Raw genomic sequence first — 576,716 nt, forward strand, 5'->3', positions numbered from 1 at the left:
CTCCAAGGCTTTCAAGCTGGAGAAGCTCCCATCTAGAAACAGATCCCCCATCCTTCTAATTCCTGCCCTTTGCCATCTCCGGAACCCACCATCTAGCCTCCCCGGTACAAACTGATGAGCCGGGAGTGCAGGAGACGAAAGAGGCCAGTGTTCTGGCCTTTGCGTCCCTAGTAGCCCGGCGGAAGATTTTGCTTCAATGGAAGGATGCGAGGCCCCCAAGCGTGGAGGCCTGGATCAATGATATGGCGGGGTTCATCAAATTGAAGAAGGTGAAATTTGCCCTGAGGGGATCAGTACAGAGGTTCTTTAGGCGGTGGCAGCCTTTCCTTGACTTCCTGGCAGAGTGGTAGGAAAATAGGCCGGCAGCAACAGCAACTTGCTGGGGGGGGTGGAGGGAGGGAGAGGAGGGGGTGGGGGGGGGGGGGTTTATTGCGGGGAAAGGGAGAAATGTGTATATGTGTTTATTGAATATGCCGGGTGCTTATCTATTTCTTCTTTTTGTAGTTACCGGTGGGTGGGGGGGTTGGTTTTGGGGGTTGTTGTGTTATTTCTTTTTGTTGTTGTTAATACGGTTTTATTTTATGTTTTTGATATGTTTTTGAAAATCTTAATAAAAATTATTTTAAAAAAAACTTCTCCAACATGTCCGTCACATAAGTCCTCGCATCCGATCCCTCATTGCCTTCAGGGAGGCCGACAATTCTAAGATTCTGCCTCCTGGACCTGTTCTCCAGGTCCTCCAGCTTCACCTGCATTCTTCTCTGGCGGTTGTTCATCATCTCCAACTTGGTCTCCAGCACGGTTATGTACTCCTCGTGCTCGGACACCTTTTTCTCCACCTCCTGGATCGCTCTCCCATGGGTCTCTTGATTCTGCACAACTTGATCAATCGAAGCCTTAATCGGGTCCAGTGTGTCCTTCTTCAGCTTGGCAAAGCAATCTTCAAAAAACTCCACCAGCTGCCCCGTCGACGTGAACGTGGATTTCTTTGTCTTGACTGCTGTGCAAACTGTTCACAATTGCTTTAACTCTCAATTCTAAAATGGCACTAAAAAGGCATCAGACGTTTTATTTACTGTCCCACTTTAAATCTGATTATTGAATTTCTCCCTTTAATGCAGAAAATTTTCTTTACTTCTTCTGAACCATTTCAGTTCATTTAACTCCAGACATCTTGGACACTTCTCTTCATTTTTCTTGTTTCTTTAACTGACTGGATTTTAGATTTCCGCCATCTGCTTTCTTAACCACTACTCCATAGTATGGTTTTATTCCAGCAAGACTTTAGCCTTCTAAAACCAACTGCTTCTAGCAGAGCTGTGAGACTTGCCTTCTATCTCACTATCTCCCCTCACATTCAAATGAGCTAAATAAAACTTAAAACCTTCTCCACCTTGCAAGGCCCAGTTGCTAAGGAATACCCATGCGCTTATGCCTTTTATTTATTCTTCACGACATAGCCCTCTCTAAGCACAATGCACTATAGAATAACAGTTGGAATTTATACAAACACATTTGTCCAGCATGAATCTAACTATAGGTTTTTTTTACCCTTCCTGGCACAGAAACATTAAATTAAACCCACTTAAAACTATACCTTATTTCTAATGTTTGCCAATACAGTTTTAATTTGCTTAAAATTACTTTTGTTTTCCTAACACTACCACCTCCTTCAACACTCTGGGTTATAGCTATTCTAGTCGAGAGGGCTTATCAACATTCAAATTAAACTTTCAAGTCCTCCTATTTAACGAATATTAATTTATTTCAGTGCATCAATTTCACAAGTCACTTGATTGACTCATATTTCTGTGAGTTTTTCTATATCTTCTCCCATGAAGAGAGGGACAAAGTAGCTGTTCCTTCGCCATTTCCCTGTTCTCTACTATAAATTCTCCTGTCGCGAACGTGTAGGACCCAAATTTGCCCGAGATAATCTATCCCTATGCACATACCAAAAGAAGCTGTTACAGTGCACCTTTATGTTGCTCGGTAGTTTACATTCATAATCTCTTTTCCTCTTTTTCGTCAGTTTCTTGGTCCTCATTGGCTGGGTTTTAAATTGCTCTTAATCCTCAGGCTTACCACTTTTTCAAGAATTCCTTACAAGCGCTTTCCTTTGACCTGGTGCAATGTTTAACTTCTTTCACTGACCACAGTTGCTTTACCTTTACCGTTGGGTGTTTGTGCCTGCAGTGGGATTTATATCTGTTACAAACCATGGAGTATATTTTTAAATACGAACCATTGCCTGTCTACAGTAAAATCTTTCAGTGCGTTTTCCCAATCCATCATAGCCAAATTGCCCCCATACCTTTATAATTCCCTTTCTTCAGGTTTAAGATCCTAGTCTCAGAATGAATAATATCACATCCAAAAGTAAGTTCAAAGTTGATATAATCAGAGAACTTACAGTGCAGAAGGAGGCTATTCGGCTCATTGAGTCTGCAAGGGCCCTTGGAAAGAGCACCCTGCCTAAGCCTGTACCTCCACCCTATCCCCACACTGCCACCGTATCCCCACACCGCCACCCTATCACCACACCTCCACTCTATTCCCATAACCCCACCTAACCTTTTTTGGACACTAAGGGCAATTTAGCACAGCCAATCCACCTAACCTGCACATCTTTCGACAGTGGGAGGAAACCGGAGCACCCGGAGGAAACCCACGCAAAAACGGGGAGAACGTGCAGACTCTGGACAGTCAGTGACCCAAGCCGGGAATTGAATCTGGGGCTGTGGAGCTGTCAAGCAACCGTGCCAACCACTGTGCTGCCCTTCAATGTATTATGGTCACGATATCCCAAAGGTCCGTTTCCAGCAAGGTGATGAATTAGCCCTTTCTTGTTACACATTAAGTCCAAAATAACCCGAGTTGGCTCCTCAACATACTGCTCCAGAAACCCATCCTGTACACATTCCAGGAATTCCTCCGCCAGAGCATTAGTGCTGATTTGTTAAATCCACTCTATGTGTAAATTGAAGTCGGCCATTATTGTTGTATTACCCACGTTGCATGCATCTCCAATTTCCTGATTTATACCATTCCCACCATTAGCACTACAGTTTTGTGGCCTATAAATATCACCCCCCATTATTTGCTGCCCCTTGCTGTTTCGTAGCTCCGCCCAAACTGATTCAGCATTTTGATCCTTCAATCTCAGGTCCTCTCTTACTAATGTACTGATCGTGTCCCTTATTAAGAATGCTACCCCTTTCCTTTTTCTTTTTTCCCACATTTCCTAAATGCCAGTTATCCTTGGACATTCAGTTCCCAATGTTGGTCATCCTGCAGCTACATCTCCGCAATGGCAATTAAATCATACCAATTTTCCTCATTTGTGCATTCCAAACATCACCCATTTTTGAAATGCTATGTGCATTCAGGAGGGCACGGTGGCACAGTTGCTTCACAGATCTAGTGTCCCAGGTTCGATTCCCGGGTTGGCTCACTATTTGTGCGGAGTTTGCACTTTTTCCCCATGTCTGCGCGGGTTTCATCCGGGTGCTCCGGCTTACTCCCAGTCCAAAGACGTGTAAGTTAGGTGGATTGCCCACGCTAAATTGCCCTTAGTATCCAAAAAGGTTGGGTTAGGTGGGGTTACTGGGTTACGGGGATAGGGTGGGGATGTGGGCTTGGGTAGGGTGCTATTTCCAGGGGCCGGTGCAGACTCAATGGGCCGAATGGCCTCCTTCTGCATTGTAAATTCTATGATTCTATGATAGATAACGTGGCTTTAATTTTGATTTTTTTCAACATTATTCTCTATTCTGATCCTACTTGATGCTGACCTATGCTTCTTCTGTTTCCACTTTTGCCTTTTGCTTTTCTACTTCCTCTTATCAGTTTTGCTTCCCTCAAATTTGAGCTCCTTTCAGGTTTCCATGCCCCGACAATCTAGTTTAGACCCTATCCAACAGCACTCGCAACTCTATCTGTGAGGATGTTAGTCTTACTTCCGTTCAGGTGCAGCCCGTTCATCTTGCACAGGTCCCATCTGCTGCAGAATCATTCCCAAAGCCTCAGAAATCTGTTGCTCTCCCTCCTACACCAGTTATCCAGCCATGTGTTCAATTATTCAATTTTCCTATTTCTATGCCTACTAGCACATGGGACTGTAAGTAGTCCTGAAATTACTGCTTTATAGATCCTGGATTTCAAATCCTTTCTAGCTCCCTGAAATCTGTTTTGAGGACCTCATTCCCCTACTTATCTGAAGTCATTGGTACTGATGTGGACAATGACCTCTGTCTGTTCAACCAACCCCAGAAGAATGTCCTACAGTCACTTGGAGACATCCTTAACCTTGACAACAGGATGGCAATAAGCCATCGTGGAATTACTTCTACAGCCACAGGAAAGCTGATCTATTGCACTAACTAGTAAATTCTCATTTACTACTGGTCTTCACATCTTCTTCCTCCCCTCCTGTACAGCTGAGCCGCCCATGATACCAGGCACGTGGCTTTGACTACACTGCTCTGCGGAACCAACACTGTGATCAGTATCCTAAACAGAAAGCCGATTAACGAGCAGGAACTCAGGGGACTCCTGCGTAGTGTAGCTTGTCTTGGACGACCTGGCAGTCATCTATTCTCTTTCTGCCTCCATGTTGCTGAACTGCAATGTAACTACCTCTTTTAAAATGCTATCCAGATATCTCTGGTGACACTAGCTGCCACTCAAGCTCAGGAACCTGAACTCAGTATTCTGCAGTTGGTGATATTTTCTGCCCATGTGGTTGTATAGGTCACTAGTCACATCCATAACTTCCCACACACTACAGGATGCACATTTCACATGACTGAACTGACATGACATATCTTAACTTTACTTCACATCCATCAACTTTGTTTTATTTTGGCTTACTTATATTACTTTTACTTGGCCTTAACTTAATAAACCTTACTACTATTGATAAACATTATTAGTACTAATGAATCCGATGAATACTTAGCAGCTTCCGCGCTTCAATAGTCCTTAAAGCACCTCTTTCCCCATACTCCAAATTCCCACATGAACTTAATTCGCTACTCATTAAGTCTCCATCTCACAATGTTCACCCTTACATGCGCCCTGACAGCCATAGTTAAAGTGGAGGCAGCCTGCTGACTGATATACCCTGTTGTCTATGATGATTTTGGTGGGGCGCCCTCTGGAGGGTCACAATTTGGAGGGCCCAGACCTCCTTTGGGTCTCCTGCTGTGGTGCAGGTGCACCTCCCTCACCCTGTGGAACTGGAGGTGATGGGGTCAAAGGCAGAGGGGATTGTGATCAACTGGACACTCATGGTGTCACCTGGGTGGATAGCCCTGGGGTGTCCAGTTACTGGTATTCATCCCATTGGGTGCATCTGGCTGACTTCTTGAGGAGAAGGTACACCTGGATTGAAGTCCTGGCCCCCTTTGGCGTAGTCACAGGTTGATGTCACCAATTCCTACAATGATGGAGTGCAATCCCCAAAGCAGCATAGACACAATGCCCTGTACTAGGGTCTCCATGGTAAGGGCCATCCTATCAATGCTAACAACGGTGCACTGGCATGCCTGCCCATTGTGCCAGAGCAGCACCCAGAGCAGTGTTGGAGAGGAGAATACCGGTTCAGACAGTCAATAGCACCAGGAGGAGAGTGCAAAAAATCAACATCAGGACAGACAGTCAATAGCACCTCGAGGAGAGTGCAAAAGGAGGGCACTGGGACAGACAGTCAGTCGCACGCAGAGAAGAGTGCGAGCAGATGACACCGGGATCATCAGTAGAAACTTGAGGAGAGTGCGAGAGGGGGACACCGGGATAGACAGTAAGAACCTAGAGGATAGTTTGAGAGGGCAGGAGACACCAGGACCGGCAGTCAGCAGCACCTAGAAGAGGTGCTAGAGGAGGACACTGGGACAGATGGTCAGCAGCACCCAGAGGAGATTATCAGAGGAGGACATCTGGACACCATGAAAGACTGTTAGCAGCACCTAAAGGAGAATACAAGAAGACATCACTGAGACAGACAGTCAGCAGAAGAAAGAGCTAGAGTGGAGGCTACAATGGAGGGAGCTGATTGTGGAGAGTGCAGTGGAAAATCTCAGTGCTAACTTGGAATTTGGAGCTGCTGAGGTGACATCAGGATTTAAAAGTGACATGGGTGAGTGGAAGCAGCTGATTGGGTGAATGCAGTCGGATACGTATTTACTACATTTATCACTTATAGTTGTAAGGACTTTATTTTGTGTTTTTTTTTGTGAAGGTTATATCCGGTAGTAACGAGGACCAGGCAAGAAGGGCCCTATAATAATTTAATTTATTTGCGTTTCTTCCAAAAGGTTTAATTTAAAGGGTTAAGTCATGGCAGGAAAGCTGAAAGCCACGGCGTGCTCCTCCTGCACTATGTGGGAAGTAGGAAACACAGCTTGAGTGTAGGAAGTCTCTCCAGATGCAGCACCGGGTTTCAGAGCTGTGGCTAGAGACACAAAGGAGCATCCGTGAGGTCGCAAGTATCATGGATAGTAGGTATAGAGAGGCGGTCATACTACAGGCAGGAAGGCAAAGGGTGACCACTCGGCAGAGCAAGACGTCTAGGCAGGCAGTGTAGGAATGTCCTGTGGCCATTCGCCTGCAAAGCAGATATACTACTTTGGATTCTGTTTGGGGGAATGACCTCTCAGGGGAAAACAGCAGCAGCCAAATCAGTTGCACCACGGTTGACTCTGCTGCAAGGCACAGGACTTAAAAAGTCTGGGAATGCAATAGTTAAGTCTGGGAATGCAATAGTTATAGACGATTCAATGGTAAAGAGAACAGATAGGTGTTTCTGTGGCCACAGATGACCCTCTAGGATGGTATGTTGCCACCCCAGTCCTAGGATCAAGGATGTCTCAGAGCGGCTACATGAAATTCTGGAGGGGCAGGGTGAACGGCCAGAGCTTGTGGTACACATTGGTACAAATTACACAAGTTAAAAAAAGGTCTGACAGTACCACGTGCTAGTCAGAGCAGAAATAGCAAGACATATCAGATGAACACATGGCTGAAGAGGGGGGTGCAAGGGGGAACGTTTCAGATTCCTGGGACACTGGTTCTGAGGAGGTGGGACCACTGCAAACTGGATGGGTTGCATCAGAACAGGACAGGGACTGATATCCTCGAGGGGGATATTTGCTAGAGTAGTTGGGGAGGGTTTAAATTAAAATGACAGGGGGATGGAACCACAAGTAACGTGGCAGAGGAGGAGGAACAAAGAAAGAACAAGACAGAAAGGAGAATGAGAAAAGTGATAGGCAGAGAAATCAAGATCCAGACTCAAAGAGGGGCACAGTGAGAAATAATGGGAATGGAACAAGGAATGTTGAAAATATAAGCTTTAAGGCTTTGTGCCTTAATGAGCGGAACATTCACAATAAAGTAGATAAATTAATCTCGCAAATCAATGTAAACGGATATGATATTGTCGGGATAAAGGAGGCATGGCTGCAGGGCGACCAGGGATGCAAACTGACCATCGAGGAGAATTCAGAATTTAGGAAGGACAAATATGAAAAGGTGGTGGGATTGCAATTTTGGTTGAAGAGGAAATTAACACAATAGTGAGGAAGGATACTGGACGGGATTCTGCATTGGCCTACGCTCTAATCGGAAACTTCAGGCGGAGAATCGGTTCTGACACCGAAATCGTGGTGGGTGGCGGTTTGAAGCCAAATCGCCATTCTCCGTCGCCTCCACAGCAGCATCAATGCGTTCCGGAAAGCACGTACAGTAAACACCATTTGCATATCATTAGTGGGCCTGACCCACGATTCTCCATCTCCGATAGGCCAAATTCCTGGTGGTGCAGTTCACTTGTGCTTTTTAAAATCATGAAACTGGCATTGTGACTAAGAGAGAGAAGGTAGAATACAGAGAGGAGCGACTGTGGGCTGCTGGGTTGAAGACTAGCTGGGCTGGCTGGAGTGGGCCGAGTGGCTGGGATGACTCCCCATGGAGTGAGGCGATGGCCAAGCATGGACCGCCATTGCCATGGCCTGCAAGGCAGCCATCTTGCTGCGTACTCCACTGACAACCCCCATTGGTCCCTGGTCTGCAGTGACACCGGCCGCGTGGGTGCCTCCACACCCCCACTCCCAGATTCCAGATCCCACCCCCACACCCCACCCTCCGCCACGCCCCCCAACAACCAACCAGCTGCCACCCACCAGCGGTACATCACATGGCCAACCCAAGGGCAAAGTCCAATGGAGCGCCTATGGGAGCATCAGGCGGGGGGCACAGAGCACACCACTGGCAAGGTCAGCGTCAGCCGACGGTGCACAGCTGCGATCATGCACGTCTGTGCCCGATACCCGGGCAGCGTGCATAACACCTTCATCCTGGCACACTCGACGAATCTTGACATTTTCGATAACCCCCACCCTGCCCCCGGCAGGGTGGTTAGCTCCTGGGCAACAGGGTTATCTGCTGCAGTCATGGCTGATGACGTCTATCCAGAGGCCATACTCCAACACCGTGACCCTCGACAACAATGCCCATGCAGCGACCAAGGGTGTGATTGAGTGATGCTCCTGAAGATGCGGTTCAGGTGTACTGCTCTGGAGGGGCCCTCCAATATGATGCTGAGAGGGTCACTCGCATTGTGGCAGCCTGCTGCGTCCTCCACAACATCGCGCAGCACAGGGGCAACATGCTGGAGGAGGAGGATGAACACCAGTCCTCATCCAACGAGGAAGATGCAGGGGAGAGGAAAGATGGGCAGGACATGGGGCCCAAGTAGGCACGAGGGGGCTCACGATGTGTGCGTTGGGGCCAATGCGCATGGGATGCTCTGATCAACTCCAGGTTTACCGACTGGAGGGGGGGGGCAGGGGAGAGACTGGCCAGGGGGACATGGACACCGCAACCAACCACCATGCCCCTCACCCCCCCCCCCCCCCCCCCCACCCGGCCACCAGGCTTGTAACCCCCTCCGTGATACATACCTGCCGTCCTACAGGGTGCGGGCCCTGGGTTCGCAGTAACAGCGGGTCTGGTCCATAGGATAGAGGATCATGACAAACCGCACTGCGATGAGTTCTGGTGCTCCACATCGTACAACGTCTGACTCCTGCCCACAGTAGCACTTTCCACCATCCACCTAGGCGATCCCTGCATGCAAGCTGGTCAATCCTTCACCCGGTCCCATCAGATCCTGGGGTGACGGTGGTGGGGCCCAACCCACCCACAACGTCAACCATCCCCCTCCTCAATCCCCCCACCCCACACATCGTCTCTGGCCAGCCCAGGCCAGCCCAATCGTCACAACTACCTGACAGAGCAAAAAGGCTGATTGTAACAGTGTTAACAGGTGTTTGATGTGCACAACTATTTACAGATATGTGCCCTAGCCCCTATAGCTAAACTGTGCCCTCAATCTGTCCCAATTTTCTGGACTTACAGGCCCAAACGCTACGTCTAGGAGAATCCCCAGATGGTACATCAGGAGTGGAGGCGACTTGCTGTGATTCCCACCCTGCAACCTGGGTCCCTGTTGGTGGCCTTCTTCTGGGGAGACCATTGTTCAGGTGTCCCAGGTGGCGTGGTGCTGCCCTGTTCTGCCCACTGCCCACCAGATGCGCCAGGGACAGGAGGGGTGGAATCTGAGGTGCTGCAGTGTTCCGACATCTCCCCTGTGGGATCCACTAGCACGGGCCCCATCACCTCCTCCTTCCTCAGGGTGCCCAATGGCCCATGGACTATTCCATGACACAAGGTTGTGAACGGAGCAATTCCCTGAGGCTTACCACCATCTGGCTCAGACAGTTCTGGAGGCCCACTCTTGTCTCAACCAGGGTCTGCATGCTGGGGGCCATGAAACATAGGGAATTGGCCATCACCGTCTGGGGCTGTGCCACATCACCCATTGACTGTGATACCAGCTTCTGGGTATTTGTGTCACATCAGCCAATGACTGCGCCATCTTCTTCTGGGACTAGGCCACATCCCTCTGTGTCTGCTCAACATCGGCCAGCGCCTGAGCAATGTTGCCGATATTCTCAACTATGGCCCGCTGTTAGCCCTGCAGCCTCACGGCGCTGAGGTCCCAGGTTCGATCCCGGCTCTGGGTCACTGTCTGTGTGGAGTTTGCACATTCTCCCTGTGTTTGCGTGGGTTTCACCCCCACAACCCAAAGATGTGCAAGATAGGTGGATTGAACACACTAAATTGCCCCTTAATTAGAAAAAAATTAATTGAGTACACTAAATTTAAAAAATAAGAAGAAACTATGGCCCGCTGTGATTGGGCCATGCTCAGAAGCGCTGCAGCAATTTCCAGATGGCTCTCGCATATGGCTACCTGTGATATGGCAACCCTGTCCTGGGCCTCAGGCAGCGGCTGCACAGAATACAGAATGCCCCAGGACCTGATCCATAGCCACAACCCTCACCCCTAATGCCTCCACTGGGGACGCCATCCTTGCAGTGCTGGCCTGGGTAGCACACATGGTCAGCACTAGCTCCTGCATCTGCATGCAGTTGGACTCCTCCACCAGCACCTGCAGGTGCTGGGTGCTCGCCGACATCCCCTCATGTGTCCCTGGCTCTGTGACTGTGTCGACACAATCGATGGAACTTTCCATTCCAGAGCCCTAAACCCATCTGGATGGCAGCTAGTTTCTTGGACAGCCCATCCACCGACTATCCGCTCCCTCGGGTGATCCTACCACCACCTGATGCACTGTATCAGCTGTGTGGTGAACACCAGTTAGAGTCACAGAAGCCTCTTCATTAAAGTGCCCAACCGAGGTGAGTGTCTCTGGGATGATGCAGGTGTTGGAGACAGCTGTGACGGGAAATCTGTGTCATCTTCGGAATTGAGCTCCGGGGTGTCCTGGGTCTCAGGTGCATGACTTGCGTACGTGCTGCTGTCCTCATCATTGCTCGGCACCCAGGGCTCCAGCTGTGGCACTGGCTGGGGGCGGGCACGAGATGGACGCGTCCTATCACCAGCAGGTCCTGCAAGAAACTGGACAAGATGCATGATTAGACAACGGGCCGGAGGGGAGCGGGGGGTGGGGGGTGAGGGTGGGAGGGTGTTGGGGTTGGGGGGGGGGGGGGGTAATGGTGATAGTGAGGATGAGGGTGGTGTGGGGGTAAGGGTGTTGTGAAGTGGTGTTGAGGGGTTTATACACGTGTCACGAGGAACCGCAAGTCACCAGGGTCTCACTTTCTCTGAGTCAGTTTGGATTGTTAGACAGTTACATGGGCAGGGTGGGTATAAAGGGATATGGGCCAGATGGTGGCAAGTGGGACTAGCTTAGTGATAGAAACTGGGCTTCATGGACAAGCTGGACCGAAGGGCCTGTTTCCATGCTGTAAACATCTATGAGTCTGTGACTCTATGACAGGGTTTGGTGAGAGGGAGGAACTGAAGGAAATCTGTATTAGTTGGGAAATGAGGTTGGGGATATTGATGGGAATGAAGGCCGATAAATCCCTAGGGTCTGATAATCTACATCCCAAAGCAATTAAGGAAGTGACCCTAGAAATAGTGGCTGCATTGATAGTTACCTCCCAAAATTCCATAGATTCTGGAAGAATTCCTACAGATTGGAGACTAGCTAATATAACCCCATATTTCAAAAGAAAGGTTGAGAGAAAAGAGGAAATTATAGACCAGTCAGCCTGATGTCAATAATGGGGAAAATGCTCGAGTCCATTATAACTCATTTAATAGCAGAGCACTTGACAAACAGTGGCAGGATCGCACAGAGTCAGCATGGATTTACGAAAGGGAAATCATGCGTAAAAACCTATTGGAATTCTTTGAGGATATAACCCATAGAGTTGATGAGGGCGAGCTAGTGGATGTGGCTTCTTTGGACTTTCAGAAGGCTTTCAACAAGGTCCTACATAAGAGAGTAGCATGTAAAATGGGATTGGAGGTAATATATTGAGATGGATAGAAAACTGGTTGGCAGGCAGGAAACGATGAGTGTTGGAATAAACAGGTCTTTCCCAAGTGGCAGGCGCTGACTAGTGGGGTACCACAGGGATCAGTGCTTGGACATCAGCCAGTCACATGTATATTAATGATTTAGATGAGGGAACTAAATGCAATATCTCCAAATTTTCAGATGATGCAAAGGGTGAACTGTGAGGAGGATGCAGAAATCCTTCAGTGTGATTTGGGCAAGTTCAATGAGTGGGCAGGTGCAAGGCAGATGCAGTATAATGTGGATAAATGTGGGGTTATCCACTTTGGTTGCAAAATCAGGAATGCAAATTATCATCTGAATGGCTATAGATTTAGAGGGGGGAATGTGCAATGAGACCTGGGTGTCCTTGCACCAGTCACTGAATGTGAGCATTCAGGAGCAGCAGGCGGTGAAGAAGGCAAATGTTATGTTGGCCTTCCTAGCAAAAGGATTTGAGTACAGGAGCAGAGATGTCTTGCTGCTATTATGCGGAGCCTTGGTGAGACCACATCTGGAATATTTGTGTGCAGTTTTGGTCTTCTTATCTGAGGAAGGGTATTCTTTCTATGGAGGGAGTGAAGCGAAGGTATGCCAGACTGGCTCCTGGGATGGTGGGACTCACGTAGGAGGAGAGATTGTGTCAGTTAGGATTGCATTCGCTGGAGTTCAGGAGAATGAGGGGGGATCTCACAGAATTCTATAAAATTCGAACTGGACTAGACAGGATAGATTCAGGAAGGATGCTCCCAATGGCAGGGGATACCAGAACCAATGTTAACATGTACTAGATGCTGTGGTATGAAGAGGCAAGAGTTCAGCTCCTTTTTCACCAACACACCTTTAATGGTTCAAACTCAGTCTGCACAGAACTCTACAGATCATCTCAAGCTCCAGAGTCCACCTGAAGCCCCTTTACATATCAGTGTCAATCATTGAACACTTAACATAAATGAGACAATCATTGAACACTTAACATAAATGAGACAACTAATTGCAATGTCTCTTAACCCATTACTTAACAACCAAGGGTCACAGCCTAAGTGTATGGGGTAAACCATTTAATATTGAGATTTCTTCACCTAGAGAGTGATGAGCCAAGGCCGGAATTGATCCTGGGAGCTGTGAGGCAGCAGTGGTAACCACTGTGCCACCGTGCCACCCTCCGTCTGCTGTGGACAAGAATTTGTGCAGTGTTCACCAGATTGTGACACCAAGCCTGCCCGAGATTTAGGTCCCCCTGAGGTGTGTGCCTCTGAGCTGTTGAAGGTTGTGGATCATCGCTGTGTTCGGTCTTTCACAAGTGGGTCCTCAACATTGTCATTCGATCTATCTTTGTGGCTGGATATGAGGGGCTAGCTCCCGGTGTTCCTGTGGCATTTGTCTGTGCTACCAATAAAAAAGCGTGGAGATAATTAGTGCATGGCAGCAGACTCCAAGATATAACATTGCACTCACAGTCTCGCTATCTAAAGGATCCACTAGTAGAGGGTACTCGCTTGAGTGTGCGTCACAATCTCACCATCATCAGAGGCATGGTTCCGGTCCTCTGTGGCCAGGTGTATACACACTCCCATACTGGGTGAGGGCCCTGATCTCTGTCATCCCGACACCGTTCTGGGACCTCTCTCCATCTTATTGTGGGTAAACTTGGCCTTCATGAGGACAGATGGAGAGAATGTGAACAGAAAGCATGCCTGCCTTCTGTGGATGCTGAATGGAGCTGTGTACGGGATGAGGATGTGAACTTCACCGGATGTGAGCCCAGATAGAAATTTCATGATGAGTGTGGGAGAGAAAGTGGTGATATCCCTTCTGCTGGTAGTGTGTGAGATCCCTGTGGACTGTCAACCTGGGAATGTGTGAGGGGATTGTGAGAGTGAGCTCTCAGAGGGCTGAGAAGGTTGACTTACTCTGGCTGTGAGAATGAGATCATTCATCTGTTTGTTGCACTGTATCCCTTTTCTCCTATGGGCTGAGGGGGTGCTCACCACCACAGATACTTCCTACCAAACCTGGTTGGTGACCTTGTTGAAAATGAAAATCGCTTATTGTCACGAGTAGGCTTCAATGAAGTTACTGTGAAAAGCCCCTAGTCGCCACATTCCGGCGCCTGTCCGGGGAGGCTGGTACGGGAATCGAACCGTGCTGCTGGCCTGCTTGGTCTGCTTTAAAAGCCAGCGATTTAGCCGAGTGAGCTAAACCAGCCCCTGCTTGTTGGACCCCTGCTGGCCATCCTGAAGGTAGAGAAGGTCACAGTGGGCTTCAGCATCACCCAGAAGGTGACCCAGTGAGGTGTCAATAAACTTGGGAGCTACACACTTCTGCTTCTGGGGCCCACCAGCCACCTGGAGATGTCCTGGGCTGCACACACTGAAAGATATGTGTGAGAGTGAGGTTTAAATGTCGCACCCGGAGAAAGGATCCACTGAGATCATACTAATTCTTATGTTCTTCTGTTAGTATGCCTTTGTGTTCCTCGGATTCTGACCTCTTGAGCATCCCGAATTTTAATCTCTCCACCATTGGTGGCCATACTTCCAGCTACCTGAGCCCCGAGGTCTGAAATTCCCTCTGTAAATCTCTCTGACTCCTTTTCACTCCTTCTTCCTTTAAAATTTGCCTTAAAACTTATCTCTTTGACCAAGCCTTGAGTCATCTGCTGTAATATCCGATGCTGATGTGACTCGCCGTCAAATATTGTTTTATAAGGCTCCTGTGAAGTGCCTAGGGATTTTTAAAATTATCTTAAGATGTTATATAAATATAAGCAAACACACTTGTAACAGGAAACCAGATTATATTTTTTGATGCATTCATGGATGTGGGCATCGCCGGCTTTGCCAGCATGTATTTCCCATCCCTAATTGCCCTTTAGAAGATGTTGATGAGATGTCACTGCTGCAGTCCCGTGGTGTAGGTACACCCATAGTGCTGTCAGGGAGGAAGTTCTAGGAGTTTCACCTAGCAACAGTGAAGGAATGGTGATATAGTTCCAAGTCAGGATGATGTGTGGCATGGAGGGGAACACCACCCCTCTTGCAATTCCACCTATACTTCTCTTTTGGTTTCCCTTTCGTCTGATGGGTGAAAATCCGGGATCTAATCATCTAACAGCATTGTGAGAGTATCTGCCTGCAGCAGTTCAAGAAGGAGCACATCCACTTGCACCAAGACAACCAAAGCTGGAACATAAATATTGGCCTTGCCAACCCAGGGATTTTTAAAAAATACTTCCATGGGTTTAAATGGTACATAGGGTTAGAATGCTATTTTTGCACCTTGGGATTTAGAGTTGAATCAAATTAATTCTACTGGGCTAAAAAGTCTGGTCTTTCTCTGTAAAGGTGCTGAATGAGATCAGTCAGTTTCATCTCAGTTCTTGGTAAGCAACAGCAAAAGCTGCGCATGATGGGCTGACATCCACCGGTCAGAAGCTGGGGGCAACCTTGTCATGGCCATTTTCAGAAGTCCTGGCCCAATTGCATGCCTATCAGGCATTTAACTGCCTGGATTCAGGCCCTCAGTCCCTTTAGAGATTTTCTAAAAGCTGCCAGTCATTTGGAGGCCCAGCAGCTCTTCAGTCCCACTGACAGGTGGCCAATGCTTAGATTAAAGCCAGTCCCAAACAGCAGAGATGGAGAAGTTCCCAGAATGGAGTTAACTGTGTGGGTTGCCGGGGCCAGTCAGGCAGACCCCAGTGAGTGGCAGCTTGTCATTTTGAGCGAAAAGTAAGACTTGTGGGAGAACTGGGGTTTGGCTGATGCCAGGAGAACAATTCTTGACATCTACTCTTCAGTGCCAAATCAAAAAAGGATTTCAGCCTCAAAACATGATTATCACAGCAATTGATCAGATTTGACTACAGAAGAAAAAAGTCCATAGAACCATAGAATCCCTACAGTGCAGAAAGGCCATTCAGCCCATTGAGTCAGCACCAACCCCCTGAAAGGGCATCCTCCCTAGGCCCACTCTCCTGTCCTGTCCCCATTACCCCACCTAGCTTACACATCCATGGACACTACAGGGCAATTTAATCTTGGCCAATCCACCTAACTTGCGCATCTTTGGACTGTGGGAGGAAACCGGAGCACCCAGAGGAAACCCACACAGGCAGGGGGGAAAAGTGCAAACTTCACACAGTCATCCAAGGCTGAAATTGAGCCTAGCTGTGAATCAGCAGGTGCTAACCATTGTGCTACCGTGCCACCCAACTGGTCATTTTGCACCTACAAACCAATTGCCATTAATTTCTCAGCACATGTTCTAAATTGTGCTGTGACACTGCACCGGGAAGTACAGTTAGACCAGACATCTTTAATGAGAATAAAATTGAAAATGATCAGACTATATCGTGAAACAACTTTGATGGTGGAGCTGCATGGGCTGAAACCATTTCCTATTTTGTACATTCTTGTCTTCTGATAGATGAATTGTAAACTAAATTATTCTGGAATTAGAACTTTAACAACCTCTACCCTAGTGTGGGTATGTGAAATCGACTGTACGATGCAACTGAAGACTGAAACTGTTTTACAAGTATATATCATAGTGAGCTTAGTAATATTGTTGAAATTGTTTTGACCTTATGGACTGCAGTAGAAAAATGGACTAATTCAAAAAGAAACAAGTGAGCAAATGGCCACTGGTGTTGGAAATAAAAACACTGTGATTCTGAACTCTTTCTTGTTTACATAGCAGCTTGACTCTCCGCAGCAGGTCATATCCAGGGAAACTGGAGCTGTTTGAAATATCACGCAGAGCCCGCAAATGTAGGAATGTGCTTTGTGCTGCCAGGAGTGCCCCACATGTTCTGGATCAGCCAGCGATCGTGAGGCCTTGATAAATTTCATACATTTCTGAGCATGGTGTTTGGCCCAAGACTGATGCTGTGCAAAGGGAACAGAACAAGCACAGGCTACATATTTCACTCCTAGCTCATACAAGCTCTGTGCGGAATCTATCTGAAACATGCTGCATTTTTAAGCACTTGCAAGAAATTAAATCCAATCTTTGACATACAAGCCAGTCTTAATACTCCCAGAATGTTTCTGACATTTCTGCTACAGATATGCTTCTCATTATTTAAAGTTGCTTTCACCACAGCTAGGCCATCTTTAATATATAAACATCATGGTGGATACAAAATCCCTTCCAGCGTAGTCCTATTTACCCTGAAATTCCGGCTTCTACTCCACAAGCCTGCAAGTGCATTTTTTAAGCTCCTTCAAAACTGTAAAACTGGTCAATAATAGAATATTTGTTCAGACATAGCCACTGATCTGAAGTAGCTTCAGCTTTGTATCAATGCAACTAGTATGCATTATAATTCAGACATAAAGTCAACACATTGCAGTTAAGCCTTATAATTGGTTCAACTTAAAGGCAGCCAGTGTTTTGCAAAGTCCAAGAAGCTGGTAAAACCTTTTAAACTGAAATGTTGTTATTGTTTTAATGTTAATAGAACGCTAATGAGTCAGTAATCTTGTTTTTTTTTAATAAACATTTTATTGAGGTATTTCTTTGGCATTGTCACAGCAGCAAGATAAACAATGTACATTAAAAAAAAATTAACATAGTGCAAATACCGCCTCCCTCTCCCACAGATCCCACCATTACCGAACCCCCTAATCTACGTTAACCTAAACCCCTCCCCACCTCCACTTCTGCTGACAATTAATTATCTGTGAAGAAGTCGATGAATGGTTGCCACCTCCGGGCGAACCCTAACAATGACCCTCCCATGGCAAACTTAATTTTCTCCAAGCAGAGGAAGACAGCCATGTCTGATAGCCAGGTCTCCGATTTTAGGGGCTTCGAGTCCCTCCATGCTAGTAATATCTGCCTCCGGGATACCAGGGAAGCAAAGGCCAGAACATCTGCCTCTTTCTTCTCCTGGATTCCTGGATCCTGCGACACCCCGAAAATCGCCACCTCCGGACTCAGTGCCACCCTAGTATTTAATACCTTGGACATGACGTCGGCAAACCCCTGCCAAAATCCCCTCAGCTTTGGACATGCCCAGAACATGTGGACATGGTTCGCTGGCCCTCCCGCACATTTTGCACACCTGTCCTCCACCCCAAAGAATCTGCTCATCCGGGCCACCGTCATGTGAGCCTGGTGAACGACCTTAAATTGGATCAGGCTGAGCCTGGCACATGTTGCGGCCGCATTGACCCTACTCTACACGTCCGCCCAAAGGCCCTCCTCTAACTCTCCCTCCAGCTCCTCCTCCCACTTTCGCTTCAGCTCCTCGGTCTGCGTCTCCTCCGATCCCATAAGCTCCTTATATATGTCCGAAACACTCCCCTCTCCTATCCGTCCTCTAGAAACCACCCTATCCTGAATCCCCCTTAGAGGTAGGAATGGGAAGGTTGGTACTGCCTCCGCAGAAAGTCTCACACCTGCAGATATCGAAATTCATTTCCCCCTGCCAGTGTACACTTCTCCTCCAGCACCTTCATACTCAGGAAGCTCCCTTCTATAAACACGTCCCCCATCCTTTCAAACCCCGTTCTACGCCAAATTCGGAACCCCCCCCCCCCCCCTCCATCCTCCCCAGGGCCAACTGGTGATTATCGCAGATTGGGGACCAGACCGATGCCCCCTCTGCTCCCACATGTCTCCTCCACTGCCCCCAGATTCTCAGGACCACCACCACCACTTACCAACGCCCCCAGACTTGTGCCCTTACAAGAAGCCGCTTCCATACGCACCCATGCCGACTCCGCCCTCCTCCCCCCACCACCAACCACTTCCTAACCATGGCTATATTAGCCGTCCAGTAATAATTGCTGAAATTCGGCAGCGCCAGCCCACCATCCGCCCCCCCCCCCCCGACTCCGCCCGAGTATTGCCCTCTTCACTCATGGGGACTTGCCCCCCCCCCCAACACAAAGCCCGCAATAACTTTATTGACCCGCTTAAAAAAGGACCGCGGGATGAAGATGGGGAGACATTGGAAAACGAAAAGGAATCTCGGGAGGACCATAATTTTTATCGTTTGAACTCTGCCCACCAGAGACAACGGGAGCGCATGCTGTCTCCGGAAATCCTCCTTCGTCTGGTCCACCAACCGGGCCAAGTTCAATTTATGTAGCCTGTCCCAGTCCCTCACCACTTGGATACCTAGGTATCTGAAACTGTCCCCTCGCCTGGACCACAAACATCTCACTCTTCCCCATATTAAGCTTATACCCCGAAAACCGGCCGAATTTTCCTAAAATTCCCATAATTACTTCCATCCCCTCCAACGGATCTGAAACGTACAAAAGCATGTCGTCTGCAGACAACGAGACTCTGTGCACCTCCCATAAATAATCCCACTCAAGCCAGTCAAAAACTTTCTCCGCATCCATCGCGGCCACTACCTCCACTTCCCTACTCTCCGGGGGCATCATGATCACGTTTAACAGCCTTCTTACATTGGCTACTAGCTGCCTGCCCTTAGCGAACCCCGTCTGATCCTCCACAATAACGTCCGGTACACAGTCCTCAATCCTGGAGGAAAAGATTTTCGCCAACGGTTTGGCGTCTACGTTCAACAGGGAAATCGGCCTGTAAGCCCCGCATAGCTCCGGGTCCTTGTCCCAATTCAGGTGCGGCCGTATTTGGAGCATTGCATGCAGTTCTGGTCGCCGCATTATAGGAAGGATACAGGAAGCATTAGAAAGGGTGCAGAGGAGATTTATCAGGATGTTGCCTAGTATGGAGGGAAGATCTTATGAGGAAAGGCTGAGGGACCTAAGGCTGTTTTTCATTAGAGAGAAGAAGGTTTAGAGGTAACTTAATTGAGGCATACAAGATGATCAGAGGATTAGATAGGGTGGACAGTGAGAGCCTTTTTCCTCGGATGGTGATGTCTAGCTTTAAATTGAGGGAAGATAGATATAGGACAGATGTCAGAGGTAGGTTCTTTACTCAGAGAGTAGTCAGGGCATGGAATGCCCTGCCTGCAACAGCAGTGGACTCGCCAACACTAAGGGCATTCAAATGGTCATTGGATAGACATATGGACGATAAGGGAATAGTGTAGATGGGCTTTAGAGGGGTTTCACAGGCCAGCGCAACATCGAGGGCCGAAGGGCCTGTACTGCGCTGTAATGTTCTATGTTCTAAGCAAAATCATGGCCTGTGACATTGTTTGGAGCAGAACCCTTCTTTCCCTTGCCTCGTTAAACACCTTTCAACAGCGCCAGTCCCAATATCCTGGAAAACTTTTTTATAGAACTCAACTGGGTACCCATCCGGTCCCGGGGTCTTACCCAACTGCAAGGCCTTCAAAACCTCCACTATCACTTCCAACCTGATTGGGGCCCCCAGCCCTTCTACCAGCTTCCTATCCACCTCCCAGAATGTCAGCCCCTCCGGGAAATGCCTCATCCTCTCCGGCACCGCAGGGGGTTCTGACCTATACAACCTGCTGTAAAAATCCCGGAACGCCTCACTCACCCCTGCCGAGTCCACAACTAAGTTCCCATCCCCGTCAATAACTTTCCCTATTTCTCTAGCCGCCTCCTTCTTTCTGAGCTGCTGTGCAAGAATCCTGCTGGCCTTCTCACCCTGCTCATATATCGCCCCCTCACCTTTCTGAGCTGTTCCACTGCCCTCCGTCTGGTTAACAAGCCAAATTCCGTCTGTAACCTGCGACACTCCCTTAAAAGCCCTGCCTCTGGAGTCTCCACGTACCTCCTGTCGACTTGTAGAATCTCTTTTACCAGTCAGTCCGTCTCTGCCCTATCCGTCCTGTCCCTATGAGCCCGGATCGAAATCAGCTCTCCTCTCACCACTGCCTTCAACGCTTCCCAGACCACCGCTGCTGAGACCTCCCCCGTATCATTCATCTGCAGGTAGTTCCGCATGCAATTCCTCAGCCTCTCGCACATCACTTTGCCGGCCAATAGCCCCACATCCCCCTCCATTGCGGGCACTGCTTGCTATCCATACTCACCTGCAGGTCAACCCAGTGTGGAGCATGGTCCGAGATCGTAATCGCCGAGTATCTCGTGTCCACCACCCCTGCCAGTAGGGCCCTACCCAAGACAAAGAAGTCGATTCGAGAGTACATCTTATGTAGGTGGGATTAAAAAGAAAACTACTTCGCCCTCGGCTGCCTAAATCTCCATGGATCCACCCCCACCATCTGCTCCATGAACACTTTCAGTTCCGTTGCCATTGCTGGCACCCTGCCCGTTCTCGAGCATAACCGATCAATAACAGGCCAGGATCAATAACTGTATTAAAGTCCGCTCCCATGATCAGCTTGTCCGAGTCCAGGTCCGGAATCTTCCCTAGCACCCTCTTTATAAATTCCACGTCATCCCAATTTGCCGCATATACATTAAACAGCACTACCTTCATCCCCTGCAGCTTACCACTGACTATGATATATCGACCTCCCACATCCAAAACTATTCTACCAACCTCGAATGTCACCCGCTTATTACTCAAGATCACAACCCGTCTAGTCTTTGTATCCAGCCCCGAGTGGAAAACCTGACTGATCCAGCCTTTCCTCAATCTGACCTGGCCCACTACTCTCAGGTTTGTCTCCTGCAACATTACCACGTCCACCTTCAGTCCCCTCAGGTGCGCAAACACACGTGCCCTCTTTACCGGCCCATTTAACCCTCGAACATTCCAAGTGATCAGCCTAGTTGGGGGGCAAAGTGCCCCACCCTCCGCCGATCAGCCATCTCCTTTCTTGGGCCCGCCTCCAGTGCCTGCGTTGCACCTCCTTCGGCCAGCCCACGGCGGCCCCCACCCCTGACCTCCTCACTGTCCCTCCACCAAAGTCCCTCCCTCATCAGCCGAACCACTCCCCTCCCTTCCCCCCCGGCAACACTACTCTAAAACCTAACCCATCTAGTAAACTAAACTTATGCATACCCCCCCTCCCCACTGTACTTCCGTGACCTAGATCACTCAGCTAGCTTAGTGGCCCCTGTCGCCGGCGCCAAGAAGTCTCCCAACTATTGGTCCGTCGCTCCCCTCCACCCACAAGAAAAAACAGAAAGAAGCACCACCCACCGAAACTCAAACAAGCACGTCTCCATCCCACAAAAGTGCACATCAATAAAAAAAAAGGGACATTGCCAACATCCACCAAAAAAAGAGCCCAAAAACGGAAAATCAACTTTCCCCCCTCAACAAAACTCCAAAAACAGAAATGATACAGTAAGAGGAGACAAAACCAATTAAAAACAGAAAAAAAGGGGCCCAATAAAGGCCAACAGGTTGCCTCAAAGCTCGAGAGTTCTCAAACCCCCACCAGTCCTTTTCTTTTAGCAAGGTCCAGCGCATCTTCGGGCGACTCAAAATAATGATGCTGGTCCTCATGTGAGACCCAAAGATGAGCCGGATACAGCAGTCCAAACTTCACCTGCTTCTTGAAGAAGATTGACTTGACTTGGTTCAAATCTGCCCTCTTCCTCGCCACCTCCACACTCAGGTCCTGGTACACCCGCAGGATACTGTTGTCCCACTTACAGCTCCACATTCGTTTGGACCACCGAAGAATACATTCTTTGTCCAGGAACCTATGAAATCTCACCACCATTGCCCTCAGAGGGTCCCCCGCTCGCGGCTTCCTTGCAAGCGCTCTAAATGGCCCTGTCCACCTCTAATGGTCGGGGGAACACCCTCTCCCCCAGCAGTTTTTCGAACATACCAGCTACGTATGCCTAGCATCCACTCCCTCAGCCCCCTCCGGGAGCCTGACAATTCTTAAGTTCTGTTGGCGGGATTGATTCTCAAGGTCCTCCACCTTCTCCAGAAACTTTTTCTGCTGGTCCTGAAGCATCCCCACCTCCAGCTCCACCGCTGTTCGATGCTCCTCCTGCTCAGCCAGCGCCTTCTCAACTTTCTAGATCGCCCGATCCTGGGCGCCCAATCTGTGTCCCAGCCGATCGATTGATTCTTTAATCGAGTCCAAACATTCCCGCTTCTGCTTGGCAAAACCGTCCTGGATGACCTGCTTCACCTGCTCCATTGGTCTCTGCGCCGACACTCCAGGGGTCCAGTCCTTGGCGATGCTGTCTCCTGCTGCAGCTTCAACACAGCTCTTGCCTAACTTTTTATTTGTGCCTTTTTGTGCACTTCTGGTTCTTTGCTCCATACAGTAATACGTGGAAATGTTGCCCAATTGCCTCAGCCTTCGAATTCACCGTCTAAACCCAAAAAAAGATCCAGGTGAAAGGTCCAAAAGTCTGACCAGAGCGGGAGCCACCAAATGTGCGACTTACTCCTCCATAGCCGCCACCAGAAGTAGTAATCTTGTTGTTAACATTAAAATGTAACTAGCAATTGAATGCTAGTGTGCAGAGTTCCATTGATATGTGCTCTGTTCACCGTGGTTATACAGAGTCAACAGTGAGGTCCTTCAGCAAATGTATATTTATCTCAAACTGGTACCTACAATATAATCCTTGATATTTCTTAAATAAAAAGACTGGCATCACTCAAAATCAACAAGTTACCCGATCCAGATTGGATGCATCCTAGATTTGGGAGGGAAGCAACAATCTTTTGATCATCTTTGGATAAATGAGTAATGTCAATGGACTGGAGGATTTCAAATATTTCACCCTTTTTCATTAAAAGGGGAGTGGGATAAGCCTGGTCCTGTCAGTGGTGGGAAAATTCTAGAGATCATTGTCAAGGTCAAAAACAATCTCACTTGAAGAAACATTGGGTGCATAGGGGGATGGCCAGCATGAATTTGTTAAAGGCAAATCACATCGGCTAATGTAACTGAGCTCTGTGAGGAGGTAAGAAAGAGGGTTGATAAAGGTAATATACTAGTTATGGTTGAGGTAGACTTTTGATGAAGTATCACAGAACAGATTTAATCAGAAGACTTGGTAATTTGGATGTGTAATTGGATGTGGGGTAGGAGGTAGGCAGCAGGGGTGAAAAATGTTTTCTGATTGGAGTGAAGTATTTAACAGAGTTCCCTAGGGATCACTATTAAGACCATTTAATTCCTTCTTGATATAAATTACCTGGACTTGTGTATCGGGAGTACAATTTCAAAAATTGACAACATAATAAATGATGATCAGAATGATCATAAACTTCAGGAAGATATAAACAGGCTGATGAAATGGGCAGGCTAATCGCAGATGCAATTTAATCTGAATATGTGTGAAGTGATGCACTTTGGAAAAAACAACATGGAGATACAGGATAATTTTTAAATTTAATTTTGGGATATGGGTGTCACTGGTTAGGCCAACAGCTATTGCCCATCCCTAATTGCCCTTCAAAAGGTGCTGGTGAGTTGCCTCCTTAAACTGCTGCAGTCCCTAAGGTGAAGGTACGCCCACTGTGCTGTTACGGAGGGAGTTCACGGATGTTGCCACAGACACAGTGAAGGAATAGTGATATATTTCTAAGTCAGGTTGGTAGGTGACTTGAAATGAAAATGAAATGAAAATCGCTTATTGTCACGAGTAGGCTTCCATGAAGTTACTGTGAAAAGCCCCTAGTCGCCACATTCCCCTAGTCGCCACATTCCGGCGCCTGTCCGGGGAGGCTGGTACGGGAATCGAACCGTGCTGCTGGCCTGCTTTAAAAGCCAGCGATTTAGCCCAGTGAGCTAAACCAGCCCCTGGTTGGAGGGGAACCTACAGGTGGTGGGGTTCCCAGATGTCTGCTGCTCTTGTCCTTCTGGATAGTAGTGGTCATGGGTTTGGAAGATGTTGTCTAAGGAACCTTGGTGAGTTACTGCAGTGCATCGTGTAGATGGTATACACGGCTGCCACTGTTTGTCGGTGGTGGAGGGTTTGAATGTTTGTGAAAGGGGGAGTAATCAGGCCGTCTGCTTTATCCTAGATGGTGTTGAGCTTCTTGAGTGTTGTTGGAGCTGCACTTATCCAGGCAAGTGGAGAGTATTTCATTACACTCCTGACTTGTGCTTTGTAGACGGTGGACAGGCTTTGGGGGGTCAGGAGGTGAGTTACTCGCTGTATGAGTCCTAGCCTTTGACTGCCCTGGTAGCCACATTAATATGGCTAGTCCAGTTCAGTTTTTGATCAATGGTAAGCCCCCAGGATGTTGATTGTGGGGGATTCAGTGATGGCAATATCATTGAATGTCAAGGGGTGGTGGTTAGATCCTCTCCTGTAGGAGATGGTCATTGCCTGGTACTTGTGTGACACGAATGTAACTTGCTGTGGGCGGCACAGTAGCACAGTGGTTAGCACTGTTGCTTCACAGTGCCTGGGTTCCAGGTTTGATTCCTGGCTTGAGTCACTCTCTGTGCGGAGTCTGCACGTCACAAGTCCCAAATGACGTGCTTGTTAGGTGAATTGGACACTCTGAATTCTCCCTCTGTGTACCCAAACAGGCACCGGAATGTGGCAACTAGGGGCTTTTCACAGTAACTTCAGGGGCAGTGTTAATGTAAGACTACTTGTGACAATAAAATTTATTAAATGAAATAAATAACCTAACTTATAGAGTTTTAGAGCATAGCAAGAGGCCTTTCAACATGTGTAATGTCAAGTGCAGAAAAAAAAGGCACAGACAATAAGAGATTTTAATCACTAATATTATTGAGGTTACATTCATTGAAAATGGAAGAAAAGGAGTCAGCTTCTTAAAATGTATTCAGGAGATCTTTTAGAACCAGCATGCAGCAAGGCCAACAGGAGCAGGTTTGGGGCAGCACGGTAGCACAAATGGATAGCACTGTGGCTTCACAGCGCCAGGGTGCCAGGTTCAATTCCCCGCTGGGTCACTGTCTGTGCGGAGTCTGCATGTTCTCCCTGTGTCGGCGTGGGTTTCCTCCGGATGCTCCGGTCTCCTCCCACAGTCCAAAGACATGCAAGTTAGGTGGATTGGCCATGATAAATTGCCCTTCGTGACCAAAACAAAAAAGGTTAGGAGAGGTTATTGGGTTACGGGGATAGGATGGAAGTGAGGGCTTAAGTGGGTCAGTGCAGACTCGATGGGCCAAATTGCCTCCTTCTGCACTGTAAGTTCTACAAAAAAAGGTTTGGAGTTAGTTTCACTGAATAAATCTGAACAAATGGCAGGGGCATCGGTGGGAGTGCATTTGATGGTCATGATGATAGTTCAATTAGACTTGGAGTAGTTATAGAAAAGGGGAAAGATAGACCAAGAGTCAAAGGTTTAAAATGGGTAATGGCCAATTTTACTAAGCTGTGACTTGGCAAAAGAAGACTGAAAACTGCGACTTGAATGGAAATCAGGGTCAGAGCGGTGGGAGGCAGTCAAAGAGAAGCGAAAGAAGGCTCAAAACAAAAATGTTCCCAGAGAAAGGGTGGCACTTACAAATGTAGACCCCCACCTCCACCACGTCGCATACACACACACAGACCTCCTCCAGATATCAAAGATTATGCAGAGGAGGATAAGGCAAAAATAAAAAAGTTATGTCAGGTGTCAAGATTTCAATATTGCAAAAGCCAAGAGGAGTATAGAAAGTGCAGTGGTAATATTACAAAGGAAATTAGGTAAGCAAATAGAGGGCATGGAAGAATATTGGCAAGTAAAATGAAGGAAAACCCAAAGATATTCTATTAATACTTAAAGAGCAAGAAAATAACTAACAAAAGAGAGGGCCAATTAGAGACCATAGAGGTGCTTTGTGTGAGGAGATGCAATCCATAGATATGACTCTGAATAACTGCACTGCATTTGCTTTCACAAGAGAGCGGGACAAAGCAGTCATTGTCATTAAAGAGGTGTGTGAAATACTGGATGGGATAAACATGGAGAGAGGGGAAATGTTAAGGTGTTAAGGCACCTTGAGAGTGGACAAATTATCAGGCCTGGATGGAATGCATCCCAGGCTACTAAGGGGAATAAGGGAAGGAATAATGGAGGCTCTGACCATCATTTTACAATCCTCTCCAGTGTCATGCGGAGGGTTGGAGAACTACTTTCATTATACTGTTGTTTAAAACCCGAAGAAAGGATAGCCCAAGTATTACAGGTCAGTCAGCCTAACCTCAGTGATGGAAATTAGTAGAAAATAATTCTGAGAGATGATATAACTATTATTTAGAGAGGAATGGATTAATCAATGATAGTCAGCATGGAATAATTCAGGGGTCGTAGCTGACCAACCTGATTGAATGTCTTGAAAAGCGGAAAATAAGGTTACTGTGTGTTGGGATTTGATGCATCAACATGGATTTTAGCAAGGCTTTTGACAAAGTCCCACATGGCAGACTGATCAGTAAATTAAAAACTCATGGAATCCAAAGGGAAAGGGGCATGTTGTATCCAAAATCAAGGTTAGAGAGCAAAAGATGATGGGAAATTGGTGTGTTTGTGACTGGAAGGCTGCTTCCCAAGGTGTTCAGTGGGGCTCAGTGCTGGGTCCCTTGCTGTTCATTGTGTATTTCATTGATTCAAACTTAAATGTGGGGGGCATAATTAAAAATTTAGAAGCTGATTCAAAAATAAGCCGTGTGGTTGATAGTTAGCAAGAAAAATGCAAAATGAAGGAAAATAGCAATGGACTGGTCAGGTGGACAGAAAGGTGTAAAATGGAATTCAATATGGAGAACTGTGAGGTAATGCTCTTGGGGAAGAAAAGCAAGTCAAGGGAATGCACAATAAATGGTGGATACTAGAAGTATGGAGGGACAGAAGGTCCTTGGAGTGCATGTCTACTGATACCTAAATCCAGCAGGATGGGTAGAAAAGGTGGTCAAGAAGACACACAGGATGTATTTCTTTATTGCCAACGCCTAGAGGATAGGAGTAAATCTAGAACTGTATTAAACTCGACTAAGGCTGCGGCTGGAATACTACATGCATTTCTAGTTACCACATTACAAGGAGGATGTAATCACATTAGAGAGGATACAGTGGAGTTTTAATAATAATAATAATCTTTATTGTCACAAGTAGGCTTACATTAACACTGCAGTGAAAAGCCCCTAGTCGCCACACTCTAGCACCTGTTCGGATACACAGAGGGAGAATTCAGAATATCCAAATTACCTAATAGCACGTCTTTCAGGGCTTGTGGGAGGAAACCGGAGCACCCGGAGGAAACCCACGCAGACACGGGAAGGGCTTGCAGACTCCAAGGATGTTGCCAGGAATGGAGCATTTTAGTGATGAGAAAAGACTGGATTGGCTAAGTTTGTTTTTCTTTGGAACAGGGGAGCTGAGGAGATATTAAATTGAAGTGTATTAAATTAGCTCAGTTGGCTGGACAGCTGGTTCATTGTTCGACACCAGCAGCGCAGGTTCAATTCCTGTACCAACAGAGGTTATTCATGAAGGCCCTACCGTTTCAACCTTGCCCCTTGCCTGGGGTGTGGTGACCTTCAGGTTAAATCACCATCAGTCAGCTCTCTTTCTCTCTCTCAAAGGGAAGAGCAGCCTATGATCCTTGGGGGACTATGGTGACTTTCATTAAATTATAACAGACCACAGATCGAGTAAATAGGAAGTTTTTATTTAATTTAGCAAAGAAGTCAATAATCAGTGAACAGAGATGTAAAGTGATCGGTGGATTAGAGAGGGGTTGAAGAGAAAAGTTCTCACTAAGAGGATAGTGGGGGTCTGGAGTTCACTGCCCACAAGTGTGTCACAGGCAGAAATACTAATCTGATTTTTAAAATGTATGCAGTTGAGATACCTTAACGTACAGAGTTACAGACCAAGAGCTGGAGGGTGGGATGGACAGGGTTGTTTTCTTGTGACTAGCACAGACAAAATGGGCTGAAAGGCATCCTTTTGTGTTCTAAATCTTTCTTTAGCCATTCTTTCACACTTCCTCCAGGGGTATCAATTAAGACAGGGAAGTCAGGGGTTTGTAAAATTCCATGCATTGCCAGCAGTGCCAGACCCATAGCCTGTCCACTCACAATGTAGGTATTTTACCCATAAGACCATAAGACATTTGAGCAGAATTAGGCCACTCAGCCCATCGAGTCTGCTCTGCCATTCAATCATGGCTGATATGTTTTTCATCCAACTTCTCCTGTCTTCTCCCCATAACACCTGATCCCCTTATTAATCAACAACCTATCTATCTCTGTCTTAAAGACACAGTGATTTGGCCTCCACAGCCTTCTGTGGCAAAGACTTCCACTAATTCACCACCCTCCAGCCGAAGAAATGCTTCCTCATCTCAGTGTTAAAGGATCATCCCTTTAGCCTGAGGCTGTGGCCTTGGGTTCTAGTTTTTCCTACAAGTGGAAACATCCTCTCCATGACCACTCTATCTAGGCCTCTCAGTATCCTGTAAGTTTCAATAAGATCCCCCCTCATCCTTCTAAACTCCAATGGGTACAGACCCAGAGTCCTCAACTGCTCCTCATATGACAAGCTCTTCAATCCAGGGATCATTCTTGTGAACCTCCTCTGGACCCTTTCCAAGGCCAGCACATCCTCAGATACAAGGCCTATGATGGTGGAGGCATCACGCATCTCTCTTTCCAAGGGTCAATTGATTAAAGGCCTTCCAGTTGCTACTTAGATTCCCCCTGCAGTGAGAGAGGCCCATATCGAATGCCCACGCTTCCCACCCAGAGCTGTTTGCCTGAAGATCTGGCTGGTGAGGGAGGTGTTTGCTGGTCCGGTTCCCTGTGCACATTGGAGGCTTCCACCAAGACCTAGAATCTCTATCATATTATCCCCCTCCTCAACAGTTATCCTCAGCTCCCCATCCATCTTGCACACTTTGCTGGAGCCTGCTAGTGTGTCCCCTGATAAGACTCTGGGCTCACCTGTTGGTCTGGGCTCCATCACTGAATGCCTTCCTTGGGTACTGTTGCAGTTCCAGCAGTGGCCACCACTCTCTATGGCATGGCTGGGACAAGAAAGCTGCCGACCATTTTACTTGTATGTCGGTAACAGGGACTCCTATGTTTTGAGGTTAGAATTGTTCTTCTTCAAGCAGAGAAGTGTAAGGAGAGAACTAATGGAGGTACTCAAAATTATGAAGGGCTCTGAAAAAACTACAAGGAAGAAATTGCTTCATCTGGTAAGTGTGTTGAAAACCAGAGATCAGAAATTTAAAAGGATTGGCAAAATGAGAGGGGAAATAAGAAAAAAAATATGTTTACACAGAAAATTGCTGTGATCTGGAAATCATTACCTGAAAAGGTGGTGATATCAGTGAAGCGACCATCAATTCACTCTAAGACACGAGTTGGAGTAAACTGTGGCTTTAATCGACTTACAACTGAGCCTGCCTGTGACTGCACGATACTGAGGGCGGTCTCGCAGGACCGCAGCACTTATACTCCCTAAAGGGGGCGGAGCCCTATACATGCTCCTCATCTCCCCCTGTGGGCAGAGCCGCACAGTGGCTCACAGATGGGGCCCACAGGGACAACAGTAATGTACAGTGTGAATTACCAGTTATACATTCACCACATTCACCCCCTGTTAAAAAATCAAGTCCGGCGGGGGTGACGGGTCTACAAGTTCAGTCGGTCCGGCGCCCGGATGGTGTGTTGCGACCAATGAAGCACTGGTGTTGCAGCCGTTTCGAATGGCTGCGGAAGGATGTTCGGTGCGAGTCCGGGGGTGGACTCCGGGGATGGTTCTTCCTGAGCTTCGTTCCTGCGGACTGGTGTGCCGGGTGGAAGGGAGTGCGGGAAGCAAATAGGCGCGAGGACGCGGGGCGTGGGAGGTCGGGTGGGGTGTAATGTGGGGGGTATATCGGCGGTAGTGGTGGTAGAGCCTGCGGGTGCCAGGTCCCGGAGGGAGACGGTGTCTTGCCAGCCATCATACGCGACATCAGTTCGACATACGCGTAGTGGGGGTTCGGGTGCAGGAGCTGCACCCTCTCTACTAGGGGGTTGGTTTTATGTGCCCGAACGTGTTTCCGAAGGAGGACAGGGCTCGGTGTCCTCAACCAGGATGGAAGCGAGGCCCCCGTGGTAGTTCCCCTCGGGAAGACAAATAAGCGACAATGAGGAGTCTGATTCGTGGCCATACAAAGGAGGGACCTAATAGCATGGAGCGCATCAGGGAGGACCTCCTGCCAGTGGGAGATCGGGAGATTCCTGGACCGTGGGGTCAGTAGGACGGTCTTCCAGACTGTCGCATTCTCCCTCTCTACCTGCCCGTTCCCCCTGGGGTTATAGCTGGTAGTCCTGCTCGAGATGATGCCCTTGCCGAGCAGGTACTGATGCAGTTTATCGCTCATGAAGGACGAACCCCTGTCACTGTGGACATAGTTGGGGAAACCGAACAGGGTGAAGACGCTTTGCAGGGCTCTGATAACTGTGGGGTTGGTCATATCGGGGCATGGGATGGCAAAAGGGAAAGGGGAGAACTCGTCTATAATGTTGAGAAAGTAGGTGTTACAGTTGTTCAAAGGGAGGGGCCCTTTGAAATCAATACTCAGGCGTTCTAAGGGCCGGGATGCCTTCATCAGGTGAGCCTTGTCTGGTCTATAGAAGTGCAGTTTACACTCCGCGCAGATCGGGCAATTCCTGGTTACGGCTTTGACCTCCTCGGTGGAGAAGGGCAGGTTGTGGGCCTTGATGTAATGTGCGAGCCGGGTGACCCCCGGATGGCAGAGGTCGTTGTGGATAGCCTATAGTCGGTCGTCTTGCGCGCTGGCGCATGTGCCGTGGGACAGGGCATCTGTGGGCTCATTGAGCTTCCCAGGACGATATACCATATCGTAATTATAGGTGCAGAGTTCAATCCTCCACCGCAAGATTTTGTCATTCTTGATTTTGCCCCGCTGCGAGTTGTCAAACATAAAGGTAACCGATCTTTGGTCAGTGATGAGGGTAAACCTCCTACCCGCGAGGTAGTGCCTCCAGTGCCGCACGGTTTCCACAATGGCTTGGGCTTCCTTTTCGACTGAGGAGTGTCGAAGTTCCGAAGCGGAGAGGGTTCGGGAAAAGAATGCTACGTGCCTGCCTGCTTGGTTAAGGGTGGCAGCGACAGCGACCTCTGATGCGTCGCTCTCCACCTGGAATGGGACGGACTCGTCTACCGCACGCATGGCGGCTTTGGCGATGTCCGCGTTAATGCAGTTGAAGGCCTGCCGAGCCTCGGCTGACAGTGGGAAGAGGGTAGCCTTAAATAGTGGGCGGGCTTTGTCCGCATACTGGGGGACCCACTGGGCATAGTATGAAAAGAATCCGAGGCACCTCTTGAGGGCCTTGGGACAGTGAGGGAGAGGAAGTTGTAAGAGGGGGCGGTCAGGGTCGGACCCTAGGAACCCGTTTTCCACTACGTAGCCGAGAATGGCTAGTCTGGTTGTGCGGAAAACGCATTTCTCCTTATTGTAGGTGAGATTGAGCTTTTGGGCGGTCTGGAGAAATCGGTGGAGGTTGGCGTCGTGGTCCTGCTGGTCATGAATGCAGATGGTGACGTTATCCAAGTACGGGAAAGTGACCCACAGCCCGTATTGGTCCACCATTCGGTCCATTGCTCGTTGGAACACCGAAACCCGGTTCGTGATGCCAAAGGGAACCCGGAGGAAATGGAAGAGGCGGCCGTCTGCCTCGAACGCCGTGTAGTGGCGGTCCTCCGGGTGGATTAGGAGCTGGTGGTATGCAGATTTCAGATTCACCGTGAAGAACCCGTGGTACTGTGCGATCTGATTTACCATGTCTGCAATCTGGGGGAGGGGGTACGCATTAAGGTGCGTGAATCGGTTAATGGTCTGGCGGTAATCAACCACCATCCGGAGCTTTTCCCCGGTTTTGACGACCACCACCTGAGCTCTCCAGGGGCTATTACTGGCCTCTATGACTCCTTCACGCAAGAGACGCCGGCCGGACTTCGGATCTGATAAACACCCTGTCCTGTAGACTATACCTCCTGCTGCGAGTGGCCACTGATTTGCAGTTGGCAGTGAGATTAGCGAAGAGTGGAGGGGGTCGATTTTCAGAGTTGCTCGGCTGCATATAGTGAGTGGGGGCAGGGGTCCGCCAAAGCTGAGTGTTAGGCTCCTGAGGTTGCACTGGAAATCCAGTCCCAGGAGGAGAGGGGCGCAGAGGTCTGGGAGCACATACAGTTGGAAATTAGTGTAATCGGCACCCTGTATGGTCAGAGTCGCAGTAGTGCGCCCCTATATTTGGACTGAGTGCGACCCCGAGGCGAGGGAGATTGTTTGCTGTGTCGGGAATATCGGGAGTGAACAGCGCCTAACCAGATCCGGGTGAACGAAGCTCTCAGTGCTCCTGGAGTTGAACAGGCACGGTGTCTCGTATCAGTTGATCTGGACGGACATCATGGAGCTCTTGAGGTGCTTGGGCCGCGACTGGTCCAAGGTGACTGCGCCGAGTTGAGGATAGTCGGTGGTGTGGTCGGCGGTGTTGGAGCGGCCCCGCGATGGCTGTCTACGAAGGTCGTAATCTTTGAGTGGCATAACGGGTGATGGCCAAGATGGCAGCTCCCGTTAATCGCACGTGGCGGGCGGCGAGGAAGCTGGCATCCAAGATGGCCGCCCCCATGGATCACACGTGGCGAGCGGCGAGGAAAATGGCGCCCAAGATGGCGGCCCCCATGGATCGCATATGGCCGGCCGCATGGGGGAGGATGGCCAAGATGGCGGCCCCCGTGAGTCGCACACATTGTGTGGAGGCAGAGTCGGCAGACACGCTGCCACATTGCGGGGTCTGCGGGCCTGAGAGTCGGAGACGCGAGTGTTCAAGTTAGAGTTTGAGTTTTCTGATTTGGCCAGGCAGACCTCAGCGACGTGTCCCTTTCGCCCGCAGGTGCTGCAGCTCGCGTTGCGGGCCTGGCATTGCTGCCGGGGGTGTTGGGGCTGGCCGCAAAAGTGGCACAATAGTCCTCCGTGGTGGGCGGGTGGCACGCGGCGCAGGCCTGGGGCAGCCTTTGGCCGGAGGTCCACGATGGGGTCGCGTGATCGGCCGGGAACGCAGTTAGGCTTTGGAAAGCGACCTCCAGCGCGGTCGCCTGTTTTACTGTGTCCTCCAGGTCCTGGGCCCCTTTCTCAAGGAGACGCTGCCGCACATAATTTGATCGGACCCCCGCAACATACATGTCTTGGACAGCGAGTTCCATGTGCTGAGTGGCTGTCACGGCCTGGTAGTTACAGTCGCATGCTAGGGCTTTGAGATAGCATATATAGTCATCTAGCGTCTCCCCAGGGCGCTGGCGACGAGTTGTGAAGATGTGTTGCGCGTAGACTTCGTTCACAGGCGGCACGTACAGGCGGTCGAGTATCGCGAGGGCCTCAGTGTAAGAGTCAGCTTCATCAAGTTGAGTAGAAATACGATGGCTCACCCGTGCGTGGAGAAGACTTAGATTCTGTTCATCTGTAACGGAGGAGGAAGTCGCCGACGCATCCAGGTAGACCTTGAAGCACCGAAGCCAATGCAAAAAAATTTCCTTTGCTTCTGCGGCCTGTGGATCGAGTTCCAGTCGGTCAGGTTTGAGGGCTGATTCCATAGTAGTTCTTTAAGTCGATTACATTGATGCGACCATCAATTCACTCGAGACACAAGTTGGAGTAAACAGTGGCTTTAATCGGCTTACAACTGAGCCTGCCTGCGACTGCACGATACTGAGGGTGGTCTCGCAGGACCGCAACACTTATACTCCTTAAAGGGGCGGAGCCTAGGGCAGAGCCCTATACATGCTCCTCATCTCCCCCTGTGGGCAGAGCCGCACAGTGGCTCATAGATGGGGCCCACAGGGACAACAGTAAGGTATAGTGTGAATTACCAGTTACACATTCACCACAATCAGATTTCATAGGAACTTTAAAAATGCAGTTGAACAGGCGCTTAAAGATTAATGTGCAGAATTATATGGTGAAAAGCCAGAATGTGAGACCAAATTGGACAGTTCTTTCAAATAGCTAATACAGGCACAATGGACTGAATGGACTCCATCATTGCTGTCAGAATATATAGTTCCATTAAAACGTGCCGTGAACTATGTCAAAGACGTGTGACAGGTACATTTTTGCATTTGGTGATATCAGAATATAATTGTTAGACATGGAATAGAGGAATTAATTTTCTTCTAATTTTTTTAATATTTGAATCTGAAAGTCGCTTTTTTTTTCATTTAATGGAAAATTTGTCAATATACCGTTTTCAGTAAGTATTGGGGATTTTCACAGCGACTTCATTGCAGTGTTAATGTGAGCTTACTTGTGACACTAATAAAGTTTATTATTATTGTCTCATTGTTATGAAATGCATTCAAAACAAAAGTGAAAATATAGGCTTTGTTCCTTTTGTCACTTTTTTCAGAAGTTTTTTATATTTCAGCGCAATAGTTAATGAACTTCGTTTGTCATATTATACCCTCTCCAATTGAGCTATACCGGAACTAATTCGTTTTTTTCATTTTATTTTGTTCTCCACAGAAATGATCTCTATTTTGATAAACGCTATGGGCAGTTTCTTGTCAGCTGCTAAGACATTTCGGCAAACAAATGGTTAATGCACATTATGGCAAAGGATAGTTGAAAAAACAGATGACAGTCTTCAGTGAACTGTGAGGAAATAAAGTACACAACATGTGATAGAGTCATGACCCTGTGTTATTGCACATTTCTGGGCTGAACAGATATGGCTTGTCAGGTAATCTGTCATGCAGTGCAGTAGTGAACAGCAGTACAAGTCAGCTCAGACAGATTTGAAAATTACACAAATAGTGGGGTGGAAAGGTATAATTGAAAATGGCAAAAGACTAAATGGAAGACAGCTGAAATTGTTGCAGTGCCTTATTAAATGCAGTGGACTTGGAGACACGGCCTCAGTGTGTTAAATGGTTGCAGTCAGTGACTTTACACCAGAAGAAACCAATTAGAATGTCTTTGGGAGCTGCATGCAGGATATTAAATCATATGTACAGCTGCAAACAAGTTTTGACATCAGTCAAGAGGAAAATTTCAAATCAGTTATCAACACATGATTTCACAATGGCACTAGCAGTATATCTCTTCATACTGGCAATTTCAAGGTGAAACAGAGCTATTCTTTTTATTATTTTCCAATTTTTACTTTTTATTCCAAAAAAGTATGATTGCTATTTTTGGTTGAATTTGTAACGTACACAAGTTAGAAATGTTTCGTGTTCTTAAAATAAACATGCAAATCTATTTTGCTTTCCACTGGTACGTAGTGACCATGTGATTTCTGTTCTAATCTGCAATGTCACTTCTAAAAAATCAATGCACAGTTATCACTTTAAAAATGAGAGGTGTTCTGTGGCTTTGGTATCATTAAAAATGTAATCGAGCTGCAAAGAAGATGTCCCATAAGGGTTTCATTACCGGACATTCCCACAGCAAGTGCATGTAAAAGCCTCCAGACTCACTTCCAGCAAGTGTTAGCTGAGGCAAAAGCCATTCTTTGAAGCCTAAGTGATATCTCGGAGGTTCTGTGAATGACCTTGAATTTGCTGAGGCAAAGCCAATTGTTGCTAATAGACCAAAAGATAGTCCCCTGATGTTCAACTATTGATTATCTATCATTGAGATGTGTAAGTCCAAGCTTTCCATAATTCACGCAGACTGCTATCAGTGATGCGATGAGAAAAAAAAACTATGAGAAGACAATATGCTGGAAATTACTGCGTCATGCTAAAAATCATTACAGCTTAAACTTGTTGAGTTAAGTAGGGTTAAGGATCAAGAAAATTCCCCTTGGAAACCTCAGTTCATGATCCCAAAAGGGCTGAGTTAAGGCGAGGGTGAATGCAACAATAAATCTAGGACAATTACAGAATTTGTCATTGTTCAATGGGCCTGTGGGGACTTTTCTTCCAAACTGCCTAAATTGCTTAAAGATGGTTGCATTCAATGCACTATGCTGTTTGCTAGTACAGACCTCTTTGCAACAAACAGTTGTTTCTTTCTGATAACAGCCCAAAAATATCATGTTAATATACAGAAAAAAAATCATCAGTCCTAGTATGCTGAGGTGCAATTTTGTCCCCCAGGGAACTTTCTGTAGTGTCAGGACGAAAGACAGAGCACAAATCCGTATGGAGACCAAGGAATAACCTGAATTTCCAAAATTTTGCTCCTCTAAACTTGCTCTGTTCTATTGACCTGTTCAGGTGTTTTAAAACATTCATGTGTTTCTTACTCTGAAAATTATTGCAGATGTATGTGACAATTATTTCAGATTATTGCAGATGTATTTATCAAATAGTTTGGATGAATTGCTGTTGATCCATCTTATTTGAAGAAAAATGTGAAGGTTTTAAATATTCTCAAGTATATTGCTCTAGTAAACATACTTTTAGCTGCTAAACCCTGGTGTGAACAACCTGGGACGACACAATGCAAAGGGATTGCATGTAATCTGCTTCTTAGGAGTGCTGTCAAATGATAAATCTGTTTCTGAAGTGACCATGGGCTTTCTTTTATTTCAATCTCTGCTAAATAGTTTCTGGACAGGGTCAATATTCAACAGTATTTGGAGGTTGTTGTTTGGGAGAGGCTGTTTGAGGGTAAATCCACATTTGGCATATGGGAGTCTTTTGAGGAGCCGTTGATGGGAGTGCAGGACAGGCATGTGCCGGTAAGAAGGAAGGACAGGAAAGGCAGGATTCAGGAACCACGGATGACCAGAGAAATTGTGAATCTTGTCAAAAAGAAAAAAGATACATACGTGAGACATAGGCAACTAAAAACAGATGAAGCACTTGAGGAATACAAGGAAAGTAGAAAAGAGCTCAAGCAGGAAGTTAGGAGGGCACAAAAATGTTACGGAATGTCCTTGGCGGACAGGATTAAGGACAATCCCAAGGCATATTATAAGTACATTAGGAACAAGAGGTTGCTAGAGAAAGAATCGGTCCATTTTAGGACAAAGTAGGGAAATTATGTCTGGAACCAAAGGAAGTAGGTGAGATCCTTAATGAGTATTTTGCAATGGTATTCACAAAGAAGAGAGACATGTTGATTGTTGGTGTCTCAGAGGGATGTGTAAACATTTCAGAACAGGTCGTTATGATGAGGGAGGAAGTGTTAGGTGTGTTAAAAAGCATTAAGTTAGACAAATACCCAGGGCCGAATGGCATCTATCCCAGATTTTTGCGCGAGACAAGAGATGAAATCACTGGGCTGCTAACAGAAATCTTTGTGTCCTTGATGGCCACCGGTGAGATCCCAGAGGATTGCAGGATAGCCAATGGTGTACCGTTATTTAAGAATGGTTGCAAGGATAACCAGGGAAATTATCGATCAGTGAGCTTAATGCCAGTGATTGTGAAAGCGGCCCCCATGGCAATTCTTCGTGCTCAACGGGCCAAGTGCCCGCCGAGTTCCACCAAGTCCTGCTGGCGTGGTTCACATATGGTCCCACCCGGCGGGACCTCGGTGTTCTGGCTGCGGGGGCCATCCTGGTTGGGGGGGGGGAGATCCGACTCTGGGGGGTCTCCACGGTGGCCAGGCCCACGATCGGGGGCTAGCAATTGGCAGGCACACTCATTCCGGGAGGGCCTATGCTCCTCCGCTCCGGGCCCCTGTAGGGCTCCACCATGTTGCCCGGGGGCCGGCGCAGAGACGGCAACCACGCGCATGCATGGACCCGCGCTGGCCGTGCAGGGCTGGCTTTCAGCGCCAGAGCAGCGCACAGCACTCTGGTGCCACTCTAGCACCCGAAGAACAAGAGAAATACTGGGCCTGGAGGCCTGTTGACGTTGGGGTCGCTTGCACCGGGTTTGATGCCAGCGTCAACACTTGGCTGCGGTATCGGAGAATCCCGGCCAGGATCTATGGACATTGGAAGTGAATGGTCTTACTAGTGACAGACAGCATGGTTTTGTTCGAGGGAAGTCATGTCTCACTATTTTAATTGAGTTTTTTGAGGAGGTGACAAAAATGATTGACGAGCGGAAGGGCTGTGGATGTTGTCTGCATGGACTTTAGTAAAGCCTTTGATAAGGTCCCTCATGGCAGGCTGGAGCAAAAGATTAAATCACATGAGGTCAGGGGTGAACCAGCTGGATGGATTCAGAACTGGCTTGGCAATAGAAGGCAGAGGGTAGCAGTGGAAGGGTGTTTTTCCGAATGGAGGTCTGTAACTAGTGGTGTTCCGCAGGGTTCAGTACTGGAACCTCTGTTCTTTGTTATATATAAATGTCTTGGAAGAAAGTTTAGAGGGCCTGATTAGCAAGTTTGCAGATAATACTGAGATTGCAGGAGTTGCAGATAGTGATAAAGATTGACAGAGAATACACAGGATATAGATAGACTGCAAAATTGGGCGGAGAAATAGCAGATGGAATTTAACTCGGATAAATGCATTTTGGTGGATCCAATTCAGGTGGGAGCTATAAAATAAATGGCAGAACTATCAGGAACATAGAGTCACAGAGCGATCTGGGCGTGCAGGTCCACAGATCCTTAAAAGTGGCAGCAGAGGTGGAAATGGTGGTAAAGAAAGCATATGGCATGCTTGCCTTCATAGGACGGGGTGTTGAGTATAAAAGCTTGAACATTATGTTACAGTTATTTAGAACGTTGGTTAGGCCATATTTGGAATACTGTGTCCAATTCTGGTCACCACACTACCAGAAGGACGTGGAGGCTTTGGAAAGAGTACAGAAAAGGTTGACCAGGATGTTGCCTGGTATGGAGGGTATTAGCTATGAGGAGAGATTGAATAAACTGGGATTCTTCTCCCTAGAGAGACGGAGGCTGAGGGGCGACCTGATCGAAGTTTATAAAAGTATTAGGGGTATAGATAGGGTGAACAGTTGGAGGCTCTTTCCCAGGGTGGAAATGACAATTACAAGGCTGCACAAGTTCAAGGTGAGGGGGGATCGGTTCAGTGGAGATGTATGGGGAAAGTTTTTTACACAGAGGGTGGTGGTGGCCTGGAATGCACTGCCAAGTGAGGTGGTTGAGGTAGATATGTTAGCGACCTTTAAGTCATATCTGGATAGGCACATGAACAGATGCGATATAGAAGGATGGAGGCGGTTGGTCTAGATAAGACACGCGATCGGCGCAGGCTTGGAGGGCCGAAGGGCCTGTTCCTGAGCTGTATTGTTCTTTGTTCTTTGTAAATACAGATCACATTGACAGTAATATTATTATGTCGACTCTGAACAGATCCATTTGGACTACTTCACCCTTGTGTGTCCAATTTAATTCGTATCGGGAATAGAAGTGTTTCATAAGTCACACAAGTAAGAAAGTTTTAAAAACATATTAATTGCCATCTAACTCCAACATTCAAAACATTCAATTGAAAAGTTTGATTTGTTAATTTTCTACTTATTCCTACACTAAGGTTCTTCTCCAAGAAATTAAACTAGGTTGAGGTCAATGCATTACGAGGTAAAATGCACTTTGTGGCACATGGGCAAAAAAATTGTGGTTTACGTGTTCTCCATTTTTCCCCTGCCTATATTTTTTAAGCATCCCTCTTGCTGTTTTGTTTACCTGACACTTTTTTTTCTCTCTTTCTGTACAACAATCACACATTCTTCTCATTGTGGTTGCTGCATTTGTATCTATTTTTGTTATTTTTGTTTTCTAGCTTTTCAATAGCTTTTCTCCAAATCTCTTCTTTCCTGTCCTCATTTATAAATCTCTCGAGCGCATCGAGGTCACCATGGGAAGTTTGCCAATCACCATGGAGACCTTCGTCCAGCAGGTGTTGCTGGATTTGCACTCAGCCCTCAACCCCATTGCCACACACCGTGGTGGGCGCCATCACCAGCCTCCCCGGACAGGCGCTGTAATGTGGCGACTAGGGGCTTTTCACAGTAACTTCATTGAAGCCTACTCGTGACAATAAGCGATTTTCATTTCATTTCATTTCATCAAGATACAGGAGACAGGGGGAACATGGCACATTGACATTACTCCAGGTGCAGCTTCTCCTCATGATGTCAGGGCAGGATCCTCAAGCCTCCACATGGAGGATAAGCATCAGCAGGGCAGCATGGAGGCTCCTCTCAGGACACTCCAAGGATGTGCAGCCATTCACAGTTCCCTTTGCCTGAGACCCCATGCACTCCAGCTACTTGGACCAATGAGGGTGCATCTGCCTCCGAGCAGTAAACTCCTTATCAGGCTGGGGCCCCAATGCCAATACCACCGGAGGACATCTGCCAAGGTCATTGCAGACATCGGGACATAGCAGTCAGCGGGCTGCCTCCACCTCTGTTGTGGATGTCAGGGCTGCACCCAGCCATGTAACAGTAGGAAAATGAAGAAATATTGATATCACTTTTGGGTCACGGGTGTACTACCACTGTGAAGAAACTGCATTTTTAAAAAATACGTTTGATGGTTATGTGAATGTCTTAGTCAACTAACAGCATTCATTTTGTGTATTGGAAAATGTTTTAAAATGTTTCATGTCAAAGTTTAGCTATGCACCCACTCAGTAATAGCGCCCACTGTGAGGTTAACATTTGTGTGATGTCAACCTTAGTTGAAATAGTCTACAATCCCTTATGTGATGTCTGGGAGATGTGCTAAAATCTTTATTTGAAGTTTGTGATGTATGCACTTTAACCCTTCTTTCTCATGGAACACCATTGCATTAAGGCTGCTCAGCAGCACTGATATTTTAGCACAATGGTGTCTCCTCAGTGGTAACAGCAGAAGCCAATCAAGCATGGGAGGAGGTGATTCCGAGCCATGTCCTCATCTCAGTGGATGCTGTGTTTACATCAGTATCTGGCAGCGAATGTTTCAAGTCTTCTCTTGCATCACTCTTGTTCTTCAGTGGACTCTCAGTTCCCAGAGTGAGTGCATTCACAGGGCACCAGAGACCAAAGCAGAAATCATGGCCTGACAATTCATGGGACCAGTAGGTGAAAGTGTGAATGCAGGACTTGTTCTCACTGCGAGAAGTTGGACATCTCTTAAGATGAAAGGGAATAGCACTGAGGGGAAGGACAGATGTGTCCATTAGCTCTTACTTAACCTTACTCTTCCGGGAACATGTTAACAATTAAAGAGTCACGGGCACATCTCGCCTGTCTTGCTTTCCTCATGGCCACGATGAACTCTCATTCTCCTTCCAGTTTGCCCTCAGGCAGGGGCTTACTTCTTTGCATTGCCAGATTGTAAAGAACATAGCACACTGTGATCATGTGGGAAACTCTCTCTGGTGTGCATTGCAGGTCCAAGCACCTGAAGTGCATTTTCAGAAGCCCAATGGTCGCTCTATAAGTTCATAAGATACAGGAGCAGAATTAGGCCATTTGGCCCATCGGGTCTGCTCCACCATTTGGTCATGGCTGATCTCATTCTGGCCTTAACTCCATCATCCTGCCCATTCTCCATAACTCTTCAATCCACCGCAAACTGGGGCAGCGAATTCCACAGATTCGCAACCCTTTGGGAGAAGTAATGTCTCCTCAACTCTGTTTTAAATTTGCTAACTCGTATCTTAAGACTATGACTTCTCATCCTAGAATGCCCCACAAGTGGAAGCATCCACTCTACGTCTACTTTATCCATTCCTTTTATCATCTTGTACACCTCAATTTGATCTCCCCCTCATTCTTCTAAACTCTAGAAGGAATAGGCCTAAACTGTTCAATCTCTCTTCATACTTCATCTCTGGAATCAACCTAGTGAACCTTCTCTGAATTGCCTCCAATGCCATTACATCTTTCTTCAAAAAGGGGACCGTAACTGTGCACAATACACCAGGTGGGGTCTCATGAATGCCATGTATAATTGCAACAACACTTCTTTAACTTTATATGGATGGCACGGTAGCACAGTGGTTAGAACTATTGCTTCACAGCGCGAGGGACCCGAGTTCACTTCCTGGCTTGGATCACTGTCTGTGCGGAGTCTGCACATTCTCCCCGTGTCTGCGTGAGTTGCCTCCTGACGCTCCGGTTTCCTCCCAAAAGTCCCGAAAGATGTGCGTGTTAGGTATATTAGGCATTCTGAATTCTCCCTCAGTGTATCTGAGCAGGCACCGGAGTGTGGTGACTAGGGGATTTTCACAGTAGCTTTGTGGCAGTGTTAATGTGAGCCTACTTGTGACACAAATGAAAATAATTATTAGTATACTCTATTCATTTAGCTATAAATGCCAACATTCCATTTCCTTTCTTTATTATCTGCTGTACCTGCATGCTAGTTGTCTGTGACTCATGAAAAAGGATGTAACATTTGGAGCCATGTGTGAGATGATAAGGTGTATCTCAAAGTCTCGGATCGTGTTTTCCGGGTCCTTAAGGGGGAGGGGGAGCAGCCCCAAGTCGTAGTCCACATTGGCACTAACGACATAGGTAGGAAAGGGGACAAGGATGTCAGGCAGGCCTTTAGGGAGCTAGGATGGAAGCTCAGAGCGAGAACAAACAGAGTTGTTATCTCTGGGTTGTTGCCCGTGCCACGTGATAGTGAGATGAGGAATAGGGAGAGAGAGCAATTAAACACGTGGCTACAGGGATGGTGCAGGCGGGAGGGATTCAGATTTCTGGATAACTGGGGCTCTTTCTGGGGAAGGTGGGACCTCTATAGACAGGATGGTCTACATCTGAACCTGAGGGGCACCAATATCCTGGGGGGGAGATTTGTTAGTACTCTTTGGGGGGGTTTAAACTAATTCAGCAGGGGCATGGGAACCTGGATTGTAGTTTTGGGGTGCGAGAGATTGAGAGTAGAGAGGTCAGGAGCACAGTTTTGACTTCGCAGGAGGGCGGCAGTGTTCAGGTCTGTGGTTTGAAGTGTGTCTATTTCAATGCCAGGAGTATACGAAATAAGGTAGGGGAACTGGGAGCATGGGTTGGTACCTGGGACTTCGATGTTGTGGCCATTTCAGAGACATGGATAGAGCAGGGACAGGAATGGTTGTTGCAGGTTCCGGGGTTTAGGTGCTTTAGTAAGGTCAGAGAAGGGGGCAAAAGAGGGGGAGGTGTGGCGCTGCTAGTCAAGGACAGTATTACGGTGGTAGAAAGGATGCAAGATGGGGACTCTTCTTCCGAGGTAGTATGGGCTGAGGTTAGAAACAGGAAAGGAGAGGTCACCCTGTTGGGAGTTTTCTATAGGCCACCTAATAGTTCTAGAGATGTAGAGGAAAGGATGGCGAAGATGATTCTGGAAAAGAGCGAAAGTAACAGGGTAGTTGTTATGGGAGACTTTAACTTTCCTAATATTGACTGGAAAAGATATAGTTCGAGTACATTGGATGGGTCGTTCTTTGTACAATGTGTGCAGGAGGGTTTTCTGACACAATATGTTGACAGGCCAACAAGAGGTGAGGCCACTTTGGATTTGGTTTTGGGTAATGAACCAGGCCAGGTGTTAGATCTGGAGGTAGGTGAACACTTTGGAGACAGTGACCACAATTCGGTGACCTTTACGTTAGTGATGGAAAGGGATAAGTATACCCCGCAGGGCAAGAGTTATAGCTGGGGGAAGGGCAATTATGATGCCATTAGACATGACTTAGGATGTGTTGGTTGGAGAAGTAGGCTGCAAGGGTTGGGCACACTGGATATGTGGAGCTTGTTCAAGGAACAGCTATTGCATGTTCTTGATAAGTACGTACCAGTCAGGCAGGGAGGAAGGGGTCGAGCGAGGGAACCGTGGTTTACCAAAGAAGTGGAATCTCTTGTTAAGAGGAAGAAGGAGGCCTATGTGAAGATGAGGCGTGAAGTTTCAGTTGGGGCGCTTGATAGTTACAAGGAAGCGAGGAAGGATCTAAAGAGAGAGCTGAGACGAGCAAGGAGGGGACATGAGAAGTCTTTGGCAGGTAGGATCAAGGAAAACCCAAAAGCTTTCTATAGGTATGTCAGGAATAAAAGAATGACTAAGGTAAGAGTAGGGCCAGTCAAGGACAGTGGTGGGAAGTTGTGTGTGGAGGCTGAGGAGATAAGCGAGATACTAAATGAATACTTTTCGTCAGTATTCACTCAAGAAAAAGATAATATTGTGGAGGAGAATGCTGAGACCCAGGCTATTAGAATAGATGGCATTGAGGTGCGTAGGGAAGAAGTGTTGGCAATTCTGGACAAGGTGAAAATAGATAAGTCCCCGGGGCCGGATGGGATTTATCCTAGGATTCTCTGGGAAGCCAGGGAAGAGATTGCTGAGCCTTTGGCTTTGATTTTTAGGTCATCATTGGCTACAGGAATAGTGCCAGAGGACTGGAGGATAGCAAATGTGGTCCCTTTGTTCAAGAAGGGGAGTAGAGATAACCCCGGTAACTATAGGCCGGTGAGCCTAACGTCTGTGGTGGGTAAAGTCTTGGAGAGGATTATAAAAGATACGATTTATAATCATCTAGATAGGAATAATATGATTAGGGATAGTCAGCATGGTTTTGTGAAGGGTAGGTCATGCCTCACAAACCTTATCGAGTTCTTTGAGAAGGTGACTGAACAGGTAGACGAGGGTAGAGCAGTTGATGTGGTGTATATGGACTTCAGTAAAGCGTTTGATAAGGTTCCCCACGGTCGGCTATTGCAGAAAATACGGAGGCTGGGGATTGAGGGTGATTTAGAGATGTGGATCAGAAATTGGCTAGTTGAAAGAAGACAGAGAGTGGTAGTTGATGGGAAATGTTCAGAATGGAGTTCAGTTACGAGTGGCGTACCACAAGGATCTGTTCTGGGGCCGTTGCTGTTTGTCATTTTTATAAATGACCTAGAGGAGGGCGCAGAAGGATGGGTGAGTAAATTTGCAGACGACACTAAAGTCGGTGGAGTTGTAGACAGCGCGGAAGGATGTTGCAGGTTACAGAGGGACATAGATAAGCTGCAGAGCTGGGCTGAGAGGTGGCAAATGGAGTTTAATGTGGAGAAGTGTGAGGTGATTCACTTTGGAAAGAATAACAGGAATGCGGAATATTTGGCTAATGGTAAAATTCTTGGTAGTGTGGATGAGCAGAGGGATCTCGGTGTCCATGTACATAGATCCCTGAAAGTTGCCACCCAGGTTGATAGGGTTGTGAAGAAGGCCTATGGTGTGTTGGCCTTTATTGGTAGAGGGATTGAGTTCCGGAGCCATGAGGTCATGATGCAGCTGTACCAAACTCTGGTACGGCCGCATTTGGAGTATTGCGTACAGTTCTGGTCGCCTCATTATAGGAAGGACGTGGAAGCTTTGGAACGGGTGCAGAGGAGATTTACCAGGATGTTGCCTGGTATGGAGGGAAAATCTTATGAGGAAAGGCTGATGGACTTGAGGTTGTTTTCGTTAGAGAGAAGAAGGTTAAGAGGTGACTTAATAGAGGCATACAAAATGATCAGAGGGTTAGATAGGGTGGACAGCGAGAGCCTTCTCCCGCGGATGGAGGTGGCTAGCACGAGGGGACATAGCCTTAAATTGAGGGGTAATAGATATAGGACAGAGGTCAGAGGTGGGTTTTTTACGCAAAGAGTGGTGAGGCCGTGGAATGCCCTACCTGCAACAGTAGTGAACTCGCCAACATTGAGGGCATTTAAACATTTATTGGATAAGCATATGGATGATAAGGGCATAGTGTAGGTTAGATGGCCTTTAGTTTTTTTTTTTTCCATGTCGGTGCAACATCGAGGGCCGAAGGGCCTGTACTGCGCTGTATCGTTCTATGTTCTATGTTCTAAAGTCGCTTCAGATGTGACATGGTAATTACCGATCAGTTGCTTATAATCAATGAGTAGATGTCCTTTGGCCCATTATGGATCCCAATTCTGGCGAACATGTGCTGTCATTGACAGCATGCCATATATAATGCAGCTGTGCCTCCTTTACCAATGTCTGCATTCCCAAATTTTTAATTCCTCTATGTTACTCTTGAAATTCAGGGACTGTGATGTTAATCCACTGAGTTTGAGTATCTCTTTAACAGCACTGATTAAGCATTGGCTTTCAATGGCTTTCTTCCCAAGGAGGACTTCCTGCTCACTCTTATGGCACCAACAAGTTAGATGACGCCCCCCCCCTCCCCCTCCCATTAGCCCAGCATTGTGCTCCCCCCACATTGCCTCAGAGCTCTCCCAATTAGATTCTCTGGTACATATGATTTACAACTGGCCTTAACCATGCAACAGCAAGACTGTGGTTCTTCACTCTTACTTTGAAATTAACTTGGATGTTCTCTCTCTCATGGTCCATGCTGCAGGTCTATATACCCATATAGACCTATCCACCCTATCTAGAGGGGCTGGTTTAGCACAGTGGGCTAAACAGCTGACTTGTAATGCAGAACAAGGCCAGGCCAGCAGCGTGGGTTCAATTCCGGCCTCCCCGAATAGGCGCCAGACTATGGCGACTAGGGGGCTTTTCACAGTAACTTCAGTGAAGTCTACTTGTGACAATAAGCGATTATTATTATTATTGTTATTAATTAGAGGCTGTGCAGTGTCATCTACAGAGATGAATCCCCTCCACCACCCCTCCCCCCCCCCCCACCCGAAGGACAGTTTGGCATCCCTTCCCCCCATTTCATGATGTGTTTCCAATCTGCAGCTGCAGATACCTTCAGTTACCATCACCATTCCATCTGCAGTCGGGCCCACGCACAGCAACTGTGAGACAAACCTGCTCAGCAAACTGTGCATTTTCCATCTGGAGCACACAGCCCTTAACCCTCCCTGAAGCTGGAGTACACCATGCACAAAATGATTCTTCCTGCAGAATGCCTTCTAGAACATAGAACATAGAACATAGAACGATACAGCGCAGTACAGGCCCTTCGGCCCACGATGTTGCAACGACATGGGAAGTCAAAAACTAAAGGCCATCTAACCTACACTATGCCATTATCATCCATATGCTTATCCAATAAACTTTTAAATGCCCTCAATGTTGGCAAGTTCTCTACTGTTGCAGGTAGGGCATTCCACGGCCTCACCACTCTTTGCGTAAAAAGCCTACCTCTGACGTCTGTCCTATATCTATTACCCCTCAATTTAAGGCTATGTCCCCTCGTGCTAGCCACCTCCATCCGCGGGAGAAGGCTCTCACTGTCCACCCTATCTAACCCTCTGATCATTTTGTATGCCTCTATTAAGTCACCTCTTAACCTTCTTCTCTCTAACGAAAACAATCTCAAGTCCATCAGCCTTTCCTCATAAGGTTTTCCCTCCATACCAGGCAACATCCTGGTAAATCCCCTCTGCACCCGTTCCAAAGCTGACACGTCCTTCCTATAATGAGGCGACCAGAACTGTACGCAATACTCCAAATGCGGCCGTACCAGAGTTTTGTACAGCTGCAACATGACCTCATGGCTTCGGAACTCAATCCCTCAACCAATAAAGGACAACACACCATAGGCCTTCTTCACAACCCTATCAACCTGGGTGGCAACTTTCAGGGATCTATGTATATGGACACCGAGATCCCTCTGCTCATCCACACTGCTAAGAATTTTACCATTAGCCAAATATTCCGCATTCCTGTTATTCTTTCCAAAGTGAATCACCTCACACTTCTCTACATTAAACTCCATTTGCCACCTCTCAGCCCAGCTCTGCAGCTTATCTATGTCCCTCTGTAACCTGCAACATCCTTCCACACTGTCTACAACTCCACCGACTTTAGTGTCGTCTGCAAATTTACTCATCCAACCTTCTGTGCCCTCCTCTAGGTCATTTATAAAAATGACAAACAGCAACGGCCCCAGAACAGATCCTTGTGGTACGCCACTCGTAACTGAACTCCATTCTGAACATTTGCCATCAACCACCACCCTCTGTCTTCTTTCAAATAGCCAATTTCTGATCCACATCTCTAAATCACCCTCAATCCCCAGCCTCCGTATTTTCTGCAATAGACGACCGTGGGGAACCTTATCAAACGCTTTACTGAAATCCATATGCACCACATCAACTGCTCTACCCTCGTCTACCTGTTCAGTCACCTTCTCAAAGAACTCGATAAGGTTTGTGAGGCATGACCTACCCTTCACAAAACCATGCTGACTATCCCTAATCATATTATTCCTATCGAGATGATTATAAATCGTATCTCTTATAATCCTCTCCAAGACTTTGCCCACAACAGACGTGAGGCTCACCGGCCTATAGTTACCGGGGTTATCTCTACTCCCCTTCTTGAACAAAGGGACCACATTTTCTATCCTCCAGTCCTCTGGCACTATTCCTGTAGCCAATGATGACATAAAAATCAAAGCCAAAGGCTCAGCAATCTCTTCCCTGGCTTCCCAGAGAATCCTAGGATAAATCCCATCAGGCCCCGGGGACTTATCTATTTTCACCTTGTCCAGAATTGCCAACACTTCTTCCCTACGCACCTCAATGCCATCTATTCTAATAGCCTGGGTCTCAGCATTCTCCTCCACAACATTATCTTTTTCCTGAGTGAATACTGATGAAAAGTATTCATTTAGTATCTCGCTTATCTCCTCAGCCTCCACACACAACTTCCCACCACTGTCCTTGACTGGCCCTACTCTAACCCTAGTCATTCTTTTATTCCTGACATACCTAGAGAAAGCTTTTGGGTTTTCCTTGATCCTACCTGCCAAAGACTTCTCATGTCCCCTCCTTGCTCGTCTTTGCTCTCTCTTTAGATCCTTCCTCGCTTCCTTGTAACTATCAAGCGCCCCAACTGAAACTTCACGCCTCATCTTCACATAGGCCTCCTTCTTCCTCTTAACAAGAGATTCCACTTCTTTGGTAAACCACGGTTCCCTCGCTCGACCCCTTCCTCCCTGCCTGACTGGTACGTACTTATCAAGAACATGCAGTAGCTGTTCCTTGAACAAGCTCCACATATCCAGTGTGCCCAACCCTTGCAGCCTACTTCTCCAACCTACACATCCTAAGTCATGTCTAATGGCATCATAATTGCCCTTCCCCCAGCTATAACTCTTGCCCTGCGGGGTATACTTATCCCTTTCCATCACTAACGTAAAGGTCAACGAATTGTGGTCACTGTTTCCAAAGTGCTCACCTACCTCTAGATCTAACACCTGGCCTGGTTCATTACCCAAAACCAAATCCAATGTGGCCTCGCCTCTTGTTGGCCTGTCAACATATTGTGTCAGGAAACCCTCCTGCACACATTGTACAAAGAACGACCCATCTATTGTACTCGAACTATATCTTTTCCAGTCAATATTTGGAAAGTTAAAGTCTCCCATAACAACTACCCTGTTACTTTCGCTCTTTTCCAGAATCATCTTCGCCATCCTTTCCTCTACATCCCTAGAACTATTAGGTGGCCTATAGAAAACTCCCAACAGGGTGACCTCTCCTTTCCTGTTTCTAACCACAGCCCATACTACCTCGGAAGAAGAGTCCCTATCTAGCATCCTTTCCGCCACCGTAATACTGTCCTTGACTAGCAGCGCCACACCTCCCCCTCTTTTGCCCCCTTCTCTGAGCTTACTAAAACACCTAAACCCCGGAACCTGCAACAACCATTCCTGCCCCTGCTCTATCCATGTCTCTGAAATGGCCACAACATCGAAGTCCCAGGTACCAACCCATGCTGCCAGTTCCCCTACCTTATTTGGTATACTCCTGGCATTGAAGTAGACACACTTCAAACCACCTACCTGAACACTGGCACCCTCCTGCGAAGTCAAATCTGTGCTCCTGACCTCTATTCTCTCAATCTCCTGTACCCCAAAACTACAATCCAGGTTCACATGCCCCTGCTGAATTAGTTTAAACCCCCCCAAAGAGCACTAACAAATCTTCCCCCCAGGATATTGGTGCCCCTCAGGTTCAGATGTAGACAATCCTGTCTGTAGAGGTCCCACCTTCCCCAGAAAGAGCCCCAGTTATCCAGAAATCTGAATCCCTCCCACCTGCACCATCCCTGTAGCCACGTGTTTAATTGCTCTCTCTCCCTATTCCTCATCTCACTATCACGTGGCACGGGCAACAACCCAGAGATAACAACTCTGTTTGTTCTCGCTCTGAGCTTCCATCCTAGCTCCCTAAAGGCCTGCCTGACATCCTTGTCCCCTTTCCTACCTATGTCGTTAGTGCCAATGTGGACTACGACTTGGGGCTGCTCCCCCTCCCCCTGAAGGACCCAGAAAACACGATCCAAGACATCACATACCCTTGCACCTGGGAGGCAACATACCAAACGTGAGTCTCTCTCGCTCCCACAAAATCTCCTATCTGTGCCCCTGACTATTGAGTCCCCAATTACTAATGTTCTACTCCTTTCCCCCCTTCCCTTCTGAGCAACAGGGACAGACTCCGTGCCAGAGGCCCGTACCCCATTGCTTACCCCTGGTAAGTCATCCCCCCCACAAGTATCCAAAACGGTATACTTGTTACTCAGGGGGACGACAGCAGGGGGTCCCTGCACTGACTGCTTCTACATCCCAAGACTGCCTACAATCTCTGACCGGACCGCCTCTACTCTCTGACTCCTTTCCACATTGCCACAAGTGTGTCTGTATTCTGTGACTCCTGGCTGCAAGTAGCATTCAGAGTTCCCCATTGCCCTAATGACTGAGGACTACAGTGTGCTGTCCACAACCACTCCCTTTTGAGTTTCTGTGCGACCCATCCCCCTTGTGCCACACTAACAACATCCCCTTCCTATTCCAGTTTGCTTACACCCCTTATATTCAAACATTTGTTATCCCTTTCACCCCTGTTTCATTTACCGTTATCAGGCTCCAGCTTTCCATCGCTTGGGATATCCTCTGTCTTCCATCGTTCCCCCTTCCACTCTCACAGACCTTGCACAGTCTTCCTTCCCCTTTCCCTCCTTTGTGTTCGCCTTTGGGTTCATCATCCCCATCCTCCCCCACACCCCACCCATGGTCACAACGATAGATGTGAGAGTGGAATTCGAACTGAGTGACACTGTACAGTAGTGTCCTGGGCAATGGTCCAGGCATGTGAGGAGCAGAATATGTTTGCACTCCCCACACCCGGGCACAAAACTGGTCAATGTCTGAAAGTGGAGCCTTGCATGGGGAGCACTGCACAGTGGTGTCTTTCTGGACAATGGAGGGAAAGAGCGGGAGAAGACCAACCATCTAGCCCCTGCAGTTTAACATTCATTGCAACAAGACAAGCACAGTGTAATGGCAAGTAAGCTATGTATGTTACACTCACCGCCAAGTCACAAGCAAACTGAAAAACAACATGTACACACAAATCCTTTCAGGCTGACGTAATTTCGCACTGGCGTGACACAAGATTGTAAGGTGTGACGAGATTCCAGCAAGCAATTGTTTTAAAGAGCATTGATAGATGGGAATGAATGTGAATAATGTTCACGCCACTAAGCAGCGGTATAACCAATCCGCCATTGGCAGAATCGCAAACTATGTTTGCGCCAGCGGGTTTCTGACTTTATGCTTGCTGCTGGATTCTCTGCTCCCACCTGCAGCAAATCCCCTGGTGGGCAGGATGGGAAAATTGTGCCCAACACAACCTGATTGTTCCTTGTTCCTTTCATAACTACTCTAAACTTAATGATCAGAGATCTGGCAGCATCTGCAGAGTGGAATAGAGTCAATCACAAAGCCATCTACGATCACTTCCTTGTAGCCCTAAGCATCCACATCCTCCTACCCACTTCAACTGAACAACCATCTGTATCTTCCCCAGCAATAAAATATCCTGTGAAACAGACAACTAGACTTTCATACTTTCTAAAAAAATTGACCTCCATTTGCCACTATTACAGTTTTGACTTATTCAACCATTTCCTCATCCTCATCTTTATTTCTCCATCTCCTGAGTAAAGCCCATAGTATTCCCTCAGAATGGAGGCAGCGCCTTTAGCAAGGCACTACTTATGCTCCTTTGAAAATAATTGCAACAGAGTAGCCAGAGAATTGTATTAAATACTCGATGAAATTCTCCATTCTAAAGAAAACACGATGACAGTACTTCAAATCTCATGTAAGTTGAGTATACTGCGATGCACCTTAGATGACTAACACCATGCAAAGCATTAAAATGTTTCACATTAAATCAGCAAATATTCCAGTGTTCAATTATTAAGCAATGAAGAACTGCAGAATAATCTTTATTAATGACTAATGTTTTACTATAATTATGTCCTCATTCCTCAAGATTAAATGTAATCATGAAAATAGTTGTGAGTTACAGATGTATACAATTCAGCTGCCAATATGTTTCATATCATCTTTTTCATGTGAATTTTATAAACAAGGGGGCCAATTTTCCTAATTCATTTATCAAGTTAATCTGGAAATAAACTGTTTCCCAACAAAAATAAAATCACCAATCATTCATAAATCTCACAGTAAAGTAATTCTGGGGTAGTTTCAGGAAGTTGCACCAAGGTTTGCAGTATGGTCTTGCCTAATGCCAAATGTAAAATATGTCATGACCCAGCGCAATCAGGCAGCATTTTAGAATGCAATTTTAGAAATATTTTGCTTCATCAAATATTTCTTGATATAGTAATAATCTGGTGCAGTTTTATTAATGGAGCTGCAAATGGGTTTATCACAAAATAAAAGCATTTTTAAGCAGTGTCCAATCCACACTTGTGAGTAACCCGATTTTAAATAACTGAAAATGACTTCTAAAGTTTACCGATTTTCTAATTATAATGACGTACAATCAAAAATTATATTCACAAGCTTTTAAAATATGCCTTTTAATTTCTTTGAGACCAAATGAAACAGCTTAATTTTAAGAGCCGCCACACAAAATGGCAAAATGTGTGCAGTTAGCATCACCTCACAATGGTGATTCATTCTACGTTTCACTTGTAACCTCTCTGTTTTCCTTTGTTCTTTTCAGCAGCTTTTTTGCAGGTTGGAACCATTTTCTGCTCCTGGTTTTCAGTGTCTTCTCTGCACCTTTTACAGGGTTCAAAAATCTATTTTTTCTCCATTTTTGAATGAACACTGGGTGTATAATGGGTAACATTGGTAACGTGCGCATGCAAATATGTCTTTTGTTAGCTAGTAAAAAGGGGTTTTGTATATTTTGTTTGATATGAAAAGGGGGATGTTTGGTGTTTTGAAACATAACCATTTGATTGACACATTTGGCTTTCAGTAGTTGTGTGACTGCTATGATTCTAGAGGCAGACATCTTAAAGGCAGTTTATTAAAGACTCTCACTTGAACAAGACACTAATGAAGCTCTGCTGACCTTACAATTGGAACAGTACTCAGAAAATGGTGTTAGGAAGGAGATTGAACAAAAGTTACCCAGGACAACAAAGGAATGGGAGTACCTGTCCAAAATCAGGATGGTGTATGACTTGGAGAGGGACCTGAACGTAATGGCATTCTAGTGTTTGTTCTCCATGGTATTTGGGTAAGGCCAAGTAACCATGTGAGTTAATGCAGTGCATTCTATAGATCATAAAAACTGTTGGCATGGTATTCGTTGATGGAAGGATTTGCTATTGAGTCGATGATAGAAATGTCTGTCTTGCAAACTATCCTGTCTTTAAAGGTGCAAAATATATTTGATAATTGTCATGAATCTAGTAATGCACTGATCATATAGTTTGTTGATATCTGAATATACTTCAGCCAAAATAAATAAATTGTGGTGTGATGATCGGAATACCTTGCCCCTTTAAGAGGCTTGTGATGATCGGAATACATTGCCCCTTTAAGAGGCTTGGAACCCTGGGGGACTCCGCCTCTGGCTACGCCCCCTGGGAAACAGTACTTAAGATGAGACTCCATTTTGCAAGCACACTTCTCACGGAGGCTGCCATTGTTCACTGCTTATTAAAGCCTTTGATTACTGACCTAACTTTCGTGTAGTAATTGAGAGAGCCTCATGTGGTCACTTGCCATTAAAACTCATAATGGTCTTTAAAATGGTCATCTTGAAACAGTCTTTATAATGCCAGTGATGGTGCTATAATGGTAATGTCACTGAACTAATAATCCAGAAACCTAGGCTAATAATCTGGGTCATGGACTCAAATCCTACCACAGCCGCTAATGAGATTTAAAATTAACTAATAAATCAGGAATATAAAACTAGTTTTAGTAAAGATGGCCATGGAAAAATCCACTTGTTTAGCTATTTTCCTTTTAAGAAGGAAATCTGCGATCCTAACCTGATTTGCCTACGTGACTTTAGACCCAAAGCAATGGTCGAGCAAGCCATTCAGTTCAAAGGCAATTAGGGACGGGCAATAAGGCCAGCTTTCCCAGCAACACCTAAATCACATAGAATTATAAAAAGGTTCACTGATTCATTCATTAAAAGCACAGGGAAACTGTTTTTTCCTGAACTGCTGAAAATTGCACAAAGGTTTGTCCAATCTGGTTGTTTTTTACGATCAAATCTTGAGTATCACTGTGACGCATAATCAAGGATCTACTTTGCTCTCAGCAGCTTACTGAAAAATAAACACAATTTCTTCTGTAGAATTATTGAATAAAAGCTGTCACTGACTTAATACGCAGCTTCAGAGTTCTGAAAAAAGGGCTAACTTAATGCTGTAATAAGAGAGGTGCTTACTTTGTTGCCATGGTGACTCGGTGATGTATATTTGGTTTATGTTTTATCTAAAAATGGTGCTCCTGTGGAGATGAATGTCTTAGTGAGTACCTGTTTACATACAAGACAAAGAATGGAAAGGTTGTTTACTTTTGAAAGTGCAAGACTACACCAAAGACTTCTGATTCTGGTTCAGCTAAAGTCAATCAGTTAAACCAACAAGATAACTAAACCCCTCATGTTGAAGATGTAATTTTTTACACATACAGATGGAACATTTGGATTTCCAGTTCCTTATAATTAATGCAATTTGTTATCCATGTGGACTTCCACACTGTGCAAAGATTTGAATGTAAGCACAATATTTTGAATCAGTATGCTGCACTTTATTAGCTAAATCCACACCTTTACTGCAGTTGTAATACTTTTGTCAACTCTATACTGAATTAGGCCAATGATACCCTTGTCAGGTTCTTGAGTGTCACTGTTTACAAATTATGAAAATCATGCTTGACAAATCTGTTAGAATTCTTTGAAGAGGTAACCAGTTCAGTCGACAAGAGGGAGCCAGTCGATGTGGTATATTTGGACTTTCAGAAGACGTTTGACAAAGTCCCGCATAAGAGATTATTGTGCAAAATTAAAGCACATGGGATTGGGGGAAATGTATTGAGATGGATAGAAAACGCGTTGGCAGAGAGAAAATAAAGAGTAGGGATTAATGGGTCCTTTTTCAAATTGACAGGCAGTAACCAGTGCGGTATGACAGGGATCGGTGCTAGGACCCCAGCTATTCACAATATAAATTAATGATTTGGATGAGGGAACAAAATATAACATCTCCAAATTTTCAGATTATACCAAATTAAGTGGGAGGGTGAATTGTGATGAGGATAGGGGAATCCTACAGCAAGATCTGGACAGGTTGGGCGAGTGGGCAAATCAATGGCAGATGCAGTATAATTTGGGTAAGTATGAGGTTATTCAGGAAGGCAGATTACTATCTGAATGGTTGTAAATTGGGAGAGGGGTGTGTGCAGCGGGACCTGGGTGTCCTTGTGCACCATTCGCTGAAGGTAAGCATGCAGGTGCAGCAGGCGGTAAAGAAGGCTAATGGTATGTTGGCCTTCATTGCAAGAGGATTTGAGTATAGAAGCAGGGATGTGTTGCTGAAATTGTACAGGGCCTTGGTGAGGTCATACTTGGAGTATTGTGTGCAGTTTTGGTCTCCTTCTCTGAGGAAGGATGTTCTTATTCTCCAGGGAGTGCAGCGAAGGTTTACCAGACTGATTCCAGGGATGGTGGGACTGTCATATGAGGAGAGATTGACTAGGTTGGGATTGTTCTCACTGGAGTTCAGACGAATGAGGGGAATCTCATAGAGACGTATAAAATTCTAACAGGACTAGACAGGGTAGATGCAGGGAAGATGTTACCAATGATGGGTGTGTCCAAAACCAAGGGTCACAGCCTGAGGATTCAGGGTAAACAATTTCGGACAGAGATAAGGAGACATTTCTTCACACAAAGAGTGGTGAGCCTGTGGAATTCATTACCACAGGAAGTAGTTGATGTTAAAACTTTGAACATATTCAAGAGGCGGCTGGATATAGCACTTGGGGAGAATGGGATCAAAGGCAATGGGGAGAAATCAGGATTAGGCTATTGAGTTGGATGATCAGCCATGATTGTGATGAATTGCGGAGGAGGCTTGAAGGGCCAAAAGTCCTCCTCCTGCTCCTATCTTCTATGTATCTATGTATAACAATTATGTATCCGTGGCCTCATCTTATCGCACACAAATCATGCCAAACGTAAATTGGGAGATTGAAAAATACTGACCTAAAAGTCTTATCACTACAAGCCCCTTTTCTGGCAACACCTACCTTACCACCCCATATCATTCATACCTAAGATCTAGGACATATCCTTCACTCATCTGGTTCTAGCTCAGTTCATACCAGTCTCTTTCTGTTCTACTTTCAGTGACATAGGGGTGTATTATCCACTGCCCTCCGCTGGCAGCGGGTTTTCTGACACAGCAGAGAATCGAGTGTTGGGCCAAAAACAGCATCGACGCCAGTTCCGGTGCTCCAGTCCCCCACCAGCGGCCTTAACGAATATCCCGCCCCGCACCGGTGAAATCATGCAAATCCATGATTTGCATGGATTAAAATTTCATTAACAGACTGGAGGCCCGAATCTCCATTCCACCGCAATGCTCCACCCCTCACAGGCAGGAGTCACATGGACGAGCATTGGGGCAAGTATTCACAAGCATGGAACAGGCACCATGGCTTTTCAGGGGGAGCAAAGACGTAAGTGAACTTTGTAAACGTGCCAGGCTTTCTGCAGGGTGTATGCCTAGACCCCTGAGAGTAGCGGGGAATAACTTTGTCGCAAGTGTGTGGACTTTGGGTGTCCCCCCTCGGGACTAGGGTGCCCTGACTGAGACACCCATAGATGTTATGCTTTCATTCAAACCCAACCTCAGAGCTGCAACTTGCAAGCTCCTGGCTGTTCACACTGCTGACTCCTCACTGGAAATGCTGTGAGGACCACTGGCCATGTGGCAACTCATCCAGCCCACCCATCTGTACCACCCCCCCCCCCCCCCCCATCCCAGCAGTATAATCAAGGGGATGGATGTGGCCATGGTCAATGAGCAGCCCTCCAGGCTCAACAGTGCAGTTAAGCTACCAGCAAACTCGCATATCCCTCGCTCATCCCTATCTGTAGGATTTGCCCACACACCAGACTCTTAGCATGGAGGTGAATGCTGCATAGTGTGAACTTCTCCACCATACAACCAGGTGCTACCCTCCTGGTGGCATAGCACAAAGCTCACTCAATAAGGAGACCCATAGTAGACGCCATGGAGAGACAGGACAAAGCCCACAGAACCTCTCGTTAATACCAGTCAACAGGGACTGGTGGTGAGGATAGATGTTCCACACATCACAGACTGGGTGCCAGTCACCGATGGGAAAAGGGAGGCAGTACGGACTACATCACCTTGAAGGGTGTGGGGTGGTGGGGGTAAGGTGAGAGCATGTGTGGAGGGTGGCGCAGCAGGACAATCCAGGGTGACCATGTAACCTGGTGGCACTGGATGGTCAAGGGAATCCTCATCATGCTGGCTTTCTCTGTCTCTCCAGGCAGCATGCTTAACACATATATCCTGGTGCACTTGTCGGTTCCCAACACCATCGAGGCGATGGGTTGATGACCCCTGTGTGGTGACCCAAACTGAGAAACTGAGGTGGGGAATTGTTGTAATGATGCTTAAGCAGCCACTGAGCAATGCATCGGCATGCTCAAGGTGTGCTTCCGTGATCTGGACCGATCTGGTGCGGCGCTTCAATATACCCCTCAGAATGTGTCGAGCATCATGGTGGTCTTCTGAGTCCTCATAACATCGTGCAGCCGAGCAGTTACATGCTGGACGAGGAGGAAAAATGGTAGGCCTCAACTGACAAGAATGATGAGAAGTGTGTGCAGGAAGACCCGTGTGTGGAGCTGGTACTGGCACAACAGGCCGTTCAATGTATGATCCAGGGCCACCGCAGACTGGTATCCTCATCACCTCCTAATTTACAAACTAGGAGACCAGGCCACCGGCAACTTTGCCGCACTATCCCACCTATTACCAACCCCCCCCCCCCATACTTCAACACTCCCCCTCCACCCAGAATGCACCCCTCCCTGAGCGTCTCATCCCTTCCCTCTCCCTTCGTCCTTCACTCCACATTCCCCCTAGCCTTTTGCTCCTTTCTACTACCGCAGCTCACCCTACTCCCTCGTGGGTCATACCGGCTTCAGCACAGGGTGCTGGCTCTGGGTTGGCAGTATCAACGGATTTTGTTGGCAGGATGGACATGATGACGCCTCGCTATGAGTTGAGCTTAGTGCTCCTCATTGTCTCACAAAGTCTGACTCTTGTCTTTAAGATAACAGTCTACTGTCCCCCTGGGTGATTCCTGCATTTGTGCTGGTGATTCCTTCTCACATCTCCAAAAATGTTGGCCGGGGGGGGGGGGGGGGGGGAGGTGGCATGCAGTTCTGGCTCAAGCATTGGGGATACTGTCAAACAAGCTGGGCTCACACTGCTGTTGTCATGACCTGCAACCTCCTGGGGAGGTTGTGAGGCATTCTTGTGTCATGGACGGCCTGCCCCCATGACCCACCCTCCGCCCACCCTCGCTCTCACCCCCACCCAGCCACTACACAACATCCAACCCCAGCCTATCCTTTATGTCCACGGAACAGAAGGTAGAGGCAGAACGGATGGGCGTTGCAAAAGATTTTAATTGCGATTATTTACAATGATGTGTGTCCTTCCCACTTACCGTTTAGTTTCTCATACACCATGCCAGTTTACGTGTAATCTACCTTCTCATCTTTCATGGCCTACTACTTCTTCCAGGTGTTTCACAGACAGCACATCAGCACATCAGCCCCCTGCCCTTTGATGCCCTTGCCAGGTGTCCTCTGAAAGGCCTGGACCTCATCAACTTTCAATGTTACAGGTGACAACGTGTCAGTCTGTTCTGCCTGCTTCCGAGCAGATGCACCAGTGTCAGATGGGGGGGTTTCGGTGGGGCTCAGGTATTGGAGAACCTTCCCTGCAGGAGGCGCTGGCATGGGACATCACTTCCTCCTTCCTCCGCTGGCCCCCCGGCTTACTCCAGGGAAGGCCAGAATGAGTTCTGGATGTGTCATAGTCACTTGGTGCAGCCAGTCCTGGAGGCCTGCCCTCGTCTTCCCCATGGTCTCAATGTCCTCAGCCAAGGCACGCTGAGATTGAGCCATGTCCGTCAGTGGCTTGGACTGTTCACTCAGAATGTGTCATGCCCCTCCCTACCTTGACCATGTACCTTTGTGTCTGGTCATGGTCCCTCAGCTTTAGACCAAATCTCTCAACGCCCTCAGCCATGACCCTTGGATTGGCCATCTGTGCCCGGGACATATCTGCCTGCATCTGGGCCATTGAGTCCTGCGCCTCAGCCATAGATAGCACAGTATGCCCCAAGCCTTGGATGTACTAACGTCTTGTTCCAGGCCTTCCACCTTGGCCACCACCCTTTCAGTGTTGGCCTGGGTGCCATGTTTGTCGGTAACATCTCCTGCACCTGAAGGTGAGTGGACTCCTCCAGCTGACCCAGCAGACACTGGAATGTCGCTGACATCTCCTCCTGTACAATCTGGCTCTGAATCTCCATCTGCATGAGTGCTGGAGTCATCTTTTCCAGAAGCCAAACATCTATCTGGGAGACAGCTGTTTCCTGGGCTCAGCCAGCCCTCCAAATGTCTGCTCCCTCCTGAATCCCTGCTTCCAGCTGATGTGCTGAAGTTTGTGTGTGGTGCTCACTGCAGGGTGACCCTGGAGCCTGATCACTAACATGACCCATCAAGGTGACAGTCTCTGCGATGGTGGATGTCGCAAGTGACGGCAGTGCCGAGATGTTGGTGTCTTCCTCGGAGTCATGCTCCGGGGTGTCTTGAGGGTCTTGGTGGGGGGGGGGGGGGGGGGGGGCGGTCACCTCACCCCGGATGGCCCGGACTTGTCTGATGGTGATCTTGCAAGACAAAAGACAAGGGCTGAGAGATCTTGGGAAGGACAGATCTATGGGAGATGATAGATTCAGTTGATATGGGGACAGCTGCATTGGCATCTTACTTGTTTGCCTCATGCCAAACTCTATTCAAGCCATTTCCCTCTCCTCAACCTCCCCGGCGATTTGGAGTGCCCTTCCTTCAAAGAGGTTGGGGACTCGTAGGTCCGGGATGCCCCCTATTATCTTCTCCCATTCCTCGTGGTTATGGGCCATTTAATCCTTGGGGACACAGAGAGGACATATTAAAACTCTGGGATGTGAGATTGATGGGGTCTTGTCGGCATGTGTCTGCAAAATTCTTAGCCAAGGAGGGAAATACTTATGTTAGGCGTTCGTAGAATGTGGTCTGTTAGGGAAATGCAGGCAGATGGGATGCTGTTGGCCTCTAGGTGATTGGGGTGCAGGTCTAAGGGGATGAGGGATAGGAGTGATGCTAGGGGTACAGAGTTGGTTACTCCCACGAGCTGCTCAAAGGAGGTCATTCAGCTCTTTAACGACTTTGCCTGCTGGTCTTGTTGGTCACACCAGCAGCATTGATGGCGTCCGCCATCTCATCCCAAGCCTGGATAAGAATGGCAGGTTTGGGTTTCCAACCCTCCCTGGGGAAGAGGATGGCCCTCGTCTCCTCGATGGCATCCAGCAGTCTATCAATGTCAGCATCGGGAAAGCGAGGTCTCAGTGGTGGAAGTCCAGCACTTTAAAGCTGGAGGTGCTAAGCGCTAATCCCAGCCTCAGTTAATCAGATGTCAGCAGGGGCTGGAACTCGTGGATGCTGGTCCATTTACATATCCTAAATAAATCGTCACCGCTGGTTGGTAATATATCGTTACTCTTTGCTTTATATATTCAAAATTGTCTGATGGTGACATTCTGAAGAAACCACCAATCTTTAACTTAAAGCAAAACAGATTTATTGAATAATATTGAGTTTGCACACTCCACAGATCTATAACTAGTAATCAAATAATCTATATTAAAGTATTAACTAATTTAAACTACAGGTGCTAACTATGCTGTGATCTATCTCTCTCACTCAGCTGTCTGGTCGCTCCTGGTTGGAAGAGACCCAAGATCCTTTGAGTTCTCATATTTATAATGGAATCTAGTGTTGCCCTCCACTGGTTGTGTTGCACTGAGCTGAAGGGCGGGATTCTCCGACCCCCCCCCCCCCCCCCCCCCCCCCGGGCCAGGTCGGTGAATCCCCGGGGGGGGGCGGCGCAAATCCAGGCCCGCCGCCCCAACACCGGCTGCCATATTCTCCGGCACCGGTTTTTAGGTGGGGCTCATGCCACACTGGTCGGGGCCGTTGGCAGCGGCCCCTCCGGCAATTCTCCGGGCCCCGATGGGTTGAGCATCCGTCGGTGTCTGGCCAGTCCCGCCGGCGTGGACGAGGCATGGTCCTACATGGCGGACCTTGCAGGTAAGCCGGTTGGGGCGGTCCTCGGGGGTGTGCGGGAGGATCTGACTCCGGGGGAGGCCCCACGGTGGCCTGGCCTGCGATCGGGGCCCACCGATCTGCAGGCGGGCCTGTGCCGTGGGGGCACTACTTCCTTCCGCACCGGCCCCTGTAGGGCGCTGTCGAGGAGAAGACACTCCCCCCCCGCGCATGCATCAGAATACGCTGGTGGTTCCACGCATGCGCGGAATCACGCCGGCTCTTTGGCGCATGCGCAGACTCCGCAGTCCCTTTTCGCCGGCTGACGTGGCGCCAACCCCTCCAGCATTCTCCTAGCCCCCGGAAGTGCGGAGAATTCTGCTACTTCCGGTCGGCACGATGCCGGAGTGGTTTGCGCCGTTTTTGACGCCAGCGTCGGGCCATCGCGCCCATTTCCCGCTTGTAATAATTAAGCCTTTACATGTCATATATATACATACGACTACAGCTGGCACTTCCAGCAGCAGCAAGCATTGACAGCGATTCTCCACCACAGGAGAACTTAGAGTGGGATTCTTTCTTCCCCAACGCCAATTTCGTAATTGCCGATCAGGCAGAGAATTCCTTTTTACGACCAAATTGGGGCTGCGCCTGTTTTTGGATGCACATCGGGGAGTAGGCCGCATGCCAGGACATTAGCTAAAGGCCCTTCCTGATGCTCCAACCCCGATGGGCTGTGTTCACGATGATGCGAGGCACGTGTGCTCTCAGTTTTTGTGAACCTGGCGTGGAGCTGCGGACTGTGGCCAGTGGCACCACAGCCAGGGAAGGAAGCTGTGTCGCTGGCTGGGGGGCTTCGGCAAGGGCTGGGGGGACTGATGGAGGGTGATCCGGGGGTGGCGAGGGGGTGTCCAGGGGGGCAGGTCAGATCCACGTGCGGCCGGCGCAATGTTGTGTGACGGGACCGCTGCAGGTCATTACCGTTCGCATGGACCTGGCAATGCTCCACCCATTTATTTTGTAAAGGCCGCAGCCAGGATTCTCCGCAGCCCGCCGCCGAAATCGGGAAACGCGATGCGCTGGAGAATCGGCTCTGACGCCAAAATCGGCATTGACGCCGGTTTGACGATTATTTCAGATTCTCTGGATTTCCCAACACAACGGAATTGCGGCATCCACCGCGCAGCCCGGGGAATCGCATTAGGTGCCCCGACGATTGATTCTCCGGGGGCTGAGCGATTTTGCGGCCCGAAATGGCCAAAGGCCCGACGGCGTGGTTCTAACTACCTATAAAAAATCGTGAAGCCGGCGTATTGGTTGATGTGGCTGCAGGAGGAGGTAGGGGTTGGCATGGGGGGACCGCGGACTCCCGAAACGGACACCGGCCATGATCTCTGACCGGAGAGGGAGAGCGGGGGGCAGGGCCTCCCAGGGTCGGGGGAGGGTTGGGGAAGGGTGGTGGGACAGGCCGAGCAGTCGGGGAGTGATGCACTGTCAATTGGACACGAGACGAAGATGTGATCCAAACAAAAGGCTTTAATGCACAAGATGTGTGCCTGGCAGCAGACATACAGAAGAATGGCCAACTGCCGGGGAACACGGGTTCTTATATCCCGCCTTGTAGGCTGAGCTACCTACCTCTCAGCCAATCGGCTGAGAGGCACATGACTTACCCGGGCCAATGGGCAGCGAGTCCTCTGCACCAATAGCAGCTCACATCTAAGGTACCGTAATATCCCTAGTCATACTACCACAGGGAGCCCCCGACTTGACAGGGCTGTGCCCACGCACCGAGCTCCATTATGGCGGCCATCTTGTTGGCCACCCACTTCGGCCCCTGGGTGAACGAAGGGTTAATGACCGTATGGCTGGCTGGCCCCCCCCCCCCACCCTCCCCGGCCACCTCACCCAACCGGCGACACCCACTGGGGGGACCACCCAGGGCCACACTGACGGCAGCCTCCATTGAGGGCAGTGTCATCAAACGGTGGCCATGGCAGCAGGGACGGGCGCCAGGAGCACGGTCACCGGCGGGGCGGGGGGTGGTGGCATGCGTGGCTGTGGCACACGGTGTCAACTGGGGCGATCATGTAGCCCATGGCACCTGGTTGTGCACGGGTCCATGCATCATGGTAACATTTTCTCCCCTCACCCCCTGCAGATCAGAATGTTTGGTGAGCCACTCAGCCATGTTGGCCGCCGTGATGGGGGTCACTCAGCCACAGGCATTCAGCCCTGTGGCAGCATCAGTGCAGGCCGCTCAGAGAGGAGGCGGAGGCTGCAGCAGAGGAGCGGGCCGCAGAGGGGCAGGTGGCAGCCGCTCAGTCTGGAGGGCCGCCTGCCCGACAGGCCGAGGAGGATGAATGGGACGAGGAGGAGGCACCTGATGAGGCCCCGCATGTACTGGCGCAGCAAGTCATTTCAGGAACTCCCGGACTGGGCATGCAGGAGGAGGTTGTGAATGAGCCGGGAAACCGTCGCACGCATCTGCCATATGATGGCACACCTGGCACCGCATGGGAGTGGGGGAGGGCACCCGCTACTGGTGGCCGTCAATGTGACAGTCGCCCTGAACATCTATGCCACAGGGTTGTTCCAGTCGCCGAGTGGGGTCCTCTCCGGCATCTCCCAGGCATCGGTGCACAGGGGCATCTGTGCCGTGACTGATGCCCTGTATCCCTGTGGACTGCTCCCACCAGGATGCCGGGCTTCACTGTCATTGCCGGGATGCCCCATGTCCAGGGGGTAATCAATGGGGTGCATGTTGCCCTGTGGCCACCAGCGGATAACAGGCCACTGTTTACGAACAGGAAGGGGTCCTACGCCCTGAATGTTCAGGTGGTCCAGATGATGATCCTGCACGTCAGCGCCCGGTACCTGTGCAGCGCACATGACTCATTCATATTGGCACAATCATTTCTCCCCGGCATGTTTGAGGGACAACCCCCCCCCCCCCCCCCCCCCCCCCGCACCACCCGCCCAGCTGCGGGGCTGATTGCTGGGCAACAAGGGATACCCGTTGCGGTCATGGCCACAGAGCGACTCGGAGAACCACTACAATGAGTCCCATTGTTCGACCAGGGGTGTGGTCAAGAGGCGCTTCACAGTCCTGAAAATGCGCTTCAGGTGCTTGGACTGCTCTGGAGGGGCCGAGTCAAGGATGGTCGGCCGCATCGTCGTGGTCTGCTGCGTCACAACATAGCCTATCAGAGGGGCTGTGTGCTGGTGCAAGGGCAGGTCTCTCCAGATGAGGAGGGACAATGGGCGGGACATTGGGGCCGGCCATGCACGGGAGGCTGCACTACGCCATCGGCAGGGTCAGCGAGCACGGGACGTTTTGATCAACGCATGTTTCACCAACTAGCGGAGGGAGGGTTGCTTGGCAGGGGTACAGACACCACAATACCACTCCCCTTCACCACCAGACATCCTCACCCCCCCAGACCACCAAACACACTCACCTACCCCACCACTGAACAACCTCTCCTCCCCCCCCCCAACAAACACAAGCACCTCCCACACTGCCAAACCACCCGCATGCACATCACCCCTCCATTGTATATCCAGCTGCGGCACAACGAGCTGGGGGCACTGGTTGCCAGTGACAGCGGGTCTGGTGCATGGGATGGAGGATGATGACAGCCCGCTCTGGGATGAGCTCACATCGTTAGGCAATGTTTAACTCATACTCACAGTAGCACCTTCCACCTAGGTGATCCCTGCATGCGGATTGGCCAGTCCATCACATTCCTCTGTCAAATCGCTGGGCATGGCGTGATGGGGACGTCCGGGGGGGTGGGGGTGGGACTGCATGGCCCACCCACTGGGCCTCACTCATCCACCACACCCCACTCCCAGTGGCCGTCACTTGCTGCCCCACCCCCGCACCCATCAGGCAGAGCACAGAGGCAGGTTTCTTCGGTGTAAACATGCGTTTAATATACATTTTGTGCCCTAGCTTTTATAACTAAACTGTGCCCTGCACCTGTGCCAATTAAACTGGTGTCTATCCTCCTGACCTTATGGGCCCTATCACTATGCCGAGGTGGTTCCCCAGATGGTACAGCAGGAGTGGAGGTGGACTGCCGAGTTTCCTGCCCTGTGACTAGGGTCGCCGTTGGCGCATGTTTCCTGGGGCGGCCTGGCCTGGATGGCTACTCTCGTGCATCCCGGCCGGTGCGGTGCCGCACTGTTCTGCCCGCTGCCCACCAGATTCACCAGGGAACAGGAGGGGGTGGAGTCCGAGGTGCGGCGCTGTCCTGGCACCTCCCCTGCAGGAGTCACTGGCACAGACCTCAGCATCTCCTCCTCCCTCCGGTTGCCCGATGGCCCCCGGGCTTCTCCATGGGACGGAGCTGTGAGTGCAGAAAAACCCTGAGGCCCTCCTGATGCCTGGCGCTGCCTGTCCTGGATGCCGGCTCTGGTACTGATCAGGGTCTGAAAGTTAGTGGTCATGGAGCACAGGGAGTGGGCCATCCCTGTCTGGGACTGCATCATCTCCCTCTGGGTCTGTGCGATGCCGGCCAGCACCTGGGTGGGGGTGGGCACACATGTGTTGTGAGAGGCTGCATACAGGCAGGGGGTTCTCACTTGGTGGCGCGCCTCCAACCTCCGAATCGGTGACCTCCCGCTCCTCCGGTCCGCCAATAATGTCCAGTGCCCTCTTCTCGGGCACGGTAAGGGGAACCGGAGGAGGACCACCAGAACTGTGTGATGCACCATCAATTGCACAAAAGACTCAAATTGGTACAACTGTGGCTTTATTACAGTCAGATGCGTGGCCTCCTACTGCAGCTGGCGAAATGGCAGATCAGAAGGAGGACACGCATATTGATCCGGCAACATGTGGGAGGAGCCAGCTGGCAGGGGCTACTGGTGAACCTGTAGTGCTTGTCCTACCTTACATCCCCTAATACAGGTGCACACAGTGGTTCACCACATTCACCCCCTGTTAAAAATGAGTCTGGCGGGGGTGGCGTGGAACTATATACAGTTTTGCAAATAATTTACAGTGGGGAGGGGAAACAAAAAATGTCCATTTTGATAGTCCGGTGCCCGTCAGAGGTTAAGTCGATCCGGTGGTTTGATGGTTCGCTGGGAGCGATGTAACGGTGGTGGCGATGTCGGCGCTAGTGGTGCTGGTGTCGCCGACGTCGTCCTGGCGGTGGTGGTGCTGGCCAGTAGACGGATGACTCAGGGAGCGTGCCAAAATCTTCCTCGTCCTCTTGCGTGGGCAGGGGAAGGAGGGATGGACCTGGTGGGGCTAATGTTGGCAGCGCTGGGGGAGGGGAGGGTGGCGCGTGGGTGGGGGAGTGTGTTGGAGTGGAACCTGAGGGAGCAAGGTCCCTGAGGGAGACAGTATCTTGGCGGCCGTCGGGGAACTCCATGTAGGCATACTGGGGGTTGGCGTGGAGCAAGTGTTCCCTGTCCACCAAAGGGTCCGCCTTGTGGAGTCGGACGTACCTATGTAGAAGGACCGGTCCTGGAGCTGCGAGCCAAGTGGGGAGCGACATCCCGGATGTGGACTTCCTAGGGAAGGTAAAAACACGTTCATGGGGTGTATTGTTTGTGGCGGTGCACAGTAGTTACCGCATGGAGCGTAGTGCAGCAGGGAGGACCTCCTGCCAGCGAGAGGCTGGGAGGTTTCTAGACCGTAGGGCCAGCTGGACGGCCCTCCCAACCGTCCCTTTCTCCCTCTCTACCTGCCTGTTTCCCCCGGGGGTTGTAGCTGGTCGTTCTGCTGGAGGCTTTATTACAGTCAGATGCGTGGCCTCCTACTGCAGCTGGCGAAATGGCTGATCAGAAGGAGGACATGCATATTTATATGGCTCCTTGTGGGCGGAGCTAGCCGGCAGGGGCTACCGGTGAACCTGTAGTGCAGGTCCTACCTTACATCCCCTAATACATGTGTACACAGTGGTTCACCACACTGTGGTCAACACTTAGCCCCATTTTCGGAGAATCCAGCCCCATGTGTTTTACACGGCTGCTAACCCCTCACCGGTTGGAGAGTCGGTGCTGGGGCTTTGCCGATCTTTTCAGAACTAGATACTTCCTCCGGACCTAGCCTCAGAATCGGAGAATCCAGCCCTTAGTTTCCCAAACAGACAATCCTGCCCATAGCCTTTATTCTCTAGAATATTCTCCCTCGAGATCTCCACTTGTATTTCTGTTTTCAAAAACTTTCTTAAATTTTTGCTTGCCTGGCCTTGCCTTTAATCAACATCTCACCATTTCTTCTATACAATTCTGTATTGTATTTGTTAGCTATTATGACCTCCATGAATTGCTTCAGTGCACCTTATTTTGTTAATTAAATGTACTATGAAAGTGAAAAGTTATGTGAGTAAAATAAAGTTTATCAAACATGCTTAGTATCCAACCAACTTGTATGCAATCTGATTCTGCTCTTCGTTCATACATGAAAGACTTTCCCCAGATCCAGGGGTGCATTAGTTTCATCGACATTCGAAAATACTGTAGCAGAAGCCATTCAGTCCATTTAACCCACTCATTCCCCAAACTCAATTTGCATCAATTTAGTTGCCTGAGGGAAATGGATAACTGCAGATAAGACTATCACGAAGATAAAACTATGCACATTTTCTGACTCCTGAAGGTAGCATTGAGAATTATAGCATAAAAATGTAATATTTAAACCGATATTATTCATCAGTATTTTTATATTTTCAGAGGTACATGAATTAGAGTATTTTTTAAAGAATATCACAAATCTATACCTGCCGTCATAGTTTTCAATTCCATGATCATTCACATCTGGATCCAATTGGTTTTTGGAGATATTGGGCGGGATTCTCCGACCCTCCGTCGGGTCGGAGAAGCGCCAGGGGTCGGCGAGAATCCCGCCCCCGCCGTCCTCCGAATTCTCCGACCCCCCAAAGGTTGGCGAGGCGTGAATCGCGCCGCCCGCCTTGGAGAATGCCGGGGACCGGCGCGACGCTATGGACCCCGGGGCTGCCCGAATTCTCCCGGCCGGATGGGCCGAAGTCCCGCCGGCGTAGATTAAACCGCCTTATATAGCGGCGTCAACCATGTGGGAGTAGGTCACAGCGTGGGATGGCCGCAGGAGAAGTGACGGCGTGGCCACAGTCTGTGTGTGTGTGTGGGGAGGGGGGGGGCGTTGTGTTGGTGGGGGGGGGAGTGAGGGGGCGAGTGCCGGGAAGGGGGGAGAGGGCGAGAGCCGGGGAGGGGGGAGGGGGGCGAGTGCCGGGGCCGGGGGGAGAGGGAGAGTGCCGGGGAGGGGAGAGAGGGCGAGTGCCGGGGAGGGGGGAGGGGGCGAGTGCCGGGGAGAGGGGAGAGGGCGCGTGCCGGGGAGGGGAGAGAGGGCGAGTGCCGGGGAGGGGGGAGATGGCAAGTGCCAGGGAGGGGGGAGAGGGCGAGTGCCGGGGAGAGGGGAGAGGGCGCGTGCCGGGAAGGGGGGGGGGACGAGTGCCGGGGAGGGGGGTGAGGGCGAGTGCCGGGGAGGGGGAGAGGGCGAGTGCCGGGGAGGGGGGAGAGTGCGAGTGCCGGGGAAGGGGGAGGGGGCTAGTGCCGGGGAGGGGGGAGGGGGCGAGTGCCGGGGAGGGAGGGCGAGTGCCGGGGAGGGGGTAGAGGGCGAGTGCCGGGGAGGGGGGAGAGGGCGAGTGCCGGGGCGGGAGGGCGAGTGCCGGGGAGGGGGGAGAGGGCGAGTGCCGGGGAGGGGGGAGAGGGCGAGTGCCGGGGAGGGGGGAGAGGGCGAGTGCCGGCGAGGGGGAGAGGGTGAGTGCCGGGGAGGGGGGAGAGGGCGGGTGCATGGGACGGGGGAGAGGGCGAGTGCTGGGGAGGGGGGAGAGGGCAGATGCCAGGGAGGGGGGAGAGGGCGAGTACCGGGGAGGGGGGAGAGGGCGAGTGCCAGTGAGGGGGGAGAGGGCGAGTGCCGGGGAGGGGGGGGGAGAGGGTGAGTGCCGGGGAGGGCGGGGGCGAGTGCCGGGGAGGGGGGGAGAGGGCGAGTGCCGGGGAGGGGGGAGAGGGCGAGTGCCGGGGAGGGGGGAAGAGGGCGAGTGCCGGGGAGGGGGGAGAGGGCGAGTGCCGGGGAGGGGGGAGAGGGCAAGTGCCGGGGAGGGGGGAGAGGGCAAGTGCCGGGAGGAGGGAGAGGGCGAGTGCCGGTGAGGGGGGAGAGGGCGAGTGCCGGGGAGGGGGGAGAGGGCTGGTGCTGGGGAGGGGGGGAGAGGGTGAGTGTCAGGGAGGGCGGGGGCGAGTGCCGGGGAGGGGGGGAGAGGGCGCGTGCCAGGGAGGGGGGGAGAGGGTGAGTGCCGGGGAGGGGGGGAAGAGGGCGAGTGCTGGGGAGGGGGGGAGAGGGCGCGTGCCGGGGACGGGGGGGAGAGGGCGAGTACCGGGGAAGGGGGGAGAGGGTGAGTGCCGGGGAGAGGGCGAGTGCCAGGGAGGGGGGAGAGGGCTAGTGCCGGGGAGGGGGGGAGAGGGTGAGTGCCGGGGAGGGCGGGGGCGAGTGCGGGGAGGGGGGGAGAGGGCGAGTGCCGGGGAGGGGGGAGAGGGCGAGTGCCGGGGAGGGGGGAAGAGGGCGAGTGCCGGGGAGGGGGGGAGAGGGCGATTGCCGGGGAGGGGGGGAGAGGGCGAGTGCCGGGGAGGGGGGAGAGGGCGAGTGCCGGGAGGGGGGAGAGGGCGAGTGCCGGGGAGGGGGGGGAGGGCGAGTGCCGGGGAGGGGGGAGAGGGCTAGTGCCGGGGAGGGGGGGAGCGGGTGAGTGCCGTGGAGGGCGGGGGCGAGTGCCGGGGAGGGGGGGGGAGAGGGCGCGTGCCGAGGAGGGGGGAGAGGGTGAGTGCCGGGGAGGGGGGGAAGAGGGCGAGTGCCGGGGAGGGGGGTGAGGGCGGGTGCCGGGGAGGGGGTAGAGGGCGAGTGCCGGGGAAGGGGGGAGAGGGTGAGTGCCGGGGAGAGGGCGAGTGCCAGGGAGGGGGGAGAGGTTGAGTGCCGGGGAGGGGGGAGAGGGCGAGTGCCGGGGAGGGGGGGAAGAGGGCGAGTGCCGGGGAGGGGGGAGAAGGCGCGTGCCGGGGACGGGGGGGGAGAGGGCGAGTGCCAGGGAGGGGGGTGAGGGCGGGTGCCGGGGAGGGGGTAGAGGGCGAGTGCCGGGGAAGGGGGGAGAGGGTGAGTGCCGGGGAGAGGGCGAGTGCCAGGGAGGGGGGGAGAGGTTGAGTGCCGGGGAGGGGGGGAGAGGGCGAGTGCCGGGGAGGGGGGAGAGGGCGAGTGCCGGGGAGGAGGGAGAGGGCGAGTGCCGGGGAGGGGGGAGAAGGCGCGTGCCGGGGACGGGGGGGGGGGGGGGAGAGGGCGAGTGCCAGGGAGGGGGGAGATGGCGAGTGCCTGGGAGGGGGGCAGAGTGCCGGGGTGAGGGGAGAAGGCGAGGGAGGTTGTCCGCCTCGCCAGGTGCCAGCCTCCAACAGTCCCGCCCATGCAGCTCGTGGCACCTGGCTGCGGGCGGAGGGCGGGGGGGGGAGGGGGTGTACGGGCAATGATGACATGACGTCAATGGGATGCACGTCGCCGTGTGGCCACCTGCAGATAACAGGGCTGTGTTCACCAATAGGAGGGGGACCTATTCCATGAACATTCAGGTGGTCTGCGACCACCGCATGATGATCCTGCACGTCTGCGTCCGGTACCCGGGAAGTGTACATGACTCATATGTATTGGTGCAGTCTTACATCCCCGGCATGTTCGAGGGACGCCAACATCGGCTGAGTGACTGGTTGCTGGGCGACAGGGGTTACTCATTGTGGTCGTGGCTGATGACGCCTATACAGACTGACGCAGAGAACAGCTACAACAATGTCCATGCAGCGATGAGGGGTGTGATAGAGAGGTGCTTTGGGCTGCTAAAAATGTGTTTCAGGTGCCTGGACCGCTCCGGAGGGGCCCTCCAGTACCCGCCAGATAAGGTCGGGCGCATCGTTGTGGTGTGCTGCATCCTGCACAACATAGCCCAGCAGAGGGGTGATGTGCCGCAGGCAGAGGAGGGGGAAGTGGAGGAGCAGCAGGATGAGGCACAGTCCTCCCCAGATGAGGAGGATGGGGGCAATGGTCAGGACAGACGGGCTGGACATGGGCGGGAGGCAGCCCACCATCAGCGACTGGGCCAGCGGGCACTGGACAGGCTGATAGCCGGCCAGTTTACTGAGTAGAGGGGTGTGAGAATCGCCGCATATGGGCACAGACCGCACATCACGGCACCAGCCGACCACCCTCATCCCCCCCACCCACCCACCACCAACACACCCACCCCCCCACCCACCCACCACCAACCACCTCCACCCCAGCCGCATGCACACCATCCCTCCATTGCACATCCACCTGCGACACAACGGGCCGGGCTCACACGGTCGCCACCATCCACCCGGACCATCCCTGCATGCGGCTGTGACACTGCAGCGCACGGTCTCGTCCTCTGCCCAGGGGGATGGCGAGGGTGGCCTGGGGGGAGGGGGGGCACACTCACCTGGGGCCGACCTGCTACCACCCCTCACACACATTGGTGCTCACCTCACACAACACCCCCGCACGCTTCGGACAGAGCACAAAGGCAGATTAGTATGTGTGAAAGTGATTTTAATGACAAGCAGTCCATACACGTGCCCAAGCCCCTATAACTCGTCTGTGCACTGCACCCGTGCCAACTTACTCAGTGTCTAATTGTTTGGCCTTACGGGCCATTTGACTATGCCTAGGTGGTTCCCCAGATGGTACAGCAGAACTGGAGGTGGACTCCTGTGATTCCTGCCCTGTGACTCGGGATCCCTTTGGCGGCCGTTTCCTGGGGCGGCCCGCCCTAGATGGGTGATGGAACCATCAATTCACCAGACATGTGCTTTCCGATATGAACAGTCGTTTTAATCTACTTACTACTGAGCCAGCCTGTTACCCGTTGATGAACTCTCGGTGAACTGCAGGCTGACTCTGGACAAGGGTATTTATACAGCAGCACAAGGGGGAGGAGTCATGGGCAGAGCCAAGGGTGGAGCCCCGTACAAACTCCTGAGCATTCCCAGAGCTACTCCCCCTAGTGGTCGGATAACGCTACTGTGCTTACAAAGATACAGTGTGAATTACCAAGTTACATCCACCCCCTGTAAAAAAAAATCAAGTCCGGCGGGGGTGGTGGTTTACAAAGTCAGTCTGTCCGGTGGTCGGAATGTCCGCTGAGATCTGCGGAGCACCGGGGTTGCAGCCTCTTGCAGTGGCTGGATGGGTGTTGTGTGCTAGGGTTCGATGGCGGACTCCAGGGAGGGTTGTATCCGAGCTTCATACTCTCCTGGTTCGACCGGGGACTGGGGGCGCTGGGGGCTGGCCGGCGCAGGTGCGTGGAACTGGTGGAGCGAGCTTGTGGGCTTGGGAGCGTGAGGGGGCGGCAGCATGGGGTGTAGGGTGAGGGTTCCTTCTGTGGGGTAGAGGGGGCACTGGATCCGGCGGGTGCCAGATCCCGGAAGGATACAGTATCCTGACGGCCGTCAGGGAACTCGACGAATGCGTAATGGGGGTTGGAGTGGAGCAGGCGCACGATATCAACAAGGGGGTCGGTTTTGTGCGCCCTGATGTGTTTCCTCAGGAGTACGGGGCCCGGTGTCCTCAGCCATGCCGGAAGTGAGACCCCCGTGGTAGTGCCCCTGGAAAAAATGAAGAGCCTCTCGTGAGGGGTCTGAATGGTCGCTGTGCACAAAAGGGACCTAATAGCGTGGCGCGCGTCTGGGAGGACTTCCTGGCACTGGGAGACTTGGAGCTTTCTAGACCGGAGGGTCAGCAGGACGGTCTTCCAGACCGTCGCATTCTCCCTCTCCACCTGCCCGTTCCCCCTGGGGTTGTAGCTGGTAGTCCTGCTCGAGGCAATGCCCTTGTCGAGCAGGTACTGACGCAGCTCGTCGCTCATGAAGGATGAACCCCGGTTGCTTTGTACGTAGCTGGGGAAACCAAACAGGGTGAAGATGCTATGCAGGGCCCTAATGACTGTGTGGGAGGTCATGTCGGGGCACGGGATAGTAAATGGGAAATGGGAGAACTCATCTATGACGTTTAGAAAGTAAACGGTCTTGTTAGTTGAGGGGAGTGGCCCTTTGAAATCAACCGCGAGGCGTTCAAAGGGCCTAGAAGCCTTGACCAGGTGGGCCCTGTCTGGTCTATAGAAGTGCGGTTTGCACTCCGCACAGATCGGGCAGTCCCTGGTGACCGCTTTTACCTCCTCGTTGGAGAAAGGCAGGTTTCGGGCTCTGATGTAGTGGGCGAGCCGGGTGACCCCCGGGTGGCAGAGGTCATTGTGGATGACTTTCAATCGGTCAATCTGCGCGCTGACGCATGTCCCGTGGGATAGGGCATCCGGAGGCTCGTTGAGCTTCCCAGGTCGATACTTAATGTCGTAATTGTAGGTGGAGAGTTCGTTCCTCCACCTCAGAATTTTGTCGTTTTAAATTTTGCCCCTTTGCGAGTTGTCAAGCATGAAGGTAACCGATCTTTGGTCGGTGATGAGGGTGAACCTCCTACCTGCGAGGTAGTGCCTCCAGTAACGAATAGCCACCACAATGGCTTGTGCTTCTTTCTCGACTGAGGAGTGTCGGAGTTCTGAAGCGGAGAGGGAATGGGAGAAAAATGCGACTGGTCTCCCTGCCTGATTTAGTGTGGCTGCTAGAGCTACCTCTGAGGCGTCGCTCTCAACCTGGAATGGAGTGGATTCATCCACCGCCCGCATGACCGCTTTGGCGATGTCCTCCTTGATGCAGTCGAAGGCCTGGCATGCCTCGGCTGACAGGGCAAATCGTGTGGCCCTAAAGAGTGGGCGGGCTTTGTCCACATATTGAGGGACCCACTGGGCGTAGTAGGAAAAGAAACCTAAGAACCGTTTGAGGGCCTTGGGGCAATGGGGGAGGGGGAGTTCTAAGAGGGAGCGCATACGGTCCGGGTCTGGGCCCAGGACTCCGTTTTCCACGACATAGCCGAGGATGGATAGTCTGGTTGTGCGGAAAACGCATTTCTCCTTGTCATACGTGAGATTTAGTTTCTATGCCGTCTGGAGAAAACGGTGGAGGTTGGCGTCGTGGTCCTGCTGGTCATAGCCGCAGATGGTGACATTGTCCAAGTACGGAAACGTGGCCCGCAGCCCATACTGGTCCACCATTCGGTCCATTGCTCGTTGGAACACCGAGACCCCGTTAGTGACGCCGAAAGGGACCCGTAAGAAATGGAAGAGGCGGTCATCAGCCTCAAATGCCGTGTAGTGGCAGTCCTCCGGGTGGATTGGGAGCTGGTGGTATGCAGACTTCAGATCCACCGTGGAAAAGGGCCGGTACTGGGCGATCTGGTTTACCATGTCTGCAATCCTGGGGAGGGGATACGCGTCGAGGAGCGTAAATCTATTTATGGTCTGACTATAGTCGACGACCATGCGGAATTTTTCCCTGGTCTTAACGACCACCCCTGAGCTCTCCAGGGACTATTGCTGGCCTCTATAATCCCCTCACTGAGAAGCCTTCGGACCTCTGTTCTGATAAATACCCTATCCTGCAGGCTGTATCGCCTGCTACGAGTGGCTACGGGTTTACAGTCCTTTGTGAGATTGGCGAAGAGAGGAGGGGGGGATTCGCAGCGTAGCGAGGCTGCAGATAGTGAGTGGGGGCAGGGGCCCGCCGAAGCTGAGGGTGAGGCTCTTAAGGTTACATTGAAAGTCTAGGCCTAATAAGAGTGGCGCGCAGAGGTCGGGCAAAACTTAGAGTTTGAATTTCGAGTAGCTAGCGCCTCGGATTGTGAGTGACGCGGCGGTGCGCCCCTGGATCTGGGCCGAATGGGAGCCTGAAGCGAGCGAGATAGTTTGCCGCACGGGGAAAACGGGGAGCGAACAGCGTCTTACCAGGTCTGGATGTATGAAGCTCTCAGTGCTCCCGGAGTCGAAGAGGCATGGCGTTTTGTAGCCGTTGATTTGGACCTCTGCCATCGAATTTCGCAGATGCTTCGGGCGTGATTGGTCCAGAGTGACTGCGCTGAGTTGCGGGTAGTCGGCGGCTCGATCAGCTGTGCTGGAGTGGCCCTGTGATGAATGCCCTCTGAGTTCGTAGTCGTATTCTTCCGATGAGTTGTCCGAGCGTGGAGATGCAGGTCGGGCCCGTGGATCGCACGTGGCGGGCGGCGAGGAAGATGGCATTCAAGATGGCGACCCCCATGAATCGCACGTGGCCGGTCGCGTGGTGGAGGTTTGCCAAGATGGCGGCCCCCATGGATCGCACGTGGTGGGAGGGGGCAGAGTCGGGGCATAGGCCGCAGCGTTTCGGGCCCCGCGGGCCTACGGGTGTGGGGAGCGATTACTTCGTGCCGCTGGGGAGTTGGAAGCTGGGGCCCTTTTTCCGAGGCACATTCTTGCGTAATGGCCTTTCCGCCCGCAGCTGCTGCAGGTCATGCTGCGGGCCGGGCAGTGCTGCCGCGGGTGCTGATTCTGGCCGTAGAAATGGCAGGCTGGAGCAGCATAGTGGCTGGCTGGAGCAGCATAGTGGCTGGCTGGGGCAGCATGGTGGCTGGGCAGCCGCATCGCATAGGCCTGGGGGAGTCACTGGTCGGGGGCCCATGATTGGGTCGCAGGGTCCACGGGGAACGAGTTAAGGCTGCGGAAGGAGACCTCCATTGTGGTAGCAGCTTCCACAGTTGTTTATAAGTCTTGGGCCCCCTTTTCCAGCAGTCGTTGGCGCACATAATTAGACCTGAGGCCCGCTACAAAAACATCGCGTACAGCAAGTTCTCTGTGTTCAGCGGCGGTAACCGCTTGATAGTTACAGTCATTTGACAAATTATTGAGTTCCCTTAAAAATTTGGCGAGTGATTCTGTAGGCCGCTGGCGGCGAGTCGTGAACACATGGCGTGCGTACACTTCGTTAATGAGCCTTACATATATCTTATCGAGTACCACTAGCGTTGCAGTATATGAACCGGCCGAGTTTAGTTGCGTAGAGATTCTGTGGCTCACCCTCATGTGCAGTAGACTTAACCTCTGTTCCTCTGTTGTTTCAGCTGTGCTCGTTTCTGCCAGGTAGGCCTTAAAGCACCGCAGCCAGTGGGAGAAGATTTATTTTGCCTCTGCATCCTGTGGGTCGAGTTCCAGGCGTCCAGGCTTGAGGGCCGATTCCATGATCGATCTTGACTGTTCTTAAGTAGATTAAATTGATGGAACCATCAATTCACCACACACGTGCTTTCCGATATGAACAGTGGTTTTAATCTACTTACTACAGAGCCAGCCTGTTACCCGTTGATGAACTCTCGGTGAACTGCAGGCTGACTCTGGACAAGGGTATTTATACAGCAGCACAAGGGGGAGGAGTAGTGGGCGGAGCCAAGGGTGGAGCCCCATACAAACTCCTGAGCATTCCCAGAGCTACCCCCCCTATTGGTCGGATAACGCTACTGCGCTTACAAAGATACAGTGTGAATTACCAAGTTACATTCACCACAATGGGCCAGGCTGCGGCTCGGGCGACTGGGATGGCGAGGTGCCAGCCTATCCTGCCTGTTGCCCACCAGGAATGGAAGGGGGGGGAGTCCGAGGTGCTGCGGTGTTCCGGGACCTCCCCTACAGGGGGACCTGGGACAGGCCCCAGCACCTCCTCCTCCCTTAGGATGCCCGATGGCCCCCGGCCTCTACATGGGTCGGGGGTGCAAACGGACCCGCCATCCAATGCCCCCCCGACACCTGGCACTGCCAGTCCTGGAGGCCCGCCCTGGTATCGACAAGGGTCTGCAGGTTTGCAGCCATGGAGCTCAGGGAGTTGGCCATCCCTGTCTGTGTCTGGGCGACGCCGGACAGCACATGGGCAATGGTGCCGATGCCCTCAGCGATGGCCTGCTGAGACCGGGTCACTGCCTGCAGAGACTGGGCCATGGCCTGCTGAGACTGTGGTGTCCTGGGTAGTGGTGTCCTGGGTAGGGCTGTCCTGGGTAGTGGTGTCCTGGGTTGGAGTGTCCTGATAGGGCTGTCCTGCGTAGGGCTGTCCTGGGCTGTGGTGTCCTGGGAAGGGGTTGTCCTGGGCTGTGGTGTCCTGGGAAGGGGTGTCCTGGGCTGTGGTGTCCTGGGAAGGGGTGTCCTGGGTAGGGCTGTCATGGGTAGTGGTGTCCTGGGTTGGAGTGTCCTGATAGGGCTGTCCTGCGTAGGGCTGTCCTGGGCTGTGGTGTCCTGCGTAGGGCTGTCCTGGGCTGTGGTGTCCTGGGAAGGGGTGTCCTGGGTAGGGCTGTCATGGGTAGTGGTGTCCTGGGTTGGAGTGTCCTGGTAGGGCTGTCCTGCGTAGGGCTGTCCTGGGCTGTGGTGTCCTGGGTAGGAGTGTCCTGGGTAGGGCTGTCATGGGTAGGGGTGTCCTGGGTAGGGCTGTCCTGGGTAGGAGTATCCTGGGTAGTGGTGTTCTGGGTAGGGGTGTTCTGGGTAGGGGTGTCCTGGGTAGGGCTGTCCTGGGTAGTGGTGTCCTGGGTAGGAGTGTCCTGGTAGGGCTGTCCTGGGTAGGGCTGTCCTGGGTAGGGGTGTCCTGGGTAGTGGTGTCCTGGGTAGGGCTGTCCTGGGTAGGGCTGTCCTGGGTAGGGGTGTCCTGGGTAATGGTGGCCTGGCTCAGCTGCGAGGGAGGTCTGTGGCTGCCCCCCTCGTCGCTGGGTGTCACACGCCTGTGTCGCCGCACTCGCACGAGACGGGGGCATCGTCGCCGTGTTGCTCCAGGCCTGTCCCTGTCTCGTGGCCATCCTAGGGCGTCGTGTGGGCGTCGCATGCCAGAGGGGCCGGGCCTGTCCCTGTCTCGTAGCCGCCCTGGGGCGTCCTGCGGGCGGTCGGCATCCGCGGGGACGGGTGCCTCGCCGTTTCGTCCTGCAATACACAATACAGCAGCATGGTTAGACACGTAGGCGGTGATCAGGGGAAATGGGGGAGGGAGGATATTGGGGAGGGGGCATATGGGGGAGGGGTGATATGGGGATACGGAGGAGGGGGGATATGGCGGAGGGGGTATATGGGGAGGGGGGAAATTAGGGGATATAGGGGAGGGGGGATATGGGGTTATGGGGAGGGGGGAAATGGGGGAGGGGGGATATTGGGGGAATGGGAGGGGGATTTGGGGGAATGGGGGCGGGGCTATTGGGGGAATGAGGGCGGGCCGTGGGGGGGTGTCTCACTTGGTGGTGCGCACCCGACCTCTGCATCGGCAACCTCCCGGTCCTCGGGTCCACCTGCCAGTTCCAGGGCCCTCTCCTCATGAACGGTGAGTGGTCTCATTGCAGAGAACTTTCATTTCAACTAGTTATTTTTCTCACTTGTCATTCTGTGATTATTTCCAATTTATCATGACACTGGTTTCCTGTCCACATGCATTTGATTCCTGTGGAAATCAAGGACAGTACAGGACACAAGGCGCACAAGGGTGTGTTGTTTAGCTGGTTGTTTAAATAGTCTGTTATATAACAAAGGAGCTAATCTACAATGACATGAACAGCTCATCATTGTAGCTGTACTGAGACAAAACTAGAAACCAAGAGCAGAGGTTACTTTTCGCATTCAGAGCAGTATTAACAAAAAAAAGATTGAATCAAAATACTGTTGATGCTGTAAACCCGAAATAAAAACACAAATGCTGGAAATACACGGGCTGCGTCTGTGAAGAGGGAAACAGAGTTAACTTGCGCCCTTCCCTGCGGTGAGTTTGGTGGTGGGGGTTTTAATCAGGTGGGAGTGTAGCGGACGGGGACGCCACCATTATCCTGCCCCTACCCCTATCAAATCCATGACAGTAAGGTCTTTTTACTGTAATGGAAAATGTAAACAGCAGACAATGGTTTTGATTCTTCAACCTCTGGGTTGTGGGCCCAGCACGCTTCCGCTGTGCCATGTTCAACAGCCTTCATATTCTGCACCAATTGAGGCAATTATGCCCATTTAAAGGCCTCATCCTGCCAGCTCTGGTATTAACACAGTAGCGAGGAGGGTGCTTCTCCACGCAAGGAGCACGGCAAATAAATCCTCCTGTGTTTGGTTGTGGGCATCTGGGGATGACAGGGAGTGAAGTCCATCATTTCTAAGTGCCTGGCTTTTGACCCAGTAACAGGAAATGTCACCCCCTTCCCACTTGTGCCTGGGTTCCTGTGGTGGTATGAATGTGAGCACTGCCATTGGTTCAGAGCATGGGTTTCCCATTGGCTCTGGCTGGTCATGTGCCTCTCGTCCAATTGGCTGGGACTAGTCATGTGACTGCTCACCAATTGGTCGAGAGGCAAGGAGGCGGGGTATAAGTACCCAGAGTTCCCGGCGGTCGGCCTTACTCTGTAGTCGACCACCGGGCTAACAACCAGCTGATTAAAGCAACAGTTCGGATCCTAATCGTGTCTTGAATCCAATTGCTGGTACATCAATTTAATCAGCTAGAATTTTGGAATGGAGCTTCGCATCAGGCCTGACTGCCTCCGCACCAGCCCGCATGCTGCAAATGCGTCTGCAATCTTTAAACACTGGCAGGCGTGTTTTAATAGCTACCTGACGACTGCAGCCGGCAAGCCCACCAAGGAGCAGAAACTCCACATCCTCCACTCATGCGTGGGCACAGCGATCTACTCTATGATTGAGGACGAAAGCGATTATGATGCGGCCATGGAGATTCTCAAAGGACATTTTCTCCGGCCGGTCAACGAAGTATACGCATGGCATCTCCTGACGACTAGACAACAGTTCCCTGGTGAGTCACTCGACGAGTTTTACCAGGCCCTCGCAGCTCTAGGGAGAACGTGCGCGTGTCTCCAAGTTTTGGCGACTGAGCACATGGAACTTTTAATCAGAGACGCTTACGTTGCTGGCATGCAGTCCCCTTCTATCCGCCAACAATTGCTGGAAAAGAACACCCTCAGCCTAGCTGAGGCACGGACTCTTGCAACCTCCCTGGAGGTTGCTGACCTGAACGCCTGCGCATACGCCCCCGACCGCGCAGCAACCCCCTGGACTTCATGGCATGCGCAACCCCCTTCCTCCGTGGACCCAGACCCCCCGCAAGCCTGCGCTACAGGTCGCTCCGACAAACTAGCGGGGCCCCGTTGCTATTTTTGTGGTCTCTCCAAGCACCCCCGCCTGCGCTGCCCGGCCCGCTCCACTCTGTGCAAGAGCTGCGGGAAGAAGGGCCACCACGTGGTGGTCTGCCAGACCAAGTCGGTCGCTGGTGTTCCGCGCAGCGACCATGGATCCCCCCCCCCCCCCCCCCGGGCCCCCCTAGGGCCCCACGCTGTGCACCAACCTCTCCGGCCCACCTCCCGGCCCCCGCAACGGCCCCACGGTCCTCCCGACCCTTGCTCCCAGCCGCCCGACTGGCCCGCAGATGCCGCTGACACTGCCCCCAGCCGCCACGAGGTTCCCATGGGCACCGCCATCTTGGACCCCGGACGCCATGTGCGGGCCATGGGCGCCGCCATCTTGGGGCCCCGGCTCCACGTGCGGGTCCTGGGCGCCGCCATCTTGGGACCCTGACTCCACGTGCGTGTCCTGGGCGCCGCCATCTTGGGCCAACACGGAACGCCCTGCAAGCGATTACTCTGCCACTGAGGATGATCTGGAACTCTCACCATGACTTGCTTCCATCAAGCTCGACCAGTCACGACCACGCTCGCTCGGCAAGACTACGACAACGGTTCAGCTCAACGGACACAAAACGAGGTGCCTGCTGGACTCCAGGAGCATGGAAAGTTTCGTCCACCCCAACACGGTAAGACGCTGCGCGCTCCCCATCCACCCAGTTAAGCATAAGATTGAATTGGCCTCGGGTTCGCACTCCGTCCAAATCACCGGGTGCTGCATAGCGGACCTCACGGTCCAGGGGAGGGTCTTCAAAAACTTCAAACTCCTCATCCTCCCCCGCCTATGCGCTCCGGCACTCTTGGGCCTGGATTTCCAGTGCAACCTGCAGAGCTTGACCTTTCAATTCGGCAGCCCTATTCCTCCTCTTACTGTTTGCAGCCTCGCGTCCCTCAAAGTGGACCCCCCTTCCTTGTTTGCTAATCTCACCCCAGATTGTAAACCTGTCGCCATGAGGAGCAGACGACACAGTGCCCAGGACCGGACCTTTATCGGGTCCGAGGTCCACAGGCACCTTAAGGAAGGAGTTATGGAGGCCAGCAACAGTCCCTGGTGAGCCCAAGTGCTGGTAGTTCGGACTGGGGAGAAAAACCGGTTGGTCATTGATTACAGTCAGACCATCAACAGGTTTACGCAGCTGGACGTGTATCCTCTCCCCCCTATTTCCGACGTGGTTAACAGGATCGCGAAGTACAAAGTCTTCTCCACGGTGGACCTTAAGTCCGCCTACCACCAGCTCCCCATCCGCGCGAGTGACCGAAAGTACACCGCGTTTGAGGCAGATGGGCATCTCTACCACTTCCTCAGGGTTCCATTCGGTGTCACAAATGGAGTCTCGGTCTTCCAATGGGAGATGGAACGAATGGTCGACAAGCACGGTTTACGGGCCACCTTCCCGTGTCTCGATAATATCACCATCTGCGGCCACGACCAGCAGGACCACGACATCAACCTCCAAAAATTCCTCCGAACCGCAAAACTCCTTAATTTAACTTACAATAAGGATAAGTGCGTGTTTAGCACCGACCGTCTAGCCATCCTTGGCTACGTAGTGCGTAACAGAGCGATAGGCCCCGATCCCGAACGAACGCGCCCCCTGATGGAACTTCCCCTCCCCAATTCCCTCAAATCCCTCAAACGCTGCCTGGGCTTCTTCTCGTATTATGCCCAGTGGGTCCCCAACTACGCCGACAAAGCCCGCCCCCTCATCCAGTCCACCTCCTTTCCCCTGTCGATGGAGGCCCGCCAGGCCTTTAGCCTCCGAAATCCGCCATTCCTCGGTGGAAAAGGAGGCACAGGCCACAGTTGAAGCTGTGCGACATTGGAGGCACTATCTGGCCGGCAGGAGGTTTACCCTCCTCACAGACCAACGGTCAGTAGCTTTCATGTTCGACAATGCACAGAGGGGCAAGATCAAGAACGACAAGATCTTGCGGTGGCGGATCGAGTTGTCCACATACAACTACGATATCTTGTATCGTCCTGGGAAGCTCAACGAGCCTTCCGATGCCCTATCCTTGCCTTCCCTTCCGATGTACGTGCGCCAGCGCGCAGATTGACCGCCTCCGCTCCCTCCACATGGACCTCTGCCATCCAGGGTTACCCGTTTCTACCATTTTATTAAGACCCGCAACATGCCCTACTCCGTCGAGGAAGTCAGGACAGTCACCAGGGACTGCCACGTCTGCGCCGAGTGCAAACCGCACTTCTACCGCCCCGAAGGAGCGCATCTGATCAAGGCATCCCGCCCCTTTGAACGTCTCAGTATAGACTTCAAGGGTCCCCTCCCCTCCAACAACCGTAACACATATTTCTTGAATGTTATCGACGAATACTCCCGCTTCCTTTTTGCCATTCCCTGTCCCGACATGACCACAACAACCGTCATAAAGGCCCTCCTATCCATCTTCTCCCTGTTCGGTTACCCCGCGTACATCCACGGCGACCAGGGGTCCTCCTTTATGAGTGACAAACTGTGTCAGTTCCTGCTCAGCAGGGGCATAGCCTCTAGCAGGACGACCAGTTATAACCCCCGGGGTAACGGTCAGGTCGAGCGGGAGAATAGCACCATTTGGAAGACCATCCTGCTGGCCCTACAATCCAGAGATCTCCCTATTTCCGTTGGTAAGAAGTCATTCCCGACGCTCTGCATTCAATCCGGTCTCTCCTCTGTACTACCACTAATCAAACACCTCATGAACGTCTTCTTGTTTTCCCCAGGAAGTTGTCCTCAGGATCCCCTCTCCCGACCTGGCTGGCCACCCTCAGGCCCATCTTGCTCCGGAAGCATGTGCGGGTGTACAAGCCTGACCCGTTGGTTGAGCGAGTCCAGTTACTCCACACCAACCCGCAATATGCCTACGTGGAGTATCCCGACGGTCGGCAGGATACGGTCTCGCTTCGAGACCTGGCACCTGCCGGCGTGCGGCCTTCTCCCCCTACATCAACACCTCCCCCCAACCCCAATTCTCCCCAGCGCCTCCCGCGTCCCCACGACCCAGCGCACATGACCCCTCTCCCCCGATTACAGCGTCTCCACCATCAGCCCGTGGTACGGAGACACATCTACGACCGACGCTCCCGGAGGCAAGGACGACCATTGGCCCGACGTCACCAGCTCCACTGCGACGGTCCTCTAGAACACCACGGGCACCCGACAGGCTGATCGTGTCCATCTGATGTGGCCATGGGACACTTTGGACTTTGTTGTTATTCCGTTACACCTTAAGTAGTAGTAGTATTGTTTTTTTTGCCACGAGCCAGTAGGCAGCCTGCCTTTCTCGATTTTCGCTGCTCATATCACCAGTCCTCGGACCCCCCCTTCTCTCTTCCACTTACCCCCCCCCCTCGCCTTCTTTCTCCACAAGGGGTGAATGTGGTGGTATGAATGTGAGCACTGCCATTGGTGCAGAGCATGGGTTTCCCATTGGCTCTGGCTGGTCATGTGCCTCTTGTCCGATTGGCTAGGACTAGTCATGTGACTGCTCACCAATTGGTCGAGAGGCAAGTAGACCCCGCCTCCGAGGTGGGGTATAAGTACCCAGAGTTCCCGGCAGTTGGCCTTACTCTGTAGTCGACCACCGGGCTAACAAGTAGCTGATTAAAGCCACAGTTCGGATCCTAATCGTGTCTTGAATCCAATTGATGGTACATCAGTTCCTCCTTGATCCAAGGCCGTCAACTCTTGGTAGGCGGGTCTTCCACTGCTGAAGGCCTGTTACTGTTTTGTCAAGAGATAGTGGGCCTCACGCTGACTGTCCTTGATACTGGGATGGGAATTCATGTGAACTTCAGGCCTGTTGGAACACATCAATTAGAAGATCTCCAGATACGAAGATGGTTTGTGATTGGCAGGTTTTAAAGGAACATTACTTTGTCAAAACTCTCATACCTTACTGCGTGCCCCACTGAGATCCTTCAATCTGAATTGGCCCAGGTGTAGATCTGACAACACTTATCTTAATGCCCCTTCTTCTGAATATCTTTCTTATGAAGGCAGAAACATCTCAGGTGGGAATCTGTGAACACCCCCTCCATATTCACCTACATATTGTTCTTTTGTACTAGCCCTATCCTCTTGGGAAAGTCCCTGAAATAGTCCTTGAACACCCTCTTTGCATTGCTTTTTTAAAATCCTGAAGACTTCTTATGGAGTCGGCAGGATTTTTAAAAACCATTGTACAGTGGGTGTTCAATAGGAATTAATCCTTATGAACTGCAATGCCTCACAGTACATTTTAATGTGAAAAGACCATACTTGCGGTGGCACAGTGGTTAGCACTTCTGCCTCACAGTACCAAGGACCTGGGTTCAATTCCGGCCTCGGGTGACTGTGTGGAGTTTGCACTTTGTCCCCGTGTCTGCGTGGGTTTCCTTTGGTGCTCCAGTTTCCTTCCACAGTCCAAAGATGTGCAGATTGGGTGGATTGGCCATGCTAAATTCCCCCTTAGTATCCAAAAGGTTAGGTGGGGTTACTGGGATAGGGTGGGGCTCTTTCAAAGGGTTGGTGCAGACTCGAATGGCCTCCTTCTGCACTGTAGGGATTCTTTGGTCTTTTGGCAATATGAAGTGGAGAGCGACAAGATGTAATGATCACCACACTGCTTTTTTTTGTCAAGTCCTATTGCCCTTGAGTTGGGAATTCAGAATTCAGCTGTGACTGAGATGTTATTAAAAGCTTACTTTTAAAGTTGCTGCTCCAATGGTGCAAATGGTGAACGAAGAGTTAGGGAAGGCAGTGGTACAGTGCTATTGTCAATACAGTAAGAAGTCTTACAACACCAGGTTAAAGTCCAACAGGTTTGTTTCAAACACGAGCTTTCGGAGCACGGCTCCTTCTTCAGGTGAATGGAAAGGCTTTCCATTCACCTGAAGAAGGAGCCGTGCTCCGAAAGCTCGTGTTTGAAACAAACCTGTTAGACTTTAACCTGGTGTTGTAAGACTTCTTACTGTGCTCACCCCAGTCCAACGCCGGCATCTCCACATCATGGCTATTGTCAATAGACGTGTAATCCAGAGACCCAGGGTAATGCTCTGGGGACAAGGGTTCGAATCCCACCAGGGCAGATAGTGGAAATTGAATTCAATAAAAATCTGGAATTATAAGTTTAATGATGACCATGAAACTATTGCCAATCATCGTAAAACCCCATCTGGTTCACTAATGCCCATTAGGGAAGAAAATATGCCATCCTTACCTGGTCTGGCCGACACGTGACTCCAGACCCACAGCAACGCCCTCAGGGATTGGCAACAAATGCTGGCCCGGCCAGTGGCACACACATCCCCACCAAAATATATTGATAAAATGGTAACAGCCCTTGATGCTGTTCCCCCTCCCTGCACTCCCATAACCCTCATCCCACCATCATTCACATGTGGCTTGCGATCCTGAGCCTCGAGTAGATGTTATACTGGCATTAGCCACTGCCGTTCAATAGATCTGCTGGCCTCTGACTGTCTGGCAACTCTCGGCAGGCAAATCTTCTACCCCCGGGATCCTTGATCCTGCAGAAGGTCCACCAATTGCCAAGGCAAGTGCCTGACTGTCATTTAATAGAATGGGCCATCCCTAAAAAAAGTGAGCAGGTTTCTCATCAGCTCCCCAGCTGGCAGGCGAGACCCCCGTCACCTCCATCAAACACCACCCACAGTGTTTGAATCTCAACTCTGGGTTAAACAGAAAGGCAACATGTAAATATAATATTGCCAGCAGAATTTGGCTTAAGATGCGGGTGTCTTGCATACTTTTTCACTGTTTTCTCTAATGCGGTCATGCTGGAACAGGGGATGATAAACTCTAGGGATGTGAGACATTTTTATTTGAGTGTCCTTTGAAGCATATTTCCTCTATCCGGCAGATTTGAATATTATACATTTGAATTACTTGCTCAGGGAGACGTAATACTTGTATTGCTTGTTCTTTAGCGCTGCCAATAATATTGCTTGGTTTATTTGCCAGCCCGATGACAGACTGCGAACAACAGCTTCCATACCTCAGCTCCTGCAGCATAACTATGTGAAAATATTCTTGTGTCTGCATAAAAATCTTTGTTTAGTTATTTCCCTTTTCATATAGTGCATACATGATTTGAATACAAAATTTGTCCAATTATTACTAAATTAATATTAATTTCAATGAATGATGAAATAAACTATGATGAAATGTTAAGAGCCAATATTACCAGCGTCTGTCACCAAATAATATTATGACAAAGGCAATTGACCGTGTCAAATAATTCTAATTTTAGGTTGCATTAACGTAGGTGTCTGGATTTTTGTGACCTAAAATTGAACACAAAGGAGGGAGTTGGGCAATTTTTAAAACAGCATTGTTTATACATTTAAAAGTACAAAGGAGACATTGTCAGAGTAGCAGTCTTCAAAATAAAACTTCTGAATGGTAAAGGCACTGATGAGATCATTGTATTTGCACTGGCTGGACATGAGCACCACAGAACTGGTAATGGCCACCGTGCTTGCCAGAATGATGTTATTGCTATATTGATGTGAGGTTTGCTGTAGTATAATTGTTACTTATGGACATAAAATATCATCATTCCATTTCCACAGATTATGGGGTTTGATTTTGATGTCACATAGAAATGGGCTTGTCCAGTAATAGATTGGTTCTTGATGAACATGACTATGGAACACAAAACTGCTCTTGACACACGGTTTAATAATAGTGCACTCAGTTGCATTAAGAACTCTGAAATTGCAGAGGTGCTACAGTGCCTTCAAATGTAGACAGATTAACAGAGACATACGAGTAATCTGGTTCAAAGTTCACTTTCGTATTCTTCAGTTTGAGAGCTGAAAGCGCTAGATGATAATTCATAACACCATTCATGGTATTATTTATTGTTATTTATTATTATTCTTTGCACCTTGCAGGTAGCCTTATTGCTGCTATTCATAAATGATACATGTTTCATTGTTAATCTTGTAATATTATAAAGTCATTAAATGTAATAGTATCTTAGAAGCATTTTACTTCCTACTGTGGAAATACAAAACAAGAAACATCACTGTGTTTAGGAGAATTTAAAAGGGAAAATCTGATAACACATCGTTTTTCTTTCTTCATTGACGTATTGGCACGATTTACTGGCCGTATCCTGCTGGAATCAGGATGGGACGTGGCTGGTAGATCCCAGGAGAGGCCTCCCGTGAGATTCCCGAAGGCTGTTGCGCCTCCCAGTGTAGCCACCTGGGGTGGCCACTGCCCAACACAAAATGGAGGATTACAAGGAATGCAGGGAAAATGGACATGTTGCAAAAGCAAGCAGCTTGCAAAAGTGCTAGTGTATTCTGACTGCTGCAGAAATCAGTTCTGACTGCTGCAGAAACCAGACAGCACTGTGAAAGAAAACAAGTTAGCATACTAATGAGGCGATACCGGGTGATTCCCAGGTACAATGGAAACAAGTTAACGCAAATCGATACATTGAATAGAAGGCCAGACTTCTCGGCGCCAAGAGAAGTCCAAAATAATAAGTCCCAAGAACCGCCCAGTGATCGAGGGACTGCCCCGTTATTGGGGAATTCAAATCAATCGATTGGGAAGAGACCCAATCGATTGCAAGTGTATAGAGGGTCCGCCCAGGTGGGCGCGAGACCCTGAGAGAGGTATAAGACAGAGACCCCGACCCCAGCTCTCTCTCTCTGCCAGCCTCTCCTTGACCAGCCAGCCCTCCCAGCAGAACACCGTTGCAGCAGAAGAACCTTGAGGAGGAGAGGTCTGGACAGTAGCCGCCATCACGTGTCATACAATGCACGCTACGAGAGTAGACACTCCTGACTCCCTTTAGTCCATAACTACTGGAAGCCTGCGGACCCAGGACAAAGCTAGCGGCCGTTGTTCCCTGATCCGCCAGTCCCCTTATCCAGATAAGTATTTGGCCTATTAGTGGTAGGATTAGCCTAGTCTTATAGTTTTATATGCATGATTAGTAGATTACTGTAATATAATAAACGTGTCTTGTTGAACTTACTAACTGGTGTATGAATTTATTGCTTTAAACTTGAAACTTGTGGCAGTACCTGGCGACTCTAGAGCTAAGGAACAAAACAGAGCCAAATTGAGTGTTAAGCACACTCACCCAGAACGAGCAACACCGAGATAGCACCACTGCCTTACAGAACCAGGGACCAAGGTTCGATTCTGACATCAGGCTGTGTGGACTTTGCACTTGCTCCCCATGTTGGGGTAGGTTTCCTCCGGGTGCTCCGGTTTCCTCCCACAGTCCAAAAATGTGCAGGTTAGGTGGATTGGCTATGCTAAATTGGCTCTAGGTAGGATAATGTGGGGTTTGGGCCTAGGTAGGGTGCATTTTCAGAGGATTGGTGTAGACTCAATGGGCCAAATGGCCTCCTTCTGCATTGTAGGGATTATATGATTCTATGATTCTCGTGAGATCTAACCAGATCATAGAATCATATAGATCCCATCCAAAATGGGCAAGACCTTGTCTTGCACTGGTAAGTGAGTTTAAAAACCTACTTAGTCAGCCACCCAGCATCTATCGTCTTCACTGAGGGGACCCCAGCCGATTAGGACTGGTTCCACAAATATGGACCAGGCGTACCGGCACTTTGTGGGGGGGGTCTCCCAGGTGATCAGAGAATCCAGGATGGTCGGTCTCTGGGCAGGGTAGCACCATGTCACTGCTGGTGCCATCTGGGTACCTTGGCAATGCCAGGCAGGCATCCATGTGGCACTGCCAGGGTGCCAAGTTCCACTGCCAGGGTGCCAGGCTGGCATTTTGCCCACATCAGGCCCAGGGGTTCCCTTCCGATGTGAGGTGCGGTCCCTGGTTCCCTTACAGGTGAACTGGGTCATTGGGGGAATCTGGGGTCGCGTCGGAGGGTTGAGAGATTGGGGTGCCATTTAAAAATGGGGTCCCAATCTTTTTGTGCACTGAAGAGCTCCACTGCACTAGAAACGCTGGGAACAATACTGCTAACCCCGCCTAGAACTGACTCTGATTATTTTTTGGATAGATCGCGCCCAATATTTCTCTTTCATAAGCCAAACATTCTATTTTTAGAATTTAAAACAGTAGATTTGGCATAGCTTATTTATCTGTATCATAAATAATGTAACTCAGGGTTTATCCAAATTTCACTTGTATCACTATTGAATGGTTACTCCTTAATCTACTTCTTTACAAAATACAAACTGTCGAGTTTAAACATCATCAAATATACTTACAGTCGATTTGGTATATTACTTTCTACTTGGGTTAATGCTTTAACACTTTCCTTGATACTAGTGACAGAGAATTATGAATTTCAATTAGTTTCCTGCAACAGACTAACAGTTAATACCCTGAAGACTAAACTTTCCATGTTTAAAAAAATTGGAAGAACTATGACAGTGAAGTTTTTACTTGTGCAACTAATCCAACTTAGCAAGCAATGTTACCTTACGTCAACCTAAAAATTGCAATATATTAACTGCTAAATATAGTTTACCACTGTAAGAATAATTTTCAGTTAGAAGTAAAACATTACTTTCTGCCATATGTAAGTAATTTAATTGGCAAAATACATGATTTTTGCATAAGACTCCAGATTTCATTTTTCCATCTAAACCCTGTTCATGCTTACTTGGGCACTAGTTTGATTTCTCTTGCCAGAGCTGACAAAGGTCTGACTGTTAGTGATACCTTCCAGGGCTAAATTTACCCCAGAGTGACAGAAACAGGTGGACACAGGGCAACCAGCCACTTGTGCAAAGCATCATGCAACCATAGGTCAACATCGAAAGGGGAAAAAGACTGTCTTCAGTGTGGAAACAGACCGAAGCAAGCTCATCCCGAAGAGGGGGGTTTCTCTTCAAAGCCAGCTGGTCTGGCTTTTACTTCAGGATTTTGTTTTTACCTGCAGCCTTTGATCATCCGAGCCTGCAGCAGGTGCTGCAGAGCATAGAAAGAAGGAAAGAGGACATTGGTGAGTTTTTGGACCAAAAAGTAACAAAACATCAAAATTTACATGTTCAGCCTCCAAAGCAACATTTGTGAGAAGCTTTACCTAAAAGCAAAGAAAACAGTTGTAGCCTATCTAATAAGTGAAATGTTCCTAAATAGTATTTTTATTTCAAAAAGTAATATGGCATAAGTGGTTATTATACTATAGTAAAGTACAAATACTTAAAAGTTTGAAGGTTTTGCCTATTGTTGTGCATAGTGAACCAAGGAGAGTTTGAAAACTGTCTAATATGTTTCTAAGTGAAACAAGCGAGCATTATATTTAAGGCAAAACTGAGATGCCTTTAATTAAATGGCAATACGTTTAAATTAGACTTCTATTAAAATAAATAATTTTGATATGCTTGTATTCTAAGAGTCAACTATATTTTACTAGCTATAATTGATCGTTATTTCTTCTTAAGCATCTGGGTAAATCTTCCTTTTGTTGTTATCAGCGCACTAAGTATGGAATTATCTGAAGTATTAACTCAATAAAAAGAGTTTCAGTGCTGTATAAAGCCACAACTTGTTTTATGCTGCCACCACAGACCTTTAACACCTTGCTAACCTACTCCTAAGATAAGGCCAGTGTTATATACAACCAGCTTTGAAATAACAAACACGCATTTAATACCAGATATCTCTATTGAATATAATTTCTGTCAATGCAAACTTTGATTTTCATAGTTAAATCAGTTGTAACAGATGCACAGAGAAACATGGCTCAATATTGATATTAATCTATGATTTGAGTAAATCCAACAGCTGGTTATCATATGTAGATGCCTTAGCAGTACATTCAAAACTTGTGTTTTGCTGTTTTTATCAAATTACCCTTTTCATTTATTAGTACAGAAGATTAATTTCATTAAATGGAAACAGTTAAGATATCGCCAGTGATTTGTTTAAGTCGATCAGATATAGTCCGAATTCCAAAAACTGGTCGACATAATCTTGACTTTGACATACATAATTTACAGCTGTCCTCTAGGTCATGCTTCTAATGTAGGTTTCAGCAACGCCAGGTTCTGTAGACTCACTGCAAATAAGAAATTGATACTTCATTGAGTTACATTGCAACATCGAATAATAACTACTTTAGAATTGAAATTTAGGACAGATGTGGAAGGAACATTACAATTCAGTCATTGGAATTTAACCGTCATTGAGATTAGAATGCAAACACTTGTATTTTACATGGACTTTAACATTGCATGCAAGGTCAATAATTGAGGTGGGGTAAACAGAAACGACTGGATGGTGTACATGAAGACAGAATTTGCTTTGAATTGAGCAGATTTAAGAAGACTAGATTATTTCCCCTTCAGCCAATCAACTTGATTATGAAGTCACATGAAAACCATAAATATTTCAATCTGCCTCATTGATTTCTATAAACTGAGTTCAAATCTATGAACTTCCGAAATGCTTCAAATGAAACACTGATGTTGCAAATCTGAAACTAATTTCTGACTTCATATCTAATCTTTTACAAAAATGTTACCATAAAGTAATAATAAATGTGATGGGTCTTTATTATTGCAATAGGCATTTGCTTATTCTTTGAGATATTTTCTTCTTTCTCTTTGGGCAGGCTACTTTTGAAACAGTAAAATCAGATGGTCTGAATTTATCATGCGATTTTGAGTTTGGTTACAAAGTAGCCAAATCATTATATAACTCTATGACTAATAAAATAAATAATAGCAATAACATAAGTAGAAATAAGCAATACCAAAGGCAGTTTGCAAACTCATTTGACCTCCCACACACACTTTACTATAGGGTTATACAATACTATTACAAATGTAGGGCTTTTGTATTTGCATCCCTTTGCATGTCAACAGAATACAAATGTGTCCCACAGAGTCAACTGGTTTATTTTTCCTTACAGAAATGGTTAGAATTGCAAAACATGATTTGCAAAATATGCTTAAAATCTATTTACAAACTTTGGATGAGATTCCATCACCAGAAATCGGTGGCTTTGTAAATCAATGCCAAGCTATTGGGTTCAATATTAAAGGAAAAGGGGTGTACTGGTTGAATACGCAAGAACACAAGACATAGAATCAGTAGACTGCATGGCCCGTCAAGCCTGCTCCACCATTCAGTCCAATCATGACTTTCAAATCCACTTTTCCTCCTGGTTCCCTTATGCCTTCATTCCCTTAGACCAAAAATCTCCGTCCCAACCTTAAATGTATTCAACGATGGAGCATCTACAATCCTCTGGGATACAATCCCAAAAGCTCGAGTGAAGTTATCATGAATCTGGTGCAGTTTGGCTAGAAGTGACTTATTCAGTGACTACACAGCAGTGGTGCTTGGTCTGGTGAAAGTTTCAAAAACAGAAATTTTTCCTTTTGGTGGAGGGATAAATAACCAGGGAGCATAGCATTAAGGCAGGATGTTTAGAAGGGCTATGAGAGAAAGCTTTTTCACCCAGAGGGCGGTGGGAGTCTAGAACTCACGGCCTGAAAGGGCGGTGGAGGCAGAGAGCCTCGAAACATTTAAGAAGTAGTTAGATATGCACTTGTGATGCCAAGGCACACAAGGCTATGGGCCAACTGCTGTAAAATGGGATTGGAATGGTGGTTGTTTTTGACTGGAACAGACATGATGGGCCGAAGGGTGTTTTCTGTGATGTAGACCTCTATGACTATGACTCTAAACTACTATAAAAAGTGACTTAGAATGTTAGGTCAAACTAAAGAACAACCTTCAGTTTCTGTGAAGTTTTTTCCTCCCATTGATCCTGGTATATTTGTTTATGCTTCAAGGATGCAGGCTATCATGCTGCAATTCACTTTTTTCCTCAGTATAGATTTCTCCAGGTCTTTTTTATCTTCACAGCAGCCAGTGTCAATACTTGTGTCATCTGCCCTTCCATTTGTTTCTAGCTTCTCTAATTTAGCCATCTGATATACAAAGAACTATAGAGAAATGGGATCCTGTTTGTCAGGATGTGTGGTAGACTGCTTTTTTTTTCCAGAAGGTTATATAACTATTAAACGCTTATACCAGGATTGAACTTCAACATTATTTATTGCTTCTTTATTCGCGTTAAATGCTGTGGCGCAGTTAACAGTCCTGCAAGTTAATTTCAAGCTTCGGCTCGAAATGTAAAATGTACCTTTGATTTACTCGCCTGACATTGCACCCTTATAAGCGATAAGAAATGTTTACTGACTCCGAACCGCGCGTGGCCAAATCGTTTCCTTTTTCTCCATATATATACACATATATAATTAAATATTGCATGATATTTAGAAACGTTGTGTTGTCTGATGATGACCATTATTATTTTAAATTAGTTTCGTTGAGCTTTAAAAGGAAGACATTGTCTGCTTTCTTACCATATATCGTACTATTTTGTTTACCCCTATTTATAAACCTGACGTGCTCACAAGCAAAGTGGGTGATCGCTGCATTTTGGCGTGGTTCTTCCAATGCAGTTCACCATAAAACAAACAAGTAAATCGAGTTGAGTTTGAGGAGGCTGAAAGAAGCGGCTGAAAGAATGTTTTACAGAGCATCACTGAATTTAACATGGATTATCAGATGTGATTGACGACATTGTTCGGGGGGCGGGGGGGGGGGGGGGGGGGGGGGGTCTTCCAGTGAAGTGAAGTAAACTAAATTCGACAATTATTGGAATAGAAGGGCTTTGAAAATAAACGTCAGTGTGCAGTGCCATGTTCTTTCAGCACTTTAGCGAAGGTATGCAGGTCAATGGGGCCAGTTAAAATAGTAAGTCAGTGAGGAAGACCTCCAGGATCCTGTCGTTCGTTGGCGGGTGTTAAATCGGAACTATTTCGTTTTCTTAATTGCTCCATTGATAACTAATGGTGACATGGTCTCTGACTCACGAAAAGTTGCTCAGGACTAAAATAAATAAAATGGTTATTTTTTGACAGTAACTTCTTACACCTCCCTCCCCCTCTGCGTCATCTGGCAGGCTCTTTTCATCAACTGGAGCGAGTCTGCTTCATTTAAGTTTAATCTGTGCTGGCTGCAGAGATATTAAAAGTAACAGTGTGTTGTGATTGATCGCCCATGACGTGTTAAGTCCAATCGCCACTGTTCTCTCGCTCACAAGCACTGGGAGCTGTTGCGGCGGCGGTGCAGCACCAGCTCCGCGCGCTGCTCCACTTGTCGCCTGCTCGCAACAACTTGGCTTGATTGACAGCTCCGCGCGCTTTGACAGCCCGGGCTGTGACGTCAATGGGGGGGGGGGGGGGGGGGGGTGAATCCGGGCACTGAGGGGGTTCAGGGGCGGCTACCCCTGAACGGGCAACGGCAATCTTGTTTACACATTAAAATAAAAAGACGAAACGCCGCACTTTCCTGGGCCCTCCAAAAAACTTTACCGTGCTCCAGTGTCGGGAGAGGCGCAACATTTCATCCCTATCCCCAGATAACCCAAGACAGACCCTGTGGAAAGCGAGTCTCCAGCCGCGTCCGTTTGCATTCAACGACAACGTCTGCCAGTTGTTTTTTTTTTAAATATAGGTATGGATATGAAATTAATAATGGTTGCAATTCCAGAACGGGGCATAAATTCTACCTGGCCGGCCCCAACCACCCAGAGGCACACAAGTAACAGGAAACCAGCCTGGAACTCTTTTTGTCAGCGGGCGCGGACGGTTACCGGGTCAACGCTCCGAGGCGGGCGCCGAGGCGGAAGCGCTGCGTGCGGCGCTGTGGAGGTGTATCCACGCGCGGGCTGGCGGGCACCCGCCCGCCCAGTGACGTTGCGTACCCGACGCGTGAGCGAGCTCAGTGCCGGCCCCGCCTCCTCGCTGGAGCTGCTCCTCCGCTAAATATAGAAGCAGATACACACAGACAGGGAGACTGACTAAACCGAGCAGGGGCTTTCTCTCTCTCTCACTCACTGCGAAATGGCTCTATCTATAGCTCTCTATATGTCAGTCTTTAAAGTATTATCTTTTTAAAAAATATTAATGTATACAAATCTCAGTCCTCAGTCGATTTATCTTCATCTCACTGGTTAGTAAAAATAGAAACTTATTTTCTTCAAAAAAACACAGCAGCGCAGTTTTAATGACTAGACTACACCAGTAATTGTTTAATGCTTGAAGCTATATGGCAAGCAAATTATGGCCTGTGGATGTTGCTGTGCTTTAAATTGGCTGCCCCCCCTTTAAAACTTACGTTGTACAAATCCGAGGAGGGAATTAAATGTTAATACTCTCTGTCATTGTTTCAGCCGTGGTTTTGTTCAATCTTTAATGTTCACATGGCCCGTAAACGTGTTGTTGTGGTGGTGAATGATGACGAGCTTTGCTCCGGCTTATGTGTTTGTAACATGGTCGATCCTCTTGCTCTGCTTTTAATCCAAAGGTGTCAAAGAAGTTGGAGCTTTTAAAGTAACTTTAATTCGTCTTCAAGAGGGGGAAAATTGAGGTCGAGGACGCAGCATCGTCGAGGTTTGTGCGGTAAGTGATTTTTTTCCCAATTCTACTGTGCGTAGACTTTTGTCTTGTTTCTGGATTCTGTTTTGACATGTGCGGTCCGTGTGAAAGTACAGAAATCACACAATGACTAAAATGGAGTTAGTGTACAATATGCTGTATCTACCGATGCTAAGCGAGAATGGACAATGGCTCTTTTTCACTTTTAATTTACCGCTTTTATATTCAGTGCTTTCAGTAATATTGTTACGAGCTGCGATTAATATTTTGGGTGGGATTTCTTTCTCTCTCGTAATGAGACTGCCAGTAACTATAATTTATTTAGAAATGGTTTAATCCTATTCGAAGTGATATTGTCGAGAAGCTCTGATACAGTATAGATATAGATCATTGAATACTTCAAACATTGCTACTTACAGTTACACATTACTGAGTAATGCAATTGCAATGAGTATAAATTACATCATATCTGATTTTTCTGATGTTATAGTTTAACATTTAATAGTTTGTAGTGCTGGGACGGTGACAGTTTCACTCTGGAAGTGAACACGCGATGCTGTACATACTTTCCGTGCACTCAAAGAGCCACTTTCATTCTGCATTTCATCTAAGGCGAGGAGGGTCATGTTACTTGAATTATGTTGGATCTGTGACTGAGGTTGTTTATTTGCGATTTCCTCAACTTTGCCATTACGACCAATCTTTATCTGTAGTGATTTGCACTTCCTGTGTTGATGCTGTCCAGAGAATTTGAACTCCACGCCGCCTGGGAGAAGCTGCTTGTTTTAATTTCCAAGTAGCTGTTCGGTATAACAGGATTGTTGTCAGAGAGGGGGCCGGAGTCCTGGCACAGTAGGAAACGCTCAGACAGTGGAATGTGTGGAGCTGCTTTCCAAGTCACACTGCTGCGCAATATACTGAACCATGCAAAATCTGAGTCTCTTAGTGCATCTACGTCTTACTCATCATCGTGGACAACCCTTATTTAATTTTGTAACTCTTTCTTCAAGTTACGGATAATCTTATTCTTATTTTACCCCACATAGCTATCCCTTAATTTCAAATTTCATCCTGACCTAAGTTTATTTTTAAAACTTTGCTACCTTTCCATTCACTTGATTTATCAATGCATGCTTTTAGATTAAGTCGATTTTGTTTTATAGACACCAGATCATCCCACTTCGATCCACCCCCCACCTCCCAGTCTTTCCCTGAAATGCTAAGTGCTCACATTTCATGCAATTAATGGCGAGGGCACAGGAACATTGGCTTAACTCAGGCTGTATAACTGCCTTGGTTTTTGGTTCGTGATAGCATTAGAACAGCAACAACAGCATTTGACTCGGATAAAACTCGAGATTGTAATGAATTTGTCAACGTTTCCCCATAATTTAGTAAGAAAAGGCATTTTTTTTACAAGCGTAACAAGGCTAGGAGAATCATATTGTAGAATGGACCAGTTATTCTTCTGTCCCTGTAGATTTTTTAATGTATCATACTAATGGCTGTAATGCATTACATTGTACGCCAAGTTACAGAAATAGTGCCAACATGCTGTCAGACAAGGTCATTCTCAACATTACATTATCAAAACAAAATATGACAAATCTCTCACAATATAGACATGGAGGCGATGGATATCTATTATATAGAGTGAATGAAAGGTGAAAAGGCATGTAGCCAGCGTGTTGATCCTGCGATGAGAATCAGTATTGGTTAACCATGCGTTATAAAGGAGTGAACATGTTTTCTGTCTTGTCTGGTGGCACGGTATTTCTTTTAGGAAAATGCTGAAGATTTGATCCCGCCCCTTTTCAAGAATGAAACTGATAATCCATTTGACTGGTTTAGGATTGTGGGAGAGCACTGGTCGTTTTACCTCTTTCCCCCTGCCGCTGAGTTTTCAAGTGATATCTAGTGATTTTTATCAGCAGTAAATATACCAGAGTTCAGATTTCTAACCGCGGAGTCCACCGAGTGTGGTCGATCAAATAAATTCAAACCTGCTCTTTGAGCGCGGCACGTTAATCAGCTCCAGAGCAGGGAGATAGTAAGTGTAGCCAAGGATCAATCACATGCAGACCTTCCGTTTGGAAAATACCTTTTCAGGGAAGATTTGAAAGTGAGTGAAATTCCGACATCAAGTAGGATAAATTTCAAAATATTTAATGTTGTATTTGAATTTCTGCTATACTTTTGCCACTTGCGAGTTGGTTGTAAACTTCACTTCGCTCCACTATCTTGACAGGGGCAATGCAAACTGCTGCGACCAGCTGTCCATATTCAGTTTTCCCCCCGTGTTTAGGGCGCATTGTTTGTAAGATGAAACCTGTTACTTTGGGACATGTGATATGTAGTGTTGTTGATTACACCCAAATGTTTTGACCTTGTAGTGTGTGCGCCGTGTTCTCTATTTGACGTTAACACAAATGAACAAGATATTGGTCCTTTGTACATGGTATTTCTTCTTCTGGGGAGTGTGACATTAGCATATTGCCAGTCGTAATGTACACTTTTAAAGCCAGCTTTTTCAAACCCTTTAACCCTTTATTTCTAAGACTGTACGTTCACGTCGTTTTGAAACGCCCACCGCAAATCATTGCAATATTTCAGTGAGACACAGATAGATATTAGAAACATCTTCTACACAAAGTAAGGGAAATCGAAATTCATAAATGATCAGACATGTCAAAGGTCACAGTATTGGCGCAAAGCCAACTTATGGGAATTTTGACCAGGTAGAGTGATCATTTTGTCACTAAAACTTGAAGAACGATTCTTTGGCGCTATGTTTGGTTTTGAGGTTACTTCTATTTCCTGATGTCTATGTGTCAGTACATAGGTAGGCAGGACTCCTGGCGTGCCAGCCTAGGGAATTACTACTACAATTTGTTTTTGCTGGCAGAGTTTTTTGGGTGTGGAAGTGTTGCACAGGGAAGATGTTAATGAGGAGTATAGGGAACGCAATTTCTGTTGATTTAGTGATGCATCTTCAAGATTATCTGCCTATACATTCATGCAACCCAATTTGTTTTGGGAGCACTTTATATTTTCATATTTTACTATTTGCTTTCATATTCTTCATACTTAAAACAATGTTTACATGCTGATTTTTATGATGCTTCCTCTCTTTATCCATTTAGTTTGCCCTAAATGGAAAACCTTTGACTCCCCCCCCCCCCCCCCCCCACCCATACCTACACTCATAACCCAGTCTTCCCTGCTGCCACCTGCATTTTTACATTCAACTCAGTTCGGGGTTTATAATAAAATGGAGTTCAGGTGGTTACATTAAAAAGTATGCAATAGAACAACTACTCCACGTCTGCTCTGACTCGTAAAAAAGGCCATTCGTTTCATTTAAGGCCACCCCCCTCACATTTAGCACGTGTATCCAGCATGCAAATGTGTTTTTGAATTTAGTTAATCAAGAAAGAAATTCACTAAACCTTATATAGTCAATAGGCTTACGAACATGTCTTTTTGATATTAGCATTAGGTGGTTATGTGGACTTTAATATATATGTAAAGATATTTATTCAATGGGAATAGTTGCTAAATTATTTTTAAATAGTTAGATTAAAATAGGCAATTATTTTGATTAAAATCTACAATGAAATTAGTACAAAATGGGGTTTGCATGCATTTTTAAAAAATGTTGCAACATGTAGAATGATGGCAGTATGCTTGAGTACAGTTTTGATATTTGGACAGTACAAAATGTGTCACTGGGTGCCCAGAAAAGATGACTAGATAAGAGGATGCTACTGATGGCATGATGTGACATTGTAGCTTAGTGTCAAGGCTTATAGGGCACTATTTCAAAGATGACATGTAATTATTGTTTAGATGTTTATTGCATAGTCCAAGAGCTTTCAGTGTTCAGAAAATAATTTCAAAATTAAGATTATTATAACAATTCCCAAGGTGCCAATCGAATTTTGAATAAATCGTTTACTCTGGATAAATGATAGTCATTTTAAAAAAAGATGCAGATTGCTACGCAGCCATAGTCTCGGGAGCACTTAGCATGAACTATTTAGGTTTTTAGGCAAGAGTTCTATCTAGACTATCAATTTTTTGTTGAATCAAATAAGACATATTAATCTTCATAATTGCTTATTGCTTCTGTAGGATTACTTTGTAATCTGCTCTAGTTTAAGGCAAATTTATAGCATGTGGACATGCGATTAGAGATATATTCATTAGTACTTTAATCTTGTAGTCACACCGGCATTTGCACAATGGACGGCAAACATTCAGTGTGGCCTGTCATCTTCAAGAAATCAGACAGGCTTTCACAGGCAATTCATGAAAAACCAGCAGTGACAACAGAGTCTTATGTATCCTACAAAGGAAGGATTAGGCGGTTCACGTGTCATCCTGATTGGCCAGAGACCAGAGCCGATTGCTGGGGCATGGCAAGGCACACTCCAGTTTCAATTGATTATCATGTGAGGAGACAGTATCCCTGCTGGTTGGCCTACATAGGTTGTAATGTAAAACTGCTAAAATCAAATCTGTACTGTACCACCTTCAGTTTACTCCAGCTATTTCTCTGAACTTGGTGCTTAATTACTGAGCTAATGGTTACAGAATTTTGTCATGTCGTATTATTTTAAATTGCGGCGAAAAACTGAACTGATATGTGTTGAACATTTTTGATACACATAATAAAAGATACACAATTGTAAGATTTTTATGCAATATATATTTAAACATTTGAATTTCATGCTATTTTGTAATAAATGTTAAATGTAGTTAAAACCAGACTATTAGATTTAAAATCAAATTAGAGCAATGAGTGAAGAAGAATGCTAGTGTGATTGCCAGATGTATTTCCATTAAAGATTTATGACGGACACATTTGTACAACATTATGTTTGAACTGCGCTACCTATTTAACTTTAAAGGACATATTGGAAAGTGGAATTACATACCACTTCATTCTGACTATAGGGTAAATACATTATTTTGCATTAATAGGCAGATAAATTAAGCTGCTTAATACCTGGTGCATAGAGACTAAATTAGGATTTTAATGCTGCTTAAAGTCAGAATTTTACATTGCACCCCATGAAGTGCTTAGAACAAACTCAAGATGATGTAGACAAATCAAAAATGTTGTATTCAGAGAATATCTAGAAGATATAGAACAGTACAGCACAGAACAGGCCCTTCGCCCTCAATGTTGTGCCGAGCAATGATCACCCTACTCAAACCCACGTATCCACCCTATACCCGTAACCCAACAACCCCCCCCTTACCTTACTTTTTAGGACATTACGGGCAATTTAGCATGGCCAATCCACCTAACCCCGCACATCTTTGGACTGTGGGAGGAAACCGGAGCACCCGGCGGAAACCCACGCACACACGAGGAGGACGTGCAGACTCCGCACAGACAGTGACCCAGCCGGGAATCGAACCTGGGACCCTGGAGCTGTGAAGCATTTATACTAACCACCATGCTACCGTGCTGCCCCTACTACACATATAAGTTGTGATTATGATTTGTTTTGCGTTTGTATTTAAAGATTATTTGCTTGCATTTGTACTAGGTAACAGAAAAACAGATAGTGCTTTACATTTTTCAAGATTCATGCTATACAAAACATTAAAAAAGATATTTATATTTTACATGTTTGCTAAACATGACTCTGGTACATTACTTAAAGTTTTCTTAGATTATTGGAGATGATATTATAATGGGTTATTGATATGCTGTTGTCAGTGTGGCAGTTAAAATCATATCTTGACGTTTGAAATATTGTTAGTATTCTGTCTGTTGGCATAGGATACCAAAATCATTAACATTTCATATACATTCTTCATCAGCGTCAATGTAGATGGACAATTGTTATACAGAACTTAATTACAAAAGTTACGACCAATCAAACTGAATGGCTGTTTTTATAATGAGCTTTTTTTCCCAGTGATTAATTTTATTGTTCACAAGTGACCTGTAGAATTTAAATTTGAGCTGAAACACATGATTAATATCTAATTTGACTCTTATTTTGATGAGTGTTTATTTCAATTGTAAATATCAGAAAATATTTTATACTTACTGTGGTTTTACTATTGTTTGACAAGCTGTAATCATTTAGACACTGATATTTCAACTCCTTGATTGCACTTGGAAAATCTCACTGCCACATTTTAGATGCAAACTATGATGGTTCGATAGCTGATATTTTATTCTTGAGCATGGCAATGCTCATAAAAAAAACAGAATTTAGCAATAAGATATATCTATAGCCTTCATTTTTGTTATCTTTGATATTTACAATTGAAAAGAACTATTAATTTTTTAAGCTACAAAAACATACATTTCAAATTAACTTTTATGCATGTTGAATCAAGTATTTTTAACACTATTCTTCAAATACTGAATAAATAGGAGTCCTTTGTGTCAAGGACAAGCACATTCTGTGACTTTTCAACTCGCAACCGGGCCTGTTGAGAGGAATTACTGTTGTTCCATTTGTGCGTTTGATGGCATTTTTCTCCCTCCACTTAGGCCTCCTTCAGCTATTCATGCCAAAGTTGGATGATAGGTAGCTGGAATCCATCACCCAAGGTCCATTCGGTCAGTAACCAGTTGCAAAAAAATGCAGAAAACCCTGCATTACTGAAGATTCAATTTAGAAAAATGACTGACATGAGGAATTTATTCTATAGTTTTAAAATTCCAAAATAATAATAATAATAATAAATTGCTTATTGTCACGAGTAGGCTTCAATGAAGTTACTGTGAAAAGCCCCTAGTTGCCGCATTCCGGCTATTGTCCGGGGAGGCTGGTAAGGGAATTGAACCGTGCTGCTGGCCTGGTTGGTCAGGACCACCAGACATCTCAAAGCACTTTACAACAACATAATGACCAGGTAATCTGTTTTTACAATGTCAATTGAGGGATAAATATTGGCCAGAACACTGAGCATAACACTCCTGCCTGTCTTCAAGATAATGCCATGGGATTCTTTACATCCACCCTAGAAGGGAGATGGGGCCTGGATTTAACATTTCATCCAAAAAGCGGCACTTCTGACAGTGCCGTAATAACATTTTACTGTGTTTGAAGTGTTCTGGTTTTGTGTCAGATTGGCTCAGTGCTGGCACTTTATTTTCTGAGTCAGAAGGTTATATGTTTAAACCCCAGTCCAGGTTTGAACATGTAGGATGGTGCCTCAGTGCAACACTTTAGGAATGCCGCCCTGTTGGAGATCCCATCTGCTGGTATAGTTGTTAAACCAAAGTCCTATCTGCTGTTCTGGATGTAAAGATCCGATAGCACTTCCTTGAACAATTAGAGAGAATTTTCCCAGTATTCTAACCTACATTCCTCAATCATACAACACCACCTAACATATTAACTGGTAAATAATCTCATTGCTGTTTGTCAGACTTATCTGTTGGTAACTTGGTTGTCTTGTTAATAACAAAAGTCAGAAAATTTAGGGCAGCACGGTAGCATAGTGGTTAGCACAATTGCTTCACAGCTCCAGCGTCCCAGGTTCGATTCCCAGCTTGGGTCACTGTCTGTGTGGAGTCTGCACGCCTCCCTGGGTGTGCGTGGGTGTCCTCCGGGTGCTCTGGTTTCCTCCCACAGTCCAAAGATGTGCAAGTTAGGTGGATTGGCTATGCTAAATTTCCCTTAGTGTCCAAAATTGCCCTTAGTGCTTAGTGTTGAGTGGGGTTACTGGGTTATAGGGATAGGGTGGAGGTGAGCGGTTGGATAGGGTGCTCTTTCCAAGAACCGGTGCAGACTCGATGGGCTGAATGGACTCCTTCTGCACTGTAAATTCTGTGAATCTATCTATGAAAAGTGACTACAGGTGAGAAGTAATTCATTAGGCATTGATGATTTGAGATATCCTGAGGATGTAAAGTGCAAGTTCTTTCCTTCTTTATAAATACATTTGTTTTGTATTGGTCTTAGATTAGAAAGAACAAAAGTCAGTCAGGATTTCAGCTCCCGATCTCTACCAATTAGCACTTGTTGGCCATGTGGAGGTATGGTTGTTGGGAAAGAGATGTATAAGTTGTATTCACCTGGATTAGGAGGAGAATAGTATGGGAAAATCGAATAACTGCTTTGTGTAAAAAAAAATTTTTGTCAATGTTTTGACAATTGGTACAAGTAATAAAGAGAAGGATTGATGTATTCAAGTTGTGCCCAGCACTTCAATATCATCTGGAGTTTTTGTTAGCAAGTGTTATAGACACAAACTAAATATCTGGAACATTGCTGTTTGTGTCCTATATATTGTGATTTTTGTACTGATGAGCACTGTGACTAGTTTAGCATTGAATGCTCCCTCTAACTTTGTTTTACTGTGCACGGCCTGTTGCAGTCTGTGGATCCTTTAAGATTTATGGTGCATGCATGTTCCTTAAAGGGAATGTTGCTAGTGCTGAGCCTATTCATTTTCTGTGCGGCACATTCCCCACCCCTGGGTGACCGCATATTAATTAGTGTTGTTATTTTCCTCTAATCCAGGTGGCCACAATTAATATGTTTTTTGCCTAAAAGCCACATACATACACATGTCCAACATTGCTTCTGGGTGGGGATCAGGAGCAAATACCCCAACTGATTTTGCTTTTTCTAATCTGAGATCAAGACGTTTCTTAGTAGCTCTAGTGTTGCCCTACTGTTCAGTCGGTTCAACACAGATCACTTCCAACCTGGGCTCTTCATCTACTTCCTGGATAAACTGGCAGAACCATCAAGAGCTATGATTGTTATTCCAGTCAAAGGTGAAGCAGGCTGATGGATCAGAGTCCTTTATCTGTTCATCATTGTTCATATATTCAGGAAAAAAGAACATTGTTAGTGACTATAAAATCAATATTTTGCATGTCAACATCCACTGGTATTCTTACGAAATCTAATTCGTTTAGCTGTGAGTGACTTGCAACAAACAAAAATGCTTAAAAAAACGGTGGCTTGTGTATATGTTTTTAATCTGTAGATATAAATGCTAACTTTTATCTTGTTGAAAGTATTATTCCTTTAATATACATGGTTGAAATCTAGATAGAAGGAAAAGGGTTAAGAACTACCTTAAAATTTGTATTATAAACGGCATCCTTATTTTTTCCATTATCATTTCAATACAAATTCTAAGTCAAAAGGTGCATTATGTAGACAAACACATGTCAATAATACGTTAATTATACACAGTTCTTCAGTAATGCTAAATTCAAAGAATAAACAGTTATTTTTCATGTGTTAGAATTTTAGGCATGTTCTGGTGATTGATATTAAACAACAAATCTCAATGCAGTTAATCTGTGTTATGTGTTAGGGGAGGTGGTAGCATAGTGGCATTGCCACTGAACTAGTAAACCAGAGATCCCAGAGTAATGTTCTGGAGGACCCAAGTTCAAATCCTGCCATTGCAGATGGGTCTAATAACAACCATGAAACCTTTGTCGATTTTTATAAATACCCATCTGGTTCACTAATGTCCTTTAGGGAAGGAAATCTGCCATTCTTGCCTGGTCATGCCTAAATGCAACTCCAGACCCACAGCAATGTGGTTGATTCTTAACTGCCACTTGAAGGACAATTAGGGATGGGCAATAAATGCTCGCACAGCCTGCGACGCCTACGCCCCATGAACGAATACATTTTTTTTGCGAGAATCATAGAGTAGGCCTATTGTATTGATGCCAGTTCCCTTCAAACATAAGTCAGCTAGCACCATTATTCTGCCCTTTCCCTGCTTTCCTTTTCTTCAGTGCTTATCCAATTCATTTTTGAATACCACGTTTGAATCTGCCTCCGCCACACTGTCAGACAGTGCATTCCAGATTTTAACTCCTTGCTGTGTAAAGTATAGAAGAGTACAATTTTGAAGTACTCATTTCAGTATACTGTAAGCAGAGAATCCGTAGCATACCATATTCCTATAGCAGTATTGTAGCAGCTTTATGGAATCCCACCCATTCCACATAAATTAATAACCTATAAGGGCCCAATTTTAGTTCTTAAGTGGGTGTGTTTTGAATGAGTTAAAATCTCACCCTTAATCTCAATTTACTAATATGACACAGCTTTCTAGTTGTAAGCAAACTGACTTCAGCACGGTAGCACAAGTGGACAGCACTGTGGCTTCACAGAGCTAGGGTCCCAGGTTCGATTCCCCGCTGGGTCACTGTCTGTGCGAAGTCTGCACATTCTTCCCGTATCTGCATAGGTTTCCTCCGGATGCTCTGGTTTCCTTCCACAGTCCAAAGACGTGCAGGTTAGGTGGGTTGGCCATGTTAAATTACCCTGAGTGTCCAAAAAAGGTTAGGAGGGGTTATTGGGTTACGGGGATAGGGTGGAAGTGAGGGCTTAAGTTGGTTAGTGCAGACTCGATGGGCCGAATGGCCTCCCTCTGCACTGTATGTTTCATGTTCTGTCCAATTTGACTAATGCCTAATTGACACAAAACCCATCTACCAGTTCCCAAATGACTGAAATAGGTATCAAAATCAATTTTTTAAGTTAAAGTTTGTTTTTGGTGTTTTTTAAATGTTTATTTGGTTTTGGCTCACTCCTGTAATGGCCAGTTCCACCATCTTAAGAGCCACTGAGCTTGAGATTACCAAAACCTGACTTTGGCTGTGTTGAATACATCAAATGGTTGATAAACTCAGCTTTATGATTTGTTCTTCTTGGATTATTGCACATTAGTTTATGTCAGTTAACTATTTTTCAGAAACAAATGCCTTTACTATCTCCTTCCTTACAACCATTATATTAAATTCATAACAATAAAAGTAATTTTGGTTTCATTGCATAATATTGTCCCTACACAGTACAAACTTCAGCAGCCGGATGATGCTGCTTCTCTTCTTTCGTCTCTTCCACAATTCAAAATACTAATTTGTTAATTATTTAAATAAATTAACTCACCATTTGTCTGTTGACCAGTTACTAAATACTAGGGTATGGTATATAAATTCCTTTTTATGCTTTTCCTCATCCTTATTTTTGGTTAGTTGCTTTCCTTTTTGAAAAGTCTTTTCCATTTAAGGGCAAGAGATCAGGCATATGACATGGCCATAAACCTCTGCCAATTCTGCTCTTAAACTTGCTGCAAAGAAGTATGAAAGAACCGAGTTCGACATTTTGCTTTCTGATTATTCCTCCTTCTTTCTCCTTCTCTCCCTGTGGAAATGTCCAGCCTAGAGAGATTGCGATTTCATCATGTGTAAACTGATGCTTCATTTTGATGTATCATCATGCTGCCCTCCATTAATGATGTACATAATTATAAACTAGATACAGTAACATAGTGGCTAAGGTACTGGACTAACATAAAAGTTGTGAGCTGGAATTCCACATACATGTGTGAAATGGAATTCAGTAAATCTAGTACGGTCCCAGAAAAGAAAATAAGTGACCATTGAAAACAGCTTGTTTTTCATAAGAATTCAGCTGATTTAATAATGAGAAGAGAATTAGTCACCACTAATTTGGGCCTACACATGTCTCTGGCAGTTGACTCTGAAGTGACCCACAAATAATACTACTTAAGAAAGCCCACCATCATCTTGTCAGGGCAAATAGAAAATGGTGACAACAGTGAATACAAATGTTGTATGACAAACCTGTTGTAGTAGATGGCTACTTAAAATGGTGATGCTACTTAAAATAGTGATATAAGATACAAATTCTAAGTTGTTTACATCATCTCTACCCGAAGGCAAGTCTGACCCATAGTGCCATGATATTCATCATGGGGAGGGCAAGGGGCAGATCCTGAATCTACCCCCGTTGAAATGGGGATTGAATCATGTGCTTTTGGCACCTGTCTGATTCACATCGTCTGTCTAGCCAACTGGCCCCAAGGAGTCCAAGTTGCTGTGGCAATAGCCAATTTTGCATCCATGTTCCAGCCTGGAGCTGTGGATAGTGATTGTAGGGCGTCAATTTCTTTCCATCACATGGCTGATGAGGAATTTCTCCCATTCCTACCACCTGCTATTGGCATTTTGAAGCTGATACTCAACCGGTCTGGCTGCATTATTAATGCTCTTTTCTTGGCCATCAAGTCCTGGAGTAGGACTTGAATCCGGAGCTTTTGATTCATGGACAAGGATGCCATCCACTGCGCTACAAAACCTACTATTTGTACTATAATCCTGTGCATTTAGTTCAACATTTATAACCTTCAGTTATAACCTGCAGTTTTTCACTGTTTGGCACTTCTGAATTAAATATCAATAAATTACTTATGTTACCACTATTTTTAAAGAATATCAAATTTACTTTGTAACATGAAACAACATTAGCATTCAGCTATTCTTTTATTTTGCACAGTAAGCAAAACTTTTACTGCCAAGTTAGTATTACACAGAAAGCATAGCTATTGCACAAGAATTTAGGTTAGTAGATCATGTGGCCAATTAACACAAAGTAATTGATTTTTAGAATTGATTCCCCATTGAATGAAATGCATTCTTCTTTCTAGCTGGTTATACATAATCATTATTAAAATACATAAAATACATAAATATATTGCAATTATCCAGATAACACAATAAAAAGTTATATTTGTTCAACACAGTTATAAGGCATGTGCCATTGTATCATGCTATTTGTCGAGGTCACAAATCTTGTGTGCATTTCTTTATATCATATCAAGGTTATTTAATAACTGAGACAGTTAAATATTTTCTGTCAGCATCACGTGTTCTTAAAAATAGTTGACTTCGTATAAATTACATAGACTGAATATATTTTGCTTCAGAGTATCACAAATTGCCCAAGTTTTAGATCACAGTTCATGCTATCATCTGAAACCTCAATTTTGTGAAGCATCGTACAGAGCTTCATGGACAGGACTTTTTTTTCGGCATACGCTTAGATTTTTAAAAATTGGAAACTCCATCATTGTCAAAAATGTGTGTGGTATTCTTCAATGTTGCATCTGCAATATGTGATTACATTTTAAAAACATACATGCAATTTCACTAGTTTTTAAAAGTGGACTTTTAATTAGAGTATTTAAGTGTGCACAGTAGTTTTAAAAAAAAGGCTTTGACAAAGAGCATCCAGATTCAAAACGTTACCTTCCCTCTCTGTCTCTACAGATGCTGTCAGACCTGCTGAGATTGTCCAGTATGTTCTGTTTGTGTGTATTTTCAGCACTTTTGTTTGCATTTCCCCACTTAAAATAAACTTAACATTGAGCAATATTGTATTGGATTCTGAACAATAGAATTTTTTAATGAGATAGTAGGAGGTTTGCAGCACAAAAACAATATTTTTATATTTGGGCTTCTCTGACTAGGCCGCATTTGTTGCCAATCCCGAATTGCCCTTGAGAAGGTTGTAGTGAGCTGCCTCTTCCAACTGCTGGAGTCCATGTGGTGTAGGCACACCCGCTGTGCAATTAGGGAGGGAGTTCTAGGGTTTTGACCCAATGACAGTGAAGGAACAGCAATATACTTCCAAGTCAGGATGGTGAGTGACTGGGAAGGTACTTTCCAGCTGGTGGTGTTCCCATATATCTGCTGCCTTGTCCTAGATGGCCCAACATGAGTGAAGCTTAACTGTATTAAATCAGATTCAGATAACATCAAACCATGACTCATCCCCATTTAATTATCAATACATACAATATGACAGTATTGCATGTGCAGTTTACATGTGTGATACATTTACAAATTCTGGTAATCACATTTTATGTATGGATTAAACTGTAAGCCCACAGTTGACCTTTAACCAGTTCTCCAAGCATATGCATTTCTCTGATGCACTTGGACAATTGATGCTTTTGATTGCTGCAAGGATCTTTGGTTTCTTAGGGTCAGTGGTTTAAGCCATAATAATCCATATTGTCGCATTTATCATAGTTTGAATTTACTTCAGCTTTAAAACTGTTATGATTGAGGTGATCTTGCAAAGCTGTGACTCTTTGCAAGATTGACTTTCAACACTAATGAATATATTTGCTGTCATATGTAATGATGGAGCTGTATCAAGAGATTAACCCTTTGGGAAATTGAAAGCAATTGCACTGTACTATCTTCAATTAACAGAATAGTGTAACCGATGAGATAAAGCTTCAACAGCCATTTTGTTCTTTGAAATATCATTGGTCCATCATTTTTATTTGGTCATGTATGTTCACAAAAGCATATTTTCATCCTATGTTTTAAACAAATAGATTTTTATGGTGAATACATTCATTTGATAACAGTGTGTGTTGCAAACATTAAAACATTCTACAAATAAATGTCTCACGTACTTTGAAAGAGTTACTCTAAAAGCTGCTGACTAGAACAACATATTCTAGGTTTTAACTTTTTTGTCAATAGCTTTTGCAGCAACCTTTCAAAGCAAGTGAAAGATATGTTTGTGGATTAGTTTAATAAGACTGCATGATGATGTTTTGTAGCATCTGTTATGTTACAGAAAGACATTCCAGCTTGTGAATCTGTTTATTTAGGACTTGGTATGAATAAATTCTTTGTGAATATATTTAAAGTCAAACACCAAACTGAGCTGCCAACCAACAAAATCCTCATTGTTCTTAATCACATGAAAATGTACTCAGCTGTGAGACAAGTTTATTAAAGCAAGTTTTAGCACTCTTGGTGAAAGCCTTAACTCTCTATGTAACAAATAAGGATGGAAAACACATTGGGTCCTTTTAATTAATTTTCATAAGAACTGTGGAAATAGTGTTTCGCCACTTTTCGGGAAGGCCTGCTGAAACTGGACAGTGGTGAGCCTTCCTTGCGATCAGGTAAGAAAGCTACTGCCCAGAGTTCAGCAGCTCTTTATTGATTAGCAGTGCCACAGGTCAGCTGTTTCTGTTCAGACATTCGAGGCTTAAGACCGCCTTGGGACCAGGTTCAGGTGAGTGATGGCGAGAGGGAGGATCACAGGAGAGGGAAATGGCTCTCAATGGGTTCTGTGCACCTGCAATATTTGCTCACTTTTATGAGGGACCCCCTCACCGCCAGTCCCAGCCAACCCCTTGGAAAGCCTGCAAGCAAACATGCCAGGATTTACTTTTCAGGCTTTTGACATGGCATGTCCCCTGCCTGTCACTGGGCTAATTGCCTATTTAAGGACTTGGAAAAGGAAAGGCCATGCACAAGCCTTCCCACTACAGACTTAATCGGGGCAGTGGTGGTAAGGCAGCAGAGTGCCCTTGTGCCACCCTGTCAACTCCCCCCTCCACCACTACCAAACCCGGCACAGGAGAAGGCATTAAATTCTGCCCTTTAGGTGGGTTTTCAGAGTAGTTGTGGACATACACACCTCCTCTGCTTTTGTGCTGAGTAGCATCTGTGCCCTGAACATCTGCAGGTGAGGCAAAACTTGACTTTCCGTTGGGAGTATTGGGCAGAAAGCAAGGACTAGATTCTTTGGTCCCCCAGTCGCCTGTTTCTCAGAGGCGCATCATGTCGCTGGGGATTTCTGATTGAAGCCACCCCACGCCGCAGGGAAACCCACAGGCAGGTGTGCACTGTCGGCGGGAACAGAGAATTCTATCAGCTGGAGAATTCCATCCTTGATTTTATTAAAAGGATTAGAGAAGAACATAAATTAGAAAGAAACCATCAGCAACATCAGATCGTATTGTTGAACAAGCTTATTTTAAAAGAAACTAGCTTGGCTCTTCGCAGTTTTTCTTTCAATTTCACTTTATTGCCAATACAGAAATTCATTTCATGTACATTGATTATTTGTTAAAAAATTACATATGAATGATTAACAAAATAAACATTCCTCTAACTTTAATTAAAATATGTATTTAAAAACTATATCAGTGCATTAAAATGATCAGTCAGCAAGTCCCACCATAAATGCATACCCTCATCAATGCTGAGGGGCTGAGGCCTTTTCCCTGAAAGCATCCAATAATAATACTGAGACAAGTTGTAATTCTCATTGGTCGTGACAATATTTCAAAGTTCTTTGAGAACAGATTCCATCAAGAAAGATCTGTTCATCAAATACTCCTCATACCTGGTTCAATAATCTTTGTACCCATAAAGAGCCTACTTTCCGAAAACAACAGCATGAGGATAGACATACAAATGTATAGAACTCTTAACTATAGCCATAAGGAAAAGTTTTGTGATTGTGGGACCTACTTGAAAGAACTTTAATTTTCTGATATGGTATAATCATGTATGTCTCTTAGTTATCACATCTGAACACCGTTCCCTCCAATTCACCTTAACATCTACTTTGATACGTAGATACTTGTAGATAGGTGGTGGTATAGTGGTATTGTCACTGGACTAGTAAACCAGAGACCCAGCGTAATGCTCTGGGGACCCGGGTTCAAATCTCACCATGGAGATGGTGAAATTTAAATTCAATAAAATCTGGAATTAAACGTTCAATGATGAAACCATTGTCAATTGTCATAAAAACCCACTTGGTTCACTAATGTTCATTTAAGGAAGGAAATCTGCTGTCCTTGCCTGGTCTGGCCTACATGTGACTCCAGATCCATGTGGTTGACTCTTAACTGCTCTCTCAAGAGTTGGACAATAAATGCTGGCCCAACCGTTGAACAAAAAAAATAGTAACTATTTCAGTGTCCACTTCATTGATCTAACGGGAATAATATTATTAAATAGATTTTTACTAAAATCTATAACTAGTTCTTTTGTTTTCTTTTTGTTCAGTTTAAGAGAATTGTTATCCCACCATTTTACAGACCTCCACCAAGTTCCTCTAGTTTCCTTTGTTATTGTTCTTCCAATTGGATTGGTTTTCTAATCTCTTAAAGATATGTCACATATATATGGTGAAATTCTCCACCTTGTGCCGCTGGTAACGGAGTTCCAGATGAGGTGGAGAATCCCATGGTAGTGAAGAAAATTGGTTCAGCCTGGAGCCGATCCGTTTCCGATGCTCCGGTCCCCGGCTGGCATCAGGATCGACTCAGTGGGCAGGGCATCATATTCTCCGGGCCTGCATGATTCTCCGGTCCTCTGGGCCGGGAGTCACGTGGGTGAAAATTACTACTGCTATTGAAATGCCTGGCCCTGACATGGACTTCACGGTGAGCAAAGGACCCCACAAGTATTGTATCATGAGCATACTTCAGGATCATTATGCCGTCATAGTCCGATTGACAATTATTCATATAAAGGATGAAAAGTAAAGGTGAATGTACACAGCCCTGAGGAGATCCAGTATTTGTTAATGTGGGCTCCAAGCAAATACTTGAAAGTGACACCCATTGGGTCCTCTTGTGAAGGAAATCATTGATCCAAAGTCGGAGACTAGGATTGACATTAAAGTTTCTCAATTTCTCAATAAGCTTGAAAGACTGCAAAGTATTAAAAGCTAAGAGAATTCAACAAAGGTAGCTCTAGAAAATTGCATAATCGATTAGTGTGCTGTTGAATCAAACGGATTGAGTTCAGAACAGCATCATTTACTTACTTTTTCTCTTTGTTTTTGATTTGAAATCTCCTTTCTTTGTTGCTTCATAGAACAGTGGTGGTTGGTGCTGGTACTAAATTCAGAAAGTTTCTCTACAATTTTTTAATTGGTATTTTAGAAAAATATGTACTTTACAGATATGTCAGTGGTCACTCTTGAGGCCTGGTTCATTATATTGTAATCAGTCAGTCAAGATGTGCTGCATACCAGTCTGTCGAGGGGATGTTCCATGTAGTAGCTGCAATAATCGTAGAACAAGCTGGATCTTCTAACTGCTTCTGGTCATTCACATCTCTTGGTGAGTGAGATGGAATGAAGCCACTAATATAGCAAGAGATTTTGGGGGGATTTCGCTGGTCAGTGATTTTAAAATGTTATCAAAACCTAATTACCTTTCACTAGAAAAAGAGATTTACAGTTAAATACAATAAATTAAATTAGATTGGCTTCTGAGCTGTTTTCTATCAGTTATCCTCTACTACTTTCATTTTTATTTCTATGCAAACCACAGGGGTAATATATTTATAATGTCACAATAAATCTAGAGGTGTCAACAGAATTTATCTAGCTTCCATAAATGCTGGTGCCCAATCTATTTTATCATAAAAGAACTTTATTCTGCACTCTGTTTCACTGGTTTTATCATTATATGTCATGATCCCCTCAGTGAAAGGGGTACACAGGTTTCACTATTTGGAAGATATAGTAGATATTGTAATCCTTGTTTTGAAGTTAGATCAGCTAACTCAGCTAATACGTTACGTAGTAACCTCTGTATGACACAATAATTAAATGTAAATGAACTCCATGTTTAGTATTTTTTTAAATGCCTCTATTCTGTTCCAGTATGTCGTCCTTACACTTTATTGTAGAGTCAAGGATGAATCCGAGTTTCACTTTCAATAATGTACTGAAAATTATTGTTCTTCCAATTGCTTAAAGGCATGCCACATATACGGTGAAATTCTACGCCTTGCGCCGCTGGCAGCGGAGTTTTTGATGAGGTGGAGAATCGCGTGGTAGTGAGGAAAATTGGTTCAAAGCCTGGAGCCGATCCTTTTCCAATGCTCCAATCCCCCGATGGCATTAGGATCGACTCAGCGGGCAGGGCACCATAATCTCTGGGCTCGCATGATTCTCTGTCCTCTGGGCCAGGGATCACGTGGGTGAAAATTACTACTGCTATTGACTTGTGTGGCCCTGATGTGGACCTCGCGGTGAGCAAAGGGGGTACTCTTTCAGGGAGTTGCCCCCAAAGTCCATCCGAGGGCCACCCTCCACCCCCACAATGCAAGACCTGCCCACTGTACCCCACCAGGCTTCCCCCATCAATCCCCCAGAGACCCCCTAAATAAAGAGACCCCGCACAGGTATCCCGTAAATAAAGGGATGCCACGGAGACCCCTAAAAAAAACAGTATCCCCACAGAGACCCCCTAAATAAAGAGTCCCCCTACAGAAACCCCCTAAATAAAAGGACCCCTGAGTGTCTCTAAATAAAGGGACCCACCCCCAGAAACCCCCCTAAATAAAGCAACACCCCCACAAACTCCACAGGAGACCCCTGACAGGAGGCCATCCAGAAAAGAGATAGCTGTCAGGAAGTTCCAGTCCCCCTCCAAAAAAGAGACCCTTGTCTGGAAGCTGGAGAGCAGTCCACTCAGAGGCAGTGAAAAAAATACTGCTGTAACACCCACCTGGGTAACACACCTACTGGCTCAGATACAAGAAGCACCACGTATGAATTCCTGGAAAGAGAAAACCAGTCAACTGTGTTTAAACCCTCTCAGATCTTTGAACTGCAAGTTATTCATTTATTTATCTTTGATATTTATTTTACTAGCCTGTGTTTGACAGCTTCCTCACACACACAGCTGTCAGCATTACTTCATTCATCTCCCTTTATGGTTGAGTAACTCTCAAGTGCTCTAATCAGGGGGCGGCACGGTAGCACAGTGGGTAGCACTATTGCTTCACAGCTTCCCGGTCCAATTACCGGCTTTGGGGTACTGTCTGCGTGGAGTCTGCACATTCTCCCTGTGTCTGCGTGGGTTTCCACCGGTTGCTCCAGTTTCCTCCCACAATTCCCAAAAGATGCACTGTTAGGTAATTTGGACATTCTGAATTCTCTCTCTGTGTACCCGAACATGCACTGGACTGTGGCGACTAGGGGATTTCAGAGTAACTTCATTGCAGTGTTAATGTAAGCTTACTTGTGACAATACAGATTATTATTATAATGTGTATAAACGTCAAGCTTTGATTGACAGGTCCTGGAACACTTCAAACAGAATTAAGTGCTTTCCAACCACCTCGCTTGAGTGATTTTGAAGTGTGTGTGTGTGTGTGCGTATGCGTGCGCGTGTGCGCATGCGCGGTGGTGGCCAGTCGTGCGACCTCACTATCGGGCCGCCTGCTCAAAATGGCTGCCCGATAGCAGTATTCCCTTGCAATCCTCGCCATGCATTAATTTGCATGGTGAAGGATTGGGAGTGGGAAATTAAATTAGATGCAATTCAGCTCTGGCAGGAGTCTCACAAATGGAGATGTTCGTCCATAGTTTAATCCGTAAAATTATTGCACAAAGCATGTCAAAATATATTGCAGTTTTGGCCTTTTGGTGTTTATTAATAAATATTAAGTTTCACAGGTAGGATTTCCCCAGATAATTAATATTTGAGTTTTAAAAGTCATCGCAAAATGGTCTGGGATCTTTAATCATCACAAAGATTAATGTTCTGATTTTTTTATCAATTCCCTAACAATTGTAACCATTTCTGATCTTAGAACAGTTCATTTTTGTAGATGATTTTTTTCAAATAGATTAATTGTATAATTTCTTCATGCAACACTGTGGTCATAATATGATAAGGAGATGGATATAGCTGTGCTAATGTGGTTTCTATATGAATTTAGACGGTTCGCCTTTTATGGCTTTGCTGGATACTTGTACACCAAAACCATGGGTGGGATTCTCCGAGCCTCTGCGCCAAAACCACGATCGACGCGGGGCGGAGAATGCCCACAATTGGGTCAGGGCTCCGCCATGTTGCGCAGGGGCCGGTGCGAAAACGGCCGCTGTGCGCAGGCACGGATCCGCGGCCGGAAGTGCTGGTGCCCGTATTGGCAGCCGGAGCTGAGTGAAGCACTCCGGCGCCATGCTGGCCCCCTGTGGATTGCAGAATCGCTGGGCCAAGAGGCCCGTTGTTGCAGGCGTGAAACACTCTGATGTTTACACCGGCGTCACCACTTTGCCGCGATTTTGGAGAATCCCGGCCCATATTCTTAGCTTGTCATTGTAATTATAATAAATCTGGTTTCAGACATTTGAACAGTTTTTTAATCAAACAAAAACAATCTATTGGAGGCAGAATTGTATTTCGTAATTCACTTAATACACGATTCAATTCTGCAAGATTTAATTGTATTCCAAACATGAAACTTTTTAAATATTTAAGGTATGAATGTTTTTTCACTTCACAGTCGACACAGTGAAACATTAAATATTAGTAAATGGTTTGCATATTTGTTCAGAATTTTGTGCCATAAAAAAAATCAGCATTGAGTGTAACATTATTTTTCTTTTTTAACAATCACAATAAAGCAATAGATTGAAAAATAAATTTAACAGGAATGCTGAGCATATATCTGTACATAATATGTTCAGCCAGAAAAGGCAAGAAAATATTTCCACCGTCATCTGGCTCTTTCCCGGCAGATGTATACAATCTGTTCTGCTGTCATTAACAGGACTTATTTTGTGAAAAGAACATGTCAGAACATGCCGTTGTGTTTGCTCTTTGAAGCTTTTAAAATGATGACTGAAGTTGAATATGAGGTGGCCTACTTTTAGTTTCTTCATATTGTAGAATAATTAATGACACTTAAAGATAGCTTTTCCTTTCTTTTACCCTGATATCCTCACCATAATTTGGCAGGCATTACATATCATTTTACTGCCAGGAAGATAGATATTCAAGGCTATCACGTTCTCTGCGCCCACTTAATCATTTGTTTCGCCACCCCCTGCCCCCAATCCCCCTCACCATTCAATGCTAAAGAATTCAATTATCCATTTTGGCTCCCAAACTTGTTGGCATTGTTAATGACTGTATTCCCAGGAACTGCTGTACTTCCATTCAAAGTCCCAGACCTCACAAATCCCACCCGGACCTATTCAATCTCTTCAACTATCATTCCATCCTTACTCTTCCTTACTACGATAAAATCCTCAAATGTACAGCCTCCCTGCAATTCTCAAAACTCCCCATCAATTCCTTCCGCATTGTTTCTGCCCTGTTGACTGCAAACCAACTTCATGAATTGGCATTGTTTGAGATTGTGCTGCATTTCTTTCCCTTGCCCTCCTGTATCTCTCTGCATCGTTTGATTGACCTGTCTGTGTCATGCTCCTCCGTTATCTCTCTTCTATAGTTGAATGTTGTTGCATTGTCCAGTGTAGTTTAACTCCAGTGTATCTGAAAGCAACCAGCTCAATTACAGAAATGGCTTGTTATTTGCCCTATCAGTCAGGTCCAGAGACCTGCAGCTATCTATGCTTGGTCTCTTCTCCTTCCTTCTTTATAAAGAACAAAGAAAAGTACAGCACAAGAACAGGCCCTTTGGTCCTCCAAGCCTGTGCCGACCATGCTGCCAGTCTAAACTAAAATCTTCTACACTTCCTGGGTGCGTATTCCTCTATTCCCATCCTATTCATGTATTTGTCAAGATGCCCCTTAAATGTCACTATCGTCCCTGCTTCCACTACCTCCTCCGGCTGCAAGTTCCAGGCACCCACTACCCTCTGTGTAAAGAAACGTGCCTCGTACATCTCCTCTAAACCTTGCCCCTCGCACCTTAAACCAAACCCCCTAGTAATTACCCCCTCTACCCTGGGGAAAAGCCTCTGACTATCCACTCTGTCTATGCCCCTCATAATTTTGTAGACCTCTATCACGTCGCCCCTCAACCTCCGTAGTTTATTCAACAGCTCCTCATAGCTAATGCCCTCCATACCAGGCAACATCCTGGTAAATCTCTTCTGCGCCTTCTCGAAAGCCTCCACATCCTTCTGGTAGTGTGGCGACCAGAATTGCACACTATACTCCAAGTGTGGCCTAACTAAGGTTCTATACAGCTGCAACATGACTTGCCAATTCTTATGCTCAATGCCCCGGCCAATGAAAGCAAGCATGCCGTATGCCTTCTTGACTACCTTCTCCACCTGTGTTGCCCCTTTCAGTGACCTGTGGACGTGTACACCTAGATCTCTCTCTCTCTGTTGTCCCTTAGTGACGATGGTTGCAGGCAGGAGGTCAGTTCAGCTGTAACTCATCACCACTTTGCATGACTCTGGCTTCCTCTGTGCTATTTGACTGCCAATCTGACAACAGGGCAACATTTCCTCCAACTGATCTTGTGAAAATCATATATATTGGTTTTGGCACCTGCCATAATTCCATTCTTTTATCATTGACTCCATTGCCCTCCTTTTTGGCAGCTTGATTAGGCTGAACCTACAGCATCCCACTTGACTCAAAGTCAACATTTAATCAACCTACACTTTACTTTCAACAATGCAATATTATGCACCTCACTACTATCTCAATTCACAGTTGCCTACAGGCTTACTCACATTTGGCTTCTCCTCACCTCTGCAATATTTTCCTTGCCATTCTCCCATTGTTCTGTAAACTTCAACGTTCAAGATTCGGCTGCCAATATCCTCCCCTACCATAACTCCATCTTGAATAGTGCTCTGCCCTGACAGATTCACACCAGTTCCTTGTCCTCCACTGTATTTATTTTAAAGTCCTTACACTTGTCTTTAAGTCTCTCCACTGTCAAACCCTGGCTTATCCGAACACTGCAATCTTCTTCAGCTTGATAACCCCTCCCATACCCTTCCGTTGACTGTGCTTTTGTACATTCTTCCTCTCTCTGACTCCATCTCACCTTGACCTTATTTTCCAGAATTCCCTCCTTAAATCACTCCATCTCCACTGTCTTTTTTATTTTTGAAACATTTTCAACCTCTCCTTTTTGACCAAATTTTCACTTTATCCAGCTCTTCAATCAAAGCTCCACTTCTTCATACTTTTATCTATTTTACTCACCTTCTGGAAAGCTCCAGGGTATATTTTTTATGTTAAAGTATAAGGATGACCAGAGACAGAAAGCAAAAGGGAAAAGTAAGCAATGGTGTTAACTGAAAAAATAATTGCCATTTACAGATTGGTCAGTAGGGCTGACTGGATAAAGAAAGTATTGTATTTAGCACAGAAAAGAAACTGCCAGAACCTTTTCCTCTTGTGAGATGGAATACTAGCCACTAAGCAGTTTTCCAATTAACAGCTTGCTAGAAATTAAACTTGAGCAAAGTTAACTGATTGGTAACCCATAGGTCTTGAACCTGGCTCCTCTTGTTTAAACTGCAATGCTAATTTTCCCATGATGAATTATATTGCTTCAAAAGTAGGTCTTATTTCAGAGGGCCAAAATTAAATCTGTTTGCAATTTAAAAAAATTAAAACTTCGATAAAAAACATATCGAGGGTGCAATCTAGCAGCTGCATTGCGCCATAAAGATAGCGCGGCACAGCTGGTAGATTCCTGGAGAACCCTCTTGTTGCGATCTGAATCCCACCCATCGTGGGCGAGATCAGTATTTTGCAAATATGCATAGTTGTCTCACTCTAATATGTGCTCCCCTGATTTACCCGAGACATTGGGATCTAACTCCTTCGCCACGTAGACCTCAGGCAAGCGCCATTCGGTGCTGGTCCCCAGAAACCGGGAACCAGATGGAACGGCACTTGTGGGGGTCTCCAAGGGTTCAGAGGCACCCAGGTGGTTCTCCCTCTGGTCAGGGTGGCACCTTAGCACTGCAGAGGATCGGGCCTGGGAGTGCCCTGTGCATGTGAGGTGGCATGCGGGCAGGGCCTGAGGACCCCCTCATAGGTAACTTGAGGATCTGGGAGGATTCAGAGGTTGTGTCAGGGGGGTGGGAGGTCGAGAGATCTAAATGGCGTCCCAATCTCTTACTGCATTCAGGAGCTCCAGCGAATGGAGCTCCTCAATGCAGGTAATGGGACTAAGTGCAGCCTTGGTGGGGAGTTCCCTGCTGAGGCCCCGAATTGCAACAGAGTCCTGATAGATAGTGTGTTGTTTATCGCTGCTGCAAGCGTCGGGAGACACCTGGCTAAACCCGCTAGTCACAGAACTCTGTTCCAATTTGGTTTGGTCACGCCCTTAATTCTTGTTAAATGTTCAGTCAGTTTCAAAGCACAATCATGCAATGGTGAATCTTTGCCATGTGTTGTTGTACTATGAAAAATTTACTGGAATATAATGCATTGTTGGAATCTGTTTGAAAGTGGCTGTGATACATCAGATGAGGGGAAATAAATCTGCCTTATATAGAGCATTGTTGTTCAACAAAATACCTGTGCATCCGGAGGAGATACTTGGAATGAACTTACTTGCAAGCTGCTCTTCGCTTTATTGGCCTCTTGATTGCTGTAACTCGCACAAGTTAATCTGCACTCAGTTAATAAAGTGGATTCCAGAACTGCACACAATACTCTAACTGTGGCCTAGCCAATATTTTGTACAATTCCATCATAACCTCCCTGCTCTTAAACTCTAGCCTTGGTTAATAAAGGCAAGTATACCATTTACCTTCGTAACCACTGTATCCACCTGCTCTGCTACCTTAAGGGACTGGTGTATTTTCACAGTCACTTCATTGCAGTGCTAATGTCAGCCTACTTGTGACACATATAAAGATTATTGTTATTACATGCATAGCAAGATTCCTCTGATCCTTGGTCCTTCCCAGGGTTCTCCTGTTCATCATGCCTAGTTCATCCTACCCAAGTGCATCACCTCACACTTATCCGGATTGAATTCCATTTGCTGCTGATCAGACCATCTATATCCTCCTGTAATCTAAGGCAATCCACCTCACTATTTACCACCCCAACAATTTTTGTACCATCTGCGAACTTACTGATCAACAGTCCTACATTCATATCTAAATCATTTATATAAACCACTAACAGCAAGGACCCCACTGGACACAGGCTTCCAGTCAGAAAAACACCTCTCGACCATCACCCTCTGCTTCCTGCCACTCAGCTAATGCTGATCCAATTTGTTAAATTTCCTTGGATGCCATGGGTTCTTACCTTTGCAATCAGTCTCCCAAGTGGGACCTTATCAAAAACCTTTCTTACGTCAAATGCATTGCTCTCATCTACACACCTGGTCATCTCTTCGAAAAATTCAATCATGTTGGTCAGACATTACCTCCCTTTAATAAAACTACGCTGACTGTTCTTGATTAATCCCTGCCTCTCCAGATGCAGATTAATTCTGTCAATTGCTTGCAATAGTTTCCCCACCACAGAGGTTAGACTGACTGGCCTGTGGTTTACCGATTTATCCCATTCACCCTTCTTGGCTATCCTCCAGTCTTCCGGCACCTCTCCTGTGGCCAGAAAGGAATTGAAAATAATTGCCAGTGCCCCTGCTATTTCCTCCCTTGCCTCACCCAACATTTCATCTGGCCCTGGAGATGTGTCTACTTCCATGCCTGCCATACCCTCAAAACCTTCTCTCTGTCTTTGTTAATTTAAAAAATGTTATCACGGTCCTTTTCCCCGATTTCTATACCCACACCGTCCCGCTCACTTGTGAGCACTGACACAATGTATTCATTTAGAACCCTACCTATGCCTCTGGCTCCACACACAAATCACCTCTGTGGTCCTTAATGGGCCCGACTCTTTCACCAGTTATCCTTTTACCTATTTATTAAACTTTTATTAGTTATTGTGTTTGGAGCCAGCTAGGAGGGCACATTGTTACCATCATTAAAAAAATTGTTTTTTTCGAGCATATTCTGTAATATTCATTTTCTAAAGTATGCACATTTCTGAAACTGGTTTTGGTACAATTTGTGTTAAACAAAGGGAGAAAAAAGGACCAATGTTTCCTTTTATCACAAAATAATTTATTGAACCAACAACCTCAAATTCAAAACAAAGGCTAAAACACTTAACAACTGTGGACTTTAGGAAATCTGGTTAAAAGCCTCCTTATCAGTAATGTTTGGTCAGGTGTTATGGCACGTCTTGTAATGTCGGAAACATACAAGTTATTAATTGTGTGTTGATATTGAAAGAGTCTTATCACTCACTGTAAACCTCAGTAGATCTACTTCAAGCAGTCTTTGGCAGCGGTTTTGTAACAGCTAGCCTTGAAAATAAATGTGTCCTTGAAATGGTTGTCAGAAGAACAATACTATAAAACAGGCAAGAAAAATTTAGAAGAATACATGCTGTACTGTAGTCTATAACATAAATGTTATGAAACACCATTAACGCTGTTTCGTTCAGGAAATTGAAAAGCATTTTAATTTTTTTTAAATATTGCAATGTAGTGCTAAGTCTGTATGTTGCAGACTGATTAAAACTGATTAAAAATGAAAACTAAATTCAGGTTTAAACTCCAATCCATAATTTCCATCCAGGAGGTTGTAAAGGAGCAAATAGTGAGTATACACCTACTACAAATTTGCCTAACAATATATTCAAAATTTGAATTGTTCCTCAAGGCTGGGGTATATGGGGAACACCACCCTGTAAGTTAATTTTCCAATATTCTTTTTAAATAGTGTATTTACACTGTACCAATAGTCTGAAATCAATAGTTGCAGAATTAATTACAGCCACTCAGTGCCTTATAGATACTACCTGGCTCCAGTTTCAGTTTTCAACAGAGTGTTGTGCATGCATGCATGCTCATATGAATGCACAATGCTTTGCTTCCAGCTATTATTTTTTTAATGTATTGAGAGCATGCTGGGAGTGTCTGCTTTGAGAGCATTTGGAGCAACTCAGTGTAAGTTTATAAAATTCCCAGGTCCCGAAGCACATTTTAAGCTAGGTTTGACACAGCGATAGAGTTACTCCGCGTGCATTGTCAAATCCTAGTGGTGTGAGATCAGCTTAGATTCAGGTCCAACTCTGAAATGGAATTGTCATTTTTGTGTCACTGCAAAATGAAAATTTCAGAAGCAGAATCATACTCTTAATGGAGGACAGGAGTCTGAACATTGGTTCATGAACATTTCCATGAACCTGTAGCTCTAAAGTACACAGATTGCATTTTGGACAATCCATTACAAAACAACACATACCTATTTGTCCTTTTACAAAACCTTGGTTAGAATATCAAATTTGTTATTTTTCTCCTCATATAGTGGGCACTGTTGAGGCTTTGGAAGGGTACTCTAGAAAATATTGACTTGGGCATGCTCCATGGAGACACAGGTTATTTGCATAAATAAGGGCCCCATTTACGATCTTATTTACGCCACTCCTGGCATTTGATGATAGCTGAGCATCTTCCCAATGTGTGTGGGGAGGCTACCAGCTCCATGGGAATCATCTCACTATGGCAGTCTTACTTTTGGGATTGGCGGTTGCGGTGGCCTCCAAGACAGAGGCTTCATGACCCAAAGAGAGGGCCACAGGCAGGAAATACAGCCCCGCAGCCCTTTAAAAAAATTTTTTTTAAGAGTACCCAATTAAGGAGCAATTTAGAGTGGCCAATCCACCTACCCTGCACATCTTTTGATTGTGGGGGCGAAACACACGCAAACATGGGGAGAATGTGCGAACTCCGCGTGGACAGTGACCCAGAGCCGGGATCGAACCTGGGACCTTGGTTCTGTGAGGCAGCAGGGCTAACCCACTGCGCCACTGTGCTGCCCTCGCAGTCCTAATGATTCCCCCAAAGGAGTTTGTACTCCATTCTGAGGAGCTGACTGCCCTCAGCCAACCTAAATTTTAATTTTCAAACACCTGTCCAAGGTCACCTCCATTTTTAGGTACCCTCAATGTTCCTGAACTACCTCACCAGCACCCAACTGTCCCAGTGGCACCATTGAGGTTTCAGAGGTTGGTGGGGCAGAATCAGGAGCTCACCCATCATCTCGCTAATTAGATAGCAGGCCTGCAGGCAACCAATATGAAGGTCTTCTTTGGCTTGCTCGCTTTTCACCTCAACATCTGGACCCTGATGCTTGTGGTAAAATTCAGCGCACAGTTTCAATTCAATTACCATTCAACAAGTCATTTGTCCGAAACATTGGGTGGGATTCTCCCAGCCCAGGGCCGGGACGGAGAATCCCCACAACTGGACCACGCCGCCCTGACGCCGGGGTACGATTCTCCGCTCCGCGGAGAATCGGCACCATTGGCCGGCGCGTTTGGCATGACACTGGTTGTAGGCCGCTGTATGCGGCCGGGCTGCCGATTCTCAGCCCGGGATGGACCGCGAGGCCGCTCTTAAAAAAAAAAAGCAGAGTCCCGCCGGCACCGTCCACACCTGGTCGCAGCCGGCGGGAACTGTGTGCGCAGAGTTGGGGGGCGGCCTGTGAGGGGTGGAGGGGGGCTCCGACCCTGGGGTGGGCCTCCGATTGGGCCTGGCCCGTGATCGGGGCCCACCGATCGGCAGGCTGGCCTCTCGCTCCCCCGGCCTATTTTCTCCCGTGCCGGCCCCTGAACTCCCGTGCCACGTTGCGTTGGGGCCGCGCATTGAGGGAGGCCACCGCGCATGCGCAGGTTGGCGCTGGCACCACTGGGCATGCGCGAATCCTGCGGCGCACAGTTCACATCGGGATGGGAGGCTGGAGCGGCGTGAACCACTCTAGCACTGTGTTGGCCCCCTGTAGGGGCCAGAATCGGTACTCCCAGCGGCCCGTTCATGCTGTCGTGAAACGCGATGCAGTTTCCGCGGCGTGGACACTCTGCCTCCGAATGGGAGAATCCCGCCCATTGTATTCAACTTTAGCAGCCCTCTAGGGCTGGACTGGAAGGTGGGAGAAGCATCTAAAATGGATCAGCACTCTGTGACCTATGGTGACCCGCGGCATTGTCCACCCCCTGGCAACCCTCCCCCTGTCCTCACCGACCTCTCCCTCAATCTCCTCCCGACTGCACTCACTTTGGACCCAATATCAGTGTCATCCCTGGCCATCTTGAGGTTTGCGGTTGGTACCGGGCGGTTGTATCAGGCATGGGAGTTGTGTGTGGCGAGGGAGCATTGCAGGAGTGTTTTCAACTCTTGTTTATTTGTAGGGCCGTGCTCCTGATCAGGCTCAAAATAATTCAGTGTAAATACTGGGGCAGTGACTCCAGGTTTTCGTGCTGACATTTCCCAGTGGGGACGTCATTTCTCTGGGGCCCATTCATAAAGTCAGCTTCCCAAAGTTGTAGTGCCATTGTGGCCTTCAATAACAGTGAAAATTTTAGTGATCATCCCTGTTAGGACTGAAGGGTCCAGGCCTTTGTATTCAGATAGCAGGCCTATTTTGTTCTGATGATGCAAGATGTTAAGTTCAACACTATCTTGCGCATCAATTTGGTCATAGCAACTTTGCTGTTACTGGATGCGCATTAGTATTAATGGCTAATATTCCAGCATACTCCATTAACAAAATGAAAGTAGTTTATGATATTACTTTGATATGAAGTTTTCACTAACCTGTGACTCAGTTTAATAGAACTGTTATTTTTAAATACCATTTAGTGGCTGGCTATGTATGTGCTCACAAATATTTGTAGTGCTCCGAGTTCTCATAGAATTTACAGTGCAGAAGGAGGCCACAAGAAGGAGGCCACTCGGCGCATCGAGTCTGCACCAGCTCCCGGAAAGAGCGCCCGACCCAAGGTCAACACCTCCACCCTATCCCCATAAACCAGTAACCCCACCCAACACTAAGGGCAATTTTGGACACTGAGGGCAATTTATCATGCCCAATCCACCTAACCTGCACATCTTTGGACTGTGGCTGTACAATGTAAGCATGCCTGTGATGATGCTCTTTGGTGCATTAGGCCATGTAGCACAAGAGGGTCAGTGACATGGGAACATGCTACTGATGAGTGCTTTTGATTTAAAAAAAAACCTTTGACAATTATGATGCAACGTTAAATGTATTAAGGAATTTTCCTTCTTTCTCTCTGCCTAATTCTGTTCCCCGCACACAGTAGTACTCCAAGAACACCAATATTTCAAAGAGAGACCCAGTAACATTTTGAGATAAAGGCAGAAGTTCTCTGGCCATTGGGATTCTCTCTTCCCGGCAGCAGTGCACCCCTGCCTACGGGTTTCCCGGTGGCATGGGGTGCCTTTAATGGGAAATCCCATTGACAAGCAGTGAGAATAGAGAATCCCACTGCCAGTGAACGGCGTGCCACCGAGAGTTTTCTCCCATAACAGGAAAAAGCTTTTCTTTGCAATTTTCTCCTTTCTTGCAGATGCCAATGATCCCCAATAGCTTATTTCATAATGGCTATCACAGCAATAAAGGGGCTGTTCAGCCAATCATCTGTGTCCTCTGGTTGGTGGAATAGGTGAACAGCCATCAGGTGAAATTTAATGCAGCGAAGTGTGAAGTGATACATGTTGGTAGAAAGAATGAGGAGAGGCGATATAAAACAAAAAGATACAATGCTAAAGGACATACAGGAGTAGAGGACGGGGGGCTGAAAAAATGGATGCAGTGCACAAATTAATGAAGGTAGTAAGGCAGGTTGAGAAGGTGGTTAATAAGACATTCAAGATCTTAGCTTTTTAAATAGAGGAATAGAGTACAAAAGCAAGGAAGTTACTTTGAACCTTCATGAAACACCAGTTTGACCTCAACTGTGGGCTCCACACTTTAGGAAGGTTACGGAGGCATTCGAGAGGATGCAGATAGTATGTACGAGAAGCACTCCAGAGATGAGGAACTTCAGATATATTGATAGATTAGAGAAGAGAAAGATTTGATAGCGGTTTTCAGAATCATGAGGGATGGGCGGCACAGTGGCACAGTCGTTGGCACTGCTGCCTACGGTGCCGAGGACCCAGGTTCATACCTGGTCCCGGGTTACTGAATGTGTGGAGTTTGCACATTCTCCCCATGTCTGCATGGGTTTCACCCCCACAACCCAAAGATGTGCAGGTTAGGTAGATTGGCCACACTAAATTGCCTCTTAATTGGAAAAAAGTAATTGGGTACTCTAAATTTGTTTTTAAAAAGCAAAATCATGAGGGACAATGATAGAGTAGATAGGGGGAAACTGTTATCATTTGTGGAAGGGCCGAGAATCACAGAACAACAATTTAAGGTACAGAACGAACTAAAGGTGACATGAGGAAAACATGTGATGCCAAGACTGATTAGCTTCTGGAATGCACTGCCATGGAGAGTAATGGAGGCAGATTCAACTGTAAATTTCAAAGGGGAATTGGTTATCTGAAGAGAAAAAGAAAATCAGGGCTACAGCCAAAAGGCAGGAGAGTGGGACTAGCTAAGAGGTGTCATGGACATGACAGGCAAAATGACCACTTTCTGTGCCATAACAACAATTCAGAACTAATCCTGTTATCTTGTTCCCAATCCTTCTGTTGCTTGTGTTCGTCTAATTTCTCTCCACAAGTTGCGATGGTTTCTGCCCTGACCATTCCCAGTAGCAAAGCATTTAATGCTCCAATAACTTTCTTTGCAGCAGTTCTTTTTCGCTAACCTCTCTCTTCACTCTCTTAATGAGAAATTTTACAATGATGACCTCTACCTAAAGAGACTGCCTTTCTCCTGTATATCAAATTCCTCTATAATTTAAAAGACCTCTGTAAGGTATATATTCTTGCAGTTTTCCCTGACCCAATGATAATAATCTCAACATATAAAATCTTGATTATATTAATGGTTTTCCAGCCCTTGCATCAGCTTGGTAAAACTGCAGGTTTGGCTCTCCAGAGATCGAGGCACCAAGGGGCTGTTTAGCACAAGGCTAAATCGCTGGCTTTGAAAGCAGGCCAGCAGCAGAGTTCAATTCCTGTACCAGCCTCCCCGGACAGGCGCCGGAATGTGGCGACTAGGTGCTTTTCACAGTAACTTCATTTGAAGCCTACTGGTGACAATAAGTGATTTCATTTCATTTCATTTCCTTTCATTTCATTCATTTATAAAAGGCACCCTGATCTCAAAGTAAGGTGGCAGACCCCCTTAGCCCTCCCCCATGGATATTGTGAACCCTACAAACAAGGGGAACAGCCCAACCCTTGATCACAGAGGGACAACCTCCCCAACACTAATAATTGTTCATGTCACACACCCCCACACCTCAAAGGCATCTGGGTGGCAAATTTTAAGCTGCTAATCTATGTCCAGCGAGGGCGTAAACCAGATTACATTGGCTGGGAGAGCTGAGGAGCATCAGAAACTGTTTGGCACCCGGCGCAAATCCCTGATTTCTCCTGATATAGCGGGATTTGCACCGGATGCAACACAGCCAGAGAATCGCCTCCTTTGTGTTTGAACGTCTGAGCCTCTTTGTTAAACGAGCTCCTCAAGACTTTACGTTCAGTATATACTCCCAAGGTATATTACTTCACCTTTGTCCATTTTGAAATGCTCCATCTATATGCTCCCCCAATATACAATATGTCATTGTCTTCCTAAAGATTTTTATACACACCACAGTTTGTCAAAAATTGAGAAAATTTAGTGGGAGAACATAATGATTTATGGGGAATTTTCAGATCAGCAAGGAGGCTAGCAAGGCAAAGGAGTTTTGAGAAAGCGTTCCAGAGAACAGGGGCATAATAGCCGAATGATCAGCCCCTGATTGTTGGCTATTGGATGGGAAGGAAGCAGCAAATAGAAGTTCAAGAAATTTTGGATTTAGATAGGCATATATGTTTAGGAAAGATTGCTCAGAAAATATGAAGTAAGTTAAAACCTCGTATGAGGATCCCGAAACCAGTTTGTTGAAATTTAATGTGTCATTTCAATTTAGCAAGAACAGAGATTTCATAGAATCCCTACAGTACTGAAGGAGGCCATTAGGCCTATTGTGTTTGCACTGACCCTCTGAAAGAAAACCATACCTAGGCTCACTCCCTCACCTTATCCCCTTAACCCCACCTAAACTTTGGGCACGAAGGGCAATTTTTACCATGTCCAATTCACCTAACCTGCACATCTTTGGACTGTGGAAGGAAACCGAAGAACCTGGAGGAAACCTACGCAGGCACCCGGAGAACGAGAAAACACCACAGTCACCCAAGGCAGGAATTGAACTTGGGTCCCTGGCACTGTGAGACAGCAGTCCTAACCATTGGGCCATCGTGCTACCGGGATTGCCAATGTGAAGGGCTTTGTAAAGGATCCTGCAATCTTTGAAAGTTCTGAGGGGCATAGATGGAAGGGGGCATTGGTATAGTAACCCATTAGGTGGTGAAGACATCTCGGCTGGAATTCTCCAGCTGTTGCGATTCACTTTTCCCGCCGGCAGCGCATCCCCACACATCTGTTTCCCGATGCTGCGGGGTGGCCTCAATGGGAAATCCCATTGACAAGCGGTGGAAGTATAGGATCCTGCCACCAGTGATTTAATTTGATTTATTGTCACATGTACCGAAGTACAGTGAAAAGTATTTTTCTGAGGCCAAGGGAGCATACACAGTATGTACATAGTAGACAAAAAAGAACAATCGACAGAGTACATTGACAAATGGTACATCAGCAAATAGTGATTGGTCAGTGCGGAACAAGAGGCCAAACAAAGCAAATACATGAGCAAGAACAGCATAAGGCATCATGAATGGTGTTCTTACAGGGAACCGATCAGTCCGAGGGAGAGACGTTGAAGAGTTGAGTAGTTGTGGGGAAGAAGCTGTTCCTATATCTGGATGTGCGGGTCTTCAGACTTCTGTATCTTCTGCCTGATGGAAGGATCTGGAAGAAGGCAAAGCCTGGGTGGGAGGGGTCTTTGCTAATGCTGCCTGCCTTCCTGAGGCAGCGGGAGGTACAGACAGAATCAATGTGAGGGTGGCAAGCTTGTGTGATGCGTTGGGCTGAGTTCACCACAACCTGCAGTTTCCTGCGACCTTGGGCCGAGCAGTTGAATGGCGCGCTGCTGAGAAACAGGCAGCTGGGAGACTGGAGGATCCAACCCCTCATTTTCAATGAAGGAGGAATAAGCAGATAATGTGATAACCCTGTTGCATTTTAAAATAAAGGTTATAATTGCATCTTATCCCTTTCTGACATAGCCCCTTTCTCTATTCCCAGTCGATCTTCACTCATCCAGAAGACCTGACTACAAGTGTAATAAGTTGGGGAAAGTCCGCTGTTGTCAGTTGCTCTTGGAGATCAAGATTGTATTGTTATAAACTTCTATCGCTTATGGCAGAGGAAACTATTTTCACAATGTGCATTTCAAACCAGTTAAACAATCGTGCGTACTTCGAGACTATTTAATGTGTTGCACAAAGCAAACATGTATATAAACAACTGTAAGGAAATGAGGAACACTCCTCATATACAAGTTTCAAATTGTCTTTATCAATTTGTTTGGCTTACAACCCAATAAGAATATTTAAAAACAATACAAGTAATGATGAACAGATGATACGTTCCCTCAGAAGAGAAAATAAAGACCTGATGTTTAAGATGCTTATTTGTATTGGTTATTGTTAACATCAGTAAGCTATAAATTGAAATTTGATTTTTTAAAAATTTGAGTATATGTTGCGCTTGCTATCGGAACATTTGTTAAGTTTGGAAAATAACCTTCACGAGCTGCAAAACAAATTTGCATTTAACCAGCTATTTAATTTGCCATATTATTTATTTATATGTTTCTGTGTGTGCCTGAATAATTAAACATTTTAACATTTACAACCTTAATCTAAAGTTTAAAAAAAATTCTTTTGAATTGTTTCCAGCTGTCCTGCAAATACTATAAATACCCAGGAAATTGTTTGTGGCTGTGCGACATTAATGTGTAACTGTGCAGGATAAGAAACTAAGGTCAGAGTTCACACTGGAATTATGGGCAAGATCTTCCGGCTGTTCATGCTGGCATGGCATTGGTGAGGGGTGGATTCAATAGGAAATCCCATCGATGGTGGCATAACCAGAAAATCAGCCAACTGTAGGCCGCGTCTGAGAAACACATTATGGTAGGCCAGGGAATTTTGCCTGTGCTGTGTTTCCTTAAGATGTCAGATGACCAACAAGAAGGCAGTTTGAATGATTGTCCCACAGAATGTGCAACAGTTGATGTATCTGTTATTGGTAATTTTTGAATGGAAAAAATTGTAATGCTTGAGGTCGCATGTCTTTTCCTTAGTGGGGGACAGTTGAGGTTATGTGAACATTCCAGATGCAGCACGACTCTGTGGATTTGAAAACTGGAATTGGGATCTTAGTCAGGAATTGTATTGATAGTAAAAGAGCCTGTGAATGTGACCTTAAATAAATTATGAATGGTGATTTTCTTTCTTAAAATCATTATGTTCCAAAGTTTGACATTAATTTATAAATCTTTGTCTTTTACTGTGGGCATGTGATTCAGATTTGTTATTTTTTCCCTCAGTGTTTCTCTGAATATCTTTGTCCCGTATCTTGTTATTTTCTTTCTCTCATACCTCGGAAATGCCTGCATTATATAAAACATATTATTGTATTTTATTTTTTTAACTGGGAGATATTGGAAAATTATCAGAGTGACTGATTGTTATAAACTTCAGGGGTGTGATCGAACCAAATGGGAATTATGTCCCATAGCGAGCGGGTTTAGCCACATGTTTCCTGGCGCTCACAGCGTGAGAAACACATTATCTAACATGACTCCAGTTAGATGGGCCATTGTTATTATGGAATTGTAACAAAATCTGCAATTACGAAAAAGTGATAATTTTCAATATATTTTTAAACTTTTCTAATATTAGTTTGAACAAAATGAGACTGTTTTGTATTTTGTAAGGAAGCTATTATATTAGGAAATGTTTACTCTGTAAGTATTCTATGGGCATTAAGCACCTCTATAGCAAACCTTGTGGCCAATAGTAGTTTGTAATGGCACAACAAGGTTTCTGCAAAGCTTCTTTTGTGCACTGGTAACAAATTATAACCCAATATAAAAGTTGTTGACAGCAGTAAGCTGTTAGAAATTGGGCTTTGCGATTTGTGATGTTTAGTCTGCATGTTTAGTCTGTATGCATGACCCTGAGTTCCTGCCATCTTAATTCGCTGCACTACTCCCACTGTAGCCTCTTTGCCCTTGGTCTCTTATTAGAAGTTCAATAGGAACAGCACCTCACCGTTGAATTAGAAACTTTATAACCTTTTAAACTCAAAAATTTTAGACCATAATCCTGGCCCTATTTTTTCAGATAGTAGCTGTTGTTCATGATTCTGCCATTTATATATACCCCTGATCATCCATTGCCTGGCCTTTTGTCTTGCATTCCATCCTATTACAGACTTTTGCCTTTTATCTTTTTCCCTTCTCTCCTTTCCCTGCTTCCGTGCTTGCTTAAAACCTGTGACAACTCTTAAGCCTTTCCGATTTTGGCAAAAGGTAATTGACCTGAACGTCAGTCCTGTTTCTCTCTCCACAGATGCTGCTTGACCTGCTGATTATTTCCAGAACTTTCAGATTTTATTTCTGGCTTCCAGCATCCAAATTACTTTGCTTTTGTAGCACCCTGAAATTCTGCAGGAAAGTCTATTTTTTTCTTTTTATGGTCCATTTTGCCCTTAAGAACAAACTCTATCAGATTAAATGATCACATAAACCAATCTGAGGTTTCTTTCAAACTGTAGAGGTTTTGATTTTTAACAGCTGTGTTAGGCCTTTAATCATATATTATCTTTTAGAGCTGTTTCCGAGCATATGTTAATTGGCTCCTTTCTGTGACAAATTATGAACACTTACTTTGATGAGGTTCAACTGTGATCATGTTGGAGTCAAGTAAAGAAGACTTTCCAACCCCTGCTGGTTCCCCAAACCACTACAAACAGCTGCATGACACTGTAGTGCTGAGTAATGACAGGATTTGGGCTGATCCGATTTATGTACAGATTTTCCACAAGATATCTGCAGCTTTTTAGCATTAGAGTTGTGGGTCCTTTTTGTCTTTATTTTTCCAAAATGTGGTTCGTTCTGACAAATATCTTAATGTCCTTGTGTAAAACATGATAGTGTTCTATACTTTTATCACAGTATCACTTTTTTGGGTTACTACAGCAACGGCAACAACAACTTGTATTTATATAGCATCTTTAACATTGGACAGTCCCAAGATGTTTCACAGGAGCATTATAAATGAAAATTGACACCAAGCCAAATAAGGATATTTGGGTGGATGACCAAAAGCTTGTCCAACCAGATTGTTTTAAGGAGTGTCTTTAAGGAATAAAGATTGACCGGGAAATGGAGGAGTTGAGAGAGAAATTCCAGGAGCCTTTTTGATTTTTGTTAATAGGATGTGAGTGTTGTGACAAGGCCAGCATTTGTTGTCCATCCCTACGTGCTCTTGAGGAGGTGGTAGTGAGTCACCTTCTTGAACTACTGCAATACATATGGTTCACGTAAATCACGCTGTATTTGGGAGGGAATTCCAGGTTTTTGACCCAGCAATGGTGAAGGAACAGCAATATGGTTCCAAGTTAAGATGGTGGTGACTTGCTCGGGAACTTGCAGGTGGTGATGTTCCCATGTGTCCGCTGCCCTTGTTCTTTAGGTGATAGAGGTTACAGGTTTGGAAGGTACTATTCAAGGAGCCTTGGTAAGTAGATGCAGTGCATCTCTCTGCTAAGTGTAAGGGTCGGAGATGGAGTGAGTGAATGTTTAAGTGGTGGATGGAGTGCCAATCAAGCAAGCTGCTTTGTCCTGGGTGGTGTCAAGCCTCTCGACTGTTGTTGGAACTGCACTCATCGAAAAAAGTGGAGAATATTCCATCACACTCCTAACTTGAGGCTGATCTACAAGGGAGTCAAGGGTTATGTCGGGTGAGCAGTAAAGTGGAGATGAGGCCACAATCATTTCTGTCATGATTTTATTGAATGGTAGAGCAAGCTTGAGGGGCTTCCATTTTTTATGTTCTTACGCCTTCTAAAGGTTGACAGGTTTTGGGGAGTCAGGAAGTAAGTTATTCTCTGAACCTCTGAACCTCTGACCTGCTCTTGTAGCTACAATAGTTAGGGCACTAGTCCAGTTAAGTTTCTGGTCAGTGGTAACCCCAGGACGTTGATGGCGCATGGTTCAGTGATGGGAGTGCCATTGAAGGTGAAAGGAAATTGGTTGGATTTTCTCTTGTTGGAGATGGTCCTTGCCTGCAATTTGTGTGGTGTGAATGTGACTTGTCATATATCATGCCAAGCCTGAATGTTGTCCTGATCTTACTGCCTGCAGTCAGGGACTGCTTCAGCAGTCCTGCTTCAATGAACATTCCCCCTCTGGTCTTATGTTGGAAGGAAGGCGATTGATGAAGCAACCAAAGATGGTTTGGCCGAGGGCACTACACTACTCTGACAAACTCTTGCAGTGACATCTTGGGGTGGGATGATTGGCCGCCAAAAACTACAACCATGTTTCTTTGTGCAAAATATGACTTACCCTGATTCACATTGACTTCAGTTTTACCAGGCCATTTTGATGTCATACTTGGCCAAATGCTGCTTTAAGTCATGGCCAGTCACTCTCACCATACTTCTTAAATTTGGTTATTTTATCAATATTTGGACCAAGGCTGTAACGAGGTCAAAAGCTGACACCTTCTGTCACTTTGCTTATGATTGAGAGTAGTCTGTTCGGATGATAATTGGCTGGATTGAATTTCTCCTATTTTCTGTGGCAATTGTCCACACTGACAAGTAGATGCCAGTGCTGTAGCTGTAATGGAACAGTTTGGTTAAGGGTGTGTGACTAATTCTGGAGCGCAAGTCTTTAGTACTGTGAGGATGGTGTTATGAGGACCTTTGCTGGATATAGTCATTTCTCAGTATCACATGAAGTGAATTGAATTGGCGGAAGACTGCGTGGTAGATCTGTAATACTAAGGACCTTCTGAAGAGCTCAGAAGCTGAAGCTACAGCCACCAACAATGGAGCAATAAGAATTGGGCATGCTTCATTGGAAGAACACAATTATTTTGTCGGGGGGTAAAAGCAAATTACTGTGGATGCTGGAATCTGAAACAAAAGTGAAAATACTGGATTATTTCAGCAGATCTAACAGAATCTGTGGAAAGAGAAGGGAGCTAGCATTTTGAGTCTGGATGACTCTTTTGTCAAAGCGACAGAGAACTGGAAATAAGAGTCAGATTTATACTGTTGTGGGGGGGGGGGGGGGGAGTGTTGTGGAGCAATGGGGCTGAATAGGGAGCCAGTGACAGGTGGAGATTGACAAAGATGTGGACAGAAAGACAAAGGGAATGTAAATGGGGGTGATCAAGAATGGTGCTGTTATCGTGAAGGGTTATTGGGCTGGAGGATATTACAGAGAAAGGGAGGGGTGAGGCCATTGGCAGATTTGCAAACAAGTAGCAGAATTTTAAAATTGAGGTTTTGCTTAACTAGTATGCCTTTGAATCAACTGGGGTATGCCATATTAGATTTAGTAAAGAGCGATAAGCCAGATTTATTAACAGCCTATTGTTGTCTAAATATCTATCCAATAGCGATCATAATATGACGGTTCAGCATGGTGTTTTGAGGGGAGAAACACAAAACAAACTCTTTAGGTAAGGCTGACTTGAATTCAATGAGACAGAAACTGCAGTAAAATGGGAAAAACTGTTAATGGAAAAAAGGCCGAAGATCAGGAGGAGGTGTTCAAAAAATAATTTAATGTAATACAGAACCAGTTTAAGCGCCTAAGAGACAACAGCTCCACTTGCCAAAAAAAGGACAACCAAAGAGATAAGAGACAAGATAAATCTGAAAGAAAAATAATGCAAAAATAGAACAGATCCTGGCAACTGAGAGAGTTACAAAGAACAGCAAAGGGTGAGAAAATAGATAATAAGAGCTACAAAACAAAGAGTATGAGAAGAAACTTCCAAGGGATATTAAAATCAACACGAAAAAACTTTTACAATTATGTTAGGAAACAAAGTTGGTCAGGAGTAATAGTCCTGGATGTACCATCGGCTGCTTTCCCATTTGAAGGGGAGAGCTGACTGGTGGTGATTTAACCCGGGGATCACCAAACCTCAGGCGAGGGGCAAGTTTGAGAATGTGGGCCTTCATGAATAACCTCAGCCAGTACGGGAATTCAATCCATGCTGCTGACCTTGCTTTGCAACACAAACCAGCAGTCCAGCCAACTGAGCTAAACTGACCCTCAGGAGTAATATGTGTCCCTATTAACCAATAACAATGATATTAACGGAATAGTAAACATGTTGAATGACCCAGATCTTCTGGTCAGCAACAGAGCAGGGGTGCTCCAGGTTGAATCCGCTGCTAAACATGGCGGGGCGGGTGACAAATTCTCAGAACCACATGGTTTCCATCCAAGAGAAGAATGTGAGAACATTGCAGATGCCCTAACGAGAATCTTCTAAAATTCTCTCGATTTGGGAACCTGGCCTATAAATTTTAAAATTGCGCAAGTCACTCTGTTATTTTGTAACGGCGAGAGGGGGAGTCCAGGAATAATAGACCAGTTAGCCTAACATTTATTATTAGCAAATTACGAGAGAATTAATGACTAGGTTGCAAATCAGCCATGATTTCGTTGAATGGGAGAGCAGGTGTGAGAGGGTAAATGGAAACTTATTTCATATGTTCCTATGCTACTACATTTGCTTATGTACCATGGAGCTGTATTTGTTTAGCAATATTTCAATAACAATATTTTATGTTCATCTTCACGTTTTCATTCTAGCTTGCATAATGTTGGCTCTGGTGGTCAAAATTTTTGTTTCAGAGACAAAGAGCTGTTGATTCAAGATTCCTTCAGGACCTGAGCATATAATGGAAGTTCACAGTTCACTTAATTACTCTGGAAATTCGGCATAGTTGGCGGTAATGCCCTTTGAATGACTAGAAACAGGCCATGTTTGCCTTTTCTACTGGTTCAAGTGAAAGTGCAAAATACCATTATAGGATTTGAGAACAACATAAATTTCTTCAGACTTCCATTCTGCCCTCAACCAAACCCTCCACAAAAAAACTAGATCCAGTGGCCATTCATCTCATTGCCATTCGCTTTGTGCAGAGTGGCTAACAATAAAGCTAACAATACAACGGTAACTGTACTTGAAAGGTAATACATTGAATGTGAATCAGGTTTGGCATGCTTTGAGAAATAAGTCAAGAGAGAAATTCAAGTTCATTCTTTGTATTTACTGGAAATGAAACAATGTGTGTTTCCAAAACATTTGTAAAATCTAAATCCAATCGATTGTATATCCACCCTCATAAGCATTTTCTTTGGTAAAGTATGGTACATGCAGGAATATTATGCATTCAGTCAAACAAATTGTGTTGCTTTTAGTAAAACCTGGTAGCCTTGGCCCAGTTATACTTTCGCTTCTGACTTGGAAAATTGTGGGTTCAATCTCATTCCAGTATTTGAGCGCGTAAACTCGGCTGTCTCGTGGAGTATAGGCAGACTGCCATGCTGTTGGAGGTATCATATTCTGGATGCGTTAATGGAATTATTTCCTGTGCCTGGATTTTTTAAATCCCATGGCATAATTTGAACCAGGGAAAGGAGTTCTTGCTTCACACTTATGTCTCAACCAAAACCACTGAAACAAATTATCTGTTTGTTTTTCTCATTGCTATTTGTGAAACTGTCCTGAGTACAAATAGGCTGCTGTCTTTGTCTACATTATAATAGTGATTACATTTCAAAAGTAAAGATGAATGTCACAATAACAAATCCATTCGAGGTGTGTACTATAATAAGATTTAGCTATTTGCTGCCTCATCAAGATAAAAAAACAACCAATCTAAATTGAACATCATTTGAAAAGAGTTTCATGTTTTGTACTTTTCCCAATGTACACTATTTCTATCTTAAGCAGCCCAAAAAGATTCTCAGATAATTGTCACATTCTCTGACAATGTTGCCCCCCCCCGCAATCCACGGCAATGCTACCCTCCCCCACCCTCGCCCACCCCAAACTTTCCTTTCCGAACCCTGGCTCCTGTCTGGCTTTTGTTAGAAAGGTAAACATTCTCGTGGGTGTTTAACGAAGATGGAATTAACACATTTTAGGGTAGGAGGTGGGGACGGTCAGCCTCGGTTGGTGAGGTGAGCATGGGTGATGGAGGGACGAATCCTGTCAGGGAGGGGGTGAGCACTACCGGAGGATGAGGGAAGAGTGAATATTGTCAGTAGCGGGAGGAGTGAGCATTGTCGGGAGGTGAAGTGGTGCTGGACAATGTTAGGGGTTAAGGGGGCTAGGCACTGTGGTGGGGCCTGAGGAGAGGTGAATATCGTAGGAGGGGTGGTAGTAGGGTGAGATTGTCAGGTAGTGAGGTGGTGATGAGCAATTATGGGGGGGTGGGGGGAGGCTAAGGATGGCTGAGCACTGCTGGGGGTGAGGGAAAGAGTGAATATCGTTGGGTGATGAAACTGAGCGGTTTTGGATGTTTTCAGGTTAATTTAGAAACTCAACAAATCAATGAAATCAAGACAGGATTTAAGGGACACATCTTGATGAAAGGCGGGAGTATTTTCACTGGTATTACATCTGCCACTTACCCTCCTAAGTTTGTTTGGCACTGGATTCAACTTGGAGGATACCTGCTCTGCTGCTGACCAGGGTCATCATTGAATTCTGTTACCTTTCGTGGTTCAAATAATTAATTATAGTTGCTCATGAAGGGGTTTGCTTTTCTTCAAATTCTACTGCCTAGAATTTTGATTTAAAAATTCCAAGTGAATCACATTGCTTTCTAATAGAGGGCATCGTCTTGTTTTTGATCCACATTTTCTGTAGACTATCCGACATGTATAAAGCAAATCCCAAATCACCTTGCTGACGTGCATGGCTTGCAAACTGTTGACCTGATTTTTAAACAATCATGGTCATACACTCTATCATCTCTATCACTAGGAACTGCCTGTCATGATTTGTAGCACTGAATAACACTCTGGTTCATGGACTGTAACACACTTGTTGCATTCTGAGAGAGAACGTGCATGATGACTGATTTCAGGTCTTTAACTTTCGGATGTGCAGAGCCATTATCTGTAACCAGCAGCACTTTGAGAGATTTGAGATAATATTATTCTGTCCATGGATCTAGTCCAAATGTTCTTGTTTTTCCTACTGGCAGCATCTTTACATTTCTAAAATAGTTGGAATTTTGAGACATGCACTAGGTTTCATCATGTTTTCTCCTAGTAGGAGAATAATTTGCTCTTTCCTTTGTTTATTGCCAACGGAGGCATCATCAGCAATTTCATAGAATTATAGAATCCCTCCAGTGGAGAAGGAGGTAATTCTGCACCGACCCTCTGAAAGAGTACTTCACCCAACCTCACTCCCCCACCCTATCCTATTAATTCCTTAATCTAACCTACACACGTTTTTGGACACGAATGGACAATTTAGCATGGCCAGATCACCTAACCTGCACATCTTTGGACTGTGGGAGGAAACAGGGGCACACGGAGGAAACCTACGCAGCCACGGCCAGACGTTCATTGGGAAAGAAATTGATAAGAAATGCCCAGCTTTGGTGCAGTCATAAACATCTATTGTTTCCAAATGAGATCAAAAAACACCTATAGCCATGCGCTCATGTTTTTTTTCCCCATAAATTTAGAGTACCCAAATATTTTTTGCCAATTAAGTGGCAATTTAGCATGGTCAATCCACCTACCCTGCACATCTTTGGGTTGTGGGGGTGAAATCCACACAGACACGAGGAGAATGTGCAAACTCCACACAGGCAGTGACCGAGAGCCGGGATCAAACCCAGGTCCTCAGTGCCATAGGCAGCAGTGCTAACCACTGTGCCACTGTGCCGCCCGCCATGTGCTTATGTTAGCCCCAAACATTTCACCATTAGCTGTCTAAAATTTCAAAACATGCTGCTACTTAATGTGATCCAATAATCCATTTGAACGTTTGAAGTTTTCAGTGCCTAAAGAACAGATAACACTTTCAGCCTTTGCATGTAACACATTGCTTGACACTGGATACTGATCTCTGTGGCTGTTTTAAGCCAGTGATAAAATCTCTCTTGAAGATCTTCGTGAATCACAGTACAGATTTACTTTCTTTGGATTGCTGTTTCATCTTTAATGATCGCACCTATTTTGGCTTTCCATTTATCACAATGCTCTTTGCCAAGCCAAATTTTTGCAGATTGTCAGTTGCAATTGTCTTGTTGGCCACAGTCATTAGTTGTTTGAATTTTAATTTTCGAAGACAAATAAGATCACTTACTCGCCATCTTCATCTGCAAGTCTGTTTCCTCATTGTTCCTCCACACCCATTGCCATGTTTCATTTTCTGTGTGGGTTAGTTTATGAGGCAACAAATGCATGCATCTTGCAGGACACTTGAATTGGTTATCTGTCATTAAGCCTCAAGCAAAGATTCCAGCATGGTGTCACAATCTAACCTGCTTAAGTGTTTGGCGTAGATGGACTGAATTACCATGCCATGCAGATCATTGTAAGCACAGTTCCTTATAATAAAAAACAAAAGCTAAATTCTGTGGCGGATGGAAATCTGAAATAAAAACTTATCTGGAAACACTCAGCAGTTGAGGCAGCATGTGTGGCGAAACAGTGGCAAATTTTCATGTTGATAACATTTTGTCAGAGCTGGGAAAAGATGTCGGTGAACTGAATCCCATAAGGCAGGTAGCCAATTAAGCTCATTAAGAGCCTTGTTAAGCACTTTCAAAGGAGGCCAATTGGGATTTTCCAGTCGGTTTGCAGTTTTCTAACTCAATGGAGGCAGGCAGGCATTTGGTGGGAGTGGCAGTACTTCAGATAGGCCTATCTACTTGGCTGGGGCTGGAACCAAATGCTGCCCTGTCAGGGGGCTTCCTTCCCTCCTCCACCCCACCGTGTTGATATTTTCCTGCTTTTTAATTTTTAAAAAAAATTGATGATATGGCAGTGCCATTTTGAAGCACAGTTGCAGTTATTCACCCTTTTACTGCAGCCTGCTCTTCAGAAGGCCTCTTATTTTATTGACCTTCTAGCTGCAAAAGCCCATCTGCCTCGCCAAATTGGGCAGAGAGCCTGTTTCCATGTCAACTAAGCAGTGGCTGCCCCTCCTTAACTCCCTGAAGGGGCAGGGGTGATTTGGGACCAGAAACGGGCTGTTTCCCAGCCCCTAGCAACTACAGTATTTTGCCAGTGAATCAGTTTTTCAGTTGTTACAAGCTGCTATTTAGATCTTCCTCCGAATATCACCTTTCATCCTTTCTTTGAAAGGCCTCCCCTTGCTATATGTTGTTGGGTCTTTTAATTTGTCCATTCTTCTTGTTGTTTCACCTCCCCTTGTTTTGCGCTCAGAAAGATTCTTTCGCATGGTGGAATTATGTAAGTGCAAAGACTTTGAGCATGATCTACTGGCCGTATCCTGCCGGAACAGGGGCGCGATGCGGTTCCTAGGTCCAGGGAGAGGCCTCCTTTGGGATTTCTGATGGCAGTTACCCCTCAGGAGATCTACCAGACCTCACGAGATGTCATGATCTGGGCAATGGGCGGGACCCAGTCTTGCCCAGTGAATTTAGGATTGGATTTGTTTATTGTCACGTGTACCGAGATACAGTGAAAAGTATTTTTCTGCGAGCAGCTCAACAGATCATTAAGTACATGGGAATAAAAGAAAGTACATAATAGGGCAACACAAGATATACAGTGTAACTACATAAGCACTGGCATCGGGTGAAGCATACAGGGTGTAGTGTTAATGAGGTCCATAAGAGGGTCATTTAGGAGTCTGGTGACAGTGGGGAAGAAGTTGTTTTTGAGTCTGTTCATGCGTGTTCTCAGACTTCTGTATCTCCTGCCCGATGAAACAAGTTGGAAGAGTGAGTAAGCCGGGTAGGAGGGATCTTTGATTATGCTGCCTGCTTTCCCCAGGCAGCGGGAGATGTAGATGGAGTCAATGGATGGGAGGCAGGTTCGTGTGATGGACTGGTGTTCACAGTGTTCATGACTCTCTGAAATTTCTTGCGGTCCTGGGCCGAGCAGTTGCGAGACCAGGCTGTGATGCAGCCCGATCGGATGCTTTCTATGGTGCATCTGCAAAAGTTGGTAAGGGTTAATGTAGACATGCCGAATTTCCTTAGTTTCCTGAGGAAGTATAGGCGCTGTTGTGCTTTCTTGGTGGTAGCGTCGACCAGGACAGATTTTTGGAGATGTGCACCCCTAGAACCCACTTAGCCATGCTCGCACTGGACCGAACAGCCTTCCGGCATCTACTGGCCTAGCTGAGGAGATCCCAGCTGGGCGCCATTCAGTACTAGCCCCCACAAACGGGGACCAGGCGGAATGGTACCAGGGGCGGCCGTCTCCCAGGCGATTAGAGGTCCCCGGGTGGTCTGCCTCTGGTCTGGGTGGCACCCTGGCACTGCTGGTGATGACCCCCTTATAGGTGAGCTGGGGGTGCGGGGGTTGCTACAAGCGACAGGAGCAACCCTGCTAATCATGCCCAGATCTGACACTTTTTTTAAAAAAAAGTTAGATCGCGCCAATTGTTCTTTGTTAAAGATAAAAATATAGAGCAAACTTTTCATCCTTAGCACTTTATATTCGAGTAATGACATGGTTCATACAATTTAAGAGGCATCAAGGGAATTTAGAGAATATTCAGAATTGTTATTCATGAGGAAATGCTGCATTTTCAAATCACATTGATTTCATGTGCTTGAGGATATACTGCTTTATACTTGAAAGTGTCTTGTCATTATAATAGCAGTCACGGGTTGTAATATACCTTGGTATAAGGAACAAACGCAACTGTGTTTATGTCTAATGGACTTACTAAAGTTGTTTGATGGCAGTCATTCACATGTAATTACTGACACAATGTCATGAGAGGTGAAATTTTTCAGTTGCTTCATAACCTAACTAATAGATGTTTTTGCAGTGATGATTTGATGGTTCCTGACTTACAACTTTTTTGATTTTGTAATTTGTCGTAGAATTTACAGTGCAGAAGGAGGCCACTCAGCCCATTGAGTCCACACCAACCCCTGAAAGAACACCCACCCAAGCCCACACCCCCACCCCTGCAACCCAGCCCAACCCCTGGCCACCACGGTGCAATTTAGCGTGACCAATCCACCTAACCTGCACATCTTTGGACTGGGAGGAAACCGGAGCACCCAGAGGAAACCCACGCAGACACAGGGAGAACGTGCAGACTCCGCACAGACAGTGACCCAAGCCGGGAATTGAACCCGGGTCCCTAGCGCTGTGAGGCAACAGCGCTAACCCCTGTGCTACCGTGCCACCCATAAATATATAATCAGATTATTAAAATATAGTCTGTCAGTATGGATTTTACAGGTAGTTAGCAAATGAGTCCCGAACTTCAAAATGGCCCATTCCTTACAGCAAGGACTTCTAGTAGATGGCACAAACAGTCCTCCCACTGCCTGTTCCAAGTCTGCTTAAAATTAAAATCGCCCTCCAACGCTATAATTTATCTCTGACCACGAAGTGATTGACTCAGAACTGCAGGATGTCATTTTAACATTACAGTCTAATTATTCAGCTCAAACTGGCTAAATAATACAGACAACATTCCCATGGTCCCACAGATTTGTACTAAAGTATTCCAAAGAGTATTGGATCATCTATGTCAATACTTACCTTTTTAATCGACAGTCTCATTCTTAAACAGATAATTGGCCAGCTTTTTATTGAATGAGTTAATCAACGGAACCCTAATTGCTTTCGATGGGTGTCCATATTACAGGGTTGACAATATGATCTTGATGCAGTGACACTGAGACTGCTGCTCCCTCAGCTCTTCTTGCACTTGCACACAAGTGCGATGCCCTTACCTAATAATGAAAGGTTACCTCATTTTACTGTTTTAGGGACACCTGAAGCACAATGCATGATATACCATGAGCATTCGGGGGAATGGAATGATGGAATGTCAGGTGTCAGCAGTTAGTGAAAGACCGATTGATGCTTATGGGGAGTCAGAATTTTTTTTATTTGAGCTACAAAAAAGTATACCTTTCTCTTTTGCTAATGCACAGTGAGCTACTGTGTTTCATAGAATTCACAGTGCAGAAGGAGGCCATTCGGCCCATCAAGTCTGCACCAGCTCTTGGAAAGAGCACCCTACACAAGTCCACACCTCCACCCTATCCCCATAACCCAGTAACCCCACCCAACATTCAGGGCAATTTTGGACACTATGGGCAATTTAGCATGGCAAATCCACCTAACCCGCACATCTTTGGACTGTGGGAGGAAACCGGAGTACCCGGAGGAAACCCATGCGCATTCGGGGGAATGGAATGATGGAATGTCAGGTGTCAGCAGGGAGAATGTGCAGACTCCCCACAGACAGTGACCCAAGCCGTGAATCGAACCTGGGACCCTGGAGCTGTGATGCAATTGTGCTATCCACAATGCTACCGTGCTGACAGGCTTCGGTACCAGCCTAAATTATCTTATATTTTACTAGAAGCAAAACCAAAGTAAGGATAGCTGTATAAAGGAGTGTACCACCAGGGTTCATTTTCTCCCCCTCTTCCATTAGCCTTTCTAACACTCTTTCTAAATGGGTGCTTCATGTGTGGAGTACCACTCTGGAACTTACAACATATTATGGCTAAGCCCCCAGTTTAAATACTTCTGATGCTTTAATAAGCGGTGTGTACAATAGGCCATGTGCCAAACAATACAGGGCATTTATTTTTTTTAAATGTTTTTATTCGGGTTTCATTTTATATAATACAAATTAAACACGTCTGTGTAAACCAGATGCAATTTACAAAGGCCAAACATTGGAGGTCACCCCCAAGTCCCTACCCGCCAAACCCCATCCGCCTGACACCCTTGACCTTTTTATTTTACTTTAAAATATTTTTGTTGAATTTTTACATCTGTATAATAGGTGCGCGAGACAGTTAGTATGTACAATTTTGTAACTGCTGTCCCTATGGCATTTTTGGGGGGGGGGGGGGGGGCTACTCCTCGGATGGTGTATTTGATCTTCTCCAGGTGGAGAAATTCCGACAGGTCTGCCAGCCAGTCTGCAGCTGTGGGTGGTGCTGCCGATCGCCAGCCGAGCAGGATTCTACAGCATGTGAGTAAGGAAGCAAAAGCCAGAGCATCGGCCCTCTTCCCCATATGTAGTTCTGGCTGGTCCGATATCCCGAAGACTCCACTCTTGTGTACGTCTCGGCCTTCAACCCTACAACCTTGGACATCGCCTCGAAGGAGGCTGTCCAGAACCCAACAGGTCTGGACAAGCCCAGAATATGTGGGCGTGGTTTGCTGGGTCTCCCTGGCACCATTCGCATTTATCCTCCACCTTCGGGAAGAACCTGTTCATTCGGGTCCCAAAACTTAAACTCTTTGCCCCACTTTAAATTGCATGAAGCTTAGCCTTGCATAAGACGCTGCTCAGTGCTCCGCTCCAGAGTCCCCACCCCACCTCCATCCCTAGTTCGTCCTCCCATTATTGTCTTGCTCTTTCTGTCAGTTCATCCAGGGTTGCAATTCTGTCTCCCGTGTTGTAGAAGTCCCTAATCTCCAGCGTCGCCCCGTCCGGTCTCCACTTCTTAAACGTGGCTTCTAGCGTGGCTGGTGGGAATTTGTGGTTACCGCAGATAGATGGGGACCATGGTAGACATCTCGGTTACGCTGAAGTGCTGTCTCATCTGGTTCCAAGTTTTTAACGTAGCTACTACCACTGGGCTGGATGTGTACTTTGCCAGGAGGGATGGTGGCGAGAGCTCGGAGGGTCATTCCTGTGCAGGAGGACTCCTCAATTTTCATCTATTCTTTGCTTGGCTCCCTAACCCATCCCGTCAGTCTTTAGGCTCTTGCTGCCCAGTGGTAGTAATGCAGGTTCAGAAGGCCTATGAAGGACCAGGCCGCTCATGTTTGTTTTACTCTACAGTGTATTTTTGGAGATTCTCTATTCCTTGAAGAAGGCCTTGAGGATAGATCAGAATGGATCTAAACATAAAGAAGAACCTTGATAGTACGTTCATTTTATTGTCTGCAGCCTCCCTGCCAGGGAGAATGGGAGTGCATCTAATCTCTGCAGGTCCTATTGAACGTCCTCTGGCAGATTGGTCAGATTCCACTTGTGGATCCTTGCCCAGTTGTGGGCTATCTGAATCCCCAGGTAGTGGAATTTGTTTTTGGCTAGTTTGAATGGCAGACCTTCAAGCTCTGTCCCTTCCCCATTCAGGTTCACCGGGAATACCTCGCTCTTGCATAAGTTAAGCTTGCAGCCCGGGAAGGCCCCGAACTCTGCCAGGAGCCTCATGCTTTCCTTTAAGCCTTTCCGCGGGTCCGAGATGTAGAGGAGCGGGTCATCCGCATAGAGTGAGACTCTGTGCTCTCTACTTCCTCTTCAGATTCCCTTCCAGTCTTTTGCATCTCACACGCGATCACCGGGGGTTCAATTGCCAGGGCAAACAGGAGCGGGGACAGCGGGCATCCCTGCCTAGTGCCTTTGTGCAGCTGGACGTATTTAGCGCTGGTAGTGTTGGTCCGAACACTCATCTTGGGGCATTGTACAGGAGTTTCACACATGAGGTGAACCTCGTCTCTAGTCCAAACCGCTCCAGTTCCTCAATGAGGTACTTCCATTCGACGCTGTCATAGGCCTTTTCTGCATCCAGAGAGATGAACAGCTCTGGTGTTCTCTCCCCGGATGGAGTTAGTATCACATTCAACAGCCATCTGATGTTGGTAGTTGGCTGTCTACCCTTGACAAAGCCCATATGGTCCTCTGTGACCACTTCTGGTATGCAGTTCTCCAATCCTTGGCCGGATTTTCACGAGTATTTTCGCATCTACGTTAAGCAGAGAAATGGGTCTGCATGATCCACATTCAATCGGGTCTTTGTCTTTTTTGGGTATCAATGATATGGTGACCTGTGTCAGTGTAGGAAACAGGGAGCCGCTCACTAGCGAGTCTGCGAACATCTCTTGTAGTTGTGGGGCCAGAGCTGGTGCGAATTTTTTATCGAGGTCCGCCGGGAACACATTGGGTCACGGCGCCTTCCCCGTCTGCATGGAGTCGATGCTCTCTATGACCTCTCCCAGTCTACTGCTACTTCCAGGTCCTTCCGCTGATCATCCCCCATGATTGGCATGTCCAGTCCATCGAGGAACCATTTCATCCCCGAGTCCCCGTCAGGGAGCTCAAGAGGTGTCCAGGCCCCAATTGAAGGCCTCAAATGCTTTGTTGACCTTTTATGCTTCGGCTACCAGTCTGCCTCTGCTGTACTTTATTTGGGCTATTTCCCTCATAGCTGCCTGCTTTCTCAGCTGGTGAGCCAACAGTCACCTTGCCTTCTCTCTCTTCATAAATGGTCCCCCATGTCTGGTGGAGTTGGTGCACTGCCTTCCTGTTGGATAGGTTGAAGTCCATTTGCAGCTTTTTCACCCGCCAGAAGCTCTACGGTGGGGCCTCAGCATAATTTTGTGGATCTCCTGGATGGAGTCGATCAGTTATTGCCAAGCCCCTCTCTCCTCCATCTATATGAGCCCCATAGGCTATAACCTCTCCCCTGATCACCGGCTTCAGTGCCTCCCAGAACGTGCCTCCTCATTCTGGTTGTTCGTGATGTACTCGCCTATGGCCTGTGATGTTTTTTGGCACAAGACCTTGTCGGCCAAGAGCTCCATGTCCAACCTCCAAGCAGGGCATTGGGCATAACCCATCTCCGATCTCACTTCCATGTAGTGTGGAGCATGGTCGGAGCTGACTATCGGGGAGTATTCCACTCTTACTAATTCTGGAAGTTCCGATTTTCCCACTGCAAAGAAGTCGATATGGATGTATACCTAATGCACCAGTGAAAATAATGAGAATTCCTTCTCACCAGGGTGTAGTTGCTGCCATGTGTTCACTGCCCCCATCTGCTCCATGAATGTTCCCAGTTCCGTAGCCATGCCTGTCTTTTTCCCCATTGTGCAGCTCGTTCGGTCCGTCAATGGATCCTGTCCCCTCTCATAATCAGTTGGTGTGTGTCGATGTCGGGGATTTCCGCCATGGTCTTTTTTATGAAATCTGCGTTGTCCTATTTGGGCAGGTAGGACACTGCTGACCGTGACATACCGTCCTCCTGGGTCCGTGACTTCTTGCTAATCAGTATTATCCCCCTAGCCCACGTCCCGTAAAATGAATGGTACATCTGTTCCATGCAGCCCTTCCTTGACCGCAGTCGGTCCTTCTTCCTCAGTTGTGTCTCTTGAAGACAATGTCGGCTTTTAAACTTCTCAAATGGATGAAGATTCTGGATCTTTTCACTGGGCCGTTAAGTCCCCTAATGTTTCAGGTGATAGCCCTGGTGGGGATTTTTAGTCCCTCAACTCCTGCAGGTTCAACCATACTTACCTGATGGACATGCACCTGCACCCCTGGGTTTCCCTCAACCTGCACCTTACCTGCTGAAACCAATCTGAGACACATCCCTTTCTTCTTCTTCTTCTCGTGTTCCCCTTGTCACCACCCCCCACCCCCCTCGTGTGTGTCTCCCTCCCCATCTTCAACCTTACATTCCCCCTCCCTTACCCTGTGGTCCATCTAGGGTCCACATGGCAGTCTCTCACTTACCTACACCCACTACATTTCATTGTCTTCTTTTAGAAATCTCCTTAAAGCAAAGGATGCTTCCTTTGTTGCATCATCCAGTTTTTTCATTGTACCTCTGTGAAGTGCCTCGGGATGTTTGCTACATTAAAGGTGATGTGCAAGTTGTTTGTCATGAACAGCAGCCTAAAATTGTCTGAATTTTGCACCTGCCATCACTTGTCCCAATTATTTAATTTTCACAAATCGTTTAAGATGCTATCAAATCCCTGTTATACCAACCTAGAATATTGTTGATGCCATCTGTAAAGCTTGTGCTAACAAGAGAAAATCCATGCAGAATTTGAAGTTTTAATGTATCAAAAGTGGCCATTAAAATTGAAGAGGGTGCAATATTATAAGATATGGCGAAGAGGTTTGACACAGTTTTTATTCGAAAAGTAACTTATACAGGTCTGTAACCTGTTCCAGACATGTTAGCTGGCAATATTCTGTTCATTAAAAATATTTAATTGCTTTATTATTTAAAATTCACTCATTGATCATTGTTTTAGCCTTGGTTGCTGCACAACTTGAGTATAGGTTGAATATTACAAAGTTAGGTTTATACAGTACTTTACAGCTGTTGGTGGCAGTGTCCTTATTTGACCTTGCACTTTAAAGTCTTGGGGGCAGTGAACACATGAGCTGGTAAAACCTTTTAAAGAAGTAAAGTGAAATGTGAGTGTTCTTGAAGATAGTTTTTTTATTGTTTGAAATACCCCAGTAATATTTCATTCGTGCAGAAACCCCCTATAAAATTTGTTGGATTTGGTGAAGGTGCAGCTTGCAAGAAGCAGTATAGCCATGATAGTCAATTGACCAAATCTAAAAGTAACTTCTGTATTCAAGACGGAAAGGAATAAAAGGGAGAAAACAATAAGAGTCTACAACTATTGAGTAAATCATAGTCAAAGCTGTTATTATTATGGCTACATGTATTGTATATGAAGAGATTTTTCTTCACTGGCTATGACTCACAGGTGTGGCTGCATAGATGGTGCACAGGTCACCACGTTTTTGGAGTCCACAGTAGCAGCGCTTCTTGCTGTTGGACAGAATCATTTTTATTTGCACTATTTTTGTTGTCAATGCCATTTTAAAATTCATACTTCTATTACATAATGAGTGTTAAGATATCCAATGTGGTGTAAAAATAGCTACATCTATTTGATCTATTTTGAAGCATCTATTGTATTGCAGACCATATAATCTAGTATCATTAATGTGATGCAGAATAAGCAGACTACTGTGTGAAGAGAACCATATGATAGATTTTTAAGTTCTGTTCTTGAATACCTTGAATTATTGCAGCAAGTAAATACTGATACATTTTGGCTGACAATTTAATGCTATCAATCCAAGATTGCATTAGTGTGACTCAGAGCATCAACATTGCATTTGATGAACCAATAATTGCTGGAGGCATTGTTAGTCAGGCTCATTTTGATTACTATGACTTGAACTGGAGTAACCTGATTTGTGTAAAAATGTAATTTATAATGGTGTCAATTTGCATGTGCCTTAGATTTACTGCTTATGATCATTGTACAGACTTAACTTAAAAAATATTGACGCTAAAGGAGCCGCAGTTAAATCTGTTCTTTGTGTTCTTCACAGCTTTAGAGGGCGATTTGACTTACAGGCAGGTGTTGGGAGTTCAGAGTAAAGAGAGCCAGATGCGAACAGGAGTTGCTGCATTCTCATGAGGCTGATTTTAATTCATCTGTGCCCCAGGTTAGCACAAACTCGCTGCTCTAAATCCTGGGGCTACTCGTCTGATTTACAATTCTACAATTTGATGACATGGGAAAATTCTTCTGTAACTTACCACTCAACATAAGTGAGAAAATTAGAGCGGAAATGAAAGGTATGAAGGTTAGCTCCCTATTTTCCCTGCCACTGATTCCACAGCCAATGCCTGCCTCTGTAGCCCTCCTCTCCCTGCCCCCCCCCCCCACTCCCGCATTCCGCCCCCCCCCCCCCCCAATTTTCTCCCACGTATTGTGTTCCTCTGCAGATAAAGTCATCATTCTTAAAAAACTGGCTTCTCAAGATTCTCAACTTCACATTCAATTTTTCATTGTTGTTCAATACCACGGAACTATTTTTGATGCACATGCTGTTGCTTAACCCATGAGTGAATAAAAAAGCAACCGTAGTTGTGCAGAGTGAATCAAAGTACACAGATTTAATATTATTTGGGTGGTGCAGGATCAGATAAAAATTAATTTTTCCAATAGACAATGTATTATTTGATCATTGTAAATGTGATGCATTTAATAAGTTAATATGATGCATTTAATAGGTAAATAAGTCATAGAATCGAATAATTTACAGTGCAGAAGGAAGCTATTCAGCCCATCGAGTCTGCACCGCCCCTTAGAAAGAGCACCCTACTTAAGACCGCACCTCCACTCTATCCCCGTAACCCAGTAACCCCACCTAAACACGAAGGGCAATTTCGCATGGCCAATCCACCTAACCTGCACATCTTTGGACTGTGGGAGGAAACCGGAGCACCCAAAGGAAACCCATGCAGACACAGGGAGAACATACAGACTCCGTACAGACAGTGACCCAAGATGGGAATCAAACCGAGGTGCCTGGCGCTGTGAAGCAACAGTGCTAACCACTGGGCTACCGTGCTGCCCCCACAATCCATAGATTATTTTAAAAATACAAGAATTATGATTTACATAGGCCTAGTCAGTTGCATAGGAGAGTCTTCCATAATACTTCAGATGTGAGGCTGGGATGGAGTTGGATAGCATCAAAATTATTACTTTTTCCTGCACTTCTACCTTCTAAAGGCAGAGATATTATTTGAGCAGCCTTTTTTGAATGCTCCTTTCTTTTTGCTTCTGGCTGAAATTATGGACAGAAACTTCTGCGCTCACTGGTGGTGAGCTGAGAGGCAGGTAGAGAATGTAAGTGTGGTGGGATTGTGGTGTAACGGAACCCCACTGTCTTCCCACCTCCACCAGGATTAAGTTCTGGGTGGGAAGGCCCATGCTTGACCTCATTACTCCATAGCCTTGAGTGGCCAATTAATGACCACTCTCCCCTCATCACTCCGATGCTGGTATTGACCCAGCAGTGGGTAGGCTGGCCAACATATGGCATGCTTGGCAGCTAAAACCGTGCGGCCAGCTTGTCATCTTCTATGGGGGAGGCCCCTTGATCAGAGGCACTTGGTGTCTGATCGAGGAGCTAGCTATCGGGAAGTGAGGTGGAGCCCGCTGTGAGCTTCCCCCTGACCCTTGCTGTCAACTCCCCTGCATCCCTCTTTTCAGAGCCCCTGTCCCACAACACACACATTGTCCTTCCGACAGCAGCCATTTCCTTCCCAGTGGTACTACTGAGCAAACAACAGCCTGACCTGTGATTGGCTGGTGGCTCTCGGTAGACAAAATGCCCACCCCTGGGATTTTAATTCCAGGGGAAGGCCTGCTGGCCTCATCACTCTCTATTGGTTTGTAGTTTGGCAGGCCTTCCTGAAAAGAGGCAGCGTGGGTCTCTCGCTGGCTCTCCAGGTGGCAGGCGAGATCCCATGTGTCTCAACAAGATTTCGGCCAGTGGGGCAGAATCCCAGCTACATATCTAATAATGCCACATTAAGAGCTAGATGATTAAAATAGTGACTACAGAACAGAACTACCATCACCACAAAGGTATGAATTATGTGCCTATAAGTCATATGTTAACCTTAACTAATGCAACTAGAGAAATAATGAACAGTCTGTGCCCCCTTTCTGGAGGTCCATACAAGATTAATTTACTTTTATAAATACTTAGTAGACCCCTAGAAAGGAAAGGGCAGGCTGACATAAGAAGGAGGATGGGAGTATAATACAGTAGTCACTACAAAGAACACAATCCAACCAGACATCATCCAAAACAAGATAGAGAAGACCTTGAAAACCGCAGTCAAAATGTCTTTATACTTGTTCCCTGAAGTATAGTTTGAAAAACTATTTAGCCACTCAACCAATATCTAAATCTATGCTTAAAAATAACAAAAGACACTTTGGTATCCATGGTTAAAAGAACCAGGAGTACTTCAAATCAAATATGCCGATGTCTCCGGGTCCACAGTTGTGATTTCAGAGCATAAAAGACCAATGTAAATTCTGAATTTTGGTTGCGTAAATATGCAATAGTTTGGCAATATTGTATGCCCTGTTGGGTTTGATCGTATTGCCCAGCCTTTGAAATTCTGGGCAGGATTCTCCAAAAAATGACTAATAATAATCTCTATTGTCACAAGTAGGCTTACATTAACATTGTCATGACGTTACTGTGAAAATCCCCCAGTCGCTATATTCCGGCGCCTGTTCGGGTACACAAAGGTGAATTCAGAATGTTCAAATGACCTAACAGCACGTCTTTTGGGACTTGTGGGAGGAAACCAGAGCACCCTGAGGAAACCCACGCCGACACATGGAGAACGTGCAGACTCCACATAGACAGTGACCCATGCTGGGAATCGAATCTGGGACCCTGGCGCTGTGAAGTAACAGTGCTAACCATTATGCTAATGTGTTGCCAAAAGGTGGGATTTAACTAACTGGGAACAGTCCCATAGCGAGCGCGTTTAGCCATGTTTCCCTGTGATCGGCAGTGCCGAGATACACAATGCGATAAAACAGCACTTGGATTAAGTAGGGGGCCACATTGGGAAACACACGGCGAGGCCGCACACAGCCCTGTTTTGTGCATTGAGGAGCTCCGCTTCAGGAATGCCACATTCTGAGAGATTGAGATACTATTTTTAAAGGGCATCCCAATCTCTGAAGCCCTCAAAATGACCCCTCCCCCCAATGTACCATGGATGGTCCATGGGCCCCCTCTCGCAATACCCTAACACCCGCACAGGGCATTGTTGGCCTGATAGCCATCGTGCAAAAAATGCCACCTTGCCTTTGCCAACCTGTCACTCTAGTAGTGCTTCTGTCAACCAGATGTGCCAGGCTGGCACCCAGGTGGCACTACCAGGGTTCCAGGCTGACAGAGCCAGGGTGCCCTGGTGACACCAGTGCCAGGGTACCACCCTGCCCAAAGGGTAACCACCTCGGTGCCTCCAATTCCCTGGTAGACCCCCACGAGTGCCATTCCATCTGGTCCCCATTTGTGGAGACCAGTACTGAATGGTGCTCACCCGAGGCCTCCGAGGCCAAGGCGATAGATCCCAACGCACCGGGTACCACGGGAAACTGCATATTGAAGTGAGTCTAGCTGTCTCGCGTTAATCTACATTTTGTTAAAAAGCGATCCCGCAATGATTTCCCCTCCTAATTGCCAGTACTTGTGCCCCCCGCCCCAAATCACTGGTACCAGCGCCCACCCCCCGCCAAGGTGCGTGATATCCCATTATGGGGTCAGCAAAGGCCCCACCCCTTCAAACTCCATCCTCATTAGGTTGCACACATAAGACTCCACCCTATAAGGCACCCTTTGGCACTGCCCCCCCCCCCCCCCGGCACCCTGGTTGTGCCAACATGATTTCCTGACAGTGACAACCTGCCACTGCCCTGCCATGACCCCAACCACCTGGGAGCTGCAGTGGCCTCCAAGCCCCCTCAGATCTGATTTGCACCAGCTTTATGTTGTGCCAGCAGATGGAGGAATTGCAGGAACCGGGGGAATTTGGTTTTGCCAATTCTGCGTATTGAAATGAGAATTTTTAAATGCTAATCTGATTAATCAGATTACATCTGCTTGGAGGGCCCAGATCAGTCAGAAGGAGCTGGTCTCCGGTCGCGTTGCGCCTAGCACAAATCCCATTTTCGGTCCTCCGAATTCTCTCAACAAAGCGGGATTTGTACTGGACACAACGCGACTGGAGACTAGCTCCTTCTGACTGCATGCATAAAGCGGCTATTGTATTATTCTAGATTATGGTAATATACAGAAATTAGCTGACAGTTTTGAATTCCAGATAAAGTTTGAATTCAAACCTTTGTCCAAAAATGAAGCACATTATAATCTAGATGGAAAGTTCAGTGCAGGTCTGAGGTGGTACTGTTTTGTCAGATGCTATGGGCGCAATCTTGCTAAAAGGGAACAAAGTCTCCTAGCGAGCATGACTTGTGCAGAATAAGGGGCCTGAACTGGGAATGTGCGACTGAGGCCGCACGTAGTCCCGTTTTTTTCAACAGGATGTTCCACTCGCCTGAACTCCCCATTGTTGTGAGAGATCCAAATGCCATTTTTAAATGACATCCTGATCTCCAAGGCCCCCAAAGGAATCCTTGACCACCCCCCTCCCGCACCCCCCCCAACACCCATGACGGGCAACCCCGGCCTGATCATGTGCAGAAAATGCCAGCATGGCACTTTGGCAGTGCCCCTACCAGCTGGCAGTTCTACCTGGGCACCTCAGCAGTTCCAGGCTGGCACCCAGGTGGCACTGCCAGGGTGACACTGACAGGGTACCCAGATGGCACCACCCTGCCCAAAAGGTGTGCAGCTGGGGCCTTCCAATCCCCATTTGTGGAGAGCAGTGCCAAACAGTTCTCGCCCAAGGTGAAGAGTTTGAATCCCAAAGCCTCGAGTACCTCGGTAATATGCACATTAGAGTAAGGCTTACTGCCTCTCTAAAATCCAGATTGCCAAAAAGTATGGACGGGATTAGCCTTACAATGTCTCGCGAGATTGATTTCGCGAGGCGTTTTGAGCTGCGTAGATCCCAGGAGTGGGGTCTCCCGGCTTTCAACAGCCACGCTGCACTGCGGCGAGCTGCAGTCCAGCGCAGTGTGGTCAGAGGAGCACGTCCTATGTTTCGGATAATGATTTTAAACTGAGGCCTTGCTTGTCTGTTCTGTTGATTCGGGAGGCTGTTAAAGATTTCAAGGAACTAGTCAATAAACATCAAGGACGTCCAGCATTCTGGCCAACATTCCTCTTTAAACCATATTTAGGTTAACTGGCTAATGATTTCATTTGCTGTTTGTGGGACCTTGCTGTGTGTGGATTTGTTGCTTCATTTGACTACATTATTTGCAACTGCATTTCAAAAGCAATTCATTGGCTGAGGAGCACGTTATCCTGAGGACATGATCAAGTATTAAATAATCTCAAGTTCTTTTGATTCTTTATGAACAAGAAGTTAAGATTTGATTTGAGCAGCATATTAGATAGCACATGTAAACAAGGTAGTTTAGTGAATAATGCAGGCAAGTCGACTAAGCGGTTTTACTTGGCAGGTTTGGTGACATTGTGCCCTCATGTAAATTATGTCACAGAGAGTATAAAAGTACCGGAGGTGACCAATAAAGTAAAAGATGTGATACTTCAGTGGATTTTGCGTCCTGTAAGCCTTGTGGCTTAATTGTCGCCAGTTGGGAGCATTTAATAATTGCTGTCAGAAGATCAAATTTAATTCGCATTTTCACAGAACTGCTGCAGGGTGGAGTTAAACAAATTGTCATCTGAGGTTCAAAAATGAGCAAAGGTTTAATTAGGCTGATTAGGATGCTGGAAAAAAGAGATGAGGTAATCAGAGATTTAACTTTCTATACAGAGGTGTATGATTTTCTATAAGATAACGATCTCCTTATAAATGTCAGTTTTATAAAGAATTGCTGAACAAAGCACCTAATGCGTAACTAACTTTAAAATAGAGCTACCGTGTATATTTGTGTGTAAGGTAACCTTCATATAAGTTGTCAAATAAAAGTATCCATGGCCTTCAAGGCTCAAATTAACATTATGAAAGTCCTGCAACCGAAATAAGTGAATTTTATGTTTGCTGTTCATCAAACCTGTCGTCTTTCTGTTCTTTCTCTGTTTAACCTAGATATTTATCCGCTTCACTCCATGTGAATTTTTAAATGGCACTTTTTAAGCTAATTCCTGACTACAATCCAAACTTCTGTTGATTTAACATCAGTATAACCCTAGAGCAGAAATGTTCAGGAAAGTATGATATGCAGGACCAGAAAGGACTGCTGCAATCTATCTGTCCGATCCCAGCGTTACAAAGGGAGAAAATGTAAAATTAGCAATGGTAATGAAAGTCTGAAGGGAGAACTGCTACTTAAATATCACAAAGCTGGTGAAGTGGGTGGAAATGAATGGAACAGGTTGCAGCAGCAGCTGATTGGAGGATCCTGGTAAGATTCTGCTGCCAATGGAATAATTGCTCCAAAACTAGGAATGTGGGAAATCTGAGGGAGGACCTGACCAGAATTAAAACCATGCCCTCAACTTGCCCAATATAGATTAAATCATCTAGGTAAAGTGACATTTTCACGTTATGCAGTTTCTGATTTGTTTGTTTCTTTATCACTATAATGGTCTTCATGTTAACCCCTAATGCTGCCATTCCTTCACTCTTCTTCTTTCTCAGTATAACGAGATAATGCTTTCTACGAAGTTCCACAGTTGCCATGAGGACATCATTATCATCATCAACAATATCAAACAATAACACAGTAAAATATCTCAAGGCACTTTAGAGAGATGTAACCAAATGACTGTTTAATGAAAGAAGGTAGTTTTAGGAGGGTTGGCCAAAGGCTTGGTCAAATAAATAGGTTTAAAGAATAGAAAATTGGGCTATAGGAAAATAAGAGAATGGGACCGAGGCATTTATATGCACAGTTGTTAATGGTGCGACATATAACAGTTGCAAAAGTGGCCTTAATCAGAAAAATGGGACGTTTATGAAGGAGCTTCTCGGGGTTAATGGATTGCATAGATTAAAAAGGGTGAGCCTTTGAAAGAATATAAATATGAGGATTAGAATTTTAAATTAATGGTCCTGGGGGAGCGGAGATCAACGAGCATTGTGGCATGTAGGTCAGTGAACAGAATTTATTGACAAGCAGGACCTGGTGCCAGGATAAGACAATGAGCAGCAAGAGATTTGAGTGAAATGAAATTTCCAGTGGAAAGCTGGTGAGAAAATACTTGTAGTAATCAAGCTTGGAATAGATAAAAGCAAGTGATTCCGCAACAGATTTGCTGAGGTACGTTCTGTGGTGGGCAATGTTACAGAAATGGAAGCAGGTAGAAAGGATATCGAATGAGAAGCTCAGCTTTTGATTGATTGGATGCCGAGGTTTCAAATGATCTTCTTCACCTTGATATGTGTGCTGGGAAGGTAAATGAAATTGATGGTGAATCTATGATTTTATGGCAAGGGTTGAAGCTGATGGCTTTGGTCTCTATTATTTAATTGTGGGGGTAGGGAGGGATGCATGGAATTATGGCTAATTCAAAATGAGATATCAAACAACTAAACTGGTAATATACAGGTAGTGTAGGGCTTAAGAGAGGTGGTAGATAGGTGGAGCTAGGTTTTGTCAGCCCATGTGTTGGAGTTAACCCCATGTCTGCAGATGATACTGCCATTGGATAATTTGTAGATGGAGAAAAGGAAGGGTGGGGGAGAAAAAGGGATAGATCCTTATGGAATTCCAGAAGCCAAACATTCACTGCATTCCCCATTGCTACAATGTGATAGCTAGATGTGTAACTACACAAGGGTAGTCCCATTACGATGGATGTCAGAAAAAAGATGCAAGGAAGATGGCATGGTGGACTCTACCAAAGGCTGAAGAGAGGGTAAATGGGATGTGAAAGGATAATGAACCATAGGTACGGTCACGCAGTTTTTAACTTGTAATTTTAGTTCTGGCTGTTATTGTGCTGTGGCAGAATTTGGGTGGAATTTTCCCAAAATTGCACAGAGTGCTGCTGAATCAAGCGAGAAAAGATGTGTCAAACCTGCCAGCTTCACAGACGCCTTTTCTTGCCTGATTAAGTGTCGCTCTGCAATTTCAGAGTGCTCGTGAGGATCACACAGCCAGTTGCACGAGTGGCACTGTGTGGCAAAGTCAGAATTCTGAGATTGGGGTGCCATTTTTAAAGGGCACCTCAATGTCAAAGTTACATTTAAGCCCCCTACCTCCCAGCAGACATCAGGACTTGCTCCATGTGTCCCATCGCTCGGGAGCTATACTTACTGTGCACCCCAATGTCGTCATCACAACTGGTTTTTGTTTTTGAAAATGTCAAATATGTTGGATTATTAAAATGTTAGCTCACATGTGGGCGAGAATGGGGTATGTCTCATCGACTCAACAAGCTTGAGGAGATTAATTTGAAGCAAACATGCGAGAGAAATAAGGATAAAAAATCAGTCTAAGGATTAGGTGGCGCAGCAGGTAAAGAATTTGGCTTGACAGATGCCCATTAACTTGGAGCCCATAATCTCCTTACATGTTTTTGAAGGTGTGAAGGGGACAATGAAGGGGCACAGAGAAAAGATGTTTAAGGAGATGGTTGGCAGTGGAGAAAAGAAGCTTTTTCATCACCTCACGTAATGCTTCACCTATCAGCTGAGCTAGAAACACCAGTTGACTGCAATTGAATTTGAGTAACAATTGAGAATTAAGAGTTCGACTTCTCTAAATGGGGATCTGGGGTGCGATGTTCTGACCCTGTTCCCCGCGGACGCAAATTCCATTATGGCTGCTAACGTTTCGCAAAAGGGCAATACAGGGATTTACGCTGGGGAGATCTCAGTTTGCGCCCCTCATTGGCGATGTAATCAGCTACATGCCCAGCGACAGCTAAGTTCCAAAAACGGGAACTAGTCGTAATGACCATTGCAGTGACTTGGAGGTGGTGAGGGACATGGCAGGGCATTGCCTCCTTGGCACCAAGGCAGTGCCAACCTGCCCTTTTTCCAAACTCTGTGGAGCTGGGATTGCCGAAGTCTTTAGGCCTGCCTCTCGGGAATGACGGCACAATTCGCACCTCCCTGATTTTTTCTGACAGTGTCAGAAGATCTGGAGAGAAAACCCACTTATTTCTCGAGGGAAAAACAGGCCAGTTTTCAATCAGAGCCTGACACTTTGCCATTTCTTGGGAAAACTCTATTCCTGGTGTTCGATTGACAAAGTTAGCAGCCACCCCAGCCAGACTGTCACTGAAATTGGGGTATGATTAGACATGGTTTATACTTTAGATTTATTAATGTGGAAAATGGGTGGCGCAGTGGTTAGCACTACTGCCACACAGCGCTGAGGACTTGGGTTCGATCCCGGCCCTGGGTCACTGCCCGTGTGGAGTTTGCACATTCTCCCCGTGTCTGCTTGAGTCTCACCCAAAGATGTGCAGGATAGGTGGATTTGGCCATGCAAAATTGCCCCTTAAATTCAGAATATTCAATTTTTTTAATATTAAAAAATAAATAAATGTGGACAATGCACAACAGTGACTTTTATGCCATTGACAATAATTGCCATTGCTTATTTGAAGTTTATATCTATATTGATATGAATATCTCTTTTATCAAATAACTACCATCAATAAATATTAGAATAGTATTGTTTCTCCTTTGTTATTCCTGGTGACAGAGAAACTCTGTGAAATGCTAACATTAAAAGTAGAATACATGAGTGAAGCATTTTTTGTTTCACATTGGTATTTTGTATGTATCAGGCTATGTTTTGAGTGGCAAGTGTTAGTTGAGTATTCCCCATGTATACAGAAACCATGGGCGGAATTTTATACTAGTGGGATTTTATGGTCCCGTCGAGGTCCGTGAGCTTTTGAATGGCTCACTGCATTATTTGGGGCCCACCGCCACTGCAACAGGGCTGTAAAATTCAGCCCCACCTGTAACTGGATTACGGCTGAGTCTCGATAATCAGAATGTCATGTTTGTGGTTTGCTGTGAGCTAGTGGATGGTCATCAGGTTCAGCCCTAGTCTTGCTAGTTAAAACTTGTTTACATAGTCTTCAAGGTGAAACCCTCGTTAGTCATGAGTTTTGCGACAACAACTTAGCACACAATGGAGACTGAAGACTGCAGGGCATAATAAAGTAGCTAACAATAAGCAGAAAACCAACATAAAGCATTGCTTGAAGTTTTTTTTCACAATTCTAGATGCATTGTTTCTTTTGGACAACAGGAAATGTAAAAGCTGCAAAGTGTATCTTGTATTTGTGAGTGGTCAGAAATGTGTGAAATGTATCTCATGTCTTGTCAGTCATTAAGGTACTGTGATGTCAGCACTATAACACGTAGTGTGTGTTATTTTGCATGGCTCAATTGGTTTTTTGAGAACTATATAAAGAGTGTAATAATTTATAGGTATATATCCCATAAAATATCATCTATAGCTGCATCTTTGTTTATCTACTGCATAAAACAAAAACAAGTTTTATTGAATAGAAATGAAGGAAGATGGGTTCTAATTTTAGATTTCATTTTTTTTTGTGGTACAATCCCGACAATACAGGAGGTAAATTGGCCCATCGAATCTGCACCAACCCTCTGAAAGAGTACCCGACCTAGGTGCACTCCCCGCCCTATCCTTGTAACTCCATAATCCCATCTAACCTTTGGACACTAAGGGAAATTTAGAATGGCCAATCCATCTAACCTGCACAGCTTTGAAGGAAACCGGAGCAGACGGAGGAAACCACGCAAACATGGGGAGAATGTGAAAACCTGACACAGGCAGTCACTCAAGGTTGGAATTGAACCCAGGGCCCTGGCTGTGAGGCAGCAGTGCTAACCACCCTGCCACAGGAGTTACCAAAATATTTACAAAATGCTGGTGGACAAGGAAAGTTGTTGTTCAGCAGTTGAAACAGTGAGACAATATTGACAATATTTTCTGCATGAATTCGAAAATTCCTTTGCATAATATATAACAAACGTACCAATATGTTACCCCCTCAGGTTATCTCCTATTGTAACATTTTATCTGTAAGGCACACAGCTACATAGGCAAAACTGAATAGTTCCAGCAACAACATAGGCAGCTTTTATCATCACTTGGTATCATTTCACACAAAAAAATCTCTAAATGAAGCATCTTTTGCACAATCTTTTATATTTAAAATACCGGTACTTGAAAGTGATTTGAACTCTTACTCTACTGCACAAAATCAAATTATATGGTCTAATTCAAAGATTAAAATTTGAATCTGACAGTTTGCTTAAAAAGAAACTTTAAAAAAATCCTTGACAGAAATTTGATTTGTGAGTGGAAATGTTAAAGCACAATTTTCAGCTGTCACTGTCACCAGTAAGATTGATATGCACCCTTCTGCCCTGCATTTTGAGGATTGCAGCTGTCACCACACATGGGGATAGCAGTATAAGAGCCATCTACAGCAACTTCAGAAAATAAGAAATAAGTTTTTTTCCTATGATGTAATCAGAAAATAATAGGAGGGATATTGAATAGTGTTGGTCTGCTGGCATGAAGTGGGAGCAGGGAACAATCTCTGTTATATACAGGTAGGCCCCAAATACTTGATATTGGGCTTCTGGCATTTTACTTAAACATGTGGACTGCCTGCTTCAAATTCAGGCGCCGGGCATCTAAAGCAGACTTTTCATCCTGTATTTGGGTAGAGACATAGGTGGACAGATAAATAATTATATGCCGCATGCCAGTGTGCCAGGTTTGCCATTTTGGGAGGCCAGGTTGGGGGCAGAAGAGCTGCCGGTTTGGAAGCAGTGGGTGCTAGTTAAGCTGAATAACAGTCCAATTTAGCCATATGTCCTCTTGGACACCCAGCTATTTCACCCCACCTGTGCACATTCCATCATGTAAAGGGTTACCCACCAAAATGATGGCTCACTCCTGTGACTATGTTTTTTTAAAAGTGCTGAGAGGGTCACTCCTTCCCTCTTTATCCTTTGTAATGGCAGGCTTCTTCAATGCTGGAGGGCCTCCTTTTTGTCCTCCAACTTTGGGAGCCTGCCCACCATCCTTAATTGAACTGCAAGTGCACCACCTGGCCACTAATTAGCCAATTCATGCAAAGTCCATGTTGGGTGACTGCTCCTGTCGCATTGTCGTATTTGATCCAAAGTCTAAAATTCTGCCCCAATAACTCAGTATTTACTGATCTGGCCGGTGGCACACTTCTGGCTGACTCATATTGGACACTTGGGCACCTGTTTTGTGCCAATTTATTTTGCGATATTTGATCTATTCTCATTTCATAATTTTTCTATTTTTGCATTGCAACAGTTGCATAGCATCATCTACCTTGAGCCAATTAAAAAAAAAAATTTACCCTCCAGAGTTATACAAATGTGTACACTGTAAACTAAAATAAAAACTTGGCAGCCTTTATATTGTCACCATAGAACCAAAAAGGTGTTATCATGAGGGTTAAATGTTCAGTTTGGGAGGTGGGGAGGGGGGTGGAATTGTTTGACAAAAACACTTTGATCCAGTGTACATGTTGTTTAGATAGTACAAATAAAGTACGTCATAGGACATTGCTTTGAGATATCATACAACACAGTAATATATTTATGTCACCGATGAAATGTTGAATTTTACTTTGTAGTTGAAAATTAAAAATGAAGTACTGTATAGTATGTATGATTTTATTTAGCATTATTATTGGGTCCCTTGTGTTTCATGATTCAGGTTTAAGTGCAGAAGTGTGAGATCATGTATTTGGGGAGGCAAATAAGGCAGGAAATACACAATAAATGATAGTTACTGAGAAATGTAGAGCAACAGGGTGACCTTGATGTACATGCCTCAGATCCATGAAGGTGCCAGGATAGGTACATAAGATGGTTTAGAAAGCATACAGGATATTTTTCTTTATTAGCTGAGGCATAGAATATAAGAGCAGGGAAATTATGCTAGAACTGCAAAAATGCTACTGAGACCACAGCTAGGGTAATATGCATAGTTCATGGTCTCTGCGTTACAGGACAGTTGAGATCAGACTAGTGAGGGTACAGAGGAGATTTACAAAGTTGTTAGCAGAAGTGTAAGATTTTCGCAACAAGGGAAGACTGGATATGATCCGTCTGTTTTCTTTGGAATAAATGAGTTGAGGAGAGATTTTATTGAAGTGTATCAAATCATGAAGGCTGAATAGGAATGACCATTAATCAGTGAGCAGGGATTTAAAGTACTGTAAATTTGGTGCCTCCAAAAGTATTTACAAAAATGGGGGCTGACCTTTATGTCAAGTATAAAATGTGAACTGCTGGTGTGGGTGGTTGCCATACAGAAATGTGAAAAGAAATCACACCAGTAATTCATATTAAATTAACATCGTGGTGGGTGGAGACACTTAATTTGGCAGGAGGAAAAAAACCTGTTTGCCGAAAGCGGGATAAACCTCCCGAATTTGGTTCTTCCAATTTTCAAGGCAGGTTAAAGGCAGGTCAAGCTTCCCAAGAAACATTGTCAGGAACTCTATTTGCATTCATTATTGACATATCATACATGTTCATTAAATGGCCACTTCATTAGAATAACGTTTGCCCCCCCCCCCCCATTAAGTTTCTCATAAGCGATAATTTTGAATGTTCAATTTTACGACTATATATAAGTGTGCACCTGGTGAGCTACACATCTTCCACAACTTTGAGGTATTTGATGCTACTTTTACGTTCATGGGGACCTCGCATAACTGCAGCATATTGAATGCTGGCAGAAAAAGTTGCGCCAAGGTTGAACATGGGAGGCACGCTAGGTGGGGAAGAATGTCCGGGTTGGGGGGGGGGGGGGGGGGGGGGGGAGGGGGGGAGAGTGTCTGGGAAAATGAGGAGAGTGTCTGGAGAAAGGGGGGAGGGAGAGGGCCCAAAGAACATTAGAAGAGAGAGAGTCCAGTGAAAGGGTGTGGGAGAGTGTCCGGGGAAAGGGGGGTGGGGTGGGGAAAGCATCTGGGGAAAGGAGAAATGTGTTTGACAGTGTCTTAGAGGGTGGGGTCAGTGGTTTTGACAGTGGGACCAAGGGAGTGAAATTGGTACTGGTGGTAGGAGAGACCAGAGTGAGGGGGAAGCAGGATGCAGTTGGGTGGCATGTCCAGGGCGAGAACTTGTCAGGTGAAGATCTCATTGGAGGATCACTCCGGGGGGCTAGACAGGTGGCTAGGATAATGGGAGGGGGTAGGGCTCGGGTGGAAATGGAAACGTTATTGGGTGTCGGCTCAGAGGAGAGGGAAGGTATGTGGAGGTGGACCATGATAGAGTCTATGGTAATGGGGAGAGGTTCTAGGGTGACAGATGGGAGAGGAATGATGATATCGGGTGGGTCCATAGTGATGGGGGGCAATTTGTGGATGATGGGAACGGTAGAAGGTGGTGGATGGTCAAATCTGACCTTGACCACTCAGTCAGTGAGATCTCTTGAAGCTGGAAAGGATTTTTTCAGGTGGGTGGACTTCAAGCTCAATGTGAGTAGCCAATGAAAAGGACACCCTAATAATTATGAGGAGACTGGATGTTAGCCGTGCTCAAGATGTGGAGATGCCGGCGTTGGACTGGGGTGGTCACAGTAAGAAGTCTTACAGCAACTGGATCGGGATTCCCCCCCCCCCCCCCCCGCTGTGTCGGAGAATCGCCGGGGGGGGGGGGGGGGGGGTGGCGTGAATCCCACCCCCACCGTCCGCCGAATTCTCCGGCACTGGAGATTCGGCGGGGGAGGGAATCGCGCCACGCCAGTCGGCAGCAGCCCCCCCACCCCCGGCGATTCTCCGCCTGCGATGGGCCGAAGCTCCGCTGGTTCTTTGCCAGTCCCGCCAGCGTAGATCAGACCAGGTCCCTTACCGGCGGGACCTGGCGGCATGGGCGCGCTCCGGGGTCCTGGGCGGGGGCGAGGGGTGAACTGGCCCCGGGGGGTGCCCCCACAATGGCCTGGCCCGTGATCGGGGCCCACCGATCCATGGGCAGGCCTGTGGGAACTCTTTTCCTATTCCTAATCATTCACCTGAGGAAGAAGGAGTAGTGCTCCGAAAGCTAGTGATTTGAAACAAACCTGTTGGACTTTACCCTGGGGTGGGATTCTCCTGTACCCAGCGGGACGGAGTGGCGTGAACCACTCCGCCGTCGGCCCACCCCACCATGGCTGACGCATAGGTGAACCCCCCGCGCATGCGCGGGGCTGACGTCAGCAGCCGCTGACGCTCCCGAGCATGTGCGGACGCACAACGGCCAGCGGAGTCCCTTCGGCCCCGGCTGGCATGGCGCCAAAGGCCTTCCACGCCAGCCGGCGGGGCGCAAACCACTCCGGAGCCGGCCTAGCCCCTGAACGTGCGGAGGAATCCGCACCTTTGGGGTGGGCCGACGCCGGAGTGATTCACGCCACTCCGTCCCGCTGGGTACGAGAGAATCCCACCCCAGGGTAAAGTCCAACAGGTTTGTTTCAAATCACTAGCTTTCGGAGCACTACTCCTTCTTCCTCAGGTGAATGAATAGGTATGTTCCAGAAAGATATTTACAGACAAAGTCTGTAATGCGATATGAATCCAAGGTCCCGGTTGAGGCCGTACTCATGTATGCGGAACCTGGCTATAAGTTTCTGCTTGGCGATTTTGCGTTGTCGCGGGTCCTGAAGGCCGCCTTAGAGAATATCTCTGGATTTGTAAAGACTTAATTACCTGCAAATGCCCACATTCAAAGCATTGTCTTGCAGCTTTGACTTTGTCTGTATATATCTTTCTGGAACATACATCTTCATTCACCTGAGAAAGGAGCAGTGCTTTGAAAGCTAGTGATTTGAAACAAACCTGTTGGACTTTAACCTGGTGTTGTAAGACTTCTTACTGCACTAACCCTGCTCAATTGTGTTCTCCTCGCTATGGCAAAGCCCATATGGCAGCGGATTTGTTCCTGACTTGTTCGATTAATTTGATTTATTGTGACGTGTACCGATGTACAGTGAGAAGTATTGTTCTGCATACAGTCCGGACAGATTACATAGACATAGAATTTACAGTGCAGAAGGAGGCCATTCGGCCCATCGAGCCTGCACCGGCTCTTGGAAAGAGCACCCTACCCAAGGTCAACACCTCCACCCTATCCCCATAACACAGTAACCCCACCCAACATTAAGGGCAATTTTGGACACTAAGGGGAATTTATCATGGCCAATCCACCTAACCCACACATCTTTGGACTGTGGGAGGAAACCGGCGCACCCGGAGGAAACCCACGCACACACGGGGAGGATGTGCAGACTCCGCACAGACAGTGACCCAAGCCGGATTCGAACCTGGGACCCTGGAGCTGTGAAGCAATTGTGCTAGCCACAATGCTACCGTGCTGCCCAAGATGTTCCATACATTAAAAAAGCATAGGATATATATATAAGTACACAATATAAATATATAGACAAAGACAGTGGGTGAAGCATATAGAGTCTAGTACTACTCGGTAGAGAAGACGTGTGAAGAGATTAGTTCAGTCCATGAGAGAGTCATTTAGGAGTCTGGTAACAGCAGGGAAGAAGCTGTTTTTGAACCTGTTAGTGAGTGTTCTCAGACTTTTGTATCTCCTGCCTGATGGAAGAGTTTGGAAGACAGAATAATCTGCACGGGAGGGGTCTTTGATTATGCTGTACATTTTCCCAAGGCAGCGGGAGATGTGGATAAAGCCAATGGATGAGAGGCAATTTTGCGTGATGGACTGGGCTGTGTTCACGACTCTCTGTAGTTTCTTATGATCTTGGGCCGAGCAGTTGCCATACCAGGTTGTGATGCAGCCAGATAGGATGCTTTCTATGGTGCATCTGTAAAAATTGGTAAGAGTCAGTGTGGACATGCCAAATTTACTTAGTTTCTTGAGGAGTATATGCACTGTTGTGCTTTCTTGGTCGTAGCATTGATGTGGGTGGACCAGGGCAGATTGTTGGTAATGTGAACACGTAGGAATTTAAAGCTGTCAATCATCTCCACCTTGGCACCATTGATGCAGACAGGGGTGTGTATGATACTTCACTTTCTGAAGTCAATGACCATCTCCTTCGTTTTGCTGATGTTTTTAAAAAAAAAATTTTATTAACGCATTTATGATTTTTTTGCGCAACAATTTTGAATGCAAACATAACACAGTTAGTAAACCCCCCCCTCCCCAACCAACAGCCATACTCAGCCAGCTTTGCTGATGTTTTTTTTTTTTTTTTTTTAAATTTAGATGATCCAATTATTTTTTCTATTAAGGGGCAATTTAGCGTGGCCAATCCACCTACTCTGCGCATTTTTGGGTTGTGGGGGCGAAACCCACGCAGACACGGGGAGAACGTGCAAACTCCACACGGACAGTGACCCAGAGCCGGGATCGAACCTGGGACCTCAGCGCCGTGAGGCGGTTGTGCTAACCACTAGGCCACCGTGCTGCCCTTGCTTTGCTGATGTTGAGGGAGAGATTGCTGTCGGTATACAACCCCACCGGTTTTCCCTCTCCCTCCTGTACTCTGACTCATCGTTGTTTGAGATCCGACCCTCTACAGTTGTGTCATCAGCAACCATGTAGATGGAGATGCAGACAGATTTTGTCACAATGGCGTGTATAGGGAGTATAGTAGAGGGCTAGGTATGCAGCCTTGTGGGGCCCCGGTGTTGAGGGCTATCGTGGAGGAGGTGTTGTTTATCCTTACTGATTGTGGTCTATGGGTCAGGACGTCGAGCATCCAGTTGCAGAGGGAGTAACCAAGTCCTAGGTTATGGGTCTCATATCATCGCGATACCAGCAAAGTGCTGCCATTCATTGTGTGCCATTTGGCATTGGTTGCAGTCAGAGGCAGGGATAAAAAGAGAGAGGGAGTTAGATGCCTCCAAGGGGCACAATGGGCGAACAGCAGCAAACCCACCTCCAAAACATCATCCTCCCAGATGAATTGTCATGGCGGACAAGAGCTCATGTGGTCAGTCTTTCTGTGCTGACAAAGTGGTCTCTCTAGCGAATAGTAAAGATTGTGGAAGTAAGCTGAATAGCATCAGACGGCAACTTTTTATACATGGCTCATCATCCTGATCGAAGAGCAATGTCTCCTTGCACAGTCATGTATGAACAAGAGGAACACCCACCTTTGGTCTCCAGGATATCCTTCACCTGGAAGGAGTGTGGAATGTGGAATGCCATATCTAAATGGAGGCCAGGTGAAGGTTAGCAAAAGCCTGCTGGCTTTGGGATGGGGGGAAAAGATATGTAAAGGATATGCTCGCTATGTATATCATTTCAGTTTGTCCATACGTGCACTAAGGTGTTGATAATGCAGCAGCCCTGTCTTGGTATTGGCTCTCATCCAGATGAGGGAAAGGATGGCCTATCACAGAATGGCACAGTGCAAGGGGCAGCAATAGGCAGAGGGACCTCTAGACGGTCAAAATATTAATGAAGATGGTCCACTGCAATAATGAGAATTGGCTGGATTGGGTGTATTGCTGGTGATGCTCTTGTTTAGAAATGAGTGATAGGCAATGCTAGAGGCTCTCTCGTATGCCCCAGGATGTGGTTGCTTACATCTACCAGGTTTTCCAATATGAGCTACAGCTGCAAGCACTATTGGGTATCAATGAGGAGCTCTTGGCTTACACAGTGAATGGCTGTCTGGGTGTCCTTTAAATATGGAGCCAGGACCTTGTACCCCATAAGCTCCTCCCAAATTCATAATTAACGAGTTTAACATTGGAGGTGGTGTTGTGATCAACCATTCTGCTGCCAGCACAAAGCATGCCGACTTTTCTAATAACCAGACTTAGGCTCCAGAATAGTTTATTGAGGTAAGCATAAAAATTGAACTACGGATGTTACACCTCCTGGTATAAAAGCAATGTGGGTCTTACTTGTTTGCAGCCACTTCTACATCTCATCAGTTATATAGGTTCTGAACATGTCCCATCTTCTCCGAGACACCTATTCCACATATTATTAATCCATAACTTCACTCAATCCTCATCTTTTTAACTGTTGTAATGGACATACACAAAAAGTTCTACAGGGAACTTGATGTTCAGCATGATTTTATATTAGAAAATTGCCACAGACATTAGTTTTATTCCATTGGCCATGCAGGTGAGTACCACCATCCTATCATATCCTATCGTTTTCACTGTTTTTGAACCTATCCACTCGACAGTTTGGCTTCAAGCATATTGAAATTCATGAACTTTTCATCCAGGTTGCCAATATGACTTAATGGGCCCTCATGTTTTTTGCTGTTGTCTGATAATGAATCGCTGGAACTGGTAATTTTGATATCGATGTCTTTTGGTAATGTCTGAGCATTCTTCATCTTCCGCCTCAGCACAAGACATTTTGATTCCATAAAGCAACTACGTCAATTAGCTGTTGGTCAGAAATCTTTGCTGGGCTCAGAGTTTGATTTGGCTCACTTTCGTGTATGTGTTCGCATTGCATTTCTGGTGTTGATGTAACCATTCCAAGCATTTTCAAGGGTCCTTTCTGAAATATGGGGCGGAATTCTCCGACACCCCGCAGGGTCGGGGAATCGCCTGGGGCCGGCGTAAATCCCGCCCCACCCGTGGCTGGAATTCTCCGCCACCCGGGAATTGGCGGGAGTGGGAATCGCGCCCCGCCGATCGGCGTGTCCCCCGCGGCGATTCTCCGGCCCGCGATGGGCCGAAATCCCGCTGCTGTCAGGCCTCTCCCGCCGACGTGGTTTAAACCACCTCTGTGCCGGCGGGATTGGCGGCGCGAGCGGGCCCCCGGGGTCCTGGGGGGGGCGCGGAGCGATCGGACTCCGAGGGGTGCCCCCACGGTGGCCTGGCCCGCGATCGGGGCCCACCGATCGGCGGGCTGGCCTGTGCGTTGGGAGCACTCTGTTTCTTCCGCCGCCGCCATGGCCTCCACCATGGCGGAGGCGGAAGAGACCACCTCCACCGCGCATACGCCGGTGGTGACGTCAGTGGCCGCTGACGCTCCGAGCGCATGCGCGGACTCACGCCGACCGGTGAAGGCCTTTTGGCCAGCCCCGACGCCGGGTGCCATGGTGCCAAAGGCCGTTGGCGCTAGTTTTGGCGCCAGTCGGCGGAGCGGGAGCCACTCCGGTGCGGGCCTAGGCCCTAAAGGTGCGGAGAATTCCGCACCTTTGGGGAGGCCTGCTGCCGGAGTGGTTGGCGCCACTCAGCTACGCCGGGACCCCCCGCCCCGCCGGGTAGGGGAGAATTTCGCCCGTGGTTCTCAAGATCAGGCTAGTGACTGGTCCCTGTACTCATGGTGCATTTGGTTTCTAGATTATATGGAAAATCAATTTTGGAATTCTCTACTCCGGATCAACATATAAATTGTAGTCTGTGATATTTCTTAGAAGTGTTGGAGGGGGAGTTGAGAAGAATATTTTCCAATCAGTGGTGAAGATATACAACTCACTACGCCCATTAAGAAGGCATATAGTTTCAGTCCTTGGTAAGTGTGTGACCTTTTCTTTGACCGAAAGCAGTGTAAATGGATATTCCAATGTTGAAGTCTTCCTTTCTGTCTTCTCATTTCCAAGAGACTGTTAAACTCTGCTATTTGTAAAGGGGTAATAAACACTCGGATAGGTCTTTGAAAGATCATATTTTAAAATGATAGTTTATATGCCATGATAATTTTGTAATTTGTGAGCATTCATTCTGACTTAGTTTTGTTTCAACAGAGTCCAAATAAGAACTTTACTTAGCATTAATATAGTAATATTAGTTGATATAATCAAAATAGTGGTTTTAATGAATGCATTAATTATTGTCACATAAATCTCACATTCAGAATTTTAAAATGTTTCTAAAATTGTAAATCACTAACTTTTTGTGTGCTCATAAATAGTGAGCTCATTTCACAAATTTAATAAATTAAATTAATGAACTCTCCCGTGTTATGATTTACATGATACAATTTTTAAATTACAGTGTTTTGAACTCCACTTCCGGAACATCATCCAATTACATCCATGCGTCAGGTCATCTGCAGCTGAAATCCTCAACTATGCCTTTGTTACCTCAAAACTTGACTATTGCAATGCACTCCTGGCTCTGTAATCTGAGGCCACCCAAAACTCTGCTGACCAGGTCCTAACTTATGCAAAGTCCCATTCACCCATCAAGCCTGTGCTTGCTGAATCCCGGTGAAGCAATGTCATGAATTTAAAGCTCACAACATTATTTTCAAATCTCTCCATAAGCTTTCCCTATCTCTGTTATTTATTCAAGCACTCTATCTCTCTCAGATATCTGCACTCCTCCAAATCTGGTCTCCAAATACAGCTCCAATTACTCCATGATTGGTAATTGCACCGACAGATGTCTCAACCCTAAGCTCTGAAATTCCCTCCTCAAACCTCTTTTCCTCCCCACTTTCTATCCTCTGACATGCCTTTAAACCTAACTCTTTGGTCAGGCTTTTGATCATCTAGGAATGGGATGAGCAGAAACTTCTTTACTCAGATAGTTGTTAGGAGTTGGGCTGTGCTGCCTGGGAGAATAGTGGAGGTGGATTCCACAGGAGGTTTCAAAAGAGAGCTGGATATATATTTGAAAGTGATGAATTTAGAGGGTTACAGAGATAGGGCTGTGGAATGGGACTAGCTAGGTTGCTCTTTTGGGAGCTGGTGCAGATACCATGGGCTGAATGGCCTCCTTCTGTGCTGTAAATAACAACCAATCTGCCCTAACTTTGCCTTGTGTGACTCAGAGCCACATTTCTCTTGTGAGACGGCTTGGACTGTTTTAATGTTTTAAATGGGCTATAAAAATGTAAATTGTCGTTATTGTTATCGGTGTGTTTTATGCATAGTTAGAGATATACAATGCTTCAACTGTTTAAAGAAAGGAAGAATGTCAGGACTTCCCAAAGTACTTCACAGCCAAGAAAGCTCTTTTTGAAGTAAATCATGTTGTAGGGAAATGTGGTCACTAGTTTTTCGACAACAAGGTCCCTAGAGCACAAGTGAGATAATGACCAAATGACTTGTTTTTTGTGATGTTGCTTGATTGATAAATGTGGGTCAGCACACTGGATAAAGTTTTCCACTCTTCTTTGAAAGGTGCCATGCCATCTTTTATGACTAGCTAGAAGAGCAGACAAAATCTCTGGTTACCTTTCCATCAAAAGTCAGCACCATCAAACCTCCGTATTCCACAGATGTGTCAGCCCAAATTATGTACTTGATGCTTTGGTATGGAACTTGGCCTCATGATCTACTGATTGACGTGCAACAGTGCCACTATTAAGCCATACCTGACACCCCAAATAAAAAGTTCCGTCAAGGCAAAAGTGTATGCATCCATTGCCTCAAATGTTACTTGGATTTTGCGCAAAAGATAATATAAATGTTTAAATGCCAATATCAGAATCCTCCTTCCTTTCTTCTCTGCTGTGGAAAATCACTTAAAGGATGAAATAATCTCAGGACAGTTGGTAATGGGATTACCATTTAAAAATACAATACTTTCCATCTCATTTATTTCTCTTTGATAGTGGTGCTCGCTTGCTAAACTATCTCCAGTGGACATCTGATTGCTTCTGGCCTTATCTGTATTAGCAACTGAAACGCTAAGAGGAAAATCAGGTGGTGTATAAGTATGATTTTACTTTGATTTCTTTATTTGACCATTGATCTTAGTTGTCTAGCATTTGGGAAAAATATTTGGCCATTTAGCCGTGAACAAACTGACAGTCCATCACCCCATAATAGTGGCGTGCAATAGTGTTGTCAGTAGGGGATTTTCCCCCAGTTTCTTTTTAAGTATGCTGAGTGAGAAAATTGTACCTTGTTTCCCCAATCAGCTTTTATCCACATTTCTGATATAAATATAGAACTGAATTATCTTACACATGCTAAAGAGAGACACCATCAACCAGCCCTTGGAAAAAACAATTGCCACTAATAGATTTAAAATCTTAAGAGCTGTACCGATTTTCATTCTTTGTTGGAGCTAATTTATTTCCATCAATGTTCCTGAAATTAAAAATACTACAATTGTAATGCAATATTTAACAATTATAGCACCAATCTATTTTACAGACAGGTTGAATTTGTGCTTGCATGTTAAGAAATTAAAGAGACCAGCTGCATTTTACTATGAAGACGGGTAGCTTTTGCTGATTGTACAGCTACTATTAATTCCAGCATTATGAAATTCTTTGCAGCATTTTTCGAGAGTGGATCTATAAACATTTGGTTGGTTACTTCTGATATGAAATAACATTCTGTCTGATGTCAGTTTCTTGACAGAACTGGTTTTAGTGAGAATATCCTTTCTAAAACTTTATTGGAAAGCTAGCTTTAACAACAACTTATACTTATATGGCACCTTTAATACAACATCCCAAGGTAATCCACAGAGGCATTATAAAATAATATATGGCACAGAGCCACACAAGGAGATATTAGACAAATGATTAGAAGCTTGATCAAAGAGGTAGGTTTTAAGGAGTATCTTAATGGAAGAAAGTGAGATGGAGAGACGGAGATATTTAGGAAGGGAATTCCCATTCCTAGACAATGAAAGCACGGTCACTAAATAAATTCAGGGATACCAAATAGGCTGAACGTAGAAGAGCACAGGTATTTCAGAGTATACTCAGGTTGGATGAGATTACAGAGATAGGGAGAGCCAGTCCCTGAAGGAGTTTGTAAGCCAGAATAAGAATTTGAAAATAGAGGTATAGCTTTGGAGGCACATCTTAATCAGAGGCCTGTGCAGATCAGTGAGCTCAAGAACGATGGGATATATTTTGACGTGAATTCGGACATGATCAGCAGAGTTTTGAGTGATCTCAAGTTAATAAGAGGGTAGAATGTGGGAAACCAGCTGGCAATGTGATAGCATAGTCAGGTTTGGAGGTAACAAAAGCGCAGATGAAGGTTTCAGGAGCAGAATAGCTGAGAGAGGATGGAGGTGGGCAATGTTACACCGATGGAAAGAGATTGGTTTGGTGACACTGTCGATATATAAACTTATCTCTGTGACACTTGTGACACCAGGTCTGGTTCAGCATAAGTAGTGAGGGAGCGCAGTTTGTGTCAAGGACCAAAAAGACAATGGCTTCCGTCTTCCCAATACTTAATTGAAAGAATCTTTACTCATCCAGTATTGCAGTCTGAGTTGAAGAAGTAGAGGGGGAGAGAAGTGGTACAAAGATAGAGCTGGGTGTTGTTGGCATACATGTGGAAACATAAATATTTGCAGATGAAGTAGCTCAGGGGCAGCATATCGATGAAAAATAGGAGGGGGCTAAGGCTAGGTCATTGGGGACAACAGAGTAACTATATGAGAATGGAAAGAGAAGCCATTGGTGGCAATTTCGGTTGTTCATTAGAGAAGTAAGAATAGAATCAGGTGAGTGCCGTCTCACCCAGCTGCATAATTGCAGGGAAACGTTGGAGGAGGATGGTGTGATTAATTGTATCAAAAGCTGCAGACAGATACAGAACGATCAGGACGTATAGTTTGCCTTTGTCTTGTTGTTAAAATCTAATTGTTAAAGAAGATCCTTAAAGCCTATTGTATATGATACATAAAAGAATTGTGGGTAGATATTTGAAATGTGATGATTCAATTCTAATTGTTTCGGGTTTTTTTGCCTACACAAGGTCGAGATATGGTAACACATATTTACAGTAGATACAGTAGATGGATATCATAAAGTATGACCTACTATAAACGATAGTGTGTAATATTCTTTTGTTCTGTTGCCCTCTGTTGCCACTCATTTTGGAATGAAAATGAGTCAGCAGGCTGATAAACGCTCTGATACAATACTCTACCAGTCTCAAATTGGCTTGTAAAGAGCACAAATACTAAGGTATTGCTTTAAAGGTCAGAACGATAACTAACAGAAAATAGTTGCAGATCATTAATTTCTCCTTTAACATGATGACAAATATCTTTTGAGAAAGGTAAATTTTAAAATTAATCCCAACGCTAAAGTTACTCTCACACACAGTTATATCAAAAAATAATGACTTCACTCTGAAGAAATCTGGTAAACGGGATTTGCGGGGGTGGACATGGAGTGAGTGGTTGCATATTTGGTGGCTCCCATTCAAGGTGGAATTTTGTGGTCCAATTCCACCCGATTTAGGAGGTGTTTGCTGGGGTGAGGTGCATGAGCACTGAGGAATTGAAATAGTTCATTAGTGGGGCTGGTTTATGGCTTGCCAGATGAGGAGTGTAACAAGTAAGAGGCAGCAGCTTGATTGAAAGTTTATTCGAGGTCTGACACAGGAAAAGATGGCACAGGGTGCTCGGGCATCGTTGCTCACCCAATGGTCTACTGAACACCTTGTGGATGTTTTGAATGATAAGTTCCAGCACCAGAAGCAGCAGGCCTCCGAAGACCTGGCAGTTATCGAAAGAGTGGAGCAGAGGCTGGAGGTACAGTATCTGGCACTCTAGAAGGAGGAGGAGTCGGTGGGGGAGCATGAGGACGGGTTAGTCTTGCTGGAGTTGGAGATGGTGCACGTGGTGGAGAACTATAAAAAAATTGAGGGAGAAGGTGGAGAAACTCGAGAACCATTCCTGGAGGCAGAATCTCCTGATGGGATTGAGGGAATGCAGGACACAAAGTATGTGGCAAGTATGTTTGAGAAGTTGGTGGGGGAGGGGGTCATTGACCATTTCCCCCCAAGGTGGATCAAGTGCACAAGGTGCTGAGGAGGAGGTCGAAGGCAGGGAAGCCGCCAAGGACGGTGATGGTGTGGCTGTATCATTTTCTTCATAAGGAAAAGATATTGAAGTGGGCGAAGCAAACAAGCAAGTGCACCTGAGCAGGAAACATGCAGAGGATCTACCAGGACCTGGGTATGGAGTTCAGACCTTTGTGCGGAGTTGGCCAGGCGGCGGGCTGGTTATAATCGGATCAAGGCTGCTAGATACAAGAAAGGGGTGAAATTTGGAGTGTTGTATCCAGCTCGTCTGTGGGTCACACATCAGAATCGAGAGTTTTGTTTTGACACACCAGAAGAGGCAAGTGAATTTATGACAGACCATAGACTGGGAGCTGTGTGAGGACATTGAACTTTGGAAATGCTAAAGTGGGGAATGTGGGGTTGCACGACTGGTAGATTATTATATTTAATGAATATGAGTAAGTAGCGGGTGTGTGTGTGATGACCCGTTTGGGAGCTTCAATAGGATCATGGGGATTCTGGGTGAGTTTGGCCACTTTTCGGGGTACAAGCTGAATATGGGGGAAAAGCAAAGTATTCCCAATTAATGCACGGGGGCAGGAGAGGAGGCTGGGGGAATTGCCATTTTGGTTAGTGGGGGTGAGTTTTCGCTGTCTCGGAATACAGGTGGTGCGGAGTTGGGCCCAGCTGCACAAGCTGAATTTGGCACGGCTGGTGGAGGGAATGAAGACGGACTTCAAGAGGTGGGATGTGCTGCCATTGTCTTTGGTGTGGCTGGTGCAGACAGTGAAAAAGATGGTGCTGCCAAAGTTTTAAAAAAATGTATTTTATTACAAACATCAAAACAGGTTACAACATGTAAACACCCCGGGAAACATACTTCCCAGTAATCAACTATACAGTCTGTTCACATTTTTCCCCTTTTTCACTCTCCCTCCCTTTCCCCCCCTCCCCCTCCCTCCCTGTGATGAACAGCTCCTCAAAGACGGTCACAAACATCCCCCACCTTTCCACAAACCTCTCTGCAGAGCCTCTGCTGAAGTTTTTGTTTGTATTTCAGAAGCTAACAATTTTTGTTCCGAAGTCCTTTTTCATTAAGATTATTGGGATGATTTAAAGGTTTTTTTGGGCTGGGAAGGTGGGTGTGCTTGGAATGTGATCGAAGGGTAGGGAGGTTAGCATTGCTGAACCTGTTGAATTCATACCGGGCAGCAAACATTACAATGGCTCTGAAATGCGCAGCAGTGGAACGGTCGATGGGGGTGGCCTCGTGTAAGGAGACGAGCTTGAGGACACTGTTGTTGGTGCTCCTTCTGTTCTCACCAGTTCGGTACTCCATGAGTCCAGTCGTGGTATCAGCACTGAGGGTTTGGAACCAGTGTCGACAGCACTTGGGATTGGAAGGCATGTCGTTGTGTGCGCCGATTTGCGACAATCAGATTTGCGCCAACCAGGCTGGATACGAGGTTCCAGGAGTGGCAGCAGGTGGGGATAGAGTACTTCAGGGATTTGTTTGAATTTTTTCATTCTTTCATGGGATGTGGGTGTCACTGGCATGGCCAGCATTTGTTTTCCATTTGTGGAAGGAAAGTTTGCAGACCTGGAAGAGCTCGAGGAGATGTACCAGTTACCAAGCAGAATAGGTTCAGGTATCTGCAGATTAGGGACTTTATTAGGAAGGAGGTGCCATCATTTCCAATGCTGTTGTCCCCAGTGCTGCAGGATAAGCTTTTGTCTAAATATGAAATTAAGGAGGGGAGGGTTGTGGTCATGTATGGGGAGCTGATGAAGAGGGAGTGTGCTCCCGTGGAGGAGGTCAGGAGCAAGTGGGAGGAGGAGTTGTGGGGGGCGTTGGGGGCTGGAGTGTGAGGGTGTTGAGTGTTTATTGGATGTGGGGGGTGGGTTTGTTACCTGTTGCTGCGGTTGGCTTATGTATTTTTGTGATTATGTATATATTTTAAATGTCTTCAATAAAATGTTTAAATAGAAGAAATCCGGTAAACATCTCCAAGGGCCTGTTTACATCAAAATTGCAGTTAATTTGGATTAAAAATTTTTGAGTTGCAAGTTGGCCGCAAAGCATGAATTTGCAGCCATGCATAAAACTTGGCCTAAAAGAGTAGTTGTATCATGAGTCCATCATAGTGTGACAACAGTCGCATTTTATATTTCTTACATGATGCTGATGGCAATTTCACAGCCGAGGAAGATGTTAATTAACAACAATGAAAGTTTTGGCACTGCATGATAAATCTCAGGACAGTTAACCAAACATATAGAGTAAATAGAACTTTACAGTATGGAATGTGTGGTAGAAAAGCTCTTGAGTTCAGCAAAAATGCCTCACAAAATTCAGTGTAAAACTACTGCTGAAACAAAGCAGGTGAAATATCCACTATGCAGGGTGGTATTCAAAATTATTAATGTGTGTTGCACATGAGCTTGTTTCTTTTCTTACCATAGTTGCAGTTGTTCAAACATACTTGCCCTTGAGAGATTGCATTCCATTTCTGAAGTTCAGTTTTTCTATAGTGTTCGAGCCTACCTCAGGTGTGTTCTTGAAACAGTTTTTTTTCATTCTTTCATGGGATGTGGGTGTCACTGGCAAGGCCAGCATTTGTTTTCCATTCGTAATTGCCCTTGAGAAGCTGGTAGTGAGCCACCTTCTTGAGCCACTGCAGTACGGTAGCACAAGTGGGTAGCACTGTGGCTTCACAGCGCCAGGGTCCCAGGTTCGATTCCCCACTGGGTCACTGTCTGTGCGGAGTCTGCACGTTTTCCTCGTGTCTGCATGGGTTTCCTCCGGTTGCTCCGGTTTCCTCCCACAGTCCAAAGACGTGCAGGTCAGGTGGATTGGTCATGATAAATTGCCCTTAGTGTCAAAAAAAAGGTTAGGAGGGGTTATTGGGTTGTGGGGATAGGGTGGAAGTGAGGGCTTAAGTGGGTCGGTGCAGACTTGATGGGCCGAATGGCCTCCTTCTGCACTGTATGTTCTATGTTCTATATCTGGTACAAGTAAACCAACAGTGCTGGTGTTATGGGAGTTCAAGAATTTTGATCTTGCAAAAGAGAATGAATGATGATAGTTCCAAATCTGGATGCAGGACAGGAATTTCCATCCGTACTTGTTAGCGGGATCTTTCAGTCTCACCAATGGCAACTTTCCGGCATGGGTTCCCCAGTGGCAGCGGGTATGAATAACGGAAAACCCCATTGACAGCGGCAAGACCGGAAGTTCCTGTCATTGGCCAATGGCAAGCCACACCCACCATTGCAAAACACAGTGCAGGGGTGCTGAAAATCCCGCCTGGTGGGTGGTTTGATGGTGATGGTGTTCCCATGTGTCTGCTGCCCTTGACCCCTGAGGTGGTAGAGGTCGGGGTTTGAAAGGTGTTACTGAAGGACCCTTGTGAGTTGCTACAATGCATCTTGTAAATAATGCACCGTGGTGTCACAGTGCATTGATGGTAGAGAGATTGAATGTTTAAGTTGGGTGGAAGGATTGCAAGGCAAGTGGAATGCTTTGTCCTGGATGAAATTGAGGTTCTTAAGTATTATTGGAGCTACACTCATCCAGGCAAGTGGAAAGTATTCCACCAACCAGATTTGTGGTTTGTATATGGTGGACAGGCTTTGGGGAGTCAAGAGGTGAGGTACTTGACTCAGAATCCCCAGCCTTTGACCCATTTATGTAGCCATAATATTTATATGGCTGGTCCAATTCAATTTCTGGTCAATGGGTATTGAGAGTGAAAGAGTCAGCAATGGCAATATCATTGAATATCAAGGGGAGGTGGTTGGATTCTCTCTCGTTGGAGATGGTTACTGGCACTTGTGTGGTGCAAATGCTATTTGGCACTTATCAGTCCAAGCAGAAATTTTTTCCTAGTCTTACTGCACATGGACACAGACTACTTCAGTCTCTGAGGAGTTACAAATTACACTGAACATTGTGCAATCATCAGTGAACATTCTGACCTTTTGCTGGAATGAAGATCATTAATGAAACAGATGAAGATGGTTGCATTGAGATTATTAGTGAGGAGTTCCTGCAGCTGTGCTCTTGTACTGAGATGATTGGCCTCTAACAACTACAACCATCTTCCTTTATGCTATGTATGTCTTCAACCAGTGGAGACATTTCCCCTGATTCCCATGGACTTCAATTTTGGTAAGATTCTCGATGCCACTCTGTCAAATGCTGCCTCAGTGTTAAGGGCAATCATACTCACCTCACCTCTGCAGTTGGCTTTTTTGTCAATATTTAGAACAAGGCTGTTATGAAGTCAAGAGCCAAGTGACCCTAGCGAAACCCAAACTGAACGCCAGTGTGTAAGTGCTACTTGAGAGCATCGTCGACGATCCTTTATATAATTTTGCTGATGATCAAGAGGACACTTACGGTGCCATAATTGGACTGGTTGGATTTGTCCTGCTTTTTATGTACAGAACATACTTGGGCAAATTCCCAGTGTTGGGTAGGTGCCAGTGTTGTAACTGTATTGGAACAGTTTGTCTAGGCTCGCAGCTAGTTCTGGTGCACAAATCTTCAGTACTATTGTCACAATGTTGTCAGAGTCCATTGCCTTTGCAGTCTCCAGTGCCTTCAACTGTTTCTTGTTATCACGTGGAGTAGACCTCAGTAGGAGGCGGAGATGGACCTTCCACTTTGCACTGTGGATGACGGTGGTTGCGATGGTTGAAACATATCATACCCTAGAAGTTGCTGTCTGGTTTATTTCATAATAGTTGTTAGTCATAACCTCACCATTATTCACACACATTCCATGATCCCATCACCCTTGTTTGCCTGCCTACAGCCTTTGCTGTGGTTGACAACACCATCGTCCTCCAATGGGCGGCACAGTAGCACAGTGGTTAGCACTGTTGCTTCACAGCACCAGGGATCCAGGTTTGATTCCCAGCTTGGGTCACTGTACAGAGTCTGCACGTTCTCCCTGTGTCTGTGTGAGTTTCCTCTGGGCGCTCCGGTTTCCTCCCACAAGTCCCAAAAGACGTGCTTGTTAGGTGAATTAGACATTCTGAATTCTCCCTCTGTACCCGAACAGGCGCTGGAGCATGGACAGTAACTTCATTGCAGTGCTAATGTAAGTCTACTTGTGACACTAATAAAGATTATTATAAAAAAACTAGCACCTACTTCCAACCTCCCTTTCATTTTCAAAGTCCTTTAACATGTGGACTCCCTATTTATTCTCATCTTTCCTGAAACTCCACATTTAAATCCAGCCAATCAGGTTTCCACTGCCACGTTACTGAAACTGCTTTTCTCAAAGTCGCAAATTGCATCCTATGTGACTGTAACAAAGATAAACTGTGCCTCCCAATCCCTCTTTGCCTGTCTACAGCGTTTGGCATGGTTGACAACGCCACCGTACTCCAATGCCTCTCCACTATCTCCAGGTGGAAGGGATTATTTTGTATTGTTCCATTCTTATCGCTGTAATTGCAACCAGAGCATCACTTACAATAGCTTTTCTTCCTGCTCTTGCACCATTACCTCTGGTGTCACTAAGGATCTATCCTTGGCCCCTTTCTATTTCTCATCTATATGCTGCCCCTTGGTGAGATCATCCACAAGTAGAGCTTTAGTTCTCAGATGTGCATTTACCACACCCAGCTCTATCTCACCCCCACCACTTTCTCTAATAGAAAGTGCGAAGACTAAAACAATTGTTTCTGATCCCAGCTCCACGGTAGCACAAGTGGCTAGCACTGTGGCTTCACAGCGCCAGGGTCCTAGGTTCGATTCCCTGCTGGGTCACTGTCTGTGCGGAGTCTGCACGTTCTCCCTGTGTCTGCGTGGGTTTCCTCCGGGTGCTCCGGTTTCCTCCCACAATCCAAAGACGTGCAGGTTAGGTAGATTGGCCATGAGAAATTGCCCTAAATGACCAAAAAGGTTAGGAGGGTTACTGGGTTACAGGGATAGGGTGGAAGTGTGGGCTTAAGTGGGCTGGTGTAGACTTAATGGGCTGAATGGCCTCCTTCTGCACTGTATGTTCTATGTTTTAAAATCAGCTACCTTGCTGCAAAGCCATCCCTCTTCCTTAGCAACTGTCTGAGACTATAAATTAGATTACAACTTGGAGTTATCTTTGACCCCATGATGAGCACAGTCCCCTATATTTGTTCCATCACTAAGGCTACCTATTTCCACCTCCATAACATTGCCCAACTTTTCCCCTGCCTCACCTTATCTGCTGCTGAAACCCTCATTCATTCCACTAGTACATCTAGACTTAGCTATTACGACATCCTCCGGGTTGGTCTTCCATGTTCTATGCTCAGTAAACTTGAAGTCATCTAAAACTCTGCTGCCCGTGTCCTATTTTACTCCAATCTCATCCACCTGTCCCTTATGAGCTGGCTAACCCACATTGACTGCCAATCAAGAAACGTCATAGTTTTAAGATCCACATTGGGACTGCGACGCTGAGGACCTGGGTTCGAATCCCGGCCCTTGGTCTCTGTCCATGTGCAGTTTGCACGTTCTCCCTGTGTCTGCTTGGGTTTCACCCCCACAACCCAAAGATGTGCAGGTTAGGTGGATTGGCCACGCCAAATTGCCCCTTAATTGGAAAAAAATAATTGGATACTCTAAATTTTTTTTAATAATAGTTTAAAATTCTTATCCTTCTTTTCAGATCCCTCCATGGTCTTGCCCCATGCTATCTCTAGAATTTCCTCCAGCCCCATAACCCTCTGAAATATCTGCACTATCTAATTCTAACCTCAAGAGCATCCCTGATTTTAATCACTCAATGATTGTTTGATGTGCCTCTAGTTGCTTTGGCACTAAGATCAGGAATTCCCTTCCTACACCTCTTTGCTTCTGTACGTCACTAGTATCCTTTAAGAACTCCTTAAAACCTATTGATCATCTGCTCTATTATGTCGTTCTCTGTCTTTGTGAGATATTTTGTTTGATAGTGTTCCTGTGAATTACTTTGGGATGCTTTGGAACATTACATTTGCTATATAAATATAAGTTGTTGTTAGTATTCTCAAAACAAAATCCGGACAATTATTTTCAGTATTTGGTCAAACTAAATTGTACAATTGGAAAGTTTATTCCAAAGAGAATAAACTATTTTTGTGAGTTCCAAGAGTTTATGAAGGTTGGGTGACATTTCTGTTTAATCCAGTATGTGTTTAGTGATTATTTGAAATGCTTTGTGACTTGAATACTGTATATAAACAGTGACAAACTCTGGAATGCTTCTATGCTCCTGGACATTACTTTTTGGGCCTCGGGAATTCATCTGATTAAAATTATAAAATATAAATAAAAGCTTGATTTTAAAAAGTTTCAGTCCTGATAAATTACTGATCCTCTTTTTGGTAATAAAGTATGTATAAAATGGTTCAGTATTATTATGAATCATAAATTATGTTTTTAATATTGTGCTTACTGCTTTACGAAAGTTTTCCAATTGCTGGTATGACAGCTGCTAAATAGGATAATTTACTAAATTGATGACAACTTTTTTCTCCTTATTATGTTTTCTAAGTATAAATTCTAATTAAAAAATAGCAAATAATAAAAACAGGAACTATTGGAATTATCATTATTCTGTTTACCATAACAGTAGTTGTAGTACTTGTGAATTAGCATTATTTTTTGTATGTTAATGATCCTTTTACTCATTTACTCGGTGACTTTGTCAAAAGTACTGTTAGTGTGGGGTACTGCAGTAAAACAGATCCAGACGGTTTCTGCTGTGAGAAGGAAGTGGACAGTTTTGGTTCCCATTTTGCACTTCTGGAACAGTTTAAGGAAGGAAGCACCTTTACACCTTTTATTGTTAGTGGTTGCTGACATCACATCCTTCCTTGACCACTCTCTGCGTGTTTCCTGCCATTCTGTCAGGCCTTTGCAATGCTATGGGGTGAGAGCGATTGAGAGAGAAAGATCTACAGCAGCTGCCCAAGGGCCTTCTTCCTAATTCACAGTCAAATCACTCTTCCTGCAAGCATGTTCTTTGTGCCAAATCATACAGTGATGCTAAGCCCGCCAAAACTAAGTTCCTTTTTCTCTTTCAGCTACAGTACCAGATTTTAAATTCCCAGTTTGTGCCAATAAGCTGTATCTGTGTGCTGAGCATTATTTTTCCATATTACAAACAGTTAACCCCTTCTCAAAAAAGGAATCTCCTGTGTAAAAAGTAGCTGAGAAAGGTGAAGATTGAAGTCTTGCTATCAAAAATATTTTTAGTTTCAGATAATTGGTTATTAATAAATGCAACTAAATATACTTTTGTTCTATGCACTTTTTTGTTGGTGTTTGTACGGTAATCTTAAATTAAACAGTATTTGTGAATGATTCACTTATCAGTTAGGCTGGTAGATGCATGTACTTTGGTCAAGGAATCTGCAGTTTGATTATTGTGGAATAGTTTTATTTTGCTCCTGTAGTTTTATACACTTTTCTTTACTCTTCTTTCCTGATATAGAGACTGCATTGTGCAATCTCAGTAACGTTTAAGGAGAAGATACTCAACACATCTTTCATGTAACTTTCTTTTCAAATAACATGTATCTGGAATTTTATTTTAGAATACTTGGCAACTTTAACCTGAAGCTCAGGCCAAAAGATTACTGCGCTAAATAGATACTTTTTATTGGAAAAATTAGAAGGAGTACAATAATGGAGTAGGCTTATTATGCTCTAAATATGGTATGATGCCGTATTACAGAGCTTATGACCTTACCCTCATCTTAATAACACAGACCTGAAACATAAGTGCATAATATATTGATTAAGTTTAAAGAATTGTATTTTTGTTTGCAAGGTACAGTACTATTAAACATGGTGTATTATTGTACCATCTGTTGGCTGTTTCTGTGGTTTCAACAAAAAACTGTTCCAGTAAAAGCAGAAGAAAGTGTCTTTATAGCTTTATGCTGATCTGACATCTTGCAGTATGGTAGAATCCTACAAAGTAAACAAGCCCTTTTGCTTGCGTCACAGTAGTTGTTATTGTATCTATGAATTTAGGAATGAAGAGAAGCTGTTTTGAGACCACAGCTCTTCAATTGGTTGCTTTCAGTGCTAGTGGCAGCACTTACTGTTCCCCACATTGTGAATGTGGCTGGCAGCATCAGTGCAGGAACTATTCAACTGTTCATGATTAGAACTAATGGAACTCGGTGTATATTTTTCCATTTTGATGTTAAGAAACTGTGTAAAGATTTTCCCTAGATTGATTATAATGAAATCCTGAATGACTGAGTACACGTATGATCTGATAGCTAATTTATTAATGTCATCTTTTGCATCCTGCTTCCTCAATGCAGGGAGGAGAAGCCGATGAAAGAAAGACCTGGGGCGCAATTGAACAGAAATGAAAAAGAGTCCCGTGTCGAGTGCATTTAGCCAGGTGTCCCAAGAAGGACCCTGCTATTAAACAGGAGTCTATTTAATTTCTTTTTTGAGAACCGCCCTGCCGAGACCGCACTTAATCCCATTTCCTGCACCAACAAGCTTCACTCGCCAGTGGCACCCTGATTTCTAGACCCCTCCCCCTCCCTCCACTGCAGCTTCTGGAACCCCCATTGCCCCAACTCACTAAAGGGGGTCATCGAGCTCTCCTGCACCACACCTGATAAGGGTAGGACACCCCTGGGCCCAATCCCCAGCGCACGAAAAATGCCACCATGGCACCTCAAGCCTGGCAATGCTCCTGCAGCATGGCAGTGCCTCCTCAACATCCTGATAGTACCAGGCTGGCACACAGGTGGCAATACCAGGGTGGCATGCTGCAGTGCCCAAGTGGCATCAGCAGGGTGCCACCCTGCCCAGAGACCAACCACCTGGGGGCCTCTGATCACCTGGGAAATTTCCCCAAGTGCCGTTCCACCTGGTTCCTTTTTGTGGAGACCAGTGCTAAATGGCGCTATGCTAGGGTCTCTTCGGCGAGGGGAATTTGATCCCGGGCGCTGGTTAGATTTGGCGGGTGCATGTTCAAGTGTGCCTAACTGCACACTTAAATATGCAAATTTATGTCCTGCCCATTTTGGCTAGGATCCAGATCACGATGTATAGCGAGATCGCATTAAATCCTACAGGGCGTGACGAGCTGGGTAAATCTCACTCGAGACCTCTCGCATGATTTACCGGCCATGTCGCATCTCGAGTCGGGGGGGGGGGGGGGGGGGGGGGCAACGTGGCCATTAGATCGCCCCCCCATCCATTTTCAGTCCCATCATGGGCTGTATAGGATAATTTGCAAGGAGTTAAATATTGGGAAATAATTAAACCTGTGTTACCCTTCTGGCATATTGCATATACTTGGCGCTGTGAATGACTTTCCTAGATGCCTTTTTCACTGTTACTTGTATTTATTCTGCAATTTGCGAATGCTAACATAATCAATAATTTTTCATAAAACTAGTCGTCTGGGCCTTGTGTGATCAAGGTGCTTTTTCATGATGTGACCTTGTGCCTGAACATGATAAGATACCAGCCCTGTCTGGCGGATGATTGTCCCAGAGATCCTCTGGGTGTCGTCTGCAAAGTTTCAAACAGAGACTGCGCCACCTTGTACAAATAGTCTGGGCAGTTTTCATTGAACAAGGTGTCGTCCATGCTGCTCCCGACTGTGGCATACTTTCCCGCCTACAGATCGTATTCAGCGAGACTCATGGGGAGACTGATTGCTCCAACCCTGTAGGTCTCGTGCAGGTTACAACAGTCTCCATCTTAGCTACACTTGATGACTGAGCACCCACTGGCCACTGGGGCAGGGAATTCCAAAGATACACAGTCCTTTGAGTGAAGTGATTTCTCCTTTATACTGAAACTTTGACCCCAGTTCTGTACTCTCCAGCCAGGGGAAATGGCCCTCAAGCATCTAACCTGTCAAGTTCTCGACAGCAACAACAACTTGCATTTATATAATGCCTATGTCATAGTAAAATGTTCCAATGTACTTCACAGGAATATCATCAAATGTAATTTGACACCAAGACATTATGACAGGTAGGTTTTAAGGAGTGCATTAAAGGAGAAAAGAAAGGTAGAGAAATGGTGAGTAATAAGGAGGAAATTCGATACTCGGGGTTATGCAGCTGAAGGAATGGTGGAGCAATTAAAATCAAGAATGTGCAAAAAGCTAGCATTGGTGGCACAGCTTGGATATCTCAGATCATAGTATTGAAGGAAGTTTTCGAGAAAGGGACGGGAGAGCCATGGAGAGATTTGCAAACATGGATGAGAACTTTAAAGTTTAGGTGTTACTTAACCAGGATCTAATGCAGGTCAGCAAGCACAGGGGTGATGGATGAATGTAAGTGAACAAAAATATTAAGTTAATGTTGAAAAATTATATTCGATATTTGGCTTTATTCCCTTGCCTGTTCAGATTTTTCTTATTTTAAATAATTTGTTGTTTGCTACCTCATAAATGCAATAACGAAACCCAACTATAGTTAATACTTAGATGCTTTGGAGTGAGTTACAGTAGTTTTTTTAATAAACAATTTTATTGAGGTATTTTTGGCATATAAAACAATGACATTGTATAGTACCGTACAAAAGGAAAAGCAAATAACACATAGTGCAAACCATGACTCCATTCTCGCAAGGACCTGCCTAAACCACCTTCTACTCTACACTACCCTAGCCCCCCGCACCCTGCTGACGATTAATTCTCTGCGAAGAAGCCAACGAATGGCTGCCACCTCCGGGCGAACCCCGATAATGAACCTCTCAAGGCGAACTTAACCTTTTCTAGACCGAGAAAGCTCGCCATATCCGATAGCCATGCTTCGGCCTTTGGGGGCTTTGAGTCTCTCCATGTCAACAGTATTCGTCGCCGGGCTACCAGGGAAGCAAAGGCCAAGACGTCGGGCTCCTTCTCCTCCTGGACTCCCGGGTCCTCCGTCACCCCAAAGATTGCCACCTCAGGACTCATTACCATCCCAGTTTTCAAAACCCGGGACATGATGTCTGCGAGTGCCTGCCAGTACCCCCTGAGTCTAGGGCACGACCAGAACATGCGCACGTGGTTAGCCGGCCCACCGGCACATCTGGCACACTTGTCCTCCAGCCCGAAAAATTTACTCATCCGGGCCACCATCATGTGGGCCCGGTGCACAACCTTAAACTGGATCAGACTGAGCCTGGCACATGTTGCGGTCGTGTTTATTCTACCCAGAGCTTCTGCCCAAATACCATCCTCCATCTCCCTCCCCGAGCTCCTCTTCCCACTTAAGCTTCAGGTCATCAGTCTGTGTATCCTCTTCTCCCATTAGTTCTTTGTAAATATCTGAGACTCTACCCTCACCTACCTCTCCCCTAGAAACTACCCTGTCCTGTCTCCCCTTTGGCGGGAGGCGTGGGAAGGACGGCACCAGTTTGCGCACAAAACCCCGCACCTGTAAGTATCTAAAGTCATTCCCACCCGCCAGTCCAAACTCCTCCTCCAGCGCCCTCAAGCGCGGAAAGCTCCCTTCCAGGAACAGATCACCCACCCTCACAATCTCTGCCCTCCGCCACAGTCGATACCCACCGTCCATGTTCCCCGGGGCAAATCAGTAATTGCCACAGATTGGGGTCCGCACCGATGCTCTCACTTCCCCTATGTGCCTCCTCCACTGGCCCTAGATCCGCAAAGCCGCCACCATTATAGGGCTGGTGGAGTACCGCGCCGGCGGGAGCTGCAGAGGCGCTGTGACCAGGGCTGCCAAGCTAGTGCCCCTGTACGAAGCAGCCTCCAAGTATCTACCATGAGTCCAAGAGTCCTCAGCTCAGAGCCAGACCTTGCTTCTTAACAAAGTCCATCACCTCCTCGGGTTCCTCGAAATAGTGGTGCTGGCTCTCTTATGTAATCCGCAGTTGCGCCGGAAAAAGCAGCCCGAATTTCACCTTGTTCTTGTACAAAATCTCCTTCACCTGCCTGTAGCCTCCCCTCCTCCTGGCCACCTCAGTGCTCAGGTCTTGGTAAACACGCAAGGTGCTATTGTCCCAGGTACAGCGTCGTGTGCTCTTGGCCCATTGCAGAACCCGCTCCTTGTCCAGGTACCTGTGGAACCAGTCCACCATCGCTCGTGCGGGACCCCCTCGTCGCGGCTGCCTCACTTGCACTGTGTGCCCTGTCCACCACCAGCGGGCGAGGGAACACCTCGTTCCCCAGCTGCTTCTGAAACATACCCTCCACATACGCGGCTCCATTCAGCCCCTCAGCCCCCTCCGGGAGGCCAACAATACTTACATTCTGCCGGCGAGATCTGTTGTCCAGGTCCTCCAGCCTTTCTAGGAGCATTATTTTGCTGATCCCTCAGCCTCCAAATCTCCACGTCCACCGTTTTAAAGTCTGCCTGCTCCTCCACCGTCTTCTCCAGCTTCTGGTGCTTCTCAACCTGATCATCCAGCCTTTTTTCCAATCGATCCATCGACTTCTGGAGCGGCTCCAAATTATCGCGCTTCAAAGCTAAAAAGCCCTCCTGCATGGCCTGTAGCAACTGCTCCATTGTAGGCTGGGCTGTCGGTGCCTTCCTCTGGACACTGGCCATATTGGTCTCTCTCACAGCCTTCACCGTGCTCTTGTTTGACCACTTTGTATGCTGTTTACGGACCCTTCGGCTTCTTAAGTCCATACAACTCTGTGTGGGTTCAGTGCCTGAGTACTATTGCTTTCCAGTTCCATTCTCAAAAGCTCAAAAAAGTCGGGGGAAAAGGTCCAAAAGTCCGACCGAAACGGGAGCCACCAAATGTGCGACCTACTCCCTCATAGTTGCCACCGGAAGTTGAGTTACAGTAGTTAACTAACATTGTTTTCTTCCCAAAGTTCTCCTCTTCACTCCTCTCTTGAAGGAATTAACTTAAAGTTAACTTCCATCATCACCACCTATTTTAAGATATCTCACCAAAGTATCTATTATTGCTTGAGAAAACTCAACAGTGAGTGATGATAGCTAACTGTGAGAGCCATCACATAAAATATAATACTGACTTCTCATCTCGAGTGAGAGTCATCAGACAGGCATTAGAAATTGGAAATCTTACCAGTTTTCTTTCCCTAATTCACAATTGCTGAAAGCAGTTGTACTACCTAAGCTGCAACCCCAGCTGAAATCCGCTAAAACTGACAGTTGATCCTGGGATTTTCCTGGGTGTATACCTTATCTACTCATTTGGACAAACTTGCTGAATCATCAAGGCAGGGCAAGGATGCAGTTTAATTGAAGTATTGTGATGATATCAGAAACCACTAGAGCACAGCATGCACAGTTTATAACCATTATCTCAGCTGTGAGGAAAGATTACAGCCTTGTAATCTCCTGGCATGCTGTATTACTTACAATATCTTCCTGTAATTTCTCTGTTGAACCCTTTTTGTCCCTTGGATGGTGCTCATTTCAGTTTTATTCAACAGTAATTTATCAACATTAAGCATATATTTTTCATTCACTAATCCAACTTTATTTCCAGTGCCTAATGGTTTCAACCATACAGGTATGTAGGAAGATAATGGCACATTGTTGCAAATGTCAACTGGCTTCTTGTTTTGGGAGATTTTACAATTCTCTCTTTTTCATTCATCCAAGGACTTCACTGGCTAGGCCAGTATTTCTTGCCCAACCCCAATTGCCCTTGAGAAGATGGTGGGTCAGCCACCATCTTAAACCACTGCAGTCCATGTGATGTAGGTACACCCACAGTGCTATTAGGAAAGGTATTCTAGGATTTTGATCCAGTGACAGTAAAGGAACAGTGATATATTTCTAAGTCAAGATGGTGTATGGCTTGGAGGGGACCTTCTAGGTGAAGGTGTTCCTGAACATGTTTTTATGTTGAAGTGATGTGTAGGAAGAGCTGAAATTTTGTTATAATATGGTATAAAAGTGTTTAGAAGTTATTTTCAAGCCAGCAAAACCGTTGTATTTTAGCAAAGTTCATTGAGTTTTGTTGTATGGTGTTTTGTTTTCTTCCCGAGCAGCAAACAGGGCATGTTCCAATGAAAACCAGTGCATGCATATTTTAATAGTTTGCACACATTAATATTATTAATGTACTTCTGTTTTGTTAGTTTTAAAGTGCATTATTTTTACACTTATTATTAACTATTGTTGATAAATAATTATTGTTCTGCACTCAATTACTATTTTATAAAGAAATATACAAAAATAAATAACTGTACGTTGGAAGAAAAATGGGCACATGAATGATGTTAAAATGTCGAGTTGAAAAAGGCCTACAAGTCAGAGCAGAATCAGTGCTCAAAGCAATCAGCCAATGCAGAGCAGCAATCAATAGACAATAGAATATTGAACTATATGATCCAAACACTAGAATACAAGTCAAAGGAGGTAATGCTCGAGTTACACAGTGTGCTGGTCAAATGGCATCTTGAGTCTTCAGTTATGGTCATAGAGACAAAAAGGTGACATTAAAGCATTGGAAGTTCTTCATGCAAAAAATAATCAAAGTAAATGTGCTTTCAGTGTAGTAAATGTGAAAAGCCTTGAGTCGTTTGAACCAATTGGATGCTTAATTCTGGACTTACAATTTCATGTTTTTTCTTTTTTTATTCATTTACGGGATGTGGGCACCATTGACTAGGCAGCATTTATTGTCCATCCCTAGTTGCGCTTCAGAAGATGATAAGTTGCCTTCTTGAACCGCTGCAGTTCTTGAAGTGTAGGTGCATCCACTGTGCTGTTAGGGAGGGAGTTCCAGCAACAGTGAAGAAAAAGTGATATATTTCCAAGAAAATTTCAAATGTACTTCTATATTCTCAATTGTCAGCAGTATCTAATGGAACCTCCAATTTCTTGTTTATCAATCAGAAATGATGTCAATTAAACTATAACCACTGTCGGAACAAAGACTGTAAAATGAGGTCAAAAACGAGGAGCCGACTTTCATTATATAGTTGCTTATATTCAGTCTCTCATTATCAAGTCTTTTTCAAAGCACAGTTAAGCATTTCAAGTTAACTGCTAAAAAACTCACGTGGCTCCCTTCTCGTAGAAAGACAATATTATTAAAATGTAACTGTTGAAAATATCAATTGATTCTCGCCCAAAATGAATTAATTATGAATCCTTTACTGAACAAAAAGGAAATTTGCACCACTGATGTATATCAGTATTAGGCCTCCTTTGATCTTACTTCAACCACACTGCTACTCCTTTCTCCCTAATAGGTCATTCTGCCTGAATGAACAAAGATGGATCAAGTGGCTTCCCTCATCTGCAATTATCTTAGAATCTTGCGAAAGTTCAGACAGTGCCATCCATCACATTCACCTCGTGTGCAGTGTACTTAAATGACTGCATGGCAACAAAATCCAAGATTAGGAGTTTCAAGGCATTGGAATATCATTACTTATATTTGAATTTTCTACTACTACTATTTTTGATCTGCAGTGCTGCCTCTCGATGACTTACCTCGCGAACCTGCTGTGAAACTCTCATCCATGTCTTTGTTACATCTAGATTTTTCCAATACATTCCTGGTTGACATCCCAAATTCTACCCTCCATAAATCTGAGGCCAACCAAAACTGTGCTGCCTGTCTTTACTTCCATCAAGTCACATTGATCCATCATCTCTGTGCTCGCTGTCTTATATTGGCTCCTGGTTAAGCAATACCTTGATTTTAAAATTATCGTCCTTTTTTTCCAAGTAACTGCATGGCTACTCCCTTTCCCATCTTAATCTCCTCTAGCCCGCAACTGTTTGTTTCAAACTTGTGGAGTGCTTTCCTGGTTATAATGCCCCAGCTGTCTCTGTCAGCAGCCTTCTACTCCTGCACGATTGGTTAATGCCATCCAGAGAGAGCTGCCTTTTCAGCTGGTCAGCTTTTTGAAAAGTACGCTGTAACTTAAAGATATTGCTGTTGAATTGCAGTTGCATTGAGTTATTGTAACATGGAGGATCTTTTCTGAAATGATACAATCCTTAACTCCTCCAAGTGTTGTTGCAGAAGTGTATGAAGATTTCTAATAAACTGAACCCAAACTTGTGGACGCAGTAGCATCTGCCATGTGCATCTTCTTTTCAAGGCACTGCAGTACTATTCTGAAACTGATATATTAAATTTCCCCAGAACCTTGTGCTAATCTTCTTAATGTGATGGCTTCCTTTTGTATCTGTGTTGCATCACTTTGTAATACAGACATTGGACAGAACTTAATGTCCTTCCCTGTGGCGAGTTTGGTGGCAGGGTGGCAATTCATCAGTTGGAAGGGTGGGAATGTGGGAACCTCACCATCTTCCTGCTTCTGCCATGATGAAGGCTCATGAAAGACCTTCCCATCCCATCGCCAATTGAGGCCCTTAGGTGTGCTATTCCGCATGCTGCCATCATGACTAATCATCACCATGTGGGAAGCCTGAAAATTACATCCTGTAAGGGTTGCTTGTGGGCCTCATGAGTTGTCCCTCATTGTCAGGCACTCATTAAATTCCAACCATTGTTTAGGAATATTTTTGTTCCTAAAAAAAAAAAAGAATTTTAGCTTCCTTCATTAAAATTGTGAAAACAATCTTAATTTAAAATTGTAGCTCAATAACCATTGAACAACTTTCATTTATTTTGCACCTTTGACACAGAACAATCGGGCAAAGTAATGTGCAGAGGTGTAAAAAAAAAAATGAGCCAGGGAAGCATTTGGAGGAGAAGTAGATGGGCCAATTATCCATCCTTATCTGTAATTATCATGTGAGTTGCAAAAGCTCAGATCGGTCTGTCAACTACCATATTTATCTCATTCAATAGCTATGTACTTCAAAAGGCCATATTTTGCCGTCAAAAGAATGACAAGACACTTTCAGCAACTTGTGATGCAAGAATTTCTAAAACCAAAATGCGACAAGGGCAAGCCTAACTAATGGAAGACACCATTAGTACCCCTGCATAAGCAAATTATTGTCAATGACTTTGTATTTTAGTCCCTATGGTAGAGTACATGTGCGGAGTGGCTATAAACAGAAGAATAATACCAGGTTGTTCAGAGACATAAATCAGTATCTGGTCACATTCGAAAAAGATGTTTTGTCACAGAGATTGATTTTCATACAAAAAGCTAGTTGAATGGCAATAACCCATGGTGCTGGATGCCACCAAGGATGAAAAGAGAAGTGAAAATAGAATTCAGTGATTTCACTCGTTGGAGACTTTTAGGCACACAACTTTCTCAAAATATAATACAGGGTATAAAAAAAACAAATAAATAACACTCTTGTGAAAACAGGAAGACTCAGTTATCATGTAACTTTTGGTTCCTAGTATTCAAATGATATTTTGCCTTGTTACAATTTTTTTTTTTTAATTTCAAAGCTGGTAAAATTTCTCATTCCAGCAGAATGTCAGTGACAATTATGTTATTTGCATAACTAGGAACATGTCATTATCTGTAATGTCACGTCCAAAAAACAATGTTTTCCTTCCTACTTATGGAACATTGTAATTTCATTAGCTATGATACAACTGTTACTTTGCCTATGCTGTAATAGCTGGTTGGTTATCTTACAGAAACAATGGGTAGAATTAAATGCCACCCTGGAAGCAGGCTGGGCAGCAACGGAATGGGATAGAAAGGTTTGGGGTGGCGAGCCGATTGCCTTCCTGGCTCCCCTATGTTATCGCTGGGGATGGGAAAGAGACGAGGATGGTTATCCAGCCCAGAAGCAAATTGAGGCCCTTTAAGTGCCAGGTGGGGGAATCCGTGCCGAGCAAGCTGCCAGATATAACCCGGTGAGTCTTACAGCAGCCTGTAAGGAGGCCCTGTTGCTCAGGCATCCTGTACTCAGCGGAATGTCCTGCTGGCAACATGGGCCACCATGTGGGAAGATCCCTCCCCACGCTTTAAACCAATTCCACCGATTCCTGGTGGCACCGCTGGCCTGTTTGATGTGCAGCATTCAGAGTTGGGAAATATCGCCCTGTAGGGTCCGAGAATATTAACGGATGACCAGGTGTCAAGCTTAATTGGCCTTTGATTGCACCCGGGTCCCTGGGAATGGCCATGAGAGTTGCCATCTGTTCTCCAGCTGGTGGATGGGCCCACCACCATGACCACAAAATCCAGCCCAATGTGTGAATTTGGAATATGGTAAATCATGCTCTTTTATATACTAGAACTGAATATGAGACTCAATTTTATGATTTCCTTCTTTAATAGAGAATCGTTATAAAATACCTTTCTTGGAACACATTTTTCTCTGGACCACACTGCCAGTTTAATGTGGTCTACTATGCTTTAATATGTGAACTGAACCAATATGTGCAATGCTTCATGCAGTGGCAAAACCTTTGAGACCTGATGTTAATCAGGGGTTGTGGGGAAGTACAATAACTTAGTAGAATCTTCTTAATTTGGCTTTGCATGCCATTCCTCAAAAACAAGACTCTGTACTATTATGTAATTTTATATATTAGAATCATAATTGTTGGCACCCGACGTATTTTTGCTTTGTTTTGGATTTATACCAAGACAATAAAGGGCTGATTTTACCCCTCCCCCCTTCCCCTGCTCAACAAAATGTGATCCTCGTGTAAGTAACAAACTCAGATCCAGGTGACATTTCAACCACAACTGACTATGTCCTGCACAGTGTTGGACTTACCAGTAAAGGTGGCGACATCAAGGATCCTGGGCAAGAAGGTTTTGGTAAGTCAGTTGACCTTTAAAAATGGCAGACTGAATCCAGATGCATCTCCTCTTTTTTGACAGATCCAATTTATGCTGGTGGTGATTGGGGAAGGGCATGATTCTCACAGGCAGGAAGCCTTAACTCAACAATTTCATTTGGGTTTGGTACTATGTTCAAACAGAACCTATTTTGGCTGGTCTAATGGCCTTACCCACCATGTGTGAGACACAGATTGATGGAGCGGATCTGTTCCCTCTTGAAAAGTGGATAAGATTTGTATAACTGTCAGAGTTTTTTCTAAATGCCCTGCTCTTTGAAAGTAGCACAAAAAACAGGCTACAGATGTCAATGAAAGTTTAAAAAGTCCCTGCTGGGTTGCTTTGATTGACAGGGGTAGATTAGAAAAAATGTAGCATCAGGTCATGCAATTTCAGTTTCGCTCTTTGTTAATATTTTGCCATGGGCTATTGTGTTATTATGACTGCTTGTCCGAGTTTCAAAAGCTACAATTATCTCCACAGGGATTTCTGAGTTGCTTGTTTGATTCACAGCTTAAAGAAACCATTAAATGATTAGTGGCTGGATGGAAGTTTGTTTACATAAGAACGTAATGATTTAATATTTAAAAGCTTTAAATGGATTTTGTGAAGACGAGTTTTTTTTTCAGGATCACGTGTGTAGGAATGAGAGCTGTAAACCTTGAAGTTTATGTTCTCATCTCCACATGGTTCCTAAGGTCTGCCCACTAAGTTAGTGGCTAGGGTGCGGATTGAGGGTATGAGTGGCCGTGGAGGTGGGTGGGAAGCATGATTGGCATCAAGTTGGCATTGTGGGTATGAGGGGCCATGGATGGGTGGATGGGATGGTGAGTAGATTTGAAGGGTGAGGGCTAGAGGGCCGAACAACTTCTAAAACGGAAACAAAGTTTTCTAATCAGCCAGCCTTGGCACTTGCTTACCTCTTAAGTGAATCACTCCTGAAAGTATGACCTAAAATTCCTTCAGTTACAACGATAATGATTACACCAGGATTGCACCTGTTCATACACTGCCCTAACCCTGACAGAAATTGCTCGTTCAGTGGGAAGGGGTCTAATTCATATGAGGCAGGAAGGCTCAAATGCCACCATGTCATGTCATAGATTATCATAGAATTTACAGTGCAGAAAGAGGCCATTTGGCCCATCGAGTCTGCACCGGCTCTTGGAAAGAGCACCCTACCCAAGGTCAACACCTCCACCCTATCCCCATAACCCAGTAACCCCACCCAACACTAAGGACAATTTTGGACACTGAGGGCAATTTATCATGGCCAATCCACCTAACCTGCACATCTTTGGACTGTGGGTGGAAACCGGAGCATCCGGAGGAAACCCATGCACACACGGGGAGAATGTGCAGACTCCGCAGAGGGAGTGACCGAAGCCGGAATCGAACCTGGGACCCTGGAGCTGTGAAGCAATTGTGCTATCCACAATGCTACCGTGCTGGAATTCCACCACCATGGGAAGATTGTCTTGGGTCTTTCCCCCCCAAGTCTGATTTTGCCCTCTTGCGCCCCACATGAAAATGTTGATCCACTTCTTTAAAATAAAACTATTCAGATTTCTTTAGGATCGGGCCTGTTGTTTTGATGTGGGGTGCACCATCTTTCTACTTAGTAATATATTCCTGCTCATTACTGAGCTATTGGATTGGGGATGCCTGGAGTGGAGTGCTGCTTCCCCAGAACATCTGCCCACCCTCTCCAGCATCACCATTTTTTTGACGGTGCATCCTTAACCTGCAAACGGAATCTGCCATATATTTTATCTTGCTCACGAGTTGAAGGGTGTCCTGTTTAACAGATTTTTTTTAATATATATACACAGGGACAGATGCAAGAATCTGTGAACTGAGCGAAGTAAGGAGTGAGAAGAAAGACTTGCATTGAGAAAACGGGACTGAGTTAAGGTCAAGAGTACAGGATTTAAAGAAGAGGAGAGAAGAGAAACAGCGAGGATGGGGAGAAAAAAGATTCAGATCACGCGGATTGTAGATGAACGAAATAGACAGGTGAGTGGCAAATACAGTTCCTTTTACAGTAGTCATTATAGGGACTCTATGAAAGATTAATTTCCATTTTGTAGTAGTGAAAATTACTTGTGTTCTTTGTCTTGTTTATACTTTGAAGAATCACTAAATTTTTATACATCATTATCAATAAGCAACAACTGTTGCAATGGCTTCCCATGCACTAATTTCATTAAAGTGTCAATTGAAAATAAAATTTAAAAGTATCTACTGAATATATTGATTTTAATAGTTGCTGGTGCAAGTTACATAACAGGCTGGATTCTCCGTCCAGCGAATCGGGAAACATGATTGGACGGATTCAACCGAAAATCGAGGCCGGCGCACGCCAGAATGCCATGAGCGGAATTTCTCCGTTCCCGGGAAAAATTGGGAGGGCCGGCGAGAACTCGGCCGAGTTTCACGATGGCCTCGGAGGCCGCTCCTCGCTCTTTATTCTCCCCTCCCGGCGGGGCTAGGAGCGGCGCTCCGTAAATCTCGGCCGCAGGGGCGTCGCGCTGGGAATGACGCAGCCTGCGCGCCTAATGACGTCAGCCGCGCATGCGCAGGTTGGCCGGCTCCAACCCGTGCATGCGTGGCTGACGTCATGACGCTGACGGCACGAACCCGCGCATGTGCGGTGGCCGTCTTTCCCCTCAGCTGCCCTGCATGACGTGGCGGCTTGATCTTGCGGGGTGGCAGAGGGGAAATAGTGCGTTCGATTTGGAAGCCGGCCCGACGATCGGTGGGCACCGATCGTGGGCCTGTCCCCTCCCGAGCACAGTCGTGCTCTTTCCTTTCTAGGCCACCTACAAGTCCCAAACAGGCTTCTCACTCCCGTTTCACGATGGCAGCGACCAGGTGTGTTTGCCGCCGTCGTCAAATGGCCGCAAATGGCAGCCCATCCCAGTCGGAGAATCGGCGTTCGCCATGAAAAACGGCGAGCGGCGATTCTTCTGAGCGGGGGGGAGCGGGAGGAGAGAATCGCGGGGAGCGTGAATTTTGTCGGGGGGCCCTCCCGTGATTCTCCCACGCCGCGTGGGGAGCGGAGAATCGCGCCCCATGCTCTTTGAGGCTCGACAGCAGCGTGAATGCCTTCCACACTGCACTCCAGCATGAGCATGCAAATTATACAGTAAACGCTTTTGGCATATCATTAATGGGCCAGACCTAGCAATTTCCAGGCCGCCCGCGATTCTCCGCCTGCACCAGGAGGAATTACTGATGGCGAGGTTCACTTGTTTTTAAAATTGGGAAACGGGAGCCGTGGCTGCTGAGGGAAAGAAGGGGGTTACGAAAAGTGTCAAATATTGCTATAGTATGCTGACAGTTGTGCTGCTGGCCGGTGGGGGGGCTTCTGCCAGGTTTGGGGGGAGTAGCCAGGGGTGGCCGCGAGGTGGGGTTGGGTGGACGGGCATGGACCTCCATTTCCACAGCCTGCAAGGCAAACATGATTCTGCGCCTGCTGCTGACTGCGTACTGTGAACTTAGCACCGCGGGTCAAATGGGTGCCTCCTCAGACCACCCCCCCTAGGTACCCTCTGGTCTCAGCCGACCCATCAATGGGATGGGCAGCTCCAGCGCAACCAGTACCATCCTCTTGGCTGAGATGAGGGTTTGTGGGGAGTTGAGCGCATATACAGAACAGTACAACACTGTACAGGCCCTTCGGCCCACAATGTTGTGCCGACCATTAATCCTAAACTAAGATCAACCTAACCGACACCCCTTTAATTTACTACTGTCCATGTGCCTGTCCAAGAGTCACTTAAATGTCCCGAATGACTCTGACCACCCACCACTCTCTCTGTAAAGAACCTACCTCTGACATCTCCCCTATACCTTCCTCCAATCACCTTAAAATTATGTCCCCTCATGACAGCCATTTCCGCCCTGGGGAACAGTCTCTGGCTATTCGCTCTAACCATGCCTCTCATCACCTTGTACACCTCTATCAAGTCACCTCTCTGCCTTCTTCGCTCCAGTGAGAAAAGCCCTAGCTCCCTCAACCTTTCTTCATAAGACATGCCCTCCAATCCAGGCAGCATCCTGGGAAATCTCCTCTGTACCCTCTCCAAAGCATCCACATCCTTCCTATAATGAGGTGACCAGAACTGGACACAATATTCCAAGTGTGGTCTAACCAGTGTTTTATAAAGCTGCAGCAAAACCTCACGGCTCTTAAACTGAATCCCCTGTTAATGAAAGCCAACACACCATACGTCTTCTTAACAACACTATCAACCTGGGTGGCAACTTTAAGGGATCTATGTACATTGACCTCAAGATCCCTCTGTTCCTCCACACTTCCAAGAATCCTGCCTTTAACCCTGTATTCAAATTCGACCTTCCAAAATGAATCAACTTCACATTTATCTAGGTTGATCTCCATCTGCCACTTCTCAGCCCAGCTTTGCATCCTGTCAATGTTCTGTTATAACCTGTAACAGCCCTCAACCGTATCTACAACTCCACCAACCTTCGTGCCATCGGCAAACTTACTATCCCACCCTTCCACTTCCACTTCCACATCCAAGTCATTTATAAAAACCACAAAAGCAGAGGTCCCAGATAAGATCCCTGCGGCACATCACTGGTCACCGACCCCCAGGCGGAATACTTTCCATCCACTATCTCTCGCTGTCTTCTTTTGGCCAGCCAATTCAGTATTCAGACAGCCAAATTTCCCTGTATCTCATGCCCCCTAACTTTCTGAATGAGCCTACCATGGGGAACCTATCAAATGCCTTACTGAAATCCATATACACCACATCCACTGCCCGCCCTTCATCAATGTGTCTCGTTGCATCCTCAAAGAATTCAATGAGGCTTGTGAGGCATGACCTGTCCCTCGATAAGCCATGCTGACTATCTTTAATCAAACTATGTTTTTCTAAATAATCATAAATCCTATCTCTCAGAATCCTTTCCAGTATTTTGCTCACCACAGACGTAAGACTGGCTGGTCTGTAATTCCCAGGCATTTCCCGATTCCCTTTCTTGAACAGGGGAACAACATTCGCCTCCCTCCAATCATCCGGTACTACTCCAGTGGAGAGTGTCGACGCAAAGATCATCGCCAATGGCGCAGCAATCTCCTCCCTTGCTTCCCGTAGTAACCTTGGGTATATCCTGTCTGGATCAGGGGGCTTATTTATCCTGATGCTTTTCAAAATTTCCTGCACATTCTCCTTAATATCAACCTGTTAATCGGGAGCCTATTAATCGGGTTCACGCTGTTCTCACTCGCAACAAGGTCCCTCTCTCTCTAGTGAATACTGAAGAAAAATATTCATTCATGTAGCTCCTGCTTGTCAGGCTCTCCAGTGCCCGATCCCAACCCCAGCAAATCACATTCCAGCATTGGTTGGAATTTCGCTAGTTCCATGTGGCACATGTGCTAGCCCATTAGGATGTCTTGATTCGCTCCGGGACCAGCGCTGTTTTCGAGGCCGTAGAACTCGCGCGATTCAGTCCTGGCGTCAGCACTTAGTTTCTGAAATGGGGAATGCAGCCCAATAAGTGTGCCACTGAACTGGTTACTGGAATTGATACTGATTTGAATTGTGACTTCCTTTCAGTTTCTGAAGTGTGAATCCCAAATATATATGCTACTTATTTTAGTATGCACTAAAGAAAATAATTGCTTTTTCATTACATTATGAATTTCCTTAAGCAATAAAATCTATTCTAAATAAAGATGTGGGCTTTAATAATTTATGCCAAAACAATTGAAAGTTCTCAGAACAAATTAAAAATAGCAAAGCTGTTCAATTTTCAGGCAACCTTCCTTGCGTTCCGTTGGAAAAGTTAGATTATATTAGTTTTAACATGCTGTAATTGCTTGGTGAGTATCTGAGTAAATCAGGAGGCGGAGACAATCAAAGTACTCTCCACTCAGTCTTTTATGTTTTATTAAAATCCTTTCCTCCAATTATTTGTTGATTCACTTAATCTCTCTGATGTTATAATGTTTATTTCTGTATCCCTCTGAACACTGTTGTGAAAGAAACCAATCAAAGCACAAATTTCATTTCCATCGTTGGATTAATGAAACAACACTTTGTATAGGGATTGAACAGCTCTAAGGGAAAAATTATGTTTAAAGAACAAACTAACCTAGGGTTTATGATGGATACCTTCTATGTTTTTCCCTGTAGGCTGATTATTTCTTCAAGCCAAGTCAGAAAGCAATAATGCTGCCATTATCCAAGTACCTCATTGCTTGCTTTAAATAGTTTACAGTTGGAAGCTGAAATTAAGGCCTTTTAATGCTAGTTTATATATCACTATTTCTCTCTCAACCAATTGACTGCGTCATCTGGGAGCTCAAAGGCATATCTTATAAAAATTTATAGTGAAGAGAAACAATGTTTGTTTTGATACTTTCCACATGTTTCTGTCTCTTAGTTATCCCTTATAATGTGTACATAGGAGTGTTACATTGGAACAAAGGAGCAGTAGTTTATTTAAATGCCACAGTGGTTTGGGAGTTGATGACATTCATTTTATTCACCAAATTCTGCATAAACATGCAAATATAAAGGGGGCGATTCTCCGAGCCCCGCGCAGGGCCGGAGAATCGGCAAAACCGCTCCACGACGCCCTGACGCCGGCGCGCGATTCTCCGAGGTGCGGAGAATCGCCGCCATTTACGTTGGCGTGGCGTTGGCCACAGGCCGCTGGAATCAGTGGGGCCGCCGATTCTCCGGCCCGATGGGCCGAGTGACCGCGCTGATATGACTGAGTCCCGCCGGCACTGTTCACCCCTGGTCACTGCCAACGGGAACTCTGCACAGTCGGTCGGGGGGTGACCAGTGTGTGTGTGGGGTGGGGGGGAGGGGGGTGTGGGGGTGTGAGGGGGGTGGGCTCCTTCACCAGGGAGGAGCCTCCGATGGGGTCTGGCCTGCGATCGGGGTCCACCGATTGGCGGGCCGTCCTCTCATTTCAACCCCACCCCCCTTCCCGGGCCTACTTTCTTTCGCGGCCGGCCCCTGAACACCGACGCCATGTTAAGTTGGGTCCGGCGCGCTAAAGAAGTCCCCCGCACATGCACAGGTTGGCGCAGCCCATCTGTGCATGTGCGGGTTGGTGCGGGAGGCTGGAGCGGCGTGAACCGCTCCAGCGCCTTGCTGGCCCCCTGTGGGGGCCAGAATCGGTCATACCCGGGCCCGGTTAGCGCCGTCGTGAAACGCGACGCGTTCACGACGGCGCGAACACTTGGGCTCCATATTGGAGAATCGCCCCAAAAGAATTTTGTACTTTAAAATAATTAATCAAACACATTTCAAGTTCTTGGGTGGAATTCTCTCAAAAAGTGACTAAGGACGGGATTCTCTGGTCACCCAGACGCGTGTTTCTTGGCGGTGTGCCGTTCGGTGGCGGCATTATTCTATCTTCTCGCCACTTGTCAATAGGATTTCGCATTGAAGCCACTCCATCCCCAACCTTCAGGTAGGGGTGCACTGCCAGTGGGAAAAGCGAATCCCATCAGCCGGAGAGTTGTGAACTAAGTGTCATTTAGACCGTGGGCACAATTCTCCGTTTGGGGACTACAGCAGTGTGGATCTCACCGACAAAGCCAATCGGAAACCCCAGCATACTCACCCAAAATGAGACGTCATGGGCTGCATTCTCCGTTTCAGCGGCTAATACAAGCTTAAATGGAGAAGGCGTGGGTATTTTATGACGCCAAAATCGGCACCGAACCCTCACCGATTCCGGGACCAATGAGTAGCAGCAGCGCCGGGTGAATCTCCTGGCTCCCGCGCCGAAATCGGCTGGAGAATGGCCGGGTCCGTGGCCGCGCATGCACATGGTGACAATCTGTTGCGCCGTACAACATGGCGACGGCTGTGCACGGACCCGACACGCTAAACATGTCCCCATAGGCCACCTCCTGGCCACCCCCACCAGTTCCCCCCCCCCCCCCCCTCTCCCCCCCCCCCCCCCCCCCCCAGCCCTCAAGGAAGCCCCTCCCGGCCAGCGACACAGATCCGGGCTGAGTGTGGCGGTGCTGGAGCCAGCGACACAGATCCGGGCTGAGTGTGGCGGTGCTGGACACACGTCAACCACGCGGTCAGGAACTTGGCCCATTGGGAACGGAGCATCACATTGCCACGGCGTGCGAAGTCATGATACCATTTCGGAGGGGCGGAGACTCGAAAACCGCCGTCAAACCGGCACCAGCCCGATTACGTTATCGGCATTGGGCAATGAAATTCCCATTTAAGACAGGGATGTGGAGGGATTTCTTCTCTCAGCAGATGGTTAATCTTTGGAATTCTGCTCCACAGAGTACAGTGAAGGTGGAGTTGGGCATAGTTTTGGGCATATTATTGATCTACAAGGGAGTGAGATCAGCAGGAAAGTGGAGTTAAGGCCACAATCAGATCAGCCATGATCTTATTGAATGCCAGAGCAGGCTCAATAGGACAAATGGCCTACTCATGTTTCTAATTCTCCTCATCTTATGTCTGGGTAAAAATGTTAATCTTCATGGAGATTAAAGGGACAATTTCCTCTGAGGCCTCTGCCCCTACTCTGCTACTTCAGAATTTCCTGGGAACCCTGAATGAGCATTTGTGTCTACATTGAGACCTATGGTTGCACTCTGTGTGTCGAATGGGACCCAGGAATGATCAAAAATAACAACTAATCGTAAATTAGACTTGGGTCGCTGTCTGTGTGGAATCCGCATGTACTCCCCACAAGTCCCAAAACATGTGCTTATTAGGGGAATTGGATATTCTGGATTCTCCCTCAGTGTACGAGAACAGGCACCGTAGTGTGGCGACTAGGGGATTTTCACAGTAACTTCATTGTAGTGTTAATGTAAGCCTACTTGTGATACTAATAAACATTATAAAGATAGGTCCACATTTTTTCTGCTCCCCGTGACCTTCTTGCCTTGATGTTTTCCAGCTATTGTGCTCCAGGCCTGCATCTGCGTTCCTATTTCCACCCCTTTGCTGTCATTCCCTGTATAAAGCCTTCCTAGGGAATGGGCCTGTATTGGGAGAGCCAGAAAAATTAAATACACCTTGAGTAAGACATGCTTGCCTGGATCCCAGTGGAAGGATGGAGAAGAATATAGTTAGATTAGATTTAGATTTATTGTCACGTGTACCAAGGTACAGAGAAAAGTATTGTTATTTGTCCAGTCCAGACAGATCGCTCCATACATGAAAACATAGAACATACGATAAGTACACAATGTAAATATAGAAACAGACATTGGATGTTACGTACCAAATATTAGTCCTTCAGGAGTGCTTTCTCATAGTTTTTAGCACAACCTCTGTGTGCACCATTGATAGTTTGATGCCCTTCAATTTGCAGTGTGTAAATAAAAGTTATTCAGATGATGAACTAATTCATTTGAAATAAAAACAAAGAGAATGCGATAATAATCTTTATTAGTGTCTCAAGTAGGGTTACATTAATATTGCAATGACGTTACTGTGAAAATCTCCTAGTCGCCACACTCTTGCGCCTCATCGGGTACACAGAGGGAGAATTTAGGTTGTCCAATTCACCTGGCAAGCACGTCTTTCAGGACTTGTGGGAGGAAACCTACGTAGATACAGAGAACTTGCAGACTCCGCTTAGACAGTGACCCAAGCCGGGAATCAAACCTGGGACCCTGGCGCTGTGAAGCAACAGTACTAACATTGTGTACTGTGCCGCCCATAAAGTCAAAATGGAGAATGTGGGCATCAGTCCCACTACCACTCACATGCAAAGCCACTTGAGCTAATTCCCCCTAGAAATGGACAGCATGTCAATTAGTCTCTCAGAGAAAGATGTATTAATGTTTTAGGTAAAGAAATAACTTGCATTTGTATAGCAACTTTTGTGACCTTGGATTATTCCAAAAGTGCTTCACTGCCGATGAAGTACTTTTGGTGAAGTGACTGTTACAATGTAGACAAATGTGGCAATTAGCGTGTGCATAGCAAAGTCCCACAAATACCAATGAGATAAATAACAAAATTATCTGCTTTAGTGATCTTAATTGACCAAGATAAGAGAGAACTCCCCCTGATTTTCTTTAAATATTGCACTGGACCTTCCACATCCACCTAAGAGGACAGAGAGAATTTCATTTGATATTCTGACTGACTGTGTACCATTTACCTTGTATTGCACTAAAATGTCAGCCTCAGTTATGTGCTCATAGTTATGGAGTGAGTGTTGAATAATTTGGAGTGCATCTTGAATATCTTTGAAGTGTGTCTTCTGACCTGCAGGTGAGAATGAGGTGAGTTAACAGTGACATATTATCATAATTGATGCACATTTGCAACATTTTCTCTTTTGTTTCAGACCTCCAGCCACAACTTTTCTTTTCATTTCCACTTGTTCATTTGTGTGTCAGTTTGGTTTGGTTGGTCACAATTTTTGCTTCCAAATCAGAGGGCTGTGAGATCAGACCCTATTTCCGGACCCATACATAATCTAGGTTAATGCTTTAGTACAATACTAGGGAAGTGCTCATAGTTAGAAATACTAATTTTTGAATTAGATGCTTTCTGCCTATTTAGGTAGATGCTAGTTGAAGAAGAGCAGAGAATTGTCCAGGTGTTATTTTTTTAAATTTAGAGTAGTCAATTATTTTTCTTTTTCCAATGAAGGGGCAATTTAGCATGGTCGATCCACCTAACCAGCACATATTTGGGTTGTGGGGGTGAACCCACACAGACATGGTGAGAATCTGCAAACTCTACACGGACAGTGACCCATGCCGGGATTCGAACCTGGGTCCTCAATGCCGCAGTTCCAGTGCTAACCACTGTGCCACAGGCGCACTGTCCAGGTGTTATGATACCTCCCTAAACCAACATCACAGGAAGAATCTTGCTTGCCATTTGTGGAACATTGCTATGTGAAGAAAAAATAGCTGCTATGATTGTCCAAATGACAACAGTGACTATACTTCGAAAAGCAATTATTTTAGTGTTAAATGTTTTGGGACTTCCTGAGGATGTAATAAGGTGCTATAATTATTAATGATTAGACCTCGGAAGCACATTTTAGATATTCAGTGCTAAAGGTGGAGTTGATCTCATGTGGGTTTGCATTGAGCCTGCATCTTTCTCATTGGAACCTAACTGTTTGAAGAGGTAGACACCAGTAATTTTTAAAATGGCAAATCTGCTGAGGTCAAAATGCTGTGACTGCTGACGTGATCACGGATGTTGTGTGCGTACCATCCCCAAAGTTCCTCAGAGTGTAAATTGAATATTTGGACATGTCAAGCGCAGGAGACCTAACAGGGATGGAAGATCAGATGGGATCCTGAAAAATCACGTCATCATCCAGAAAAAAATTCTGTTGGAGTCACGAGATGGCAGCACTTCCATCTGCTCTACACAAGGCTCTAAAATATGCAGGAAGTGCGAAAGGCATGAGAGCATTCCTCTTAGAATCCATTTAGCTCCAGCCCCAAACCTACCCAACAATCCAGAACCTCAGGTCAAGATCATTTAGAGACAAATGTGGGACCCTGGTCTTATCAAAGGGGCTGATTGGTAATTGTAACAAAAAAACTTTTCAACCAGTGAGTTGGTTGATCAACTGGCGAACATTCGATTTTATATGTTGCAGACAGGAGTGATGCAAACATGAAAGAGGTTTGTATTACAGTCACTATGAATAGAAATTAAAGATGTAAAGAGGGATTGTTAATTTGCTGGGATTGGATTGCAGACCTTTAATTGTGGGAGGGAAATGGAAGAGGAAATCTGTAGATCGATCGGATGAAGAGCAATATGAAAATTATTGTTCTAGATTTTAATTACCAACTCATTGATTGGGATGAGAAGAGAATGAATGGAGAAAGTGAAGTGAAATTCCTAAGATATACACGGAGCTTTTCCCTCAAGCTTTACGCTTATGGCAGACAGGCATTGCATTGTCAAGTTATGAATAATGAAATAGATCTTGGCATTATGCAAATGTGAAAGATGAACGAGTGAGCTGAGTCAAGGTGGATAGAGATAATGACACAGGATAAGAGATCAAAAATGAGATTTTTTTATCAATGACCTTAGGAGTTGCACAATAAAAATATGGCAAAAAAAGATTATTTTAAGTTTCAGAATGATCAAGAAAAATAAACAAATTAAAAACTAATAAATCTAAGAAGAGGTCTGTTAAGTGTGATTAAAAATGATGAAAATAGAGAGAATGAGAAAGTAAGGAAAGAGGTTAATAAAGAAAAGGAGTAAGAGGGGAGAATCTTTAAATATAATTAGAAAGACAGGTAAAATGTTCGGCAAGTGTGCCAGTAAAATGTGAAGAGGAATCCTGAGAAGCTGAAATTGACAGGCATTTGTATGCCATTTTGTAAACACCGAGCTGAAACCTGAATTGTTTAGAAGGGAGATGAGAGATGAATGAAAGTGCGAGAGAAGAGAGCAAGACCAGTGGGGAGGTAAAAGAGCAGTGGCAAAAGCAGCAGCGAGAGGGAGAACAAAGCAAAGCAAGTGGGGAGATAAAAGAGCAGAGGCAGCAGCAGTGAGAGCGAGAACAGTGTGGGGCAAGTGGAAGCGTAAAAGAGCAGGTCAGCAGCAGCAAGAGCGAGAACAATTTGAGTTCAGCAGAGAGCATAAAAGAGCAATAGCACAGCAGCCAGAGCAAGACCAACGGGAGGTATGTGGGTTCAGAGCCCACCAACTGTATTCAAAATAATCTTAGTATGACGTCAAAGGGAAGTAGTTAAGTGATTGCTTGGTCAGTATATTTCTCTTTCCCTTCACTAAACAAAGCTATCCATTCAAATTAGCTCCATGGAAATTTAAAAATGTTCATTTGGGGTTGGTATAACAGTAAGTGAGTTAATAAGCGCATAAGCAGAGTGGGTTTCGGGATATTCATTGAAATAAACAGTTTAAACAGGGTACCACCATGGAACAGAGATGTTTTACATAGTAGATTGATGTTTGAGACCTGTTGCTGAGAATTGATTTTGGATGAGTGTTTCATACGAGCATACAAAGTAACAAATTAGGAGCAGGATGAGGGCAGTCGTTCCCTTGAGCCTACTGCACCATTCAATAAGATCATGGCTGACCTGATTGTGGCCTGAACTCCACATTCCCGTCCACCCCTGATAACTTTTGACTCCTTGTTCGTCAGCCTCCTTGTTAGTTAATCATATGTTCCAGGTGGAGGTCACGCCACAAGCAGCGAGAGTTGAGGATAGTAGGTGTGTGACCATCTAGAAGAGTAGGAAAGGTCAGGTAGTATAGGAATCTTCAAGTTGTGTGCTAATTTCAAACTGATATTATAGTTAGTGACTGCTGAAAGTGACAATGCCCTGAGAGTACCGCCCATACCATGGCATGAATGGGAAAGGTACCATACAGAAGGGAGCCACAAGAGTAGAAATTATATTGTTATAGGAGATTTCATAATTAGGGAGACGGGCAGGTTTTTCTGTAACCGTAATTGTCAGTCCAGCATGGTATGTTGTCTTCCTGGTGCCTGAGGTAAAGGACATCACAGAAAAGATGCAGAATATTCTGCAGGGGAAGGGAGTGAGCCAGAAGTTGTGGTGCACTTAGTACCAACCACAGAGAGAGGGCAGGTATCGAGGCTCAAGTCAGATTTTCAGGATCTAGGGAGGACATTAAAAAGTAGGATCTCAAGGGTAATAATCTCTGGATTACTACCACTGCCACATATTAGCCAGAGTTGAAATAAGAAGATAGAGAATATCAATGTGTAGCTTGAAGAACAGGGCAGTAGGGAGGGCTTCACATTCTTGGGGCAATGGGACCTGTGCTGAGACAGGAGGCACCTATTCAAAAAATGACAGCTTGAAGCTCAACAGGACTGGGGACAATGTCCTCATGGGTTGAGGTGGCGGGGGGAAATAGCAAATGCGCTCATGGTAATTTACCAATTTTCGCTGGACTCTGGGGCGGTTCCAGCAGATTGGAAAATAGTAAATATGACATCACTGTTTAAAAAAGGAGGTAGACGAAAGGTGGGTAACTGGTTAGGCTGGTTAGCTTAACTTCTGTAGTGAGGAAAATGTTTGAATCTGTCGTTAAGGAAGAAATGGTGAGACTTCTAGATAGAAGCTCTTCCATTGGGCAGACACTGCATGAGTTCATGAAAGGCAGGTCATGTTTGACTAATTTAAGGGCAGCACGGTGTCACAGTGGTTAGCCCTGCTGCCTCATGGCACCGAGGTCGCAGGTTCAATCCCGGCTCTAGGTCACTGTCTGTGTGGAGTTTGCACATTCTCTCCGTGTTTGCATGGGTTTCACCCCCACAACCCAAAAATGTGCAGGCTAGGTGGATTGGCCACGCTAAATTGCCCCTTAATTGGAAAAAATGAATTGGGTACTCTAAATCTATTTTTTTAAATGACTAATTTAGTGGAATTACTTGAGGACATTATGAGCATGGTGGACAACGGGGAACTGATGGATGTTCTGTATCTGGACTTAGAGAATGCATTCGACAAGGTGCCACACAAAAGGCTGCTGCATAAGATAAAGGCTCATGGCGCTACGAGTAATGTATTGGCACGGATAGAGGATTGGTTAACTGACAGAAAGCAAAGATTGGGGATAAATGCGTGGTTTCTGGTTGACGATCAGTGGCTAGTGGTGTGCTTCAGGGGTCAGTGTTGGGTCCGCAATTGTTCACAATTTACATAGATGGTCTGGAGTTGGGGATCAAGTGTAATGTGTCAAAGTTCCCAGATGACACAAAGATGAGTGGGAGAGCCAAGTGTGCAGAGGACATTGAAAGTCTGCAGAGGGATATAGATAGTTTAAGTGAGTGGGGCAAGGGTCTGGCAGATGGAGTTCAATGTTGCTAAACGTGAGGTAATCCATTTTTGTAGGAGTAACAACAACATGGACTACTATTGAAATGGTAAAACACTGCAGCATGCTGCTGTGCAGAGGGACCTGGGTGTCCTTGTGCATGAATTGCAAAATGTTGGTCTGCAGGTGCAGTAAGTAATTAAGAAGCCAAATGGGATTTTGTCCTTCGTTGCTAGTGGGACGGAGTTTAAAAGTAGGGAGGTTATGTTGCAGATGTATAGGGTGCTGGTGAGGCCACACCTGGAGTACTGTGTACAGTTTTGGTCTCCTTACTTGTGAAAGAATGTACTGGCGCTAGAAGGTGCAGAGGAGATTCACTAGGTTGATTCCGGAGTTGAGAGGATTCGTTTATGAGGCGGGACTAAGTAGATTGGGACTAGATTGATTTGAATTTAGAATAATAAGGGGGGATCTTATAGAAACATATAAAATTATGAAGGGAATAAATAGGATAGAAGCAGGGAACTTGTTTCCACGGGTGGGTGAAACTAGAGCTAGGTGGCATAGCCTCAAAATAAGGGGAAGCAGATTTAGGACTGAGTTGAGGAGGAACTTCTTCACCCAAAGAGTCATGAATCTGTGGAATTCCCTGCCCAATTAAAGTGTTGAGGTACCTCGTTAAATGTTTTTAAGGCAAAGATAGCTAGATTTTTGACCAGTAAAGGAATAAAAGGTTATGGTGAGTGGGCGGTAAGTGCAGCTGAGCCGACAAAAAGATCAGCCATGATCTTATCGACTGGATGAGCAGGCTTGAGGGGCCAGATGGCCTACTCCTGCTCCTAGTTCTTAGGTTCTTGTGTAGCATTTAGAAGCAGTTATGGTGTATAATCTGAGAGAGGACTAGACAAAAAAGTGGTACCATATTAGATAGGAACAGACTAAGAAAGACTATGAGGATTGCAAAGATTACTGTGAATGGATGTAAATGTACAAAGAATTGTTGAATAAAGTTGGTGAGCTACAAGCACAAATAGCCACATGCTAATATGATATAGTGGCAATAGTGGGCTTAAAGATGGCGAGACTGGGTCCTTAATGTACAAGGATATAATAGAGAGTATAAAAAAGAGGTGGGGTGACAGAACTGATTGGGGAATATGTTGCAGTGTTGGAAAAAGGGAATGTCCTTTCGGAGGCCTGGTCAAAGTCAATTTGATTAAGGTTGAGAAGCAAAAACGGTAATATCAAGCTACTTGGGTATACTATAGGCCTCCGTGGTGAGTGAGAGATTGAGGAACAAATCGGTAGGGGAACCACAAGGATGTACTAGAACCATAGTGGTGATACTGAGGGACTTTAATTACCTAAATATCAATTGTGATAATATTAGGAGTAAAGCGTAAGGAGGAGGAGGAATTTCTGAAATAGGTTCAAAAGAATGCCCTTGATCAGTATGTCATTGGCCTAACTATAAAGGAGGCATTTCTGGATATGTTACTCAGAAATTAGGTGGACCAAGTGGCTGTTGGGAAACATTGGATAAGAATGGTCATCATATCATAATGTTAGGTTTGCAATAGAGAAGAGCAAGGAGCATTCTAATATATGACTTTTAAATTGAAGAGGGCTAATTTCAAAAATGGAACCAGAGACTGACAGGAAAATCTCCCAAAGTGATTTTTAAGGAAGAATTGCTAAATGTACAGACTAGGTACTTTCCAACAATTGAGCCTAAACAGTACTCCTTGGATGACGAGAGAGATATAATTTATAATGAAATTAAAATTGTGTACAATGTCTGTCAGGTGAATTCTTCAAGTGATAACCAGGTCAGACAAAATAAGTTGCAAAGGGAGGTGAAGAGGAAAATATGGCTGGCAAGGAAAAAGTATGGGAATAGAATGACAGTCAACTTAAAAGGGAACCCTAAGATCTTCTACCAGCATGCAAATAGTAAATGGATAGTGACAGGTGGACTGGGTCCTATTGAGGATAACACAGGTGATATATGCTTCTAGGGGCAGGGCAAGACTAGAATACTTGATGAGTTCATGTACTGGTGTTTACTGAGGAGGAAAAATATGGCAAAATATCAGTACAAGTGAAGATAATGGTAAAGAGTACTGACAGGATTGAAAAAGAGAAGGTACTAGAAAGACTGGCTATGCTTAGGATAGATCGGTCACCTGGTCCAGATGGCTTGCATCCCAGGTTCCAGGAAGGACTTTCCTTTATCTTTCAATCGTCCCTAAACATGCCCTCTTTACATCTTTAATTTCTATCCATAGTGACTGCAATACTAACCTCTTTCAATTAATGCTACAAATGGCAATAACCTGGAACTTGCTCCTTACAAGGATAGCGAAAGTGGAAATGATCAATGATTCCAAAAAGAAATTGGATGGCACTTTGATATAAACTTAGAGGGCTATGGAGATCGAGCGAGGGTGTGTGACTGACTAGTTTGCTTTGTGGGAAGCTGACAAATTCAGTGGGCCAAATAGACTGCTTCTGAGCCATAAATGACTGACTCTATGACTCTATGCAAATTTAGTCAAAGGATGCCAAAGTGGCAGAACCTAATGGGAATAAAAGAAAAGCTTGGAAAATAAATCTGAAATAAAAATCATATAGCTTGTTGTCCAACTTTGAATCGGCAATACCATATGCTTTGGAATGATTGCAAAACAGTTGTTGAGGATCAGCTGATGGGAACAGGAAGAGCCAAGCAGAAGGGTCAAATTCACTTGGTAATACCACAGGATTTCTGCCAAATTCGTGTCTGACAGAATAGATTTGATAAAGGTCAGGATTCAGATATGTTGGGTTCCAACCTTAGCTGAGAATTTCAACAAGGGGTTGTGTGGGGTGGACGGGGTGCAGATGCTCCATATGCTGGGATTCGAACTCTTAATGTATTTAGCAATACACAGAAGCCTGGTGTTTCCTTTGAAATCAAGCATAACGGCCTCAGGAGGTCCCCACCATCTTACACACAGCTTCTCTTACACGGGGTGCTGAAAAGTGAGGGCGCCACACACCACCAGTGATGGTTAGATTTCTAATATCAAGGAACAGATAACCTACTGATGTGATGTCGAGGCACAAGGACTGACTGACTGGTTTGATAAAAATGAAGCATCCCCACAAAGACCCTGTCAATTTTGGAGAAGCCAGCACTGGAGTGCACCTGCAAGTGCACTCCTGACACTACTGACATAATTGAAGCCGAAACATCTTCAGGGCCAAGTACTTGTATAACAGTTATCTTACCCATGAGATTTCACCCTTGAAGTCACTTCTTAGTGTCTTATTATTTATAGTACACAATGTTTCCATTTTCTTCCAGGATGTTATGCTGTTATTGTCAGTGTTTCTGACAACCAGTATGGTCCATGAACTTGATGCTGGATGATGTTCACACAGGGCTGTAAATCCACAAACTTTCCAGCATGATTGCATCAGGTCAATTAGAACTGTCAGAAATTAGTTTGTAACCCAGATACGCCTTGCCTTTTCTTTCCCTCAACTGCGCTTCCTAGCTGCTGGTAAGGTCAGGTGTACCCAGCCTCTGAATATTTTATGTGGGGGTGGCTTCACTTGGGGGGAAAAGGTCCTGACTCCTCAAAGAGTGTGCATGACACTTTCTTATATTTTCAAAGATCATGTCCAAGGGGGCACCAGTTTATTTTCTGGCATACTGAGATGCAGTTTATGGCCTCTGCATTGCTCGCCTTGTGGCATGGGCACCCACCATAGATAATCAAGGTTGGGAACTTCTCTTGGACCTGGTACTAACTGAGGATTCCAGTGGACACAACATGGCACTTATGCTGGGCTGCAACCTCATTCTCCATGCACTAATAGCCATACAATATTGTCATTGTGATATCATTGCTCTCAGTTAATTGGATAATACTTGAATACTATTCAATAGTAACACATTCTGGAATTAGAATTTTGCGGAAACAAATGCAGATTTTTTCTTAATGAACTAATTGACAACATTGTGGGATATTTCTATGCTCTGGTGAAGGTGGAAAATGCAAATAACAAATAAATAAAAGTTTGCAGTATAGTATACACATACAAAGTAATCTGAATATCTATAAAGATTTGACTGACTTGATTGAATGATACTAATCTGACCATGGGAACAATATGATTGAGTAATCTTACATGCCATTGATTTGTAGTAACCATTGTTCGTTAGTTTCTTACTGTTCAGCATTTTAATTTTTACGTATCACTATATGCAGTACCTCGACTTCATGTCTTTTTTTTTAAGGCTGGCAATGAGTCCAAGAATCAGAGCGCTCCAATCAATATTTTGCTAATTTCCGTCTGACTTTTGAAAAGTCCTTTGACTGTTCAGTTAGATTCTGTTTATGTTTATCTATCTAAAATGAGGAAAGATCATCAGCTTCATCCCAATCTCAGCTGATTTCAACAACATACATCCTGTCAAACCCTTCAGAGAGGCAAAAAAGGCAGCCTTTAGCCAATTCAGGTATCCTCTAAGAAAAAAACTTTATTCGAACGTGTATGGAAAATCATTGCAAGATCTCCCCTTCCCCAGCCATAGGATCCCAGACCCACTAATTATTTTCTGTAATAACCTGCTCTTACCTTCCTTATGCTGTGAGAACTTCAACACACAGAATTCCAGCTGCTGCTTCTTAAAGAACCACAGGAGTGGTTTTTCATTACCTCAGCTGGAATTATATTTTAGAGGTTGATAAACTGCCAGTCTAAATTCCAGACACACTCTCTCTCCCAATGTCCTTAGCTTCTGTGAGTGCTTCTGAATTTTACTTGACTATAGTCGGAATTCTCCGGCCATTGAGATTCTCTTTTCCTGCTGGCAGCGCACCGCCACCCACTGATTTCCCGACGGCGTGGGGCGATTTCAATGGGAAATCCCATTGACAGACAACAGGAGTAGAGAATCCCGCCACCAACGAATGGCGCATCACCGAGAAACACGCAACTGGGGGACCGGAGAATCCCACCCTATATCACCTCAAGCAATTTACTTACTGGTCTGATTTTATGTCTTTAATAATCAAACACTTGGATCAGATTCTCTAAGTCTATGACTATTCCATTAGTATAAGTCAAACGAGACCAAAATTACTGGAGGTTTGTTCCACATGCATAATTATAGCAGAGCAGATACCCACCTTCAGTAGCCACAGGCACCAAATGCCCCCCCCCCCTCCCCCCCGCCCCCCAGACCCCTCCAGATCCTAGAAATGAGACCATCTGCATGTCAGCAAAACCAGGGCACCCATGCCTGCAGGACTGCATCAGTGGACTCAATCTGACTGGAGAATTCGAGCAGCTCCGCATCACTTTTATTTTAGTTTAGTGCTTTCAATCATGAAGTGGGCCTCTTGGAAAAAGGTTAATTGAGTTTCTCCAACCATGATTACTTTTCCCTTGTTAAAATGCCATTCAAGGCTTTGACTGCAATTCCACCTCTGAATCAGAAGGTTCACATCTCAGTCTAGGCGTTTGAGCACGTAATCTTGACTGACCATTTAGTGAAATATTGTGAGAATGCTGCACTGCCAGAGATGCTATCCTTCAGAGAAGATGTTAATTTGTTTGGACAAATAAGAACAAAACCAATAAAGGAATGTGAGGAATCACAATTGTACTAAAGAATTGTACTCTGCTACCAGCTGTGTTCTTAGCCATGCTCTACCAAATCAGCTACAACACTTGCATCCAACCAATAATGTGGAAAATTACCCAGGTGTCCTGTCCACAAAAAGCAGGACAAATCCAACCCGGCTAATTACCGTCCCACCAGTTTAACACTAATCACCAACAAAGTGAAGGAAGCGGACATCGACTGTGCCATCAAACAGTATTTACTCAGAAACAACCTACTCATTGACACTCAGTTTAAGTTTCACCTGGGCTGCTCAGTTCCTGACCTCATTACAGCCTTAGTTCGAACATAGATAAAATAAGTGAATTCCAGAGGCGAGAGCGACTGCCCTTGACATCAAGGCCACATTTGACTGCGTATGGCTTCAAGAAACCCTCACAAAACTAATATCAATGGGAATTAGGGTGGGAAATTCACCATTGATTGGTGTTATACCGAGCAAAGGAAGAAGATTGTGGTTGTTGGAGGTCAGTCATCTCAGTCCCAGGACATCACTGCAGGAGTTCCTCAGGGTGGTGCCCTCAGCCTAACCAGCATCAATGAACTTTCCTCTATCATAATGTCAGCAGTGAGGACGTTCACTGATGATTGCACAATATTCAGTACCATTTGTGACTCTTCAGATGCTGAAGAAGGCCATGTCCATATACAGCAAGACTTGAGTTGATAAGTGTCAAGTAACATTCATGCCACTTAAGTGCCAGGCAATGACCATCTCCAACAAGAGAGAATCCAACCACCGCCCCTTCACATTCAATGGCATTGCAATCCTCCACTAACAGCATCTTGGGAGTTACCATTGACCAGAAACTGAACTGCACCAGCCATTTAAATACTTTTGCTACAAGATCAGGTCAAAGGCTAGGAACTCTGCAGCAAGTAACTCACCTCCTGACTCCCCCCAAAGCCTCTACCATGTACGAGGCACAAGCCAGGAGTGTAATGGAATACCCTCCATTAGACTGTATAAGTGAAGCACCATCAACACTCAAGAAGCACCATATCGGACACATCAGCCCACTTGATTGGCATCCCATCCACCACCTCTGATTGTGGGAGGCAGCGGCGTAGTGGAATTGTCACTGGACTAATAATCCAGAGACCCAGGGTAATGATCTGTGGACCTGTGTTCCAATCGCATGACTACACATGGTGACAAAATCAGGAATTGAGTCTCATGATAATTTTGAAGCTTGAAAATATATTGCCACTCCTTAGCTGTCACTAGGTCAATACCTTGGGACTCCTTCCCAAACAGTACTGTGGATGTAGCTACACCAAAAGGACTGCAGTGGTTCAAGAAGGCAGCTCATCACCACCTTTTCAACGGCAATTAGGGATCGCCTACCAGTGATGCCAACATCTTGTGAAATAATTTTTTTAAAGTTTGCTTGAGAGTTGCTCTATGCCCACCAGACCACATACTTGTGACCGGGTCCACTGCTTTCTTTTTAATCTTAAGTATTTTAACATGTTTTGTGATGAACTCTATAGAAATACAAGTTGTTGCAAGTACCAAACATTTGGAGGCCATGAGAGTTTGTATAAATATTGTGTGTCAGTTTTGGAGGAACTGACATGAACGGCAATGTCATTGGCAGTATATCTCTTTTCTTATCTCTGGAACTTTAATTTTCCTGTTCTCTCTAGTGTTCTCTGGCTCGTACTCTTTCTCTCTTACCCCATTTTTTTTCTCCTCTGCACCCACTACTCTCTTCTTTCAATTGGGAATAAGCAAAAAAAGTTGCTGTTTGAATTCCATGCTTGTAACAGTGAAGTGGAAGAAAATTAAAACACATTTTTTGGAAACCTGGGGAATGGGGAAGAGCAGAGTGGTATTTAGGATTGAGTTCATATTAAAAACAACAGCCTAAATTGATGAGGTTACTAGAGGACATAGGTTTAATGTGTGAGGGCAAAGTTTAGAGGAGATATGCAAGGGAAGTTTTCTTTTACATAGAGGGTAGGGCTGCCTGGAACTTGCTGCCGATGGAGGTGGTGGAAGCAGCTATGATAGTGATGTTTAAGGGGCATCTTGACAAATAGGATGGGAATAAAGGGATATGGACCCTGGAAGTGTGGAAGGTTTTAGGTTAGATGGGCAGCATGGTCAGCGCAGACTTGGAAGGCTAAAGGGCCTGTTCCTGCTCTGTACTTTTCTTTGTTGTTTGTTCTGGTTATAAAAGGCATTGAATACCTGGTTTTATACAACCTATATAATGTAAAAGCTGAGATATCATAATGGATCTCAAGAAATCTTCAATAAATTACCAGAATACTGTGTGTGGTATTGGTCTCCCCAGGTGCTTGAATTATTCTTGAATGAGTCTTGAATGAGAAAATACACAGAATATGTATAAAGACTTGAAACTTTTGGGTTATATTTATTAGAACAATGAATATTACAAGTTGCTTTGATACAGGTATTCTAAATTATGAAGGAACGGAAAGAGTAGATAGAAATAAATTGTTTCCAATAATAAAGAGATGGTTTGTAAGGCAGAGTGAAGCAGAAGGCAAATGGGGTGCAGAATGAATTTTGTACATGCGTGTTTCATGAATATTTAAAAGTGCAGCTGCATATAAGCAGGAACAATTGTCATTGTTATTTCCAAACCCAATTTGTGGGACTCACAACACATGAGGTGCCCTTTGCAGAGGTTCAGAAGTTCCCCAACTTCCCATAAATATTCAACCATTTTAAACACAGATGTGAAACTAATAGCCAAGGGAGTTGAAAGGTGGGGCCTATGGCTTTACAAAGGCATATATCTTTTGCCCTTCTGAACTGGGCATCCAGGTGTGAGGAAGGAGAGTATGCCAGGTAAAGGTACGAGTGTGCATCATGCCAAAGAGGCTGCAAAATGGGAATGGCACCATCACATATTTGCATCATAGAGGCACATGAGCAGGAACAACTTGTGGCCAAAGAGAGGGTAGAAGTCCAAGAGTTGGAGGCAGTGGAGCACGTACCAGGCAGGGCAAGAAAGAAGACAAGAACATGGTTTTACCCAAAAGTAAAAATATACCAACTTTGGAGATCATATCTGGATACGACAGAAAACCAGTGCGGAAGAAGGCTCAGATTAACCCAGAAATTGATTACTGAGATATGTGCTATAGTGCAACAAGATCTGGCACCAGTCTGCCGATCCACATGCCCTCTCAGTGGCACTTAAGGTCACAGTGGCTGTGAAATTTTATGCTGCTGACTCTTACCAGGGGTCAGCCGCAAACCTCGGTAGCATTTCAGAATCAGCCGCACAGGGGTATATCAAAGCAGTTACAGATGTCCTCTTTGATCGGGTGGGTGAGCACATAAACTTTCCAGTGGATCTTGTGTCACAGATCAAGAGGGCAATAGGATTTCAGAATTAGCAGCATTCCATCAAGTACAGGGAGCTATTGACTACACCCATATTGCCATAAGGGCACCAAGTCACCTACCTGATACCTTTATAAACAGGAAATCCTTCCATCCATGAATGTGCAATGGTGTGTGACTAGATCAAGATGTTCCTGCATGAATGTGCACAGTACCCTGGAAGGTGTTACAATTCTTTAATACTGAGGAATTGTCAACTGTCTCAGCTGTTTCAGATACTGATACTGTGATTAGTTTCTGAGGGACAAGAACGTGGCTGTTGATCCCTTTTCGGAGGCCTTGCAAGGCCTTGTTAAGAAGGGGAAAAATTAAGAGAAACAATACAAAGTAAAACAGGGAATTGATTAGAGGCAAACATCTAGAGCAATGATATGATGTGAATTCACCTATCAGTGGAAAACAAGTATTTTACATATGTGACTCGAGAAAAAAATGGGGCTATTGAGGTGGTAACGTCAAAGTGGAGAAATAAGGAAATTCACACGCACTTGCCAAAAAGCCAACTCCACAGGACGAATAACATTAAAGGGAAAGAAATAGTAAAACTGTAGAACACTAATGAAGGAAAAGCAATAGAGGCAGCTACCATCAGAACTGCACGCTGCAGATTCAGTCTCCCGAAACAAAGCAGCCATTTTCCGCCTTTGCTCAACCTGAAGACTATTTCCCAGACGTGGCCACCATAACCGGATTGTGGTAATTATTACTTAAAATTGGATATTGCTTGGGAAAAGGGGTATCTCAGAGTTCAGGTAAACTTAGATAGTTGGGGACCAAGGGATGGTTTCATGTAAAATTATGTGTGTATAGTCCTTCTTGTCATGTGTGTCCTTGTCTTTTAAGTTAATTCTTTATTAATTTTTCACACAATGACAACTGTTTTTCACTGGTTTGTACACTGTTCCTCACATTATGCCAAAAAAAACCACACACCCCTACGAACTGCTGTTCCAAGTTAGCCTTCTGGATTGTGGGATACATCTCGCATTTTAACATCAGCGTTGTTTGCAGCACTATGATGTGTGCCGCACACCACAATCAGCAAGCTATTGGCATCTTGAAGATGCATTTTAGATGTTTTGACTATTCTGGAGGAGCTCTACAGTATTCCCCTGCAAGCGCCTCCAGAATAGTTGTGTGCTGCATGCTCCAGAATATGGCACACAGAGGGGACTAGAACTTGGGAGCAGAAGCCTGACCAATAGCTATGACATTTGAGGACGATGAGGAAAATGACTAGCAGGAAGAGGAGACTTCTATCCATGGCAGATGACACATCGGAAGAGGAAAAGGTGACAGTGAGAGACCACATGATCGACAGGTCAATGACAGATTCTTTACAAGAGGGGAGTCATCACCAGAAGCCTGCAAATTCAGTGTAGATACTCCTGGGCTCTTGAAATGTCGCCAATTACATCAGCTAGGCCATGGTGAGAAACATCCACATAATAACCTTTAACACAGAAAGCACACTTATTCAGGGAAATGCCTATCCCCAACAAGAGAAAAAATCAACAGCACATACTGAAAGTCAGTGCCAGCAACGTGGCTGAAACTATGACCAACATAACCCTTCATCTCAACATTGTACACAAATATGAGAAAACCGTCACACCTTGGACCATGCACATGTATGTTGGAGACTCTCAAAGAGCCAGAAGAAATGTCGCCTTGTACCTAGTCAAACTATGCCCATTATACCAAGGCTGCCAGTAGGAAGCATGACCTTCAAATATGATTGTATGTGTTAACATTACTGCAGCAATTACCTATTGTGAAGGGTGGTGCCACACGTGTTCGCAACTCCTTCAGCGTCCTTCCACATTATCCATTTACCTTAGCTCCCTGTGAAACTACAGTCTCCATTATCTAGAAGACAAATGCGTACATTGCAGCTGGGAGTCCACACCAGCATACTTCCATGTAATCTTGCATATGGAAACACTAATTAAGTGACTTTGTAACAATAACAATCACAATCACATGAGGATGACTGCCTTTAACACAGCACTCGCTTGAACTGCATCTGAAAACTGGATTTGAATCTGATTAACATATCTCCCCTTAAAGAGAATCATTGATGGATAAGAAATGTTGTTGTTAGGAGAATTTCAACCTGCAACCTCGGTGTACTACTACTTTATATGAAGATCTGGAGAATGCAACAGCTTTCCACTGTATGCGTACACACTTGATCCTGACTGTGTCAATGGGAGATGGACTTGAGCATGCAATTTTCAGTCCCTTTGAGGAATCTCCTTCATTCTGTAAACATTTTTGTTGAGGGTATTAGTGCACGAAAGCAGACCAAAACATTTTTGGCAATAGTGATTTGTATTTACACTGTGCCTGACATAAACAAAGGGATATGAAATAAAATCATGTGAACCCATCAGCGATTGAGATGACACAGCACCTTGTACTCGTAAATGCTCCTACATAGTACCTCTCTTCATCCTTGTCTCAGAGGAGGTGGAGGCAGGCTGCTTAATTATCATGCTGTATGTCTTCCATAGATGTTAGTGCTGATATTCTGCCCCAGGCTACTGACTGAGCCTTGTATCCTTTGTAGGAAGTTAGGCTGCTCCTGCATCCACTCTAAGTGATACGGCATGTGCCTGTCCATGAGTTTGTCCATAATTAGAGTTCATGCAATTGAGCCCCCCAAAACGATGCTGTGCTCATCATCGCCATTTACTCCTCCACTCGCATGAATTCGCATTGCCTCGGGGACTTCCAGAAGATGTCCACACACTTTCTGCAAATGCTCCAAATACTGTCCCCCACATGACTGCTTTGTGACTGCCCTCCCTCCTCCAAGGGGGCTGTGCACAGATGTCTCTGACTCAGTCATCTCCTCCTACAATCTGGTGCAGTGCCCTTCACTACATGCCACCGACTACATGCATGCTACACTCCTCCAATAGACTAGGATCCATATTTCCAGAGTGTGGGCTAGTCCGATGTGACTCTGGCTCCTCAGTAATTTCTTCTTCCTCATGAGACCCAAGGAATGAGGTGCCCCTTGGTGGGTGGGGGGGGAAGAGAGGGCAGGGTTGTTGCGGTGTGGGTGGGCGGATGTGAGTGAAGGGAGATGGGACTTGTATGAGATACAAAAGGAGGGTATGAGTTTTAGGGCTGAATAATATGGGGTGCGGACAGCCATCCCCCCCAAGCAAAGTCAGCATGGAACCGACCCGCTCCACATCAGCCCGCAGCCCGCCCGACAGCCACAACTTACAGTAGGCAGGCTGCACAAGGGCTAAGTGGGACTACCACATGGCCACTGGGGAGGAAGTGGCACCTCGAGCTGCCAGTCAATCCAATTGACTGGCAGCCCCATCAGTCAGGGAAATGCCAAGACCAGTGTCAGAGGTTGCTGCTTGAACTGCAAGATGAGGAAGAAGAAGGCTCCCCAAAGCTGGTCTGTCCAGAATTGGCAGGGAGGATTTCGACAGGTCATCAAGGGAGGTGGGATGTGGTTGGTTGGGTTTAAGGCAGCAGGGGGTCCAGCAGAAAGGGCGCAGGTTTCCATCTAGGGTCAGTGCCCCCTTTCCCCAATCCACAAACAGTAGCCTCCAAAGATCAAACCTCCTCTTCCTTCCTAACCTTTAATTAATGCAGTTCACAAAATTGCCTTGTCCCACCCATCTGCTCAGACCAAAACATTTTATGAGGGTCAATTGTTATCAGGATTACCTATTTAAATACGGGGTGAGCTCGGGTGTGGATTGAAAGATGGTGGGGTGTGCACCCACTCTACTTTAGTGCTCCCACCCCCCCCCCACTAAAACCATACCCGACAGGGCAAAATGAAATGCAGCCCTTAGTCCTTTACATAGTGAGAGCATGTTCTGATGTACGCCATTGCCTCTAGCCTCTAACCATAATTAGGATGCCTAGCGATTATTATTATTATTATTATTATTATTATTATTATTATCATCATGCAAATCGACCTTTACACTCCCTCTCATACGAATGTCCTCTTCTGCCCAGTGAATTCTCAGGATCACCTTCACCATTAGCACCACATTCCAAAGGGCCTTTACCACCCCCAGAAGCATCTACTATGGTCAATTCTCCATCCCTGCAACTAGTCGGGCAGGCAACTTGGCTAATTCCATTGCAGACTCCTCCATGTTTCTGATTGCCTGTAGCCTCGCTGACCCACCCCTAGTCCGAGTCATCTCTCTCGTATTATGGGCCCACTTGTCCGGCAGGTACAACATCGAGTGATGTTAGCCTAATATATAGTGCCGCCAGGGACAAATCTCTTGCACCTGGCAGTGCATCACATTGTACATTCATATCTTGACTGTGTGCACCTACAGGAGCAGCTTGGACATACAAACCTTCATGCTATAGGAGAGGTATGTGCAAGGTCTCCCAGCATTCGTGCAACATTCGGATGTTTAACCATCACTTCAACCTCTATGTACTTCCTATCAGGTGCTCTCTGGATTTCCTCAAGCAATCTGTAGTTCTTGGTTACTGAAACAGCAAGCAGCTCCTCCCATCCCTTCCCACTTGGCCTGCTTTTTGACATTCTGGCATCATACATGAAAATAAAACATGGGCACATGAGGCCTCCGGCTTTGAATGATGTTACACAGACATGGCTACTTACACACAGAAATCATGTATTCTAATCAATGTAGAATGTTAGGGAGTGTGGGGGAGAAATGGGCTGAATGAATGCAGAATGGACTGGCATTTGTTCCTGTCACTGCTATTCCATTTGGTCCCCATTAGTGTGGACCAGTACTCCTGAATACAAGTTACTCTGCTGACTCTCTCCCTCTGGGTCACATTGTTCTTCAATAACAGTGTGCAGCTGTGAGGATCATGGTGAAGGTTCAACTTCATTGCCACACTATGAGAGATGGATTGAAAGTGGGTAGGTAGAAGGTTTTGCATCTGGTATCTAGCAGTTATCTCTTGTGGCATTATATTAATTTGACACGATGCATAATATCATGAGCAGCTGATGGTGCCACGGTGCTGCCATCTCCATGGCTGGGTTGTGTGAAGCTTTTCTAGGCTTAACTTTGTAGAATGTGCTCCTTTATTACAATGCAAACAGACATTAGTACTCCCCCACCCCCCTCAGGGCATTGGGAAATTTCCCGACTCTACACTCTTGCCTCAGGAGTAAAAATTCAAGCCACAAAGTCAGACATCATATGGGACATCAACGTTCCAATAGGTACAAGTCCAGGAAACAAGAATAGGTCTGGGTGTAGTGCAGTCTACTAATAGACACTGATTGAGAATGTTAGGAAAATGGCACAGTAGAATTTATGGGGAAGCATGTGATGTTTATGAATTGGTGGAGTTGTTTTATGTATTATGGCTTGGAAAAATTCCAGATTTGAGCATTCTACTTTTTACATGTTCTTCTAAAGTGGGTTGGATTAGTGCGGTATGGAAATTATTTGCCAAGCAGCAACTTTTGATGAGAGTCAACAAGTGCATCTCAGTGCCACATCACCTTTCCTCCCACCAAGCAGCTATTCCAAGTGCCACTGCCTGAGCCCATGCTATTGCCAGAGTGGAGGTCAGTGCTGGTACTTCGACTTCACTGTATTTGCAGCAATAGAGTTGATTCAAAGATTTTTGTCTCCAAAACTTTATCCAAAGAGAAACCAAAAAATTGTTGCATGTTCCTGGCACGACGTTTATTATTGAAAGTTAGAAACTTTGGGAAACAAAAATGATCATTGTGGTCTATTTGGCCTTTCCCAAAGGTCAGAAAATATTACGTCGTGCTTGGTTTCTGACATCCCCTCCTTTCCTGCTTAAAATTATTTTTTTCTGGGTAGTGCATTTCCTCCATTCATAGTCTTGTAAAATAGCTAATTCTAAACTGTTATGCAGTTTCATTATGATTCATTTGATCTGTACTGTTTGTCATATTGAAACGCTGAATAGGATCTCTCTTTTGGCTTTTGAAATCACTTTTTGCGATGTTCATATTTCTCTGTTGTTTCAGGTATTAGAAGGAATTTTGAAGGTATTAGATCATTTAAAGTGAACACTGTCATCACAACAGTATATGGAGAAAAATTATGGAATGCATTAAACATTTGTATACTAATGTCAGAAATATAAATTTCTGTGCTTTGGTGTTCATTGATGTTTTCAGTGCAGGACTTCAACATCTCCATCTACTGGTACACATTTGCTCTACGTGAAATAACGAGTGCAATTGACACCCGTTTATTTATTCTGACAGAAAAATTGGGTTTTATAAGAGCAGGAAGAAATATTTCTCATATTTTACTCGAAGACATATTATTGTGTACCTGTTATACCACAAACAACATGATTTATCCTCCACATTCTTAAAACAATATCCTTGTAATTTATATGTCCCAAATGTGTAATTTCATGTAATATTTTTTGGGTCTTGTATACTCATTGTGCTAATATGTCTGTGACATCATGTACACATCATGTTTACAATCAGCAATCTAGCCTGTAAAATAAATCCTACTCCAGCACTTGTTCTTTCTCACAAAGAAAAACAAGGAAAACATCTTAAATACTTCATGTAAAATAATACATAGAGATGGGAAGATTACAGATGTGCACATGATTTTTTTTATTGAGTTGCTCGTGTATTTAAATAAATAGAACCAGATAGTCTATAAAATTCTTTACTACACAGTCTTCAATGTTCATTATTCTAAATTTGCATAGATTACAAGCAGCAAATACAATACCATTTTCTGGTTGACAAAGAAGAACACGAGCCTTATTTCATGTTTGACATCTCTTTTATTCCTTTGGCTGAGTTTGTGATAATTATAAAATAATTACTTTTTCTGTTCACTTCCTGTGTTTTGTTTCTTCATTTATCACATTGCATCTCTCCAGTATATCTCATGAAACACTGAAATCTGGAAATCTTTTGACATGAGAAAATATACTACTTATTAATTTCTGGACATACTTGGCAGTGGAGAGAAGCACTGCAAAAGGAAATCGCAAGCACATTGAAGCAAACAAAAAGAAAGGAACTGTGACACAACTTGCAGCCAATTTGGCAAAGCCAATAAAAGTAAAATACTGCAAAAACCAAAAAATGCAAGATTAGTGTTGTGTTTATAAAATTGTGTTTATGTTTGATCTAAATTTAAGTCGCTAGACCAATACTGATTACTATATGACTGTGCTAATCAGGGCTGTTAGTTACTTACCTACTTAGACAGACATAGGACGCGAGTCATCCAAATGGGAACAAAGTCCCATAACAACGTGTTTAGCCATGTGTTTACTGGCGCTCACAGTGCCGAGAAACACATGACTATTCAACGCAACTCGCGTTATACAAGGGGCCTCAACGGGGAACGCATGACCAAGGCCACATATAGCTCCGTTTGACCTCCTAGGCCCCGAAGTGATCCCCCACCTCAACCCCTCAGCCCAAATGTGCTATGGGAGGGTCCGCCACCCCCCAAAACCCACGCAGGGCATCCTGGCCTGATCACACGTGCTCAAAAAATGCCAGCTTGGCACCTTGGCAATACCACCCTGGCAGTGCCTATGCCAGCTGGCGATGACACCTGGGCACCTTGGCAGTACCAGGCTGGTACTGCCAGGCTACCAAGATGGTACCAGCAGGGCCAGGATGCCACCTTGCCCAAAGGGCATGCAGCTGGGCGCCTCCAATCCCCTGGGCGACCCCAACGAGTGCTATTCCATTTGGTCCCCATTAGTGTGGACCAGTGCTGAACGGCACTCACCTGAGGTTTCTGAGACAAAAGGGATAAATCCCAAAGTTTTGGGTACCTCGGGAATCTGTACATTAGAGTGAAGCTAGCTGTCTCGCTTTAATATGCAGATTTACGAAAAAGTGATCCCACCCACAATGAGCAGGATTTATGTCGCAACGTCTCATGAGATTATGTTGGATCTCGAGAGGTATTGCGAGCCGGATAGATCCTGGGAACAGGGTCTCTCGGCTTTTATTTGCTCCGCTGCTATGCGGCGAGCTGCTTTTTGTGGCGCAGCAGGCCATTGATTTGCGTTCTTAGTTTCTCCAGTCCCATGCAGGATATTGAGCAGCAAAACTCTGCCACCGGATCATCACAATCTCTTTCATTCCAACACAGGTGGTGTCCCTCTTTTGAAGGTCCTCTTTAAAAGTACTTCACCAGGTCTTCTTTGGCTGGCCCCATTGTCTTCTTCCAATTGGTGTTCATTTTGCCTGCCACTCTGGTGGTGTGTACCTTCAGGAGATGAAATATGTGCCTGCTAGTCTTAGTAATCTTTCTGTCATGAGTCCGATAGGCACCTCTGATAAGTCCTCTGTGGTACCTCTTTGTTGGTGATTCTGTCACTCCATATGATGCCCAGAATCTTACAAAGGCAGCTGGGGAGAATTACATCCAACTTATGACACACCTTTGCTGTTCTCTTCCATGTTTTACTGGCATAGATTGGTTGGTAATACTGTGGACAGGTAGAGATGCAGGCTCATGGATGTTTTGATGGTTACTGTTAGTTGTTCGAGTGAATAAAATCCTGCTTATTTTGCTCTGGACAGGAATAAAATTGCTTTCAGGCTAGTTTAGGAGAACAAGAAAAATGTACGTTTATCTCGCACATTCATAGCAAAAAAATTCTCAAGGTGCTAGACAGTGATTTAAGAAACAAAATTGCATGCTGAGTTAACGGTAGGAAAAAATATGAAAGAAATCATGCACAAGAGAAATAAATCAGAGGAATGGATAGTTTGGGGAATTGCAGGGCTAGAGGAAGTTGCAGTTATAGGGAACGGCAAAGCAATGAAAAGATTTAAATATGAGTATAAGAATTTAAAATCAGTAGAAGCATGGTTGATCACTGAACAGCCACAGAGTAGTTTAGAGGCAGCAGAACAAGGGGAAGCTGACGAAAAGAGCATGGAGTTAGCGAAAGATGAAAATGACAAAAAGATTCAACAACTGCAGGGCCAAAACAGAAGTGGGCAATGCCAAAAGTGAAAATAGGTTGTCTTGCAATAAAGAAGATATGTAGCCAGGAGCCATTGTCAGGATCATGTAGAACACCAAGACTGTAAATAATATGGCTCAGCTGAAGATAGTAGTCTGGTAGAAGAATTAAATTGATGGCAAGTTATAGGGTTTGTAGAAGAGACTGAAGATGATAGATTTAGTTTTCAGTGATTTGCTGGAGGGAATTGCGTCTCATCTAAGATGAGACCAAGCAGTTTGACAACATAGTCAGTGTAGTGGTCAGGATTAGTAGACATGGATGTAATCAGCATATATGTGGAAGCTGACTGCATTTCTGCAGATGATGTCACCATTGATCAACACGGGGCGGCACGGTAACACAGTGGTTAGCATTCTTGCTTCACAGCTCTAGGATCCCAGGTTCGATTCACGGCTTGGGTCACTCTCTGTGCGGAGTCTGCACGTTCTCCCAGTGTCTGCTTGGGTTTCCTCCGGGTGCTCCAGATTCATCCCACAGTCCAAAGATGTGCAGGTTAGGTGGATTGGCCATGCTAAATTGGCCCTTAGTTTCCAATAGGTTTGGTGGGGTTACTGGGTTCTGGGGATACGGTGGAGGCATAGGGTGCTCTTTCCACTGTGCCACCGTGACGCCCACATATCTCCAAGATAATCACTAGTGGGTGCTTTTGGCAGAAGAGGCTTAGGCCCAATAGTACATAATATAGCCAAATGCAATCATGGATTGCTAAATTAGTTTTGCGCCAGGTACACTCAGTTAAGCACCCGTTGGTCGTGTGGGAACAAAGCAGTGGGCCGTACTGGGAGATTGGCCAGAATGGAAAAAATTCCACAATTCCTTCAACAGCACCTTTCAAACCCATGGGGTGGGATTCTCTCGTACCCGGCGGGGGGGTGGGGGGGGGGGTCCGGCGGGACGGGGTGGCGTGAACACCTTTGGCGTCGGGCAGCCCCGAAGGTGCGAAATCCTCCGCACCTTCAGGGGCTAGGCCGGCGGCGGAATGGTTTGCGCCCCGCAGGCCGGTGTGGAATGCCTTTGGTGCCACGCCAGCCGGGGCCAAAGGGACTCTGCCGGCCCCGGCGCGGGTCCGTGCATGCGCGGGAGCATCAGCGGCTGCTGACGTCAACCCCGTGCATGCGCGGGGGGGGTTTCACCTCAGCGCCGGTCATCGCGGGGGCCTACACGGCCGCCGCATAGGAAAAGAGTGTCCCCACGGCACAGGCCCGCCCACGGATCGGTGGGCCCCGATCGCAGGCTAGGCCATCATGGCGGCCCCCCCCCCCCCCCCCTGGTGGGGGGTCGGAGAATCCCGCCCATGACCTTTACCACTTAGAAGGGCAAAGGCAATGATGCAGGGGAACACCACCACCTGCAGGTTTTGTCTCCAAACCACACACCATACTGGCTTGAAACAATATTACCTTTCCTTCACAGTCGTTGGGTCAAAATCCTTGATTTTCCTCCTTTACAGAACTGTGGGTGTACCTACACCATGTGGACTGCAATGGTTTAAGAAGGTCACTCACCCTTCTCAAGGGCAATTTGAGATGAGCAACAAATGCCCACATCCCGTGAAATGATTTTTTTCAAATTAAGGTTTTTTCTGTGGACGAGGATTTCTGGTTGAGGTAAAGAGACTAGCTGAGCAAATTGGTGGCGGGAAATTTGTTGACAATAAAAAGTTCAAGGAGGCAGTTTGAAATTGGAAACTGAAGTTTTGTTCATGGGTGAGAATTTCTTCTAGGGATGAATGGAAAAGGAAATTATATTAGCAGGAATACTTGTACGTAAGTGGTGAGGGACACAAGGGAAGTAATTGGAGATGGCCTTGCCAGTGATAGAGACCTCGGAGTTAGAGAGGCGATAGCAGAGGTCAACATTGAAGGGTGGTTAAAAACATAGAAGAACCTATGAGGAACAAAAGGTTTAGGAAGAACAGGACACATTTCTTGATTAAAATAAACACTAGCTTGAATACACTGCTGTATGTGACCTGAATGGGTGGCATTTTCTTCCAGTACAAATTAACTTTAAATAGCACAATTTAACTTTAAATAGCAATGAGCTGTGGGGCAGCAATTTATTATTTAGCAAAATAACATAGTTATAATGTTCTACACTGTTAAGCTACATTTAGTTTTTGAGTGTGCTGGGAGTGTGTACAGGAAGACTTTTAAAGCTACTTTGGAACATTTTGATAAAGGATACAGCTGGGAACCCAATATCAAAACGAAATCTGGGTTGACAAGTTTGCATTAAAAAAATTTCTGCAGAAAGGGAAATCATATTTAACCAATTTATTGGAATTGTTTCAAGGAGTCACATGTGCTGTGGATAATGGGGAACCAGAACTTTACTTAAAAGCTCATGGTTTAGGGGGTTATATGTTGGCATAGATTGATGATTGGCTCGCTAACAGGAAGCAAAGAGTAGGCAAAATGCATCAGTTTATTTTTGGAACAAATGATTTGCCACAGGAATTGATGCCGGGTCTCAACATTTTACAATTTATATAAATGACTTGGATGAAGGGACTGAAGGTATGATTGCTAAATTTTCTGACAAGGCAAAGATAGGTAGGAAAGCAAATTGTGAAGAGAACTTAAGGAGGCACAAAGGGACAAAGATAGGTTAAGCGAGTTAGCAAAACTGTGGTAAATAGAGTACAACGTGAGCAAATATGAAATTTCCCGTTTTGCCAGGAGGAATAAAAGAAAACTTTATTATCCAAATGGTAAGAGATTGCAGAGAGAGATGCAGAGGGATCTGGGTGTCCTCGTGCATGGATCACAAAAGGCTTGTATACATGCAGGTGTACAGGTATAGCAAGTAATTTGGAAAGCTAATAGCATGTTATTGTTTATGGTGAGGGGAATTGATTACAAAAGTAGAGAGGTTATGCTTCAGTTGTAAAAACACAAGTGAAACAACATCTGGAATATTCTGCATGCTACTGGTCTCCTTATTTAAGGAAATATGTATATGCATTATATAGCAGTTTAGAGATGGGTTACTAGACTAATACCGGGAATGGGCAGGTTCTCTTTTGAGGAAAGATTGAAGAGGTTAGATTTGTATCTACTAGAGTTCAGAAGAGTAAAAGGCGACTTGATCAAAACATTTAAGATCCTGAGGGTGTTGACAGGTTGGATATGGAGCAAATGTTTCCTCTTGTCAGAGAATATAAAACTAGGAGTCACTGTTTGACAATAAGGGTTCACTCATTAAGGGATGAGGAGAATTTTTTTCTCTGAGGGTCTGAATCTCTGGAACGCTCTTCCTCAAAAAGCAGTGGAAGCAGAATCTGAATATTTTTAAGACAGAGCTAGATAGATTTTTGATTAACAGTGGTGTGAAAGGTTATCAGGGATAGGCAGGAATGTGGGACTGAGGTTACAATCAGATCAGACATGATCGTATTGAATGGCGAAACAGGCTCGAGGGGACCAAGTGACCTACTCCTGCTCCTAATTCGTATGTATGCTCATATGTAACTTAATGCAGTCATTAACATATATTAAACAGGAGACCTCAGTAAAGATGAAGAAGATGGCTTTGTGGGATTCAATGCAGGAGAGGACTGAATATGCTTTTATATGCTGAAGTTTGGGACAGCAATTGAGTTCCTCTCAAGTTTACATTGCAAGGCTCCTGAAAATTGTAGCACATGTGCTTGTTTGACAGCTAAGTATTGGGTTGTGTCAGAGCTGGGAAGATAACTAGGTGATATAAATAATGTAAATACAATATCTTGCAGAATGACTTCCCCTGTTTAGTTGCACCTTCTGCAAGGCAATCACAAAGTAACATTGATTGTAGTCACTTTTCTGGTCTTAAAATTTACTTTGGCAGAGGCGACTACAACCCCTGAAACAAGTGTAAGCTACTAAAAGGACTAAATGTTAGAAATTTCTTCTCAACATTTGTAACTCGGGGGTTGTTCACAAAACCTCTGTTACTGTATTTAGTTTTAATTAATATATCACATCCTCATAAATGATGACCTTGACTTTGGAGTACAATAGAGTCAAGGCTCTAGCAGCCAATGGCTCAAGTTTGTGGTTTTATTGGGAAGCAAATTATATTGGAAATTTTATTGGAAAAGAGCAGATTTATGGTAATATACATAATGAATTTATTTCTCCTTGGAAAATAGCATATCCATGCTGTAACTCAAAGTTAATTGGATATTAATCAACACTTCTGATCATAACATTATCTGAGGTTTCACTGCTATTTTTCTTGGAGCCTTTATCTCCCTTCCTGAAGGCACTGTCAAACTGGAGCATGTCTGCTGAGTTTTCCCTCTGCTAAGCTCCTTAAAACAAGGTGGTAAGGATAGAAATGGAAAAAAGGCAGAAAATAAGTGGTGAGGCTTCCAGTGCCTCACTTGACCCAACTGAGTTTCCATTGCTTCTACCTGCTCCAGGACCATGAGTGACTGCTACTCCCCCACCCATCTTATGCAAATGATGAGGTTTGGGTCCATGATAGATTTCCCCGGGATCTGTCAAGGTTATTGCTGCTTCCAAAGAAGGTAGTGCTAGGCACTGGATAGGGGGAACCTTCTCCCCCTTTGGTTCCTACTAAACTAACTTTATCAGCCTTGATCTCCACTATTACATATAGATTGTCAATTCCTTAATCTGCAAGGCTGTTCTACCATCTCTTGTGCTGCAGCAGTGATCACATGCAGCAGTCGTGGGATTTAGTGCCAGGCACCGGTGGTGTGCAATGAACTGAGATAGGAATGCAGTATTGTGTGGACTAGAGCAGCACTACTGAGATCAAGGATTCTCAAGAAACCAGATTTGGAGGAGCGCAGAGATCACAGAATGTTGTGGCACCGGAAGAGATTACAGAGACAGGGAGAGATGAAGTCATGGAGGAGTTTTAAATCAGGGTTGGGAATTTTAAATTGAGGCATTGCTTAGCCCCACAGCCAATGTAGGCCAGTGAGTACAGGTGTGATGGGTAAACAGGACTTAATTTGAGTTAGGACACGGTCAACAGAGCTTTTTATTACCTCAAGTTTACGAAATACAAAAAGTGGGATCGATGATGGTCTTTGATCCAATTGAGTAAATGGTCAGAAGACACAAGGCGGGATTCACTGCCCTCCCCGCACACCCGCAAACAAATTTTGTTTCTCGGTGACTGGCGGCGAGATCCTTTCATCCCGCCTCTATCAATGGAATTTCCCATTGATTCTACCCCGCGCCTCCGGACAACACGTGGCAGGGGTGCACTATTGGCGAATCCAGAAGATCCCACTGGCTTGAAGAGCCAGAGGATCTGGCCCATAATATTTATGATGGACAACTTTACTACACACAACTGATGTGCAGGAGGCATAAGAGTCTGGGGCGAAATCCTCCAGCCCTTCCCGCCAGCGGGATCTTCCAGTCCCGCCAAAGTTAAACCCCACTGTGGATTTCCCGATGGCAGCAAGGGTGAGGTATGTAAATCACCATCAACTTCGCCCTGGGGTTTCTCATTCTGATTGCACATTTTCCTGTAGGTTTCATTGCTTGACCTCCTGCATCTAATCACCTATACAGTCAGACAAAGTTTTGTTTCCAAGTCTACAATATTTTCAAGCCTAATTGATGTAAGTGTTCTAAGAAAATTTAAAAATGCACTTCTTCCTCCCCTATGATTTCTCTCTTGGATTACCTGCAGTCGTGTCCAAGAAATTATTCTTTATTTCCTGCACTTTCCAGTATAATATAAGACTTTTAATTATCTATGTTTCATACCTTTATCCATGAGCTCAACCTTAGGGGATACACTTAAACATATAGGGCTTGATTCAACCAAATGGGAACAAAATCCCATAGTGAACACATTTGGCTGCTTGTTTCCCAGTGAGAAACATATGGCTATACAACGCAACTCGCATTGTATAAGGTGCCTCAATGGAGAATGCGCGGCCGAGGCTGCACATTGCCCCGTTTTGCACACTGGGGAGCTCTGCTCACGGATCTCCCCAATGTAGCAAGAGATCAGGACGCCATTTTGAAATGGCGTCCCAATCTCTGAGGCCCCCGAAGCAATTCCTGACCTCCCCACAGTCGGAACGCACTATGGGAAGGGTCCCGCCCGCCCGCGCTCCCCCAACACCCATGCATGGCATCCTGGCCCAATCACACGTTTGCAAAAATGCCAGCTGGACAGGGTGGTACCCTGGCACTTCTGATGACACCTGGGCATCTTAGCACTGGCAGCCTTGCACCGTAACAGTGCCAGCCTGGCAGAGCTGGGTATTGCCAAGATGCCCAGGTGTCACTGCCAGGCTGGCACTGCCAAGGTGCCAAGCTGGCATTTTCTGCACAGCAGTGATCATGCAGGGATTGCCCTGCATGGGTGAGAGGCAGGCAGGGACCCCCTTACAGTGAGTTGGAGCTTGGGGGGGTTTTGGGGCCGCGCCAGAGGCTTGAGAGATTGTGACACCATTTTTAAATGGTGTCCCGATCTTTCCCTACACTGAGGAGTTTTGGTGAGCGGGCTCCTCAGTGCAGGAAGCAGGATTAAGTGTGGCCTCGGCCACGCATTCCCCACTGAGGTCCCGTACCTAACTGGAGTCGTATTAGATAGGGTTGTGTTTCTTGGTGCTGCGAGCACCAGGAAACACGCGGCTAAACATGCTTGGTCTGGTACATAGTTCCCATTTGGTTAAACTGTGCCCTTAATAGCTATATTATATATTTACAATATAATAAATATATATATATATGGATATATATATATATTTATCAACAAAGCAGTTGTGCAGCACTGACTCTTCGGGAACACCACTCGAGCCTGAAAAGCAGCCATTTACCACAACTCGCTGTTTTCTGTCCTTAAGCAAATATTTAATCCCAGCTGACGCTGACTATCCTAGTCAATGATTTTTTTTTGTTAACCAGCCTTTTATGTAGTGATTTGTTAAAGATTGTTTTTTTTTAAACCATGTAGGCAGCATCCATTGGTTTCACTTCATCAACCTCCCCTGTTAATTCACCAAAAATCTCCCCCCCCCCCAGTGGGGTGGTTGTTGCGGGGGCAGGGAGAAATCTGCATATGTGTTTATTGAATATGCTGGGTGCTTATCTATTTCTTCTTTTGTAGTTACTGGGGGGGGGGGGGTTGGTTTTGGGGGTCATTGTGTTATTTCTCTTTGTTGTTGTTAATACGGTTTTCTTGCTGTTATTTTATGTTTTTGATATGTTTTTGAAAATCTTAATAAAAATTATTTTTTAAAAAAGAGTGGATAAGTCACCTGGTTCAGATGGCTTTCATCCTATTCGTGGCTACGCTCGCCATCGGGGCCTCATATAACAGCCTCATCCAACTGACAAAGCCCTCCCCGAACCCAAACCTTTCCAGCACCTCCCACAAGTACCCCCACTCAACCCTATCAAAGGCCTGCTCCGCGTCTAATGCTACCACTATCTCCGCCTCCCCTTCTACCGCCGGCATCATGATAACATTCAGAAGCCTACATATATTGGTGTTCAGCTGCCTTCCCTTCACAAACCCCGTCTGGTCCTCATGAATGACCCCCGGCACACAGTCCTCTATCCTTGTGGCCAAGATCTTCGCCAACAGCTTGGCATCCACATTTAACCACGAGATCGGCCTATATGATCCACACTGTAGGGGGTCCTTGTCCCGTTTAAGGATCAAGGAAATCAGCGCCCGTGACATAGTCGGGGGCAAAGCCCCCCCCTCCCTTGCCTCGTTAAAGGTCCTAACCAACAGGGGGCTCAGCAGGTCTGCATACATTTTGTAAAATTTGACCGGAAACCCATCCGGCCCCGGCGCCTTCCCCGACTGCATGCTACCTATCCCTTTGACCACCTCCTCCAGCTCAATCAGCGCCCCCAGCCCCTCCACCTGTCCCTCCTTCACCTTCGGAAATCTCAGCCTGTCCAAAAAGCGCCCCATTCCCCCCGCCTCCACCGGGGTCTCGGACCGGTACAATTCCCCATAAAAGTCCCTGAAGACCCCATTAATGTCCACCACCCTTCGCACCACATTGCCCCCCCCTATCCGTCACTCCACCAATCTCCCTGGCCGCGTCATGCTTACGAAGATGATGCGCCAGCATCCTACTCGCCTTCTCCCCATATTCGTGCACCGCTCCCTGTGCCTTCCTCCACTGAGCCTCCGCCTTTCCGGTGGTCAGCAAGTCGAACCTGGCCTGAAGGTTACGTCGCTCCCTCAACAGTCCCTCCTCCAGAGCCTCCACGTATCTCCTGTCCATCCTCACCATCTCCCCCACCAACCTCTCCCTCTCTCTTTGCTCTCCCCTCTCTCTATGGGCTCAGATGGAAATCAACTCCCCTCTAACCACCGCCTTCAATGCTTCCCAAACCATCCCAACCCGGACCTCCCCATTATCATTGGCCTCTAAGTACCTCTTGATACACCCCCAAACTCGCCCTCCCACCTTCTCATCCGCCAGCAGTCCCACCTCCAGGTGCCAGAGCGGGCACTGGTCCCTCTCCTCACCCAGCCCAAGGTCTACCCAGTGCGGGGCGTGGTCCGAAATGACTATGGCCAAATACTCGGCATCCTCCACCCTCGAAATCAACCCTCTGCTCAGGACAAAAAAATCGATCCGGGAATAGGCTTTATGCACGTGGGAAAATAATGAATACTCCCTGGCCCTCGGCCTCGCGAACCTCCACGGATCCACCCCTCCCATCTGGTCCATTAACCCCCTCAACACCTTAGCCGCCGCGGGCCTCCTGCCCGTCCTGGACATGGATCGATCCAATGGGGGATCCAGCACCGTGTTAAAGTCCCCCCCCCCCCCCCCCCAGTATCAAGCCCCCCGTTTCTAGATCCGGAATGCGGCCCAACATGCACCGCATAAAACCCGCATCGTCCCAGTTTGGGGCATAGACATTCACCAGCACCACCCGCTCCCCTTGCAACTTGCCGCTCACCATCACATACCTCCCTCCACTGTCAGCCACCACCCTTGACGCCTCAAACGACACCCTTTTTCCCACCAGAATCGCCACCCCCCGATTTTTTGCATCCAGCCCCGAATGAAACACCTGGCCTACCCAGCCCTTCCTCAGTCTAACCTGGTCCGCCACCTTCAGGTGCGTCTCCTAGAGCATAGCCACGTCCACCACGTCCGCCTTCAGCCCCTTCAGGTGCGTAAACACCCGGGCCCTTTTGACCGGCCCATTCAGCCCCCTCGCATTCCAAGTTATCAGCCGGATCAGAGGGCTCCCTGCCCCCCTCCCCTGCCGACTAGCCATAACCCATCCCCTGCCCGCCCCAGGCCAGCGCCCCTCGCTCAGCCCGTTCCCCACGCCGGCAAACCCCCACCCCGGCGCCCCCCCCCCCCTCTCCCAAGGCTAGGACCCCTCCAAGCCGCGTTACTCCCACCATAGTACTCCCGTGAGCCAGCTAACTTCTGCTGACCCCGGAAGCTCCCGCCACACCTCCGACCCCTCCCAACGTGGGGCTACTCCTCCTCCCCCAGACCAATCAGCAGACCCTCCTCCTCCCCCTCCCGCTCTTGCGCGGGAAAAAAGCCCATGCTTCTCAGCTCCGACCCCGCCCCCATCCACCCTCAGTGCGGGAAACAGAAGAAAAGCCCGCGCTTTCCCTCTGCCCGACCCCACCCCCGGAAAAAAAGACAGCCCCCCACCCACCCTAGAAACAACACACAACCAGCTTAAAACAGCATGAAACACGGTTCTTTACAAACCCCTGACCCTCAGTCAGAGTCCAACCTCTCGGCCTGCACAAAGGCCCACGCCTCCTCCGGGGACTCAAGATAAAAGTGCCGGTCCTTGTAGGTGACCCACAGAAGTGCCGGCTGTAACATGCCAAACTTCACACTCTTTCTGTGGAGCACCGCCTTTGTCCGGTTGTACCCGGTCCTCCGCTTGGCCATCTCCGCACTCCAGTCCTGGTAGATCCGCACTACCGTGTTCTCCCACTTGCTGCTCCGCTCCTTCTTGTCCCACCTAACCACGCACTCTCGGTCAATGAACCGGTGGAACCGCACCAGCACCGCCCGTGGCGGCTCATTCGGTTTGGGCCTTTTGGCCAGTATTCTGTGGGCCCCCTCCAGTTCCAGGGGCCCCTGGAAGGACCCAGCTCCCATCAGCGAGTTCAACAAAGCGACCACATAGGCCCCCAGGTCTGACCCTTCCAGCCCCTCCGTGAGGCCCAGGATCCGCAAATTTTTCCGCCTCGACCGGTTCTCCTTCTCCTCGAACCGCTCCTGCCACTTCTTGAGGAGCGCCTCGTGCATCTCCACCTTTACCGCGAGGGCCGCGGCATCATCCTCTCTTTCAGAGGCTTGTTGTCTTAGCTCCCAGATCTCCACCCCCTGGGCTGTCTGTGTCGCCAGCAGCTTGTCCGTATTCACCTTCATCGAGTCCAGCAGCTCCACTTTGAGCTCCTGAAAACAGCGCTAGAGAGTTTCTGCTGCACCTGCGCCCACTGCCTCCATTCCTCGAGGCCTCCGCCGGCCGCCATCTTGATTCTCTTCCCCCGCTTTTTCTTAGGCGCTTCCACTGCTATTCTGCTGGCCCCGCTCCTTCCCACGTCGGGAACCATCGAGAAAGTACTGCTGGGGGCCCTTAAAAGAGCCCAAAAGTCCGTTCCTGGCGGGAGCTGCCGAACGTGCGGCTTAGCTCCGCATAGCCGCAACCGGAAGTCGACTTATCCACTCTTAAACCCAACTAGATTGTCCAGTACAGTCAACTTCCACCCAATCTATTATCTCTACTGTATGCACTTCCACGGATGTTTTGTCAGTTTAATCTTCTTAGGTAAGCACCAATACAAAAGTACACAGTTAACTATTGTAGTCTTGCCCTGTGCCTCCTTTGCCCCAACCGATCCCGCCCTGCCTCTTACTACCCACTTACTATTTACTGGTAGAAGACGTTTGGGCCCGCTTTATGTTAACTGCTGTTCTATTCTCATATTCTCTCTTTGCCAGTCTTATTTTCCCCTTCACTACCCCTCCAACATATTTTATTTAGCCTGGCTCTTGCTTGAAGAATTCACCTGACATACATCATCCACCCTCATTTTTTGTTTCATCATGTTCTCTATCTCACTCAGTGTCTAAGGAGCCCTGGTTTTGGTTCCCTTGCCATTCACCCTTGTTGGAATATGTATGGAAAATATGAATGTGCAACATTACTTCCTTAAAGATCATTCATTCCCCCGTTACAACTCTTCCTGGCAATCTTTGTTTCTATTTTACCAAGGCTGTGCTCCTTCTCATCCCATTGAAGTTTGACCTCTTCCAATTTACAAGTTCTATTTTAGATTGCCCATGCTCTTTGCCATGACTAACCTAAACCTTATAATATGATGATTACTCTTACCCAAGTGTTCCCCTGCAGATACTTAGTCCACTGGGCCCATCCTATCCCCGAGCACCAGATCCAGCAATGCCTCCTTTCTAGTTGGACCGCTATCATATGGTCAAGGACAGTCTCCTGAACACCATTTCTGAAATTTCTCCCTTTCTTCCCTTTCCTCTGATATTATCCCATTGATACTTGGATAATTAAAGGCCTCTCAATATCACTACTTTATAGTTTTTGTGTATCTTTATGATTTCCCTGCAGATTTGTCCCTCTCTTCTTCACTGTTTGAAAGCTTATAGAACACCCCAGCAGCCTAATAATGCCTTTTTTGTTTCAAAACCCGAATCAACTGGATTCTGCTTTACCACCCGCTGCCCCCTCCCCAAAATAAATTACCTCCAACTTTATTAAAAGGAATAAGAGTGCCCCTCTGAGCTTCACAAAACATATGTGGGCAGCTTCTCAGCTCCCCGAATCACCTACCATTCCTTACCAGCCTTCCTACTCTTACCTCGGGACTTCATTGCAGGGTGAAATTACTAAGACCCCAACAGATGAGATTTGTTCTGATGATGCCCAAGAGCAAATTTATTTTGATCTCCAGGCTTCTTCTTTCCAGAGTGGCATCGCTGGCGCCTAATTTGGAGGTTAAGGAATGTAGGTCCTGTTGCCTCTTTATGAAAGAGGATAATCAGAAAACTGCAAATTTAACATTGGAACGTAGTGTCAAATGATTACTGCATTTCAATCAGAGTGCAATATATTTAAATTGTTTTATCAGTAACAAGTTGTCCATTTTGCATTCTAATCATCCAAATAAGAAAGCTGGTTAACTAAGCTTCTAATGCTGATATTTGTTTTCATAACCATTGTGGGCAGCACGGTAGCACAAGTGGATAGCACTGTGGCTTCACAACGCTAGGGTCCCAGGTTCGATTCCCCGCTGGGTCACTGTCTGTGCGGAGTTTGCACGATCTCCCCGTGTCTGCGTGGGCTTCCTCCGGGTGCTCCGGTTTCCTCCCACAGTCCAAAGACATGCAGGTTAGGTGGATTGGCCATGTTAAATTGACCTTACCAAAAAAGGTTAGGAAGGGTTATTGGGTTCCGGGGTAGGGTGGAAGTGAGGGCTTAAATGGGTCTGTGCAGACTCGATGGGCCGAATGGCCTCCTTCTGCACTGTATGTTCTATGTCTATGTCTAACCTAACTATGCATTAACAAAATAGTTTGGTCTGCCTACATTGATCAATAAAGTTTCATAAACTCGAGGTCCTACAGACTACAAATTACTGTTGACAATATTAAATGGTGTTTAACATCTTTTAAATGAGTTAACCCTTCTTTCATTTAAACATTTAAACACTCATCCTCTAGATTGCCAACAATAAGTTCAAATATTCTCTTGTTTTATCGCATAAATCCAAAAGCTTTAACTAATTTTCCAACCTTCAGGATTTAAGACACACTTCAAATGTTAGACATAGCATTGGTAGTCCTGCAGGAAATTATAAAACCAAAACTGAACCAAAAATAAATGGTGTTTTTCCTTTCTATACTTCTCTCTATAAAATTGATTGACATTTGCATGTACTGCATATGATCATTTATCATTGCTAAAAGACACCAGTCAAGTTGTTATAACTGAAACTGATGTGATAAGCTAGTGGAGGGTGAGGGGGAAGTACCCCGATCGGAAATGACCAGCTACAGGAAGACCTAGAGGGGTTCTGCTGATCCCCGATACCTTCTGCTGTTGTTTTCAGAACTAAATTAGGCTCTATCTGCGTCTATTTATATCTGAACATAATTTCTACTCAAAAGGAATCAACGGCTCTCAATGATAGCTGTTTAATCAGCAGCCTCATGTTCTTTGTGCACTTTGATAGATCTGTTTAAAATTAGCTCCACAACTAATGAGGCCCTTTGAGTAGTTTATCTCCTTGTCTATTCTCCCACTCCCAACTGTTTCTTTTTCTATCCGGCAGTCAGAATTTGTATTAATAATTTTGAACATTGTGACACAATAACAACTTGCCAATGATTTTTTTATTGGCCTTTCATTTAATGTCTTAATTTCCGACATGTTCATTGTACTGACAAAGAAAACCAGCCCAACTAGAGTGTGATGATTTTTGGTTCAGTTGTATATAGCTATACATAGAAATATTTGAAAGTTATCATGAAGAAACAAGCTACTTGGTCCAATTGGTTCATGTTATCATTTATCTTCCACACCAGCAAACATTCCTGATCACTTTTTTGTTATTCATTCATCGGGTGCAGGTACACAGGCACGGCCAACATTTTGCCCATCCCTAATTATCCTTGAGAAGGAGCCCAGACTCAATGCCAAAAATTTCAACATCTCAGGCATTTTATGAAGATAGCAAGGTAAATAGTTAATAGCGTAGTTTTGAGGGCGGCACATGGTACAGTGGTTAGCACTGCTGCCTATGGCTCTGAGGATCCGGGTTCGAATCCTGCCCCTGTCCGTGTGGAGTTTGCACCTTCTCCTCATGTCTGTGTGGATTTCACCCCCCACAACACAAAAATGTGCAGATTAGGTGGATTGGCCATGCTAAATTGCCCCTTAATTTGAAAAAGAATAATTGGGTAATTGGGGCCTCACGGTAGCATGGTGGTTAGCATCAATGCTTCACAGCTCCAGGGTCCCAGGTTCGATTCCCGGCTGGGTCACTGTCTGTGTGGAGTCTGCACGTCCTCCCTGTGTGTGCGTGGGTTTCCTCCGGGTGCTCCGGTTTCCTCCCACAGTCCAAAGATGTGCGGGTTAGGTGGATTGGCCATGCTAAATTGCCCGTAGTGTAAGGTTAATGGGGGGATTGTTGGGTTATGGGTATACGGGTTACGTGGGTTTAAAGTAGGGTGATCATTGTTCGGCACAACATTGAGGGCCGAAGGGCCTGTTCTGTGCTGTACTGTTCTATGTTCTATGTTCTATGAATTTATATAAAAATAAGTGTTGTTGGAACTAAACCCATGTTTTCTACATTGCAGAGAGGTTTTGGCAAGCAAACCTCCCACCCGCTGACCACCTCTTTTAGCCACTGTATTTATATGGCTAGTCCAGTTCACTTTCTGGTTGATGGTGACCTCCAAAGAGCTTCATTGATTATAATACAATTGACTGTCAAGGAGAGATGTCTAGGGTGCGATCTAACCAAATTGGAAGAGTCCCGTCATGAGTGCATTTAGCAAGATGTTTCCTGGCGCATGCAGCACAAAGAAACATCACGCTATCTACCGGGACTCTGTTTTAATGCAGCGACTCAGCAGGTAACTCCCTGCCGAGACCGAACGTAGTCCCATTTCCTGCACTGAGGAGCTCCGCTTGCCGGAGCTCTTGACCCCCCCAAAGCCCCAACGCACCTATGACGGGTCCTCAAGCCCCCTCGCACCCTACCTCACATGCAGAGGGAACCCCCAGCCTGGGCATGATCCCTGTGTGGGAGAAATGCCAGCCTGACACCTTGGCACAGTCAGTTTGGCATCCTGGCAATGCCCCACCTGCTGGCTGTGTCACCTGGGTATCTTGGCAGTGCCCAACTGGCTTCCAGGTGGCACTGGCAGGCTGGAACCAGCAGTTCCAGGGTGCCTTTCCTATCCAGAGGGCAAGCACCTGGGGGGCTCTGATCCCCAGGAGACCCCCACAAGTACAGTTCCATCTGGTCCTCGTTTGTGGGTACCAGCACTGAACAGTGCTCACCTGAGGTCTGAGAGGCAAAGAGTTTAGATCTCCAACACCTCCGGTAGATCAGGAGAATGCATATTAGTGTGAAACTAGCTGTCTTACTCTAATATGCAGATTTATACAACGGGCGGGATTCCAATCACAACGTCTTGCAAGATTGCATCCTCCATCGGGTTAGATCTTGCGAGACGTGGTGAGCCGGGTAGATCCTAGAAGAGGGGTCGCCTAGTATCTACTGGCCATACCACCTTTAGGAAGCATTAGTACATCATACCCCTTGTTGGAGATTGTCATTGCCTGACATGTACGTCATGGATGTTACTTACCATATCAGCCCAAGCCAGAATGTTGTCCGGGTCTTGTTGTATGTGGGCATGCACTTCTTCATCAGGTGAGGATATGTGAATGGAACTGAACACTGTGTGATCATCAGTGCGCATTCTGACCTTATGTCAGGGAATGTCAGTGGAGGGAATGTCAGTCCTGCAGCTATGTCCTGGCACTGGTTGGCCTCTGAACAACCACATATATCTTCCTTTGTACTAGGTATGATTCCAGCCAATGAGAGTTTACCCGGATTCCGGTTGATTTAAATTTTACTCAGACTCCTTAGTGTCTACTTGGTCGAATGCTGCCTTGATGACAATTAGGGCAGTCACACTCACCTCACATCTGGAATTCAGCCCATTTGCCAATAGTTTGACCAAGGCTGTAATGAGTTTTAGAGGTGAATGGTCCTTCTAAAACCCAAATTGAGCATCAATTAACACAATATTGCTGAATAAGTGCCATTTGATAGCACTTGTCGATGACATACTCCATCACTTTACTGATAATTGAGGGTAGATTGATGGAGCGGTAATTGGCCCAATTGAATTTGTATGATTTCTTCATGGACAGGCCACAGCTGGACAATTTTCTACTTTATCAGCTAGAGGCGAGTGTTGCAGCTGTTCTGGGACAGCTTGGCGAGAGATACAGTTGATTTTGAAGCACAAATCTTCACTAAAGCCAACTTGTTGTCAAAGCCTATTACCTTTGCTGTATTCAGTGCGCTCAGCCATTTCTTGATATCACCTGAATTGAATTGAATGAGCTTAAAATTAGCATCCATGGTGCTTGGGACCTCAGGAGGAGGTTGAGATGGGCCACCCACTCAGCTTTTTGGCTTAAGACAGTTACATATGCTTCATTCAGCCTTGTATTTTGCACTGGACTTCAGCATCATTGAGTTTGGGGAGTATTCAAGAGTTCCCTTCTCCTATTAATTGTTTAGTTGTCCACCACATTCATCATTACCCACTCTGTTCCCAAATCCCATCCGCTGCCTGGAGAGTTGGCAAGATCTCTGCATCACCTCTTTTTATTGAAGGCCTTTTGCTGAAGTACTAATCAGGCACTTAACTGGGCCTTCCCCAGGAAAATGGACCTCGACATTGAATTCCCACCCACCATGAGCTTACAGCTAATTGGAGCACAGTAAGAAGTCTTACAACACCAGGTTAAAGTCCAACAGGTTTGTTTCAAACACGAGCTTTCGGAGCACTGCTCCTTCCTCAGGTGAATCCCTGGAGCAGTGCTCCGAAAGCTCGTGTTTGAAACGAACCTGTTGGACTTTAACCTGATGTTGTAAGACTTCTTACTGTGCTCACCCCAGTCCAACGCCGGCATCTCCACATCATAGTTAATTGGAGAGCAGCTGCTCCTCATTACTTAGCAGTGCCACTGGGGAGGCAATGACTGCTGCTGCTAATACAGATACCCGGGGCCTAGGAAGGACCCACACCGCAGGTGAGTGATGGCAGGAAGGAGATGGAACTTGTGGGAGAGAGAGTTGGCAACAAGGGCAGCGACTGGCTCTTAGCAGGCCCTCCTTTCCTGATGCCGGGTCGCTCAATCGGACAATGAGTGCCATTGAATGAGAGTCTCTGACCTGGAAGCCCACAAGCAACCCTGACATAGTTTGCTTTTCAGGCTTCCTAGGTGAATACAAATGGCGGCAGAATGAGGCTCTTAAATGGGACTATGAAAGAGCATTCCGCCACGGACTTAATTCGGAAAGAGTCAGGAAGGCGGCTGGGCCACAACCTTCCACCTTCCTACCAGATCAAATGCCTCTCCCCACCATCAAACTCACCACTGGTTAAGCGGTCTAGTTTTTACTTCTGATTACTACCTTTTTGGTTGCAGATGTGGAATGGGTAGCAAGAACTGGAAGTGGCATTGGGAGGTCCAACACTTTATTGGCATAATCCATAAACTGTAATATGCTGTCTTCTGTTTACATCTTCCACCTGCACAGATGGTTCAAATATGCCTTTAATGAAGTTTACTCAGCTGACCACACAATTCGTGCCCACCAGTTTCAAGCTTATGTTGGGGAGAGGCTGTGTTCCTTCCCCTGTGAGAGATCTTTATCCCTGGTTGTATGCTATTCTCTCCTTTAAGAACATTGGATGACTAATTTGTATTCAGATAACTGCTTGGATCTGCCCAATTAATTGATAAGAATGGCCAGCCAGCAGGAGGAGTTATTTCACTTTTCCTTTTCCTTTCTTTTTGGGGATGCTCTTCACCTCTGTTTTGAATCGTCTCAAGAGTCATCCATGTGTCCTGGGTGGGTTAATAATTACATTAATAACAAGCAAGCTTATCACATGACTCATTTATGCTTGCTAGAAATGACATACATTCACACTTTACAACCTATTTTCTGCAAATGAAAGGCAGAGGTCCAAGCCTTGTGCTTTTTTTGAATTCCCATTAGTTTGGGGAGCCGAAACCTCCCCATTGCTTTCTCCATGGCAATGCCTTGGTCAATCAGAATCAAGTTACTAAACAACTCACCTCACCAATTAAATGCCCCAACCCCAAATCCCGCCATCCCTGCAACCCACCACCAACACACTTGCCATTTGTTAAAGTTTGTCTAGTTTTTACTTCTATTTACTACCTTTTGGCTGGAAAAAGTGACCTTTTTTTCCTATAGTATAAATTGTTGTGATCATTTAAATTTGGCATTCTTGCATGTGGTCTGATGACTGCAAGTCAAAAAGCTTCATCAACATATCTCTCTTTCAGAAATTTCCCTGGTTTTATCTTCCTTTCCATGGTAAAACTGCCAGTTCTCTGACACCTCCTGTGATTACATCTCTCTCTGATCTTTTCTCCGTATCCAATTTTCAATTTTTGTTGGCTGTTCTCTGTTACGTCTCCACTTTTATGCCATGCATCAATAATTCTCTGTATGGAGAAATATCCTTCTACTCTGTTGTTGTTGTTCTTAATTACTAAACATTTTCTATATGCTGTTTCCTTCAAATTATGACCCGAAATGTCATTCCCCATGCCCGCATAGTTATTAAAAATGGCCAAAATTTAAACAAAGATCTTTCGGCTCACTGGCTAGCCTCACTATTGGAGATGTTCTTATCATTTTCTAGGCTGACTCACTGAAACATAAGTTTCTGCATTCAGCCTTGATTTTCAGAACATCTGCTGCCCATTGTTTTTCAGTGAACATACAAGTGGAAGATTTTGAGCCCAACATTCAACAACACAGGCATTTTATGAAGATAGCAAGGTAAATAGTTATAGCGTAGTATTGAGGGTGGCATGTGGCACAATAGTTAGCACTGCTGCCTACAGCATTTAAGAGCCGGGTTCGAATTCTGGCCCTGGTGTGTGGAGTTTGCATGTTCTACCCTTGTGTGCATGGGTTTCACCCCAACAACCCAAAGATGTGCAGGTTTGGTGGATTGGCCTCGCTAAACTGCCCCTTAATTGGAAAGAAAAAATTGGGTAATCGAAATTTTTTTTTAAAAATACCGTATTATTGTTTTCATGAGGATAAAGAAATGACAAGACTTTATCCTTGAGTGAATATTGTAAATAATGCAGTAATAATATGTAAAATACATGACTCTACCTGCGCTGCCAAAGAAACATTTTATAATGCGTTTTTTTCTTGAGTAAGTTGCTTGCAAAATGAGACTGAGCACTCTTTTTGTTTTTCATTTCGTTTAGAAAATGAAACTAATGCATTCGAGATTACCTGAGCAAGTCCTGAGGGTATATTATGGTTAATCCTTTCAAACTTGGGGCATTTATACTGACAACACTTTGAACCACATTAACCAAACAAAAATGCCAAGCATACAGCTATTTACAGTTCCAAAAGATAGATCACTCTGGTGACCTATCAACCGAACATGGTAAATTGGTACAACCTGCACCATAAATGTGAGTTACAACTTTTTAATTGTGTAAAGAATCTTGCATTTATACAGTGCCTCCCACTATCTCACGACATTGGAAAGCACTTGCAACCACGGAAGTGTAATCACTGTTTTAATGTAGACAAGGGGCTGGATTCTCCGTGGTTGGGATGCTCTGTTTTGCTGGTAGCCCAGGGGTTTCACGACAGCGTGGGGCTACCCCACAATGGGAAACCCAATTGACCAGCCGCCGAAAGGGAGCATTCTGCGGGCGTGCTGAACCAGAAATCTGACACAACGGGAGAGAGAACCCAGCCCAAGATATTTACAATATTGTGTCTTTTTGTGGCTAGTCTGACACAAATTGAAACGCATAACCATATTTAAGAGTCTGCAAATCAAACTACTGAGAAATCTGCATCCATCGATAAAAATTATGTTTTAACAATATGAAGTGTATTGTCACCTGAAGTTGCATGTCCAGTTTACCCAAGCCCAGAGAACCAATGTGAAGATTGGCAGAATTAAGACTTATAAATTGCAAGGCATACTACTATAAGTAACCAAGTAGTGCAGAGCACTAGTAAGTCTGCCTTTGCTTAACCAACCAGGATACCCTATCTATCCACTGGTGCACTGACTTGCTGATTCATCTGGAGCCAAGTGGAAAGAATACCAGCCCCCAGCGATCTACCTCAAGGTTTTAATATTGAGCCAGACTGTATGGTTAATCATTAACAATGCTTTGGAGTACTGTGGCCCTGCCTATTTCAGTTTTTGGAGTATAAAGTGCACATTACCACGTAAGTTAGACTTTTTCTTTGCAGAGATTAGTTCCTTATGTTGCATGGTGCAGCAAGTGAAAAAAGATTTTAAAACATATGAATCAAAAAATGTATATATTCAAGTAAGGTTGATAACCTGGGAATTATGGTTGAATACTTACTTTGTTGTGTCTGCGTTCCCTTTGTTATTTTTAATGGAGGTGTTTATTCAGTTATTTTAACTTGGTTTCTGTACTGAAAGGTTCGATATAGTTTTTATTCCATGAATAAGGAGAACCAGTGTTTTCACTCAAAATGTTAGCACTGAAGATTAATGTGTGGCTTAAAGCTATATCATGGAATCATCGAGTGGTTACAGCACAGGAGGAGACCATTTGACCTGGCATGTCTGTGCTGACTCTCTGGAGGAGGAAGTCACCTTGCGCCACTCTCCAGCCTTTTCCCTGTAGCCCTACAAATTATTTATTTTCAGATAAGAAGATTTTAATTCCCTTTTGTAAGCTTGAATTGACCCTGCCTCCATCACACTTTCAGGCCGTGCATTCCAGATCCTAACCACTTGGTGTATGACAAAATGTTTCCACGTCACCGTTGCTTCTTTTCCCAACCTTGAATCTATCTATGCCAATGGGAACCATCTCCCATCTTCTCTGTCCAGACTCCTCATGATTTTAAGTACCCCTGTCAAAACTCTTCCCAAATTTCTCGACTTCTACGAGAACAGTCCTAACTTCTCCAATCTCTAAAAGAGCAGGATTTTCCAGACCCTGCCAGGTGTTTGACAGCAGGGGAGACTTCTCACCATTGCTCCGCCACTGGAATCGCCTGGTTCTGCCGATGTCTGGCATTTTGAGTGGTTTGCCTGTCCTGCTGCCGGGGAACCCTGGGCATACCTTCGGCAGAAGGGCTGGAAAATCCCCCCCAAAGCCTGTAACATTTTAGGAACAAGAGCAGGTATTAGGTCTCTCAAACGTTATTGTGCTATTAAGTTAGATCTTTTTAATGTGCAACATAAATTCATCTTGGTTTGAGTAACCCTTATGAAATGAAAATCGCTTATTGTCACGAGTAGGCTTCAATTTCAATGAAGTTACTGTGAAAAGACCCTAGTCGCCACATTCCGGCGCCTGTCCGGGGAGGCTGGTACGGGAACCTTAAACCCCTTGCCCCTTGCTTCTCGGTTTGAGATTTTCAATTGACATAGCCTCAACAACTTTTTGGAGGGAGAAAGTTTGAGATTTCTACTACCCTTTGTTCAAGTGAATTCAGACATCACCCCTGAACAACCTAATTTGAAGGTTATGCCTCTTTATTCTGGACTCTCCCACCAAAGTTAACAGTTACTACAGAACTGCAACAAAAGTCTTGATTGTGTTCTCAGAACACAGCGGAAGATGTTTTACATGTGAGAAGAAAGGGAGAAACTGCAAATTCTGGAAATCTAAGCAAAAGAGAAAAACTCAGTAGCTAAGATAACATCTGCGGAAATGACAGGCAGAAAATAGGATGGTTTGGCAGGGGTAAAAGTTGAAATGGAATTTCAGATTTATACATTCCTTTCTTACCCTGGGTGACTACAATTTTAAGTTGCAGGCTACGAGGACAGCCAGCTGAAGCTGCTGGGATCCTCTTTAAATATGTAGATTGGGCCTGATGCTGTCTTCAACACCCGAACTACCATTTTAACCTGAGGCCCATGCAACAGAGTTGTGGAGGCCCCCCACCCAGGCAAGTACTGCCAGGAAAACAACTAGACGCAGCCTACGTTTTCGAAAAACATGTTTCGCTTTCCTTCCGGGTCAAAACTAGCAAAAATATTCTTTCTTCCAGAAGGAAACCTTGTTCCTCCCATGCCCCGGGTTTCTACTTCCTTCCTCCCCCAACTGGCATTCCCCTCCCTTGATCCCCTTGGTTCCCTCCCAGAAAGCTAACCTTGTCTAGGAGCGCTTTCCTCGTTCCTGGAACAGTACTCCTGGGTTTCCTAGAATGATTTTAATGGCTGGATCGCTAGCTGCCTGCCATAAACTTCCTTGCCTTTTTGGTTTGGAAGTCAGCATGTGGCATGCTCACTTTGCTGTGTTCTTGTGTGGAAATTGAAATCAAGTCTGATGGATCTACACCCCAAAATGTTAATTACACTTATTATGTTACTGGTATTGCGAATGTTCCGGCCAACCTGGCGCTCTGTGGCATTAAATAAGTTTTTAAAGTTTCATTTGGCAACAATAAGCCTCGCCAAATAATTATTCAAAATTTTAATTTATTTTGAAAGCTCCAATTACCCTACAACTTTCTAATTATTATTTGACATTCTGATACTGCTCTTATTTTGGGAGCAAAGTCAAAGTCACCTTGTTTGCCTCCTTTTAGAAAAATTGCATCTAAACCCCCATTCCCAAGCCACAAGCTGAGCTTCAAACTCCAGTCCAAATTATTACTCATACTTTGTGTCTCCACTTACAACATATGACTGTCTTTATCTTTACAATACCCTCCCCACCCACTTCTGCTGAAATTGTCATCATATTTTTGCCACATCCATGCTCAACTTCTCTAGTCTTGTCTTTAGTATGGTCCTGCACATTTATTAACCCCTCACAATTATAATGATCTGCAAAGTGTTAAAGTTAAAACAAGATTCGTCTTCACAACTGAACTTTATTTTAATAACGTTATTACTTTTTGTTAAAGTTATTTGATTCTTAATTTGTTTTTTAGTTTATTAAAACATGTTACTATCCTAAAGGCTGGACCAAATATTAAACATCAGTACCCATGCAGCAATATTTAATTTCTATGAGATAGTAGCAGAATGCTTTTACTCCTAATGCTACAGCTTCTTTCAGGAGGCCCTAAGGAAGTGTAAGAGGCGGGAAGCAGAACTGAAGCCATTGTAGAGGGGAAGAAGTTGCACTCTTCCTGTTATGACAGGAAATGCAGACAAATGTGCTTCCTGGCCATTTGCTCAGGAGGGAATCAGATCTTCTTTGACCTTTAGCTAAGGTATAACTTGTCTTTTGTTGCCTTAGTAAACATGTTTTTCCTAAATGATTTCTAATGTATACCTGGCAATGTTATATTTAAAAGAAAGAAATAGGAAAGTTCTATGTCAATTCATGCTCGGTGGTCTGGAATGCTTCTTGGGTAAACATAGTAAATGGTACTTTATGGTGTATCTTGGCTCCTGGTTTTATGGTAGTTCTACTATATAAGAAAACTAGGGTGAAAAAAGTAAAATTTGCATTGGATTAAGAAAACATTACAATTTAAAAATTGTAACTAAAAGTTTACAATATCTGATTAACTACCTTTGCTTATTTTGAGTAATTAACTTTGCTATAGAATGTGATGTCATGATATTTCCATACTGAAATTGGGAATTGATGAACCTTGGATTATTTGTTCTGAAACAAAAAAAGTAAACAAATGGATACAGTTTCTGAAGTTTTATGGAGCTTGTAATATCTGCCTGCTGTACAACGTTGATCTTCAATGCATTGGCAGTGCACTGTGTTATTAAGCAAAGGTCAGAGCATTGTTGAGACACATAAATGAATAGAAATTAACATTCACACATTCCCTAATACTGGATTTTGAAAAGACAGAATTCATTGCACTTTCAGTAAAATTAAACAAAAAAGTTGACTAAGACGGGAGTACAGGTTTGTCGGAAACAAACATTCTTTATAATAAACTTGCCAACAACAGAAAACAGGTTGAAATGCTTCCTTCAGCAAATTAGTGATAGATTGGCTACTAAATTTATAGATTTATAATCATGTGTATTATCAGTGATCCTATTTAGCATATTAAACAGGAAATATGAACAGGAAAATCAATGTTCATTAGTATTGCACCATTTATTTCTTGCTTGATACCTCCTATTGCTCCAAACATTCATGACAGACTTACATGTCAGCACTGGTCCGTCAGCTCAGCGTTACATAGCTGACACTTTTTTTTATTTGTTTGGAAGGATAAAGCATATAGTTGTGTTGTTGGATATTTTTGAAAGTTAAAGTAATAATGATATGAAGACTTCATCCACTCATCATTATACTTCACTGAAATTGTAGTAATTTCAGCTGCCTTGGCTTCAAGTGCTGGAATTATCTTCTTAAACACCTGTGCACCCTGACCTCCCTCTCCTCCTTTCAGGGCCATCTTACAATCCACTTCTTTCGCCAAGCCTTTCGACATCCCTTGTAATCTTTCTCCTTTTACCTTTCAGGAGATTAAGAACGAGATTAAACAAAAAAGTGAAATAATGAATTATTAGGGCACATAGGAATAGATTTCTGTCCCTTTATGGGTTCCCAGAAAGGTGAGTTACATAGGTACATAGATACATAGAAGATAGGAGCAGGAGGTGGCCTTTTGGCCCTTCGAGCCTGCTCCGCCATTCATCATGATCATGGCTGATCATCCAACTCAATAACCTAATCCTGCTTTCTCCCCATAGCCTTTGATCCCATTCTCCCCAAGTGCTATATCCAACCGCCTCTTGAATATATTCAATGTTTTAGCATCAACTACTTCTTGTGGTAATGAATTCCACAGGCTCACCACTCTTTGTGTGAAGAAATGTCTCCTTATCTCTGTCCGAAATGGTTTACCCTTAATCCTCAGACGGTGACCCCTGGTTCTGGACACACCTATCATTGGTAACATCTTCCCTGCATCTACCCTGCCTAGTCCTGTTAGAATTTTATAAGTCTCTATGAGATCCCCGCTCATTCTCTTGAACTCGAGCGAGAACAATCCCAACCTAGTAAATCTCTCCTCATATGACAGTCCCTCCATCCCTGGGATCAGTCTGGTGAACCTTCGCTGCACTCCCTCGAGAGCAAGAACATCCTTCCTCAGTTGCTTGTATATATTTCAGTTTTGGCTGTTCTGCCCCAGCTTTCAGGTCACACAGTATTCCATGGCTAAAAGGAGAGAGAGGCAGCCCTCTTGCCAGTCTGGAATACTTTGGAGAGAGGTGTGTGAGAGTAGTATACTTTGACATGTCTTTGAGTTTTTCACCCTCTCTCTTCCTATAGGCATGTGCTTCTCTTTGATTCAACGGGTTTGTTTTGTTATGCTCTTGACATAGAATAAGCTGCTTCCTTGATGTGCACTCTGACAAAGGAAGGTTCAGACTTGGAGACTTCAGAGCTTTAACACGTTTATTAAACTGTTAACAATTCTCCTACTTGGATTCGACTCTCCTGTTAATCCTGCTATAGCTACTCAGACTGACAAACCAGTCTGCTACAATCCAGGTGGTGGTGGGTGTGATGTGTTTTAAATCAACCCTGTCTACTCACTGAGTGTCTCCACTGGAAAGAGGAAGATCATGTGTGCTGTGTCCTTTTTATATGGGTTGGTGTAATGCCCTCCTGTGGTAGTGTCACCTCTGTGTGTGTGTGTCTTGAATGCCCATTGGTCGTATCCTATCTCACTGACCTATTGGTTGAATGTCTGTGTGTCATGTCTCTGGTGCTTCCTCTAGTGGTCTATCTAGTCTACGTGTATTTACATTAACCCCTTGTGTGTTTACAGTGATCCACAGGGTTCTCTCCCAATGCCCTAGCTGAAATAAGGACCATAATGTGATCAATTATAAAAGACAGTGTGGCTAAAGACATTGCGTGGAATTTTTTTTTTAAATGGCAAAGTGTCAGGATCTGACTGAAAACCGGTTTGTTTCTCAGATCTTCTCATACTCTGTCAGAAAAAAAGCGGGTGGGTGGGGTGTATTTCATGCTATCATTCTGATGGGGCGAGGCCTGATAGAGCCGGCAAGCCCGACTACACAGAGATTGGGGCACAATCTTTAAAGATGACGCCCCAGTTAGCGAGAAAATTTAACTCCACCCCCCCACCCCCACCACCACCACCATGGACAACACCCCGCCCCACAAGATTCGGGGTAATCCCCCCCACCACCGAAGTAGAGGGGTGCATTATTTTCCCCTCTTCCCCCCCCGCCCCCCCCCCCCATAATTTGCCAACGTGCACCCCTCTCCCCCCGACCTCACACTAGGGGAATCCCTCCTCCTCCAGTGGAGAAAGGTAAGCTGGACAGTACCCATCTCATAACCCACCTCAATTCCCTCTAGCACTGCTCCCACTGCCAGGAGGCACTGTCAGGGTTCAAATCACAGCCTGGGCCTTCAACCCTGCAGCTTCCAGGCACCTCCGCACCCCTGACATGGTTATCACGACTGGTTTTCATTTTCGAAAACCAGTCGTGATTTGTGCCTGTCTGTCATTATGCCGCTGGGAACTGGTAGGGGGCGGAATCATTACGTGGGGCTGGAAGATATGGTGTAAAGCTGTTTAATGAGATTTAAATGAATGTAAATTTATGTAAACTGGGTGCACACCCTTTTATTTGTATTAAGAAATTATATTGGCACTGAGGGCCAAAATGTTGAATCGATCTGGGCGGAAATAAAAAGCAAGGGGAAAAAACTCCTTAATAGGAGTAATTTACAGGCCCCTGAGCAATTCTTCCAAAGTGGGACTGAGTATAAACCAAGAAATGATGAGGGCTTGTGAGAAGTGCACAATGCTAATCATGGGTGATTCTCAAATTGGCAACAGTCACCTCGAGGGAAATTTCATAGAGTATATGATGGATTGTTTCTTGACGCAATATGCGATCATCCTAACCAGGGAACAGGCTGTTTAGATTTAGTATTATGTAACGAAGAAGGGTTGATTAATAGTCTTGTTGTTAAGGATCCTCTTGGAAGGAGTGATCATAGCATGGTAGAATTTTGAATTTAGATTGAGCGAGAGAAGACAGAGTACCATACTAGTGTTTTAGTGTTGGGCAGAGATAGTTATGCAGGCCTGAGGAAAGAGTTGGCCCAAATAGATTGGGCACAAATTATTGAGGGCAGGACAGTTGAGGAACAATGGTGGATGTTCAGGGAGATATTAAATACCTTTCAATTAAAGTATATTGCTGAAAAGAAGAGGAATCGTAAAAGGGAGAAAATTGTTCCATGGCTAAACAAGGAAGTCAAGGAAGACATAAATTTAGAGGGCTACGGAGATAGGATTATGGAGATAGAGTTGGGGAATGGGACTAGCTATGTTGCTCTTTTGGGAGCCAGTGCAAATACGAAGGGCCGAATGGCCTCTTTCTATTCTGTAAATAACAAAAAAAAACAAACAAATAAAAGCAAAAACTAGGGCATACCATACTGAAAAAGCCTTGGGTAAACTGAAGGATTGGAAAAACGTTAAGGTTCAGCAAAAGGCTACTAAAAATAAAATCAAGGGAGCTAAGATGAACTACATGAGGAAACTAACAGAAAACATAAACACTGATATACTATAAATATTTAAGAAGAAGAGAACAGCTAAAATAAATTTTGTTCCTTTAGAGGACACTATTGGTGAGGTGATAAAGAGATCACAGATATGGCAGAGGCACTGAACCAATATTTTGCCCGTCTTCACAATAGACGATAGAGTCATAGAGATTTACAGCATGAAAGAAAGGCCCTTCGGCCCAACTTTTCCATGCCACCCAGCTTTTACTCTAAACTACTCCCAATTGCCCGCAGTTTAGCTCACTGGGCTAAATCGCTGGCTTTTAAAGCAGTCCAAGCAGGCCAGCAGCACGGTTCGATTCCCGTACCAGCCGCCCCGGACAGGCGCCGGAATGTGGCGACTAGGGACTTTTCATAGTAACTTCATTGAAGTCTACTCGTGCCAATAAGCGATTTTCATTTCATTTTCATTTCATTTGGCCCATAACCCTCCATACCCAGCTTTCCCATATAACTGTCTAAATGCTTTTTAAAAGACAAAATTGTACTTGCCTCTACTACTACCTCTGGAAGCTCGTTCCAGACACTCACCACCCTCTGTGTGAAAATATTGCCTCTTGCTCTCCCCTCTCACCTTAAACCTATGCCCTCTACTTTTGGACTCCTCTATCTTTGGGAAGTGATGTTGACTCTCTACCTTACCTATGCCCCTCATTATTTTATAGACCTCTACAAGCTCACCCCTAAGCCTCCTATGCTCCAGGAGAAAAAGTCCCAGTCTATCCAGCCTCTCCTTGTAACACAAACCATCAAGTCCCGGTAGAATCCTAGTAAATCTTTTCTGCACTCTTCCTAGTTTAATAATATCCTTAATAACAAAAGTTTCCAAAAACTACAATTAATGCAGAGGAACCTGATGCAAAAACCATCATTAGGGAGGTGGTATTGAATAAACTAATGGGATTAAAGGCAGATAAGTCTCCGAGACCTGATGGCACCCTAGCATATTAAGGGAGGGGGCAGCAGAGATGGTGCAGAGATTGGTTATGATATTTCAGACTTCCAGAGGGCATTTTACAAGGTGCTTCATAAAAGACTGGTCCAGAAAGTGAGATCGTAGGGGACTGAGGGTAGAGTACGAAATTAGGAATTGGCTGAATGACAGAAAGCAGAGGGTTGGGTTAAATGGATATTTCTCTGGGGTGCCGCAGGGGTCAGTCCTCGGGCCTCAACTGTTTACAATTACACACCCTTTCTGGAAGTGAACCTGATCACGTCAATGACAGCGGGGACGGGGAAGATCGCAAACCAGAATCTCACTGGTGCAAATCCCACTATAGCTGTCTTGCGAGATTTAGCAGCCATAACAGGATTTGCACCCATGGTGAACGCACCTGAAAAATCGCACCCCTTTTGTAGTCTATATGAAGGTGACGTTAGGGTAAAAACTGTGGGGGTTTTAATCCATGTCCCACTATTTTAGTTCAGGTCTGAAAAGTTATTTTTTCACAGTAACATATGGCTTATTTTTTTCAAATGTAACTTGAATGAATATTTTATTTATGTATTATTTAAATGTTTAAGGTGCAATAATTCATCAAAGTAGTGCTATTTCAGTATTTATGGTTTGCAAGACACACAGAATACTTGATTTATCACTGGTCTGTGGTTTAAAATCCCTAAAAGTGCTCAGTCACACCTCGTTTTGTACACAGTAACAAAGGTTGCTGTACAGTAGGCAGCAATATTATTTTATTTCATCTGGCTTTAGTTAATTTAGTGCCGAGTACTGCAATATAAGCAAAAGCATGATCTAAAAATGAATTGCCTGTCAAGTAATCACATTTGAGTTAAACTGTCAGTTTATAAAGTTATTGTAATAAACAACCTAATTTATTGCCTCAAAGAATGAGAAGCTTATTATACCTCTTTTTAATCTTTAAAAAAAATACTATTTCTTCTCTTCCATAAAATAGGCCCCATTGCTGCCTCTCACCCCATCTTGTCTTCTCAGCCTGGGGGCAAAACGTCCCGAGACACGAGTAATACTGTTGTAATTATAAACAACAAACTATGCTGCTGGAGGGCATTACTAGTTCTGTTGGTTTTTCTCTGACCCCCTGTCACCAATAAAGCTCTCCATAGCTGTGATTTACACTATATAGCAGCCCATTGGGAACAAGCTGACTATTCCGGCAAAAGCAAAATACTGGAGGTGCGGGAAATCTGAAATACAAGCAGAAAATGCTGGTAATACTCAGTAGCCCAGGCAGTATCTGTGGAGAGAGAAACAGAGTTAACACTAGCTGAACATTTGTCTGATTGAATACCTGCAGTAGCTCAAGATGTAATCTAGTACGCTGTTAACAATCCACCAAGATCCTAATGCGCTGATGTGTTTAATATTTGTAGAGTCAGGGCAGCACGGTGGCGCAATAGTTCGCACTGGACCCGGGTGAGGACGCGGGCCCTGGGTCACTGTGTAGAGTTTGCACATTCTCCCCCTGTCTGCGTGTGTTTCACCCCCACAACCCAAAAGATATGCAGGTTAGGTGGATTGGCCACGCAAAATTGACCCTTAATTGGGAAAAAAAATAATTGGGTACTCTAAATTTATATTTAAAAAAATATTTGTAGAGCCATGAATTCAATCTTTTTTTAAAAATTATAAAACCTGCTACGCAAACCGCTGATTGAAAAAATGTATTTCAATATAGAATTTGTAGTTCCTGGAAGCCGTTGGCCGGGATTCTCCGAAATCCCAGCCAAGTGTTGACGCGGCGTCAATGGGCCTCCAGGCCCAAGCATTCACCCTTTCCGAGGAGGCTAGAACGGTGCCAGAGTGCTGTGCGCTGCTCCGGCGGCGAAAGCCGGCCCGCCACCTGTGTGGGTCCGCAGTACAGTTCCGCGCCACAGTAGGGCAATATAGCGGAGCCTTACAGGGGCCCAGCGCGGAGGAACATAGCCCCCGCCCCCCCCAGAATGAGCCCGCCTGCCGATCGGTTGCCCCCCCAATCGTGGGCCTGGCCACTGTGGAGCCCCCCCCCCCCCCCCCCCCCCCCCCCAGAGTCGGCTCCCCCCGCCCCCCCACCAGGACAGCCTCCGCAGCCAGAACGCGGAGGTCCCGCCAGGTAGGACCATACGCAAACGACGCCGGAGAGACTCAGGAGAACTCGGCGGGCACTCGGCCCATCGAGCACGAGCACAGCCGCGGGGGCTGCTTTCAACGGCCCCCGACTGGCACCGCAGCGACGGCACCAGCATGATTGCCGCCGATTCTTCGGTCGCCGGAGAATCGGTGGCCCAGCGTTAGGGCGGCGTGGCGGGATTCGCGCCGGTGCGGTTTTGGAGAATCCCGCCCTTTATAGAGCACGAGAAGTAACTCCGATGCAGCAATGATCCTTAATGTTAACTTGATGTCGCTTTGAATATATTTCCTTTGCTGAAGGAAATAATAGTTGGCAGGGTGGCCCCACTGGCAATTTGCTAATTTAGAAATTTAAAATGAACACCGATAGGGTGTGTTTCAGAATAAAAGTGAAATCCTAGGGCGCGATTCTCCCAAACAGGGAGAAATCGTAAGGCTGGCGTCAAACACGGGCGGGTTTGACGCCAGCCCCCCCCCCCCCCCCCCAACCGGGAACCGATTCTGGTCCCCGGTCGGGGCTAGCATGCCACGGCCGTGAACTCCGGCATCGCCGGCTTAACGGATTTCGTTAAGCCCGCTTGCCAGAGTTTGCGACGGCTGACGCGTCACATGACGTCAGCCGCGCATGCGCGGATTGGAAGACTCCAACCCGCGCATGCGCGGATGACGTCATCGCATTTGCGCGAAACCCGCGCATGCGCGGGCCGGGATGCCCCTCAGCCGCCCCGCGAATGGATACAGCGGGGTGGCGGAAGGACAAAGAGTGCGCGGGAATCGGACCCGCTGCCCGCGATCGGTGGGCACCGATCGCGGGCCCATGGCACCCTTGGCACAGCCATGGTACTGCCGTGCAAATCGGTGCCATGTTTGCCAAGATCCGAACTTTACGGCCGTTTTTACGAACGGCCAGACCAGGTGTGTTTGCCGTTCGTAAAAACGGCCGTAAAGGGCTTGGACTTTGGCCCATCGGCCAGCTGAGAATCGCTGCTCGCCGTAAAAAAACGGCGGCAGCGATTCGTGTCGAGAGTCGGGCGTGGGGGGGGGGAGAATAGCGGGAGGGCGTCAAACTAGCATGGCCGTAAAAATTTACGACCCCCGCTATTCTCCGCACCGTCGTGAGTGCGGAGAATTGCGCCCTAAGTTTATCTGCTGACTGGCAAAATGGAAATTTCAGCAGGAGTTGTGCTAATCAACTGTTGTCAAAATATATGACTTTGCAATTGTATTTAGGGGTAAAGTTCATCTTCAGCCATTGTGCAAAATAGACAATTGGAAATTGGCAGCCCACTTTACATTCCACCAATTTTCTTTTCTACTGAAGTTAGTATTTTTAGGATATTACTGCAGAAACCCCGGGAAATTACTTTGGTCGAAACTATTCAGGTACTTCATCAATGAACTTCCCTCCATTTAAAGATGCGACTAGATCTGTTTTCTATTCATTTCAAGCACTTAACTCTATTCACAGCTCTTCTCATAATGAAGTTTGTCTTTGGCAATATCTATCCTAATGGCTTGTGGGATGACTGGCAGACCACATTCATGCCATGGAAATGAAAAGTAATGACCATTCTGAACAAGAGAAGGCCTCGCCATATTCCTTTGATTTTACTATCTCTTAATCTCCCACCATCAACATTTTGGGAGGTCACCGTTGACTAGCAGTTTACCGTTGACTAGCTGGGGCAGCACAGTAGCACGGTGGTTAGCACAGTTCCTTCACAGCTCCAGGGCCTCCGGTTTGATTCCCGGCTTGGGTCACAGTCTGTGCGAAGTCTGCACGTTCCCCCCACGTCTGCGTAGGTTTCTTCCGGGTACTCCGGTTTCCTCCCACAGTCCAAAGATGTGCAGGTTAAGTGGATTAGCTATGCTAAATTGCCCTTAGTGTCCAGGAAAAGGGTAGGTGGGGTTCAGGGAAAGGATGGAGATGTGGGGATAGGGTGGAGGTATGCGCTTAGGTAGGGTTCTCTTTCCAAGGGCCGGTGCAGACTCGATGGGCCGATTGGCCTCCTTCTGCACTGTAAATTCTATGATCTATGAACTGGCCCAGCTGGGCCAGAGGTTGAACACCCTGGAATAAATAGCTCACTTCCTGATACTTCCCCATCCGCAGAAGTCAGGAGTGTGAAGCACATTCACCAATCTCCTGGATGGATATAGATACGATAATATTCAAGGAACTAAGTACAATTGTGAACAGAACAGTTCTCTTGATTGGTATCCCTGTAATTGGACCCACTAGCCAACCACTCCTTTATCAATAGAGCATTGCGATACCTCCATGGTGCACTACTGCAACTCATCAAGATTACTTTAACAGCGCCTCTTTCCTTGCAACCTCATTCACCAAAAAGGACAAGACCAACAATGTTGTAGTTATGCCATTATCGTCAAGTTTCACATATCATCCTGACTTCGATGTTCCTTCATTATCTAGGTCATTATGCTGGAATCCCCGACTGACACCATTGTGGAAATATTTCACAAGGGCTTCTGCTGAAAGAGAAGTTTCACAACCAACTTCTTAGGGCAGCTGGGACAGGCAATAAATGCAGCCTTCCCAGTGTCACCCAAATTCTAAGGACAGTCTGGATTCAGCTTGAGCAAAAAGCCCCCCACCGCCCCACACACTCTGGCCCAATCCTTTTGTCTGAATCACTTACCTTTGAAAGATAGAAACATGGAGAATAGGTACCGGAGTAGGCCATTCGACCATTTGAGCCTGCACCACCATTCAATATGATCATGACTGATCATGTAAATTTAGTATCCCATTCCCGCTTTCTCCATACCCCTTAATCCCTTTATCTGCAAGGTCCACGTCCAGCTCCCTCTTGAATATATCCTCACCAAGGCCCTGTAGAACTGCAGCAAGACACCCGTACGCCTGTACTAAATTCCTTGTGCTATGAAGGCCAGCATGCCATTAGCATGCCACATCTTGAGTATTGTGTGCAGTTTTGTTCTCCTAGTTTGAGAAAGGAAATTCTTGCAATTGAGGGCGTCCAGCGAAGCTTCACCAGACTAATTCCCGGTATGGCAGGACTGGCAAATTAAGAAAGACTGGATTGACTGGGCTTGTACTCTCTGGAGTTTAGAAGAATGAGAGTGGGTTTCATAAATCATATAAAATCCTGCTGGGACTGGACAAGCTAGATGCGGGAAGAATGTTCCCGATGTTGGGGACGTCCAGAACTAGGGGTCACAGCCCATGAATAAGGGGTAAGCCATTCAGTACTGTGATGAGGAAGAACTTCTTCTCTCAAGAGAGTTGTGAACTTGTGGAATTCTCCACCACAGAAAGCTATCGGAGCCAGTTTGTTGGATATTTTCAAGAGGGAGCTGGACATGGCCCTTGCGGCTAAAGAGATGAAGAGGTATGGAGAGAAAGCAGGAGTGGGATACTGAATTAGCATGATCAGCAATGATCATATTGAATGGTGGTGCAGGTTCAATGGTCCAAATGGCCTACTCCTGCACCTATTTTCTATATTTCTATTAGCTTTCCTCACTGCCTGCTGTATCTGCATGCCAACTTTCAGCGACTGTTCCACCATGACACCAAGGTCTCGTTGCACTTCCCCTTTTCCTAAACTGCCACCATTCAGATAATGATCTGTCTTCCTGTTTTTGCCAAAGTGGATAACCTCATATTTACCCACGTTATATTGCATTTGCCAAGTATTTGCCTACTCAGCCAGCCTGTCCAAGTAACTCTGCAGCTCTTTGCCTCCTCTTTACAGCACACACATTGCCACCCAGCTTAGTGTCGTCTGTAAATTTGGAGATACTGCAGGCAATTTCATCGTCCAAATCATTAATGTTTAATGTGAACAGCTGGGGTTCCAGCACTAAACCCTGTTGTACTCCACTAGTCCCTGCCACTCTGAAAAGGGCTTGTTGCTTACCATCTCCCTTTAAATTGCCTTGTGCTGTAAAAAGGGGGTGTTTCTTACCTCTCTGCATCCCAATTACTCCAAGCCAAGCCAATGCAGTCGGGGGGTGGACTCTACTGTTCCTGCCTCACCCAGCCCTGAGTGAGGAAGGTTGGGTGGAAATTGCCATCTGAGGAAGATACAGGCCAATTATGTTTTTGATAAGATGAATATGATAAGAGCAGTAAGGATTTAGCATATATTATATCTTAGGGTACTAAAAGTAAAAAGTAGCAGCAATCTAAATGATCTACTCAAAGCTAACACAGATTGACAGAAATATTTCCATGTCATCTTTTTGTGATGTGGACAGCTGGGATTCAGCACTAAGTACGGTCAATACTTTACTTGTATCAGCAAAAGTGACTGGATTAATAAGTGCATCGGGTCAGATGTCATAAATCGGGAACTGCTTTTTCAATATTGGGTCATGTGAATTGCTACACTCTGCTATAGGAAGGAAATGTGATAGACATGGGTCAAACAAATGCACAAAAAGTGATAAAACGAGTTATAGAACTTCTGCAGGTTTCCCCTCTTTTGGCATAAATGCTTCCCCTGGCCACACCTGAGGAAGGAGCAGTGCTCCGAAAGCTAGTGATTCAAAATAAACCTGTTAGACTTTAACCTGGTGTTGTAAGACGTCTTGCTATGCCCATCCAAGTCCAACGCCGGCATCTCCACATCACAGAAAGACTGTCACTTCTGATGATAGTGCCACCACTTTCATTAACTGCCCGCCTAGGTGCTTTTGATGGCTTAGCACTTGCTGGGTCTCCTGCCCACTTCTTCATCAGTGAGCGGCTGTTCAGAATTTGTTTAATACTGACCGGCCATTCATTTTAATGGGGCAGCATGGTAGCACAGTGGTTAGCACTGTTGCTTCACAGGGCCAGGGACACGGGTTCGATTTCCGGCTTGGTTAACTCTCTGTGCGGAGTCTGCACTTTCTCCCTGTGTCTGCATGGGTTTCCTCCAAGTGCTCCAGTTTCCTCCCACGAGTGCTCCAGTTTCCTCCCACAAGTCTGGAAAGACGTGCTGGTAGGTAAATTGGACATTCTGAATTCTCCCTCTGTGTACCTGAACAGGTGACAGAATGTGGCGACTAGGGGATTTTCACAGTAACTTCATTGCAGTGTTGATGTAAGCCTACTTGTGACACTAAAAACAATTATTATTACTCTAATCAGGAGAGGCTCAATCACCAAAACAAATCGCGTCTCCTCTCAGCAACATTGGGTGGCAGTCCACCTACCAAGGGGAGATGACAGCATAGTGGTAATGTCACTGGGCTACTGATCCAGTGGTCCATGCTCTGGGGACATAGTTTCAAATCCCACCATGGCAACTAGTGGAATTTAAATTCAAGCAATAATATGTTGAATCGAGAGCTAGTCTCAGTAACCAGGAAACTATCATCGATAGTCCTAAAGACCCATTTAGTTCACTAATATCCTTCAGTGAGGGAAATCTGCCGTCCTTGCCCTGCCTCGTGTATATGCAACTCCTGACCCATAGCAATGTGGTTTACTCTTAACTGCCCCTGAAATGGCCTCGCAGGCCATGCAATGCAAGGTCAGTTAGGAGTGGGTAACAAATGCTGGCCTTGTAAGCGACACCCACATCCCATGAAAAAAATGAAAAGAAGTCTGCCCAATGACCACTCAAATCAAAAATCATCCCCATTATATCCATGGCTATTTAAAATTTATCTTCCTGCTTGCATAATTTACTTTAGTTTGTAGCACCTTTATTTCTGAGATTACAGAGAGTGGTCATGAGAACCCATGTGAAACTTCAACCCCAAAGTATCCAATTTATCTGCTGGAGTAGATTAGGTTACTCCAAACGAGTTCCTTCTTCATTTGTCAAAGAATGTACAGCTGCCACACTGTGTTTTCCCATCCATTCATGCTTGAGAGTGGTAGAATCTGGGATGGGGAAGAGATTACTGTTTGTAGTTTAAGTTTAGCTTCAGGAAAAAAAGATCACTTACAGCCTATCTGCAATATGGTGAGGTGTGTCCGATAACCACATGGTTTCCTCAGAAGATTTCAGGTCGTCATATACTCCTAATGCTATGAACAACATACGGGGTGGGATTCTTCGCCAGCGAGATTCTTCGATTGGCTAGTAGCGCACTCACGCCCGTGGGTTTCCTGGCAGCGTGGGGTGGCTGCAATGTAAATCCCAATGGCAGATGGCGGGAATGGGGAATCGCGCTGCAGGTGAGGGTGTGCCGTGGAGGAACACGCAGCTGGCGGACCAGACAATCCACCTGTGTTATTTGAATAATAAAAGCGAACTGAAATTTTGTTTAATTTCTGGAGTGTAAAGGATATAGCATTTCCCAGTGATTCACTGATTTAAGTGGGGATTATGTTTGTATGAATATATTTGTTTCACTGTGCAGTATCATATATCAGGGAGACTGAAAATCCAGTGTCTCTATCTTAGCCCAACTATTGAGATATATCCAGTCAACACCTCCAGCACTGACTCTGCCAAAGTGAAGATCCCTTTTATGTATGCAGTGGTGTGCATCCACGCCATGAGAGATGCGTCCTGAGCAGTACATTCCAGACCATCACCACACTGGGTAAAAATGTTTTTTCTCAAATCCCCCTAAACCTCCTTCCCCTCACAGAACTTTGTGTCCCTTCGTAACCAAACCGACCCTTTAACTAAGGGCAATAGCGGCTCTCTATCCACACTGTCCATGGCCCTTATAATCTTGTACACCTCAATCAGGCCACCCCTCAGTCTTCTCTGCTCCAGTGAAAACAATCCAAGCCTATCCAACCTCTCTTCATAACATAAATTTTCCATCCCAGGCAACACCCTAGTGAATCGCCTCTGCAGCCGCTGCAGTGCAATCACTTCTTTCCAAGTGACAAGTGACTTGAATGCACACAGTATTCCAGCTGTGGCCTCACCAAAGTTCTATACAACTCCAACATGAGCTCCCTGCTTTGTAATCTATGCCTCAATCCAAAATAAAAACAGAAAATGTTGGAAAAGATCAGCAGGTCTGGCAGCATCTGTGGAGAGAGCAACAGAGTTAGCGTTTCAAGTCCAATATGACTTCTTCAGAACTGGATCACAATTTATCCCTGTAATCTGTGGTGATGCCCAAATCTGTTAATCATCATACCTAGTTTCACCCAGCATTTTAACTGTCAATAGTTTTATTTGTATGTTGTAGGCCAACGACACAGGGTCCTATAAATTGATCAGCATAAACTCAGAATAGAGGACGATACCTTCACCAGCACAATTAGGCCTCTAGCCTCATTTACATGATGAGACCAGACAGCTACATGTGGTGGTGAGCAGAAATAACAATTTGTGTTTCTATAATATTAATGTAATCAACCATCTGAAGGGACGTCATAGAAGCATTATCAAACATAATTTGACACTGGAACCGTTTATAGGTTTGAAGTTGTATCTTAAAGGAAGAAAGGTAGGGAAACGGGTGGCACAATAGCACAGTGATTAGCACAGTTGCTTCACAGCTCCAGGGTCCAAGGTTCAATTCCCAGCTTGGGTCACTGTCTGTGTGGAGTCTGCACGTTCTCCTCATGTCTGCGTGGGTTTCCTCCGGGTGCTCTGGTTTCCTTCCACATCCCAAAGATGTGCAGATTAGGTGGATTGGCCACGCTAAATTCCCTTAGTGTCCAAAACAAAAGGTTAGGTGGTTACGGGGATAGGATAGAGATGTGGCTTAGGTGGGGTGCTCTTTCCAGGGGCCGGTGCAGATTTGACGGGCTGAATGGTCTCCTTCTGCACTGTAAACTCTATGTCTATGAGACAACTAGAAAGGTCTGGGCAGCAAATTCCAGTGCTTAGAGCCTTTGCTATTGATGACACAGGCACCAATTGTGGAACAGTCAAAATTGGTATTGTTTGAAAGGTCACAGTTGGAGGAGTGGAGATATCATCGAGGTTTATGGGGCTCAGGATATTATAGAGATAGGGTGAGGACAGGCCATGGAGGTAGAAGGAAATAATGATGATAATGGGTGAGGACAGACCATGGAGGTAGAAGGAAATAAGGATGATAACGAGTCTGTATTAGTCAGTGCAGGAGCCCCTGCACCCCACCTCATAAGAGCAGGCACTCCCTGGCACAATCGCCGGCACAGGCATGATGCCACCTAGGCACCCTGCCGACAATGCCAGGGTGCCAGGCTGGCAGTGCCACAGTGTCCAGGTGTCATCGGGAATGCCAAGGTACCACCCTGCCCAGAGCCTGACCATTCGGGGTCCCTGATCACCTGGAAGACCCCCCTGAGCCTCCCTCCCGCCCAAGTGTCAGTATGCGTGGTCCACATTTGTGGAAACCAGTGCTAAACAGCGACCGCTCCGGGTCTCCGAGACGAGACCCTTGGGTAACTCCGGCACGTGCATATTTATGTGAGCTTAACTCTACACTTAAATATGCAAATCTGGATCCCACCCATTGGGGATCATTAGATCTCGTGAGGTATAGCGGGCTTTGTAAATCTCATGAGCGGCCTCTCACAAGATTTACCGGCCTTGTCACATCATGTCGGGTGAGACAGGCCATTAAAGCGCGCCATTGGCTTCAGTATTTAGTTGTGGTAAATTTCTGCTGATCCAGTACTGGATGTTGGACAAGTAGTCCTGACAATTTAGCCAGTGGAGGGTTTAAGAGGGGTGCTGTCGATATAGAGCTGGATGACGTCTGTGTACATATGGAAACTGACATTATGTTTTGACATGACGTTGTCAAGGGGAAGCGTGTAGTGATGGCTAAGGATATTTCCTTGGGATTACCAGAGGTAATCGTGTGGGAATAGGGAGGGAAGTCATTGCAGATCATTCTCAACTATGATTGAATAAATAAGAATGGAACCAGGCACGTACAGTGCCAACCAGCTTGACGACAGTGGAGAGGTGTTGGAGGAAAGTGCTGTGGTCACATGTGTCAAAGACTGTAGACAGGTTGAGAAGGATGAAGAGGGATAGTTCAGCTTTGACATGGTCACACAGGATGTAACTTATGAACAAATGACAAAGAAGAGTACAGCACAGGAACAGGCCCTTCAGCCCTCCAAGCCTGCACCGACCATGCTGCCCGTCTAAACTAAGGTCTTCTAGACTTCTGGGGTCCGTATCCCTCTATACCCATCCTATTCATGTATTTGTCAAGATACCCCTAAAATGTCACTATCGTCCCTGCTTCCACCACCTCTGCTGGCAGCGAGTTCCAGGCACCCACTACCCTCGGTGTAAAAATACCTGCCGCGTACGTCTCCTCTAACCCTTGCCCCTTGTACCTTAAACCTATGCCCCCTATTAATTTACCCCCCTACCCTGGGAAAATGTGTCTGACTATCCACTCTGTCTATGCCCTTCATAATTTTGTAGACCTCTATCAGGTGGCCCCCTCAACCTCCAACGTTCCAGTGAGAACAAACTGAGTTTATTCAACCTCTCCTCATAGCTAATGCCCTCCATACCAGGCAACATCCTGGTAAATCTCTTCTGTACCTCCACATCCTTCTGGTAGTGTGACGACCAGAATTGAACACGATACTCCAAGTGTGGCCTAACTAAGGTTCTATACAGCTGCAACATGACTTGCCAATTTTTATACTCAATGCCCTGGCCAATGAAGGCAAGCATGCCATATGCCTTCTTAACTACCTTCTCCACCTGGGTTGCCCCTTTTAGTGACCTGTGGACCTGTACACCAAGATCTCTCTGACTGTCAATACTCTTGAGGGTTCTACTATTCATTGTATATTCCGTACCTGTATTAGACCTTCCAAAATGCATTACCTCATATTTGTCCGGATTAAACTCCATCTGCCATCTTGCCGCCCAGGTCTCCAAACGATCTTTGATAAGAGCCATTTTGGTACTGTGACAGGAATGGAAATTTGATTGGAGGGATTCAAACATGGAGTTCTTGGAAAGATGGGCACAGATTTGGAAGACAACAACTTGAGGGACTTTTGAGAAGAGTGGGCAACAGTTTGCAAGGATGAATGGTTAAGGGTTAGAAGCAGTATCCAGGCGAAGGGGATACAGGGGAGCAGACAGTGAGGAGGAGGGTTGGAGGGAGGTTGAGGGTGTTGGCGTCACTTTTATGGTTAACTGCCCTAAAATTAAATACTGCACACTTCTCATATGCCATAGGAACATAGGAATTAGGAGCAGTAGTGGGCAATTCAGCCCTTCAGGCCTGCTCCGCCATTCAATCAGATCATGGCTGATTTCTTCCTGGTCGCAAATTCACCTCCCTGCCTTTTCACCATATCCCTTCAGCCAAATTTTTAAATCAGAAATATATCTGTCTCCCTATTGAAACCATTTAATGATTTGGACTCCACTGCACTATGGGGCAGCGAGTTCCACAAATTCGCCACCCTCTGCGAGAAGTAGTTCCTCCTCATCTCAGTTTTAAATCTACTGCCTCTCAACCTAGATCTGTGGCCTCTTGTTCTAGATTGCCCCACAAGGGGGAACATTTGGTCTATGTTTACTTTATCGATCCCTTTTAGTATTTTATATACCTCGATCAGATCCCCTCTCGTTCTTCTAAACACCAGCGAGTGAAAGCCCAAACTGTTCTCGTATGCCAACCTGGAACCAATCTGGTTAACTTCCTTTGAATGACTCTTTTGAACTTAAACCAGAATAAAGTGGCGGCCAAAAGTTCATTATGGCCTAAAGTAGACACAATTCTGGTGACATGCTGTGTGACATACCAGCAGCTTGAGAATCCTGGGTCTCATCAAAATAAATGTGAGAAACTAAAAACCAGGACTGATGCAAGCCAGGGTCTTGACTATCCTCACTTTCACCTGTTTTATTGCTGTTACTAAGTTGGGGAATTAAATCCTTGTTTGTCGCTAAGAGATTGTTTAAGGAAAGTTTTACAAATCTCTACACCATCTTAGGTTCACCTCACTCTGCACCACCCTGTTTAAAATGTAGCACAAGGTGGTCACGCTGTACAGCTAATATTTCTTTATGGGTGAGGATTCCTGATTATCCATCATAACTTTGGCAAAAAGATCCATTGAAATTCTGGAGAAACAACATAAAGTGCTTTTTCTTTATAGAAACCCAATTCTGAGTTAAGTGCTTCTAGAAATTATTTCTCTTGTGATGTTGCTGTCACATTTTTCCTGTTGTTGGAGTTTCTTATTTATTTAATAACATTTTTTCACTTAATTTGCCTGTTTCTCTCACACCTCAAACAACGATTAGAATTTTAAAAAATTCTATTTGCATGTTTATTTAATATAAATCTAACACAACATTTGAAATCTGTGGAAAGGCTGTAAATTCACAGTGTACAACAGTGAGTTAGCACCAGAGAAGTCAGAATGGTAAGGTTGCATTAACTACAGAGTTTAATTGTTTTGTAAATGTAGTGAAATCTTTGTAGTCACTTTCCTAACGTCAGTTGATTACTCTCTGATTAATTATCCTTAGAAACTCATCTCTAATTTCAGCCTTGACCCTCCCCATCAGACAATATTTGTACCCAGATGCCAACAGTGGGCATTATCCTTTTATTAGGTCCTTCCTGACACTGTTTGGTGAATGTATTGGTGAATCTCAGGAGGAAATATATCATGCACGATTGAGGGGGAGGTTTAAAGTGGTAACTGTCTATGCATTTGAGCCATATGGTGCAATAATGACTTTCAGCAATAAAAGGGGAGGGGAGAATAAGGGGCTGGAACAGAAGCACCAGTGCACATGATTTCTTTCCATGGCACTGGTTGGAAGGAATTGCAGATCAGTCTGAGTCAGAACTAAGCCTCCCTGCTCAAAGTTTATATTGTTTTGTGGTGTAGTGCACTCAAACCCCAAGAAGGACCATAGAACATGATCTGTGCTAATGATTCCTATGTTGCTGAGGTAAGGTGGAAATGTTCTTTTGCTAAGTAAAAATCAAGGTTAAATAGTAGAGATATGAGAAAGGATGAATGTTGGAGGCTTGCCTGATTATCAAATATTTACACCATGCTTTTTCTCAGGAGAGAAATTGGATGAGCTGGAGTCTTATAAAAGACTAGCTTATATTTACAAAAGACTAGCTTACATATTAACTTGATGGGCCAAATGGCCATTTCTCGTTCCTTGCCTTTTATGATCTTTCTATCACTGCCAATAATGGAAACTGCTTCAAGAATGTAAAATTAGTTCATTCTATGTATTGTGCAATTATTCTTCCTTCCTTCCTTTAAGTGGTCCAGAATATTATTAATAATCATGGTCATTTATCCCAATTCATTATGTACTACATTACAACAATAAGACTGCGATCTAAATGTGTATTTTTATTACTGAAAGTCATTATCGCATCACATGGCTCAAATGCATAGACAGTTATCACAGGCATTTCAGTTTGCATCCATCTATCCGTCACCTAACATTGTAGTGCGCCTAATTAAAGTGTGATTTGATAGCTTGTTCTGCTGATTAGCCAACTCCTGTGCAAATGAAAATGCAAGTAACAGGGAAAAAAGCTCATATTAATTTCTGTCAATTAGTAGGAGGTTTAAAAGTGTAGGCAAGTTGTTTTCTGCTGAATTGTAACTTTAAAAGCATGTCAACATTAAAGTTCTGATGCGTTCATTTTTTTACTTTAATTATTAAAGATTTTTCTGAAAGCAAAGAATGGAATTAGTCAAATGAGAAAATGTAAATATTTTTAACAAAATGTTTTTCAAGGGCTAAACTTTTCCAAAAAGAAAACAAAATTGTGTGAACAATAGTAGCTGGAACGTTTACTGAGACAAACTATGCAAAGGGCTGTGCTTGTGCAATCCGAGTGCATGATTTTTGTCCACCACTTAAAAAGTGCACAGAGTATTGTACACCATCTACATTCACAATGATTTGGTCTATTGTTCTTTTCTTTTTATTCCTATTTCCTACCACGTTACTTAGACATTTAATAAGAAGTCATACAACACCAGATCCCCGATGAGTATGTCTGCAGCATGGTGGGGAGATCCCAGGCACCTGGGCAGCTTGTTCCCAATGGGGACCAATGGGTGAATTTCCCTGCCTGTCCTAACCATTAAACCCTCCTCTCACCCATACCTCGCGAGTGCCTCCCTGACAGTCCCTGACAGTCCCTGACAAATCCACCTCACTTCCCATTACTCCAGGCTTCCATGACAATCCAGCATCCTTGGCCTCCTGCATTACAACCAGTTTTCACCGCCCCCAGTCGTGCTGCCATTAATGGAGAGTGGAGGGCTAGAAACTCTTGAGAGGTGGGATATTTCTCTCTGAGGATGACGAGGATTTGTCCCCACACAGATCAGATAAGTGCCTGAGTGATACTAAACAAGCTGAGGGGTTTGGGCCCAGAATGGCTTTAGGTGTCACTGGCTTGCCAGTCAGTGGTCAGGCCCACCATTCACTCACCCATTAAATTCCACTCCACAGCTCACAGTTTCCACACATTGGCAGCTGTATGACCCAAACAGATTACACAACATTCACTGAGCAACCAATCAACCTGTAAATAGTTAATAATCACTTTTTGTTAAATAGTGCTGGGGAGATGTCACTGAATATGTGTTCAGTTGTTTGAGGTGAAGGGAGAACATTGACTGGGTGTAAGGATAATATAAGCAACTACAAACCAAGCAATTTAACTTCAGTGCTGCAGAATCTTTTAGAAATGATAGTGCTAGACAAAATTAGCAATCACATGAGGCAAATGCAGATTAATTAAGGTAAATCCCGCACAAATATGTGAAGGCTTTATAGTTTGTATGATCTGTATTTTGTGGTCTATAGTTTGTAAGGGTTATATTCTATAGTACTGAGGACCAGGGAAGAAGAATGCGAGAGCGATTTGATATTATTTGGTTTTTAGTATCTTCAAAAAGGTTTAATTCAAAGGGCTAAGTCATGGCAGGAAAGCTCAAAGTCGTGGTGTGCTCCTATTGTCCTATGTGGGAAACTGAGAACATTTCCAGTTACCCGGGCCAGTGTGTATGCAGGAAGTGTCTCTTGCTGCAGTCCTGGAAGCCTGGATTTTGGAGATGGAGCGGCGGCTGAGGACACTCTGGAACACCTGCGAGGTGGAGAGTATCGTGGAAAGCACATCGACTCTGTAGACTCTGGAACAGTTCTTACAGGTTGGGCAGCATGGTAGCACTAGTGGATAACACTCTGGCTTCACAGTGCTAGGGTCTCAGGTTTGATTCCCCGCTGGGTTACTGTCTGTGCGGAGTCTGCATGTTCTCCCCGTGTCTGCGTTGGTTTCCTCCCGGTGCTCCGGTTTCCTCCCACAGCCCAAAGACGTGCAGATTAGGTGGATTGGCCATGATAAATTGCCCTTAGTGACCAAAAAAAAAAGGGTAGGAGGGGTTATTGGGTTACGGTTATGGGGTGGAAGTGGGGGCTTAAGTGGGTCGGTGCAGACTCGATGGGCCGGATAGCCTCCCTCTGCACTGTATGAAAAGGGAGGGAGAGAGAAAACAGGGAGCAACAGACAAGTCAACCTGACATCGGTCGTGGGGAAAGTGCTATAGCCTATTATAAAAGATTTAGTAGCAGAGCACTTGCAAATTAGTGGCAGAATCGCACAGAGTCAACATGAATTTATGAAAGGGAAATCATGCTTGACAAATCTATTGGAATTCGTTAAGGATGCAACTAATTGAGTTGACGAGGGAGAGCCAGTGGATGTGGTTTATTTGAACTTTCAAAAGGCTTTCGATAAAATCCCACATAAGTGATTAGAGTATAAAGTTAGAGCTCATGGGATTGTGCGCAGTGTTTGCGATGGATAGAAAACTAGTTGGCAGACAGGAAACAAAGATTAGGAATAAACTGATCTATTTCCAAATGGCAGGCAGTGACTAGTGGCATGCCGTAGGGATCAGTACGAGGACCCCAGCTATTCACAGTATATATTAAGGAGTTAGATGAGGGAACTAAATGTAATATCTCCAAATTTGCAGATGATACAAAGCTGGGTGGGACGGTGAGCTGTGAGGAGGTGCAGAAATCCTTCAGTGTGATTTGGACAGGATGAGTAAGTGGGCAAATACATGGTGAATGCATAATAATGTGGATAAATGTGAGGTTAGCCACTTTGGTAACAAAAGCAGGAAGACAGGTTATTATGTGAATGATTATAGACTAAAGAGAGGGGAATGTGCAACAGGATCTGGGAGCCTTTATACACCAGTCACTAGTAAGCATGCAGGTGAGGCAGGTGGCAAAGAAAGCAAATGGTATGTTGCCATTCATAGTGAGAAGATTTGGATACAGGAGAAGGAATGTCTTGGTGAGTTCACACCTGGAATATTGTGTGCTGTTTTGGTCTTCTTATCTGAGGAAGGATGTTCATGCTATAGAGGGAGTACAGTGAAGGTTTACCAGACTGATTCCTGGGATGGCAGAATTGATGTTTGAGGACAGATTGAGTCAGTTTGTTTTATATTTGCAGGCATTTAGAAGATTTGAGGGGGGTTCTAACATAAATCTATAAAATTCTAATGGGACTAGAGAGGGTAGATGCAGGGAGGATGTTTCCAACGGTGGGAGAGTCCAGAACCAGGGGTCGCAGTTCAATGATAAGGGATAAACCATTTAGGGCTGGGATGAGGAGAAATCTTTTCACCCAGAGAGTGGTGAGCCTGTGGAAATCACTACCACAGGACGTAGTTGAGGCCAAAACATTGAGTGCTTTCAAGAGGGAGTTAGATATAGCTCTTGGGACTAATTTTGGGGATAAAGCAATCAAAGGATATGGGGGGAAAGCAGGAACAGGATACTGAGTTGGATGATCAGCTATGATCTTGATGAATGGTGTAGTAGGCTCAAAGAACCGAATGGACTACTCCTGTTCCTATTTTCTATGTTTCTTTAAATGTGATTAACTATCTTGCCTGAGTCTTTTGATGAGGTAACAGAAGATGTTTAATGCTAATGTGGTTGATGTGGTGTACATGGATTTCCAAAAGTTATTTGGTAACGTTCACATAACAGACATATGAGCAAAGTTAGAGCTTATTGGATGAAATGGGCAGTCGCAGTGTGGATACAAAATTGACTGAGTGACAGGCAACATGAGAGTATTGTGGTAAATAGTTGTTTTTTTTGGACAGGAGAAAAGTTTTTGTTTAGATTTCTCAGAGGGCAGTGTTAGGATTCCTGCTTTTCTTTGCTATATACTGATGATCTAGACTTGGCTGTACAGGACACCATGTCAAAATTTGAGGATGGCACTAGACTTGGAAGTATATGGAACGAAGAATGATAATGTTAAATTTTAAATGGGCAGACATAGACAGGCTGGTGGAATGGGCTGACCAGTGGCAGATGAAATATAATGCAGAGAAGTGTTCAGTGATTAATTTTGGTTGGAAGATTGAAGAGAAGCAGCATAAAATAAAGGGTACAATTCTAAAGTGGGTCCATGAGCAGAGGACCAGGGGGTATAACTGCACAGATCCTTAAGGATGGCATGTTGAGGGAGTTGTTAATAAAGCTCGGGGCAGCGCGGTGGCACAGTGGTTAGCACAGCTGCCTCGCAGCGCTAGGGACCCAGGTTTAATTCCAACCTTGGGTGACTGTCTGTGTGGAACTTGCACTTTCTCCCCATGTCCCCATTTTAAGATAAAGATAGATAGTTTTTTGAAGAATAAAGGGATTAAGGGTTATGGTGTCCAGGCCGGAAAGTGGAGCTGAGTCCACAAAAGATCAGCCATGATCTCATTGAATGGTGGAGCAGGCCCGAGGGGCCAGATGGCCTACTCCTGCTCCTAGTTCTTATGTTCTTTTGTCTGCGTGGGTTTCCTCCAGGTGTACCGGTTTCCAAAGATGTGCAGGTTAGGTCACAGTCCAAAGATGTGCAGGTTAGGTGGATTGGCCATGCTAAATTGCCTTAGTGTCCAGGGATGTGCAGGTTAAGTGTGGTTATGGGGATAGGGCTGGGTAGTGGGCTTCGGTAGGGTGCTCTTTTAGAGGCATGTTGCAGACTCAATGGGCTGAATGGCCTCCTTCTGCCCAAGGTTGGAATTAAACCTGTGTCCCTAGCACTGTAGGGATTCTATGAAATAGGATTCTTGGTTTTATAAATGGAGGCATAGAGTACAAAAGAAAGGAAATTACGAGAAGCCTGTATAAAAGACCAATTTGCTTCAATATTGTATTGGAATATTGTATCCAGTTCTGGGTACCATACTTTAGGAAGGATGTGAAGGCATTCTAGAAGGTGCAGAAAAAAATCACTATATGGTTGCAGATGAAGAACTTACCTTACATGGATGGATTAGAGAAGTTGTGATTGTTCTCCTTGGAGAAGAGAAAGTTGATATTTGATAGAGGTTTTCAAAATCATAAAGTTCCTGGACCGAGTAGGTAGGGAGAAATTATTTCCATGGAAGGATGTAGAACTACAAACACCGATTTAAGGTCAAAGAAGCGATAAGGGAAATCCATTTCATGCAGCAAGAAGTTTGGATCTGCAATGCACTGTCTGAGAGGGTGGTGGAGGAGATTCAATTGTGGCTTTCGAAAGATAATTGGATAATTATCTGGACAGAAAGAAATCGCAGGATTTTGGGGAAAAGACGGCGGAATGGAGCTTTAGAATTGCTCTTGCAGAGAGCCGGCAGAGGCTGAATGGCCTCCTTCTGTGCTGCAACCATTTTATGATTCAATGATCCAGACCTTCTGATCTCTTGGGGTATTTTAACCCAGAGGTACCCTGGAAAATATGCTAGGGAACCTCTCAGAAGTCCCATTGTGTGGACTCTGCGGGAATTGCCTGGGAAGTTTCAATTTCCAATGGGCAATTCCCCTGCATCTGCATCCCTCTGAAACTGAAAGTTAAAGTCGGAGACTTTGGATGGTTCCCATTCACTTACCAGAGGATTAAAACTAGTTCTAACTCAAGCATAACTATACTACTGACCCACAACTACCTTCCTCTGACCACACATCTTCCCCCAACTACCCCCTGAAACCATGACTAGCCCCTGAATCCAAGACGGTCCCCAACCACTGATAACCCACCCAACACTAGACTATCCCTGAATCCCAGACTACCCTTGCACCTTCCCACTTTTGAGTATCCTGCCGACCATCTGACGACACACCATTGACCACTGCCTGTCCCTGACTACCCAGCCCCGACCACCCCCCCACCTCCGACCACCCCCCCCACCCCCCCCCACCTCCGACCACCCCCGACCACCCCGACCTCCTCCCCCCCCCCCTCCGACCACCCCTCCGACCTCCTCTCCTCCCCCCCCCCCCCCTCCGACCACCCCTCCGACCTCCTCTCCTCCCCCCCCCCCCCCCCCCCCCCCCCCCCCCCAATCCCTCTCGTGCACTACGAAAGAGACTCTGTGCTCCACATTTCCAAGCGGCCCGGTTCAGAAGTCTGGGCAATAAATGCGGCGCTCCGGTGCAAGGTAAATAAATAGGAGAGGAGTGACAATCCAATGGTGATTGCCATTCCTTTGGGAGATTTGGCTCCATGAGTACCAAAATAGCAGGGCTGATTGTACGTTGATTAACATTGTGGTTTGCCTACTCTGTGTACTATAATTGGACGTTCACTGTGCCCAGTTAATGTCCTCACCAATGTGGTATCCAGTGTGATTCTCCTTTCAGGTGTGCACGTATGATGTGGATGCCATTTTGGAAGCCTGAGGGCAGTTGTGGCACCCAAAAATCAGGCGCTTCATGATCATAATTTCGCATTTTGTACATTTCAGGGTTAATAATATCATGTAAAAAAAATTAGTGCCATCGGCTAAAGTTTGTGACCTCTGGTTCATTAATATTGTCAATAACAGCCCTGAGTGTAAAGGTATAATTATGCTCAAGAAATTATGACTTTTGATATTCCATCTATTGTGTGAGATTTTCAATCTTTTGCTCAATATTGGACTAACTGTTTCTAGAATGTGATTATAGTAGTACATAATAATAGGGACAACTTACTGGAAATGCTTGAGAATCCTATGATTTTTGAACATTTACAGAATGTGTATTCTCAGACTTCAATCTGCTTTTATGTCTTCTACAGGTGACATTTACCAAGAGGAAGTTTGGGTTAATGAAGAAGGCTTATGAGCTAAGTGTTCTGTGCGACTGTGAGATTGCTCTGATCATCTTTAACAGCACTAATAAACTGTTCCAGTATGCCAGCACCGATATGGACAAAGTACTGTTGAAATATACAGAGTACAACGAACCACATGAGAGTCGAACAAATTCAGATATTGTTGAGGTAGGATTTGCTCTGACTTAATTATTATTGTTTAGTAGTATTCAGGATCTTAGAGGTAGCAAAACATATCAAAAGTCTGTTTCTGAAGCTGACCGAGACAAATGAATTAGATCTATGGACATTTATTCCATACACCTAGCGGACATAACTGTTAAATATGCAGTTCGTTTAGTGTTATTAAAAAATCTTTTCGTCATAAAAGTTGTGAATGAAATGCTCAAATGTTGCAAATCTATTATATCCAGTCCAATCGCAAATTAAATTCATGTTGCTGCCTCGAATCTGCTCCAAGTTTGTTGGGATTAATTTGTGTAGTGATGTGACCATGCATTGCACAAAACAATGGGAGACATGTAAAATATTTTTTAAAAATCACATTCTTTTGCGAAATAAAAACAGAAAACGCATCAGTATCTGAAGGAGAAATAGAAGTTAGCTTTTTGGATGATACTCTTCATCGATATTGACCTGTTAAACTGTCCAACCAGAAATGTTATCCACCCTACTCCCTCATTCAGATGTTGACCTGCAAAATCCCAGAATGCTCTGCTTTCATTTTTGATTTATTTGCTTCTTTTTATTATGTTGTAACGTGCACTTTAATATTGGTATTACCAATAGATAAAGCTGAAAAGAGTGCTTTCTAAAATTACTCACATCAGTAACATAGGAATTTTCAGCAATTAACAGCAAAATTCACTGCAACATCAATTGAATGATGCCGCCTCGGACGTTTAAGCTTTGTTTTTTTTAAACTGTAAGAAATAGATGTTTATTGTTCATCTGATTTAAGTGCAGTTTTCTTATAAAACAAGCTGCTTCAGGTTCACAGCCATAGACGACATAGTTTCAAGCCTGCAGGAAATAGCTCTGCAGTATGTGTGGGTGTTGAAAGCGGGTCTTTACATTAGCTGGTGTTCTGTATAATTTGCATGTCTTTGCTTGATAATTAGTGGTGTCGCTACAATGGTGCATAGCCCCATGAAAGCTTTTCAGACATGTTTAGACAGATTTAAAAAGTTTGTACTCTGGGGAACATAACAGTCACAAAAATGCCACATAGCACCAAATCTATATGAATTTTTACACTACAGTTTATAAATATGACCTTTTGGGGACATGGAATTCCGAAGTACATAAATTAAAATCACGGCAATAATTTGGGAAGAAAAAATGTAAACTTGCATTTGAATGATGCATTCACAAATTCAGGACATGCAGGCAATGAACTACTTTTGAAAATATGATTGTAAGGCTGGAAACACAACAAAATGTGTACAAAATGTACACAGCAAATTCCTTCAACCTGCAATGAAATAAATGACCATATCATCTGTTTTCATTGTTGGTTGAGGGATAGGTGTTGGCCAGGGTGCCAGGCAAACACCTGCTCTTCAAATAGTAGAGAGAGAATTTTCATGTGCACCTGAAGTGGCAGGCATGGTCTTGGTTAAGCATTTCATCTGAGAGATAGGACCTCTGATAGTGCAGCACTCCCTCCACCATAGAGTCATAGAGGTTTACAGCACGGGAACAAGCCCTTGGGGCCAACTTGTCCATGCCGCCCAGTTGTTACCACTAAGCTAGTCTCAATTGCCTGCATTTGGCCCATATCCCTCTGTACCCATCTTACCCATATAACTGTCTATCTACCCAGCCTCTCCTTATAATTCAAACCATCAAGTCCCGGTAGCATCCTAGTAAATCTTTTCTGCACACTTTCTAGTTTAATAATATCCTTTCTATAATAGGGTGCCCAGAACTGTACACAGTATTCCAAGTATTCCATGCCTCCTAAATTCTCAACCAAATCATTGATATAAATAACAAATAACAGTGGACCCAGCACTGATCTCTGAGGCACACCACTGGTCACAGGCCTCCAGTTTGAAAAAACAACCCTCTACAACCACCCTTTGTCTTCTGTCATCAAGCCAATTTTGTATCCAGTTGGCTACCTCACCCTGGATCCCATGAGATTTAACTTATGCAACAACCTACCAAGTGATTCCTTGTCAAAGGCCTTGATAAAGTCCATGTAGACAACGTCAACATCTACCTTGATGGTTACCCCTTCAAAAAACTAAATCAAATTTGTGAGACATGATATTCCACTCGCAAAGCCATGCTGACTGTCCCTAATCATTCTTTGCCTCTCCAAAAGCCTGTAGATCCTGTCTCTCAAAATATCTTTCAACAACTTACCCACCACAGAAGTTAGGCTCACCGGTCTGTAGTTCCCAGGCTTTTCCCTGCGGCCCCTCTTAAAGGCACAACATTTGTTACCCTCCAATCTTGAGGCACCTCACCTGTGGTTGTCGACGATTCAAATATCTGTGCTCGAGGACCCGCAATTTCCTCCTTAGCCTCCCACAACGTCCTGGGATACACTTCATCAGGTCCCAGGGATTTATCTACTTTCTGCGCTTTAAGACTTCCAAAACTTCCTTCTCTGAAATATTTACACTCCTCAAGACATCGCTATTTATTTCCCCAAGTTCCCTAACATCCATGCTTTCTCAATGGTAAATACCGATGAGAAATATTCATTTGGGATCTCCCCCATCTCTTGTGGATCCGCACATAGATGACCTTATAGATCCTCAAGAGGCCCTTTATGTATTTGTACAAGCTCTTTGGATTCTCCTTTCCCTTATCGGCCCAAGAAATCTCTTGTCCCCTATGATTTCTCTCTTACTCTACTCCTACAGCCTCGATACTCTTCAAGGGCAAGGGATTTACTTGATCCCAGCTGCCTATGAATGGCCCATGCCTCCTCCTCCTTTTTGACCAGGGCCTCAATATCCTGAGTCATCCAGTGATCCCTATTTCTACCAGCCTTGCCCTTTATCTCTAAAAAGAATGTGCTTACCCTGAACCGTGGTTAACACACTTTTGAAAGCCTCCCACTTACCAGCTGTCCCTTTGCCTGCCAACAATTCCCCCAATTAATTTTTGAAAGTTTCTGTCTAATACCATCAAAATTGGCCATGCTCCAATTTAGAATTTTAACTTTTGGGCCAGATCTATAATTCTCCATAGTTATCTTAAAACTAATGGAATTATGGTCACTGGTCCCAAAGTGATCTCTCACTGACACTTCTGTCACCTGCCTTTCCTTATTTCCCAAGAGGCGGTCAAGCTTTTCCCCCTTTCTAATCGGCCATCCATATACTAAATGAGAAATTCCTCCTGAATACACTGACCAAATTTCTTTCCATTCAAGCAGCCGCTCCGAGAAATCCTTGAACCTTGCACCAGGGAGGCAACATACCATCCTCGAGTCTTGTTTGCGTCTGCAGAAACGCCTGTCTATTCCCCTTACCATTGAGTCCACTATTACTATAGCTCTGCCACTCTTTTTCCTGCCCTCCTGCAGAGCCAGCCATGGTGCCATGAACCTGGCTGCTGCCACCCTCCCCTGGTGAGCCATCTCCCCCAACAGTATCCAAAACGGTATATCTGTTTTGGAGGGAGATGACCGCAGGGGACCTCTACACTGCCATCCTACTCTTCCTCTGTCTGGTGGTCACCTATGTCCTATCTCTCTCAGTAATTTTTAACTGCTATGTGACCAACTCACTGAACGTGCTATCCACGACGACTTCAGCATCGTGGACGCTCCAAAGTGAATCCATCTGCAGCTCCAGAGCCATCAAATGGTCTAACAGGAGCTGCAGTTGGACACACTTCTTGCACCTGAAGGAGCCATGGACTCCAGAAGGGTCCCTGAATTCCAAGTTTGCACAAGAGGAGCATGGCACGGGCCCTGCCATGACTTAACCCTTAAGTTAGCTTCGAACAACAATGCCAAGAGAAGAAAGAAAAATCTACCAGTCACCAGCCAATCACTTACCTGCTGGCTGTGACGTCACGTTTTGATTTCTTTCTATCTCTCACTTGCGCTCGAGTGTCCCTCGTAGGTCCGGCTCTTCACTCCTCCCGATTATGAGCACCTCTTTTCCCTCAGCATCGAATTTTCCTTCAGCTCCAAATTCTCAATACCTTCACTCTGGCTGAAATCTCACTCCGGCTGGAGTGGGGTTTGTATCCATTACCTTCTAACTCGGAATTAAACTTGCTCTCTCTGACATTAAGGATGGATTTAGTGCGCACACGATGCCCCGAGATCGGAAATTGTACCCAAAGTCAACGTACCTTTAAATGGTCTTTAAATGAACCTTTAAATGTTGCCCATGGTAGGTGGGACTGGAAAATGTGCGCCTAATATTAAAGCGGTTCTCAAGGAGCTTTGCATGAAGAAAATTTACACCAAAACAGGAAGGGAGACATTAGGAAGGTGATCAAATTTAGTTTTGAGAAGAAATTTCAAAGAGGAGATAGAGAAGTTTAGATAAGGAATTTCAGAGTCTGGGTGTTAATGGCTGGTTGATTATGCTGTTGAAGATACACAAGTGTTGGGTGTTATATTACTCTTTGGTAACATATCTCGTTACTCTTTGCTGCGTAATCCAGAATGGTCTGATGGTGTGATTCTGATGAAACCACCAATCTTCAACTGAAAGCAAAACTGATTTGTTGAGTAACAATTGAATAATATTGAGTTTGCACACACCACAGAACTATAACTAGTAAACAAGTAACCTATATTAAAGTATTAACTAATTTAAACTGCATGTGCGAAACTATGCTGCGATCTATCTCTCTTACACTCTACTGTCTAGTCACTCCTGGTTGGAAGAGACCAAGATCCTCTAAATTCTCATATTTATAGTAGCATCCAGTGATGCAGTCTAGCGATTGTGTTATACTGAGATGTAATAATTATCCCTTTACTTATCTACATATATAAATATCATTATATTGGAATACAGAATCTTCAGGAAAATGCAGGTGGGGCTGGCTGCGAGTGAGTACAGGGATATGGGTTAGTGTGCAGAAATATGGAAGAATGCTGTGTAAGTATTCAAAGGGTAAGATTTTAAATTGAACATGTGGGAGGGCTGGTAGTGAATGTAGGTCTACTGAGATGGTGATCAGCAAGCAGAACTTAGCGTTGATAACCTGTATGTGGCAAAGTTTTGGACATGTTGTAGATAAAGAATGGAGTAAGAAGACCAGCAATAAGAGCATTAAAGTAGTCGTCTTATGGCGGTGAAAGCATTAGGGTTTTAACCATGACGATTCTGAGACTGGTGTGAAGGTTTGCAGGAGTGCAAGAAAGCTGTCTTTGTGACAGAAAATATGGAATCTGAAACTCACCTTAATGTCAAGCATGAAGCAAAAGTTGCAAACAGTCAGGTTAAGACCAGGGACTGGATTCTCCATTTGGAGACTAAGTTCTCCCGCCAGAGTAGAATCGCTCCTGGCCTGCACTGACGTGAGGAGCAGCGCCCAAGAGTGGTTCCCTCTCCTTTTCCATGCAAATGTATGAATGGAGGTGAGCTTCCGGGATTCAAATCCTGCCCCCCAGCCCTGCTGACAAATAGGGGCATTCTCCCCCAAACTCCTGGGAATTACAGGTCATTCCCCCTCACAGCATGCACGCATGAGGACGACCCGATTTCTCCCCCACCGACCCCTCATCGAAGGCTCACTATGTCAAGAGGTGCCCCACTCACCCCCATAGTCACCCCTGCCTTGAAGCTAAAGAGCAATCCAAGCAGAATAGTGAAAAATCGCTGCATTTTCACTTACCAGCCCTACACCTACTGCCTCAGACAAAAGTACTGAAAGCAACAGGTGTTACTTTATAGAAAGCCAAAATATATCACAAGGACTTAAACCTCCTCAGATCCTTTTGATCTGTGAAGTTTATATTCACTTTCAAAGATAAATAGCTTTTAGTAAGCTGCAACTGACAGGATAAAAGCTTCCATTCAGCCAGGAGTCTGGATTGTATATTTTCATTTCCATTCGCCCTTGAATGCATCGCAAGTGACCTGCTATGAAGCTAACCATATGTTTTTAAACGTCCAGGAGATAAGTGCTTTCACTTCCTCTTTTTCTCAGCAGAAAACACTTAACTTCTTTTGATGTGATGCGCACCTGTCACTCAGTTAAATGTTCATTAACATTATGGTTAGCTTCAAAGCAGGGTACTTGAGAAACTAGTATGAAGCAAAATGAAAATTCAGACACCTGGCTGTCTGTCAGGTATTACAGTGGGGTCTCTGATATGGGGTCTCTGAAATGATGTCTCTCAGTGGGGGTCTCCGAAATCCATGTAAATGATGGTAATCAGGTTCATACCCTTATTGGGCATGAACCTGATTACATCTGCTGGGATGGCCCAGGCACATCGCAAACAGTTTGGTGTCCAGCCCAAATTCTGTTTCAGTCCTCTCCCAGAATTTTCCCGACATAGCGGGATTTGCAGCAGGCGCATAATGGTCGGAAAATTGGCTCCACTATTTCAATGCTAAGGATTCAACGGGTAAGGTTTTAAATTGGACTTGTGAGAGGACTGATAATGAATGTAGATCTACAAAGATGGTGATCAGCAAGTGGAACTTAGTGTGTGATAACCTGTGTATGGCAATGTTTTGGACATGTTGTAGATAAAGAATGAAGTAAGAAGACCAGCAATAAGAGCATTACAATAGTCATCTATCACCTCTGGGCCTGGGGCATATCTGCGATGACGGTGAATCCCGCTGCCTGGGAAACCTGGTGGGCTCGATCCAGACTGAAGTTGATGAATTGTGCCACTCGGGCATATGGGGAATCCATGACAGCATGGATGCACCTTTGAATGGACATCTGCGAGATCCCAGATAGGTCTCTGCTTAGCGTCTGGAATGACCCCATGGCAAAAAGGTTCAGGGCGACCGTCAACTTAATGGCCACCGGAAGCAGGTTTCTTCTCCCATCCTCTCATGATTCCAGGTGCTCCATCATCTGCACAGATGTCGCACTGTCTCCCTGCTCAGGCACAGTCGTCGGAGACATGCTCAGTCCGGCAGGATCTCGAAGGACAGGTACTGCTGATAAACATGGGGCCTGATGCGTCGCCTCCTTCCCATCTCCTCTTTGGACTGCTGGACAGCCGACTCTCCAGCCTCACCAGCTGGCCCCTGGGCTCCTGTTCTGTAGGGTGCTCCCAGAGCAGCTTCTGCTCATACAGTCTCATCATGTCTGAGCGGGCTGCCGCAGCCAGGCAGATGCTAACCATCTTGGCTGGACTCCTAAACCCATTGCCTGCAGGGGTAAAGGGCAGATGTGTTAGCATACTGAGTATTCCCATACCCATCCAGGTCCAACAGGTGATGCGCTGGCCCTGGCCTGCACTACAGCCGCTGCTTCTGCATGTCTCACCACCCCCACCTCCGGCCATTCTTCCCGACACTGCTGTCCATATCGCGCCCTTGGCCCCATTGATGCCTGGCACCGGGAGAGGCTCTAACCCCCCCCCCCCCCCACCCGCCCCTGCTGGCAGGGGTACCGGTGGCTGTGGCCTACTTCGGGTATCCTCCTTGGGTGGGCCATGTGCTATCCTGCCAGCAGGGTGGCACCTGGTTTGGGATGTATGCCACCAAGTCTCACTGACAGGCACCATGTTTAGAATCATGCGTGCTGGCAGGGCTAACGGGAAAGGCTGGGCAAGGAGACTGGGCACCCATTCGGACCGTAGCTGTGGTTTTGTCGCGGGCCCTCTTTGCAATGCATGGGTTGTGCCCACCTCTCTGGGGCAGGATGGATGGGAACAGGGCGCAGTGGGCAGGCGGGGCTTGGGGACGACTGGTGATCCTGCGGGTTTGGCTAGCTGAGGGGGCAGTATGCCAGAGTGTGGCAAAGGCATGGGTCCAGGGTGTGATGTGCGCTTGCCCTTCTCCCTCTGCAGTGCGGCAGCACCTCGGATGGGTTCACTGAGGAGTGCCAGCACCTGGTGGGCCAGTAGCTGCACTGGACCACGCCCATCCCTTTAGTGGGGCAGCTGGTGTCTCAGGGTTCCAAGGTGGGGTGGCCCGACAGCCGGTGGAGTTCAGCACATTTACTAGACACAGTGAACAGCCAATGGAATGCATATCCAGATGACTGTCTTGCAGCCGCGGCAATGGCTTGGAGCGCCCCTGGTCCCGCTACTTCCCCCCCCCCCCCCATCCCTGCCGTAGCAGATGCTCCCCAGCCAGCGGCACAACCGTCAGCCCACCGTTATGTCTTTGAAAAGTTTCCTTACCTCTCTATCCCTCAGCAGCCACAGCACCCAGTCCCCGTTTTTAAGTACTACAAGAGAATCGCGAAGGCGTCACTTCAGCCTGGCAGAGGCGGAGCACAGTGGGAGGCCAGAGATTACCATGTCGGGCCCATTAATGATTTGTTAATGAATGCTACTGTACGTTTTGCATGCCCATGTTGGTGCGCGGAGTAGAACGCATTCAAGCTGCCATTGAGACATCGGAGCATGGCGCTCATTTGGGCGCTCGGCGGCAGCCTCTATTTTCGGCTGACACCCGATTCTCTGCCCGATCTCGATTCGTGATTGTGGCCAGTGGCGGACTGGCCAGGGTGTTAGCTTGCCCGATGGCAAGTGGGCCCCTGATGAAGTGGGCCCCCTATATCAAATAAAAATGCAATAAAGAAACAAACACAGACAACTGTTTTAGTAATAAAAAGGAATAAGAAAGACAAGAGAACAGGACACAAATAAGCAGTGCGTGAAAAGGAACGAAGCAGGGGAGGTAGTGGAAGGATGTGGAGTAGGGGGGCCCGGGCATAATTAAGGAAATTCCATGTTTTCAGCAAGAGTGTGTGAATTTAAAGATAAAGTTACAATTCGTGATTTGAGATGGTCGGCAACTTCAAAGGATATCAAGCAGTAGTCTTGGTTCAGCCGGTACATCGGTCCGGGGCCCGGAGAGCCAAGAAGGGGCCCGTGAATCTCTGAAGGGCCCTTAAAAATTAGAATTAATTAGATAAATAAATCTCCAACTTCTTTCCTGAGATTTGTATTCTAACTTAATAAAATATAATTGTTTTTAAAAAGAGCAATACCAAATAAAAATGCAATAAAGAAACAAACAAATAATCACTCGGTGTATGAAGGAACAAAGCAGTGTAAACGGATGTAAAAAGGAGTGGGGGGAGGGGGGGGGGGGGGGGGGGGGGGGGGCTGGTTCACCCGGGTCGGACACAGTTGGAAATCCACGTTTTCAGCAAGAGTGTGTGAATTTAAAGATAAAGTTACAGTTCGTGATTTGAGATGGTCGGCAACTTGAAAGGATATCAAGCAGTACATAGGGTCGTGAGGTCACCGAAAAGGAGAAGCGGTACCTTTGACCGTGAATCATGAGGTCAAAGATATTGAAGTGATAAGTCATGATCGGTAAACTCAAAGGGTTGCGACTTGTAACACTACACTGGTATCAAACTGGACATGTTAACTTTGGTCGTGGGACGATTCTTAATGTCTTACTATAGTCGGACTAAACTTCTAAGTTTCAACAGTTGTCTCAGTTGCTTGCTGGTGTGAACACTGGACAGTGGATAATCTCCTCTTCTGAAGCTGCATAGGCCACAGTAGTATTGACTAATGAACATAGCCTATTGAAGTGTAAGTAAGTTATTTTATATTTTTTTATCAAGTAGGGGTTTATCTGGCGTTCCTTCAAGTTATTCTTGCAATCATCAATATTAATTTTTCCCAATGTGGGCTATTTTTAATTAAGGTTTTATTTCAGGAATATTACCCCTACCAGCATGGAAAAGAAAAAGCATAAATCTGGGTCACTAAAACGCAAAGAACAAAATGAAGCAGAAAGGAAGGAATCAGCCAAGCGATGCAGGCCTATTACAGAGTTTATAATACCACAAGCACAATCCACATCAATATCCAGTTCTGCAACAAATAATCAAGAAGCAAGAAACAATGCTCATGGTGATGATGCAATGATATGCGAGTTACAAGAACAGAGAAGAGGTACTTTGAATGGAGAGACAAATATAAGTGCATCCATTACTAGTCAACCCAGGCCCAATATTTCTTATGGCTTCCTTGTTCCGGTATCTGTACTGCCTGTAGTTGCAACATCTGAACACATAGCTTCAACTAGTGACAGGGAATCAGATATTCCTTCAAGCATAAATGACTTGGTTTCTGAAGCACATCCTGTAAATGAACCTACGCAAGAAAATGAAAGATCAATTACTGGAATCTTCCAATATCCATCACGAGCAAAGCTAAAACAGTTTTTTGCTGATCATCCACTTCAGCCACTTGATGATCTGCCATTTGATGCTCGCTTGTATGAGAGGAACATTATGAATGACTCAGTCCCAAGAAAATGGCTAACATATAACAAAGAAAATAGATGCTTATATTGTTCATACTGCTTAGCCTTTGAGTTTCCCAACACTTGTAATCCATCACCCTTTGTACGTGACTTTAGTGACTACAGGCGTATTAGTCAGAGCTTGACTTTACATGAATCGACAACAATATATGTCAGAAATGCTCAGCAATATATCAGTGTGGTTAATGATGGCACCTTAGATAAATTTTTTGCAGCATCACTAATTAAAAGGAAAGAAGAAGTATTGAAGCAGAGAAGTATTGTCATGAGGATTATAGACATCATAAAGATGTTAGGCAAGCAAGCACTTCCTTTTCGAGGTCACCGAAATGAATCGGCCTACACTCTAGATAATGAGGTTCTGAATCATGGCAATTTTTTAGCTACAGTGCAGTTGATGGCAAAATATGACCCCATTATGGCAGCTCACGTTTCTGCAGTGCAAAACAAGTCTAAACAAAGAATCAAACGATTAGAGCAACAAGGAAAGGCTCAAAGTAAAGGCCGTGGTGGACTTGTTACATACCTGAGTGAAACAACTATGAACATGTTAATCAAAATTATGAAGAATATGATACAAGAAAGAATTATTCATGAAGTTTCTCAAGCAAAATATTATTCTATTCAGGTTGATTCAACACAAGATCGATCAGTTTAGCATTATTATTCGGTATGTGCTTAAAGGTATTATCTGTGAGCGACTACTTTCAGTTGTTCCAAGTAATGATGGTACAGGACAGGGACTTTTTGATCTATTGATTGAAACATTACAGCATCTTAAAATTGACCCCCAAAAATGTTTATCTGATAGCACAGATGGCACTGCAAGCTACCATGGCCAGTATAATGGTTTACAAAGTAAAATTGCTGATGTGGCTGATCAACTTGTTCATATATGGTGCTATGCCCATGTCTTGAATTTGGTGATAACTGAAACAACAAAATGTTGTGTGCCTGCAGTTTCTTTTTTCAATTTGCTCCAGAATATAGCAACTTTTGTGAAAGCATCACACAAGAGAATGGCTGTATGGATAGAAGTTGTTGGAAAACATCTAGGACAAGAAAAAATGAAACGATTAAAGCTAATTGGTGAGACCAGATGGTCAGGAAAATCCAATGCAGCAACAACTATATTTGGGCGTTTTGATGATGCCGCTGCCAGTACTTTTGTAAATCTATTGACATGCTTATCAATGATACAAGATTCAGAAAAGTTTGATGCAAAAACAAAACATGAAGCAAATGTTTTACTTCAAAGTCTTCTAAAGTTTGAAACCATATTGACAGCATTTACTTGTATATATTTGAAACTACAACCCCGTTATCAAGTTATCTACAGACAAGTGGTTTAGATATGTTTACTGCATGGAGTTTGGTAGATTCAGCTACAACAAAGTTGAAGGAACAGACAAGAACATTTGATAACGTTCACAGCAAGGCTTTGGAATTTGTAAATAAATGTAATGACAGGATTTCGCAAATGAATATGGATGAAAATCAAACATTGGAAATTGATGCGTTAGAAACAGCATTGCCAGTTAAGAGGCAGAGGAAGAAGAAAAGAATGGCAGATGAGCTTATTGATGATGAAAGAAATTCCTCAGATTCTCTAGCTGATTTTCGAGTAAATGTGTTTAACCTAATAATGGATCTCATTGTCCAGTCACTAGAATCACGCTTTGTACAACACAAACAGTTGTATAAAGATTTGTCCTGCTTGGACCCAGCAAAGTTTAAAACTATTGCAGAGAAGGGCCTTGAAGCTGTACCTGTGATACAACTGCAGAATTGCATCAATTAATGAACAGAAATAAAACCACCTTGGCTATGTATAGCACAGATATTCTTGCAGATTTACATGTTTCTGTCAAACTAGTAGTCAGGATGCAGCAGTGTATTACATTGTATGGTATTGACCACAACAATGACAAGCAAGTAGTTTGTGAATAGAGCAGTTAAAATAATCATGTATGGTATTGACCACAACAATAACACAAGCGAGTATCTTGTGTGCGTAGACCAGATAAAATAATCACAGTATGTGCTGACCATCCACACATACACACACATATATGCATAAATATATCACTCAGTTGACCTTACTGTATGCTGAATGCTTATGGTATTAAAATTCTTGCGTTGAAACTTACTTCAAGTTAGTTAACATGTGGCTAACATAACAAATTTAGCCTTGGTAAAGTTCTTTGTTACTTTATGTTCCTGAAATAAATGATCAGATGCAACAACAGATCTGAACGTCACAGACTACTTCAGAAATGAGATCAGTAGGTGGGACTACTGTGCATATAGTCAGAACGTCAATTCTGACAGATTAACAGGAGAGCTGCTCTATATGAAAAACATAAAATTCTTACCTTTTATTCCTACTGGAAACATTGCCAGTTAAAATGTGTACTGTAGCATGAAAGAAGCTGATGGTTATGCTGAATACTTACAAACAAAAGTAATAAAGTCACTTCATATACTAATTTTAAACTAATTTGCAACTGACAGTCAGTGGAACATGATACCCTTGCAGTAGATTCAGTCATTGTTACTTCATTGAGCATTGTAACATCATCTAAAAATCTGCGCTTGCAGTTTTTCAATATGTAATATATATAATTTTGTGCACACATGCTTGCTATGTTTTTTTAAAGAGTCTTTGAATAATGTTCAGAATGGCATTGCTCACGTGTGTTTTGATTACAAAAAAAACACTAACATCAATGAAGCTCTTGTTTAGAGTTAGTGGTTTAGGGTGTTATTTAGGATCAGAATGTACAGTACTTACTGTTATTTATGACTGAATGTAAAAACCACCATTTATGAGGAACACAATCTTTTGTGAAAACGTAGGCGGGGGAGAACTATTTAGTGTTGGAACATTGCACTGTATACTGTACAGTCTATTGGTTTGTGTGGAATTTTGCTTAATTACATTCGTACCCAGAAACCATGAATTGAAGATGGTTAGCAAAGCCATTTTATAGCAGGAAATGAGCTAGGCTAATGATGCTCCTGAAAAGAAGTTCCTATATGGAGAAGATCAGAAAGAACAGTTTACGGTCCTGTGCATTAGAATGGTTTTCCTTTCAGTACCTGTAGGTTGAGCAACATACAGAATGGTGGCGACACAGGTTGCTCATGCATGATGTGCCACATGAACAGTGTTTTAGTGCTGAGCAAAATCCAACAATTCCATCATCCTGATTGTTTTAGCCTGCATAATCCCCGTCAAAACTAGCAGCCCAGCAGTCACCTGGTAAGAACTTGTGAATGAGATGAAAGAGATCTCTGTCAATTATTTGTAAAGGTCAAAATGCTAATGACTTACTGCTGGGGTAATATGTTTTATCGTGCCTCTTAGAAATCAGATTCCCCCCCATCCCTGCCCCAGCAATTTACAATTCTAGAGCTGTTTGAATTTATTTCATTGTCTTTCAAAAGTGCAAAATAATCTTAAAATCCTGTTGTGGCTATTTTGTTACTGGGATTGCTCAATTTTTAAAAATTGTTAGAAGATGAAGACCGCTAGCTATACAGTAAAGAAGAATGTTGACTGAAGCACTCCCTGTTAGTATGTGCAAAAATTAAAATAAATAATCAATAAGAAATTGAATTTATGTGAATTCTTAAGTTATTTTCCATGAATTTATAATGTATTATGGAAATAAAGCAGAAACAAATCCTCAACATTCTTAACCATAAAAATGACAAATTTGATTTCGGGTTTTTAATACATACATTGAAAATACGTGCAAGAAGGTAATGAAGAATCTGAACAAGATTACAATGTGCAATTTTAGACAACCAATTATAAAACAAACATTGAAGCTGATGAAAAGTTACATTCCAGAATGATTTGAATGATACCAGAGTTCAGAGGATTCACATGATGAGAGGTTGCAAACCAAAACTGAATCCACTAAACAGAGGACATTGAAGGAGATTTAATAAAAATTATCAAAGTATTGACAGGGATTTTAGAGGATATTAATGAAAATTGCTTACTCCGCTGGTGATTCATTAGCGCATAAATATATCTAGTCGTGTATACTAGTACTAAAAGCATAGATGGGGGAAATTGTAGGAATTCTTTCAATGCAAATAGATGCAGAACTGGCTCGGTCACAGAACGAAAAGATTAGCAGTAGAAGGGTGTTTTATGAATGGAAGTTTGTGACTAGTGGTGCTTCACCGGGATCTGTGCTGGGCCCTCTGTTGTTTGTACACATAAACGATTTGGAGGAAAATGTAGCTGGTCTGATTAGTAAGTTCGCGAATGACACCAAGGTTGGTGGAGTGGCAGATAATGTATTGTTAGAGGATACAGCAGGACATAGACAGGTTGGAGATTTGGGTAGAGAAATGGCAAATGGAGTTTAATCCAGACAAATGTGAGGTAATGCATTTTGGTAGGTCTAACATAGAGGGGAGATAGCAAAATAGTAAATGGCAAAGCTCTTGGGAATACAGAAAGTCAGAAAGATCTGGGCGTGCAGGTCCACAGATCTTTGAAAGGGGCAACACAAATGGACAAGGTAATCCAGAAAGCATAAGGGCTGCTTACCTTACTTGGACGGGGCATCGAGTATAAAAACTGGCAAGTCATGCTACAGTTGTATAGAACCTTGGTAAGGCTGCACTTGGAATATTGTGCACAATTCTGGTTGCCACACTACCAGAAGGATGTGGAAGCTTTGGGGAGGGTGCAGAGGGCGTTTACCAGGATGTTGCCTGGACTGGAGGGTGTTAGCTCTGCGGAGAGGTTAAATCGACTCGGACTGTTTTCATTAGAAAGACTGAGGTTGAGAGGTGATCTGATAGAGGTCTACAAGATTATGAGGGGCATGGATAGAGTTGATGGGCAGGCACCCTTCCCAGGATGGAGGGGTCAGTCACCAGGGGACATAGGTTTAAGGTCCGTGGGGCAAAGTTTAGAGGAGACATGCAAGGCAGGTTTTGTACACAGAGGGTGGTGTCTGGAACATTGCCAGGGGAGGTTGTGGAATCCAATACATTAATGGCATTCAAAAGGCATCTCAACAAATACATGGATATGATGGGTTAGTGAGATATGGCACAAGGAAATGCTGAGGGTTTTGACCAAGTGTGGTATCATGATCGGTACAGGCTTGGAGGCCCAAATGGCCTGTTCCTATGCTGTATTCTTCTTTGTTCTTTGTTCAAAGGTTTAGTAGAATACAGAATATATTACAGAATATGATGTTGCACAATTCAATCACGGTATGTGGGTTAGAGAATGATGGCAAAGCAGAAATCTGAGAATATACTGAAGAGCTCCAGTGTGGAGTTAACACCGCACAAGTATAATGAATCAGATGGCCTCCTTCAGTGTTGAAATTTCTATAATTCTGTAATTTGCTACAAGGTCACCAGGACATGGAATGTTTCACTACATGTTCTTTGAGGCAGAGACTACAAGATCACTACAAAGGAAACTGGATAAAGTTTTTAAAAGTGGAATTTACAAGCATTAGGGGAAAGGGTAGAGAAGTCAGATTACACAGCTCTATTTAGAGCCTTTGCAATAACATAGGCACAGCAAAATGAACAGATTCCTCTGTGCTGTAATTTCTTTAACATATCTATATATGTATTAGTATGGGAATAGAAATTGGAAAAGGGACACCTTGAGCAAAAGTATGTAATCTGTGAAGTCAAATTTATGCTATTTATGGAGTGTGACAGCAAAGATAGGCAATGGCGCTTCATTATTTGCACTGTATTTGCAGGAGGTGACTGTGGGAATAGACTTGTAAATGTGTAAAAATAGATTTTTTTCTCAATTAAAAAATCAAATCTTTTGAACAGCAAAATCAAATTTTTTGAAAGGCATCAATATGCTGTAATTGGGGTATCTTTATAAAGTGTACTGGAGCCATCTAGTGCATGGCAATCAATATGCTAAGAGTAAAATATTTTGGGGGGGTTTTGAGATTTGGGTTCAAATACATATATTTTTGTGTAATGTCCTATAAAATCTCAGCATGATTTCATAAATCTGATGTTTTAATCTATGTCACCCTTGCAAACCATAAACAACAGCTTTGCTTTGGCTAGGTGAGGTACAGAGTGAGTTGAAGTTTTAGCATGAAAGATACTTTTGGATATCCTGGCGCTCCACATATTCAGCCTGTTCAAAGATTTCGAGTGGAAATGAATTAAACAAGATTATGCACTGAATTAGCTTTTGTGGGACTAAGGAGGTTTATCTCGAGTCATTAGCATTACGTACTTCATAATTATTAGAATAAGAGCTTTAGGAGATTTTTTTTTAGCAGTTAGCTCTCATCTTTAGTTTTATTTTTCATAAGGAGAGTTAAAGCTAAAACAATCATACGACTGAGCTTCACACTTCAAATTAACTACTGTTTCTAATCGAGTGGTGCCATCATACATTTTCAGCAGTTTAAGATTATTTTATTTCATAACCTGGTAGGTGCAACGCGTCTCTCAAATATACAATACACAATATTTAAAAGAAGCGGAAGTTCCAGTGAGCAAAAATAAATCTTCCTACATCAGAAACTAAACGTGCAAGAATATTTTACACAGCTCATAATTATATCTTGCATTCTAGCGTTTTCTGCATTTCCAAGTAGAGTCAGTTCTTTGTTTTCTAGTTACTATTTCACACAGTAAAAGCTTGTCGTTTTCAGTATTTTTGGCCAGCCTGCCAGAGGGCAAGTTTATTTTTAAACCTCTGAACTCTGAATAGTCTTTATTTTTCTAAGATTGGAAGCAGATGAAGTGCCTGGAGTTAACAGATCGTAGGCTTGTTTCAAATAATGAGAATGGGAGTTCTCCCCCTTTTGTGTTTTTATTCTTTTGCTAAGAAATGCCTCATAACCGGTAGTATCCTAAAAATAGGATCTGGTGCAGCTAAAATTAGCGAGCTCTGTGCCTTGCCAAGGAGAATGGAAAGGAATGGGCGTGGAGTAGCAGTTTCTCTGATCCTGCTCTATTCATTCAACGATTCCTCTGAGAACATAGGCAATGATAAAGTGCCCTTGAAAAAAGCCACAGTCTCCAACTCAACTCTTCAGACTTCTGGGTGCCAATAAGTCTTTTAGCCCAAGGATACACATTTTTTTTTTGTTTAACAGCACAGCAGTGAATCACAGACTTTAGATTCAGAAAGGGCAATAGATCAACAAATATAATACAGTTTCTGTGCATAAAATATACATTTAGCTTCATACAGTGCAAATAAAATTGTAGAAAATAAGATTTTTTTTGTGTAGGTGTTCAAATTGCTGTTTATTATTATTACACATAACATATAGTCAAGAAGCACAATTGCCTGCCCAACAGATCCACTATAAAATATGTTTTAATCAAGGTTATGATTCATAATTGGTCCTTGATTGCGTCAATTAATCTTTGCAACATAAAGGTTGATGTAAAAGCAACATTGCTTTGTTTGTTCAGAATTCATCCTCACATCACTATTGAAACAATGACAATGCTCTTGGTATTTTTAAAAATTCAATACATATTTAATATGTTCTTTGTGTCTGCCCTCTTATTTTTCCTATTGGTATAACTTGGCTGTTGTGATTTTTGTTTATTTACTGATTTTCAAAATAAAAACTAGTTATAATGAAGAAACATATTAATCTAACAGAAGTAACGCACTCCAAGACATGCATACGGCAATGATTTCAACAATGGCCTTCACCCTGTTTTAGAACAATCCTAATGTATGGACACCTTTTTACTATTACTGTATTGCTTAATATTATTTTACGTTTAGCAGGCTGCAGAGTAGATGATTGTGTTGTGTAGATTTTTATTTCTGTCAGGGAATCTGCTTAACTCATAAAATACAAAAAAATATATATTTTTAAACTGATAGGAAAGGGTTAAATAGATGTATGATAATAATTGCAAACCCTACCCTCCAAGATATGATTTATAGGTCCATAATTCTGACTAAGGTGTTTTGAATAAGTTTAGAATTTCCTTTCCCAATTTGTTATTACTACTATTTTAAAACCATTAAAGAACAGACAAAATAAGAATGGTGAGAAAATATGGGTCCATTAGCCAAACTGAATTGTGATTTCTGTTAGATAGCCACAAAATGGCACCAGTTGTGGATACCTCTCTCTGTCATATTGCCCTCTCTGGAAAAGGACATAAAATGCAGAATCGGAGAGAAAATGGACAGATGAAATAGATACAACAAGGAAAATAGAAGCACGCAGAATATTTCCATTAAATATAACAAGGCTGCATAAAAATAAATTTGCAATAATAATTCAAGATTGTTATTGATTAAGCAATTAAACCGAGAAAAACATTGAAGAAACTATTGACTTTTATAAGTTTGTGGGAGGTAGATGTTAGCCACTAAATTGTTAAAACTACTAACATTTTTAGTTAAAATGTAATAGGTTGAGACATACAAATAGAGTTAAACATTTATTTCTTTATATAACAATGTGTGAATAATCAAGCATCCTTGAATTATGAACTGTTGTGTGTGTAAATGTCACTGTCGTTCAGAGGGTCAAATGTATCAGTACTCTTTGCCTATAGTTGCAGATCCTTCCTGTAGGGCATTTGTGATAAGGCTTTAGTGACAAAGCCAATAATTGATGTGGAGTGCCATAGAAAAAACTGGTCCTTATGTCTGTGTGCCTGGGCCCCACTAGTCTCTTTCCAAAACGATCTGAAGTATTTGTTCCTCATGCTTTGGCCCCCTGCTGCTCTTTGTAATGAAATAGACCTCAAGCAATTTCTTTATCCGATACACTGGATTGTATTGTGTTAGTATGGTATATTCACAGCTATTGAGGAATGAATTTCAGTGCTGTTTCCTTGTCATGAGACCTGCAAATGATCATATTTTAGACCTTTACAAAAAGATAACATTTTTCCATTAAGAGCATTTTGATGCTACCTTATTGTAAAACTGTTTGGATTGTGGTTGTTTTATTTTGGAACTGACAATCGTTAGAAGGAGGAATTCCATTTGCATTCTTAATTTCTAAGTTTTAAAACATATGTTCATCATTTTCTCTTTGTTTGAGTCCCAAGTAAATGTCAATAGCTCTTTTCAAATAGGCAATATTCAAAATGTCTTCAGGGGCAAATGTACTCGATGATTAGGATGGGGGGAGGTGGCACAGTGGTTAGCACTGTTGCCTCACACCGCCAGGGACCCGGGTTCGATTCCAACCTCTGATTACTGTCTGTGTGAATTTTGCACATTTTCCCAGTGTCTGCATCGGTTTCCCCTGGTGCTCCGGTTTCCTCCAGTTCAAAAATGTGCTGGTTGTGTGGATTAACAATGATAAATTGCCCCTGAGGTTGGGTGGGGTTACGGGGATAGGGCGGGAGATTTGGCCTTGGTAGGGTGCTCTTTTGAAGGGTTGGTTCAATGGGCTGAATGGCCTCTGTAAATGTAGGGATTCTATGAATTCAGTTTTATTTCTGCTGCTGATCACTATCCAGTGGTGCCTTTTAGAAAGAAAACATTTGAAGCTCCGCAATTAAATAATTACCTGTACTTATTGTCTTAGTGCTGATATGAATAATTACTATTGGTATAAGATATAAGACAACCATTTATGACACTGTACTTCAACTGGACAGAAAACCTTTGAGAAAATAAAAATTGTATTGAAGTTTCCTTATAATCTGGTGGAGCCGAACTCTCATCCTTCATACACCACCTTCATTCCAGAATTTGGCGATTAATTCAGCTAGATAAGCACTCAGTAAAGATCTATATCCATTTTGTAACTAATAACTGCTGAAATGTATTTAACATTAAAAGTTTTAGAGTTTAGTATTAGAATCCATCGAATCCCTTCAGTGCAGAAGGAGGTCATTTGGCCCATCAAGTCCGCACCGACCCTCTAAGCCCATTTCCCCCACCCTATCCCTATAATCACCTAACTGTCACATCTTTGAATACTAAGCGCAATTTAGCATAGCCAATCCACCTAACCTACACATCTTTAGACTGTGGATGGAAACTGGAGCTCCTGGAGGAAAACCTCGCAGACACAGGGAGAACATGCAAATCCTATACAGTCACCCCTGACCAAAATCAAACCTGGGTCTCTGGCGCTGCGAGGCAGCAGTGCTAACAACTTGTATTCTTAAATGAAATGAAATGAATTGAAAATCGCTTATTGTCACAAGTAGGCTTCAAATGATGTTACTGTGGAAAGCCCCTAGTCGCCACATTCCGGCACCTGTTCGGGGAGGCTGGTACGGGAACTGAACCGTGCTGCTGGCCTGCCTTGGTCTGCTTTCAAAGCCAGCGATTTAGCCCTGTGCTAAACCAGCCCCAAAGCCTGTGCACACCATTCTAGCACCTTTTTCTTAAGATGCATTTTGTGTTATGTTTAAAAGTGCATTATTGCACCATATGCAGATACTTTAGTTTCAGGAGGGTGCATATAATTTTTGAACATTGTACTCAGCTATCTTAAACGAAATAAGCGATTTTCAGATGAAAAGTCAGAATGCTTCGTCAAAGTAACATACTGGAATAGTATTAATGGAATCTGAATCAAAGTATATAAAAATGCTGCCCTGTGTACACTTCCTAATGTCTTCTGTGCATTGCCAGTACTGTACAAATGTGCAACATATTGGCGTTCTTGGTAGAAGCCAATTCTTTTTTTAAAAACGCATTTTATTCAAACTTGTATCAAAGTAGGTTACAGCAAATAAACACCCCGGGAAACATTCTTCCCAACAATCAACTATACAGTTTGTACAGATTTTCCGCGACGAACAACTCGATAGAAGCCAGTTATTAACTGTGATTGCATTGCATATATATTTGAGTTATTGTTCATCTTTGAAGTGCTAAAATTGGCATCAGTAAATGATACTTTTTAACTTTTGTTCTCATCTGGTCTTAATTTTTTTTTGTATTCGATACAATACATTTTTGGAAAGGAGGGTAAAATGAAACAGGTGTCAGACAATTGCAGATTCAGAATAATAACCTAAAAATGTTGCACCCTGCACAAAGAATACCTGGAAGATAAAGGACTATGTGTGGAAAACAGGATGGGTCAGCAAGTTGTAAAGTGTCAATCTGGTTGTCCCGAATCAGGACATTGATTTGGAATATTTGCCATAACAGGCCAGTCTTGGTTTCAGATGGCAGGAATAAAAACAGAAAATGCTGGAGAAATATAGCAGGTCTGGCAGCATCTGTGGAGCGAGAAACGGAGGGAACTGTCTGCCTCTTTATAACTCTTGAGCTGAGAGAGACATGTGAGGGTTATTTATACACTGTACAAGAGGAGGTGGAGCAGCTGGATCAGAAGGTCAGTGTTAGGTGGGAGCTAGGAGAGATTGCAACAAAGATGTGGAGGACACGAGACCGAGGATGCATGAATGGCAGTGGAAAGGACTATGGAAGGTTCTAATAGTGGCATCAAGGTAGGATAGCAGCATGTGTTAATAGGAGAACAAAGGTCAATGCTTGGTGAAAACAAAACTTAGAAAGAAGTGACAGATGGCCCAGTGGTGGAGGGAACTCTTCTCTACACTGGGTAGATTAAATAGTCTGCTTGCCTGCTTTGCAGAACACCTACCTCAGGCTGCAAGCAGGATCCCAACCTGTCGCTTGCCATTTCAACCCACCATCTTGCTCTCCTGTCCACATGTCTGTCCTTGCCCTGTTGCAGTGTTCCAGTGAAGCCTCCTGCAAGCTGAAGGAGCAGCAGCTCATCTTCTGATTAGGCTTGTTAAATGCATCGGGACTTAACATTGAGTTCAACAACTTTAGAGTATAATCTTTCTCCACTATCTTTTTTTAACCCCAACATTTTATGTCCCAATGCAAACCCTCCCTCCCCCTCCCCCACTGGACCATCTGTCACTTACTCTTAAGTTTTGCTTTCACCGAGCACTGACGTCTGTTCTCCTGTCAACACATTCTGCTATATTACCTTTATGCCACTACCAGCACCTTCTGTAGCCCTTCACACTGCCATTAATGCTTCTCTGCATCATGCTACACAGATATTTTTGCAATCTTTCCTAGCTTCCACCTATCACGAACCTTCTACTTTGCTCCTCACCCCCTTATACAGTATAAAATCCATCACATTTTCCCCTCTCTTTAGCTCTGAAGAGGAGTCATAAAGACTTGAAATATTAATTCTATTTTCTCTCTGTACCGATGATGGCAGATCTGCTGAATTGTCTGCTTTTATTTCTGTTTGCCAACATCCGCAGTATTTTGCTTTTATTTGCTTGGCAGGAGATGAGACCGCTGCTTGGTTAGGGCCAAGCATGCCCCTGATAATTACAACTACAAATCTTGAACTGAAAGGTACAAATGATGTAGATGTAGGACACTATGGATGCGATCCTCCAGCCATGCTGCAGCGGAAAAGCAGCTTGCTGTGACACAGCATGGCCGTTGAAAGCCAGGAGACCCTGCTCCCGGAATCTACCTGACTCACAACACCTTGTGATATTCAGTGCAATCTTGCGAGATGTTGCAAAGTGAATCCTGCCCACAATGGGCTGGATCACTTTTTATAAAATCTGCATTTTGGAGCGAGTAAGCTTTACTCTATTGTGAAGATTCTTAAGGTACCTAAGGCTTTCAGATTCAATCCCTTTGCCTTGGGGACCGCGAGCAAGCGCTGCTTGGTACTGGTCCCCACAAATGGCGACCAGACGACACGGCACTCATGGGGGTCTCCCAAGGGGATTAGAGGCCCCCAGCTGCTTGCCCTTTGTGCAGGTGGTGCCACATGGATTCCCTGGCAGTGCCAGCCTGGCACCTTGATGGTGCGAACCGGGCACCGCCAAGGTGCCCAGGTGGTATTGTCAGCTGGCAGGGGCATTTTCTGCGCACCCGGGTCAGGTCGAGGTTGCACGGCCTGGGGGTTGGGGGATGTGGAGAGTGGAGCCTGGGGACCCTCCCATATTGCGTTCGGGCTGGGGGGAGGTCAGGGATTCTTTTGTGGGCCTCAAATATTTTAACGTCATTTACAAATGGCGTCCCGATCTCACCACAACAGGGAGGTCAGGGAGCTCCCCATTGTAGAAAATGGGGCTATGTGTGGCCTAGGCAGTGCGTTCCCTGTTCAAGCCCCTTATTCAAAGCGAGTCGCGTTGAATAGCCATGTGTTTCTCGGCACTAAGAGTGCCAGGAAACACATGGCTAAACGCGCTCGCTCGGGGACTTTGTTCTCATTTGGGAACATCTCGCCCAATGTCTGCATTCTGCTTGACACAGAGCACAGTCCTGACAAGGGGGCCAAGTGAGAAAAATACAAAGCATTTGTTGTATTAGAACCAGAGCTCAGAGGAAAAGAAAGAGCGAGATTCTTCTTGTTTAGGACAACGCATCAAATAAATTTTCTTTTTTCAGTTGCTCTGTGCTTTTTAAAAAAGATTTTGTATTTTTTAGAAGTATGGTATATTTCAACATTCCTTTTTTCAGTTTTTAGGCAAATGCTATTCAATGAAAATTGTTATGCTTGAAATGCTTAGAATAATGTAGATTATTAGCATTATCTGACATGATGGTAGAAATTATGAGCAAAAATGCTTTAATTTGCAAAAGTATCCATATTTTATTTCTGTAAATGCACACACATACCAATCCAGAGGCAGACAATTGCTGTTCTCTTTTCAGCCATTAATTTTGTGGGAAGGAAAGTTCAAAATATAGATGACTCCATGGGGCTGAAGTCTTGTACTCTTTGGCATGCTCAACCCAGAAGTTCTGTGAGTCTTGATAAAATTCAAACCCAACTTGTCGGGTAAAAATTCCCCATTATGTTTATCCCCTATATGTGCCAACAGTGACAATGCCCCTGGATTAATATAACCCAGAGAGGAATGTTTCCTTGTTAAGCATAATTATTGTAACCGTACCAGACTGCTTGATGGCTTGAGTTTAATTGTTTTATAATCAGCACATATGTCTGCAGGAGTGACCCATGGCTCAGTGGAAGTGTTGCTGCTTCTGAGTCACAAGGTTTTAGGTCTCTGAGTACTAGGTTCACATCCAGCAAAATAATCATGTCTGATGAAAGCAGAATGGCGACCTCCATCATATCTAGTCAGTTCTCCTGGTAGGGAGTTGTGAGTCAGGCTAATAACCAGTCCACGTGCAAAAGGATTCAGTTACGGAAACAGCCTGGAGCAGTGGAAGAAATGGGCTGCCTCAAATTAGGCAGAAAAGAGAGGAGGAAAACGTGTGTTTATAAAAACAGAGAAACTCAAGTCATTCATTGATGGAGGCAGCAGGTTTGAGATTAATATATTTTTTAATAGGTTGCCTTACGAACGAATTAAACTTGACTCATTAGCTATGAAATAAACATAATAAAGCACACTCTGGGATTGGTAACTTGGAGATTACTACGTCCACATGGTATTACATGCTCAAGAAAAAAAGGAATTGCTTAATTTTAAGCTAAATTGTGCAATTCAAGTCTGCAATAGTTTAATTTCAGGGATGAAAGAACAATGAAGGAAGCCAAGGATCTTTAAATTATTGTATGAGCTTTGATAAGCCAGACAAATTAGTTTGAAGTATAGGCCAGAATTCTCCAGCCGTTTGCCGAGGTGACTGGTCACTGAAAGGGGCAACACGAGTGGAGAAGGTAGTCAAGAAGGCATACGGCATGCTTACCTTCATTGGCTGGGGCATTGAGTATAAAAATTGGCAAATCATTTTGCAGGTATATAGAATCTTAGTTAGGCCACACTTGGAGAATAGTGTGCAATTATGGTCGCCACACTACCAGAAGGATGTGGAGGCTTTAGAGAGGGTGCAGAAGAGATTTACCAGGATGTTGCCTGGTATGGAGGGCATTAGCTATGAGGAGAGGTTGAATAAACTCAGTTTGTTCTCACTGGAACGTTGGAGGTTGAGGGGGCCACCTGATCGAGATCTACAAAATTATGAAGGGCATAGACAGAGTGGATAGTCAGACACATTTTCCTAGGGTAGGGGGGTAAATTAATAGGGGGCATAGCTTTAAGGTACAAGGGGCAAGAGTTAGAGGAGACGTACGCGGCAGGTTTTTTTACACCGAGGGTAGTGGGTGCCTGGAACTCACTGCCGGAGGAGGAAGTGGAAGCAGGGATGATAGTGACGTTTAAGGCGCATTTTGACAAACACATGAATAGGATGGGAATAGAGGGACAGGGACCCCGGAAGTGTAGAAGATTTTAGTTTTGACGGGCAGCATGGTCGGCGCAGGTTTGAAGGGCCGAAGGGCCTGTTCCTGTGCTGTACTTTTCTTTGTTCTTTGTGAGGTTTTCTTGTCCTGCCAGCAGCGCACCGCTGTCAACGGGTTTCCCAGCGGTGTGAGATAGCTTCAATGGGAATTCCCATTGACAGCGGCGGGAACAGAGAATCCCGCGACCAGCCAATGGCGCACCACCTCCAGCCACCGAGAAATATGTGGGTGGGGGGCAGAGAATCCCACCTGCCTAATTCCTCTGTTATCTTTTGAGCAATGATTTATCTCTTTTGCCTGCTTTTCTTGGGAATTTCCTAATACTTTCATTTATGTATAAAATATTCTATATTGGCCGGAATTCTCCAGTCGTTGTGATTAATTTTTCCTGTAGGCAGCACACAGCCGGTCGGGGTTACCCGGCAGCGTGGGATGGTTACAATGGGAAACCCCATTGACAAGCGGCGAGAAGATAGAATCTGTAGCCAGCGAGCGGCTTGCGGACAAGAAACATTTGGCTGGGAGACTGGAGAATCCCATCCATTATCAGAAATTATAAAGTGTGACAAGAGTTAATAAAGTAAAGAGTAAATAATCCTCAATTTTTCATATCTGCTTCAGTGCACTGCAAATGAATGAGAAACCCATCACTTGTTTCTAATATTCTGAAGTGTAGTGTTGTACATCACAGTAATGTGATGTATAACAATTTTTAAATTTTTTCTAAAAGTGAAGACTAAGGGCAGAATGCTCCCATCCTGTCGGTGGTGGGTTTTCTTGTAGGCCGGAGCCAATTAATTTGAAATCGACTGACGTAAAATCACGTTGTAATTTTCCCAATGGCGGGTTAATGATGAGTTAGTCTTCCCCGGCTGATGGCGTAAAAGTAATTTGCGTTCATTTGCACCTCATGAATGCTTATTAAGACAGCTTCCCGCAGGCCTCCAATCAGGTCTTCCAATCTTGCACCACGCCAGCCAGAAATTATATTGGTCGAAACTTGATTGTTGAAGAGTGACGTGCACAAGCAGTCGTCAGTTCACCAGAAACTTTGAGGTGAGTGCAACAACTTGCTGGCATAGTGCTGTGCTGCTCACCACTCTGCCGGGGCAGACCAGTTCCTACCCAACATCTCCAAGGACAGCACTGTGCTGCTACATCCATGGACCCTCCCGTGTCACCGTCTCAGATTAGTACTGTGCCAGGGGTTGCGGATTGCAGGGTTCTCCTTCCCCCTGGTGCCACACACCTGTATTTATCGGGACAGGATTATTCTGTGGGACTCATGCAGCCACCGTAACAGAGGTCCGAAGTTCAAACGTAGGACTGGAGTGCGAGGTGAGGCCACGATGGGTAGGCGGCTGATGAACATAAGGGGGGACAAACTGAAAGTAGGGCTGTGCCAAGAGGGAGGCGAATGCGCGCGGTTTCATGGTGGCAGGTAGAGGGGCAAGAAGGTGGATGAAGAAGACGAGCAATTGAACGCAGAGGGAAGACAGAGAGGGCGGACACTGGCCCCCGACAAGACTTGAAAAGCTCACAGCCAAGGGGGTCAAAGAGATACCAAATTGTTTACTGAAAGGGGATGCACTAAGATTCTAGATGCATTAAGTAGAGGTCCAAGTGGAGCATGAGTGCATCACACGTGATGGAATCGGGGCAGAATGGTTGAATCGAGGAACAGACTTCTTGAGGCTGCTAGCCTTTTTCCTCTGGCATTCTGTATGGTTTGGTGAAGACAGGTGGGCTCGAGAGAGTGAGATTAATGTGCTGGACTGGTATTTAAATATTACGGCAGGGCCTTCAAGTCCGCCAGCTGACAGCGGAGAGATGAATCATCTGTCGGCCTGCCAGGTAACTCAGAGGAGAACTCTCTGTGATTAATGAATGAGGATAGAAGCACAGAATCTGGCACAGGATCCTGCCATTCTGGCCAGTGTGAAAGGTGCCGCTGGTGCCACCCGCCACCACATTTAGGCCACGTTTCTCTGTTCTGGAGCCTAAGTGCTCCCACCAGTGGATGATGGGACCAGTTCCTGCTAGCACTGGGAGTAGGGCACATGTGCAAGTCACTCTCCTTAACCATGCACAAATACTCATGGTATCGGGCCGACATTTTGACATTTATAATTTACTTGAGTTTTTTTTCCAATTGTATGATCCTATCCATACTGTTGTTAGTTTTCTAGCGGTCCAATATATTTCTGTATATTCTGCAGTTGCATTATAGTAATTGCTAATGAATAATGTCATATTTGAGTGAGATTATATTTGACCAAGCAACATTTGAAGCTTAATTTTCCAAAATAAAAATTTACAGGCAGAATCCCCTTTTCCAAGGATATTATACAACTTTTAAAAAATTGCTGTGGGTTAGCACAATGGCGCGCTTCACACCTGTAGTTTCCCCAAATCAAATAAAGATTTGGCTTGGTGGTGTCATTAAACAGAATCAGAATCACCAAATAGAGACCAAGTAGTTTTTCACAGAGTGCAAGGGAGAAGCATTGATACTTCATTAAAGGAGCATTGCCAAAGGTCTATAGTAGTTGGTTATGATATGTGGAAAATGCCACGTTGCAAAATAGTTTAGATAGGTGGTAGTACAAATTAGCAAACACAGTCATTTGGCACTTTCATATATTTATTTAAAGGCACTAAATGGCTGACTATTCCTTTTTTTTTGTTCATTCCTGAAAAATAATGCTGGAGCATTGTTTTCCTGAAGTAATCATTCTTTATGTCGAGCGGGATTGACGTGGAATGCTGTTTAGAGAGTTTTATTCAGAGGCCAGGTGATTTTAGGGCGAGTGTTTCCCAGTGTAGCTGTTAAAGCAGTCGGTTTTATTTTATGATTATTTGTATGTTTCTTGGCTATTTGTTGTTTGTATTCTGTGCATATATGAATTAATATGTATGTGTAGATGGAAGGAAATGATCGACTATTGAAACCTAAAAATTGAGGACCGGATTTTCAGTCATGGAGAAGCTGCGGGACCTAACGCCAGGAAAAGTGTGGGGTGCTATGAGATGCCTTTCCTCACAATGGAGCTGGTCAGATCAGGAGTTCTGGGTCTGAGCTGGCCATCCTTATGCTGTGCTAACAGAAACTGCGGAACTGGGAATGGGGCAGAAATCCTAGAATCCGGTTGTGCTCGCCTTTATTTTATGGCTTCAGAGTCGTCGTGATTTTCTGCGAAAATCCAACCCTTGGTACACATAATAAACTGAATTCCATATATTGAGTAATATGGGACTTGCATGTGTTGATAAGCAATTTGTTGATACATTTGGTTCGGTGGCACTGGGTTCGGGAGTGGAAAATCAGCCAAGTTTCTGCACCAGATTTCTATCTAATCACTTCTGGTTGAAAATGGCTTTCTCTGGAAACAACAAAGCTTTGCAATGATCTTTCGCAAGGTTTCAAAATTAAAGAGCTGAAACTAGCTAATTCAAAGATTGAACTGGAGCACTCTTGGCCTGAATGGTTCAGTACTGTGGCAATGAACCACTGGGAATTAACAGCAATTTCACTTGGGGCTGGGAGCAATTAACTGAGCAAACTGCAGTTATGCTTTCTCATACTTCTAGATATTACATCACCGTATTTCATGTTTTCTATGCTGTAAAGAGATAGACGTGATAGACTTAGTGTCATTTATGTCAAACAGCAAACCTGGAGGCATTGTAGAAGACAGTAACACCAATCATTTAAAGGTATCAATTTCTGAATTATTCCAATGTAAAAATAATATATAAGGAAGAAGAATATTACCTTTTTAAGTAAACCAGAGTGTTTCTTTGAGATGCATGTTTTACTGCACCATTTGGCGACCTACATTTTCTTTGCTCACCGGAATTTAATTCCTAGCAAGGTTCCCTAGTTTCAATATGACTTGTTTTCCATTTTATTTGGTGAACATAGAAATTATGCAAAGTTAAAAGCGGCCAGGATGATGGTGACATTTGTTTTTTAAATATATTTTTATTGGATAAATTTTTAATTATAACAAAATAATACCACACTACATCACCAATACATAAAGAAAGCATGGAAAAAATAACACAATCAATACTCAAGAACCCCACTACACAATTCTTCAAACATTGAACTAAGAAAAAACTAAACCCCCCCCAAAAACAGCTGACGGTAGCTAACTCTTTGAAAGAGGAAATTGATGTCTGCCATCTCTAGTGGGACCCATCAACCGACCCCCTAATGATGTACTTGACCTTCGCCAGATAGAGGAACTCCATTAGGTCACCCAAACAGGCCGAGGCACTGGGCAGAGTAGGAGGTCTCCACCCAAGCAGAACTCACCTCCAGGCTATCAACGAGGCTAGGCAAGGACATCCGTCTTTACCCCTGTCTGCGGCACCAGCGTGTCAGAAACCCCAAAATTGGCCACCAGCGGACAAAGCTCCAGAGGATATCAAGAATCTCTGACATGGTGTTGAAGGAGGAGACCCAAAAGCTTTAAAGTTTAGGTCACGACCAGAACATGTGGGTATGATTATCCCCCACCCCTGAGAAAAACACTCATCCTCTTCTTGGTCGGATGCGCTCCGTGCTCAACCTTGAACTGAATAAAGCTGATCCTAGCACATGAGGAGCTAGACTTGACCCTGCGCAGCGCCTCACTCCACACTCTCCCCCCCCCCTCCCCCCCACATCCAAAATAGAGCTCACTTCACCCTTCCACTTTCTCTTCACCTCATACAACAGAGCCTGCTCCGCCAACAGGATCTGGTAATAAATATCCGAAATCTTCATCTCACCTGCATCAGCCAGAGTTAAGATTCTGCTGAAGAGAGAGGGCGAAGGTGCCAAGGAACATGAAGAAATCTGGAACCTGAAAATAGCTCAACAAATTAGTCCTCGGGAATTGAAATTTGTCCAAGAGCTCCTCAAAACCGACAAAACTACCCTCCACAAACGAGTCCCCAAACCTCACCAAATCCTCCTTCCCCATGACCTGAAGATCGAATCAGAACCTGCTGGCACAAAGAGATGTTTACTACAAATAGGGGCTGGCAAAGGCATAGAGCCACACTTAAAATGTTGCCTGAACTGCCTCCAAATCCTCAGAGTGGACAGCACAACCGGACTCAAGGTAAATTTTGCAAGGGAAATTGATCAAAGCAGTTACCAAAGCCCCCTCGCTGGAATCATGACAGGAGCCTGCCTCTGTCTGCCCCATATGGACATCAACTCCTTCAGCCACCCCAGCATCTTTTCAATATTAGCCGCCCAGTAATAAAATTACAAATTAGGTAAGACTAAGCCACCTGACTGTCTCTCTCTCTCTGAAGAATCGCCCGACGAATCCTTGGGGTCTTGCCCGCCGAAATAAAGGAAGCTATTGATTTGTTGACTCTGACAAAGAAAGATTTGTGGAGAAAAATAGGGAGACACTGGAGAATGAAATAAAAGTTCTCCCGAGGTTTTTATTTAACAGTCTGAACCCTACTCGCCAAGGACACTTCTGCAGGTTAGAATTAACCCCATTCACCAGAATAGCATAATTTACGAAGGGAGGCTTAATCATGGCCCACCCAGATTCGCAGATAACAAAAGTTAGGTCTGGCAAGGAGAAAAGACAAGAACTCCAGATCAGCTACCCTCCCTGGGGGATTCACCGGAAAGTATTTGCTCTTGTCTAAATTCAGTTTAGACCCTGAGAAGGAGCCAAAGCTACTAAGTATCTCATCCATGGCGGAGATTGGGTCCTTGATATAAAAAAACAGATCATCTGCATACAAGGACATGCAGGCCAGGATTCTCCGAGCCGAAATGGCGCTCGGTGGGGGGGCGGGGAATGGGGCCTCAGACCCGCGATCGGGGACCACCGATCGGCAGGCGCGTGTGTGATCTGGAGGGGCCTACCTTCTTCCGTGCCAGCCCGCTCTGTGGCTCCGCCAGGTTGTGCGGCGCCGGCGTGGACCCGTGGACGGCCACTGCGCACATGCGCAGACCCACGGTGGGCAGTGCAAGGCTCATAACCCCACTCATAACCCCACATCAAAGACAGCTAATCTTTTCATAGCCTCTTTGAGCTATCAATCAAACTGTGAATTTTGGATCCCATGCTAGGTTGTGGAAAGCAGTCAAATATTAATAATGGCAACAAACAGCTATTGTAACTTGGGGCAGGAAATATTGTTTGAGGCATCTGTTGGAAATTTTCTTAAGGGCCTCTTTTAATTTTCGGGGGCTAGATTTTGATTTATGGGGCTCCCTTTTCATTCACCTTAGTTCTATTATAAGGTGATGCAGTCACACCTTCTGTATTTGTGAGGATTTATTTCCAGGTTTCCTTCTTAGATAGTTATCACAGATAGATTCTATATTATAGAGCAGCTGATCCAATCTCAAGACAAAGCATAATCTGATTAAAAAGCATAATCTGATTTAAAAAGTATGTTAACCAAGTGTCAATCTCTCTCTCTTAGGGGCAGCACGGTAGCATAGTGGTTAGCATCAATGCTTCACAGCTCCAGGGTCCCAGGTTCGGTTCCCGGCTGGGTCACTGTCTGTGCGGAGTCTGCACGTCCTCCCCGTGTGTGCGTGGGTTTCCTCCGGGTGCTCCGGTTTCCTCCCACAGTCCAAAGATGTGCGGGTTAGGTGGATTGGCCATGCTAAATTGCCCGTAGTGTCCTAAAAAGTAAGGTTAAGGGGGAGTTGTTGGGTTACGGGTATAGGGTGGATATGTGAGTTTGAGTAGGGTGATCATTGCTCGGCACAACATCGAGGGCCGAAGGGCCTGTTCTGTGCTGTACTGTTCTAAATCTAAATCAACTTTTCCGCAGTCTTGAAGGTGCATAGGTCAGACTTGCGTCTGTTTCTGTAGCAAATTATTGCTGGAACAGGTCGCTAGTCTGTCACCAGGGGCTTAGAACTTGAGGGGCATTACACCACATCAAGCATAGCCTCACTCACAGACAAGCTAAGGAGCAATTTAGCATAGCCAATCCACATGATCTGCATATTTTGGACTGTGGGATCCGGTGAAAACCCACACAGACATGGGGAGAACATGTAAACTCCAATCAAGTGTGAATGCTAGATTAAAAACGTATTTCGCAAAGTAATGCCTTTGTTTGGCAATGTATGGCTTGTGCAATAGAAGTTCAAAACCAGAATAGAAAAGCATAGAAAATAAGTGACAACAGTTTTAATTAAATTTGAGAGATCCATTATACCCAAATATAGCAAACATATAGGGCTGGATTCTCCATTCTTACATTTTAGTGCTGACGCCAACGGAGAATCCGGGCTGTTTCACGATGGGAAAGGGGCACCACTCCCACACCGATTCTGCTACCGGTGAGGACAAGCACCGGCGCTGCATGAAACACCCGCGGAATGTGCAAAAAATGGTGGGAGAATTGCTGGGTCCGTGCTAAACATGTGCAGGGCTGATGAGCTGCAGCCGCATAGAACATAGAGAAATACAGCACAGAACAGGCTCTTCGGCCCACGATGTTGTGCCAAACTTTGTCCTAGGTTAATCATAGATCGTGGAATTTTGGACACTAAGGGCAATTTATCATGGCCAATCCACCCAACCTCCACATCTTTGGACTGTGGGAGGAAACCGGAGCACCCAGAGGAAACCCACGCACACACGGGGAGGATGTGCAGACTCCACACAGACAGTGACCCAAGCCAAAATCGAACCTGGGACCCTGGAGCTGTGAAGCAATTGTGCTATCCATAATGCTACCGTGCTGCCCTTAAGAACAAATTAATCTACACTGCATTATTCTACCATAATCCATGTACCTATCCAATAGCCACTTGAAGGTCCCTAACGTTTCCGACTCAACTACTTCGACAGGCAGTGCATTCCATGCCCCCACTACTCTCTGGGTAAAGAACCTACCTCTGACATCCCCCCTATATCTTCCACCATTTATCTTAAATTTATGTCCCCTTGTAATGGTTTGTTCCACCCGGGGAAAAAGTCTCTGACTGTCTACTCTATCTATTCCCCTGATCATTTTATAAACCTCTATCAAGTCGTCCCTCATCCTTCTCCGTTCTAATGAGAAAAGGCCTAGCACCCTCAACCTTTCCTCGTAAGACCTACTCTCCATTCCAGGCAACATCCTGGTAAATCTCCTCTGCACCTTTTCCAAAGCTTCCACATCCTTCCTAAAATTAGGTGACCAGAACTGCACACAGTACTCCAAATATGGCCTTACCAAGGTTTTGTACAGCTGCATCATCACCTCACGGCTCTTAAATTCAATCCCTCTGCTAATGAACACTAGCACACCATAGGTCTTCTTCACAGCTCTATCCACTTGAGTGGCAACTTTCAAAGATCTATGAACATGTATGGCTAAACCCCCTGCACACGCATATATTGCACCGGAAACCATGGTGCCGGTTGTGCTGCACCACGTACCCGTCCATCTTGACCCCACAGCTCACCTCCTGGCCACCACCCACTACTCCCTCCAGCCCTGGCTGAAGCCTCCCCCAGCCAGCGACGTGGCTCTTGGCGGTGTACGGCAATGCTGGATACTGTCCGCATGTCCCCTCTCTCTCTGTAGCCACCACGCCAGGCTCCTGACCGCTGAGACCACACATGGACCACGCTGTCAGGGACTTGACCCATCGGAGGCAAAGCATCGCGTATGGGCCCGATAATGTTCTTCAAACGGGGTTGCGACTGCATGCGTCACATGTCACGATGGCGGTGATTTGGAGGGAGTGGAGCATCGCGACCTGGCGTCAAACCGGCACCTGCCGCAATTTAGCCGTCGGGAGCCATTCTCCGCCCGATTGCCATTCCTGATTTCAGCATCGGGCAACGGAGAATCCTGCCCATTATATCTGACCTCAATATTTCAACTATTCATTCAAATAGTGCCTGTAATACATGGTGAAGTCCATACTAACAACAGAACATGTTTTTGCTGTATTATGTATCATGCTTCAGTATAAAAACGTGTCATCACGCATGAGCTAAGGTTTCCTGCTCTGCATCTGAAAAGTCTTTGTTCATCACCTAAATAGAATCCCAATTTTAAACAATAAACTAACATCAGGGGTGGGATTCTCCGACCCCGCGCTGGGTTGAAGAATCGGCGGCAGGCCGCCCGAATCGCACCACGCCGCCCCAATGCCGGTACGCGATTCTTCGCAGAGTGGAGAATCATTGGCGCTGGCGTGGTTGGCGCGGCCCCGGTCGCGGGCCGCTCTACGCGGTCGGCCCGCCGATTCTTTGGCCCGGATGAAAAAAACAAGTCTCGCCGACGCCATTGTAACCTGCTCTGAGCCGGCGGGACCTCGGCGTTGAAGAATCGGGTGGGGCCTATGGGGAGGGAGGGGGGCTCGGACCCTGGAGGGGGGCCTCCGATGTGGCCTGGCCCGCAATCGGGGCCCGCCAATCGGTGGGCCGGCCTCTGTAGCTGGGGGCCTCCTTTACTATGTACTGGCCCCTGTAGCCCTGCGCCATGTTGCGTCGGGCGTTGAAGGAGGCCACTGTGCATGTCCGCATTAGCGCCGATGGCACTGTGTATGCGCGGATCCCGTGGCGCACAGTTTGCGCCGGGATCGGCAGCTGGAGCGGCTCAAACCACTCCATCGCCATGCTGGCTCCCTGTAGGGGCCAGAATTACTCCTGGCAGCTGCCACCGTAAAATGCAATGGCGTTTATGACGGCGTGGACACTCTGCCGCGGGATGGGAGAATCCTGCCCCAAATTCATCTCTAATTCCAACCTTTTGACGCAATGGACTGAGTTTCCCAAATATTGGCAAAGGATGAGAGCGGGCGGGAGAAGTGGCACTGAAGCAGCCAGACCATCTGGCCTTATGAAAAAAAAGGCGAGGGGCAGTAAAACAACATTAATCTGGCAGGGTTAGCTCTGGTTGAGCCGCTCGGCACCAACTTGGATTTTTGACGATCAGGATTTTATTTTAAAGATCGTCCTGTGCGCAAATGTTACAAAGGAACCTCCTCCTCCCACTCAGTGGCCTAAGTGGTGAAATCCCAATGTTTGTAAACATGAACCATGTCAAAGAGAGCTAAGTGCATTCCAAGCACTAAGTACATTCCAGTCATTCAAGCATGTAATTTCACTGCACTTACCTCTCTTTACATACATTGAGGTTTCACCACTTGGATCACTGAACCATGAATGGAGATGAATGAATCACAGCTGCAGATGGTTTGTAGAAGCTGTCAATCATAGACTATTACTGGAAAGTTATGAATGGTTTGCAGCTAAAGAGACTGGGAACCAGATGCAGGTCACAGATGCTCCTTTCAGGAATGGACACGTGGAGCTGCAGGATACCAGTCACAGCTGTAATTTTTCTCACTACCCCATATGGATTTTCTCTAGCTTCCACATTAGGGTCTCTTTTCTGGAGGGGGGTTCCTTTGGGAAGGGGTGTCTCCCTATTGAAGGGGTCCCTGTGGGGGATCACCTACTACAGGGGCCCTTGTGGGGGTCCCCCTAATACAGGGGTCCCTGGGAGGGGATTTCCTCATCACAGGGGTCCCTGGCCGGGGGTTGGGGTTGTGCTACCCCCATACTTGTGGGTGAGGGGGGAACAACTAGGAAATATTGGGGTGGGGGAGCTGCTGTGAGGTGCAGGGGCGGGGATGGTGCTCGGAGCCAATTTGCAGTGTGGAGTGGGATTAAGGGCCGACATGCGGTGCAGGAATTCCATTGCATTTTTGGTGGGTGTGTGGGGGCGGAGCAATGGGAAATCCTGCCGTTTGGGGACTCCCATTGGATTCACCTTCCCCCCCCCACCCTTCCCAAATGGAGGTGGAGAATCCGGGCCAAAATCTCTGTGGATAAATCTAGCCACGTGGACATCAACAGATCAGAAAGAATGCTCATCACAACCTTCTCAAGGGCAATTTGCAGTTGGTAAACGCTGGCCTTGCTCACATCCCAAGAACTAACTAAGAAAAATTCCGTCAACCTTTCCCTTGGAAACAACAAATGTTGGGCAAGATTTTATGGCCCGTACCACCAGCGGGAACTTGCAGTCCCTATGAAGGCAACCCCCCCTGCAGCAGGAAGGGTGAGTCACACAAAATGGCATGGACATTGGTGGGACCGGAAGATCCCACCAGCAACCAATGGCAAGTTGCCTTTGCCATTTGTAAATGCACCGCAGAGGAGCTGGAAACCCCATGCATTGGCTTTTATATAAGACATTTTTAGTGGCATGAACAAACATCACACCAAGGGTACACAAACTCTGCAGTAATGCAATAAATATCTGTTTTCTTAGAAGTATTAATAAAAGTAATCTTTACTTGCAACAGTTTATATTACAAGTATTATACAGTATTATAATTTAAATGGGGTGGGAGGGCTCCATGATTACTAATCCATTTAAAAAGCTGTTCTTGAACCAAACAAAACAGATCAAAGTAGTTTGTTGTATGTGAATTGCTTTTAGAAATTTCTAAATGACATGATATGTTGCAAACAAATACAAGTCTCTTTTTGAAATTACAGGGATTTAATAGTTTTCTTCCAGAAGATAGGCTATATGCAAACCCAATAGATGACATTGAACCTTTGAAGCTGTGCTACTTCCGTCCAAAATTTAAATAATTGAATCTCATATCTTTATTATAAATAGGAAATATTGTGTGATTCTACACATTTCTCTCATTCCACACTGTAATCCTATTTTGAAGAAATATAGCAGCATTTTTAGAATGTCAAATGTCGAAGAATGTTTTGCATGTTAAAACTACAATGTCAAACAGTGTTTATGCAGTGATGAATAAGGAAAACAAATGAGACAAAAATTGGTTTGTTACTTATTTTGTTGCTGAAGCAAGAGTTTATGACATATTTGGTAGGCTGGGAGAATGTGTTTTTGACAATGTTGGAATGACAAAGCTGCAGTTCAGGTCCTTTAGAGATTAACAGAGATAGTTATTGGAGACATCACAGACATAGAGCCATCTATGGCCATGAAGCTGAACCATCTGTTCTGATTGGCTGTGTCAAGTGATCTTCCCCAGACAACAGGTGCAGATTTGCTGACAGGTGTGGATATCTTGGATGAGTAAAATTGCTGATGGCTAATAATGTAGCCACGTGTTAGATTGTAAAATGCTGAGCTCTGACAGAACACAAAGCCAACTTGCATACTTTCAGATCACTTGATGCCGAAGTTGGCCCTCCCCCATGCCCCCGTATGAATTCTTGGGTGGTGAGGTCAAAGATCTTACTGAACCCTGTGTAAATGGTATCTGTGTTTTACGGACGCCTAGGAAATGTAATCCTGTCAGTTGGGAAATGGCATAAGAATTCTGAGCTGTTTTTCTAGCAGGGATTTACTGGAAACTTGTTGGAACTCGGCTTCAGCCAAGTTGTCTCAAATCTATCGACTGCTGCATTTTGTTGTTCATTGAGAGGCACATGAGGACTATTTTCACAAATGTGTAGTCCACACTTGTAGTTCATTGAAAAAGTTCATGAAACTGCCTTTAAAGATAAAACATGACCGCTTTAACATATGAAAATTCAAGCAAAATTAGCAATTATGAAGTAATGCACTTGCATTTTAGAACTGATAGCTTGTTCTTTACAGACTTGACCCAATTATTGCATAGAATTCTATAATAAAAGTGACACAATTTTATAATGTGTTTTGAGTACATGTTTAGCTAAAGGGTTACAGGTAATTCACGTCATGATTTATGTAAAATTGCTGCTTTGATTTTTTTTTTAACTCAGCACTATCTCTTTCATAATACCTGCCAATTACTAGCAGCTTTTTGGTAACATTTATTCTTTGAGGAAATCACTGCTGTGACATTTGCACCTGTCAACCATGGAATATTGCTGGACAGCTGGTAGTGTCAGGAAAGGGGACACTAGCAGAGCAGCTGAAAGAACATTGCAGACAAGAACAGAAGGAAGCTGACAAGTCAGTGTGTGGCCATCAGGTGGTAGCGACTAGAAATTGCCATTCTTTAAGTGTTGTCTTATAATTGCATCATGCCAAAGATACTGATATATTTTCAATGCACACTGGGTAGTTAAAAATCAGCTTGCGATGCACTTTTCCCAATTTGGCAATAAAGTAATCTTCACAAAGTTCCTTGGGTTATGATCTTAATAATTATGCCTTGTTTGTGCCTGATACTCTTTGTCACTGGCCCTGCTGGAATTTTCAGGGTCAGTGGAAGGACACATCATCTACTTGAACTATTTGGTCCCAAATGCCACTTTGAACACATCTCCAACGTTTGCCTTCCCATGACAGTCATAAATTCTGACAATCTCCCACTCTGCCCCCAGGTCAGTTTGGAGGGAAGGATTTGCCCCGGTCCCATCTCCCAACTCTACCATTGTTTCCATCAGAGTCCTGACCAAGGGGGCTGATCTGGCTAAATGTTTATTCTTTTCAAAGTCCTGGCATTTTCCCACAGGAACATGAGACAATTGGAATATCTGTGTATAGCTGTTACGACAGTGATTTTATTTTTGCACTTGTCGATTTCTAGGATATATGTGTTGTGTGTATGTGCTTAAACATGTTCGTGCAAATGGAAAATTCATGCTTTTACGACACAAACTGCAGAGAATTTCATTTATTAAGTTGAATAAGGGTTGCATGCTTTGCAAATGTATCTTTTAAGTAAGAAGTTGAAAAAAATCACAGAAGTAGTAAACTAATATGCACTTCAGTAGGAGAGGTGCGATTATTGCCGCACCACAGTAGTCACTCATTTTTTCGCATCGTGGAAACCAATTCGGAAAAAACTTACACTAAAGCAAAATTTTGCAAGTCTTATTACCGCTAGCATTTTACTGAAAAAGCTTGCCCACATAACCAGATTTCTTTAAAGCTCCCACCAAAATCCAGATGTCTTAGTAAAGAAATCCTGGTGTCATTCATTGGGTGAATTCATTCATACTAGTAATCCAGAGACCCAGAACAAGATCTGGGAACCCGGGTTCAAATCCCACCATGGCAGATGGTGAAATTTGAATTCAATTAAAATCTGGATTTGAAACCATTGTCAATTGTACGAGGTCTGCCATCCTTGCCTGACTCCAGATCCACAGAAATGTGGTTGACTCTCAAATGCCCTCTGAAATGGAGGGCAGTTAGGGAAGGGCAATAAATGCTGGCCCAGACAGCGACTCTCACACCCTGTAAAATGAATAAAAAATAATGTTACATACTGGCTGTTCTGTTTCACTAATTTATCATTTTTCACAAGAAATATTTGGTAAAATAAATATTGCTGGAATAACAATGAACAAAATTAGTAATTGATGAGAATAGAACATTTCTATTGCAGATGCAAGTACCTGGAGCAAGAATTCATCGAAATCAAAGAACAAAAATGCTTTAAAAATGTGAAAGCTAATGGCTTAGTTAAGTAGAAATGATGGGGGAAAGTTTTTTTTAAAGTTTTTGGGGGCTACACCAACATCAAAATCAAACATCTAACAAAAAACATTTTCACTCAACATACTTTAAAAGAGGAATATTAAAATATTTTCTTTCCTTTCTGTGCATTTTGCTTATAACATTGTGGAATTTTTGGAGCTATTAACATGGAAGGCAAAATGCTCAGTTTTGAAGTTAAATGGCTATTAATCCCTCAAGGATCAATAAAACAGTGGTTACATATACTTGAGGTATAAAAGGCTGTTTCAATTGGTTGAATTGATGAGTTCATATAAATTGTATAGTATTGTTCTAAATAGTTCTGAATATAATCACACCAGAGGTTGTAGCCAATGATTGGTATTTACATGAAATGTATATGGATCCTTTCATATATAATAGTGTTAGTTTGGTTTCTTTCATTTAGTATGTATTCACCATCTTTGAACTTAAATGGACTACAGTTTTGATCAAAGTCCCTCAGTTTAGACATCCTTTATTCCGGTGTGTCCCTTGTGATCTGTGTAGAAGTTTGAACTTTACAAATTGTGTATTTCAGACGTTGAGAAAGAAGGGACTAAATGGCTGTGACAGCCCAGACCCAGACGCAGACGATTCAGTGGGTCACAGCCCTGAGTCTGACGAGAAGTGCAGAAAAATAAATGAAGATATTGATCTAATGATCAGCAGGCAAAGATTGTGTGTAAGTACGAGGGCCCTCCTTTATTTTTACTTCTGATATTTCTCTGAACCTGGCAGGCATTGAACAAGAAAGAAAACAAAGGCTGTGACAGCCCTGATCCTGACTCCTCTTACGCTCTCACCCCACGCACTGAAGAAAAATACAAAAAAATTAATGAAGAGTTTGATAATATGATCAGGAATCATAAAATACCTGTAAGTACCATGAGTTAGATGGCTGCTCTGCTAATAACTGCTGCAGTAATCTACTTTACCCTTTCAGTGCAGGTTTCTTTCACTTTAAATTGCATTAAATGTAGTTTTACATATAGCTCACAAACAAGACACCTTCAAATAGGACAAAATAAACCCTTATTTATTATCCCTATTTATTTCACCAATATTCATAATTCAGATTACAATTCCCTTTCTGTTTCTAGTAAATAACAGCAATTTTTTAAAGAAAAGAGCTATGCATAGACAATCACTATGGAGTGAAATTAACACCCAAATTGTTGCCAGATTGTAACTTATTTTGAAACTTTACAGTCCATTTAAAGCAGCTAGTTGCCATCCCTCTAAAGCAGCTATTAGGTGCTTTCTGAATTTCTTATTCACATGTGATTGACCGAAATTTTAAATAGAAGAACTGAGAGTCTAAAATTAACAGGAAAAATGACTGTGCAACAGTCTACAACAGGAAGTCGATCTATAAAACCTTTGAATTTCAATATTCAAATCTAAATAAACCAAGCAAGAATAAATAAAGGTTTGCAATAAAACCACAGAGGAGATTAGGGAACCATATAAATTGAAAAATACTGATCTGTAAATAAGCCATCCCTTCCTAGGAGAGCATTCACTATCAACATATGTTAGTATCAGTGTGTTACATTTTGTCAAAAAAGATGTTTGAGTGAAAGATTTAAGACAGATACTCACAACTTTCTCATCGTTTTAAAAAAATGATTGAAACATGCCCATACTGTCTCCTTTATAAATGCAAATAAACATAACCTTATCGTAAAGCAGTTTTCTTTAATAATTTAAGGAAAACAGTAATTGTTTAAATAGCCATCGATTTTAAGTTCCAGTAAATTTACCGCACATCATGACAAACCTGTGATTATATCATTTTGGTGAGAAGATAGGGGCCAGAATTCTCTGGCTGTTGGGATTCTCTGTTCCCGCCAGCAGAACACCCCCACCCACGGGTTTCCCGACTGCGTGGGGTGGCTTCAGTGGGAAATCCTATTGACAAGCGGCGGGAGATGAAAATCCCGCCACCAGTGAACGGTGCACTGTCGAGAAACACGCGGCTGGGGACTGACAAATCCAGCCCAGGATTTTTGTTATAAAATGTCACTGAACCACATGCAATTCCATTATAACTGTAGAAATTACACTTGATTATTGCAGAATAGTGATTAATTTCACCCCCCTTCCCCCACAAAAATGTTGACAATTTCTGTCTTCATTATGTAACTCGTTCTTTTCTCAAATATTTGTATTTGTGCATCCCAAATTTTAAAAAACAACACTGAATAGAACTGTTTCCATCTCAACCCTCTTTTCACTCAATGATTGAACAGAAATCACTGGTCAACAGTACTCAAGCAATGTGTCAAAATTTCCAACTTTGCAGTGCAAACTCTTGTGCTCCAATATGGCTATTTGCTCACCTACTACATGTCCCTATATTAATGATATAACCATGTAAGGCTGAGTGTGCCAATCTTCAGTGTGATGCCATACTGTACTAACATTCACTTCAGATCAGTTCGACACTGCTTCTTTTACTTAGGATCTTTAATATCCATTGCAGAAAAACCTTTATTCTATATTTCTGACCTAGGTTCAAACCCAAGTACCCTTGATGAAAAAACAGTGCTGTAACTCAGTCTACTTCCTTGTCTTTGTTCACCACCCACCTGGTCATTATTATGCATGTGAGGAAGATATCGTTGGGGTTATAAATACCAAACAGCAAGATATCTTTGACGTTTATTCTCATCCTATTAACCTCATGGACTTATTTACCACGTGTTTGTTCAATTAATAGGAAAAATAGATGTTTCACGCAGTAACTTTGTAATATGCACATAGGCATAAATGCATTTTTATGTGATAATATATCTTACTGCATAACACATGCACGACATGCATGCAATATCACATCACTGACTGTCAGTTTTATAAAAAATTTAAAACCTTTTAAAAGACAATTTGGGTAAATAAAAATATTTCTTTAGCAGCAACTATCATATTTGTACATTATTAAATGCAGTTCTACATGTTTCCTTAATATTAAAAATAAAATATTATATCAAAATGCAACATTTGTGTTAAAAATTAAACTTGATATCTGTACTCAAAGGGTTAAAGCTAACTGCTTGCTGTAGAGAGTCAGTTTGCATGAAATCCTGTTGATGAAATTCAAACACATTGTGTGCTGGGGTGATTTAACAGGATTACAAAAATTGCTTTGTGTCCCGTCAAGAACATTTTATATTCCTGCCTTAACACTAAGCTATTCCGTTGACAACTAAACCAAAACCTCAACACTCATAGTCATTCATATGCCTAGCCAGAAAACTGAGAGAAATAACATAACTTCTGCATGTGCTTACAGTTGCATGATTATTGAGCTCGCCATAGTGATCACCTTATAATTCTGTGTGATCTGCTAAGTTGGGCTTTAATTTTTTCCATTATTTTTAAACTATGCTTGTTATTATGAATATAAGTACAATAGTTTTTTTTTCCTAATACAGCAGTATGATTACAACTGTTATTCTAAACATTTAAATTTGTTGTTTTTTGCTCTGAAAATCAATATGGGGCATGGTATATAAGTAAATATTTCAGTTTTGATTTAGAAAAAGTTTATTGGACTAGTATCACAAAATAAATAAAATGAATATTACTGTCTCCAGCTTCTGCTTGTGACAGTTCATACTGTGGTCAGTGTGGTTATAAAGAGCAGGGCGTCCAGATTCAAGTATTGGATGCCGTCATCTCACAGGAAGGATGGCACCAGCAAAATGACAGCTTACTAAAAGCCCACACATACATGGTGTAGTATCACCATTTCAAATCGCCTCACCCAGTAGACCACAAAATACGGGCGGAAAGGACATGACTGAGGAAGGTTGAAATGGTGCATCCTAGAGAAGACATGGTCAGAAAATAAAAACAAAGAGCTATTGAAGACCTGACTTAATGTGGGGACCCTGAATGAACTTTAGACACAGCCTCCAATCCAAAATCTCCCATCAAAAATAACATTAGCACAGCCAAAATAAATTTAATACGTTTGCAACAGTCTTTCTTGTAAAAGGTATGTTGTGAAATTTCCGTAGCATATTCATGTGGAAAGTCATTTAAACACTATTGAATCGTTGATCATTTTAAAATACCTTCAAGTACATGTTAATGAACAATAAAATACTTGCATTATTGCATAAATTAAGTTATCCAGTTGGACAGAGTAAAAAAGCTTATAATTTAAATTAACTTCAAGGTAAACAGTTAACTAACTGGTAACTTCTCAGAAGATTGGACTCCATAGCAGCACTGGGCTGGAAGCCTTGGAGCAAGAAAATGGTTCTTCCCCCACTTCTAAACAATTCTGGCACAGACCCTTATGGTGCCCGTTGCAAGGTCTTTCGCACCGGCATGCTGTCCATGCACCCAAAGCATCATCAGTGCTGTTATCATGATATCCAGCTAATTTGATGTTTATTTCAGTATCTTCATCTGGGAATGTCTAATGTCGGCCTGAGCACTGATCACACCCAACTGAAGACATTCAGCAGCACGTTGTTCATACACAATGGAGCAGCTTTCAGATATTCTAGTCGCCTACTGCATTGATTGTTCCCAACATTATTACCATGATCAAACAGCCATTGCCTTCAGGAATCCAGAGTCCACCTTGAGAAGAGGGGAGGCAGTGATGGTGCATCCTGAACCCCTTTGCTCCAGATGGGGTATAAGAGAGCATCTCTAGCTTGTTCATCATGCTTGTGAGTGAGAGGAGGGAGTTGAGAGGCATCAGACAATGACATACCATCAACTTGAAAGGTCTTGGCGATGCCAATTGCAATGGGTTAGGTTGCAGCCAGCCCACGATGCAGAGCACTGACTCCTCCATCAGGCTGTGTTGATATTGGCATTGCCTGTCACCCCCCAGTTCTGCTGCTGAGACTTTGTCCTGCAGGAGAGAGGAAAGAACGTTACCGATTGGGTTGCCCTGTGTTTAGGTAATATGCCTTCCATAACTGAAAAGCTGGAGGTATGTGGCAGCTACATAACTGGAAGGTGTGTGATCATAGAATCATAGAATTTACAGTGCAGAAGGAGGCCACGCGGCCCATCGAGTCTGCACCTGCCCTTGGAAAGAGCACCCTACTTAAGCCCACACCTCCACCCTATGCCCGTAACCCAGTAACCCCACCAAAGTTTTTTTGGACATTAAGGGCAATTTAGCATTGCCAATCCAACTAACCTGCACATCTTTGGACTGTGGGAGGAAACCGAAGCACCCGGAGGAAACCCACGCAGACACAGGGAGAACGTGCAGATTCCACACTGACAGTGACCCAAGCTGGTAATCGAACCTGGGACCCTAAAAGCCACAGTGCTAACCACTATGTTACTGTGCCACCCGCTGTGGACCGTGCCGCCGCGGTGAGGTGCAGTATGTGAATGCTAGACATGTGACCTGAAAGGTAGGGACTGCTGCTGGGTGAGTGACAGGTGTATGGGCAATGCACAGCAATGTGGTTTGGTGGTTGTGAGATTACAAGTTTGTTTTGCCCTTTATTGACAGAAAAAATTAGTATAATTCAGAATCAAAACTGTTTAGTGTTGTCTTTGATGTGAAAACTATTTCATTTATGCTATGGGTGCTATAGCATCAGTGACACCATGAGCATCATTAATAACCTGATCCTCAAGAATACCATACAACAATGTAAAAGTCTCTTGGCCTGCTTACAGTTAGAAGAAAACGTTTGCCCATGCTACTGACAGCTGCCACATTTGCCAGACCATAAGACGCACCAGAATTTTAAAAATAAATATTTGTGAAGAAGTATTTCCATGCATGTACGTACTTAATACGTACGTTTACCTTTACAGACACAAAACAAATTGCAGCACAAAGTTTCTCTAATCGTAGATGCCCCAGAATTCCTCATCACTGCCATCGCAATCATCATCACTGGTGTTATTTGAACTGCCATTTTCTTCAAATAGTGCTGCCATCCAGGGCATTGCTGATATCACATTTCTTGAATGCCTTCCTTCGCAATTGTCAAACATACAGTCACAGACACACACACATGGACACACACACAGAGGGACATGGACACATACACATGGACAATACACGGACACCTGTAAAATGCTTCTTGCTTCATTGTTGGTGTAAAGTTGTGATTTGGAGCTGCCATCGATTTGGTCGGGCTTTGTGCATGAATGCTTCAAATGGTTTATTGATTGAAATGTCCAGGAGCTGCAATTGGCCAATAAGATCACCTAGAATCACAGCTGGCTGTGTCTTCACTTCTGTAACCCTGCTTTTGGGGCCCCAGTTATATGTACCACAACTGGTCACATGCTAATAGGGCTGTTTTTTTTAGAAGGTCCCTTGAATGTTTTGACCCACACTTTCTCCAGTCAATGTTGCATCCTTTCTTCATTCATCCATTCCTTAGGATCAATGTGAACAAAGATTTCATGTGGAATTTCAACCTTTGGTGCCTATTTGGGGGCTAGTTTAGCACAGGGCTAAATCGCTGGCTTTGAAAGCAGGCCAAGGCAGGCTAGCAGCACGGTTCAATTCCCGTACCAGCCTCCCCGAACAGGCGCCGGAATGTGGCGACTAGGGGCTTTTCACAGTAACTTCATTTAAAGCCTACTTGTGACAATAAGCGATTTTAATTTCATTTTCATTCATATTTTCTCTTAAAGATCAGTAATGACATCAGTTTTTTGCCATCAGTAAAACACATCAAAACATCAGTGCAATGGTTGTTTCCATGGCCAGACATTTTTATTGGTATTGTTTTAACACATTTAAAACCAGTCTTGGTCAATGGAACATCAAAATTAGGGGAACTTTGTTCATTTGTGCCTATATATCCAAGGGGCTGTTTAGCACAGGGCTAAATCGCTGGCTTTGAAAGTAGACCAAGCAGGCCAGTGCACGGTTCGATTCCCGTAACAGCCTCCCTGAACAGGTGCCGGAATGTGGTGACTAGGGGCTTTTCACAGTAACTTCATTGAAGTCTATTCATGACAATAAGCGATTTTCATTTCATTTCAAGTTCATAACATGTTTTTTTCCTTCCATTAATAACAAACCTGTGAAATTCAAATGTCTTTGCTTCATATTTGGTCAGTATCTGCAGTGCTAATCCAGTTCCAGTGCTCATGCTTAACGCATTCCTTGATGAAATAAGTATGCCACTTGCTTCCACCACTCTTCTTGCTTCACATACAACCATTTAGATAGATACTGAAATTTTCAATCTATATAGCGTCCTCGTTGTCCGAAGGTTACTAATCATATCTCGTGGCATGATATCACAATGGGACTAGGCGAGGCAGCAGGGCACTAGAACTACCAAATTCTACATCACAATCTAGGCATCTAATAACAGAGATAACTGACCCTAAACTTCTCTGTACCTTCTCTAAAGCCTTCACATGCTTTCTAAAGTGTGGTGGCCAGTTCAACCTGGGCTTTATAAAGGTGCAACATTACTTCCCTGCTTTTGTATTCTATGCCTCTGTTTATCGAGCCCAGAATGCCAAATGCCTTTTGCAAACTGCTGTGTCACCTTTAATGATTTCTACACATGTAGCCCCAGGTCCCTCTGTTCCTGCATCCACTTTAGAGTGTTGCCCTTTGATTTATATTGTCTCTCCTCATTCTTCCTACCAAGATGTATCACTCCCCTCCTCAACATAAATTTCACCTGCCACATGACTGCCCATTTCACTAGCCTTTCTTTGCTTTCTTGAAGTCTATCACTATTCTCCTCATGCTTCACAATATTCCTAAACTTTCTGCAAATTCTGAAAGTTATTCCTGTACACCCAAGTCTCAGACATCAATATATATCAAGAAAGGCAGCTGTCCTAGTACTGACCGCAGCGGTACCCAAATGTCCAGTCCAGAAAACAACCTTCGCCACCACGTTCTGCTTCCTTTCACTCAACTAATGTTGTATTCATGCTGCCTCTACCCCTTATATTCCGTGGACATAATTCAGCGTCGCTGACAAACCTGTTATGTGGCACTTCCGCAAAATCCTTTTGGAAATCCATGTACATTACATAAACCATACTCTTTGTTAAACATTCCCCTCACTCCAATGCTGGTGCTCCATGGCTATGGTAAATACCATCTACAAATTACATTGTAGGAACTTGCAAAGGGTTCATCGACATCATCTGCCTCCTCCATGTCCAAGGAAGCCAAAGTAGCAAATGCCTGGGACACCACCCCCTCCAATGTTCCCTCCAAATCACCCACCACGCTGACTTGGAAATATATTGCTGTTTCTTCATGAATGCTGCACCAAAATCCTGGACGTCCCTCCATAATAGTACTGTATGAATTAACTTCGCAAATGTACTGCAGCAGTCAAGAATTGGACTCACTACCACCTTCTGAAGGGCCTTTCAGGATAAACAATAAATGCTGACCTTGTCAACAATTCTCCTATCCCATGAATGAGTAAAAAAATTATTACTTTTAATTTTCTTACCTCATAACAAAATGAGAATGATTAATAATACTGAATTAGTGGGCAGCACGGTGGCGCAGTGGGTTAGCCTTGCTGCCTCATGGCACCGAGGTCCCAGGTTCGATCCCAGCTCTGGGTCACTGTCCATGTGGAGTTTGCACATTCTCCCTGTGTTTGCATGGGCTTCGCCCCCACAACCCAAAAGATGTGCAGGCTAGGTGGATTGGCCATGCTAAATTGCCCCTTAATTGGAAAATTTAATTGGGTACTCTAACTTTTAAAAAAATTATAATACAGAAGTTACTTTTCTTTGAGAAGTTCATTCCAGTTGTTCAGCTACTTTGACTAGTTTTGCTTGTTTAAAATGTTCTAACACTTTTGAAATCATCTTATGACAGTTACGTAATACATTTCCATTGATGCTTTCCTATTGTTGGGATAAAATTGCTTTCCAATCTGTACAAAATGTATTTAAAATTATTAAAACAGTGGAAAACAAAATCTAGTCACTGAAGTGTTCTGCAAGGTCAAATCATCACTGCACTGATATGAGCTCAAAACAAAATTCAGCCTTATTTCTTTAACATTGACTATGCCTTCCTATTTTGGTATTTTTTCTGCTCTTTCCTATTGTATAGGCTGTTCCACCGCCTAACTTTGAGATGCCAGTTTCTATCCCAGTGTCCAACCAAAACAGCCTGGTATACAGTAGCCCAGGCAGCTCACTGGGCAATCACAACCTAATGCCACTGGGTCATCCTTCTCTGCAGAGGAACAGCATGTCTCCTGGAGTAACACAACGGCCACCAAGTGCAGGAAACACAGGTCAGATTCAATAAACTTCCATGTTGAGTAATTGCCATGTGAACGCAAGGTCTGTGGTATTTGAAGTTCCAAGTATGTTGCTTTTATTTATAGGGGCTTTTATTTATATATATATATATTATTGTATTATTATTTACTTGGCACATCGAATATAGTTGACATTTCTTCTTCGATACAAAGGAGCATTGAATACCCTCCCTTTTTTACTCTAATTATAAAGGATAGCAAAGAGAATTTACTGAGACCTATATGATTATATTTAAGGTCCTTCACAACCAAGCTTTGAGGGATTTCCTTTGTTGAGAAACCTAGGTGAAAGGCCAAGGCTCATGACACAGAACATCACAAGTTTAAAAGATAAATGATGAAACAAAAGTAAAAGTACTGGAACCACTCAGCATCAAGTTCAGATTTTAGGCTTGCACCCTTCATCTGAACTGGAATATATTTCCGATGAATAGAATTTGAAAAGTGAGTGAACTTGGGAAAACACATGGCAAAGGTGAAAAAAGAAATAGAATTACTTGGAATGTGCTTTAATAGTTAAATGACAGTGATATAAGCAAGAGATTACCGGAAACGCAATGAAACAAATCAAGAAACAAGATACACATGGTGCGATTCTAACGCCTCTGTTATACATGGCGCACCTCACACTAATCCCAGAGAATAGAGGGGGAGCCGCTAAACGGGTTCCACTCTGGGCACTCAAAGATGCGGGATATTCCTGGCCTATGGTGCCGGATGCAATCTGATTCACTGCCTCGCTAGGATGGCAGCGCCGGGAGGCTCTGATGCCTGGGTGGTCGAGGAAAGGGCACTTCCCTGGCACACTGGCATTCCGGCAGTGTCACCGTGGCAATGCCAGGTAGATACCAGTTGGCACTACCATGGGGTAATGCCATTGTACCACGAGGCACTGCTTGATAGGGGTCATGGCCATGAAAAGGAGGGAGAATTGAAGGGAGGATAAAAGGATCAACGACCTCATAACGGGATATTGCTCACTTGGGGGTTAGGAGGAGGAAGAGAGAGGTGGGGCTGAGGTGACGTGGACATTTATTGATGGGGGGGGGGGAGATTGCCTCTACGGCATCAAGGGTTGGGGGTGTTGCCCATATCTGTGGAGGGGATGTGCGCAATGTCTATGAGTAAGGTTGTGGGGGGCATTCATCTTTGAGATTGAGGCCCGGGAGGGCTGATTGATGCACCATCAATAACACATGATGAGTGATGAACGTGACTGAGGCTTTAATACACTAAACAGCAAGCCTCCTGCCTCTGGACCTGAACTGGGTCCGGAGGTGGAGACTTGCCACGTTTATACAGAAGCCCGAGGGGAGGAGCCACAGGCGGAGCCAGCCTGGACAAGCCCAGGCATGCACAATACAGTACAATACATATCATGCAATAACGTGATTTACCGCAATCATCCCCTGTTTAAAAAAAAGAGTCCGGCGGGAGTGAAGTGGTCTTAAAGGTCAAGTCTGTCGGGGGCCTTGAACTTACGCCGTGATTGCCTCAGTCCCGGATGTGGTGTGGGCACCGGTGTTGAGACCTACGTGTCCGGGAGCATGGTGTCTTCTTCTTCACCCAGATGTTGAACGGCGAAGGGTGGGGGGTGGGGAGTGGGGGGGAGGGTGTTTGGGCGGAGGTGGTGGTGCTTGTCATCGGTGGGCCTGCGGGTGTCAGTTTGTGAGCGAGGTGGGTGGAGGTGGGGGAAGACGGTGTAGATGGACGAGCCTTGTCCGCAAAGTTGGGGACCCACTGGGCATAGAAAGAGAAGAACCCTAGGCATCTCTTCAGGTCCTTGGGGCAGTGGGGGAGGGGGAGTTCCAGGAGGGGGGCGCATGCGGTCGGGGTCGGGCCCTAGGACTCCGTGTTCCACGACATAGCCGAGGATGGCCAGGCGGGTTGTGCGGAAGACACACTATTATAAGTTAGGTTCAGGAGTTTAGCGGTGTGGAGGAAGCGCCGGAGGTTCTCGTCATGGTCCTGCTGGTCATGGCCGCAGATGGTGACGTTGTCTAGGTACGGGAACATGGCCCGCAGCCTGTACTGGTTAACCATTCGGTCCATTTCCCTTTGGAAGACCGAGACCCCGTTGGTGACGCCGAAGGGAACACTGAGGAAGTGATAGAGGCGGCCATCTGCCTCGAAGGCAGTGTATTGCCGGTCCTCTGGGCGGATAGGGAGCTGGTGGTTCACAGACCTCAAGTCAACTGTAGAGAAGACCCTATACTGGGCAATCTGATTGACCATGTCAGATATGCGGGGGAAGGGGTACGCACCGAGCTGCGTGTACCGGTTGATGGTCTGGCTATAATCGATGACCATCCGGTGCTTCTCCCCAGTCTTGACGACCACCGTTTGGGCTCTCCAGGGGCTGTTACTAGCGTCAATGATCCCCTCTCGCAGGAGTCTCTGGACATCTGACCTGATAAAGGCCCTGTCCTGGGCACTGTACCATCTGCTTCTGGTAGCGACGGACTTACAGTACGGGGTGAGGTTTGCGAAGAGGGAGGGTGGGGCGACCTGAAGGGTCGCGAGGCTACAGTCGGTGAGGCGGGGCGGCAGGGGTCCGTTGAACTTTAAGGTAAGGCTCTGGAGATGGCACGAGAAGTTGAGCCCCAGTTTGGGTCCAGAGGCAAGAGGCTTGCTGTTGAGTGTATTAAATTGATACACCATCAATAACACACGACGAGTGATGAATGTGACTGAGGCTTTAATACACTAAACAGCAAGCCTCCTGCCTATGGATCCGAACTGGGTCCGGAGGCGGAGACTTGCCACTTTTATACAGAAGCCCAAGGGGAGGAGCCACAGGCGAAGCCAGCCTGGACAAGCCCAGGCATGCACAATACAATACAATACATATCATGCAATAACATGGTTTATCACACTGATGCTGGCAATTGTAGGAATGGTGGTATTTGCCGGTGAGGATGGGTGGGGGGGGTTCTGCAGTATTATTCGTAGATCAGGGCGCCGATCTAAGGATCTGGCCTTGCTGGCGTCTTTGGGTCCCGCACATCTCATTAAGGGCGCAAATCACCCCCAGCTCCAAATAAATTACCAAGTGCAGGAAGATTACTGCCAGAATAGTGCTGGAGCAGCTGACGTGATTCACATCAATTTACCAATTTTTGGGGAGAATTCTGCCCAAAAACAGAATCTAAGAGTGTGTGAACAGCTAAAAGATGGGAACAGATGGGTGAATGAATACAAGGATGAAAAACTGGTAGCAGGCTCCAGGAGCTTTGTTGAGCAGGCATGGTAAACATATGGCCCATGGGCAAGAGTCCAGCCCACCAAGTGTTTCCATCCGGCCCACCAACCAGTGTTCAAAATACTTGTAAGTGTAAGAGTGAAGGATTCTGTAAGGAGCTGCTTCTTCAGCACGATGGCGCAGTGGGTTAGCCCTGCTGCCTCACGGCGCCGAGGTCCCAGGTTCGATCCCGGCTCTGGGTCACTGTCTGTGTGGAGTTTGCACATTCTCCCTGTGTTTGCGTGGGTTTCACCCCCACAACCCAAACGATGTGCAGGCAAGGTGGATTGGCCACGCTAAATTGCCCCTTAATTGGAAAAAATGAATTGGGTACTCTAAGTTTAGGGCAGCACGGTAGCATAAGTGGATAGCACTGTGGTTTCACAGCGCCAGGGTCCCAGGTTCGATTCCCTGCTGGGTCACTGTCTGTGCGGAGGCTGCACGTTCTCCCCTGTTTGCGTGGGTTTCCTCCGGGTGCTCCGGTTTCCTCACAGTCCAAAGACGAGCAGGTTAGGTGGATTGGCCATGATAAAGTGCCCTTAGTGGCCGGAATGTTTAGGAGGGGTCATTGGGTTATTAGGATAGGGTAGAAGTGAGGGCTTAAGTGGGTCGGTGCAGACTCGATGGGCTGAATGGCCACTCGGCACTGTATGTTCTATGTTCAGCCACAGCCAGTTTCTTTCCTGTGTTTACTGCTGATTGGCTGACACGTTCGCAGCAAATGCGGGAAAGAAACTGCCTGCGATTGGTGGAACAGCGAGCAGTGGAAGATTATGTGGTGGTATTCAACCTGAGACCTGAGGGTCAGACAGCAGGCAGCAATGGTGAGTCAGGAGGGAGTGTGGAAAACTAGGGGCGGGATTCTCCCCTACCCGGCGGGGTGGGGGGTTCCAGCGCCGAGGAGTGGCGTGAACCACTCCGGCATCAGGCCGCCCCAAAGGTGCAGATTCCTCCGCACCTTCAGGGGCTAGGCCGGCGGCGGAGTGGTTTGCGATGCACCGGCTGGCGGAGAGGGGCTTGGCGCCACGCCAACTGGTGCCGAAGGGCCTCCGCCAGCCGGCGCGAGTTGGCGCATGCGTGGGAGCGCCAGCGTGTGCTGCCGTCATCCCAGCGCATTCGCAGAGCGGTTCGTCTCCGCACCGGCCATGGCGGACCGCTACAGCCGCCGGTGCGGAGAAATAGAGTGCCCCCACAGCACAGGCCCGCCCGCGGATTGGTGGGCCCTGATCGCGGGTCAGGCCACCGTGGGGGCATCTCCCGGGGCCAGACCCTGGAGGCCGCCCGCGCAGCCAGGTCCGCTGGCAAATACCTGGTTTAACATACGCCTGGCGGGACTGGCCGAACACGGGCGGCCACTCGGCCCATCGCAGGCTGGAAAATTGCCGGGGGTCCGTTGCTAGCAGCCGCCGACCAGCGTGGCGCGATACCCGACCCCGCCAAATCCCCGGCGCCGGAAAATTCAGCAGCCGGCGGGGGCAGGATTCACGCCGCCCCTGTCGTTCTCCGACCCGGTGGGGGGTCGGAGAATCCGCCCCATGGCTCAGGACACTGAAGTGAGGGTCAGCCTGACAGTGATTGGCGAAGGCTGTGAGGGAGTGTTTGTCTGCCGGGTGGGATTGGGAAGAAACTGCCGGGAATTAATTGAAACTGATCACTAAATGCTCTGACAAATCCCGGATTATTCTGTCAACTTCCTATAAACAGCAAGCACTGAATTGAAATTGAGAGTTTCATAAATTTGAAACTGGAAATTTGTAAATTTGTTTCCAAATTGCGGCTGTGTTTCTCTTTTTTGTTTGTGTCAGATTTGCATACAAGTTGCACCTTTCCTTTGCAGTCAAAAAGCTCTGTGGGACTGCGCCTTGAATCACCAGGTTGGAGCACTGACTCTCTGCGAGGAGCTTTGGTTCTGCTCCCTATTTCCTCACAGAAAGTACACACGCAGAAATGCAAACCATGGTTCAACCCTTCAGTTGCTTAATTCTCATTCATGGTCACTGACCATCAATCTGGCCTGTCAGGTATAGGTCAATAATCTTAATAAATAGGCCGTAAAGGCGCACTGTAGCCTGTTAGTTCAAGTGCTGTACTTGGCAACAGACCGCAGGGCATTCCACTGTATATGGGCATGTTGCGGCGGGAGCTTTGTTCCACTTTCAAAGCTCTTAAACAATTAATGTACCAATGCAGTTGGATTCAATTCTAGTGTTAGGTTTGTCTGGATTTTAGAGCAGGAGAGAAATAGGTAAACCAAGAAAAATAAAGAACTTGCATGACAGCGCCTTTCACCATCATATGACTAACTTGTACAAGTCCCTTTCACCCATCACCCTATGCCCACTGACCTACATTTTTGGTCCATCCTTAAACACACTGGCAGATCCCTAGAAAATTAAGTAAAGATTAAGGAACACTCAGCTGTGTTTTTAAAAGTCTGTTGATTGTAGAACCAAATAAAAACAGCCAAACTCATAAGATGCAATACTAACATTTATACAGTCACTTATCAAGCCTGTGACAAGCAACCTGAGGTACTCTTCACATGCAATGGGATGCTGTGTTGTAGTCTTTGTTCTTCTGTAGGTGAGCATAGCTTCCGTTTTGCACATATCTATATTTCACAAATGCCAATGAGCTGAATGACTAGTTAATCAGTTTTTTTGAGGTGTTGGTCAGGATACTGAGAGAACCTTCCAGCTTTTTGAATGTTTCCATGGATTCTTTCAACTTGAACAACTGGAACAAGCAGGTAGAATTGTGGCTTAATCTTTTGTGATGGTCTTGATAGTCGAAACAAAGACATGCTTTTTTAATTTCTCTGATTCGTTTTGATTCACTTGACCACATAACACATATTTTTGCACATATTAACATGCACTTTTGAAGGAGGGATCATTTTAATCATCAATAGAGTGCAAAATTGGGAGGGGTGTAAAATAGGCAGCTGATACGATGTGTGACTTTCCCAATGGGTGGGTCAGTCACAAGAATCTTGGGTGCAATTTGATGGAAATGAAACAGAGTCCCTTGTCAGGCGCGTTTAGCCATGTTTTTCCCAGTGCTGATAGCACTGAGAATGACCCTGCTATTAAACGGGATTCTACTTCATTTCTGGGCCTTGACAAGGAACGCTCCGTCAAGGCCGCACTTAGTCCCATTTTGTGCACTAATAAGCTCTGCTCGCCACTGCAGCAAAAGATCGGGGCGTTATTTTTAAATGGCACCCGATCTCTAGACCCTCCCCTACCAGGACCTTTGGACCCCCCCCCCAATGTCCAGCTCACCAATAAAGGTCATTGAGGCCCCTGCATCTCACCACAGAGCACCCCCAGGCCCGATCCCCAGCTCGGGTAAGATACCACCTGGGCACTTTGGCAATATCAGCCTGGCGTCCCCCTGCCCCTGCCAGTGGCACCTAGACACCTGGCACTGACAGGTTACTTGGATGCTATCAGGGGTGCCAGGGTACACTCTGTCGAGGGCCCAACAATCCAGGTACCCCCTAGTGTTTGAGAGAACCCCGCAAGTGCCGATATGCCTGGTCCGTGTTTGAAAACTAGTGCTAAATGGTGCTTGCTTAGGGCTTTGAGGCAAGCCATTCGATCCCAGGCACTGGGTAGATTCGACGTAGGTGAGACTAACTGCTCACTTGAATCAGGATCCAGATCGGGACGCTTCACAATATCTCGTTAGATCTCACAAGGCGTAAAGTAGCTGGTAAACCGGGTCCTGGGTCGGTTGCGCCAAGGCCGATAGATCAAGCCCCTTATTTTATTTCTCACAAGAAGTAGTGACACTGGATGAACTACTGGATTAGTACTTGAAAACAATGGAGATGTGAGTAACTGATAACCTACTCTGCCCAAAGAAGCAAACCATTGTGCTATTTATTTGTCTTCACATGCTTCTGTTGTTTATTAGTGGACACGTGTTACATAAACTGTTCTGCTGCCCTCTAGTGCTCTCATATTCAATGGGGAAATCTGTTCTTGTTACTCCCTATCTATCCAGAGCATCATCCCCGGGGAGATTGGCATGTTATTATAATCTCTGACATTGAAATTTTAATCTCTGCACTGTTCTGTTGTTCGTGTAGAAATAATTATTTTTAAATTTTTATTTATGAAGATTGTAAATTTCAATTGAGTTACCAGCGCTCATAGCCCTCTCAAAGCCTTACAAAAGTATATCAGTTATTATGTATTAGAGAATGTTGTGAGGTTAATAAGTGCAAGATAGTGACCATTTAACTGTAAAGGTTATTACATTTTGATATTTGCTTGGATCATTGTCCAACTTGCATATCATAAACTAGCTAATATCAAAAAAAGATTTCCTCCGTGCACTCTGTGTTGCAAAACTATAAGTCCTTTTTAATTGGAACAGGCTTATGACTATTTCACATAATACACGAGCAAAATCTTCACAATGTTGATGGTGGCAGCCTTCTGCCTTTCACGGTGATGGTTTGTGCCCTGGTGCTCAACTGTGATAAACACCACCTAGTTTCCTACCGTTTCCTCCCACAGTCCAAAGATGCGCACGTTAGGTGGATTGGCCATGCTAAATTTTTCAAAGATTAGGTGGGGTTACAGGGATTGCGCGAGGGAGGGGGCCTGGTTAAGGGTCAGTGCAGACTCGATGGGCAAAAAGGCCTCTTTCTGCACTGCAGGGATTCTATGGTGCTAGTGTGGCTGAGGTGCCCCACTACAGCATTAGGGCCGGAGATGGTGAACGATTTGTTGGCCTCTCTTTTCTCTGGGCCTCTTCCCAGTTGGTTGAACTTTTCATTTCTGCCAGCCTTTTCCAATGCCCTGCCAGAGTCGACCTCCAGAGCTCATGTCCCGGTTGTCAATGTCCGGAATCCTCATATCTCATTTGCAGATGTCCTTGTAGCAGAGATATGGATGTACAGGAGGTTGTGACCCAGTGACCAGTTCACCATTCCAGAAGGTCTTTTGGTATACAGCCATCATCCATCCGATGAATGTTGCCGAGCCAGAGCAGATATCATAGGCTTAGTAATAAATGTACGCTGATAGAATAAACATGCTCGAGGACCTCAGAGTTTGTCACCAAGTTCTGCCAAGGGATGTCGAGTACATCTGAGACTGCGAAGGTGGAAATGATTCAGCCTGTTATCCTGTCTATCATATGTTGTCCAGATCTCACCACTGTAGAGGACAGTAATGAGGGCACTAGACTTGATGGACTCATAATTTGGTGTCCTTAGTTAGGTTGTTGTTCCTCAACACTCTTTTACTCAGTTTGGACATGACAGCTACCATTTACCAGAAACTGAACTGGACCAGCCATATAAATACTGTGACTACAAGAACAGGTCAAGGCTGGGAATTCTGAGGCAAGAAACTCATGTCCTGATGCCCCAAAGCCTGTCCACCATCCACGAGGCACAAGTCAGGAATGTGATGGCATACTCGCCTCTTGTCCGGATGACAACACTCAAGATCATTGACACCATCCAGGATGAATCATTTTGCTTGACCGGCACCCCATCCACCACCACATACATTCACTCCCTCCTTTAAAAAAAGGGCAATGTGGGCAAATATTTTTCCCATGATGCTCAGCAGGGAGTTTCTTCCATAGTTGTTGTAATCGCTGCAGTTGCCCTTGTACTTGTACAGATCACAATCTTCCCATTGTGCATATTCTGGGGCACTGCCCCTGTACTCCATTTGAGTTCAGGTGTATAGCATTAGCAGCTGGAGCTTTGCCCAAGGCAAGTGGGTCAATGGCTTTGCTAAGCTTCTTCACAATGTGTTCTATATCCAGCTATGCCAAGACAAGGCAGGCTTCCTATGGTGTCTAGAACCTCCTTGGTGACAGTGTTCCATCCAAGTACAATTCAAGGTAGTGTTCCACCCATGTTTCCAACTGTTTGTTGCAGTCGGTGAGGATCTCCCGTGCCTTTGTTTTCAATTGAACCATTTTCTTTGCTGATGGACGTGTTGCCTTTTGATCCGTTCATACACGTTCCTGACATTCCCTGTGTTGAATGATATCTGGATGTTCTGTCAAAACTAAAACAAGTAATCATTGGTGCACCACCTATCAACCTGTCGGACTTTACTTCAAACAGCTCTTAGTGCATTCCGAGGTTTCTTGTTCAGGTCTCCTCTCTTATCATTGATGAGCGTGGACCGTGGCTTCAATGACAGGTTTCATCACAATGACATTGACCTCAAGCCGGTCAGCATTTTTCTACTCTTGCTTCCCATACATTGAGAGTCCATATTGCAGATAGTGGACGCAATCCAATGCCACGTTGTGCCATAAAAGCAGCTCGCTGCGGCACAGCGTGGCCGATTAAAACCGGGAGACCCTACACCAGGATCTATCCAGCTCACAATGCCTCGCTAGATCTAAATGTAAAGACCAGGGAATGATCTGTACCACTGTGTGGTAGCTGTGTGTTTTGAGAATGTTGTTCAGAGAGTCACGTCTGTTGATGATCAGATCCAGCTAGTGCCAATGCCCTGATCTTGGATTTCTCCAGGACACCTTGTGGCATTATTTTGAAATAAGTCGTTAGTTGCTCGTAACTTGTGTCAGCAACAAAGCTCAAGTAGTCTCTGTCTTTTCTCATTTATCTTTCCCAGGCCATGATGTCTGAGCACAGTAAGAAGTCTTACAACACCAGGTTAAAGTCCAACAGGTTTGTTTCAAACACGAGCTTTCGGAGCACGGCTCCTTCTTCAGCCATGTCACCTGAAGAAGGAGCCGTGCTCCGAAAGCTCGTGTTTGAAACAAACCTGTTGGACTTTAACCTGGTGTTGTAAGACTTCTTACTGTGCTCACCCCAGTCCAACGCCGGCATCTCCACATCATGATGTCTGAGGAAGGAGGGTCAAGCCTCATGGTTTACGCCCACTCCTGTTTTCAAATCCTCCAGTAGGTAAAGGTGTTCTGACTTCTGATAGCATTAAGTTGCGATGTACATACCGCCCATTGTGGGTGTGATCACCTTTTGGCAAATCTGCATATTAGTTAGTCTCACTCTAATGTAGAGATTCCTGAGGTACCTTTGGGATTCATCCCCTTCACCTTGGAGACATTGGTTTAACACTGGTCCCCGCAAATGGGAAACAGATGTAACAGCACCCATAGGGGTCTCCCAGGGGATCGCAGGCTCTGACTTGCTGGCACTTCCAAGGTGCCAGGATGGCTCAGCCAGAATGCCCAGCTGCATGCCCTTTGGGCAGAGTGGTGCCCTGGCTCTACTGGTGCCAGCTGGGCATTCTGGCTGTACCATCCTGGCACCTTGGAAGTGCCAGCATGCACCATGGCAGTGCCACCTGGTATTCTTTTGCATGCACGATTGTGCCAGTGGTGCCCTGCATACATGTTGTGGGGGGCCAGAGACCCTCCCATAATGCGTGTGGGCCAGGAGGAGGTCGGGGATTGCTTTGGGGGCCTTAGAGATCGGGATGCCATTTTAAAATGGCTTTGCTAAGCTTCTTCACAATGTGTTCTATATCCAGCTATGCCAGGACAAGGCAGGCTTCCTATGGTGTCTAGAACCTCCTTGGTGACAGTGTTCTATCCAAGTACAATTCAATCTAGTGTTCCACCCATGTTTCCAACTGTTTGTTGCAGTCGGTGAGGCTCTCCCGTGCCTTTGTTTTCAATGGAGCCAGTATCCCAACTTCTCGCTACCCTGGTGAGTTCTGGCGGAGCAGAGATTCCTAGTGTTCAGAAGGGGTCTATGTGCGGCCTCGGCCACACAGTCCCCATTGCGGCCCCCTGTACAACGCGAATCATGTTGAATAGCCATGTGTTTCTGGGCATTGCAAGCGCCGGGAAACACGCTGCCAAACGTGTTCACTATGAGACTTTGTTCCCATTTTGTTGAATGAGGCTCAGTATCTCAAAATATGGTCCATTTCATTTCTGCAATCTCTTTGGGAATTCCAGAGAGCACCTATCCAATGGAGTGGAAGATCTATCCATTGTTTCGTGGCAGGCAGTATGGCTGACGTTGATATGAGGATGGCACTTCAGCTTTGAATTAAATAAGTGTTGCATTCTAACCCTGGTGCAGACCAGAGAATGATGTGTACCACTGTGTGTGGTAGCTGTGTGTTTTGAGAATGTTGTTCAGAGAGTCACATCTGTTGATGATCAGATCCAGCTAGTGCCAATGCCCTAATCTTGGATGTCTCCAGGACACCTTGTGGCATTATTTTGAAATGAGTCGTTAGTTGCTCGTAATTTGTGGCAGCAACAAAGCTCAAGTAGTCTCTGTCTTTTCTCATTATCTTTCCCAGGCCATGGTGTCTGAGGAAGGAGGGTCAAGCCTCAATGGTTTACGCCCTGTCCTATTTTCTAATCCTCCAGTAGGTAAAGGTGTTCTGACTTCTGCTGATAGCATCAAGTTCTTCATTGAACTGACCTTGTGCCTCTGTAGTGGAGCACAGTGTTGGAGCATAGATAATGGGGAGGTGGTGGCATAGTGGTATTGTCACGGGACTGGTAGACCAGAGACCCAGAGTAATGCTCTGGGGACCCAGATTCAAATCCTGCCACTGCAGACGGTGAAATTTGAATTCAATAAAAACCTGGACCATGAAACCATTGTCGATTGTTGTAAAAACCCATCTGGTTCACTAATGTCCTTTCGGGAAGGAAATCTGTCGTCCTTACCTGGTCTGGCCTACATGTGACTCCAGACCCACAGCATTGTGGTTGACTCTTAACTTCCCCCTCAAGGGCAATTAGAGATGGGCAATAAGTGCTGGCACAGCCTGTGATGCCGACGTCCCATGAACTAATAAAAGAAACTCATGAGGTAAAATCCCCCCCCCCCAAGTTTGAGTTGAAAGGCAGATGGAGAGAACACGTTCTGAATCATTTGTAATTGAGATCAGTGAGTACCTTACGGCACAGCCTACACCTCTGAACTCTTCCCCTCCCAGATGAATGTTTTTCTTTCAGTGGCACACTCTTAGTGAGCTCGGCCTCTTGCAGGGAAGCTATGTCAATGTTCAACCTACCACGTTCCATGTCAGTTAGAATCATAGAATTTACAGTACAGAAGGAGGCCATTCGGGCCATCGAGTCTGCACTGGACCTTGGAAGGAGCACCCCACTTAAGCCCACGCTTCCACCCTATCCCCGTAACCCCACGCAACCTTTTCTCTGGACACTAAGGGCAATTTATCATGGCCAATCCACCTAACCTGCACATCTTTGGACTGAGGAAGGAAACTGGAGCATCAGGAGGAAACCCACGCAGGCATGGGGAGAACGGGCAGGCTCCGCATAGACAGTGACCCAAGCCAGGAATCAAACCTGGGACCCTGGAGCTGTGAAGCAACTGTGCTACCGTGCTGCTCCTTACAGCCATCATGTCAGCCACAGTCACAGCACATTATTAACCAGCAACAAGTCATCTGTAAGTCACCTGCACATGGTTCCAGCTTACCAATCAGAGTTGACACCTTCTTTATTTTTCTTTATTTCCTTTGTTTGCCTGGTGCAAAGGATTCCATCTATTTGTTGAGTAGAGATGCTAAGCTCCAAGCATCTATTGAAGCAGATGGACAATGGTGATCTTACTAGTTGGGGGCTGCCTAACTTAAGGTGGGTGGTGGCTGATGACCAGTAGGACACAATGACCCCCTCCCTCTATCAGGACAGTCCATAGTGCACCTATGTTCTATGGCAGCCGAGTTGGGCTCATCACTCATAACTGCTGTCTCCTGTGTTGCGTTAATACTCTGCAGAGAAACTGGAGTAACCTCGCCTGGGTGCAAGCCTGGGCAAAATTTATGGAGACCTTGGACTGCCCAAACATCAAGGTTACCCTCTTGATCTCTCTGACTGGAACCAAAGGAGTGTAGAATACTGCTTTTGAAACTGGCCTGGTTACAGGAATTTCTAGAAATATGACATGTATAGACATCGGTCTGCCTTTGGGGTCCACTTCAATTTTTCTGTTAGGGTTGACTTCCTTAGCTTTGAACCACTCCAGGGATATCCACAAGGCATTAGAGCTGCGGCCCCGCTTGCCGAAACTCCTCAGTGCATGGAGAGATCGGGACACCATTTTTAAATGGCATCACAATCATTTGTCTCTCTTTTTCACCTTGCTGTTAGCCAGTAGTGTAGGCTGAAAGCTAGACGCAAATTAACACACAAAAGCTGAAAGCATGCAAATTCTCTTTACCCACACACTAGATGCATCATATCAACATATTGATTCACATGTGCCATGTTAACTCTGACTATATATTATATGTGCTTTTCTACTCATAATTTATCGACTAGGTTTGCTAGGAAATATTTTTTCCTCTGTCATTGTTCCTAATCAAAATCTATGCTTTCAATTTTAGGTGGCCTCTTGGGTGGGGACCTAACAACAACTGGTGCAGGCACCAGTGCAGGTATGGCAACTATTTCATTGTCACACGTTTAATTAATCTGAAGTTGTGCCATTTTTATTTGTAGCAATTATGTTTTCAATGAAATGTGTGAAGTTAGAATTTGGCTTAGTCTATGCTTCAGAATACTGAGAGATCTGCAGCACAGTAGTACAGCATATCAGAACTCAAATGCACAAGGCTCAAGGTTTGAACTCAACTCTGCTGAGTTACTAATCTCAATAGTATTACTATTCTAAACTATTGAATGAAGCACTGTCCGAGAGTTGTCAATTATCACAAATTTCTAATGAGACTCATTTATTTGAACTGAAAAAAATGACCTCTTTTGATGTGTCTCACTCTGAAAAATGACTGTGTATATTCAAGTGAGTTTGTAATCTTTGTTTCAATTTTTAGCATAAATCTCACTGTCAGATATTGGAGCATTTGGGCATCTCTCCAAATAGAGGGTAGAAGGGTGTGAACGTTGGTAAGACAGCTGACCCTGGGCTATTTTCACATGTCTCCTTATAACTGGCTCAGGGCAGCATTGGCAAATTGCATATTTGTCATCTTGGCTACATTTGACACCTGTGCTGGAATGACCAGAAAGGAGAAAACGTCTGACGAAAAAAGTACAGAGTAAATACCTTTAGTACAATTAAAAGTTTAAAATATATAAATTTAATGAACAGTACAACTGTAGGATTTATATCTTTTTCCACAAAAAGAACTATGGGAAATTCACATTGTTGAGCTGCATTTGTGCCTGACTATAAACTATGGGTGGTGTTTTCTTGCCTTTATTACAAACGTTCACACATATTGTCTACAGCTCTGCATCATAGATTATAAAAAGAGCCATAGAAATGAATTATGAACACCAGCCAATGAAAACAATAGATTTACAAGAGTGTTTTGTTAACAAATATTGGCAGAACAAATAAGTTACATTTTTAGTTCATATTACATTTTTTTGGTTAGAAATGATAAAGGCCATGTCAACCTTTGACATTAGGCAATGCCTTTTTAGATTGAAGAGAATTATGATGCTACAAGGTATAGGTAAACTCTTGTTTTACACAAACACCAGCTGAAATTATAAATTGTTTAATGCATGTGGCATAAACTTACATGTTAAATGATCTTTCATGTATTGTTTCTCAATTGGAAAATAATAACCTTTTATTTAAAAATGTGGTCTTTATGGAAGTGGCAATATTTGGCTTAATATTTGAAAACTACATTTGTTGCCTGACGTGTCAAAGGGCACACAGAAAAGGGTGTGGGATGGAAGGACCCTCAGGGGGCTTCACTGTCGCTATGATGTCACTTTCAGAGAATGTAAGATTTTCAACCACTCTTGTGTCCACGGGTTTTCAGTAGGACACATGAAAAGTCGTCTTTGTTCTTCATATGTTTTTCAAACAGAAGATACTCTGTAGTTGTTATTACTTTGCTTTAAAATTGCATAACAAGTCACATGAAACGATCTTTTGAGCAACATTTTTGGACTCGGTCAAATGGAGAATTTGCTTGCTCCGATGAATGGAAAATCTAGAATCCATTTTGAATTTTATTTAAATTAGTATTTTATTGCTAATACCTACTGTATGTTGGCAGTCTGCATTGATGGAACCATTTCCTTTGGCAGAACACTATAGTTTGAATGCAGCCTTGGAAAGTATGCTCTCTTCAGTTGCTGGCATGTTATGTGCTAACTCTAATCTTGGTGCATTGATTTTAGAAAAGGAAAGCCTTATTCACAGCTCTCGTCAGCTTTCTATTTATAAAACCAGATAGCAATTTATTTGCCATATTAAAGTAAGCTCCACAAAAAGTAGGAGAATTTAAAGAAATTGATGAGTCATACATTTAAGAATAGGTGGACCGCGAAGAAGGAAATGTTATGAAGGTAGAATTTTTCATGTTCTTTGTTAACTTAACAGAAGATGTAATCCAATTTAAGCAAAACTGATAAATAACTGAAGTGAAATAGAGTATTATGTGGTTCAGCAGATTCTGCACTTTTTAAATTGTTTCCACGATCCGGAAAAAGCAATTATTTCTCTTCTTTCAAAATTATGGACTGAGTAGTACATGTTCGTGTGATGAACAAGATGTCAGTGAAGGTCACTATTATATCTTAGTAGTTGAATTTTACACTGGCAAGTTTCTAACTTGAGGTTATGTCTTGGAAGATTTTCATCTTTTGATTGGTTGGACAATGACCTCTCAGCTTGCAAAAGATTGGTCTATAATTCCTGTTTACATAGTACTTTTTAAAAGTTATAATGGTACCAATAATAAGACACTCTCAGCATCAGAACTTAGATTGAAGAAGTTCTTTACTTGATGGAAAACAAGAAGTATGGGAACATAGGTCGTAGGAGCAGCAGTCGGCCATTTGGCACTTCAAGCCTCCTCCACCATTCAATTTGATCATGGTTGATTTGGCTGTGGTTCCAATTCCACTTTCCTGGTCTGCCACCCACAATCCTTGACTTTCTTGTCTATCATAAATCTGTCAAACTCTGCCTTGTCTACGTTTAATGATTCAGGCTCCACCACTTTCTGGGGCAGAGAATTACAAGACACTCACCACCCTGTCTTGGAAATATGTCACCGTTCCTTCACTGTCATTGCGTCAAAATCCTGGAACTAAACCCCATGGACTGCAGCAACTCAAGAAGACAGCTCACCACCACCTTCTCAAGGACAGTTAGGGATAGGTAATAAATGCTGGTCTAGCTGGCAAAGCAAACATTCCTTGAATTATTAGAAAATGAAGGACCCTTTGAGAGAGGAAATGTTTTCTCACCTCTACATTAAAAGATAGACCTCTTATTCTTAAACTCTCCCTAGTTCTTACCTCCCCCACAGGATCTTACAAGTTTCAATAAGATCACTGCTCATTCTCCTAAACTCCAACCCAGCCTGTTCAAATTTCTTCACATAATCCCTTCATCCCAGGAATGAGTTGAGTGACCCCTCTATGAACTGCCTCTAATGCAATTATATAATTTTTCAAATCAGGAAACCAAAACTACACACAGTATCCTAGATTTGCTCTCACCAATGTCCAGTATAACTGCAGTAAAACGTCCATACTTGTATATTCCATTGCCCTTGTAAGAGATGAATCCTTCAACCACATCTGCAGATCACATACTTTTCATCACTGTTGCTAATAAAGACATGATTTGAAAAATTATTTTAATGTCCTTTTGCCTCCCCCAAACTTTTGCTTCTTGCAAGATGAGAGATACTAATGTTAAAGAATGCTAGTTGCCATTGATAACTCCCTCCACCTGGCAGAAATAGGGCAAGACCAGAGCTAGCCTTGAGGCCAACTTCTTGGCACATTCTTGCTCAGTTACAGTTTTAACTTAAGTCTTCAGCTGGATAGTCCAGCTGCATTATGGGCGCGATTCACCGGTCGCGGGACTAAGTGTCCATGCCGTCATGAACGCCGTTGTGTTTCACGACAGCGCGAAACGGGCGCGGGCAGTAGGAATTCTGGCCCCACAGGGGCCAGAATGGCACTGGAGCGGTTCACGCCGCTCCAGCCTTACATCCTGGTGCGGACTGGGAGCAGTGCCAACCCACGCATGCACAGTGGCGGTGCGCCAACCGACGCATGCGCGGTAGACTCATGGAACGCTCCGGCTCCGACGCAACATGGCGCGGGGGTTCTGGGGCCGGATGCGCAACAAAGTAGGTCTGGGGGGGTGTGGGGGGAGAGGCCAGCCCGGCGATCGGTGGGCCCCGATCGCGGGCCAGACCCCATCGGAGCCCCCCCCCCCCCCCCCCCCCCCCCCGGGCCGGGTGAAGGAGCGCTTTTTCCCCACCTTACAGTCCACCCCCCGACCCTTCGCGCAGAGTTCCCGCCGGCAGATCACTTAGATAGTTCACAATATTTAAGCTCTTACTATCAAGCATTTACAGATGAGGGATATAGTTCAGCTAATGTCCTACTACCTTGCCCAACACTGTGCTGTCTCTCTTCTAAAATACAACTTCTACCAAAATTGTCCATTTCCAACACTAGCTATCCCAAAACCTCTTTGAATGAGATTAGCATTTTTTCCTGAATTCTGACCAGGTTTGTGAAGTGAACATTAAGATTGTCCAAACATATTTCATGTAGAGCCCTTACAGCCAACATAGAAACTACCATCAGTTTAGGCTAGATCAAACTTGTATCTAGACATAAGAGAACCATTTGTAATCCATTTCATCAACCTATTGGAATCTGTAATTAAGGACAGAGATGATTAGCGAGCATCAACGTGGATTTGAAAAGGATACATCATGTCTAATCAATGGAACTGAATTTTTTGTGGAAGTAACGAAAGCAGGAGACGGGAATATTTCTGGATGTAGTTTATATGAACTTATAGAAGCCATTTGATGAGGATCAAGATGGCAGACTGTTACCTAAAATCAAAGCTCATGGAAATGAAGGCAAATCATTGAACTGGTTAGGACAGGTTTGTCCACTGTGCGGCACGCCATAGCCTGGCCCCCGGACTCAGTGTTCAAAATGCCAGTAAATGGAGTGGTGCGGAAGATTCTGCAAGGAGCTGCCCCTGCTTCTTCAATTATAGGCTACTTCTCTCCTGTGTTTGCTGCTGATATGCACAATAATAACATCAATTGTGTAAGAGAAACAGTCTTGGATTGGAGGAGCAGTGAGCAGTGTGTTGTATTCCGCCTGAGGCCTGAACATCAGCAGGGGCAGTGAGTCTGGGGAGAAGGAGAGGTTTTTCAGGAGGGGGATTGGGGGAAGAAACAGAGAGACTAGCTGCCAGAGTTGGTGGGGGTGGAGTGTGGGTTGCTGTTCAGGGAGGAAGAGACTGTTTGCTGGGAATTGAATGGATAGCTCACAAGAAACTTTTTCTGCTGGTGGGGGATTCTAGTGTAGGAGAGCATAAGCTTAACATCAGAACTTGGTCATTTAGGAGAGAAGTTCAAAAACTCTAGATGCTAACGCAATTAATAATTTGAACTCGTCTATTCTTGCTCGCAAAATGTATTAAAGTGTATACACCCGGCTCTGGGTCACTGTCCCTGTGGAGTTTGCACATTCTCCCTGTGTTTGCGTGGGCTTCACCCCTACAACCCAAAGATGTGCAGGGTAGGTGGATTGGCCACGCTAAATTGCCCCGTAATTGGAAAAAATTAATTGGGTACTCTAAATTTATTTTTAAAAAAGGATAAAGAACAGGCATAATCACATTTCATGGTGGAAAAGATTTGAAGATGACAAGATTATGGGCTGGATTCTCTGATTTTGCAGCTAAGTGCCGACACCAGGGTGGGAACTGTGGTGTTTTACAATGCCAAAATCGGCGCCGAACCCTCACTGATCCTGGGAACGGGAGGGTTGAGCAGCTGTGCTGGGTAAAACTCCCGGCACCAATGCCAAAAAAAGGCTGGAGAATGGGCGGGTCCGTGGCCGCGCATGATGAGGCACCAAAGCCATTCCAACGGCGTGCGTCGTAATAACGCCATTTCGGAGGGGACGGGGAATAGAAAAACAGTGTCAAACTGCCAATTTGGGCGTCGGAGGAGATGCTCAATCCGATCGCTGATTATGATATCGGCGTTGGGCAACGGAGAATTCCGCCCTATGTTCCTATCTTTCCATGTTCCTTAACTTACACCTGGTTTACTTGCCTACTTCCGGTGTTTTTTTGCTTCCGAAACTTTGCTGACTATATTATTACTCAGCACGTTGATTCTGGCACAAGCAAATCTTTCATTTGTCATAGCTCCCATAATAAAGATTACAGTTTTGCTAGGTCTTGAACTTGCAGAGCCCTTGATCACTGAAGTTGCAGTAATTCACATTAAGTGGTGATGGACCATGAGCTATTGTAACCTCAGGACATAGACATTACAGTGCAAAGGACTCCGATAGTTTATAAATGCCTCTCATTTTGGTTTCCTTAATACGTTGTTCCGTCTCTAAGTTATATTTTTGGACAAAAATAATACAAAACTCAATCCATATAAATTGCTATGTATGCAAGAATATTGTGTATGTGGCAGGGAGGATACTATTTTTTATGATAATTTAGTTTTAGTACATTTCTAGTTTAACTGTCTTTATTTTGAAATTGATCGGAATAATTGCATTTTATGTGCAAGGTTAGATAGCCAGGCAGGCGACCCAGTGCTGCAGTTTGTTCAAGATGTTGGCTGGGATTCTCCAATTGCGGGACTAGGGGTACGATCTTCCAGCCATGCTGCGCTGGAAAAGCATCTCGTTGCAATGCAGCGTGGCCAGTGAAAGCCGGGAAACCACACTCCCGGGATCCACCTTACTCGCAACGCCTCGCGAGATTCAAAGCAATCTTGCGAGATGTTGCAACATTTTGAATATTATAAGTCTGAATATTAGAGTGAGGCAGTGGGCCTTACTCTAATGTGCAGATTCCCAAGGTACCTCAGACTTTGGGATTCAATCCCTTTGCCTTGGAGACCTCAGGCAAGCAGCGTTTGGTACTGGTCCCCACAAACGGAATGGCACTTCTGGGGATCTCCAAGGGGATCAGAGATGCCCAGCTGCATGCCCTTTGGGCAGGGTGGTGTCCTGACACTGCTAGTGCACCTGGGTACCCTGACAGTGCCACCTAGGTGCCATCCTGGCACAGTCAAGATACCCAGGTGTTGCTGGCAGGGGCACTGCCACGGTGCCAAGCTGGCACTTGTTGCATGCGCATGATTGGGCCGGGGGTTGCCCACCGTGTATGTTAGAGGGTGCGGGGAATGGGTTGGGGGAACCTCCCGTGTTGCATTTGGGCTGGGGGGAGGTCAGGGATTTTATTTGTGGGCCTCGGCTATCAGGACGTCATTTAAAAATGATGTCCCAATCTCTCGCTACAATGGGCAGTTCCAGCAAGCGGAGCTCACCATTGTAAAAAACGGGGCTATGTGCGGCCACACGTTTCCCATTCAGGCCACTTATTCAACGCGAGTAGCATCGAATAGCCTCATATTTCTCAGCACTGCGCGTGCTGGGAAACACGCGGCTAAACAGGCTCGCAAGGGGACTCCCTTTTTGGAGATCATACCCTATGTTCTCCTGCCGGAGGAGAACTGCTACTGATGGAAGCGCAAATCACAAAGTTATTCAGTGTCCCTTCAGTGCAAATTTATGTAACCCTTCCCCCGGATTTTCTGGGTCCCCCTTCCCAAATACAAGGGTGACCCGCCCCACCCCCGCAGAAGCCCCCTGAACAGGGAGGTCCCCCATTGAAACACCCTAATTAAAGAGACACCCAAATAAAGAAATTCCGCACAGAGACCACCTAAAACGGGAGACCCCCTCGGGGACCCCTAACCAACGGAATCCAACCTCCCACACAGGGAGAGAGTTAAGTGCATTCAGCTAAATGATCTGAGGGCTTTAAACACAGGTCACAGATGTTCTCTTTCCAGGAATGGACCCTATGGTGGATCCCAATATTTACGGGGTCTCTGTGGGGGATTCTTTAGTTAGGGGTCCCTGGTGGGGTCACTCTATTTAGGAGCCTTTGTGGGAGGGTTCCTTTAATTAGAAGTCACTGTGGGGGTCTCCCTATTTAAGGGGTCCCTGGGGCGGCTCTCTATATTCACTGGTTCGCTGAGGGGGGGGAGGGGGGGGGGGGGTGGTGGGGGTCTGGTAGGGGAGGGGTGGGCAGGTCAGTCACACATTGTACTGGTGGGTAGCCCTTGGATGGACATGGCCCACCGTGAGGACCACCATGTCAGGTTCACTTTTGGTGATAACCGCCCCTGTAATTCCTGACCGAGCAGACGATGTAAAGACAATGGCCATGATTTAATGTTAAAAAAAGAGTCCCATGTTGGGCGCGAATAGTGGCCATCGAGAACAACCCCGCTATTGAACGGGGCTCTTTTGTTTTGGGACCTCATTTCCTGCACTGACGAGCTTTTAAATGCCACCGCAATCTCTTTGGGGGTCCTCGAGCACCCCCTCACCCTCCCTCTTAAGGGCAGAGAACCCTCTGGCCCGAGCCCTGGCATGGGGAACCTGCCACCTGGGCACCTTGGCATTGCCTGCCTTGCACCTGTGCCTCTTCCAGGCCTCTCACGAGATTTAACGGCCTTATCGTATCACCGAGTCAGGCGCAACGAAGCAGTTCGAGCGCTACTTTTGAAGGAAGATGGTGAGGTGAAGAATTTGAGGTAGAAAAGAAACAAAAATCTTGTATTAATGTCAGTTTACCTTAAGGACAGGAAAGGGTCAATGCTATAAATATATTGCTGCTTAGTAAATTAACTGAAAACTGAATAAAAGCCTGAAGTATGAAGTAGTATGATGTTGAGAAACTTATATTTTCAGTTTCATTCTCTTGATTAATTATATGATCTGAATTCTGCAGTTAGGTGACTCCTCACAAATCACCTGATATTTATTTAATTTATCTCTTCTCTCTCTTTTCCCCTCCTTCCACATGCATCAGTATTGATAAAACATTATTGTATAAACTGCACTTTTTTTACAAAGGAAGGAGAAATTATAAAATGATTTTCTTTATTTGAGCAGATTAGGCAATAAAATGACTCTTCATTACATTTCCTTAATTGGAACATTAGCAGTACAACATCTATAGACAGACAATTTCTAAATTATTAATGAAGGGGAGGCAGTGATGTAACGGTATTGTCACTGGACTAGTAATCCAGAGACCCAGGGTAATGCTCCAATCCCACCGCAGCAGATGGTGAAATTTGAACTCAATTTTTTTTTTTAAACTTTAACTAAAAGTCTAATGACTGCCACAAAACCATTGCCGATTGTCATAAAAATCCATCTGGTTCACTAATGTCCTTCAGGGAAGGAGATTTGCCGTTCTTACCCGGTCTGGCCTACATGTGACTCCAGACCCACACAGCGATGCGGTTGGCTCCTAACTGCCTGCTCACTGAAGTGGCCGAGTACACCATTCAGTTCAAGGGCAATTAGGGATGGGCAACAAATTCTGGCCGAGCCAGCGACACCGACATCCCAAGAACGAATAAGAAATAACAATTTTCAAAAACACTCTGGAGGTTACCATTTACAAGAAATTGAACTGAACCAGCCATATAAACACTGGCTACAAGCGCAGGTTATAGGTTGGGAATTCTTCTGATTATTATTATAAATTAAAGTCAGGAGTCTGATGGTATACACTCCACTTATCTGAGTGCAGCACCACAAACACTCAAGTAGCTTGAGGACAAAGCAGCCCCCTTTATTGGCATCCCACCCATCAACCTCAACACACAATTCCCTCACCACTCACCCACCATGTAAACAGCTCTTACTACATACAAGATGCACTGCAACAACTTATCAAGGGTCCCTCGCAGCACCTACCAAATCCGTTACCTCTATCACCTAAAAGGACAATGGCAGCAGACTCATGGGAACACCACGATCTGTAAGTTCCCCTCCAAGCCACATAACATCCTGACTTGGAACTGCATCACCATTCCGTCACTATTACTTTGTTACTGAATCAACTTTGTTACTGTTACTGAATTAAAACCCTGGAACTTCCCTCCTAACAGCACAGTGAGTGTGTCTACATCACATGGACTGCAGTGGTTCAAGAAGGCAGCTTGGGCGTCACGGTAGCGTAGTGCTTAGCACTGTTGCTTCACAGCACCAGGGACTCTGGTTCAATTCACGGCTTGGGTCACTGTCTGTGCGAAGTCTGCACTTTCTCCCCGTGTCTGCATGGGTTCCCTCCGGGCTCTCCGGTTTCCTCCCAGAAGTCCTGAAAGATGTGCTTGTTAGGTGAATTGGGCATTCTGAATTCTCCCTCAGTGTACCCGGACTGGGGCCGGAGTTTTTAACAGTAACTTCATTGCAGTGTTAATATAAACCTACTTCTGACACTAAGAAACATTATTATTATTACTTCTGCCTTCCGAAGGGCAATTAGGGATTGGCAACAAATGCTGGCCTTGCCCATGTCCCATGAAAGAATAAAGCAAAATGACATCAAATTATGTGACCACTTACTTGCTGAGTATTTTCCAGCATTTTCTGCTTATATTTGACAAAATAATTTGATCCATTTTTTGCAAAATGGATCTTGGAAGTAATTTATCTGACTTGAGAGTGTGAGCTGTAGGATATTCATTAATATGGTACCGATATATATAGATCAAGAAGTCTTACATCTGGAATGACAGACCTCGGGCGGGATTCTCCCCTACCCGGCGTGACGGGGGGTCCCGGCGTAGGGGAGTGGCGCCAACCACTCCGGGGTCGGGCCTCCCCAAAGGTGGGGAATTCTCCCCACCTTGGGGGCTAGCCCCGTGCCGGAGCGGTTGGCACCAGGCGACTGGCGCAAAAAACCGGCGCCCCCGGCAGCGGGGCTGGCCGAAAGGCTTTCGCCGGTCGGCGCATGCGCTGGTGGTGACGTCAGCGGCCAGCTGCCGCTGACGTCACCACCGGCGCATGCGCGATGTGGGTTTCTCTTCGGCTTCCGCCATGGCGGAGGCCGCGGAGGAGAAAGAGTGCGCCCAGGGCACTGGCCCGGAGTCTTAGCGGGGGGCCCCGATCGCGGGCCAGGCCACCGTGGGGGCACCCCCCCGGGGTCCGATCGACCCCCCCCCCCCCCCCCCAGGACCCCGGGGCCCGCTCCCGCCGCCGATCCCGCCGCCACCAGAGGTGGTTCAAACCTCGGCGGCGGGAGAGGCCTCCCAGCGGCGGGACACCGGCCCGTCCGGGCCGAAGAATCACTGCAGGGGCCTTGCCGATCGGAGGGGCGAGATTCCCGCCACCGCCACTTCCCGGGTGGTGGGATTTTCGGCGGTCCCAGGCGATTCTCCGACCCTGGTGGGGGTCGGAGAATTTCGCCCCTCTGTTTTGAGCCTAACCTTTTGCATATACTCATAGGCAAGAATCTGTTTTCTGCAGGCAAAAGAAACAGTTCCCAGGCAATATGTTTCTTTGAATTAAACAAAAGCATGGGGCAATAGTATTTTAGCTCTAGGTAGACTTTCACCTTTTTATTTATAGTTTTTTGGTCGTATAGATCTTAAGTATTACTGAAGAAAGAGACATGCTGTCGAAGCTTTTCATCTTGCATTCATCAGGACAGATGCAAAAATTCCAAATTTCAATGGGAGCAACAATTTATGCTGCAAGAGAAAAGGGTTGGCAGGTTTATTTTGATTGGTTGAGGCATTGCCATGGAGACCTATTGCCCCATGCTTTTGTTTAATTCAACAAAACATAATGCCTGTTTCTTTTACCTGCAGAGAACAGATTCCTGCATATAAATATATGTAGCTTTTAGGAGATGTAAGTGGAGCATGTTGTGAACCTGACTGATCATTCTAAATTCCTAGCACACTCAGAATTGTTCAGCAAGTGCTGTCCAATCCCGGAATCACAGCTTACTTTAGATGTTATGTTCTGGGTTTTACAAGCACGGGCTGAATGCACAGTCGGTACTCTGTCAGTACTTTGCCAATTGCAAACAAGCAAAGGTGCGTGCTATTCTGCGTCCTTTTTCTCCGCCAATATTTCCATAGTTCTTTGAATATTTTTGATGATTTTCTTTCTCTCATTACATAATTTCCTGTAATATACCATTGCGGATGCATTAAAAACAATTAAAATTGATGTCGAAGAAACACACAAGATTAGCATAGCATGAGTTTCCCTCTTATTTCTTCCTCCCAAACCATAGGGGTGTGTATGTCTCTTCTCATCATCTCCCTACAGTGGAACTTGCAAGATCAGAAATTCACTGTGTGAGGAATCGTGACGCCAAACCCACATCCTACCACTCTGGCACAGGAAAATTTGGGCGTATTAAAAGCATGTGGACTCTGCTACAGTTAGTTCTCTATGACTGAACACAACTTATTTAGTGGTTTGTTTTTCAGACTATTACACATTCCCAAAGTGTTTATTAAAACAAAATGTTCATTGTTTTATTGATGCCATTTTCCCATCCCATACAAAGTTAATGCAATGATACATAAGTACAGGAGTCTTTCCTGGCATGTTAAAGCTGTTAGATATTTATATTATATTATTCAATCCATTATTTGCAAATTACTATTGATGTTGTAGTTTCTACTGCTATATTTTTAATAATGCTTACAATTTATATCATGCCTAACCATGTTAAAACATCTGAAACCACTTCACATAATGAATCACTCATCAGACTTTACTGTGTAATATCATCCCTGCTCAAGAAACATCACTTATAAAAGGCTAACAGACATTCTTTCAGAGAAAGCAATAGCTTAAAACATTATAATTTTACCTTTGTTTTTATGGTAACCATTAATGGTAACAAAAATATTAACAAGGAAAACCTTTGAACATTGATTATTTTGTGACTTAGGACCATTACTTTTATTGAACTGAGTTCTTCAAACTGTACCGTTTCTGGCTGAATTCATGAGAAATGCATAATTTTCTTCACATCAGCCACAGATCTGTGTAGGCCACACCCTATATTCCTTGCCTAATATTTTAGGTAGAAAATTCCTTGAATAACCATAATCTTCAAGTACATCATTTAAGTGAAATTCATGCTTATAATTTAGGACATTTATAAACATAAATACTGTACTTTAGATTTGATTAAAATCACTGCTCTATACTTTTCTGAAACTGCATTTTAATTAGTAGCCATCTATACTATATACAGTGACTAACATCTGTGATCTCCGTAGATCTAAGTCTAAGAGCATGAGGCAGTAGTTAAAACTCAAAGTATTAGATCTATCCTTGGCCACCTCCTATTTCTCATCTACATGCTACCCCTTGGCAATTTCTTCTGAAAGTGCAGCACGGTTTCTACACATATTTGGTGGACTCCCAGCTCTACACCACCACCAGCTTTCTTGATCCTTCTATTCTCTCTAAATTGTCACACTGCTTGCTCAATGACCAGACTGGGTTGAACAGAATTTTACTTCAACTAAAAATTGGGAAATCCAAAGCCACTGGACGTGATTTAATGGGTAAAAAACAGAGTCCAGTTTTTGGTGTGTTTAGCGGTATGTTTCTTCGTGCCTGCAGTGCCTAGAAAGACCTCATTGTCAAACGACACTCTGTTTTGTTTGGCCTCACCGCACACCTTCATTTGAGCTCATCAGTGCAGAAAGAGATCGGGGCACCATTTTTAGGTGCCACCCAGATCACCTCGATCTCTGGACCCCCCCCCCCCCCCCCCCCAGACACCTCCACCATGGCCTCTGAACACCCCACCCCCACACCCCAACTTACCTGTTAGGAGATCTACAAGACCCCCTCACCCCACATCATAAGGGCAAGGCACACCCAGGCCCAATCCTTGGCAGTGCCAACCTGGCACCCAGACTACCAGCCTGGTACCCTAGCAGCGCCCCTGCCAGCCTGGTAGAGTCACTCAAGGCAGCCTGACAGTGCCCAGCTGGCACTGCCAGGGTGTCTGGAAGGCAGTGCCAAGGTGCCTGGCTGGCAGTGCCAAGGTGCCCATGTGCCAACAGGAGTGCCAGTGTACCACTTTGCCCAGAGCCCAACCACCTGGGGGGCCACCGATGGCCTGGGGGACACCCCTCCAAGGTACTGTTACACTTGGTCCACATTTATTTGGACCAGTGCAAAATGGTGCCATAGCGAGGTGTCCCAAACGTCGGTGTTTGATCCCAGACCTTGGGAGAATCTGGTGCATACATATTTAAGTGCGCCGAATCTGGATCTTGCTCAGCGAGGGCGAGATCCAGATTGCGGCATCTCATGAGATCCCATTAGATCTCACAAGGTGTCACGGGCATCGCAATTTAACTGCCTCGTCATGCCCCGAGTCGGGCCCAATACTCTCACTCTCTTCCCTAGCCACTGCTTCTGTCTCTCGCTCTAGCAACTGTCTGAGGTTGAGCCAGATCCTTTGCAATCTTGGCATCATATTTCAAACCAAGATAGACTTCTGACCACATATCCGCATCATTACTAAGAGTGCCTATTTTCACCTCCAATGATGTCACTTGACTCGGAGGTTACCTCACTTCATCAGCTGCTGAACCCCTCACTAATGTTTTTGTTACCTCTTGACTATTCCAACAAACCCCTGGTCAGCGCCTCATTTTCTACCCTCCAGAAACTTGAAGTCATCCAAATTTCCACTGCTCGTGTCCCTAACACACATAATGTCCCATTAACTCATCATCCTTGTGCTTGTTGAACTGCATTGTCTCTTATTTAAGCCCTTCAATTTTAAAATCTTCATCTTTATTTCAAAGTCTGTCCATGGCCCTGTCCCACTAATTTCTAATCTCCTCCGGCACACAACTCTCTGAAGATATCTGCGCTCCTCCAATTCTGGCCTCTTGAGCACCCCGATTTTAATTTTCCAAAACTGGAAAATTTCAGTGCCTTCAGCTGCTAAGGCCCTAAACTCTGTAATTCCCAATTTAACCTACTCCACCTCTCTAACTCTCTTAGGACACTCCTCCTTGCCGTAATCTCGCCTTGTGTGGTTTAGTATCGTATTTTGTTTGTTAATAATCCTCTGATGTGTCTTGTGATGTTTTATTCCTTTAAAGACACTACGTAAATAAACATTGTTGTAGATATTACCTCAGATTTAATTTTAGGTTGAGACTTTTTTCATATAACCAATGAATTTTCCTAGAGCTTCTAAAATTTTCTAAAATATTGCATCATGTTTAATGTGGAGCTCGTCTAAGCTTTTGTCACATTTCTGTTTTATTCATAATGAAGCCTACACTGTGTCCTTGATTAATTTGTTTCTCTTTAACTTTTCTCCACCGGTTTTCTCTTCTTTCTTTCTTTTCCGAAGATATTAATTCCATTGTATGGAATGGTTCCACTGTTTCTAATTCCCTTCCCTGCTTCAGCCAACTGGTCACCATCAGTCATTAGTGCCACTTGGCACTATGCTTTGGCAGGCAATTCAATCAGGTATCACAGCCAAGCCTCATCCTGTCACATGATGGACACACTCACTCTCAAATATGCACACACTTCCAGTGCAGGTTGCTAAATAGAAAGAACATTGCTTTTTTTACTTTGTTCCCTTCAGTAACCTAAGAACATTAAAGCCACTTGTAGAACCACACCATTGAGCTAGATAGCAAGCATAGTCTTGGTATCAAAACTTAACGACCATCCTGGTCTTTTTAGCTCTCTGGGCTATTGGGAAAACTTAACTCATAATGAATATCTGGTGCACTCTGCCTGTGAGAACTGTAGAGACTGTCGGTTACTGAAAACCTCAGATTATATCCTATCAAAGGCATTGTTTAGACCAAATTGAGTCAACAGATTGGTATTGCTGATGAATGAAATCACACTGAGGTTTATCCTTAATGGTTTCCTGATTTCACATCAGGACTTCTACATTTGCAGCTTGTGCACAAACCACATTTTCTGCAAAGTTTTGTAACTAAGTTAATTGTTATGAACTGTTACGGAGTACAATCAATCTTCAATTCTAACAAATAAATAAAATCGTCATATCCAGTATTAAATCCACTGCCATTAATAAATTCAGTATTTGAGATTAAAACAGTAATTTAGCAATAAACTTTCTCTCTGTAAAGTACTTTTATTAACATCTTGCAGAAAATACAATTATGCGGCTTTAAGAGCTAAATTTACATTAAAAACATGTGCTTCTCATCTTCTTGTAATTGTCCGGAAGTATGTCTAATTTAGATATATAATTTTTTGTCCTTTATAGTGGGTAAACAATTCTAGTACTGCGCTCATGGATGTATTACAGATTGTAATTTTCATGATCCACCATAATTTTAAACTGGGTTGAGGAGGAAAGTTTTAATCTGTACATGAAACGCTTTTGGGAAGATCTCTGTTCCTAGATCTAATCAAGTCATTCTGTTTCATGGATTATCTTGAGGAGGAGCACCAGGCCTCAGTGCACGCCGCAATATTCTAAGCAAGAAGGATGCGGTTTGCATATTTGGGTATATGCAAAAAAAACTTTGTAATCGACCACATGCATGTATTTTTCATTTATTTTCTTTAATTTTATGAAGGGTTTCTGCATAATTGGTTCACAATCCACAACCATGTGTTCTGAGTGTCCTTTATGAATGTTGTTATGCCAAGAAGGTTGAAGAAACTTGAATTATGTTTCCGAATGCAGACATGCTCATTTAGTAGTCTCTGAAGTTCAAATGGAAAGTATTCCTGAAAGGACTTGTGTACAAGTTGGTGCCTTTTATGGTCCAGTTAGACTGTACTTATTAGGGCAGTGTGATGCAAATTTCACGTTAACGTAACTGTGCTAGTCTTGCTGTCAGACAGAGGTTGTCTCAAACCCCCATAGACTTCAAAACAGATGTACCATGAGAATTGACTCTTCGTTAATTAAAAATATACCTTGTATCCTGATTGGGGCTCTGAATATGCATTAAATAAAGATGGGTAGAGCTTGAGTGGTGCAGTAGTAAATCTGTGTGTAGTAACTGTGCCAATAATCTTCTGTTGCATGATTATGATATGCAAATATCACATAACCTGAAAGATTTTTCAGAAACACCCCAATTTCAGCATGCCATATTATACCGTTGAATCATAGAGATTACAACACAAAAAAGAGCCTTTAGCCCTTTGTTAGAACAGCTATCCCACTGTCCTTCCCATTTTCTCCATATTGCCCTGCATCTTTCTCTGATTCAAACATTTGTTCATTTTTGTGTTAAATGGTGCCTGCAAGTTTAGATCAGAGATAGACGTGCGGGGTCGTGGCAGCAGCAACCCGGGGGGGGGGGGGGGGGGGGGGGGGGGGGGGGGAGGGGGGGGCAGCAAGGGTCGTGGGGGGACATGCACGACTGTAACGCGGGCAAGTCTGCTCGCTGCTCATGTCTGAAACTGTAGGCTGCCTTGTTTGTTAAGGTTGCCTGGGGGGGGGGGGGGGAGGACTGGTGCGCGCGAGAGGGGGGGGGGGGGGAGGACTGGTGCGCGCGAGAGGGCGGGCGAGGGAGGGACATTTGCCTAGAGGGATTGTGTTGTAAATAATTTAAAAATTAGTAGGGGTGAATGTCTGTATGGAAAAACTCTTTCAATAAAAATTATTTAAAAAAAAAAAAAAATGGTGCCTGCAAGAACTACTCCCTGCGCCAAAGCATTCTATATCCAGCAGTCCTCAGCGTAAAGATGTTTTTTCCTAACCCGCTTCCTTAGTCTTTTTGACAATTGAAGTCCAATCCCTGACCAGACTAAATAATCTTTCTCCATTTACTATCAAAACCCTTCATAATTTTAATAAATCTATTAAATCCCCTCTTAACCTTGTCTACTTCAGTGAAAGTAATCCCAAGTTCTTAAGTCCCTCTACATACCAATAGTTTTCCATTACCGGCATCATCCTGGGGAATTTGCACCACATTGCTTACTCTGCCTTGTCGATCCTTTCTATAATTGGGGCTTGGAATTGCACACAGCACACCATTTAATCAATGCTCAGAACAAATTTATCATTACATTTTTGCTTTTGTACTTTATACCTCCTTATGAGACCCAAATCGCTATTGGTCTTTTATGTCTTTACCTGCACTGGCACATCCGGGAAATTATATTTTTCAGGCAGGGAGACTTTATGTTCATTCGCCCCTTCAGCTTATTTTCATTGAGTGCATGCTCATTTCCCCCCCCCCCCCCCCCCCCCCCCCCCCCAACCACATTTCTGTGTAAGAGGTCTTACAACACCAGGTTAAAGTCGAACAGATTTGTTTGGAATCACTAGCTTTCGGAGCTGGACTTTAACTTGGTTTTTGTAAGACTTCTTACTGTACCCACCCGGCATCTCCACATCACATTACTCTGAGCCTGGAGTCACATGTAGGCCAGATCCGGTAAGGAGGGTAGACTTCCTTCACTCAAGGGTGTTAGTGAACCAGATGGATTTTTACAAAGACGATGATTTCATGGTCATCATTGCTGAGACTAGCTTTCAAATGCAGAATTCATCAATTGAATTTAAATTCCACCAGCTTGTCATTCAATCCTGTAGTGGGATTTGAACCTGTGCCCCCAGAGCATTAGCCTCTTGATTACTAGTCCAGTGACTAGCTATATGCCGCCACGGCCATGTTTGATTATTTGCTGCCGAATCTATGTGTTTATGAAGTCTTTTAAACTTTTTGGCCACAATCTTACAGCCACGCTGCACCTGAAAATCAGTTTGCCGTGCCATAGCGTGGCTTTTAAAAGTGGGGAGACCCTGCTGCCAGGATCTACCCGACTTGAAAAGCTTTGCGAGATTCAACTTTTAAGCCAATCTGCATTATAGAGCGAGGCAGTTAGCCTCGCTCTAATGTGCAGATTCCTGAGCTACCTGAGGCTATGGGATTCAACCCCTTTATTTCAGAGACCTTGGGTGAGCGCCAGTTCAGCACTGGTCCCCACAGATGGAACACCACTTGTGAGGGTCTCCCAGGCCCCCAGCTACATGCCCTTTGAGTAGGGTGATGCCCTAGCACTGCTGGTGCCGCCTGGGTACCCTGGCAGTGCCAACTGGGTGGTAGCCTGGCACTGCCCAAGTGGCACTGCAAGCTTGAATTGGCACTGCTAAGGTGCCAAGCTGGCATTTTATGTGTGTGCATGATTGGGCCAGGGTTGCCTGATGTGTGTGTGCTGGGGGGTGGGGTGCTGGGGAGTGGCTACTAGCTTTTAAAAGGCATAATCCTGTAAAAGGTGGAGAGGTACTTAATTACCTCAGGAAATATAATCATTAATACATCAGTGTTTCTATTTCAACTGTGATCATTAATTGAGCTCCTTCATGCATCCGGTAGTAAGTAATCCAAATTATCTGCTCCTGATTTCAACAGCACTCCTTGTTTAAACAAAAATATTCCAGAAGTTATTGATGCCAATGGGAATTGGTGGAGCCATTGGGCAGGATTCTCCGGGTCCCCAGCTGCGTGTTCCTCGGCGGCGTGCCGTTCACTCGCAATGGGATTCTATCTTCCCGCCGCTTGTCAATGGGATTTCCCATCGAAACCACCTCCCCTCCGTGAAACCTGCTGGTGGGGATGCGCTGCCAGCTTGTAAAGAGACTCCTGACGACCGGAGAATTCCGGCCTTTAATTTCATAATCTATTTCTTAGGACAATTAATAAAACTTACTTTTTAAAGAACTGTACTGATATTAAATCAAGCATATTAGATGTTAGATGCTGAGATTCTGCGACAAATAGCATTTCATTGGCGCACTTCATTGAAACAGTCCTTTCGTACTTCCAAAGGTTTGATAAAGCGTCATGGAAATTAACAGATGTCAAAAACAGATGTGCTGTATTTGTGGCCATAATTATTATATTAATTTTATTTATTCCCATGAAAGATCAGCTATTGACCACTAATTTCTCATTTGGAGTGATTTCTGTTATATGTTAAATATATATCTTTTATGCAACAGGAAATGGGTATGGAAATCCCCGTAATTCGCCAGGTTTGCTGGTCTCGCCTGGCAGTATGAACAAGAACATGCAAACCAAGTCACCCCCTCCCATGAATTTGGGAATGAACAATCGGAAACCTGACCTCCGGGTTCTCCTCCCGCCAGGTTCAAAGAATATGCCATCAGTGGTAAGCCTGAACTTCTTTTCCAGAATCTACTAAAACAAAAGATACATACAAATTATACACACAACAGAACTTGGAATAAAATTTAGCATTTCTGCTTTTTTTTCGTTCGACTGGAAGAAGATTTTAACTTGTTTTGTGGATAAAGAAAAAATTGGTAGTGTGATGATGCATAATAACTCGACTTAATTCTGTAAAACAAAGTAGAATTAAACCCCACTGAATGAATATTTAAATCCTCCTTTCAGGGATGAATGCACAAAAATGGAAAGAAATAACCTAAAGGAACAGCTTTAAATGGGTGGTAATTTAAATTTGCTGTGCCACAAAGTGGTGTGTTGCAGGTACATACTGACAATACCCCACATAATATGGATGTTGATCTTTCTTAATCCATTAAAGAGAAGTGCTGTGCAATCCCTGGCATTCGCACATAAGGAAGGCAAGGAAGGCAAATAAAGGAGAGTATTTCCAGGGTTACTGCCTCCCTCTGGGTAGTACTGGGCTCCATGCTGATTGGCAAAAACCGAGAAGCAGGTCACAGGTGGAAGCACCTTAGAGGGAATAGTGCAAAATGCTAAAAAGAGGACTGAATATGTACAATGGATTGCAAAATTCTGAAACATACATGCAATCTGTAAATTAATGGATATATATTGTGATTGGAGCCCTAGGTGAGTGCAATTCCTATTGACCTTTGTCTTCCCAAATCAAGCCTTACCATAGATCAAATCCAAAATATTGCAGATGCTGGAAATCTGAAACAAAAAACAGAAAATACTGGAAATACTCAGCAAGTCAGGTAGCACCTGTGGGGAGAGAAACAGAGTTAACGTTTCAGCTAACAGTTATCCATTGCTCCCTTTCTATGCTGTCAGTCTGAGGATGTTGATTTATTACAGGTAAGTGAGAGTTCTGCTGATACCTTCAAACCATTTCCAAACTTTTCGATAATAGTAACTTCTGAATTGTTTTTCTGAACCATACCATTGGTCTACAACTGCTGAACCATAGCATTGACCTCTACCTACTGAACCATAGAATTGACCTACACCTAGTGAGCCCATAGCATTGACCTACACCTACTGAACCATAGCATTGACCCACAACTGCTGAACTATAGCATTGACAACAACTGCTGAACCATAGCATTGACCTACACCTACTGAACCATAGCATTGACCCACAACTGCTGAACCATAGCATTGACCCACAACTGCTGAACCATAGCATTGACCCACAACTGCTGAACCATAGCATTGACCTCTACCTACTGAACCATAGAATTGACCTACACCTAGTGAGCCCATAGCATTGACCTACACCTACTGAACCATAGCATTGACCCACAACTGCTGAACTATAGCATTGACAACAACTGCTGAACCATAGCATTGACCTACACCTACTGAACCATAGCATTGACCCACAACTGCTGAACCATAGCATTGACCCACAACTGCTGAACCATAGCATTGACCCACAACTGCTGAACCATAGCATTGACCTGTACCTACTGAATCATAGCATTGGCCCACAACTGCTGAACCATAGCATTGACCTACACCTACTGAACCATAGCATTGACCCACAACTGCTGAACCAAAGCATTGCCCTACAGCTGCTGAACCATAACATTGACCTACACCTACTGAACCATAGCATTGACCCACAACTGCTGAACCACAGCATTGACCTACACCTACTGAACCTTAGCATTGACCTACACCTATTAAACTATAGCATTGTCCTACAACTGCTGAACCATAGCATTGACCTACACCTACTGAACCATAGCATTGACCTACACCTACTGAACCATAGCATTGAACTACAGCTGCTGAACCATTGCATTGACATACAACTACTGAACCATAGCATCGACTCACACGTACTGAACCTTAGCATTGACCTACACCGACTGAACCTTAGTATTGACCTACACCTATTGAACCATAGCATTAACTCACAACTGTTGAACCATAGCATTGACCTACAACTGCTGAACCATAGCATTGACCCACACCTACTGAACCATAGCATTGACCCACAACTGCTGAACCATAGCATTGACCTACATCTGCTGAACCATAGCATTGACCCACAACTGCTGAACCATAGCATTCACCTACAGCTGCTGAACCATAGCGTTGATCTACAACTACTGAACCATAGCATTGACTTAAAACTTAGCATTGACCTACACATACTGAACCATAGCATTGACCCACAACTGCTGAACCACAGCATTGATCTACAACTGCCAAACCATAGCATTGGCCTACGCCTACAGAACCATAGCATTGACCCACAACTGCTGAACCATAGCATTGACCTACACCTACTGAACCATAGCATTGACTTACAACTGTGAACCATAGCATTGACCCACAACTGCTGAACCATAGCATTGACCTGCACCTACTGAACCATAGCATTGACCAACAAATGCTGAACCTTAGCAGTCACCTACAACTGCTGAACCTTAGCATTAGACCACAACTGCTGAACTATAGCATTCGCCTACAGCTGCTGAACCATAGCATTGACCCACAACTGCTGAACCATAGCATTGACCCACAACTGCTGAACCATATCATTGACCTACACCGACTGAACCTTAGCATTGACCTACACCGACTGAACCTTAGTATTGACCTACACCGACTGAACCTTAGTATTGACCTACACCTATTGAACCATAGCATTGACTCACAACTGTTGAACCATAGCATTCACCTACAACTGCTGAACCATAGCATTGACCCACAAATGCTGAACCATAGCACTCACCTACAGCTGCTGAACCACAGCATTGATCTACAACTGCTGAACCATAGCATTGACCTACACCTACTGAACAATAGCATTGACATACACCTACTGAACCATAGCATTGACCCACAACTACTGAACCATAGCATTGACCCACAGCTGCTGAACCATAGCATTGGCCTATAGCTGCTGAACCATAGCATTGACCTACAGCTGCTGAACCATAGCATTGACTTACACCTACTGAACCATAGCATTGGCCTATAGCTGCTGAACCATAGCATTGACCTACAGCTGCTGAACCATAGCATTGACCTACAGCTGCTGAACCATAGCATTGACCTACAAATGATGAACCATAGCATTGACCCACAACTGTTGAACCATAGCATTCACCTACACCTATTGAACCATAGCATTGCCCTACACCTATTGAACCATAGCATTGATCCACAACTGTAAACCACAGCATTGACCTACACCTACTGAACCATAGCATTGACTTACAACTGTGAACCATAGCATCTACCTACAACCTCTGTTCTCATTTGTACAATAGCCATTATCTTCAAGTTAACATTACTTTTGAAATAATCAGGGTAGGCAGCGGTATTTAGTACAAACCTGTTTAGCAAATAAGATACTTTGTTTAATTTATTTCTTAAATGTAGTCCTCAAATTATGTATACTTCTTGAGCCTGGGAGTTCCACACTATGGTTTTCATAAAGCTTAAAAGCCAGGTTTAGCTGGGTTGAAGCTGTACCATTGGGATGGTATTCATCTGGACCATGATGAGATCAATATTTTGATGAGTCATATAACTCGAGAGAAATTTAAGCTACAATCGTTGGTGGGGGGGGGGGGGTGGGGGTGGTGGGGGGTGGTGTGGGGGGGGGGGTGGTGGGGGGGTGGAGGGGGGGTGGATCTTGTAAGGAAAGATGTGGGAAATTAAAGGGAAATGACAAGTCAATAGAGCAAAGTGATTTGGATGATAATAGCAGAGTGTGACAGGAAGGTACAGAGCTTAGAAACTTAAAATTGCACCAGCAGATGAGGCCGGAGTTTGCAGAAATGGTAAAAGTCCAAATTAAAGGTTCTGTATCTGGATGTGCATTTGCAACAAAAGGGATGAATTGTTCGCACAAATAGAAATTAAGATGTATGATCTGATTGCCATTACAGAGACACTGTTGTAAGATGACCAAGGCGGGGACCCAAATATTCAGGTGTATTTGACATTACAAAAAGCTAGGAAGTTAGGAAAAGTTAGTGGGGTAGCTTTGCTAATTAAAAATGACATTAGCACAGTAATGAGAAATGACCTTAGCTTAAAAGATCAAGATATATAAACAGTTTAGTTAGATACGAGAAATAGGAAAGGACAGTTGCAGGAGTAATTTACAGGCCCCCTAACAATAGCTACACTGTATGGTACAGTATACAGGAAGATATGTGGTAGAAAGGTACTGCGATATTCATGGCTGGTTTTAATCTACATATAGAGTAGGAAAAACAGATTGACAAAGGTAGCCTGGAAAATGAGTTCATAGAATGAACTTAGGACAGAATCTTAGAGAGGTATATTCCAGCACCAATCAGGGAGCTTGCTATTTTAGTCCTGGTATGAGACAGGACTAAGCAGTATCCTCGTAGTAAAGGAGAACCTAAGTGAGGTTAATCACAAATTCAGTTTGAGGGTGAGAAGTGTGGGTCTAAGACTAGTGTTTAAACCTTGTACAGTTCTTTCAGTTTGATACTATCCTTAACATTCTTTTCAGCCACTGGTGATGGGTCCTTATCATAGTCTTTCTTTCTCATTGGGATATAGTTCTGCTGAGAATTATTAAATACCTCCTCAAAAGTTTGCTGATGCTTATCTATTATCCTACCTTTTAACCTAGATTCCCAGTTCACTTTAGTCAACTTTTCCTTCATGCTCTTATAATTAGCTTTATTTAGGTTTAATAATAATCACTTATTGTCACAGTAACTTCATTGAAGCCTACTTGTGACAATAAGCGATTATTATTATTATTATTATTATTAAACCTAAATAAAGTTAATTATAAGAGCATGAAGGCAAAGTTGACTAAAGTGAACTGGGAATCTAGGTTTAAAGGTAGGACAATAGATAAGCACCGCAAACTTTTGAGGAGGTATTTAATAATTCTCAGCAGAGGGCAGTACGGTGGTGCAGTGGTAGCATTGCAGTTTCACGGCGCCGAGGTCCCAGGTTCGATCCTGGCTCTGGGTCACTGCCCTCTGCTGAGAATTATTAAATACCTCCTCAAAAGTTTGCCGTGCTTATCTATTGTCCTACCTTTTCACAGTAACTTCATGTACGCTAAACTTAATGTAAGCCTACTTGTGACAATAATAAAGATTATTATTATGGTCAAAAGAAGTGGCAGCAGAGGTAGTAGATGCATTGGTTGTGATCTTCCAAAATGCCATAAATCCTGGAACAGTCCAGTGAATTGGAAAATAACAAATGTAACACCTTTTTCCAAGAAAGGAGGGAGACAGAAAGCAGGAAACTATAGGCCAGTCATTGGGGAATTCCTGAAATCCATTATTAAGGAGGTTACAGCAGGATACTTGAAATTCACAATGCAAACAGGCAGAGTCAGCATAGTTTTTTGAAAGAGAAATCATACCAATTTATTCAACTTCTTTAAGGAAGTAACAAGTAAGATGTTTAAAGGGGAACCTGTAGCTGTGGTGTACCCGGATTTCCAAGGTGCCACATCATAATAATAATAATCTTTATTGTCACAAGTAGGCTTTCATTAACACTGTAAGAGGTTACTGTGAAAAGCCCCTAGCTGCCACATTTCGGCGCCTGTCGGGTACATAGAGGGAGAATTCCGAATTTCCAATTCACCTAACAGTACGCCTTTTGGGACTTGTGGGAGGAAACTGGAGCACCCGGAGGAAACCCACACAGACACAGGGAGAACGTGCAGACTCTGCACAGACAGTAACCCAAGCCGGGAATCGAGCCTGGGATCCTGGAGCTGATCAGACGTGCCTCTCTAAGAAACTTTCCGGAGTATACTCTATAAACTAATTTTCTAGGCCACCTTTGGCAACCTGTCCTCCCTACTTCACATGTCCATTAAAATCAGCCATGAATATTGCAGTACCTTTCTTACATACTCCATTTATCTCATCCTGTATACTCTGCCCTACAGTGTAGCTACTGTTAGGGGACCTGTAAGTTACTCCCGTAAGTGTTGTCTTAACTTTCCTACAAAAAGTAAGAACTCATGGTCATATATTGGGATAAAGGATTTATTAGTTAATCGGAAGCAGTGAGTGGGATTAAATGGGTCATTTTCAGGTTGGCAAGCTGTAACTAGTGGGGAAAATGTGAACCTACCACTTTGGTAGGAAATATAGAAAAGCCGTATACTTTATAAATGCAAAACTCTGTGGAATCTGGATGTCCTGATTCATGAATCAGAAAACGTTAGTAAGCAGGTACGGCAAGTGATTAGGAAGGTGTTTATTGGTGTTTATTGCAAGGGGACTGGAATATAAAAGTAGGGCTGTTTTGCTGCAGCTGTGCAGAGTCTCGGTGAGACCACATCTAAAGCCTTGTCTGCAGTTTTGGTTTCCTTATTTGAAAAAGGGTGTAATTGCTTTAGAAACAGTTCAGAGAAGGTTCACTGAGCTCATTCCTGGGATTAAGGGCTTATTTGCTGTAAATTAGAAAAGCATGTTATTTTTAAACAAGTAGCTATACTTGGATTTAACTGAGAAACACCAGGAATAAGGGAAAGTTGGGGTCAATATAGTAAGATGATCCAAAATAAAATAAAGATAACGAAAGGGAAGTAAAGTCCAAGACGTGCAAGGGCAGTCAGTCGAATGGAATGCCTGTCCTGTAATATGTGCATAGTCTTGGATGCTACTGATGTCCTTGATGGCCATGTATGCAGGAAGTACAGCTGCAGAAACTTGAGCTCTGGGTTTCAGATCTCGAGTAGCAGCTGGCGCCACTGTGATGCATTCGAAGGCTGAGGGCTACGTGCATAGCATGTTCAGAGAGGTGGTTACGGTGCAGTTTGAAGGAATGCGTGACCACCAAGCAGCCCAAGAGAACTAGGCAGGTAGTGCAGGAGCCCCCTGGGGTCCTGCCCACAAATTGTTTTCCATTTTTGAAGCTGATGAGGGCATTCGTTCCTTAGAGGAATGCAATCAGGTTTGTAGCGCTATTATCAGCTCGGGTGTGCTGAAGGGGAGGAAGAATAAAGGAAGAGCAGTCGTGTTAGAGGATTTGTTAGTTAGGGGAACATACAAGCGTTTCTGTGGCCATTGGTGTAACTCCAGGATGGTATATTGCTTCCCTGGTGCCAGGGCCAAGGATGTTTACATATGGAGGCAGGCGGCATGGCTGAGGTATTAAGTGAATAGTTTGCATCTGTCTTTACCAAGGAGGTATATTCTACACAGTCCATGGTGACGGATGAGAAACTCTATCATCAGAAGGATTTTAAATTGGTATGAAGGAAGTGTTGGATAGATTGTTGGTACTTAGGTTGACAAGGCACCAGGACCAGATGAAACATGCATCCAAGCGTATTGAAGGAAGTGAGAGCAGAAATAGCAGGGTTACTGGCTTCAGTCTTCCTTGGATTTGGGGGAGGTTCCAGAGCACTGCAGAATTGCAGACACAATTGCAGACTCAAAGCTCTTGACCAAAAAAGTTGTAAGGATAAGCTTGGACCAGTAAATTTAACTTCATGGTATGGAAGGGAAGCTTCTATAAACAATTATTCGTATTAGAATTAATTGTCACATGGAGAAATGTGCATTGATTAGGAAAAGCTAACATGGATTTCTAAATAAAAAATATGTTTAACTAACATGCTGGAGTTTTTTGAAGAGGAAACAAAGTGTTGGTAAGGGTAATGCTGTTAATGTGGTGTACATGGACTTTCAGAAGGCATTCGATACACTGCCACATAACAGACTTGTGAGAAAGGTTATAGTTCATAGAGTAAACGGGACAGAGAGTCATAGATGTTTACAGCATGGAAACAGGCCCTTTCCTTCAGTCCAGCTTGTCCATGCAGCCCAGTTTCTATCACTAAGCTAGCCCCACTTGTCCGCATTTGGCCCATATCCCTCTATACCCACCCTGTCCATGTAACTGTCAAACTGTTTTTTAAAGAATAAAATGTACCCGCCTCTACACTGCCTCTGGCAGCTCATTCCAGATGCTCATCACCCTCTGTGTGAAAAGATTTCCTTTATGGTCTCTTTTGTATCTCTCCCCTCTTACCTTAAACCAATGCCCTCTAGTTCTAGATTCCTCTACCTTATCTATGCTCCTCATTATTTTATAGACCTCTATAAGTTCACTCCTAAGCCTCCTACGCTCCAGGGAAAAATGTCCCAGCCTATACAGCCCCTCCTTATAACTCAGACCATCAAGTCCTAGTAACATCCTCATAAATCTCTTCTGCATTCTTTCTAGTTTAACAATATCCTTCCTATAATAGGATGACCAGAACTGAACACAGTATCCCATGTGTGGTCTTACCAATGCCTTGTCCAGCTTCAATAAGACGTCCCAACTCCTGTATTCAATATTCTGATCAATAAAACCTAGCATGCTGAATGCCTTCTTCAATACCCTGTCCACCTGCGACTCCATCTTCAAGGAGCTATGAATCTGTACCCCTAGATCTTTGTTCTGTAACACTCCCCAACTCCCTACCATTAACTGAGTATGTCCTGCCCTGATTTGATCTACCAAAATGCATCACCTCCCATTTATCCAAATTAAACTCCATCTGCCATTCATCGGTCCTCTGGCCCAATTGGTCAAGATCCTGTTGCAATCTTACCACCTTCACTATCTACTATGCCACCAAGCCTGATGTCATCTGCAAACTAATTAATCATGCCTCCTACATTCTCATCCAAATCATTTATATATAAAAAAACAAATAACAGTGGACCGAGCCTGAGGCACACCACTGGTCACAGGACTCCAGTTTGAAAAACAACCCTCCACAACCACCCTTGGTCGCCAAGCCAATTTTGTATCCAATTGGCTACCTCTCCCTGGATTCCGTGAGATTTAACCGTTTGCAACAACCTACCATGTGGTACCTTATCAAAGTCCTTGCTAAAGTCCATGTAGACAACGTGGATCGCACTGCCCTCATCTACCTTCTTGGTTACCCTTTCAAAAAATTCAATCAAATTCGTGAGACATGACTTTCACCTTACAAAGTCATGCTGACTTTCCCTAATTAGCCCTTGTCTATCTAAATGCCTGTAGATCCTGTCCCTCAGAATACCTTCTAACAATTTACCCACTACAGAAGTAAGGCTAATCGGTCTGTAGTTCCCAGGCTTATCCCTACAGCCCTTCTTAAACAAGGGCACAACATTTGCTACCCTCCAACTTCAGGCACTTCTCCTGTGGCTGTCGATGATTCAAATATCTCGGCTAGGGGGCCCGCAATTTCCTCCTTAGCCTGCCACAACATTCTGGGATCCATTTCATCGCGTCCCGGGAATTTATCTATCTAGTCGCAAGGCAGATACAAAATTGACTGAATAATAAGAAGCAGAGAGTCAAGCTCAATTAATATTTTTTAGGTCGGGGCTATACTCCTTGGAGAGAAGAAGACTAAGAGGAGATTTAAGAGAGATGTTTAAAATCGTGAGGGGGCTGGACAGAGTAGATAGGGAGAAACTGTTCCCACTCATAAAAGGACCAGGAATGAGAGGGCACAGATTAAAAATGATTTGCAAAAGAAGCAAATGTGAGTGGTTCAGGTCTGGGATGCACTGCCCGGAAGTGTGATGGAGGAAGGTTCCATTGAGACATTCAAGAAGGCTTTCAATTACTATTTTAATAGAAACAATGTGCAAGGGTACGGAGGAAAGGGCAGGGAAATGGCACCAAGTCAGAATGCTCAGTTGTGGAGCTAGTACATATGCAATGGGCTTAATGGTCTTCTGTGCTGTAACAATTTTGTGATTCTGTGATTTTATGAAGGAAGGTTGAACAGGGGACCTATACCCATTAGAGTTTGGAAGAATGGGATGTGATTTTAGTGAAACACAAAAAGATTCTGAGGAGACTTTACAGGGTGGATGCTGAGAGAATGCTTCCGCTTGTGTGGAAGTCTAGAATTCGGGGACATAAGATAAAAATAAGAGGTCTTCCATTTATGATGGAGATGAGAAATTCTTTCTCTCAGTACATCTTTATTCTATGGAATTCTCTTCCCCAAGGAGGCTAGTTCATCAAAATTATCCAAAGCTAAATTGGATAGATTCTTGATAGACAAGGGTTATGGGGGAGAGGGAGCAGGAAGCTATAGGCCGATTAATGTAACATGCGTCATAGGGAAATTGCTAGAATCATTATTGGGCAGATTATAGCAGGATAGCTAGAAAATTATAATGCTTTCTGGCAAAGTAACGAGGAAAGTGAAGTTGAGGCCATAATCAGAACAACTATGATACTATTGATGGCGGAGATGTCCAACGGGCCGAATGGCCCACTCCTGTTCCTAAGTTCAATGTTCCTATAACCAGAATAGATCTCTGAAACTGTGTTGTGCTGAACATTATGCATCTGTTAGTCAATTAATTGCTTTGATCTTATTATTCTGGTATGAAATGAGAAATGATATACGCAACCTAAAATGTGCTGCCTTCATAAGCATGTTACAGACAAGCTGTTAAACAGAAGTAACACAGCACCACCTACTGGTTATGTAAAATATTATGATTTACAACCTCTGCTTACAATTAAGACAAGGTATCCAATACTTAGAGATGAACTATTGAAATCCACCACCATAATAGTCATTAAAAAAAATATAGAACATAGAAAAATACAGCACAGAACAGGCCCTTCGGCCCACGATGTTGTGCCGTTTTGCGATGGTTAAGAACAAATTAATCTACACCCCCTCATTCTACCGTAATCCATGTACCCATCCAATAGACGCTTGAAGGTCCCTAATGTTTCCGACTCAACTATTTCCACAGGCAATGCATTCCATGCCCCCACTACTCTCTGGGTAAAGAACCTACCTCTGACTTCCCCCCCTAAATCTTCCACCATTCACCTTAAATTTATGTCCCCTTGTAATAGTTTGTTCCACCTGGGGAAAAAGTCTCTGACTGTCTACACTATCTATTCCCTTGATTATTTTATAAACCTCTATCAATATAAAAGCACAATAACAGGGTCTAATGCACATTTTTCTCTGTTTTCCATCTGGTCTTTTTCCTACCACAATACCACTATCCTTGCTGGTGACTTAGCTGGTTACTATGGAGATACTGATGTAATTGGTTACCTTGGGAACATCTAGTCTCCTGAAGTGCTGTAAATGATAGGTTTAGAAGAGTTCTTAAAGGCCAATTATGTTAAGTGATTCATTTTATTAAAAATGTCCGGTCTATATTTTGGCTATTTTTGCAGCTATTATTTTAAAAATGGAGTCTTAAAAGATCATTTAAAAGTCACAATTTTGTTTTCCTTTAGAATCAAAGAATAAACAACTCGCAAGCTGCACAGTCATTGGCTACGCCGGTGGTTTCTGTGGCAACCCCTACTTTGCCTGGGCATGGAATGGGAGGATACCCTTCAGCCATTTCTACCACATATGGTACTGGTAGGTAACTCCTATTACTATCAAGGAAATAAATCAACCAAGACTTTCAATATTATTCATATACTGCTGTTACATTATTCCTAAAAGAGGTACTTTATTCTGCTCGTTCACAGATAGTGTCTGAGTACTACAGAGGAGCGCACATATTGCTTTATAAACAAATAAATAACTGTACTTCCTGCTATTTCTTTGTGTCTGACCTACTTGCTTCCCTTCAAAAGTAAGACTTCTGTTTGTTGGGAGTTGATTCTTGTAACAGTTTACGGTCACGTAAAAGAAAGAAAACCTGGGACCAAAATTCTTAATCTCATGACCCCATTAGTTACATCAGGATCACACATACAGGTGCCCTTTAGTGCTAAGTCCGGTGAAATTTGCAGGAATAGTCAAGGCGCATGCATTTAGCATAAACTTTGGCAGGCACAAATTCCAATATCCACACATCTTTGACGATTGTAGGCCCACGCATTTGGAAATTCATATTTATATATGTCTGTCCATTTTTATTTAATTGCACTCCAATGAAACAACTTAGACCAGTTTACTGCATTAAAGATGCTATATAAATGCACTCTGTTTTGAATATTAACCACAGCAATTTACCCTGCACCACAGTTTTAAAAAACATGTACTCTTGAACCAAATGTGTAGTAAGAATACTTTCTATTTTATTTATTGATTACAGCTCTACATTGGCATGTAAAATATGGAGCACCGTTGTCTGGTGAAAAGCATTGCTAATCAATTCCGCAACAGTGGGTGCCCTGCTGTGTTAAACTTTCCAAATTGCACGTTTAGTTAACATCCTTCAGTTTTGATTGTCATATATATCAGGCATATAGTAATACAGTAAGAACCCAATTGAAAGCAATTTACTGAGTATAATACTTTTGGAACAATTTACATTGTGTTTTGATGCACCTTGAATAATTGAAGCCATCAGCCTTGGAATCAAAGTATATTTTCATAGCATACTTTTGAAAGCATTTTACTAACTTTTGAATAAAATTTTGTTAAATTGCCACTAATTTACCGAATGAAGAACACTACTTAATTTTATTTTAAATGGGCACATGGTAAATTTAAACTATCCTTCAGGCATGCTGGAATTTTATTTTTGGTGTTGTTTGTGGGACGTCAAAGGATTCAGGGGCTGACCATTCGTGTATGTTTTAATGGGCGCGATTCAACAGGACAAAAACAGAATCCCATTTCTGGCGCGTTTAGCGGAGTGGTCATTTTGCCGGGTTTTTGTGGCCCAGCGAGGAAGGTCTAGTGGCTCATTTAAATATGCTAATCTTGATCCTGTCCAGCGAGGGCAAGATCCAGATCTCATCTAGTGAGATTCCATTGATTCTTGCGAGACATTTCGACCATCGCAAAACGGCCTCGCTGCATCTCCAAGTCGGGTGTGACAAGGCCACTAAATCACGCCCAATATATTTAATAGGCTTAGACAACTTGTAACTGGAACTTGTAGTAAAAAGAAAATTTTTGAGAACATTAGGAAACACACAGGGGGCGGGATTCTCCGGCCCCCGCCGGCTGCCGAATTCTCCGGCGCTGGAGATATGGCGGGGGCGGGAATTGCGCCGGTCGGCAGCCGCTGACAGCAGCCCCCCCCCCCGGGCGATTCTCCGGCCCGCGATGGCCGGATGGCCGCCCCATGTTTTGCCGGTCCCACTGGCGTAAATTAGAGTAGGTCCTCGGGGGGGGGGGGGGGGGGGGATCTGGCCCTGGGAGTTGCCCCCACGGTGGCCTGGCCCGCGATTGGGACCCACCCATCTGCGGGCGGGCCTGTGCCATGGGGGCACTCTATTCCTCAGCGTCGGCTGGTGTGGTCCTCCGCCATGGCCGACGCGGAGATGATTCCCTCCCCTGCGCATGTGCTGGGATGACCCCAGCACACGTTTGCGCTCCTGCGCATGCGCCAACTCGCGCCGGCTGGCGGAGGCCCTTCGGTGCCGGCTGACGTGGTGCCAAGCCCCTTCCCCGCCAGCTGGCGCAGCGCCAACCACTCCGGTGCTGGCCTAGACCCTGAAGGTGCGGAGGATTCCACACCTTTGGGGCGGCCCGACGCTGGAGTGGTTCACGCCACTCCTCGGTGGCGGGACCCCCGCCCCGTCGGGTAGGGGAGAATCCCGCCCATGATTTTCAGCTACGTTTTTTGGTAACAAGAGCGGGATTCTCTGCCCTTACGCAGCTTGCTTCTTGGCAGTGATAAGTTGGTCGGTGGTGAGATTGTTTAGGTCCCATTGAATCCACCCCATGCCATCTGGAAACCTGTAGCAATGGTGCACCGTCAGCAGGACTGGAAGATCCCATTTGTGTGACCAGCTTGAAGATCTCACCCCCAAGTCTTTTTGAAGCTACCCATTATTTAAAGTCAACAGAGTGACCTAAGAAGTGAAACCCCTGAATGGAAGGTTCTTGTAAGAATTGGAAATTCATTTTATTTTAATAATTAAGAATTACTCTTTTTATGTAAGCATTTGTGAGATGTTTCCAATCAGAATCAATCCTCGCTTGTTGCTGGAAAAATTAAGTCCGACAAATAACTAATGTAAAGTAGAAGGGGAATTAGGAAATAGTTTCAAATTAAAAATAGAAATGGATAATGAAGAATTAAGTATGGTATTTGACTGGTAAAGTCTAATGAAGGGATAATTTTATATTTGTTCATGGGATATTGGCTCCGCTGGCTAAACCAGCATGTGTTGCCCATCCCTAATAATTGCCCTTGAGAAGGTAGTTATGAGTTGCCTTCTTGAACTACTGCATTTCTTGTGGTGTGGGTACACCCACAGTGCTGTCCAGAAGGAAGTTCCAGGATTTTGAGGCAGTAACAGTGAAGTAACAGCAGTATAGTTCCAAGTTGGGATGGTGTGTGACTTGTGGTGTTCCCATGCATTCACTGCCCTTGTCCTTCTAGGTAGCAGAGATTGGAAGGTGCTGTCAAATGAATCTTGGCAAATTGGATATGACCTGAAATATCCAGACATAAAATTTAGCAAACAGAAAAAAATGTTCAAATCTGAGATGGATAGCGTATAAAATAAATTTATCTTGAAAAGCGGGACACACCAAAATATAGAGTTATCTGACAACAGAGAGATTAATACTAAATGAAATTTAATGGGAGGTTTGTGATATAGCAAGAGTTGTTACTATGAAAATTATTCGGAATATAGAGAATGAGAGGGAAGAAGGCAAATAAAGAATTGAGAATAATGAAAGTATTTATAAACATATTGTAAGTAAGAGTAATTAAAGAAAGGATAGAATGTTTCAGGAATTGAGAAGAAAATCTAGTTGTAGAGGATGAAGATATTTTAAATATATATTATGCTCAGTTTTCACAAATGTCGGTGGATGTGAGAACATAGGTGTACCAGTGAAGGAGATGGAACAAGGTTTAGAGATCAGAAAAGGAATTAGACCTAAGAAGGGTAACAGCGTTCAAGGGGCGAGATTCCACATCCTGCCGCACCAGAGCTTTGGTGCGGCGCACACCTGGGATTCTCCATCTCGCCAGCCGGCCAATGGGGTTTTCCATTGAGGGCAGCCCCATGCCGGCAGGAAACCCCCGGGCTGCCAGCGCAACGGAGAATCCAGACAGCGGAGAATCCAGCCGAAGGTGCGTAAAGTCACTGGGCCTTGACATCACCTGAGGAAATAGTTAAGGTGCTCCCCAGCATATTTTACACTTCCTTGGGTACCAATGTAATTCTACTGATCAAAAGAGAAAGAAGATAAATCAAATATAACAGAATTTACCCTTAATTCTATCTCTTAATTCAAATCATCAATTATATAGAATTTATTTTAAGTAAAAGAAATAATTTATATGCTGTTTCAATTAAATTGCTTAATTTCTATTACTGAAAAAAATCAATTTATTTTGTTGAAACAAATTGCTTTCAATTTAAGGGAGTGGATTTTAGATTGACAACTCTAATACCAGTTGCAGCCAAACTCTTAGAAAGCAACATTTAAGATCAGATAGGTAAACATTTAGAAATGTGCAGGATAATTAAAAATAGGCAACATGGTTTTGTTAAAAGCAAGTCATATGTGACAAATTTAATGATGTTTTTATGGGAGTGACTGGATAGATAAAGGAAATGTAGTATGCGTGATGCAGGTGATTTTAGGAAGGGAATCTGTAATAAACAAAGTGGATTTGTTACAAAAATTTGATCATGTGACAAAGTTGGTTGAAGATGAGCAAGAATCAGTGTTGAATCATTTTTTATCTCAGAACAGGTGATTTTGCCTTAGACTCATGGAGTAAATATGCTGGGAGTACAAAGATAGCATTTTGAAGTTGCAAGACAATGTAAAATGTCAGAAGGGCATAGATAGGTTAGGAATATTCAATGGAATACAATGTGAAAAGGTGTGAGGTAACATGTTTTGTGAGGAAAATTAAGGCGTGTGAGTGCACACTGAATGGAAATATACTGAAAGGTGTGGATATAAAAAAAACCTTGGGTGCGATTCTCGGGGCCCGTTCACCACGGGCGCAAATACTATAATGGCTGCTAAATCTCACAAGAAGGTCATAATGGGATCTCAGTTTGAGATCTTCCCCGTGAGTATGAATCTGATCTCCATAGATTTAAATTAATTTAAATATCACTATACAGTTTAACGCCATTGCTTCCGGCATGACGTCACTCTGGCGGGAATCACTACTGGTTTTCGAAAACAAAAAACAGTCGCGATGACCACAACAGGGGCACGGAAGTGAGCATAGACCCCAAATGGTGAGGAACATGGCAAGACCACGTCCGCCAGTGTCCCGGAGTCTGTGGGATTGGGAGGGGGGTCTTTAACTTTAATTTGTGAACTGGGCTCTCTTTAAAAATGGGGGCCGATCTCTGAATCCCAGCTTTACTGGTGAGCCCCCCCCCCCCACCACCCCCCACCCCCCCCCCCCCCACCACCAACATGCACAAATTGGCTGTGTGATTTTAGCCAGCATTTTGAAATTGCACAAAGTGCCCTTTGATCAGGTGAGAAAAGGCAGCTGTGAAATCAGCCAGTTTCACACTTCTCACCTGATCCAGCACTCAGAAAATTCTGCACCATGTGTTTCAAGCATTATTTTTACTGGAGCAGTATTATTTCCTCTGGTTGGGAAGTGAGTGGCAGACAGAAGTTAGGAGAAACTTCAGGCCATGAAGAGTTGGAGGTGTGTAATGTTTTGCCATAGAGAGTAGTTGAGGTCGCGACCTCTGCATTTTGGAAGGAAAAAATAGGTAACTATTTGAAGCGGAGGAAAACGCAATGCTGCGGTCAAAGAGAGAGGCAGTTGACAATAGTTTTGGATTGCTCTGGAGTTGACACAGACGCAATAAAACAAACATGCGCTTTCTGTTGTATAAATCTTCTGATTCTGTGGTATTATATTTCTTTTGAACAATAATGTATCGGCTTCCTAAAAATTAAGATCTTGATACGTCTTCAAACTAAATACTTTGTGCTTGAGAGTCCAAATTAGTTTATGTCCAAGGTGTTCAGAACATCAAATGTAAATTGTTTGATCAGGAATCTGAATGTTGCACTTTGATTGACGGTATTGTTTCTTTTTCCTCTTATTCTGGTCCCTGCTGACATCGCGATAAAGAATATTCCCTCAGTAGTGCAGACTTGGCATCTCTCACTGGGTACAATACTACCAATGCCCTCCACCTGGGCTCAATGACTGGCTGGCAGCAACATCAGTTACAGAATATGCAACATTCAGCCCTCAGCCAGTTGGGGTAAGTACATTTAACAAAACAGTGAATTAATCTTCTGTATGATTTATTAATTTAATCTCTTCATTCTCACCATGCGCGACATATATATGTAATATGACCCAGGAGCAAAAATCATAATGAAATTGTAATACAACTCTTTTATGTGCCAATAATTGCAATAGTACACTTCAAAACCAATACAAAATATGGGCGTAAATTTTAAAATTTACGTGATTTTTAGTTACTAATTCAGGCCTTGACTGTTGTCGCTGGGGAAAGGCAAACTGTATTGACAGTGAACACTCAGCTCAAATGGCAGAGTACCAGTTCCCTGTATTCAGCTCCAACCATGTGTCCTAACCCAACATTGGAAAAGCACGAAGCACTATTGCACCAAAGTGGCATCTCCATGTTACTGAATAACATTGTTCTCAAATTGATTCAGAGAAAACCCCAGCAGCAGAAAGAAATGACTAATCTTGCCTATTTCACATTCCTTTTGAATCCAGCCATACCTGTGGAACACTGGTAGGCCCCAGATCTTGCTCAGTCTATCCAGTTCTCCTTTCACAATATAGCTACATGGACAATCACATAGTTTCAATGTTAGACAATACTTTTAGGGTTTGCATTTTTAAATGCTCTAAGTACTCTCTGTACATACCGTCACTCTATTGGCTGTTTCATGTAAAAAGAAAATCATAGAGCAACCTTGCTCTAGCAGCCTAAGACCGCCACTCTAGATATATTCTATCATTGGAGACATTTACATTTTTTAAGCAAAAAAGTCTTTCAGGCAGACTTTTCCATTTGGGTTGGGTTTCTGTATGAAATCATAAAACCAGTCGTAAATATTAGCTGGAATTCTCCAGCCGTTGGGATTCACTTTTCCACTGGCAGTGCACCCCACCCATGGGTTTTCCGGAGGCGTGGGGTATTTCATTGACAAATGGCGGGAGTAGAGAATTCCACACCAGCGAATAACTAGGCTGAGGAACACGCAGCTGGCAAACCAGAGAATCCAGCACGTTATTTCAGGCAGACCCTGCCTGAATACTACCAGTGGCAAATTTAAATAAAGACCTGGTTGCCTGGATCAGAAAATAATTAGAACTTAAACCCTGAAATATTTCTATGTACCCACCCACCTGAATCCAGCCTCATCAATGAGATAAGTGAGTAAACTGAAAGAATGATAATTGTGTTATCTTTCAAAGTGAGTCGCAATATTTATTAATATAAATAAAATATGTCAAGAAAATCTTTGAGCCCTATTTTACTGGCAGGACTCTGCACACAGTGGGTGGCTTTGGGGGAATCAGTGCACACTATTTCTGACACTGAAATGATTGAAATAAAAAATGTTACAGAACAGAGAACATAGAAAAATACAGCACAGAACAGGCCCTTCGGCCCACGATGTTGTGCTGAACTTTTGTCCTAGATTAAGAACAAATTAATCTACACCCCATCATTCTACCGTAATCCATGTACCTATCCAATAGCCGCTTGACGGTCCCTAATATTTCCGACTCAACCACTTCCACAGGCAGTGCCTTTCATGCCCCCTCTACTCTCTGGGTAAAGAACCTACCTCTGACACCCCTCCTAAATCTTCCACCATTCACCTTAAATTTATGTCCCCTTGTAATGGTTTGTTCCACCCGGGGAAAAAGTCTCTGACTTTCTATTCTATCTATTCCCCTGATCATTTTATAAACCTCGATCAAGTTGCCCCTCATCCTTCTCCATTCTAATGAGAAAAGGCCGAGCACCCTCAACCTTTCCTCGTAAGACCTACTCTCCATTCCAGGCAACATCCTAGTAAATCTCCTTTGCACCTTTTCCAAAACTTCCACATCCTTCCTAAAATGAGGCGACCAGAACTGCACACAGTACTCAAAATATGGCCTTACCAAGGTTTTGTACAGCTGCATCATCACCTCACGGCTCTTAAATTCAATCCCTCTGCTGATGAACGCTAGCACACCATAGGCCTTCTTCACCGCTCTATCCACTTGAGTGGCAACTTTCAAAGATCTATGAACATAGACCCCAAGATCTCTCTGCTCCTCCACATTGCCAAGAACCCTACCATTAAACGTGTATTCCGCATTCATATTTGTCCTTCCAAAATGGACAACCTCACACTTTTCAGGGTTAAACTCCATCTGCCATTTCTCAGCCCAGCTCTGCATCCTATCTATATCTCTTTCCAGCCGACAACAGCCCTCATCACTATCCACAACACCAATCTTCGTATCGTCTGCAAATTTACTGACCCACCCTTCAACTCACTCATCCAAGTCATTAATGAAAATCACAAACAGCAAAGGACCCAGAACTGATCCCTGCGGTATGCCACTTGTAACTGGGCTCCAGGCTGAATATTTGCCATCCACCACCGCTCTCTGATTTCTATCGGTTAGCCAGTTCATTATCCAACTGGCCAAATTTCCCACTATCCCATACCTCCTTACTTTCTGCATAAGCCTACCATGGGAAACATTATCAAATGCCTTACTAAAATCCATTTTACACCACATCCACTGCTTTACCTTCATTCACGTGCTTGGTCACCTCCTCAAAGAATTCAATAAGACTTGTGAGGCAAGACCTACCCCTCTCAAATCTGTGCTGACTATCCCTAATCAAGCAGTGTCTTTCCAGGTGCTCAGAAATCCTATCCCTCAGTACCCTTTCCATTACTTTGCCTACCACCGAAGTAAGACTAACTGACCTGTAATTCCCAGGGTTATCCCTATTCCCTTTTTTGAACAGGGGCATGACATTTGCCACTCTCCAATCCGCTGGTACCACCCCTGTTGACAGTGAAGACGAAAAGATCATTGCCAACGGCTCTGCAATTTTATCTCTTGCTTCCCATAGAATCCTTGGATATATCCCGTCAGGCCCGGGGGACTTGTCTATCCTCACGTTTTTCAAAATGCCCAACACATCTTCCTTCCTAACAAGTATCTCCTCGAGCTTACCAGTCTGTTTCACACTGTCCTCTCCAACAATATGGCCCCTCTCATTCGTAAATACTGAAGTAAAGTACTCGTTCAAGACCTCTCCTATCTCTTCTGACTCGATACACAATCTCCCGCTACTGTCCTTGATAGGACCCACCCTCACACTAGTCATTCTCATATTTCTCACATATGTGTAAAAGGCCTTGGGGTTTTCCTTGATTCTACCCGCCAAAGATTTTTCATGCCCTCTCTTAGCTCTCCTAATCCCTTTCTTCAGTTCCCTCCTGGCTATCTTGTATCCCTCAAGTGCCCTGTCCGAACCGTGTTTCCTCAGCCTTACATAAGTCTCCTTCTTCCTCTTAACAAGACATTCAACCTCTCTTGTCAACCATGGTTCCCTCACTCGACCATCTCTTCCCTGTCTGACAGGGACATACATATCAAGGACACGTAGTATCTGTTCCTTGAACAAGTTCCACATTTCAATTGTGTCCTTCCCTGACAGCCTATGTTCCTCAGCTCTTGTCTTACAGCATCGTATTTACCCTTCCCCAATTGTAAACCTTGCCCTGTTGCACGCACCTATCCCTCTCCATTACTAAAGTGAAAGTCACAGAATTGTGGTCACTATCACCAAAATGCTCCCCCTCTAACAAATCTATCACTTGCCCTGGTTCATTACCAAGTACCAAATCCAATATGGCCTCACCTCTGGTTGGACAATCTACATACTGGGCGCAATTCGCCCAACGGGAGACTAACTGCTGACGCCGGAGTGAAAACTGGAGTGTTTCACTCCTCGCTCCTCACCCCCTATTCTCCCACCCCCAGGGGGCTAGGAGCGGCGCCGTGTCAATTACGCGCGCCGGGCCTTGGCGCCGCATCAAAGCAGCACCGCATAAATGACGTGGCCGGCGGCGCTTAAATGACGTCACCCGCGCATGCGCAGGTTGACCAGCGCCAACCCGTGCATGCGCGGTTGCCGTCCTCCCCGCAGGCGCCCCGCAAGACATGGAGGATTGGTCTTGCTGGGCGGCGGATGAAAAAGAGTGCGTCTTTTAGATACGCCAGCCCGCCGATTGGTGGGCACCGATCGCGGGCCAAACTCCTCCTGAGCAACCCCCTGGTGCTCGATCCTCCCTCCCGCCACAGGCCGCACACGCAGCGTTCGCGCGCTGTTCATGCCGGCAGCGACCAGGTGTGGTCGGCGCCGGCGTGAACCGGTCAGATTGGGCATTCCGCTCGGCCCATCCGGGCCGGAGAATCGCCGCTCGACCGTTAGAAACGGCGAGCGGCGATTCTCCGAGCGGCCTGTCGTAAAACTCAGCACGCAGTTTTGAGGGGGGGTGGGAGAATCGCCCAGCACTCCCGCAATTCCCCCACCTGGCGTGGGGATCGGAGAATCGCGCCCACTGTGTTAGAAAAGCTTCCTGGACACACTGCATAAACACCATCCCATCCAAACTATTTGATCTAAAGAGTTTCCACCCAATATTTGGGACGTTGAAGTCACCCATGACTACTACCCTGTGACTTCTGCCCCTTTCCAAAATCTGTTTCCCAATCTGTTCCTCCACATCTCTGCTGCTATTGGGGGGCCTATAGAAAACTCCCAACAAGGTGACTGAGCCTTTCCTACTTCTGACTTCAACCGATACTACCTCAGGAGGCAGATCCTCCTCGAACTGCCTTTCTGCAGCTGATATACTATCTCTAATTAATAATGCAACCCCCCCCCCCCCCCCACCTCTTTTACCACCCTCCCTAATCTTATTGAAACATCTATAACCAGGAAACTCCAACAACCATTTCTGCCCCTCTTCTATCCAAGTTTCCGTGATGGCCACCACATCGTAGTCCCAAGTACCGATCCATGCCTTAGGTTTGCCCACCTTATTCCTGATACTTCTTGCATTGAAGTATATACACTTCAACCCATCGCCGTGCCTGCAAGTACTCTCCTTTGTCAGTGTTACCTTCCCCACTGCCTAACTACACGTTTTGACGTCCTGACCATCGGCTACCTTAGTTGCTGGACTACAAGTCTGGTTCCCATTCCCCTGCCAAATTAGTTTAAACCCTCCCGAAGAGTACTACAAACCTCCCTCCCAGGATATTGGTACCCCTCTGGTTCAGATGCAACCCATCCTTCTTGTACAGGTCCCACCTTCCCCAGAATGCGTTCCAATTATCCAAATACCTGAAGCCCTCCCTCCTAGACCATTCCTGCAGCCACGTGTTCAACTGCACTCTCTCCCTATTCTTAGCCTCGCTATCACGTGGCACCGGCAACAAACCAGAGATGACAACTATCTGCCCTGGCTTTTAACTTCCAGCCTGACTCCCTAAATTTGTTTATTACATCCACACCCCTTTTACTACCTACGTCGTTGGTACCAATGTGCACCACGACTTCTGGCTGCTCACCCTCCCCCCTTAAGGATCCTGAAGACACGATCCGAGACATTCCTGGCCCTGGCACCCGGGAGGCAACATACCTTCCGGGAGTCTCGCTCGCGACCACAGAATCCCCTATCTATTCCCCTAACCATTGAGTCTCCTATCACTATTGCTTTTCTATTCTCCCCCCTTCCCTTCTGAGCCCCAGAGCCAGACTCAGTGCCAGAGACCTGGCCGCTCTGGCCTTCCTTTGGTAGGTCATCCCCCCCAACAGCATTCAAAACGGTATACATGTTTTGAAGGGGAACGGCCACGAGGGATCCCTGCACTGTCTGCCCATTCGTTTTCTTTCCCCTGACTGTAACCCAGCTACTCTTGTCTTGTACCTTGGGTGTGGCTACCTCCCTGTAACTCTTCTCTATTACCCCCTCTGCCTCCCGGATGATCCGAAGTTCATCCAGCTCCAGTTCCCTAACACGGTCTCTGAGGAGCTGGAGTTGGGTGCACTTCCCGCAGGTATAGTCAGCGGGGACACCGGTGGTATCCCTCACTACCCACATCCTACAGGAGGAGCATGCAACTGCCCTAGCCTCCAGCCCCTCTTACCTTACAGAATACAGCTGCACTGTGGACCAACTGGAACTCCGCCCTCCGAAGGTGGGACTGCTCCCAGTCAGCTGTGCTCTCTGTAAACTCCCGGCTCCCTTCTCGCTCTTTGAAGAAATGTAGGATATGAAATGAAAAGGAGCACCTTACTCCCTCCTCGCCTAACTCCCTCAGTCACCAAACTCTCACTATAGCACTCAAATGCACCCAAATTCAGCCCTCCCTCAGTCAGCAAACTCTCACTATAAGCACTCAAATGCATCCAAATTCAGCACTCCCTCGGTCACCAAACTCTCACTACAGCACTCAAATGCACCCAAAGTCTGCACTGTAACTAGCTCAGATTAATACTGTGACTCTAGCCTCTGAAAACTGGCCTAATCTAATTAACTAATTAACAAGCTCCAGCTGCAAGTAGTTACAAGTAGAACCTTTGTTTAAAGCTGATTGAAAATTCACCTTCTTCTCAACCAAACAGCAACTTTTAAGTTAATGAACTAAATAAAAGAAAGACTAAACTTTAGATAAAAATTAAAAATAAACCCTTAATATTCCTCAGTCACCAATCTCTCACTATCGCACTCAAATGCACCCAAATTCAGCACTCAGTGCAAACAAAGTCTGCACTGTAACTAGCTCAGTTATATACAAGGTTACCCAGTGGCTCCGAGTATCAGAGCATTTTATTCAAAATCTTCAAGATATATTTGGGGGGATTTTCTGGCCTTTCTCGTTGGTGGAATCTTACAGTCCTGCCAACGGCAAACCTTCGCCATGGGTTTCCTGGCGGCAGAGGTTGGAATCAAAGGGAACGCCCATTGATAGTGGCGGGACCAGACGATCCTGCCTATGGCGGGCGGACTCCCGCCGCTATGAAACGCATTGCGGGAGGTGCGGAAGGCCCCCACTGTAATTGGGTTATGGAATCTTTCACAATTAAGACTTTTTTATGCAGATAGAAATTTCTTGTTAAAGTTTAAAATAATGTTTAAGAGTGGGGCTAAATCAGGGCAGCACAGTAGCACAGTGGTTAGCACAGTTGCTTCACAGCTCCAGGATCCCTGGTTCAATTCCCGGCTTGGGTCACTGTCTGTGCGGAGTCTGCACATTCTCCCCATGTCTGCGTGGATTTCCTCCGGGTGACCCGGTTTCCTCCCACAGTCCAAAGATGTGCAGGTTAGGTGGATCGGCCATGCTAAATTGCCCTTAGTATCCAAAACAAATGTTAGGTGGGGTTACTGGATTACGGGGATAGGGTGGAGGTGTGAGTTCAGGTGGCGTTCTCTTTCCAAGGGCCGGTGCAGACTCGATGGACTGAATGGCCTCCTTCTGCACTGTAAATTCTATGATTCTATGAAATCTAAAAGTCGGTTAAGTGGCCTACAATGTGTGTGACTCAGGCATAGCATATGCTGTTAGTATGCACAATGGTGTTAAAAGTGAAATTTAAAACTTGAGTAAAGACAAAAAAAATTCAGCATTTTTGATATAAATGAATCCAATGAGCACTTTCACCTCATGGTGCAGAAGTAGCTTGGTAATGATTAGCCACTTGGGGGCAGCACAGTACAGTACATTCAACGCTTGCAGTTCTACATGTCAACCAAATTGCTGAAATTTAGTTGAGTGATGATAGATCAAGTAAATTGATCTATGATTATTTTATGCTTAAACAGAAAAATATATTAATTACTAGAAATTGTATATATCTTATGTTAAGAGGTTTTGCTGTGAAAGTTTTGTGTTTTGCAATATATATATATATATTTCTTTTTAAATTTAGAATACTCAGTTCTATTTTTTCCAATTAAGGAGCAATTTAGCATGGCCAATTCACCTACACTGCACATTTTTTTGAGTCTGGGGAGTGAGACCCATGCAGACACTGGGATTTTCGGTATATATTAAAAGAGCATTTTCTGATGTGCGGTGACATAATCTGCAGGATATGTTTTTGTGATTCTTCATATAGGATGGTAACAGGGAAAGTCAGGTCCAGAAAGAAAGACATTGACATTGGTCAATGTCATTCACGTGACTGTGGAATCTTCAGGTGTCCATAAAACTCTTAACATTTTAGAAAGAAAAGAATATCTGTCTCGTCAATCGCATTGCAAACAAATATGGAAAACCAACTACCAAACGACTTATGTACCACGCTGGTACAGTGGTTAGCAGTGCTGCCTCACAGATCCAGGGATCCGGGTTCAATTCTGGCCCTGGATGACTGTCTGTGTTGAGTTTGCGCTTTCTCCCCGTGTCTCCATGGGTTTCCCCCGGGTGCTCCGGTTTCCTGTCAAAGATGTGCAGGTTAGGTGAATTGGCCATGCTAAGTTGCCCCTTAGTGTCCAAAAGATTAGGTGGGGTTACAGGGTTATGGTGATAGGGTGGAGGGATGGGCTTAAGTAGGGTGCTCTTTCCAAGGGCCAGTGCATACTCAATGGGCCGAATGGCCTCCTTCTGCACTGTAAATCATATGATGCTGGCTCTGAAAAATCCAACCAGAGTTGGTTAGAATGAAAACCCATCAAGGGAACTTGACCTCATTCTCCGATTAGCTTTTTCTCCCTGTCATCCTTCACCTAATTAACTCCGCCCTCCATCGAGTTACTTCCACCAATCAGCCCTATCCCTGATCTCTTGCCCCTCCTGCCATAATGGATACTCAGTAGTGGTGAGTAATACTGCTCACCGGTGTCCTTCAAGTAATGCACATATTTCATGACATGACTGTGTTATAGAGTTCGAACAGTTTGAAAGTACACCAACAAAAAGTTTAAAACGAGTAGCTTTCAGGATGGGGCTAAACAAATAGGGTCCTTTGTTTATTACCATCAAAGGTAAAACTTTAGAAACTTACCATGGCAAAAGGTATTATTAATGCTGTAATATTCAACTTCACATCATGTTAGCTAACCTAGTTACTGTATCCATGCACACAGGGGCTGGTTCAGCTCACTCAGCTAAATCGCTGGCTTTTAAAGCGGACCAAGCAAGCCAGCAGCACGGTTCGATTCCCGTACCAGCCTCCCCGGACAGGCGCCGGAATGTGGCGACTAGGGGCTTTTCACAGTAACTTCATTGAAGCCTACTCGTGACAATAAGCAATTTTCATTTTTCATTTCATTGCTCAGGTGAAAAACATCAATGTAGCATCTGAACCTTTTGTCTTGCATTAATTAATTCAACAGAATTCCCCAAGTCAATCTTCCAAGTATGTCTGCTGATGCCCATTTAAATCAATGGATAATTACTTATCAGTCCTCTGTCACCGAGTGCATTTTGAACATAACCACTGCAGCTGACTGTTATTCAGTTTGATAATTAAGGAGTAAAACTGCGTTTTCAGACAGAAAGAATCAATTCTGATCTTCTAATAGCTATTTTATCACACTTTCTAGCAAATCACTATCACACTGTGCCATGCAAATTCCTTGTTAAAACTTACTTACAAACCTTTTATTTAGATGTAGTACTTTTCTATGATTTTAAGTTCTTTTACTATGGATAGAGTGAATGCTTAACCTCAAGGACATCTCCTTAACACAAGCATGGCAAGTAAGCTCAGTGTTTGAAATTAGGTCAGGGTGCCATTCTCCATTAGTTGTGGTGAAACCCAGGAAAATAGTTATACAGTTTTGCGAAGTCCTCAAATGGTGTAGACAGGTAGGTTTCCCCAGCATCTTCAAAAGTTCAGTAGCAATAGCGATATGTACATCCTTGTTGCCCCTAAACAGAGTGGCTTACTAGGCCATTTCAGAGTCAACTGCATTGCTGTTGGTCTGGAGTCACTTGTAGGCCAGACCAGGTAAAGATGGCAGATTTCCTCCCCTAGAGGACACTAGTGAACCAGATGTGTTTTTACGACAGCCAACAATGGTTTTGTGGTCATCATTAGATTTTTAATTCCAAATTTTTATTGAATTTAAATTTCAACATCTGCCAATGTGAGATTCATATCATGGTCCCCAGATCATTATCCTGGGCCTCAGGACGACTAGTCCAGTGACAATACCAGAACAAGCATTCCTACCATTATATGCACCCTCTGCAGTCATTTGGGAAGATCCATCAGCCAGAAATTCAGTTAGAAACTTGCAACATTAAAGCAGCTGCAGCTGTTTGTTGCTGCAATGTATCAGCTAGACAGTTCAGCCTGAATTCTGAGCTGTTTAGAGTCAATGCTATAACTGCTTTTACTCAATAAGGTTCTGTGATATTAATCGGTATCCCACAACCATTAACACTTCAGACATACCATTGACGCCAAAACCTTTTAGCCCTGTATACTAAAGGTGTTTTAATTTTTTTCATCACTTTAAATATCAGAGCTGGAATTCTCCAGCCGTCTCTGATGGCGGAATTCTCTGGTCCCGGCAGCAGCACACCCCCGTCCGTGGGTTTCCTGGCGGCATGGGGTGGCTTCAATTGGAATTTCCACTGACAGTTGCGGGAGCAGAGAATCCTGCCACCAGCGAACGGCGCGCCGCTCACCCCGCTGGGAAACACACGGCTGGGAAGCCGGGGAATACCGACCCAGCAGTGCTCATTATGCCCTTTGACTGCTCCAGTGAGCAATCTCTGAGTAAACAGAAACTTGTTGAAGTAATAACATAATAACAGGGGCCCCGAATCCCTTTTAAATTGTTTACCATTAACTCGGGCTTCATATCTGGACAGTTTCAAACTTAGCTGCCTATTTGTAAAAGCAATGAGGAAATGTGTGTGTCCATTAAATAAATGAACATGAGATCACAAGCAAAAGTGAGGCTGTAGTTTTCAGTTAATTTTGACATTGTCACCATTCTAAGCCAACTAGAAGCAGCAACACATCAATGTAGGTCCAAACGTTTACTACTAATATCGAAGTTGCTTCTAATAAAAATATTTAAAATCCTTGACACACGTGTATTTATGTGAGTATCCATGCAAGTTTGTATGTATGCAGGTGGGGGCAATTGCCCTCTTCAATCTGTAACCGGTTTCCTTTCCTTCTACAGAATTTGTACTAGCACTCACTTATCTCAGAATTCAAATCTGTCCCTGCCTTCTACTCAAAGCCTCAACATCAAGTCAGAACCTGTTTCTCCTCCTAGAGACCGCACCCACACACCGCTGGGATACCCGCAGCACTCGAGGCTCGATGCAGGGCGATCTCCAGTGGATAGTCTGAGCAGCTGTAGCAGTTCCTATGACGGAAGTGACCGAGAGGATCACAGGAATGACTTCCACTCTCCCATCGGACTAACAAGGCCTTCGCCAGACGAAAGGGAAAGTCCATCTGTCAAGCGGATGAGGCTCTCTGAAGGATGGGCAACATGATAAGATTCTTCAGTAATCTTTTTTTCTTGCAGTGTGTGTGTGCGCTACATTACAGGGCAAGGGAGGGAGGGGGGAGTTCAACATTATATGTGCCGTGTGTGGAAAATAAGTCAGGTACTCTGTTTTGTAAAAGTACTTTTAACTTGCCTCAGTGATATAAAGTAACGTAAATTGCTGAGATAACAGCTTTAGCACTTGAGTTGTACAAAGAAAACCCTTGTACAATGTAGATTTAACTGCTAACTCTTTTTCATTGCTGTGCTCCCTTGCAAAATGTATGTTACAATAGATAGTGTCATGTTGCAGGTTCAACGTATTTACATGTAAATAGCAGATTAAAAGGAAACATTTGCCAGAACTGGCGGATCTTTGCTGAGAGAGAAAGTGCAGCTGTTATGCAACAAAAACAAAAAAAAATTATATATGTATAGCTGGTTGACAGGCCCAGAAATATGGGTGACCATTCTCAACGAGACAAAGCGGTCAACTGACATCTCTGAACATACTAAGGAAAAAGGCATATCAATAGAGTATGGCACTCAATGAAATGGCTCAGTCATTTAAATGAAGGCTGTACTTTGACAAAAAAATGGAATATCATTAATATGTGGAAAAGTCCAAATTCTGGGTCTGTTTAACATTTTAAGTGGATTTTAAAAAAAGATGTACATTACATTTTGCTTATATTTTCATATGAAAGCAAGAAAAAACATTTGCAAAGCATTTGTGGCTTTTTGTAGTTACCTAAGCCAAAATGTTTTTTTCCTGATAGCTTTGCCGGTATTTTAAACAGTCCTAAAACCGATGGAATTGGGCTCTTCGTATGGAAGCACTACCTTAGCCATGAAAAAAACTCCACGCTTTGCTAACCAAGATAACTGTTTTCTCTTTGTAGAGGTTTTGTTTTTGAATTGTGTATTTCTAATTATATAAAAAAAATAATATTAAGAAAATCTTTTAAAATCTGTGAAATTAACATGCTTGTGTATAGCTTTCTAATATATATTAATTATGGTCATAGCAAACATTGTTTTGGTTATCTTATTAGTGGGGGGGGGAATGTATTTGTGCATATGCACGTTTAAGTAACTAAATTCTTTAGGTCTTTTCTGCACACCTTTTTGCAGAATCAGAGTTGGCTGTGTTCAGTATAAAGGAGTTAACCAGTTGGGAGGACGGGTTTAGTATGTATTCTAAATTTTGTTACTGTTTAGGAATTAAAACAAAAGGAGTGGGGCTGCCTGCCACTTTGGGTACTTGGGTAATTTCAGAAGGACCTTGCTATCGGGGCTAGTTTTTCCCAGTACACCCAATTGCTAATTTGTAATTCTGAGCATTGTGGTGAATTGCTGATCTATTTTTAACCTAATATGAATACTTGACAAAAATTAGTTCAGTTATTTGGATTTGTATGTTTTCTAAACAGGAATTTTTGAAACTGAAGAATTACCAGTGGATATTTTGTCACTTATATGTTTTTTTAAAAATTTTAACAGAAAGGTCTTTTTAAAGATTGTGTAAAGAAAATTAACTTTTCTCAATCATAACCCCCAACCACAACCTAATTGAGACACATTTTGCGTGTGTGTGTTCTCTTTCAGTTCTGTAATAGATCCATTTCATGCCAAAATGGATTTTGGAAGCAAAATCATACATAAAGCTTCGATCCCAGTTAACTTTCATGCCTTCACAACTTAATTGTAAGGTGTTTGCATGTTACTAAAAAGCAATTCTCACTAATGATTCAGTCAATAACCTAATGTCAGGCAGCCAGATTCCTAACGCTATTTTAATTCAGCACCCTATTGAAAATTAAGTAATCAATTTCATTGTAGATTGAACTACTAGCAAAATATCATAACAACAAATTAATATCCACCATTTTTTTTAGAATCAATCGAGAAGCACAACTTCATTCACAATGGGTCACTCCTTTCTGTACCTACAACCCTCTTACTCACTGTTATCCAAGTGTTATAATTTTGTTCTATGTTTGACCACAGAGCTAATTCTGAGTTAGCATATAATGATACAGTACTATGGTTTTAAAATTATTGGGGCAGAGCCCTTTGTATATTCTCATGTACTCAACGCAACCCATTTGCTAACAGATTTAGGCAATGTTCTTTACTGCGAGGCAAAAAAAAATGGCAGTGACACTTTCCTGGGGGCAGTTAAGTTATTTTCTGTTTCATAAAACTCACGAACATCAAAAAGGCTTGTTACTATTCTGCGCAGAAGTGAGAGCAAAGTCATTTACTGATATCTTGATGTTTGCAATGCATTACTGCTGCCAGTAACTTGAGTTGACGTATCAGAGCCAGCAGATGTCATACCTTGAAAGCTGAGTTAGTGAAAATATCAGCAAACCAGATCAGCTTTGACAGAATATTCTGCAAAATCCACTGTTCTACCTCCAAAAGACAGAGTTTATGATAAATGGGATACCCCAACATTGTCCCATGAAATGTTTTTAATAGCCCTAGTAAATGGTCACACCATCAAAATAGACAGCATTCAGGAAACATTTTTTTTCAGAAGAAAATCAGCTAGCTAACTCAATTCAGTATCTTATACATTTTTTGAAAATTTATTTTTAAAAGTCTGACAATATATTTATTTATAGTTGACCATTAAAATAACCTTTTCTAATGGAAACTTAAAGCAAGAAATGGACTTTGTGCACACACCACTGCTTCCCAACCTCTGTAAAGTATGCCTTGAAGGTTTGGCTTTACTAGAAACACACTTAACAATTAAAAACAAGTGTTCCAGAAAACCACTTTGTTGCTCGTAAAAGACTATTGCCTAAAAAATAAATTAAAATATGAGTGCTTCAACTGTTACTATTTGTGCCATCCGCTGTGTAGAATGTGGCAACTTTCACCTAACGCTGGTTTCCTGCCACTACAGAGTTCTGGAAAGACTGATCAAAAAAAATGTTTATTTAGAGTGCTTCAAGTGTAGAGTAATGATAAAGGCTTTTGTTAATATTTTAACCAAAGACGTGGAGCAATCCAGGCGGTTAGCCACAGTTTTGCAAATATGCTTCTCTAATTGTTTTCTGTTTTATTTTGTGTTCAGGTTATTATATATATTATACTTGCCCTGATCATACCTCAAATTCATCCATACCTCAAAACAATTTAAAGAGGTCAGTTAATTAAGCAATGAAATACGGTACCGGTGCTCTATATGAAGGAACTGTTATAAACTGTCGCCCTGGATTACTTTAGAAAGACTATTGTTATTGACCTAAAACATACTTGGATTGCTCCAGCTGGTTTGCTGTTATTTTTTCTGAGGATTTGTTTCCATTATACAATAGTAATACAAAATGATTGCTTGTAAATGGGGGAAATGTGGACGTTTGCAGCAAAAATAAAGAGGCTCACAGCGGCATAAGCTGGACTTTGTCGCCACTTGATGACAAAAAGATGTTAATAACTAAGTTAAATTACATCTATGTATCTCAAGGGACTTAATTCAGCTGTCTGTAGTGAAAATTTTTATGAGGAAATTCAAGTTTCTCTCTGGAAATAAGGTATAATTTGTATTTTGCAGACAAATCAGTAAAGTTACTGGCTTTCATAGTGATTTGATGTCATTGTGTGATTATTTTTTCTCTTTTGCATATGATATTTGATAGAGGTAATGGTGGGGGGGGGGGGGGGTCTTGCCAGCTGGGGAGATGGCGAGAGCCCATTGGTTCCTTTCAGGAAGGCTTGCCAAATTACGTGCCAATCCAGCCTGGGAACAGATCCCATCATCTGAGAGTTGCTGGCCAATTAGAGGCTGACGATTGCCATTACCGGCACTGTCACCAGAGTGGGAGCAATTGTAGGTGCCAGAAGTGCACCGACCTGAGGCCCGGATCAATGAGGGACTTGGGCCACAGGTGAGTGATAGTGTGCAGATGTCACTGTCACACTGATCCCCCAGACCTTCCATGTCAACCCCACCCCCATGACCTATCATTCCCTCCATGCCAACCTATGCTCCTCCACACGCACACACATGCACCATGACCCTTTATAACCCCATGCAAATTTAGTGCAAACGCATGGCAACCCATGACCTCCCACTCATCCCTCATGACGTTTGAAAGACCTATGCTAACGTATGCCAACCCATACCCCCCCACCCACCCACGACACTTTTAAAAAAACTTTTAAAAATACATTTGAGTTCCTTCAAGTACACGATCCATTATGAAAACAACTATTTTTATTCTTAGCCCCACATCAAAAACGTTATAACCATAACCATGTGGAGCTATCAATCAAACTGAATTTGCAAGCCCCCCCCCCCCCCCCACTGTGATAATGAAAGATTGTGAAATAAGTCATGCAGCACTAATCCAGTTACGATGGCCCTCAGGCTAACGTGAAGAAAACACAAGTGATATTGTAAGTAAGCTCAGCAGGCTGTTTTTTTAATTAAAGGGCAGGAGATTTAAATGTCTTGAAAATTTGATAGTTCCAATGAATTTATTCACTTTTTATGCACATTCATGTCTGATCTTAACAATGTTAAAGGCACCTGGCCTCTCATAAAGGGCACTTGACCTCTCACAACCTGGTCCATGGACCTATCCAAAATAATACCCCACCCCTCCAAATGATTCCAGCAACTTTAGACTTTTTGCTCAATGTCTAAAGCCCAAGTGTCACGTTTTGGAAATCCAACTAAAGAAAATTGCAACTTTTTTGAAGCCCACTCCACTTTACATGTACATCTATTGATGCAAGCCGCACTTTGGTACTCAGCTGTTGGTTAGTTATCTGAGTATGTCAACATAAATGTAAATTTCATGGTCTGCAATGTTCTATTTACAACAATGGATATTCTTTGCACAAAAATATTTTTAAAGATTTGTCTTATTTGTACAAACCTATCATTTTTAACTGTTTTGTGCAACACAGTGTTGTGACCACGTGAGGAGGGATGGGACAACTGCTCTATTCTCCCACTCCAGCTCTGACCATGAAAGGGGTTATTCATGACATTAGAGAGAATATGCTTCACCAGTTCGAAAGGAGTCCCACTATTTACACCTTCACACTATAAAGAATTATTCGGATGGATCGTCTTGGGTTAAACAAAGTCAAGATCCGTTTATTGAAACTTCACCAAATTTAAAATAAAGAACACGCAACCACTGTTCATACATCTCACAAATCCGCTTGAGCACAAAGCGACACCCAGTTTAGATGGTAGAATAAGAGGATAACCTTAAGGGTTTTTTACACTTAATGCATAAGGTTAGCTGTTCTTTGGCTGGTCTTAATGTGATGTTCCCAGCTTATGGCCATTTTGTTGTCTTCCTGGGTGTCATTGAATGGAGCAGATTCCACATTTTATTCCCAAAAGATCACAGTTGTGGTACATTTCTCAGGATGCTTACTTGGCAAATTTGGGTACAATACGTCTGACAGAGAGACTGAGAAGGCAAGGAGCTTCAGAAGCCTGGTTCAGTACTGTATATTTTGGTATCTCTACTGCTTGATAAACAGTATCTTAAAGTAATATACTGGTTGTATATGTCCGAGAGGTTATATTATGTCTATGTCTGCTGCAGTTATTGTTTCAGAACAGGCAGTTTCACTTTGATGTCTCATCTCAAACATTTGAAAAGTTAAAGAGCACATCCTCGTAACAATAAACAAAAGCATGAAAAGTGAAATATTTAAAACGTACATGCAGTAGTTTGAGTTAACAGGAATGAGTGTGGCACCAAAACCTCTGATCAGGATCCACTCTCATGTTAAAATTAATTAAGTGTATACAGGTATTTATTATAGAAAACAAATAATGGCTATAATAGAGTGTGGTGTATATTATGCTAGCATAAGGGACCAATTTTGATTAAACCACAAGAATAAAACACATTGGCATGGTCATTATCCATTACTAGATAGAAGAACAAATGCAAATGTCAGTCTTGGATCTCATGCTAAAGCTTTTGATCTGCTAACTTTGCTATAAGAATGCGAGTACTGATCATGCATTAATACTCATTTTCATACCCAATCAGATAGCTTGATAATAACAATCTATGTACTATTGTGCTATAACACCACTGGATTTCCAAAGAATACAAGGTTTTCTGCCTGAGAGTATTCAAATAAATACAGGCCTATTCATGTAAAATCAATCATCCACATAAGTTTTACTCACGATTACTCATCAAACTGATCCAATATCATGTAAAATATTTCAGAAATCCATAGATGATCATTTTGATTTGAATCTTCCATCTGTCAAAGTGGGGTTGGAGGTGGTATTGTATTATTCATAGTCATTAAGAAAATTTCAGAAGAAGAAGTGATTCTCAGACTTAAACTGGGTCTAGTGGCAATTGTCTTTTATAAAAAAGGTTTCCCAATGGATTTTGTGAAAACTGAACCATTTACATGGTAGTGAGAAAAGAGAAGGAAGAGTTCATGTTTGCAGTGATAATGCAAAGGTTGAGGCATAGGACAGAAGTTTCACTACAACTATAACTTACAATATATATTCTACAGACCCTGGCACCAACCTGCCAGTGATTCAGTTTACTATGCCATTTATCAAGATAATTCTTTGTCATATGCTTTAAGGTCACCCCAAGCAAACTTATAACATCAGGTAGCAGGGCAAGTAGTTGAGATGGTTGGCAGTTCATCTGCACAAGATACATTTCCAGATGACAGTTCAGTATCATGTACCGAGCTTCAGACACACGCATGAGAAAACTTGCGGATACATTTGTTAGCATGACAGCACTTCCATCTCCGTTCTCAACAATATAACATTCACACCTAATGTCACCACATTGATGTATTTCCTGAAGTGGACGGGGATCACTGACTGCTGCCAGAATAAGGATCTGATGAACGATTACACCTGAATTGTTCATTTTTTTTTCTATTAGTATCTTCTGGTTCTGGGATTTCATACTTTGCAAACTGATTCAGCTGGACCAAATCAATTTCTGCGCAACTGGACTGCAGAGTAACTTCACACTTTGTGTGAAAAGGTATCTTATCCTCAAATTTGTATTTAAAATTGTTTTTCTAAGTATTGATACTAAAGCAATTATCCTAGAAAATGTTACATTTAATAAGTATGATTACACAATATGCAAATAATATCAATTAATAAATACATCTTGGAATTATCTTGGCATCAAGGGAAGCCATACACGTTAAAGTGTTTTCTGTGATAGAAGGGCTTTGCTGCTACATGTTACCCTTTTTTGTTTTTCTTTAATATAGTTTTTTTTTAAATATTTTTATTCTCCATTTTCACTTTTTCTTCAGAATTTACACCCCACCAACAGTAAACGGTAACGAAAACAATGTCAATCCCCCTACCAACAACAACGATCCCATCCTCCCACCATCCCCCAAACAACGGCCCACCTGACAATATAAGCATCAAATAAAACAAACCCTCCCAAGGTGGAAAAAAAATGAAAAAAGAAAAAGGAATCAGGAATCGCCTATGGTCAACATTGACATATATAGTCCACAGGCCAGCGTGGAAGCCCCTGCCCGAGTCTCCTTCCCCCTTGCCCAGTCCCAGAAAACCAAGAAATCTCCTTTAGCAAACAACTCCCGCATACACACCGAAGCCCCAAAGAATCATGATTGCAAATGAAAGTCCCATCTCTTTGCTTGTAAAAATATATACAGCGTCGACTCATTTAGTACACCAACATGCAGTGAAAAAATAAAGTTACATGAGGCTACACGGTACACGACCAGTTCTCAATTCTGCCACAGTCCTTCTGCCTTTGCAAACTCCTCCGCCACTTCTGCCGTCCCAAAATAAAAGTCCCTGGATTTGTAGGCCACCCTCAACTTAGCTGGATATACTATGCCGCACTGCACCTTGCTGATGTACAGTGCCTTCTTCACCCAGCTGAAGGCAGACTGCCTCCTCACCAACTCCACAGTAAAGTTCTGGTATATGCGTATACCGGCTCCAGCCCACTGCACCACCCGCTTCTGCTTTGTTCAGCACAGGGCTTTCTCCTTCACAACGTACCTACAGAAACACAGTTTCTACTCTTGGCGGCTCACTCGCCTTTGGTATAGGCCTCCACGACCGATGAGCCCGGATCCAGTTCATATCAGGAGGGATCGTCCCCCTCCCCCAATAGTTTCGCCAACATAGTCCGGAGGAAACCCACGCACACATGGGGAGAACGTGCATACTCCACACAGACAATGACCCAAGCCGGGAATCGAACCTGGGACCCTGTAGCTGTGAAGCAATTGTGCTAACCACTGTGCTACCGTGCTGCCCATCTCTTAGCTGTCTGTTTTTCTAACAAGTAAACAACCTTTCTGTTGGGTTCTGCTGATCTCAAGTCGTTGAGGTATAAGCATTTGACTAACATGTGATTTTACTCTAATGCCATGATGTGGAGATGCCGGCATTGGTCTGGGGTGAGCACAGTAAGAAGTCTTACAATACCAGGTTAAAGTCCAACAGGTTTGTTACAAACACTAGCTTTCCGAGCACTGCTCCTTCACTTGAGGAAGGAGCAATATTTTTATTAAGGTATTTGCAAATATTTATAATAATAACAATAACAATGACATAAACATGGTATAATAAACATTTCCACCCCATCCCAATCTTCACACACCCAACCATAAAACAACAATCTGGCCCTCACCACATTCTTCCCCCCCCCCCCCCCCCCCCCCCCCCCCCCTCTGCCCCGGAATACTGCATCTGCTGACATTTTAACTTTCCATGAGAAAGTCAACGAACGGCTGCCACCTTCGGGAGAACCAGACCATTAACCCTCTTAAGGGAACTTTATCTTCTCGAGACTGGGAAACCCAGCCATGTCACTAACCCAGGTCTCTACACTCGGGGGCTTTGTGTCCCTCCACATTAACAAGATTCGTCTCCGGGCTACCAGGGAGGCAAAGGCCAAGACGTCGGCTTCTTTCGCCCCCTGAATTCCCAGCTCTTCCTGCACTCCAAAGATTGCTACCTCCAGACTCGGCACCACCCGTGTATTTAGTACCGTGGACATTGCCGAAGCAAAACACTGCCAAAACCATTTAAGGTTCGGGCATGCCCAAAACATGTGGACATGATTTGCTGGGCTTCCCGCACATCTCGCACACCTATCCTCTACCCCGAAAAACTTACTCATCCTAGCCGCTGTCATGTATGCCCAGTGGACTACCTTAAATTGTATCAGGCTAAGCCTGGCAATTGATGAGGAGGTATTAACCCTGCTTAGGGCATCCGCCCACAGACCAGCCTCTATCTCTCCACCTAGCTCGTCCTCCCACTTGCCCTTAAGCTCCTCCACCGGAGTTTCCTCCGCCTCGAAAGCTCCTGGTAAATATCCGATACCTTCCCCTCTCCCACCGAGGTACTGGAAACTACTCTATCCTATATCCTCGTGGCGGCAGCAGCGGAAAGGCCGGAACCTGCTTTCTCAGGAAGTCTCACACCTGCAAATACCTAAACCCATTCCCTGTGAGCAATTTAAATTTATCCTCCAAGGCTTTCAAGCTGGGAAAGCTCCCATCTATAAATAAATCCCCCATCCTTCTAATTCAAGCCCTTTGCCATCTCCGGAACCCACCATCCAGCCTACCACTTCCTAATCTTGACTATTAACCGTTCAGTAGTAATTGCAGAAATTCGGCAGAGCCAACCCACCCTCCACCCGACTGCGCTCCAGCAGCACTTTCTTCATTCGCGGGGTTTTACCCGCCCACACAAAGCCCAAAATAACCTAATTTACCCACTTGAAAAAGGCCTTTGGGATGAAGATGGGGAGGCACTGAAAGACAAACAGAAATCTGGGGAAGACGGTCATTTTCACGGTCTGTACCCTCCCTGCCAGTGATAGCGGGAGCATGTCCCAACTCTTAAAGGCCCCTTCCATTTATTCTACCAGCCGGGATAGGTTTAACTTGTGCAGTGCCTCCCATTCCCGAGCCACCTGGATTCCCAGATATCGAAAGCTCTTCCCTACCACTCTAAGCGGCAGCTCTCCCAGTCCTTTCTCCATGTTCAATTTATACCCTGAATAATTGCCAAATTCCCCCAGGATTCGCATGACTTCCCCCATCCCCTCCAACGGGTCTGAAATGTACAAGAGAAGGTCATCTGCGTAGAGTGAGACCCAGTGCTCCACCCTCCTCCCGAACCAACCCTTTCCAGTTCCTTGATTCTCTTAATGCCAAGGCCAATGGCTCTATGGCCAGAGCAAACAGTAATGGGGAAAGGGGGCACCCTTGCCTTCTCCCTCGGTGTAGTTTAAAATACCCCAACTTCAGCTGGTTCGTACGCACACTTGCTACTGGTGCCTGATAGAGCAACCGCACCCAGTCAATAAAGCCCTCACCAAACCCAAACCTTCCCAGCGCCTCCCACAGGTAATTCCACTCCACCCGATCAAAAGCCTTCTCCGCATCCATCGCTACTACCACCTCCACCTCCTCTCCTTCTGAGGGCATCATAATGACATTCAACATAGGCCTTGAGTTGCCTGCCCTTTACAAATCCTGTCTGGTCTTCCCCTATCACCCCCGGGACACAGTCCTCTATCCTTGTGGCCAGTATCTTAACCAGCAGTTTGGCGTCCACATTCAGTAAAGAAATTGGCCTGCATGACCCGCATTGCTCCGGATCTTTCTCCCGTTTCAGGATCAATGAGATTGAGGCCTGCAACATTGTTGGGGGGAGGACTCCCCTCTCTCTTGCTTCATTAAATGTCCTCACCAGCAGTCGGCTCAATATCTCTGAAAACTTCTTATAGAATTCCACCGGATAGCCATTGATGCACTATCAATTACGCAAAGACGAGAGTAGAATGTAATCGAGGCTTTATTACACTGAGATGTGTGGCCTCCGACAGCAGCTGACGAAATGGCTGCTGTATGGGGAGCACACATATTTATACTCCGCCTACTGGGCGGAGCCAGCAGGCAGGGATCTACCCCCGTACCTGTAGTACAGGGGCCTTAACGTAAAACACATATATATATACAGTATATACATCAGTGGTGACTACCACTTTCACTCCCTGTTAAAAATGAGTCCAGCGGGGGTGGTGGAGAACTATGTACAGAAAGTTGTGTTTAAAATTACAGAAAATATTACAAATTCAGGCAGTCCAGTGTCTTGATCTGCCGTCAGGCGGCGGCTTGGTCTTCGGTGGCTCCGGGAGCGTGTCGAAATCCTCTTCATCCCCGGGTGTAGGCAAGGGGAGGACGGATTGTCCTGGAGCGGGGGCTGCGGTGGGGTGCGCCGGAGGATGGGAGGGTGATGTGGGGCAGAGTGGGTGTGTGTGTGGAACCAGCTGGTGCCAGGTCCCTGAGGGAGACTGTGTCTTGGCGGCTGTCAGGGTACGCTACGTAAGCAAACTGCAGGTTGGCATGGAGTAGCTGTACCAACGGGTCCGCCCTGTGGAGTCGAACGTGTGGGGGCCAGAAACGGTCGTACCTGGGCCCTGTTCGCGCCATCGTGAAACGCGACGGCGTTCATGACAGAGCGAATACTTAGCCTCAATATCGGCCTTTCAGTCAAACTGGTCTATGCCAGTGTTTTCAACGCGGACAAATATTATCTCACCCCTGGTTGGGGGGCTGGTTTAGCACACTGGGCTAAATCACTGGTTTTTAAAGGAGACCAAGCAGGCCAGCAGCATGGTTCAATTCCCGTACCAGCCTCCCCGAACAGACGCTGGAATGTGGCGACTAGGGGCTTTTCACAGTAACTTCACTGAAGCCTGCCTGTGACAATAAACAATTTTCATTTCATTTCATTTAACTTTATCAGTGTACTGTATCCTTCTAATGTGTTGGGTACCCTGGATCCGTGGAGACTGCGTCTACCTCAGCAATAACATACAGGCTACCAACACTTGAAATAGTACAACACTATTTTATTAAGCTAGAAACTGTTGAACATACTTTCACTGTGGGTCGACACTATGTTAGATTAAACTAAAGAACTATGCCTATCCTAACCAGTCTATGCACTCAGCACATGGTGAAGATCTGTGCTGCAAGCTGTGAGCTCTGTCCTTCTGAGAGGCTGCATCCCGAATGAACGGGAAAACTGATGCCCTCTGTCTTTATAGTGAGTGTGCTCTAACTGGTGATTGGCTGCGGTGTTGTGTGTGTTGATTGGTCTTGCTGTATGTCAATCAGTGTGCGTGTCTGCACCATGATATACTGGTGGATATTATGACACCTTCTATTGCTTTTTCCAACATATACTTATCTTGTTTCCCATTAAGGAGATCTATAATATTCACCTTAACTATTCCACACAGTGGCACTCTAATCAATCTGGCTGAAGAATTCCTTATTGCATTTATTAGTAACTATTTAATAAGTATGATCTCCAGTTATGGTTTTCCCAACAAGAGGAAACACTGCCTCTACATTGGTCTGTCAAATCCGCCCATAATTTTCAATACCTCTATTTGATCACCCCTCAAATTTCAAGACTTCTAGAGAAAAGAGACCCAGGGCGGGATTCTCTCAGCCTAGGAGGGGCCGGAGAATCGCCGGGACGGGTGCGAATTGCACTATGCCACCCCGACAACAGCGTGAACACTTAGCCTCAGGATCAGAGAATCCCGCCCCCAGTCTTTCCTGATAGCTATAGGGTTAGATTCTCTGATTCTATGGCTATGTCCGCAGGACCGTCTAGTCTTCCAACCAAAAAATCTATATCAGCAGGTAAGGCTTTACGTGGCTGCTAGCCCCCACACAGATGCTCTGCCCGGTGGGGGGGGGGGGGGGGGGGGGCTAGCAGCCAACGCCACGTAAAGCCTTACCTACTGATATAGAAGCAGAATTGTCGGGTCCATGGCCTCGCATGCCGTACAAGTTGCCGCCGACCGTGCGCAGACCTGGCCTGCCAAAAACTGCCGCCTTGTAAACCTCCTCGCCATCCCCGGACCACCGTCCACCTGTCCCCCCATTCCGCCGTAAAAATGGATTCTCTGGCCGATCGCCGAACGCGATTTCAGCGTTGGAAATTGGAGAATCCCGCCCTTAATATCTCAGTTTTGGTCAATTCTGAAAATTTGATTTCTTCATCCTCATCTTCAAATTCATGAAGAGCTTCTTCCTTCGACCTACCGACTCTTCCAGCCTTATATTGTCCTTCTCCCAAATCCTTTGGTTATGTGACTCTGATCTTTTATATATTGTTCTCTGGCTTCATCATACCATTAGTGATGGGGCATTTAACAACCTTTTCCCAGTTCCCAGAACGTTATCCCTACACCCCTAGACTCTTCCACTATCTCCTAGTATCTCCTGTAATGATTTGATGGCCATTGTCCTGTTGTTCTAAAGTGCTATGGGGCATTTTTCTGTATTAAATCCACACGTACATTGTTGTTAGTTAATTAAGTCTTTAAACAAATTTTTATTTTATTCTTGAATGTTTGACAGGTTAAAGTATTATGAAACATGATCAGGCTAATTGCTGTACCAAACATTTTACAGCCAGGTTTTTACTAATTACAGTTAAGGGAAAATCACAGTAAAGGGACAATTAGTAATAATGGCACAGATTAAAGGTTGCAGCAGTAAAAAATACTGGAAATTATATTACTTGGTTTATGTTGTGATGAGTTCCATCTGATAGGTGCAAGCCTTTTGAAGAATTTGAATCTTAACTTAGAATTTTATTCTCAATTATGTTCCCAAATTTTAAAATTATATTTCTGAAGGGAATAATCATTTTTATCAAAGGTTCAAATGTTATCAGTCACAACATCTTCTCTCCAATTACCTGCAATAGATACAAGTGGCAACTGAGATCAGAATGGAGCCAAACCGGGTGCATTCAGAAAATTCTACATCCACACTTACTGCCGGCATGCATCTCATTAAAATGTGGCCTTTTTTCAGATATGTTGATCTTAACAAAATCTCTGCGATAGCTTTGTGAACCAACCTAGGTTCAATAAATCTGATTTATTTCCATCTTGACTAATTCCAGGCCTATAACAGAAGGTCAGAGACAGGTACAAATCTAAAACACCACGCCACATTAAAATATAGAATAAAATATTGAATTCCAGTATTTCACAATAATTAAGAAAAACATGTGCAAAGGAAATGTACCAAAATACAGAAAGTGACAAAGAGGACCCAGAGTTAAGTGGGTCAAGGCCATGAAGGGATAAGAATGATAAATTTGGGGCATTAGGAGACTGGGAATCAATGTAAATCAGCACGGGTGTGATAGCTGAGTATGACTTGGTGCAGGATAGAACAAGGAGTTAAGGATGAGTTGAAATTTATAAGTTGTGGAAAATGGAAGTTTGACCAGAGGAGCATTGGAATAGTTGAGTCTGACAAAATGAGAGTTTCAACAACACTTGGCCGATGGAGGTACCGTTACTGAGGTCGAAGGAAGGCATCTTTGCGCTGGAGAGATTCAAACAGCCTTGTTGAGCCTGAAGCAGTGGCTGTGTTGCACGTTTTACTTGAGTGTAATTCGCGTTTATTGGAGTGTATTAACACGCCTCCGTTTAAAGGCCGTGTGCTTAACACTGCTAGGCTCTGTGTGTGTATTTTCAGCTCCGGAGTCGCCAGGTGTCGTATAACACCTCACAAATATTCCAAGGTCAGGTTCAAAGTAATAAAACGATACACCGATTAGTAAGTTCCAAACGATTAGTATTTATTATTACAAATATAATAAATACGCATGCACACGCTAAGGGACTAAGCTACAACTAAACTAAGCGATCAGAATACTTAACTAAACAGGAACAGGCAAGGTCAGGGAGCGAGGCCTTCGTTCCGATCTTGGTCTGCAACCTTCAGAGAGTGTGCTGGTCGCTGGGGGTCTAGTGGGGCTGGTTCGCGTAGCGAGCGTCGTATTGTCACTTACGGTTCGGCGGCTGGTGCTCAACGGCTGGAGTCAGGATACAAGTCGAAGTTCTGGGTCGAAGTCAAAGCCGGAGCACGAAAACAACAGACAGGACCATGTGTGGGGGTCTATATTTATAGGGCCCCAATGTCCGTGCCTCTTTTGGGGCGGGCTTTCACCTTCAGGTATCGATTGGATCAGATCCTAATCGATATCTTTTGAATTCCCCCAATGTGAGGGTCTTTCCTTGATGGAGGGGGCGGTCTCTATGGTGGATACTTCTGGTGCCGCTCTGTCTGGACATCCACTTAAAGTATCTATTCAAAACCCAAATGTTGCCATTGTGTGTGCCCAGATCTGGATTGCCTCATTAATATGCAAAGCGTTTTGCTATTAACACCTTTGGTTTGAGATCTTCCACCTGGCCAGAAACTAGTTTTGCTGCTTGCAAAATGCTAATCAGTCTTTGCAGACTGCTTGCCTTGGCTAAACTGCTTTTCCCTGCAGTCTTAGCAGTTCTCCATCTTGTTAGCCCAGTGTCCATCTTAGGTGGCTACAGCTGGTAAAGCAATCAGTGGTGTGACAATTAGGTCTTGGTGCAGTGGTCTTCCCAATGTATACCTGAAATATTTTGCAGCTGGTACAAAACTGGATATCAGAAAAGTAACACGACAAGACGGAGGAAATGGTGGCATTCAGTAAAGGAGGTTTGGATGTCTTCAGTGCCCATGTGGAGTTGTCGCAGTTGATATCATCAAGGGGCAGCATGGAAATGAAGAAGATGTCACTCAGGGGCAGGAAAAGGAGTCATTGCAAAGGAGATGGTGATGTGGTGGTAGTGTCCCTGGACGAGAAATCCAGGTGAATGCTCCGGTGAGAAATTCCATCACGGCAACTGGTGGAATTTAAATTCAGTTAATAAAAATCTGCAATGTAAACCTTGTCTCAGTAATGGTGACCATGAAACTATCACTAATTATCGTGAAATCCCATCTGGTTCACTAATGGCCTTCAGGGAAGGAAATCGCCCACTCCTACCTGGCCTGGCCTAAATGTGTCTCCTGGCCCACAGCAACATGCTTATCCCTTAACTACCCTCTGGAATGGCCGAGCTAGCCATTCAGTTCAAAAACTATTAGGAAATGCCGGCCTTCTTAGAGACACCCACATCTCGTGAAAGAATTTTTAAAATAATGCTCTGACTATGTTTGGCTGGTAGGTGTGGAACCAAAAGTAGGCAATTTAGCTAGAACAAAGCCTGATTTGGATCCAAGGGCTGACATTTTACAGTTTCTTTGGGAATGGGATGACTAGCAGGAAAGCTGGCAAAATGGTAGGGCAAGATGCTGTAAGTGCTGCCCAATGTATTCCTGCTGCCATGTCACTTTGCCAGTGGCAGGAAATTTGGCAAAACAGCTGCCCACTGGAAGCCCAATTGAGCCACACCTGTGGGCAATTCAGGGCCACTTCCTGCCTCCACAGGGATTTTGCCCGCATCGGGGTTGCCAGCCAAGAAACCATTCAGTGAAACCTGGCAATCTCCCAGCAGACCTCAGGGAAAGGGGACCATCAGATTTTGGGCACAGCATTTCCCACAGATGTCCCGACGGCAAAGGCGAAGCTGGTACTTAACAGAAACCCTCCTCCTCCAATTCCCAAGGCCTGTCCTGTCTGCCTGACTCTAGCATTCCCCAAACATATCGCTATTTGAGGTCAGCTGGCTATTGATGCGCCCTCTCACTGCCTCTGCGAGTGAGTTGGGTGCTGGGTTACCAGTGCTCTGATTGGGCCAGGGCGACTTTGGGCTGCTGGGCCAGACACTGGCCGGACTGCCTGGAATGGGGGTTGCTCTGCCAGGACCGGTGAGGGGGGGTGATGGGGGGAATAGGCCGAGCGGCCGGAATGACCCACCCACAGGACTGGGGCGATGTCCAGGCACAGACCACCGTTACCGTAGTCTTCTTGCTGCGCATCCACTGACCACCCACCCTGGCCAGTGTCTCCGCAGAGTGACACCGGCCAGTTGGGCGCCTCAACTGTCCCCCGCCGCCCTCGCATCCCACCCTGCATCACACCGCCCCCATCCATCCAGCCATCACCCTCGAGCGGTTCACCCAGGTCAACACCCACAGTAGCCCCAATGGGGGCCATGAAATGTACCGCTAAGGGGGGCAGTGCCAGCCACAGTAGCCCTGGAATTAGGGATGGGTGCCAGGGCTGGAGACCCCCCACAACGTTGGCCACCCACGGGGCCAGGGGTACGGGGATGGGGTGGGGGCAGGCAGGCCCACGATACCAACCGGGGCCACCATGTAGCTCGTTGGACCTGGCTGGGTATGGGGGTATGCACCATGCGAACATGTTGGCCTTTCACTCCCTGCAGACAATGGATATTGGAATTCAACCAGCAAGAGTGGCCTTCCTGCTAGTCGCTGCAGCCCTGGGGGATGCCCTGCAGCTGTAAGAGCTGGTGCTGCTTGAGGAGGAGGAAGCTGCAGCAGCGGAGCGTGCCGCGGAGGGACAGGATGCAGCCACCCAGGATGGAGAACGAGCCGCCAAACAGGTCGAGGATGAGGAGGTGGCAAGGAAGCACCGCATGAGGCCTCGTGTGGACTGGCACCGCCTGTTGTTCGAGGACCTGCCGGACCGGGCATGCCATCGAAGACTCCAGCTGAGCAGAGAGACTCTGATATTTCTGACACATGATGGCACACTTGACACTGCGGAGGTATGGGGGAGTATGGGGGAGGACACCCGCTGCTGCTGGCCATCAAGGTGCCAATTACCCTGAACTTTTACGCGGCGGCCCCTTCCAGGCACCGAGTGGTGATCTGTCCGGGTTCTCACAGACCTCGGTGCACAGGTGCATCAGCACCAACATGGAGGCCTTATATGCCCAAGTGGCGCAATACATTCATTTCAATGTGGACCGAGCCCACCAGGATGCCCAGGCAATGGGGTTCTCCGCCATCGCCGGGATGCCCCGGGTCCAGGGGGTGATCGACAGGATGCATGTCCACCTCTGAGCACCTGCAGATGACAGGCCGCTCTGCACCATCTGAAAGGGGTTCCACTCAATGAACATGCAGTTGATATGTGACCGTCAGCTGTGCATCATACACCTCTGTGCCTGATACCCGGGCAGTGTGCATGACTCCTTTATCTTGGCACACTCAATGATTTCTGACATGTTCGAGACACCCCCCCCCCCGGCTGAGGTGACAGGGGTTACCCACTGCGGTCGTGGTTGATGACACCTATCCAGAGGCCACAGACCAACACAGAGACCCATTACAACGACATTGCAGCGACTAGGAGCATGATCGAGCTGTACTTCAACCCGCTTTGCGATGAGCTCTGGTGCTCTACATCGTACACCAACGTCTGACTCCTGCCCACGGAAGCACTTTCCACCGTCCACCTGGGTAATCCCTGCATGCGAGCTGGCCATTCCATCACACGGTCCCATCGAGACGGTCGGGGCAGGGGGGAGGGTGGGGAGCCCAGTCCACCCCACCCTCAACATCCACCCATTCCTCACCCATTCCTCACCCCCTGCACCCTCTCTATGGCCAGCCTAGACCAGCCCACCTCTCACACCCAGAGCACCAAGGCAGATTGTAAGACTGGTAACAGATGTTTAATGTGAACAAATATTTATAGATTTGTGTCCTAGCTCCTAAACCTAAACTGTGCCCTGCACCCATGCCAATTTAATCGTTGTCTAACTTTCTGGCCTTACGGGCCCTAACGTTTGGTCTAGGTGTTTCCCCAGGCAGTACAGCAGAAGTGGAGGCGGCCTGCAGTGACTCCTGCCCTGAGACAAGGGTCCCCATTGGCGCGCGTCTCCTGGGCAATAGGGCCTGGATGGGACCGGCTGCAGCTCGATTGTCCTTGGTGGCGTGGTGCTGCCCCATTATAACCGCTTCCCGCCAAGTGTACCAAGGACCGGAGGGAGGGAGTCCTGAGGTTTTCCGGCATCTCTCCTGCAGGAGTCATCGGCACAGGCCCCATCACTTCCTTGGAGTGCCCGATGGCCCCCGGGCTACTCCATGAAGTGGGGGTGTGAGCGGAGCTATCCCCTGAGGCTCCCTCGCCAAGTGCTGCCAGTCCTGGAAGCCCGCTCTGATCTAATAAAATATTAATAATCGCTTATTGTCACAAGTAAGCTTCAATGAAGTTACTGTGAAAAGCCCCTAGTCGCCATATTCCGGCACCTGTTCGGGGAGGCTGGTACGGGAATCGAACCCGCATTTGTGGCCATCTAAAATGGCCGCCCTCAAAGGATAATGGGAATTATGGTCAGGTTGGGACACAGACGGTACATAGCCCCTGTGTATTATGCAGAGGGAAACCAGACCTAACTGAAATTCCTCCTAAGGTCAATCACCGATTTCTCCAGGACAATGGGACACAGATCAAAACATAGCAACAGTAGCAGACTCGGAGGCGCCTATTTAACCTATTTGGTAGTTCATACGTGCCTTGGACATACGTGCAGCTAGGACCCGCTCAGCCATCGAGGTACTCACCCCTAATTGGCCAGAATTGATTCGGGTGAGGCAGCAACCCTGTACTGGGCCTTGGCCAGGGTCTGCACAGAATGCCCCCAGCCTTGGACATGGTGATCCATAGCCACGCCCATTGCCCACCAACCGTCTGCCCCTTCAGGTGCTCCTTCCTAACGGGGCTGGTTTAGCACAGTGGGATAAACAGCTGGCTTGTAATGCAGAACAAGGCAGCAGCACGGGTTTAATTCCTGTACTGGCCTCCCTGAACAGGTGCCAGAATGTGGCGACTAGGGGCTTATCACAGTAACTTCATTGAAGCCTACTTGTGACAATAAGCGATTATTATTATCACCTCCCACCTGCTGTACTGGATCAGCTGTGTGGTGCGTAAAAGATAGTGTCCCAGGAGCCTCTTCACTAAAGCGCCCAACCGAGGTGAGTTTCTCTGGGATGGTGGAGGATGATGGAGACAGCTGTGATGGGAAAACCATGTCATCCTCCGACTTGAGCTCCAGGGTCTCCTGGGTCGCGGTTGAAGGGCTGGTGTCCAAACTGCTATCCACATCACTGCTTGGCTCATGATGGGCCTATGACTGTAGCACTGGCTGGGGGCGGGGTCGCCTGATTGTCCCGCCCCATCTTCAGCAGGTCCTGTAAGACACAAGACAAAATGCATGATTGGACCGTGGGGGGGGGGGGGGGGGGGGGGTGCGGTAGGAGCAAACAGAAAACAGAAGCATTAGGCAGTCCGACACAAGCAGCCTAGAGGGTGGGTAGCTTGTGGCCTCAGTGGCCTGGGCACCGGCCATGGCGGCCGGTATAGGTACCGACATGTGGTGCAGGGTGGGGGTCCGTCAGCCTCCGGGTGGGGGAGGAGGTCAGGTTACAAGTGTCAGTGCCAGGGAAATAGTGCTGCCTACTCACCCTGGCCACCCTGAGGAAGCACTGCAGTTTTTTATGGCACTGCTGGCCGGTCCGGACTGTGTTGCCCACGGCCTCTGCTGCCTGCGCCCAGGCATGCTGAAAGGTGGCAGCTGGCATCCTCCTTCCCGGGCGGGATTCCAGGGTCATCCGCCTCTCCTCCACCTACATCCAACTCGGTATCGGTAAACCTCGGGCTGGTCTCCTTGGTGCCACCTTGTTGGCTGAGATGGTGTGTGTGGGGAAAGGAGTGTGTATATGCGGCTGCAGCTTGTCAGCTTCCCGGGTGTCGATCACGTATCCCATTAGAATCAATTGTGTTCCGTGTGACGCTGGTGCTAGCCCCTTAACAGTAGCACAATTGGTCCAGGTGCGCCGCCAGTTTTACTGTCGTGAAAGTCCACGAATTCTACGTTGGCGCCAACACATGGGGCGGGATTCTCCGATCGCCAACTCCAAAATCACGCTCGGCAATCGGCCGGAGAATCAATTTTTAATGCCAAAATCGGGGGCGGGGCCTATTTTCCAATGCTCCGCCCTTTCAAAAACAGTGTACTCCTCCGTGCGCCATTGGGACGGTGTCAGGACGTCACCTGAGGCCCTTCCCCAATGCCCCGCTCTCGATGGGCCGACTTCCTGACAGCGTGGGACACGTCCTCTCACTTTTTGTAAACCTGGCATGGCGGCCGTGGACTGGGCCACAGTCGGTAGGGAGGAGCCGTTGCGTTGGCACGGGGGGCTTCGGCATGGCTGAGAGGATTGGTGGGGGTTGGTCCATGGGTGGCGAGAGGGGTTACAGGGGGTCAGTGTTTGGCAGGCCGGGTCCGCGTGCAGCCGGCGCCATGTTTTATTGTGCGGCCGCTGCAGGCCGCCATTGTGCGTCCCCCGGTGGGGGGGTTTGAGAATCCCTCTGATAAAATATGAGCAAATGTAGACCATTGAGCCCTTTGAGCCTGCTCCACCATTCATTATGATCTTAGTTGATCATCCAACTCAGTAACCTGTACCTGCTTTCCCCCATATCCTTTTGAACCCTTTATTATTTATTATTTTTTATGATCATTGTTGCCTTGAGGCTAGCGTCTTTACTATGAGGTAATTAATTAATCATGTTTTATTACACATTACCTGGTCGAAAATAGCCTTCTCCCTGGTTTGCACAGAATGTACTGCTCTAAGAAATTGTCCCAAGAATACTCTACAAACCCATCTTCCAGGCTACCATAGCCAATCTGATTTGTCCGATCTGTATGAAGATTTAAATCATTCATGATTATTGCAGTACCTTTCTTCCCATTATATCTTCCTGTCCACTGTCCTGCAGTGTAGCTACTTTTAGGGGGCCTATGAATTATTCCCATTTTCTAACTTTGCAGTTTCATTTCTACCCCTGAATTCATTCCACATCTTGATCTTCTGAACTAAGATCATCTCTCACTATTGTACTAATATCAATCTTAATTAACTGTCTTTCAAAAGTATCAAGTATCCTTGAATATTTATGCCCCAGCCTTGGTCACCTTGTAACCACATCTCTGAAATGTTGGCGATGCTGGTTGAAAGGTATGACTACGTCAGACTGTTGCTTGACTGTCTTTGGGACAGCAATTTCAATGTTGGCACAAATCCCCAGTTGTTAACGAGGTGAACTTTGCAGTGATGAATGAGTTTGCTTTTTTTTTGCAGTAACTGGTACCTGGCTAAATGCTGGGCGGCCCACTCATTTTTTTTTCTTTTTAAACTTTAGCGCAGCAGTTTGCTACAGCTAAGTGGCTTTCAAGCCCATTTCAGAGGGTAGTTAACAATCAACCATGATGTTGTTGGTCAGGAGTCACATGTCGTCTAGACTGGTTAATATCAGCAGGTTTCATTCCCTAAGTGACATTAATGAATCAGGAGAGGTTTTACAACAATCTGGTAGACCCATGGTCATTATATCAGATTTCTATTCCATTTTTATTATATTAACTAATGTTGAATTCCCTGGTTACCTTGATTCATTTGAACTCATGGGCTTGGTTTATTACAGCCCGTCTTGGCGGAAAGCATGGCAGTAGGGCCCACTTAATTGTAAGAAAGGCCCTGTGTCAGTTTCCTGATTAAGTCAGAGGGTGAAAGGGACTGACCTGGGATTCCTGCCCACTGACAGCGAGATGTCACATCGGCTCACAGAAACCCATTATCCCTAATGCCACTGCAATTCAATGGCAGCTCAGCAATTTAACAGACGCCTGTTCCCTCAGGAAGTCATCCAGCAAACTCTGTGAGGTTTATCAAGAGGTAACATAGTGGTATTGTCACTGGGGGATGCAGGTTCAAGTATCTAGGGACCCAGGGTCAAATCCCACCACTACAGATGGTGAAATTTGAATTCAATTTTTAAAAGTCTGGAATTCGCAGTCTAATGAAAACCATGAAACAATTGTTGATTGTTGTAAAAAGCCATCTGGACCACTAATATCTTTTAGCTAAGAAAATCTGCCATCTTTACCTGGTCTCACCAACATGTGATTGACTCTTAACTTCCCCCTGAAGGGCAATTAGGGGTGGGCAATAAATGCTCATCCAGCCAGCGGTGTCCACATCCCATTAACGAATATGAAAGAAAATAGGGCATCCAGCATCAGGAGGAGACGGACACTGTAAACCGCCCCCCTGCCCTTGCCTCCAACCCCTTCTGCCACCAGCGACCCCACCCCACAACCTCTATCACACCATCACATCTTTGGCATGGGGTCCCACAATGTTTCTAGGCCTCTGGTTGGTGCAGGGTTGCCAGCTGCCACTACTGGCACTGCAGGCGGTGAGTTGCTGCTGGCCACTGATGTCTCGGAGCTCTCAGTTGATAGTCTTACACCACCTAGGACCTCAATCATGGAGGCCCAATGGTGGCTACTTAAGTGTCTGTACGGCGCTTGATTCTGATGGGCCTCTCCCATGGAATTGACACGGGTTCCCCGCCAGTTCACCACCCAATGGCCGAGAACCCTATTGGCCAGATAAAATCCAACCCCATTGTCTCCAGATCAGTAGTCCAGTTCTCTGGATTACTCATGCACCATAACCACCATGTTATTGTCCCTGTATCTTTCCAGCCGATGATAAAGCTACCGACCTAGAACAAGCAGAAGCAGTTGTCTTTTGTTATTGACAGGTTGTATATGGCGCGCTTTGCAAATATGTTTGGAGACTTAACTTCAGGTCTGACCAGGATTAGATTAGTAAGAAGTCTTACAACACCAGGTTAAAGTCCAACAGGTTTGTTTCAAACACTAGCTTTCAGAGCACTGCTCCTTCCTCAGGTGAATGAAGAGGTATGCCTCTTCATTCACCTGAGGAAGGAGCAGTGCTCCGAAAGCTAGTGTTTGAAACAAACCTGTTGGACTTTAACCTGGTGTTGTAAGACTTCTTACTGTGCTCACCCCAGTCCAACGCCGGCATCTCCACATCAGGATTAGATTGTCACTTCAGTAAGTTATACCTGGCCTGCTGCAAAGTCCTAACCGAGGTATTGGTCCATCTTCATCACATGAGGACCTATTAAGCCACAACTCTGACTCCAACCTCTGGGCTAGCATCTAGAAGAAGCTCCAGAGTATGCCACAAACAAGGCATCACCAAGGAGAAGCTACAGGATTTAAAAAACATTAGGACCAAATTTAATATGATTCCATTTTATTTCAGCGTTGTTCAATGAACTATTTGAGAAGTGACCTTTTAAATATAGCAGCGGGTAGGAAGAAGGTTATGCTTGTTTGTTGACAAATAAATGTTAGTAGATCTGATGATCTTCCTTGTGTCTCTTTATCGTCCAATTCTCGGAGCGAATTCTTAAAGTGCCAGTGGAATCTCCAAAGGAATTCCCATGATCAGCAATTTGATTTCTGTAAGTTAAATCGCAGCTGTCAGCAAGATTATAGCACGGTCGGGAAAAGTTCTATAGTAGAAAGCATTGGAGCTATATGAAGTATAGGTAGGAAATGTTAATAGTTTATACGTTTGTATTTAGTACTATGTAGACCATTCTTATACTTCTATAAATATGTTAGCAAGCATTAATGGAAACCTAATAAAAATTACTATTTTTGTTTGTTCAGGCAATTAATAAGGATATGACGGAACATTCAGTAGCCAGACAAATTTGAAAGTAAATATTTTACGAAGGTCAGACCTGGCGTGAATTAATGTAACATACGGGAATATTTTGAAGTATAACCACAGGCATAGGGAGAAGTGCAGAAGCAGGTCATCAGGTAACTCCATTCAATCCATTGTGCAGTCATACTCAAATGGAGCATTATTCGAGAATAGGCACTAAACTGTTACGTTCCCTTTGTACTTGTCTGGATACTCCAGGCCCTCAGCTGCGTGTTTCTCAGCAGGGCACCTTTCGCTAGTGGCGGGATTCTCTCTTCCCGTCGCTTGTCAATGGGATTTCCCATTGGAGTCATCGCACACCGCCAGGAAACCCATGGGCGAGGATGCGCTTTGGCTGGAAAGGTGAATCGCGACAGCTGGAAAATTCTGTCTCTTGATTCCCTGTTGGGAGCACAAGGTCATTGGATTCATTCTTTATGTTCATTCTCATCGTCAGGAATGAGACATGAAAAGTGTTCTTGGCACGTGGAGAAAAGCAAAATAAAGGCCGCAATCTTCAGCCGCACTCACCATCTGCAGCATCGACACGGGGCAGAAAATCCCGTGAGAATCGGGAAATTGATTCTCGCTGGAGAGATCGAGTCTCCCGATTTTCCCCAGCCCTTTTGGTGATGTCGCAAGATTCTTGCCCACAAAGGTGCCTCATTTTAATAAATTTTAATACATTTCAACGCTATTAGCGCCCCGCCCTGCCAAATGATCCTCCCTCAATAATTATTCATACCACCCCCATGGGTTTACAACAGGTTTGACCTGAGCAACATGCCTGGACAGTGCCAGGGGTGGATCCTAGTGGGAGCCTCATGGGTTGGGGGGTTTGTGTTGATGTGTGATGGGCAAGTGGGGGATGCCAAGGAGGATTATCGGCGGGGGGGGGGAGGCGGGAGAGAGCCCCTATATCTCTATGATGGAGCCTGTTAGGATGCAGCGTTGATCAGGGTGCCATTTAAAAATAGCGCCCTGATCTCTTTGGAGCCAGTTGCTGGCGCAATGGCAATGAGGCCCTGCCCCACCATGCCTACTCATTTTTTTTGGCTTAGAAGCTCAAGATTCCGTGAGAAAACTGGAACAGGATTCTCAGTTTCAGAGGTTGAGATTCTCCGTTTCCTGACGTCGATTTTGGAATCGGTGATCGGACGGAGAATCCATTTTTACGACGAAATCGGGGGCGGCGCCTGTTTTACGCACTTCTCACAAGCTCCGCCCCCTCAAAAAAAACAATCATTGCGGCGCGGCGCATGCCATTGGGACGGCCTCAGGACATCACCTGAAAGCCCTCCCCCGATGCTCCACCCCAGGTGGGCCACGTTCACGTTGGCACGGGGGCGCATGGTCCCAGCCGTGCGGACTATGTCCAGCGCAGCCACAGTCGGGTAGGAACCGTGCTGCTGGTCGGGAGGCCTCCGCAAGGGCTCAGGGACTGGTAGCCGGTGGCCAGAGATGGCCAGGGTTGTCCAGGAGGGGCACTATCTAATATCTGACCTCCTCGGTGGAGTAGGGCAGGTTGCGGGCCTTGATATAATGGACGAGCCGGGGACCCCCGGGTGGCAAAGGTCATCGTGGATAGCCCGTAGTCGGTCATCTTGCGCGCTGGTGCATGTGTCGCAGGACAGGGCATCTGGGGGCTCATTGAGCTTCCCAGGGCGATATACTATAATACTATATTGTAGTTATAGGTGTAGAGTTCGATCCTCAACCTCAAGATCTTATCGCTTTTGATTTTGCCCCGCTGCCTATTGTCGAACATGTAGGCTACCGATCGTTGGTCGGTGATGAGGGTAAACCTCCTACCCACGAGGTAGTGCCTCCAGTGCCGCACGGTTTCCACGATGGCTGGGCTTCTTTTTTGACTGAGGAGGGTCAAATTTCAGAGGTGATGAGGGTGCACGAAAAGAACGCTACTGGTCTGCCTGCTTGGTTGAGGGTGGCGGGGAGAGCGACCTCTGATGCGTCGCTCTCCACCTGGAAGGGGACGGACTCGTCCACTGCACGCATCGCAGTTTTGGCAATGTCCGCCTTGATACAGCTGAAGGCCTGGCAGACCTCAGTTGCCAGTGGAAAGATGGTGGCCTTGATTAGTGGGTGGGCTTTGCCCGCATAATTGGGGACCCACTGGGCATAATATGAAAAGAACCTAAGGCACCGCTTCAGGGCCTTGGGACAGTGAGGGAGAGGGAGTTGCAGGAGGGGACACATAGGGTCAGGGTTGGGCCCCAGGACCTCGTTCTCCACGACGTAGCCGAGGATGGCTAGTCTGGTTGTGCGGAAAATGCATTTCTCTTTGTTGTAGTTGAGATTGAGGGTTTGGGCGGTTTGGAGAAATTGGTGGAGGTTGGCGTCGTGGTCCTGCTGATCATGGCCGCAGATGGTGACATTGTCCAAGTACAGAAATGTGGCCCGCAGTCCGTATTGGTCCACCATTCAGTCCATTGCTCTTTGGAACACTGAAACCCCATTCGTGACGCCAAAGGGGAACCGGAGGAAATGGAAAAGGCGGCCGTCTGCCTCAAAAGCCGTGTAGTGGTGGTCTTCCGGGCGAATTGGGAGCTGGTGGTATGCAGACTTCAGATCCACCGCAGAGACCACCCGGTAGCGTGCAATCTGGTTTACCATGTCTGCAATCCGGGGAAGGGGGTACGCAGCGAGTTGCGTATACCGGTTAATGGTTTGGCTGTAATCAACCACCATCCGGAACGTTTCCCCAGTCTTGACGACCACCACCTGAGCTCTCCAGAGGCTATTGCTGGCCTTGATGACACCCTCCATCAAGAGACGCTGGACCTCGGACCTAATGAACGTCCTGTCCTGCAGACTATACCGCCTGCTTCTGGGGGCGACTAGCTTGCAGTCGGCGGTGAGGTTTGCGAAGAGAGGGGGAGGGTCGACTTTTAGGGTCGTGAGGCTGCATTTGGTGAGTGGGGGCAGGGCCCCCCTGAACTTCAGGGTTAGGCTCCTGAGGTTACATTGGAAGTCGAGTCCCAATAGGAGAGGAGCGCAGAGGTCTGGGAGCACATATAATTTAAAGTTAGCGTACTCGGCGCCCTGTATTGCTAGGGCGCCCTGTATTGCGGTAGTGCACCCTTTGATTCGCACCGAGTGCGACCCAGAGGTGAGGGAGATGGTTTGCTGCGGCAGGAAAATTGGGAGCGAGCAGCATCTTACCATGTCCGGGTGAATGAAGATCTCTGCTCCCGGAGTTGAAGAGGCAAGGCGTCTCGTGCCCGTTAACCCGAACAGCCATCATGGAGCTCCGGAGGTGCTTGGGTCGCGACTGGTCCAGGGTGACCGCGCTGAGCTGCGGGTAGCCGGTGGCATGGTCGGAGGTGCTGGGCCGGCCCCGCGATGACTGTCCATATTGATCATACGCGTCGAGCGGCGTAGCAGATGGCGGCCCCCATTGGTCGAGCGTGGCGGGCGGTGAGGAAGATGGCATCCAAAATGGCGGCCCTCATGGATCGCACATGGCCGGCCGCGTGGGGGAGGATGGCCAAGATGGCAGCCCCCGTGCGTCGCATGTGCTGTGAGGGCTGGAGGATGGCCGCCCCCACTGATAGCATGAGGCTGATGACACGTCTGCAGGGGGTGGAGTCGGCAGACACGCTGCCACACTGCGGGGTCTGTGGGCCTGTGATTCTGAGGATCAGGCCTGTGAGTTAGAGTTCTTAGACCTAGCCAGGCAGACTTCGGCGAAATGTCCTTTTCTCTTGCAGCTGCTGCATTTCGCGTTGGAGACTGGCCGCAAAAATAGCAGGGTAGCCCCCCATGGTGGGCGGGTGGCCACACGGCACAGGCCTGGGGTAGTCTTTGGTCGGGGACCCACGAGGGGGTCGCGTGTTCAGCCGGGAACGCAGTAAGGCTCTGAAACGCAACCTCCAGGGAGGTGTCTAATGTTACCGTGTCGTCCAGGTCCTGGGCCCCCTTTTCAAGCAGGCGCTGTTTCACATAATTCGACCGGACTCCCGCCACGTAGACGTCTCGGACGACGAGTTCCATGTGCCGTGTGGCCGTAACGGCCTGGTAATTACAGTTGCGTGCGAGGGGTTTGAGGTCGCGTAGGTAGTCATCCAGCGACTCCCCGGGGCGCTGGTGGTGACTGGTGAAGATATGTCACGCATAGACCTCGTTGACGGGCCGTACATAGAGGCGTTCGAGCGTCGCGGGGCCGTCTGCGTATGAGGAGGCCTCATCGAGCTGAACAGAAATGCGATGGCTCACCCGTGCGTGGAGGAAGCTCAGCTTCTGTTCATCGGCGACGGATGGCGTGGAAGAGGCAGCGAGATAGGCCTTGAAGCATCGAAGCCAGTGCAAAAAAATTTATTTCGCCTCCGCAGCCTGCGGATCGAGTTCCAGTCGATCAGGTTTGAAGGCTGATTCCATAGTCGTGTTTAAGCTGATTAAATTGATGCGACCATCAATTCACTCAAAGAGTAGAAGCAAACCGAGGTTTTAATCATCTTAGAACAGTGCCTGCCTGCGACTGGTACAATACTGTAAACCTCCTACAGGTCAACTGCTCTTTATACTTCCTTTCAAGGGGAGGAGCCATGGGCGGAGCCCGTACATGCCCCAACATATCCCCCTGTAGGTGAAGCCACACAATGGCCCATAGGTGGAGCCCAAAAGGTCAATAACATAACATAGCTGTAACACAATGCCAGAACATGATACTAATACACTGGTGAATTACTAGTACTGTACATTCACCACATCGGGTCCGCGCACGGCCGGCTCCATGTTGTACGGCATGACCGCTGTAGGTCAGCGCTGTGCACATGCACGGCCATGGCCTCAATTGCCTCAAAGCGGCAATTCTCCGGCCGCTTATTTCGTGGAGGCCAGGTGTTTTACATTGCATGGTTGCTAACCCCTCACCCAGTCTCCGATCGCGAAGGGGGCAACGCATATTTTCCCCACGTAAAATGCCAGGATCCTTAAAATCGGAGAATCTGGAACTAAGGGTTGATGCCAATGCAGAATTTGTGGACTTTCATGACAGCCAAAACTGGCGCCGAATCTGGATCGATTCAGCAACTGTGGAAGGACTGGCACCGGCACCACGTGGAACCCAATTGATTCCAAAGAAAAACGATGTGGGATTCGCCAGGCACCTAATTGACACTCGGGAGGCTGACAAGCTGCAGCTGCATATGCACATTACAATCCCCACACTCACTCATCCCAGCCAACAAGATGGCACTGATTGTGCTTGAGCGCGCCATGACAGCTGATGGGTCGGCTGGGGCCAGGGGCATCTAGGGGGGTGGTCTAGGGAGGACACCCATATGACCTGTAGCCTAAGTTCACAGTGGGCTGTTAGCGGCTTGTGCAGCTGCATGGCTGCCTTGCCGGCTGTGGCAAAGGTGTTCTGTGCCATCTACCCCGACCCCACAGCCCAACTCCTGGCCCCCTCTCGCTGCTCTCCCCAGCCATGGCAGAAGCCCCTGTTCAGCCACATAGCTGTCAGCAAACAATAATGATGTTGGACACTTTCCGTACATCCTCTCTCTGCCTCAGCAGCCATGACATCAGATTCACGATTTTTAAAAGCACAAGTGAACTTTGCTGTCGGGAACTCAGCCCATCTCAGGCGGAGCATCGCGGAGGCCCCAGATAATACCGTGTCAGAACGTTAATGACATGCAAGCGATGTTTACTGTATGTGTGTTCTGGACCAGATTGACGCCGCTGCCGAGTTCACAGAGACTTGCGATTTGGCATCAAATCGGTCCCCGCTGTGATTTTAGCGTCAGAACCTATTCTCCGCCCAATTGCGTTTTGTGATTTTGGTGTCAGCCAATGGAGAATCCTGCCCCTGGTTTATGCAACTGGAGAATTAGAAGCCAGTTTTCTGTCTGAGCCTGACACTTTGGGCGGGATTCTCTGATCCTGAGGCTAGGTGTTGACGCTGTCGTAAACGCCGTCACATTTTACAGCGGCGTCAACAGGCCCTCAGGATCAGCGACCCTGCGCCTCACAGGGGGCCAGCACGGCACTGGACTGACTCACGCAGCTCCAGCTGCTGAAGCTGGCATCAAACGGGTGCCGCGGGCTTGCGCAAGCGTGCTATGGCCGGCCAAAAATTCTTGCATGCTCGTTACGACAGGCGCAAACTCGCGCATGCGCACTTGTTTCCTTCTCCGCGCTGACCCCAACGCAACATGGTGGAGAGCTGCAGGGGCCCGGCGCAAAGGAACATAGGCCCCTACCAGGAGAGGCCAGCCAGCCGATCGGTAGGCCCCGATCATGGGCCAGGCCACGGTGGAGGCCTCTCCCGGGGTTGAATCCCCCTCCTCCCCCCGCCTGGCCGTCCCCCACAGAATGAACACCGAGGTCCTGCTGTGTAGAACCACATGTGAACGGCGCCGGCAGGACTCGGCCTATCTCAGCGGCCACTCGGCCTATTGTGTGCGGAGAATCGCCGGGCGGAGGGCCGCGTAGAGGGGCCCCTGACTGACGTTGGAGCAGCGCCACGTGGACACCCCCCCCCCCCCCCCCCCCCCGGCGATTCTCTGACCTGTCCAGAGAATCCTGTCCTTTGTCAAATTCTGCTGAGATTCTGCCAATTAAAAATGTACATTTGTAGTTAAATCTATAATCTATCCAATTGTTTAAAGCTGACATTTTATTGATAACAGTGATATTTTGTATTTGATAAACCTAAGACTTAATGCTTTGCAGTTTTTTTTAATATAAATTTTATGTAGCCAATTATTTTTTTCCAATTAAGGGGCAATTTTGCTTGGCCAATCCATCTAACCTGCACATCTTTGGGTTGTGGGGGTGAAACCCACACAGACATGGGGAGAATGTGAAAACTCCACACGGACAGTGACCCAGGGCCGGGATTCAAACCCGGGTCCTCAGCGCCGCAGTCCCAGTGCTAACCACTGTGCCACATGCCCCCATTGCAGTATTTCAGCAGCAGATTACAAGATATAATTGAGAATTATATCATCCTGGTGTTTCGTGGTAGAAGTTGTGTTGTGCTGTTCTACATTCCTTCTTTAATTTATGCATCTTCCAGGTGCTCGCTGTTGAATGTTCCACACTGAGTAGTACCAAGCCCCCTGGAATAAATTAATTTCCTAACTTGGTTTTTACAACAATCTGACAACTTCAGAGTAACTTTTACTGATACCAGCTGATCCCCTCCATCCACCGTGCATTTTCTCTTTTGGAGATTTGCACGGGATAGAATAGAATCCCTACAGTGCAGGAGAAGGCCATTCGGCCCAGGAAGTCTGTACCAGCACTTGGAAAGAGCACCCTACTTAAGGCCATTCCTCCGTAATCTAGTAACCCCACCTAACCTTTTGGACACTAAGGGGCAATTTAGCAAGGCCAATTCACCTAACCTGCACATCGTTGAACTATGAGAGGAAACTGGAGCGCCCAGAGGAAACCCATGCAGACAGCCTTCTGAGGCCGTAATTGAACCCAGGTCCCTGGCGCTGTGAGGCAGCAGTACTAATCACCATGCCATCATGCCGCAATTTTGCCAAAAAACGACAAATTCCCTGGCAGCAGGAAATCTCACGGAATATTGAGATGCTTCTCCAAACTTTATTTTATTCACATGAATCAAGCCATGCTCGTGATGGCCTCCTGCTGAATCGCTCGCCATGGGGTAATTTAATCTCTGCAATCAGCAGGGAACTCCATACATACCCGCTCCCACTCCAGTCCCACACATGCCACTCCTCAACCATCTGAACTGGCAGGACTCCCACCTACCATCTCCCCATCTGTCTCTCCGCAGGACAAGCTGAAGCACAACAGACATGAGAGGGCACAGCCACCCGGAGTGATGCGCAATCTCTGTCCCTCACCCCATATGAGGAAAGAGCCTTTAAACTGGCCAGGGAGGAGCGTGCTGAGGACGATGTGGGGGCGGCGAGCAAAAGTGAACCCTCAGGACGCAAAATCATTTCTCAAGCCTCACGTGTGTAAACATCTCGCATCATTTATGCTCTACAATGTACTAATGCCATCTCCCTTCCCTTGCACATCAATCAGAAGAGCAGGCCAGACCATCCTCATGCCCCTCCGGAACCACAACCCCGAGCAGCTCAGAGAAAGAATTCTCAGACATCAGCATCGAAGAGGTGTTCCATCAGCCATCTGTATCCTCTACCAGCACACAAACTCACATCTTGGTGGGATTAAGTGGTAGGCAGTATTCTGGGTCACTCACAGTCTTCTGGGTGAGCACCTCACAGTCGATCCATAGTGGGTGGAGGAAGGACTGTCCCAGGGATTCAGCACTCAAAGGGATGCCAGAGCCCAGACATTGCTGAGGTCCTGGTCAATGACGTGCCCCTGGGCACAGTCATCCCAGAACTGCTGGAATTGCAAAGCATCAGGAAGGGATGACAGCCTCCCTTCTCGGACTGCAAGACCTATTGGAGAAGCCCCATCGTCTACAGATTTCTGTCTTGAACATGCTCAATGATTGTGCTTCCACAGCCTCTCGTGTAGAGAATTCCAAAGATTCACCACCCTCTGAGTGAAGAAATCCCCCTTATCTCAATCTTAAATGGCCTGCCCCTTATTCTGAAATTATGTCCCAAGGCTCTAACTGCAGGAAGACATCTTTACTCCTCTACTAAAATCCCCATGAGGTGAAGGCCAACAATGGAACCACAGAATCCCTACAGTGCAGAAGGAGATCATTCGACCCATCGAATCTGCACTGACCCCCTGAAAGAGCACCCTACCTAGGCCCACTCCCCCACCCTATCCCCATAACTGGTTTAGGGGCTGGTTTAGCACAGTGGGCTAAACAGCTGGCTTGTAATGCAGAACAGGACCAGCAGCGTGGGTTCAATTCCTGTACCGGCCTCCCCGAACAGGCAATGGGGGCTTTTCACAATAACTTCATTGAGGCCTACTTGTGACAATAAGCTATTATTGTTATTATTATTAATTATTAACTTCATCAAACTGCACACCCCTGGACAATAAAATTTATCATGGCCAATCCACCTAACCTGCATATCTTTGGACTGTGGAAGGAAAATGAAGCATCCGGAGGAAACCCACACAAATATGGAGAGAACGTACAAACACTACACAGACAGTTACCAAGGCTGGAGTTGAACCCGGATCCCTGGGTGCTGTGAGGCAGCAGTGCTAACCACTGAGGCACTGTGCTGCTTTGCAGACATAAACATTAAAAGAGGCATCATAGCTGTCACCCGCACCCTCCACCAGCACAGATACTCACACCTCGGTGGGGTCGAGTATTAGGCAGGCTTCTGGGTCACTTACTGGTCAACACATTCTGCAGGACATTCTGGGGGGGGGGGGGGGGGGGGGGGAGGGTGAACAGCCAGCTGACATGGTGCATATGACAACGATATAGTAAAAAACGGGATGAGGTCCTACAAGCGGAATTCAGGGAGTTAGGAGTTAAACTAAAAAGTAGGACCTCAAAGGCAGTAATCTCAGGATTGCTACCAGTGCCATGAGCTAGTCAGAGTAGAAATGTCAGGATAGATAGGATGAATACGTGGCTCGAGAGATGGTGCAAGAGGGAGAGATTCAAATTCCTGGGGCATTGGGACCGGTTCTGGGGGAGGTCGGACCAGTACAAACCGGACGGTCTGCACCTGGGCAGGACTGGAACCGACTTCCTGGGGGGGGGGGGGGGGGGGGGGGTGTTTGCTAGAGCTGTTGGGGAGGGTTTAAACTAATGTGGCAGGGGGATGGGAACCAATGCAGGAAGTTGGAAGGTAGTAAAACAGGGACAGAAGCAAAAGGAAGTAAGGGGAAAAGTGCAAGGCAGAGAAGACATAGTCAAAAATCAAAAAGGGCGAAAGTACAAGGTATAGTGACTGAGGGGAGCTCAGTGAATAGGCCCAGTAATACTAAAAGGAATAAAACTGGAGATGTTAAGATTCAAAACAGAGGTAAAAAAAAAACCAACATAAGTGTACTTTGCCTGAATGCTTGTAGTATTCGGAATAAAGTAAATGAGTTGATGGCACAAATCATCGTGAATGACTATGATTTAGTGGCCATTACTGAAACATGGTTAAAGGATGGTCACGACTGGGAGTTAAATATCCGAGGGTATCAAACTATTCGGAAGGACAGAGTGGATGGTAAGGGAGGTGGTGTTGCTCTGTTATTTAAGGATGACATCCGGGCAATAGTAAGGGATGACATCGGTGCTATGGAGGATAAGGTTGAATCCATTTGGGTGGAAATCAGGAATAGTAAGGCGAAAAAGTCACTAATAGGAGTAGTCTATCGGCCACCAAATAGTAACGTTATGGTGGGGCAGGCAATAAACAAAGAAATAACTGATGCATGTAGAAATGGTACAGCAGTTATCATGGGGGATTTTAATCTACATGTCGATTGGTTTAACCAGGTCAGTCAAGGCAACTTTGAGAAGGAGTTTATAGAATGTATCCGCGATAGTTTCCTAGAACAGTATGTAATGGAACCTATGAGGGAACAAGCGGTCCGAGATCTTGTTCTGTGTCATGAGACAGGATTGATTCATGATCTCATAGTTAGGGATCCTCTCGGAAGGAGCGATCACAATATGGTGGAATTTAAAATACAGATGGAGGGTGAGAAAGTAAAATCAAATACTAGTGCTTTGTGTTTAAACAAAGGAGATTACAATGGGATGAGAGAAGAACTAGCTAAGGTAGACTGGGAGCAAAGACTTTATGGTGGAACAGTTGAGGAACAGTGGAAAACCTTCCAAGCGATTTTTCACAGTGCTCAGCAAAGGTTTATACCAACAAAAAGGAAGGACAGTAGAAAGAGGGAAAACCGACCGTGGATATCTAAGGAAATAAGGGAGAGTATCAAATTGAAGGAAAAAGCATATAAAGTGGCAAAGATTGGTAGGAGACTAGAGGACTGGGAAATCTTTAGGGGGCAACAGAAAGCTACTAAAAAAGCTATAAAGAAGAGTAAGATAGAATATGAGAGTAAACTTGCTCAGAATATAAAAACAGACAGCAAAAGTTTTTACAAATATATAAAACAAAAAAGAGTGGCTAAGGTAAATATTGGTTGAGAAGGGAGTTTTAATAATGGGAGATGAGGAAATGGCTGAGGAACTGAACAGGTTTTTTGGGTCAGTCTTCACAGTGGAAGACACAAATAACATGCCAGCGACTGATAGAAATGAGGCTATGACAGGTGAGGACCTTGAGAGGATTGTTATCAGTAAGGAGGTAGTGATGGACAAGCTAATGGGGCTAAAGGTAGACAAGTCTCCTGGCCCTGATGGAATGCATCCCAGAGTGCTAAAAGAGATGGCTAAGGAAATTGCAGATGCACTCATGATGATTTACCAAAATTCACTATACTCTGGGGTGGTCCAGGTGGATTGGAAATTAGCAAACGTGACACCACTGTTTAATAAATGAGGTAGGCAGAGAGCAGGAAATTATAGGCCAGTGATCTTAACTTCGGTAGTAGGGAAGATGCTGGAATCTATCATCAAGGAAGAAATAGCGAGACATCTGGATAGAAATTGTCCCATTGGGCAGACGCAGCATGGGTTCATAAAAGGCAGGTCGTGCCTAACTAATTTAGTGGAATTTTGTGAGGACATTACCAGTGCAGTAGATAACGGGGAGCCAATGGATGTGGTATATCTGGATTTCCAGAAAGCCTTTGACAATGTGCCACACAAAAGGTTGCTGCATAAGCAACCTTTTGCAAGGGTGCACTGCAAGGGTGGCATCCATAGTGGAGACTTTGGTACCGGGCGTGCACTCCATGGGGGGGGGGGGGGGGGGGTCTGCTCCGTGACTCAGCTTGTGACTTCTATGACTGAGGGCATAATACAATGTTGACAAATGTGAGGTTATCCATTTTGATAGGAATAACAGCAAACGGGATTATTATTTAAACGATAAAATATTAAAGCATGCCGCTGTGCAGAGAGACCTGGGTGTGCTAGTGCATGAGTCACAGAAAGTTGGTTTACAGGTCCAACAGGTGATTAAGAAGGCAAATGGAATTTTGTCCTTCATTGCGAGAGGGATGGAGTTTAAGACTAGGGAGGTTATGTTGCAATTGTATAAGGTGTTAGTGAGGCCACACCTGGAGTATTGTGTTCAGTTTTGGTCTCCTTACTTGAGAAAGGACATACTGGCGCTGGAGTGTGTGCAGAGGAGATTCACTAGGTTAATCCCAGAGCTGAAGGGGTTGGATTATGAGGAGAGGTTGAGTAGACTGGGACTGTAGTCATTGGAATTTAGAAGGATGAGGGGGGATCTTATAGAAACATTAAAAATTATGAAGGGAATAGATAGGATTGATGCGGGCAGGTTGTTTCCACTGGCGGGTGAAAGCAGAACTAGGGGACATAGCCTCAAAATAAAGGGAAGTAGATTTAGGACTGAGTTTAGGAGAAACTTCTTCACCCAAAGGGTTGTGAATCTATGGAATTCCTTGCCCAGTTAAGCAGTTGAGGCTCCTTCATTAAATGTTTTTAAGGTAAAGATAGATAGTTTTTTGAAGAATAAAGGGATTAAGGGTTATGGTGTTCGGGCCGGAAAGTGGAGCTGAGTCCACAAAAGATCAGCCATGATCTCATTGAATGGCGGAGCAGGCTCGAGGGGCCAGATGGTCTACTCCTGCTCCTAGTTCTTATGTTCTTATGTTCTTAACACCTCACAGCTGATGATCCACAGCAGGTGGAGGTGGGGACCTTCCAGTGATCCGGTACTCAGAGGGATACAAGAGTCCAGGACTCTGCTGAGTCCTTGGCTGATGCCATGTCCCTGGGTACAGGCATCCCAGAGTTGATGGAACTGAAAAGGCAGAGTTGCAAGAATCAGGAAGGGATGACAGCATCCAAGCTCGGTCTGCAAGGCCAACTGGAGGAGTCCAATCGCCTTCTGTCCGAGGAGATAGTGTGGTCACTCTAACGCAATGAGACCGACACTGCAAGGGTGGCATCCATAGTGGAGACTTTGGTACCGGGCGTGCACTCCATGGGGGGGGGGGGGGGGGGGGTGTCTGCTCCGTGGCTCAGCTTGTGACTTCTATGACTGAGGGCATGCGCTCCATGGTGCATGCCTTCGACAGCAAACCGTTTGCCTTCCTAATTGCTTGCTGCACCTGCATGCAAGCTTTTAGTAACTCATGATCAGTCTCCCACTCTCTCACTATTTAAAAGATACTCTTGCCTTTCTGTTTTTTCTACATAAGTGAATAATTTCACACTTGTTCACATTATACTTCGCCTGTCATGTTTCAGCCAACTCATTTAGCCTGTTCAAGTCTTCTTGAAGCCTCCTTACATCTCCTGATAACATCTGCACCTGTGGGGACACAAGAGATCACAAGAATTAGCTTTGGAGAGTAGAAACCTCTGCAGTGCTGCGAGATCTCAACACAGTTAAGTGTTTGGATGGAATAGACTTCTATATATTCCTCATTGAATGCGTTTGTTCTCCAATTACATGAATTCTTAACTGGTTTCTTCAACAAGGGCAAAGGAGGTAGATATAAAACACTGCTGTTTGTGCGGCCAATGCCAGTTATTCCTATTCATAATAGGAATTTCATGTTTCAGTTTTCAACAGCACAATGATTCTGTGCTATGCTGAGGGGTCAGTTTGTGCCCAGGGTAGCCACTCCTCCCCTGTTTAGGAGCAACATGTTCCCTCAGGCTCCTCGGGTGGTGTTTCTACTGGAGAGTGAATATCAAGAAGCCTGTCCTGAGAGTTCGCCATTGCAGTCACCTTGGGAAAGTGTATCAGGTCATTGAATCTCCTCCTACGCTGAATCCAGTTTTGGTGCACCACAGTCCTTTGCTAACGGTGCCAACAATCTCTACCTGGACCTGCTTAGTCTGAGTGGACGGCCTCCTCTTGCCATGCTCCAAGAAGACAATCTCTCTCTTCTTCTGTGCAGCTGCAAGGAGGACCTGCTGGACCTCCAGAAAATCGGGGGGGTATCCTGTCCCAGTTTCCAGGCCTGAACTTTCTGACACATTGTTTAATTTAAAGATTCTACACTCTTTATCATCGAATAGCTGCTGTGGTCTGTTTAAATCAGCCCCCACTTCAGTAATTTCACCTCTATTCCCACATTTCTGGCTACAAATTGGTCACTAAACCTGTCTCCAGGTCAATGTGGGGGTGTACCAGTGGAACTTGGAGCCAATGATTGTTTTTCTTGGGGGTGCATTCATAACCCATAACCAGTCCCAAATTCTGTTTCCTGCCCTGCAGAGAACACCGTGCCCATTCTTTCTTTCCTTTCTTCCTTTATTAACTCCAGATCAAGGCTTAAGCCATCCTAACATACTTAATTAAAAGCTTCAGTCTTGTTTGTAGTGTTTTCTGTGTTCATCGATAGCACATCATTTATGGAGTGTTAAAAGATTTTGCCTGTATGCCATTTACCAAATGAGTTTGGAAACTGTGATCTCACAAATGAAACATGAAAATATGTTTGCATTTTCACATCCATTATTGATATAATTAGAAAGATTGGTGACACAGCGGTTAGCACAGCTGCATCACAGTGCCAAGGGCCTTGGGTAACTGTGGAGTTTGCACATTCTCCCGTGCCTGCGTGGGTTTCCTCTGGGTGGTCCGGTTTCCTTCCATAGTTCAAAGATGTGCAGGTTAGGTCGATTAGCCAAGCTACATTGCCGCTTCGTGTCCAGATATATGGGTTCGGTGAAGTTACGGGGTTGCAGGATAGGGCGGGGACCTGGGTAGGTGCTCTTTCAGAGAGGATAAGTGCAGACTCAATGAGCCAAATGGCCTCCTTCTGCACTGAAGGGTTTCTACGATAAACCAAAATGAGCCCTGCTTATGGATAGCACCAGCCCATACAACTCACTTATTTTTTACTTGGAACCATTTCTATTTGGATAGCTCTTTTTTGAAGAAAGATTTATTGTCATTGTGAGTGAACTTTGCGGTTTTGGTGTTTACAAAATTGCTTGACACTGGGGCAAATATTGTGAGGCCCTGTGAGACCCCTGGGCCTTACAAAAATTAATCCACTGTCCTTGGGAATAGAACCTTGTATTGATAAGATTGCAGTTTGAGAGAAACTCTGTGCAGGTAGAAACGATTCAATGGGCTTGAAAAAAAATAGGTAACACATTTTAAACTGAATATGAGATGTACGAGGGATATGATGGATTACAGCTTCACTTCCCTGCAATGTCACTTAATAGGATGGTAAAGCTCTCCAAAATGGGTTGACGCTGGCAAGTGGCAAAAAACTGACTGTTGTGCATTTTTAGACCACTGAAATAGACATTTGCATCATCGGTGAAGTCTGAATTATGCTGGCAGATTTCGCTACATGAACTGATAATGGACAGCTAACACTCATGATTAACTGTCTGCTGAATCGTTTATTAAAAAATGGAATCTTAATGCTTTCAAACACCTGTCATATTTGCTAAGTCATCACATAAGGAACAATTGGGCAAACTGCTCCTCTGAAATGCTGCAAAGGCTGTATAGCATTTTGCCTTGTTTCTGTTATCTGTTTGCATTTGTGCGTGAGGATGATTGGGTATGAGACCTGATACACACTAACTGTGAGAATTTTAAAGGAGGTATGAGCAAAGAGAGTCCTGGGGCTCTGAAGGCCAAATCTCGGAAGGACAGATTAATAAAGCAGTTAATGAAATATATTGAATCCCGAGTTTTGTAAATAGAGACATGGAATGGAATATTCACAACACCAAAAAGGTAGATTTGAGAGTGGGGAGATTTAGAAATTGGGAACATTGCAAATTAGTTCAGCTCTTCGCCGTTTTCCCACCCTCAGGATTTCTTCCCAGAGGTGAGCTCCCTGTGGCAGCAGATGCCCGCCCTTTCATGGCAGGTTGCCAATCAAGATGTGTAAAAGAGCAATTAGCTTTGAATTGTGCAATATGATCATATGGGAGGTGTGTGGGGCCGCGCAGCTTCCACAATCCATCAAGACATCAGAGGAGACTTCATGGTGGGAGGCCATTGTCCATGCCACCATCAAGAAGTCACAAGGCTGAAATGGACATAGCTGTGACCAAAGTCCATTAAAGATCTGAGGCTTCACTTTTAAGAAATTCTTAGAAGCATTTTGACAGTGCTTCTATTTTGAGACACATTCACACTCTCACTCTGCATCAGCAGTGCCCACACCTCCCAATGGAACTGCCATTGGCCAGTTCTGCGGACATTCCCATTGTACCATTCACATCCATCTCATACCAGTTGACCTTAATTGGATGGCAGAGCTGCTCTGTGAATTGGCTGTTTCCCATTGGATCACAATGCAGGCTGCACCTTTGACTTATGCAGGGTCAGCACCTCCAAATGGCCCTGACACCTGAACATTTTCAGAACTGACTAAGATTCCACCCATAGATTACAAATGCCAGAAAAATATGCCCAACCTATATAAAACACTAATTCGGCCTCCGCTGGAATATTGTGTTACATTCAGGACACCAAACTTTAGGAAATACAAAAAGACTTTGATGAGGCGTCAGAAAATATTTACTGGAAAGGTTAAAGGGATAAGGACTTACTATTACATTAACAGACTGAACAAGTTGGTTCAAGTTCAAGTTGAACAAGTTGGGCAGCACGGTAGCATTGTGGTTAGCACAATTGCTTCACAGCTCCAGGGTCCAAGGTTCAATTCCGGCTTGGGTCACTGTCTGTGCGGAGTCTGCACATCCTCCCCGTGTGTGCGTGGGTTTCCTCCGGGTGCTCCGGTTTCCTCCCACAGTCCAAAGATGCGCAGGTTAGGTGGATTGGCCATGCTAAATTGCCCTTAGCGTCAAAAATTGCCCTTAGTGTTGGGTGGGGTTACTGGGTATGGGGATAGGGTGGCGGTATGGACCTTGGGTAGGGTGCTCTTTCCAAGAGCCGGTGCAGACTCGATGGGCCAAATGGCCTCCTTCTGCACTGTAAATTCTATGAGAGAATATGTTATTCGGAGAGAGAAATTCCTTGTTAACTCTCAAATCCCGGCTACAGCATTAGGCTCATTTGCTGCCATAGGTCTGCACTGGAGCGCTTAAGCTGAATTTGATGAGGAGGGAATGAGGTGATCCTTTGAATACCATGAGTATGGTGGGGTAAGTATTTACTATTTTTATTGCTTATAGTTTTTAAGGCCTTATTTTGTGGTTCATTGTTTGGAAGGCCTATATTCTGTAACAACAAGGAGCATAGAAAAAGGGCCCAGTGTAATAGACATTATTAGATATTAAATATCTTCAAAATGCTTAATTTAGTTTAAAGTAATAAGTCATGGCAAGAGAGCTCAAAGAAGTGGTGTGCTCTTCCTGCTCTTTGTGGGAAGGTGGAGACATTCCCAGTGCCCGGGGCTAGAATGTGTGAAGGAAGTGTCTCCCGCCTCAGCTCCTGGAAGCCCAGGTTTCAGAGCTGGAGTGCCAGCTGGGGACGCTGTGGAGCATCCATGATGTGGAGAGTATGTGGATAGGACTTATAGAGAGGTGGTCACACTGCAGGCTAAGAGTCCACAGGCAGGAAGGGATGACAACCAGGCAGAGCAAGAGATCTAGGCAGGCCATGAAGGAATCACCTGTGGCAATTCCTCTGCAAAACAGATATACCATTTTGAATACTGTTGAGGGGAATGGACACTCAACGGAAAGCAGCAAAAGCCAAATGTGTTGCACCATGATTGGTTCTACTGCATAGTGGAGGAGTAAAAACTGTTGGCATGCAGTATTTACAGGGGATTCATCTGCAAGGGGTATAGATAGGCATATCTGTGGCCGCAGCCGAGACTCCAGGATGGTATATTGCCTCTCCGGTGTTAGGGTCAAGAATGTCTCAGAGTGTCTGCAGGACATTCTGAAGGGAAGGTGAACAGCCAAGGCCGTGGAACACATTGGTATAAATGACATAGGTAAAAATGGGATAAGGTCCTAAAAGCAAATATAGGGCACTAGGAAGTAAGTTGAAAAGTAGATCCTCAAAGATAATGATCTCTGGATTACTACCAGTGCCATGTGCTCATCAGAATAGAAATAGCAAGACATATCAGATGACTATGTGGGTGAAGAAATGGTATAAGGAAGAGGGTTTCAGATTTGTGGGGCAATCCGGTCAGTTCTGGGGGAGGTGGGACTAGTAAAAACTGAATGGTTACACCTGGGAAGGACCAGGACTTTTATCTTAGAGGGATTATTTGCCAGAGTGGTTTGGGGGTGTTTAAACTAAAATTGCAGGGGGTTGGAACCTTTGCAATGACTCAGAGGAGGGGAAAATCAAGGACAAGAACAAAAAAGCAGTAAGGGGAATAAGAAAAGTGATAGGCAGAGAAATCAAGGGCCAGAGTCAAACAAGGCCTCAGTGAAAACTAACTCCCCACCATCTGGCCTGGGCTTGCAAAATCCTACCAACTGTCCTGGCTTGAGACAATTCACACCTCTTTAACCTGTGTTTATCCCTCTCTCCAGTTGCTCCGTCTGGACCTGTAGACTTAATTACCTGCAAAGACTTGCATTCAAAGTATCGTATTGCATCTTTGATTTTGTCTATATATATATGTTTCTTGAACTAGGGGCTTTTCACAATAACTTCATTTGAAGCCTACTTGTGACAATAAGTGATTTTCATTTCATTCTTCATTTCATTTCATTTCAAACCTGTTGGACTTTCACCTGGTGTTATAAGACTCCAGTCCAATGCCGGCATCTCCACATCATGAAAAATAATGGGAACGGGACAAGTAATGTTAAAACGCCAAGCCATAGGGCTTTGTGCCTTAATGCATGGATCATTCACAATAAAGTGAATTAATTAATCACGCAAACAGATATGGGAATGATATAGCTGGGATTATGGATAAATGACAGCAGGGTGATCAGGCTAAACCATGGTTTACAAAAGAAATTAGCGATTGCATTAGATACAAGGAAGAGGCACACACATTTGCCAGAAAAAACAATAGACCTGAGGATTGGGAGCAGCTTAGAATTCAGCAAAGAAGGACCAAGGGACTGATTGAGAATGGGAAAATAGAGTACAAAAGTAAGCTTTCAGGGAACATAGAAACCTATTGTAAGAGTTTATATAGGTAATGAAGAGACAAGGATTGGTGAAGACAAATGTAGGTCCCTTACACTCAGAAACGGGGGAATTTATAATGGGGAACAATAAAAGGCTGACCAACTAAATACATACTTTGATACAGTCTTCACAAAGGAGGACACAAATAACATACCAGAATTGTTGGGAAAGACATGGCTTAGTGAGACGTAGGAACTGAAATAAATCAGTATTAGTAGGGAAATGGTTTTGGGGAAATAGATGGGTTTGAAGGCTGATAAATTCCCATTTCTGATCATCTACATCCCAGACTACTTGTGGAAGTAGCCCTGGATATAGGAAGTGCATTGGTGGTCATGTTCTAAGGTTCTATAGATTCCGGAACAGTTCCTACAGTTGGAGAGTAGCAAATCATAGAACCCCTACAATGAAGGAGGCCATTAGGCCCATCAAGTCTGCACAAACCTTCTGAAAGAGCACCCTACCTAGGCCCAATTCCTTGTCCTCTCACTGTAACCCCACCTAACTTGCACATCTTTGGACTTGGGGGCAATTTTGCATGAACAATCCACCTGATCTGCACATCTTTGGACTATGGAAGGATACTGGAGCACCTGGCGGACATGGGGAGAACATGCAAATACCATACAGACAGCGACCCAAGTCCGGAATTGAACCCAGGCCCCTGGCGCTGTGACGCAGCAGTGCTATCCACTGTGCCACCGTGCTTCCCTAATATAGCCCCACTATTTAACAAGGGAGGTAGAGAGAAAACAAAGAATTATAGACCAGCCAGCTTGTGGGGGAAATTCCAGAGTCCATTATAAAAGATTTAATAGCTGAGCATTTGAAAAACAGTGGCAGAATCGGACAGAGTCATCATGGATTTGTGAACGGGAAATCATTATTATCAAATCTACAGGAGTTCTTCCAGGATGTAACTAGTAGAGTTGATGAGTTGGAGCCAGTGGATGTGGTTTATTTGGACTTTCAGAAGGTTTCTTCAAAGTCCCACATAAGAGATTAGCATGTAAAATTAAAGATCATGGGATGAGGTTAGTATTGAAATGAATAGGAATAAATGGATCTTTTTCCAAGTGGCAGGCAGTAACTAATGGGGTACTGTAGGGATCGGTGCTGGGACCCCAGCTATTCACAAGATGTATTAATGATTTCGACGAGGGAACTAATATCTGCAAATTTGCAGATGACACAAAGCTGGGTGGGAGGGTGAGCTGTGAGGAGGATGCAGAAATGCTTCAGTGTGATTTTGACAAGTTGAGTGAGTGGACAAATGAATGGCAGATGCAGTATAATGTGGATAAATGTGAGGTTATCCACTTTGGTAGCAAAAAAGGGAAGGCTGATTATTATCTGAATGGCTACAAATTAAGAGGGGAATATGCAATATGACCGGGGTGTCGTCGCACATCAGTCACTGCAGATAAGCATGCAAGTGCAGCAGGCAGTAAAGAAGGCAAATGGTATAGAACTATAGAATTCCTACAGTGCAGAAGAAGGCTATTCGGCCCATTGAGTCTGCACTGACCCTCTGAAAGAGCACCCTACCTAGGCTCATTTTCCACCCCATCCCCATAGCCCCACCTAATCTTGCGCGCTATGGGGCAATATAGCATGGCCAATCCACCTAACCTGCATTTCCTGGGACTGCGGGAGCACCTGTAGAAAACCCATGCAGGCAAAGTGCAAACTCCACACAGTCACCCAAGGCTGGAATTGAACCAGGGTCCCTGGCGCTGTGAGGCAGCAGTGCTACCCACCATGCCACCCCTAAATGTCAGCCTTTGTAGAGAGAGGAATTGAGTACAGGACCAGGGCTATCTTGCTGCAGTTATACAGTGCCTTGGTGAGATCACACCTGTAGTATTATGTGCAGTTTTGGTCTCCTTACCTGAGGAAGGATGTTCTTGCTAGAAAGGGAGTGCAGCAAAAGTTTACCAGACTGATTTCTGGGATGGCAGGGCTGACATATAACAACAGATAGAGTCAGTTAGGATTATATTTGCTGGAGTGCAGAAGAATGAGAGGCAGAACATAGAAATCTATAAAATTCTAACAGGACTAGACAGGGCAGATGCAGGAAGAATGTTCCTGATAGCGGGGGAATTCAGAACCAGGGGTCACAGTCTGAGGATACAGGACAGACCAGCTACGACTGAGATAAAGAGAAACATCTTCACCCAGAGAGTGGTGAGTCTGTGGAACTACAGAATGTAGTTGAGGTACTAATATTGTATGTTTTCAAGAAGGAATTAGATATAGCTCTTGGTGCGAAAGAGATCAAAGTATACGGGGAGAAGGCGGGCACAGGTTACTGAGTTGGTTGATCAGCCATGAGCAGGCTCGATGGATCTAATGGCCTACTCCTGCTCCTATTTTCTATATTTTCTATGTTTTTATGTTTCTATGCAAGATTCCAGTGACATCCTCAAATTGCTCTTGGGCTGAATTTTATGCTGGAAGCCAGCCTTATAGTCAGCAGCTCGTCTGTCCCAAGTCAAGGATGGCCAATCCACCAAGTTGCTGTGTAATGACCAGTGAACCGCTAATTGGCATGACACCAATCAAATAACTTTCAGCTGTCTGGTCCCAGCCATACCACAGGGTGCGGAAATCACTGCCCTTACTGCAGTGAGTTCCAAAAGGAAGTATGTAGCAACGGAGCCAGACTTAAAAATACCTCTGAGGTCTCTCCAAGGTTAGGTTGGCAGGCAGCAACAAGTGAAGCCTGTCCACTATGTCGCCTACCGAGGTGTGTGTCTCTGCACTGGTGGAAGGTGAGGAGGGTTGCTATGACGCCTCGATGGCGGTCTCCTCAGAGCTCTCCTCTGAAGCGGTCGCTTGGGTGGCAGGGGATGACTACAGATTGCCCAGCCCCATCCTGTGAGAGAATGGACATATGGTCAGTGAGAGGGAAGGATCATTTTGTCTGAAATGAACAAGTCACTTGAGACAGGTCGTCTGGGTGAAGGGGCAGTAGATCCTCACGTCTGTGGCGTAAGCCAACCTCGCTATCAGTGACTGATCTCTCCTCTGTCAATCCCGCGATCTCCAGGGCCCGTTCCTCATAGGGGGTGAGGACTTGTATCTCTGGAACTTCACCTGCCGTTTTGGCCCTTTCCCGCTTATTATGGACTATCTTTGCCTGCGAGGACAAACAGAGAGCTTTTTAACCCGTGTGCTTGATGGATCTAGGGGGGTATATGGCAGATTCCATGTGTTGGCACTGGAACTGGACATAGTGGGGTTGTGCTGGTGGGTGTCAGGGGCTGCTGAGGAACAAGCATGAAGATCAGATGTGGGGAAGGTGCGAGGTGTCAGCCAGTGATTTCGGGGGTGGGGGGGATTTGGAATTTGAGGGATAGCAGGCGGAACTGATGCCAGGAGAGAGGTGGTAACCTGCCCTTGTACACTTCAAAATTTTCCCGTTAAATCGCACCTATCAAGTTGGAACTGAACCAATCCCCACACACACAAACATCTTTGGCCAGCATGAATCTAGCTATTGATTTTAGCGCAGAAACATTAAATTAAACCCACTTAAAACTATACATTATTTCTTAATGTTTACCAATACAAGTATAAGTCCCATAAAATTAGCTTTGTTTTCCTAACTGATCCACAAAGAGTGAGAACCTCATTTTAATACAATTAATGAATTTCCATATAATTAAATCTCGATGACGTCACATCAGCAAGATTGAGGAAAATGAGATTTAGTCCCTGGGGGTGCAAATGTAAGTACAGCCCCTGGTGGAGAGGGCCATGCCTGGGCAGTGGCCTGGCACTGTCCCTGACATTGCCCTCTGGCACAGGTTGGCACTACTAACTTGGCACTGCAAGCTTGGCCAACCTGGCAGTGTGATCCTGTGCCGGGAACCGTGCTGAGGCGGACCCTCTTGTGCGAGGGGGAGGCACATTTACCGGTCTAGGCACCACAACCACATCTTGAGCAATCCAATCTCCTTCTCAACCAGTCCACATATTGATGCATGAGCCTCATAGTAGTGAGTCTCAGCGGGTTAAGTCACCTCTGCAATGGCATCATCAGCCACCTTCTGAGTGGGTACCCTTTATCCCCAAGGAGCTGCTGCTCTCCCTCAAAAATGGCTGGGATCTGCCAAGATGTAACCCCATCATGGATGCTCCTCGGGATATGGGCACATGACTGCATGATGCGCATTTTGTGGTCACCGATGATCTAGACATTGTGGGAATTATATCACCTGTGGTTCACAAATGGCGCCTCATGCTGCCATATGGAGTGCAAAGCCATGTGGGTGCAGTTGATGAAACCCTGAAGCTGGGGTGTGCCTGCTATGTGGGCGAAGCAGATGGCCCTGGCGTTCTGGCTCGCCTAGTCCCATCCCAAGTTGATGTACATGTAGGCCTTTATGAATAGTGTATCTGTGACCTTTCTTATTGTGTGCAGCTGACTAGGAAATGTCGCCCTAAAACGAGCTGCTGGAATAGAAGTTCAGAGCGGTGGTGACTTTCAAGGCCACAGGGAATGGGTGACTTCTCAGTTCATGTGGTGCCAACATTTGCACAATCTGGCACAGGTGGTCCACTGTCCGAGGGACAGACACAGTTTTCTCTGACATCTGGAGGTATGAAGTTCTATGGCGGAATACCTGTGGCTGGTGTTTCTCCTCCGAGGCTCTGCCATCTATGGCCCTGCTCCCAGAATATAAATGAGGCCCTGCCTCCCCCTCCTTCTTGTATTTTCTTGAATTTTGTTTAATTCCCTTTTCTTCCCATGTACTGAATGATCTGTTGAGTTCCTTGCAGAAAAATACTTTTCACTGTACCTCGGTACACGTGACAATAAACAAATCCAATCCAATCCAATCCTCTGTAGGGTCCTGTTCCTGGCTGTGTTCAATGGAACATAGTTGGCGCTGCTGCCATTTGAAAGTAATCAAAAGAATTGCCAACTTGACTGGCTCAATAATTCTCCTGAATCAAAAACTGAAAAGAAGAGAACGTCATTATGAGCGATGAGGAGTCCTGCCAATGCCCTGACCCTCAGCCCTCTCAGGATCTGGGACATCCACCCATTCGCATCCCCCATATGTGAGTTCCTTTCCAATGAGCCTCAGTATGTCACACAATAGCCTCTCCCCCGCAGTTGCCCCCTCAACTCCATCAGAATGAAGCACCTCGACCCTTGAGAGTTTCAGTGCGCCACGCAACTCCTTCAAGGGTGAGGAGTGAGGGCAATTGAGTACATTCAATGGACCTGCATTCTGACCTCATGGAGGAACGAGACGCTGCCCCCATCACCTCCTTAAAGGGATGACTGATGAGCAAATTCACCATAACTCCTTGCATTGGGGGCCACATTGGTGTCACCTCTCTGTTATGGAAACATGAGTATTAGCCTTGGAGTTCAATGCTTGTGGGCTAGGCTTCAAACCATTTTAGGTAAACCAATTAAACTAAATCAAATTAACTGAGGGGCAAAGTAAATTGGGCATCCTGTTAAAGCGATATTGCCTTGAACAAAAACAAATCACAAATGAAACATAAAACATCAAACTAAAATGTGATTAAAGGGGTTGATAAGCACACAAGGCCTTGACATTGGCAATGGACACTGCATGCTCCCTCTCCAGGGACACCCAGCCGCAAATGTAGCCACAGTAGTGGGGCAGACAGTTGAGTCAGACGACTCCCTCGGTCACCTGTTGCCCAGACCTCTTGATCGCAAATTTGGGGCCAGGTCTTGCCTCAGAGTAAGGAGGTAGTTAGGTCAGGTCCCGGGAGTAGAATGTCTGGTCAGGCCTTGGGGAAATGTTGGTGTCCGGTCAAATCAATCTTTTGGGGGTGTCTCGGGTCAGGCTCTAGGGTCAGGCCTCACAGTGTGGCGGTGGGGGGGGGGGGGGGGGGGGGCGGGGGGGGGGGGGGGGGGGGGGGGTGGGAGGAAGAGCTATTGTTGGGATGGGAAAGAAGGGTCCCTAAGGCATCAATTGTGTAGGGAGTGTCCCTTGGGGCTAGGTGTGGGTTTTTGCAACAGATATCCAGAAGTTAGAAGAGGTCTTAGTTCTTCGAATATTTTCTGTGAAACTATTCGTGTAACACAGATGGAACCATCCAAAATTTTACATTTTAATCACACTTTTGGATGGTTACCAATGGAGCGTAATTTTCCAGGGAAAGTTTGCACTTCTGGGCAATGGCTGTATAAACCTTACCTGTGAACCTCTGGAAAATGGGAAGGGGTGGAGGTTTCCCCTCTGCAATATGACGTTCTGGAGCTCGGGGGTTTCAGTTCAATTATTCACGATCCGATGAACTCAAAAGGAGCATTTATTTTGTTATTTATCCATCCATTTTTGGAAAGGGGTGCTGTCGGAGTGCTTAGAATGTGATAGAAACAAAATACGCCAATCAGAGGATCTGTGATGGTGTCTGATTTTGTGCCTGTTCAACCTAACTACAGTAATGATGAATTTCAATAAGAAATTAATTTATCTTTTTATTCATTCATTTTCTGTGCACTCTGCTCTTGATTACTACTGCAATGAAATGTCTCTGCTATTCCAGTTCAGGATAACCTATTGAGCTGGGACCTGGCGGAAAAATAGTGGCAGGTTAACAATGAATTTCATTATTAATATACAAATCATCCTGCATGCTCAAGTGATTCTGAGATTAGCCATGAGTTGTGAGTCTTGTTATGAAAATGTGTTATATAAAATATTAATTTTTAATGTCATCGGTTGTGCGTAGAAATAAATGTTCAACTTTTTGAAAAGAACACTTTTGCTAAGCAAAGCACTCTGAGCTACAGCAGCCACACCATTGCATTTACGAAGGACAAGAACTGCTTTATGGAGACATAGAACCTATAGAGCTCCACAGTCTAAACATTTGCAGGTTAGGTGGATTAGCCATGCTAAAATTGCCCCTTAGTGTCCAAAGTTATGCAGGTTAGGTGTGGTTCCTGGGTTGGGAAGGACAGTGAGCCTAGCTAGGGTGCTCTTTCAGAAGGTCAATGTAGACTCAATGGGCTGAATGGCCTCCTTTTATGTCTTCCATGTCAGTTGAGAGGTACAGAAAAATATGTATCTAATGGTGGTGCTGTATGTATCTAATGGTGGTGCTGTGAGATGCTAGCTACAGCAGGGGGTTTAGCTCAGTTGGTTGGGCAGTTGATTTGTGATGCAGAGTGAGGCCAACAGTGCCAGTTCAATTCCCTTGCTGATTGAGACCATTCATGAATATCCACCTTCCAACTTTGCCCCTTGCCTGAAGTGTGGTGGTCCTCAGGTTAAATCACCGGTCAGTTTTCCCCCCTCAAAATGGGAAATCAGCCTACGGTTATCTGGGACTATGGTGTCTTTACTTTACTAGTTACAGCACAATCCAGTCCCAAATGTTCAAGATGAGCATTTGTTTGTTGTTTCCAAGTTTAGCAACTTTTCTTAAAGCATTTTTAAATTACAAATTAAAGTTTACCCAATTTGGCATTTGTTGGTTGGTTTTGGGCCATTGGACATAAGTTACCTTGTCAGATCAACTGCAGATGTGCTACTTTAGTTCAGGTACATTTGCACAATCGCCTGCTCCAACAGTAAAATTAGTGCTTAAACAGAGTTTGAGCTCAGTGATCTCAGAGCAGACGGTACTACAGTTATATAAATGGAATCCTGTGGAAACTGGGCCTATCACCCAAGAACTATTGACCTCAGATCTCAATCTGAGCACAGCCAATTGCCTGTGAGGTTCTAAAATTCCCACTGTGAAGACAGGGCTGGAACTTTGGCAGCAAGACAGGTAAAATCAAACATTTTGTGAAAGGCCTTAAAACCAAGTGGGTATTCTTCCCAGGGATCATTTAGGAAATGCCTTGGAATTTACTTAGCAATTTAATTTAGGAATTTGCACAATATCATGTGTTCATGTACTCCAAATATTGTGACATCATCACACACTCATTACGATGTATGAATGTCAAGACGCTTCATTGCATTTAAGCTCAGGAAGCAAGATTGAGAGTTGCAAACGTCTGTATGAATCACTCCTCTCAGTTTGAAGTGACCATGGGAATGATTGTATCAGTTTCCTTGAAGGAGTATAAATGCACTTTCTGTGTCATTGAACATTGCCCAATAAGCCTTGAGAAATGGAATTACGGATTGGCACATATTAATGTTATATAATATCTGGCTGAGTACAGAAATATATGGATTTGGTTTGCAGCTCTGGGCAATGAATATCGGGAATGTGATTGATTGTGAAGTCTTAACAGCTTTAATGCCCTTCTTTTAACTATGCAACCTGGCAATCTCTTAGACAGCCAATATGATCTGAAAACCAATGGTAATATTTGTTCTAAAGACACAAAATGCTGAGAAGACTCAGCTGGTTTAGTGGAAGCTGTGGAGAGAGAAACAGAGTTAATGAGCTAGATCTAATGCAGTCCATTGTAGTTGGTAACCTTTTTCTTTTAATTTAGAGTATCCAATTATTTTAATTTATTTTCCAATTAAGGGGCAATTTAGGTGGCCGATCCACCTACCATGCACATGTTTGGGTTGTGGAGGTGAGACCCACGCTGACACGGGGAGAATGTGCAAACTCCACACGGACTGTGACCCACAGCTAGGATCAAACCTGGGACCTCAGCATCGTGAGGCATCGGTGCAGAATGTGGTGACTAGGAGCTTTTCACAGTAACTTCATTGCAGCGTTAATGCAAGCCTACTTGTGACAATAAAGATTATTATTATGGAAAATCCGGCCCTCAAACTCTGTTTCTCTTCACAGAGACTGCTTGGCCTACTGAGAAGTTCCAACATTTTATGTTTATACTTAGATTTCCAGCATCCACGGTATTTCGCTTTTGCATTCTTCGGGACACATCTTTTATTTTATTACTTGTCCCATTATCACTCAACCTGGCCTTGCAACGTAACTCATTTGTCATTTTTAACTTTGTAGTAATCCACGGGAGGCAGGAGTTCCGTCACCACACCAATATTTATTTATAATAACGATATTACAGGAGCAGCTACAAACAGTGCTGCTAGCAGTCCAGTCAACTTAAGACTGCTCACAAAGCCTACACAGGTGATTATATGGGCCCCCTCAATGAGCTATCATTGAGGGAGCTCATACTCCAATTGCTTGAAGCTTGACGGAAGATAGGTGGAAGAGAGTATGTCCGGGGTGCGTTGGGTCCTTAATTATGCTGGCTGCCTTTCTGAGGCAGCGGGAACTATAGATAGAGTCAATAGATGGGAGGCTGGTTTGCGTGATGAACTGGGCTACATTCACAACCTTTTGTAGTTTCCTGTGGTCTTGGGCAGAGCAGGCTCCATACCAAGCTGTGATACAACCAGAAAGAATGCTTTCTATGGTGCAATTTTAGAAGTTGGTGAGGGTCGTAGCTGACATGCCAAATTTCCTTAGACTTTTGAGAAAGTAGACTCATTGGTGGGCTTTCTTAACTATATTGTTGGTATGGGGGTATGGGGGGACCAGGACAGGTTGTTGGTGATCTGTACACCGAAAAACTTGAAGCTCTCGACCCTTTCTACTTCCTTCCCATTGATGTATTCAGGGGGATGTTCCCCACTACGCTTCCTGAAGTCGATGACAATCTCCTTCGTTTTGTTGACATTGAGGGAGAGATTATTGTTGTCGCACCAGTTCACCAAATTCTCTATCTCATTCCTGTACTCTGTCTCGTCATTGAAATCTGACCCACTACGGTGGTGTCATCAGCAAATTTGAAAATTGAGTTAGAGGGGAATTTGGCCACACCGTCATAGGTGTATAAGAAGTATAGTAGGTGGCTGAGGACACAGCCTTGTGGGGTACCGGTGTTGTGGATGATCGTGGAGGAGGTGTTGTGGCCTGTGGGTTAGAAAGTTCAGGATCCAGTCGCAGAGGGAGGAGGCGAGGCCAAGGCCACTGCGTTTGGAGATGAGTTTTGGAGGAACGATGGTGTTGAAGGCTGAGCTGTAGTCGATAAATAGGAGTCTGACATAGGTGTCTTTGTTATCTAGGTGTTCCAGGGTAGAGTGCAGGACCATAGAGATGGTGTCTGCTGTGGATCTGTTGCAGCGGTAGGCGAACTGTAGTGGATCAAGGCAATCCAGGAGGCTGGAGTTGATTCGTACCATTACTAACCTTTTGAAGCATTTCATGATGATGGATGTCAGAGCCACTGGACGATAGTCATTAAGGCACGCTGCTTGACCTTTTTGGTACAGGGAAGATGGTCATCTTCTTGATGCAGATAGGGACCTCAGATGGTTGTAAAGAGAGGTTGAAGATGTCTGCAAATACCCCCGCCAGCTGATCCGCGCAAGACCTGAATGTTCGTCCGCGTTCCCCATCCGGGCCAGTGGCTTTCCGTGGGTTGACCTTTGAGAAGGCTGCTCTGATGTCTGCAGTGGTGATCTCAGATCCAAGTTCATCCGCGGCTTCTGGGGTGGAGGGCTCGCTCTCGCTGACCTCTTGCTCAAAGCAGGCATAGAATGCGTTTAGCTCATCAGGGAGGGGTGCATTGGAGCCGACGATTTTACATGCCTTCATCTTGTAGCCCGTTATGTCTTGCAGACCTTGCCATAGACGGCGGGGATCCGTGTGGCTAGCCTGGGACTCGAGTTTGGTCTGGTACTGTCTTTTGGCACCTTTGATGGATTTCTTTAGATCATATCTGGCTTTCTTGTATAGGCCAGGGTCGCCTGATTTGAATGCCTCAGACCTAGACTTCAGCAAGCAGAGGGTATCCCTGTTCATCCAGGGTTTCCAGTTGGGAAACACACGGATTTGCTTCTTTGGCACACAGTCTTCTACACACTTACTAATGAAGTCAGTTACTGTAGTGGCATACTCGTTCCGGCTGGTCGCAGGGATTTTAAATACTGACCAGTCCACTGACTCTAAGCAGTCCCGTAGGAAATCACCCGATTCCTCAGACCAACAATGTACAACTTTCTTTGACAGATTCTCCCGCTTCAGTTTTTGCTTATAAGCCAGAAGCAGGAGCACAGCCTTGTGGTCAGATTTGCCAAAGTGTGGATGGGCGATAGAGCGGTAGGCATGTTTGATATTTGTGTAGCAGTGGTCCAGAATGTTTGAGCCTCTGGTGAAACAGGTGACGTGTTGGTGGTAACTTGATAGTACGCTCTTCAGCTAGGCCTGATTGAAGTCCCCAGCTTCAGTGAACAAGGCCGCGGGATGTTTCATTTCAAGGCTATTTGTGGTGGTGAACATTTCGTCCAGTGCGATTTTCACGTTAGCATGGGGTGGGGTGTAAACTGCCGTCAGGATAACGGAGCTGAACTCCCACGGAAGGTAGAAGGGGTGGCATTTTAGCGTCGGTATTCCAGGTCCGGGGAGCAGAAACTCGCCAGGGTTGCTACACGTAGGCACCAGGTGGTGTTGATTAGGAGGCAGACCCCACCTCCCCTTGCCTTGTCTGAGGCCGCCGTATGGCCCATTCGGTGGATTGAGAAGCCCTCTGGTTGTAGGGCACAATCCGGTGAAGCAGGAGTGAGCCATGTCTCCATGAAACAGAGCACACAGCAGTCCCTTAGTTCTTTTTGAAAAGTGAGTCTGGCTTTATGTTCGTCTAACTTGTTTTCTGGAGATTGTACAATAGCTAGGAGTAAGCTAGGCTTTGGGGACACGTTGTTTCACTCTCACCTGCAGGCCTGCATGTTTTCCACGCTTCTGGTAGTGACTGCTTCTTTTCGAGGCTGGGAGATGGTGAGAGTATACAGTGTTAAGGGAATAATTGTGTCCAATGAGGTTATTCACTCTGTCAGTGTGTGAATGGAGGATTTTGAAGTGTTGGGTATGCTGGGACTGCGTTTACCATAGCAGTGAGAGAGACAGGCTTCCAACACTTGGAGAAATGCAACTCTATTTTTTTGAACTCTTAACTATTAAACATACTTTAACTGTGTGTTGACACTATGCTGAGTTGACTGGAGACCTGAGGCTAACCTGACCAGACTAACTGACTACCACATGGTGGATGTTCTCGTTGTTGCTCACAGGCTCTGACTGTCTCAGAGGCTGCATCCCAAGAGAGCGGGAAAACTAGTGCCTCTGGCTTTATAGTGGCCGTGTCCTGTCTGGTGATTGGCTGCTCTGTTCTGTGTGTTCATTGGTCATCCTGTGTGTCAATAAATGTCTGTCTGCGCACCATTATATACTTGTGTGTATATTATGACAGATTTGTTGCCTTGCTTGCGGTTCCTGCATCGTTAGGTGGGTCTGCGCGGTTGCGCTTTCTGGATCGCTGTCAGGCTACGGTTTGTCTTCACAGGTTGGTGGATGTCCAGACCATGCTCCGGCGTGGATCGGGTGAAGGCCGGTAAGTGGATGACGTCTCTGGGATAGGGGTTGCGGATGAGGCGATGGCCGGGTCCGTGTGTTGGGGTCCGCAGGGTCCTTGCCAAGATCGTGATCTTCTTTCAAAGGACGGAGAATCTCTAGACCTGTAACTAAGTTTAAGAGAGCAGTATTAGTGATTAGTGAGAACGGGGAAGTGATACCCGTAGACATACTGATGAAATTTCTTGACTCTGAACACGACGGCCAAACCCTCCTTCTCGATCTGCGCATATCGCTTCTCTGTATGACATCGGGGCGTGTTGGTCCACACCATGGATGATGGATCTGAACGTCCCATCACCTGCACCTCATGAACGCTAGCCAATGCAGAGGAGCATCACAGGTCAACAAGAGTCGTTGTGATGGGTTGAAGTGGGATGCAGTCTTGATGAGGAAAGCTGTTGTTTCACCTTGGTGAAAGCTGTCTTCTGTTTTCAGGCCCCCTCCCAGTATTGCCCCTTCTTTAACAGATGGTGGAGGGGGATAAAGTGGTGGCCAGTTTCGGGAGGAACATGCCACAGTTGGGCCATCTGGCATGGGAGCCTGCCGAATTGCTTGTACCGTTTCTTCCACCAGGTGTAAACCATGGTGGTCTATAGCGGTGGATGAGGTACATTGCTTCAGCGGCATTGAAGACACATTTTTCCCACCAGCTTCCTCAAGACCCTCAGTACCTCAGCCAGGTTTTGCAGATGCTCTAGGTTGGATGAGCCTGTGATCAAGATGCCGTCCAGATAAATTACCATGAGAGATAGTCCTCGCAAGATATTCTCCGTTACACACTGGAATATTGCGCACACGGAGGAAAGCCCAAAGGGCAGGCAGGATGTATTCATTAGCCCCCGGTGCTTGTTCATAGTTACAAAGCATTTGGACCCGGGGGCCAGGAACAACTGAAGGTAAGCGTGATTCATGTTGAGTTTCGTAAACATGCGACCTCTGCTGAGCTTTGCATAAATATCGTTCATCCCAGGTTATCGTTGATAGCAGTCCAGTCAAGACATACGGTTGACCATCATCTTATAGTCACCACATAAGCACATTGATTCATCAGATTTCATGACCAGGATGACCGGCGCCATCCAGTCGGGTAACTGCACCGCGTGTATGATGCCCAATATCTCCATCTGGTCTAATTCAGCATCTACTCTGGGTCATAAGCCATATGGAACAGGTTGGGCATGGAAGTTGTGCGGTTGAGCCATCAGGTCCATGCTTACTCGGGCCACAACTGCTTTGATGGTGCCCAAGTCATCCTGAAATACCGAAGGAAATCTTGTCAAATCTCCTTTAGGGCCATATGGGTGCATGCAGCACACCCGCTGCCAATCTAACCACAGGTGGCATAACCAGCCATGCCCCAGCAAGCTCAGACCACTCCTGTGGACAACCACCAGACAAAGGCTTGCAGACTGTTGGCTATACTCGACCGGAACAGTTCTATGAAATCAAAACAGTTGAAGTGCTCAATATTGCCAGTGGTTCCCCGTATAAGTGGCCAGGCTTACGTTGGTGTCTAACAGAGACAGTGATTAAAGTCCAGACCAAATGTGGTTGAATGTATGATGACTGACTACAGACACTGCCGCCGCAGTGTCGAGCTCCATGAAGATTGCGTGTCCATTAATTTGCAGAGAGATCTGGATGGCCACCACTCTTTGCGTAGCCTCGCAGTGTAACTGCTGGTAGTTGCAGTTGCCTTCTTCCACATAGTGAGCCCTGTCACGTAGGGGACTGTCATGCCTGATGGGTTGGTGGGCAGGTAGATGCTCACTGGGTCTCCTGTTCCCCTGGTCTCTGTGGCCTGTTGCAGCCCCTGCTGATCGGTGATCGTATTCCTGTTTCTCATGGTTGGGGAGAGATTCTGATGGTGTTCCTGGCCTCTATTGTGGCGGCCTGTGTTCCTCTGGTAGGGGTCCCACTGCTAGAGCCAGCTTCCTCAGTTTCAGCTGAGTGCGATTGGTGCTCAATTTGGCAGCCAGTCTGAGCATTGCCATTCCCTGGAGTTCCTAGACCCCTTGTTCGGTGCTTTCTCTGGAGATGGCTATGTCCACCGCGTGTTGCAGGTCCAGGTGGTCCTCAGCTAGTAATTTCCGTTGGGTGGCTGCATCATGGAGCCCACAGGCTAAGCGGTCACGGAGTGTCTCATTTAATGTTGCTCCAAATTCACTAGTCTCATCCAGTTTGCGGAGGTGGGCCAGGAAGTCATTCATTGACTCAGTCTGGGCTTGAGCAGCCATGTGTAACCAGAAACAACGAACAATGAGCAGTGGTTTTGGGTCAAAATGCACTAGGGCTGCCAGGGCGGTGAATGACCGGGTATCTGGAGGGTCCGGGTGAGTCAGGATCTTTATCAAACTGTAGGTAGGCCCTCCACAAGCCACTAGCAATAACACAGTTTGTCTCTCGCCGCTAGTAGTCGCATTCTTTCAAAATAATATATTGCATGCATTCTATGTATTGCCCCCAATCGTCTGTACCTGCGTTAAAAGATTCCAGCTTTCCAATATGTAGATTTCCAGTTGTTAATAGTGGGGCATCCTGAGGCCTAGATGAGGTGGACCAGGCTTGCCACAACCAATGTTGATGGCAGCTCCACTAAATCCTTGTTGCCAGTGTTGAATCCGCGGTAAGCAGAATGCATAGACGATAAGTAGAAATTAGCAAACAAGGTTTATTGCAATACAAATCCAAAACACCTCCACTCCACTAAGGGTCTCCTTCCCTGACTTGCACTCAGGTCGGGGTTTTTATACGAGTTTGAGCTCCAGAAATGCTGAGTGGGTGATCCACCAGAGATCGCCAGCATCACAGATGCCAGTATTTAGCCAATTTGATTCACTCCATGTGATATCAAGAAATGGCTGATGACACTGGATACTTCAAAGGGTATGGGCCCTGACACTATTACGGTAATCCTTCTGAAGACTTATGTTCCAGAACATGCCATGCCCCTAGCCATGCTGTTCCAGTACAGCTGCAATACTGGCATCTACCTGGCAATGTGGAACATTGCCTAGGTATGACCTGACACAAAAAGTAGAAAAACCCAATCTGACAAATTATCGCCCCATTAGTCTACTCTCAGTCAGCAGTAAAGTGATGGGTAGGGTCATCGACAGTGTTAACAGGCAGTACTTGGTGAGCAACAACCTGCTCACCGTCGCTCAATTTGCATTCCTTCAGGGTCACTCAGCTCCTGACCTCATTACAGCCTTGGTTCAAACATGAACAAAAGCTGAACTCCAGGCATGAGGTGAGAGTGACTGTCCTTGACATCAAGGCAGCATTTGACTGAGTATGGCATCAAGGGGCCCAAGCAAAATTGGAGTCAATGTGAATTGGGGGAAACCCATTCACAGGTTAGAGTCATACCTGGCACAAAGGAAAATGGTTGGATGTCAATCAAATCCATTCCAGGACACCATTGCAGGGATTTGCCTGGGGAGTGTCCTGGGCCCAACCATCTGTGCATGTGTATATGCAGTGGTGTCATTGCAAATTTTGCTCTCAGAAAAATGCTTGGCTATACATTTTAAATCTACGATTATGTTGTTTTCCTATGTATTAATCATTTGCAAACCCCAAAGATCAGTAAACTATGCATTTTATGTGAAAAGTATTAGTGCTGGTCGGCAGTAGGCATTATATTTTGACCTGCAGCTAGAATTTCGTTGTACAGCATTTTACAAGTCAAATATCCATTATCCAAAATCTCGCGGCCAATGTACTGTCTTCCATCATAAGGTCAGAAGTGGGGATGTTCGCTAATGGAGGCTGACAGTACAATTTCAGATACAGAAGCAGCCCATGTGCAAATGCACAAAGATTTAGATAAGATCTAAGCAATGACCATCTACAACAAAAGAGAATCTAACCATCACCCCTTGACATTCAATGGCATTACATCGTTGAATCCCCACTTTCAACATCCTGGGGGTTAACATTGACCTGAAACTGAACTGGACTAGCCATATTCATACTGTGGCTACAAGAGGTCAAAGGCTAGGAAACCTGCGGTGAGTAACTGACCTCCTGACTCGCCAATGCCTGCCCACCATTTATAGGGCACAAGTTAGGACTGTGATGGAATACTCTCCACTTTCTCCAAAATCACTTAAGAAGCTTGACACCATCCAGGACAAAGCAGCCCGCTTGATTGGCACCCCATCCACAAATTTTCACTCCGTCCACCACCTATGTACAGTGGCAGCAGTGTGCACCATCTACAAGAGGACAAAGGCAACAGACACATGGGAACATCATCACTGGAGCTTCCCACCAAGTCACTCACCACGCTGACTTGGAAATATATCGCCGTTCCGTCAGTGTCACTGGGTCAAAATCTTGGAATTCGCTCCCGAACAGCTCTGTGGGAATATACACCACAGGGATTTAGTGGTTCAAGAAAGCAGCTCACCACCACCTTCTCAAGGGCAATTAGGGATGGCTAATAAATGCTGGCCTCGCCAGAAATGCCCATATTGCGTAAAAAATGAATTAAAAAATAAAAATTGAAGCTGCCGACTGAGACCAGTAACATTCATGCGAATGCACTATTTCACTCTGTGTTTAGATACTGAGTTAATACATACTAGGTCAAATAATTAATTTAAGGTAAATTGCTTACTGAAATACAGGATTCCATGAAATCGCCAAACACATAAATGGAATAAATGATACATATATTTATATATATGTATGTGTCTGTGTGTGTATATGCAGTGGTGCAATTGCAAATTTTGCTCTCAGCAAAATGCTTGGATATACATTTTAAATCTATGATTATGTTGTTTTCCTATGTATTAATCATTTGCAAACCCTAAAGATCAGTAAACTATGCATTTTGTGTGAAAAATATTAGTGCTGGTAGGCAGTAGGCATCATATTTTGACCTGTGCGGTATTTAAAATCATCAGTCTTTAATGCAGATCGAATTTCGCTATGCAGCATTTTACATCCATTATCCAAAATCGCACGGCCAATCGTGTTTCAGATTTCAGATCATTTTGAATATCAGATATAAGAGTAGGCCTACTTTCATTACAATGGCACAATCCTTGGGTAGCCATAGTCTAAAGTCAATCAAATGGCTATAAATGTAAGATGTATCACTGAATAATAAATGCCGGATACCTGTAATAGGTTCCCACACGTAGCACCATCTTCGCTCCTGTTTGTAGGAGAAGATTCAAAGTGTGGATGTACTCTGTTGTCCTTCCAGCTTAATCTGCCTCATCAACATTGCTTATTTTTTTCATAAGTTTATATTATATTTTATGGATCAACATTATTTCTAGCTCACATTTTTGTTTTATTTAGAGTACCCAATTATTTTTTTCCAACTAAGGGGTAATTTAATGTGGCCAATCCACCTAACCAGCACATCTTTGGGTTGTGGAGATAAAACCCATGCAGACACGGGGCCAATGTGCAAACTCCACATGGACAGTGACCCGGGGCAGGGATCGAACCCGGGTCCTTAGCGGCATAAGGCTGCAGTGATTTCTAGCTCACTTATCCACACTTGTTGTTCGAGTATGTATAAACTGATCACACATCTTAATAAGATCGGCTAAGGGCACTTTCTCTACCACATTCACTACATCACCTTCGCCATCACTGTTTTCATCATTTACATTTCTTGACCTGAAAGTTGCCTTGGAGCATCAGCTGAATTAATTATGGGCAATTACAGCAAAAATAATGTGCTTCACTGAGGGTAGAATTTTACATCCTCCAGACAGGCACACACCCGACCCAGAAGTCTGTGAAAAGAGGGTGATGACATTGGACGCGCATCCTGATGTCATTATGCACTCGCACGATATTTCACTCAGCTGGCACAGGCGTAAATAGGATGTGTGCCTGCCGGCAATTAAAGAGGTGATTAAGGGGATTAAACCCCCAATTGACCTAAATTTTACATTGCCCATGCGATTCTAAGCTCATCTCATGGTCAAAACGGGCAGGCGGTCCAACCAGAATTGATACTTTTTAATGCAAGTGTGGGTTAAAAGACCCCTGCTTGCAACAAATTCTGGGGAAATAAGTGTTTGCAGGAGTGAGGTGAGGTTGTGTTCCGGATAGCTGATAGAGTGTGCATACTCTGTATACATCAGAGAGCGGAGGTGAGCGCCAAAATCTTCAGTCCTTGTTCACAGCTGGGATTTTCCGGTGCCGCTGACAGTGAATGGAGTTTTGGCTGGAACATCGCAACCGGTTCAGCCACAGGAAGACCGTAGAATCCCGGCCCGCGATTTACGTCAGCGAGCACTGGAGGTTTTGGCCCCAGTGCCACCAGGGCCTGTGGAGGCTGCTTTTGATGTTCATGGTGGGCCACCCTTGAACACGGGACCTGCCGGGTGCCCGACCCTCTTGGCGAACTCCACCAATTCTGATGGGATTTGCGCTGGATGCAAATGTCGCGAGTATTAATGACATTCGGGCAGGACTGGGATTCATTGCAGTTTTCGGTTCCACCCACTGATCGTACATGTCACGCATGAAATTTTACCCCAAGAGATCTGCAGGGGGTGTGCTTAACAGCTGTCCAGGAGCAACATGGTTTTACAATCTTCTTCAAGTCCAGCAACCTGACAATGTGCAGGTGCCTCTGATACAAAGTGGTTGTGAAACCAATCAGAAAACATGTCCCTGGTTACCCAGAGTCTCTTATTGACATAATAGTGAACAGGTGATGTCCAAATGCCCTTGATGCCCCTGGGGCAGTTGCTCGTCCCAATTACAGTCGACTTATAATTGTGTGTGCCAGCCGCATTGACACAATCTAAGACAGTAAACCTATTCATTTAACACATCTATTATGGGCCAGGGTTTAGAGAACCCCAAAGTGTATCATGAAGTTCACCTTTGATAGTTAACTGTTGAAATGTGACTGGGGCATTTTTCATGCCAAATGGCATAACTTTGAATTGGTATATACCATCTGGATTGACAAATGCTGAAATCTCTTTCACCGTTTTGGATAAAGGTACCTGCCAGTAACCTTTAAGTAAATCCAGTTTGGAAATAAAAGCTGATTGTCCCACTTTCTCAATGCAATCCTCCAAACATGGGATAGGATAAGAGTCCGTTCTTGTAACTGCATTAACCTTTCTATAGTCAACACACAAACGTTTGGCACTATCCGGATTTGGTACCATCACTATGGGTGAGCTCCATTGGCTGCAACCCACTTCAATTATGCCATTTTTAAGCATACTTTCAATCTCCTTGTTAAACTATGTCAATTTTAAAGGGTTAAGTCTATATGGATGCTGTTTGGATTGGAACAGCATTTTCAACATCTACATCATGTACAGCCATTTTAGTGCTTCCCAAGTTATCTCCACAAACTTGCCCATGTGATATCAATAACTCTTTCAGGTCAGTCTGTTTTCCTCTGGAAGGTAACTCAACAATTTATCACAATTTTTAAGAATATCCTTGTTTTCCAATTTAATTTGAGGCATGTCAAATTCAAAGTCATCTGGATTTGATTCGTCACTTTGAGTTTGAATCATTAAAACTCCTCCTTTTGCTCTCCTTCCCTTTCAAAGCACCTTTAAAGCATATTCACATGACACACTCGATGAGATTTCCTTCTATCTAGTATCCTTACCACATAATTCACCTCACTTAATTTCCTTTCAATCTGATAAGGTTGACAAAACCTTGCTTTTAAAGGTTCACCTACCACTGGTAACAATACTAAAACTTTACCTCCACTGGCAAAACTACGAACTTTGGATTTCTTGTCTGCTACCCGTTTCATCACATTTTGTGAAACTTTTAAATGCTGTCTCATCAATTCACCTGCTCTATTTAATTGTTCCCTAAAATTTGGCAAGTAATCCAATAATGTAAGTTCCAATTTCTCACTCACCAATTTTTCCGCAATCAATTTAAGTGATCCTCTTACCTCATGACCAAAAATTAGTTCAAAAGGATTGAATTTGGTTGACTCATTAGATGCATCCCTAATTGCAAACTGTACGAATAGAATTCCTTTATCCCAATCCTCTGGATAATCATGACAATAAGCCCTCAACATTGTCTTTAATGTCTGATGCCACCTTCCTAATGCTCCCTGCGATTCTGGATGGTACACAGTTGAGTTAATTTGTTTTATTCCTAAACTATCCATAACTTCTTTGAATAACCTTGAGGTAAAATTTGATCCTTGATCCGACTGTATTTCTGTGGGTTGTCCATATCTAGTAAATAATTTAAGTAACTCCTTCACAATCTTTTTAGCTATAATATTGCATGTTAAAATGGCCTCTGGAGACCTAGTAGACACATCCATTACAGTCAAAAGATATTGATTCCCACTTTTCGTTTTAGGAAGTGGTCCTACTCAATCAATTAAGACCCTTGTAAAAGGTTCCTCAAATGCTGGAATGGGTATTAAGGGCGCTGGTTTATCACTGCTTGAGGTTCCCCTATCATTTGACATGCGTGACATGATCAACAAAATTTAACTGCATCTTTATGTAGTCCAGGCCAATAAAAATGATTTTGTATTTTAGCTTGAGTTTTCCTTACTCCCAAATGACCTCCCACTGGTACCTCATGTGCTACTCGCAACATCTCCTTTCTATACCCTACCGGCAATACTATTTGATGAACTTCTGCCAACTTTTCAGCTGCCTGCATATGTAAAGGTCTCCATTTTCTTATCAAGACATAATTTTTACGGTAATAATACTCTGGTATACACTCAGATTCCTCTTCTATGTATGCTTTCTGATACATTTGTTTTATTCCTATATCTTTCTGTTGTAACTCCGCCAATTTTCCTGAACTAAAAGGATCCGCCTCATCCTCTACCTGTTCTTGTTCTTTTCCAGCCATCTGATCAAAAATCATTTCTGATAATTGAACTTCAACTTTATCTTCACTCTTTGATTTCTCCTCTTGTCTTAACCTATGACTTTGCGACCTTGTTACTACACAATCCAGAAAAATCCCAGGATATTAGTCCTTCAATATTTCAGTTGTCTGATTTTCTGCTGGCTTATCAACCACAGTAGGCATCACTCCCTCCTGCGATCCAACTATATCATTACCCAAGATAAACTGAATTCCTGGACAAGATAGTTTCTCTATTACTCTTACTACCACTTCATCACTATTCACTGGACTTTCCAACCTTACCTTATGTAATGGAACACTACTCTTCTCACCCTGTTCCACACATTACCACCTTTTCTGGCATCATTCTTCCCAAACTACAAAATTCCTCATTTCTTATCATTAAAGATTGACTAGCTCCCGTATCTCTTAAAATTGTGACTTCTTTACCTGTTCCTTCTGGTACACATGAGTAAACTTTACCCACACAAGTAAATTCTTTAAATACATGTGGCACCTTCTTATCAATCGCCTCTTGATCAGGCTGTAGAATCTTTTGCACTTCCTCCACTTCACTTGGGCTTTCCTTTACCACTTTAACAAACCCCACTGTCTTATCCTGTTTTACCACATCATCCTTCCCAGTGCTTCTCTTCAACCACCAACACTGTGACTTTACATGGCCTAGTTTATTACAGTGAAAACATTTGAAACTTTTCATTTCTTTTCCACCCTCCTGGATTTCTTTTTTACTCTGATGTACACTTTCTTATTATCTCCCATCAGATCTCCTTTGCGTATATCTCCACTTGAGTATATCTCTTTTCCCCAGTTTCAATCCCTCACAGGCTGAAACTGATGTTGGAAACCAAGCTTTGATTTATGAACTAATTCATAATCATCTGCCATTTCTGCTGCTAACTTCGCAGTTTTAATTTTCTGCTCTTCCACATGAGTTCTCACTACATCAAGAATTGGATTTTTAAACTCCTCCAAAAGTATAATTTCTCTGAGAGCTTCATACATTTGGTCTATTTTCAAAGCCCTTATCCACCTATCAAAATGACTTTGTTTGATCCATTCAAACCCCATGTATGTTTGACCAAATTATTTCCTTAAATTTCTAAACCTTTGTCTGTAGGCTTCAGGCACTAGTTCATGTGCACCTAAGATGGATTTTTTCACCTCCTCATGCAACTCAGATAGCTCCTCTGATAGTGATGCAAACACTTCATTAGTTTTACCTACCAATGTTGTTTGAATCAGTTATACCCACATCTCCTGTGGTCATTTCATTTGTTTAGCTACCTTCTCAAATGAAATGAAAAAGGCTTCCACCACTTTCTCATCAAACCTTGTCAATGCTTCGACATATTTAAATAGATCCCCACCAAGCCGTCGACTTTGACGCTCTTTCTCTTTATCCTGATCATTATCCTCAAACTGTACGTTTCCCTTTTCATCCGCCAATTTTAACTGACTGTCATATTTCATGGCCATTTTCCGAAGTTCAAACTCTCTCTCTCTTTCTTTTTCCTCTCTCTCTCTCTCTCTCTCTCTCTCTCTCTCTCTCTTTCTTTTTCCTCTTTAACTCTTTCTCGGTCTCTTTCTTTTGCCCTGAGTTGTATTTCCCTTTCTCTTTCTCTTTGTTCTGCATGGGCTATTCTTTCTGTTTTCCTTTCTTCTCTCTCTTTTTCTTTTTCCTCTCTATCTCTTTCGTATTCAAGCTGCTTTAATTCTTTCTCATGTTCCATTTGTTTAATTTGAAACTGAATTTTTGCCATTTCCAATGAGTCAGACTGTATCTCAGGCAATTTTAAATGCTTAGCCACCGCCATAATTACCTCATCTTTTCGCATTTTGTCAGGTAATGTTAACTGCAATGTTTTTGCCAAATAAAGCCTGTTTTTAGTCTCTGTCCATAAGGTAGTGTGTGTGACCGTCTCCTCCCCAAAAACTTCAGAGCCTCTGAAAGAGCCATTGACCACAACACACTCCCTACTTAAACTGGAATACCACACCTGTAAAGCACCCATAATATGCTCACACCTCACTGTCTTTACGTTCAGTAAGCCAATCCAATAGATAGACTTTTATCCCGGACAAGCCCAAAATGTATTATGGGCCAGGGTTTAGAGAACCCCAAAGTGTATCATGGAGTTCACCTGACCCATAACTATGAATAAATTGTGGTTATGGGGAGCACATGGGCCCACTCTGCAGGTGTGATGCAACAGAAATCTACAATACTTTTAAATTAAAACACTTTATTTATGAAACCCGTTAACACTTTATAAACCCACAGTAAACATCTTAACAACTATCAACACCAATAAATCCCCCGAAGAATACAGTACTCTCTAAGTGACTCCTAATCTTTCCTTGCAACATCCATAAGACAAAAGGAACCCTTTTCACAGAAATACATCAGGTTTAACTTCACTACTGAGAACAGTTACCACTTTGAAATCAGCAAATGAACATTCTTTAGCTGGCAGAGATTCATACACATCTTGCTGTGACTGCAGCTTCTCCAAATCTAAAACAAAACTAACACACCCTGTACCTGCGAGCTCAAAGTGAAAGTAAAAGCAGACAGACAGCCCAGCTCCACCCACACTCTGACATCACTGATAAACACCCATTTCTTAAAAGTACTCTCACATGACACATCATTGGTGCATTTTCCTCAGCCATTGCTAATATCTTCTCAGCAGAGTACCACCAGAACTGGCTCATTTTGTCAGTATTGTAAATTTGTTCAAACTCATCAATAGATTTTCCAGTCGGTTCATGGCATGCAAAGGCTTTACCACTACAAATTTTCAAAAACCTGATGCCAAGATGTTTCTTGAATTTCTGCAACCAATGCTTTTCAATAATTTCCAAAATGGGTCCAATTCCACACTTGTATTAGAGGGAGATGCTGGCCTTGTCCTTGAGTCCTCTGCCAATTGGTGGTATCACAGCCAGGTTGTGACATATGGGTCTTGGATCCAAGTGCCATCAGGAAGCAGACATGTGCTCATATCCAGTGTATGATAATTCTTGAGTGCATTGGGGTTATAATTAATTTTGTTTGATTGAATCCTTGCTCACATTCTTCAGTGCTGCTTGGAATTGCTTGTCTGCAATTTAGTAATGATCATAAATCCTGGAGAATGCAGTGTCCAGCTTCCTCCATATAAGCACTGAATGCATTGATCACAGAAGTGGGTGACAATTTTAATCGCTTTCAAAGAGAAGCTATTGCCGATTCTCCATAACCTGGTGGCATTTCTGCTGGCCAATAGCTTTTGTCAAGAATGCGCAAGTGGTCACCCAGAGATACATAACTAGATTGGCCTGAAAGCTGTGTAAGAGCTTTTCAATGACATGGTTGTGAACATTAACGTTTCTAACATATTAATAAGACTGATAAAACACTGCTGATAGTTGATGCTGATAATCTTATTGTTGCTCCATAAGGGCCAGGCTGGAGAATCGCCGCCACCGGCAAGAAGAAGGGAGACACCGTGCATGAGCAGAAATCGCACCGGTCCCACTGTGCATTCACACGTTGGCGCTGGCCCCACTGCGCATGCGCAGACCCGCGGTTCCCATCTGACGCCGGGATCGGAAGCTGGAGTGGCGTGGGTCACTCCAGTGCCGCACTGGCCCCCTGTAGGGGCCAGAATTGCTGCTCCTGAGGCCGTGTTGACGCCGTCGGGAAATGAGACGGCGTTTATAACAGCGTCAACAATTAGCCTCAGGATCAGAGAATCCCACCCAGAATTCCTGATGGGGTGGAGAATCCAGTGTCGACCAAAAAACAGGGGCTGGATTCTCCGTCCCGCCACATTTCTGCCGCAACCCGTCGTTGGGATGCTCCATTACGCCGGCTGGTCAATGGGGTTTCCCATTGTGGGGCAGCCCCATGCCATTGGGAAACCCCTGGGTTGCCAGCAGAATGGAGCATCCCGCCAGCGGAGAATCCAGCCCCAGGATTGGCACCCAGTGCTCTGGTCCCCTGCTGCCGGTGGCATCGAGGTTCGTGCGCTGAACCGGGGGAGGATGCAAATGGGTCAAACTGACCCATTTGTATCCTATTAAGGGGCTGGGCACCAGATTCAAGAAGCATACATGAATCTCTGGTCCTCTGGGCTGGGATTCATGTGGACGAGAATTGGTGCAAGTATTTCACAGTGTGGTCCTGATGCCATGGACCTTGCAGTGGGCCAAGGGAGTAACTCTTTAAGGAAGCTGCCCCCAAAGTCCATTGGAGCACCACCCTCCCACCCAAGACACAAATCCTGCCCACCCCACCCCCACCAGACTCCTCTGTAGGCTCCTTCCACCAGAGATGCCCCCATAAGGGAGACCCCCACCAAAAAACCCCTATAATAGAGACCGACACAAGAGACCCCCATAAGAGAGACCTCCACCAGAACCCGCCCCCCCCCCCTCCCATAAGAGAGGCCCCTGCATGGAAACTACAAATCAGTCCAGACACCTGTGCAAAACTCACCTGTGCAATACACCTGCTGGCTCAGGCACAGGCAGCAGCACCTGTAAATTACTGGAAAGGGAAGACCACATAAGCTTGGTTTATACCCCCTCAGATCTTTGATTTGCAATGCTTTCAAACATATCAATGTGAAATTGATTTCACTGGTCTGTGATTGACAGATTCCACATAGCCAGCTGTTTGAACTGTTCAATCTCATTTCCCTTCGCACTTGAGTGGATTTCAAGTAGTCAGCTGAGAAACTAATGCAATGTTTATAAACATTTAGCTATATTGGATCACATCAAACACAGTTAAGTGCTCTTATGTCCTCTTTATCTCTGCAGAAAGTGGGACGGGGGGGTGACCCAGAAAATCCCATAGTGGTGGTGGCCCGAAAGTGTGATTCACGAGGAAATCCCTCACAATCCCCGGAGTGCATCAATTTGGATGGCGAGGGATAGGGAATTACGTCTGGATTTGCACTCCCAACGCAAGCACAAAGGTGGATTGGTCATGATATATTGCCCTTAGTGTCCAAAATTGCCCTTAGTGTTGGGTGGGGTTACTGGGTTATGGGGATAGGGTGGAGGTGTTGACCTTGGGTAGGGTGCTCTTTCCAAGAGCCGGTGCAGACTCAGGCTGAATGGCCTCCTTCTGCACTGTAAATTCTATGATAGTCTCCCAGATGGAAAATTCCAGCTGTGGCTGCTTTTTGAATGTTTTTTTCTAATTCAGTAGCACATTCTGCCAGTTGCCTCTGAAAGAGAGGTGATCTGTTAGGCACAAGAGTATAATTTGTCCATGAAGAAATGGAAATAGTTCATTTCACTAACTTCTGTTATGGAATCACCCACTCCAAATTCTAAACTGTGGTTCAGGCATTGCCAAATAATCATACATGGGTATTGATTCATAAGTCTGTTAGCTACCAAAGAGAAAATGCTGGGAAATCTCAGCAGGTCTTGCAGCATCTGCCGCGAGAGAAAATAGCTAACGTTTTAAGTCCAGATGACCCTTTGTCAAGGCTTTGGGTTCAGATTCCAGCATCCGCAGTAATTTGCTTTTTTTCAGTCCGTTAGCTACACCTGATTTGGTACCCATCATAACACCCGCTCCATTCCAGGCAAACGCGATAAGATGCTACTTCAGGTGGGGGTCATGAAAAGCATGTTCTGCAAGCCATTCACAAAGATACTTAACTATTGTATCAGCTTTTTCACCGACCCTCTGAAAGAGTATTCCCCCCAAGCCCACTTCCCCGCTCTATTCCTATACCCTTTTTAACCTAACCTACACATCCCAAGACACTAAGGGACAATTTATTATGGCCAAATGACCTAACTTGCACATCTTTGGACTGTGGAAGGAAACCGGACCATCTGGAGGAAACCCACGCAGACAGGGAGAAAGTACAAACTCCACACAGTCACCCGATGCCGGAATTGACCCTGGTTCCCTGACGAGGCAGAAGTGCTAACCACTGTGCAACCGTGCTGCCCATAAGTAAGATGCAGAGCGGAAAGCTGCACAAATTTGTCATAATATACACCAGTATATCATGGTGCAGACACACACTGATGGACACACACAGGGACCAATCAACATGTACAAACACCGCAGCCAATCACCAGTTAGAATACACACACTATAAAGGGAGAGGGAACCACGGTTCCTGTTCATTCTGGGTGCTGCCTCTGAGTGTAACAAGAACTCATCCAGCCCAGCACAGACTTACAACACGTGCTGAGAGAATCAATTGGTTTGGACAAGGCTTAGGGCTCTAGATCAAGTTAGCATCATTTAGACCCAGTCATCGTGTGTTAGTTAGTTAGAAGTAGTTAATAAAATTGAGTTGAACCTTCATCAATGTTGGAAGTGTCTGTTCATCTCTCAAGTCTACACTAGCCAACACTTCATGATACCAGGTGTTGGGGGATGCTCGCACTTCTGAGACCTACCTTTCAGTAATCTGCCTTCCACCAGTCTCGCGCCATGCTACAGAATGGACTCCGTTCGGCCATCGCCGCCTCTCCGCATTGCAGGGAATCTGGGCTCGAACTGGAAACTTTTCAAACAGCGCTTCCAGCTGTACCTCGAAGCCAGGGACCTGGAAGCTGCCTCGGACGCACGGAAGATTGCTCTCTTCCTCTTCACAGCTGGTGACCACGCTCTGAAACTCGTTCACAGCCAGTGACCACGCTCTGCAACCCGCTCACCTTCGATGAGGGGGAGGACAAATCGAAGTTCAAGATCATAATTCTGAAGTTCGACAGCCACTGCGCGGTCGAGGTCAACGAAAGCTTCGAGAGATACATGTTTCAGCAGCAAATTCAGGGTAAGGACGAGCCTTTCCAGTCCTTCATTACCCACCTCCGTGTCCTTACGCAGTCCTGCAACTACGAGTCAACCTCTGACTCCATGCTCTGTGACCAGATTGTTTTTGGTGTTCAATCTGAGTCCCTGCGCCAGAAGCTACTAAAAGTAAAGCAGCTCACTCTCTCCACGGCCAATGAGACCTGTGTACTTCATGAACATGCCTCCACGCGCTACTCCTGCATCCAGGCTGCTGAAACGGCGCGGCAAGTCCCTTACGAGGCAGAACGGGTCCAAATGATTAAATCTTTTCAGGCTCTGGATCTGAACGATGGCGGAAATTTCATCGCTTTTCGCGGAGTCCCGCACTTACACGCAGCGAGCGTGCTGATGTCACGGACCGCTTCGCGCATGTGTGCGCTATGCTGGATCGCCCCGTGCATGCGCGGTGGCGCGATGAACGTCCCGACGCTCTGGCGTGCGGCAACTGCGGCTCCGCCCACTTAAAGCGGCAATGTCCCGCGAAGTCCCGACGCTGCCTGCAGTGTGGCAAACGAAGCCACTACGCTGCAATATGCAGATCTTCCCTGCCTGCTGTCTTTCGAAGGTCAACCCAGCCCCACAGAGACGTCAGGGCTATCCAGCATGCCATCAATGAACCTACTCTACACCTTGATTCCGACTGTGCCTGCAATGACCCACAGGTCCCGTTCCAAATCGGCATCGTTACTATGAACAGGATGTCCCTCAAGCGTGACACTGAACCAGTCCACGTCCACAGCGTCAGCCAGGATGATGAGTGGTGTGCCACCCTTACGGTCAACCGGTCCCCTGTCAGGTTCCACCTGGATACTGGCGCTTCTGCCAATCTCATCGCGTCGTCTGATTTCCGCAAGCTCTGCGTACAGCCTGCTGTCCTGCCATCTACGTGTAAATTGCTCGACTACAATGGCAATGCCATCGCCGCCAGCGGCTCCTGCCGCCTTGAGGTGGCACATCGTGCTCACACAGTCATCCTCCCATTCGAGATTGGTGCTGCCTCAAAAGCCTCCTTGCTTGGTGCCCAGGCATGCAAGCTGCTCCACTTAGTGCAGAGAGTACACTCTCTCTCTTCAAGCGATGTGTCTGCATCCTCTGACACAGACTCCAACTCGACTCCATCATCCAGCAATACCATGGTGTTTTCGAAGGCATGGGCATGCTTCCCTACACGTATAAAATCTTACTCAAGCCCAACGCCACACCTGTCGTTCACGTACCTCGCAGAGTCCCGGCGCCCCTCAAGGATCGCCTCAAGCAACAGCTCCAGGACCTCCAGGACCAAGGAGTCATTTCTAGGGTCATGGAACCCACAGACTGGGTAAGCTCCATGGTCTGCGTCAAGAAGCCGTCCAGCGAGCTGCGGATCTGTAATGATCCTAAGAGATCTGAATCAGAATATCATACGGGAGCACTACCCGATTCCGAAACGTGAGGAGCTCACATCCGAGATGGCCCAAGGCAAACTATTCTCAAAACTGGATGCCTCGAAGGGTTTCTGGAAGATCCAACTAGATGAGTCAAGCAGGAAGCTGTGTACGTTCAACACACCCTTTGGCAGGTTCTGCTACAACCGTATGCCATTCGGCATCATCTCTGCGTCCAAAGTTTTCCACCGGATCATGGAGCAGATGATGGAGGGGATCGACGGCGTCTGGGTATATGTCGACGATATTATTATCTGGTCAACCACCCCACAGTAACACATTGCCCGCCTTCAGCGTGTTTTCAGAGCATCCACGAACACGGCCTCCGCCTCAATAGGGCCAAATGTTCCTTCGGCCAGTCGAGTATCAAGTTTCTGGGGGATCACATCTCCCACCAGGGGGTGCGTCCAGACGAGGACAAGATTGCAGCAATCACGTCCATGAAGATGCCCGAGGGCAAGAAAGCGGTCCTCCAGTTCCTGGGTATGGTGAATTTCCTCGGGAAGTTCATCCCGAATCTCGCCTCACACACCACGGCCCTCAGAGACCTGATTCGCAAAACCACAGATTTCCAATGGCTCCCTGCTCACGAGCGTGAATGGCAGGAGCTGAAGGCCAAGCTTTCCACGGCCCCAATGTTGGCTTTTTTCGACCCGACCAAAGAGACCAAAATCTCTACTGATGCCAGTCAGTCGGGGATTGGTGCCGTGCTCCTGCAACGAGACGAGGCCTCGTCATGGGCCCCGGTTGCGTATGCGTCGTGGGCGATGACTCCCACAGAGCAGTGATATGCGCAAGTTGAGAAAGAGTGTCTCGGCCTTCTCACTGGAGTCGTGAAGTTCCACGACTACGTCTATGGACTTCCGCAGTTCACGGTTGAAACCGACCACCGCCCCTTTGTAAATATTATCAAAAAGGACTTGAATGACATGGCGCCTCGCCTCCAGCGTATCCTACTCAAGCTGCGCAGGTATGACTTTCACCTGATCTATACCCCTGGCAAGGACCTTGCCGTTACCGATGCCTTCTCAAAGTCGATCACAACTCCGTGTGATCATGACGGCTTCATTTGCCAAATAGATGCCCACGTTCAGTTTGCAGCCTCCCATTTGCCAGCTACGGATGCACGACTGATGCAAATTCGCCGCGAGACAGCGGCTGATCCACTTCTGCAGTGGGTGATGCATCTAATGTCAGACGGGTGGCTCAAGGGCCAATGCCCACAATTTTACAACGTCCGCGATGACCTGGCGGTTGTCGACGGGGTGCTCCTGAAATTGGATTGCATCGTCGTCCCACAAAGCATGCGCCAGCTAGTGTTGGAGCAACTCCATGAAGTCCATTTAGGAATCGAGAAATGCCGCCGCAGGGCCAGAGAAGCCGTCTACTGGCCGGGCATCAATGATGACATCGCCAATGTGGTGCTCAACTGCTCTACCTGCCAGCTTTTTCAGCCTGCCCAACCACGGGAGACCCTGATGCCCCATGAGCTCGTCACATCGCCTTGTACCAAAGTGGGCATCGACTTGTTCCATGCATTGGGCAGGGACTACATCATCATCATCGACTACTTCTCCAGTTACCTGGAGGTCATCAGGCTGCATGATCTCGCATCCTCGGCTGTGATCAGGGCTTGCAAGGAGACATTTGCCCGACATGGCATTCCGCTGACGGTCATGTCAGACAATGGCCACTGTTTCGTGAGCCAGGAATGGGCCGGCTTCGCCCGACACTACAACTTCGAGCACGTTACGTCCAGTCCCCTATACCCCCAATCCAATGGGAAGGCGGAAAAGGGGGTCCACGTAGTTAAGCGGCTCCTCAGCAAGGCCGCCGACGCCGGCTCAGATTTCCATCTTGCTCTGCTAGCCTATCGCTCCACCCCGCTCTCCACCGGCCTGTCGCCTGCTCAGCTGCTAATGAACCGCACCCTCAGAACGACGGTGCCATCAATTCTCTCTCCCAACCTCGATTATGTCCCCGTGCTCCACTGCATGCACATGTCTCAACTACAGCAGAAAACTTCCTACGACTCACGGGCTGCTGACCTTCCCGACATCCATCCACGCGACAAGGTTCACATCCACCTCCCGGACGGTGGCTGGTCTGTGCCTGCTGTCGTTCTAAGGCAGGTGGCCCCCCATTCCTTCCTGGTCTGCTTACCGGATGGATCCATTCGGCGCCGCAACAGGCGTGCTCTTCGCCTGGTTCCAGGGTCGTCACGGAATCCTCCGACCAGCTCTTCTACTGATCCCGCCGTGGACTGTGTGGCGCTTCCGGTCACTCTGCCTGCCCCTGACAGTGCTGCAGCCCTCCCGGCTCCTGATGTGCCATCCATTGCCCCACCCTTGAGGCGGTCAACCAGAGTTCGCGACCCACCTCAGAGACTGAACTTAGGAACTCTGAACTCATGTGGACTCTCTGAAATTTTTTTTCCTATATCCTTTATTGTTGCATTTGTTATCCATTGATTTGTAAAGAGATTCGTTGGTTGTTCCAGTTCATGGTAGTCATCTGCACTAGGCACCTTCCTCAATAAATAGTCTTTTTCCCTGTATATAGTTTTGTACATATGTCTTCGCACCTCACACGCAGCTAGGTACATTATCCACACACCCACACTATTTATTATCACATGCCTATATCAAAAAATTTTTATAAAAGGAGGGATGTCATAATATACACCAGTATATCATAGTGCAGACACACACAGGGACCAATCAACATGTACAAACACCGCAGCCAATCACCAGTTAGAATACACACACTATAAAGGACTTACAACACGTGCTGAGAGAATCAACTGGTTCGGATAAGGCTTAGGTCTCTACTTTAAATTAGCATCATTTAGACCCACAGTCATCGTGTGTTGATTAGTTAGAAGTAGTTAATAAAATTGAGTTGAACCTTCATCAGTGTTGGAAGTGTCTGTTCATCTCTCAAGTCTACACTAGCCAACACTTCAAAATTGCCTTTAGACGGGGCGGCATGGTAGCACAGTGGTTAGCACTGTGGCTTCACAGCACCAGGGTCCCTGGTTCGATTCCTAGCTGGATCACTGTCTGCGCGGAGTCTGCACGTTCTCCCCGTGTATGCGTGGGTTTCCTCCGGGTGCTCTGGTTCCCTCCCACTAGGCCTGAAAGACGTGCTGTTAGGTAATTTGGACATTCTGAATTCTCCCTCTGTGTACCTGAATAGGCGCCGGAATGTGGCGCCTGAGGGCTTTTCACAGTAACTTCATGTAAGCCTACTTGTGACAATAGTGATTATTATTATTATTAGATGAGATGCGCTCAGGTTGTCACAAATTTTTGCAAGAATGTCATCCGTCAATCTTTCAGCGACGTGGTGTGCAGCGATGCAAGCTTTTGACATTTTGGCAATGAACTCAAAATTATGTCCGTTCGCCACAAACTCAATATCGATGTGATTGGTTGGACCTGGGTAGCAGGTGGTCTGACGACACTGCCTGACCAATGTCCTTAGTGAGGGATCTGAGCCATTTTGTTAACTGATCTCATCTACAAATTGTGGCCGCTGAACCATAAGATCATAAGACATAGGAGCAGAATTAGGCCACTCAGCCCATCAAGTCTGCTCCACCATCTGAGATGGTGTCCTCTGGTTCTAGTTTTTATACAAGTGGAAAAATCCTCTCCACGGCCACTCTATCCAGGGATCATTCTTGTGAACCTCCTCTGGACCCTTTCCAAGGCCAGCACATCCTTCCTTAGATACGGGGCCCCAAATTGCTCACAATACTCCAAATGGGGTCTGAACAGAGCCTTATACAGCCTCAGAACAATACAAGACATCCCTGGTCTTGTATTCTAGACCTCTAGAAATGAATGCTAACATTGCATTTGCCTTCTTAACTGCCGACTGAACCTGCACATTAACCTTAAAAGAATCATGATCAAGGACTCCCAAGTCCCTTTGTGCTTCTGCTTTCCGAAGCATTTCCCCAGTTAGAAAATAGTCTATGCCTAAATTCCTCCTTCCAAAGTGTATAACCTCACACTTTTCCACATTGTATTTCATTTGCCTCTTCATTGCCCACTCTCCTAGCTTGTCCAAGTCCTTCTGCAGCCCCCTTGCTTCCTCAATACTATCTGTCCCTCTACAGGTCTTGGTATCATCTGCAAACTTAGCAACAGTGCCTTCAGTACCTTCTTCCAGATCATTAATGTTTATTGTGAAATGTTGTGGTCCCAGCACAGACCCCAGAGGCACACCACTAGTTACCAGCTGCCATCCTGAAAAACACCCCTTTATCCCAACTCTCTGCCTTCTGCCAGTCAGCCAATCCTCTATACATGCCAGGATCTTACCCTGAACACCATGAGCCATTAACTTAATTAACAGTCTCCTATGCGGCACCTTGTCAAAGGCCTTCTGGAAATCTAAATAAACCACTTCCACTGGTTCTCCTTTGTCTAACTTCCTTGTTACCTCCTCAAAGGACTCTACCAGAGTTGTCAGACACGACCTCCCTTTGAGAAAGCCGTGCTGACTCAGTCTTATTTTACCATGCACTTCCAAGTATTTTCTGATCTCATCTTTAATAACAGACTCTAAAATTTTACCAATAACCGAAGTCAGGCTAACCGGCCTATAATTTCCCATGTTCTGCCTCCCTCCCTTCTTAAACAGTGGTGTTACATTAGCCACTTTCCAGTCCTCTGGGACCGTTCCTGCCTCCAGTGATTTCTGAAAGATCATCACTAATGCCTCCACAATTTCCTCAGCTATCTTTTTTAAGACCCTAGGGTGTGGTCCATCCGGTCCAGGTGACTTATTCACCTTCACACCTTTCAGTTTCCCCAGAACCTTCTCCTTAGTAATGGTCACTGCACTCACCTCTGCCCCCTGGTTCTCCTGGAGCTCTGGCATCCCACTGGTGTGTTCCACCATGAAGACTGATGCAAAGTAACTATTCAGTTCGTCCGCCATTTCTTTCTTTCCTTTTATTACTTCTCCAGCCTCATTTTCTCGTGGTCCAATGTCTATTTTTGCCTCTCCCTTACCTTTTATATATTGAAAAAATCTCTTCCTATCTTCCTTTATATTACTAGCTAGCTTGCACTCATACTTCATCTTCTCCCCCCTTATTGCTTTTTTAGTTGTCCTCTGCTCGCTTTTAAAGGCTGTCCAATCCTTTGGTTTCCCACTAATCCTTGCCAATTTCTGTGTTTTCTTTAGCCTTTATGCTGTCCTTGACATCCCTCGTCAGCCATGGATGCCTTCTCATCCCCTTAGTCTGTTTCCTCCTCCTTGAACCAGACATAAAATCCATACTGGCTGCCTTTAATTAACCCATACTTTTCTGGATTAAAATTAATTTTGTCTGATATTGTGAGCTTTGAATCTTCAATATTCAAGTTTCTTTATCTTTGACTGTTCTTTCTCATTTTTTCAAAATAAATTTAGAGTACCCAATTATTTATTTTCCAATTATGGGGCAATTTAGCATGGCCAATCTACCTACCCTGCACATCTTTGGGTTGTGGGAGTGAGACCCATGCAGACACGGGAGAATGTGCAAACTCCACAAGGACAGTGACCCGGGGCCAGGAGCGACCAGGTTCCAGGCGCCGTGAAGCTGCAGTGCTTACCACTGCGCCATTGTGCCGCCACCTCTCATTTTACCTTCTATTTCAAACTTAGTTATTTTACTGTGCCCAACCTCACATTTACTACTTGGCTCATTTAGAATCATAGAATCCCAACAGTGCAGAAAGAGGCCATTTGGACCATCAAGTCTGCATCCGTCCTCCGAATGAGCACTCTACCTCGGCTTAACCCCCACCCTAACACATAACCTCACTAGGGGTGACTTGGCATAGTTAATCCACCTAACATGCACATCCTTGGACTGTGGGAGAAAACCAGAGCACCCAGAGGAAACCCATGAAGACACGGGTATGTGCAAACTCCACACAGTCACCCGAGGTTAGAATTGAACCCGGGTCCCTGGCGCTGTGAGGCAGCAGTGCTAACCACTGTGCCACTGTGCTACCCATCTGATTTCCTTGATTAAAATTATATTGACCTAAAGATTGTCCAGAACACGTTTTAAAAACTCTTCTCTGCTTTGCCATTTACTTTATTTGCATTCTAATATATTTTTGACAAATTTCAGCCTTGTGTAATTATGATCCTGTTGTATTTTTCTTTAATTTACTTATGTCCCTTTTCCATTATTACATTTCCACTGTTTGATGTTTTTAATATGCTCCCAGTAAAGTAACAGGTCCCTTCGTATTCCTTAAGTTAAAGCAAATAGATTCAGCTTCCCCATGATCCTCTATGTCATCATGGCATTCTACAGCTATAGTGGGATATTTGATTAATGCTGCTATCCTTCCTCTTTTTATTAATTACTCTACCCCTACTGAATATTTTCAAAGCAGGAATGTTCAATTTAGTTTCCAATCCGAATACATGCTTCATCACTGTTGATGATCTTATATCATGCCTCCTTCATGATCATTGATGCCTACAGTGCACCAATTATATTCCAAAATGCACTTTTTGTTTGGTGAAACACTTGTGAAGTGCCTTGTGCTGTTTTGCTTTGTTAAAGTCACTATATAAAGACAATTTTTTGCTATTTTTTATCATTTACGGGATGTGGGTGTTGCTGGTTAGGTCAGCATTTATTGCCTATCCCGAGTTACCCTTCAGAAAGTAGTGGTGAGTTGCCTTCTTGAACTGCTGCAGTCCTTGTGGTGTAGGTACACACACAGTGCTATCAGGGAGGGAGTTCCAGGATGTTGTCCCAGCGACAGTGAAGGAATGGCACTTTATTTCCAAGTCAGGATGGTGAGTGACTTGGAGGGGAAACTCCAAGTGGTGGGGTTCCCAGGTATCTGCTGCACTTGTCCTTCTAGACGGTAGTGGCCGTGGGGAGGAAAGTGCTGCCCGAGGAATCTTGGTGAGTTACTGCAGTGCATCTTGTAGATGTACACATGGCTGCCGCTGTTCGTCGGTGGTGGAGGGCTTGAATGTTTGTGGAAGGAGGAACAATCAAGGGGGAGCAATCAATTGTCCTGGATGGTGTTGAGCTTCTTCAGTGGTTTTGGGGCTGCACTCATCCAGGCAAGTGGAGAGCATCTCATTACAGTCCTGGCTTGTGCCTTGTAGATGGTGGGCAGGCTTTGGGGGGTTAGGAGTGAGTTACTCGCTATAGGATTCCTAGCCTTTGATCCACCCTGGAAGCCACAGTATTAATATGGCTAGTCCAGTTCAGTTTCTGATCAATGGTAACCCTCAGGATGTTTATTGTGGGGGATTCAGTGATCGTAATGCAAATGTCTAGGGGCGGTGGCTAGATCCTCTCTTGTAGGAGATGGTCATTGTCTGGCATTGTGCGGCATGAATGTAACTTGCCACTTGTCAGCCCAAACCTGGATATTGTCCTGGTTTTGCTGCATTTGGACATGGACCGCTTCATTATCTGAGGAGTCATGAATGGTGCTGAACATCGTGCAGTCATCCGCAAACAGCACCACTTCTGACCTTATGATGAAAGGGAGGTCATTGATGAAGCAGCTGATTCTTGAGCAATAACCAAAGAAACACTAAATGTAGTGGCCCTTAAATTTCCTCTGTTTGTCTACTGTAAGAACATTCTCGATGTGTTGGGGGCGTGATCAAGCTATTTATCACATCAGAATTTGTTCGGCAAAACTAAGGGAGCAGTGGTAATATTGACATAGAGTAATAGTCAAATTGTTGTTATATTTACACAAAGTTCCAGTATATATATGTCTCAAATTTGTCTTTCACTGGCAATCTTTTCCTTTGTCATCTCTTCTTCTAATAATATGTTCCTTGTATCCGTTTTTGGCTTTTCTGTCTTATCATTCGATTGACTACCTTTCCTTTCTATTTTCTCGTCTTGTTTTCCCACCTACCTAACAAAACACATTAACCGCTGCACTAGATTTTCTCCCAGTGAAGAGGTTGCTCCTTTTCTCGCACTTCCTTTTTTCTCTGCAGAAAGCACTTTACTGCTTTACATGCTTTTGATATGGTCAAGAACTGTCAATCATAGCTAGATGTTTATAAACATTGTGAGATCCATTCAAGCGTGAAAGGAAATTAAATTAAACAACCCAGACAGCTGGCCTTGTGCAAGCTGTCAATCACTCCCTAGTTCAAGCAATTTCCCATTGATGTGAATTAAAGCCTTACGGATCAAAGATCTGATGGGGCTTTAAACCCTAGAGATATGGTTTTCTCTTTCCAGGAATTTACAGATGCTGCTTTCTCTGCCTGAGCCAGCAGGTGTAGGGCACAGGTGAGTTTAAAAGCAGTGATTTTTTTTTGCTGTCTCTGTCTGGACTGCTCTCTGGCTTTCTGGCTGGGGGCTCTGTTGTGGGGGTCTCTGGGGGGGCCTGATGGGGGGCCTCTTATGGGGACCTCTGGTGGGTGCTCAATTATGGGGGATCTCTGATGGTGGGTCTCTGTTATGGGTTTCTCTGGAAGGGCACTATTATTAGGGTCTCTGGTCAGGGTCTCAGTTATGGGGGTCTCTGGTTGGGATCTCAGTTATGGGGGGTCTTTGGTTGGGGTCTCAGTTATGGGGGTCTCTGGTTGGGGGTCTCAATTATGGGGTATCTCTGGTTGGGGTCTCAGTTATGGGGGTCTCTGGTAGGGTCTCAGTTATGGGGGTCTCTGGTAGGGTCTCAGTTATGGGGGTCTCTGGTTGGGGTCTCAGTTATGGGGGTCTCTGGTGGGGTCTCAGTTATGGGAGTCTCTGGTTGGGGTTTCAGTTATGGGGGGTCTCTGGTTTGGGTCTCAGTTATGGGGGTCTCTGGTGGGGTCTCAGTTATGGGAGTCTCTGGTTGGGGTTTCAGTTATGGGGGGTCTCTGGTTTGGGTCTCAGTTATGGGGGGTCTCTGGTGGGGTCTCTGTTATGGGCATCTCTGGTGGGGAGTTCTGTTTTGGGGCTCTCTGGAAGGCACTATTATTGGGGGATCTCTGGTTGGGGTCTCAGTTATGGGGTGTCTCTGATTGGGGTCTCAGTTATGGGGGTCTCTGGTTGCGGTCTCAGTTATGGGGTGTCTCTGGTTGGGGTCTCAGTTATGGGGGTCTCTGGTTGCGGTCTCAGTTATGGGGGTCTCTGGTTGGGATCTCAGTTATGCGGGGTCTCTGGTGTGGGGCTCTGTTATGGAGATCTCTGGTTGAGTGTTACCAGTGGGAGATGGGTCGACCCAGCAAATCCCGTGGTGTGGGGAGGGGGAGGGCAGAACTGTGCTGCAGGATGGGAGGGGGGGGGGCCAGCAGCCAGACATCACTATTGGGCCACCCACCCAAAATGGCGGCCCTCTAGCCAGATTTGCGAAAGATTCCCTTGGAATCCCCACCATGCATAAATTTACATGGCAAAGGATAGTGAATCACCTCATGGCATCCGCTCCCAGCTGGAACGCAAATAAGACACGATTCATCTCCGGCAGAAGAACTTAGGGCTGGATCCTCCGATTTTGCAGCTATGTCCACAGGATCCATCTGGTCTTATGGCCAAAACATCGGCGCCGCTCCCGCACCGATGCTTCGCCCGGAAGGAGGCTATCAGCCGCACCATGTACCTGCTGATGTGAACACAGAATTGCTGGGTCCATGGCCACGCATGTCCACGGCGGTGGCCTGAGGTCCCGGCCTGCCAAAAACTGTCTCTCTGTAACTCCCCTCGCTACCCCTGGACCACCCCCCACCAGTCTCCCAGCCCCAGTCGAAGCCCCCCCCAGCCAGCGGAATGGCTCTCCCCCCGCCCCCGACTGTGGCAGTGCTGGTCACAGTCCGCAGCCGCCAAGCGAGGTCCCTGAAATGTAAGAGGACATGTGCCCCACGCCATCAGGAGCTCGACCCATTGGGGGCGGAGCATCGGGCTAGGGCCTCAGGTGCTTTCCTGAGGCCATCCCGATGATGTGGGGTGCGTGTCCTCGAGTACACCATTTTTGAGGGGGTGGAGCATCGTAAAAATGGCGCCACCCCCTATTCAGGCTTAAAAATGGATTCTCCGGCCGAACGCCGAACGGGATTTTGGCGCCAGCAATTGGAGAATCCCACTCATAGTCTCCCAAATGGAGAATTCAACCACAGATCAGCCCATGGTCTCACTGAATGGCAGAACAAACTTGATGGGTCGAGTGGCCTACTTCTGCACTTGTTTTATGGTCTCTATAAGAAGCATCCACTACCTCTATCATGAGCAGATGCTTCTTATCATGGTTTCAGCAATCTCTTCATGCAAAACTGTTATCAAGATGCAAGAATTCAATGATATAAGGCTTAGTTGTAGGTCGACTGCTCCTCATGGTTGAATACCCAGTGAGGCAATTCTCTACTGTCGTAAGGTATTTCATATGCCACTGGTCTGTTAATGGTCAAGGCTAACGTGAGTAGAGTTAGTACTCTCAAACTTGTATTTTTAACTTCCATAATAGTCTATTTGCCACATGAAAAATTTATAATCAGGTAATAGCTAATCACACTACCTGCAAAATCAATTGGTTGTCCAATCACTGGCTGAAACCAGCCTGTGCTGAAAACATACATTTAAAAAGAAGAAAAGTAAATACTTGCTTGTATCTATTGGTTATTTTGCTAACTTCAGCATGTACCAAAGCATTCTAAAGCCAATGAAATACTCTTTGAAGTGTAGTCACTGTTGTAAGATAGGAAACATGGCAGCCAATGTGTTCACAGCAAGCTTTCAAAATCCGTGAAGTGAAAATGAGCAGATTATCTGTTTTTTGCAATGTTGATTGAGGGATAAGGATTTGAGTTGATTGAGGGATAGGGATTGGCCAGGATACCAGGGATAATTCCCCTACTCTTCTGTGGAATAATGCCCTTGGATCTTTTACGTCCATCTGAGGGAGCAGACTGGGCCTGAGTTAACATCTCACCCAGAAAATGGAGCTGCTGACAATGCAGTGAAGGATCAGCTTTTTTGTGCGCAGGTGGTGAAAAGGATGTTGAACCCACATGTCATGACTTGAGATGAGAGTGCCGCCAATAGAGCTATGGCTGACACCTCTGCACTGCACGGTCTTGGCCTCATTCATTCCAATGCAAAGAATTTTAACTAACGGCAAAGCTTAAGAATTGTATCACTGCTCTTCTTTGTTGCAGAAGTAACCCCTTTAATGATTGTTTTTTTTTACAACTTCGACTTGGCTGTAAGATCTCAATATGTTAAACAACTGGCTATGTTTCTGTAAAGCTTCCTCAAGCACAGCAGTTGCAAACTATATTCATATTGGACAACAAATCTGAACAAATTGACCATGACAAGTTGTAGCTGGGGTAAGATGGAAAATGCTGGAAAATCTCAGCAAATCTGGCAGAATCTGTAGGGAGAGAAAAGAGCTAACGTTTAGAGTCCGATGACTCTTTGTCAAAGCTTCGGACTCGAAACATTAGCACTTTTCTCTCCCTACAGATGCTGCCAGACTTGCTGAGATTTTCCAGCATTTTCTCTTTCGTTTCAGATTCCAGCATCTGCAATAATTTGCTTTTATTTATGTAAGATGGAAAATGTCGTACCCAGAAATAAAAACTGTTCCCTTTCAGAAAAAGTTAATGAATCAAGCCAATGAAGGGTGCAATATTTGTGTACATTTGAAATGGCAATAACCAGTCTGCTGAGTTTGGTGGTGGTTATTTATTGTACCAAAAATTAACTGATACAAAGCTCTAATTGTTTTTTAATTCATTTATGGGATTTGGGCGTCTTTGGCTGGCTAGGCCCATCCCTAATTGTCCTTCAGAAGGTGGGAATGAACCGCTGCAGTCCTGATGTGCAGGTACACTCACAATGCAATTACTTTACTGATGATTGAGAGCTGACTGATGGGCAGTAATTGGCTAGATTGGATTTGTCCTGTTTCTTGTGTATAGGACATAACCTGGGCAATTTTCCACATTGCTGGGTAGATGCCAGCATTGTAGCTGTACTGGAACAGCTTGGCTAGGGACGCAGCAAGTTATGGAGTACACGTCTTCAGTACCATTGCCGGAATATTGTCATTGCGCATAACATTTGCAATATCCAGTGCCTTCAGCCATTTCTTGAAATCACGTGGAGTGAATCAAATTGGCTGAAGACAGGGCAGCATGGTGGCACAGTGGTTAGCATTGCTGCCCACGGCGCTGAGGACCCAGGTTCGAATCCCGGCTCTGGGTCACTGTCCGTGAGGAGTTTGCACGTTCTCCCCGTGTCTGCGTGGGTTTCACCCCCACAACCCAAAAGATGTGCAGGTTAGGTGGATTGGCCACGCTTAAAAATTGCCCCTTAATTGGAAAAAATAATTGGATACTCTAAATTTATATTAAAAAAAAGAAAAATTGGCTGAAGACTGATGTCTGTGATGCTGGGGACCTCCAGTGGAGGCTCAAATGGATCGTCCATTCGACATTTCTGGCTGAAGATTGTTACAATTGCTTAAGATTTATGTTTTGCACTGACGTGCTGGGCTCCTCCATCATTGAGAATGGGAATAGTTGTGGAGCTTCCTCTTCCAGTGAGTTGTTTAATTACCCAGCACCATTCACGATTGAATGTGGCAGCTTAAATCTGATTCATTGCTTATGGATTTGCTTCGCTTTTTGACACAATAGATAAATGTATGAATCTTCATTATTTTAGCCATCGAAGGTGAAAGAAACTTTCCAATGTGAATCTGGTAAATTATTTGTTTTTATACGTCAAATGAAATAGCAGAGTAACCAAAATACTGCATTGTTATTTATGTGGGTATTCTGATCACCTCATTAAGATGTAAGTATACCTGATTTTTTTTCTTACAATTTGCTTGGCCACTTGAGAGGAAATTCAATCATGTTGATGTTGGCCTAGGATCACATGAAGGCACAAAAGATTTTCTTCGCTAAAGAACCTTCGTGAACCACTTGGTTTTTATGACCCATGTTTTGATTTCCTGATCTCTTGATTGGCAGGACAGAATTGAGGATTTAAATAGTTTACTTCTGTTTCTATGATGGATGTGCTGCATGTTTGCATCAATTTAAGTTAATATTTCAGATTCCCAAAATGTGCTGTTTTGCATCACTTTTTACCTTGAAGACAAAAAAAGGGCGCTGGAGATACACAGCGGGTCAGCTGGCACCTTCAGAGAGAGGCAAAGTTGATATTTTGGTCGGTACCGTTTTAATGGAAGAGGATTCTCCATTTATAAGTGTTGACACTGGCACAGGATTCATGGACTTCCATGACAGCAAAACTAGTGCTGCACCTTGATGATTCAGCGACTGGTAAGGGGCTAGCACTGGCGCCTTGTGGAAAACAATCGATTCCAATGATAAACGGTGCAGGATTCGCCGGTTTGGCGATTGACACTCAAGAGGCTGACAAGCTGCAGCAGCATATACACCCTTCACTCCCCTCACACACCAACCCAGCCAACAAGATGGCAGCAAGGAGATTGGTACCCCGTTTCACAGACACCAAGCTGGAAACCCTGCTCGACACGGTGAAAGAAAGGCGGGCCACCCCTATCTCCCAGCCCGGGAAGGAGAATGGCGGTAGTCAGCATCACCAGCAACACTGTCCGGAATGGCCAGCAGTGCCTGAAAAAAACTGCACAACCTCCTCATGGTGAATAGGCAGCACTATTCCTGTGGCACTAACACTGTTCCACACAACCGTAACCCTGCTTGCCCCCCCCCCTCCACCCCCCCCCGCAAACGAGAGGGCGGGGAACTCTTACCCTGGACCACATGCTGGTACCCATGCAGGCTGCCAAGGCCGGGTGCCCTGGCCACTGAGGCTACCTTCTACCCATCCCTGCGCTGCGTGTGGTAGACTGTCTAACACTATCATATTCCGTTTTCCCCCCCAGCCCCAGGAGCAGGCCACTTTTGTGAGGGCCACGAAGAATCCAGCACGAGTTTTCAGGATACAAAGAAATAACATTTATTTACAAATTAACATATATATACGACAGCAGCAACAACTTCTCTTGCTGCCAACTCCTCTCCCTCTGGTTCCAAACTGGCCAACTCTATTGATGCAGGGAGTCTTCTAATGATTTCTCCCCCCCTCCCCCTCATTGGGGAAGCTCATACTCCCACAGGATTGTGGGATCGTCATTAGTCCCCAGCCAATGGTAAGCAGGCAGGTTATAACATCCCTCCCCCCCCCCAAAAGTCCAAGGAATCCACCGAAGACCCTGGCGAAGGAGGACGTCGGACTCGTTTTGCCGCAGGCCGGACACCATTTGCACGAGGCGCTGGATCAGGCGGTGTGTAACGAGATGGAGACCGGCGCTTCCGTGATGAACGGCGTAACGGTTGTACATCCATGGCCCGTGGGCCCGAGGATTCCCCCTCTGAGGTGTCTTGTGTCTCCATCTCGGAGTCAGAGTCTGCTGCCTCTGTCATCTCGGCGTCTTTATCTCCATGCGGTTCTGTCACGACCTGCGCAGGCTTTGAGTGAGGCACCAGAGGAAGATTGTGAGGAATAATTTCCATTGTGTCTGGTCTCTGCGGCTGTAGGAATAAGCTCCTGTGGTGGGAAATCTTTGGCAGGGATAGTCTGCTGGACGAACATGGTCTACATGTTTGCGCTGGAGACGCCCCTGGGCATGTACCTGGTAAGAGATAGGGCCCGTTTGGCAAAAGATTATGCCAGGGACCCACTGGGCACCACCAGCAAAATTCCGAACGAACGCTGGGTCACCGGGCGTAAACTGCCGAATCGGCCGATGCCGAGAAAAATCATGTCCCTGCCGGTCTTGTGTGCGGTGTACTTTTGCGCCAATGTCCGGGAAAACCATGCCAAGGCGGGTGCGAAGTCTCCGGCCCATTAGGAGTTCTGCGGGAGCTACCCCAGTCACCGCATGGGGGGTGGTCCTATAGGATAACAAAAAACGAGCCAGTCTCGTGTCCATCGACCCAGAAGACTGCTTCTTTAGGCCTCGTTTGAATGTCTGCACTGTGTGCTCCGCCAACCCATTTGAAGCCGGATGGTAAGGGGCAGTGCGGATATGGCGTATGCCGTTCATCTTCATGAACCTTGCAAACTCCTCACTTGTGAACGGAGTGCCATTGTCCGTGACCAGTACCTCGGGGAGGCCATGCGTACTGAAAGACAAAGGCATCTTCTCGATTGTTCCGCAGGACATTGTGCCTCCCATCTTATGCACCTCTAGCCATTTAGACTGGGCGTCGATTAATAGCAGGAACATGGATCCTGGAAAAGGGCCAGCGAAATCCGCATGCAAGCACACCCAAGGCCGCCCTGGCCATTCCCAGTGATGCAGGGTCGCGGCCGGCGGAAGCTTCTGATGCTCCTGGCAAATGGAGCAGTTTTGGGCCACCTCAATGTCGGTGTCGAGGCCTGGCCACCAGACATAACTCCGGGCCAACATTTTCATTTTGGTCACACTTGGATGCCCATTGTGCAAGTCTCTCAGTATCAGCTCCTGTCCTTTTTCCGGGACAATCACACGCGTCCCCCACAAAAGGATGGCGTCTTCCACGCTGAATTCGGACAGCTTGGAGGAAAATGCCCGCAACTCGCCTGGGAGCTGTCTATGCTGCCCACCATACAGGACTATGTGCCGAACCTTTGACAGGACTGGCTCTGTCTGGGTCCACTCCCGGATCTGTGATGCCGTGACAGGCAAGGTGCCCATAAAATTTAGGGTTGCAACCACCTCACCGGTCGTGGGGGTCGACATGGGGCCGGTCGATAAAGGCAATCTGCTCAGTGCGTGGCATTCCCTATCTGGGTTCCTGGTTTGTGCTCCAGAGAATACTCGTATGCAGCGAGCAACAAAGCCCAGCGCTGGATCTGTGCGGAAGCAATGGGCGGTATCGGCTTATCCTCTCTGAAAAGTCCCAGCAGAGGGACGATAGTGAAGTGGCGGCCATATACGTACTGGTGGAAACGTTTCACCGCAAAGACTACTGCCAGGCCCTCCTTCTCAATCTGCGTGTACTTTGTTTCCGCTGCAGTCAATGTGCGGGAGGTGAAACTATCGGCCGTTCAGCCCCGTTACAGGACGTCCCCAATACTATACGGGGATGCATCACATATGACGAGCAAAGGCTTTCCAGGATCATAGTGGATTAGTAACCCGACAATTGTTGTTTTACCCTCCGGAAAGCGGTTTCTTGCGGCTGACCCCAAACCCCGGTGTGATTCTCCTTTAGCAGAAGGTGCAACGGGGCCAGCGTAGTTGCCAGATTGGGGAAGAACTTTCTGTAATAGTTTACGAGGGCCAAGAAACGAACGAGGACGCGAAGTGTCAGTCGGGGCGGGGGCCTGTTGAATCGCGCGCACCTTCTCTGCGACAGGATGCAAACCTTCGCGGTCCACCCAATAACCCAGGTAGACTACTTCCTTCGCCTGAAAAACGCACTTTGTGCAACGTAAATGGACTCCAGCCTCCGAAAAGCGTCTAAGGACAGCCTCCAAATTTTCTAAATGTTCCTGCTCCGACGTCCCTGTGATCAAAACGTCATCTAAGTAAACAGCAACACGCGGTAAATCTCTCAAAATGCCCTCCATAACGCGTTGAAAAATAGCGCAGGCAGAGGATACTCCAAAGGGCAAGCGTGTATATTCATACAGGCCCCGGTGTGTATTAATCATTACATATGGCCGGGAGGCAGGGTCCAGCTCCGACTGCAGGTAGGCGTGACTCATATCTAATTTTGTGAACGAGAGTCTGCCTGCAAGCTTCGCGTAAGGATCCTCTATGCGAGGCATTGGGTATCGGTCGAGTCGGGAAGCCATATTCTCTGTAAGTTTATAGTCGCCGCACAAGCGAACTGTGGCATCTGGCTTCATTACAGGTACAATTGGTGCTGCCCAGTCAGCGAAACGGACGGGCCTGATGATACCCAAAGTCTCCAAATGAGTGAGTTCCCCTTCTACCTTCTCGAGCAAGGCGTAAGCCACCGAGCGCGCCCGGAAATAGCGCGGCGTGGCTCCTGGTTCGACTTGGATACGGGCTACAGCCCCTTTTATTTTCCCCAAACCGGGTTGGAATACATCTGGGTATCGTCCTAGTACCTCAGTCAACCCTCCTGTTTGGAGGATGTGCTGCCACTGCAACAGCAAATGGCGCAACCAGTCCCGACCCAATGGACTGGGCCCATGGTCGCGCACCACGATAAGTGGGAAATGCCCCTCCTGGCATCCATAAACAACAGGGGTCATCGTAGTTCCTGCAATGTCCAATGGTTCCCCCGTATAGGTGGCCAACCTGGCCTGTGTGTCAGTTAATGTAATGGTCTGTATACCCTGCTTGATGCAGTCGAATGTCCTCTGGGCGATCACGGAGACAGCTGCGCCAGTGTCCAACTCCATCTCAAGCAGGTGACCATTGACCCGTACTGTCACTTTAATGGGGGCCACACGGGGAGCTGCCACACAATGCAGCTGGAGGCAGTCATCCTCTGTCTCCACGTCCTCAGGAGTAGTCGCCGCAGGTTCATCCAAATGAAAGGTATGGCCCCTGGTCTAGCCCCAGTTTCGGTTGGAACGACGGCGCCTCTGGCGCCCCCAGAACCGGCGTCCGCGACGGGGCCGGCGCCTACAGGTCTGACACGGACATGGCTCCTCATCCATTGGTTCTGGAGAAGGCTCCCTTCGGGGAGGAATGTCTGACAGCCACTGGCGTCGATCCGGACGTCGCCTCGCCCAAGGTACCGCAGGGGTGCGGGTGAATGCTTTCGGACGGAAGGGGGTGCGACCCAAGGTATGCACCTCTATCCCCTGTATCTCCTGCACTCCTCGTTCTGCGCTCTCTCGGGACAATACTATTTGAATGGCCTGTTGAAAAATCAATGTTGGCTCGGCTAACAACTTTCTCTGGGTGGCCGCAATGTTAATACTGCAAACCAAACGGTCGCATAACATTTCTGACAAGGTCTCACCATAGTCACAGTACTCCGCAATCCTGCATAGCCTGGATAGAAAGTCGGCAAGGGATTCTCCTGGGGTCCTTTCAGCGGTATTAAACCGGTAACGTTGGACTATCGTGGATGGGGTTGGGTTAAAGTGTTGCCCCACTAAGTTCACCAAACATTTTGGTGTCCGGCGCAGCTGGGTACGTAAGGCTCCTAATCACCCCAAACGTATGCGGGCCGCAGGTGGTGAGCAATATGACCACCTGGTGCTCGTTTTCGGTGATGTTGTTTGCCCGGAAATAGTAACGCATCCGTGCGTACTGGTTCCAGCTTTCCAGCGCAGCATCAAAAACATCCAAACGTCCATACAGAGGCATGGTGTAATAGAAAACAACTTCCAACCTGTATCCAACAAAAATCCAGGGAGGTGGCTTCAGCAGTGTAGACAGCTATTCACTTTAACCCTCATCGCCAGTTTTGTGAGGGCCACAAAGAATCCAGCACGAGATTTCAGGATGCAAAGAAATAACATTTATTTACAAATAAACATATATACAACAGCAACAACTTCTCTAGCTGCCAACTCCTCTCCCTCTGGTTCCAAACTGGCCAGCTCTATTTATGCAGGAAGTCTGCTAATGATTTCTCCACCCCCCTCATTGGGGAAGCTCATTCTCCCACAGGATTGTGGGATTGTCATTAGTCCCCAGCCAATGGTAAGCAGACAGGTTATAATAGCCACCCATAACCGCTTGGAGCAGGAGAAAACTGGAGGGGGACCAGCGGGCCTGTGGCCCCTGAGCATGGCAGTGCAGAGGGCCCTGGACATGGCTGGGAGCCCGGAGGAAAGGGAGGTCGCCTGGATGGAGTTTGGCCCTGGGCGAGGAAGTGAGACCCTGCTGAGTTGTGGTTTTCCATGAAACATATGTCCAAACACCTCCCCAAGACCACCCCCACACCACCCTCAGCACTCCCTCACCCACCCTCACCACCCCGTCACCCCACCCTCACCCTCACCCCACCCTCTACTCCCACAGCAGCCTCATCCTCACCACCCCCTCACCCCACCACCACCCTCACCTCCACCCTCTACTCCCACAGCAGCTTCATCCTCGCCACACCCTCAACCCCACCCTCATCCCCACCCTCAGCGCAAAACGCTCCCTCACCCCCACCCACACATTCATCGCCACCCTCACCCCCACACCAATCTCACCCTCACCACCCCCTCACCCCCAGCCACACCCTCACCCCTACACCACCTGTACACCCACCACCCCCACTCCCCCCCCCCCCCCCCCCCCCCCCCCCCCGGCCCCACCCGGCCCACAGTCTAATCATGCATCTTGTCTAGTGTCTTGCAGGACATGCTGGAGATGGGGGTGGGAGGATCCATCCAGTGTCTCCAGCCCCCAGCCAGTGCCACAGCCGGAGCCCACCGTGCCCCCCACCCCCCCCAGCCCCCAGCCCCCATGAGCTGAGCACTGATGATGAGAGCAGCTCAGGCGGCAGCCCTCATCCCGATACTCAGGACACCACGGAGCTCCAGTCTAAGGATGACATGGATTTCACATCACAGCTGTCCCCAACACCCTCCACCATCCCAGAGACACTCACCTCGGTTGGGCACTTTAGTTGAGGTGCTCCTGCAACACTCTGTGGTGCGCATCACACAGCTGATTCGGTACAGCAGGTTGAGGTAGGAACTCCCAAGGGGATGGACAGTCGGAGGGCAAGCCGACCCCAGGGACTAGCTGCTGAGCAGACAGGTCTCAGTCTTCTGGAACAGACAGTCCCATTGATTATGAAGATGCAGTCGCAGAGCCAGAGGCTACATGATGGGTTGTCAGCGAGCATCCAGTACCTGCAGGTGCAGTTGGAGGAGTCCAACCATGTGCAGGAGCTGGAGGTGGTGCCGACAATGTGTGCCACCCAGACCAATGGCTGGCGTCCACAGTGGAGGGGGCATAGGTTTGTGCTATGGATCAGCATGTCCAAGGCTTGGGGCATTCTGTGCAGGTGTAGCCGAGGCACAGGACAGGATTACCACCTCACAGGCAACCATGTGCCAGAGCTACCTGGAAATTGGAGTGGTGCTCTTGAGTGTGGCCCATTCACAGCAGGTCATGGCTGGGAACATCGGCGGCATTGCTCAGGCGCTAGCTGATGTCGTGCTGACACAAAGGGATGTAGCCCAGTCCCAGAGGAAGATGGCGCACTCACTGTCTGATGTGACACAGACCCAGATGATGGTGGCACAGTCAATGGGTGATGTGGCGCAGTCCCAGACGGCGATGGTCCACTTCCTGTGCTCCATGGCCGCGAGCATGCAAACTCTGGTTGAGACCAGAGTGGGTCTGGTAGCGACAGGTGGCGGAGGAAGCTCAGGGGTAGCTCTGCTCACACCCTTGTCCCACAGAGTAGCCTGTGGGACATCGGGCACCTTGTGGGAGTAGAGGGTGATGGGGCCCATGGTGCTGGCTCCTGAGGAGGAGGTGCCAGAACACTGCAGCACCTCAGACACCTCCCCCCCCCCTACTCCTGCCACTGGTGCATCTGTTGGGCAGTTGGCAGAATAGGATGGCACCAGGCCATCTGGGACACCTGAGCAGCTGCCGGGCCCATCCAGGCCCGGTTGCCCCAGAAGGCGGCCGCCAAAGGGGACCCTGGCGGCAGGGCGGGAATCAGAGCAGATGTCTCCGCTTCTGCTGTACTGTCTGGGGATCCACCCGTTAGGGCCCGTAAGGCCAGAACGTTAGACACCAGTTACGTTGGCACGTGTGCAGGGCACAGTTTAGTTATATCGGGGCTAGGGCACAAATTTCCTTATACATTGTCACATTAAACACATGTTCACACTGTTACAACCTGCCTCAGTGCTGTGTCAGATGGGTATGAGAGAATGGCTGGTCTGGATTGGCCACAGTGGGAGTATGTTGGGGTGGGGGGGGGGGGGGGGGGGGGGGGGGGGGGGGGGAGGGGCGGGGGGGGGGGGCAGGTATCCTCTCCAATACCCTCACGGTACAAGCTGTGCCATCATCTGGTCTCTCTGATAAGCTGGAGTCTTCAACAGCATGCCCCGTCCATCATGGCTTGGAATGGCAGGCGCTGCTGGTACACGCAAGGCTTCATGCAGCGCCACCTTGACACCTCCTCCTCCTCGACCTGTTGGACGGCTGGTTCTCCATCCAAGGCGGCTGCCTCCTGTTCCTCTGTGGAATGCTCCGCTGCTACACGTTCTGCTTCTGCACGTTCCACTGCTGCAGCTTCCTCCTCCTCGAACAGCTCCAACTCACACAACTGCAGGGCATTCCCCAGGGCTGCAGCGACCAGCAGGAAGGCCACCATTGCTGGTTGAATTCCAATGTCCATTGTCCAAAGGGGTTGAAAGGCCAACATTAGCATGGTGCTTACCCCAATGGGGTCCAGTTGGCACTGCAGGCTCTACCCCCACATGTCCCCCTCCCATCCCTGCACCCCATGTCCCATCAGTGTCTGGCATCGTGAGGGCATCTGGTCCTGGCACCTGTCCCTGATGTCAGGGGTACCATCGGCTGGCTTTGCCAGCAGTACACTTAGCGGACCCCCACCTGGCACAAACCTCCCTACCCCCCCCCCCCTCAGTATGGGCTTCAACGGCCATTACCCTGAGTGGGCTGCCTGATGATCCACTGGCAGGTAGTGGCTGAGTCGGGAGGGGGGGGGGGGGGGGGGGGGGTACGGCAGAGGGTGGGGTGCAGAAGTGGGGTGATGGGGACACCCAAAAGGCCAGAGTCACTGCAGAACCAGGGGTCAAGGTCGGTGGTCAGTGGGGTGCACAGCAAGATGACTGCCTTGCAGCCTTGGCAATGGCAGCCCAGGCCTGGATACCACCCCAGTCCCTTGGGCAAGGGGGTCACCCTGGCCACTCAGCATGTGCCCCCATCACCCCTCCTCCCCTCAGACCCTGGCAGCACCCCCAACCCCCCCCCCCCCCCCCCCACAGCCAACCAGGCTGGTGTCAGGCCCGGCAGCCCACAGTCGCGCCTCTCCATGTCCTATCTCCTCTCTCTCCTTCAGCTGTATGGTATTTACTAAAGTATCTTCCTGGAGTGTGGAAACCCAATATTGCTCACCGTGTGGTGCTTTAATCAAGGCATCACTAGGGTTTTTGCATAGATATATGGTAGTCCCGGTGGATTGGAAATTAGCAAACGTGACACCACTGTTTAAAAAAGGAGGTAGGCAGAGAGCGGGAAATTATAGGCCAGTGAGCTTAACTTTGGTAGTAGGGAAGATGCTGGAATCTATCATCAAGGTGGAAATAGCGAGGCATCTGGATAAAAATTGTCCCATTGGGCAGACGCAGCATGGGTTGCAGGTCGTGCCTAACTAATTTAGTGGAATTTTTTGAGGACATTACCAGTGCAGTAGATAACGGGGAGCCAATGGATGTGGTATATCTGGATTTCCAGAAAGCCTTTGACAATGTGCCACACAAAAGGTTGCTGCATAAGATAAAGATGCATGGCATTAAGGGTAAAGTAGTAGCATGGATAGAGGATTGGTTAATTAATAGAAAGCAAAGAGTGGGGATTAATGGGTGTTTCTCTGGTTGGCAATCAGTAGCTCGTGGTGTCCCTCAGTGTTGGGCCCACAATTGTTCACAATTTACACTGTTGATTTGGAGTTGGGGACCAAGGGCAATGTGTCCAAGTTTGCAGTTAACACTAAGATGAGTGGTAAAGCGAGAAGTGCAGAGGATACTGGAAGTCTGCAGAGGGATTTGGATAGGTTAAGTGAATGGGATAGGTTCTGGCAGATGGAATACAATGTTGACAAATGTGAGGTTATCCATTTTGATAGGAATAACGGCAAACGGGATTATTATTTAAACGATAAAATATTAAAGCATGCTGCTGTGCAGAGAGACCTGGGTGTGCTAGTGCATGAGTCACAGAAAGTTGGTTTACAGGTGCAACAGGTGATTAAGAAGGCAAATGGAATTTTGTCCTTCATTGCCAGAGGGATGGAGTTTAAGAACTAGGGAGGTTATGCTGCAATTGTATAAGGTGTTAGTGAGGCCACACCTGGAGTATTGTGTTCGGTTTTGGTCTCCTTACTTGAGAAAGGACGTACTGGCACTCGAGGATGTGCAGAGGAGATTCACTAAATTAATCCCAGAGCTGAAGGGGTTGGATTATGAGAAGAGGTTGAGTAGACTGGGACTGTACTCGTTGTAATTTAGAAGGATGAGGGGGGATCTTATAGAAGCATATAAAATTATGATGGGAATAGATAGGATAGATGCGGGCAGGTTGTTTCCACTGGCGGGTGAAAGCAGAACTCAAACCCACGTATCCACCCCATACCCGTAACCCAACAACCCCCCCTTTAACCTTACTTTTTAGGACACTACGGGCAATTTAGCATGGCCAATCCACCTAACCCGCACATCTTTGGACTGTGGGAGGAAACCGGAGCACCCGGAGGAAACCCACGCACACACGGGGAGGACATGCAGACTCCGCACAGACAGTGACCCAGCCGGGAATCGAACCTGGGACCCTGGAGCTGTGAAGCATTTATGCTAACCACAGATGCTACCAGGCCTGCTGTGATGGTCCAATATTTCCTGTTTCTATTGAAACTAAAGTTTTCTTGTTCTGTGTAGTTGTGGTAAGCGGAGGAATAGCCTCTAACAAATTGTAATTCTCATAACCTATAATTGGTTCTATTATCAACGCGCCTTGATCTATAAATTCCTAACCCCTCTCAAGAATATCCAGCTGTTTCAAAAAAACTCTGCGACTTGGCGAACTACATTCTTATCGAGATTAACTCCGTGAACAATAGCAAATTTAAGGCAGGTTTAACTTTGCACATGTATTTGACACTTGCCTCTTATAATGGATCGTTTCCAATTTCCATAAACAAAGTTTAGAGTGGTTCACTATCCTTTGCGTTGAGGCTTATTGAAACTAATGCAGTTTCATAATGACTTTTGTTAGTTAAATATTTCAAACGCATTCCGCAATCATGCCAATGTTTTGACATATTCTTTGTTCGGTATTTTCGTTTGTACTGTCAACTATGTTAGATGTGTACTCTTCTGTAAATAAGTCATAACTTGGTGTTCGGTTGTACACACGTTGGCTGGCTTCGCAATCTAATTACATAACGGAGTATGCTGTACATGCTTATTTTTTTTAAGCAATCGGTAAAAAATGAGTATGTTTTTTCAAGGCAGGCTAAAACTGTGTTCACCACAATGTCCTGCATTGCTAAATCAATCAAGCTGGTGCATCTGTTCATGTAATGGCCACACCTTTCAGTCTTTACTCTGTTCCACCGCGAGAGGTCGCTAAATAATCGACTTGCACTTGTTACACGTTCGAATTTCTATTCCTTCCCGCCAATGTATCATATTAAACCTGAAAACTCCTGTAAAGTAGTTACATAACATTATTTCTTTCAATAATAAAAGTTTAATGCCCCTGAAGAAAATATAGAAACTATCCCAGTGCTTGAAGAAAACTTTAGTCTAGTGACGAAAACTTTCGCAGCTTTTTTTGTTCAAACTGGACACTTAGTTCTCCCACCAAAACCGACATACATAAGGTAAATACAATACTTTTGGTGCAAATATTTGTTTTAACTTATCAGCTTGTGCCTTTTCATTTCTGGCATTAAAGCTAACTAAATATTTCACAACTTGCACTGACTTTTGATTTTGCTTTGAGAATATTAATGTATTGTATAATCGCTGGAGTAATATTGAATGTGACGTTAATCCACACAATGAAAGCATTTCTTAAAATCGCGTAGCGCATTGTATACCCTCATGGTATATTAGCTTTGGCCTTACATTTGCAACCAAAATTGGTTTTGTTTTAAGTTCTACGAAGAATTAAATATCTGTTTAGTCTTACAGGTTTTTAAAAACATTTACTTGCGAAATGAAAGTTCAAAACATGTTGACCGATCTGGGAAGGATGGGGGAGGGGGGGGGGGGGGGGGGGTGTTCATTGCTGACTCTGTCCCGTTGATTCCGTCTCTTTATTTCATTCTCCTTAATATTTTCCGCTTCTCTTGTGATTGCCCACAAAAGTGACATGTGAATCGAAATACAAGCTTAAGCTTATCTTTGACATCATAGTTACCAATTGCCATTGGAAATAAAACAGTGTGTCCTTTAGAGGGTCATTTGGTGCTCACTGTGGTAGAAACCACCCAATATTAACTACATCAACTATTTTGTAATATTTTATAAGCACATGGGTTGTGCATTTCGTTTCCCAATATATGGTATACCATGAATTATTAATGCTAGAACATGTTTGTTAAACGGGGTACTGCATGCTTTCAATTGCGGTGATTATATTTCACTTTTCTATATTGCTGATGGCACCAATATTCTTGTCAAACCGATAAATATATTAAATTGTACCCATGTTTGCTGTGCCAATTCCTGTAAACTGGAATCTTAAGTCGTAAATGCCTGTTTACCGCTCACGTGACACATTTACAGTCCCCATTGCATCATGTCTTCTAATGCTGCCACCCATATAGTTTTTAACTTCTCACTCCGCCATTCTTTAAGATATAAATTACTTTGCTTACTGATGTCGTTATATTATGGATGACAATTGTTCCCCTGTCACGTCTATTAATAGTTAAGGGAGATGTAGTGTACCAAGTGTATATTAATATCATTATATTATTGCCTAGATCTTGAGTTCCCCCTCTTTTGCCGCATTCTTTCTCAAAATTTCAACGGGGCGGAGATCTTGCTTCTGTCTTCACTTGCTGCGACAATTCAAGAGTATCCTATAAGCCCAAATTTTGTATCACTAAACGACGATGTAATTTAGCCCATCGTTCCCCCTGCATTTTCAACCCCTGTGATGCCTTCCAATGTCGTTCACCCAGGTTTTAAGTGTAAAAGATCTCTTCCAGCTCGTAGCTGATTTAAGTCCCAGATAATCTGATTGTTACTTGTCATTAGTTCCGTTGTATGTCTCATAACCATTTCTACAAAAAAACAGCGCTCTCTCTATAGATATGGCTATCATGCAATGTTTGTAAACACATTCTGCAAGTCGTTGGAAATGTTACACGCCGCGTCCTCTTCGAAGATATGGAAACGATAACACTTCTTCGAAGATCATATTAACTCATCTCAATTAACTGTAGTATTTCGATAAATCATTCCGCGGTGGTCGTTGCTCCGTTTATTACATTTTAAAAGGTCTAAGTCATTTTGAAGTAAACTATCCCCATAGTTGATACTGCTTTGTATGTTTCTACTAATTTCCTTCACTTAATGAAATTGCTATTCAATGCCCGCATGCTCAAAACTCCAGAGAATAGTTATACCTAAGCTCACTGCCTCGAGGCAAAGTTTATCACTTCAAAATTGTTATTTTAAAGGATCTGAACCGCATCGATGGTGTCATGTAGAATCTGCTTAATCGATAAAAGGAAGTTCCTTTGAGCCAAAAAACCCGTACCTCTGTTGAATTCCCGTTGCAGCCAACCCGATGTTGTTACTTTCTTTAGTGAGATGTATGAGCATTGAGCGTGGGTTGTAACAAGTTATAACAGGATTTAATTTATCTTGGTGTGTAAAAACAATGGTCCCTTAAAACGGTCTAATTTGTAGAATAACCCGCCGATGGCAACTTTCTTGAAAGTGGAAAGTTAGAAAACAGGACACCAAATCAGTCAAAAAAATTTTTAACTATTGGTTCAACAACAGTTATGTTCATCTGTAAATGTAGACTTTAATTCATAAACCTTATAGAGTATTGCACTTTAAGGAAATAATTAGAAAGATGCAGGTATTCAAATATAAATTTGAAATTACCTACCTTACCCTAAAGACAACATTAATTCATCTAAAATGAGCCACGCCAGCAAACCAATGAGGAGTACATTTCGTGTTAGGTCTCAGAACTAACGAATATTTTACGTTGTCTGGTCAAAGGATTGGGAAATATTTCCATAGAATTGGTGATCTTTCGCGAGTGTGCAAATAATATCACTTAGTTATTACATGCGCGGAGGTTTCAAAATCAGCAGTCTAAGGATCAGAAGCACCGTGAAACAATCTCCCTCAACCTCAATCAACATGAATATACGTATCGGGACAATATACTTTTAAAGGAAAATAATGAATAATTTTCCGGCTTGTTCGACTATTTCAAGCATTTCGAAACAGCATATGTAGTTCGAAGGCGGAACCCTGTATTTTGTACATTTCGATTTCCATTTAAGCCAACATCAATGACATGTATATTTGTGAAATGGCGTCTATCAAAACATGCGTTTGTTAACCAATCTAAACATGCTTTCCTGTCCCTTTAAAAGCCACTTGGTTGTTTGAATATCCGCTTTGTTAAAAAGCTACTAAAATCGTCACTAATGGGCAAGAAATATCTCAAAATATTGTCATCAAATGAATTTCTACTGGGGAACCAAAGTATTGAGTTCTCAAAGTCGGAATGTCATTGCACAATGAAATTTATTTTGCCCCCCCCCCCCCCCCCCCCAATAAGTTATTTCCTTGTGATTATTTTTGAATATCCTTTATAAATCGAACACAGATAGGTCAAATGCGCATGTTTTGAAGTAGCTTTGAAGTGTGATATTGATACATGATATTCAGCAAACAGTGGAGTTTGATATTGCTTAAGATGGAAGCGCGTGTTTTCGCTCCAGGTTGCAAAGTTTCCTTGTCGCATTTGCGACCAAAGAATCAGATATTTCAAAGAAAGAAAGCTCACCATATTGCTATTCTACAGATTCAAAACATTCACTACAAGGTTTTGACACAAACATTGCTTAAGTGGTATTATGCTATGTTCGAAGTTGGGTTACACACCTTCTTACAGAAACATTAAACTATGCATCTTCAAATAAAGGATTTATTTGACACCGGGAGCTATTTATTGCAATAAAGTGAATTAACCAGGGGGAGAAACTTTGTAAAACGTTTAATAATTGTATTGCTTGCCATATTTCTTGACCTCGGTGCCCTTTCTATTGATGCAAATCGTGTCGTTTTTATGATTACTCGTCACACTGAAAGCCAATCACTTTGGCCACAATAATTTAACAGGGGTCTGTTTGACCGTGAATTGCCCAAACCTATTTATTATGTAGTCATACGATAAATAATTTATGTGAAAGATGCGGAGTAATAATCTAATCATAACTATAGGTATGCAAGAGTGTGACATGAGACGTGTCTTTTAAGAGCAGATTGTAATAATTTTAAAAGGTGTGTTCCCCTGCAATTGTTTAACGTGGAGTTTTATACATTTATTCCCAGAAGGCAACTGGAAGTCTGGTTCAGGTACCAAGCGAGTCTTATCAAAAGCAATGCATTGCATTCTGAAGTGACCGAAAATATAAAACAAGTTTCAAATCTAAGTTTTCAAATTTAAGTAAAAATTGTAAAAAAGAAATTTCACATCTGTTCTGACTAAAATGTGCCTGACTCCTTTTGTACTGATCTGCAACACTCACTGTTTTGTAAATTCTTAAAGTTCAGTGTTGCGTATCTATCGCACTTGAAAACGTATAAAGTGGTCGGAATATCCACAATATATAGAGCCCTGATTACTAAAATGATGTTTAACTGTGCATATTTTAATGTGTGGCATTTCAGAAGTGACGCGTCAATGGCAAATTATATTTGAGTGATATTTAGAAAGGCCTTCAGTGCGGGGAGGGCGGGGGAGGGGTTCGTCTGTGTGTTGTGGTTTCCCGAATGCTAAACAGGAAAGTAAAATGTACAAAAATTCCATCAATTTTCCCACCGTTTAGAACGTCTGCATTGCTAATAAGTCTAACAGTAAGGCGACTATTTCGAACAGATAGTCTTTTGTAATTTGGGATCCGTTGGTCAACTTTCAGATCTGTGCAGAATTAAATAGCCAAAAGTAGCGAACGTCACGTTTTAGCGAGTTGCTGGTGAAATTGTATTTTGGCTAACGTTCAAACTATTTGTCGTTGTCTCTGCAGATCACGAATATATGATCCCAGACAGGGGGATCGGGCAGAATTTCAGTTACTTGCAGTGTTCTGAGACTGAGGTTAGAGCCCAGGGGCCGCTTTGCATTGCACAGTAAGTAAAGAGGCTGGAGCTCGATGCTTTTTTCTCACCCCAACATGAATATTTAGTGCGCACTAACAGTGGCTAACTGACTCCAGCATTACAGTATATGGCCGGAATTATTGTTTTATAGACCTTGAAGTTGAAGTTTTATTCTATACTTAGAAAACAATGAAGACATGTTTAGCAAATAGAGCACAATTCCTAACAATATTTAATAGTTTGTAGAAAAGAAAATTACAATGCAAGTAAATTAAACTTGACCTTGAAGTGCGACTTACTGCAAATCCTGGGATTTTAAATTGGGTAAATATTAATATTTGATTAAATATACACTTGCATTTCTAATGTCTTTCAACCTCGAGTTCATTTTGAATTTCTCTGTGTGTATTTTCTATCGAACGGGGTGTACTCCCAAGATTAAAGTTAAGACTTTCCGCGCTAAGCGAAAAAATGGGAAAACGTCCTTTAAAAATAACTGAAAAGCGTACAAATGTACCTACCAGTAGACATTTTAACTCAATAACCTTTGAGGCTGTGATATCGAATAGAAATAAGCCTGCTATGTTGCCTTGACTTTGCACAATTAAATATGTTTGTTGTAAAACTTTAAACAATGTATTTATGTAACTGAAAATAATAGTGTATTGATAAGTTACGATTCTTATCTATGTATATTCTAGATATAATTCAATTACATAACATATTGATTAATTTTAAGAACGGATATTCCTGCAGTGAAATAATCTTGAATATGTAGAGTTTATTTGGTACCTCTGTTTTAAAGATGACATGTGAAGAAATAATGCTGATAGTATGTCTTAAACTTGTAACTAGCAGAACCAATTTCCCTTTCTGAAGAGTTACTGACATCTCACATCTTTTGTTTTGTTTTCACCATATAACATTGCAATGCCGACAGATACAGTCGTTCCAATCAATTTGCGATGGGAAAAGTAACAATACTTGCACAGAAAATCGTTTCTTACTTTTCAGATAATGGTTATACATTTTGAAGACATATATATATTTAAACAAGACACTTTAGAAGTCAAGTCTAATGACTAATTTAATATTTTACTGCACTATACATCTAAATTCAACCACGTTTATTGTTTTTTGAGATATATTTGTGACAATCACCATTTACAATGAATGATGCTGCATTCGAAATATTATACATTGCATATGTAATATAATGAAGGCATTGGACAGAAATCCTCGGTCTATTTTGTGGTTGGACTCATATTGTGGTCAATATTTGCTGCAGTATAGATTGCCATATTTCTTCTGGCTTTTTTTTCTGGTGTGTCATTGCCTAGAAATAATTCTATTTCCTCTACGTAACGCACCCGGGCAAATATTTCGGAAGTATAGCCTTTGACATTGTTTTGGAATTCTTGACTGATAAATATTCACATAGGTCAATAAAATATAGCTCTTAACGAGAAAGTGGGCTCCATGTTATGTATATTAAGGCAATATTGCACAAATGTAATCTACAAATGAAACAGATTTTATTGCACTAACAACGGCCTGTAACGTCAAGTATAATCATATTTTTCTCGTACTGTATGCTTCAGCTTCCTTAATGGGCTGTGCGCTTTATTGCTCATATTCTGAATTAATAATGTCGAAGTCATTTATGTTGACACGTTCCAAATATATGCGCATTGCATGTAGATTTTAAACGAAAGTATCAGATGGCAAGATTCAGAAACATTTCATATGTTCTGTTTATGGTTAGTTGCAACTTATATACATCCTTTACTGACAGCTCCTTCGCTTCCAAAAGGTTGTTAATTGTTCACTATGGATTTATTTTTACTTTACTCTCTTTGTTTTTGGTTTTACAAGCTGTCTGGAAAACACCTTTTGCTACCACTGGCTTTTCGGTGTCAAGAGCAAAATCACTGCATCTGTCTGTTACATAAGTAGAATGGAGATGCTGCCAGAAGATGTCGCCCTTCCACTACTGGCGCCGCCCATTCGCTCTACAAATCATATCAAGGTGATACCAGTTTTTCATGTTTCTATGCAAGGGTCTTTTTTTTATTTACTCACTTAAATTAGGCTCCTTTGCAACATTTACTCTTCTGTTGAATTTTTTTTTTTAAATATCCGCCATGTTTATGTCAAATGCAAATTATGGAAATACGACTGTCGTTTGCGTTTCCACATGTTGCAATTAACATATTTTGTTGCACATGAATGTATATAATCAGTGTTGCCTCATTCTAAATATATACTTGCTATTATTTGAATGGAAAATGAAATTTGTTGTGTGCATTTTTCAACAAAGATATCTAACAAAGTTAGTACGGATTTTCAAATAACTGCGTCTTTTGGCAATATTTTATTTCATGTCTTATATAAATCAACCATATGGAATAGAATACACAATATATTTGATATTTGCGTCATACTGCCTTTATCATTAACATTTCAAAATATAAAAAGTGATTTTAAAGTATTTTTGTGTTTTTCTAAATCACGTTGTGCAGGATCCATATTTTCTATATTCTAATAATTCTATGAAGTAACAATGGTAGAATAAACTAAATAGATTTACTGTTACCATATAATAGTTAAGATTTTGGTTCAATCTGATCCACTGTACTGAAGCTCCCGAAAATTGCAGCTTAGACCTAAACATTTCACAAGCTTCTCGTATGGTGAAAACCCAAAACACATATGTTTATTACATTATAATGCCAACATTATAATGACAACTTAGTGTCAGTTTTGTTTAAATATTCAAAAAAAAACGGCGGACAGCTGATTTGGTGTTATCTGGTAAATACATAATTTATTTGTGGGTAAGATCTTGGTTAATAACCTACCTCTAAAATACTAATATAAATGATCCTTTTTCGCATTGCTTGTTTGCGACACATTTAATTATCATTTCGACATATTGAAAGAGAAACTAAACAGACTGTTTGCATGTTAACGTGGATTAATTTTCAAGTTGCAGAATTACTATCAAGACTCCAGGTGCCTCGATTTGCCAAAATAATAACATCAACATTTAATAAATCGGATTTGTGTGTGACCTGTTGTGCGTCGTGCCTGCATTATTTAAGACCTTGCCAAAAATGTACTGAAGTTCAGCTTCCGATTTGAATTACTAACATTGTTTGCAAGGCAGGTGTAATTCTACACCACACAGCACTGTGCCAATGCCATTTTGTGAAAGCAGAAGCCAAGGAATCTTGCAATCTGCTCGTGTTGAATGTGGGCCAGAGTACCCAAAGTAGTGAAAGCTAAAATAAAATCCACTGGAGGAAAAGTGATATAAAATACAATCAAATAAAATAACTTCATTTTTCTATCACTGTGGATACCAACAAATCAGGATGTTCAGTGATAAATTCATGTTCCAGTACTTTAAAATACATACTAAATCAGCAAGTGTTCTTAGTTAAGTGGAAATTAGTTGATTGGATGAAAAATCTCGATAAAACAGAACAGTTTGTACATGTATATATAACAAATCGTGCTCTGTTCTCATGCCAAAATAATAATTTGTCAATAAACAAACAGTTGCACTGTATCATGTATAAATTGAAGTGCGTTGGTCTTTGTACGACCTACGTTCACATTATGACTCAGCTCATCTGTCTCTTGTATCTCCCGAAAATATGTCGCAGCCGAGTAACTTGCACTGGCCTAGTAAAGTATATAACTTGACAAATGCATTCATCTGATTAATGTTACACAATTAAATTTAAACATGTTGTGAGTCAAAACGTTAAGTGGTGTATGAGTTTACAAACTGCTGTGTGGTGTAGAATTACACATTGGCTCTGAAATGTACAGGTAAGGCGTGTTGTACACAATTGGCCATAATAAGAACGTTTGAAGTCAAGTATTGAATATAAGGATGTCTTTAAACTCAATCGACCCAGTGTTAATTATACAAAATGTTGCAGAAATGTAATATTAATTTAGACACGTTTTAAATGTAAATGATTCCACTGCGAAATTGGGTTCTAAAACATTGATCAGTTCTAATAAAGCATAGACTCTTTAAATTCCATATTATCAGAGCGGTTTAATTTCACCGCGCCCCCTACGAATATTACTCCAAACGATTCATCAAAATAAGGCGAAATAGATCATAGTAAATGTACACCATTGCAAACTAACTCGTGCAGCCAGTGTGAAGCAAGCACAAGTAGAATTGGGAAATTATTCAAATCGCTTTGTAAGATCGCACTAGGAAAAAAAAACACACGATCGAAAATTGTTGGCGTATGCGTGATGGCAAAACTACAGCTGGAGTCTGTGAGACTATGAGTGAAAGAAACACTGCAACTAATTGTCAGCACAGTTACTGCATCTGCAAGAGTCTGGTAATTCTACAAACTTAAAGTTTTGAATCATACATTCTGACCAATAATGGGAAACGGTACACATCTGATTGCTATGCGATGATAAATATGAATTACGTTGAGTGTATAAGCATTTTTTGTTTATCAAAACGTTTGAAATACATATATTACCACAGATACTGCAAATACAGTTCCGTAAAGAAAAAGGAAAGATGAGGAATCTGTAAGAATTGTGTGACAGCTGTTAGAAACACACCGGTGAGTAATGAGTTAATATTTAGCAGACATAATTACTAGGATGCGCGAAATTTACTTTCTTTTTAAAATAAATACTGCTACATTATGTCTTGTGGATTGTATAAGCGCAAGGATATGCCAATGTACAACTAAAAATATGAAGTACCTGCCCTCGATATATCCAATCTTAATCTATGTCCTTTGTATATAATCAGAAGGGCAAGACTGCCAGGCATATTGTTGATTATGAGTTGAGGCTCGTTGATTGTACAAGAAGCTATTAGGTTTTTTTAAGTATTTAAATCGATGGGGATGTGCACGAATGGGAAAATAAAATATCCCTGGCACCTTCAAAGAAACCTTAAAGGCAGTTTCAGAAATGGGCATTGAAATTAAAGCACGGTATTTTTTACAGCCCGTAACAAACAGTAACTGTTATATAACACGAACTAGAATCTATTCAGTTTATTATAAATGTTTAGGTAAATGATTATGTGCAAAATCAGTAAAGCAGGCGTGAAAATGTGTAAGTACATATCCAAAATCGCGATGAGGCGACGAAACCATACATATTTATACAGGATTCCAAAACGCTAATTTTAACGTAAGCCCAAACAAATGGCCTATTTAAATACAAAAGTCGCTTACACATAGTTTTTTTTTAAGGAGCAATAATACATTGGAATATTCATGTAGAAACAGACGTTTTCGGCCAATAACTTCGGTAAAATAAAAAAGTGAGTAAACACTTACAGAGCTATACATATTAAAAATAACGCACACGCAACAGCAGAGGTGATGGCGCACCACCGGCGTTATTACGCAGGGATATTTCTCCAAGTGTCCCTTTATATATGTGTATAGATAGATAGGTGGGTAGACAGATAGACAGATACATTCCTGAACGCTCTACTCTCACAGTCTTCTCATTGGAAAACACAAAAAAAATGAAAGCCAGAAAAAATAAATTGGGTCGACGCTATCAATTCTGTTGCAGTCAGACAATAAGCCGGCTATTTGCATATTTGTCTTGTTGCTAATAATTTCATGTGAAATGTTGCCAGACGTACACTTAACGTGACGTAGGCAGACGTGACCTCCCCGATACACTGGGCGTGCTGTGTAGAGAGGGGGGGAAAAAACAGACGCTTGGAAAATCCTTCAGTCAACCATCTCCCAAGTTATTTCACTGGCTTCGGTTCCTGTTAGATGTATACTATATTTAAACTGGGGGAGGGGATGGGGAAGGGTGAAAAACAAACGCCGAAGAAAATCCTGGCCTGTTTTTAATTTGGGGGAATAAAAAAAAATGTCCGTTTGCCCAAGACGGCGAGTGAGAATGTATTCCCGCCACAGAAATGAATGGTTGGCGGTGGCGGGAAAATCCGGCCTGCTTTTTATTTGCCGACTCTGGGTGGCGAGGCGAGAGCGGCGGAGCAAGCGTATCGCCGTCGCGCGAACCTTTGCTCCTATACTCGAGTGCTTGGTGTACTTTGCCGAGGGGCGGGGGGTTGTGGGGAGACCAAAATGTCACAGTCAGGAGTTTGCGGATTTTAAATTTGTTTTAATAAAAAAGGTCGTTTTCGTTTTCAGTTTATTTACTTATGTGTTTTCTCTGTCGGCGTCGAAGACAGTCGGGGAATGAATAAATGCTTGTAAAGATCTGCACAAAAAAAAATGCTGGCGGGGAAAAAAAGACAAAACAAAGCGGCTGAAGGGCACCAAGTGCGAACTCGCAGCTTCTCGTCTCCTCACAACTATGGGATGGACAGCGGTCAATGTCTGGAGTTCCCGTGTGGCGGGGGGCGGGGGGGGGAGGCGGGAAGAGCGCTGTTTGAAAGAGGGAAAAAGTTCAGCAATTAAAAGCCCAATAAATGGGGCGTAGACACGTGAACTTCCCGGCGGACCTGTTAACTGCCCACACACTCACGCACACCTGCATACACACACACACACGAAAATATGTTTTTTTTTAAATACAAGGGAGTTTCTTGTCAGCTCTTGCCTCTTTTCAAGTAAATTCTCATTTGTTGTGTCTGTCAGACATGGTCTGTGTATTGGGTTTGTGGGGCGGGGTGGTGATGGGGGGGGGGGGGGGGGGGAGGGGGAACGGTTTGAAGAAATACATTATTCGCCAAATGAGAGAAGGCAAGGCGTACTCTGGGAATGGCCCTTCCACACACACAAAAAAAATCAGATCATGCAAGGAATGAACAATGGGGCTTCAGTTCATCAGCAACAAAAGAAATGGGGAAGTTATTTGATTTTCAGACCACGTCTCCGCCAGAGGGGTTGGACAATCTTCATCTCGGCCCCCTTCCCCCCTCCCTGTCACCAAAAAAAACTTGCAGACAGTACCGTCACTTTTTTTTTACTTCTTGGGCTTGGGACAGCAAAATGATATGGGGGCAAAAAGTTATTTTCCTCAAAAGAGTGGAGGGTTTCCTCTCTATTTCAGTGTTATTCCAACCAGAATAATGTGGAAATAAGCGGCTATTTTTGAATGAAATTGACGAGGAGTGGCATTGGTTGCTTTTGGACCGATGAAGAAGTCAAAACTTGCCAAAAGGACCTTTCAGCTGTGGGGTTTTGTGCATCAAGATTTCAGAAAATGAAACCTTCTTGAAGTTTACCTTCGACCAGTCTGTAAGTATACACATCTTCATGCACCTGGTTGCACTCTTTGACAGCCCGTGTCAGTGGTAATTCTAAAATTTAGTTAAATTACATTTTAATCTTAAATCAATGTCTATGTTTTGATTTAGTTCGTGGTTTAGCCGATTATATTGTGAATTACTTCCGTGTAATAAATGGTGAGTTTGCTACAATAACTTTGGCATTTTGAAGTAAAAAGGTGAGTTTGTTTTACCAAATTGAAAATACAGATCAGTAATATAAAATTATTGTGTTTTTTCTGTAAAATATAAAATACACCCATTTAAAGTTAAAGCATTTAAGAACTGATGTGTTGCCTGGAAATGAAACGATGCTCGTTGAAATTGTTATGGTAATTATTTTAATGGTGTTGAACTTGATTTTGACTGCTTACATTACTCGAATGTAAGGTGGTGGTGGTGGCGGGGGGGGGGGGGGGGCGGAGAGAGAATGTTTAATCATTTCGAAATGCTTCTGACAAATAAAACTGAGGTGCACATTGCATTATACGGTTGTACAGCATGCTGACATTCGGCCAGACAAAACTTCATCAGATGTACATTTTGGTCAGATATACTCATTCCATTCACTCGGCTCCCCAATCTCGTTCTATATCCATGTTTCTATCTCGATCTATTATGTCTCACGCTATATTATCTGTGCATCTGGCTGCTGTTTATCGGTTTGTTATAGGGGCACGATATTGAGCATATACGGGTTGTTTTAATTATGATTCCAAAATATTTCGTCTTAATCTGTGGCTGGGATTCTGCTAAATTAAAGAATTGATGGAGTTGTTGCTAGTCTGTATTACTGATAAGCAAGCACAGAGACAAGGCTCTGATTGAGGATCTCCATTCAAAGTGCAGCGTGTCCTATATGGTACTGTGCTTTCAGTAGGGAATCCCGATATGTATGGGCAAAGTCTATTTTGTCAGGATAATGATTCCAGGCACCAGGCTGTAAATAATCTAATGCAGCTATCAGTAGTGTGTTTGCATTATTGACATGGCTGCTGAGTTGTTTGCTTTATTCTCGGAGTTGCCACGTTCTGTTTCAGAAAGATATATACAATCTCCGTTGGCCGAGTTAAATTGAGTCTCATGGCCACGGTCAGTGGCACTCGGAGAGGCTCCAGTGCTCGACAATAGAGCAGAGATCGGGAGCGTTGAGCTGCAAACAATCCAGTCTTTCAGCGGAAATCCAAAACTAGGGCACGCATTTATATTTCAATAAGTGCGGCGAACTGTGCGTGCATTATGTTTCTTTTGTCTGAATATCATCACATATATCGCTTGGAGTGTATTTTAATAGTGTTTTTACTACTTTGAAAACAAAACTATATTCCAAACATTGGAATAATATTTAAATATAAGAACATATGTAGCGTCGTATTGCTTTGAATTATTTGAATTGAGGTCGTGATTTTAATAAATGCAGAAAGTGGCAATCTTGTTGTAAACGCACCTCACAGATAGTCATAAAACGGTAAATTGCGTTCATATCTTGTTCTTGGCTCCTCTTCTCTTCAGTTCAAACGATCTGCCTTAATCTTGTTTGAAGATGGATACAGAAGCTACTTCCAGTCAGCAAATATGAACAGTTTAGGTTTTCGCCTATTTCATGTGATTCTCTCAGATCCTGGCAAACATTTATAAAATCACTGCTCTGCAATTACAACAAACATCATAAAACTGTCTTGTGGGTTGCAAATTCACGTCATGTAATGCACAAATGAATATTCATGACATTATTACACAACAGGGTTAAGTGGCCAAGCAGGAATTGAGTGGAACTATTTATATTTCAAACACCTCCCATGTCACAAATACGTTACCAAAAGACGAAACATATTTTTCTTTAACCTTTTACTACGTTGTGAAGTATTTGTCAAAATTATTAACATTCTAATAGCATTAACTAATCTATTTAATTCGTGGATATTTTACAGGTTGAAAGTAAACCGGATACATTCATGTTCTGACACATAATACCGACGAAAACGGTAAAAAAAAATTCTGTACTTTGTGTACACAAATGCATGTGAATTGTGTACTATGTTCACCGTATAAAACATTTAGTTAATGACGCCTGGTCTTGTTATTGTGTCATGCAGGAACGTATTGACAGATTGTGGCAGCTAGAACAATTGACTTCACAATGTACACACAGTTATGATAAAGGATATGGCGCCCCAACTCAAAATGCATATGATACTGATCAGCTATAATAATAAGATTAAAATGCAAGTTTGTAGATAGAAAAAGTACAGAGCAGCACAGAATGCAAGACAAATGCTTTGCAAAGGCGCTACAGATAGCTATAATTAAATGGCCTTTTATCATCCAAGATGGCTGTTTTGACTAGCAAAGTCTCGTTTTAGTGGTCTGCGGCTTATTCATAAGCATGACACACGGCTCCAATGATATAGGTGATTCCTAGAATGATTGTACTTTCGTTTTAATTTCGTCAATTTATCTAATCCAGAATTCAGGTGGCAAAATGTCGAATATAAGTCTATGCATTTCTAACCTTGTATCACATAAAGTTCACGTGCACACGTACATTTGGAGACAATTATGAATTCTGAATATTAACATATGTAGTCGCGACATTATTTTAGGATCACGAGGGTACTTCAGATCCATGCCATACAATGTCGCTGAATTCATCTGGAAACCTATAAATAGACTACAACAGTGGCATGGCAATCACGTCCCAATCTGCAGACCACTGGTGACATTTTCATTTAAAACTTACCTCAACTAACAGCTGTACTATAGATACACCTTTCAAATGTTTTAACCTAAGTTTTTGCTCTATAAATTTATGTTTTCGGCAGTGGATATTCATACTGTATACCCAATGGTGATTTATTCACTTTATAATACCTGTGCTACTTTGATTTTTTACAAAATTAAGGTGAAATGTGAGCCATCAAATTTGTGGTATAATAGTCCCTGTTCATCATATGCATTAGGGAACAAGTTTTATGGAGGTGTCGTGTGAGTATTCCCTCGATAGGCGTACAGTTGGCAACCTGAATACGGTAAAACTGACAAACATTGTGGTGTTTTTAGACTGCTCTCTGCATTTCGAAATTCTTAATTCAATTATAAACTCAATAATAATGTGGCTAAAATAACCATTTAATAAAATAAGCTAAAGCTCCTTTATTGTGCGAAAGGCGTATATATAGTAATAAGGCAACTAAAAGAAGAGTGGCAGGTTTGAAATTGGGAACATCAGTAATGAAACACGAGTGTATAATCGTCACGTTCACTATTGCCACTTCCTTTGCCTTTAATTATTATCCCTATTAAAGCACACTGCTGCGAGTGAGAGCTAACCCATGTGACAGGTAGTTATTATTACTGCAATCATTTTTGGCAACTAGTATATTTTAGTGACGTTGACGCTAAAGGGCTTTCCCCTCGAAAATGGTGCAGCTAACCGGTTAGGGTTACATTTCCTGAAATGACTGTTTCGTGTACATATAAAGTAAATAGCACCCAACTGAACTAATTCCTAAAAGATTCATTGCAATTTGAGCGTTATTACGTAGTCGAACTAATTCATTTCGAGAGATTGTGCATTCTTGTTACAAAATATGCTGCAGACTTGAGGACACAGATGTAACGAAGGTGGTATTTACACGAAATGCTGCTCACTACCGAACTCCCATATGGATATCTGTGCACCGACATCATTTTCACAGTCTTTACTGAATACACGGGGTTAGTAGTTTTTAGTCGTACTTGCAGTAGTCTTTTAATTTGAACAGTAATATTCACTGATACATTTAAAATCGTATTACAAGTGTTCTTCGTGAATTATTTATTTTGGAAGGCTGCTGCACAAGGTGTATTAAGGTATGTCGATCATTGCCTATGGTTTTCTTGCACTATCTTCTATGACATCCAATTTACATAATCTCCATTTTTGGTACGCAATTTTCACCTTTCATGATATTAAGGGAACCATAAATTGTAACAGTTGCAATGATATGATGTAATAGGCCTTTTGAAACTGCAAAGATTGAAAATAAATGCAGAAAGTTTCCTTGTTGCTGTCTGTTTACACGTCAGTCTACCAGGCCTTACATGTTGCAATAATTGGACACATTGTCATTCGCTTAAGAGCAGAGTTAAGCAAATCCCAGAACATGTCAAAATAGATTGAGATATTTGTACACAATTCGCTTCATCATATTGCAAACCTATTTTAAATACCTGTGTTTTATGGCGCTTTAGTTATGATTCACTCTTTAATTTATTAGCTGTTTTAAATGTACCCTGTTGCATTTTACGGCGACATTGGTGTCATTTCATGAAAATGACCCTTATGATGGAAAGAAAATCTTTCCGTTGTGTAGTCTGGTTACTGAGCCAGCATTTAATTCAAAATGGACCTATCTGCTGCGCAGTAACGTTAACGTCACAGCCTGTGTCATTTAAAGCCTTTCGTGTGTTTTGATAAAAAGGTATAATTGTCTCATTCTTTGGATGGGGTGACATTTTATGTGGGAGACTGTGATTGAAATTGTACAACTAGCATGACAATATTTTGCACCATGTCTAACGATTACACCTCGGTTTAAATTATCGACTGCTTTTTATTGTTGTGTTTATTCATTTCCCAAGTTATATTTTTCTGATATCGTGGTTCTAGTGAGAATTCTAAAAAGCGATCTAATAAAATGAAACGTTGCTATTGGAAAATTAAGACCAGTGTAGCATGCTTGTACCAACTCTTCCTGACCTAAGGTAGTTATTAAAATACTAATAAAGCATTAGTCATCATAAAATGAACACTATTTCAAAGGCTAGGCCTGCCATTTGAAATATGGAGTTTGCATTAAATGAGCTATAGTTTAAACAAGATGTCCACACTCGTGTAAGTATACAACAGATATGCGAGTGGACAATAACAAGATAAAATTATAACAAATATTAATTTGAAAGCCTCGTCAAAACAGTTGGCCTAGTTTAAAAGAAACTAGTCGGAATTGCTTGTAATATTGAATTGAGTTTTAACATGCGAGTATGAAATCGTATTGGTAAAACATTAAAACTAATGTAGAAGCGTCCTTTTGATAAAGGGGCATAAAATAAACCGGCGCTTCTGAATGAGATTTGTACAATCACCTGTGTCTCTGAATAAACTCACTTGCTGAACACTTATCTAATCAGTCTGCAAATCCAGAAAGTGTTATAGTGCATCGTAAAAGGGAACAACTCGTGTGCACATCATGGCAATAATACCTTTGAGCTTAACAAACTAACCAGGCCCACACCAGAGCGGGAATTCTACATGGCCCTTCTATCAGTCCCATTTATTTCCCTGTGAATAGAATATGAAGCAACTGAGTCGTGTTTTACTCGTATGTGGAGCCAATCCAATTTCTGTAACTCTGGGTGCAGGTTTCTGAATGACGGGTTGTCTCTCTTTGAAAAAATAAATCCTCGGGTGCCCCAAGTAAAGCGGCATTTTTAGTAGCTACTTAGAGTCATAGGCACAATACGCTTCATAAGACATTACTGGGATCTGAGAAATAAAATGACACAGAAGACTGGCAGTAAAGATTTTATGTAATGTTACTACACATACTAATGGAACAGGAGGACACGGCAGCGCGTTCGAAGAGTCGCTTGATACTTAGCATTCAGCCATTCTGTGAACTTTCCATCTCTGATCTGATTGCACGCAGGCGATTATCGAGTACATTTTAATTGAAGAATTCCAAGACCAGGCAGCATTTGGCCACGATGGGAAGCGATTAGAAAAAAACAGCAGAGCAAAATTGTTTGGACTCACTGTGCGTAGAGAGCTCTGATCTCCAGTCCCCCGAACAGCAAGGCCCTGCTTTTTTTAAAAGCAATGGTAAACTGCCTCGTAGCAACAATGCGAGGAACAGAAATTCATAAGGGAGGGGGGGGGGGGGGGGGTGGAAAACAAGGCACGTTAACCCCGAACAGAGAAGCTTTGATCTATCCAAAGAGAGAACGAGTCCTCCGGAGCTGGGATTGGTCACACATTATTTGCAGGGAGGAAAGCGAAAGGGCCGCAGCTATTTTAGGTCTGGCGACAAAATAAAGGTGTTGGTGGTGGTGGGTGGGGGGATCGGAGTCCCTTTGTTTCCGGTGGGAGCTGACGGCTGATCAGCCATGCATATCAATAAACGTGTACTTGAAATTTCTCATGACATCATCATTACCTTGGTCTCCCGCGGTCCGGGACCTTTGACCTCGCCGGGTTGGTCCAGATTTCGGCACCGCAATCCCAATGATGGCCCTGATCCGTCTTCAGACCCCTAGTTGCAGCAGCAATGGTGCGGCGGCATCTGTCTTTCCAGCTCTCCAAGCTTTGAACGGAACGGATTTCCAAGTGTATAATCAAGCTGCCATTAAAACAGATACGATCGGCAGCAACTGAGGCGACTGCAATTGCGCTCTCCTGATCGGTGTGTCAGTTTCCACTACGGAATTAGCAGGGAGAAAATATTTACGCCGTGTAGCGGCTTTGGATAATACTGTTGGCTCAACGTCTTCCTGCAGCCTTTGTGAGAATTGAAGCGATTTACAATGCAAATATGGGCCTGTGGAGGGATGGATGCACCTCACTCTAACTCTGTCCACATCATATCGAGACTAATCCGCCGATGGAGCTGCTTCTTCACCCCCCCCCCCCCCCCCCCCACCACCACCACCACCCTTCTCTTCCCACCCCACCATGATATTAATACCAGGAACCTGGAGTGCTAATGTTGAATATTAAGTTGTGTGGAAGTTGGGCTAAAACTTCGAGGGACGATGCACCCTTTCAGTGCCAGGGCACCAGCTGAGTACCTCTGGGCCAAGGAGTGATTTGAGGGAAATGACGGAAAATGTGAAACCTGGCGAAAATCGGTTTCAGAATACAAGCCGGCGAGTGGAAAGAAAGTGGAAAGCATCAGCAAACGCAAGGATTGAGGAAGTTAGTTGTTATCTTTGGTTATCTAGCTGTATGAGTGTATTTGCCCGTCATAAAGCTAGATAACCGAAAGTAAAAACTTCTTCTAGGGTCTTCGAGGAGCTTCAGAGGGAGAGAGAAAGACAATTCATGGAAGCGTTCACCAAAAAGCAAAACCGTCCTTAGGAAGTTGAACAGATGGGATATCTCCAGGGTTCAAGGCGAGAATGTGTTCAATAAAGGTATCAGTGCTGATTGTGACCGAAGTAAAGACTTAGTGGCTGCAAGTTAACTATAACGCAAGAGTTAACCAAGTACCTTGTGGCACGCCAGTTCTGAACGTTTTGCACTGATTAGGTCTACATAGTTTATTAAAAAAAAGAGGTATGACTAAAATTCGTGTGTCCACTTTGTAGCTGAAACGTTAAACTGCTTCAGGATAAAAAAACGGATACTGATTTTCGATTCAAGGATTGTTTCTGAAAGTATTTTTAATTGGCTGTTTCAGCATGTGAATGTTGGAGGGGTTACTGAAATTAGAAAAGCGTAAAAGTGAGAGAAAGTTTTAAACTGGGGCGGCGGGTGGTGGTGGTGGTGGGGGGGGGGGGGGGGGGTGGAGATTGTCTCGGGAAAGGTTTCTTTGTATCACGGTTCTGAAAATTATATGTGGAGTATGTGACAGAATTTTTAAAAGATCTATTCATGAGTTGGCGTTTACAGTCAAAATGCCTTACCAGGAAAGCAAGCAAAGTACGTGTTCGTGGGTACGCCAAATGTGTTCGCGTAAATAAACCAATCTGCCTATAGGTCGTACGGAATAGAGGACAACCGAGTTTCAATCGCAAGATGCAGATCTGGTCGTTATTTTTTTTGATTCAACAAGCAAAGATGCTTTGCTCTTCCGGCACGGTTTCCTAGAGGAAGGCAATGAAGCGGAAAGTCAAGATGGGAACGATATCGCACCACCCCCCCCCCCCCCCCCCCCCGCCCCCAGTCAAACTGTAAAAAAAAAGGTCTTACTCCGCGTCTGGCATTGGAAATTAAATTGACATTTAATGAAGGAGGCTAAAGCACGTTGTCCTGATCGCTACCCACGTGGCCACTTTTTTTCCTCTTTTTTTAAGGATGGTCGGATATACCCAGGAAACAGCATTGGCATCCCAAACTGAAATAATTAGGACGTGTGCAGACGTGAAAGGGCGGGGATTGGTAGGGGGGTTGGGGGAGAGTGTCTGAAACTTGCGCCTAATTGCTTCCGTTAAACGGAGTTCAGGAGATGTGAACGGCTGACCGCTCCGTTTCCCACGCTCGGGGGCAAGTGGCAATGTCGTGCCCGGCTGCAGCCGCTGACAGGCAGCTGGGATAGGAGGGGTGGGGGGAGCGAGAAACTGTCAAGTGCAGCCCTCTATCTCTAAAACAAATGTGATGGCATTTCCCACCCACATCCCTCAGCACGTCAGACTGTGCCCTCCCTCCTGGGATCACCGCATGTTCTGGCCCCAGAACTTAAGGAGTGTAATCTTCCCGAGTGGACAATAGTTTCACTTAATAGCGTGCTATTATATCCCAACAGGCTAACCGGGTTTGGAGGACTTGGAAGCTATGAACCTTGCTACCGTCTTTTATTTACTCAATTCCCGTTAGATGTGGTTTAGTGGCGAGCTGTCTGGCACACGCCTGCTTAACTTTTATTACAGTAATAGCCATCCATGACACTTGCTTGTTTGCTTAAATTCATTGTTTGGGACAAACAACGTTTGCATTGTAAAAGTGTAAATGAGTGTGCTGTTTACTGTATGATTCAATGGTGCTGTAATCACTAACTGCTGTTTACCTAAAGCCTTTGTTTGTTTAACAAAATTAGCATTACAAAGTGCACATTTCTTTCCTTTGAGAGTAAGGAAGATGCTGTCTAAACAATAAGATGTCATGCGAAATTGCAGTTTAAGCGTTCTTCCAAACGGATAGTGTATTCCAAATGATTTACTGCTGAATTGATAATTAATGAATTCTAATGTTAGGAGAGATAATGGTTCCTGCGAGTTTCTGCCCACTAATGCATGTTCATCGTTAGTGTTCAAATACCGCTTTGCTTTACATAAAGGTATTTGGAGGAATGTATTTTGACGAGCAGGCTGTTTCGTAACTCAACATGTTGGAATGAGAAACAATGGCCTTCAACTTACGAAATGTGCAAATGAACTAGGGAAGGGGTATTTAGAGCAAGTTGTCCATAAAATTGCTTATTTTGTGATAACTCAGACATTATAATTTCTGAAACAGACTCAAAGCAATACCACAATTGAAAAGCGAATTGTTAGAACGAGGTTGACCAAATGCGATGTGGTGTTACAGATGCATTTTAGAAGACAATCTACAAATGCCTATGCGATTACACAGTGAAAACAAGTTGGAGGAAGTTTGAAGGCTGCGTGAGTGTGCATGTTAACTAGTGGGAACCAGAGATCCTCTTTTGTGGCTAGGGAGCAGCAGATTGCTGTGCAAGGCCAATGTTAAAAAGGCAGCTGAATTTAACACCATCTGGAAGAAAGGATCCCTTCACGACTTTCTCACACCGTCAGACAAAACTAGTGTCTCTTGTTCTGAGCCCTTGTCTAAGCACCCATACAATACCGAGTCATTATACTTTTGCTGAGAGAAAATTTGAGAACACAATATGGGTAACCATTGAATGACCACATCTCATTGTGCCCGCTTAAGTCGATTGAAATCTACGTCTAGCGCTATGAATGGTGGCATTGTTCCCCCACTGGGTCAGTACTAAATGTCAGCACATGCAAGGAAAAAAATTGCAGTCTACAAATATCTGCCCCAAATTTAGTTTTGATATGTTCACAAATTCCCACCAGAAGAAATAAAGAAGTTTAGAATTTTCAGTAAATTGGGAGGGGTGTTGTTTTGACCTCTTTAATGCTACATTGAAACTCGAATGTTAGTGTTTTCACTCTGCATCGTCTACTCGTGACTTGTTTGTTGAATTTATGAGTAGGATAATTTGCCATGAAAGTAACTTCGCCACATTGGTGAGGACGACTTTGTACATTTGGTGTTTAAAATCAAAATTCAGTTTTGTATTGTTTTATTCTGCTTGGGAACAAGAGTTAAAACAAATTCGCATATTTAACAGCTTGAGTTCCTTTTAATTATGCGAGTGTTCTGGTAAATATTGACCCTTTTCTCAAAATGACAAAATATAGTGAATGAAACAACTTAAAATATCTTCTTAAGGGCGCAGGAAACCTTGTTTGATTTGAAGTACCTGGTTAGAGTCTGACCACGTCGTTAGGGGAATATAATGGTAGGTTTCATATGCTGGTAAATATCTTTTACCCATAAAAACATAGTATCATGAACCACGAGTCATTCTAAGGTGAGGTGCCAAACCCCCAGAGCGGAGGGGGGGGGGGGGGGGGGGAGTTGGTTTTGACCTTCGGAGACATATTAGACTTTCCACAGTTTAGGACATATAATCTCTTTGATATATGTTCGATATACTGAAAAAATGTATTCAATTGATCTTGCTGGTCAACAGGATGGCAATGTTTTCAAGTAGGTATAGCCATACGTAAGGACTCCATGTTTTCCATTTGTACATTGAATGAGCATAAATGTGCCATTGACTTAGGGTCCCCCTGCATCACTGTCTCGGAAAGTTGTTTTTTTTATCAACCAGAAAGACAGAACCTCGTACCTGGATTGTGACCTTTGAGGTTGCAAATGAAGAGCGGGAAAACATTTCATAAGAAATTCGCCTTATTGGGGTTTTTGTAGTTTATGGTTTAGAGTGAACCATTTATTTCCAAACAATGATGCAGCTTCACGGAGGAGGATGCAGTAATCCGGCTTCAGGGAATGGATGCTTCTGCTCTGATGTTTTATGAGTTTCTTAAATGATAGTATGGGCAAGCATATGCTTTATTATTCACAAAAACACGCAGCCCTTAGTTTTTTCCGTTTTCATCTACAAGCAGATCTTATCAATGTGCGAACATGGCACCTAAATAAACAGTGTACAAATAAATATAACAGGAAGAGAGATACATTGTTTAATCAGCTGGGTTTTCCTAAGATTGTGCTTCAATTGGGGTTAGAGTGATTTTTCTCCGGTAAACGTGTGACACTCTCGCCTATGAATTGTCTTGGTCGTGAATTTGAACTTGTTTAACTGTTAATAACATGCCGTTGGCTTAGTCGAGGTGGCGTGAGTGAGGAGTGACAGCCTGCCGCCGCTGCTGCTGTTGCTTCTCACTTTAATTGCTGTTGCCTGGGCCTGATATGAGCACAGCTGCATTGCTCTGGTTAATTAGCCTTGCACCCAGCCTCGCGTCGCCGCGCTCGTGCCACTGGCGCGGGAATCGCCGACCGCGGCCGCTCATTGGCTGTTCCCCTGGCGACGGCTCGTGAGACGGGCGAGAGAGCGCGCGCGTGCCCCCCTCCCCCCTGCCCGTCCCCGAAGCAGCGCGATCCGGCTGCCGTGCAAGTTCCTCCCTCAGGGGCAGACAGAGAGACTGTAGCAAAGCAGGCGATCACTTGTTAGAAGATGCACTTGCTTATTGTTTCCATTCCTTGTTTCCCTCAGTTATAATAATTAGTATTTGATACTTAAAGTCGAGTGACGAATTCATTTCTTCAAGTGAAAGTGACATTTGATTCTTTGAATTTCACGCATGTAACTATCCCTTCCCAGTACTTTGAAGGATAAACATCTGGTTTGACATGGAACGTGCCTTGTAATGTGTTAATATTGTGCAATCTCCACCCCGGAACGTTTTTGGCAGATTTGTCTGAGAAGTCAAAAACTAATGACAAAGTAACACATTCATTCACAATATGTATGAAATGCATGAATGGTGCCTGGGCGCCCTTTCCCTCTGAAATCCAATTGCTTCCAGTTTCAAATCTTTAATAAAATAACGTCGATTCTTTAACCGAGCTTCGCAATTTCGCCATCAATATTAAAATATCTCAGGTGGGCATTTGAACTTCTTGGAAATTCCATTGCTAATGAAATGGATGATTTTTGTTGTGCTGGACTAGTCGTACTGGCAGCAAGTCATCGCTCACTGAACCATCACACAATTCTTTATAAATAAATCTATTTTGCGTAATCCTAATGATTTGTGACTAGTGCAGTTACGTCACAGCAAACAAACTTGTCAGTGGAAGTGTGAGATTGGATATGCAGCTACACTCATATCATTGCTCCTACTCTTGGAAGGCAAGATAAGTAAATATGCCCAACACAGCAGAGACACTAACCTGGTGGAGCTTATTTATAGGTTGTGTTTGTCTTCCTCAGGACCTGCGCATGTGTGTGTATATTCATGTGTATTTAAAAAAAATCCAAAACAACGTGAGAATCATTAAATAGAAAAAAGTATTGAAGTTCTTCCATATAAAAATCTAATACATTATATATTAAGCATGAATTAAATAATCCAAATATTCAATGTTAAGTACAGTATTTCCATAATTGAAACCGTGCTGTCACTTTACAGCGTTTTGAAATGATCCAATGGCGTTTAGGATATCAGTTAAGAGTTAAAACAGTGTATCTGTGTCTTTCTGAGCACTATACCATTTAAAATAAAGGTTAACATCTAGGTTTTAATGTGATACAACACGTGACGTTGGATAGGTACTGCAATAAGTCGAATATTCAAATTGTACTACCGTATTTATTTTTAAAAACGTGCAACATAATACATACTTGCAATATGTTTAGAATATTTCAACAGCAGTCATTGATGCATATTTGTAGGAGTATCATTCCATATTTTAATTTCGCAGATTTGGAAATTAGGAGAATAGTCTCTCACGATTGTTTTCAAAAGATCCGTTCAGAAATATTTGCAACTATTTTCCTGGAATAAAGGCGCGTCACATTGCTCTCTTTGAAAACAGGCTTTAATACGGTACAACAATTATTTTTGAAGCACAAACTAATACCTAATCCATATCTATCAACCAAAAGATTTCACAAAATGAGAAATATCATAGGGTAGGAAATGTCAGAAATGTGCCTCAGTGGTGACATTTCTTTTCAACCACAGTAAATACTCTTCTGTTAGCTACTATTTTAAACATGGAACATCTAATCTTTTTAACTGTAAGGAGGTACCCTTGTCAAATATGTTAGATGCCAGTAACTTGCTTATGGTTTTGTTAATTTTCAATTTGGGTTTAATTGGCAATATTGGACAATCTCAAGAATTGAAATACTGCGGACTTGAACTTGTGCATGGACAGTTACAAGTGCAAAGCACTTATCACAGCGCAGAAGGAGGCCATTCAGCCCATCAAGTCTACACCAGTCCCTGAAAGTCCCTACCTTAGCCCACACCATAACCCTATCTCCGTAACCCAGCAACCCCACCTCATGTTTGGCACTATGGGGCAATTTAGCGTGACCAATTAATCGAACCTGCACAGCTTTGGACTGTGGGAGGAAACCGGAGCACCCGGAGGAAACCCACACAGACGAGGGGAGAACATGCATACTCCGCACAGACAGTGACCCAAGCCGGGAATCAAATCCGGGTTCCTGGTGCCATGAAGCAACAGTGCTAACCACTGTGCTACCGTGCTGCCTCTATTTTTGATACTAAAAAAGACCCCGAAATATTGCAGAAAGCCAAATACTCCAGATGCTGGATATCTGAAACAAAAACATAATTATAAGTGCACTGCAGGTCAACCATCATATGTGGAGAGAACAGATGGTTTGCATTTTTTTATTTTTTATTTTATTTTTAAATTTAGTGTATCCAATTAATTTTTTTTCCAATTAAGGGGCAATTTAGCATGGCCAATCCACCTACCCTGCACACCTTTGGGTTGTGGGGGTGAAACCCACGCACACACGGGGAGAATGTGCAAACTCCACACGGACAGTGACCCAGAGCCGGGATCGAACCTGGGACTTCGGCGCCGTGTGGCAACAGGGCTAACCCACTGCACCACCGTGCTGCCCCCGTGGTTTGCATTTTGAGAATAAACACTATTTTCAGTTCTAAAGAAGGATATGCACCCTCAAAACCATTAATCTTTGTTTGTTTTTAACTATATTGATTTGAAGTTTGTTAAATATTTAGCTCCCACAATTTTGTGGGAGTAAAAATGGGATTTTTGTAATCAAAGGTTACCAAAACTTTATTTTATCAAACCACAGTTTAACTGTAATTATTTGAGCCATACCAATGTTTGTTGAAATGAAATAATCTTTTATTATTGAAATAGGTGACATTAATTAATTTGTGATACTATTCTAGTTAATATTTGAAGCAACTGTCTCTTTAGTGTTAATGTATAATGCATAGCAAATATAGATTTCTAAGTGATAACAGGGAGCAAACCATATTTCTTGTGAGTTCTGTACATTTTCCGTTGGATCAAGAGAAACAATCCCAGTAAGAACTTAATAAAAACATATCTGAGTCTATGGAATTGGTAAATTAAACTTGTGAGGAGGTGTTTGCAAAATAATATCACTTTCAGAGATTTCAGATGTTATCATAATCCTTGAAAGAAAATCAATCAGTTTATGTAATTTATCTGAAAACCATTGACATGTTTGATATTTTTATGTTGGTTCTATTTATCTGCTTGAAATCAAACAAAACATTTATGCATTTAGTCTGTCAGAAGTTACACTTTTCAAGAGTTAATAGCATTCAAGTCTACCTTTTTGTGATGTAAAATCACTGATGTGAAGTATTATGATCTGTTTGTGAATCATATATAAAATCACAGAATCATAGAAACTAGATATGGAAGAAAGCCATTTGACACAGAACCCATGTCTGTGCTATCTCTTCAAACGTGGTTTTGCTAATACAATATGTATGCAGGCTGGCACGAAGGCCTGAAGGCCTTATTGATAGTTGTTCTATATTTAGTGTGCAAGATATCAATAATAAAACTTGGCTTATAAATGACCAGAAGGTAATGCCAAAAAGAATAAATACCAATAAATCTAACAGTATGTATTTGGATTATTGCAAAGAAAATTGATTATTTTTGGCTCACACACAATAAAAAATTCTTGAAGAAAACAAGTAAATTGGGAATTCAGTAAATGTTTACAAAAGAACCTTGCTATATTTAACAACTAATTGAATTATGAAATATATAATTAAATATATAATTGTAAATGATGAATTGAATTTGATAATTATGGGTGAGAAGTACTCCACTGGCCTAGAGGTTTGTTCCCAATGTTCAAGTTCCAAAAACTATCCAAGAAACATCTAGTACATGAGTGGGTTAAAATGGCAGATAATATTTACCCAGTTTACTAAAACATCTGGGACGGGATTCTCCATCGGCGGGATCCTCCGCTTCACTAGTAGTGCACTCATGCCCATGGATTTCCCGATGGTGTGGGGGTGGGCACAATGGGAAACCCCGTTGTCCGGCTACCGGGATGGAGGATTGCACTGCTGGTGGGGGCGCGCCACATCAGAAAACGGGTCTGGTGGGGTGGAGAATCCTGCCCCTGAAGTCAAAAATAAGTTATAATCTAAAAAAAGAAAGGAAAATATGTGACCAATCAATTGGAAAAATAAATAGGAAATACTTAGATAACAACAATAACATTAATAAAGGAAAGGAGTTGCATTTATATAGCAACTTCTATGATTTCAAGAAATCCAAGAGCTCTTTTAAATCAACAAAGCAATTTTGAATTATAGTTATTATTGAAATGTAGCAGCCAATCAACATGCAGCAATATTCCTACAAGAGCAATGAGATAGCTGGCCTGTAAATCTTCTTTTTAGTGATGTTGGCTGAGTGTTGAATATTGTCCAGGATATCAGGTGAACTCATCTACTCTTCTTCAAAGAGTGTCATTGGATCTTTTCCATCCACCTGAGAGGGTGAATGGGGCCACAATCAAAAACCTCTTCCAAAATAAAGCACCTCTGACAGTGAAGCACTCCCTCAGTACTGTACTGAAGTGTCAACCTGGGCTATGTGCTCAAGTGTCTAGAGTCATCACTCTTTCTCAAAATTATTTTGCACAATAATATGTCTTGGAGTTACTAGCATAAAATATGCTGCATATCCTTTGAATTTTGTACATGATTAGAGAAGCAGCTTCCACAGTTTGACATAGGGAATGAGGAGTTATTGAAGGTTTTGTCGGGCTTAGCAGTGGACAGATTTGGATGAGTTGTGTTCTAGGCTACTGTGGGAGGCAAGGGAGCAATTTGAAGGAGCTCTGACTCAAATTTTGTATTCCTCCCTGGCCACAGGAGAAATGATCATACATTGGAAAACAGCTAATGTGGTTCCACTTTCCAAGAAGAGTGGTAGAGATGAACTAGTGCATTAGAGACCAGTGAGTCTCACATCAGTGGTAGGGAAACTATTGGAGAAAATTCCAAAGGGTAAAATTAGTCGCCACTTGGAAAGGCAAGATTTGATCAGGGAAGTCAGCATGGCTTTGTGAGAGGGCGGTTATGCCTAATGAATTTGATTGAATTTTTCGAGGAGGTGATTGAGTGTGTAGATGAGGGTAGTGTAGTTGATGTAGTTTATATGGATTTCAGAAAAGTCTTTGACAAGATCCCACATGGGAGACTGGATAACCTGGCAATTTTGATCCAAAATTGGCTTCGTGGTCAGATTCAGGGTCTGGTTGTAGAATGCTGTTGTGTGACTGGAGGCCAGTGCCATACCACAGGAACCAGTGCTAGCTCCCTTGTTGTTTGTGATATATATAAAAAATATAGATGAGAATATAGAGGTATAATAAGTAAGTTTGCAGATGACATGAAGATTGCCAGGGTGGTTAATAGTGAAAAAGAAAATCTTTGTTTGCAAGAAATATATGGGTTGGTCAGATCGGCAGATCAGTGGCAGATGGAATCTAACCTTGAAAAGTGCAAGGTGATGGAATTTGGAAGGAGTAACAAGACAACGGAGTATTCATTGAATGCCAGGACACCAGGCAGCTCAGGGACAGAGGGATCTTGGTGCCCCTATCCACCTGCCTGAAGCCAGCAGGACAGCTTAATAGGGTAGTTAAGAAGGCACACAGGCCACTTGCCTTTATCAGTCGTCGCACAGATTGTAAGAGCAGGGAGGTTATGTTGGAGCTGTACAAAAGTTTAGTTAGGCCATAGTTAGAGTATTGTGTTCAGTTCTGGTCACCGCACTACAGGAAGGATGTGATTTCACTGGAGAAGGTGCAGAGGACATTCACCAGGATGCTATCTGGGATGGAGCATTTGAGCTGGAGTGATTGGATAGGTTCAGGTTGCTTTCTTCAGTGCAGAGAAGGCTAAGGGGGGGAGATCTGATTGAGGTACATAAGATTATGAGGGGGATGGACAGGGTGAATAGGAAGCAGCTGTTGAAGGGTCAATAACGAGGGAACATCATTTTAAGGTGAGGGGCAGAAGGTTTAGCTGGGACGTGAGGAAAAACTGTTTCACCCAGAGGGTGATGGGTGTCTGGAATTAACCCCTGGGAGGGTTGGAGAGGCATGAAACCTCATAATTTCTCAAAAGTACGTGGATGAGCACTTGAAATGTCATAACATTCAAGGCTGTGGGCCTTGTGCGGGAAAGTGGGATTTTGTGTAATTTTGTCGGTGGGCCGAAGGACTTCGTCTGTACTGTGTCTCTATATTTACCTTAAATATATTTAAAGCATTTTTGTGTACAAGAATCTACATTTCAAAAAGGAAAATAGCTTACTCTGCTTCATGTGCTTTTTAAAGTATGTCGTCAAGATGTAAAGTAAATTGGTAATCGAAAATAAGAATGCACACTTGTTTAAGGAGGCACTGTTGACAAGTGACAAAACCCCCAACGCATTATCCTAAACATGGCAACCCACTGGCCGCTAGTTTAGACATAGCTTTCAAAGAGCAATTATGCAAATTTTGCCCGATAAATAAATTACTGTAATTCTATTTGAAATAAAGCTCAAATTCTTAAGACTAAATAATTTGAATAATATATTACATAATCTTAAATTATTTATCAAGGCTTATTCAAAATATTTGTAGGGTAGACCATATGCGTATTTATAAGTTGGCATCATTTTTTTTTACCAATCACAGCAAATATATATCCAGATTTTTAATATTTACACACTTCATATTTTATATGATCATGCATATTAATTCCTGAATTTGATATTTGTGCTATTTAGCTTTCCTATCTGGAGTGTGTAGCATTGCTTTTCGTATCTTGTTTTTGACTTATCTGTCTTTTCTTTCATTTTATTTATACGTAATTGGTCATATTTGAAAGGGAAATTGTAACATAATCATAGAGCTAACTCAAGTTAATAATGGGATTTCAGATCGTACTAATGCCCCAAAATTAGATTTTTTTCAAACATTCATAATTGGCATATATGCACCAAGTGCTTTACCTCGAAAAAAATCTAACAGTAGACCAAGAACTGTTAAACATAATCAGACAATGCTTGTTATAAAAATAATTGACATAGCAAGCAAAAGAGCTGGGAGAGAAATTGAAAAACAAAATAGTTAATCGTCAAATAAAATTACTTATCTTACAAGTATTTTTGAATAATGCCAATTTTTCTGCAGAATGAGGCATGCAAATACTGAAAGCTATTAGCTTTTGATCCAGAGAATCATGCAAATATATATGTCCTTATAACACACATCTAGACCTAAATAAAGATAAAATGCAGGATTTCTTCCCCTTTAAACCAAGCATTCCTGAACAAAGATATTGTGAAGTAGGGAATGAAGCAATAAAATTTGGTGGTGTACTTAACACGTAAAAGGGACATGCTAATGATTTATCATTTTATGCAAATGATGAAGCTATGATTTAAAAATCCTGCAGGAATCAGAGCAAACTCGTAACATGCTTCTTAACTGAAATTAAAGTTTAATTATAATGCTATACGCATGTTACTGTATGCTAATGATGTTAGAAAAAAGGGTTTTAATCTATTGCCGAGTTCTGGGCTTCTTGTGGTGCCACCATTTTATGACAATGGCTATAGTGAGCAAAACGTTCGACTTAAAATGTCTGCTTGTTCACATTCTTGAATTTGCGTGTGTCAATAAACAGTAAGCAGGCACAGTCTTGAATATCAATTATTTAATTAACACCTTTGTCAGGCATGGGTTGCAAGTGGCACATTTACAATGTATAATGATCAATGATAATTCTCTTGCACAATTTTTTCTCTTATTTTACTGCAAGAATAAAATAGTTTTTTAAATCACAAAAATATTGCAGATCACGTATGTACTCAAAATTTGATTTAATTTATAATTTTTCATCTTTTTTAGTTGTGGGTATATAAATCCTCATAAAAATGCTTTATACATCAAAATATTATTTAAGTAGAATTAAAATATTATTGCATTTGGTCCAGACATAACCCATCTCATAATAGTTTAATAGTTCTATTAGATAGTAAATGGTTCTATTTTATATATCCAAGAAGAGTTTATCAAATTATTTAACATTACTGTCCATACACATTTGTAAATCTACAGAGCATAAATTGGTTCATACAATATAATTACTTGAACCCATTTGACGTAACTGAACCTGCTATTTATTTTGGCTGCCATTCTATGTTCATCTAACATATTTTTTATTATAGGTTATCTCAGTTTGAGATGCGATCAATTTTTGAAAGATAAATGGATAATTACCAAGAATAGACACACATTTACAAAATAATAGCAGTATCTATCTAAATCTGAATATATGCCCATGTTCATATAAATTAAGCTTAATTCTAGGATAACTACAATTAGGTGGCATGGTGGCACAGTGGTTAGCAGTGCTGCCTCATGGTGCCGGGGACCTCGGTTCAATTCCGGTCTCGGGCGACTCTCTGTGTGGGGTTTGCACTTTCTTCCCATGTCTTTGTGGGTTTCCTCCCACAGTCCAAAGATTGGTCATGCAAAATTATCCCTTAGTGTCCAAAAGGTTAGGTTGGGTGATGGAGATAGGGTGCAGGCCTGACCATAGGTAGGGTGCTCTTTCAGAGGGTTGGTGCAGACTCAATGGGCTAAATGGCCTCCTTCTGCACTGTTGGACTTCTCTGAACTACTGTTCTGTACTATGACCCTCAATGACATTGCATGCATTAAAATTATCAATGTTTTAGTGTAAATTCAGTTGGAAGGTCAAATATATAGAAGATTGAAGATTTAGACTTATGTAAATATTTGGGAGGAACACTATGAATACATAATACATCACCAACTTTAGAGAATTAACATTTTGTATGTGTACCAGAGGTTACAAGAGAGCCTTTCAAGGATATTGAAATTAATAATTTTGAATATATTGTACTGTATGTAATTAATCAGGCATGTAACAAAGGGATTCTGATGACATTACGATCCATTGTTAGACAAAAATAGGACATATGCTCTATGTTAAACATACCACCTTGGCAAACAATGGATAGGTGACCAGGTAAAAGGAATTAGGTCACTTTGGCATTGATTTCCTCCCTGGAGAAAGATTAGTACTTGTTTTTTTTTCTCCATTTTGTTCAAATTGGTGATATTTGGGAGTATATGTGCAGAAAGCATTGAAGGTAGCAGGAGAGGTTGAGAAAGTACTTAAAAAGTGGTACAAACCCTGGGCTTAGACTTAGGGTGCAAAAGCAAGGAAGTTAGTATGAACCTCTGTAAAATAGTGGTTTGGCCTCAATTTGGAGTATTGTGTCCAATCCTAAGCACCACACTTTAGGAAGGATGTGAAGGGCGCAGAAAAGATTTACAGGAATGATTCCAGGGATGAGGGATTTCAGTTTCAAGGAGAGGTTTGGAGAAACTGGCATTGTTCCGTTCACAGCAAATAGTTACGATCCAGAATGCTCTGCCCGACAGTGTGGTGGAGGCAGATTCAATTGTAGTTTTCAAAAGGGAATTGGTTAAGCAACTGAAAGGAAAACATTCGAATAACTACAGATAGATGGTCATCAAATGTGACACCAAGATTGTGGACAGTCAGGTTCAGCTTCAGACAGTTACCAGGAGCAGAATTTGTGGCAGTGACTGATGAGAATAGCTTTGGTCTTCCCAATATTTGATGAGAAGAAATTTCTGCTCAACTGATATTGGATGTCAGACATAATCTGACAATTTAGAATGGAGGGATCAAGAGAGGTGGTAAGGTAAAGTTGGATCTCGTCAGTGTATATGTGAGAACCGATGCTGTGTTTTCAGATGGTGTCACCAAATGGTAGCATGTGGATTAGAAATAGGACTGGGCCAAAGTAGTTCCTTAGGGGACATTAAAGGCTGGAGCGGGAAGAGAAGCTGCTTGAGGTGATTGTCTGGCTGCAACTATTAAGAATGGAAGCAGGCAAGTGGAGCCTGACCCAGCTGGGTTATGGCGTTTAAGATGTTGGAGGAGAACATGTACTCACCTGCTGTCGAAGGCTGCAAACAGATTGAGAAGGATTAAATGCGGAAAGTTTACATTTGGCGCAGTCATGTAGGGTGTGATTTGTGTCTTTGAAATGAGCTGTTGCGGTACTGGGGCAGGGGTGAAAAACTGATTGGAGGCATTGAAATGTGTAGTTCTGGAAACAATGGACATGGATTTGGGAGTTAGTAAAACAGTCAAGGACCTTGGAAAGGAAAGGGGTGTTGGGGATATGGTGGCAGTTTGCAAGGGCAGTGAGGCCAATGGTTGTTTTTATTATGGAGGGGATGGTGATAACAGACCTGAAGGAGAGAGGGACAACACTGGAAGAGAGAGAACTGTTATCATTATAGGCTAACATAGGGACCAGGAGAGAATTTGTATGGTGGGAACTTAGTGGGAATAGGGTTCATGAAGCAGGAGGTTGTATTCATGGACAAGATGAACTCAAAGTGGGCATGGGGGGAGATAAGAGAGAAACAAGATAAATATGCGCATTCAGGGTTAGGGTAAAAGAGACCATTAGAGGAAGTTTGACCTGGATTGCTAGTGATGCGGCAGAGGGAGCTAATCGGATGGTCTTGATTTCAGTGAAAAGACGTCCATCAGTCCCTCACATTTGTTGTTGGAGTTGAGGGTGAGGAGCTAGGAAAGAGGGACTTAAGGTGGTTTGCAGTCGAGAAAAGTAGCCGGGGGTTATCTTTGCATTCCAGGTTGACTCTGAAATAGTGAGCAGTTTTAGCAGCTACGAGCAGGAACTGATAGTGCTTTATGTGTTGCAGCAAGACCAAATGGGTGGCTAAACAAGTTGTTCACCATTTCTATTCAAGTCTGAGGACTTTGCTTGATTTTGGCTGGCTAAGTGTAATGTCACAAGGAAAGCACTTGTATCCTATTCAAATTCTTCTGGAGGGATGCATTTCTTATCCACAAACCTTACACCCTGTTCTCATAATTAAAAGTCATGCTTTTCCATCAAATTGTAACTGCCTATGAAGGAATTTCAAACATAAACATTTGCCTGTCACAGTTTGTTGATGAAAAATCATTTTAAGATGCTTTTTTAAAAATAGTAATTTTCCTTGTTAACTGAAAGTTGTAATGTTCAAAATAAGCTAATATAAAAATTTACTTCTTACACATTTTGTATCATCATTTGAGCCTTTTAAGGTCTTCCCTGAAATTTTCTGTTGAAGGACTCGATCTTTTGTAGAAGCTTACTGTTTTATCTGATTTTTTTTCCAGGAACAGTGATCCTATTAGCTGAAGGCAGGTTTTGCAATCTGAATATGAGTAAAGTGTGCATTCCTCATATGCATCAGTAGCAATTAAGCAAGGAAAATAATACAATTCTCTGTGTCTAACAATATCCACTTGAATAAAAACCAGAGGATAAGTTTGAAACAGCTTTATTCTGATAAAATGTTCAGATAAAACAGAAACGTGTGTCGCGTGGGAGAGTATGTATGAAAAAACAGGGAAAGAGAGAGAAAGCAAAATAAATGACAATCATGATTATTATGCATATGTTGCAATTTTAGTTGGTGCTTTAATTATAACCTGTGTAGGTCAAAGAGTGTATTACATTGATAGAGAGAGAGAGAGAGAGGAACATAGAGGATTAGGCAATACAAAACTATTTCAGTGCGCTTTCACCAAAGCTTTAGTTGGAATTCAGCAGAAAGCTTGGGAAAAAGCTAAGACTTGGATTCACCAGCGACTGAATTTAATTGGGGGGCGGGGGAGGAATCTGGGGCTTCCTCCCCTCAGTGATGGGAAGTTCTGCCCTCGGGAGCTGCCGACTAATCTGATTTAAATTAAGGCTTGATGCCCTTGTAGGACTCCAGCCTGATTTTTCTGTGCCAATGGTCTTGCCGTGAAATATCCAAACCAAAAGCTGCAGGCTGCTCCAAAACAGCTGATATTTTTCTTTCATTTCATTCACAATTCATTCACATTTGCTTTTACTTGGCCCACAGTAATCCAGGCCTCTGCCAGTTATGTGTGCTAAGTCTGGACTGTCAGCAAGCTTCGTTTACGTGCCAACCAATTTTCTGGCCTTTCCAACATGGAGCCATGCTATGTTATTAGATAATGTAAGAAACCTAATTTCTGACACCTGTGGGGTACAGGATTGGCAAAGGTCTAAGGCTGAATTTTACTGGCCCTATGCTGGCTGTAATGAAGGTGATGGGGTGAGGTGGGGGATGTGAGTGGCGATGATAAAATGCCTTTCATCCATGCCAGGATGGCTTGCAGTTCAAGCAATTTTACAAGATGCAGGCAGTGTAGCAGGCCAATAGCTGACAGTGGCTGTATGCAGGTAATTAAGGCCAGTAAATAGCCAATCGTCTGGAACTTTGCAAGCCTTTTGCAATTTTGTCAAGGGTCACAGTTTTCTCTGAGGCTCAGTATCTCACCTTTCCAAAAGAGGTGAGACTTATTCAGCAGTTCAGAGGTTGAGGAAAGTGGCAGGCATTGTTTGCAGCTTTCTGGTGAGATAGACAGTCTTTGCAGTCTCCCATCAAGTTTGATGATACTGCAGAAACCTGAGAGCTTTTAGTGGAAGAGCCAGATCCACAGCAGACACTGGAGGCAATGTAAGGTTCTTGAGAGGCTCATCACAATGGAGGTTTCATTTTGTTATGGGGTTGATGCATTCAGAGTTAGACCCCTCCAGTGAGGTGGAGAGTAATATAGCGATGGGGATGCAGTTGCATGGAACAAATGAGAGCAACATCCAAGGGAGCTCGAGCAGGTTGAGGAAGCTCTTTGATGTATATGAGAAGGTTGTATGCGTGCAAGAGGGCAGCTTCATGGTTGCAGGAGGGATCGTCCATCTCAAAGTTTGAGTCAGACCGCTATCAGAAGCTCAGCTTCAGGGAGATGTCCGAGTGTCAATGCCTATGAAGATTACATCTCTCCAGGCAGGTGGTAGCGTAGCTGTGCTGCATTTTGGAGTAGGAGTTGAGTCCAGTGAGATGTGATGGACACCCACTGCCTCTAGCAGTAGGTCATGTAAGCACTCAACCTTTTTGTGTATGGTTCATTTTAGGGATTGGCCCAGGATCTATGTGATCTAGGAGATCTCAGTCAGTGCTCACACTGTATAAAGGATGTCTCAGATATCTTGCTCGGTTGGGCCGACCACAATATCAAGTTCACAATCAATCAGCCATCCAGGTCAAAAGGAGGGTCAGCCTCAGGGTCATGACTGGATTCCCCTTGTGCAGGGGATGAATGACAACAATCATATGGTTGTCAAGGTATCCTCAGAGCAACCGGATGACTTTGTGAATTTGAAAGGGTTCCCTCCCTCATTCAGGTCATTTATCACCACAATAAGCAGGTCATGCAGGTCATGGTGTAGCAGGCATCTGGGAAGCTGTCTTGACTTCTGTATTCTTAACAGTCCTAAGTGCCTCAGCTATTCAGGCCAACCAAACGACGCCATGGCCAGATCCTGAGGGCAAGGGCCATCCACTGAATATATGGCTTCTGACCCTTGTTCAAAGCCCCAACATATTGGCAGAGAACACATAAAACCGCTGCCATATGACTACAAGGGCAATCATTGCATAGGCCATTAAACTTTTGAAGGTGTGATTTAGATGCTTGGGGAACCTTGCAATATGGTCCACAAGGTTATCCAACTTCATTGCCAGCATTGTCATTGTACAACCGGATGCTCTAGAGTGGAGTAGCACTTGAGCCAGAGTAAGATATTGATTTAGTCACATCCTTCGAGGAGAAGGATGAGTATGAGATGTCTCAACATTGTTGGCCAATGGAGATGGCACTGCAGGACCCAGCTCACTGGGCAGTAACATGTGTAGCAGGAAGATTTGTGACTTTCTGATCCGCAGATGCTTCACATGAGGACAAGAGCAAAGGGCCACCAAAACATAAAGCTCTCTCCCAGAGGCAGCCATGCAGATGTCTCATAAAAGCTCTTACTATCTCTTTGGACACACTGTCAACTTCTGTTCGCATAGGTGTTAATGAGGCGCTCACTTGTACAGACAGTACATATACTTGATTCCACATCTGGCCACGGCAACTGATCATAGAATCATAGGTCATGGAATTTACAGTACAGAAGGAGGCTATTCGCCCATTGAGCTAATACACAAAAAAAATGTCCAAGTCGTTATACATTGCACCAAAAAAACTTTAACTCTTGAAACACATTAAAGGCTTCTGCAGTGAGCAAATAGTTATCACCCAGTGAAACATAGGAAGTGCTGGCATTTATAGAATTTACAGTGAAGAAGGAGGGTATTCGGCCCATCGAGTCTGCACCGGCCCTTGAAAGGGCACCCCAATTAAGCTCACACCTCCACCCGATCCCCATAAACCAGTAACCCCATCTAAGCTTTTTTTTTGGACACTAAGGGCAATTTAGCATGGCCAATCCACCTATCCTGCACATCTTTGGACTATGGGAGGAAACCGGAGCACCCAGAGGAAACCCACGCACACACGGGGAGAACATGCAGACTCCACACAGACAGTGACCCAAGCCGGGAGTCAAACCTGGGACCCTGGAGCTGTGAAGCAACTGTACTAACCACTGTGCTACCATTCTAAATGCTCACTTACTATTATTTTTACGGAGTGCTCTCACAATTTGCCTGAAATTGCTCAAGTGCATTAGATGGGTGTGCCTGTGTCCTCTGATTCTTGGGTACCTGTATCTGCGTTGGGGCTGCCTCAATCAGCAACTTTGGTGTCACCATCAAAGGGGCTGAGGATATGCCTTCAGTGTTCAAAGTGCTTGTGATGAGCCCCAATAGCCTTGAATCTCCACTTATCAGCTCTGTCTGGACCTATATGACTTCCCTGTCTGCCTGGAGTGGGCCAGCTTCTGACAATGACAACATGGTGATTAGCCAACTTGCACACCCATCACTGCACACATGTCAAAAATTAGACCATCCTGTGGAGATATTTGCATACACCTTGCATCCACTTAGTGCTATGTGTTTGTGCGCCTCCATGAAGGTACTCTCAATGGAGAATGCCATGCATTCACAAGTCAAAGAAATGGCATCGCCCATGGTATGTTTGTCCATGGGACTGCAGATGTTTATTCATTTCATGCTGCTGCTGAAGCATCTGCTGCTTTGCTGATGAAATCTGAGGCTCAATATGGGCATGAAGCTGAACATTGCTGGGCCTCTCCTTACTGGCCAATGGAAGTGACCACCGCTGTTCTTGTCTCCATTACCTCCTCCCACATATTTGCACAGTGCTGATCAAATAGTGCCATCTGTGAAACACCCACTCGCATGATTGTATCTATATTGGGGAGGGTGCACTGGAATAAAGTGAGGTGGCAGTGGATTCCAATGGGCCAGAAGCCCTCACCTCTTCCCCAGCTCTGTACCTGCAGTAGAGAAATGGGTTAAGTAAAGTAGCTGCTCCTTCCACCATCCCTTGGTGTCTCCATTTGTTATTTTTTTTCTTTCACAGGTTATGGGCATTACTGGCTTGGCCAACATTGAATACAAATCTTAATTTCCCTTGAGAAGATGATGATGAACTACTTTCTTGAACCACTTCAATAAATGTATTATGGGTACAACCACAGTGCTGGTAGGAAGAGAATTCCAAGATTTTGATCCAGTGACAGCTACGGAAGAGCGATATAATTCCAAGTCAAGATGGTGAATGGCTTGGAAGGGAACTTGCAGCTGGTGGTGTTTCCACACATCTGCTGCCCTTGTCCTTCTAGGTGAGAGAGGTCATGAGTTTGGAAGCTACTGTCAAAATAGCCTCAGTGAGTTACTGCAGTCCATCCTGTGGATGGTACAGATTGCTGCCACTGTACATTGTTGGTGGTGGAGAAAGTGAATGTTGAAGGTCATGGATTGGGTGCCAATCAAGCGGACTGCTTTGTATTGGTGTGTTGTTGGAACTGCACTCATTCAGGCAAGTGGGGAATATTCCATCATACTCTTGAAGTTTGTCCAGGTCTTGCTGCATATAGACATGAACGTGGACTGCTTCAGTATCTGAGGTTGCGTGAAAGGTGCTGAACATTGTGCAATCATCAGCAGGCATCTCTACTTCTAACCTTGTGACGGAGGGACGTTCTTTGGTGAAGCTGTTCAAAATGGTTGGTCCTAGGACACTACCCTGAGGAACTCCTGCAGCGATGTCCTGGATCTGAGATGATTGACCTCCAACCTCCACAACCATCTTCCTTTGAGCTAAGTGTGACTCAAATCTGTGGAGTTTTTACCTGATTCCCATTGACTCCAGTTTTGCTGGGGCTCACGATGCCACACTTCGTCAGATGCTGCCTTGATGTTAAGGGCAGTCATTCTAGATTTCACCTCCAGATTTCAGCTATTTTCGTAGAATTTACAGTCTAGAAGAAGGCCATTCAGCCTAACGAGTCTGCACCGGCTCTTGGAAAGAGCACTCTACTTAAGCCCACACCTCACCCCTATCCCCTTAACCTAGTAGCCCACCTCACCTTTTTAGACACTAAGGGTAATTTATCATGGCCAATCCCCCTAACCTGCACTTCTTTGGACTGTGGGAGGAAACCGAAGCACATGGGGGAAACCCACGCAGACACGGGGAGAACATGCAGACTCCGCAAAGACAGTGACCCAAGCCGGGAATCAAACCTGGGACCCTGGAGCTGTGAAGCAACTGTACTAACCACTGTGCTATCGTGCTGCCACATTTTTATCATGTTCAGACTAAGGTTGTAATGAGGTCAGGAGTTGAGTGTCCCTCGCAGAACCCAAGCTGACTGTCAGTGAGCAGCTTATTGCTAAACAAGTGCCTCTTGATCGCATTGTTGATGACACCTTCCATCACTTGGCTGATAATTGAGAGTAGTCTGATGTGGTGGCAATTGGTTGGGTTAGAATTGTCCTACTTTTTATGTTCAGGGTAATTTTCCACATTGCATCTGGTAGATGCCTGTATTGCAGCTGTAGTAGAACAAGTTGGCTGGGTGTGGCTAGTTCTGGAATACAAGTCTTCAGTGCTATTTCTGAAATATTGTCAGGACACACGGGCGTTGCAGTACCAATGTGATTTGCTATTCCTTGATACCACGTGAAGTGAATCAAATTGGTTGAATACCGGCATCTGTGATCTGAGGAGACCAGGTCTATGCACTTCTGGCTGAAGATTATTGCAAATGCTTCAGAATTGTCTTTTGAACTGATGTGCTGGGCTCCTCTACCGTTGAGGATGAGAATAGTTGTGAACCCTCCTCCACCAGCTAGTTGTTTAATTGTCTACCGTCAATCATGACATGATGTGTTAGTCCTGCAGAATTTAGATCTGATCTGTTGGTTGTGGGACTGTTGTGCTCCATCCAGTGCATGCTGCTTTCTCAGTTTGGTGTGCAAGTAGTCCTGTGTTGTACTTTCATCTGGGTGACATCTCATTTGAGGTATAGCCGGTGCTGCTCCTGCCATGATTTCCTGCATTCTTCATTGTCAGGAACTTCCAGCATTGTTAAAGGCCCGCACAGCTGCCACACCTCACACATAGAACATAGAACAGTACAGCACAGAACAGGCCCTTCGGCCCTCGATGTTGTGCCGAGCAATGATCACCCTACTCAAACCCACGTATACACCCTATACCCGTAACCCAACAACCCCCCCCTTAACCTTACTTTTTAGGACACTACGGGCAATTTAGCATGGCCAATCCACCTAACCCGCACATCTTTGGACTGTGGGAGGAAACCGGAGCACCCGGAGGAAACCCACGCACACACGGGGAGGACGTGCAGACTCCACACAGACAGTGACCCAGCCGGGAATCGAACCTGGGACCCTGGAGCTGTGAAGCATTTATGCTAACCACCATGCTACCGTGCTGCCCCATGTTTGAGGGAATTATGGATGGAGGAATCGATTTACTCACTCTCCATTGCATCTACATCTGCCTCACATACAGGCTGCTCTGCCATGACCTATATGTCAAAGAACAAAGAAAAGTACAGCACAGGAACAGGCCCTCTGACCCTCCGAGCATGTGCCGACCATGCTGCCTGTCTAAACTAAAATCTTCTGCACTTCCGGGGTCCGTATCCCCCTATTCTCATCCTATTCATGTATTTGTCAAGATGCCTTCAAACAATGTCCATGGCTGCTTCCTCCTCCACCAGCATCATGATAAATGGCACTCCATCTCCCGGGAGTTGACACTCTGGCATTATGCGTGTGCTTCTCCTGTAAGCACCGATATACACAGTGCTGCTCCTGCCTAATGCCTGATTTGTGCTGGTCACTCTGAGGCACTGCAAACGTGCAGCAGAACATCACTGGGTTGGCATGCTGTAGCAGCCATTCAGTCATATAAACACAGTTTTTTACCCACCACAGACCATGGGGTTGTGGTGTGCATTCATCTGGTGCCTCAATATGAACTTTGGTGCCTAGTGTTGCAGCATACAAAGATCAATTATCTGACCTCACATTTCATGGGTGCCTTTTAAGTCATGCTGAGCTTCCAGTTTACAACTCTAAATAGCACTCACCTTTCCAGACCGTACAAGGTCATTAAATCTCTTCCTGCACTAGATCCAATTCTTGCAATCACTCCTCAGCTACTGACCATCTTCGTCACCTCCAACCATCCTTGTTGGCCTCATTAGGCTTTCTGGCCTCCACCTCCTGATTGCCGGAAACAGGACATCCTTATTATGCCTTGCTGCCTACAGGAGCACGTCCAGAGCGAGATCACTGAATCCTGGAGCAATCTGTACTCATGATGAAGTCTCTGCAGCCTCTATTGTTCTAAATCTATTCCATTGTAGCCTGGTTCTTCTGCCTGCTTGAATGCTGTACACTTGCTTTTAAACTTGCTGGCTAACAGTGAGCTGTTAGCACTAGGAATGCCCACCACCCTTAAATAGTTAATTCCGCTATCTACTAACCCTTAATTATCTCCTCCATAGAATAGTATTAGAACCATAGAATTCCTACAGTGCGGAAGGAGGCCATTTAGCCCCATCAAGTCTGCATCAACCTTCTAGGCTCACTTCCCCACCCTATCCCCGTAACCCCATCACCTGCCTAACCTTTGGATACTCAGGGACAATTTAGCATGGCCAATCCATCTAACCCGCACATCTTTGGACTGTGGAAGGAAACCTGAGCACCTGGAGGAAACCCACGCAGACACGAGAGAATGGGCAAACTCCACACAGTCACCCAAGGCTGGAATTGAACCCGGGTCCTTGGCACTGTGAGGCAGCAGTGCTAACCACTGCACCACCGTGCCATCCACACAGGCTGGGATGTTCTGGCCCTGCTACTGATGGATAACGCAGTGGGTGAGAGCTGAACGGCTTTCTAAATTTTCCAGCCTTGCCCGCAACAATGCCACCTGCGTCAGTTTGGAAAATCTCACTCACATATCGACTTCCAGGAACCAATCATTGAGCACCGTGTTTTTGCATTTGCAAAGATCTATTAGAAAGTTAAAAACTAACATTGCATAACCATGGTCAGTCCCATTCCTTCCTTGTCCCTCTCCTCACTGTTGATAATCAGGAATTCACCTGGGAACCACTCCACATATTTCATCCTCCAGTTCTATGAAACCTGAGGAACCTTCTCCAGAGTTCTGTCAAATATCAAGTTATCTTTCCACAAAGATACCTTCTCTCTGCTGTGAACCCCTAACACCCCAATGCAGTGCTGCCAAATTCCAGGGCCTGTAACCTAGATTTGTCAAACACCATGATAATTCCCAAGTGCAACGAGAAACTAAGATCATTTCCAGAGATACGAAAACCAAGAACTGTACCCAGAGAATGTGAACCACACACCCAAATTAACCCTTTTCTTCAGAGTTCCATGCTGCCTATCTCTTTGGTGCCCTCTCCTGTCTGGTTGACAGTTTCTGGGTGTTTCTTCCCTTGTCCCACCATACCCCCATCACCCTCTTTGCATCACTAGCTCTGCAAGGGTTGAGTGGAAGCTTTATCATTTAGAATGCCTCATGGGAATTTCCACCACACATCATACCTGGTACATCCACATGCAGCCTATTTTGGACACCAGAATTTGAAATGCGAGGGCTACATACATTCAACCTCCACATTTAACTCAACTCTTACATTTTGCAAAGTATTTCATGTGTATTCTCAATAGTAACACTGGTACGAAGATACAACTAAATGTGTATGCAAATGAATATATAGGGTAACCATTTATCATTTTTGTTGAATGGTGAACAGAGCTGTGGAATTTGATACACAAATTACCAGAAAAAAATCCCAGAATGTGATTTATTACAAATGAGGTCTGACTTATTCAGTCACAGCAAATTAACAGCTTTGATGTAATTGACTATATATTATAAACATCCCTATTGTTATAAAACCATGACATAAATATCCTGTGTCTTACTGCAAGCAATACCATAGAACATAGAACATAGAACATTACAGTGCAGTACAGGCTCTTCGGCCCTCAATGTTGCGCCGACCTGTGAAACCACTCTAAAGCCCATCTACACTATTCCCTTATCATCCATATGTTTATCCAATGACCATTTAAATGCCCTTAATGTTGGCGAGTCCACTACTGTTGCAGGCAGGGCATTCCACGCCCTTACTACTCTCTGAGTAAAGAACCTACCTCTGACATCTGTCCTATATCTATCTCCCCTCAATTTAAAGCTATGTCCCCTCGTGCTAGCCACCTCCATCCGAGGAAAAAGGCTCTCACTGTCCACCCTATCTAATCCTCTGATCATTTTGTATGCCTCAATTAAGTCACCTCTTAACCTTCTTCTCTCTAACGAAAACAGCCTTAATCCCTCAGCCTTTCCTCATAAGATCTTCCCTTCATACCAGGCAACATCCTGGTAAATCTCCTCTGCACCCTTTCCAATGCTTCCATGTCCTTCCTATAATGCGGCGACCAGAACTGCACGCAATACTCCAAATGTGGCCGCACAAGAGTTTTGTACAGCTGCAAGGAGCTGTACAAGCCTCATGGCTCCGAAACTCAATCCCTCTACCAATAAAAGCTAACACACCGTACACCTTCTTAACAACCCTATCAACCTGGGTGGCAACTTTCAGGGATCTATGTACATGGACATCGAGATCTTTCTGCTCATCCACACTACCAAGAATCTTACCATTAGCCCAGTACTCTGTCTTCCTGTTACTCCTTCCAAAATGAATCACCTCACACTTTGCTGCATTAAACTCCATTTGCCACCTCTCACCCCAGCTCTACAGCTTATCTATGTCCCTCTACAACCTGCAACATCCTTCTGCACTGTCCACAACTCCACCGACTTTAGTGTCATCTGCAAATTTACTCACCCATCCTTCTACGTCCTCCTCCAGGTCATTTATAAAAATGACAAACAGCAGTGGCCCCAAAACAGATCCTTGTGGTACACCACTAGTAACTGAACTCCAGGCTGAACATTTCCCATCAACCACCACCCTCTGTCTTCTTACAGCAAGCCAATTTCTGATCCAAACTGCTAAATCATCCTGAATCCCATGCCTCCATAGTTTCTGCAATAGCCTACCGTGGGGAACCTTATCAAATGCTTTACTGAAATCCATATACACCACATCAACTACTTTACACTCGTCCACCTGTTTGGTCACCTTCTCAAAGAACTCAATAAGGTTTGTGAGGCGCGATCTACCCTTCACAAAACTGTGTTGACTATCCCTAATCAAATTATTCTTTCCTAGATGATTATAAATCCTATCTCTTATAAACCTTTCCAAGACTTTGCCCACAACAGAAGGCTCACTGGTCTATAGTTACCGGGGTTGTCTCTACTCCCCTTCTTGAACAAGGGGACAACATTTGCTATCCTCCAGTCTTCTGGCCCTATTCCTGGAGACAATGACAACATAAAGATCAAAGCCAAAGGCTCAGCAATCTCCTCCCTAGCTTCCCAGAGAATCCGAGGATATACAAATCTGTTTGTCTCTTTTTAAAATATATTAATTAATATATTGTGTTTATCAAGATGTGGGACTTCAGTGTTGGGGAATATATTTTTCATATACACAGTCGCAACATCAAGCTTTCCAAGCTCAGATGGAGCATTCTAGTCATAGAGCAAACCTCTTAAAACTCTGTCTATGTTTCCAACTTGAAATAATAATCTTAATGGGTGGTACAGTGGCACAGTGCTACCTCATAGTGCTGGGACCTGGGTTTGATTCCAGCATTCAGTTACTGTGTGGAGTTTGCATGTTCTCCCTATGTCTGCTCCGGTTTCTTCCAGGTACTCCGCTTTCCTCCCACAGTCCAAAGATGTTAGGTGGATTTGCCATGCTAAATTGCCCCTCAATGTCCAAAGATGTGCGGGTTAGGTGGTTTGACCATGATCAATGCAGGGTGTTAAAGGGATAGGGCAGTGGAGTGGGCTAGGTAGCGTGCTCTTTTGGACGGTTGGTGCAGGCTCGATGGACCAAATGGATTCCTTCTGCATTGTAGGGTTTCTATGGATTCTGATGGTACCAGTGGAGTTTTACCCATTTCTATTTCCCACACCAGTCACCAATCTTTTTGATTGGGATTATTAATTAATGGTCTTGTTAATGGCAGTTTGTGCTAGCCCCATTAGCAACTGGGTTAAGATGATCATGGGTACGGTCGTGTAAAACTAATGGTACTGCATTAGTTACCCAGTGATTTGCAAGTTAAATTCCCACCCAAGCAAATGCAAAATTAAAGTCAATAAATTAGCAAAAGGTTGTCTTGAACACAGGAACAGGAGCATGCCATTCAGTTCTTCGACCTTGTCCATAATTCAATTAGATCATGACTGATCTGTATCTGTATAACATTTACCTCTTGGTTCCATATTCCTCCATAATCTTAACTAACAGAAATCTCTATCAATCTCAGTGTTGAAATTTTCAATTGACCTGATCACAACAGCATTTTTGAGGAGAAAGTTCCAAATTTATCACTATCCTTTGTTCAAAGAAGGGTTTCATGACATCACCTCTGAATGACTTTGTTTCAATTTTAAAGTTATGCCCTATGGTTCTGTTCGCACCATAGAAAATAGTTTCTGTCTAGCCACTCTATAACATTTTTAAATCATCATAAACACCTCAACTGGGCAGCACGGTAGCACAATGGTTAGCACTATGGCTTCACAGCTCCAAGGTCCCAGGTTTGATTCTCAGCTTGGGTCACTGTGTATGCGGAGTCTGCAAGTTCTCCCCGTGTCTGCATGGGTTTACTCCAGGTGCTCCGGTTTCCTCCCACAAGTCCTGAAAGATGTGCTATTAGGTAATTTGGACATTCTGAATTCTCCCTCTGTGCACCCAAACAGGTGCCGGGATGTGGCAACTAGGGGCTTTTCACAGTAACCTCATTACAGTGTTAATGTAAGCTTACATGTGACAATAAAGATTATTATTAAAAAATGAGATCACCCTTCAATCATCATAAACACCTCAATAAGGGCAGCATGGTGGCGCAGTGGTTAGCATTCCTGCCTCACAGCACCGAGGTCCCAGGTTCGATCCCGGCTCTGGGTCACTGTCCATGTGGAGTTTGCACATTCTCCTCGTGTTTGTGTGGGTTTCACCCCCACAACCCAAAGATATACAGGGTAGGCGAATTGGCCACACTAAATTGCCCCTCATGGAAAACATGAATTGGATACTTTAAATTAAAAAAATAAAATAAATAAATAAACACCTCAATATGATCACCCTTCAATCATCATAAACATCTCAATAAGATCACCTTTCAATCTTATCCATTCAAGTGAACGTAATGGAACTTGACCTGATAATTTACCTCTTTAAGCTCCAATATCATTCTGGTAAATCTGCTTTGCATCCCTCCAAGCCAATAAATCCTTTCTGAAGTGCAGTTCCCAGAACTGAACACAGTCCTCCAGATGTAGTCCAGCGTGATCTTCATTCAGTTGTAGCGAAGCTTTCATCCTTTGTATTTCAGCCTTCTTGAGATAGAACAATTCCAATGCCTCTTTAATTATTTTTGCATCCATCCACTAGCTTTTTGTGATATTTGTATTTGGATCCCTAAATCACTTTGCTCCTCCACAGCTTTTATCATTTAGAAAATGGTCTTGCTTAGATCCAAAGTAGGTGGCCTCAATATTCTTCACATTACATTCATCTACCATAGTTATGCCCACTCACTAAATCTATCAGTGTACCCAGCTGGTGAACTGTTGTAAAAACCCAATTTGTTCGCTAATACCCTATTGGTAAGTGAACCAACCTGTAACTTCATTATGTGGTTGAAATATCATCAAAGTAGCCTAGCAAGTCCCTCAGCAGTAAAAACAATTTCTATTTTGAAGAAAAAGGCCCACCACCTTCTCAGGGCAACGATGGATAGGCAACAAATGCGGCATTATCCACACGCCAAGAGCAAATACATTCATTTCTCATGGGGTCACTATAGCCAGCAGACAGAGGAAACATTCATCCCATTGGTCTAGATCTGAATGCAGTGTTTCATGCCCACATCTATTTTATTATAAGGCACTCAAATATAATGCTGTCCGTGTTCTTAACTTCATCGTGCCCCGTTGAATGCTATTTAATGGGACATAAAGGAAATTGTCGAGCTCCTGAGGAGGCTGGGTGTATTAGATTCACACAGCTTTTATTTCGTACAACCCAAAGAAATGTAAAAGAATTATACATTTCTGTCTGTGGCTTGATGTGATCATCTCTACATCTTCTTGCATCCTGTTTTGTTGTTGCAGTTTCGTATTAGTTGATTGGTAGTACAGGACTTGAGTATTGTTGAAAAAAGGGACAAACTATTAAAGCTTTTCATCTTGCACTCAGACATATGTGAGAATACCACATTTCAAACTGATCAACAATTTATATTACATGAGAAATGAGTGCTAATTGATTAGAAAATGAGCTCTGGTTGAGGCATTACCGTGGAGAAATAATTGTTCCCTTTGAAATTTTGTATTTTTATGTCTGTCCTGATGAATGCAAGAAAAAAGCTTCTACAGCAGTCTCTTTTTTCAGCAATATACAGTTTTTTTTTAATTATCTTTATAAAAAGTGCATAAAAATTTCTTTCTGTGCAGGAGTATCATTAAACCTAATTGATTTAGCATTTTCAAACTATTTTTGGAATATTGAAACTAAAATTTTCAAACTTGGCCTTGGTCTCACCCAAACGTTTATTCCATTTAGACGGTCACTATATCATTTTATCCATGAGTTAATAACTAGGGCAGCATGGTAGCATGGTGGTTAGCACAGTTGTTTCACATCTCCAGGGTCCCAGGTTCGATTCCCGGCTGGGTCACTGTCTGTGTGGAGTCTGCATGTTCTCCCCGTGTCTGCGTGAGTTTCCTCCTGGTGCTCCAGTTTCCTCCCACAGCCCAAAGATGTGCGGGTAGGTGGATTGGCCATGCTAAATTGCCCTTAGTGTCCAAAACATGTTAAGTGAGAGTTACAAGGATAGGGTAGATACGTGCGCATTAGTAGGGTGCGCTTTGTAAGGGCCAGTGCAGACTTGATGGACCGAATGGCCTCCTTCTGCACTGTAAATTCTATGATTCTATAATGACAAGTTCTCAATAATATTTGAGAAACTGAAGAAATGTGGAAAAAGAAATTCAATTACAACATTAGTTGGAAAAATCTGTCCATAATAGAGAAACATTTCATACGATCGAGAAGAATGTAGCCAAAAATAATTAGCAAAGACACAAGTAAATGAATGTTGTTCAAATGCGAAGTTGAATTAAGCATGAGGCGTAGATACCAAAGTTTTCTTGCTTCACCTTTATTAAGTTCGGCATGAAGATGTGTCACACGAGAAGAGTGTAATCAAGCGTATTCATGCGCTGTTCAGATTCCAACACCCTTCAGGTATTAGACCACGCAACCCTTAAGGTTTTAATGTATTAAAAGCTAAGCATCACAGCCGAATATCAAGATGATGTGTTCCACCCAAATCCCTTGTTCTCCCTGATTGGCATCCTTTTGTGCATGACTTTATATTGTGCTTCCCCTTCATCTATTTTGCTACATGCCTAGACTTGCTTTTCATCCTGATTGAATTCCTGCCCTTGTACTACAATTAATTTCTTCTGCTATTGCTAAGTTAACTCTCTCGAACCTTCTACCTATTCTCCATGTTCAACAGTTCTTACTTTTTCTCCATTTGAATGTTGGAATTAAATCTATCCTTCCCTGGCATACACTCTCCATCTTTAATTACTTTTTTGTAGCATTTGCCAATCTGATCATCATTTCTCAAGGCTTTTATTTATTGATACTCTTATGAAGAAGACACATCAGAATCAGTATGATAACTAATACCACCAAATATGTAAATATTGGACCAATTTGGACCAGTCTATCCCAGGGATTCCATCCTTTCATGATTTGCTGATACTTTAATTGTTTGTTCGATTTGTTTATTATCTTGTGGCATGTGCATGATATGCTTTCATGAGGTTCTTGTTCAAAAGATTATGGACTTCAGAGTGAAGCGTAGGGAAGGCACACAATGTATGAATGTGGGATTACTTGAACCACCTCATTCTCCAAGAGCTGTTTCACTTCGAGTTGGGTTACATTAAGATGGTGAATCAGTGTCTCTTTAAAATTCTTTCATGGAATGTGAGTGTCATTGACAAGACTAGCATTAGGTGCTTATTCATTAGGTGCCTTTTATAAAATGGTGGTGAACTTCCTTCTTGAACTACTGCAGTCCTTTTAAAAAAAATCATTTACAGGATGTGGGCATCGCTTGTTAGGCCAGCATTTACTGTCCATCCCTAGTTGCCCTTCAGAAGGTGGGGGTAAGCTGCCTTCTTCAATCCCTGCAGTCCCTGAGATGTAGGTATACCCACAGTGCTGTTCGGAAGGGAGTTCCAGGATTTTGACCCAGCGACTGTGAAGGAACGGTGATATATTTCCAAGTCGGTGTGGTGAGTGACTTGGAGGGGGACGTCCAGGTGGTGGGATTCCCTGGTTTACGCTGCTCTTGTCCTTCTAGATGGTAGTGGTCGTGCGTTTGGAAGGTGCTGCCTAAGGATCCTTGGCGAGTTCCGACAGTGCATCTTGCGGATGGTGCACACCACTGCCACTCTTTGTCAGTGGTGGAGGGATTGAATGTTTGTGGAAGGGGAATCAATCAAGCAGGCTGCTTTGTCCTGGAAGGTGTTGACCTTCTTGAGTGTTGCTGGAGCTGCACTCATTCAGGTATGTGGAGAGTATTCCATTATACTCCGAACTTGTGCCTTCTAGATTGTAGACAGGTTTTTGGGGGTCAGGAGTTGAGTTACTCACTGTAGGATTCTGAGCCTTTGACCTGCTCTGATAGCTACAGTATTAATATGGCTAGTCCCTTTAGCTTCTGATCAATGGTAATTCCCAGGATATTGATTGTGGGGGATTGAGCGATAGTTATGGCATTGAATGTCAAGGGGCGATGGTTAGATCCTCTCTTGTAGGAGATGGTCATTGCCCGGCACCTATGAGCACGAATGTAACTTGCCACTCGTCAGCACAAGCCTGGATATTGTCCAGGTCTTGCTGCATTTAGCTATGGACTGCTTCATTATCTGAGGAGTCGTGAGTTGTGCTGAACATTGTGCAGTCACCTGCGAACATCCCCACTTCTGACCTTATGCTATAAGCTTGATGAAGCACCTGAAGATGGTTGGGCTGAGGACGCTACCCCACAGTTGAGTTGATTGACTTCCAAACACCAGAGCTATCTTCCTTTATGTCAGGTATGACTCCATCTAGCGGAGAGTTTCCCCCCGATTCCCATTGACTCTAGTTTAGATGGGTGCCTTTCTCCTCCTTGGTGCCTTTCTCAGTCAAATGCTGCCTTGAGCGCAGTCAGTCTCACCATGAGAGTGAGAGTTAATTTCATGGTTAATTCCAGATATTTTATCAAGTTTAAAATCCACCACCTGCCATTCCTGGGACTCTGTATTACTAGTCTAGTGACAATAATACAATGCCACTACGCCACAGCTTCCCTTAGTGCAGGTATACCCACAATTTTGTAACAGGAGTTCCAGGTGTTTGACCCAGTGATAGTGTTGGAACAGTGATATAGTTCGAAGTCAGGATGGTGTGTGGCTTCAAGGCGAACGTGTAGGTGCTGGTGTTCCCATGCATCTGGGCTGGGGTTCTCCCCTACCCGGCGGGTGCGGGGGGCGGGGGGGCGGGGGGGGGGGGGGGGGGGTCCCGGCGTGTTGGAGTGGCGTGAACCACTCCGGCGTCGGGCTGCCCCAAAGGTGCGAAGGTCTCCGCACCTTTAGGGGCCAAGCCCTCACATTGAGGGGCTAAGCCCGCGTCAGAGTGGTTCCCACTCCGCCGGCTGGCGTGAACGGCCTTTGGCGTCACGCCAGCCGGGGCCGAAAGGACTTCGCCGGCCGGCTTAAGTCCGCCCATGCGCCGGAGCGTCAGCGGCTGCTGACGTCAGACCGGCACATGCGCTGGGGAGGGGGTTTCTTCTGCCTCCACCATGGTGAAGACCATGGCCCGCCGACCGGCGCGGCATGATTCCCGCCCCCGCCGAATCTCGGGGGGGGCGGAGAATTCGGGACACGGCGGGGGCGGGATTGACTCCGGCCCCGGGCGATTCTCCGACCCGGCGGGGTGTCGGAGAATCCCGCCCCTGATGTCCTTGTGCTAGACGTTGTCGGTTTGGAACTACTGTCAATGGAGGCTTGTGAATCGCTGCAGAGCACCTTGTACAGTAATTCACCACTTAGCTTTACAATTGTTTTCCTGAAATGTAGAAACTTTAAACAATGTTAAGCAAATCAGATTTTCCCATGACAACCAATGTAAAAGATGTTGTTAGGTTCTATAAGACCTTTCTTATCAGAAAAAAGCACTAAAACATTTATACCCTGTAAGGTGAGATACTGTACATTCCTAAATTCCTACATTTGTAAACGAAATGACTTGTAAAATAAAATAAATAAATAAATCTAAAATAAATAATCTTACTCTTTCTATTTAGCTCCCTCTCACCATGTATCATACTGGCAGATCCGCCCATTCACCACTGCTCTTGCACATTGACCCTCCCACTTGCCACCATTCCCACTCTCCAACCTTTCTACTCGCCCACCCTTCTGCCCTCTGACCCTCCCGCTGACCGCTTCCCTCGACTAAACCTGTACATGAGCTGCAACTGGCCCTTTCTAGACTACATGGATCACCAGCTGGACTTGCAAATTGCAAAGAAGGTGATAGTGCTACTGGTTTTAGATGTTGGCAATCTTTTTATATAGCTTTTCAGCAAATCTCTATTGTGTTGAATTAGAAGGACTGGTTCAGGCGAAGGGAGGAAATGAATGAAGGAGTGAGAGGAGCTGTGAGTGGGAAGGTTGGAGATTGGGAGGGGTCGAGTAGGTGGGGACAGAGAACATGAGGGTTGGGGAGCAGGAAAGGCCACTCCAAAATGGCACTGATTGAGACACATAATGCTACACATAAGGCCTCATTATATCCATGATGTTAAAGTGGAGTGAATCAAAATGAATGAATTAAACTTAAAACAGGAACTTACCACATATGAAACACACTGCTGCCCCTGACTGGCGATGGTGGTGGGAATGAGTGTTTAAAGTGGGGAATGGGGGTCGATCAAGCGGGTTGCTTTGTCCTCGATGGTTGCCGATAAAGCGAGTTAGTTTCTTGAGCGTTGTTGAAGCTGAATTCCTAACTTGTGCTTGTAGATGATGGCCAGGCTATGGGGAGTCAAGAGGTGAATTAGATGCGGCAGAATTCTTAACCTCTGACCTGTTCTTGTAATCATAGTACTTATATGGCTTGTCAGTTAGGTTTTGAGTAAATGGTAATCCCCAATGTGTTGATAGTGGGGGATTCAGCAATGGGAATGCCATCAGATGTTAAGAAGAGATAGTTACATTGTCGCTTATTGGAAATGGTCTTTGCCTAGCAATTGGGTGGTGTGAATGTTACTTGTTAGTTCGTCGCTCACACTGAAAGTTGTCATGGTTTTGCTGCATAGGAACATGAACTGCTTCAGTATATGAAGACTGCACTTAAACTCCAGGAGTTCAAGAACTCAGCTCACCACCACCTTCTCAAGGGAAATTAGGCTTGGGCAATATTTACTGGCCTAGCCAGCGATGTCAACGTCCCTCTAGATTCTGATTGACTTCAGTATTGCTTGGTCTGCTTGATGCCAAATTTGGTCAAATGCTGCCTTGATGTCAAGGGCAGTCACTTTCACCTCACCTCACTGATTATTTTGTTTTTGTCATATTTTGTTTCATTAAGCTCCTTTAAAGCATCATGGGACATTTTATTATGTTAAAGGCACTAAATGAATATACGTAATATTAATATTACTTATGGGCCATTGCCACTGGAGTTATTAGTTGGACTAGATAAATGGGTTTCTTCTAATTCTTTTGTCGCACTACTTTCTTTCAATACTATTTTATATTTGCAGGAAAGATCACATCACTTGTTCCTCCTCCATCATCAAACCATATGCTTCCCTTTTCTCTTCCACATGTCATCTCAAAATTTATGACCATCCTTTACCTGTGAGCATGCGATCAAATGTGATGACTTTATTCAGTATCGGCATCCTTTTTACAGGGTTCGTACTAATCCCCATGATATCATACATATTGGATTTTCGTTCTGTGTTTTTGAATGGACATTTTCACATTGGTTTATCCCAATTTGTCCATGATTTCAGGTGGACTTTCCATATAGCATCTTCGAACCACTGCCCATTCCTTCCACCCCTTTAAACAAGTTAAGCAATTCACCTAACAGGAGATATTTCTGTTTTAGGATCTAGCATCAAATCACCTGGAATAGAATGAACAGATTTGTTCCCCTGACTTAAGGAATTATATACTAGCAATGGAGGCAGTCCAGAGAAGGTTCACCAGGTTGATGTTGGGTATGGAGGAATTTTTTCATGAGGAGACATTGAGTAGGTTGAGCCTGTACTCATTCGAGTTTAGAAGACTAAGAGGTGACCTTATTGAGACATATTCTCAGGAGGCTTAACAGGGTAGATGTGGAGAGGATGTTTCCTCTTGTAGGAGAGTCTAGGACCAGAGGACACACTCTCAGAGTAAAGGTTTGCCCATTTAAAACAGAGGTGAGGAGGAGTTTCTTCTCCCAGAGTGTAGTGAATCTGTGTAATTCTTTACCACAGAAGGATATAAGGCGCGGTTCAGTGACCCTGTTGCGTCCGGCACGAATCTGGATGCAATGGGTGAATTGTACAAATTGGGCTCTGTGCCAACTCACTCTGCCTGGCATGATCAGCATCTTTTAATTAGTCTAATGGCTCATTTAAATACCCGGACGCTGGATTCACCCGGCGCTTGGTACTCACTGAACATGCCTGTGAAACCTTGCCAGACATGGACCAGGTGTAATGGCACCTTGAGGGTCTCGCAGGCCATTGGAGACCACAGAGTGGTACACTGGCACTACGTCTGAAACCTGGACACCTTGGCACTTCCAGCCTGACACCCTGGCAGTGCCACCCGGGGCACTGCTGGAGTGCCAGGCTGGCAGTATCAGTGTGTCTGTGTGCCAGGCTGGCACTGCCAGGAGTCGGGCTGGGGCTGGGGTCTTGCCAATTGAAAGGGGGTGAGGCGGGGTTCCAATGGGCCTCGATGAGAATTGAGGATGAAGGGGGGGGGTGCAGCTGCTGATCAAAATGGTGATCCGACCGGCGAACAGCTGTTTCTGCTGTCAAGATCAGCTCACCAGCAGTGTGAGCCTTGGTGTGGAGAAACACCCGGAGGCAAGAATGAATGACTAAATGCTGTTGGATAGCAGAATGATTCTCAGCATTGCAGCTGCTGAGAATCAGCCCGTCTAACGTGCCCGAAAGTGGACTTAGTTTTAAATCTGCTGAATTGTGCCTGTGGAATCTGGGTTGTTAAATACGTTCACAGCTGAGATAGACAGATTGTTAATCAGTAAGGGAACCAAGGGTTCTGGAGATGAGCCGGGAAAGTGGAGTTGAGGATTATCATTTCAGATTAGTCATGGTCTCATTGAATAGCAGGCCAGCCTCAATGGGCCGAATGTCCTATTTGTGCCGTTCCGTCTGTGGTGATCCACTGTGTAATTGTGTGTGTGCCTATATTATGGGATGTACAGTAGTACCTATATTACAGGTTCGCCGGTAGCCCCTGCCGGCTAGCTCCGCCCACAAGGAGCTGTATAAATATGCATGACTTCTCCTGAGCAGCCATTCTACCAGCTGCAGTCGGAGGATAAACATCTAACTGTAATAAATTGATGCGCTATCAATCGCACTAAAGGTATTGCAGTTATTGAAAAGGGCTTGATAGTTGCACTTAAAGGCAGATTAAAGTGCTGGAAACTCTAAAGGTGTGAGACCACTTCTTTAAAAAAGAAAGTGGGGTAAAGTTAGCCACACAATTGCAGTTTGCAGAAGCTGTTTTTTCTTTTAAACTCTTCTATATATTTAACACATATATATAATAATAATAATCTTTATTGTCACAAGTAGGCTTACATGAAAATGAAAATCGCTTATTGTCACGAGTAGGCTTCAATGAAGTTACTGTGAAAAGCCCCTAGTCGCCACATTACGGCGCCTGTCCGGGGAGGCTGGTACGGGAATTGAACCGTGCTGCTGGCCTGCCTTGGTCTGCTTTCAAAGCCAGCGATTTAGCTTGGTGAGCTAAACCAGCCCCTAACACTGCTGGTTTAACACTGCATTAACATTGCATTAACACTGCAATAAAGTTACTGTGAAAAGCCCCTAGTTGCCACATTCCAGCACCTGTTCGGGTACACAGACTCCATACAGACAGTGACCCAAGCCGGGAATTGAACCAGGGACCGTGGAGCTATGAAGCAACAGTGCTACCCGCTGTGCTACCAAGCTGCCCTTTCAGTCAAAGTGAATCCACACTACACATTTGTAATTTAAAATGTATGAAGTTAATTTTCCCATTTCTTTCTTAACTTTCTCATTCCTATGGGGGTACAATCAATGAAGAGAAAAGCAACAACAACTTCTATTTAAACATTGAACATTCAATAATCATTCACACTCTCATACATCTTAAAAATGTTGATTCCTGTAGTGGGTTATAAATTCTGAAAATGAGAAGGATTTTTTTGATAATTCCAAATTGTGCACCTATGGACTATTCGCATTAATTGAATACTTGCTGTTTGCAGTACAAATACACAGGAAACTACATCCATAATTTAATCAATAACTCTTGTGAATTATCCAAAATCAATACAAAACCAAAAACATAAAACAGCAGTGGTTATTGATACTTTTAGGATCATGTAGCCAGCAGCAACTTTTCATACAGTCACACACATTTACAGAGAACACAGAAGCCAGCAGTTTTTTACTTTTAAAATAAAAAAACAGAAAATACTGAAAACACCATTGGCATGAAATTCTGATCAGTCCCCATGTTATTTGAGACAGGATGTTTTCCCCTGCAGGCTCCTGAATCCCATTGTCAGGTTTAGATGGGGGACCAGAAGCCTGCATTCTGTGTCACTCAATGTGATTTTCACCAGAATAATCAATTAACGGCAGAAAAAAGGATGTTGGGAAGCAAGAAGCTGGAAGGTCTATCAGAGATCTTTAAAGCATGCGAGATGCCATGGCTGATTAGTGAGGGAGAGGGATCTTCAAAATTCCTCACTCCAACATTTTCAAACTTTAAATTAAAAATGGCATTTGTAGCTGGGCCACCACTACTGTTGGGGATGGGGAGTGGAGGGGTGGTAGTGTTGGAAGTGGTAGCGAAACACTTATACAGGGCAACCAGCAACTGCTAATGCTAAGCAGGCAGGGAGTGTTTCTAAGTCTATTTGCAATGCTGACCCCCTGGACAGCCACTAGTTCCCTCCACTGTCTCCAGGAACCAGAAAGCCAACTAGAAAATCCTGACTCCAGGAAAATGACCGAAAGACAGGATGGAGATCGAAAAAGGTAATAAAAACAGCAAAGGTAAATTATGAAAGAAAACAAGTGCAAAATATAAAAAGGATTGCAAAAAGTATACTAAAGGAAAGAGAGCAGCTAAAGTGAATATTGGCCCCTTGGAGTATAAGACCGGGGAGTTAATAGTGGGGAACACAGAAATGGCGGAAATGCTAAATCAATGTTTTGCCTCAGTTTTTACAGTGAAGGAAAACTAGGGCGGTCCAATAGTAACAGGCAATGCAGAGCTAATAGAAAGGGAGAAACTTAGAACAATCATCATCAAAAGGGAAAAAGTACCAAACAAACAATTGGGATTTAAAGCAGACATGTCGTCAGGGCCTGATAGCCAAAAGCAGCAGAGATAGTGGATCCTTTGTTTGTAATATTCTAAAATTCCTTGGAAGCGGGAAAGGTTTCAGTGGATAGAAAAAATGCTAATGTAATGATGTCCGTATTTAAAAAGCGAGGGAGATAAATGGTAGGAAACTATAGACCAGTTAGTTTAATATTTGTCTTTGGGAAATTGTTAGAATTGGGAATTGCGGAAGTAATAATAGGACATTTAGAAAGTCAAACCGCAATCCATCAGAGCCAGCATGGTTTTATGAAGGGTAAATCATGTTTGACTAATTTGCTAGAGTTCTTGGGAGATGTATCAAGCCAAGTGGATAATGGGCATCCAGTAAATGTAGTATATCTGGACTTCCAAGAGGCATTTGACAAGGTGCCGTACAAAAGGTTAATACACAAGGTAAAATCACATGGGATTAGGGGTAATTTGTTAGTTTGGATAGAAGATTGGCTGACTGACAGAAGGCAGAGAGTTGGGATAAATGGGTCTTTTACTGGTTGGCAAGATGTAACTAGTGAAGTGCCACGGGGTTCGGTCCTTGGGCCCCTACTGCTTATAATATATATTAATCACTTGGAAATAGCGATATAAGGTACTCCAGCTAAATTTGCATATGTCACTAAAATATAGAACATAGAACATAGAACATTACAGCGCAGTACAGGCCCTTCGGCCCACGATGTTGCACCGTCCTGTGCTACCCTTCTAAAGTCCATCTACACTATTCCCTTATCGTCCATATGCCTATCCAATGACCATTTGAATGCGTTTAGTGTTGGCGAGTCCACTACTGTTGCAGGCAGGGCATTCCACGCCCTTACTACTCTCTGAGTAAAGAACCTACCTCTGACATCTGTCCTATATCTATCTCCCCTCAAATTAAAGCTATGTCCCCTCGTGCTGGACATCACCATCCAAGGAAAAAGGCTCTCGATGTCCACCCTATTTAATCCTCTGATCATCTTGTATGCCTCAATTAAGTCCCCTCTTAACCTTCTTCTCTCTAATGAAAACAGCCTCAAGTCCTTCAGCCTTTCCTCATATGATCTTCCCTCCATACTAGGCAACATTCTTGTAAATCTCCTCTGTACCCTTTCCAATGCTTCCACATCCTTCCTATAATGTGGCGACCAGAACTGCACACAATACTCCAAATGCGGCCGCACCAGAGTTTTGTACAACTGCAACATGACCTCATGGCTCCGAAACTCAATTCCTCTACCAATAAAAGCTAACACACCGTACGCCTTCTTAACAACCCTCTCGACCTGGGTGGCAACTTTCAGGGATCTATGGACATGGACACCGAGATCTCTCTGCTCGTCCACACTACCAAGAATCTTACCATTAGCCCAATACTCTGCCTTCCTGTTATTCCTTCCAAAATGAATCACCTCACACTTTTCTGCATTAAACTCCATTTGCCACCTGTCAGCCCAGCTCTGCAGCTTATCTATGTCCCTCTGTAACTTGTAACATCCTTCTGCACTGTCCACAACTCCACCGACTTTAGTGTCATCTGCAAATTTACTTACCCAACCTTCTACGCCCTCCTCCAGGTCATTTATAAAAATGACAAACAGCAACGGCCCCAAAACAGATCCTTGTGGCACACCACTAGTAACTGGACACCAGTCAGAGCATTTCCCATCTACCACCACTCTTTGTCTTCTATCAGCTAGCCAATTTCTGATCCAAACTGCTGAATCACCCTGAATCCCATGCCTCTGTATTTTCTGCAATAGCCTACCGTGGGGAACCTTATCAAACGCTTTACTGAAATCCATGTACACCACATCAACTGCTTTACCCTCGTCCACCTGTTTGGTCAACTTCTCGAAGAACTCAATGAGGTTTGTGAGTCACGACCTACCCTTCACAAAACCATGTTGACTATCTCTAATCAAATTATTCCTTTCCAGATGATTATACATCCTATCTCTTATAAACCTTTCCAAGACATTTCCCACAATAGATGTAAGGCTCACTGGTCTATAGTTACCAGGGTTATCTCTACTCCCCTTCTTGTACAAGGGGAGAACATTTGCTATCCTCCAGTCCTCTGGCACTATTCCTGTAGACAAAGATGACTTAAAAATCAAAGCCAAAGGCTCAGCAATCTCCTCCCTAGCTTCCCAGAGAATCCTAGGATAAATCCCATCTGGTCCAGGGGACGTATCTATTTTCACACTTTCCAGAATCGCTAACACCTCCTCCTTATGAACCTCAAGCCCTTCTAGTCCAGTAGCCTGTATCTCAGTATTCTCCTCGACAAATTTGTCTTTTTCCTGTGTGAATACTGACGGAAAATACTCATTTAGCATCTCTCCTATCTCCTCGGACTCTACGCACAACTTCCCACTACTGTCCTTGACTGGCCCTACTCTTACCTTAGTCATTCTTTTATTCCTGACATACCTATAGAAAGCTTTAGGGTTATCCTTGATCCTACCTGCCAAAGACTTCTCATGTCCTCGCTTGGCTCTTCTTAGCCCTCTCTTTAGAGCCTTCCTAGCTAACTTGTAACTCTCAAGCGACCCAACTGAACCATCACGTCTCATCTTCACATAAGCCTCCTTCTTCCTCTTGACAAGTGTTTCAACTGCTTTAGTAACCCATGGTTCCCTCACTCGACCACTTCCTCCCTGCCTAACAGGTACATACTTATCAAGGACACGCAGTAGCTGTTCCTTGAACATGCTCCACATTTCCATTGTGCCCATCCCCTGCGGTTTTCCTCTCCAGGCGATGCATCCTAAGTCTTGCCTCATTGCATCATAATTGCCTTTCCCCCAGCAATAACTCTTGCCCTACGATTTATACCTATCCCTTTCCATCGCTAAAGTAAACGTAATCGAATTGTTGTCACTATCACCAAAATGCTCACCTACCTCCAAATCTAACACCTGTCCTGGTTCATTACCCAGTACCAAATCCAATACGGCCTCGCCTCTTGTTGGTCTATCTACATACTGCATCAGGACACCCTCCTGCACACATTGGACAAAAACGGATCCATCTAAAGTACTCGAACTATAGTGTTTCCAGTCAATATTTGGAAAGTTAAAGTCCCCCATAACAACTACCCTGTTATTTTCGCTCCTATCCAGAATCATCTTTGCAATCCTTTCCTCTACATCTCTGGAACTTTTCGGAGGCCTATAGAAAAGCCCTAACAGGGTGACCTCTCCTTTCCTGTTTCTTAACTCAGCCCATACTACCTCAGTATTCGAGTCCTCATCAAATGTCCTCTCAGCCACCGTAATACTGTCCTTGACTAACAATGCCACCCCTCCCCCTCTCTTACCACCTTCCCTGAGCTTACTGAAATATCTAAACCCCGGCACCTGCAACAAACATTCCTCGCCCTGCTCTATCCATGTCTCCGAAATGGCCACAACATCGAAGTCCCAGGTACTAACCCATGCCGCAAGCTCACCCACCTTATTCCGGATGCTCCTGGCATTGAAGTAGACGCACTTTAGACCACCTTCCTTCCTGCCGGTACACTCCTGCAACTTTGAAACCTTACTCATGACCTCACTACTCTCAGCTTCTTGTGTACTGGAGCTACAATTCAGGTTCCCAATCCCCTGCTGAACTGGTTTAAACCCTCCCGAAGAGCATTAGCAAACCTCCCCCCAAGGATATTAGTACCCCTCTGGTCCAGGTGTAGACCATCCCGTTTGTAGAGGTCCCACCTACCCCAGAATGAGCCCCAATTGTCCAGGAATCTGAAACCCTCCCTCCTGCACCATCCCTGCAGCCACGTGTTCAACTGCTCTCTCTCCCTATTCCTCGACTCGCTAGCATGTGGCACGGGTAACAACCCAGAGATAATAACTCTGTTTGTTCTAGCTCTAAGTTTCCACCCTAGCTCCCTGAATTCCTGCCTTACATCCCTATCCCTTTTCCTACCTATGTCGTTGGTACCTATGTGGACCACGACTTGGGGCTACTCCCTCTCCCCCTTAAGAATCCCGAAAACACGATCTGAGACATTGCTGACCCTGGCACCTGGGAGGCAACACACCAACCGCGAGTCTCTCTCGTTCCCACAGAATCTCCTATCTATAAGTCGGATAAGGAGCAGCAAATTTAAAACAGGGATGAGAAGAATTTACTTCTGTCAAAGGATCGTGAATCTGTGGAATTCACTTTCTACTCCAGAGTGTGGTGGATGCCAAGACATTGAGAAGATTTAAGTAGGAGATAGACAGATTTTTAATTATTAATGGGTTGAAGGGTGATGGAGAATGGGCAGGAAAGTGGAGTTGAGGCGGAGAAGAGATCAGCCTTGGTTATATTGAATGGCGGAGCAAGCTTGAGGGACAGAATTGACTACTCTGGCTCCTTGTTCTGATGTTCGTATATGATAGGCAGGCTGGTGGTGCTATATTTAGCCCGCCAATGTTCTTAACCCTGGAAGGGGTTGAAAAATCAGGGCGAAATTCTCCCCAAAAATGACTGAGGGCAGGATTCTTCCCATCGACCGGAAAGTCCCGCCCGAGTTCAATGGACCTTTACATGATCTGCATCATGTCCGTGATGATCATGCGGTGGGCGAGGCCGAAAAATCCAGCATTAAGTGTAATTTTGGATGGTGGTGGGGGAGGATTTCCTGTTGGGCTTTTGGGTACGATCCAGATCCACTAAAGTAATTCGTGTTCACATAGTTATTCTTTTGGAGCTTGGGGAGATTCTTACTGAAATACCCCACACTAAATTTTTTTCTGGAGTGGAGACTAACCAGGCAATGTGTCTCAATTATTACTGTCCGGTGGCCTTGACATCGATCGTAATGAAGTGCTTCGAGAGGTTGGTCATGAAGCACATCAACTCCATAATCCCAGAATGCCTTGATCCACTGCAATTTGCAAACGGCCACAACCAGTCCACAGCAGATGCCATCGCCCTGGCCCTACACTCATCCCTGGAGCATCTCGACAACAAGGACTCCTACGTCAGACTCCTGTTCATTGACTACAGCCTGCCTTCAACACCATAATCCCAGCCAAGCTCATATCAGAGCTCCAAAACCTAGGACTTGGCTCCTCCCTCTTCAACTGGATCCTTGACTTCCTGACCCATAGACCACAATCAGTAAGCATAAACAACAACACCTCTTCCACGATAATCCTCAATACTGGAGCCCTGCTAGGCTACATACTTAGCCCCTTACTATACTCCCTATACACACACAACTGCGTGGCACAATTTGGCTCCAACTCCATCTACAAGTTTGCTGAAGATATGATTGTAGCGTTGGATTTCAAACAACGATGAGTCAGAGTCCAGGAGGGAGATCAAGAACCTGGTGGAGTGTTGTAATGACAACATCTATCCCTCAATGTCAGCAAAACTAAAGAGTTGATCATTGACTTCAGGAAGCAAAGTTTTGTGCACACCCCTGTCTGCATCAATGGTGCCGATGTGGAGATGGCCGACAGCTTCAAATTCCTAGGTGTGCACATCACCAACAATCTGCCCTGATCCACCCATGTAGATTCTACAATCAAGATTGCACAACAGCGCCTATGCTTCATTAGGAAACTAAGGAAATTCAGCATGTCCACATTGGCTCTAACCAATTTTTACAGATGCACCATAGAAAACATCCTATCTGGCTGTATCACAGTCTGGTATGGCAACTGCTCGGCCCAAGACCATAAGACACTACAGAGAGGCGTGCACAAAGCCCAGTCTATCACGCGAACCTGCCTTCCATCCATTGACTCTTTCTACACCTCCTGCTGCCTTGTTAAAGCTAGCAGCATAATCAATTATCCCTCCCAGCCAGGTTATTCGCTCTTCCAACATCATCCATCAGGCAGGAGATACAAAAGTCTGAGAACACGCACTAACAGATTCAAAAACAGCTTCTTCCCTGCTGTTACCAGACTCCTGAATGACCCTCTTATGGACTGTTCTAATCTCTTTACCCATCTTCTCTATTGAGTAGTGCTACACTAGTGTATGCTTCATCCGATGACTGTGTCTATGCATTTACATTGTTTATTTATGTGTGCCCTATGTTTTTTTCATGTAGGGAATGATCTGTCTGGACTGTACGCAGAACAATGCATCTCACGGTACCTCGGTACACGTGACAATAAAACAAATCCAATCCAAGACACCAGCAAGACCGGTTCCTCGGAGATCGGGTGTGATAAACCACTGTATTGTATTGTATTGTTGTATTGCTACATGCCTGGGCTTGTCCCTGCTATCTCCAAACCACTGTAGTACATAATATGTGGTATTGTGGTAAACTGCCAGTGTATTATATGTAATGTGGTAAATCACCGCCTGCTGGCTCCGCCTCCCCTCGGGCTCGGTATAAAGGTGGTTTGTCTCCGCCGCTGCCCCAGTTCGGGATCAGAGGCCAGGAGGCTTTCTGTTTAGTATTAAAGCCTCAGTTATGTTCATTACTCGTCTCGTATTCGTTGATGGCACATCAATTTAATAAAATAAACATCTGAGATGAATTCATCGCTCAAGCCTGATCGCCTGGAGCTGGACCCACAGGCAACCGACGCCACTGCAACATTCAAGCACTGGCTAAGCTGTATCTACCGAAGACTTCATCGACCTCCAGAAGCACCAGATGCTCAATGCATTGGTGAGCCTGCAAGTTTTCCTTCTCATCAGGGACGTCCCCTCGTATACGGAGGCGATAATGCTGCTGAAGGGACAATATGTAAAGTCTGTAAACGAGGTGTATGCTAGGCACCTTCTTGTCCCAAGGTGACAACGCCCTGGAGAATCACTAGCCAAATTCCTGTGTGCCTTGTGGGTACTCGGCCGGAACTGTGCTTTCCAGGCAGTATAGGCTACCCAACATGCGGAGATCAGGGACCCCTAGGTCGCAGGCATTAAATTGAATTACATCCGCCAGCGATTGCTGGAAGGGGGTACACTCGGCCTCTCAGAGACAGTGCAGCTCTCAAACCCGCTGGAGATGGCCTTCCAGAACATGGAGGCCTACACCTCCGACCACAAGGCATCCTCGTGAACCTCATGGGCGCCGCCATCATCCGACTCAAGTGCGGCATGGGCCTGTGCCGCACAGCAGCCCACCAATGCCGGAGGTCCACAGTGCTACTTTTGTGGCCAGGGTAAGCATCTCAGACAATGCTGCCCTGCATGCAATGCAACTTGCAATGGGTGTGGGAGGAAGGGCCACTTTGTGAAAGCCTGCTAGGCCTGATCTCTCCCTAAAACTCCTAGGCCCAGCAGCGCTGCCTGCTGCCTGTCGGAGCCGCGCCCAGCTGCTGCCCCACCCGCCATGTGCGACCCATGGGCGCCGCCATCTTCACTGCCATCTTTAATTTCGCCCACCACACAAGACCATGGGGGCCGCCATCTTTGACGCCGTCTTGTACTCCACTCACCACGTGCGCCATGGGGGCTGCCACTTTTGACTCCATCTCCAATGTCACCCGCCACGCGCGACCCATGGGGGCCACCATCTTGGGACCACTCCACAGCCTCCCGGGAGCCCTGCTTACCCGGTCATACGGTTGCCGCCGCTACCTCCGACCGGCCTACCCATCACCTTCCAAAGCTCGCCTCCATCACGCTCGACCAATCCAGGCCTCATTACCTCACAAAATCTACGATGACCATCTGGATCAACGGGCACGAGACGGCCTGCCTTTTCAACTCCGGGAGCACAGACAGCTTCATACACCCAGATACGGTAAGGCGCTGCTCCCTCCCAATTTTACCCGCGACCCAGAAAATCTCCCTGGCTTCCGGATCACATTCAGTAGAAATCCGGGGGTACTGTGTCGCGACCCTCACTGAAGAAGGCGTAGAGTACACTAACTTTATGCTCTACGTCCTTCCCCATCTCTGCGCTGCCCTATTACTGGGGCTCGACTTCTAGTGCCACCTCCAAAGCCTTACTTTAAAGTTCGGTGGACCCCTGCCCCCCTCACCCTCTGTAGCCTCGCACCATTTAAGGTTGTTCCACCCTCGCTCTTTGCTGACCTCACCCCATACTGTAAGCCCGTCTCCACTTGGAGCAGACAATACAGTGCCCGGGACAGGGCCTTTATCTGGTCGAAAGTCCAGCGACTCCTGCGAGAGAGGATCATTGAGGCTAGTACCAGCCCCTGGAGAGCCCAAGTGGTGGTCGTCAAGACTGGGGAGAAGCACCGGATGGTCATCGACTACAGTCAGTCCATCAACCGGTACATGCAGCTCGATGCGTACCCCCTCCCCCGCATATCTGACATGGTCAACCAGATTGCTCAGTATCGAGTCTTCTCCACAGTTGACTTGAAGTCCTCTTACCACCAGCTCCCTATCCGCCCGGAGGACCACCAATACACTGCGTTCGAAGCAGATGGCCGCCTCTACCACTTCCTCAGGGTTCCCTTTGGCGTCACCAATGGGATCTCGGTCTTCCAACGAGAAATATACTGAATGATTGACCAGTACGGGCTGCGGGCCACTTTCCCATACTTAGATAATGTCACCACCTGCGGCCATGGCCATCAGGACCATGACGAAAACCTCCGGCACTTCCTCCACACCGCTAAACTCCTGAACCTCACCTACAATAAGGAAAAATGCGTTTTACGCACAACCCGCCTAGCCATCCTCAGCTATGTTGTGGAAAACAGAGTCCTAGGGCCCGACCCTGATTGCATGGGCCCCCTCCTGGAACTCCTCCTCCCTCACTGCCCCAAGGCCCTGAAGAGATGCCTGGGGTTCTTATCTTACTATGCCCAGTGGGTCCCTAATTATGCGGACAAGGCCCATCCACTTATTAAACCCACCAATTTTCCCCTGACGGCTGAGGTTCGCCTGGCCTTCAACCGCATCAAGGCAGATATTGCCATTGCCAAAGCCGCGACGCACGCTGTGGACGAGTCTATTCCGTTCCAGGTGGAAAGCGATGCATTGGTCTTTGCTCTGGCTGCTACCCTCAACAAGGCGGGCAGGCCCATGGCTTTCTTCTCCCGTACCCTCCATGCCTCCGAAATTTGACACTCCTCCATCGAAAAGGAAGCCCAAGCCATTGTAGAAGCTGTGCGACATTGGAGGCATTACCTGGCTGGCAGGCAACACTCTCCTCACTGACCAACAGTCGGTTGCCTTCATGTTTAACAATATACAACGGGGCAAAATCAAGAACGACAAGTTTCTGAGGTGGAGGATCGAGCTCTCCACCGACAACTATGAGGTCTTGTACTGACCAGGGAAGATCAATGAGCCCCCAGATGCCCTATCCTGTGGTACATGTGCCAGCGCACAAGTAGACTGATTTCGGGCCCTCCACAATGACCTCTGTCACCCGGGGGTCACATGTCTTTTTCATTTTGTCAAGGCTCGCAACCTGCCTTACTCCATCGAGGACGTCAGGACCGTGACCAGGGTCTGCCAGGTCTGCGCAGAGTGCAAACCGCACTTCTATCGGCCAGACAGAGCGCACCTGGTAAAAGCCTCTCGCCCCTTTGAGCGCCTCAGCATCGACTTCAAAGGGCCCCTCCCCTCCACTGACCGTAACGTGTACTTCCTCAACATTGTTGACAAATACTCAAGATTTTCCTTTGCGATCCCATGCCCTGACATGATCTCTGCCACCATCATCAAGGCCCTGCACAGTATCTTCACCTTGTTCGGGTTCCCCACCTACATCCAGAGAGATTGGGGTTCCTCTTTCATAAGCAACGAGTTGTGTCAGTTCCTGCTTAGCAAGGGCATCGCCTCCAGCAGGACCACCAGCTGCAACCCCCGGGGCAACAGACAGGTGGAGAGGGAGAACGTGATGGTCTGGAAGGCTGTCCTCTTGGCCCTACGGTCTAGAAGTCTCCCAGTCTCCTGCTGGCAGGAGGTCCTCCCCGATGCGCTTCACTCCATCCGGTCGCTCCTGTGCATTGCCACCAATGAGACCCCTCACGAACGTATGTTTGCCTTCCACAGGAGGTCCACCTGCGGGGTCTTGCTCCCACCCTGGCTGACAGTCCCAGGGCCCATCCTCCTCCGGAAGCATGCGAAGAGTCATAAATCAGATCCCCTCGTCGAGAAGGTCTTGCTCCTCCATGTCAATCCACAATATGCCTACGTGGCACATCATGATGTGCGACAGGGCACAGTCTCCCTCTGGGATTTGGCACCTGCTGGTTCCCCAGCAACCATCACCACCACCCGACCTACACCGTCTCCCTCCACCACTACCCAGCTACTTCAAGGTCTGGCACCCGCAGGCCGACCGGTGACCATCACCAGCACCCCCGCCCATACACCGTGCCCCCCCCCCCCCCCCCCCCCCCCCACCGACTCAACCACTGGATGAAGAAGAGGACAACACGCTCCCGGATGCGCAGGTCTCGACACCGGTGTCCACATCACAGCCGGAAATGAGGCGATCACGGCGGAAGGTCAAGACCCCCGACAGACTTGATCTTTAAGTCCATTTCACCCCCGCTGGACTCTTTTTTTAACAGGTGGTGAATGTGGTAAGCCACTGTATTGTATTGTACTGCTGTATTGCTATATGCCTGGGCTTGTGCCTGCTGGCTCCAAACCACTGTCGTATATAATATGTGTATTGTGGTAAACTGCCAGTGTATTATATGTAATGTGGGAAACCACTGCCTGCTGGCTCCGCCTCCCCTTGGGCTCGGTATAAAGGTGGCTGGTCTCCGCCGCTGCCCCAGTTCGGGATCCGAGGCCAGGAGGCTTTCTGTTTAGTATTAAAGCCTCAGTTACGTTCATTACTCGTCTCGTGTTCGTTGATGGCACATCATCAGGGAGTCCTTTTAAAGTGTGCCCAGATATCAAAGTTAAGTTGAAGATTCCCCACACCCGTATCCACAGACATTGTGACCCCTCACAGGCATGGGCAGCACCCCCATACCTTGGACCCAGGAGGGGCAACGTTCCCCCCACCACAAAATGTCCATGTCACTGCCCTGCCTTGTCCCCAACCACCTGGGGTTCCAATTACTTTTTAACTCCCCGCCTGCCCATCACAGCTGGTTTCCATTTTTGGAAACTGGTGCTGATTTGTGCTGGTATGATGCTCTGCTGTTGTGGCCAGTGAATCCCGGGAGTCGGGCGACTCTGGCTTCGACGCAGTTTTAAGACTCATTTAAATATGCTGATCTGGACTACGCACAGTGAGGACACGATCCAAATCGGGCGCCGCAGGTCAGGAGCATCTCAATCAGTTTGGCACCCAGCGTGAAACCCGTTTTTGGGCTCTCCTGCTATTCATCAGGAATAGTGGGATTGACATGCCCATAAAATCATGCCCTCAGTCTCTGGTGTACAAATTGGGGCTGCGTTTCACCCCAGATAAGGACGAGAATGGAGGTGGGCAATCCAAATCCTGACAATGTGCAATTTTGGAATGAGTTCCACCAGATGACATTTTGGTGAGTGAGGGCATTAACATGCGCAGCGAACGGCAGCTCAAGTATGTAGAGCAGACAGATTATGACATCAATTTGTAATCAATGCTGATTTAACATTAGTGTTGCCATTTTGAAACTCAAGCAGTTTACTGTTCTCAGGTTCAGGAAGGAATTTTCCCTCCAGCAGTGCTGGAGATGTCCATCATAAAGTGCATTTTTGCATCTCTACTTGGCTTGTCCATGGGTCTAAGTCCAACAGGTTAAGGGATGATACTTGGATATTGGGAGGCCCATGTAGATCTTGACTTCATGATGTTTACAGCCTTCCACGTTTTGCCAGGGAGGTAATCCAGCACCAACAGATAGACAGGATGAGTTATTGTGACCAGTGAGTGTCCAGTGGGCCAAATCTAGGCTTTCTTTACTATTGCAAACATACATCAGTAACAATTTGGAACAACAACAATTCAATTCTCAAATCATACATGATAACCATACCCTGCAACAGGAACTCTACTGTAACAATCACAATTTCCATTCGAAACGATTGGCACTGTGATGTCTATGTGAAATATGTACATTCCCCCCGTGTCTGTGTGGGTTTCCTCCAGGTGCTCCGGTTTCCTCCCACAGTCCACAGATGTGCAAGTAAGGTGGATTTGCCGTTCTAACATTGCCCCTTAGTGCAGGTTGGGTGGGGTTACGGGGTTGCAGGGATGGGATGTGGCCTGGAGAGGGTGTTATTTCAGATGGTCAGTGCAGAATTGATCGGCCGAATGGCCTCCTTCTGCACTGTAGGGATTCTAAGGAGCAGCATTCTATACGATAGCATTGTCCCCATGATCCTCTGTCAAGTAATGCTTGTCCTCACTTTCCATTTTGATTTCTTCAGCTGGAAAATCTCTTTGCAACACTGGACTGGATGCAACTGGATCCTGAACTTTCTAACCACAGGCCACAATCAGTAAAGATAGGCAACAACACTTCCTCCACGATCATCCTCAACACCAGTGCCCCACAAGGCTGTGTCCTCAGCCCTCTACTATATTCCTTATACACCTATAACTGTGTGGCCAAATTCCCCTCCAACTCGATTTTCAAATTTGCTGATGACACCACCATAGTGGGTCAGATTTCAATGACGAGACAGAGTACAGGAATGAGATAGAGAATCTGGTGAACTGGTGCGACGACAATAATCTCTCCCTCAATGTCAACAAAACAAAGGAGATTGTCATCGACTTCAGGAAGCGTAGTGGAGAACATGCCCCTGTCTACATCAATGGGAACAAAGTAGAAAGGATCGAGTGCTTCAAGCTTTTAGGTGTCCAGATCGCCATCAACCTGTCTTGGTCCCCCCATACCCCCATACCAACAATACAATGTAATGAGGGGCCTCACGGTAGCATGGTGGTTAGCATCAATGCTTCACAGCTCCAGGGTCCCAGGTTCGATTCCCGGCTGGGTCACTGTCTGTGTGGAGTCTGCACGTCCTCCCCGTGTGTGCGTGGGTTTCCTCCGGGTGCTCCGGTTTCCTCCCACAGTCCAAAGATGTGCGGGTTAGGTGGATTGGCCATGCTAAATTGCCCGTAGTGTAAGGTTAATGGGGGGGTTGTTGGGTTACGGGGTTACGTGGGTTTAAGTGGGGTGATCATGGCTCGGCACAACATTGAGGGCCGAAGGGCCTGTTCTGTGCTGTACTGTTCTATGTTCTATGTTCTACAGTTAAGAAAGCCCACCAACGACTCTACTTTCTCAGAAGACTAAGGAAATTTGGCATGTCAGCTACGACCCTCACCAACTTCTACAGATGCACCATAGAAAGCATTCTTTCTGGTTGTATCACAGCTTGGTATGGAGCCTGCTCTGCCCAAGACCACAGGAAACTACAAAAGGTTGTGAATGTAGCCCAGTCCACCACGCAAACCAGCCTCCCATCTATTGACTCTATCTATAGTTCCCGCTGCCTCAGAAAGGCAGCCAGCATAATTAAGGACCCCACGCACCCCGGACATACTCTCTTCCACCTTCTTCCGTCAGGAGAAAGATATCAAAGTTTGAGGTCATGTACCAACCGACTCAAGAACAGCTTCTTCCCTACTGCCATCAGACTTTTGAATGGACCTGCCTCGTATTAAGTCAATCTTTTCTCTACACCTTGCTATAACTGTAACATTATATTCTGCAATCTCTCCTTCCTTCCCTACTTACGGTATGCATTGTTTGTACAGCATGCAAGAAACAATACTTTTCACTGTATACAAATGCATGTGACAATAATAAATCAAATCAAAATCAACCGGATGGAACACCTAGGCAGGGCTACCTGCTGGGTTTTTGTATGATCTGATGCACCTTTCCCTCCATCCTGGTCTTCACAGGTGGAGGTTTGTCCTGGCAAAATGAAGTTGGATAAAAGTTTTATTTGACCCTTTCCTGTTAGAATACCTGACAGCGCTCAAAACAAATAGTTTTCTTGGTGGGGTAGCCTTTCATTCCAGTAGGAAGAATGATCTATGCAGATTATTCTCGGAGTTCTTGGGCCAGTCATTTAGCCGACATTTGATATGATTTTGCTCCATTGAACCACTTGTGTATTCACCATGATTGAGAACTCAAAAGAAAACCACAATTATTGAAATTAGCTTTCTTTAGATGTTATAAGAGAGTTGCAGATACTTAACACTCCTTTCAGGTTAGTTTGCTTGATTTTGTCTGGCTATTTCTTCAATTCTGCATGTTTTGCATATTTGATTAAAGTTGCCAAAGACTACAAGGCGTGGCAAGGCAAGTACTCCAGAAACATTTGCTAATGTCCAGGCTTCTGCACAAGTCAGATTCTCCCAAACCTGGGTGCATTAGTAGTAATGCTCCTTGGAATACAACATGACTTGGAGAATGAACAAAGGGCATTCATTGGAGGACAAGCTACTGGATGATGGAGGAGGAGTGGAGGAGGCATATTACTGAAGGAGATATGTTAGTAGAAAGCCACATTTGCCCAGCATATTTGCCCAGCATATTTGTTCAAGGAGAAATCTTTCAAACTTAACCTCAGTAAGAAACGAGTGCGCAATGTTTATACATCACAAAGGACATCTTCACTCAAATCTGCCACCTGCAACAGTCAGAATTGCTACTTCAGAGCTGGGCAAAGTATGCATTGCTGGTGGCTGTGAACGTGATTGTGTTGATAAACTACTATGTACCTTGTCCTTTCTCGGCTGGAGCTGGAGATATTTGCAGCTTCTCATGGTTTGCTGCCTGTGGTGAATGTTCTCTATTCATTGAAAACTAACTACTTTTAATTCTCTCTTGCCTGAGGAAGCAGACAAACTGAACACATGGCTTTGCTCAGATTACAGACCTCCCCTAGGTTCAGGGAGCCATTGACACATCATTTTGTGCGTGCCACATGTCAACTCTGCTCCATACCACAATAGAAAAGTATTTCACTCCCTCAATGTCCAGCTGACATGTGACCGTAGCAGAGAATCAAGCATGCTAATGCCTGGTTCCCTGGCAGTAGGCATGATGCCGTCATTCTGGGATTGCTGTGCTAATTGGTAACAAGGGCTATTTTCTGACCTCATGGCTATAGACGCAGCATGGGGTGACAGTGGCATAGTGCTATTCATGGAATTTTACAGTGCAGAAGGAGGCTATTCAGCCCATCGAGTCTGCACCGACCCTTGGAAAGAGCGCCCTACTTAAGACCATGCCTCCACCCTGTCCCGGTACCCAGTAACCCCACCTAACATTTTTGGACACTAGGGGCAATTTATCATGGCTAAACCACATAACCTGCACATTTATGGACTGTGGGAGGAAACCGGAGCACCCGGCGGGAACCCATGCACACACGGGGAGAAAGTGCAGAGTCTGCACAGACAGTGACCCAAGCAAGGAATTGAACTTGGGACATTGGAGCTGTGAAGCAACTGTGATACCCACTGTGCTGCCGTGCTATTGACGCTGAGCTAGTAATCGAGAGACCCAAGATATTACTCTGAGGACCCGGATTCGCATCCAACCATGGGAACTGGTGAAACTTGAATTCGATAACAAATCTGGAATCAAAAGTCTAATGATGATCATGAAACCCATTGTCGATTGTCGTAAAAATCCATCGGGTTCACAAATGTCCTTTAGGGAAGGTAATCTGGTCTAGCCTACATGTGATTTCAGACCCATAGCAATGTGATTGACTCTTAAATGCCCTCTGGGATGTGCAATAAATGCTGGCCTAGCCAGCAACACCTACATTCCATGAACGATTAAAAAAAGAAAAGAAAATACATACAACGGAAGCTGGTTTGATGTTCTACTGCAGCATCCAGACTTCTGGTGGAAGTGGTTTATAATGTAAAGAAAGCTGAGACATCGGCCATCAGACACTCCATCATGATTGCATCATAGGTGTGTTGATGGAGTTATTTCCACACTGGAAAAATTATGCTCAAAGTCCAGTGTCAAGTTGGTGCTCCTTTCATTGACTGCAGACTTTCTGGCAGGGTTCCCAATGCATCACAAATTTTCTGCATTTCCATCAGTCTTACTCTGGGGCTGTCATACTGAAGTTCTCATCTGAGTTCTTTGCAGCAGAACTTATGTGTGACCTTGTCCTATGAAAAGTTGGCACCTACCTTTCTCTGCTCTTTGCTGTGGCTGCAGGTCAAGAATAATAATAGTAATAACAATAATCTTTATTAGTGTCACAAGTAGGCTTACATTAATACTGCAATGATGTTACTGTGAAAATCTGGACCAGAACATGTGGGTGTGGTTGGCTGGGCCCCTCTGGCACTGTTCAAATTAAACCTTCAACCTGCTCAGTCTGGTTCTGGTCAGGTGCGCTCTGTGCACCACTTTGAGCTGTATGAGACTGAGCCTTGCGCACAAGAATGTGGAGTTAGCCCTGCTCAGAGCTTTGCTCCAGAGTTCCCACCCTACCTCGGTCCCCAGTCCGTCCTCCCATTTCTGTCTGGCTCATAACATGCTTCTATGATATCCTTTTAATTGCGCATAATGTCAGTATTTGAATAGGTGACTGAGTGGGAAATCAAGTATCAATGCTGTGTCTTCGTCATTAATGTCCCCTTGCTTTCTTTCCAGTGCTTGGCTGTGTTGCACGTTTTGGGTACCTGAAAGGGAATATGTTGATAGTTGTGGTGTGAGGAGGGATGAGAAATGAGAGATGAACACTTTTAACATTTGCAGCTTGTAAATCAAAAGAGAAGGAATGAACGGGAGGTGGGATGTGAGAAGGAGAATTACGGTTTTCTCAATGGGTGCCTCAATAATAGCCAGTACTGTCTCTTCCATGGGGTTTAGGACATGCCGGCATCACTGTCCTCCTCCAGGTAGCTCCTGTTGTCTTCACTTTTCCACTAATCTGTCCTGCAATTGGAGACATGTGTCAATCAGTGTCAAGCAATCTCTTTGACTGATGTGGCTGTCAAGATTGAATAGCTGATAGTGCATACAAGCTGTGAGATGTGGGTGTGAGGCTTGTAACTGCATATATTGTGAGGGTGAGGTGAAACATATGCATATTAGATATTCTGAATTGATGGAGATAGCTTGTAGGTAAATTACTGGCTGTAGTGAATTATCAGTGGCTCAAGCTACTGGCATTGTTGGTAGGAGATGGGATTTGAAGATGCATTCACTCATTCATTGAGTGGTCAAATGAGGTAATTAAACATTTTGCAGGACTGCAACCAGGTCCTTCACTCCTGCTATTGCCCTTTATGCTTGCACTGCCTTTTTGCTTTGGGAAACCTGCCAGAAATGTTGCAGTCAATGTCAAGCAGCATGGATGGATCTAGCACCAACTTGGCACAGAGCTTGGAGCATATATTTTTTTCCAGCATGAAAATAAGTCCATCAACACTTTCATGGACTCAATCATAAGGCAGTGTCTGATGGCTGATGTCATGGCTTTGTTTGCAGCATAAGTCCCTTCCACCAGAATTCTGAGTGCTGCACTAAAACTCAAACCAGCTTTCATTGCATGCATGCTGTGCATGTGTGCCTGTAGTGCAGCAGAGTCATGAGCCATGATCAGTGGATGACCTTTATTCCCAAGGCCCTGGCTCCACCTCCTTCATCAAGATCTCCAATGCAATGTCAAAAATCCTTGGTGCATGCTCTCTCCCATGTTTAGCTATTCTTCTGTCTTTGGTTACAATTAGCTCTCAAAGCACTTCCCCTCAAAAAGTGCAGTCTACCATTAAGTAATGCTAGCCCCTTACTCAACCATCCAGCCAATCAATAGTGCATTTAGCCCTGACATCAGTTTTGGGAGCTTTCAAATTTGACCCTCTGATTTCTTTCTCACAGCAATTTTAACTCACACTGTGGTTCTAACTTCTTTTTTTCCCCCCAAACTCTTTTGTTGCACCTCAAATGCCCAACCACAGGATTTTTTTTCACAAACTCTTCAGTTGGGGTTAGGGCATGCGGATACCTGTCCTCCTTCTGGTAGCCTTCAGTTTTGCACTAACCTGCCCTATATTTGTTTGCTGTGAAAAGCATAACTTTGTGACATTAACTGTGCTTTCTCTGATTTGTGCACAATCTCTTGTATTGGAATCTTCAGAGGCAGAAACAGCGTGCTATATCTGACCCATTTTGTTCCAATAAGATTTTACACTGTTCCAAACTATCTAATTATTTATATGTTTCTGAATAAAACCCACTTACTGGTGGGAGATTGCAGAATTCTGGGATGCAGGAGGGTCCGGGTGTCCAGTGCATAATTAGAAAAGGTTCGAATGTAGGTACAGCAAGTAATTAGGAAAGCGAATAGACTGTTATTGTTTATTACAAGGGGAATTAAATATAAAATGAGGGAGGTTATGCTTCAGTTGTACAGGTGAGACCCCATCTGAAATATTGGACTGGAATTCTCTGGTTGTTGGAATTCTCTGTTCTCGCTGGCAACACCCCACCTGTGGGTTTCCTGACGGTTTGGGTGGCTTCAATGGGAAATCCCATTGACAAGCGACGGGAAGATAGAATCCCATCGCCAGAGAAGGGGGCGCGCTGCTGAGAAACAAAGAACAGGATAGCACAGGCACAGGCACGGGCCCTTCGGCCCTCCAAGCCTGTGTCAATCATAATGCCTGTCTAAACTAAAACCTTCTGCACTTCCGGGGTCTGTATCCATAACACCGGGCAGCAGGGTAGCATGGTGGTTAGCATAAATGCTTCACAGCTCCAGGGTCCCAGGTTCAATTCCCGGCTGGGTCACTGTCTGTGCGGAGTCTGCATGTCCTCCCCGTGTGTTCGTGGGTTTCCTCCGGGTGCTCCGGTTTCCTCCCACAGTCCAAAGATGTGCGGGTTAGGTGGATTGGCCAGGCTAAATTGCCCTTAGTGTCCGAAAAAAAAAAAAAAAAGGTTAATGGGGGTTGTAGAGTTACTGGTATAGGGTGGATACGTGGGCTTGAGTAGGGTGATCATTGCTCGGCACAACATCGAGGACCGAAGGGCCTGTTCTGTGCTGTACTGTTCTAAATTCTAAAATAACACGTGGCTGGGGGATTGGAGAATCAAGCTCTTGGTCTCCTTAGTTAAGGAAGGATGTAAATGTTTTGGCAGCAGTTCAGACAAGGTTTACGAGATGAATATCGAGAATGGGTGGGTTATCTTATGAGAAAAAGTTGGAGATGCTTGCATCCACTCGAGTTTAGATGAGTAAGATGCAACTTGGCAGAAATATATTAGATCTTGAGTGGTCTGGACAGGATGGATGTGGGGAGAATGTTTCTTCTTGTGTGAGAAGCTAAGGGTCACTGTTTTGTCCGTGGCATCGGGATCTCTGCTACTGGGGGTGGAGAATCCAGAGTTGAGCAGAAAACGGGATCGGCACCCAACGCTACGGTCCCCCGCTGGCCATTAAGACCCATTTGCATCCTGGGGATCATATTCTCCAGAACCTTGTGATTCTCCGGTCCTTGGAATTGGTGCAGGTCTTGACAAATATGACTCTGATGTGGTGGACTTCGCCATGGGCCAGGGGGTAACTCTTTAAGGGAATTTCCCCCACAGTCCATTGGAGGACCACCCTCTCCCCCACACTGCAAGACCTGCCCACCTCACCTCAACCAGAACCCCCCCACCCGCTCCACCATAGACCCCCTAATAAAAGATGCCCCCACTAGAGACCTCTAATTAAAGAAAAACCACCATTGACCCCTTAATTAAAGAAGCCCCCACCAGAGACCCACTTAAGCGAGATCCTGTGCCCTCCCCCCACAGAAAAGAGATGCCTGCCTGAAAGCTCATTATAAGAGAGACCCCTGTCGAGAAGCACCCCCAGAAAAGAGACAACTGTCTGGAAGCCCTCCAGAAAGTTACCCCTGTCTGGAAGCTAGAGAGCAGTCCACACAGAGGTAGTGAAAAAAAATCACTGCTTTAGCATAGGAGCAGAATTAGGCCACTCGGCCCATCGAATCTGCTCCGCCATTCAATCATGGCTGATATTTTCTCATCCCCATTCTCCTGCCTTTTCCCCATTACCCCTGATCCCCTTATTAATCAAAAACCTATCTATCTCTGTCTTAAAGATACTCAGTGATTTGGCCTCCACAGGCTTATGCGACAAAGAGTTCCACAGATTCACCACCCTCTGGCTGAAGAAATTCCTCTTCATCTCCGTTTTAAAGGATTGTCCCTTTAGTCTGAGGTGGTGTCCTCTGGTTTTAGTTTTTCCTACTCATGGAAACATCCTCTCCACGTCCACTCTATCCAGGCCTTGCAGTATCCTGTAATTTTCAATAAGATCCCCCCTCATCCTTCTAAACACGAACGAGTACAGACCCAGAGTCCTCAAACGTTCCTCATATGACAGGTTCTTCATTCCAGGGATCATTCTTGTGAACCGCCTCTGGACCCGTTCCAAGGCCAACACATCCTTCCTTAGATACGGGGCCCCAAACTGCTCACAATACTCTGAGCACACAATAATGGGATCTGACCAGAGCCTTATACAGCCTCAGAAGTACATCCCTGGTCTTGTATTCTAGCCCTCTTGAAATGAATGCTAACATTGCATTTGCCTTCTTAACTGCCGACTGAACCTACACATTAACCTTAAAAGAATCATGATTAAGGACTCCCAAGTTCCTTTTTGCTTCTGATTTCCTAAACATTTCCCCATTTAGAAAATAGTCTATGCCTAAATTCCTCCTTCCAAAGTGTATAACCTCACACTTTTCCACATTGTATTTCATTTGCCACTGCATTGCTCACTCTCCTAGGTTATCCAAATCCTTCTGCAGCCTCCTTGCTTCCTCAATACTACTTGTTCCTCTACAGATCTTTGTATCATCTGCAAACTTAGCAACAGTTACTTCAGTTCCTTCTTCCAGATCATTAATGTATATTGTGAAAAGTTGTGGTCCCTGCATAGACCCCTAAGGCACACCACTAGTCACCGGCTGCCATCCTGAAAAAGACCCCTTTATCCCCACTCTCTGCCTTCTGCCAGTCCGCCAATCCTCTATCTATGCCACAATCTTACCCATAACACCTTGGGCTTTTAACTTATTTAACAATCTCCTATGCGGCATCTTGTCAAAGGCCTTCTGGAAATCTAAATAAATCACGTCCACTGGTTCTCCTTTATCTAACTTGCTTGTTACTTCCTCAAAGAACTCAACAGATTTGTCAGACACAACCTCCCTTTGAGAAAGCCGTGCTCACTCTGTCCTATTTTACCATGCACTTCCAAGTACTTTGCGATCTCATCTTTAATAACAGACATTAAAATCTTACCAATGACCGAAGTCAGGCTAACCTGTCTATAATTTCCTATCTTCTGCCTCCCTTCCTTCTTAAACAGTGGTGTTACATTAGCCACTTTCCAGTCCTCTGGGACCCTTCCTGCCTCCAGTGATTGCTGAAAGATCATCACCAATGCCTCCACAATTTCCTCAGCTATCTCTTTTAGGACCCTGGGGTGTAGTCCATCCGGTCCAGGTGACTTATCCACCTTCAGACCTTTCAGTTTCCCCAGAACCTTATCCTTAGTAATGGTCACTGCACTCACCTCTGGCCCCTGGTTCTCCTGGAGCTCTGGCATCCCACTGGTGTCTTCCACCATGAAGACTGATGCAAAGTAACTATTCAGTTCATCTGCCATTTCTTTGTTTCCTATTATTACTTCTCCAGCCTCATTTTCCAGTGGTCCAATGTCTATTTTTGCCTCTTTCTTACCTTTTATATATTGAAAAAAACTCTTCCTATCTTCCTTTATATTACTAGCTAGCTTGCACTCATACTTCATCTGCTCCCCCTTATTGCTTTTTTAGAACAAAGAACAAAGAAAATTACAGCACAGGAACAGGCCCTTCGACCCTCCCAGTCTGCGCCGATCCAGATCCTTTATCTAAACCTGTCTCCTATTTTCCAAGGTCTACTTCCCTCTGTTCCCGCCCATTCATATACCCATCTAGATGCCTCTTAAATGATGCTATCGTGCCCGCCTCTACCACCTCCGCTGGTAAAGCGTTCCAGGCACCCACCACCCTCTGCGTAAAAAACTTTCCACGCACATCTCCCTTAAACTTTCCCCCTCTCACTTTGAAATCGTGACCCCTTGTAACTGACACCCCCACTCTTGGAAAAAGCTTGTTGCTATCCACCCTGTCCATACATCTCATAATTTTGTAGACCTCAATCAGATCCCCCCTCAACCTCCATCTTTCCAATGAAAACAATCCTAATCTACTCAACCTTTCTTCATAGCTAGCCCCCTCCATACCAGGTAACATCCTGGTGAACCTCCTCTGCACCCTCTCTAAAGCATCCACATCCTTCTGGTAATGTGGCGAACAGAACTGCACGCAGTATTCCAAATGTGGCCTAACCAAAGTCCTATACAACTGTAACATGACCTGCCGACTCTTGTACTCAATACCCCGTCCGATGAAGGCAAGCATGCTGTATGCCTTCTTGACCACTCTATCAACCTGCATTGCCACCTTCCGGGTACAATGGACCTGAACTCCCAGATCTCTCTGTACATCAATTTTCCCCAGGACCCTTCCATTGACCATATAGTACGCTCTTGAATTTGATCTTCCAAAATGCATCACCTCGCATTTGCCTGGATTGAACTCCATCTGCCATTTCTCTGCCCAACTCTCCAATCTATCTATATTTTGTTGTATTCTCTGACAGTCCTCCTCGCTATCTGCAACTCCACCAATCTTTGTATCATCTGCAAACTTGCTAATCAGACCACCTATACCTTCCTCCAGGTCACTTATGTAGATCACAAACAACAGTGGTCCGAGCACGGATCCCTGTGGAACACCACTGGTCACCCTTCTCCATTTTGAGACACTCCCTTCCACCGCTACTCTCTGTCTCCTGTTACCCAGCCAGTTCTTTATCCATCTAGCTTGTACACCCTGAACCCCATATGACTTCACTTTTTCCATCAACCTGCCATGGGAAACCTTATCAAACGTCCATGTATATGACATCTACAGCCCTTCCCTCATCAATTAACTTTGTCACTTCCTCAAAGAATTCTATTAGGTTTGTAAGGCATGACCATCCCTGCACAAAACCATGCTGCCTATCACTGATAAGTCTATTTTCTTCCATATGTGAAAAGATCCTATCCCTCAGTATCTTCTCCAACAGTTTGCCTACCACTGACGTCAAGCTCACAGGTCTATAATTCCCTGGATTTTCCCTGCTACCCTTCTTAAACAAAGGGACAACATTAGCAATTCTCCAGTCCTCCGGCACCTCACCCATGCTCAAGGATGCTGTAAAGATATCTGTTAAGGCCCCAGCTATTTCGACCCTCGCTTCCCTCAGTAACCTGGGATAGATCCCATCCGGTCCTGGGGACTTGTCCACCTTAATGTCTTTTAGAATATCCAAAATTTCCCCCTTCTGTATGACAACTTGACCTAGAGTATTTAAACATCCATCCCTAGCCTCAACATCCGTCTTGACCCTCTCCTTTGTGAATACCGATGTAAAGTACTCATTAAGAATCTCACCCATTTCCTCTGAGTCCACGCATAAATTCCCTCTTTTGTCTTTGAGTGGGCCAATCCTTTCTCTAGTTACCCTCTTGCTCCTTACATATGAATAAAAGGCTTTGGGATTTTCCTTAACCCTGTTAGCCAAAGATATTTCATGACCCCTTTTAGCCCTCTTTATTGCGCGTTTGAGATTCGTCCTACTTTCCCGATATTCCTCCAAAGCTTCATCAGTTTTGAGTTGCCTCGATCTTATGAATGCTTCCTATTTGATCTTAGCTAGTCTCACAATTTCACCCGTCATCCATGGTTCCCTAATCTTGCCATTTCTATCTCTCATTTTCACAGGGATGTGTCTGTCCTGCACTCTAATCAACCTTTCCTTAAAAGACTCCCACATTTCAAATGTGGATTTACCCTTAAACAGCTGCTCCCAATCCACATTCCCTAGCTCCTGCCGAATTTTGTTATACTCTGCCTTTCCCCAATTTAGCACTCTTCCTCTCGGACCACTCTTGTCTTTGTCCATGAGTATTCTAAAACTTACGGAATTGTGATCGCTATTCCCAAAGTAATCACCGACTGAAACATCAACCACCTGGCCGGGATCATTCCCCAATACCAGGTCCAGTATGGCCCCCTCCCGAGTTGGACTATTTACGAAGTGCTCTAAAAAACTCTCCTGGATGCTCCTTACAAACTCTGCTCCATCTACACCTCCAACACTACACGAATCCCATTCAATGTTGGGGAAGTAAAATCTCCCATCACAACCACCCTATTGCTCCGGCATTTTTCTGTAATCTGTCTGCATATTTATACCTCTACTTCATGCTCGCTTTTGGGAGGCCTGTAGTAAAGTCCCAACAATCTTACTGCACCCTTCCTATTTCTTAGCTCCACCCATATTGCCTCAGTGCTCGAATCCTCCATCGTGCCCTCCTTAATCACAGCTGTGATATCATCTCTGACGAGTAATGCAACTCCTCCCCCCTTCTATCTCCCTCTCTATCCCTCCTGAAGCATTTATACCCTGGGATAGTCAGTTGCCAGTCCTGCCCTTCCCTCAACCAAGTCTCAGTAATACCAATAACATCATATTCCCAGGTACTGATTCAAGCCCTAAGTTCATCTGCCTTACCTGCTACACTTCTCGCATTAAAACAAATGCACCTCAGACCACCTGTCCCTTTGCGTTCATCAACTCTTCGCTGTCTACTCTTCCCCCTAGTCACATTGAGTTTATTATCTCGTACCTTACTGGCGTTAGTTGCTGCTTCTTTACTGACCTCTAACTTCCTAATCTGGTTCCCATCCCCCTGCCAAATTAGTTTAAAACCTCCACAACAGTGTTAGCAAAAGCACCCCCTAGGACATTTAGTTGTCCTCTACTCGCTTTTAAAAGCTTCCCAATCCTCTGGCTTCCCACTAATCCTCGCCACTTTACATGCTTTAAAACTCATCTGTGCAATACACATGGTGGCTCAGGCACAGGAAGCAGCACTTTTCAATTCCTGGAAGAGAAAACCAGTCAGCTGGGTTTAAACCCCCTCAGATATTTGATCTGCAAGCTATTCATTCATTTCTCTGTGAAATTGATCTTACAAGGTTCTGATCAACAGCTTCCACACATTCCCAGCTGTCTGAATTGTTCCATTCATCTCCCTTCACGCTTGCTTGGCTTTGATGTAGTCAGCCGTGAAACTAACTGAAAGCACTTAACTCTCTTTGCTGTGGTCCAGGTGTTGTCAATCATAGCTTGGTGTGAATAAACATTACAGTTAATTTCCCGATGTAATCCCTCAGAATCCTCGCCATGCATGAATTTGCATGGCTAAGGATTGGGACCCGCTTCCTGATTTGTGCTTCTAGTGTGAGCGCAAATCAGATGTGATTCAGGTCCAGCTGTCTCCCAAATGGAGAATCCGGCCAAGACTTCACCCATTGAAGACAGAGATTAGAGGTGTGATTCACCTTATCGGAGTCTAAGTATTTGTGCCAGTGGGAATACCAGAGTGACTTCCGCTAGCGTTAGAAGTGACGCCGACGTGCCATTCAATGGAACTTATATTACGATCCCGGACGGTGCCCCAACAATGGCTAGGTTCTGAACCAAAACCCCAATATTTAAGTTTATTTCATGACTGTGGAAAAAATTATTCACTCCAGGTGTGATTTCATGAAAAAAAGGGTTTTGTATCTATGAAACTAAACATTATTATAAATATATTAATTTTTTTAACTTCACATCCAAAAATGAACATCTTACATTTATCCCTTAACACTACAAATCAATTTCTCATTAAACAACAAGAAACAGATCATACAGCTTTCAATCAGCTTAAAAATTAACAGGGCATATAGTAATACTTGCCTTACAAAACAGATTCTGGCTCCTATTAGAAACTCTTCAGACTCTAGCTGTATATCGTCAAATAACTGCTTCAACTGGGTTATTTCAGCCTCTTCCTTGTCCTCAACCAGTACTGTTCTGCCTCAAAATTACCACCACTGCACTTTCTCAAACTATCCCACTCGGAAAAAAACTGCCTTTACCCGTGGTCTAAAAAACAAGCGTTGCCAGATCAGACTTTACTTCCAAAAGCCTGTCTCTAATCTCACTCTGCCCTCCTCCTTGCACTGACATCATCTCCCCAAGCTAAAAAAAATAATTTATTTCCCAGGGACTGCAAGCACATTAACTCCCCAGGGATTTCCCCAAGCAAATCACTACACATTAGCCCAGACTGTAAAACACATTCCTTCATCAATTTCACCGGCTTCCTGCTAAACCACCCAGGGCCTTCAGCTCAGAACTCTCTTTTTCAAAAAACATGACCGTTTCAGTCAACGACATTCTAACCCCAGCCTTTTAACCCTATATTGCCCAATACATTTATAATCCAATTTTCCTAAATCTGCCAATCATCACACTTTGTAAATATTTTATCCTCAATTCGGTTTTTGTGCCATTTAAGGGCACAGTGGGCTCTGACTGGACCCAAGAGGGTCGGGACGTAATCCCTCTGACAGGTCTTGCTCCTTAGAGATCAGAGTGCCATTTTTAAAAGTGCCCTCATCTCAGAAAGATGCTACAGCTCCCCCAGATCTCTGGAAAGGGGGCATCCTTCAAACACCCACTACAGCCCCACCCTCTGTTCACCCTTCAGCCCCTCCCACACCCAATATTCCCCCTTTTAGGCTCGTCCCTTGGCAGTGCCAACCTGTCACCTTGGAGTCCAAGGGATGGCAAGGGGGTATGTACCCTCCTTACAATTGTGTCCAGGATTCCATTGGGGATCCTTCATGAGAGGTGAGGGTCAGGGGACTTTGCTGGCATGGGCTCGTTTGGCTGCACTTCCCATTTGCAGCCTTTAAACAATCAGTCAGTGTCTTAACAATACAGTTTTGTGATAATAAAGTGAAAGTATTCCCATCCGTACCCCTAAACCCTCAATATGCTAAGTTTAAAGATCTGAATTGGATTGGATTTGTTTATTGTCACGTGTATCGAGGTACAGTGAAAAGTATTGTTCTGCGCACAGTTCAGTAAGATCATTTCGTACATGAAGAGAAAGTACACGGCAAACATAAAATACCACAATGTAAATACATAGACCCAGGCATCAGGTGAAGCATACAGGAGTAGTACTACTCAGTAGAGAAGATTATGTGAAGAGGTCAGATCAATCCATAAAAGGGACGTTTAGGAGTCTGGTAACAGCTGAGAAGAAACTGTTTTTGAATCTGTTAGTGCATGTTCTCAGACTTTTGCAGCTCCTGTCTGATGGAAGAAGTTGGAAAAGTGGGTGGGAGGGGTCTTTGATTATGCTGCCTGCTTTCCCAAGACAGCGGGAGGTATGGACAGAATCAATAGATGGGAGGTGATTTTGTGTGATGGACTGGGCGGTGTTCATGACTCTCTGAAGTTTCTTACAGTCTTGGGCTAAGCAGTTGCCAAACCAAGCTGTGATGCATCCAGAGAGCATGCTTTCTATGGTGCATCTGTCAAAGTTGGTGAGAGTCAATGTGGACATGCCGAATTTTCTATTTTCCTATAGATGTATAGACCCTGTTGTGCTTTCTTGGTCATAGCGTTGACGTGGGTGGATCAGGACAGACTGTTGGTGATGTGCACATCTAGGAATTTGAAGCTGTTAACTATTTCCATCTCGGCCCTGTTGATGCAGACAGGGGTGTGTATAATATTTTGCTTCCTGAAGTCAATGACCAGCACTTTAGTTTTGCTGACATTGAGGGAGGGATTGTCGTCATTACACTACTCCACTAGGTTCTCTATCTCCCCCCTGTATTCTGACTCATCGTTGTTTGAGATCCGACGCACTACGGTCGTGTCGTCAGCAAACTTGTAAATGGAGTTGGAGCCAAATTTTGCCATGCACTCGTATGTGTATAGGGAGTATAATAGGGGGCTAGGTATGCAGCCTCGTGGGACCCGGCGTTGAGGACTATCGTGGAGGAGGTGTTGGTATAAATCCTTACTGATTGTTGTCTATGGGTCAGAAAGGCAAGGATCCAGTTGCAGAGGGAGGAGCCAAGTCCTAGGTTTTGAGATGAAGGTAAAAGTAGCCTCTTTAATGTGGCGGAAACCTTTGAAGTGTTTTTTCCCCCAGTCAATTTAATTGAATTTTGAAGTATTTAAGCCTCCCTGCAAGCTTAGAAACCTATAAGCATTGAACTGCATTGTTTACATTCAATTTCATGAACAATTGCCTTTACAAGCTTTCTGATTGACAAGTGCAGGCAGTTGCAAAGGGAGGATTGAGGGTGTTTGTTTATGTAGCTCTGTAGGGATTCATTAACTCGGAGGAGCTTAGTTGTCTTGCTAACTGAAATGTTTTTGAAGAGGCTGCCTCTTTGTTCTCAAGAGCGTGCAGGTGCTGAAAACAAGGAGACAGCCTCTTACAAAAACTCACATGAAGGACCTCCTGCAGCACCCTGGAGGCATTTATAAGGAGGGTACTCACCCCTTGCCACCCCTTGATTGCACCACTAGATCCCTGTTTCTCAGGACTTGCACCAATTCATGCCAGCTGGACTCTTGGCTGGGGGCGGAGCTGCTGGAGAATCCAAGGAGGAAGGTGAATCAGATGTGAGGCTAGTTTAGCACAGGGCAAAATCGCTGGTTTTGACCAAGGTAGGCCAGCAGCACGGTTCAATTCCCGTACCAGCCTCCCCGAACAGGTTCCGGAATGTGGCGACTAGGGGATTTTCACAGTAACTTCATTTGAAGCCTACTTGTAGCAATAAGCGATTTTCATTTAATTTCATGTCTTGCCCATAAATTACATTTAAAAGAGCTCCAATGAGCTTTTTGCATGTTCCTGCTGGGTTTGGGTCAGACTCTCATCGGTGAAATGAGGAAGCTCGTTGGGGCCGGCACTTCAGGCTAGGATACTTGCAACGAGTTTCATGACTAGTGTAAAACCCGTTTTTGGCCCGATTACCGATTAACCTGGCCATCGGGATTTCTTCTGCCAGCAGTCGGCCGAGGAAAATCCGGTCCAGGTGAAATGTTTCCTCTCAGAGGGTTGCGAGGCTTTGAAACACTCTTACTCAAAGGTTGTTGGAAGATGAGTCTTTGAATGTTTTAAAAACAGAGGTAGACAGATTCTGGATAACAGTGGGGTCAAAGGGTATCATGTGTAGGTGGGAGATTACAAATACATTAACCATGATTGTATTGAATGGTGGATCCGGCTTAAGGGGCCAAGAGACCTGCTTCTGCTCATAATTGTTATGTTTCTTACACTTAATAATTTTTACCCTTGTCACTGTTAAGGGCAGATATTAGATCGGACATTGGGATCTACTCTAATTCCTCGATCACACAGACCATTATTTTCATAGACTTTCTAAATCTCTTTTCCTTTTTGGATTCAACTCCTCCCACGAGGAGATCAGTTTCCTGAAAGACACTTTTACCTGTTAAATACAATCCCCTTAACATAGGCGACTATTAGAGTTGAGGACTGTGCAACCAATGCCATAATTTCCAATTTTGTCATAACACTTAACATCTTTGCATTTGTCTTATTTTCTCCATTCAAGTTTATTGCTGTCTGGAGGTGCGCATGTTAGTTATCTGTGTAATAATTGCTATGGAGCGGCAACAATGGAAGTAATCTACCTCCTGTCCCAGGGACTTGTTTTGATTCAGCCCTTGGTTGTTCAGGTTTCACTTTAGCTTAGCATCAAACGTCTGAGTTTTCAAAAACTTGGGGTAACTCACCAATGTTGAATTATGTGTTAATTATGAGGTTGAGTGAAGTCTGAATCTTCTTTCACCTATATTATGGTTAGTGTGAAGAGAAGTTGCGCAAGCATAATCCAATGAAGTGTAGTCACTAGTCTTCAGATGCAGATACCCTGTATGTATGTCACTGGATATCCTTCAAGGATTGTACTTCTAAAAGCTAAATTACATAGTCTATTTATATATTAACAAATCTCACCCAGGTCCCATGTTCTCCCATATTGGCTTCCTTTTGTCACATCTCATATGGTGCTCCTCTTTCACTTCAGTAATTTCTTCCATGATAGACTTTCATTGTCATGATCGACTTCCCGTCTTTGTACTGAAATTGATTGAATCTACTGTGTTCGGCTAACTTCTTCCTATCTTCTATATTTCGCCGCCAATGGCTTTCTAATATAATAGTTAGATATTCCATTATTCAAATATGTTCTTCAATGGCTTATCATTCTTTTCTTTAGTAGAAGTACTGAAATTTGAGTAGAATTACCTTTGAAAGTAGTTTCAAGAGAATACAGAGCATTGTTTTAAACATGTCCAAATGTGACATGTCCATCCATAATTAGCCATCTTTCACAAGGGACTGTAGGTATTGCTCTCTGTTTCATAGAGAGATAAGTGATAATAATTTGAGGGGCACCACTCCACATCAGCCATGGTTGACCAGGAAACTCTCCATTCATACCACTATGTTGGAAGTATTCGTAGATTAATTATCAACGTTTCGGTTGAACATATCTACGATGGCCAATAAGTTTGGATTGGGATTTGAATGTGGATCTCTGGTTCAGAGGAAGGGGCCTCACATGTGATCAATTTTAGCATATAACACGCTTTTTAAAATGAGAAAACCTTATTCTTTCGGCTGTGGAATTTTAGCTCACAGAAACTGGTGGATTTGGGTCAGGTGGGAGTTATGGTCTTAAAAATCAGAATCCCGAAATTAAAGCTGCCTCCAACCCTATCCACCTCTGGCTTTAACTGAGGTAGTAATGTCCAAGAAAGGTGAGTTGACATTTTTAATATTACAATGAGGTTGTGAGCCTGGGACCCACCTTCTGGATCCAAGTGCCTGCCTGAATAAGACTCACCATCGGGAACCTTGCCTCAATCTTCCCTATGTAGCCTCTGGTCCCATCGGCACATCCCCGAGCCCTCCAAACTACCCTTGAGGCCTATAATGTTTAGCCAAGGTTCCAATCCCACCCCACAGGCTTCTGGTCACACCCCAGAGGCATCCAATTCATGCCACCAAGTCTCCAACCTAGCACCCAGGCCTCTGACTGCCCTAGCAGGTCTGCAAACTTCCCCGTACCCCAGATCTCAATTCTACCTCCCTCAATCCAGTTTGCCACCAGAAAGGCCTCCAAGTGTCCCCTTGATCAAATTCCTAATGTTTTTCCCAACCCTCTTGTTTGACAACCCTCTTCCCAATTGACTGCCATCTACCTCATCTACCCTCTTTCCTCGATCAAACCTTTTTCAAAAAATATTTTATTCAAGGCATTTTCATATAAACAAACGCAGAAAAACAATGAAACAACATTATAACAACCCATCCCCACTCCCCCCTGCTCCCCGAATACCACCCCTCCCCTTCTCCGCCTGCCCTATTTTAAACCCCTTACCCCATCACCCCTCCCCCCGCTGACCCTTCAAATCTCCTTAAAGGAATCAATAAATGGCATCCAACTCATCCAGCGACACCCTCAAGATGAACTTGACCTACTCCAGCCTCAGGAATTCCGCCAGGTTGCTCACCCATACCCCCACTTCAGCTCCTCCGAATCCCACCACCGAGCAAAATCTGTCTCTGGGCTATCAGGGAGGCAAAGGCTAAAACATCAGCCTCTCTCGCCCCCTGGACTCCCGGGTCTTCCGACACCCTGAATATCGCCACCACTG

At 45.1% G+C, this 576,716-nt stretch overlaps 1 protein-coding gene and 1 long non-coding RNA gene across 16 annotated transcripts; one reads left to right on the top strand and one right to left on the bottom strand.

Annotated features, from left to right (window-relative positions):
• Window positions 1-91,077: 91,077 nt before the first annotated feature.
• On the top strand, window positions 91,078-393,813 carry mef2cb (myocyte enhancer factor 2cb). Of its 15 annotated transcripts, none has more exons than XM_038805317.1 (13): window positions 96,087-96,284; window positions 96,639-96,733; window positions 198,633-198,816; window positions 279,128-279,331; window positions 319,768-319,911; window positions 319,968-320,105; window positions 328,291-328,477; window positions 342,104-342,154; window positions 361,564-361,733; window positions 362,609-362,632; window positions 373,037-373,166; window positions 378,799-378,934; window positions 389,895-393,813. In XM_038805317.1, exons 3-13 carry the CDS (start codon window positions 198,763-198,765, stop codon window positions 390,214-390,216), a joined length of 1,560 nt encoding a protein of 519 aa, XP_038661245.1. In that variant the 5' UTR covers window positions 96,087-96,284; window positions 96,639-96,733; window positions 198,633-198,762; the 3' UTR covers window positions 390,217-393,813. The 15 variants fall into 15 exon arrangements, with proteins under 15 accessions (XP_038661230.1, XP_038661231.1, XP_038661243.1 ...); XM_038805305.1 differs by lacking the exon at window positions 319,968-320,105 and adding an exon at window positions 151,389-151,505 and having other exon boundaries at window positions 389,895-390,216; XM_038805302.1 differs by lacking the exons at window positions 96,087-96,284; window positions 319,968-320,105 and adding an exon at window positions 91,078-91,251 and having other exon boundaries at window positions 389,895-390,216.
• On the bottom strand, window positions 91,910-94,622 carry LOC119970532. Its single transcript, XR_005461640.1, has 2 exons — window positions 93,994-94,622; window positions 91,910-92,310 (listed from the first exon to the last, which is right to left on the bottom strand). It is a non-coding gene; the product is annotated as an uncharacterized LOC119970532 (long non-coding RNA).
• Window positions 393,814-576,716: the final 182,903 nt, after the last annotated feature.

Source organism: Scyliorhinus canicula, chromosome 8 (assembly GCF_902713615.1).
Source record: "Scyliorhinus canicula chromosome 8, sScyCan1.1, whole genome shotgun sequence".
NCBI lineage: Eukaryota > Metazoa > Chordata > Chondrichthyes > Carcharhiniformes > Scyliorhinidae > Scyliorhinus > Scyliorhinus canicula.

Coding starts and splice junctions, on each gene's coding strand:
- mef2cb (XM_038805317.1), top strand. CDS start 198,763: ATGGGGAGAAAAAAGATTCAGATCACGCGGATTGTAGATGAACGAAAT. Junction 328,478..342,103: donor ACCAAGTGCAGGAAACACAG/GTCAGATTCAAT, acceptor TTTCAATTTTAG/GTGGCCTCTTGGGTGGGGAC. Junction 342,155..361,563: donor TGGTGCAGGCACCAGTGCAG/GTATGGCAACTA, acceptor TTTATGCAACAG/GAAATGGGTATGGAAATCCC.